The sequence below is a fragment of the Heterocephalus glaber genome, unplaced genomic scaffold (assembly GCF_053883595.1).
Source record: "Heterocephalus glaber isolate CG9 unplaced genomic scaffold, H.glaber_assembly_v1.0 deba00000901, whole genome shotgun sequence".
Taxonomy (NCBI): domain Eukaryota; kingdom Metazoa; phylum Chordata; class Mammalia; order Rodentia; family Bathyergidae; genus Heterocephalus; species Heterocephalus glaber.
Window position 1 is genome coordinate 2,402,052 of NW_028258171.1, and position 576,716 is coordinate 2,978,767.

The 576,716-nt window shown below is 36.6% G+C and overlaps 2 long non-coding RNA genes and 4 pseudogenes across 3 annotated transcripts; 3 read left to right on the forward strand and 3 right to left on the reverse strand.

Annotated features, from left to right (window-relative positions):
- Positions 1-30,871: 30,871 nt before the first annotated feature.
- On the forward strand, positions 30,872-376,503 carry LOC110345463 (uncharacterized). 2 transcript variants are annotated; one of them, XR_015450062.1, is made up of 9 exons: positions 30,872-31,284; positions 35,817-35,866; positions 91,732-91,837; positions 92,334-92,414; positions 168,658-168,843; positions 264,531-264,637; positions 289,039-299,279; positions 371,324-371,424; positions 372,982-376,503. It is a non-coding gene; the product is annotated as an uncharacterized LOC110345463 (long non-coding RNA). The 2 variants fall into 2 exon arrangements; XR_015450063.1 differs by lacking the exon at positions 35,817-35,866.
- Positions 76,091-77,668, reverse strand: LOC101722969 (thiamine transporter 2-like; annotated as a pseudogene).
- LOC147828808 (nucleophosmin pseudogene) lies at positions 269,877-270,766 on the reverse strand (annotated as a pseudogene).
- A 34,748-nt stretch (positions 376,504-411,251) lies between the features above and the next one.
- Positions 411,252-430,309, forward strand: LOC110345462 (uncharacterized). Its single transcript, XR_015450064.1, has 3 exons — positions 411,252-416,515; positions 420,727-420,865; positions 421,722-430,309. It is a non-coding gene; the product is annotated as an uncharacterized LOC110345462 (long non-coding RNA).
- Positions 430,310-439,016: 8,707 nt separating this feature from the next.
- Positions 439,017-440,133, forward strand: LOC101723318 (protein lin-28 homolog B pseudogene; annotated as a pseudogene).
- Positions 440,134-537,873: 97,740 nt separating this feature from the next.
- Positions 537,874-538,100, reverse strand: LOC147828809 (U2 spliceosomal RNA; annotated as a pseudogene).
- Between the last annotated feature and the right edge of the window lie 38,616 nt (positions 538,101-576,716).

Below are 576,716 nucleotides of genomic sequence, written 5' to 3' on the forward strand. Positions count from 1 at the left end.
CATATTTATTCAATTTCTATTTTGTGCCAGGCTTCTGTTCTGTGGTGAGAATACAGTGGGGAGTAAGATGCAGTCTTCCCATGAGATCACAGCTTAGTGAAGAAGTCAGGTATGAAAACACAATCACTATCCAAAAATGTGAGTGCTGAAGTCGGGACACTGCTAAGAACTGTAGAATCTTAGCTCTGGGACCAACCAATACCAGGCTGCTATTTTATTTGTGGATCAAGAGTCATCTTGAGTCTTCCCAGTGGAAGGTGAATACAAGTTTTCCAATTGTATGAGTGAAGGACATTATAAGGCAGCAAGTACAGAGGCCTAGTAGAAGGGACAGGAGTTGGTGTCTCAGGGATTTTGCTCAGATCTCTTTAATGACATCCATTATGGTTTATATCTAAAATGTCCCCCAAATTCTTATGAATGTGGAAGGTGATTTAATTATGCTCATCAGTGGATTGATCTGATGAAGCCATAGCTAAATGTGCTGTTAGTTAGGTGGGGCCTATTTGGAAGAGCTGGTTCACTGTGGGCGTGACCTGGAAGGAGAAATCTCCCTCCATGGCTCCTCTCTTGGCTTATTACTTCCTGGCTACCATGACACGAGCAGCTTTCCTCCTTCAAACCCTTCCACTGTGCCCTTCCTGCCAGCTGACTATGGACTGAATCTTTTAAATATCATAAGTCAAAATAAACCTCTTCTCTGGTGAGTTGTGGGTATCAAGTATTTTGTCCCAGCAATGAGAAAGTAACTAAGGCAGCACCCCACCAGGCACTAGAGGGTATCATGACAGTTCCTTCTCTATTCCTGCATCCAATTATGAGTTTAAATTCTTTTGACCCAAACGTTATGACATTGCTCTTGCCTATTCCGTTTAATTTTTCTGTGTTACCAGTATTTATTTCATCATCCCCTCAGAACCATTGCAGTGGTCTTCTAAATCATCTTGCTACCTTTAGTATCAACTATATTAGATTTATTCCCCATAGCACTGTCCAAGTGATCCTTCTATGGTCAAGTATGATTTCTTTGTGTTCAATGACCTTCATTGCTTTCCCACTGACAAGGGGATAAATCTAGACACTTACAGAAAGCTCCTATGGTCTGGCTCCTGTTTGATAAGTTTTTAATGTCTTATTTATATTTATCTTGAAAGCACACTTAAGGTTTCTGGGGCAGAGATGAGTTATTATTACTTATAGCAGTGATTGCACTGGTTTGTCATACCCAGTAACTTGTAGGAGATGCAATTGTTATGGATGGTGGGTCCCGTGGGAATTCTTTTCAGGTCTTTTCAAGGATTGGATAAGATCCACAGAAAAGGTAGCAGGAATGTACATTTACTGAAGGTTGAAAAAAGTACGCTCTGCAGAATGAAAGTAGACTAGTGAACAGACTCACAAAGGTGGAAAGGATAAGGGAAGAGGGTCTTTTGTATCTGGAATTCCTGGCATGGCTCCTCCCTCATGCAAATAAGGCAGCTAGTTGTCCTATTAAAAACTCCCTTGATTCGCTACCTGCTGCACAAGTGCAAGGACCCGAGTTCCGATCCCCGGTAACAAAAACAAAACAAAACAAAACAAAAACTCCCTTGGCCTGCTGCCAGATTTAAACTGTCCTAGTGAAAGACTTGTTTGACTTTATGCCAGCTGTAAACGAAGATTTGAAAACAGCACTTCTCTGATTGCTTTCATGTACAGTGCTCAGAAGTTCAGTGCAAAGTCATCCTAGATCCCCTGTTCTATGCATATGCCCTGGGTCTCCATGACTTTTCCAGATTCTGCCCAGTTGTTTGACCGGTTTTGTCTCAGCCCTAAATTCCTACCTCACAATGAGATCCAGATGTTACTGGGCATATTGATGGTGGGGGCAGAAGGGAGGGTGAAGGGGGTGTGAGAGTCTGTACTGCAGGAGAAGAACCCTGAGATTATGAATCTCAGAGATCATATAAGCTACATTCTGCCCTTTCACCTCTTGAGACAGGGAGGGACCACTTTACTGTCCATTTCCAAGGTTTAGGGTTTCATCTTTCTTTAACATATAAACACATAAGGATGAGTCTCTAAGTCTCTCTGGGCATCTCTGACTATTCACTCATCCTTTAACTTTTGATTTGTCTTTGACCCAAGTTCTATTTTTCTTTAGCCAGAAAATTAAAATATTTTCACTACAGTTTCACAATGCTTTTCTTTTCAAGCTTATTCCTATTGCTTCCCTGTTGAAACACTGCATGCTATCACTGCTAAAGTACTTGCAATTTTCTGTTTCAGAGAAGAAAAAATATCTTTTGCTTCTACTCATCTACAAAGGACAGATTAGCAAGAGAAAAACAAACAAAAGTGTATTCACATATATACCTCATCCATACATGGGAAATACTCAGGTAATTCTCCAAGCTGTGGCTTACAGTTCAGACTGAAATACCATCTTCAGCTGACAAGGGAGAAGGGTTGGGGAGGTCAGTTTTAGAGAGGTGACCAAGGAAAGCATAGTAAACAAAGATGAGTTGTGTGCCATGTTGTTTCTCCTTTGCAATGCCTGTTTGCCATCCCAGCCTCAACGCCAGCTGATTATGGACTGAAATCTCTATGAACTGTAAGCCAAATAAACTCCTTCCCCTTTAACTTTTGCCAGGTATTTTGTCTCAGCAATGAGAGAAAAGTAACTAACACAGAAATTTGGCACCAGAAAAGTAGGGTTGTTGCTGTGACATTACCTGGCCATGTGGCTCAAAAGCTTTGGAACTGGCTTGTGGGAAGGGAAAGAGTTAAGAAAGATTCAGAGATGTTGGCTACAAAAATAGAGCTGGAACACATTAGGCTGTTCTATATGGGAGATTCTGGTCAGAGCTCAGAAGGCCGGAAAGCTGGTAAAGACCAGGCTCAGGAAGTTTCTGCTAGGAAGATGGACTACCTTGGCTGTTGGACTCCATATGATGAGTATTATGGTTTGGCAGAAAGTTTGTCTGCATTTTGTTTGTGTCCAGAGACTTTGCCTGAGAATGAGATTAGGAATGGTGGACTAATTAATCTTGCAGAAGAGATTTCAAGGCAGTCTAATGTTGAGGCAGTGGCATGGCTGCTGTTGGGAGCTTTTAGCCAGATCTATGTGGAGAATCAAGAGCAAAGAGCCCAGCAGAATGTTTTAAAACATTTTGAGCTTGGCCAGAAAGGAAGCTCCAGTAAAGCTGTGGACTGCAAAGATAGAGCAGAGCAGATCTTGATTGCTGGGAAGGAACAGGAGAATAGAAAAGATGTACTGAGGGCATCACAAAAAGCAGCAGAACTCCACTCTTTGCAGCCTCCGAGCTATAAAGGTGAAAGATTTTGCTTTGAGAAGAAAATCCCAGAGAATCATGTTCCAGAATGGTGGGGGCCTAGGGAAGTTGTTCCAAAATGGCAGCTTGGGGAAGTTGTTCCTTGGGATTTGGTTCATAGGCATTGGACCCCTACAGTCTAGAGAGAAGGAAGCCTGGCTACAGCTACAGCTGGCAGCAGACCTTGGTGTCATCCATGTGGCACTGGTTTTTGATGCATGCAGAATGCAAGAGTTGTGGGGTCAAGAAGGCTTCCACCCAGATTTCAGAAAGAAGGCCTGGGAGGCCAGGCAGTGTGTGAAATTGAGTGTGAAGCCAAAAGTGCAGTGAAGACCCCAGAAGTTTGGAGATGCCAGGAGCGTGGATCGTCTGAGAAAAGCTGCAAGGAGGGAGCAGAGCCAGCCTAAGAGAGAAGCCATGGGAGCTACAATCCCTGAAAGTGCCATAAGAGCAGAGCCACTCAAACCTTTTGGAATTTACAACTTGCCACAGATTGCCTCTGTGGCAAGAAGTGGAACTATGGAATTAGATGTTTGGCCTGGTGGATTTTGGGCTTACTTTGGTCTCACTCCTTTGTATCCTACTGTTTGTACCTTTTGAAATGGTAATGCCTATCTCATGCCATTGAATGTTGGAAATGTTAAAAAAAACCCAAAAAACAAAAAACAAAGATGAGGTTTTGTTATACAGATTTATGATTTTCTCCACTGATAAGTGTTTTTGGTGATTTAGTCATCCTTCTCTTCCTGCCTTTACAAAAGAGGTTTCATTTATAGATGTAACTTTCACTTACAAAAGAGTAACTAACTTCTACTCTGTTTTCTGAGCTTCTCTTGTGTCTACTACTCATCAAAATAATCAGCTCAAAAATAGCCTTATTCCAAAGAAGCATATTTTGAAGTGGTACATTCAGTGTTCTGCACTAATACTACAGTATTTCAACTCCTTATGCATTTGTTTGTTTTGTTTCAATATTGGCTCATTAATTTTTTAGTTTGTTATTTTTATTGAGGAAAATTTACATACAGTGAAATTGATCTTAAGCTTACATTTGATAAGTTTTGGTAAATGTGTACATCTCTATAATATCTCCTAATAAAGCTTTAGGATATTTCTATTATACCAGAAAGTGCTCTCTTCTACTCAATTCCCCCTACTTCTCATAAAACTACTTACTATTCTGATTTCTATGAATATCAGTTTTTTTTCTTCATATAAGTGAATTCATACAATATACTCATGTCTGGCTACTTTAGCCAACATGTTTTTGAAATTCATATATGTTATTGACTGAATCAGGAGATTATTCTTCTTTATTGTGAAGTAGTTTGCATCATATGAATATTACTCAATATATTTGTCTTATTTTATGACACAAAGATTGGGCTGTTTCCAGTTTTTGTTTGTGAATAAAACAACCATAAACATTCTTGTGTAGTTTTTGTGGGCCTTTCTTTTCATTTCATTTAGGTAAGTACCTAGGGGTCGAACTGTTAAGCTGCAGATGGAGTGGATGCTTAATTATATATGAAAATGCCAGTTTTCCAAAGTGGTTGGGGGCTGGGGAATTAGCTCAGTGGTTCCGCCGCCTGCCTTGCAAGCTCAAGGACCATAGTTCGATCCCCAGTACCAAAAAAAAAAGAGTACAAGGAACCAAAGTGGTTGTACTGCATACTCCATGTTTTTTGCCTGATTCTTTTTGATTGGGGAACTTTCTCCATCTTTCAAGTCATAGATCAAGCTTTGAAGTCATGCTAAACCCTCATGAAGCTTCAGGAGAGTTGCTTATATCCCTTTGGGCCATTGCTTTGTCTCATTCATTCTTCTCCATTTCTGCCACTCCCTTTAGTCTGTGACGAGTAGGAATTGTTTCTTATCTACCTTTCACATTCAGAGTGTGATGCTACCACACTCTGTATGGGATGCTACCACCATTGTGTATTAGATGTTATGGCTTCATTCCCATAAATTGTACTGAGCAGTTACTGTGCCAGGAAGTGTGTGTGTGTGTGTGTGTGTGTGTGTGTGTGTGTGTGTATGTTGACAAGTTTATAAAAAAGAGAAGTTGTGACATCTAGATGCCAATTAAATTTTTCACTGATTAATGGATGACTCTGATTGATGAAAAATGATATCTTGGGGACCAGGAAATTATAGCTGCCAAAGTAGCTGTGTATTCTTTTTTGTTTATATAGTGAGAGGCCAAAGAAAGCTAACATGAAGTCACATAGGAATAAACTAAAACTAGTGTTGCCTCAACAAGGCAAGAAAAAATAAGAGGGATGTATATGGATTATTTAATACTTAAGGTTACAAAACATCATTATCCCTTAATTCAAATGTAAGAAGGGGCACAGGAAAGACAGGTATCTTATTACTACAATATTTCATTTCTTTGGACTTTTTTGGGGGGGGTTGTATAGTATTTTATCTTTAATTCATTAAAGGACCATGACTTTTCTGTTTCCTGTGGAGCTGACCTAACCATAGAGCTTCTACTGACTAGACAGTGGACATTGTGGGTTGTGGAACGAGATGAGAAACAACATCCAAATGATGTGTGCTGTGCTTCAGAAAGCAGAAAATTCATTTTTTCTTACCTCTCCATGTATACTTTTAAAAATAGTTTCCAGAATTAGAATACATTTTAATAGTTTGTTCAAAATCGATTAAGTTTCCTCCTTTCCTCTGTAATTCCCAGGTAGGAGAGAAGAGTTATTACTTAGTAATTAGTAAGATGATATTTAATGAGAAAGCAGATCTTAAAAGTGGATAGGCTTTAAAGATCTCAGCATGGAGAAGTTGAAATATTAAAGGCAACAGCTGTCTGTAAATGATTGCTCTTAGCTGAAATTTACATATTAAAGAACAAAAACCTTCTAAGATTTCTTCATTGTTAACAGTTTAATGGCTAAACTATAAGACAGTTCAACACTTTAGGTTAGTGACTTTCAAGTTTTATACTTCAGAAATGCACTAAAGGCAGATGAGTAAGCTTATGTGTCTCCAAAAACACCTTAGGAAAATGTTTATGCTGTGCCATTCTTAGCTAAAGTGCCAGTTTTTCTCAGAACATACAAGCACATCCTATTCTATGAATTTCACTGTCTCTAACAGAAGATGCTTAAAGCGCTCAAGAGCAGAGTGTATCTGAGGAATAGGAATTTTTTAATGAACTAGAGGAGAATCACAACTTGGCACCGAACTACAAATACAGTGTATGTGATGTGTATTTATTGAATGCTTGCAATGTTCAAAGTGCTGAAGAAGAAAAATTGAAAATATGTAACCAAGCTACTGGCTTTGAGGATTTTTAGATCTAGATTGTTCCTGGGAACAACTGAGTGGCACATTCACGTATTAACATAAATAAATGCAAATTTCAACAGAGCAGAGAGAGTCCAGAAATAACTTGAAAGAAATCTGTGTGAGTTTTATTATGAGCTTAACCTACTTTAAAAATGAAACCTGGTAAAAACTGAAAAGCTTTTCTAGCTCTCAGGATTTTATTTTAGGTCACTGTTAAGGTATGGATACATTTTTAATTAAAAAATAGCTTCATTTCTATTATACATATTTTAGAAAATAACTACATAAAAAGAGAAAGAATCCAAATCACTTAAAATTCAAACAACCAGGGGAAATCACTGTGCATTTTGTCCATTGTCTGTGTTAGTATATGGATGGGTTCATGTATAGATGTGTTCTCTAACATATACAATTTATTAATTTGGAAAATGGAGTAATGTCTTTTTGAAATATGCTTTTTAAAAAACATAGCAATACATAACAAACACATTACTATGTCACAGAATAAAATTCACATATATTTTCAAACTTAAAATATAACACTTATTTTGTGGTTATTCCATAGCATGTATAACTAGCTCATCATTGTATATTAGACTGTTTCCAGGGTGATGATGAATATTCTTGTATTTATGTTACACATGCAGGGCATACTCTATATACAAAAACTTCTTGGGACAAAAGATGTGCCCCTTAAGATTTTACATGTTTTATTAAAATATCCTATATAAAACTTATGCTGTTGATACCCCACTGCTTCCTTTTTCCCAATATAAAAGATTATCCACTTCTGTGAAACCTTGACAATATGAGGAATTGGCATTAAAAAGTATGGTGTGGTAGAAGAGTGTGGCAGAAAAAAAGCAGCTCATGGTATGGTGACCAGGAGGCAGAAAGAGAAAGGGAAGGGAGGAGCAGCAGAAGGAGATACATCCTTCCATACCACGCCCCCAGGGACCCACCTTCTCCAACCATGCCCCGCCTCTCAATATTACATTTAGCTATAAATTCATCAGGTGAACATCACATCCCCATGATCCAATCACCTTTCCCCTTTCTCCCCCCTACCCCTTTTATTTTGGGTACCTGGGATCGAACCCAGGACATTGCACTTGTGAGGCAGCCGGCACCACCACTGAGCTAAATCCCTGGCCCTCCAAACACCTTTCAAAAGCCCCACCTTGGAGTGCATGAGACTTTGGGAGGACATCTAGATATAAACTGTAACACTAAGTGAGGGTAAAATTCATATGGTGTAGTAATGAAAGATTCACAATAGTTCAAAGAGAGAAAATCTGTAGAATAACTAAATAATCACATACCACAAGCTAGTACAATACTGTAGAATTTAAGAAGGCAACCCAACAGTCAAAATATGCACCATATTAATGTTTTAAGAAACAGCTTAGTTTCAGTAAGGCAACATCTTGGATTATTAATATCAGTGGATTAATTTCATAGATTTTTTTGTGTTTTAATTGTTAATTTATTCTGGTTTTATAGTTTCCTGGACCCTACAAACAAAAAAATACAAGCCAAGTTTGATGTTAGTGTATATTTTAGTGACAATCTGAATGAAGATACTATTTCAACACAGAAGATATCTGAATATTGTGAAAAGTGTTTGTACATTGTCTTAGTTGGAAGACAAGAAATATATGTCAGATGTACTTTTATTTTCTAAAATAAAAGTTTTGTGATTTATATAAATTCACAAAAATATATATGTAAAATAATATCAAGTGAAAGAATAGACTACTAAATATGATTGAGACCTGTTTTTTGTCTGAGGGTATGCAGCAAAGTGTATCATTAATATAGAAAAATACTAACAAATCAGTAAGAAAAAATATAAATATCAAATAGGTGAAATTGATAGATAGTATATAAAATAGATATCCAAGAAGACAAATGTATAGGACTTAAAACATACATGTATAAAACTCATCTTCCTTACTAATCAAATAAATAAAAATTCAAACAACAATAGGACAATCCTTTTTCATTGCTCTATAAACATTTTTTAATTTTTTAAAACTCAATGGTGGGGCTTTTGAAAGGTGATTGGATCATGGAGCATTTGGGCAAAGGTGGGGGTTGATAACAGCAGTTGTTAATATTCTAAGTAGGAATGGAAGAATAGTCCATGTTTTTGAGTTAAGGAGAAAATTTTCAACAAATAATCATCTGTCATTAAGTCTATGGAACTGCGTTGGTATTGGGCACTGTGCTAAGGGGTTTTCTATCATGACAGCAACTAATTTAAAAGAATCCTATGAAACTGATAATTGCTTCATTTTAAAGATAAGGAAATTGAGGCACAGGGAGGTTGAGTGTCCTCGCTCCAGGTCACATGGTCCTTAGTCAAAACATGAGCCCAGTCTTCCTGACTGTAAAAGCTGTGCTTCTGTTACTACTCCAAACTGTCCAAGGAATGGACATTAGCCAGGATGGAATCTTTGGTACCCATCTGAAAATTTCATATTCCTTTTTAGACTAACCATTATAGAAATGAAATGGTTCATTCACTGATATTTTAAAATAAATATTTTGTAACTTGTATTTGAAAATAACAACTTGTTCTTTTGTATTTGGGAAAATACCCTGAACAAGTATGTTTACAAGAAGTTTGATATATAATATTGGATGGAATAAAATAAGTATTGGGGTAGTCAGTGGAGACAAGAACAAAGATTGTATATTTTGAAGATTGTATGCAACTTCAGTCTATTCAAAATTTCTGGGGAGGACCCTGCCCAGAGAGGAGCTGCATGGCACATGGGCTCCCACTGGAGGCCCGCCATTCCATTGGTGAGTGTGTGCAGATCCCAGGGACAAGCTGTATGGCCTGGACCAGAGCAGCTGTGGGCAGATCCCAGCTGGGGGGTCCCCCCCAATACCAGAGGCTGCAGCACACCCCAAAAGGCCAGGAGCCTGCCCAGAGAGGAACTACACAGGAACATGGGCTCCTGCCAGAGGCCCACCATTCCATCGGTGAGTGCATACAGATCCTGGGGAGCACCTGTGTGGCCCAGACTGGCACGGCTCCAGGAGTATCGCAGCCAGGGGTCTGCCTGGACCCCAGGGGCTTGGGCACACCCACCAAGCCAAAGGCCCACCCAGAAAGGAGCTGCATGGGCACATGGGCTTCAGCCAGAGGCTCACCATACCAACTTCCATTTCCAGGGACCCACCTGGAGAAGACCTGTACAGGCACACAAGCAATACCCAGAGGCTTGCCCCAATACCAATGATAAGTGCGAGGAGACCCTAGCCAAAGACTGTGCAGACAATAGAAACTGGGGTGTAGAGCCCCCAACCAAAGGCCCACCCAGACAATAGCTACATAGGGGTCCCAGCAAGAGGCACACCTAGATACCATCCCAAGTGTGCTCAGGCCCCAGCCAGAAGCCCACCCAGACAACAGGTCAGCTCAGGGATTTAGAAGGCCACCACCCTGAATACAGGAATTGGTGTACAAGTGAGCTGCAGGGTAAAGGCTGCTCAGTGGCTTGCTGAGAATTCAAGACCATTGGATGATCAAAAAGTCACCTCAACAAAAGCACAGCAGGCTGCATCTGGTGAAATGAAAAGACACGTAAATAAGTCCCCAAACCAGACTTCCAGATCACCTAAGGGAACCCCAAAGGGCAACGAGATGGAACACTCTGATACTCAACCACCTGGACTCCATGAACCGGCAATGAAAGGGGACCTGGAAAAAATGAAATCAGAAATGATTTCTCAGATAACAGCAGAGATTGTGCCCATAGTACAACACATGATTAATAAATCTAGAGCAGACACAGATAAAAAAATACAGGGGCTGAGGAATATGATGGAATCCCAACATAGGAAACAAATAGTGTCCATAAAACAGCTGCAAACAGATAACTGGGAGATTAAAAACTCCATTGAAAGTTTAAGCAGCAGAATGAGCCAGTGTAAGGACAGAATTTCAGAAATAGAAGATAAGATTGCAATTAGTGACCAGGAAAAGAAAAATATCTTTAAAATAGCAAAGGACCATGAAAAATCAATCCAGCAGCTGCTAGAAGATGCAAAGAAGAATAACAACAGAGTGATTGGAGTCACAGAAAAAACAGGAGAGTGTGCAGATGACATAAAAAAAACTGGTCACAGAAGTAATGGGCAAAAACTTCCCAAATAGAGGAAAAGAACTTGACATACAGATAAGTAATGAATATAGGACTCTAACTAGCCTGGATCAAAAAAATGTACACCTAGGCATATAATAGTTAAGACTCCAGAAACCCAACAGAGGAACAAAATTCTACAACCAGTTACAAAAAAGAAACAAATCACATACAAAGGAAAGCTTATCAGAATCACAGCAGACTTCTCAATGCAAACCCTCAAGGCAAGAAGAGCTTGGAGTGATGTATTTCAAGGCCTAAAGGAAAACAGCCTCCAACCCAGATTGATGTACCCTGCAAAACTATCTTTCAAAATTGATGGTGAAATAAGATACTTTCATGACAAAGAGCACCTTAGGAACTTCATGAATATCAAACCAGCACTCCAAAAAATTTTAGACAATACCCCAGGAAAAGACAACGAGGATCAAAACCCCAGGAAGCCCAGCAGAATGAATCCATGAGGCACGACAAGAAATTGAATGCAAAGAGGGAGAAGCCAACAAAAAGAAAAAGTCATGACAATGATAACTCAATACATATCAGTTATAACCATCAATGTTAATGGTCTCAATTTACCAATCAAAAGAAATAGACTGGCAGAATGAGTTAAGAAGCAAGATCCAACAATATGCTCCATACAAGAAACACACTTAATTCAAAAAGAAACTCATAGACTGAAAGTTAAAGGGTGGCCAACAATACTTCATGTGACATGAACTGGAAAAAAAGCAGGAGTAGATATCCTCTTGTCAGATCAAGTGGATTTCAAACCAACACTGATTAAGAGAGACAAAGAAGGACACTACATCCTTGTAAAGGGAACAATCCAAGAGGAAGATGATAATCATAAAGATATATGCACCAAATACTAGTGAACACAACTATATAAAACAAATACTAACAGACATGAAAAATCAAATAAGCACTAATACAATTGTAGTGGGGGACCTCAATACCCCACAGTCTCAGATAGATCAACTAGACAAAAAATAAGCAAAGAAACACTAGAATTCAATCAGACTCTTGTACAAATGAACTTAAGAGATGTTTCCAGAGTGTTGCACCCCACAAAATCAGAATACACATTCTTTTTAGCTGAACATAGGTCATTCTCCAAAATAGACCACATACTCACTCACAGAACATGTTTGTAAGTGCAAAGGAACTGAAGTTATCCATTTTATATTGGCAGACCACAGTGCAATGAAATTGGAGATTAATAGCAAAAGAAACCACAAGAATTCATAAACACATGGAAATTGAACAACACACTTCTCAATAACCAATGGGTCACAGAGGAAATTAAAGAAATCAGACAGTTCCTACAACTAAATGCCAATGCTAATGCAACATATCAGAATCTATGGGACATAATAAAAACAGTCTTATGAGCAAAATTCATAGCAGTGAATACTCACATTAGGAAAAGAGAGCAAGCTCAATTACACAACCTGATGCTAAACCTCAAGCTTCTAGAAAAAGAAGAGCAGGATGAACCTAAAGCCCATAGAAGGGAGGAAATGATAAAGATCAGAGAAGAAATCAATGCAATGGAGACTGAGAGAACAATACAAAAAAATCAATGAAGCCAAGAGTTGGTTCTTAGGAAGAATAAACAAAATTGGCAAACCCTTAGCCAACCTTATCAGAAAAAGGAAAGAAAAGGCCCAAATCCATGCAATTAGGAATGGAAAGGGTGAAATGACAACAGACCCAGCAGAAATCCAGAGGATCATCAATACCTACTTTGAAAACCGATATGCCAATAAGATGGAAAATACAGAAGAAATGGGTAGAGTCCTAGATACGTGTGGATTACCAAAGTTGAACGAAAATGACCTAAAAATTCTAAACAACCCAATATCAATCAATGATATTGAAAATGTAATTAAAAACTTACCAACTAAGAAAAGCCCAGGTCCTGAGGGCTTTGCTGCTGAATTCTACAAGACATTTACAGAGGAACTACTGCCACTCTTGTTTAAACTCTTCAATGAAACTGAAAGGGAAGCAATACTCCAGAATTCATTCCTGGAATCAAACATCACCTTGATTCCCAAAGCAGAGAAAGACCCGACCAAAAAAGAGAACTATAGGCCAATCTCAATAATGAACATAGATGCAAAAATCCTTCATAAGATACTGGCAAATAGAATGCAGAGGATCATCAAGATCACATACCCTGACCAAGTGAGATTCATTCCAGGGATACAGGGATGGTTCAACATATGCAAATCAATCAATGTAATACAGTATATCAATAGAGCCAAGGACAAAAACTATATGATCATCTCAATAGATGTAGAAAAAGTATTTGACAAAATCCAACACTCACTTATGGTAAAAACCCTACAAAAAATTGGAATAGACAATTTTTATCAGATTTTATCAATCTGATAAAAGCCATCTGTGAAATACCAACAGCCCATATCATACTAAAAGATCAAAAACTGAAATCTGTCACACTAAACTCAGGAACAAGACAAGGATGTCCACTATCACCACTCCTGTTCAATATAATTCTGGAAACATTAGCCACAGCAATTAGACAAGAGAAAGAAATAAAAGGAATAAAGATAGGAAATGAAGAAATCAAATTGTCATTATTTGCAGATGACATGATACTCTATATAGAAGACCCCAAGGACTCCACCAAAAGTCTTCTAGACTTAATAACCAAATTGAGTAAAGTAGTTGAATACAGGGTCAACATACAAAAATCAATAGCTTTTCGGTACACCAAAAACAGAGTCACTGAGAGAGTATGGGGCAATCAATTCCTTTCACAATAGCATCCAAAAAATGGAAATACCTAGGAATCAACCTAACAAAATAAATCAAAGACCTCTTCTCTGAAAACTATAGCACTCTGAAAAGAGAGATTGAAGAGAGTATCAGAAAATGGAAAGGCATCCCTTGCTCCTGGGTAGGAAGGATTAATATAGTGAAAATGGCCGTACTTCCAAAACTGCTATATAGATTCAATGGTATCCCAATTGAAATCCTAGCAGCATACTTCACAGACCTGGAGAAAACAATCCAAAAATTCATTTGGAGCCAAAAGAGACCTAGAATAGCAAAAACAATACTAGGCAAAACAGACAAGGTAGGGGTATCACAATCCCCAACTTGAAACTATATTACAAAGCTATTGTGATAAAACAGCATGGTACTGGCAAAGAAACAGACCTGAGGACCAGTGGAACAGATTAGAAGATGCAGAAACAACTCCAGACACACTCAGCCACCTCCTTTTTGACAATGGAGCCAAACACCCGCACTGGAGGAAAGATAGCCTCTTTAATAAAGGGTGCTGGAAATATTGGGTTTCAACTTGTCAAAGATTAAAACTAGACCTATATCTCTCACCATGCACTAAACTAAAATCAAAATGGATTAAAGATCTAAAAATTAAAATAGAAACACTGAACCAGGTGGAACAGACTTTAGGTAGAACTCTTGAAGACATTGTTGTAGGAAAATATCTTATAAACAAAACCTCAGTTGCCTGTGAATTAGCACAATCAATGAACAAGTGGGATCTCTTCTTTTAAAAAGCTTCTGAGGGCTGGGGATTTAGCTCAGTGGTTCTGTGGCCTGCCTCGCAAGCCCAAGGACCCGAGTTTGATCCCCGGTTCTGGAAAAAAAAAAAAATCTAGAAGTCTTTTTTGCCTAGCAAGCGCAAGGACCCAAGTTTGATCCCTGGTACCAAAAAAACAAAAAAACAAAAAAAACAAAAAAACCCCAAAAGCTTCTGGACAGCAAGGAAAATCACCAACAATGTGAAGAGACAACTCACAATGTGGGAAAAAATTTTTACCAGCTGTCCTTCAGATAAAGGTCTACTATCTAGAATCTACAAAAAGCTTAAAAAAATCAGACCTCCCAAATTTAAAAACCCAATCTAAAAATGGGCATCTGAAATGAACAGACATTTCTTAGACAAAGAAGTAGAAATGGCAAATAAACATATGAAAAAATGTTCAACATCACTGGTCATTTGAGAGATGCAAATGAAAACAATGTTGAGATTCCACCTCACCCCAGAAAGAATGGCTGCTATCTTAAAATCAACCAATAACAAATTCTAGAGGGGCTGTGGGGAAAGAGAAACCTTACTCCACTGATGGTGGGAGTGTAGACTGGTGCAACCACTGTGGAAATCAGTATGGAGATTCCTCAAAGAACTAGGACTGGAAGTCCCATTTGACCCCGCTATTCCAGTGCTGGGTACCTTCCCAAAAGAATTAAAAGAATCATAACACAGTGCTTATTGTCCACCTATGTTTATAGCGGCACAGTTTGTAATAACTAAAGCTTGGAAGCAGCCCAAGTGCCCATCAACTGGACACTGGATAAAGAAAATGTGTTTTTTTCCCCTAAAATAGAGTACTACTCAGCCATGAAAAAAGAGAAATTAGAGACATTTTTAGCTAAATGGATGCACATTGAGGCAATACTCTTAAGTCAAATAAATAGGACACTCGTGGAAATACCGAATAGTTTGTCTAGTGTGAAAAACTGGAAGTGTAAATCAGGACTAAAAGGTATAATAGATAATGTGAAATGGGAAGAAAAGTGGTAAAGGAGAAGTGGGAGGGGTAGGGGAAAGGAAAGAAGGGAATGGAATTAATATGAGAAAAAGAAGAAAATGGAAACAAAGTCTTTGTAGATAGGGAGGGGTGGAGGGGTTGAAGGGAGGGGAGGGTAAGGGGGAAAAATAAGAACCAAGAGAGATTATGTAAAGGTGCAAATTTCCAATGATGAATGTCATTATATTGTATACCTAAAATGTACCAATATAATTAATAAAAAAAATTCTGGGGCGATGTTTTGATATATATCATTATCTTTCATTTAGAAGTGATAACACCTGCTGTCTTTTTATTACATTTCTATTTCTACTTTACACGTTTGTGGTACATAATGATTACATTCCTTGTGGAGAGTTGGTACTTGCACAGAACACCTCTTAATTCTTGTTTTGTTTTGTTTTTTTGGTACTGGGGATCGAACTCGGGACCTTGCGCTTGCGAGACAGGCGCCGGAACCACTGAGCTAAATCCTAGGCCCTCCTCTTAATTCTTTTTTCAACCCCTCCGACTCCAGTCCTTTCTCCCTTCCTGCATCTCTTAGTCTCCTTGCCTTTTGCAAAAGGTCCATTTTCTTTTTACTGAGAAGCACTTATTTATAAAAACATTCATAAATTAAATTTTCAGGTCAATGACCAGGAAGTACTTTATAGCTTTTGTGGAATCAATCTATTCACAGTTACTCTTTTACTTAAATCAGTATTAAAACATTGGCTTTCATTCTTTTTCCTTATTAGCCAATAAAATTTTTGGTAAACTTCTTAAAAACTGCAATACTTGAAAAGGCTGGGGATTTCATAATATTTTTCAATCTTTTGTCTTAAATTAATTTCAGTCATGTTTGTTTACTGACAAAACTATTGAAGAAACTGACATCATATCAAATAGGTTTTTTTTTTGGCTTTGCATTATTATTTCGATTTGGAGTGGGTTGTAGAAGAGATCTGACAATGATAGGTTGGTACTGAGGCATACAAGAACCTCTTGGGTTTCTTTCCTGGAGATCTTTGGGGTGTTATTTGGCACGGGAAATTAACAGTGAACTGAATGCCAGTAAACACTTGTGCATACTTGCTTTCTTTGAAGCTATTTTAAAGAATGTGCTTGTTATTTACTTGACTTTTTGAAAATACAATTTATGGAATAGGGGAATTCTTGAGGGATGCTATACGAAGATATTCACTGATATTTTATGAAAGTTTCGGGCTTGATTCTATTTCTTCTTATGCTTAGAATTTAAAGTAATTTAAGAACTAAATAAAAGTCTCTACAGGGACCTTTCAGTCTGCTGGCTTACCAATAACATTTTGGAAAACCTTATTCTTGTTAAGCGCTGCACTTTCTCATAGCTGCTTTCTTTCTGTCTGACACTTTTTAAGTTACTGATCTGTACAACTGGAACAGAATGCGTCACTATGGCTCACTATTAATTGTCTTCCTTAGCACAGGCAAATAGTCTTTAAAACAATGCTTCAAAGAAAATTAACACAAAGAGCAGCCTTCTCAGTCATGCAGAGAAATGATTTTGAAGTGACATTAATTTTCATATAAAATTCTTTTTAAAATTAATTTTATTGGTACATTTTAGGTATACAATATAATGACATTCATCATTGGAAATTTGCACCTTTACATAGTCTCTCTTGGTTCTTATTTTTTCCCCATTCCCCTGCCCTCCCTTCAACCCCTCCTCCCCTCCCTATCTACAAAGACTTTGTCCCTATTTTTTCTTTTTCTCATATTAATTCCATTCCCTTCTTTCCTTTCCCCTACTCCTCCCACTTCCTTCCCCTTTGCCCCTTTTCTTCCTATTTCACATTACCTATTATACATTTTAGTCCTTATTTACACTTTCAGTTTCTCACACTAGAGAAACTATTCGGTATTTACACATGTGTGTCCTATTTATTTCACTTAAGGGTATCGCCTCAATATGCATCCATTTAGCTACAAATGTCTCTAATTTCTCATTTTTTATGGTTGAGTAGTACTCCATTTTATTAAAAAAACCACATTTTCTTTATCTAGTCACCAGTTAATGGGCAATTGGGTGAAGGTGGTGGTATCGTGGCCCAGAAGGTTCACCTCCTCTGGACTGGGAGCAGCTGTGCTCCTCTGCGCTGGGGGTGGCTCTGCTCCTTGGCCCTGGGGTTCAGTGTAAACTTGTTTTGGGAAACTGTAATAGTTCACTTCTTTTCCCCTTTTTGGAAAAAACACTTCCAATCTATAATTTTTGACATTCTTCAGACACCCTCATGCTTTTAGATTGTTCCATGTGAGTAAAAATAACTTGACATTTTAGAACCTTAAAGTATAATACTAATAGTTTTAAATAAAGCTCTTCCTTAAAGCCATGCTGAACATTTCTATTACCTTTATCATTAAATGCCTTGGAGAAGTCCCATAGAATAACTTTTCAAAGACACAAGTTCTCTAATCCATTTTAATCTATTGTACCTGTAATTCCATATTTAATTGCACTTTTAAATTCATTTCTAAGTTGTATTTAGAAGTCTTTTTCATGAGAGGCTGACTTGAGAGCTATCTCTCCTGGCTTTCAGACTTTGACCAAGAATAAATTTCCTTCACTGCCTGACTAAAATACATAAATAAATACACAAAAGTTTTAAAAATTCTTTTTCATTTGAGAAAAGTTTGTCATTTATAAGTTAGGTTTTTAAGAATAATTTTGAGTTGTTAGATTAAATGAACCACATAGATTATTGAGAGAATTTTTTCTGCATTATCTGACCTTTTTGGATGTAGGACTCCTAAAACTTAAAGCATCAAGAATATCTGACATTTCTTTAGGAAATTCTTATGACTTTCTTTTTCTAGAGCTTCTGTCAACATTCAAATGGATGTTATGCTCACTTACTTTCTCACTAGTAAATCTCGTTAATAGTTGATTTATCCTTATTATTGTTTGTTTGTTTGAGATAGGGTCTTACTGTGTATATCAGGTTGGCCTTGAACACACTATGTAGTCCAGGCTGGCCTTGAACTTGTGTGATCCTCCTGCCTCAGCCCCCCAACTGCTGGGACTGCAGGTATGCATCACCATGCCCAACCATTTATATTTTTAAAAATAATGAATAAAGAAGGATAAACTTGAATGCTCTGTACAAAAATGGGTGCACCTTGACATCATAATGTTAAGTGAAAAAAACCAGACACAGGAGGTTAACTATTTCATGATTTATCTTATATGCTGTTATGGTTTGTATAGATGTTCCCCCAAAACTTCTTGCAATTATAGGTGGGGCTTTGGAGAGGTGATTAGATTGTGGAGGTGTGGATGCTCAGTGGATTAGTCTATTCATGGGTTTATAGCTAAATGTGATTTGAGGAGGTGTAGCCTGGTTGGAGAAGGAGGGTCACTGGGGGTGTGGCCTGGAGGGGTATTACCACCCCTGCTTGATCACCCTTTCTGCTTCTTGCTGCCATGCCATGGACTATTTCTCCTCTGCAAGGCCCCTCTGCCATGCCACCTTGCCTTGGAGTCAGCCAACTATGGAGGGAAACCTCTACAAACTCTGAGCCCAAATAAACCTTTCTTTCTTACAGTTGTGAGTGTTGGGTATTGTGTCATGGCAAGGAGAAAGTGATGAAGACATATGAGAAACCCTAAATATAACTAAATTAAAGTGAAAAATAAAAGATAATAGGAAACAGAGGGATAGATCTTTTTCGAAAGGGAAGGGGAACAAGAGATGAAAGGAAGTTGGAGGGAGGGCAAGGCAAGGGGATAAAAAGAATTAAAATGTATCAACTTCCCATGATGAAAGTAATTATCATGTATTGCAAATAACTACTAATAAAAATAAAAAGTAAAAAAATTTTAAGTTTCATATGATTCTTTAGGGTATCTGTGTAGTTTTTCTGGTCCACATGGTATTCACGGGCTTGGTCAGGTGAGTTTGTATACTGGGCAGCTCATCTAGCCTTCAAGGCCCAAGGAGGCGTCTGTTGTGTCTGGGGTTTCAATGGTGACCATCAGTTGGAGTGACTTAGGCTTTTTCCATATGGCCTCTCCCTTCTGGTTGTGTTTTGGGCTAAACTGGTATGATGGCTCTTCTAGGGCATCGATCAAAGCAAGTTATTCAAACTGGTTTCTGAAAATGGGAGGACAGGTGAGGGGATCTAGAGATGCCCGATTTAAATTTGGTTTCAATATTATAAAAAAGGTTTTAAAATACTGTTGAGAAAACAACTGCTATAAAATATTTTACTGATGTTCCTGTTTTAGAATTTGAAGGACACAAAGTGAGCTGTTCCGAAACGGCTACTATTTCAGATTAGTTTTCTGTTTGATTTAGGATTGTCTTGATAATGTGCAACTGAAACAAAAGCACATTTTGTGCTGAGGTTGGTGTGGCTGTAATTGATGACTGTAACCGCCAATTGAGAGTTTTAGGAAATGTGGTATATATACACAATGGAGTGTGATTCAACCATAAAGAAGAACAAATTCATGTCATTTGCAGGAAAATAGATGGAACTGGAGATCATCATGTTAAACAAAATAAGCCAGACCCAGAAAGACAAGCATCACATGTTTTCTGTCACATGTGAAATATAGGAGAAAAAAGTGACATGAAAGTAGAAGTAGACTATCAGAGAAGAAGGGGGTCAGGGAAGGGGAGAAGAGGAGGGTACAGGAGTGTAACTGGAAGATTTGAACAAAGTATGTTATATACATGTATGAAAATGTCACAATAAAACATTATCCCATGTAATTACTATGTGTTAATAAAAAGTTTATTGCAAAAAATTTAAGAAAATGTCTTAGAGAGTCCATCTGAATAACTTTATTTCTATAAATGTGAATTAAGGTAAATTTATACAAATAAAATACTACTTTATATTTTAAAGTTGAGTAAAGAATTTTATTTGACAAATGGATTTCACTGCTAAAAAAAAAATGAAGTTTATTCCCTTAGGTTTTCCTGGTAGAGCATCAATTTTCTCCACTGGGCTTTGTACAGTGCTCATCAGACAGATAATTTTCCACTGAGGTGGCAAGCTAAGTGTTTGAGAGGAAGCTACTCTGCTGTTGACTGAAATATGATCAACATGTTCTATATACTAGGAGCATAGACAATGAAAATGTTGATCAGAGCCTAAATCACATTCAAAGTTTAGTTGTCGACCACCCAACTCTGCAAATATGGAGACATGGGAGTCAGGACAAAACTTTATTTAGACCAAATCTGTTTATCAACAGGGTCTTGACTGAAGGTTGTTTTGTGCCTTAAATATTGGAGAATACCATTGCTTGAATAAGTTTGAGAGCACAAATAGTAAAACACACATGTTTATCACTGCAAGACCTTAACATTGATCAATAGGTATCATTTTGGGAGGACAGTATCATATCTTGATGTTCATTCCTCTGGAGGTCTGTCCATGTGGACCAAGAGTTTTGCCAGTACCTGGTATTGTGTCCAAAATGCAGGGTATCAGGCATTGATCTGTACCTTTTGAATCTGAATGTGAATGTGTACTTTGCAAAGATCCTTGGATGATTCACAAGGAATTTAAATTTTGAGAACAATTGTATTAAATGTTACTAGCAAGGGAAACTCCAAGGCATTTTAATGAATTAAGTGTTTAGTAGAAATGTAAAAACTATTGCCCCTCTGGATGACCCAGCTCATGGTTTGGGCTTTATTAGAAATATTTAAGCATTTTCCTGTTAATATCTGCCTAATAGTCTGAGTTTGTAAAAACACCATTACCCCAAACAAATACTGTGTTACAGGAGAACACCTTCAGTTCTGTTTTCGTAGGTTGTCCCAAGTCTCAGTGCTTAAAATGTCACTAAACCTTGTTCTATTAATTTGTTTTTTCATTTTTATTTCTATTCTGCTTCATTTTAATTTGCTTTACTTTCAATTTTCCTTTCCTTCTTCAATTTTTATTTGGTATCCAGATGCTAATTTTCATAGTAGACTTTAGCAAGGCTTTGAAAGATCTAGCTCTATGTGTCTTGGATATTATATAGCTTTAAAAACATGTGGAAAATACTAAAAGCTTTGGCATTTATACTTTTGACAATATGCCAGATCTACTCCAAAAGTTTCATTCACTACAAGCCAAGGTGACAAAGTTAAAAAATGAATTCATTGAAGAAATTTATAACACACATATATATTTTATAAATTTAACTTTTCAAAATGATGTTTTGAAAGTCTCAGGATAGGGTGTATTTTGGTACCGGGGATCGAACTCAGGTCCTTGCTCTTTTGAGGCAGGCAGCGAGGATAGGTTCTTAAACTGCTTTTTTTTCTGGCTGATTTTGGTGGATGGCATTTCCAAAATCTTTGTTTTTCTACAGCCAGGAACACAATCTATTATAGAAACTGGCTATTGCAGATTTCTGAATTTCAACTGGGTTTACTGTACCTTGTTAGGAATTGTGTGCAATACTGGAACACCAGCAATAGACACGTCAGGCAATACAGTATTTGTGCCTGTTGGATTAACTATGATGGCACATCTTTTATGTTATTTAAATTCTCAGAATTTTGAATGACCAACCACTTGTATTGATACGGAAAAGTTTTAGATAACTTAATAGATTGAATATTAAAGTAGTTGTAGAAACAAAATAAGTAATGTGTTCTTTTAAGATTTGCTTTTCCCATAACTCCTTGTTTAAAGTGGCGATGATCTGACTCTAACAGGTAACTTCATTAACCTAACAAAGTTACCATGCCAGGGTGAATTTACAATATATATGGCCTATCTTGTGTCTGTGACTTGTAAATAGGAACTGGAATTGTATTTACACAACAAAGACCTCTAGGGATGAGACAATGGCTAAGAAGGATATAAAAAGGGAAACGCTGTACAAAGGGGGCCTGGATACTGACCAGACTGGTTTCTGGCGTCCTGCCCGCTCGCGAGAAGAAATTTTATTATTTTACCCGAATTCTGTGTCTCTGTGTATTTCTTTCCAAGATTTCCATAACAATATCTGACATTATTAAAACTGAAAGTTGGGCGAGGGATTTAGCTCAGTGGTTCTGGCCCCTGCCTCGCAAGCACAAGGTCCAGAGTGCAATCCCTGGTACCGAAAAAAAAAAAAATGCTATCTTGACCCAGAGTAAGGAGTTGAGGGCAGGGTTTGAGTCCAGGTTACCTGACTTCTACTTTAATACTTTCTCCACCACATAATTTTTCTTCCCGTCCTGTGGATTTTGCTTTTATCAGGATATCCATAATACTATGTTATCTTGTGTATAGAAGTCAATGCATACATTCAAAGAAATTGATCTTTTAATATAAACTGTATTTATGACCTGCATTAACTCTAACCAAGAAGAAAGCGTTACTAATTTTAAAATTTCTTCTCAACTCAATTATAATTTGCCCTTTAATTTAATAATTCTAGCATCCCCAAATAAAGCTGAAAGTATAACTCTTTACTTACAATTTTAAAAAATGGATTTCTACTTGAAGAATGAGGTAGTATTCATTTCAGATTTATTGCCATATTAAACAACAAGTTTCCTTCTAGTTACAGGGAAATTCAAGAAAATAGATAATAAATAATGGCTATTTGTAGGCTTTATTAATAAGTTATGTCAAACCATCTAATGCTTTTTCCTTAGAGTTATTATTCACCAACACTTTATGGATTTCTATTTTAATATTTCTTCTGAAGTTTAGAAAGATTCTTGTATTCAGGGAAATAGCCTTTTGTTTCCTTGTGAGTTTATTTTCAGGGTAAGCTCAGTTTAGGTACCATTTTCCTATTAAACTTAAACTTTTGAATTTTTATTTATCATAAAATAATTATGACTTAAAAATTTTCTCTTTGTTTTCTAGTATTTTCCATTTCTTTTCTTTTTATTGTAAATGATTATGTTCTGTTTGGTGTCTGGGTACTTGTTCATCAAAATTGATTTTTACCTCTTCGACTGATATTTGTATTATGTGTAGTTTAAGAAAATATATTGGCTATTTTCTAAGAGTTTAATACTATTTGCCTTCCCTTGAGATGTTCATTATCTTGTATAATTTTGATTCACTCTAAAATAACTGACATTCAAATAGGAAAGGAAGAAATAAAGTTGCTTCTGTTTGTTGGAGGCATAATCTTATGTATAGGAAACCCTAAAGATTCCATCAATATTGTCAGAACCAATAAACAGATTTGGTAAAGTTGCGGGACATAGATCAATATACAAAAATCAGTAGCATTTTAAAAAACTAACAACAAGCTATCTGAAAAAGTGAAAGAATTAATGAAAGAAGTTTAAGATATTGCAAATTAATGTAGAGATATCTCATGGTCATGGATTGGAGAATTAACACTAAAATGTCCATACACCAAAAGTGACCTATAGACTTGATGCAATCCTTATCAAAATTTCAATATTATTTTTTAAAGAAACAGAAAATGCAACCCTAAAATTTATATAGAGTCACAAAAGGCCTCAGGTTTCAAAGCAATCTTCCATCAGACTTCAAAATCTATTTCAGAGTTATAGGAATCAAAAGAGCATGGTTAATAGCATTAAAAATAGACTCATTGACCAATAGAGCTGAATAGAGAGCCCAGAAATAAAAGGTGCATTTATAGCCAATTGATTTTCAACAATGGTGACAAGAACATAATGGAGAAGTGACAATCTCTTCAAAAAGTGGTGTTGAAAAAATTGGATATCTCCATGCAAGAAAATGAAGTTGGAATCATACCATATAAAAAATCAACTAAAGGTGTACTAAAAACTTAAATGCAAATCCTGAAACTGTAAAAGTGCTAGAAGGAAATATAATAGAACAGGTCAACTGCATTGGTCTGGGCAAAGATTTCTTGGATATGACCCAAAAAGTGCAGCTAGCAAAAGCAAAGCCTCTGCACAGCCAGAAAACAAACAAACAAACAAACAAATTAGCTAACTCCTGGTAGGAAGAAGTATATCTATAAATAAGATAGTGTGCATACATCACAGGAGTGAAGGACTAATGGAAACAATCACTAAAATTTGAGTGCTCACTGTTTGAGACACAGTTGTAACTCTTAAAAGTAGATTTATAAATAAGAATAAGGTAATATACACAAGATGTGTTAAATGAAAAAGATTTCAAACCAATATGAAAATAAATTTGAGTCAGTGCATGCAAATATACATGTAATATTGTAAAGATGCAGATACTTACATTTCTATATAAACCTGTGAGTAGAGATATAAGTATTGACATATCTAAGTGGATCCAGTTGGGAAGGCTACACTCCAAAGTATTATTAGTAGTTAAGTCTAGGGATCAGATTAGGTAGAGATTTATTTCTTGTATTGTCATAAATCATGAGACTGTGGACAAATTTTGATTTTTTTATGTTTTTAAAATAAAAAGTTAAATAAAAATGTGTCCGTGATAGTGCAGGAATAGTATTGATTTGTTCTATTATAGTGCACACAACTTGATCTATGAATATCACTTTTGGCCAAGTGCTTGGGAAAAAAAGACTTTTGTTGGAATGATCAGAGAGTACTAGATGTTCCCCTAACAAAGGAGCACGAGTTCTATCAGTAATTAATAATGAAGAATATATATATATATATATATATATTTTTTTTTTTTGGTACTGGGGATCGAGCTTGAGTCCTTGTGCTTGCATGGCAGGCAGCAGAACCACTGAGCTAAATCCCCAGCCCATAATGAAGAATATATTTGAAAAAGAGATAATAATTATTCCCCTCATGATAAACAGCTACCAGGGAAAGTGAGATTTGCTAGTTATAGTTGGGCAGGTGATAAGTGGAGAAGTAAATTTTGAGAAAACAATATAGATGGGGTGATGGTTTAGATTATTGTGGTGTTACACAAGGACCTGAGTGCCCAGGGCCTGCAGCAAGGCAGGAGAAGCAAAGGTTTTTTTTATTACTCTTGAAAATTTATTCTTGGTTCTTCTCTTTTTTGCATTGCCATAAAAATAAAAATTCTATGTTGGTAATGACTGAGTTTTAAAAAAAATTTTATTGTTACATTTCAGATACATATATAATGAAAAATTAATCATAGGGGATTTGTACCTGTACATGATATATCTTGGTAAGCAATGACTGAGTTTGAGTGTTAGGTCTGATTTGGGGAGTGATTGTTATCAGTGGTTCCATTGCCCCTTGTCCAGGCTTGTTTAATATAGTCCAGCATCTCCTTACCAATTCCCTTCTCTCCCTTCTCCTTCAGTGCATAGAGAAGAGGGGATAGAATGTGCAGGACAGAGAAGGAATGGACCAAGACTATTCTAGTTTTGGATCACTCACTGCTAGAAAAGTCATCCCACAGAAAGGGTGGTTACCCTGGTCCCTGTATCTACTGCACCCCTCTTACTTTTACTGGGTCTCCCAGCATCTCTCCAGATTTCAGGTTGGCTGTTTGTCCCGTGCCTTATTCTGTCTTGTGTTGCTGTAGCAGAATGCAAGAGACTGGATAATTTACAAAGAAAGGAAACCTTTTTCTCACAGTTCTGGAGGCTGGAAGTCCAATGTCAAGGGGCTGGGATCTGGCAAGGGCAGTCTTGCTGCATCATTCCCTAGCAGAAGGTGAGAGGATGACAGAAGGCAAGGGAGATAAGCAGTGGATGGCTCCACATGTTTTTATAACACACTTTTGTGATAATGAACTCATTCCTATGGTCACCCTATTAATCCATTTATAAGGACAGAGCCCTTCTGACCTAATCACCTCCTAGATTTCTACCTCTTCACACTGTTGTAGTGCAGTCAACACTGTTGATTAACACTGTACTGGGATTACTTTTTCCAACATTTGAATTTTGGAGGACAGCTTTAAACCACAGTGTCCTGTGACTTTAGTTTTCTGAGAAGCTCATAAAAAGCCACCAATGTGCTATCTGTATAGTTTTTTTGTTGTTGCAAATATGACAGCTACCATTCTGAGCTGGAACCACCTGTAAGTGATATTATTGAAAGGAATCAAATTACTAAAGTGATTGAAATGAACTAAATGAAGAACAAGACTAAAGAAAATGACAGAAATGTAAAAGATACAAGTTTAGAAAGGATATGCTAGCAATATAATTAAAAAATAGTGTCAGTGGGCCAGGGATTTAGCTCAGTGGTGCTGCTCCCTGCCTCACAAGTGCAAGGTCCTGAGTTTGATCCCAGGTACAAAAAAAAAAATAGTGTTGGCAGAAAATCATATCCATTTTCCAAGAAGGATTTTTAATTACTTGTCAGTACTTATTGAACATTTACTAAGTGCAACATGTCTCATTAAGTGTACTGTCTACCTATTGAAATTGAATCTTTAGCAACCCTCTAAAGTTTTTTATTCCTATTTTGAGGAAACTGAGGCAGAGAGTTTCAGTGACTTGCCCAACATCATCCAACTAACAAATCCTAAAATTGAGGCTCCACTATAAGAAATTTGGTTTCAGCATCTGTCTACTTTATATAAATAAAATGAGGCTATCACTTTTTCAGATATTAAAAGGAATCCAGTTGAACAAAGAAAGAACATACTGTAAGAAATAGTTCAACAGCAGAAGATCCTATAATAGTATATGAAAGGAGAAGTATTCTGATACTGATGAAAAGAAGAAAAGAGAAGAAATACCTGTGAGGAGTTTAGAACACCCTGACCATCTGACCCAGGCAGACACTTTTAAGAGCTGCATGGAACTGCATTTAAGGTCAACAAGAATAAAGCTGTCCATCTTGTCTTACTTTTCTTGTAAGACTCCTTTTATTCATTGGCAACTCCAGTTCTTGAACTTTGAAAATTTCACTGATGCCATTTGAGCACTGAGAAAAGATACTTTTCATTTAAAATTATATCTTCCCACTGTTTGCAGATGTAATGTGCATTACACTGCTAAAGAATCATTCCCTTCGTCCGAAGAATAAGACAGCTTAAAATAACCTTGTTGTGATTAGAAAAGTCTTTCTATGAAGATATCTGAAAGAGAGGGCATGAGTTACACACTGCACGGGCATCTGCTTCACACCTAAGAAGTAAAGGTTTTCACCTGCAGTTTAGGGAAATAATTTCTTTTGTGTGGAAAGAAAGTGTAGACAAGAAAAACATTACATTAATGTGAGACTTATTGGAATGCATTTAAATATATCTGCTACTAACAAACTGGATAAGCCCTGTAGAGATAAAATGCGTGATATTTAGGGGATGAAGTTGATCATAGGTCCTCTCTCTTGACCTGTGAGTGGAGGTGGTATGGGGGAGGGAGGCTGAGGAGGGTGAGAGAACTGGTATTTTCACTAAAAGAGTTTTAAACCCAAAGCCTAAGAGAATATTCTACTTCTTGTCAATGCCACTTAGGCTTCATGCAGACATTGTGTGATTGTCAAGTGGTTATTTATGAGCCCCCTCTCCCCATGATGAATGTAGTCATTATGTGGTGTAAACATGTGCTAATAAAAAGAAAAATTAAATAATCCATCCAGTGAGGGTTGTTGTGTGTGTAAATCTTACTGTGAATCTGGGAATTCCAGGGAATCCAGTATATTTTGCAGCGCTATTCCTTATTTCAAAATTGAGGCTAGACTTAAAATAGTTAAATATATAGACAGTGACAAAGTAATATTTCCCTGAAGAGAACAACCCTCTCCCATCCAACCTGAAATAGATGGAGGCAGTGTTACGTATCTGAAACAAAATCAGAAACAAAATCAGAAACAATATCTGCCTCACTAACCTTTCTAGTAGCCATGCAGCCTGCATTTTTAGAAAGTGTGAATTGCAAAGTTTTGCCTTTGCAATATTTCTTATTGTGTGAGAGAAAGGGCTCCCCAGTGGCTCTGTCCTGGCAGTATGAGAATGGGGGGCCCTGATGTCACGATGGTAGGAGCGAAAGGTTACCCAGGGCCTTTCATTTCAACATTAAAACACTCTTGAGAAAGGACTCTGGCTCTCCACCTTTTAATATTGCTCAATCATTTCTTTTTACTTCTTGCTTCAATGAGCACAGCATGTGGTTTTCTAGGGAATCTATTAAAAAGAAAACCCTTCATTGTTCTGTGGATGAATTTCAGAGAAATCTACAGTCAACCCATGTTTCCCCATTCCTTCACAATTGCTCTCATTCTCTGCATCTTGGTGAGGGCATGCTGAAAAATTGGTTCCTAATTTATAATTTAACAAGTGACAGGATATTTCGACATTAGCAAATGAAGGGAAATGTTTTATATAACATCAGTGACTCAAAGCATGAGTGTGGCTTTCCATTTTGGCCAGTCATATTGAGTAGATGTCACAGTCAAATTGTAGGGCTGTTAAAAGCTAGGTGGATTTCATTGAAACTTTCTGGGTACATGAGATCATTGGGCGGCACCTCATAGTCAGACTGTGGTAGTTATGTGGTCTTGGTGTTATGAATGCCACCTCCCACTATTCTCTTTCTCCTCCTTCTTTTTCTTTGTTAAAAATTACATGAACTTTTTTGTTATTGTATTTACAATTTGAAATCTACTGTATATTCAACTTGGGTTTTAGCTTCTTGCTTCCCATTCTGAAGGATCACTCAGCACCTCACCAGTATCTCTGGTATGCATGGATGTGGATTGTCCCCCAGAGGGTCCTGTGTGGAAGGGTTGATTCCCAGTGGCAATGTTGGAAGATAGAGAGACCTTTCAAAGGTCGTGACTGGTAGGTGGTCCTTATGTCACTGGGGGTAGTGTCCTCAGCAGAGAGGAAGTTAGTTTTTTTGGGAAATGAGTTAGTTATAAGACCCTTAATCATTATAAGAGCAGAACGCTGTCCTTGAACATCTCCCTGCCTTCTTGTGATGTGATCTGTTTCTCCTACATGTGTCTCCACCACTGTGAAGCCACTAGTCATGAAGCCTTCACCAGAACTGAGCTGATGCTGGGGCCCTGAACTTCCAGAATTCTGAGTGAAACAAACTTGTTTTCTTTATAAACTTACTTAGCTTCAGGTATTTCATGATAGTAATGAAATATGGAGTAAGAGAATCTTCTAAACCATAGTGAGTAAAGAAAGGCAGGAAACTTGCCAGAGAAGATGCTAATGAGCCATAGAATGGTTCAGTCTAGGGGCTTTTTTCCTAAGGTGTAGTAGAGGCCACATTTCTGGTGACTGGGTTTGGATTGTTGGGGTTCTGTCTTGCACAGTTTGATTTAGGGGATAGGGCATCATTTTTTATCTGGATTAAAAAAATTCACACCAAATATACCATTTTAGAAATGCTTGAAAATAAGGTCATAGTATTCCAGATAATTCCCTAGATGAGAAACTTAAGATCCTGCGGACAATTTGTGCAAAAATATAAATGAGGAAAGTGGGTGACATTGAAACTAACATTGCTTTATAAACCACTATTTGAACATACAGTACAGAGACACAAATAAGGCCTGATGTGACTCATGTTTTTACTCATTTTGTTTTCTTGCAGTAAGAATGCTAACTGGTTAACAGAGCTCTCGCTCCTCTGGTTCTTGAGGAACCAACCTCCCAGCTGTAGGTCCCATTTTCAGCTAGGACAGATCTCATCTTATTTAACCAATCTTTCCTTAAGTGGCTGAGTTGAGGAAGTTATTGCTTTCTGTGATCTAAATTGCCTAACAGAAAGTCATTTTACCTAACTCCTAGGACTCCTGTGGGAAAATCCCAACTGGATACTGTGCTTGTGAACTAAATAAGGTACTGACTGGCCCCTCCTCACAAACAGCTAGTTTTAAAATCTTCATTCACATCACCCCAGTTAAATTTGAAAATTTTGTTTGTTATAACAAGAAAGGCAATTCAATTGTGCTATTTCTTTTCCTTTTTTTTTTCAGTTGTGCTGTTTCTAATGTAGACCTTAGAAAAGGTCTACCCTCAATTCCTGGATAGGACCAATGCTGGGAAATCTGATTGAATATGTTGCTGACAGTCTTAAAAAATATGTTGTAAAACATTATTTATTTACAAAGGTGTTCTAAACTCTATGGCATTTATCAGGTTTTTTTTTTTTTTTGTAAAAGCTAAAAACCCACAAATATTTTTCTTGTCAATCTTATCAAATGCTTAGGAGTTTTATACAATAATTATCTTTTTAGAGTTGATATTTCATCACATATTCAGCAAAATTAATTAATGGCTTCTAAAATTCAAGCATGGATAGTTGTCTAAGCAACCTGCAAAGGCTGTATGTTGCAAAGTTATTTAAGCACATAATGATTACACCTTTCACTTGTGTAGCACATTTTACAGGTAATTCACTATTAATAAGCATCTATTAAGGCAATTATAAGTACATTTTGCTTTTACAGTTATAAATAAGCCTTCTCATTTCCTACAACAGAGCTTATTATTATCCCCTTTGTGGAAGAGTAAATGGAGGCAAAGATTGAGCATTAATTATAGGTCTATTGTCTGTCTGAGCTGATAGTATACAGCGAAGGGATTAATACCTCTGAAGAGATTATAATTTTGATATGTGTGACTTATCTCTAATAATGCTCAATTCTTTACCATCTCAGCAAAATGAAATTATATTTGCAGTAAGAAAAAAACTCTCTAATGGTTTTAAAATGGCCAATCAATTCTCTGACACTTTCTTACTAAGAGATAGGATCTTTGTCCCATCTCCTGGAATCAGGGTTTAATGACAGTTTGACCAATAGAACACAGTGAAAGTCACACTATGTTGATCTCCAGCCCAGGGTATAAGAAGCTGGCAGCCTGAACTTCCTTTTTCTCAGGATCCTACTCTGGGAATCCAGCCACCAGGCCAGAGGCAGCCGAGCACTTCCTTCTACCTACACCTCAGATGCCGGCCAGCTGCCAGCCGTGAGTCAACCTGAACGTGGGTCCTCCAGCCCTCAGCTGAGCTGCCCTCTACAACACTGTGTGGGGCACAGATTAGCTGTCCCTGCTGACGGCTGCCTGCATCGCAGATCTGCGCGCAAAGTAATTGCAGTTCTTTTTAAGCTACTGAGTTTTGAAGTGATTTTATATACAACAGTAGATAACTGGATCATGATCCAAGGAAATGACGGTATTTTCAGTTTCCTTCTTTTTGGTGTAGTGGAAACCAGGTGCTACTCTACCACTCACCCCCAGTACTAGTGGGTTGCAATGAGCAAAGTGAAGCACCAGGTTTTTAAGGGAGGGTCTAAGCCTTTACTAGATACTGTTGATACTGTAGTTGTTCTAGAATGGTGGATCACAGTCGAATCAAATTCACCAGGAATCTGCTAAGTGCCAGGCGTAGTTGTAGCTCCGGTTGAGACAGCCTGGCCTTTTCTAGTTTTGCTTTCCTTATTAACTCACCATGTGGTCCTGACAGATCATTTCGTCCAAATGAATCTTGTTTTCTCATCTCTAAAGTAAGAGAGCTTGGGTAAGTGTTCTCTTGAGCCCTTTTAGCTCTAACAGTATTATTTATACTGTATATAATCTAAGTATGAAACTTCAGCCGCTCGATGTGACAGTTTAAAATCTTTATTGCTCCCCCTAGCGGACACTCACTTAATTGTCAGTGTTTTCCTTCTGTAGAGAGTATTTCCTTGGTAAGAAGAGTTGAGAATAAAATTCACTTGGCCTGAACCTTATGTTGATCTTTCTGTTCTCCAAATGACAACGGTGTAGCCTAATTTAGTTTTTCTTTTACTTGATCTCTACATATTTAGAAACTAAGGCTTAGAAGAGGCAGTTTATATAGCTTAAATGACATACCGTCAGCACTTAATTTTTGAATTTGTCACTTCCTTACAAAACTTTGTAAGATTAGCTTAGCATTAATGAGTAGGACATTCTTTCATTTGTATAAACTGTTGTGTACAAGCAATATTCTCTCATTTTGAACTTAAAATATTCATTTGTTCTCAAATTAAAATATGAATTAACCATGATGTTTAGTATAATTTATTAATGATTATCCTTGTTTTAGGTAAGCTAGATTTTAAGGTTCTTTTAAAAATACATATTTAATCTTTAACTGACACATAGTAATCATATTTATAGGTAACGTATTCCATTTCAATACCCGTCTACAGAGTGTAATGATCAGGTCAGGATAATTTTCATATCCATCACCTCAGACTTTTATCATATCTTTGTGTTGGGAGCACTCAAAATCCTTTCTACTGTTTTGAAATCTGCAATTAGTCATTGGCAACCATCGTCATCTTACTATGTCAGAACGTTAGGAGCTTTTCCTTCTATCCAGCTGCACTCATTTCTCACTACCCTCTCTTCGTCCTCCATTCCAGTTTTTCCCAGGCTGTAATGTAAATTTAAACACACACACACACACACACACACACACACACACACACACACACACAGAAACTAAAAGCTGAGCTGAGGAAGCTTTGTTGGGCAGGTGAAAATGGAGCCAATGTTATTTACTTCACAGAGTTGTTGGTAGAGGTAACACGTTCAGAGCCTACTACTTGGTACACCCTCATCCAGGCTTGTGTTGCTTCTTTTCCTTTTTTCTCCTTCTCCTCTTGAGAAATAACCCAGACTATTCATAGAAATGTAAAATTTTGATCATGGAATCACATAAGATACTTTCCTATTTCTGTAACAGTTTTTGTAGCCTTAAATCCTTTACAGTAAAAGGTTGTTGTTTAAGATATTATGCTTCTTTTACTTATCCATTTGATAAATATTGGCTGTCTGTTTTTTGGCTAAATTTGGCCTTATTGTGTTTAAATAAGGAATTATTCTTTCCAAGAATACAAGAACATATGAAATAGATAATTTGCTATAAGAAAAATTCCTGAAGAGATGAACTATGGCATAATATTTTATAAAATTCATGTCATGAATTTGCAATATTGTTTTACTGGACAACTTTTTATTAAGAATACTATTAAGAATATTTTGTTATTCCTTGTCTATTGCTGTTTTAAAAATTATCCCAAACCATAGTGCTTAAAAGTACATAGATATTTCCTATGGGCCAGAAATTTTGGAATGATTTAGTCAGCTGTTTCTCATGTGGGTCTCCCTTGAGACTGTAGGTAAGATTTGATGAGGGCTGCAGTTATCTGTCAGCTCCACTGAAGAATGGGAAGAAATGGGAGTTTTCAGCAGGGTGCACATCTGTGGTATATATGATGCCACACGTCCCTAAGTAAACCTGATGGATTCTCTGCCTCCCACTCCAAATTGCTGGTTCTCCACTGCTTCCTGCACCACTGAACAGCAGCACTACCCACCAGTTGCTTAGCTTGCAGGCTCTGTAGCTTTCCAGGCCTGTTTGAATCCAGCCTGTACAGTCACTAGCAAAGAGATCTTGGGAGCATTGTTTATCCTACCTGATCTCTAGGTTCCTGACTTTTCAAGCGGGAATTGTGGTGAGGATTAAATTGTAAAATTGAACGGCATCTGGTTTATGGCAGCTGTGGTGATTATTTTCCTCAGTAAAACTGTGCCCTCCATGTATGTCAACTCTTGTTCCTTATTTTGCTTCAGCAATGAGCTACACATATTCTATTTTCATGGCCAGTAATTCAGAAGACAGAATCTGGTACAGTGTAGAGCTTTCACCACAGGGCGGAACACTTGGCCAGTTTGGTCACATACTAAGACAGAGCTTACCATGTGAGGAAAGCTTCTGAGATTAACTTTACTCTCCTTCCTAAATTCACTTGAGACCTTCAGCTTAAATTAGGTAGTTTACTTATGACTAGGCTCTAAGTACAAGGTTTTATTATAAAACCCAAACATTCATTAACCATCTGTACTAAGTCCAGACACCTATATCTAGTATTTCTTTTTCATTGTGTACTCTTCAGAGTACCAGCTCCCAAAGATTTCTGTAAAAAACCCCCGATATAATGAGGATACTACATACTATCTCTTTTCTTGGAGACTTGCAATTGTGATGGACGGCTCAGGTTACTCAGTGGTGCTTAAGGAATCTGCCTAATGGTGTTTACTAAATGGTTCCAAACATATTTTACCAAAACATTTTTTCCCTTCTCATTAAAAAGTATTAAACTATCTCTCCATTTTGGAAACTATATTTTATGCTGATTTTTCACTTTCCTAATTTGCATAACCCAGTGGCTTTGTTTCTGGTGCCCTCAGCCCTGGTCAAGAGGCATTCATTTCTCCATCTGAGGTTTTTCTTAATTCTATCTGATTATCTTATTCCCATATGGTCTTACCTGTTCTTTCCTGTCACTACCCATTATGTCTTGTCTTTGCTTATGTCTCTTCTGGTCCCCAGGTTTATTGTTAACATTAAATTTTCTTTTCTGTAGTAATTCTCAAGTATCCTTTAATTTCTGGGTTATATTAATGTTTCTCAAACTCTCTTTATGGTTCCAGAAGAGAAGTCTATGAAAAAAATTAGAGGCTCTTAGCATTAAATTTAATTTTAGTTCATTTCCTAATCAGGTATGTTTGGACATTACCTTAGCTGAACATTTGAGCACCAGGGAGTTCATCACCTTGGACAGCCCTCTTCATTTTGGAGAGCTCCAAGTTTTAGGAAATTTTATTGAAGCTAGACATGCCTCACTGTCATTGGTGGACTTACATTCATCTTTCTACACAAGTTCTGGTCATGTCCTTCCAATATCTCCTCTTTTTCAGAGCATTGTCACTAAAATGGCATTGTTTCTTAACATTTACATATTCTAATATTGAATTCTATCTTCTAATATTCTATTTACACATTTTAAACTAAAATATACAATGAGAAGGCTCTCTTTTCAGTAATGAACTTTAGCAAAACTCACAACTTAAATTTCCCTTTGACCAAAATAGCATTAAGTTTGGTTTGGATATGTGGCCAACAAATAATTTAGTCTCCTTGCAAGACGGCAAGTTGAAAGGTTAGGAGGAAAAGTATCCAGAGATTAGATTAGAAAATGGAAATCAGCCTCTCATTACAACCCTAAAGAAAATTTTGAAGGGATGAAAGTTATTTTGATGCTAGGGACTTGCTTTTTTCTCATTGCAAGGATTACCTTCCTGTTTTTCCTCACTTTTTGTGCCCAAAATTTCTTGCTCTTTTGTGCAATTAGAATCCATGTTCAGGAAAAGATTTGGTTTCAATTACTTATAGCTTTGTTGAGGCTATAATGTACTATCATTCTCAAGTGTATGTGCTCTTTGAGCATTATCACTATGCATTAAAAGACATTGTTTTCTTCTACAGAAGGAATTTAAAGGTAAGAGAGATTTTGGAGGGTTGGGCAACAGATTTATGTTGGTTTGCCTAAAATATACAAGTATTTTGGCTGCTGGTTTTCTCGCATTTAAGTCTATGCTTGCAAATTCCCCTAAATATTCTGCTTTCCTAAATAAATTCTGGAATGCATTGTACTGAAGGATTATCCCATGCAGTGTTTCTCAAATTTTAAATCAGTGTGCTCCTGATATCAAAGCAGAGTGAATACATAAAGGCCTGGGATCTGAGTGTGTGGTTTTGAAGAACAAGGTTCAGTGTGCACCTGATTCTTTTCCTTCTCTTGTAGAGTAAAACTCAATTTAATCCAGAAGATCGATGAAAGTGGAAAATCACTGTGTAAGTTTTATCTACATGTGACAGTAATGTTGGCATAACACTAATCTAGAGAATAACTAACACTTTTTGATGATTGACACATAAATAAATGTATTCCAAACAGACTTTTTGAGGCACTATGTGTCCATCCCTTATTGTTTCAGGGTCATTTCGATACTGAGGCATTTTATAAATGATGTACAATATAGACTCTCACAGAGAAAGGGGCAGTAATTCTACATTTATCACTGAATTCAACCCAAGAGAATAGCCTTCTTAATTAGGCATTCTATGAATATACAACTTAATATTTCATTTTGATTTACAGTCAAGGATATGAACAAAGATGAATGTAATATAAACAAGTCACCTTCATGCAAATGGCAATTCTGGATGAAAGTAGAAATGGCTATTTCCTAATCATAGTTTCTTCATATTTTCCTGATAGTTTTCAGAGTTCTGACACAAGAATCTGGGGGATAAAATTAATATTGTGTGATAATGAATATATTCTTGGGGAGTGTAATTTCTCTTTCCAATTGTTTTTTTTTGAGATTTTTATAATTGTGACAACTGCAAAACTATCCCTAAATTTTTTTCAATCTACATTACCTATGCGGGTATGTTGGTATTATATAATTTTACTGCACCTATCTAAATTATGACAATTATTACTTTAAGACTTTAATTTTGTTAAAGTACATCTTAATATAATTGAGCCATTGCTTAGGATATAAGTATTTTTACTTTTTTTTTTGGTACCAGGGATCGAACTCAGGACCTTGTGCTTTCAAGGCAGGTGCTGGAACCAGTGAGCTAAATCCCTGGCCCCTACTTTTACTTTTTTAAGGTAATATTTACATATTGAGAGTCTACACTGGCTAGCACCCTGTACCTAAATTTAGAAATGGCTTAAGTGAAATAAACAAACAAAAAAGCAACTTAAAATCTTGGCAATTAAAATGTATGACTCAAGTGTCCAAAAGAAAATTATTTGTATTTTCAGACTAAAATCTGTTATCGTTTCCACTCTTTGTATGATGACAATGGCAAGCCAGCTACTTAATGAATCAGCAATTGATTGGCTAACACCTATAATCTGCAATTTTGAAAATCCAGGCTTGAAGACGAGTGTGTGTGTGTGTGTGTGTGTGTGTGTGTGTTAGAATCAACATTTAGAAAGCACTGATTATATTTGATTTTTTTTTTTGTGAGGTGGTGATTAGTTTATCATTCTAAGGATTGGCTTATTATTCTGGTGATGGGTTTGTGAATGGTTTAATCTAGTGATGTATCTTTTTTTTGATACCGGGGATTGAACTCGGGACCTTGCACTTGCGTAGCAGGCAGCAGAACCACTGAGATAACTCCCTGGCCCTCTAATGATGTATCTTGATATGTGGCATGTTCTTCCATATTGGCTTTGAGGCTTGGTCATATAGCTTGTTTTGATGATTGGAGTATGGGCAAAAATGAAAGTATGTGAATTGATATAGGAAGCAATGGAGAAACAGCAATTTACACTGTGCGCTGCTTCCTAGGATAGAAGTATGAAATAAAGAGAAACCTGTCTGAAAATCAGGAAATCGAGGTTCTAGTTTTAGATGTAGATGAATCACTGGCTGAGGCTTTTACCCTGGAAAAGTCATATCCATTGCATTTGAGGTTCTAATTCCCTTTCAGGGCTTCTGTGGTCTCTTATTAGTAGATTGTGCACACAAACAGACATTTACTGAGGATTACTCTGAGTAAGACTGTCCATAGTAAATATTAGCTATAGGGCTCTAATTTCTTTCAGAGGTAGTGCTATTACTTTCTAATATAATGGCACCGAAAAGGAAGCATTAACTCTTAATTCTCAGAAGATTTATATAATTTGTGAGTCATAGACAGTGAGTAATCAATCAGATGTTCAGAAACACTTAAAGAAGCCCTAGGGACAACATCAGCTTCTACTCTATTGTGGGAGTTAATGCTCTTCTCCCTTAGAACAAGCTGAGCAGTCAGAGCACTTATCTGGTAATTTAGGCAAAACTTGTGGGTTTTAAAAATATGCTTGAATTTCATGGATAATTACACCAACTCCCATTTCACTGGAGACTTGCAGAATAACTCTATAGTCACAGTTTAATTATGACTAACTTAAAGTTTTAGAAGAATGAAACCATCCATACAAATAAAGATATGGTAGAAATATGAAGTTGCTTTGGGTCGTGATTCACCTTTTCTATCTTCCCCATTCCACAAGCCATCACTTTTCTTTTATGAATCATCATACACTCACAGCAAGGAGAGTATTACAAAATCGCTAGTGCCATCAAACCTTGTTCTTGGTACCCTACAATCAAGCTGTTTTGTGGGCTTCTATTTCACTTATCATTTCCCACAAAGACCAGTAACTGGCTTTTTTCACATAATCTCTCTCTTCTACATAAGAATAGAAATACCTCTCTAGGTTATCAAGTAAATTTTAGTGCCTTAGAATTGCCTCTAAAACAATTTTCTTTGGCTTCCTTTAAGTGTTGATCGGTCAGAGCAGAAACATTTATATCTTAGGTGAAAACTTTAAAAAAAGTTTTTAAGGGCTGGGGATTTAGCTCAGTGGTTCCGCCACCTGCCTTGCAGCGCAAGGTCCCAAGTTCAATCCCCAGTACCAAAAAAAAAAAAAAAGTTTTTAATAGACAATACAAAATTGGTTTCTTAAGTACTAGCAAAAACGTTATCATAGAAAAGTTTCTAGAAAACATCGACCTGTGAAACAGATGCCTAAACATTGAATCTTTCTACTCATCAGCTGCCTCACTCAAAATTCTCTTTTCTTTCATTTTTGGTACTGGGGATCCAACTCAGGACCTTGTGCTTGTGAGGCAGGCGCAGTGCCCCTGAGCTAAGTCCCCGGCCCCAAAATTCTCTTTTCTTTCTCTTAGGTTTATGGTATGATGTCTCTAAGCATTTCATTTTATTTTGTGATTAGAGAAGCAGTAACACATTAAACTACCACAGTATCCCCTGGGAATTAGTTTAGGGAGTCTTTCAATCCTGTTGCTGTCACATTGAAGGAATTCCCATCCTGGAAACAAGGAAGAAAATATAGTGAGTGTTTTAAGAACATTATCACCTCTAAATTTCACTCTAATTTTAGATTCCAAGCCTTGAAGTGTGTAATTTCCCTATGTGTCCAGAGTGCCAGGATTGGCACTTCTGTGCTTGACTTCAGGGCTTGTGTTTATCTTTTCACACCATGCTTCTAGGAGGTGTTCTGAAGGAAAGCACAGTGTTTCTGGGGAAGCCCAGGATTGAGAGGGATTATCCAATGAGCTTCCTGAAGACTTGGAAAGTAGAGGTGGAGAACCAAGGGAAGGAGGAGAAGTGTGACTCGGAGGCTGGATGAGAAAGCCATGCGAGTTTTTTTCCTGCACCATAATTTTGCCTGCATAAAGTCTTAATGATAGAATATTTTTAATAGCAATTTAAGCTTCACAATATGTTTGTTCATATGGTAAGAGTTCTTGTTTATGATTTCATGGTTTGCTTTTCAGGGGATTGATATCTTGAGGTAATCTTTAACTTTCCACAGTTTCCCATTTGGTGTATCCTTTCTTTTTGCACTGACGATCTCCATTCTTAACGTCCAACAAAGTTGCATCTATGTGGGGAAAGCACTCTTGGTTTTGACCCCTGTCTTCCTTTCTACATGATATCTTCCTCAGACAAGTCTCTGAAGTCCTGGCCTTCCATTTCCTGACTTGCCATCAGAGCTTGCTAGTCAGGTGTGCCATTTCTTTAGGGTTGTGAAGATGCTCATACTAGTATTTTGCTTGTGTTAATGGTTAAGTGTCTGTGCCATGTGATAAGGTAGATGAATTTGGCCAGGGGCCTTCTAGGTCTTTATAGATTCTATGGAAATAACTTATGACCTACTGGAATCACAGCATTTTAAAGTTAGAAGCAAACTCAGAGGAGTTTCTGGTAAAATTTCAACATTTTTTTAAATGGGAAAAGGAAGCCAAGAGAAATTCCTGGAACTTAGTTCTTAAATGATACTTTCAAAGTAGTGAGAAGGCAATTATTGCTTCAAAAAAGAGGAAAAGGAGGTGTAGAAGGAAATTATCTGAATGAAACTCAAAAAGGATGAAAATCTCAATTGGAATTTGTTCTCTTTTACCTAAGATCAGAATCACTTCCTTCTGATTTTGAAGGAATGTTTGTAATGTCCACACTATTCTTTTAATGAAGGCAATTTTCAGTTGCATGCCTCCTTAATTTTATTTGGGAAACTTGTCTCTGTCTCTTTAAACCCTGCTAAATTAAAATTTCATGGATATCTGAACCCTTGAAGTAGCAGTGATTATGGTCAAGGGTAAGCAGAGTTAGGGAGAACTTGCTTTTGAGTTTTAGTTGCTTTTCTTGTTAGAAGTCACGTGTCTCTCTTTTGGCACTTTCCTGACAATAAGTGATTGAAAAGAAAATTAAGAACCCACCACTTTCAGTGTCAAGTTAGTCACTTTTGTAAATAAGAAAAGCTTTTCTACCAGAAGCTGAAAGGCCATATGGATTTTATAGTTTGCTTAAATAAACATGAACACTAAATACTGTAAACTAATCATTTCTAAATTAGTTGCAGTAATATAAAACACTAGTTATACAATTACTATTTTCTAGCACGATGAGATTAACTAAGCATTTTGTGTTTTTGCTTTTTCTATGTTGAGTATAAATCTTGAAATCTAAAGATCTTTGTGATCAATTCCTGACAGGTAAAGGAATTTGTGTGAGCACCGATATGATAGAATTTGGATTGGTCATTCACCATTTACCCTCAACAAAAGTACAGATTCTTGTTATTAATTTTTTGATTAATTTGAAAGTAAATTAGTGTGGTCAAATGATTTCAGTTGATTCACTTCTTTTATATTTCTAGTTTAGTTGCAAATTATATCTATCTTCACTTGCAATAGCATGAGATTTTATTTTTTGTCTTAATGTGACGTTCAAAACCTCCTTTTTTACAAATTCCAGACTAGATGTATGATTGTATTTCATGATGTATGATACAAAAGCTGTAGCTCTATCACATAAGTTTTTTATAATTGTGAACCTCAATGTTAAAAGTTCACTTTCATAATGTTTGTTTTTTTGTAAAATAAAAGTAGCTAATATGTAGTATTTATTCTTTGCCCAATATGGTGCCAAAAACTCTAAATACATTGTCTATTCATTTTTCACAAAAACCAACAAGGTGGATAAAACCTTCACACCCATTTTACAGGTAAGGCGGCAGGTTTTGGAGGGGTCAGGTAACTTGCCCGCAGTCCAGTCATCATGGAAGAGTTGAAACACAACCTGCATTTGCCTGACTTCAAAGTCTGTATCCTCATCCACTGTGTGGCTGAATGAGAAAAATGGCAAAGAAAAGAGCTGAGAAGCCAGGCACGGGAAGCCGTAGTAACATGTAATTCTCACTCTCATTGCCTGGGCTAGCTCAAAACTGGACCCCCTGCTCTGTTGCAGATATTATCTGGAGAGTGGACAGACTCATGGCTGGTTGGAAATAAAATGAAAGACTTTCCCTCATCACTGATATCCAATCATTGGAAAGTCTTGTTGAGTCTCTCTTCTCAACTTTTCTGAAATCCCCGACTTTCATCCTCACTCCCACTGACTTAGTTTAAAAGTCCCTTTTTAGATCTCATCTAGTATCTTCTTACCAGTCTCTGCCTGCCCACTCTTCTTATACATTCTGCAATATGTTTTCAGTATCTAGAGCTAAATTAGACACAGCTTGCCACTAAGGAGCCTACGGATTGTATGAGAAACAACATGTAAATAAGCAGTTACAAAACAATGGGTTGGTGCCCTATTCAGTTCTGTGGGAGGATAAGGGGGTCAGAATTTCAAGGGAGAGCCAAGAAGGCAAAGATGACATTTAATGGAAGGTGTATTTTCTAATACTGGGAATAAAAATAAAGCAATGTAAGTTGGTTATGGTGGTGCATGCCTGTAATCCCAGCACTCTGGGAGGCTGAGGCAGGAGGACTGCAAGTTCAAGCCCTGCCTGGGAAATTTAATGATTTAGCAGAACTCTGCCTAAAAATAAAATGTAAAGAAGGGCTGGGTATGTAACTCAGTGAGAAGGCCCTGGGTTTACTCCCCAATACTGCAAAAAACAACAAAAACCAAACCTAACAAAAAAATAACCTGGTGGCAATTTCACTGTTCCTGACAGTATTGAGCTAGTCCTTTTGTGCCAGGCAATGTTTTAAGTCTTTGATATATAGTATTTTATTTAATTCTTATAACCACATTCAGCAATAGGCACTATTATTATTCTCACCCAGATTTGGAGAGTTTGTTTCATCTGCCCCAGGCTACATAGCATAGTAAGAATGGAGTTAGGATTTTAATTAACAAAATCTGAATTCTATTTATTTATTCAGGGGGAACAAGGAGTTGAGTTTTATATGCATTGCATTTGAGAACTAGAGTTGTTCTAAAGACAGAAAGTATGTGGATCTCAAGTTTGGGAGAGGTAGAATTGGGAGTTGTTAGCCTGTTAGCTAAGAACATCCACAGAAATGCTGCCAGGAGAGTGAGAGTTAAAAAGAGGACGTCTAAGGAGAGAAACTCAGAGGCTCCCACCATTTTAGGGGAAAGTAGAGATAGAAGAGCAACTGAAAACAAGTGACTCTCAGAAAGGACCAAGATAAACACAGACTGCCTGTTTAGGCACACAGGAGTTAAAAGAGATTGCTGATTGTCCTGAAGTTCCTGTCTCATCACTTCTTTTGCCCTGAAACCTTGCCTCTCCAGTGAGGTCTATGTTATAGCCTCTAGCCTGCCACCTTTTGTGAGTTAGCTTCTGTCATTTCCTAGAGCAGTGGTCTGCAAACTTTTTCTGTAAAATGCCAGTGCTATGGTGTAAATATATCCTGGAAGTTCATTCGTTGGAAAATTAATTCTCAATACAAGATTGTTGGGAGGTGGGAGTCTAATGGGGGGTAACGAACTCCTGAAAGCTCAGCCCTCATGAATGGATGAATGTTGTTATCGCAGGAGTGGGTTAGTTATCTCAGGAGTTAGTCAGTATAAAATTAAGTTCAGCCTTTTTTGCTCTCTTGGTTTTTCTTTTCCACTGTCTGTCATGGAATGTCACAGGGCAAGGATCATCTGATGCCAGCACTATATTTTTGAACTTCCCACCCTTGACAATTACAAGCCAAGGAAGTTTCTGTTCATTGTAACTTATACAGTCTCAGGTATTCTGTTATAGCATCAGAAAACAAACTAAGAGCCATCTAATATATATTTTTAGCTTTGCAGATCATACAATTTCTCTTACAATGTTTCAGTTCTATTGTACTGTGAAGGCAGTCTTAGTGAACATAGTAACATGGGCAAAAATTTGTCTCAGTAAAATTTATTTTACAAAAACAAGTGATGGATTTGATTTGTCTCATGGGCTTTAATTGGTCCTTGACCTAGAATCGTACCTTTTTTTTTTGTCCTGAGCCTTTCTGCAATGCTCTTAATATTTTTCCTTTATTTCTCCTTTATTGTCCTCATTTTGTTTCATTCTCTGGTCCATTCTCTAGTAAAATTCTTTGGTCAAGGAAAATTTTTAATGATTATTTTAAAAGTACCTCTATAGGAAGACTAAAATGGAAGCTGGTGCTTAACTGAAAATACGTTGCTGTGAAATCCACAGTGTTTTGGTGATCTGATTCATTACTATTCTCCTTTCTTAACCACTTCCCACTTGAAAATATTCATAATAATTTGTTATAAAGTGAGCTCAATCTGTGTTTTAGACTGTGGTAGAATTGCAGTTAATAATATGATAAATTAAGTTTTAATAGTGAAGTAAGGAATGATTTTAATTCCTATATAGCAGAACTCTTTTGGTACATTTTGTTTCTTTGGGAGTTTGGTAATTTTGTGAAATATAGAAGGTTGCCTAGCATTTCTTAGATGGAATCCCCATGGAAGGACACACATAGTGGTTTCAAGATTACCTTGAGAATTGGGGAAATCCAGCTTACCGCTGAACATTTTAAATAGAAAATGAAAGCATCTATTGCATCTCAGTGAACTGAAGATTGGAAAGTAACTACTAAAACAGTTTGCTCCTTAGTAAGGTAAGACTTAGAAAATATTGGAAATCTGCTAAAGTATCATTTTCCTCCATAGTCTTTATCTTTAGGCTTCTTGCTATTGATCATGAAGTACATTCAAATCTTTTTAAAATTGAAAAATCCTTGTTTATATACATTGATCTTTACAGCAAGATCTGATAGAGTAAGCCTGACTTTCCAGTCTTCCCAGTCTTAATTGAGTTGTTTACACAGCATTTCAAATCTGCTATCAATTAAGCAGCCGTTCTGTGATGTGAGTCGAGTGGTGAAGTACAGTGATTTTTGTGTCAACTCCATTGTGATAACAAATCAATGTATGAACAGCACAGCCCAGAAAGCACTGAAATCCTTTTATTGCTTGACATTGCTGTCTGTGGGAACACACTGGCTGCTTGACCCCCCTGGAAGGCAGATCTGGCTGCCCAGCTGCGGGGAGCGGTTAGCAGACAGCCTGATGCTGCCCGCTCCTCTCGGGGTTGGCCTCAGCTGGGGTCCTCCGCTCACAACTGATGATTATAAGAGTTGAGGATAAAGACCAGGCCATTTTAGCCTGAAGATAGATATTTTGTTAGATGCTGCTTGCTTTAGAGCTCTTGCCAACTCTGTGGAGCCTGCATTGCAATTTAACCTCTCCTTCTGCCCAGTTTTGTCTCTGCTCCTTCCATCCACAGGCATTTATCCTCACAAACGTTCTGCATGCAAAACAACCTTTCATCATCTGTTTCCAGAGAACCCTGGGTTGCCATAGCTGGTATTGGTCAACACCCACCCCACTCTAACTTCCCCGAAAAAGAGAATTTTCGGAGCACGTATACTTTGCAGTGCTTGGCCGGTCATAGTAGTGATGGGTTGTCCCAAGTTATTCACACTCTCAGTGGGTCCTCCAAGAAGAATGGCTTGAGGAATAAAACAAGCATGGCTAATCTGGAAGCATTTGCTACTATGCAGATAGTAGAAACGGCTAGAAACTTGGAAGACTTGCTGTCTTTGCCAAACATATAAAACAGAAAAAGTTTATTTAGTCTTCTTGGAAGAAAAAAAATGGGAAATTTGTTTCTTCTATTTTTTTATGAGAGCCCATGTATACTCACCCTCTTTCTGATTTATCCACTTTGTCCTCTACAATCAGCCTCCCCATCGCCATGTCCTCAGGCCTGATTCCCAGACCTGCTGAGGCTTGTGTGGCTCAGGTGGAATAAGAAGTGTGGTGTGGAAAAGAGGGAAAAGGCAGTCCTGGACTAGGTGCCAGGACAGTTCACTCAGCACAGTCCCTGAGGAGGGGACAAATGGTCCTAATTACAGGGTGCCCAGAATTTGGATGCACGGGGTTCAGGCTGCACCTTATGTGTGTGTAGAAGGAAGCTGTCCTACTGAGTGAGAATCCTTACGTGTAAGAGACACACATTCTTTGTCCCTTCTAAGAGTTTAAGCTATTCCCTTGTTGGATTTTTCTTTTATATGCAGCTGAACCAAGTTCTGCCTTATACAAATGCTAACCCCTTTTGTCAGGAAAAATCATACTTGAGATAGGAGTTTAAAATGGATCTTCACTACCCATATTTATGAATATAATGTAGCTATTTCTAAATAACATCATTAAAGTCCACATTTCCCTTGTTACAGCAGTATCTAGGAAGGAGCTCAGGATCTTTCTGTTTAACCACTTAATTCTCAGTATTTCACGACATACACAAACATGCTTTTAACCGATATCCCTTTGACTGACAAGGACTAAACCCGTGACATTCAGAGTTGCTGTCAGGGATGTTCATCTTTATTCTCTAGTTTCGGGCTTTCTCATCAACTCTGACAGATTCTACCCAGTTGCATTTTAAAAGAAAATTCATCCTTCTTTTGCACATCTTGCAGAAAAAAATGACAGACTTATTCTTTGACTGAAGCATTTTTACTCAACAAGGGTGAGTGATTTGATCTCTAACCCATGGCATTTTTGTTCCGAGGACACCTCACAACCAAAATGAACACTGCAGCCAAACAAATAGAGATCAGAGCGGGGTATTGCTGGGATGAATGTTTGCATCTGGTTCTGATTACAATAAGCAATGTGGCCTGGCTGGGGAATGCTGTATTTTCACAATTGACAGACCAAGCAGCCTGCAGCAATCAGCAAAGGGCGGCTTATTTTGAGCAAAAACATCCATCAGACTGTGATGAGAAAAGCAGAGCTGCAATCAGTGGCAGATTTTTCTAAGAGCTGTTGATGAAAAATGGACTTTACATGTATCAAGTGGAGAAGGAGCTGCTGCTCAATTTTTAAAGCCTCATTTTCATGCATGGACAACAACATTAAAAACATTTTTTGAACATGAAAGAGAGTGATACAATAGTGCTTTCATGAGTAGAACTTTTCTGTCCTCATCATGAAATAGTACATCCCATCTGCAGCAGGGATCTGTTAAGTTTCAAAAAGGCAAGATATTGACCAATTTCAGAGAAATTTCTAACATTCACTTCAAATGTCTTATGCAGATGTATTATTTTCATTGGTATTTTGATGGAAGAATTCTATTGATGTAACGAATAGAATGGAGATTTTTGACACAATTTCCAGGCTTATCTTTTATATTGGCTCTATGCCATATGACTAGAAAGTGCTGACTCTACTTCTGTAAATCCTTCTACTTAGTGATGTATCATGAAAGCTCTGTAGGTTCAAAGTTTGTGATCTGAAGGGTAAGAAATGTTGTTTGAGTAGGACTCAGCGTTCTTCTTTTGAAAGCACATCCTGCTGTGATTATGAGATTTTTGGATTTGATATATGCTAGAATATTTGGAACCTCTGCCTAATTGGAAGAGAGAGGCTATAGATATGAAATGATCTCCACTTTTAAAGCACTAGATTTCTTTTTCCTTAAGGCCCACTGAATATGCACAGAGGCATTCAAACTGGGACTTGTTGAGCCTTATGTGTTGTTCTGCTGGGTTTTGTGTCCTTTCTTGCAAGGAGCTCTGGGAAGCAAGCAAGATAATATACTGGACTAAGTTTGTGGCATCTAAAGTTTCTACTGAAAAGTATGAGGGTTCTTTCCCCTCTCCCATTGGGTAGCTTTTGGACTAGGTCTTGGCTTTTATGTTTGATCAATTACTTCTATTTAAGTTCACAAGAATGGATTCTCTTTATGAGTTTGCTAAAAAGTAAAATAAGCAGTCTCTGCTCATCTCTTTAAAAAATGAAAAATTAATATGGTGACCTAAAAAGACACTAATTATAAAAAGAATAATATGCTTATCAAGCAAGATAAGGTCTCAGCTGCCTCAGGCATGATAGATGATCAGTTTCTTTCTGTCTTGTACAGTTATCGAGGAGCTAATATATGGACTCTGGAGCTCAGGCAAAAAGCTATGCAGAGGTTGCTCTTCTGAAGGTGAAGTTACTTTCTGGCTCTTGATAATACTCCCTGAGGTATTTTTTTATATCTTAAATATAATTAGTAAGATGCCATGCAAAATGCCTTTGGCTACTCACTCATTGGCTATGCAGGTATTTTATTCAACTGCTTTATTCCTTCAAAGGTAGCAACCCAGGAAGGAATGCTGTTATTAGTTAGTAGTTAAACTGTGAGCAGTTTCAGAAAAAATTCCAGAGGAAACCTGGGAATGGTTTTCATCCAAAGAGCAGGAGTATCTAGAAAAAATATGTAATCTGTAATGACTTATTTTTTTTGTATAGAATTAGTTCCCTAGCAACTTCTTAGGCTGACTACCAGCATAGTTGCCCTGGTTACTAAAACCACCTGGGTGGAGTAGGGACACCATAGACATGCTAACCTGAGCACTTAACGTGAGAAATGCCAGACTTTTACTGTGTGGATGGATGTTTGCGGTTAATCAGTTTCCTCTGTTTAAGTTCATGAGTGTAGCAAAATACATCTTGCCATAGGGAGAGAACAGCAAACTGATTATATTTTTTCCAGAGCTCATTGAGACTCTTTTTCTAGGGTTGAATGGCAAATTGGAGCATTTCCTATCAGCAATATCACCTTTCCTTTGGGGTGTTGTAACAAACCTGTAGGACTTATGATCTCTGGTATCTTCTTTCAGTTCTCTAGGTGGCATATTACATGACAGCATGAGAAAAATATGCCTACAATTCAAGTAAAAGAAATCCTAGAAGACTCACTACATAGCCCTTATCCTCTGATACATATTGAATGATAATGGCAGTGAAACCTCAAGCTGTTCATTTGGATAGGGCAGCCATTGTGTACTTGGAGATGACTATTCCTTTTAGCAAATCTCTTGTTATTTGCATTTATATGGCACCTTTCTCCTAAAGCTCTTAAAGCAATTTCAGCTTCACAGTACTTGTGTGAATTGGATAAGAAGAAACACACTTCATTTTGAGGTTGAGATAAAAGATATAAATTGTCAAAGAGTTTTCTCAATAGAATAGAGCGGAGTGGGGCCTGGGTGGTCAGTTTTCCTACAATGATTTCCTTGGAATCCTCAAAGGGATTATTTAAAAAGGGGTACCAAATTCATGTCCAGACACCATGGGGCAAGTGTGCATTGAAGGACTTCAAGGATGCTGTGAACTCCCTGAGAGAATGTACAAAATGTGGTCTTTCTGTACATTTTCTTGGGCTGAGGATTTGCTGTTTTTATTATATTATTGTAGTGTTTAAGGACCACTATCTGCGGCAGTGCTCCTCCAGTGCCAACCAAACCAAATTAAGTATGACCAAGTCAAATGAAGATGTTTGGCAAAAATTCTAGGCCATGCAATAAAAAATTCCAAGTTATTAAGTTTGGGGTGAGGCCTCAGGACCTGAATGTTGATTCCAAGTGATTCTGACTCTGGTTAATCAGGAGACATCCTTGAAGATCCGTCAGTTAGTCCCTTGAGGAGAGATTTCAGTAAAGAAGTAACCTACTGGAATCTTTCAGATTTGGGAAGAGAAGTTAACATGTGGGACCAGAGAGAGGGTGCAGGGACTGACGGCAAGGAATGTGAGACACTTTGTCATGGGTCTTGGAACTGGAATCATATTTCAAGAGATATTAGGCAATGAGTTTTTGAGAGTGAATGACTTGAAAAACAAAACACCTCATACAAGAATGATTTAAAAGGTACAGGGCAAAGCATTAGTGGGTACAATAAATACTATTTTTGGACTTGAAAAAATTTATTTCATATGGTCCTTATATCAGAAAAATATGAGCTGCTGGAAGGAAACAAATGCTCAGTCAAACTATTAAATATCAGGCAGCTGGAAATTGAAATCCTGTCATTAACTAGAACTTAAGAAATAACACAGATGAAAGGGAATACTCTCCTGTGTTCCTGGGAGAAATTAGTTGAACAATGTTCTGTTCTAAAGCAGCAAAGTATTTTGGAATTTTCTGTCTTTACAAGCTGTTGGGTGGATACCATAAGTAGAGGCATTTTATTCGGATGGAAGGCAATATTTCTGTTTCCCTTCTAAAGAGACATTGTGTTTGACAGAAGTTCTATGAGATCATTATTTATACATAGTTGTACCTGAACAGGGAGATGGTCCTGCTTCAGTATAAGCTTCAGGAATAAAATATATTCCTCCCTCCCCATCAGATCTTCATGATTTCCCTGAGAAACTATTCCTGTTGAGGTCTGACGAAGTCTTCTTGTTACTCTGTAATCATACATGTGCCAAATATACTCTGACGTGCCTGGCACCACACTTAAGGAAGATTGCTTCATGAACTTTTATTTAAAGTGGTAATAATGTTAGCGCTGTGCCTTCTTTACTTGCTGCTTTGTCATTTTGCTTGGTTGTAAGAATAAGATGCAGGTGGTGAGTCAATTGCTCCGAAACCTCAATCTGCAATCTGTAGAGCACTATATTCGTAAAGTACCCTTTGGGAAGTACAGAGTGTCTTTTTTGAAGAGATTCTTTTTAAATTTAACAGAGTGTTTTTCTGTAAATATATTGACACATACTTAGAGCACAGAATGCTAGAGCCTGGCAAGATCTTTTGAGAATCCATGTACATGGCTGATGAAATGCCCTGATTTGTATGGAAAAAAGCTTTTAGCAAATCGAATTGCATCAAAAGAGAACTGAGCTTTCTTTATAAGTATACTGAACCCTGATTTAAAGTTGTAGCAAATGATCCTGAAGAGACACTTTGAGGTAAGCAAAGAGAGATCTTGGCTGAATGGATCTTTATCCTTCTTGCTGGCCTGAGCCAGTGCAGTCTTCCTGTGACTCCCCTTGATTTAGTTCTTTTGTGATCCTGCTCCCTCGCTTCCCGTCTCTACCTGCTCCTGCCAATATCACATGAAGCCTTGGTCATTAGGAGTACTGAATGCCCAGCACCGTGCTCCTGGCACATATCAAGCTGAAGAGATACTTGTTGAATGACTTGATGAAGGTGTAGAAATCTCCAGTAGCTTTTCATCAGCCTTAGGGTAAAACATTGCAGTACTTACAATGACCTGCAAACCTGTGCTGGTCTGGTCCCTACCACCACTCTGACCTCATTTCTGAACATCCTTCCCTATAGTCACTCTTCCCAGCTTCACTGGCTCCTTGAAGTTCTTCAAATAAGCCAGGTGTGGCCCTACCTTGGTGTCCATGTACTCGCTGTTTGCTCTGCTTAGACTGCTCTTTCTTCAGTGTCCCCCTTTATGGCTTCTTTCTCAACCCCCTGAAGTCTTTTCAATGAAGTTGTCCTAATCATTCTTTGTTTCACATGCGTGTTTATTGTTGTTTGACAAACCATCCTGTAAAGGTCAGTGGTTTTAATAACGATGATTTGCTATTGATGACATTTTGCAGGTGGAGTGGGTGCTTTTTCTTCTCTTGAGGGTGGCTTGATGAACTGGGAGCTCTGCTGGTGCATTTTGGTCCACCCTGCCCCCCCCATTATTGAGGGCCTCTTGACATGGCTCTCTCCTCAGTGGAATTGCCAGGCCTTGTTTAAATCACTTAGGCTGGCTTCCAAGTGAGAGCACTCCAGGGAGACAGGCCCCAAGGTGATGGTCTTATCGAGAGCCTTTGCTGACATTGTCTTGCTGATGTTCCCTCAGTCAAAGCCAGTCACATGGCTGCCAAGGCTAGTGTCAATGTGGAAAGAGATTACACAAGTGTAGGAACACCTGGTTGTATGGTTAATTGGTGGCAGTCAACATAATACTCTACCCTAGTTTGCCCTCTCCTCCCAAGTGTTCAGTCCCTCCCACTGCAAAATACATTCACTACCCCATACCACGGCTCTCAAAGTGTCATCCTGTGAATTCCTACAACCTAGACATGAGGTCCAATTTCTCACCATTTAGATTAGGTGCAGGCATAGCTGAGGTCATTGGCTGCAGTTCCTCAAGTGCTGCTCTCTAGATGTGGCTCTTCAGGTTTAGGGACTTATGCTGGGGTCAGAAATATTATTCCTTGCCTCTTGACTACTGGTTTAGAAATGCAGCATATTCCTTTCCAGTGGCCAATAGGATTAATTCTGTTTACCTTAATTATCTCTCTCCTAATGAAATGGGGAGGAGTTTCTCACCATTTCTCTCATCATGCTATTGAATATTTTCTGCTTGCTCTATTCTCAGAAAATCTCATTATTATATGATAGTTCTCTATTTCTATAATTTCCAAAGTTCTCTCTACTCCACTGCAATGTTTCAGTATTTTCATAAACCCTCAAATTTGATGGTTTGAAGCAACAGTGGTTTACTATTTCTCATTATTTTTGGGTTTGCTGGTGTTTTTATTCAACAGGGATCTCTCATTTGCCCCTAGTGTGACCCTTGGCTCCCCTCCCTCTTGTCATCCTCTCCACCTTGGTCTCATGACCCAGGGCCTTTCCAAGTGTCACTCTCTAAAGGAAGTGTATCAGTCAGTGTTTACTAGGGAAACAGGTATAATACAAGATATACAAATACGTAAACATTTTCAGGTCATCTTTCAATGGCTGCCCACAGAGTCGAGTGTGGAAGAGTGCAAAAGGACAGACAGCTGCACACTGGAGACTGAAGGATTTAGTTGAAGGCCTGGAGCTCACTGCAGTGTACTGTTTGAGGCTATATTAGGAGGCTGATGGGTCTGGTCCGAAGGCTGAAAAGTCTGTGCCAGAAGCCAGGAGATGACATCCAAGGTAAAAGTGAAGACTGGAGCCCCTTCAAAGAAGACAGAAGCAGTGCTTCCTTCTTAATTTCCGTTTTATAGCATTCTGGCATTAATCCTCCCTAGGGTGGGTCTTCTACACCCAGAACTATGCTGAGCCAATTTATTGGGTGTAATTGACTCAAGTTGACACGATCAATCAACTATCACAGAAGAGTCTGGACTTAGAGCATGGGCATCTGGGTCCCTCAGATCTCTCAGGGGCCAGGCCTGGGGCTGCTGATTTCACCTACTCTAATTTGTCAGAATAAGTCAGAAGGCCAGCCTGGATTCCAGGTGAGAGAAAATAGACATTTCTTAATGAGAGGAGTAGGATAAAGGAAGAGGTAGAATATTAGTGGCCAACTTTAGGGACTCTTTCAATGCTATGACATCCTTCTTTCTTGTTTATTTTCTACCGTATTCTAAAAACTGTACTAGTGATGTCTCCTACACTGAACATACATTCTATAAAGCCAGGGACTTTGTCCATCTTACTCACTACTGTATATCTTACAGAGTGCTGCCAGATACATAACAGATGCTCATATATATTTTGAAAAAATGCTCTTCACACTAGCTTCTCAGTACATCCCCGGCCTCTCCATCTGGGCATTTATCACCTCCTGTTGCCCCCATGGTTGATTTGAATGGAGAATGTGAATATATTTATGTGTTTGGCTTTTGTCATGTTGGAGCTCACCTGCTGTTTGTATCTTTGGAAGTTAACTCTGGCATGGCTGGATTCCTTCCTTTCTCTGATTCTTTTAATACAGAATGGCAATGCAGAATTTGGCGACAACTAGGCAGGCTGGCACTAGGCCCACTTGACATGGGTGGCTTGGCTTATTCCTGCAGGTACACTACAAAGATGGATCTTCCCACAAAGTCAGCATATAGTATATTTTCTTGTCTGTGTTGGAGAAATACATGTACATCCAGACAGACACATATATATTTAAAATATAGAAAGGAAAATAAAGCTAAGAGTGGTGATGCACACCTGTAATCCCAGAACTCAGAAGGCTGAGGTAGGAGGGCTGCTGCGAGTTCAAGGGTAGACTGAATTACAGAGCGAGACCCTGTCTCAAGAAAAAAAAGAAAATAGGAAACAGAATATAAAAGACAAAACATATTAGAGTTAAGCTCATAATAAAGTATAGGAATATCCACACTCTGGGGTTCTGAATAACTCTAAGAGGAAGCAACCAGTAATACTTGTGGAATGAAAATGGTATTACATTTTATTTTCTTTTTCCTTTTTTTTTATTAATACATCTTCACAGTATGTAATGAATATATTCATTGTGGATAGTTGGTGCATGTGCATCTTAATTCTTTTTAGGTCTCCTTCCTCTCCTCTCTTCCCCCTCCATCTCTTGATATTACATTTTAAAAAGTATTTTTAGGTCATTAGAAAACTAATGGCTGATGTAAAACTATTTTATTGATCTGTGCTTTTTTTTTCCTTTACTGCATTCCAGTGTAATTCCTTTTTACTCCTTCTCTCTTTTCATGTCTTTTCTCCAAGTTACAAAAGTTCCTTATTGGAAATGCACATTTTCTTTTAGACTTCTAAGTCTCAGTTCTCCAGTGATACTTGAGTTGAGAGTATATAAATATTTTAATTCTGATTTTATTTGATCTAAAGCTTCTAGATAAAATCTTTGCAGGTGGGACTTGCTTGTTGCTTTTAAATGATGTTAGAGGCAGACTTACTGATATGACATGCTTATATCATAAAGCCAAAGTCCTAGAAAACACATATACAAAGCAAGCTTATCTATTTATCTATCTTAAAATAATCATATCTTATGCTATAAATTAAAGACATTGGGGTGATATATGAAAACCATATTAATGATGGTTTCATTTCATGTCCATAGCTTAAAATTACAAATGAATTCAGTGACTGCTCTGTGATTGGTTGTGTGGAATGAAAACATTATTTGCTTATATGTTTCTGTTTAAGCAAGTGAAATACCACAGTTGTGGAATAATTGCCGGAAGGATTTTCTGGGTGAACTTTAAATACAGAGGAAGAGGAAGGTAAAACATTTAAAAAGAAATATTTAAATAGCATATTCCAAGTACCTGCTGAGAAAGAAGTTGGAAGTGTTCTGAAACAGATCATGAAACCTTTATGAATTATTAAAAGCCAAACCATAATATTATCATTCCTGTCTGTTAAGTATAATAATGGTATAAACTGAGAGTGCCTATAAACTTTGGTAGGATGGTGGAGACAGAATACGATCATAAAGTTGATTGCTTTTCTGAAATAAAATTAGTGGATACAGGCAGTGCAGTAGATAATAGTTTTTTATCACAGTTTCTTTGAAATAAGTTCATATCTCTGCCAATGTATTTCTAGAAAGATAATTGAAAACCTTGCTCACAAGTTGAAGCAAGAGTACTCTCTAGCGTCCTTCGTCAGGGCAATTTCAGACAGTGCTCCCTCCTGTCCATGAAACCGATTTAAAGCACCCAAGCAAGAAACAGGAAGGTCAGATTTTTACTTTCCGTTCGACTTTCTTAAATTTTGGATGTTGAAAACTTACATCCCCAAAGGGGGGTTGATAAACATGGAAATTATAAGACAACGAAGACCTTCAATTTGCCTTCCCTGAAAGTGCAACTTTGTGTAGTTTTAAGACCCTTCCAGGTACAGAATGAGAGGACTTCCTGCCTCGCGTTTCAGTGGGACAAACAGCCTTGTGCTGCGGTGACTGTTTTGCTCTGACACGGCTCATGCTTGGCGACAAAATTCTGCCGGTGTTTGGAACTCGCTGTGCGCCCTCTTTGGGTATAGTTACAGTTTGAGTATTATAATGAAGAGTGGTCCTAGACTGAGGGAAATGAGGAGAAAAAGGAATATCGTTTTGGGAGTATACATTGTGAGAAAATGGTTTCAGCAGGCACAAAGAATTCTGAGAGAAAATGAAGTTTCCATGCAGTTATTTTTTTCTTTTCAGTATTGGGGATTGAACTCAGGGCCTTTAGATTTTTTTAAATTTCGAGAGTCTTATTAAGTCACTAAATTGCCTAGGATTGGCTCAATATATGATGCTCCTGCCTCAACCTCCCTCAGTGCTGGGATTATAGGTAGGCACCACAGTGACCAGCAACACAGTCCTTTGTTGATATCCAACTATAAATTTATATATAAAATGTATTTTTTGGTAGTGCTGGAATCAAATTCAGGGCCTTGCATATACATGGCAAATGCTCTACTACTGAGCTCCATCCCTGACCTTTTACCACACTTCTGAGGTGCTAAGAGACAGCTACACCACCTCCCCTCTAAAGAATCCTGCAAAATACCCAGAGACGGGTTGTACCATTTTCCAGAAAAAAACAGACTTCAGTGGGTTTTTTAGAAATAAAATTATTTGTTGGCAACACAGAACGAGGCTTTCTTTGTTCATCGTAGGGTCAATTCAGGTTTATCATGAAAATATTAATATAACATAAGATTTATTTTATTTTCTAATTATGAATAGTTTGAATTCTTTTCAGTAGCAATTTACAAAATCTAAAGAGTATTCATCTTTAAACCCTATATCTAGAGATAACAGCTGTTAAGAGTTTTGTTCACTTTCTTCCAATATTTTTGGATATTATATATATATGTGTATATATATATATATACACACACACACACAGATATATACTTCACATAGTTGTGATTACACTGTGCATATTTTTACATCTTGCATAGCTTTTATATACTCTATATTGATGTTTTGCATATTTATATACTTCCTTGTAAATACTAAGAAGGTTGACTGTTATTTCATCACTGGATTTTTTCAAAACAGCACTCTCTTATTACTGAATATTAAATTTTTATGAGTAATGTTATAACTTTTTGTGCATAAGTATATATGTGAATTTTATAATTTTCTTAGGTTTCATTTTTAGAAGTGGAAATACTGGTTGAAAAGAGTAATTATTTTCAGAGTTGTTTTTGATACGTTGTCAAATTGCTTTCTGTGAAGATTATACCCATGTATATGAACTAATACAATAAGATTCATTTCCTCACATTATTGCCAGTGATGATCACTAATACCTGAATGGTCTTATGTTTTGATTGGATTTTTTCTGTTTATCAGACACTCATGCTTGTCTCGTGGATGGTTTATTTCTGTTCCTTTTTTGGTAGATTAGATATACAGACTTTGATGTTTTTCATATCAGAGATATTAATTCTTAAAGATGAAATATTAGCTCATGTACTAAATTTGATTTTAGAGAACAACATGTACAAGTAAATGCATTTAGCTTTTCAGTCAGTTAAATAGCCCAGGTAACCTTTACCGTCTTTACAGATATTATGATGGCACAGTACAGGTCACAATGATCTTGCCTCTCTTCTTGCCCAAATCTTTTATAGCTCCTGGCACAAAGTAAAACCAAAGTTTTCCAAAGAATAAATGCCGCATGTATTTTCAACTTTTCTCTTAATTCACAATTTCCCTTTCTGTTAGTATCCTTCACCCCTACCTGAACTTCCCCCTTGGCCCTTAAACTAAAAACCCTTCCCATATTGGAAAGAATTTTTTCTGTTCTTCAGCTTGCTCCACACAGACTCTGTGGCCTGAGATCTACCCAGGCTTGCACATTGGTATTCCCTAAATATGCTTATGTTCCACCTCTTCCTCTATTACCTCATGACACCCAGTAAATCTATTAGAATATTCTGCATCGGCACAGCAATTGTGTTACCCAACAGTGGAGGACTGGTGACCGAAAAGCCTACTTGAACCCCTGGACCTTCCTGTTTTTATTTTCCCCACTCTGCTCCTCTTTTCTTCAACTCTCCTTATTCTATATGGATTCATTGGGTAGTAACGATTCTCATGCCTCCAGTTCTTCTTTCCCATTGTCGTCCTATTGATCAGATGAAAATCCTAATCCTGGACAAGTCCACTATCATCCTTACCCATGTACCAGGACAACTGATCACATCTGGGAAAATCTTAAAACTGGCTGGTGTATTATAGTCACTGCCTGAACCCCAGGCCCTCCCATTTTCCTACTTTCTGCAGTGATCATTTCTCAAGTTTCCCTGAAACTTTTCTCAAATTTCTCTACCCTACACTTCCCTACTTTTCCTTCAAAAAACCATGTTTTCTCTTTCTAGAGTGAATATAGAAGCCAGGGCAAGAATTACTTCAAATTCCCCTTGTCAAGTCTCAAACTGATCTTCATCTACCACTCCCACTCCTTCTCTTCTTTGCTCCTTTTGTAGTGGAAAAAATACCTCTTGCTGTATAAAGTGAGCCCTCCACCTGTGCTCTCTTAGTGCCTCCCGTTTGCAGAAGAACCTTGCCTTAGAGTAGTTCTCAAGCACAGAGGCCTTGCCTCTGCTCAAACCCAGATTGCTGGATCCACTCCTAGAGTTTTGGATTCAGTTGATCTGGGTGGGTCAGAGAGTTTGCCTGCCTGGCTGCCTCCCTCCCTCCCTCCCTCCTTTCCTTTCTGTCCTCCTCTCCCTCCTCCCCCTTTTCTCTCTCCCCGTCCTCCCCCTGCTTTTCTTTGTGGTACTGGGGATTGGAGCCAGAGCCTTACAATGTTATATAAATGCCTTACCACTGAGTTACACCCCTGGACATTTTATTCAAGGTCTTACTAAATTGCCCAGGCTGGGCTTGAACTTGTGATCTTCCTGCTCCAGCTTCCTGAACAACTGGGATGACAGAGAATTTGCACTTCTAACAAGTTCCCAGGTGATGTGGATGCTGATGCTGTGGGTTAAGTGACCATACTATGAGAGTCATTGCCGGTGTTATTCAGGGTTCTCCAGAGAAAGAGAACCAAGAGGGTGTGTGTGTGTGTGTGAACACATATATACGTTGGAGATTCATGATGAGGAAATGGCACATGAGATTATGGAGACTGCCCAGTCCCAGATCAGGAGGGTGAATAAGCAAGCTGGACCCCAGTGGGGCTGACAGTGTAATTTCAGGGCGAAGATTGACAGGCCTGAGATGTGGAAAGAGCCCTGTTTCAGTGGGAATCCCAAGGCCCAGTTCAAAGACAGTCAGGTAGCGAGAGTAATTCTCTTTTACTCAGGGGAGGGTCAGACCTTCCTCTGCCTGGATGAGCCTGCTCAGTAAAGGAAGGCAATCTGCTTTACCCAGATTAAATGTTAATTGCATCCAAAACACCTTCATGGAAACAGCCAGAATAATGTTGGATTAAACTTATGGGGCACCTGCAGTCCAGTCAAACTGACACAAGAGGATCAACTGTACTATGGTTCAGCTCTTTCTTTGTCCTCAACTGCCTATCATATCTTTCCATTCACTAAAAATGCCCCAGCTTTTCCACCTGTAGAAAATACGACCAACTAAACCCCAAATGCCTTACTTTAAACCCATATTATCTTGCAGCTATCATTATACATCTCTTCTCTTCATACCCCAAAGTCTTTTTTTTTTTTTTTTTTTTTTTTGGTACTGGGGATCGAACTTGGGACCTTGTGCTTGCAAGGCAGGCTGCAGCACCACTGAGCTAAATCCCCAGCCCCATACCCCAAATTCTTATTTTTTTTCCCATTAAGTTTATTGGTACATTTTAGATATAAAATACAGTTACATTCATCATTGGGATCTTGTACCATTCCATGAGTATCTTGGTTCTTATTTTATTCCCCTTCCCCTGCCCTCCCTTCAGCCCCTCCACCCTTCCCTATTTGCAAAGACTTTGTTTCCATTTTTTTCCTTTTCTCATATTTTTTCTCTTCCCTTCTTTCCTTTCCCTGATCCCTCCCACTTCCCCTGCTCCTTTAGACCTTTTCTTCCTATTACACAATATCAATTACACATTTTTTTACAATATCAAGATCTAGGAGATGTTACCATAGATTTTAGAGAATTTAAAAGGATATAGAAAGCATATTACAAAAATCTTTTTTGAAATAAATTTGAAAACTAAGAAGTACCTTGGAAGACAAATTAATGAAACTAACTCCGGAGGAAATATAAAATTTGAATAGTACCTATTAAAGGAAGTATATTCCTAGCTTGAAAAACTACCTATATAACAACAGCAGGCTCATATACATTTTAACTGATAAATTATATCAAACAATTAAAGCAGAAAAAAGAAGGAACACTTCTCCCCTCATTTTAGGAACTCAACATTGTGCTAATCCTAAAATTGGATAAAGACAATAGAAGATAAAGGTATGAAGATAGATAGAAATTTGTTTAACAAACAAACTCTTAGAAGTCAGATCTGGCAGGATGTAGAAAGTGGTTTTGTTATAGGGATGGCAGTGTTGGTTCAGCATTGGAAGATCCACCCCCAAAAGTCATCATTTTAACAGAGGAAAGGAAAAAGCCATATGATCCTGTCACTAATTGGAGAAAAAGTATTGGACTAAATTCTACAGCTGTTCATGGTAAAAGCTATCAGGAGACTAGAAGTAGAACAGAACCTTCTCAACAGATGAAAGACATGTACTCCATACTTCCAGCGAGAATGCCTTATATAAATGGAGAAGATACAATGCTTTCTCCCTAAGGTGGGGAACAAGGGCAGATATGCTTACTCTTTATCTGTCCATTAAACTTTGAAACCTAGGCTCCACCAAAATAGTCTGGCAATAAAATGACATAATTAGGATAGGATTGGCAAGATAGAAGCAAAATCTTTATATGTAGATGAAATGATCATCTACAGAGAAAATACTAAGAAATCTCTAGGAGGCCCTGAACTTGTATTTGAATTTAGCAGGATTAGAAAACACAAGGTATATATAAAAATTCAGGTCTGTGTATCCTTGCTATAAATGAAGAATTGGATATTGAAATTTAAAAGTTATGTAGGAGTACAAAGGACCTAGAAAAGTTTAAAAAAAACAACAGTGTTGGAAGATGTTTAGTACCTAATTTTAAGACTTCTTCCAAAGCTACAGTAATCAAGGCAGTGTTGGTGTAAAGAAAGACATAGATCATTTGAATAAAACAGAGAATCTAGAAATAGAACCACACATATATGGTCCACTGAGTTTTGAAAGATTATTTAACATTAACATTTTATAGAATATAAACTCAATTCAAGAGCTGAGGAAGAGATAGTGTTTTCAGCAAATGGTACTAGAACACCTGGTATCCGTATATAAAAAATTAACCTCAACTCTTTTTTTCCATACATGAAAATAACTTGAAGGGATCTATGAACCTAAATAAGAAAGCCTAAAAGTATAAAACTTTAAGAAGAAATTATAAGGGAAAATGTTCATGAATTTAGGGTAGGCAAGAATTTCCTAGGATACAAAAAACATGATGTATAAAAGAAAAAAATTGATAAATGAGATTCCATCAAAATTTAGAACTTTAAATGACATCATTAAAATGAAAAGTAGTCCTTAAACAGACCATATTTACAATGCATATAACCTATGACCAGTATATATAAAGAACTCTTACAGCTCATTAATAGACATCCCAATTAAAAAGTAGACATAACAAGATGATAAATAGCCAGCATGGCACAAGGAAAGGTGTGCAACTCTGGAATCAGAAAAATACTAATCAGTACAATAACAAGATTGAATTATACACTCATTAGGGAGATGAAGTTAAAAGTTTTAAAAGCCTTGTCATGACTTTTTCTTTTTGTTGGATTCTCCCTCTTTGGGTTTAATTTGTCACACCCAGTGGATTCATTCTGCTGGATTTCCTGGGCTTGTGATCCTCATTGTCTTTTCCTAGGGTATTGTCTAAAATTTTTTGGAGTGCTGGTTTGATATTCATGAAGTTCCTGAGGTGCTCTTTATCATGAAAATATCTTATTTCTCCATCAATTTTGAAAGATAGTTTTGCAGGGTACATCAATCTGAGTTGGAGGCTGTTTTCATTTAGGGCTTGAAATATATCACTCCAAGGTCTTCTTGCCTTGAGGGTTTGCATTGAGAAGTCTGCTGTGTTTCTGATGGGCTTTCCTTTGTATGTGATTTGTTTCTTTTCTCTCACTGCTTGTAGAATTTTGTTCTTCTGTTGGATTTCTGGAATCCTAACTATTATATGCCTATATGTAGATTTTTTTTCATCAAGGCTAGCTGGAGTCCTATATGCCTCACTTATCTGTATGTCAAGTTCTTTTCCCCTGCTTGGGAAGTTTTCTGCCATCACTTCTGTGAAGAGTTTTTTTTTTATGTCATCTGCACTCTCTCCTCTTTCTTCATTGACTGCAATCAGTCTTATGTTATTCTCCTTTGCATCATCTAGCAGCTGCTGGATTGATTTCTCGTGTTCCTTTATAATTTTAAAGCAATTTTTCTTTTCTTGGTCACTAAATGCAATCTTTTCTTCTATATCTGAAATTCTATCCTCACATTGGTTCATTCTGCTGTGGAGACTTCCAATAGAGTTTTTAATCTCCTGGAAATCTGTTTGCATCTGTTTTATGGATTCCATTTGTTTCCTATGTTGGGATTCCATCATGTTCCTCAGATCCTCAATTGTTTTTATCTGTGTCCTCTCTAGATTTATTATTCATATCTTGCACCATGAGCACAATCTTTGCTGTTATCTGAGTAATTATTTCTGATTTCATTTTTCCCAGATCCTCTTTTGTTGCTAGTTCAGAGAGTCCAGGTGGTTGAGTATCAGATTGTTCCATCTTGTTTCCCTTTGGGGTTGCTGTAGGTGATCCAGAAGTTTGTTTTTGAGGTTTGTTTATGTGTCTTCTCATTTCCACTGGGGGTGCTTCTTTCGCCCATGTGGCTCACCTTCTCTGCCCTAGGAGCTTGGGATGGTGGCGGGGGGAGCTTCCTTCTGGGTCCTGTGACCGGCTGAGCTTCTCTGCCCTAGGAGCATGGGATGACGGTGGGGGATCTTCCTTCTGGGTGCTGGGACCGGCTCACCTTCTCTGAGCCCATACCCCAAACTCTTAAAAGAGGTTATCTGTAGCTGTAATTTCCATATTTTTACCTCTGCTCATTGCTGAATTCACAATATACTTCAGTCTCTTGATCCCCAACTACTCCCAAAGTAGATTTAACAAATATTTATATTATTAATGTACTGGAAAAGGATCACCAAAATTTAGTCAATCTTGGATGACATTTTGCTTTGTTAATCAAATCCACTTTTCTGAAGCCACTCCCTTCCTTGGCTTTCAGTACAACCATCTGCTGATTTTCTTCCTTGTGCACCACTGTTTTGATCAGATCTTTCTCTACTTCATGGCTCTTAAGTTTCAGTGTTCTTTTGCCTTATCTCATAGGCTCTTAGATGTTCTTAAACTACACAGGATTTCAGGGAAGCTCATTTATTTTCACTACTCCAATAACCATTTAGATGCTGCTTTACCCTCAAGTGTATATGTTGCTTGAGCTTCACATATTCGAGTCTTTCTCCACATCTCCACTTGGATGCTTTTTGTCAGGAGCCTCAACAGCATCCTTATGACTGAACTCATTTTCCCCCATTTTCTCTCTTTTCCTATGGATTTCCCCCTATTGTACTCTTTTCCTGAGTCATCAAGAACATCCAGTTTCTCGAGTTAAAGTCTTGGGAGCTATCCATCACACTTTTCTTTCCTAACTTTCTATATCCAATCTAAAACAAAAATTTCATGCATGATAACTTTTAAATATCTTTCAAATACCTCCATTTCTCTTCATTGCCATGACTACTCTCCTGATTTAGACCATCATTATGTTTTTTACTGATTCAAAGCAATCATCTCTGAAAAATCACCTCTCTGCCTTAATTTCTTATGATTCTCCAGTTCATGTTGTCTCCAAGCCCCAGAATGGTTCTTTAGAAATCACATTGGATCATCTTCTTCTCATGATTGTAACTCCTCAGTGACTTACATTTGCCTTTAGGTTATTGCCACCAAACCTTAGGTAAATCTTAATGTAACCTTAAAACCTTTCAACATCTGCTTAGCACTGTGGTAGAGAAAGATGCTCTCGGTTTCACTTTGCTCTCTGTTCCATCAACATTAGGCTACATTCCTGTTCCAGTCCTCAAAACCACTTCTTTCGCCTCTGGGTCTCTGAGCATCCTGCTCTCTGCTGGAATGAGCTGTTTCTCTAGTTTCTGAATCCTTTGCTATTCTCTTTCCAGCCCCACCCATGTTATCATTAGGATTTGGGGTAGCTACTGTTTATGAAACTCACCAGATTAGGGTACACCATTTAGTCCTGACATTCCAACCAAGGGATTATTTGAGTTTTAAATAAATGAAAATAAAAACCACATGTAAAATATCCCTTGTGGTTCACATAAAATACCCACTAGATAGAAGCTATTATCTCCAACTCCTATGGATCACTTCTTTTGATGTCAATCTCTTCCACTAGTTTAGGAGTCCTTCAGTTGCTTTGATTCCTGTACTTGACCTCACACCATGACTTTAAATATGCTAATTATAATGTTGACTTTTTAATTAGAATAGTAATATAAAGAGATATTGCCAGTTTTGAAATGATCCTCAGAATTTTTTGGACTAAAAATTTCTTGTATATTATTGACTCAGATTTCTGAAATACATGGGAAATATATTCTCACTAAGGTCTTTTCTTGGCATTAAAATGATATATTTTTTTCAGCCAAAAAGCACATTGAAGAAGTTCAACATATTTACCACGTAAAAAGTAGTTTTGTTTCACATCACCTAAAATTAGGCAAATCATAGCTTTAAGGCAGAAGATGAAATTGTATGATATAAATAGTTACCATTTGAGATTTATAATATGTATGCATGAATCACTGTTAGGGACCTGCCTTATAAGAGAGACATATAAAGCATTACTGGTTTCATATGGATACAGGAAAGTCTTCAATAATAAAAATTATTACTGTTTAAATGCTCAGTTTTAGGTAAAAAGATGCAGAATGCTATTCATGTACTTGATTCAAATTCCGTATGTGCCTACACTGCATTCCCAGAATAAAAGAAACCTGGAGATTTTCTCTAGGCAGCAAGTTGAAAAGTAAAACCTAGTATTAGTGTATGTTATAGGACAAAAAAAATAGGTTGAATAAATTCATTTGTAAACAATTGGATTTTATTAACTGGATTGTACAGGTGGATGCAGGCATGGTGGATGGTCATGTAAGCATCTGTATAAGGTACCTATACCATCTAAAATCTTTCTTGGAAAGATGAACTTATGTCTCTGCTTGCAAAATTGTAAAAACAATGACTAAAACAATTAGGTAGAAACAACTCAAAGTGTAAGGGAGGAGAATCTCAAATTACAAGTCTGAAGCAATTATAGACCAGATCATGTGGACCTTCTATTGCCATGATAATTTGACTTGAATCTCTAGGCCACATTTTAATACTCACTCTTTGGATGAGTAAGGTGCACTCCAGTCTATGGGGACATGAAATCAGGCATACTTCTCTTCTTCTAATGAGCACCATGTTTTCCCAGTGTGTAAATTAAGCTCTTTTGGAATCCACTACCAGGCCACAAGAGTATCATTCAGTGCATCGAAGTAGTCATTTACTAAATGGGACCCTCATGGCCCAAAAGAGTTCATGTAGCTTCCCAGATGCCTACCTTAACCAGGCAATGGTTTATGATCTGGAGAACCTAATGAGTGTTCCACTATATCATTACATTTAAAAAGGAGACTCATATTTTCTCAAAAATTTTGGATGTGCTGTATACTTAAGCTCAGTCAGATTATTTTTAGCCTTCTTAGTTCCACCAGACTTTCCCTCTCTTATCACTTATATTTTGCTTCTATTGAGTGCCTAAGTAGCATTCCCCTCCCTCCAGTTAGTCTTTCTATTGGGTTTTAGTTACCATAATGGTTTTTCTAAGTGGGCTTCATTTGAAAGAATGATAGGAAAGGTGATAAACATTGAAAAGTTGGCCACTTGGCTGTATTCATTATTCTTTCAGTTCATTTGCAACAACAAATTTTCTCCTTGAAAATTAAAAATAATTTCATTTTTCACCATGGCTTTATTACAACATCAATAGTATAGTGTTTTCTGTATAAGTACACTGCTCTTGTTCAGCAATGACCATTTCAGAATTATTTTGAATTTTAAAAAAATTTGTAGTCTCTCTCCAAAAGTTCTAAAAGTACAACTAAGAAAATTAAATGTCAGATTTTATGAATAATTAGTTAATTGAAAAATATAGCATTAGGATATTTCTCATTGCTTCTGAGATTTTGCATTGGCTCTATTTTTAGTTGAGAGGACTTCGTTATTTCATATAGTAAATGTAGATGGCAGAGAGGCTGACATTTCTTTACAGTATTCTCTAGGTGGCAGCTTAGCTCTACCTTTAACACATCTCCCTTTTAGTATTTTTCTCACTGGCATTTCATTTAGAAACTGGTAACTGGTAGTGCACAACATGCAAAATAAATACAGCCAAACACGATCTGCCTGCCTTTATTTATGTCTCAACAAGGCTTTTCATGTCTCTTTGCCATGCTGCCAATTTTAATGGAGGGGTTTCCATATAACAGCACTCCAAAAAGTGCTCTTTTTCACCATTTTCCTCATAGGAAGATCAGTAACTCTCTCTCTTTGGATTAAGCTTCAGTTGTAAGGCATTGGCATTGTTTAGATTTTGTGCTTTTTCTGCATGTGTTGAGCTAGTTGTCTGGCCACCTAGTCATGTTTCAGATGTGTTTTCTTCCTTCCTTTTACATGAACAGCTGGGGCTGATGTCACAGTATCATCCTCACTCTATTCTGTGAAGCCCAAGTACCTTCCTGAGAGCTATGAAAATAGTAGCTTAACCGAAGAATAAGAAACTACACTATCTTTTACAGCAGAATATCAACTGGCAGTGATTGTGTCCCTCAGGGGATATTTGGCAGTCTGGAAAATTTTGGGGAGTTGACTGTACAATGCAGAAGACAGCCCCCCACAAGAACTTACCCAGTCAAAATGTTCATAGTGCTGAGGGTGAGAACCCTGTTGTGGAGGACAGTATCAAAATCAGTGCAAAGTTTTAATAACAATAAATTCATATAAGAGTAAGTTATTGGGCTGGGGATTTAGCTCAGTGGTTCCACTGCCTGCTTCCCAAGTACAAGGACCCGAATTCAATCCCCGGTACCAAAAAAAAAAAAAAAAGAGTAAATTATTAAAGGTCATAAACATTGTAAGTATCCTTTAGAAAAATATCCTGTAGAAAGAACTTGGTTTAGGTTAATTTGGTGACAAATTTCTCATGGAATGACTCTTTTTCTGTTGTTCCACCCATTTTTTTTCAAATAGCTGAAAAAGAAACTGTGCCCTTGGATTTTATTTTGTTAAAAGTATTGCTCAAATCTTATTTTGCATATCTAAAAACTCAGGAAATCTCTTTATGAAAAAAATGTTTACTGAGTATGTAGAGTTAGTCTGCACAGCTGTTGAGATCTATATGCAATTTTCTTTCCTTCCTATTTTGTAAGTCAATTTTATTAAAACAGGTTTGAGTTGTCTCAAGTTTATCAATCCAATTGACTTGGAATATATTAATTAAAATTATTGAAAATCAAGGTTTGAGTATATTGAACTTCCTGAAGAATTTAGTTTAAAAGAAGTGACTTAATTTATCATTGCCAAGAGGCTGTGAAACAATGACAGGCTTGTTTAGCATCCTGAAACTGTGCTAGAGATACAATTTATCATGTTATGCCTGAAGATCCATTGTGTGACATAATTAAAAATACACACCATGTATGGATTCATCAGGTATTCTGTCATCTAATAAGCTGAGATGGCGAGGTGTTTTGGCTACCTTATGCTTTCCTTAGATCAGTGATTTTTCAATTGACATCTTATTTTAAACTCCCATACAGAAAGTGGATGAAATTTGAGTTACTTTTGTCATAAGGAGGGAACTTGTATTACCTCTTGCAGTAGCCCCAGGGCACCAGTATAAGAGCTAGGCTTTCTATTGAAAATACGTTGGGCAGAGGAGGCTTCTGGGCCACCGTACCACCTCACCCAGTGCAGAGGAGGCTTCTGGGCCAGCACACCACTGCTCCCAGTGAAAAGGAGGCTTCCAGGCCACCGCAGCACCACTCCAGTGCAGAGGAGGCTTCTGGGCCAATGCAGCACTGCTCCCAGCACAAAGGAGGTGAGCTGTGAGGGCACCAGCAGCACACCACCCCTCACACCTCATACCCACCCTCATCGAAATGACAAGACAAGTGAACAAGTCTCAAAACTAGACTTCCAGGTCACCTACAGAAACCACAGAGGGAAAGGAGATGGAACACTCTGATACTCAAACACCTGGACCAACTGAACTGGTAACAAAAGGAGATCTGGAAACAATGAAATCAGAAATAATTTCTCAGATAACAGCAGAGATTGTGCTTGTAGTGCAAGACATGATTAATAAATCTAGAGAGGAGCTGAGGAACATGATGCAATCCAAACATGGGAAACAAATGGAATCCATAAAACAGATGCAAACAGATTTCCAGGAGATTAAAAACTCCACTGAACGTGTACACAGCAGAATGAGCCAATGTGAGGGCAGGATTTCAGATACAGAAGACAAGATTACAATTAGTGAACAGGAAAAGAAAAATTGCTTTAAAATGGTATGGGATCATGAGAAATCAATCCTGCAGCTGCTAGATGATGCAAAGAAGAATAACATAAGACTGATTGGCATCAAAGAAGAAACAGGAGAGAGTGCAGATGACATAAAAAAACTGTTCACAGAAGTGATGGCAGAAAACTTCCCAAGCAGGGTAAAAGAACTTGACATACAGATAAGTGAGGCATATAGGACTCCAACTAGCTGTGATTTAAAAACAACTAAACATAGGCATATAATTGTTAAGATTCCAGAAACTCAACAGAAGAACAAAGTTCTACAAGCAGTTAGAGAAGAGAAACAATTCACATACAAAGGAAAGCCCATCAGAATCACAGCAGACTTCTCAATTCAAACCCTCAAGGCAAGAAGAGGTTGGAGTGATGTATTCCAAGCCCTAAAGGAAAACAGCCTCCAACCCAGATTGATGTACCTTGCAAAACTATCTTTCAAAATTGATGGAGAATAAGATATTTTCATGACAAAGAGCACCTTAGGAACTTCATGAATACCAAACCAGAACTCCAAAAAATTTTAGAGAATATCCTAGGAAAAGACAACAAGGATCACAACCCCAGGAAACATAACAGAATGAATCCATTGGGCATGACAAGAAATTAAATGCAAAGGGTGAGAATCCAACAAAAAGAAAAAGTCATGACAATGATAAGTCAATATGTATCAGTTATAACCATCAACATTAATGGTCTCAATTCACCAATCAAAAGAAATAGACTGGCAGAATGGGTCAAGAAGCAAAGATCAACCAATATGGTGCATACAGGAAACACAATTGAAAAAGAAATTCATAGACTGAAAGTTAAAGGGTGGAAAACAATACTCCATGTGACAGGAACCTGAAAAAAAGCAGGAGTAGCTATCCTCTTTGCAGATCAAGTGGATTTCAAACCAACACTGATTAAGAGAGACAAAGAAGGACACTACATCCTTGTAAAGGGAAGAATCCAAGAGGAAGAGATGACAATCATAAATATCTATGCACCAAACACTAGTGTGCTTAACTATATAAAACAAATACTAGCGGACATGAAAAGTCATATATGCACTAATACAATTGTAGTGGGGGACCTCAACACCCCACTGTCACAAATAGATAGATCAACTAGACAAAAAAAAAGTAATGAAATACTAGAACTCAATTGAACTCTTGAACAAATGAACTTAACAGAAGTTTACAGAGTCTTCCACCCCACAAAATCAGAATATACATTCTTCTCAGCTGCACATGGGTCATTCTCCAAAATAGACCACTATAGTCACACATATGTTTAAGTAAGTGCAAAGTAGCATGTTTAAGTAACATGTTTAAGTAAGTGCAAAGGAATTGAAGTTATCCCTTGTATATTATCAGACCATAGTGTGATGAAATTGGGGATCCATAGCAAAAGAAACTCAAAACATTTCATAAACGCATGGAAACTGAACAACACACTTCTGAATAACTGGTGAGTCACAGAGGAAATTAAAGAAGAAATCAGACAGTTCCTTCAATTAAATGACAATGACAATACAACATATCGGAATCTATGGGACACAATGAAAGCAGTCTTACGAGGGAAATTCATAGCAGTAAATACTCATATTAGGAAAACAGAGCGAGCCCAATTAAACAACCTGATGCTGAACCTCAAGCTTCTAGAAAAAGAAGAGCAGGAGAACCCCAAAGCTCATACAAGGGAGGAAATTATAAAGATCAGAGCAGAAATCAATGCAATGGAGACTAAGAGATGATACACAAAATCAATGAAGCCAAGAGTTGGTTCTTCAAAAGAATCAACAAAATGGACAAACCCTTAGCCAACTTTATCAGAAAAAGGAAAGAAAAGGCCCAAATCCATGCAATTTGGAATGAAAAAGGTGAAATTACAATGGACCCAGTAGAAATCCAGAGGATTATCATTACCACTTTCAGAACCTATATGCCAATAAGACGGAAAACATAGAAGAAATGGACAGATTCCTAGATACATATGAATTACCACAGTTGAACGAAGAAGACCTAAAAATTCTAAACAACCCAATATCAATCGATGAAATTAAAAATGTAATTAAAAACTTACCAAGTAAGGAAAGCCCAGGTCCTGACGGCTTCACTGGTGAATTCTACAAGACATTTAGAGAGGAACTGCTGCTACTACTATTTAAAGTCTTCAATGAAATTGAAAGGGAAGCAATACTCCCAAATTCATTCCTGGAAGCAAGCATCACCTTGATCCCCAAAGCAGAGAAAGTCCCAACCAAAAAAGAGAACTATAGGCCAATCTCACTAATGAACACACATGCAAAAATCCTTAATAAGATACTAGCAAATAGAATGCAGAAGATCATCAAGAAGATCATACACCCTGACCAAGTGGGATTCATCCCAGGGATGCAGGAATAGTTCAACATAGGCAATTCAATCAATGTAATACACTATATCAAAGAGCCAAGGACAAAAACCATATGATCATCTCAATAGATGCAGAAACAGCATTTGACAAAATCCAACATGCATTTATGATAAAAACCCTACAAAAAATTGGAATAGACAATTGCTCCCTCAATTTGATAAAAGCCAACTGTGAAAAACCAACAGGCAATATCATACTAAATGGTGAAAAACTGAAATCCTTCACACTAAAATCAGGAACATGACAAGGATGTCCACTATCACCACTCCTGTTCAATATAGTTTTGGAAACATTAGCCACAGAAATTAGACAAGAGAAAGAAATAAAAGGAATAAAGATAGGTAATGAAGAAGTCAAATTGTCATTATTTGCAGATGACATGATACTCTATATAGAAGGCCCCAAGAACTCCACCAAAAGTTTTCTAGACTTAATAACCAAATTCAGTAGATTAGCTGGATACAAGATCAACACACAAAAATCAATAGCTTTCCTCTACACCAACAACAGATTCACTGAGAGAGGACTGGGGCAATCAATTTCTTTCACAATAGCATCCAAAAAACTGAAATCCCTAGGAATCAACCTAACAAAAGAAATCAGAGACCTCTTTTATGAAAACTATAGCACTCTGAAAAGAGAGATTGAAGAAAATGGAAAAACATCCCCTGCTCCTGAGTAGGAAGGATCAACATAGTGAAAGTGTTCATACTTCCAAAACTGCTTTATAGATTCAATGCAATCCCAATTGAAATCCTAGGAGCATACTTCTCAGACCATGAGAAAACAATCCAAAAATTCATTTGGAACAAGAAGAGACCCAGAATAGCAAAAGCAAATCTAGGCAACAGAGACATGGGAGGGGGTATCACAATCCCCAACTTGAAACTATACTACAAAGCTACTGTGAAAAAACAGCATGGTACTGGCAAAGAAACAGACCTGAGGACCAGTAGAACAGATTACAAGATGCAGAAACAACTTGAGACCCACTCAGCCACCTCATCTTCAACAAAGGAGAGAAACACCCTCACTGGAGGAAAGATAGCCTCTTTAATAAATGGTGCTGGAGAAATTGGGTTTCAACTTGCCAAAGATTAAAACTAGACCTATATCTGTCACCATGCACTAAACTACAATCAAAATGGATTAAGATCTAAATATTAAAACAGAAACACTAAACAAGCTGGAAGAGAGGTTAGGAAGAACTCTTGAAGACATTGATGTAGGAAAAGATTTGAAGAACAAAACGTCGGTTGCCCATGAACTAGCACAAACAATCAACAAGTGGAATCTCTTCTTACTAAAATGCTTCTGCACAGCAAGAGAAACCACCAACAGTGTGAAGAGACAACCCACAATGTGGGAAAAAATTTTCACCTGCTATTCCTCAGACAAAGGTCTACCATCTAGAATCTATAAAGAATTTGAAAAAAAATCAGACCTCCCAAATTTAAAGACCCAATCCAAAAATGGGCATCTGAAATGAACAGACACTTCTCAGACCAAGAAGTAGAAATGGCAAATAAACATATGAAAAAATGTTCAACATCACTCGTCATTTGAGAGATGCAAATGAAAACAATGCTAAGATTCCACCTCACTCCAGAAAGAATGGCTGCTATCATGAAATCAACCAATAACAAATGCTGGCGGGACTGTGGGGAAAGAGGAACCCTCCTCCACTGCTGGTTGGAGTGTAGACTGGTGCAACCACTGTGGAAATCAGTATGGAGATACCTTAAAGAACTAGGACTGGAAGTCCCATTTGACCCAGCTATTCCCCTGCTGGGTATCTTCCCCAAAGATTTAAAAGAATCATACCACAGTGATATGTGTGCACCCATGTTCATAGCAGCACAGTTTGTAATAGCTAAAACTTGGAAACAGCCCAGATGTCCATCAACTGGAAACTGGATAAAGAAAATGTGTTTTTTTTCTAAAATGGAGTACTACTCAGCAATAACAAATGAGAAATTAGAGACATTTATAGCTAAGTGGAGGCACATTGAGGCGATATTCTTAAGTGAAATAAGTAGGACACACATGTGTAAATACCAAATAGTTTCTCTAGTGTGAGAAACTGAAAGTGTAAATAAGGACTAAAAGGTATAATTGATAATGTGAAATGGAAGAAAAGGGTCAAAGGGGAAGGGGAAGTGGGAGGGGTAGGGGAAAGGAAAGAAAGGAATGAAATTAATGTGAGAAAATGGAAAAATGGAAACAAAGTCTTTATAAATAGGGAGGCATGGATGGCTTGAAAGGAGGGCAGGGTGAGGGGGAAAAATAAGAACCAAGAGAGATTATGGGAAATTTCCAATGATGAATGTCATTATATTGTATACCTAAAATGTACCAATAAAATAAAATTAAAAAAATAAGAAAATATATTGAAAATTGCTGGCCGAAGTGAGGGACACGTCAGGCTGTTTAGTCTCTGAATTTTAGTTCTTATGGCATCTATGTGTTCATCTGATGGGGAGAAAAGTTGAAACACTCTTTTTACCCTAAATCTTCTCTAACTACTTTCCCCTTTCTGTGCTCCTTTTCCTAGAAAAGTTCTCAACATGTTTCCATATATTTTGCTTCCATTGAATCTACTAAAATTACTGAATTTGCTTCTAGTTTTCCTATTCCATGGAATCTTTTTTAAGATTCCCAGCCATGATGCTGGTACTAAAACTGATTGTCACTTGACTCTTATGTTGCTGTATTTCTCAAAAATCATTGACCAAGCTGACCCTCCTTCCTTCTTGCAGGACTCTTTTCATTCTGCTGCTCCTCACTGGCTGATGCTTCTTCTCTCTCCCTGCATGAGTTGTTAGAGGTCTTGAGGACTTGAGCTTTCCTATCCTTCTCTCCAAGCTCAACCTTTAGATTGTCTTATTCATTGCCACAATGTTTTACACACCTAACACTGATAAGTACCATGCGTCTGGCCAGTCCTCTTCTCTGAGCCCAGACTTGCACCACATTCTCCTAGATGTCTGATCTTCTCACCTGGTCTCTCCCATCTCAGAAACAGCACTGCCATCTAGAGTGCCTGTGGAGAGAAACCCAGGAGACATTGTATACTCTTCACCTCCCCTGACTGTCCATGTTGGCTTTCAGAAACTTCTGTTGTACTTTCTACAGGCATATGCTTCCAATGTTTCCGTATATCCCAGTTTCTACTGTGGCCATGTTTAGCTATGTCTCCCTCATGTCTCACATCAACAGCCTCATGTTTTTTTTTTTTTTTTTTTCCTCCGTTTCTACTCTTGTCCCACCCTCATGCATTCTTTACAAGGCCCACCCCTGTCATTTCTAAATATCAAATCAATTCTGTACCTTTCCTGCTTAAATTCTTACATAGAGCACTATTGCATTTAGAATGAAATTGAAATTCCAAACCATGGTCTTAGACCCTGTCTGATTCTGTAGTTTCTGTTTCTGCTACTTTAACTTTTCTCTGATTAATGCTTTCTGGTACCGACCTGGGGGACCAAGTTTTGGAGGGGCCAAGTTTTTCATTTGCCTTTTATTTGCTACTCTTGAGTTCCTTTCCCTGGTTCTTTGCATTCCAAGTTCTTTTGTATTTTTCAGATCTTAGTCTAAAAATCATCATCCTACTGTGTAAGTTTTCACTATTTTAAATTTTGTTCATTTACTTATTTGTTCACTTTCTGATTCATTAGTATTTAAGCTTTGTGACAGGGAATTTGTCTCTCTCTCTTGCCTGGAAGCTAGTAGACATTAGCACACATTTGATGAATATACCAAAAATTATTAGTAGGGCATGGTGGTAATCTCAGTTCTCTGGGAGGCTAAGGCTGGAAGATAGTAAGTTAGAACCCAGTCTGGCCAACATGGTGAATTAATGAGACTCTGTCTCAATAAAAAATTTTAAAAGGGGCTTGAGATGTAGCTCGGTGCAAGGACCCAGGACTCAATGCCCAGTGCTGAAAAAAGTATACTAAGTATTTCAAAATTATTGTAGTAAATAATCAGCAGTTTACTAAGAGCGACAAGGATAATAGAAGGCATACAAATGCTGAGCTTATACTTCTTGGCTTTGTAGAGGAGGACATGACTGAGCAAGGGGATATGACAGTTGGTATAACTGTTATTTTAGGGGTTAATGTGGAAAATGGAAAATATGGGTTTAAGCACCTAGAAAACAGAATGAGAATATGGGAGGAAGCTGGAACAGGAGAACTGTAGCTGCTTGAGAGATGGGGAGCTCTGCCTCACTGAAGATGTTCAGCAGGACTCCGGAGAGCAACTTGTCAGGAACATGGCACTGGGATTTTCTGATTTACTTTGGCTCTCGGTTCAGAAACTTTTTTTGGTGGGGGTGGAGGTTGGTACTGGGAATTGAACTCAGAGGTGCTGCTCTACCACATCTGCAGCCCTTTATTTTGAGGCAGGATCTCACTGAGTTGCCCGGGGGGGGGACCTGAACTTGAAATCCTCTAGCCTCAGCCTCCCAAAGTAAGGGCCTTTCCGTTTTTTTTTTTTTTTTTTTTTTTGAGATGCAGGGATTTCATAATTACAAACTCATTCTTATCTGTATCTCCTAGTATTACTGTGGTTGTTACTGTGATTCTGTGAGTTGTTGTTAAGTCACATCTTAGTGAACATCCTCTTAAACACTGTCAGTAATAATGCAGAAACTAAAGAAGCAATTTTGGGAGGAAAAACAATGGTAAACAATAAAGAAGAACTGCGTAGAAAATATTTTGATAGCTCCATCTTTCAACACACTCACCCACACATATGTGTGTATGGGTGTATAACTAGATCAATGCATGCTTTAGGCATTACAGTAGTACTTCAGTTCACAAGCTTAATTCATTGTATGATTCTGGAAAAGATGGCCACATCGTGTTCTTTTGAGAAAGATGGCCATGATTATGTTTGTTACCCACTGCAGAGTTTGCAAACAAAACAAAATTTTGCAAACACTTCTGTTTGGCAACCAAACTGTTTGCAAATAAAAGCATTTTTTTTTCTTTTTAAAAAAATTTTTGATACATTTTATTTAGCACAATCTCTGTCATTTAAAAATTAAGTGTTGGGCTGAGAATGCAGCTCAGTGGTTGAGTGCTTGTCAACTGTGTGTGAGATTCTAGGCCTGATCCTCAGCACCAGAAGGAAAATTAGGATTTAGGGAACTAGGGGTGTAGTTCTGTGGTAGCATGCATGAGGCCTTGGGTTTAATCTCTAGCACCAAAAAAAAAAAAAGTAAAAAATAAATGAACAAAAATTAGGTGTTTAATTCCTCCAACTGTTCCCTCATTTATAAATACTGCTAGAAACCTCTGGGAATTTCTTGTAGTGTTCTACTTTAGACATCACACTGATAGAGCATTAACATACCTACCTGGTTAACAATGCCTCTTCTAGGTCATTATTATCTGTGACACATGGTAACGCTTGGCAGCTATTCCTGCGGTAGTTTCAACACCAAGCTCAGAAGAGCATGAAATGAAAAATAATCTTAAAAAGATAAAAATAGTGATAGTATCAAACCATAGCTGGTGAATAATGCAATGTTTACAAGGTTGAGAAAGAGCTCTTAAAAATGGGATCAAAGTTTGTGATTCTTTCAGAGAATTGTAAGTTAACACAGAAACATACTTGTAGGAGGGGAGGAAAAATGGCATAAATGTCCCTTGTGTTGCCTCCTTCAATCACAGAAGCATCTAGGCCAAACAGAGGGTCAGTCCAGTTAGGATTTCCATTCACTAGTGGGCAGCAGTCCATCAGCGTGGCTGGTGTTTTTTCCTGATTTGTTTTCGTGGCATTTGTACGTTCTTAGAAGTGATCAGAACTAGTTTTCTATGGGTGTGGGATCCCAATGTAGGTTCTTTAACTGTGATGGGCCCTGCCAACTGCATGCAATTCAGCTGGGCACATAGACATGTGGTCTAAAGCTGAGATCTGCTGTGCTTTTAGGAAGGTTCATTGGAATCCAGCTTGCAGAACATGTCAACGTATTTCAAAATCCTGCCATTTTAGTCTCTGATTTTGAAAACCACTGTGTTGATGTAATAAGGTTAGAGCTTCATTGATAGGATGGTATTAACTGGCTCCTCTGCATGTGACTTAGCTGGACTCTGCATTGTAAGGAGTCTCTGAACTTTCTTTTGGCATTTGAGCGAGTAGAGAATGTATATGCTTCTCATTAGGAAAATTCCAGCAAAGACAGCAAAATAACTCCTGTAAACTAAAACCTGAATGCTGATTGCCAAGTTGAGCCCTCTGGGATCTCCTACCATCACAGTCATGATGGTCTGAATCACCAAGACAATAAAAGTGTTTATTCCGAACACCAGGGCATAGCGTTCCACACTCAGATTCACTGCAATCTGAAATACTGCTTTGGTTATAAGAAGCATGTAGCTGGACCTGAATATCAGATAGTCAGCATAGCTCATCCAGATGCTGAGTGTGTAATGCATGAGAAACAGGGAGCCAGCACTGACGACAGAAAAGATCACCAGGGCCAGCTCTCCCAGAAGGTCCGGGTCAACTTTCACATGGCCCACTGCAAAGGCAGCTAGAGCCCCTCCAAATGTGATAGCTTCTACTGCCCCATTATAGATGGAAGAATCTTGGGATGGTGCCTTGTAATCCCATAGGATTTGAATATAATTCAAAACTTGATTAAAATCTGCCGTGGAGGGCCAGGGATTTAGCTCAGTGGTTTCGCTGCCTGCTGCTCAAGCGCAAGGACCTGAGTTCGATCCCTGGTACTCCCCCCCCCCCCAAAATAAACCTGCCATGGAAAAAGCCCACCACAGGGACCAGTAAAAAAGATGCTTTAAGGAGTAGCACTCCTTCATATCTTGGAACCTCTGCACAAAATTCTTCAAAATCACATTTTCAGTCTTCTGGCTGCCCAGCTTAGCTGGCTGCGTTCCAGATTACCGGAAATGCTGAAGATTTCTGCTGAACTATTTCGTGATTCTCTTGAGCCTCCCCAAGGGCAGCATCCATTCCTGCTGGCTTTGAAGGAACTTCTTTGCTGGGTTTTGCCTGGAAAAATATGCTCTTTTTAGGCACTGGTAGAAAAAGTGAGAAAAGGAAGGCCACAGAGAGGGATCAAGGACAGGACGTTGAGGTAAAAGTATGACAGGTTTGCCAGGGATACCAAGAGTTGGACCGGCACCGAGGCTGCAGTGTAGGCCACCAGCATGATGCTCCGACAGTAGCTGCTCACTCTGGTAGTGCTCAAGGCTGACCGCACTGTATATGTAGGCGTAGTAGGCCATCTTGGTGGCGGAGACCATCCTAAAGACGAACTCGACAGCCTGCATGGCTCTTACTCCTTGGCCAAACAAGAGCAGCAGCCAGGTCATGATGAAGCTAATGCCTTTTAGGATGATGACTGGCTTGTAGAGGATGTAGTCGTTGAAGACAAACATGGGGAGCAGCAGTGCCAGGTAGGAGTACGTCCACACCGGAAGGATCTCGTTTGTGATCTCTGTGCTGGTCAGGTTTTGACCTGGTCCAGATAAATATGGGATAAAGAATGGTTCTGATGGTCTCATCAGGGAGAAAAATCCAAATAAGCAGAGGATCACAGTGGGAAAAATCCAGGAATTGCTTGGTGAAGTTCTAAAACAATCCATAGCTTGGTGGGGTGGAATGTGTGTCTAGGAGACCCATGGCAGAGGGAGACCTCAGCCTGACTGCAGATGGAGAAGGTGAACCTTGAGGTCTTCCTCAGCTCTGTCTGGATCCTTAGTGGACGTGGCAGGACATAGCTGACCAAAGAGTACTTCCTGACTCAGCTGCAGCATGCACATGGACCCTGTAATCCTAGTGCTCAGGAGGCAAAGGCAGCCGGGATCCAGGTTCCTTTTTTTTTTTCAGTGCTGGGGATCGAACTCAGGACCTTGCTAGCTCTTGAGCTTGTGAGGCAGGCACCAGAACCACTGAGCTAAATCCCCAGCCCAAACAAAAGTGTTTGTGAACTGAGGTACTATTGTACTCTCCAAGCCTTTACACAAATGGAATTGATGGGAACACACTTTTATTTACTACATGACCTTAAAGTTACTTTCATCAATGGAGCTAGAATGGGAGGACAGTTTGCAAACAGTTTCCCATATTACATTTTGAACTTTTTGTTAAAACAGCACTGTAAACCTGTCAGCATACTAATTTAATATTTCCTCTGGAATTTACTCTTTATCATCAGATATCAGCTAATGCATTTGGAGTGAGAAATAAAGAAAAGTAATACTTAGAACTCTACAAACATTAATTGGCTGACTTTTTGAGACCATAAAATATCTTAGGCAAGGCCTTTTTATTAAGCATAGTAGTTAGAGGTTCAAAGTCCATATCCAACTGAGGAAAGTCATATTCCTAAAGATTGTTTTTATTTTCTTATCAACAATGACTCAGACTTTTACATTATATCATATGTGACTCTACGAAATATAAGAAAAACCTACATTTAATCATCTGGCATTAAAAAATTGTATAGTTTCTGAGAAAATATAGAATATGTAATGTCTTATCTTTTAAATAATGTAGAATTACATGCTAATCTAGATGTTACTTTATTTAATTTATTTTTTAAAATTTTTTCCCCATTAACTTTATTGGTACATTTTAGGTATAAAATACAGTTACATTCATCATTGGGATCTTGTACCATTTCATGAGTCTCTTGGTTCTTATTATTTTTCCCTTCCCTTGCCCTCCCTTCACCCACTCCACCCTTCCCTATTTGCAATGACCTTGTTTCTATTTTTTTCCTCTTCTCATATTTTTTCCTTTCCCTTTTTTCCCTTCCCCTACCCCTCCCAATTCCCCTGCTCTTTTAGACCTTTTCTTCCTGTTACACAATATCAGTTATACATTTTTTAAATTACAATATCAAGATCTAGGAGACATTACCACAGATTTTACAGAATTTAAAAGGTTATAGAAAGCATATTACAAAAATCTGTTTTGAAATAAATTGGACAACTTCTAAGAAGTACCTTGGAAGACAAATTAATGAAATTAACTCTGGAGGAAATATAAAATTTGAATAGCACCTATTAAAGAAAGTATATTCCTAGCTTGAAAACTTACCTATATGACAACAGCAGGCTCATATACATTTTAACTGATAAATTATAGCAAACATTTAAAGCAGAAAAAAGAAGGAACATTTCTCCCCTCATTTTAGGAACTCAACATTGTGCTAATCCTAAAACTGGATAAAGATAATAGAAGAAAAAAGTATGAACATAGATAGAAATTTGTTTAACAAAACAAACTATTGGAAGTCAGATCTGGCAGGATGTAGAAAGTGGTTTTGTTATAGGGATGGCAGTGTTGGTTCAGCATTGGAAGATCCACCCCCAAAAGTCATCATTTTAACAGAGGAAAGGAGAAAGCCATATGACCCTGTCACTAGTTGGAGAAAGAGTATTGGACTAAATTCTACAGCTGTTCATGGTAAAAGCTATCAGGAGACTAGAAGTAGAACAGAACTTTCTCAACAGATCAAAGACATGTACTCCATACTTCCAACAAAAACTCCTTCTATGAATGGAGATGATACAATGCTTTCTCCCTAAAGTGGGGAACAAGGGCATATATGTCTACTCTTCATCTGTCCATTAGACTTTGAAACATAGGTATAAACCAAAATAGTCTGACAATAAAATGACAAAACTAGGATCGGATTGGCACGGCAGAAGCAAAATCTTTATATGTAGATGAAATGATCATCCACAGAGAAAATACTAAGAAATCTCTAGGAGCCCCTAGAACTTGTACTTGAATTTAGCAGGATTAGAAAACACAAGGTATATATAAAAATTCAGATCTGTGTATATAGTTGTTATAAATGAAGAACTGGATGTTGAAATTTAAAAGTTATGTAGGAGTACCAAGGACCTAGAAAAGTAAAAAAAAAACAAAACAAAAAAACAGTGTTGGAAGACATTTAGTACCTAATTTTAAGACTTCTTCTAAAGCTACAGTAATCAAGGCAGTGTTGGTGTGAGGAAAGACATATAGATCATTGGAATAAAACAGAGAATCTAGAAATAGAACCACACATATATGGTCCACTGAGTTTTGAAAGATTATTTAACATTAGCATTATATAGAATATAAACTCGATTCAAGAGCCGAGGAAGAGAGAGTGTCTTCAGCAAACGCCACTAAAACACCTGGTATCCGTATATAAAAAATTAACCTCAACCCTTTTTTTCATACATGAAAATAACTTGAAGGGATCTATGAACCTAAATAAGAAATAAGAAATAAGAAAGCCTAAAAGTATAAAACTTTAAGAAGAAATTATAAGGAAAAATATTTATGAATTCAGGGTAGGCAAGAACTACCTAGGATACAAAAACCATGATGTATAAAAGAAAAAAAATTGATAAATGAGATTCCATCAAAATTTAGAACTTTAAATGACATCATTAAAATGAAAAGTAGTCCTTAAACAGACCATATTTACAATGCATATAACCTATGAGCAGAATTTATAAAGAATTCTTAGAGCTCGTTAATAGACAACCCAATTAAAAAGTAGACATAAGAAGATGATAAATAGCCAGTATAGCACAAGGAATGGTGTGCAATTCTAGAATCAGAAAAATACTAATCAGTACAATATCAAGATTGAATTATACACTCATTAGGGAGATGAAGTTAAAAGTTTTAAAAGCCTTGTCATGACTTTTTTTTTTTTTGTTGGATTCTCCCCCTTTGTGTTTAATTTGTCATGCCCAATGGATTCATTCTGCTGGGTTTCCTGGGGTTGTGATCCTCATTGTCTTTTCCTAGGGTATTGTCTAAAATCTTTTAGAGTGCCGGTTTGGTATTCATGAAGTTCCTGAGGTGCTTTTTATCATGAAAGCATCTTATTTCTCCATCAATTTTGAAAGATAGTTTTGCAGGGTACATCAATCTGAGTTGGAGGCTGTTTTCCTTTAGGCCTTGAAATACATCACTCCAAGATCTTCTTGCCTTGAGGGTTTGCATTGAGAAGTCTGCTGTGTTTCTGATGGGCTTTCCTTTGTATGTGATTTGTTTCTTTTCTCTGACTGCTTGTAGAATTTTGTTCTTCTGTTGGATTTCTGGAATCCTAACTATTATATGCATATGTGTAGTTTTTTTTCATCAAGGCTAGCTGGAGTCCTATATGCTTCCCTTATCTGTATGTCAAGTTCTTTTCCCCTCCTTGGGAAGTTTTCTGCCATCACTTCTGTGAAGAGTTTTTTTATGTCATCTGCATTCTCTCCTCTTTCTTCATTGACTCCAATCAGTCTTATGTTATTCTTCTTTGCATCATCTAGCAGCTGCTGGATTGATTTCTCGTGTTCCCTTACAATTTTAAAACAATTTTTCTTTTCCTCCTCACTAATTGCAATCTTATCTTCTATATGTGAAATTCTATCCACACATTGGTTCATTCTGCTGCACAGACTTTTGATGGAGTTTTTAATCTCTTGGAAATCTGTTTGTATCTGTTTTATGGATTCCATTTGTTTCCTATGTTGGGATTCCATCATGTTCCTCAGATCCTCTATTTTTTTAATCTGTGTCCTCTCTAAATTTATTAATCATTTCTTGCACCATGAGCAAAATCTCTGCTGTTATCTGAGTAATTATTTCTGATTTCATTTTTCCCAGATCCTCTTTTGTTGCCAGTTCAGAGAGTCCAGGTGTTTGAGTATCAGAGTGTTCCATCTTGTTTCCCTTTGGGGTTGCTGTAGGTGATATGGAAATTGTTTTTGAGGCTTGTTTATGTGTCTTCTCATTTCCATGGCAGGGGGTGCTTCTGGCACCCAGGCAGCTCATCTTCTCTGCCCTAGGAGCTTGGGATGGCAGCAGGGGAGCTTCCTTCCAGGTGCTGGGACCGGCTGAGCTTCACTGCCCTAGGAGCCTGGGATGGAGGCAGGGAGCTTCCTTCTGGGTGCTGGGACTGGCTGAGCTTCACTACCTAATCCAGATGTTATTGATTTGACTTGTCTGTACTTTCAATTTTACTTGGCTCTTTTTTGGATGCTGAGTATTATTATTTTTTTTTAACTTAATGACCTAGGCATTCTCTTTTTATTTTGCTTTCTTGTTTTCTTTTTGTTATCTGCTTCTAATTTTACTTCTTATATACTCTTTGCTTTACTAGTTGTCCAAGAGTAATGTATCACAAAACATTTGCTGAGGTGGGCCACGTGAAGCATATTGTTCCCTATCTCCCACTTTACTTCTTTACCCTGAAGAATTTTGCCTCAGTGGTGGTGTTAATCAGATTTCTGTTCCTATAACAAAGTACCTGATGCAATTACCTTATAAGAGAAAAGGTTTATTTTGGCTCAGGGTTCTACAGGTTTCAGTCCAAGATCAAGTGGCCCTTGGATAGAGCATGAGGCAGAGCAAACCACTCACTTCCTGAGCCAGGGAGCCCAGAACAGAGAATGTGCCAGGGTGCCACATCCCTTTTGTGAGTGTGCCCTTAGTCCCCAGGACCACTCACAGGTCCCACCTTCTGAGGGTCCTTTCACTGTCCAGTGGTACCACCCAGGGACCAAGTCTTTAACTTGAAGACTTTGGGGTGTTCTTTTCCAACTGTAGTGGTACTATAGTCTGTATTCCCTTTAATTGTGATTATTTCTTATTGCAGGTGGAAGTTCATTTGATGGCCAGGAATTTCTTTGCTTTTGTCATTTTCCCACCATTTCCTAAACTTCTTTGCTTTGTGCAGTGATGGTTTGAATTAATCCCTTATTGCTTCTTGGGAACACTTCTCATTCAAAGTTTCTGTGTAAATTTCTACATTCCATCTTTTCTATTGCTTCTGTAAAAAATTACTTTAAACTTAGTGCCAAAAACCTAAATTTATTATCTTATGCTTCTGGAGGTCAAGAGTCTGAGTGGGTCTCACTGAGCTAAAATCCAAGTGCTCTGAGGACTGTGTTCTTTTCTGGGGGCTCAAGAGAGAAGTAGTTTCCTTGCGCCTTTCCCAGCTTCTGTAGACCAGCTGTGTTCTTTGGCTTCTGTCCTCCATTCTTCCTCTTCAAAGTTAGTAGCTCTGGGCTGAAGATTTCTCATATCAAATTGCTCTAAATGGATCACTTGCTCTCTCGTGCACATTTAAAAAGTCTTCTTTCTCTTGGATGTTTGGAATCCCTCCTGTAACCAAGCCTCTCCCCTTTCAATGTTAGGGTTTTTCTCCTTCCTTGGATCACTCTTATGGTCCCTGCTTTCTTATCCACAGTCTCCACTACCTCTGAAAATTTATATAAAATATAACTCTACCTTTGCCTTTTGCATTTAGAGCATATTTAAAAGAATTAAATTGCTTTGAAGTCTAGATATCAGAAAAAAATAGATAAGGCTTACTGACTACTTCCCCCCTTTACTTAAATTATTTATTTTGAATCTGTTTCCTTTCTTTTTCCTTTTTATAATGTATAACTATTTTTATGCCATAAGAGACATAAAGAACAATGTATGAACTAGGACTGTAAGAAAACATTTTAGTTGCTAATGACTTCGTTTTTATTCACCACACAACTTTATATGATTTTTGTGATTTTCTATGACTTATACAAATGATTTAGACTTACTCCCTTCTCATTTAGTTTTGATATGAATTGATTTAGTTCTGCTAAAGTCTTTCTGTTTTAAAGTATATTTTTCTTTCCTCCCCATTCTGTTACATACAAACTAGACATTTACTACTTTTTTTTTATACTGGGGATCGAACTCAGGACCCTGTGCTTGCAAGACAGGCAGCAGAGCCAGTGAGCTAAATCCCCGGCCCTAGCAATATCTTTTTAAGAATGAAATTTTGGTCTGAAAACAGATGGGTGGTTTTCACTAATTAAAACTGTACTATTTCCAAAGTCTTGATCTAATTTTCATTATGTAAGGCATATCTATAAATGAAAAGCTTGTTACTTATATTCTTTTTTTTTGTATTAAATTCTTTTATTGGTACATTGTAGGTATACAACACAATTACATTTCTCATTGGGAACTTGTACATTTACATAATGCATCTTGGTTCTTACTTTTTCCCCATTCCTAGCCCTCCCTTCACCCCCTCCACACTTCCCTATTTACAAAGACTTTATTTCCATTTCTCATCATTTTTCCTTTCCCTTCTTTCCTTTCCCCTACCCCTCCCACTACCCCTACCCCTTTGGACCTTTTCTTCCTATTTTGCATTATCGATTATTCATTCTAATCATTGGTACATTTTAGGTATACAATATAATGACATTCATCATTGGAAATTTGCACCTTTACATAATCTCTCTTGGTTCTTATTTTTCACCTTTGCCCAGCCCTCCCTTCAACCCCTCCATTCCTCCCTATTTACAAAGATTTTGTTCCTATTTTTCCATTTTCTCATATTAATCCCATTCCCTTCTATCCTTTCCTCTAGCCCTCCCACTTCCTTCCCCTTTGCCCCTTTTCTTCCTATTTCACATTACCTATTATACATTTAGTCCTTACTTACACTTTCAGTTTCTCACGCCAGAGAAGCTATTTCATATTTATACACGTGTGTCCTATTTATTTCACTTAAGAGTATTGCCTCAATGTGCATCCACTTAGCTATAAATGTCTCTAATTTCTCATTTTTTTATGGCTGAGTAGTACTCCATTTTATAAATAAACCACATTTTCTTTATCCAGTCTCCAGTTGATGGGCATTTGGGCTGTTTCCAAGTTTTAGCTATTACAAACTGTGCTGCTATGAACATGGGTGCACATGTATCACTGTGGTATGATTCTTTTAATTCTTTGCAAAAGATCTCGAGCAACGGAATATTGGGGTCAAATGGGACTTCCAGTCCTAGTTCTTTGAGGTATCTCCATACTGATTTCCACAGTGGTTGCACCAGTCTACACTCCCACCAGCAGTGGAGCAGGGTTCCTCTTTCCCCATAGCCCCGCCAGCATTTGTTATTGGTTGATTTCATGATAGCAGCCATTCTTTCTGGAGTGAAGTGGAATCTCAGTGTTGTTTTCATTTGCATCTCTCGAATGACCAGTGATGTTGAACATTTTTTCATGTATTTATTTGTTATTTCTACTTCTTTATCTGAGAAATGTCTGTTCATTTCAGATGCCCATTTTTGGATTGGGTCTTTAAATTTGGGAGGTCTGATCTTTTTAAGTTCTTTACAGATTCGAGATAGTAGACCTTTGTCTGAGGAAGAGCAGGTGAAGATTTTTTCCCACATTGTGGATTGTCTCTTCACACTGCTGGTGGTTTCTCTTGCTGTGCAGAAGCCTTTTAATAAGAAGAGATTCCACTTATTGATTGTTTGTGCTAGTTCGCGGGCAACTGAGGTTTTGTTCATAAAATCTTTTCCTATACCGATGTCTTCAAGGGTTCTACCTAACCTCTGTTCCAACTGGTTCAGAGTTTCTATTTTAATATTTAGATCTTTAATCCATTTTGATTTTAGTTTAGTGGATGGTGAGAGATACAGGTCTAGTTTTAATCTTTGGCAAGTTGAAGCCCAATTTTTCCAGCACCATTGATTAAAGAGGCTATCTTTCCTCCAGTGAGGGTGTTTGGCTCCTTTATCGAAGATGAGATGTCTGAGTGTGTCTGGAGTTGTTTCTGCATCTTCTAATCTGTTCCATTAGTCCTCAGGTCTGTTTCTTTGCCAGTACCATGCTATTTTTATCACAGTAGGTTTGTAGTAGAGTTGCAGGTTGAGGATTGTGATACCCCCTGCCATGTCTCTGTTACGTAGAATTGCTTTTGCTATTCTAGGTCTCTTCTTGTTCCAAATGAATTTTTGGATTGTTTTCTCAAGGTCCATGAAGTATGCTGCTGGGATCTCAATTGGAATTGCATTGAATCTATATAGCAGTTTTGGAAGTATGGCCATTTTCACTATATTAATCCTTCCTACCCAGGAGCAGGGGATGTCTGTCCATTTTCTGATATCATCTTCAATCTCTCTTTTCAGAGTGCCATAGTTTTCAGAGAAGAGGTCTTTGATTTCTTTCATTAGGGTGATTCCTAGGTATTTCAGTTTTTTGGATGTTATTGTGAAAGGAATTATTTGCCCTATTTCTCTCTCAGTGAGTCTGCCATTTGTGTAGAGGAAAGCTATTGCTTTTTGTGTGTTGACTTTGTAACCAGCTACTTGACTGAATTTGGTTATTAAGTCTAGAAGATTTTGGTGGAGTTCGTGGGGTCTTCTATATGGAGTGTCATGTCATCTGCAAATAATGACAATTTGACTTCTTCATTTCCTATCTTTATTTCTTTTATTTCTTTCTCTTGTCTTATTGCCGTGGGCAATGTTTCCAGAATTATATTGAACAAGAGTGGTGATAGTGGACATCCTTGTCTTGTTCCTGATTTTAGTGTGAAGGGTTTCAGTTTTTGACCATTTAGTATGATATTGGCTGTTGGTTTTTCATAGATGGCTTCTATCAGTTTGAGGTAGAGACCATCTATTCCAATTTTTTGTAGGGTTTTTATCATAAATGCATGTTGGATTTTGTCAAATGCTTTTTCTGCGTCTATGGAGATAATCATATGGTTTTTGTCCTTGGCTCTATTGATATAGTGTATTACATTGATTGATTTTCTTATATTGAACCATCCCTGCATCCCTGGGATGAATGCCACTTGGTCAGGGTGTATGATCTTCTTGATGATCTTCTGCATTCTGTTTGCCAGTATCTTTTTAAGGATTTTTGCATGTGTGTTCATTAGTGAGATTGGCCTATAGTTCTCTTTTTCGTTGGGGTCTTTCTCTGCTTTGGGGGATCAAGGTGATGCTTGCTTCCAGGAATGAATTTGGGATTATTCCTTCTCTTTCAATTTCATTGAAGAGTTTAAACAGTAGTGGCAGCAGTTCCTCTCTAAATGTCTTGTAGAATTCAGCAGTGAAGCCATCAGGGCCCAGGCTTTTCTTAGTTGATAAGTTTTTAATTACATTTTTAATTTCATTGGTTGATATTGGGTTGTTCAGAATTTTTAGGTCTTCTTCGTTCAACTTTGGTAATTCATATGTATCTAGGAATCTGTCCCTTTCTTCTGTGTTGTCCTTCTTATTGGCATATAGGTTCTGGAAGTAGGTATTGATGATCCTCTGGATTTCTGCTGGGTCTGTTGTAATTTCACCCTTTTCATTCCAAATTGCATGAATTTGGGCCTTTTCTTTCCTTTTTCTGACAAGGTTGGCTAAGGGTTTGTCAATTTTGTTGATTCTTAGGAAGAACCAACTCTTGGCTTCATTGATTTTGTGTATCATCTCTTAGTCTCCATTGCATTGATTTCTCCTCTGATCTTTATAATTTCCTCCCTTGTATGAACTTTGGGGTTGTCCTACTCTTCTTTTTCTAGAAGCTTGAGGTTCAGCATCAGGTTGTTTAATTGGGCTTGTTCTGTTTTTCTAATATGCTTATTCACTGCTATGAATTTCCCTCTTAAGACTGCTTTCATTGTGTCCCATAGATTCCGATATGTTGCATTGTCATTGTCATTTAATTGAAGGAACTGTCTGATTTCTTCTTTAATTTTCTCTGTGACCCATCGGTTATTCAGAAGTGTGTTTTTCAATTTCCACCTGTTTATGAAATGTTTTGAGTTTCTTTTGCTATGGATCTCCAATTTCATTGCACTATGGTCTGGTAATATACAGGGGATAACTTCAATTCCTTTGCACTTACTTAAACATGTTCTATGTGTGAGTATGGGGTCTATTTTGGAGAATGACCCATGTGCAGCTGAGAAGAATGTGTATTCTGATTTTGTGAGGTGGAAGACTCTGTAAACTTCTGTTAAGTTCATTTGTTCAAGAGTTTGATTGAGTTCTAGTATTTCATTACTTATTTTTTGTCTAGTTGATCTATCTATTTGTGACAGTGGGGTGTTGAGGTTCCCCACTACAATTGTATTAGTGCATATATGATTTTTCAAGTCCGCTAGTATTTGTTTTATATAGTTAAGTGCACTAGTGTTTGGTGCATAGATATTTATGATTGTCATCTCTTCTTCTTGGATTGTTCCCTTTACAAGGATGTAGTGTCCTTCTTTGTCTCTCTTAATCAGCGTTGGTTTGAAATCTACTTGATCTGCAAAGAGGATAGCTACTCCTGCTTTTTTTTGGGTTCCTGTCGCATGCAGTATTGTTTTCTACCCTTTAACTTTCAGTCTATGAGTTTCCTTTTGAATTAAGTGTGTTTCTTGTATACAGCATATTGTTGGATTTTGCTTCTTGACCCATTCTGCCAGTCTGTTTCTTTTGATTTGTGAATTGAGACCATTAACATTGATGTTATAACTGAAATATATTGACTTGTCATTGCCATGACTTTTTCTTTTTGTTGGATTCTCCCCCTTTCCATTTAATTTCTTGTCATGCCAGATGGGTTCATTCTGCTTTGCTTCCTGGGGTTGTGATCCTCATGTTTGTTCCTAGGATATTGTGTAAAATTCTTTGGAGTGCTGGTTTGGTATTCATGAAGTTCCTAAGGTGCTCTTTGTCATGAAAGTATCTTATTTCTCCATCAATTTTGAAAGATAGTTTTGCAGGGCACATCAGTCTGGGTTGGAGGCTGTTTTCTTTTAGGGCTTGGAATATGTCACTTGAAGATCTTCTTGCCTTGATGATTTGTGTTGAGAAGTCTGCTGTGATTCTGATGGGCTTTCCTTTGTATGTGATTTGTTTCTTTTCTCTGACTGCTTGTAGAACTTTGTTCTTCTGTTGAGTTTCTGGAATCTTAACAATTATATGCCTATGTGTAGATTTTTTTTGATCAAGGCTATTTGGAGTCCTATATACCTCACTTATCTGTATGTCAAGCTCTTTTCCCCTGCTTGGGAAGTTTTCTGCCATTATTTCTGGGAAGAGATTTTTTATGTCATCTCCACTCTCTCCTGTTTCTTCATTGAGCCCAGTCAGTCTTATGTTATTCTTCTTTGCATCATCTAGCAGCTGCTGGATTGATTTCTCATGTTCCCTTAGAATTTTGAAGCAATTTTTCTTTTCCTGGTCACTAATTGCAATCTTCTCTTCTATACCTGAAATTCTGTCCTCACCTTGGCTCATTCTGCTGTGTAGACTTTCAATGGAGTTTTTCATGTCCTGGAAATCTATTTGCATCTGTTTTATGGATTCCATTTGTTTCCTATGTTGGGATTCCATCATATTCCCGAGCTCCTCTCTAGATTTATTAATCATGTCTTGCACTAGGGGCACAATTTCTCCTGTTATCTGAGAAATTATATCTGATTTTATTTTTCCCAGATCCCCTTTTGTTGCCATTTCAGTGGGTCCAGTGGTTGAATATCAGAGTGTTCCATCTCATTTCCCTTTGGGGTTGCTGTAGGTGATCTGGAAGTCTGGTTTTGAGACTTATTTATGTGTTTTCTCATTTCGACTGGGGGTGGGGCTGTTAGTGCCTGCATGGATTACCTCCTCTGATCTGGGAGAGGTGGGACAGGGGCCGGGAGCAGCAGTAGGGATGGTGACCCAAAAGCCCTTTCCTGTTGCCTGGGAGCAGTGGGAGGGATGGTGGCTGGGAAGCCCCTTCCTCTGGACCAGGAGCAGTGGGATGGAGGCTCAGAAGCCCCTACCTCTGGGCCGGGAGCGGTGGGAGGGATGGTGGCCTGGAAGCCCCTTCCTCTGTGCCAGGAGCAGTGGGACAGAAGGTGGCCCAAAAGCCCTTTCCTCTGGCTGGGAGCAGCAGGAGGAATGGTGACTGGGAAACCCCTTCCTCTGGACCAGGAGCCGTGGGACAGCAGCTCAGAAGCCCCTACCTCTGGACCGGGAGCAGCGGGACTCAGTACCATGGTCTGGTGTTCTGGTGTCCTCTGCGTCTTTGTAGTGTGGAATCAGGTGACTGCCTGTCTGTAGCGGGGTGATTCGGTGTCTTCCCTGCGACCTTATATTCTGTTATTAATGCTTACCTGATTTCTCTTGGATGTAAAGGAGCTACAGGGTCTAGACCTAATCATATTTATATTTTGATATTTGGAATGTTCTTTCTATGGTAAGAAGAAAAGTATATTATTGACTTTTCTGAAATAAATCTAGACCAAACCTATGTGGAATTTTGAGCCATGATCAGTAACAAGAATCTTGGGAATTTGAGGGAAGAAAGTAATTTTCTCATAATTTAAATTTGCTTTCTACTAGAGGAAAAACATTAATATATTTCTGAACTATTTCAATTCATTGAGCTCTGTCTGTTCAGGATAAAGAAATTCTTTCATGAAATCAGTGAAGCCAAGCAGAACACTACAGTTTATGAGTTTAGTACAAATTAAGTATTTCTCCATTATAAAGGACCTCTATCATTGAGAAATAGCTTTTCTGTTCACAGCAATGATAGAAAATGACATCCTGCCTTTCTTTCCTTTTGGTTATATGAATTCATTCCCTTTAAGATCTAGCATGTTAGCATTACCGACTCTTCAGATTGGCCTCTTGAATTAGGGTCAAATCAAGGAAATGGAATACATGCCTATGCACACTCTGAGAATAAATTGAGACAACTAGTCAGATCATTCCTTTATTCTCTCTATATATCACAGGCTTAGAGTTTTCCACAAATCAAATAGAAATATTTATGTTTTTCATGGATTTTTAACTTGTTTTGAGTTGATTTTATAAAACTATGGAAAAAATTGAAAATAATTTCACCCACATAACTTTTGAATCATAGTAATGTACATGGATCACTGTAAAGAAGGGAAAGAAAAGAAAGAGTTTGATGCAATGGATACCAGAGGGTTTGCCTAGAAATACCAAAAAGATACCATTAATTGGTAATTTGCAACTGGTTCATGTGTCAAACATCATAGAGTTGAGATTCTAGCCAGCATGTGAACAACAGAATCTCTATTTTTAGTTTTTGATGCTTTTATCACATGTGGATGAGAACTGGTAGGCTCAGACATGTATCGTGAAATAATGAGAGAAGTTTTTCCTTTCTGACTTTGTTAGAAAGCTGATCCTAAACTGCCTCAAGGTGTGGGTTGTGAATCCAAGTGTATCCACACCAAACTGTCTTTCATTTAGGTTTGTTTAATGAATCATCTTTCTAACTGGATCTGGGGGTATAGAAGTCCATGCTTCTGGCACAACTGAGAAGGAGAATAAAATCAAGAGTATGGAAGTTTAAGAAACATAATATTATTTTCAATTCGGGTTTCCTGTATACAAGGAAAAAGTACTATAGTGTTTACAAAATATTCCTGCTTGGATAAAAGCAGCTACTCCTAGGTGGTTAAAAATGCTGACATTTGGAAAATTGGAACTAGCTCAGCTTTTGTACAGGATTCATTGGACTTCATGGAAAAAATACAAGAAGGAAACTTCATGAGGAGAGAGTTAGGTGACCAGTGATTGTCAAATGAGTTAATAAAAGGATGGGAAATTTCAATTTCTTTTGATATCTTCAGATCTCAGGCAAGTTTTTTTCTGTATATATATGGAAGTAGGTTTTGATATCAGTTTTGGAGAGATTTGGTGTAGTCTTTTTTTTTTTTTTAACAAGCTTATGGGTTCTCTTTGGCCAAAAATTTTATGGAAACTTGGTGAGAACCTTGTATTTGGTTACTAAATAGGTTTATAACACATTCATAGAAGTAATGTGATTTGTTTTGGAGGCAAAGTTTTGGTGATTTCATGCGTTCATTCAGTAGATACATATTTCTTGGATATCTTCTCTGTTCCAGGCAGTGGCTAATACCCCAGGCATGGAGAACACAACAGTGAATATATTTACATGTCCCTCTGATGTCCGTGATGTAGACATGCAACCAGCTAAAAAATCAACGTACAGTAAGTGTTCTAATGGACTAAGAAGGATGTATCACAGAAGTATGTAAGATAAGAATCAAAGCCACATTTGGGAGGTTAGCAAAAACTTACATAGGAGATAACATTTCCACTGAAATCTTAATGTCTTAATGTTAAGTAGGAGGCAGCCAGAAGGCAGAGGCAGAGAGAGAGAACATTCCAGGCGGGGGAGCTTGGTGAGTCTTGGAACTGAAAGCACGTTGGACATAGAATAAAGTGTGGGGAGAGCTGAAGCTGACATGAGGGCAGGTAAAAAAGGGCTTTGAAAGCCATGCTAAGGAGTCTAGAATTTATTCTTAGTGTATATATTGCTTCTTGGCCTTTTGGTGAAGATCAAGTGTATTCTTAGTGTATAATTAGTATAGTAATTGAAAAAAATGAGCAATAAGGTACAGCATAATAAGAATCCATTGAAAACTTTTAAGAAATGGAGCTACATAATTAGACTTGTGATTTGGAACATTTTCCCTGGTTGCAGTATGAAAAACAGATGGAGACGACTCAAGACGAGACAAGCAGACTGTGGAGGCCTAGTGAGAGGCAACCACACCCTCAAGCAGTGAGTTGGCTGTGGAGGTTGGAGGATGTGGGTTGATTCAGGACACTGTTATGAGAACACATGTCTAGATTGTTGTTGTTAGGTGTAGAGAAAGTCATGAAAGACCAAGGAGTTCGAGGTGCCTCCCAGGTTTCTGCCTTAATGGGTTGGATAGTGCCATATCCTCAGGAAGAAGGACTAGGATAAGGTAGAAATACAAGTTAACTTTAGATATGTTAGGTTTTAGGTACCTGTGGGATAATTAAAAAAGCTGGCTAGGAGACAGTTAAATCTGTAAGACTCAAAGAACTAGGACTGGAAGTCCCATTTGACCCCACTATTCCACTGCTGGGGATCTTCCTAAAAGAATTAAAAGAATCATACCACAGTGATGTATGTGCACCCATGTTCATAGCAGCACAGTTTGTGACAGCTAAAACTTGGAAACAGCCCAAATGCCCATCAATTGGAGACTGGATAAAGAAAATGTGGTTTTTTAAATAAAATGGAGTACTACTCAGCCATAAAAAATAAGAAATTAGAGACATTTATAGCTAAGTGGAGGCACATTGAGGCAATACTCTTAAGTGAAATAAATAGGACAGATATGTATAAATATAGAATAGTTTCTCTGGTGTGAGAAACTGAAAGTGTAAATAAGGACTAAAATGTATAATAAGGTAATGTGAAATAGGAAGAAAAGGGGCAAAGGGGAAGGAAGTGGGAGGGCTAGGGGAAAGGATAGAAGGGAATGGGATTAATATGAGAAAATGGAAAAATAGGAACAAAATCTTTGTAAATAGGGAGGACTGGAGGGGTTGAAGGGAGGGCTGGGCAAAGGTGAAAAATAAGAACCAAGAGAGATTATGTAAAGGTGCAGATTTCCAATGATGAATGTCATTATATTGTATACCTAAAATGTACCAATGATTAGAATGAATAATTGATAATGCAAAATAGGAAGAAAAGGTCCAAAGGGGTAGGGATAGTGGGAGGGGCAGGGGAAAGGAAAGAAGGGAAAGGAAAACTGATGAGAAATGGAAAAAATGGAAATAAAGTCTTTGTAAATAGGGAAGGATGGAGGGCGTGAAGGGAGGGCTAGGAATGGGGAAAAAATAAGAACCAAGATGCATCATGTAAAGGTACAATTCCCAATAAGCAATGTAATTGTGAAAAAAAAAAAGACTGAAGCTGACAAAATGATCTGATGGAAGATACACACTTGAGAACCATAAGTGTATGGATGAAAATAGAATTTATGAAGGTTGATCCAAGTGCCCAGGGTGAACATATAGAATCTCATGACATGATCTTTAGAACCCTGTTTTTTTTTTTTTTTTTTTCACAGTGCTAGGAATAAAACCCAAGGCCTCACATATGCTAGGGCAAAGGCTCTACCATTGGGTTAAATCCACAGCCCTAGAGAGACAATGGTTTTTAACAAATGGACAGAAAAGGGTAATTGACCAGGGGAACAGGGGAGGATGATCAAGTAGGTAAGTGTATCAAGATAGTATGGATGTGATATATATGGTACCTTCAGACATAATAAGGTGCTTCTGGGAAATTGAAAAGTAAAGAATGTGTTACAAAAGGAGCCGAGGGAAGAAAGTGTTTTGAGAAATACTCAGCAGACGCCACACTACTGTGAGTAAAAGAAGGGACTTACAATAAGGTGGAGGTCAGTAACCGTGGAGAGAGCAGATTCTTTGGGGGTGGTCAGGGTGAAAACCACATTGGTAAAAATGAGGAGAAGGCAGAAGTATAAATGCCACTTTAGGAAAGTTGGGTATGAGGAGAGCAGAGCAATGGGGTGCTGCTAGTTAGACAGGAATCTACTAAAGTATACATGTGCTGTGGATGTGTCTCTTGTCTGTTATAATCGGTGAGATGGAAGTGTATTAAAATGTAGATGAGACTGAAGATGAAATAAGAGGAGCACAAGTAGGATAATGAAAAGGGAAAAGATCCCCGAGGATCAAAGGGGGATAGGGGCCCTAGAACAGCTCTGTTGCAGCAGGGCTAGGGCCAAATTTAGACAAGAAAAAGTAGCCTGGATGAAATCAGCGGTGGTGGTGGGGCAGTGGCAAGTATAGGTTTGAGAATCTTGAAAAATGTTTGAGATGGCAGCTATGGGAAACAGAAGAAAGCTACAAACAAACCACAGATGTATACCAGCACTGAGCACCCTGCTACAAGCTAAATCACATGATGATGTGATTTCTTTTCTCTCCGTCAGTGCTCACGACCTGAGCTTCATGGTGGGCATTTTTCAGCTGGGTCTGAGGACAAAGTAAATGGGACATTTATAAAGATGGACCAGGCACTTCTTCAATCTGTTTTGTGCTAATGCCCTCAAAAGAATTTTGAGAAACTATCATCCTCTCACACATTTTGAAGTTGAAATTAAAAGTTTAGAACACGTAAAGTAAAATAATTGCAGAGGATGAGTTTTATTGCATATTTTATGTAACCTACATAAATTAAATACATTTTTATCCAAATCCTGGAATGTAGATTGAGCTCATCCAATTTATAGATCATGCCCTTCAGATAATCAGGCCTCATTGTGAAACTAATCAGGCAAATCAGGGTTACTTTTTATTAGAAAAGGTATGATTTCATTTTGAAATTCATACACTCATGCACCTGCCTGATACCTTTTTACTAAGACATGTTATTTGATGGGAAGATGGATTGACTGTTAGGTAGGTACGGAGAGATGGGCAACACTAGACATGGATGGGCAGATAGAGCCTTGCCTTGAGTTTTCTCTTGGATGAAACAAGGCTCTCTTAAACATTTCTTTATGAAGATTTTTTTGCTTTCCTTTCAAGAAGGAAAGTGTTATTCTAATGGAAATTGAGACCTGGAATTTTTTTTTACGCATTTGAAAGGCTGTGTGTGTGCCCACACTTCAGTTTGAAGATCACCATACTACAGGTGCAAAGCTAGGTCAGCATAAAGAAAGAAGGTGAGAAGCAAGAGTGGGCAAGGACTTCAAGATCTACCTTCAATACCTACAGTGTTAATATCATATATTTAAGTAGTGTGTATACAGTTTTGGTTTGTTTTGACCTTCAGACTCTGTTTTATTATTTACTGAAAATGAAAGTTAGGGTACATTTGGGGTTGCCTGTCATATGGCACAGTGCAGAGAGTGAAATAAATGCATTTGGGTTTGAATCCTTGCTCGATTACTTATAGGTCACTATGGCCACAGGTAAATCAATGATCTTTTCTGTCCTTTTTTTTTTTTTGGTACTGGGGATCGAACTTGGGTCCTTGCACTTGTGAAGTAGGCGGCAGAACCACTGAGCTAAATCCCTGATGCTGTCCTCCTGTTTTCTTATCTGTAAAATAATAGCATCTGTAAGATGATGCAAGTTGTTGTAAGAGTTGGAGATAATGTGTTCTTTCATTCAACAAAGACTTATCAAATGCCTATATGCACCACAAACAATGCCTAGTACAGTACTTGCAACATAAGAATGACCAATCAGTTGTAAATAAAAGGAATATGTTCAGAAGTGGGACAAGTATTGCATTCTTCTGTGACACAGGACAGTAAAATTGGGTTGAAACAGAGAGATACTTATAAATGTTCAGCACTTATTTATCCTGAAGTTCAGAAGGCTCTTAGGCATAAGCTTTCTCCCCGCTTTTATCAAAATATGATTTTCAACAAGTTAAAAGTATGACTGTCATGCAAATATGAATGACTACTTGTCAAAGACTTTATCCAACTCATTATTTAATGATAGATCCAATATGAAGACAAAATTAGTTGTGAGAGAGCAGTTGAAGGACAAGGATATTAATATATGTTCCATGAGGAGAGATAATATTAGAATAAGATAGCTTGGTTGGATAGAACATTGGTGAGTGGCCCACAGAAAAGCAAAACAAGAGTCTTTAGGGTTATCTTTTTCTATTTGATGGAATTCAACAACTTAGCATATGATTTCACAATGTCTAGTCTCTCATCAAATAGGAAATAGAAAAGTCAAACCTAGGTAATTAGATAAATAGTACTTGAGTGGGCTTTGGAAATAATATGCTAGGAAGATACTGAAAGGGATTGTTGTATCTTTTTGCTCTTATTTTCAAGTTTTGGATATTTTTTAGATTTCTGGAATTACCCAGTTATCATACTGAATGTAGCAGGAATTAGTTTTTCATGGTTTTTAACAAAATATAATATTTTCTAAAATGTGTAGGTGTACACATGCATTACCATACTCTCAATTAACATTCTTAAAATTAGACAGCCATTGGGTAATGCCAATATTCTAAAAATAATATGTAGGTTAACAGAAACAAAGGGGCATTTTTGCTAAGTAAAAATCAGGAAAGGAAGTAAGGAGCTTATTGTGATTATTTTGAGGCAATCCCATTAATCTCAGAGACCACGTCCCTATAACTGATTATATGTATTATGAATTCTATAATGCATAAACATGGTATAATAGTAAATACACAAGTATCGTCAATTTTGTAAGATATTTGCTAAGAAATAGCCATGTTTATTATCTCAACAACCTTGTGGTTGGAGCAGACATATTATGCCTTTCATTTTAGGGATAAAAAATGTGAATTAGGAAGTGGTTCAGCAACAGGGCGAAGGCTGTAAATCAGTGTTGCTGTCATGACTCTAATCTATTGGACCCGACAGGCTGGAGATGGTTGTAAAAGCAGCTCCTGGTTTCCAGACGAGTTATGTTCCTAAGGATCATTTGTAGGTCAGTTGTTTTGAACCGGACACATTTTTTCCCCATAGAAATTGCCTAATGAATAAAGGTTATGTCTCCAGTTCAGCCTGCCAAAGCCTTTAACCCACAATGTATCCATACATTAGCAATGCAGGCTTGTTTCTATTGGAGAATCACTTTGGGCTATTGCACATATGGGACACATACTCCTGTGCCCCTACCCCTTCCACTTGGGCACCAGGGTTGAGCTGGAGACCATTTCCAGACTCACACAGTGGACTGAAGCTGTCCTGGTGGTTGAGGAGAGAGAGGCCAGGACCAGGGTAGCAGAAGCATGAAATGCAGAGTTGCTTGGGGGGAGGCTGGTACAAGGGTCTGCGGAACAGAGGCTGAAGCTCAGGGATGAGTGTGAGGAGGGGATGCCAGAGGACTGGATCTCAGCCTGTGTTGGATGTGGACGGTGGCAGAGAGTTTTGTAAAAGTGGCAAACCTTGGCAGTGGGAGGAGGGCCCTTGCCTCTTAGCTTGTGAAACAATGCACTAAGCACAACCCTCAGAAAAGGTTCTAGTGGCACAGGCAGGGAAAGGGGAGAGAAAGAACAAAGTTGACTTTTGCTTTCTCCCTCTTGAGTTCAGCTTATTCAATACACTGCTTGCATCTCTTTAAATCTTGTCATGAATTTTATACAATGTATTGTCACTGAAAAGGAACACGAGGTAATACTGAAAAGTACAAAGAAAAATATAAAAATCTCACAAATGCCTTCACCTACTGATGAGTATCATTACCTAAAAGGCTTCAATCAGAATTGGGCTCTAGAAAAGATTCCAGAAGCTTCTCGATAAAGGAGAGTGGAGTCCAAGCCTCACTGGTTAATCATTTCAATACTCTTTTCCTGTCATTTTCTCCGATTAGGTAATGTGACAGACTCTTTCTAGTCTTCATGTTTTAGGCAGTCAGCATACCGCATTATGTAGTTTTTCTCTTGGGCTTTGTTTTGTCACTTTCCTCTCAAATTGAATAAGTAAGAGGCATGGAGAAATGGAGGAAGCTTTAATATATAAAAGTCCAGACTACATGCCAAAAAACATTGAACTATGAATGGGGGATTATGCACATTTATCCATGTATTTGCCAATGCTAGGATTTGCTATTTTTTTCAGTGTTGGTGTCTGAGAAGGAGAAAATGCTACTTCTTGTTATTTCTATTGGAATTCCTTGTTTTTTTGTCCATGTGTGGGTAACAGGTGTAATAAGAGGTGAGATCTAAAGCTAGGACAAGGAGGTCGTTTGGGGTGTCCTCATAGCAGTGGATGTCCTGTGCACCAGTGGGGTTCACACACTCAACATCTTTACTGAAATTTACTTCATCTGTAAAAAGGAAATAATGAAAATATTTATTTCATTGGGCTCTTGAGAAGATGAGTTGAGCAATACCTGTGAATTCTTTAGCCCAGTGCCTAGAACAAGGTAAACTCTTAATAAATGTTAACCTACTAATATTTTTGTATGTAAAACAAGGGGGTGAAAAGGACCCTTCCTAAAGCCCCATTTCAGGGCCACAACTCCAGGTGTATGATACTGAAAATGTATAGCTGTCCTTATTTGATCCATAATCTAAAGAACCGAGGACACAGCTGGCTTAAAACAAGCAAAAATGAGCTGGATAATTGCTCTCAATTTAAGCAATATATGCAACAAAATGAATCAGGAGATTAATATAAATAACATAACCTGTGGCTCTTACATAGTGAAAGACACAATCAAGGTACTAGAATGCAGCTGACAACATTTTAGGCCACCTGTTTAGCTAAGCTTACACTTCTATTGAGGAAGATAGAAATATAGCTCAAAACCATGCAAGTAAATTCTATAGAACACGAAGAACAGCTATCAGCTGTCATTCATCTCACCCTCTACTGAAAATCAACAACTCTTATGTAGAAGCCAAATGTAAATATTTGAAAAAGTGGGATAAAGTAAGCTTATTAAGCAGAGTTAGAGTGGTTGACCTGTCAATATTTTGCTCTTCTGAGTCAAGATTGTTGTAAGCTCATCTCAGTTCATTCAAAAATGGAGCATATGGACAATTCAATGTGCCAGAGTTATTTGTTTGAGCCGAGGAGTGAAAAAATTGCCTGGTCTAAAAGGAACTATCTGAGACCGGGATTTAGCTCAGTTGCATCGTGCAGGCCTCACAAGAGCAAGGTCCTGAGTTCAATCCTGGTACAAAAACAAAAACCAAAACCAAAAAATAAAAGAAACTATCTGATATAAATTTGGAATTCCAGAATCCCCCAGTTTAAAGGAGCTTAGAGATCTAATCTTTTCTCTAATATTCTTGGTGATAATTTGGCCTCTGCTTCAGTGCTACAGAGTGGTAGATGTCACAGGTCTTCACTGAAACTGCTGACATAGCTCTCCTTCCAGACACATGGAGATATCCTATTCCCCATCTCCTTAAAATTACACTTGGCCATGGATGTGTCGGCCAATAAAATTGAAGTGGAAAGGATGTGAAACCCATCCAGGCAGAAGCATTTAAGAGTCTGTTTGAGTCAAGCTCTGTGTCCTTGCCACAATGGCCCCTGGAGACCTGTGTGGTACTGCAATGTCAGAAGATCATGGAGCCTCTATCATTCTGGATCTCTGGATGCAACTATGGGCATGATTTTGGTGGCCTGTATTAGACAGAGAGTGTAACTAAGAAGAAGTCTTGGTGTGATGAGCCATTGAGATTTGGGGCTTCTTCCTGGCTGTAGCACAAACCTGACCAACTTGGTCGATAATTTTGTAAAACTTTGTTTTTATGTAAACCCCTTTTATAGCTGGATGGAAACATTACTTTATTGTTGTGTCTCATATTGAGCTAAGATGTAACTCCATATAAAAGTAAAATTTAATCTTTTTAAGCCATCTGGAACAGAAGAGAATTGTCACGTTTGTTCTTCCACATGACAATCCTTCAAATGTCAAAACACAAATATTATGTTCCCCATAAGTCCTCTTTTTGTAAAGAAATTCTGTTTTTCTCTTGACACATGGTTTATTGAGTTTTCACCATCCTGATTATTCTTTGTATAACTTTTATTTTGTCATTGTCCCATTAAGATATAATATCTAGAACTGAATAAAATTCTTTAAAAAATTAGATACTGCACAAGAGTTCATTACTTGGCTTTTTTGAAATTTTTGATGGTAGATTGTAGAGATTTATTAGAGGTATGTTATTTTAGAATGTGTTTGGAGTTTGTGGAGCCTATTTTTTTCTTTTTGTTGCTGGGTAGGGTATTTGAACCTAGGACTTCATGCATGCTAAGCACGTGCTCTACTATGAGCTACACCCCCAGCTTCAGGGCTGATATGTTTGTCCGTGCCAGACCCCATTGAAAGATAACCTTAGAGAGCAGTGACGTCAGGAATGGAAGGTGGACCATATCTGAGGTCCAGCTCAGGGTGAATGAAAATTATTGGAGATCTTAATAGGAGAGGGATGAATATACAATTGTATTATAGAAAAATAATTCTGGAAAAATTAGAAAGAGTGATCACTATGTAGGAAGGGGTTGAAACTAAAAACAACACAATTTTTGATTGTTTATTAAGTGTGAGGTACTGAGCTACATGGTTGACCCATTGGTGAATAAAGTGAGTATCTGAAGACATGAGGGAGTAGATGGGTAGTAAATATGGTCAGTAAATATGATATAATGATCAAGTATTATACATCTGTATAAATAAGCAAAAAGGACATAGGATAGAGGCTGACATATGAGGACAGAATTTTTAGAGATTTGAGAATGAGCTGTTTCTAGTGATGAAAAAGTCAGTGACTATAAGAGAAAACTCATCTGAAAAGTTTAAAAACATTTCAAGTCCAGAAGTAGAGTTGCCTTGGGAACTATTCAACAAGAGCTTGGCTACACATTTTTTTTCCAACTTCTTTTGTTCCTTTTTCTTTTATATATTACCATTTTCTTTAGTCTTCATGGTAACAAGATAGCTATAAGCAATGAAGAAGAATCCATGTTTCCTAGTTCATATCCAGAGGGAGAAAATGTTCCCATTTCTTATAACCACTGAACAAAAATTCTGAGCATTGCTCTGATAGGATTATTCCAGAGTCAATCATTATGACCAGATGTGCACTAGTTCTGGGAGTAAAGCTAAAATCCACAGTAGATGCATTATACTGAAAAAAAAAATTGGGGGTATACTTAGCCAAGGCAGAGAGTGGCATGAATCCTACATAGGTATGTATTAGTTACTTTTCTGTCACTGGAACAAAATACCTGACATACACAACTTAAAGGGTAAAAGGTTTATTTTAGCTCACCGTTTTACAGGTTTCAGTTCATAGTAGAAGGGCATGATGGAGGACAGCTGCCCTCCTCATGGGAACCAAGAATTAGACAGGGAAAGAGCCAGAGAGGAAGGGATCAGGGACCAGGTATAGTCCTCATGGGTGTGCTCCCATGACCCACCAGGCACTCCCAGAAGCATGCTTTACTGGTTTTCTCGGTGTCTCTCAAGTCAATGATGTTGACAATCGTGATTGATGCTCACAAGGTAACTCATAATATTTACAATATCGTGTAAAATATGTAAGAAAAATGTCAGAAAGATTGTTCTAGATTCAGAGGTAGACATTTTTACAGGTGAATGGAGGTGGTAATGACTGGACTTTGGAGAATGAAAAAGATGCCAACATGAACTTCTCACCCTTATATGTATGAGGTTGGAGAGAAGAAGCCACCTTCCTATGAATAAGGAGTATAAGAGAAGTAGTTTAGGAGAGAGAACCCTTCTTAGCTGGTGGAAAAAAAGGTACAGTCAGGGACAGGGGTTTTAAGAGGCTTTGAGAGAAATGGCAACATAGAAGTGTTGTTGCCACTAATTCATATGCAATTTAAATGGAAGTTCTGGCTAAATTTTCAACGTTGCCACCTGCAGATGGAGGGTCCAGGTACTTGGGAAGACATTTGTATTTTGGAAGAAAGTAAGAAAATGTCAGAGTAGTTATGGGGCAGGGAGAAAATGGGAGGGAAGGCTCCTCTGTGAAATATTTTCTTGTTTTTCTTCAGTTGGATGCACATTTTCTATTACATAGGTAGTCATTTTCCAACTGATAAAAATTTTAGTTAAATGGTAACTAAAAGCAGGTGTGCATTATGATCATTTTGAAACCTATGCATAAAGAACCAGCTTCTGGGACTCCAGATTCCAACAAACAACCCTTTGTTAGCCTTCACAGCCATTTATTTATTCATCATTCGCACTTCTGCACTGGTTAGAGCTGATTTCTCCTTCAGAGGACACCCAGTATCAGCTGCCACTGGTCCCCTGGCCACAAGAACACCTGCTCTTGCTCACCATCATGTTGTGGTCCCCCCTCTCTCTTTCACTTCAGTCCAGAGGTGACAACAGGTTTGCACGTGGAAATCCACCTCCAGGGAGCTGGAAAGTTGCCTCCACTTAGCTCTTCTTGGTCAAGATCTCATTGAAGGTGCAAGTGGTTATTTCCTGTGTGCTCTCTCCTAGAAACTCCTCTGCTTTCCCATTAGCCCTTAAGATCCACTAGAGAGGCAGCGCTAAGCACTGGTTGGAAATGCTGGCCCTTCTTATTCTGCCTGTCTGCAAGTGCATCTTGCTCTCTGGCCCCAGCTCTCCCTGTTCTTCTCTGCACAGCAGAGTGGACACCTGTGTCTCTTTATGCTCTAAGCAATTTCTCTCTCACACTCTCATTCCTGTGTTAGGTAAACTCATTTATTTTAACCACTACATCTGAATATTTTATTCAATGACGTTTCACATTTCTGCCTCTAACCTCTTATATTATTTCTGGTTTTTCTTTTAGCATTTACCAGTTTCTGTCTTATGTGCTTGGTTGTATGTCTGTCCAGTCTATGTTCGTCACCTAACCCTTGTAATACAGTATCTGTCCTGTCTTCACAACATAGCCAATGTTTTACTTTTTATACTTGAGCACAAGGTTGTTTTCTCTGCCTTATCTTCTCTAAGGTACCATCATAGTGCCTTGGGAATAGTTTTCACTCAAATATTTGATAAAATAATTGTACTAGTGGACAGATAAATATATATGTAATTATATTAAGTCCATTAGAAGATGAAGATAACTTTTAAATGAAATATTATAACATTAGGGTTATTTTTCAATCCCAGGATTTCATCTCTTGTTACTAATAGGAACAAGGCAACATTTTATGCTTTGGCAGTGATTTCTAAAGCAAGGGAACAAATTTGTAGCATGCTACTAGCCATTTTTTTGCAGTCTGCTAAATATCAAGCATTAATTTATAAGCCTGGATGGTTTCTCATAATCCTTCTCAACTCTGTACTACTGACAGCAGCCAAAAGTGATTAGAACAGACACATAATATTGAGCATTTAAATCATTTGCTAACCAAATGAGAATACTGCAGAGAAGATATGAATCCTATGATTTAAAAAAACTCTATTCAAGTGGCAGAGTTCTTGCTGAAGGAATGAGTCTGCTGTGGTCTCTTGTGTTCATGAGCAAATAAACAGGAAAAGTAAGAGAATATTTTCCTTTTTAAATCATAAGTTGCTTGAATCCTAAAATATTATAAGTATCTTTTACTGTAAATATCCATGTAAGTAGTCCTTAACTGTAGCCATAAAATATACCTGGGTTTAGAGGAAATGCTATAATTCCTATAACTCATGAATAGTCCATAAAAGTTAGTTCTTTAGGTAAGGTGGTATCCTCAGTAGGTTCTTTGAAGAATATGATATAAACAACAGTGTTAAATGTTTTTACTATCTGATGTAATTGAAATCTTTACGCTTATTTTTAAAGATAGAGCTGCTAACATTCCTCCTGGCTATGAGATAATATTCCTAAATTTATATTTTATTATCCTTTATATTAAAAGAAAGGATAGTGGTACTATTAACACAATGACTGTTAATCTAATGGAACATTTTTTAGTTTTACAAGGCTATCTATGTAAACAGTCATTAATCTTTGGAATATTAAGATGAAAATCTTAGAAATATTCAGTTATTAAAATTTAAACATACCATAAAACTGAGATCTACTGGAAAAAACCCCTTAAAACAAAGTTTTGAAACATTTGTGATGTTAGTTATATGAAGAAATAAGAAGTTGGTTCAAATATTTTTGTATTTTTAGTTGCTTCTTCAAATTCTCATTGTTGACCTAAATTCAAACAGGTCTTAAAAATAATAAATCTCCTAAACTAGGGAAGTATTTCCAATGTAAAGAAAGAGAAATATTTTATTGGAGGAACATTTTCCCCTAACTATTAGCACTCCATAAATATAGTATTATCAAAGACATGGTTAAATTGGTCTATTTGAAGTTCAGACTCTTTAAAAGGCCTTTCCGAAGATTTCCTAAAAAATAATTTTAAGGTTAAGATAGTTGTAATAGATTTTTCCACTAGAGTAAATACAAAGAATGTGCCTAATATTAAAAGTTTAGGGAAATTTAATCCCAGGAATAGTGAAACATAAAATTGAAGGTATGAGAATAGGAACTGATTTATTAAAATGACCAAATCAATAAAGGTTAATGTCAAAGAACAAAACTACACATTCTGGTGAATTCCTATGATGAAACAGATTGATTTGGTGTTTCATTTCTCTATCATCTCATTTATTTTCAAGGTTTGAAATTAAACTGTGTACTTCAATTGATGAAAATTATATTAATTTTGTAAGATACGAAATTTTCAGCCTTTTAAATTTGAGTTTGAGAAAAAAATTCTGTGGTTTAAAAGTGAGGCTCTTTAGCCTTTTTAGCAATTTAGAATCCTGTTAACAGCTAAACAAAGTAAAAAAATTTTAAAGAAAATACACAGTTTGGTTTTTTTATTTCAAAATTTGTGCTGTGTGTGCTGGTTAATCTTAGCTGTCAACTTGACTGCATTAAGAGACTCCAGAAGTGTTTGGATCATGGGAGCAGTATACTCATTAGTGAATTAATCGTCTGATCATCAAAGTTCAAAGTGTTCAAAGAGCTGTGGCTCAGTTGGAGGAGGTGGGTCACTCGGCTATGCCTGTGGAGAGTGGATCTCCTGCTGGTGCTCTTCCCCTGCTCTCTGCTTCCTGGCCACCATGAAGTGAGCAGCTTTGCTCCACCATGCCCTTCTGCCATGATGTTCTGCCTCATCTCAGACCTGCAGTAATGGAACCCAGCTGACCATGGACTAAAACCTGTTCATGAGACAAATTTTTCCTTTTTTATCTTATGAGTGTCAAATACTTTTTCCCAGTAAGAAAGGTGACCAATACGCAATGCTCTTAGAAAAAAGGAAAAGCTATTGACATCTGTTCATCTAACAATTTACTTCCTAACATATTCTCAAATATTGTACAATATACATTAATATACCAACCTTTATGTCTTAGTTACTTCCTTATTGCTGGGACAAAGTACCTAATACCCACAAGTTACTGGAGAAAAGGTTTATTTTGGCTCACAGTTTGTAGAGGTTTTAGTCCTTAGTCAGCTGGCTCCAAGGCAGGGTGGCATGGCAGAAGGGCAGAACAGAGGAGAAACAGTTCATGGCAGGGCAGTCAGGAGGCAGTGAGCCTTCCTTCTTCTTTCCTTTTTTATTCCATCTGGGCTAGAGGCCTATTGGTTGGGGCCACTCACACCAGTGTAGGACTTCTGTTATTAGTAAATTTATTCAGCCACACCCATGCTAAACAAATCAGTAGACTAATACAGTGTCTCACACCCATAATCCAGTACATATTACAAACCCACGATCCAGTCACCTCCCAAAAGTCCCACCTATGAGTGCATGAGACATCTAAATTAAGCCATAATACCTTACGAGACGTATTTGTTGAAACAAGTTTGTTGTCATTTAGTTTAATACATGTTTCTGATACTTTGTTTTATATTATTAAATCTTCATGTCTTATTGCCCAAGGAAGAAAGTTCATGAGGAAAATTTTAAGTGATATTCAGAGAAAAACTCAACTGTCTGTGGGATGATTTTATATATATATATATATTTATTACAAAAGGAAACCAAAAATTATTCATGAGCTGTGAAAATTGAATATTACTATTGTATCCAGAATGATAGCTTCCTAAACTTGTCCATGCTTTAATTCTTAGAATCTGCTAATCAGATGACTTAAAATAGTGATTATCCTAGGTTATCCATGGGCCCAATGGGACTTTTAATGTAAAAAAAGGGAGAGGAGACATTGTCAGAATGAATGCAATGTGTGAAGGACTTAAATGGCTATTGCTACTTTGAAGATGGTATGGTGCCAGGAACCAAGAAATTCAAGTGGTTCCTAGAAATTGAAATAGACAGCAAAACACTTCTCTGCTTGAGCTTCCAGATAAAATGCAGCCCTGCAGACACCTTGATTTTAGACCAGTGAGACCTAGCTGAGATCTCACAGCTCTGAAACATCAAGATTTTAGATTTGCATTTCTTGGGATCACTAAGTTTGTAGTATTTGTTGTAACAATGATATGAAACTAACACGCAATTGTGGTAATAATTTTTTCTTTTTGAGACCCCTGCCTCTTGCTCTGTAGTTCAGGATGGCCTTCAACTCACTATGTAGTCCAGGCTGGCCTCTAATTCACCACAGTCTTCCTGCCTCAGCCTTTTGAGTGCTGGGATTACAGGTGTGCACCACTATACCTGGCTATAGTAATGACTTTTGTGAAGATTTTAGGATTGAAACTTTGAGACCAATTGAAGGAGCGGTAACTAGCTATAATAGTGGTCATAATCTAGTAGCTACATTGTCTACTCTGTTGGAGTTTGTAAATTTTATCTATGTGCAGGGTCTCATCTATCTTTTATGTAACTTGGCCAGTGGAAATGGCCATGTCAATACATACTTACAGCCAAGGAAACAGTTCTCAGAGAGCTAGTGTGGCACAGAACAATACAGAGTCCAAGGACCTATGTACCAGGACCTTGCACAGAGAGGCTAGTGAGATAGTCTTGCCAGGATTGTAAGAAGACTTACATCTCTAAGGGGCAGAGAAACAAGCTGCAATTACAAATTTTCCAAAGTAAATGCTCTAAGAAAGTATAAGTCAGAGGACTACAGTCAGGAGGAAATTTACCTAAGGTTTAGTCAAACTGAAGGGAATGGTAAGGCCAGTGTGGTTGCTTTGAAGAGCAGTTTAGTCATATATGGTAAGGTTAACAATACACACAATTTAGGACCCAGACATTCTACTTATAAGTATATATTGGAGTAAATTCTTGCATCCATGCACCAGGAGGTCTGTCACGATATTCACTGTTACAGCAAAAGGTTGTGGAAAAAACATTCATTAATAAGAGAATGAGAGAATACATTATAGAATATTAATGTAATAAAATACTACACTGAAATAAAAACTAAGTGAGCTAAAGCAGTGGACATCAACATGTATAATCCTCAACCCTAATATTGAAGGAAAATATAACTTCTAGAATGAAATATGTACAATATGCTTACATAAAGACGCTACATATTCATGAATAAAATTATGCACAGAGAAAATATGCACCTATTTGAAGATAGTAGTTAGCTTTAGTGTAGGAGGAAGAGAGAATGGGATTGAGGTGTGTTATGTAGAGAGCTTCAACACTTTTTATAACACATGAGCTGAAGCAATTATGGCCACTTTAAAAATTTTTTAATATGAAACATTTCAAAACTTCCATAATAGAAATGATCTAAGAAATGCTTCACTTGCTGAAGTTTAAACTTCTTGAAATTTAAATTGTAGCTCTGTAGGAAATACACAGTATTGTTTTTTTTTTTTTTGAATGCGTTTGGTATCCTAGGGCTACCTAGGATAGGTATTAGTTTCCCAGGGCTGCTGTGACAAATTATCACAAACTTGATGGTTTAAAACAACTTAGAACTATTTCCTCTCAGTTCTAGAGGCCAGAAGTCCAAAAGTATCACTAGGTTAAAAACAAGGTGTCAGTAGGACTTTTTTCCCTCTGAAGGACTTAGAGAAGAATCCATTCTTGTGGTGGCTGCCATTATTCCTTGGCTCATGGCCACATCCCTCTAGTCTAAATCTCTCTGCTCTGTCTTCACATTGTCCTCTCCTCTGTGTGTCTGTGTCAAATCGTTCTCTTTTACCTCTTCTAATGAAACTTGTGACTATATTTAAGGCCCATGCAGACAATCCAGGACAATCTATCCATCTAAAGAGCCATAATTAGTCACACATAGAAAGACTCTTTTTCCTAATAATGTAATACAGATTCCAGGGATTAGGACATGTTATATTGAAGACCATTATTTTGCCTATTATAAGGCTGCTTTGCAACTTGTTTTTGTTTGTTTTTTAACTCTACTGTGTATCTTAGAGTCCCCCATACCCTACATTGGTTATCATGGACCTTTAATGTTCAGTGCCATTTGTGAAGAGAATTTCTAGGGTGTGTATTTTGTATTTTATTTCTCAGTTCCTAAAACAATGAACAAGGTTTTAATTTTTCCACTACTATAGACATGTGGCAATGATTTGTAAAGAGACTAAGTGCTACACACTGTTCGATAACTTTTGTTATATCTCAAGTAGTGAGTGGTTTGGAGTGGTAGTCAAAGGGAGCTTAGTTTTATCTATATTGTTTGAATGTTGCTTAATAAAGAAATGCAATTATGTATTACTTGTTTACTTAAAATAAGAAATAATACAGTTATTAAATGTAGCTGTTTTGACACTTTTAATCATTTCAACTTTTAGTTTCAGTGTTTATGGCCTAGTTGTTAGTATGAACTAAAAGTTGAGTCATTTTCAATTTATTTGTTATTATTGCTTTTGTTGAAAGATGAAAGTCAACAAAAAAATAAAATATGAGAGACAGTAACAATACCTGTTTACTTAAATATCTGAAATTGTTTAAAAGAACACCTGGTCCCATTTCTGGCCAGGTGCTGCTTTCACTGACTTCTCTGAACTCCAGCTGTAACTCCAGAGTACTATGGATTTGCTGAGGTATTTTGATTTTGATGCTGCTGAACCTACTGTAATCTCCTAAATCCATCCATGGCAGTAACAAAATGTAAGGAATGCTCGATCGTCTGCTTTGAGAGGAATTAAATGAAGTACAAGCCCTTTATTGCTGAAAGTGTTTAATTCATAATTACAACCTTGTACTTTATGGTACTACCTACTTCCATCTATTTTTTGTCAAACTAGATTATAAATAGTCAAGTGCAAAAATCTAAGATGAAGTCATGTTTGTTGATTTAAACTAAATGTATGTTTTAAATGACTAAGTAAACAAATAGAGAAAATTAGCATGGAAGGCCCTTTAAGACATGAATACCATCTGAAGCTGTGTTTATACTAATTGTTCATTAACCAGATGAGAGCTTTTCTAGAAAGAAACTCTCATAACACAAATTATTTTTTTCCCAGCAATACTATTTGACAATAAGCAGGCATGACAAGTTTAGAACTTGAGAGCAGGCTTACAAGTAATTCATACAAATAAAGTGTGATCACATAAATACATTGCATTTTCCAGCCTAATGAATATGTTCACCCCTTCTGGGTAAATTGACTTCGTATCTCAAATCAGTACCAGAATTCATATCAGATGCCTGGAGTATACTCTTTGGGTCTATATAAGGAATATCTCCTGCTAAGTTGTAGTTGATTACATTTTAGCCTTTCAGTAATAAATCAAGGGAGTTGTCTTTCGGTGTGTGTGTGATCTCTAAGGCCTTTTCCCACATCTTAGTTGTATTTATATAAATTCCCATTAAGGATATAGTAGAATTAAATAATAAAGGAAGTATTGGAACATAATTGATAGGTAATAATTGATATTTTTAAAGTTGAATATTCCTTTTCCATTAAATGATTTGTGAATTGAATATAGCATAGATGAGTTCCAGAAACATAAGAAAGAAAACATTTTGGAAGAGATTGTGGTTTTATTTTCATTGTAACTCCTTAATCTAGACTTCCCACCAGAAGTGGAAATTTTTTTCTTTTGTCATCTGGACAAATGCACAAACTGGGGTTATTTTGATTTTGAGTTTATTTTTTTATATGGGATTATTTCTGACAACAAGATCAAGGATATGCCACCAAATCATTTTATTTCCTTCTTTTAAAGTGAGATGAAGTTTCAGTTCCTCAACAAGATTGAAATCATTTGTCCCACTGGTGAGAATTTGTTGAGCACTCATTTTTTTTCCCCCCGAGGAAAGAAAGGATTGGGTGACTGAGGAGAGGACAATATAGAAGGCAGTGTTCTGGCCCTACAGGATTTGTGGCCTAACTGTTGGGAAGAAATAGATGTCAATGGAGGAGAAGACTGGCTGTGGCCCATAGTCCCCAAGAGTCAGATGAGGGAGTTTGATGAAGCAAGAGCATCATTTTGCAATGTCATGTTTTAAGGTAAGTTGTTAAGAATGTGGAAAAGAACGAGATGACTCCTAGGAAACTATTTTAAAATTTTTACTTATTTAGTTTTATTGTTATGTGTTTGTAGTACATATGTTTAGATTCATCTTAGGGAGTAGGGACATATACTTAACATATCTTACTGCTTTTTATTCCCATTCCTTTCTCCTTCTGTCTCAGGACATGTAAATGGAAAGGGTCCCCTTTTCCTATTGTCTATCTTTTATTTTGTTTTATAAATGAATACTTTGGGTTTTTCATGTAAGAGAAATTATGTAATATTTCAGTGTGGATGTCTGATTTATTTCACTTAACATTATGGTCTCAAAGTGGAACCATTTTCCTACAAATGACTCAAATTTATCCATCTTCATGGCAGAGTAGTACTCCATTATGTACAAATACAGTACCACATTTTCTTTAGTTAATCATCTGTTAATGATATATAGGATGCTTTCAAGATTTAGTTATTATGAATTTGCTGCTATAAACATGGGTATGCATGTATCCCTGTAGTATGATGTCTTTAACTCTCTCAGGAAGATATCTAGAAGGAGAATAGTTGAGTTAAATGGAATTTCTAGTTTTAGTTTTCTGAGGAATCTCCATACTGATTTCCATAGTGATCATGGCAGTTTATATTCCCACCAATAATGGAGAAGGGTTCTCCTCCTGTCTCCCAGCCTTACCAGCATTAGTTGTTATTTGAATTTTTTGATGACATTCATTCTTTCTGGAGTAAGATGGAATCTGAATGTTTTGTTAATTTGCATTTCTCTGATGGCCAGAGATGTTGAGCATTTTTTCATGTATTTATTGCCTATCTGCTATTCTGAGAAGTATCTAGTTTAGTCTTCCTTTTTTGATTGGGTCTTTTATTCTGAATGCTCTGAATTTTTTTTTGAGTTCTTTGTAAATTCTAGATATTAGTCCTTTGTCTGAGGAGTAGCTAGCAAAATTTTTCCCTCATTCTCTAGGTTGTCCCTTCACTCTGCTGATTGTTTCCTTTACTGTACAAAAGATCTATAATTTTACATAATCCCATTTATTGATGCTTGGTGCTACTTCTTGTGTAATTGGGATTCTGTTTAGAAAGTTCTTTCTTGTGCTTATGTCTTCAAGAGTTTTATCTCTTTCCACCAAATTAAATGTTTCTGTTTTAATATCTATGTCTTTGATTCCTTTTGATTTTATGTTGGTGCCTGGTGATAAACATGAGTCTGCATTCAATCTGCTGCCTGTGTGTAGCCATTTTCCTCAGCGCCATTTGTTTAAGAGGCTGTCTTTCCTCCAGTGTATGTTTTTGGTTCCTTTGTCAAATATCAGATGACTTGATGTGCATGAGGTTTGTCTTCTGTTCCACTGATCTACGTCTGTGTGTGTGTGTGTGTGTGTGTGTGTGTGCGTGTGCTAGAACCATGCTATTTGAATTAGGAAACAATACTATTTACAATAGCATAAAGAAAAATTAAATACTTGGGAATTAACCTAACCAAGAAGTGAAAGACATCTATAACCAAAACTACAGTACTCTGAAAAAGGAAATCAAAGAGGATATCAGAAAATGAAAAGATATCCCCTGTTCCTGAATAGGCAGAACCAATATTGTCAAAATGGGCATACTACTGAAACTGTTATATAATTGAATGCAATTCCAATAAAAATACCAAGAGCATTCCTCACAGAACTAGGAGAAACTATCCTAAGATTTATATGGAACCAGAAGAATAACCCAGAATAGCAGAAGCAATGCTGGGCAACAAAACACGGCTGACGGATGACACCACAATTCCAGATTTCAAGTTATACTACAGAAGAAACTGTTGCTCAGCTGGTAGGGCTACATGGGAACTCATGAATTTAAGTCCTTGCTTGTATATTCCAAGGAATAACCAAAGGCTAGAAAAGCAAGAGTTAAGCAAGAGGCGCAAACCAGACCAGAAAAACTGTGATTGCTGATGCTAGGGGAATATCTGCCTCTCTTTAAACTGGATTTATGGTTTTATCCCATGGGTAAGTTGAAAAGGATTTCAATTTATATTTTCCCTTAGGGAATGAAGGATTTGTACAGATACTGATTATCACAGTATAAGGGAATTTTAACCCTCAACCCAAGCACATGCATTATATAACTAGTCTGGAAACTCTGGATTAGAAAATTTACTTTTTCTGAAAGCTGCTACCCTTAGGTGGAAATTTTTTTCTCAAAACTATATTAATTTAATTTAGTGTTTATTTTTCAGAGAGAACTAGAAAATATTTTAGTAACATAACTTGTTCAGTTCATGCTGTCTCTGGCCTCACTACTCACAGATAAGATTAGAAAGAATTCAAAATTGTCTGGGTCTATTCTCACCACTGTTACTTGGTAATTTAATTTGGGGCCTCCAGTTTTCTGAAAATTCTCTTCTGAATAGGATGACTATCATGGATAATGATAAGTATAGTCAAAGTTTATGCTTATTAAACTAGTGTCTTGTCTTATTTAGTATTTGCCTGCCTTTCTTATTTTTTTTTTCCAAAACAAAGTATTTTTAGGCCTTGATTAGAACAAGCCTGTGTTCTAATTTGGTAAGTACTCTCTTTGTACGTCCACTTTCTTCATTGGTCTTATCTAGTAATGTATGAGGCCCACATGCAATGAACAGAGCTCCCACAAATACATATTTACACCTGAAAACACAGCCAGTGGTAATCTTTTTTAAAACTCTTTCCAGACTCAGTGTAACCAACACTTCTCTTTCAAGGACAGCATACAGAGCTGAATGTGGACAGAAGTGGCTGTTTCTCCTTTGGGATGTTGGTAGGGAAGATATTTGATACTCCTGTCCACATTATATATCAGCAAGTTCCCCCTCTGTCCATATAATTGTTTTTTCTCTTTTCTTTCAAACAAGAAGACTCTAAAATTTATCCTACATAAACATAGAAGAAACTGAACAAACTAAACAAAAGCTCAAATTGTGTGCATAGCTTAATTCTGAAATTTTATAATTGAAGTTGTGTCAGTTTTTACTATGGGAAGAATATTTTGAGGGAGGTATCTTTTTTTTATAGTACAACATTTATTGGTACATTTTAGATATATAATGATAACACTCATCATAAGGATTTTGCACCTGTACATGGTATAGAGAGAGTTATCATTTTTAATTGGATAAATTTATATGCTTTATTAGAATGAGATAAAAGGGAGAAAAATTTATAATTTTACAGTACCCATAATTGGTGAAATGGCCATTAGAATCATGAATCAAGCAAAGTTTTCCTATAAAATATTTTTGAAGAAAGAGATTCTGGATGGAGGGAAAAAAACCAGTAGAAACAATTGGAGTGGAATATTTAAGTACTTAAATATAAACAAGATTAGAATTGAAAATACTCCTTACCTAGAGGGCATTCCCTTTCAGTTTTCTAGGTACCTTAGCATCTATCTAGAGAGAATGCTCTCAGTTAAAATATTGTTTACAGAAAAGTATATTTTGGATCTGTATAATCCCAAATTTACTAATAACTATTAATTGTAAGATGACTATTAATAATTTTATATAAGAAAAAAGAAGAGGATCATTTTGAAAATATATATTCTTTGACAAAAGCTACTGACATAGTATTAATTAAGAAGCTGACTAAAAGATTATGGATATATTCAAAGGATGAATGTTCTGCTCACATTGTTTTTAAATATTTAAATAATAAATATAAAGAAGCACTTTTTTTTGCTTTAATATACCTGGATAAATGTTATTTTTTTAAAGAAAAGGATTCCTTTTGTAAGTAGCTGTCTTATAAAACCATATATATATATCTTATGAAAACAGATTTATTAGCTAATAAACAAAAACAAAATGTATATAATTTTATGTGTTTATTTATTATAGTTCTGAGGATTAAATCTAGGATTTCACAATGAGCTATATATCCAAGCCTTTTAAATTTTCTTTTTTAAATTTTGAAACAAAGTCTTGTTAAGTTGCTAAGTTTTCCAGGCTGGGCTCAAACTCAAGATTCTCCTGCTTCAGCCTCCCACTGTGTGCCACTATGCTGGGTTAATTTCAGTTATTTTTAACAGTCCTTTGTACTCTCACTTGTGTCCCTATTGAGGTGATACATACCCTTCCTTCAAGTACATTTAGGAATTCCTTGGATATGTTTTATAAGTTCTGCTATAATTTGACACCCCCAGTTCCTTGCTAGAACATTTTCTGCCAGAGCCTGACACTGTTGGTTAATGAACACCTCTGCCAGGTACTACTACGGCTTGTAGAAACTGTGGTGTTGACTGAGTTTTATGGTCCTGTACTACAGACCAGGGTGTTGCTGGTGGTACAATGTTTTCCTATGCCTTGACCTAGCCAAAGAGGATCCCAGGCTGCCACGGTGGGGGTACCCAGCAGAACTTCCTGCTGGTATTAAGCTCTCTTCTAGTGTGGCTTTAAAAAAACCTGAAAAAATTCTATTAGTACACATTTACAGTACCTAATGATCTCATTCACCATCAGGAGTTAGTACATGCACAAAACATATCTTAATTCTTTTTATTTCCCTTTTCCCTCCCCTCCTACCTCCTCCTCCATCCGTTGGTCCCCTTCCCATTTCCAAAAGAATCTTAGTGTGTCTTAAAAGCAGCATGACTGTGCTTCTGTGATTTACGTGTTTTTGATGGACATCCTTTTAAAGTTTTTGCTTGATGGCTGCTGCTAGGATGTACTTAAGGTCTTTCCTGGGGACAGAGAGAACTATAGCGTACCCATTTTCTTCTGACATTGGGAGCCAGTCTTTTAATTAATTTCCTCCCAGAGATACTTTCCGTCCACTACAAGTTACTTGTTAGGCCCTTCTTATGATTTAGATCTAAAATGTCTCCCCAAAGTCTCAGGTGTCAGAGGAGGGGCTTTTGGAAGGTGATTGGATCACAGGGGTGCTGTACTCTCCAGTGAATGAATCCATTTATGATACATAGCTGAATATGCTGTTAGCAGGTGGGACCCGGCTGGAAGATGTTGGTCATAGTGGGCATGACCCAGAAGGTTGTATCCTGGTCTCTGGCTCTTCCCTTCTTTCTCTGCTTCCTGGATACCATCGTGCCTTTCCTCCACCATGCCAGTTCTGCCTGGGAACCAGCCAATCACAGGCTGAACCATGTGAAACTGTGAGTCAAAATACACATCTACTTTAGTTTGTGGGCATTGGCTATTTTGTCACAGTGACAGGAAAATGACCAATACAGCCATCCTCTCACTTATAAGACATTTGCAGATACATCTCAGACTGAGCAATAGTATAATTTGTTTCCCAGGGGACTTCTGAGGTCTCATTGAAAATGTGCTTCTTTCAAATCTTCTCTGCCAATTCAAATCTGAATTCCCACTCTGGGCACTACCTAGACTCAAATAGAAAGTTCCGTTCAACAAGTAACAAAATGTTCACAGCATCTCTTTATTTTGAGGGCATTTGTTAAATATCTATCAGGTATTTACAGTGGATCAAGGATAGTACTAGCTACAAAGATATCTAAGTTCTGATCTTCATCTTCAAGGAATTCATTCTATAGGTACTTATTCACTTGTAATTATAATATAATATAATAAAATTCTGTAATAACAGTATGTAAAGCACAGCAATAATGTAGTAGCAAATTGGAGGAGGAATATTTGTGGACACAGAGTCAGGGATATGAAAGAGTAAGCAGACTGAAGGTTCCCGGAGTGTAGAGGTTGCCTATGGTTGGAGGGTGGAGAGGAAGAGTTGAAGGCTGTGGTGTGGAATATAGACTAAAGAGCAGATAGAGGTTTTACTGTACTGTATTCCATGTTGAAGAGTTTAGAAAATCTGGAATCACTGGAAGATTTTAAGCATGGCAGAGACTTGGACTTATAAGTGAATTAGAGAGATGACTTTTGTTGGATAGTGCAGGTATGGATTAGATTGCACCTGTTACCCAGTAAAAGGAGACAGAAAGGTGCATGATTATGGGTCATTCTCAAAAATAGACCACATACTCACACATAGAACATGTTTAAGTAAGTGCAAAGGAATTGAAGTTATCCCCTCTATATTATCAGACCATAGTGCGATGAAATTGGAGATCCATAGCAAAAGAAACTCAAAACATTTCATAAACACGTGGAAATTGGACAACACACTTCTGAATAACCAATGGGTCACAGAGGAAATTAAAGAAGAAATCAGACAGTTCCTTCAATTAAATGACAATGACAAAACAACATATCGGAATCTATGGGACACAATGAAAGCAGTCTTACAAGGGAAATTCATAGCAGTGAATACGCATATTAGGAAAACAGAATGAGCCCAATTAAACAACCTGATACTGAACCTCAAGCTTCTAGAAAAAGAAGAGCAGGACAACCTCAAAGCTCATACAAGGGAGGAAATTATAAAGATCAGAGGAGAAATCAATTCAATGGAGACCAAGAGAATGATACAAAAAAATCAATGAAGCCAAGAGTTGGTTCTTCCTAAGAATCAACAAAATTGACAAACCTTTACCCAACCTTGTCAGAAAAAGGAAAGAAAAGGCCCAAATCCATGCAATTAGGAATGAAAAGGGTGAAATGACAACAGACCCAGCAGAAATCCAGAGGGTCATCAATACCTACTTCCAGAACCTATATGCCAATAAGATGGAAAACACAGAAGAAATGGACAGATTCCTAGATAAGTATGAATTACCAAAGTTGAATGAAGAAGACCTAAAAATTCTGAACAACCCAATATCAACCAATGACATTGAAAATATAATTAAAAACTTACCAAGTAAGAAAATCCCAGGCCCTGATGGCTTCACTGCTGAATTCTACAAGACATTTAGAGAGGAACTGCTGCCACTACTGTTTAAACTCTTCAGTGAAATTGACAGGGAAGCAATACTCCCAAATTCATTCCTGGAAGCAAGCATCACCTTGATCCCCAAAGCAGAGAAAGACCCAACCGAAAAAGAGAACTATAGGTCAATCTCACTAATGAACATAGATGCAAAAATCCTTAGTAAGATACTGGCAAACAGAATGCAGAAGATCATCAAGAAGATTATACACCCTGATCAAGTGGTATTCATCCCAGGGATGCAGGGATGGTTCAATATATGCAAATCAATCAATGTAATACATTGTATCAATAGAGCCAAGGACAAAAACCATATGATTATCTTCATAGACGCAGAAAAAGCATTTGACAAAATCCAACATGCATTTATGATAAAAACCCTACAAAAAATTGGAAAAGATTTTATGAACAAAACCTCAGTTGCCCATGAACTAGCACAATCAACAAGTGGGATCTCTTCTTATTAAAAGGCTTCTGCACAGCAAGAGAAACCACCAGCAGTGTGAAGAGACAACCCACAATGTGGGAAAAAATCTTCACCTGCTCTTCCTCAGACAAAGGTCTACTATCTCGAATCTATAAAGAACTTGAAAAGATCAGACCTCCCAAATTTAAAGACCCAATCCAAAAATGGGCATCTGAAATGAACAGACATTTCTCAGACAAAGAAGTAGAAATAGCAAATAAACACATGAAAAAATGTTCAACATCGCTCGTCATTTGAGAGATGCAAATGAAAACAATGCTGAGATTCTACTTCACTCCAGAAAGAATGGCTGCTATCATGAAATCAACCAATAACATATGCTGACAGGGCTGTGGGGAAAGAGGAACCCTGCTCCACTGCTGGTGGGAGTGTAGACTGGTGCAACCACTGTGGAAATCAGTATGGAGATACCTCAAAGAACTAGGACTGGAAGTCCCATTTGACCCTGCTATTCCCCTGCTGGGTATCTTCCCCAAAGAATTAAAAGAATCATACCACAGTGATATATGTGCACTCATGTTCATAGCAGCACAGTTTGTAATAGCTAAAACTTGGAAACAGTACAAATGCCCATCAACTGGAGACTGGATAAAGAAAATGTGTTTTTTAATAAAATGGAGTACTACTCAGCCTTAAAACATGAGAAATTAGAGACATTTATAGCTAAGTGGAGGCACATTGAGGCAATACTCTTAAGTGAGATAAATAGGACACACATGAATAAATACTGAATAGTTTCTCTAGTGTGAGAAACTGAAAGTGTAAATAAGGACTAAATGTATAATAGGTAATGTGAAATAGGAAGAAAAGGGGCAAAAGGGAAGGAAGTGGGAGGGCTAGGGGAAAGGATAGAAGGGAATAGGATTAATATGAGAAAATAGAAAAATAGGAACAAAATCTTTGTAAATAGGGAGGACTGGAGGGGTTGAAGGGAGGGCTGGGCAAGGGTGAAAAATAAGAACCAAGAGAGACTATGTAAAGGTGCAAATTTCCAATGATGAATGTCATTATATTGTATACCTAAAATGTACCAATTATTAGAATGAATAATCAAAAATGCAAAATAGGAAGAAAAGGTCCAAAAGGGTAGGGGTAGTGGGAGGGGCAGGGGAAAGGAAAGAAGGGAAAGGAAAACTGACAAGAAATGGAAACAATGGAAATAAAGTCTTTGTAAATAGGGAAGGGTGGAGGGTGTGAAGGGAGGGCTAGGAATGGGGAAAACATAAGAACCAAGATGCATTATGTAAAGGTACAATTCCCAATGAGAAACGTAATTGTGTTGTATACCTACAATGTACCAATAAAAGAATTTAATAAAGTGCAAAAAAGAAAAAAAAAAGAAAGGTGCATGAAGAGAGTATTGCAATTGTCCAGGCCAGAGGTGGTGGACAGTGCAATGCAAGGGGAGAGGATATTTTGGATTTATATGTTATTTAGCAGGCAGAATCAACATAAATCGGTGCCTTAATGGGATTTTGGGTGAAAGAGCAGCAGAAGTTGGAAGATGCCTGGATTTCTTATCTGAAAAACTCTATGATGACATATTTGAAATTACTTAGAACAGTGAATATAGGATAGAGACATTTTTACAGAGGAGCAATAATGAGTCACAATAATTTTAAAAGTGAGGAGATGCAAGGAAAGGAATTGAAAAAAGGGATTAGAAATCTAGAGAAGGAAACAGAAAAGACAGGCAAAAAATATATGGACAGAAACAAAGACAGAAAAAGAAAGAGAAAAATTCAGAGATGTAGAGTGAGATCTAAGATAATACTTGAGAGGCCTCCATTCTCAGTGTTTGGTAGTATGGGATCTGAACGTAAGTACAGACATTACTGCTTTTTTATTCATGATTACAAGTCATATAATGAGGTGGAGGAAAATGAAGAGCAGTATGGAAAGGGAGGGAGAGGACAGAGGCCTAGACTGGTTGCAGTACAACCTGCTTTTATCAAAAATCTCTTGCAAAGGAATTTGCATGTTTAAGGTTAGTAGTATTCCAGGGCCGGAGTTTTAGCTTAGTGGCACCCTGCCCACCTCAAAAGCTCAAGGTCTTGAGTTCAATCCCTCATACCAAGTAAGTAAGTAAGTAAATAATCTATAAAAACCAATTTAATGTTTGCGCTTGGTTCATATTCAACTAAGAGATTGGGAACTGAGGAGATAGAAAAGTGGGATAAAGAAAATAGCTGTGTTCTATTTTCATGGACTATACAGGCAAATATCCTGTAAAGGAATAAAGAATGCACAATCCTGCAACTGGAAAGAATTCACATAGATTAATTTTTAATGATTGCTTTCATAATTGTTCCCACACAAATATACTCAGACAGGCTTTCCTGACTGAGGATTCTTACATTCACAGAACTGCTTTGGTGGAATGGTTAGGATGATTTTGGAGTGAATATAACATAAACACACTAAGGAATATTTATAAAGAATTGAGTCTTATTTTGTTCAAGGAATATAATAAGCCTTGTCAGAACTATGAACCTTACAACACCCAGCATCTAAAAACTTTTAAGGAAAGGTAAAAATTCTTTGGATTTTCACCCCACAAGATCACCATGTATCAAAAGTCTTCTCTCTGAATTTTGCTTGTTTTTTTTTCCCCCATTAAGTTTATTGGTACATTTTAGGTATAAAATACAGTTATATTCATCATTGGGATCTTGTACCATTACATGAGTATCTTGGTTCTTATTTTTTTCCCTTCCCTTGCCCTCCCTTCACACCCTCCACCCTTCCCCATTTGCAAAGACCTTGTTTCTAATTTTTTTCCTCTTCTCATATTTTTTCCTTTCCCTTTTATCCCTTGCCCTACCCCTCCCAATTCCCCTGCTCTTTTAGACCTTTTCTTCCTGTTACACAATATCAGTTATACATTTTTTAAATTACAATATTAAGATCTAGGAGACATTACCACAGATTTTACAGAATTTAAAAGGATATAGAAAGCATATTTCAAAAATCTGTTTTGAAATAAATTTGACAACTTCTAAGAAGTACCTTGGAAGACAAATTAATGAAACTAACTCTGGAGGAAATATAAAATTTGAATAGCACCTATTAAAGAAAGTATATTCCTAGCTTGAAAACCTACCTATATGACAACAGCAGGCTCATAAACATTTTAACTGATAAATTATAGCAAACATTTAAAGCAGAAAAAAGAAGGAACACTTCTCCCCTCATTTTAGGAACTCAGCATTGTGCTAATCCTAAAACTGGATAAAAATAATAGAAGAAAAAAGTATGAACATAGATAGAAATTTGTTTAACAAAACAAACTATTGGAAGTCAGATCTGGCAGGATGTAGAAAGTGATTTCATTATAGGGATGGCAGTGTTGGTTCAGCATTGGAAGGAAGATCCACCCCCAAAAGTCATCATTTGAACAGAGGAAAGGAAAAAGCCATATGATCCTGTCACTAGTTGGAGAAAAAGTATTGGACTAAATTCTACAGCTGTTCATGGTAAAAGCTATCAGGAGACTAGAAGTAGAACAGAAACTTCTCAACAGATGAAAGACATGTACTCCATACTTCCAGCGAGAATGCCTTATATAAATGGAGAAGGTACAATGCTTTCTCCTTAAGGTGGGGAACAAGGGCAGATATGCTTACTCTTTATCTGTCCATTAAACTTTGAAACCTAGTCCCCACCAAAATAGTCTGGCAATAAAATGACACAACTAGGATAGGATTGGCATGGCAGAAGCAAAATCTTTATATGTAGATGAAATGATCATCTATAGAGAAAATACTAAGAAATCTCTAGGAACCCCTAGAACTTGTATTTGAATTTAGCAGGGTTAGAAAACACAAGGTATATATAAAAATTCAGGTCTGTGTATCCTTGCTATAAATGAAGAATTGGATATTGAAATTTAAAAGTTATGTAGGAGTACAAAGGACCTAGAAAACTTAAAAACAAAAACAAAGACAAAAACAGTGTTGGAAGACGTTTAGTACCTAATTTTAAGACTTCTTCTAAAACTATAATAATCGAGGCAGTGTTGGTGTAAGGAAGGACATGTAGATCATTGGAATAAAACAGAGAATCTAGAAATAGAACCACACATATATGGTCCACTGAGTTTTGAAAGATATTTAACATTAGCATTTTATAGAATATAAACTCAATTCAAGAGCCAAGGAAGAGACAGTGTTTTCAGCAAACGGCACTAGAACACCTGGTATCCGTATATAAAAAATTAACCTCAACCCTTTTTTTCCATACATGAAAATAACTTGAAGGGATCTATGAACCTAAATATGAAAGCGTAAAAGTATAAAACTTTAAAAAGAAATTATAAGGGAAAATATTTATGAATTCAGGGTAGGCAAGAACTACCTAGGATACAAAAAACATGATGTATAAAAGAAAAAAATTGATAAATAAAATTCCATCAATATTTAGAACTTTAAATAACATCATTGAAATGAAAAGTAGTCCTTAAACAGATCATATTTACAATACATATAACCTATGACCAATATACAGAAAGAACTCTTACAGCTCATTAATAGACATCCCAATTAAAATGTAGACATAAGAAGATGATAAATAGCCAGTATAGCACAAGGAATGGTGTGCAACTCTAGAATCAGAAAAATACTAATCAGTACAATAATAAGATTGAATTATACACTCCCTAGGGAGATGAAGTTAAAAGTTTTAAAAGCCTTGTCATGACTTTTTCTTTTTGTTGGATTCTCCCTCTTTGGGTTTAATTTGTCACACCCAATGGATTCATTCTGCTGGGTTTCCTGGGGTTGTGATCCTCATTGTCTTTCCCTAGGGTATTGTCTAAAATTTTTTGGAGTGCCAGTTTGGTATTCATGAAGTTCCTAAGGTGCTCTTAGTCATGAAAGTATTTTATTTCTCCATCAATTTTGAAAGATAGTTTTGTAGGGTACATCAATCTGGGTTGGAGGCTGTTTTCCTTTAGGGCTTGAAATACATCACTCCAAGGTCTTCTTGCCTTGAGGGTTTGCATTCAGAAGTCTGATGTGATTCTGATGGGCTTTCCTTTGTATGTGATTTGTTTCTTTTCTCTGAGTGCTTGTAGAATTTTGTTCTTCTGTTGGATTTCTGGAATCCTAACTACTATATGCCTATGTGTAGATTTTTTTTGATGAAGGCTAGCTGGAGTCCTATATGTCTCACTTATCTGTATGTCAAGTTCTTTTCCCCTCCTTGGGAAGTTTTCTGCCATCACTTCTGTGAAGAGTTTTTTTATGTCATCTGCATTCTCTACTCTTTCTTCATTGACTCCAATCCATCTTATGTTATTCTTCTTTGCATCATCTAGCAGCTGCTGGATTGATTTCTCATGTTCCCTTGCAATTTTAAAGCAATTTTTCTTTTCCTCCTCACTAATTGCAATCTTATCTTCTGTATGTGAAATTCTATCCTCACATTGGTTCATTCTGCTGCACAGACTTTTGATGGAGTTTTTAATCTCTTGGAAATCTGTTTGTATCTCTTTTATGGATTCCACTTGTTTCCTATGTTGGGATTCCATCATGTTCTTCAGATCCTCTATTTTTTTTATCTGTGTCCCCTCTAGATTTATTAATCATGTCTTTCACCATGAGCAAAATCTTTGCTGTTATCTGAGTAATTATTTCTGATTTCATTTTTCCCAGATCCTCTTTTGTTGCCAGTTCAGAGAGTCCAGGTGTTTGAGTATCAGATTGTTCCATCTCGTTTCCCTTTGGGTTTGCTGTAGGTGATCCAGAAGTCTGTTTTTGAGACTTGTTTCCATGTCTTCTCATTTCCACAGGAGGGGGTGCTTCTTGCTCCCACGTGGCTCATTGCCCTAGGAGCTTGGGATGGCATCGGGGGAGCTTCCTTCCGAATTCTGGGACCAGCTGAGCTTCTCTGCTCTAGGAGCCTGGGATGGCAGCAGGGAGCTTCCTTCCAGGTGCTGGGACCGGCTGAGCTTCTCTTCCCTAGGAGCCTGGGATGGAGGTGGGGAGCTTCCTTCCAGGTGCTGGGACTGGCTGAGCTTCTCTGCCCTAGGAGCCTGGGATGGAGGCGGGTAGCTGAATTTTGCTTGTTTAGGGCAGATATATTTTGAAATATGATTTATATTAAAATATTCAATCAACATCCAGTTGATTTTCAGTTCCTGAAAGTGCGGCTTCAAATTTGATCAATACAGAGTAGAGGATCAGTAATTAAACAGTAATGATTTTTTCAAGTGGAGATAGTTAATATTATTGTAAATTACTTTGCTGTGAGTAGGTTCAGGCGGTTAATGTTTTTGTAAATGATTTTTAGAACAAAGCTAAGCTTTCAATTACATTATTTTAGGCCTTAGTACATGGAATTTAAACAAAAGTATACAAAGTCATCATAACAAAGGTGTGTGACAACCTGAGAATGAGTTTACTAACTGCAGAGACAGCCTGTTCATATATGTAAGGCTCCTCTGAGTTTTTGCTCATTCACTTGCCAACTCAGGTGAGATGTTAGCAGAAAGCAAACAGTGGCATGGGGCAGCAGAACAAACACAGTCAGGAAATGAGCAAGCCTTCAACTAGACTAATCTTCAAAAAAGGCTGCAGTGATTCCTTTAACATCCCCATGGCAGACATGGGGATTAAAATTATGCTCCAACTCCATCAACATTGAAGCCCAGGGTTCATTTAGCCAGTATGTGCATTTTCCTTACTGTAAATATCAGGGAAATCGAATATTAGTGGCTCAGAAATTCTAGGGACTACATCTCAAGATGCAATCACCGGAAGGAAGGGGTTGCTGTCTTCATTTTGAAGCTATTATGAGATGTTGGTCTAAATTTTCTGTAAGTGAAATTATGTATATAGAGAGATTGTGGTGCTGTGAGGTAGGTTTTAATGGGATGATGATGATCAAATTGCTTTGGAGGAAAGATTGAATTAATCTGTTAGTTATGCACTGATCCATTAGGTCTCTGAACCAAAATTTAAGTGGGGGAAAATGGAAGCAGGTGTTATGCTGTTATGGTTTATAATGAGAATGTCTCTCAAAGGCCTCACAAACTCATAGGCATGGCTTTTGGAACTGGACTGGACCATGGGGACAGGGATCTGGCTGACTAGTTAGAAGGGAGAGTCTGGTCCAGTGGATCCCCTCCAGCTCCTCCCTTTTCTCTCTCTCTGCTTCCTCCATTATGCCACTTTGCCATAGCATTTATACCCTGGAGTCTGAGGACCATAGACTGTAACCGTGAGGCAATATAAACCTTTCCTCTTATAAGTTGTAAGTTTCAGATATTTTGTTCCAGCAATGAGAAAGTGATTAAGACAGCAGGTCTTAGCAATTCAGAATGACTAAATTCTATTGACCACAAAAAGTAATATGATTTAGAATGGGAAAATCAACCAGATTTATTCCAAAGTCCAAACAAGAATATCTCTAGTGATCTACAACATTTTTTTCAGTTGACATGGGACAGATGGGATACAATGGTGATAGTTTAGATAGTTTTGTGTGCAAGTGTTCAAGTTCAGACAGAACAGCATTTGGTAGGGCATTTATTACACACAATGAGTACCGAATGAACCAGTTGAAATTTGGTGTGAAATATGGAGAACTATGATATGCTTATTTACCACAAGCAGTTCTTTCTTTTGAATAGTGCTACAAAATCAATATGGAGCTTCAAATTTTACTTACTTTTTTTTTTTTTTTTGTACCGGGGATCGAACTCAGGTCCTTGTGCTTGCGTAGCAGGTGGCAAAACCACTGAGCTAAATCCCCGGCCCAATTTTACTTCCTTTTTAATGCATTAGTAATGCCTGAATACATCTAGAGGGTTTTATAGTAAATTCTAGGCATCAAATAATTTCATACATACTTAAATATGTTTCTTTAATACACGAGAGTTTTTGAAAAATCATAACCACCAGACAATTAGCATACCAAACACTTTTGACATTTATTCTTCTATATTAGTCTATGTTCTGTTGTTCCTCATTGTCTCAAAAATATCTTTTCATACTTTACTGAAATTGGGATCTTAACACCCATGCATTACATTTGTTTGCTATGTCTCCTGAGTTTCCTCTCTTCTAATTTTCTGTTTCATCTGTAATAGTTCCCTCCCTTTTCTTCCTTCCACTTATTTGCTGAATATATCAGGTCATTTATCTTTTAGAATTTTCCAATTTTGAATTTGGCTTATTGTTCCTCCTGATACAGTTTTACATAGTCCTGTCCCTATATTCTCTGGATTTTATGTAAGTGAAGTTATATACAGACTTCTGATTAAATTTGCTTCCTGTATTCCCTTTTAAAAGTAATACTTTGTGAACAATGCAAAAGGATGATCAAGATACACAGTCAATGCTTAAATTAAAATTTATTACAGTTAAAGACACACTGACATCAGTCCCCCTCAAAATACTCCCCCTTGCTTCAGACACAGTCATCCCATGTTCTTACCATTCTCCGAAGCAGTTCCGGAAGTCTTTTGTGTCTTCATGAGATGTGATGAATGAGTGCTATTGAACAGAAAAGCAGGCTCCTAAAAGCATTATGGTGTGTGCCCACTCACTAGATTTGGCCCCATGTGACTTCTGTCTTCCCCAAAATCAAAATGATCATGAATGGTAAATGTTTTGAACTGATGTAGGACACAGAGGAAGCCATAACAGTGCAACTAAAGACACTCATGAAAGAGTACTACTTCTAGACTTGCTTAAGAATGCAAGAATGATGAAATGAATGTGTTTGAAATAAGAAGGGGTATTTTTTTTGTGGGGGGGTTAATGGCAATGTGCCTTTTACTAGAACAAATTTATAAACTTAAACATTCCCTGTATTTTTCTATCATGCCTCATATACTTCTTATTGTACCACATGATGAGGCAGATAGATCTTGGCTCTTTAACGACAGTAAGTTTGCCAAGTAGGTTCAGGTGGTATTGGCTAAATCCCTGCATTGTAATTCCCTAAATGTTTTGTACCTATTGGGTTTATCAGCCATTGGTGATTATTTCTTAAGTCCATTATCACATTAAAGAGTTAATTAGAGCACTGCCATTTCTTTTGCAGTTATTAGTTGTGATTCTTCTGATTAATTTGCAGTATGATCCATGTGGGAAGACAGTAACACAGATACTTTTCATTTATTTATCAATTACCAACCTAAAGAGTTGATGTCCTCAAAACATTTAAAATGCCAAATGTTTTACTTTATTTTATATTTTATAGGTATTTATTTTGAACTAGTCATTGATTATATAGAAAAAATGTTATATAAACAAATGTTTGATTGCCTTAATCTATTGGAATAATTATGCCTTTTTAGCTGATCAAATAGTTCTATCTTTAGCCAATAGAAGCCACTTCAAGGTCCGGGGATTTAGCTCAGTAGTTTTGCCGCCTGCTGTGCAAGCGCAAGGACCTGAGTTCGATCCCCAGGACAAAAAAAAAAAAAAAGAAACCACTTCAAATTAGTACCTCTATTCTTTTTTTTTAATATTATTTTATTGGTACATTTAAGGCATACAATATAATGACATTCATCATTGGAAATTTGTACCTTTACATAATCTCCCATGGTTCTTATTTTTCCCCATTCCACCGCACCCCCTTCAACCTCTCCATCCCTCCCTATTTATAAAGACTTTGTTTCCATTTTTTCATTTTCTCATATTAATTCCATTCCCTTCTTTCCTTTCCCCTATCCCTCCCACTTCCTCTTCCCCTTCCCCTTTGCCTGTTTTCTTCCTATTTCACATTATCTATTATACCTTTTAGTCTTTATTTACACTTTCAGTTTCTCACACTAGAGAAACTATTTGGTATTTACACATGTGTGTCCCATTTATTTCACTTAAGAGTATTGTATCAATGTGCATCCATTTAGCAATAAATGTCTCTAATTTATCCTTTTTTATGGCTGAGTACTACTCCATTTTATAAAGAGAACACATTTTCTTTATCCAGTCTCCAGTTGATGGGCAATGGGGCTGTTTCCAAGTTTTAGCTATTACAATTGTGCTGCTATGAACATGGGTGCACATATATCATTGTGATATGATTCTTTTAATTCTTTGGGGAAAATACCCAGCAAAGGAATAGCTGGGTCAAATGGGACTTCCGTCCAGTCCTAGTTCTTTGAGGTATCTCCATACTGATTTCCACAGGGGTTACACCAGTCTACACTCCCACCAGCAGTGGAGCAGGGTTCCTCTTTCCCCACAGGCCCATCAGCATTTGTTATTGGTTGATTTTATGATAGCAGCCATTCTTTCTGGAGTGAGGTGGAATCTCAGCATTGGTTTCATTTGCATCTCTCGAATGACCAGTGATATTGAACATTTTTCATATGTTTATTTGCTATTTCTACTTCTTTGTATGAGAAATGTCTGTTCATTTCAGATGCCCATTTTTGGATTGGGTCTTTAAATTTGGGAGGTCTGATTTTTTAAAGTTCTTTATAGATTCCAAATTGTAGACCTTTGTCTGAGGAAAAGCAGGTGAAAATTTTTTCCCACATTGTGGGTTGTCTCTTCACACTGCTGGTGGTTTCTCTTGCTGTGAAGAAGCTTTTTAAGAAGAAGAGATCCCACTTTTGATTGTTTGTGCTAGTTCACAGGCAACTGAAGTTTTGTTCATAAAATCTTTTCCTACACCAAGGTATTGAAGAGTTCTACCTAACCTCTCTTCCAGCCGGTTTAGTGTTTCTATTTTAATATTTAGATCTTTAATCCATTTCGATTTTAGTTGAGTGCATGGTGAGAGAAATAGGTCTAGTTTTAATCTTTGGCAAGTTGAAGCCCAATTTTTCCAGCACCATTTATGAAAGAGGCTATCTTTCCTCCAGTGAGGGTATTAGGCTCCTTTGTCAAAGATGAGGTGGCTGAGTGTGTCTGGAGTTGTTTCTGCAACTTCTAATCTGTTTCACTGGTCCTCAGGTCTGTTTCTTTGCCAGTACCATGCTGTTTTTATCACAGTAGCTTTGTAGTATAGTTTCAAGTTGGGGGTTCTGATACCCCCCGCCATGTCTCTGTTGCCTAGAATTGCTTTTGCTATTCTGGGTCTCTTCTTGTTCCAAATGAATTTTTGGATTGTTTTCTCAAGATCCGTGAAGTATGCTGCTGGGATTTCAATTGGGATTTCATTGAATCTATATAGCAGTTTTGGAAGTATGGCCATTTTCACTATGCTGAATTCTTCCTAGCCAGGAGCAGAGGATATCCATTTTCTGATATCATCTTATATCCATTTATATCCATTTTCTGATATCATCTTCAATCTCTCTTTTCAGAGTGCTATAGTTTATAGAGAAGAGGTCTTTGATTTCTTTTGTTAGGTTGATCCCTAGGTATTTCAGGTTTTTTGGTGCTATTGTGAAAGGAATTGTTTGCCCTATTTCTGTCTCAGTGAGTCTATTGTTCATCTAGAAGAAAGCTTTTGATTTTTGTGTGTTGACCTTGTATCCATCTACTTTGCTGAATTTGGTTATTAAGTCTAGAAAACTTTTGGTGGAGTTCTTGGGGTCTTCTATATGTAGTATTGTGTCATTTGCAAATAATGACAATTTGACTTCTTCATTTCCTGTCTTTATTCCTTTTATTTCTTTCTCTTGTCTAATTGCCATGGTAATGGTTCCAAAACTATATTGAACAGGAGTGGTGATAGTGGACATCCTTGTCTTGTTCCTGATTTTAGTGTGAAGGATTTCAGTTTTTGACCATTTAGTATGATATTGCCTGCTGGTTTTTCATAGATGGCTTTTATCAGTTTGAGGTAGAGAGTGTCTATTCCAATTTTTTGTAGGGTTTTTTTTTTTTATCATAAATGTATGTTGGATTTTGTCAAATGCTGTTTCTGTATCTATTGAGATGATCATATGGTTTTTGTTATTGGTTCTATGGATATAGTGCATTACATTAATTGATTTGTGTATATTGAACCATCCCTGCATTCCTGGGATGAATCCCACTTGGTCAGGGTTTATGATCTTCTTGATGATCTTCTGTATTCTCTTTACCAGTGTCTTATTAAGGATTTTGCCTCTGTGTTCATTAGTGAGATTGACCTACAGTTCTCTTTTTCAGTGAGGTGTTTCTCTGGTTTGGGGATCAAAGTGATGCTTGCTTCCAGGGATGAATTCAGGAGTATTGCTTCTTTCATTGAAGAGTTTAAACAGTAGTGGCAGTAGTTCCTCTCTAAGTGTCTTGTAGAATTCAGCAGTGAAGCCCTCAGGACTTGGGCTTTTCTTAGTTGGTAAGTTTTTGGTTACATTTTAATTTCATTGGTTGATATTTGGTTGTTTAAAATTTTTAGGTCTTCTTCGTTCAACTTTGGTAATTCATATGTATCTAGGAATCTCTCCTTTTTTTCTGTGTTTTCCATCTTATTGGTGTATATGTTCTCAAAGCAGGTATTGGTGATCCTCTGGATTTCTGCTGGGTCTCTTGTAATTTCACCCTTTCATTCCTAATTGCATGGATTTGGGCCTTTTCTTTCCTTTTTCTGATAAGGTTGGCTAAGGATTTGTCAATTTTCTTTATTCTTTCGGAGATCCAACTCTTGGCTTCATTGATTTTTTTGTATCATTCTCTTAGTCTCCATTGCATTGATTTCTGCTCTGATCTTTATAATTTCCTCCCTTGTATGAGCTTTGGGTTTGTCCTGCTCTTCTTTTTCTAGAAGCTTGAGGTTCAGCATCAGGTTTTTTAATTGGGTTTGCTCTGTTTTCCTAATGTGAGTATTCGCTGCTATGAATTTCCCTTGTAAGACTGCTTTTGTTGTGTCCCATAGATTCTGATATGTTGTATTGTCATTGTCATTTACTTGTAGGAACTGACTGATTTCTTCTTTAATTTCCTCTGTGAGCCATTGGTTTTTCAGAAGTGTCTTGTTCAACTTCCATGTGTATATGAAATTTTTTGAGTTTCTTTTGCTATGGATTTCCAATTCTATCGCACTATGGTCTGAAAATATACAGAGTATAAAGTCAGTTCCTTTGCACTTACTTAAACATGTTCTATGAGCAAATATGCAGTCTATTTTGGAGAATGACCCATGTGCAACTGAAAAGAATATGTATTCTGATTTTCTGGAGTGGAACACTCTGGGAACATCTGTTAAGTTCATTTGTTCAAGAGTTCAATTTAGTTCTAGAATTTCATTACTTATTTTTGTCTAGTTGATCTATGTATTTGTGATAGTGGGGTATTGAAGTCCACCACTACTATTGTATTAGTGCATATATGACTTTTCATGTCTGTTAGTATTTGTTTTATATAGTTGGGTGCATAGCATTTGGTGCATATATATTTAAGATTGTCATCTCTTCCTATTGGATTATTCCCTTTAGAAGGATGCAGTGTCCTTCTTTGTTCTTTTTAATAAGTGTCAGTTTGAAATCCACTTGATCTGCAAAGAGCATGGCTAATCCTGCTTTTTTTTCAGGTTCCCATCACATGGGGTATTGTTTTCCACCCTTTAACTTTCAGTCTATGAATTTCCACCCTTTAACTTTCACTTTTTGAATTAAGTGTGTTTCTTGTATGCATCATATTGTTGAATCTTGCTTCTTGACCTTTTCTGCCAGTCTATTTCTTTTGACTGATGAATTGAGACCATGAACACTGATGGTTATAACTAATATGTATTGACTTCTCATTGTCATGACTTTTTCTTTTTGTTGGATTCTCACCCTTTGGATTTAATTTCTGGTCATGCCCGATGGACTCGTTCTGCTATGCTTCTTGGGGTTGTGATCCTGATTGTCTTTTCCTAGGATATTGTCTAAAATTTTTTGGAGTTCTGGTTTGGTATTCATGAAGTTCCTAAGGTGCTCTTAGTCATGAAAGTATTTTATTTCTCCATCAATTTTGAAAGATAGTTTTGCAGGGTACATCAATCTGGGTTGGAGGCTGTTTTCTTTTAGTGCTTGGAATATGTCACTCCAAGGTCTTCTTGCCTTGAGAGTTTGCATTGAGAAGTCTGCTGTGATTCTGATGGGCTTTCCTTTGTATGTGATTTGTTTCTTTCCTCTAACTGCTTGTAGAATTTTGTTCTTCTGTTGGGTTTCTGGAATCTTAACTATTATATGCCTAGGTGTCAATTTTTTTTTTTTTTATCAAGGTTAGTTGGAGTTCTATATGCCTCACTTATCTCTGTATCTCAAGTTCTTTCCCCCTATTTGGGAAGTTTTCTGCCATTACTTCTGTGAACAGTTTTTTTTTATGTCATCTGCACTCTCTCCTGTTTTTTTCTGTGCCTCCAATCAGTCTTAAGTTATTCTTCTTTGCATCGTCTAGCAGCTTCTGGATTGATTTCTCTTGTCCCTTTCAATTTTGAAGCAATTTTTCTTTTCCTGGTCACTAATTGCAATCTTGTCTTCTGTATCAGAAATTCTTTCCTCACATTGGATCATTCTGCTGTGTAGACTTTCAGTGGAGTTTTTGATCTCCTGGAAATCTGTTTGCATCTTTTTTGTGGGTTCCATTTGTTTCCCATGTTGGTATTCCATCATGTTCCTCAGCTCCTCTCTAGATTTATTAATCATATCTTGCATTATGGGCACAATTTCTGCTGTTATCTGAGAAATTATTTCTGATTTCATTTTTTCCAGCTCCTCTTTCATTGCCATTTCAGGGAGACCAGGTGTTTGAATATCAGAGTGTCCCATCTCATTTCCCTTTGGGGTTGCTGTAGGTGATCTGGAAGTCTGGTTTTGAGACTTGTTTATGTGTCTTCTCATTTTTGATGAGGAGGGGGTGGGGCAGGGTGTGTGTGTGCTTTTGGCGCCTGTGTGTCTCATCTCCTGTGCACTGGGAGTGGTGGTATGGTGGCCCAGAAGCCCCTTCCTCTGCACTGAGATGGTGGAATGGTAGCCCGGAAGCCCCTTCCTCTGTGCTGGGAGTGGTAGTACCAGTACCTCTATTCTTTTAACATAACTCAAGTAGTTTTTCCTAGTCTCATTACTTTTAGGCACAAACAAGATGTTATAAGCTTATTTGTGCATTTATTCATTTAGATCTGAAATCAGCTATTACTTCAAATTCTCTGATTTCTTTAAATGAATGCTGGCATTTGGAGTATCTAATACAAACCACAGGGGGTCCCATCACCATTGCATTGTTTTTGCTTTCAGGCCTTCTTAGTGGGCACAGGTATGACATAGACATATTTTGTAAAGAGAAAAACAACTTCTGATTTTATCTAATATTTTGGATTCTAATTAGTTTAATTTTTTAGTCTCCATTTTAATATACTTATTGCAACTTTGACTATCAGCACCTGTATGGGTGCTGGTGTCTATTGATTATCTTTTTTCATGTAACTTGTATTGTTTGTGGATCTCTATGTGCTGAATAATTTGGGTCATACCTTAAACATTTTGAATATTATGAGACTGTGGAGAGTGTGTCTTCTCTGAATTCTATGGGGGAATGTTTATTTATATTTTTAAGCAGGCAACAGACTTGTAGGTGTAAATTAGACTTGGTTCAGAGTATAAATTTCAAATCTGACTTTCATGGGCTATAATTCCAATGCCATTGTGGTTTTAGAGCCTTTTAGTGCTCTTTGGATCTGTCTGGGGCATGTGACATTGAGTGGTTGGTCTGTAATTGGCACATTGTACAAATGTTAGTTCAGTTCCCATCGTTTTTAGTATGCTAATTAGGAGTAGAGCCAGGCCTGTGTAGCTTGATTCATAAAAATAATGTAGCAATTAGTCATAAAAATAATTTTATGAGTTTATTTTAGAGCTCATTTTCTTGAAGTCTATACTTTCTTCCTCTGATGCTTTTTGGTTTTTTGGACTCCCTTTTCTGTCCTTTAAGTAGAAACTAGGGTCCTGCAAGTCACCCTGCTTGGTTGTACTGAGACTCACATTTCTGATATACTCTGCCCCCTATCTCAAGCAGAGGGGAGGCACACAGAGAAAAGCAGTAGCCTGGCCTGGCCCTTTGAGAGCTGAAGCTCTGCCTAAAATGAAGGAGAAGTCTCTGACAGCTGTGGCTCTTCTGATCTCTGTAGGTGCTTCTGACTCTCCACAGTGGTTGGAGAAATCAAGGGAAGAACCCAGGGATTTCTGCATTCCCTTTGTGCATCAGCAGGAACTGCTTCTCATCCTCAAGCCAGAGAGAGTGGGCTTCACTTTCTGTCTACATTCTGGAGTTCTCTTCCAGGTTTCTGGCTGTGGTGGCCTCAAGTCAGGGGCTGCTGCAGGGAAAGGTGGTAAATGCACCTTCAGTTCTGTGGAAGTTTGGATTCTGGTAACATTTGGTGTCAATTATCTAACAGAGTCTTCAAATGGGTGCTCATTCACCCTGTCATCATTTTATAGTTATATTCAGCAGAAGAAAAAGGTTGATGCATATATATATATATAATTTTTTTCAGAAAACCTAGCATACTTTATTATTTTTTGCCTTTTATTAGTATATGTTTGCAGTACATAATGACTGTATTTGCTGTAGGGGATTGGCACAGGTACATAATACATTTCAATTTCCTTCTTTTTTCCCCTCTTCCTTCACTCCTCTTTTTTTTCCAGCATCAGATTCATTTATTTATTTTATAAGACCTTATAAAGTCAATTATCATATATATATAGATTGAAAACCAGACCAATAGGCCAAAGAATATATAAAACTTATTAGACAATTAAACTAAGTTGAGGTACACTTTAAGATACATTTTCTGCACTGTATTACAATACTTTTCCCCCCTCTTTTTGCTATTAGAATTGCTTTTGTTATTCTAGATCTCTTCTGGTTCCAAATGAATTTTTGGGTTGTTTTCTCTAGTTCTGTGAAGTATGGTGTTGGAGTTTCAATTGGGATAGCAGTGAATCTTTATAGCAGTTTAGGAAGTGTGACCATTTTCACTATATTGGTTCTTCCTACCCAGGAGCAAGGGATGTCGTTCCATTTTCTGGTATCCTCTTCGATCTCTTTTTTCAGAGTGCTGTAGTTTTCAGAATAGAGGTCTTTGATTTCTTTTGTTAGATTGATTCCTAGGTATTTCATTTTTTGGGATGCTATTGTGAAAGAAGTTATTTCTCCAGTTCCCCTTTCAGTGAGTCTGCTATTCATGTACAGGAAAGCTATTGATTTTTTGTGTTGACCTTGTATCCAGCTACTCTACTGAATTTGGTTATTAAGTCTAGGAGATTTTTGATGGAATTCTTGGAGTCTTCAATATAGAGTATCATGTTGTCTGCAAATAGTGACATTTTAAATTCTTCATTTCCTATCTTAATTCCTTTTATTTCTTTCTCTTGTCTAATTGCTGTGGCTAATATTTCCAGAACTATATTGAACAGGAGTGGTGATAGTGGACATCCTTTTCTTGTTCCTGATTTTAGCGTGAAGGATTTCAGGTTTTGACTATTTGGTATGATGTTGTCTTTTGGTTTCTTTTAGTTTTTTGAGGAAACTCTGTGCTGATTTCCATAGTGGCTGTATCAGTTTACAGTGCCACCAAAAATGGAGAAGGGTTTCCTTCTCTCCACAGCCTTACCAGCATTTGTTATTGGTTGATTTCTTGATGGTAGCCATTCTCTCTAGAGTGAAATGGACTCTCAATGTTGTTTTAATTTGCATTTCTTGAATGACCAGTGATGTTGAACATTTTTTTCATGCATTTATGGGCGATTTGTCTTTCTTCATCTGAGAAGTGTCTATTCATTTCAGATGCCCATTTTTTAATTGAGTCTTTAAATTGGGGGGGGGTGGTTCTAACTTTTTTGAGTTCTTCATATATTCTGAATATTAATCCTTTGTTTGAGGAGTAGCTGGAAAAAATTGTTTTCCCAGTCTGTAGGCTGTCTTTTCACTCTCTTAGTGGTTTCCTTTGCTGTGCAGAAGCTTTTTAATTTGATGAAATCCCCCTTGTTGGCTTTTGGTATTATTTCTTGTGCAACTGAGGTTTTGTTCAGAAAGTTTTTGCCTACACCTGTGTCTTCAAGAGTGTATATATTTTATTGCAATTAAGAAGTGAATTTTTTTTCCAGTACTGAGTATTGAACCAACAACCTTCACATTGAACTATAACCCCAGACCTTTTAAATTAAATTAAATTAAACTTAAAATTTGAGGCAAGATCTTGCTAGGTTGCTAAGTTGTCTAGGCTGGACTTAAATTTGTGATCCTCCTGTCTCAGCCTCCCAGAATGTTACAGGCACCATCATACTTGGCTCTTTTTAAAATTAAATTACATTTTGTATTTATGTGAAACATTATGTTGTTTCAATGTAAAAACACTTAGAGAAATCAGGCTTCTACCCTTCTTTACTCATTTCTCCAAGAGTAACCATATTTATAAAGTTTTTAGATTAGCCTTTCATTTTTAATATTTAAAAGAAAGCATTAATATTTGTATTCTGCTGTCCCATTTGCCATTCTTAGTGCAAAGTAGGGTACTGTGTGCTCTTTTGTATCTTGCTTTTTCCCTCTTAATTATATATTCTGGGAATCATTTCATGGCAGTATATAATGAATTTCCTTAATCCTTTTGAAAACTGCCTATTGTTCCATTGTATGCATTTACCAAGGCTTTTAACTGGTCTCTTATCAGTAAAGGTATGCATTATTTCTGGGATTTGACTGTTGCTAAACTATATATATGTGTGTGTGTTTATATATATTTAAACCAAATATGTTTTATATGTTTATTTATGTTTAAATATATACTTAAACCAAATATGTTTAAATATATATGTTTATATATATTTAAATATATATATATTTAAACTAAACTTTCTTATTCATTTATTTGTGAAAATGGAATATAGCAAGAAGCCTTCATAGTTGTTTTTATAATCAACATAATTTTAGCTTCCAGGTGTACTATATAGCCAATTTCATAGGTCTCTTAGTCATAATTCTTAGTTTTGTTATAAATTCAATAAGGCTACGATATCTAAATGCTGACATTGACTCATATAGACACTGTTTTTAATGATGGACCACTCTATCATCATAATTTGAAAATAGCTTGTATTCCTTAAGCATATGAACACTAACTGTATCCATTCTTGGAACTCCTTGCATCTTTGATAATGGAAGTAGAATTTCAAAGTTGAGAGCCCTGTAGGAAGCCAGGTGGGTAGCTACTATTGTGTGAGGTTTTCTAACTCACCTCAAGTGAAGGAATAACTGGAGACCCATAAAGGTCAGGACACCCATATGATCAGGTGGCTACAACTTGCTTTGCAAGAATACATTTGATCCTCTGATTCTGAAGGAAGGAAGAAGCATCAACAATCTGTAAGATCTGGGAGCAGAAGGGAAGGTTTGAAAGATGACATTACATTTTGCCCCCTGCATTCCAAATAGTTATCTGTCTTCCTTTAAGCACCTGGATGTTGAAAGCTTAATGTAATTGACCTCATGCAGCTTGTGAAGAAAATTAGAAACCTTGTCTCATGTTGAGAACTGTTTTTATCACCAACCTGGACTTAGCCTGGGGATCAGCTCCTAACCCTAACCCTAACCCTAACCCTAAGGCCGCGAGTTGTGCAGAACATGCCAAATCAGCCCGTGCCCCGGCAACAATCCACTGGACCGCCCCCCCCCCGTCCTCTGTACAGCCACCTGGATCCACATGACAAAGACGCAGAGGACACCAGACCACCAGACCACACGGTACTGAGTCCCGCTGCTCCCAGTCCAGAGGGCAGAGAAGCTCAGCCAGTCCCAGAACACAGAAGGAAGGTCCCTGCCTCCATCCCAGGCTCCTAGGGCAGAGAAGGTGAGCCAGTCCCAGCACCGGGAAGGAAGCTCCCTAGGGAAGGTGAGCCACGTGGGCGGCAGAAGCAACCCCCCCTCCCCATGGAAATGAGAAAACACATAAGCAAGCCTCAAAAACAGAGTTCCAGATCACCTACAGCAACCCCAAAGGGAAACGAGATGGAACAATCTGATACTCAACCACCTGGACTCTCTGAACTGGCAACAAAAAAGGATCTGGGAAAAATGAAATCAGAAATAATTACTCAGATAACAGCAGAGATTTTCCTCATGGTGCAAGACATGATTAATAAATCTAGAGAGGACACAGATTAAAAAAATAGAGGATCTGAGGAACATGATGGAATCCCAACATAGGAAACAAATGGAATCCATAAAACAGAAACAAACAGATTTCCAGAAGATTAAAAACTCCATCAAAAGTCTGTGCAGCAGAATGCACCAATGTGAGGATAGAATTTCACATACAGAAGATAAGATTGTAATTAGTGAGGAGGAAAAGAAAAATTGCTTTAAAATTGTAAAGGAACACAAGAAATCAATCCAGCAGCTGCTAGATGATGCAAAGAAGAATAACATAAGACTGATTGGAGTCAATGAAGAAACAGGAGAGTGTGCAGATGACATAAAAAATCTGTTCACAGAAGGATGGCAGAAAACTTCCCAAGGAGGGGAAAAGAATTTGACATACAAATAAGTGAGGCATGTAGCACTCCAAATAGCCTTGATCAAAAAAAATCTACACATAGGCATATAATAGTTAGGATTCCAGAAATCCAACAAAAGAATAAAATTCTACAAGCAGTGAGAGAAAAGAAACAAATCACGTACAAAGGAAACTCAATCAGAATCACAACAGACTTCTCATTGCAAACCCTCAAGGCAAGAAGACCTTGAAGTGATGTATTTCAAGCCCTAAATGAAAACAGCCTCAAACCCAGATTGATGTACCCTGCAAAACTATCTTTCAAAATTGATGGAGAAATAAGATACTTTCATGATAAAGAGCACCTCAGGAACTTTATGAATATCAAACTGGCACTCCAAAAAATTTTAGACAATACCCTAGGAAAAGACAATGAGGATCACAACCCCAGGAAACCCAGCAGAATGAATCCATTGGGTGTGGCAAATTAAATGCAAAGGGGAGAATCCAACAAAAAGAAAAAGTCATGACAAGGCTTTTAAAACTTTTAACTTCATCTCCCTAATGAGTGTATAATTCAATCTTATTATTGTACTGATTAGTATTTTTCTGATTCTAGAGTTGCACACCTTTCCTTGTGCTATACTGACTCTTTATCATCTTCTTATGTCTACTTTTTAATTGGGTTGTCTATTAATGAGCTCTAAGAATTCTTTATATATTCTGGTCATAGGTTATATGCACTGTAAATATGGTCTGTTTAAGGACTACTTTTCATTTTAATGATGTCATTTAAAGTTCTAAATTTTGATGGAATCTCATTTATCAATTTTTTTTCTTTTATGCGTCATATTGTTTGTATCCTAGGTAGTTCTTGCCTACCGTGAATTCATAAATATTTTCCCTTATAATTTCTTCTTAAAGTTTTATATTTTAGGCTTTCTTATTTAGGTTCATAGATCCCTTCAAGTTATTTTCATGTATGGAAAAACAGGGTTGAGGTTAATTTTTTATATATGGATGCCAGGTGTTTTAGTGCTGTTTGCTGAAAACACTATCTCTTCTTCGGCTCTTGAATTGAGTTTATATTCTATAAAATACTAATGTTAAATAGCTTTCAAAACTCAGTGGACCATATATGTGTGGTTCCATTTCTAGATTCTCTGTTTTATTCAAATGATCTATATGTCTTTCCTTACACCATCACTGCCTTGATTACTGCAGCTTTAGAAGAAGTCTTAAAATTAGGTAATAAACGTCTTCCAACATTGTATTTTTAAAAACTTTTCTAGATCCTTTGTACTCCTACATGACTTTTAAATTTCAATATCCAATTCTTCATTTATAGCAAGGATACACAGACCTGAATTTTTATATACACCTTGTGTTTTCTAACCCTGCTAAATTCAAGTACACGTTCTAGCGGCTCCTAGAGATTTCTCAGTATTTTCTCTGTAGATGATCATTACATCTACATATAAAGATTTTGCTTCTGCCATGCCAATCCTATCCTAGTTGTGTCATTTTATTGCCAGACTTATTTTGGTGGGGACTAGGTTTCAAAGTTTAATGGACAGATAAAGAGTAAGCATATCTGCCCTTGTTCCCTACCTTAAGGAGAAAGCATTGTATCTTCTCCATTTATATAAGGCATTCTCGCTGGAAGTATGGAGTACATGTCTTTCATCTGTTGAGAAGTTTCTGTTCTACTTCTAGTCTCCTGATAGCTTTTACCATGAACAGCTGTAGAATTTAGTCCAATACTTTTTCTCCAACTAGTGACAGGATCATATGGCTTTTTCCTTTCCTCTGTTCAAATGATGACTTTTGGGGGTGGATCTTCCTTCCAATGCTGAACCAACACTGCCATCCCTATAATGAAATCACTTTCTACATCCTGCCAGATCTGACTTCCAATAGTTTGTTTTGTTAAACAAATTTCTATCTATGTTCATACTTTTTTCTTCTATTATTTTTATCCAGTTTTAGGATTAGCACAATGCTGAGTTCCTAAAATGAGGGGAGAAGTGTTCCTTCTTTTTTCTGCTTTAATTGTTTGCTATAATTTATCAGTTAAAATGTTTATGAGCCTGCTGTTGTCATATAGGTAGGTTTTCAAGCTAGGAATATACTTTCTTTAATAGGTGCTATTCAAATTTTATATTTCCTCCAGAGTTAGTTTCATTAATTTGTCTTCCAAGGTACTTCTTAGAAGTTGTCAAATTTATTTCAAAACAGATTTTTGAAATATGCTTTCTATATCCTTTTAAATTCTGTAAAATCTGTGGTAATGTCTCCTAGATCTTAATATTGTAATTTAAAAAACATATAACTGATATTGTGTAACAGGAAGGAAAGCTCTAAAAGAGCAGGGGAATTGGGAGGGGTAGGGCAAGGGATAAAAGGGAAAGGAAAAAATATGAGAAGAAGAAAAAGAAATGGAAATAAGTTCTTTGCAAATAGGGTTGGATGGAGGGGGTGAAGGGAGGGCAGAGGAAGGGGAAAAAAATAATAACTAAGACACTCATGTACTAGTACAAGATCCCAATGATGAATATAACTGTATTGTATACTGAAAATGTACCAATAAACTTAATGGGGGGGAAAAATATTTCATAGGATTTTGGGCAGAAAAACAATTCGATTAATGGAATAGACTGGAGAGTCCATAACAGACCATTGTAGAACTCATGATAAACGTGGTGCTGCAGCACAGTGAATAAGGTATCCTGTTTCCAAAAACAAGTACTGGATCAAGTAGATAGCCATAGGCGGAAAAATGATCCTTATCTCATGTATAAGTAGGAAAGATAAAAGATAAAACAATATGGCTTTTAGAAGAAAATATAGGAGGGCCAGGAATTTAGCTCAATGGCACCATGCTGGCCTTGCAAACACAAGGTCCTGAGTTCAGTCTCTGGTACCAAAAAAAGAGAAAATATAGGAAAGTATTTTTGTGACATGAAAGACTGGTATGACGTGGAGTATAAAATTTTCTTAATAGGACACACATAAAGGGCAAAGAATGGTAAATTGGCCCACATGTGAATTAAGAACCATTAAGAGAATTAGGAGGCAAGCTATAGATTGGAATAAGATATTTGCATGATATAATAAATATAAAGACTTTTTATAAAGATCCATAAAACTGCTACAAATCAGTATGAAATAGTAGACAATCTAATGAAAAAATGGACAAAAGATTTGAACAGTTGTGTCAGGGGAGGGTACACACACAGCCAAGAGAGACTCCTGCTGTTGTAAATGAAGAACATAGAGCAATGGCAATGCCCACCTACTGGTGTGCGGGGGGGACCACCTGGTGTAACCACCTGGAAAGGCTAGCTGTTAGTAATGACTAACGATAAACATGTGCTTGTCCTGTGACCTGGCCTAAGTCACAGAACTGTTAGATTGCATACTCAACAACAATGCACATGTATGTTTACCAAAAGACATGTGCTAGAATGTTCACATGACATTATTAATAAGAACCCTAGACTGGAAATAACCCAGATGTTTATCAAAAGTAGAGTGCATAAACAAAAGTGAGGTAAATTCACGGAAAGGAATATCATGAGACAGTGAACAAACTACAACTCTATGCAAAAACATGAATGAATCTCACCAACATAATTCTAAGCTATAACACCCAAACACAAAGAGTATACATGCTCTGTGACTCTACTTACATAAAGTTCATAAACAGGCAACATTATAGTGTTAGGTAACAGGACAGCAGTTACTCTGGAAGGGACTCACAGGAGTGAGTGCTGATAATTTTTGTTTCCTGATCTGGATGTTAGTTTCATTTTGAGAGAAGTTATTTGTGCATTTTCCTGTACAGTCTATATACTAAAATAAAAAATCCTAAAAAGGGCAGAAATAGCAAATAAACAAAAATTTTTATTTAATGAAAGATACTTAGACCTAGATTTCCAAGGAATATGCTTTGGGAAATGCTGACATATACATATCTCATTATTTATGCATTAAAATAGTTCAGCACTGAATGGGAAATTATGAAGGAAGATTTAATGGACATTTGAAAGCAATGAAAGAAACAGATGCATTTTCATTATACTAAAGCTAGATCAAACAGATTTCTCTTTTCAGTTTGGAGGAACAAAAACTACAAACTTTCAGTAACTTCATTAGAAATGTATAAAAAGCTTCCTTCCGCAAACAGCAATTTGGTGGATTTAATCATGGTGATTAAATCACGTTTTTGATACTTCAGGTTTCCATTTATCATCAAAATTTAACAGTTAATTTGCTCTCAGACAAGTTGATAATGTATTTTCCTCGTTCCCAGTTCTTTAATATGTTTTACCCTTTGAGAGACATTTTTAAAACATAGAGAGCATGTGCCTGGATTTCCGTGTAGATGCTTTTTTCTTACACTAATTAAATAATTAAATCACTTGTTGCAGAATGTGGAAATGCCAGATGTCCGGTTTCTCTGTTTCCACAGACTTCTAACTCTGACAGCCAGCAATTACTCTGAGCATTTGACATTCAGAAATTGAAGAGAATAAGTCAGGACTGTAGTGAGGTGGTTTGCAGTTTAAGTAGCTGTGAGTTACAAAACGGGAAGGGCTGTGTCCAGTAGTAATTGCTCTTAGCTGCTCTCTGTATTCCTCTTAAGACTTTTTGTTTTTCAAGAGCATATAAAAACTACGTTGGTTGCTTTTGTCCCAACTTCTTTTGTACTAATTTCTCTGGAAAATAACAGGAGTCTGAAAATATGACTACTTGAAAATTATGTATTTATAATATACTCAATGAGATCATTTAAATTATTACCTTAAATGCACGTTTTCTAAGAGAATGAGAACCTTTTAGTATGACAATGAATTTTTTGTGACTAAAATTAAACACCCTTGCTCAAATTGTTTTTCATGTAGCCAACTACACTTTGAAAATTCTTTTCACATAAAAATATAATGTTTAGAATAAATCCTCTTCAGGAAATCCTCAGGCTTAGAAAACAAGGACTGTTTAGACTATTCATTTTAGCAATGCAATCACAAATCTTATGTTAGCTAGGGGTTTTAATTTTCTCTTCAGTAGAAATATTTGCCTTATATTTTGAAGAACATATATGCTTGGCTTCTTTATTTGAATTTTTCCTTCTTACCTGCTGTGGAAAATGCAAATGGTGCCAATTAAATCACCAAAGGGAAGAGAAGAAAGGAGGGACAGTAGCAGTGACAGCAGCAAGGGATTAGGCATGATTTGGGAATTTAATAATTCAGATCTAAATGACCAAACCACAAGTTAAATGTCATCTAGGGTCCTCTGTGGGAGATTACACTTTTGTTGTTGTACTGAAATTATAAGGTAGTAAATATTAAAGACAAGGGAGCTCCCATCCTTTGCCCTGGACATCCTGAGCCAGCAGCAAGTGACTGATGATGTGAGTCTGAGCCTGTGATCCAACGTCTTTGCGGAGTCTACATGAAAATGATTGTGACGTGATGAACAAGTGTAGCTATGGGCCAGTGCCATCAGGATGCTTCACAGTGGCACCCTTGGGCTGGGATCACAATGTGCAATGGAGGGGAGCCATCTAGGGCCTCTGGGATTGAGGCTGCTTGGACCTCACTGGTGAGGATTCCTGTCAGTCCCTTAGTGCATTTAGAACTTGATATCACAACCCTATTGGGTACAGTCAGTTATGTTCATGTCTTTGTAGCTTAAAGTCATTGATGTATGAATGTACATTGCTTTTAGAGATCATGTTCAGTTGTTTGCAAGCAACCATATCTATAATTTTCTTTTTTGAAATTTTTATTTTATTTTTCCTTAAATTCTTTTATTGGTACATTTTAGGTATACAATATGTCTACATTTATCATTGGGTGCTTGTACCTGTACATGATGTATCTTGGTTCTTATTTTTTTCCCCATTACCTGTGTGCCCTTCACCCCCTCCACCTTTCCTATTTACATAGACTTTGTTTGCATTTTTTTCCTTTTCTCATAATTTTTCCTTTCCCTTCTTTCCTTTCCCCTTCCCCTCCCACTACCCCTACCCCTTTGGTCCTTTTCTTTCTATGTCAAATTATCAATTAATCTTTTTAATCATTTTAATCCTTATTTATACTTTCAGTTTCTCACACTAGAGAAACTATTTGGTATTTACACACGTGTGTCCTATTTATTTCACTTAAGAATATGGCCTCAATATGCATCCATTTAGCTATAAATGTCTCTAGTTGCTCATTCTTTATGGCTGAGTAGTACTCCATTTTATAAAAAAACTACAACTTCTTTATCCAGTTTCCAGTTGATGGGCACTTGGGCTGTTTCCAAGCTTTAGCTATTACGAACTGTGCCACTATAGACATGGGTGCACATATGTCACTGTGGTATGATTCTTTTAATTCTTTTGGGAAGATACCCAGCAGGGGAATAGCTGGGTCAAATGGGACCTCTAGCCCTAGTTCTTTGAGGTATCTCCATACTGATTTCCACAGTGCACCAGTCTGAACTACCCCCAACAATGGAGAAGGGTTCCTTTCTCCCCACATCCCTGCCAGCATTTGATATTGGTTGATTTCATGATAGCAGCCATTCTTACTGGGGTGAGGTGGAATCTCAGTGTTGTTTTCATCTGCATCTCTTGAATTACCAGTGATGTTGAACATTTTTTCATATGTTTATTTGCTGCTTCTACTTCTTTGTCTGAGAAATGCCTGATCATTTCAGATGCCCATTTTTGAATTGGGTCTTTGAATTTGGGGGGCCTGATTTTTTTCAGTTCTTTATATATTCTAGATAGTAGTCCTTTGTCTGAGGTACAGCTGCTAAAAATTTTTTCCCACATTACAGGTTGTCTCTTAGCTCTGTTGGTGGTTTCTCTTGCAGTGCAGAAGCTTTTTAATAAGATGGGATCCCAGTTGTTGATTCTTTGTGCTAGTTCTCATGCTACTGAGGTTTTGTTCATAAAGTATTTTCCTATGCCAATGTCTTCAAGAGTTCTACCTAACTTATCTTCCAGTAAGTTCATTGTTTCTGTCTTAATATTTAGATCTTTAATCCACTTTGATCTTAGTTTACTGTATGGTGATACGTATGGGTCTAGTTTTAATCTGTGTCAGGTTGAAATCCAAACAGAGAGAACTCAAATAAATAACCTAATGCAGAACCTGAAGCTCCTAGAAAAAGAAGAGCATAACAAACCCAAAACTTGTACAAGACAGGAAATTATAAAGATCAGAGCCGAACTCAATGCAACGGAGACTTAGAGAATGATACAAAAAATTAATGAATCAAAGAGTTGGTTTTTTGAAAGAATAAATGAAATTGATAAATCTTTAGTCAACCTTATCAAAAAAGGAAAGAAAAGGCTCAAATCCATGCAATTAAGAATGAAAAAGGTGAAGTCACAACAGACCCAGAAGAAATCCAGAGGATCATCAATACTTACTTCAAGACCCTGTACTCTAATAAAATGAAAAACACAGAAGAAATGGACAGATTCCTAGATACATATGAATTGCCAAAGTTAAATAAAGAAGATATAGAAATTCTAAACACCCCAATTATAATTAATGAAATTGAAAATGTAATAAAAAATTTACCAATAAAGAAAAGCCCAGGTCCGATGGCTTCACTGCTGAATTCTATAAGACATTTAAAGAAGAGCTATTGCCATTACTCTTTAAACTCATCAAGGAAATTGAAAGGGAAGCAAGGCTTCCAAATTCATTCCTGGAAGCATTACCTTTATTCCTTAACCAGGGAAAGATCCAACCCAAAAAGAGAATTATAAGCCAATCTCCCCAATGAACACAGATGCAAAAATCCTCAACAAGATACTGGCAAACAGAATACAGAGGGTCATCAAGAAGATCATACACCCTGACCAAGTCAGATTTATCCCAGGGATGCAAAGATGTTTCAACATTCATAAATCAATAAATGTAATACACTATATTAACAGTCAAGGACAAAAACGATATGATCATCTCAATAGATACAGAAAATGCATTTGACAAAATCCAACACCCATTCATGATAAAAACCCTACAGAAAATTGGAATAGAAGGTCTTTATCTCAACCCGATTAAGGCTATCTATGAAAAACCAACAGCCAACATCATACTAAATGGTCAAAAACTGAAAACTTTCACACTAAAATCAGGAACAAGACAAGGATGCCCACTATCACCATTCCTGTTCAATATAGTTCTGGAAACATTAGCCACATCAGTTAGAAAAGAGAAAGAAATAAAAGGAATAAAGATAGGAAAGGAAGAAGATAAACTGTCATTTTCGTGCTGATGATATGATACTTTACATACAAGACCCACAAAACTTGGCCAAAAGACTTCTAGACTTAATTGACAGATTCAGTAGAGTAGCTGGATATAAGGTCAACAGTCAAAAACAATAGCCTTCTTATACACAAATAACAGACTCACTGAGAGAGAAATTAGGGAAACAATTCCTTTTACAATAGCATCCAAAGAAATGAAATATCTAGGAATCAACCTAACAAAGGAAGCAAAAGGCCTCTACACTGAAAATTCCAGCACCCTGAAAAAGGAGATTGAGGAGGATATAAGAAAATGGAAAGACATCCCTTGTTCCTGGGTAGGAAGAACCAATGTAGTGAAAATGGCCATACTTCAAAACTACTATATAGATTTAATGCAATGCCGATTGAAATTCCAACAATATACTTCACAGAGCTAGAGAAAACAATCCAAAAATTCATTTGAAACCAGAAGAGACCTAGAATAGCAAAAGCAATTCTAGGCAACAGAGACATGGCTGGGGGTATTACAATCCCCAACTTGAAACTATACTACAAAGCTACTGAGATAAAAACAGCATGGTACTGACAAAGAAACAGACCCAAGGATCAGTGGAATAGATTAGAAGATGCAGAAACATATCTGTAATTTTCATAAAATCTATCAGTCAAGGGACCCTGTATGTATTACTGTTTTTTAAATGAAGGATTCAAGTAGATTTTTTGGAGTATTTTAATCAAAATTGTCGTGAATAAAATAAGGAAATCAGGTAAGTGACTTTTCTTTAAAAATCTTCCTGATGGGAATTTCTTTTTCTATCTGAATGTTTGTCACATCATTCTAGTCTTTGGTAATCTCAAAAATACAGTTTCAAGACACTGAGTCAGTGTGAATAAACTTTTGTGTAAATTTTTTATGATTAAAAAAATAAATATCTTACAAGTTTTCACGTTGCAAAACTTTTTTTTATTATTATTTGTTTTATATTACACACTAATAATCTGTCAGCCTATTATATAATATTAACTGGCTCATTCTCAACAAATTTCATTGATAGGTATTAATGATGTTACAACCAGCACTGTCTATAGTAGAATTAGCCTTTTGAGGTGCAGAGATTTTTATATTATGTTCAAAATGTCTGAGCTACCCATTAAACTCTTTACACAAAGCGAATGATTGTGAGAACTATAGAGGCTGTTTACAGACTCAAAGCCATAACTGTTAAATTAATTGTTGTTAAATTGCCTGCAGTTAATGGAAATATGGTGAAATGTGGCTGATTCCAGTGAGGAATATATTTTTGGATAACAAGAGTAAGCATAGACATTGTGAAACAATGATATGGTGGACCAATTACCTTTTACTTCTCTGAAGTGTCATTGAATTTAGTTAACACCTTAAAAAGACCTTCCTTTAAAGATGTAAATGATTAAGCCTCAGCCTTATTTGGCACTTTTGAATCCTAGAAATTTTGAATCAGTTCTGATTCATGAAATTTTACCATGCTGATTTTTTTTTTAGCATTTTGAGATGTCATTTGATTTGTAGTCTTAAATTTAGATTGGAATCTAACTTTCCCATTTTCTTTACCTTACTCAGCAAAATGATTTTGCCTTTGATTTATGTAACAATAATGAATGGAATCAAGTATAATAATTAAAAATATTCCTTATTTATTCTTCAGATAAGAGAAGGAAAAAATGGAAACAAAGTCTTTGTAAATAGGGAAGAGTGGAGGAGTTGGAGGAAGGGCAGGGGATTGGGGAAAAAAGTAAGAACCAAGATATATTGTGTAAAGATACAAATTGCCAATGATGAATGTCACCATATTGTATACCTAAAATGTACCAATAAACTTAATGAATAAAAAAAATGTTTTTTTTTCAGGATGCCAAAAGTTAAGGAAACAGCTTACCCTTCTTTTAAACAGATTATAGAAAATGCAGTCCTGTTCAGTACGAAATGGAGTGAACAACTTCAGTTCCACGTTTTAAGATAGAGGATACAGAGTGCCCAGTGTACATTCAGCAAATTACAAAATAGCTGGGAAATGGGGAGATGGAGGGTTACAGTGGGCAGTCTTTCAAATAGAGACATTAGAATGTCCATTACTGTTCTAATGGGCTATGGGTGGTGGTGGCGGCGGTATCCAAGGCAGTGACTATCCAACCCTAGTGAGAGGGAAGACTGTCCTTCATCACTGATGTATGACAGAAACTAGAATCACTGTTATTGTTGTGGAGACACTCTGAGTTCTGTGTCGTATGCTGGGGATGCACTTAGTAAGGAAGAGCCCATTCAAGCAGAAAAAGGACAACTGCGAAGATTGGGAACCTGTAAACAGCCTTTCCCATAATGTTTGGAAACACCTTGAGTCTTGGGAGGAAGGACAGATACATTTTGTGGTGATAAATAAATGGTGCACAGGTTGAAGTGGGGAAATCTTGAGCAGCTGAGCTTTAGAAATCTGGTGGATCATGAGGCCATTGTCATCCGAGATATGTATGCATTAGTAATCAGAGTCCTACTGCCAAGTTTGGGTAATGCACTCAAGCCTGCAGAGTAGAACCTATAGATGGTAGATATCACAGGGCTAAGAACCCGGAACCTCCCAGCAAAGGTTATACTTGGCCCTGATCAAGTCAGCCCATTCTCCAGTCACATACTATTAGGCAGTGTAAAAATGGGTAGAGCCTCCAGGACCCACTGTTTCAGATTTGGTAGAAGAGAAATCAGAACAGTTCTTACACAAACAATGCCAGAGCAAACACATGGTTTGGACAGAGCTTTCTACTTTGAACACAGTCAAAATAAAACAAAACAAACATAAAAGAGAATTGAAACTATGGTGAACAGTCCAAAGCAAACATACAAAACCTATGCATACATACCAAGGAGAAAAGAGAGAAAGAACTTCATACACCAAGCACAGTCTAAAAGAAAACAGTCTCTGAATGCATATTCCTTTTAATATGCTCTGTAGAGAAGCTTACTAAAACAAGGATTTATTAAAACTAGGGCTCAAAAATTAGATAATTAAAGAGCAGAATGGGATGGAAAGGAATGGATGAAATAAGAGAAACAGTTGAGAACCAAAATAATACCATTACAGGTCTAAGGAATGACTAGGATAACTTACAGGCAGCAAGCAATAGAAGAACTTAAAATTTAAACTTAAGAAATGGAGTAAAAGTTTAAGATAATTGTAATGAATACAGAAAAAGACAACTAAAAGAAAAAGACTAACAAGGATTTTTCAAGGAAGAGTTTCTATTTTTTATTTTATGTTTTTCCTTTATAAAAAGAGGCCAATTTTACAGTCACATAATTATTTATATTTGTTTTTGCAAGCCTTGAACAAAATGGAAAAGATGAAGAAGACATAGCCCTTTGCCAAAGGACTCATAACTGACAATGGCTTCCAGAAATGTCTTTTTCAATACAGTGATGAAATTGTTTTATAAATCTCTCTAGTTTTATAAGGGAAAATAATAATTCCTATATTACTGCAGCCTGAAAAAAATTGTCATCTCCCTAAAATTTTGGCTAACAGTGTGTAATAGGATGATGAATAAGACTTATTTTGGAATTTTGCTAAAATTTTAAAACAGAAAATTGAGAATGTCCGTATTCTACAGAGAGCTATTAGTTTGTCTTGTGAATTTTCCCTTTGTGTCTATTTGTATGGTAACACAGGCCAAAAATTTTTAAGAGCAAAAAATTAAAATAAATTAAATTAAAAGAGTGTGCTGAATTGGTCCTGCTTCTCCAACTATAACCCCTTGCAAATATAAACAAGTTAGGGGATGCAAGGATATTCATTATGATTTTGAGTTCTTATCCTAGAAGGAGTGCTGTGATTGTCCCCTCCTCATACTTAGGTGCTCACAAACCAAGAAAAATGGGGTTCAAGAGAATACCTCATAGCATTTGGGAGGTTGAATCAACCTGAAGAGGTTGATTTGGTACCTAAGCCTGGACTATTTTCCCCCTGAAGCCTTGGTGATCTGCTCCATGATTAAGTTGGGAGGCCAACTGAGAGCAGCTGTAAGGCAGAGGGAATAGCAAGTGAGGGGCCAGCACATATGTTATTTAGGGAACCAAGGAGTGGAACGTGACACTGGGCTAGCAATGCAAGGAAGCCAGGAACTTGCTCATAGGGGATGGCATTGGAGGCAAGCCCTGGGCCAGAGCAGGTGTTCTAGATGAGAAGGCTCTCTTGGGAAACCCAGTGGAACTACCTGTGCTTTCCTTTGGAAAAGGAGCCTTTCAGTGCTCACTGGACAGAGAATGTTGTTGGCTAAGGGGTGGCTACAAGGGCAGAAGTAGGTTCACAGTGTTTTTGACACTTTGCTCTAAACCCTACCTCCTGCTTCAGGAAAGGAAAAGCTAGAACTGGAAAAAGAAGGCAGAAGGAGAAACACTAGGAGCCCTAGTCAGGAGAGGAGGGTGTTTATTGGATATGGAATTGAAGTTTTAGTTGTGGGCAGGATTGGAAACTTTAATAGCTCAGAATGTCCAAAAATCATTATAGACTCTGGCTCAGATATTTCTAAAGAAGAGAAAAATATAGGATAGATGATAGAAAACAGAGATAGAGATTATGGAGATGGGAAGGGGATCTGGAGCTGTGGGAGAGAGGAGGGAAGGGAGGAGAAGAGGAAATAAAAGGGATCAAGATGTGATATCTATATGTACCTATTCCCTCCAAGGAAGTATTTATTATGTATCACAAACATATATGAATAAAAACACTGAAAAAAAAAGAAGAGGGAAAGAAAGATTTAAAATAGTCATTACTGAAGACAATAAAACTTTCTCATGTTGGTATTCCACTGAATTCAGATTGATCAATTAATCTGCCCACAGATTAATCGGCCAAATATAGTGCTATCGGCATTGTATATGCAGTTAACTTTATTTATCCTTGGGAATGATTGACACATTTATGGTTAGAAACCATATGAGTTTTTTTAATAGTCTAAATTGAGTTAAACCTGAGGACACAGATGCTTGACTACATAATACTTATTACACAGGAAGCTTTTAACTACTTCTTTAATACTGATGACCATCTTTGAAATGAGGTCTATAAAGTCTACTCACAACACTCTTAGAATTATCACATTTCCCAATGTTTCTAAACCAAATTAATTCAGATGTCAAGCCCCCATTTTTCAAGGATGTAAGAAAGTAAATATCTCTCATGTTTCACAACTTTGATCCCCATCCTAGAATTTCTAAAAATCTTTCATGGTGCAGCACATTTTAGAGAAACTTCTAAGTTTTTGTCCATACAGGTCACCTTTGATATATTAAAGGTCTGAAACTCAGTGTCCTTCGAAAAAAATGGTGGTTATGCTTCTGCAGTGACAGGATCTGCAGAGTCAGAGAGCGACCCAGCATCTGCTGTAAAATCAAAACAGATGCTTGTGAAAAAAATTAAGGTCTGAAATCTACATTTCTCCAAGAATACCATGGCCTTTTTGAGTAGTAGAGTAGAAAATGATAATTTCAAAGATGATACAATGCAAAACTTATTTTTGATTTTTTAAATGCTATAATCAGTGTCTATGTGGCTGCTGAGATACATGGAAACACATTTTTCTTAAGGTACAAATAAATTTGATATTTTACTTTTGTACTCTGTTGTTAAAGACACTTTTCGCCTTTTAGTTGTTTCAGGAGCCTTTGAAACATTGTTAGATAATGACATAAATCACAAATCAAGGGTTAGTGTGAAAATGACAATAAAATTATATATGTATCTAAATTCTTTAGCAGTGACCTACTAAGCCTTTTAAAAAGATGAATTGAAAGCATTACTATAAATTTCAATTTGTACAAAAAACTCTCAGCGACTCTGAACATTTTTGTGAATTTTAGATATAATGTGCAGGTTGCTATAGGTAAACTAATGCTGACATGGGACACACTGTGTCATTGCTCTCCTTGGAATTCTGCTTTGCAGCAGAGTTGGGGAGAACCATAAAAAGTATTTGTGTGTGTGTGTGTGTGTGTGTGTATGTGTGTGTGTGTTTGAAGCAAGAAAAAGCTGCTAAAAATGTTTCTGTAATATTTTCTTTGAGATACCAGGGATGTGTGCACACAGAGAAGACAGTGAGAAGGTGGTCATCTGCAAGCCAAGGAGAGGGCCTGCAGGAGAAACCAGACTTTTAGCACCTTACTCTTGGACTTCTAGCCTCAGTTGCTTGAGCCAGAAAAAAATTTTTTGCAGCAGGGTAGGGCCTGTGAGGCATTGCTGGCCTGGTGATTCCTTGTTTCATTTTCATATTTCAGCTCTGCCGGTAGAAATGGAGAGCAGGCCCCACCCCTGCAGTCTCTTCCTCTACTCCTGGAAGGTGTCTTTCCATATCCTCCCCGTGCTGTCTTCTAAAGGGAACTTCTTTCCTGTTCTAGTAAAAATGATGTCAAAACTGTTAGTATTTCTCATAAATTCACCATGTTACACCAGCATTTCTTCTGGAATCCTTCACAGATCTAAGAATAGAGAAAACAAAGTGGAAGAAAAAGGATGACAATGGAAGTGTGAGGAAAAAGAAACAGAAAAAAGATGGATCATGCAAACCCAGAAAAACACGGGTGATGGAGTGACATTAGAAGTTGCTTTTGATTTCTCTTGGAGGAACTGGCATTTCTGGGCCACACTGCTCTGTGGTTTTCTGGTTTCCATAATTGAATAGATGTAATTAAATGGGTATATGAATGGCATTACTTATGATTATATAACAGTCTAAGCAGCTCACTGTTGTGTGAAAGTGAATGAGCCCTACATTTTACTAAGCTGTGAGCCTGCTTTGGCAGCTGTTGCACTGTGATAAATGATTGGAGAATTAATTAATTGAAGAGGTTATTATACTATTAAAGTGTATTTCCACCAAGTAGCAATAAAGAGAATTCATTGTTAGCCAATGAGTGTTCATCATTCATTAATGTGAACTTTTTTCTTCTAGTATTATACATATTGTTGGAACACATCTCTTTTAGACTGCACTTTAAAGATTTATTTATGGGACAAGGCACCAACTTTATCTTCCCATAAAGGACTGTACTTTTATGAAAGGGTCAACATCTCCCCATTTTGAGGCTGCTTCCTTTTGCTCTCATATTATTACATTTTACCCCAGTAAACTATAAACTGATTCAGTCACAGCTAGCTTGCACCTACAAATTCATGACTGTTAACCTTCATATATGTTGGAATAATTCTTTCTAAAAAATTCTGAAATCAATTTCTACTGATGAGAAAGGTTTTTCTTCATTAGCTTTTTTTTTTTGAGAAGTATTCCTATTAAATACTATTCCATCAAGGATTTTCTCTTTCTTTTCTTTTTTGGTGGTGCTAGGGATTGAACTCAAGGCCTTAACACTGAGCCACATCCCCAACCTTTTAAAATTTTTTATTTTGAGACAGGTTCTTCAAAGTTGGCAAGTTGGCCAGGCTAGGCTTGAACTTGTGATCTTCCTGCCTCAGCTTCCCAGAGTTCTGGGATGACAGGAGTGTGCCACCATCAAGTATGTTTTAAACAGTCACATGAGAGCCAGAGCCCAGCCATTCCATTGGTAAGTGCATACAGATCCTGGGGAGCAGCTGTGAAGCCCAGACTGGTGTGGCTGCAGGTGAATCTCAGCCAGGGCTCCAACCCAACCCCAGAGGCTCCTGCACACCCATTCAAGCCAAAGTCCTACCCAGAAAAGAGCTCCACATGCCCACAAGCTTCATCCAGAGGCCCACCATACCATTGGCCACAGCCAAAGACCCACCTGGAAAAGAGCTACACAGGCAAACAAGCAATACCCAGAAGGTCCCCTGATACCATTGATAACTGTGCGGAAACCCTAGCCAAAGCCTGTGTAGACAACAGGAACTGGGGTGCACTGCTCCTAGCCAAAGGCCCTCCCAGACAACAGTTACATAGGGGCCCCAGTGAGAGGCATGCCTAGATACCATCCCAAGTGTGCACAGGCCGCAGCCAGAAGCCTGCCCAGACAACTGGTCAGGTCAGGGATCCAGAAGGCCAACACTCTGAACTCAGGAATTGGAGTACTGGTGAGCAACAGATTAAAGGCTGCTTGGTGGCTTGCTTGAATTCTCAAATTCAAGACCATTAAGTGAGCAAAAAGTCACCTCAACAAAGACACAGCAGGCTGCATCTGTTGAAATGAGAAGACACGTAAATAAATCTCAAAACCAGACTTCTATATCACCTAAAGCAATGCCAAAGGGCAACAAGATGGAACAATCTGATACTCAACCACCTGGACTCCCTGAACTGGCAATGAAAGTGGACCTGGGAAAAATGAAATCAGAAATAATTTCTCAGATAAGAGCAGAGATTGTGCCCATAGGACAAGACATGATTAATAAAACGAGAGAGGACACAGATAAAAAAATAGGAGCTGAGGAACATGATGGAATCCCAACACAGGAAACAAATGGAACCCATAAAACAGATACAAACAGATTTCCAAGAGATGAAAAACTCCACTGAAAATTTATGCAACAGAATGAGCCAATGCAAGGATAGAATTTCAGATATAGAAGATAGGATTGTAATTAATGACCAGGAAAGAAAAATTTCTTAAAAATAGTAAGGGACCACAAGAAATTGATCCAGCAGCTGGTAGACTATGCAAAGAAGCATAACATCAGAGTGATTGGAGTGAAGGAAGAAACAGGAGAAAGTGCAGATGACATTAAAAAAAACTGTTTACAGAAGTAATGGCAGAAAATTTCCCAAATAGGGGAAAAAAACTTGACCAACAGATAAGTGAGGCATATAGGACTCCAACTATCCTTGATAAAAAAAATGTACACATAGGCATATAATAGTTAAGATTCCAGAAACCCAACAGAAGAACAAAATTCTACAAGCAGTTAGAGAAAAGAAGCAAATCTCATACAAAGGAAAGCCCATCAGAATCACAGCAGACTTCTCAATGCAAGCCCTCAAGACAAAAAGACCTTGGAATGATGTTTTCAAGCCCTAAAGGAAAACAATCTCCAACCCAGATTGATGTACCCTGCAAAACTATCTTTCAAAATTGATGGAGAAATAAGATACTTTCATGACAAAGAGCACCTTAGGAACTTCATGAATACCAAACCAGCACCCCAAAATTTAAGACAATATCCTAGGAAAAGACAATGAGGATCAACATCCTAGGAAGCCCAGCAGAATTAATCCATTGAGCATGACAAGAAATTAAACGCAAAGGGGGAGAATCCAACAAAAAGTCATGACAGTAAGTCACTACGTATCAGTTATAACCATCAATGTTAATGGTCTGAATTCACCAATCAAAAGAAATAGACTGGCAGAATGGGTCAAGAAGCAAAATCCAACGGTATGCTGGATACAAGAAACACTTAATTCAAAAAGAAACTCATACATTGAAAGTTAAAGGGTGGAAAACAATACTCCATGTGACAGGAACCTGAAAAAAAGCAGGAGTAGCCATACTCTTTGCAAATCAAGTGGGTTTCAAACCAACACTGATTAAGAGAGACAAAGAAGGACACTACATCCTTATAAGGGAACAATCCAAGAAGAAGAGATGATAATCATTAATATATATGCCCAAACACTAGTGCACCCAACCATATAAAACCAATACTAATGGACATGAAAAATCATATAAGTGCTAATACAATAGTAGTGGGGGACCTCAATACCCCACTGTCACAAATAGATAGATCAACTAGACAAAAAATAAGTAAAGAAATACTAGAACTCAATAAAACTCTTGCACAAATGAACTTAATAGATGTTTCCAGAGTGTTCCACCCTACAAAATCAGAATATACATTCTTTTCAGCTGCACGTGGGTTGTTCTCCAAAATAGACCACATACTCGCTCATAGAACATGTTTAAGTAAGTACAAAGGAACTGAAACTATCCCCTGTATATTATTGTAGTGTGATGAAATTGGAGATCAATAGTAAAAATAAACCGCAAGAATTTCATTAACACATGGAAGTTGAACAGCACACTTCTGAATAACCAATGGGTCACAGAGCAAACTAAAGAAGAAATCAGACAGTTCCTACAACTAAATGACAATGCCAGTACAACATATTGGAATCTATGGGACACAATGAAAGCAGTCCTGCAAGGGAAATTCATAACAGTGAATACTCACATTAGGAAAACAGAGCAAGGTGAATTACACAACCTGATGCTGAACCTCAAGCTTCCAGAAAAAGAAGAGCAGGACAAACCCAAAGCTCATACAAAGGAGGAAATTATAAAGATCAGGGCAGAAATCAATGCAATGGAGACTAAGAGAACAATACAAAAAAAAAATCAATGAGCCAAGAGTTGATTCTTTGAAAGAATAAACAAAATTGACAAACCCTTAGCCAACCTCATCAAAAAAAAGGGATGAGAAAACCCAAATCTATGCAATTAGGAAGGAAAAGGGTGAAATTACAAGGGACTCAGCAGAAATACAGAGGATCATCAATATCTACTTTGAGAACCTATACACCAATAAGATCAAAAATATGGAAGAAATGGACAGATTCCTAGATTTGTATGAATTACCAAAGTTGAACAAAGATGACCTAAAAATTCTAAATGACCCAATATCAATCAATGAGATTGAAAATGTAATTTAAAAACCTACCAACTAAGAAAAGCACGGTCCTGATGGCTTCACTGGTGAATTCTACAAGACATTTAGAGAGGAACTACTGCCACTATTGTTTAAACTCTCCAGTGAAATTGAAAGGGAAGTAATACTCCCAAATTCATTCCTGGAAGCAAGCATCACCTTGATCCCAAAACCAGAGAAAGACCCAACCAAAAAAGAGAACTATAGGCCAATTTCATTAATGAACATAGATGCAAAAATCCTTAATAAGATACTGGCAAATAGGATACAGAAGATCGTCAAGAAGATCATATACCCTGATCAAGTGGGATTCATCCCAGGGATGCAGGGATGGTTCAATATAAGAAAATCAATCAATGTAATACACTATATCAATAGAGCCAAGGACAAAAGCCATATGATCATCTCAATAGATGCAGAAAAAGCATTTGACAACATCCAACATGCATTCATGATAAAGACCCTACAAAAAATTGGAATAGACAGTCTCTACCTCAATCTGATAAAAGCCATCTGTGAAATACCAACAGCCAATATCATACTAAATGGTCAAAAACTGAAATCCTTCACACTAAAATCAGGAACAAGACAAGGATGTCCACTATCACCACTCTTGTTCATTATAGTTCTGGAAACATTAGCCATGGCAATTAGACAAGAGAAAGAAATAAAAGGAATAAAGATAGGTAATGAAGAAGTCAAATTGTCATTATTTGCAGATGACATGATACTCTATATAGAACACCCCAAGAACTCCACCAAAAGTCTTCTAGACTTAATAACCAAATTCAGTCAAGTAGCTGGATACAAGGTCAACACACAAAAATCAATAGCTTTCCTCTACATGAACAACAGACTCACTGAGAGAGGAATGGGGCAATCAATTTCTTTCACAATAGCATCCCAAAAATTGAAATATCTAGGAATCAATCTAACAAAAGAAACCAAAGTTTTTCTCTGAAAACTATAGCACTGTGAAAAGAGAGATTGAAGAGGATATCAGAAAATGGAAAGACATCCCCTGCTCCTGGGTAGGAAGAATCAACATAGTGAAAATGGCCATACTTTCAAAACTGCTATATAGACTCAATGGAATCCCAATTGAAATCCCAGCAGCATACTTCACGGACCTTGAGAAAACAATCCAAAAATTCATTTGGAGCCAGAAGAGACCTAGAACAGCAAAAGCAATACTAGGCAAAAAGACAAGGTAGGGGGTATCACGACCCCCAACTTGAAACTATACTACAAAGCTACTGTGATAAAAACAGCATGGTACTGGCAAAGAAATAGACCTGAGGACCAGTGGAACAGATTAGAAGATGCAGAAACAACTCCAGACACCCTCAGCCACTTCATGTTTGACAAAGGAGCCAAACACCCCCACTGGAGGAAAGATAGCCTCTTTAATAAATGGTGCTGGAAAAATTGGGCTTCAACTTGACAAATATTAAAACTAGACCTATATCTCTCACCATGCACTAAACTAAAATAAAAATGGATTAAAGATCTAAATATTGAAACAGAAATGCTGAACTTGCTGGAACAGAGGCTAGGTAGAACTGTTGAAGACATTGGTGTAGAAAAAGATTTTATGAACAAAACTGCAGTTGCCTGTGAACTAGCACAAACAATCAACAAGTGGGATCTCTTCTTACTAAAAAGCTTCTGCACAGCAGAAGATGAGCCAGGTAAAACCTAGGGTTTTCCCATCATCCACTAGGAATGAATGCATCCATATTTAGTATCCTGTGGGGCTGGTGGTTTCCTTTGTCAGTAGAGGCTGTCCCTGAGTCCTACTTTCCAGGTGGGTGAAGGCACAGCTTGCTTTTCTCAGGGAATTGCAATGAAAGTCTGGCTGCCCTATAAGAAGAGTGAGGGTAGTGGGGTAGAGTCTTTCCACTGGAAGGAGAAGGCATGAAACATGTATTGCAGAAAACCTTGGTCTGTATTTGCTTCTCTGTAGGCTATTGGCAAGATGGGTGCCCGGGGTTTCCTTTTTTCTGACCATTTTCTCACAAGTTTCCCCAGTAGTCCAGTGTGGTGCTGTAGAATCCACAGATCTACCTGTGCGATGATGGAGCACTCACTGATTCTTGAGAACTGTGACATGAGGTCCTTCTTCACACTTCTGGATTCTTGCAGGAATCATTTCTCCTAAACATCAAGTCCTTACATCAAGTCATGCTGGTCCTATTGTCTGTCCACCTGGGTTCTGAGGACAGCCAGGCATTGTTTGAAGACTGACATTATGTTTTTGTTCTGCAGGGCCCAGTGCCCTTGGCATTACTAGAAACAGACCTTTTGGGTAAAATTAATTAATAAAAATGTAAAGATTAATGTTGGAGGTCAAGGGGATCACAATAACATATGTACATTTGCACTTAAAAGGGACTTCCTATTATGTTGGAATAGGGGAAGAAATGACATTCTCTAAGATATGTTAAGTGGTTAGAACATCTAGTGACACATGCATAGTTTTTGTGCATAGCTTATGAGATGGAAAGTTAATGGTCTACTACAGGATCACCACTTAGTTACAATGTGGCCTCTAAAAACCAATGGTAAAATAACTGTGATTCCCCACGAAAGACATTTGAAATTTTTTTCTCCTTCCCTTTATATTCTGAACCAGAAGAATCAGTGACCTAAGTAAATACTTTGCTTTGTAGACTGAAACTTTGCTGTGGTAGTTTCTAGGGTTGGATTTAGAGGGTAGGAAGTTTTCAGGCCTACTTCACCCTCACATGCAGCTATATCTTTCAATTTAAACTTTATTAGTGACAAAGATGATATTTGGGACTCCTATGTGCCTCATATGTGTGTTTTGTTTTTCACTTGATTCATAGCTCAGGAAAGTGATGGCATGGATGAGGCCAACATCTCCAGCATCTTCTCTGGAGGGAGCTGTTGGAATCTTTAAACATTACACATAGTGCTGCTCTAATGCACAGTTGCTCTTTCCAGTGATTGTTGGATGTGTTCTTGGTTAAAAGATGGTGCTTCAGGGTTGGAGAAATCTTTAAAATTCCAAATGCTTGAAACTGGGCATTTGGATCTGGAAACTTCAAGATGGTACTTCACTGAGAAACCTTCCTTCCAGGCCCCAAAACAATTTAATAGATCTTCTTTTCTAATGCAGATGCTTTTCTCAGCCCCATCCTCACTGTAGCAAGGCCATCGAGCTAGAAATAGATTGATATAGTCTGTGAAGTATAGTCATAGGTATTTCATGGTCAATTAGCTTAACTTTCTCCTGGCTGTCGAGGAATGCTTAAATGGCTTCAGAGGTCTCTATGGCGATATAGCATATAGTAATCAAGCATGATAATTCTAGCATTTAGAAGTCTAAGTCAAGATTCTGTGGCTCTATAAACATAATATGAATAAATTTATTGAAATTATTGAGTTGATTTGTTGGCCCTACAGTTCAGGTAGAAGAATCTTTATAGTTCCCTGAACAATAAAGTGAATTCGGGTTAAGTTGATAATGTTGAAAATAGCTGCTTAGAGTTAAATCCCTTATGAGGCTAAGTCTATAGTAGTCTGGATATGGCTTCTTTGTGCACTGTTACGCCTCTGTGGATGTATTTGATGATTATGCTGTGAATTTTAGGAAATGTACTTTGCTGATGGATATAGACAGCATAAATAAGAACACCTCTTTTTTAAAAATTAGAGCAGAAGTATACAGCTTGTAAACTGAAGCTTAAGTGAATCAAACTATTTCTTTGGTGGCCGGGAGTTGTCACTGAGTTCATTCATTGTAATGGTTTATAGGTGAAAGTAAAATCTTTTTATGACAAACTGATGGTTTTCCTTGTAGGTGAATTTGTTATTATATTTGACTATACTGCTAGAAATGATATTGCCTGTCCAAAGGAAATGTGGATGGATTAAATTTGTCCAGGTTCTCTGTAGAGGATTAACAAATGTGAGAATGTGATATGAGAACAGTAAATGGAAAGAATGACTCCCCCTTTCTCTCCCCCTCTCTCTGACTGCCATTTCAGTGCCAGAGGAATTCAATTCTAAGCTTTGAGACCTCTCAAATACTATTTGTGCTTTCTTCTATTTTACTTTCATTCTTTTTTCTCGGATACTCTCATTTTCTTTTCTTTCTATTTTAAATGATTTTTATCTGTAGCTCTGTTGTGACACATTATATTTTTCAAGACTGTGACTTCTTGAAAGGAGAAATGACAGTGTAATTACATGTCCTTTGAGCAATATCTGCAGAGCATAGTGCCCAATAAGTATTTATTAACTAAATAAATGAGATATTAGTATACACAGTATACTAATACACAGTAATTTTGTTATGTGGAAACTTCTTGGTAATGTATTATCTGCCTTTTTATTTTATTACAGAAGACTACTTTGTGTATATTTTAAAGCAGAACAACTTTATCCTGATTTCCTTTCTCTTCAACAGAATAGGTTTAATTTCAAAGTATGCTTCTTTGCAAAGTTCTGGTGCCGATTCATTGCTTTTCATTATTGCACTGACATCTAACTATGCATGGTCCATTGCCCAAGCTGTCATCACTAATGAAGAAATACTTATGAACAGTGGGATGGGCCAAGTGCTCCCTCTTATCTACTAACTGACCAAAAGTGACTACTGCTTCCTGAGTGTTTACCGGCACTAGTTTTCTTTTATTGCCTGACTTGGGTATAATATGAATATACCTATGTATTTATATCCTCTGAAGGTTCTAGATAAGTGTCTTCTATATAGAAAACATGTCTTAGAAATGACTCAGCCTAATATTTATTGGAAGAATTCAGGTCTCTTTGTTGAACAAGTGAGTGAAACAAGTATAGGATTTGTTACACACAAACGAATGTAGTTTGATTCCTGAGAACTGTAGAATTCCCAGCAACATGTGACAAGGATGCAACAGACATACAAACTGAGCCTGGGCACATTTGCAGCCTGAAGAGGTCAAACCCACATGCAGTGCACCCCCTGCCACTGGGAAGCATCCTGTAGGAGTTGGTCCATGCAAATTCTGACTTCTAGAATTCCTTTTCCATAACTTTGGAAATGAGAAGTCCCAATGACATGAAAATAGTTAAAGAATGTGCTTATCTTTGGAGTTAAGAATAAGCTAATTTTCCAAGGCTTCTCATATGCTTAATTCTCAGAAGTGATTGTCTCTTGTGCTTTGCTTCTTTTTTGGTCTCCTGATACAGACATCCAGGAGAAATAAATCCTAGTTTGGGGAAAGTTGTAGGAAATTCAGATGTAGGAAGAAGCATTTTGACATTTTAGTATCTCCCCTTATTAGTAAACTGACATTTTAGTGCATAAATAAAGCTGAAGTTTCCAGGTATCTGATTTTTTAACTAAAAATACTGTTTTTGAGCTTTCTGTCAAGAAAACATGTTGAGAAAATGTCAGATGCACAAATGTCTAGTATTTTCCCAATAAGAATGCTTTCTTATTATCATGTTGTGCTATAACCTTCATGTATTTCTGCTCATCCCCAACATATGAAAAATATGCCACAAAGAAGCTACCGTGGGAATAAGAGCTTTTGAGTCTTAAGAGTTCTCTCTGGAACAAGGCATACCACGCAGGCAAGTCATGCAGAAATGTTGAGTGGTTTCCTTTTATTTATGAACAATTTGGGCATTGCTGTTTTTTGCCTAGGGAATATATTTCTGCTATATCAAAATGATCTTGTAGGTAAGGGATACTTGGAAACTTTATCAAAAAGGCATGACCACTTAAATCAATAATTAAAGAAATTAAGTTAGCACTAAAATTCCTTAGAGATAAAAATGTATGACAAATTTTTCAGCATAAAATTTACATTCTCTTTGTTGAAAGGCTGTTTTCCAGTAAATGTAGTCAATAAATTTATCTCTGAAGGCACAAATGTGTACACAAGAACCCTCAAACATCTGGTGAAGTAGTTTCCTTGACAAAAGCCAAAATATAGTGCTTTTGAGGTTGGTAAACCATGAGAAACTTCTTTTTCAGATGGAATTAAAATGTTTTTGTTGTTACAGCAGAAAAATGACATTCAAATTTTGTTGACTAGTCAATTTCTCTTAAAGAAAAACATTGCAAGTTTGCTTAGAACTCATTAATATAATTTGCTCATGGGACAGTGTAACTTCAAGCAGTTCTTCTGGTTTCAAATGCAAGTGGCAGAGTATGGCAGGTTAATCTCAGTACATAGATAGGATGAGCTTTAATAGGTCATCTTCTACTTGGTAACAGATTTAACTGTTGGTACACTTTGTCGGAATAAGCCAGGTAATAAATATTCTAGATTTTATGGGCCATGCATTTTGATATTTCTGATTATTTATAAATTGACCTTTTGGTTAATAAATAAACCCAAATTGAATCTGTTTTCATAGTGATATGACTATGTCATTGTAGTGTGAGAGAAGCTTGGATAATGTGAATGAGTATGGTTGTATCCTAGTGAAACTTTATTGATGGCTACTAAAATTGGAATTTTACATAATTTCTATGTATCATAAAATATATTCTTCTTTTGATTTTTTAAACATTAAAAACATAAAAAGAATCTTTTGCTCATACACTTTAGAAAAATAAAGTGCATGTTGGTTTGGGCTAAGACACAATTTATTACCTGTCCTGTCCATGAACTATCATTGGTGATTGAAGAGTTTTAATCAGGAAGAAACATGATTTTATTTGAAATCAAGAAACGTCCCTTCTATGTGGCATTTCCTAAATCATGCTCCAGAGAACCATACTCAAAATTGCTCTGGGCAAAAAGTTCCATGAACAAATACTGTTAGGAAATATTTTATGTTCCTCTTAGAGAATCACAAAGCACTTTTGTGTATTAAAGGTTCTGAGAAGGGCTGCAGAGAATAACTATGTAACATTTTGTTGTTTTAAGTTAATATTCACTATATTTACTTATATAAACTTTTGTGGAACGTGACTTAGGAAATACTGCTTTGCTGGCAGTTATAATAAATAAGAAAGTGAGGTAAAGATCAATTAAATAGAAATTCACTACCATGTTAATAAAAAACATTGAGGGAACAAACAACATAGTCATGGTGGAATGTAGGTACTTAATTGTCAAGGAAACACAGTTCATAGAGGAGAGGATGGGGTGATTTTAATTTTTTGTTAAAATGAACAAATTTTAAATACAGAAAAAACAAATACATATATGCTTCTCAGATGTAGTATATGAGAAGGCTACATTTTAGAAAATGAAAAGTAAAATGAAGAGTAAATAGATGTTTGGCTATTTGAAATAGGAAGTTCAAAGATCACATCTTATAGCTACCAAGACCAGTGGGGTAGAACCTCAAGCAAACTAACAATCAAGCTATTATTTCAACATGCAAAAAAAAAAAATACTATGAGAGATGATTAAAAGAAAGCCAATGGACTTACTAAGGCTATGCCACTTAGGGTTCTTCATTTCCAGTAACATATTGACTGAATAACTTAAAGCTGAAACGAAACATATTAGAGTTCACAGAGCCACTAGGGCAGTCATGAGCCTGGCCCAGAAACAAGCAGCCACTGTAGGCTCCAGCAGGCACACCCTGAGTTATCTTGTGACACTTACAGTCCTGTTACAGCTACAGCTCCTGGGACCTAGCTTTGTTTCCTCTGGATTTCTGGATGGGCCCCTTTTCTGACAGCCTCTCACTATTGCCGGTTCCTCAGTGACTGCTTTTTAACTGTGTTGTCCTGTGTTTTAACATTCCTCCCTCAAGATTCAAAGACTTGGAGAGGCATCTCCAGCATCTGATTGGCTGAGCCGCTTCCATGTCTGTGTCCTGGATCTCAGGGATAGAGCAAGGGAAAATACTATCTTTCTCATAAACTTCCAAGGTAGGAGGTAAAATGATCCCACCATTATATAACCAACTGAGAATTCTTCACAAATAGGAAAGAAGGTTTTGTTACCTTTCCCCAAATGATAAATATCCACCCCCAAAATGAAGGAGAATTATCTGAGCAATGTATATGAAATCTGAAGTAATATCTTTATTATTGAATGGTCTAAATTTATTATTGGATTGCAGCATTTATTTAGAAAATAAACAAGCTAACATAAAACATTAAACATCCAGTGTGAATGTGATTTGGTAAATGGGAACCTTTGAGATGCAGTAGAATTAGGACAGTTTAGTTCTATTGAATAGAGATCAGGGATGGTCCCAAATCCAAGAATTAGAATAATGATTATCTATAATCTTAATGAGAATTTCAACAATTTTTTTGGAAAGAATCTAAGAGCTAAGATATAAGTAAGTGCCACTTATTTTTCTATACATCAGAAAATCTAATGATACACAAAAAACATTCTAATGTTCCGGGAATTAAGGTACTTTGGCAAAATATTGATGTTCATTGAGATACTTTGCAATCATTTATGTGCCTTTTTCTTTTGGTCCAGATTCTATATAAGAATAAACTGTTGAAAGACTTTCCACTCACTTCCCTGGAAACTTTAAGTTAATGTTTTATTGTTTTTTTAATCTGGAAATTGGAATTTAAATATAAACTATCAAAATTATTACCTTGAGACCATAATGTTAAGTGAAATAAATCACACACACAGCCTTAAGTATTGCATGGTTTCTCTTATATGACAGACCCAAATTATAAATAAATTAAAAAACAAAATAAAAAGTAGATAATAGGAAAGAGTGAGACAGACCTTTTGCAAATGAGAAGGGGACCAAAAGAAAGGAGATGAGGGAAGAGGACATGAGAAGAATTGGGGTGATATGCGTTAGGTACATGTACCAACTCCCCACAATTAATCATTATGTACTGCGAATAGGTACTAATAAAACAAAATTAAAACAATTATTAACACGAAGGAATGAGAGAGAAACTGTTGTATGCAATGGAGCGCTCTTCCCTGGAGACTTATTTCAAGATGTAGTAAGTGTAAAAATTCAAAATTTTGCAATTTTATTTTTCCCCTTGAATGGCAACAACCATCTGTTAGTTTCTGTTTGTTTCAAAACAAAGTTACAGAAAGGGAGTCAACTGATACTTTATAATGGAGAAAAAACCAAGATTGCTTCAGAGAAGAGGTACACGGACACACTCATGTCTTTTGGCCCACTTGTTCAACAGAACAAGTTAGAAATATGTGAAGCAGCTAATCTAGCATCTGTAGCATTTAGTTGCACTTCAGTACAGAACCATTACCCTGGCGCATCAAACTTCTGGTGAACATGCACATCTGTTCCCCGCCTCATCTCTAATGCACAACTCATTTAATACCTAGAAACTCTATGGAACAGGAGATATAAGTAATTTTTACGAGGGTACATTGGATATGGCTAAGTTACTTTTAGGATCTGTTACAACCAAATGCGCGGTTGACTCTTTAACTCATCTACTGAGATATTCGCTATAGCACTGAAAAAAGCACACAAGTTTGCTAAAAGTTCTGGGGATTTTATGGCATCTTATAACAAATGAGCTAAAGAAAAATCACAGAAGTTTTTGAAAAATGTATTCTCATTAAGACATCTTACTTTAGCTACACAGATGATAAATTGATAATAGTTTTAGAAATCATAATACATATTTCTAGGGTAAATTTTTAAATGACAGAAAAACATTTATTAAGCACCCAGTATTTATAGGGTATGCTTCTGGGTATAGATAGATCAGTATGAATTAGAAGAGATAGACCTTGTTTTCAAAAATGTTTTAATTGAGATAGGGTGCTCATAAGATAAGCAATCCAGTGTTACCTCCAGGCTGGGGAATGTAAACAAGGAATGGCTGCTTCTCTCCCTCACTCTGACCACCTTCTTCTTCCTTCTCACCTCTTGACCTCCTTGTCTTGTTGTTACTGGGCTCTGGCCTGATGCCTCTTGACCCATCTCTTGGTTACTGAACCATTCTATTCTTTCAAAGTTCTCGCTTTCCCCCAACCCTGCTTCCCTTTGCCATTGCTGTTTCCTAAGCTTTAGAAAAGCAAGCAGGAAATAATAAACAGGAGAGACAGAAGATCTGGAATTTTGCAAAATCTTTACAAATTTTATTATAAAAGAGTAACCAGAACTCTTATTGAGTGTCTGCTTTGTTTTATTTCTGAGTAGAGTGAAGGAACTAGATAATTCTCACTTCCTTTCTCCTAATTTACATCATGTACCATTCAGGATTTGTGAAGGAGAGAAAAGACTTCCTTTGACTATAGAACTTCTGTGGATTGTTGGGTATCTTAGCCCTTAAGGGATGGTCTTCCTTTCTGAAGACTGTGTGACTTCTCTCCCCATCCTTCTTAGAGATTGGCAATTTTGAGAATTTCCCCACAGAACCTCCTTGCCACAGCATATTACCAGAGTACAGTCGTTTTGTCTTATTCAACAGACTTGGCTCAAAGTAGCTTATTTGCTCTGAAAAATCACCTCTGCCTTTAAAGGGTAGAATTTCGTTACAAAAATACAAATTAAAAATTGAACCCAGTTTTGGGAGAGCAGATGCCCTGGAAAGAATGCAGCCCTGTCATCTGAGCAGTGGGAAGGAGGGCACCTCTGCAGCACACCTTCCATGCATTGTCCAGCCTAGAAGTGACTCTTAAAGTGACAGGGCCTGGAATGTTCTTCTGTAAAGGTGACAACTATATAAATTACAATGAACTCTGTTTTTCTATTCATTTATTACTTTATTACATAAAAGGAGTGAAGACATTTTAAAAACTACATTTAGCTCTTATGCCGAGTGGTCTAACATGTGAATAGATAAACTAGCCTATACTGGGTGTGTGTGTGGGGGGGGTAACTCAGAGAGATGGGCAGATGTTTGTCTGGATGGATGATAACCCTCCGGCTGCGCACACACACAGACTCTTATGTTTTGCTCCGAGGCAACTGATGTACTCAATGGCAGTTAATTCTTCCTAGAGCAACATGAAAAAGTCAGTTTTGAAGCAATAATTTCAAATTTAGTGCAGTGTTAGTTCATTTCAATTTATCTGTTCCAACTTGAAAAAATTTGAAGAGTTTGACTTTGGTTATTATATAATTTTTCGGAATGAATCCCTTAACAAACATATAAATAAAATAACTGGTCTATTCTGTCATGTAAATCATACAATTATCATTGTTATTTTGTGGCACTGAAGTAGAAATCAGGTTACTTATATTAAGACCTATATTTTATCCCTAACTATCCTATAAATTGGGCCACCCTCATATATTTTTGAAATGAGATATAATATGAATAACTAATTAATATAATTTTTTCTGTTTGCCTAGGGGGTTGATTTGTTCCTTTTGAAACTGAGTTTTATCATTTACAAGGAGGAACATTGTTGTAAGGATGCAATGAGGGGTTGGGGATTTAGCTCAGTGGTACTTTGCCTGCCTCTTAAGTGCAAGGTCCTGAGTTCTATCCCCAGTACCAGAAAAAAAGAAAAAGAAAAGAAAAGAAGAAGAAAAAAAGAATGTAATGAGGTAACTGTAACATACAAACTGTGGGGTATTGTGGTAATCATATTTTTGTTTTTGTTGGCTCTTTTCCAGGAAAACACCTTGAGATGGAGATTTACATGCAGAGTTTAGAGTGGAATGCTCTAAACAGGTCTTGTAAGATAACGAAGAGACCAGGATTGAACAGAGGAGGAAACTGATCAGTGAAGCAGTTTCAACAAAGACTCCAGCCAATCACAGGGGACACTCAATGGCACCATAGAGCTGTCTTGAAATGAGGTAGGAGTCAGACCTTTGTGCCCCTGAACCAGCTGGTCTTTAGATGTGGGCTGCCTTTGAGGGGATGGGGCAGTGTTACATGAGGCACTTTCTAAGAGTAGATAAAAAGTCCTAGAGGAAGGCTCAGCTGCAAACCCTCAAATATTGTCAGTAAATATTGTCAGAAAAATGAATGGCTCAGTTCTGGAGGGAGACTCTTGACGGTGTACCATTCCATCCAACACAGTGCATTGCTCAAATCCATTTGAACTGTATAGGTTAATTTCATCTGAGAACTGCTCCTCCAGAATTCTAGTTGTTCTCTTTTACTATGAAAATTTACAAAAGGAAATTTAGGGGGATGTATTAAAGTCCTTGTGTTAGCTGGTTTTAGGACTAGCATCCTCTCCTAAATCACACTTTTCTATTATTCATTCTAGATTCTTTATAGTTTCAGCTAACACCTCTATTGATTTTTGTATGGAGTAACCCAGATTATCCTTAGGGGTGTTTTTCTCAGTGTGTGGCTACTTTACTTTCCCATTTCATCCAAGTTGGGCAAAGGAGTACTAACAGGCCTCCCAGTAGATTATCTGTATGCCCAATCTATTCTTCCTGGCCTCTGTTTTGTAAGTTCAGCCTTGATAATCATAGTAAATTACCATTGCTAGGGTGGTGACTCCTTTCCTTGCCTATTGGTACCAAAATGGTACAAGAAACTCCAAATGACTAGGCAACAGGCATGCCTTAAAATTGCATGGAACTCTTCCTGTGTCTCCTGGTGGATGCAAAATTATAGATCTATAGGAGCTAATGTTGCAGGCATATGAAGCACAATTCTTTCAAACAATCCCTGTGAATGCTGGCAAGTGGGGACACTTCTGCTTCTCTACTATATTCTGAGCTATGTATTCCAAGAGTTGGGGATGAGGTAAGGCGCCATAATGGTCACTGACATATTGTGTGTTTTGTATGGCAAATAATACAGTCTGTCTTACGGGATATCATCTTCAAGTTAGTATCAAAGATATTCCTAAAAATGTTGTTAAGTTCTATTTTTTAGCCAGCAGTTTTTGTGTTGCACAATATATGATGGGGCCAGTGGATCTCTTGACCATATGCCTACTCCCCCCTCCCCACCATGAAGTCTTTCTCCCCGATCTGAGGTGGTTTTGTGGTATCCTGTGCCAGTGGACAGGATAGACACTTGTCAGGCTAGTGGTGATGTCTAAGGCCCTATAGGCAGGAAAGATAAAGACTGACTTGGTGTATGAGTTAGTTGCATTCAAGTTAAATTGTTGCACAATCAGATATAATGTTTGCCCATCAGATGGTTTCTTGGTCTACTCAAAGTATGGTGTCATACTGGGGACTCAGAAATGGTGTCTGATCTGTATATGTTGGACAATGACGGGCAACTAGATCAGTCCTGATGAGTGGAAGTACATGCTGTTGGATTAATATGTGGTCTCTGTTGCTGTAGACTCTTCATGACCCTGTTGTACCTGTGCTGCATGCTAATGAAAGATATGACCACTGGCAGCTGGCTGCTTCATTTTATCTATTTGACAATTTAGTGCCATTTTTTGTGGTTTGTAGTCACTGTTACATGTTAATGTGTGATACAAATATCTTCACTCTTCACACCACTTTCATATGTCTTTATTTTTCTGTTTCTATTACCCAATTTCTAGGCTTCCATCTACTAGCCAAGCCATTTGACAGTGTTATGAGATTCTCTATATTCTGATCCAAGGCAACTTCTTCCACACAAAGTAAACATATGCACTGCTTATTGCTTTGTACATCTCTGCTATCTTCTAGAATTACATCTGAGTTGGAGTTGTTTTGCAGCAGCAGTCTATATTTAGCCTGAACCTTACAGTTGAGCCAATCCATTCACGAGGCAGTGTCTGCCTTTTTTTCCCATTAAGTTTATTGGTACATTTTAGATATAAAATACAGTTATATTCCTCGTTGGGATCTTGTACCTTTACATGGTGTATCTTAGTTCTTATTTTTTCCCCATTTCCCTGTCCCCCCTTCACCTCTCCACCCTTCCCTATTTACAGAGACTTTGTTTCCATTTTTCCCTTTTCTCATATTTTTTCTTTTCCCTTCTTTCCTTTCCCCTACCCACGGAAGTCCTGAGCAGCGCACAGGCCAGCCAGTGGCCCCACCCCTGAAGTGTCTGGCTTTTACTTTGTACATGGCTTTTTAAGAAGACCTCTGTCATAGGTGGCCACAATGGCAGAGGACATGGGGGTCTAGATGTCTGTATGTGCCCTTCCTTGTACCCTTTATACCATATTATTCCATTATAACATGGCTTATTGCTGGGGCTGTCTAGCCTGATGAGTGGTTGGCACAACCTAGCTCACGATGGGTGGTTCTGGCTATGTGATCATTTAACACCCTGTGGTCAGATACTTTATTCTTACAAAGGCATGGTCTAAGTCCAAAACATCCGAGGTCTATGATGTGATTATCCTATTGACCCTTGCCGTAAACTTTACGGATATTTTTTCCTATGACTGGTATCCCCAAGAAAATGGGTTTACCAGGTGTTATTGCATAAGCAACAGAACACGTCTAAGTCTGTACTTGATGCAGAACCTAGTGAAGCCTGCCAGGCACAAGATAGAGAAATGTGTCTTTTGCTTTGGAGAGAATGTTCTAATGTGACTCAACTACAGAATCCCAAAACTTTCACGAATGTGCTAGTTTCCTGAAACTTCATAGGTTTTATAAATACTTTTGTCTTACCAAGGCTTTTGATATACTCACTACTTTTGTTCACCAAGTTCAAAGACATGATGTTGTTAACTAGTGGACCAATTTGATTTACGGGGAATCTTCACACGATCCACGTCCTTCCACACAGTGTTATGATAGACGAAAGGCAGAATCAAATAGACTTGAGGCAAAACCTTAAGTGTATACAACTTTTTATTCCAACTGATCCTCCTCTTTGATAGAGATCAGTGGCTGCTTATCATGGCCATACTGATCTGCTCTAGCAAATAGCATCTGGCACAACAGATATCACCAAGGCTGATAATTGGCTGAGGTTTTAGTAGTCTAATATCATCCTCCAGGACCTGTTTTTTCTGCCAGACTGGTAAATTAAATAGAGATATAATACAGAGATATAATAGAATATAATACAGATATAGTTCACCTTCCTCTCCTTTATACTTTTAAGGATAGCACTACTCTTTGGCATTTCCTTTGGAATGCAGTACTATTTTTGTCTTACTATCTTGGCCAGTCACTGTTTTCCACTATGATGGATCTTAATCTACAGGTCACTATAGGTATTCTCTCAACTACCCAGGAACAGGTGTATTCATTGTGATTATGACTGTGAGGGACTGGAAAATGGCATTGGGTGGGCCTGTGGATCCAATGGAACCACTTTAAACCAGACCTGGGTCAGTATGCCATAGCTCCTCCTAAGCACCTGCTACTTATCAAGCCCTGTTAACTTGGGATCAGTTGTCTTCCTCACTGCTCTCAAGGAGCCCAGATCTGTCATAGTATTGCTGAGCAGTGGCTCTGACCTACAGAGAATGGAGGTCCTCAGTAACACTGATGCCTCCTCACCAGCATATTCTTGATTGGCTTGGTGAGTGGAGTGTCTTAAAGTTATCTTGCAGGAATATAATCAGCTAGTGAATTTTTTGAAATTCTGAATATATTCACACTGGCCTGTCCACTTTGAGCCTTTATACAGTGTCTTACCTTGGTTATGAATCACCCTCAGCCTATTCTTTCCTCTACCATCACAGCTCTAGGGGTTCTAAATCACATAGCATGGATGGTGACTGTACTCTCCTTTCCAGTACGATACTGGCATAGTGAGAGCACCATCAACTGGGGTCTGTGTCAGGATATTAAATTTTGTATCATGGGAGAGTGCTCTGTGACTGAGATCCTATATACAATTTTATGTTCTGTTCTGTTCCCCTCAATATAGCATCTTAAATATCCATCCCCAGATAAATATTTAGGTCTCCCACTGCTGCATTTTGACTAGATTCTGCAAATTCATCATGTCATCTCTTTTCTTCTTTAGCAGGCCCATTTCGCATAGGCTGCTATATTACCCTCAGGCAAGAGGAAGCATTAGCCTATAATAGGAAGAGTGGGATAGTTTTGCAAGTTCATTGGTTTCAGAGAATCTGGGTTTTAAAATAGCTATCATCAAGAAATCAAATAATAACAAATGTTGGCGAAGCTGCAGGGAAAAAGGAGCCCTTCTACATTGTTGGTGGGAATATAAACTACTACAACCACTATGGAAATTAGAAATGAGATTCCTCAAAAAAACCAAACCCGGAAATTCCATTTGACCTAGCTATACCCCTTCTTGATACCTTGCTGAAAGAATTAAAGTCATCATATTACAGTGATGCAGGATACTTATGTTTATAGCAGCATGATTCATAATAGTTAAATCTTGGAAGTGGCCTATATATCCATCAACAGATGAATGGATAAAGAAAATGTGGTGTTGTTACACAATAGAGTACTACTCCATAAATAAGGATAAACTTGAGTCATTTGTAGGAAAATGGATGCACCTTGAGACCATAACGTAAGTGAGATAAATCACACAAGTTTAAATAGCCCATGGTTTCTCCTATATGAAAAACCCAAAATATAAACAAAGAGCAAAATAAAGAACAGATAATAAGAAGTAGGGAGATAGATCTTTCAGATATGGGAAGGGGATTAAAGATGAAGGGAAAAAGGGTGAGGTGAAGGGATTGAAAAAAATAATTAAGAGGTGTTATGACCTTGTACCAACTCCCCATAAGGAATGTAATCATTATGTATTGGAATCATGTACTAATAATAGAATAAAAACTGAAAAGAAAAGATTTTGAGCTCTTTGGTCCTGATGTCCTAATGTCCTGATCTCAAGTATCAGACTTCTGTTCTCCCAAAGGGAGCCAGGATTTTGGCATAGCAGACTTGCTGACCCTGAGATTTGAATCTTTTCTATTCCTGGCCTGGCCCTCAGCCTATTCTGTTTTCTGGCTGCAGCATAGACAACTGTATATAAAACGCTGCCAAAGAGGCTCTCTGAATTTCATATTTTTCCCTAAATTGGTGATAAATTATCTTCAGCCTTTGTCTTTCCTTAGCGTATCAACAGCAATAGCAGGAGGCATCAGATACCATTAACTATAATATTATTTCTCTTCAAATTTCTGAAATTCACAACACAGTTACTGGCAGCACCTCCTCTTCTACTAGTGTCCCACAGCAGTTGATATTTGTGAAAGTTTTAACAGTTTCACCATCCTAGCATGCCATGTGCTATCCACGTTCCACCTACTACCAGACATGGAGCCTCATGGCCAGCTTGCTGGTGGGTGATTCAGATTTGAAATCCTAATTTTAGAGTCTGCTTCCTTGGATCATTAGAGGCACCACCTATTTTTGGTCAGGTTTCCCAGGAAACAAAGTCTGAAAAGGAGATATGTGTGTGTAGGAACTTTTCTGCCGAATGTTCTCCCCATAATACCCATGAGAGAATTAGGCGTAGGCAGAAGTTGTACTGAGAACTCTGGATGGTCCCTCAGAGATGGCCCACATTCAGGCAAGGAGGTGAGGCCCCTGGATCCTTGTTATTCAGATATTATTGCTAGTTTGTGTCAGGGAGGAAGCATGACCATGGGCAGGAAAGCATCTTTTGAGTGAGGCTACCTACTCAGCTGCAAGTTGTGCATAGGCAACAAATGACTCTCACTCACAGCAGTTGGGAAATAAATGCCTTGGTTATAAAGGGAGCCCACTATAGCATTTGGTTCATCTTTCAAAATGAAGAGGGCAACACCACTATTAAATTAATTTTTCTTATAAGTAAAATGTAATAATGGTACATCCCAAACATAGAGAATAGGAAATTTGAGGAATTTAGCACAAGATGAGAGCATGTAATAAAATAAATTCTTAATCTTGTCTTGCTTCTCAGAAACCTAATTAAATCCTAACTTCATTGTTCTGTGTATAATTTAAGCCAGAAAATGCAGTAATTTTAGGTAATTAAGGGAAAATTATTTAAAAAATGTTACCATTGACCTGCAAGTTTACCTGTCCACCATGTCAGATAGCACCAGTTAAAACGAGTTTAAACCAAATGACCTCATTGTGGAACATGGTTTGTAAAATGTTTTCAGAAAGGCTAGATGAAGAAAAAGTCACTTCAATAGTCTAAGGGGTTGCAAAGATTACTCACTGAGATAGAAATCAAAGTAACTCATGCTTCTTAGGGTGTGTAAAAAGTGGGCAGAATATTTGATGAGGTGATATTTGATTTCTAAAAGAGCGAAGAAACTTTTTGATTATTACAGACATTGTTTAGCAGTAAATGGAATGTTTTCTGGGGGAAACACTTTTATTTTGTTCCCATCAGTTTTGAGTGCCTAGCATTTCCTCAAACTAGGATGAGTCTTCCAAATATTCCTGTTTGTCAATCTTTTGCTGCCACTAAGAAAGGATTATTGGTTATCTCTGCTCTGGGATTTCTTTCTTTCTTTCTTTTTTTTTGGTACCAGGGATTGAACTCAGGACCTTGAGCTCTTGAGGCAGGTTCTGGAACCACTGAGCTAAATCCCCGGCTGGGATTTCTAATATTAGTGTCTCCACTGATGGAGTTCAGTGACAAAGTAATGTGAACAGAAGATAGCCTCATGGAAACAACGTGCTAGTATTAGCTTGAAAAGGGATTCTATTCCACATACTTGGAAGTGTTTTGCTTCTGACAGCATACCAAATATGACTCTGGTCATATTGCTATTTTTTTGTCCCTTTTGAACCAACTTCTGTTGACCTATTCACTCAGCAAATATTGAAATATTTACCACTGGAGATGTGCCTCAGATAAAGACTTGTTTTTTAAAAAATATTCCCATCTGACCTAAAATGAACAAAATTTGAAAATCTTGGCACCAATGCTTCCATTTTATAACTTTAGATGTGCCTGTATTCCTCCAAAATTTCCAATATTCACTCAGGGAGCAAACTTTTGAGTCTTTCCCACTCTAATTTGATGTTTCTTTGGTGAGGAATCTGACAGTTTTCACATAGCTCTTGTTTAATACTGACAGTGTGCTTTTAATTATTGGAGAAGCCACAGGCAATGAAATGTAATTATAATGAAATGAATTACAGGCCCTTAGACCATCTCACCTTTTGCCTCCCGGTGAAGATTGTATAGTCTTGGCATCAAAGCAGCTGATGCTTGTGTCTAATCTCCCTATTTGGTTGAGGCGAGGAGAAAATCTGACTGAGAAATTACCTGTTGTGCTATCACAAGATGAATCTTTGAGACTGACATTCAGTATAGGAGATGTGGTGTGAACTGTTATCCTGCTTACTTCAAGGTATAGCTACCTGCAGAGAAAAAGCTGTCTGCCTGGCTTTTAAAGAAGTAAAGTCTTTTTTTAAAAAGAAAGTTTAGGAAGAAAGATATAAATGCTTATATTGTTGTACATAGTTTCCAGTAAATCTCTTAGCCCAGCCAACAGTCTGAAAATCAACACGTGAATTGATTTAATGATAATTATTTTGGATTGATATCAATGATAATTATGTTATAGCAGCCAAATATTTAAGGGTACAATCCTACTGAATAGCTCATTTAGACATAGATGAGAGCATAAGGACTAATATTTTTAAATTTCCTTCTGTAGAGAACATTTGCTTATTGTGAATGAGAAGGTTCTGGAAATCATTCATCTTCTTACCTTCTTTAGGCAGTTCTCATTTGGCAGGATTTGGTGAGTGGAATTAAGTAGATACCGAAGCTAATTAACTCTCAAGTTACTTAATAGGCCAACTCATTCCCTTCCTGATTATTCTATAGTCACTAATCCATTCTTGAGGAATTAAATTTCATTATTGCATATTTTCTGAGAAAGTGTTTAAAAGATCTTGACTTTACAAAGGCATTAAATTGTTCACAGACTCATTGCACTTGTTATGTTTTAGTACTTTAGTTGCTTGCCTTGGGACACATTTACTTGTAAATTTATAATGTATTGATAGCAAGGTCAAAAGCTTTGGTTCAGAGATTCCAGGGACGTAGGTTATGTTATTTAATAGAGCTTTTAAATTGATGAGATGACAAGTTACACTCATTGCATAAGGAAGGTAGACAAAATACAGTATGGGCCACCTTCATTTGTGGAACATGTCCTAATACCCCAGTGAATGCCTGAAACTACAGGTATAACAAACCCCATACACTTTATGTTTTTCCACGTTCATACATACATACATACATACTTATGATAATGCTTAATTCATAAATTAGGCATGATGCTTTCTGGTACAACATCTTGCCATTGGAATGTGTTTTCTGTTCATGTCTTCTACCTACAAATTTAATGGCAAAAGAAGCATAAGTTTCTTTTTTGATCTTCACAATCATGGATAAAAGATTTATTCTTACCACGGAGCTTACTAACATCAACATACAATCTTTTTTAATTAGGTAGAAACCTCTCACCTCTTCACTTAAAAGAAATACTTTATGGCTTCTTTGGCCATGTGAATTGTCAGCATCTCTACTCTTGTGCTTTGGGGCCATTATTAGATAAAATGAAGGTTACTAGGACCCAAGCCGGTTACAGTGATGATGATGACAGTTACAGTTCATCTGATAACCAAGAGGGCTACTAAGAGACTAAAGTATGATAAGCGCACCAGGTGTGATCAAATGATATAGTTACTGATTTAATTGAAACAAAGTTGTTGCAGTAGAAGACATTTGCCATTAATGCCCCTCAAAATACATTTATCCCATTGTTCTTGCCACTTTCGGAAACAGTTTTGGAAGTCTTCTTCTGTGAGTATCTTTAACTAAACACTCGTGTGGCTAACTTGATGTCCTAAATTGCCCTCAGAATGTTTATCTTTTATGGTTATTTTGGCATTAGAAAGTTGCATAGCAGAGAGGTCTAAGAAATGCACTTTGTTGAATCCAGATCTAGTAAATAAGGTGGATGAGGACACATTATAATGTTTTTATTTGACAGAAATAATTGCCATAAACATTTGATTAATGAGGAATGATCAAACAATGTGGCAAAGTTTGTTATAAAATTATTTCAGTAAAAATCACATTACCATTAATCCCCCTCAAAATACTCAATATACTGTGTCATATACTGTAGGAAGCTTTAAAAAATTTTAAATATTTTTCCCCATTAACTTTATTGGTACATTTTAGGTATACAGTACAGTTACATTCATCATTGGGATCTTGTACCTTTACATAATCTATCTTGGTTCTTATTTTTTCCCCATTCCCCTGCCCTCCCTTCACCCCCTCTACCCTTCCCTATTTACAAAGACTTTATTTCCATTTTTTTCCTTTTCTTATATTTTTTTCTTTTCCCTTCTTTTCTTTCCCCGACCCTTCCCACTTCCCCTACTCCTTTAGACCTTTTCTTTCTATTTCACAATATCAATTATACATTTTGATCCTTATTTATACTTTTAGTTTTTCACAGCAGAGAAACTATTCAGTATTTACACATGTGTGTTCTATTTATTTTACTTAAGAGTATGACCTTAATGTGCATCCACTTAGCTATAAATGTCTCTAGTTTCTCGTTCTTATGGCTGAGTAGTACTCCATTTTATTAAAAAAAAAAACTTCTTTATCCAGTCTCCAGTTGATGGACAATTAGGCTGTTTCCAAGTTTTAGCTATTACAAACTGTGCTGCTATAAACATGGGTGCACATATATCACTGTAGTATGAGTCTTTTAATTCTTTTGGGAAGATACCCAGCAGAGGGATAGCTGGGTCAAATGGGACTTCCAATCCTAGTTGTTTGAGGTATCTCCATATTGATTTCCACAGTGGTTGCACCAGTCTGCACTCCTGCCAACAATGGAGAAGGGTTCCTTTCTCCCCACAACCCCGCCAGCATTTGTTATTGGTTGATTTCTTGATAGCAGCCATTCTTCCTGGGGTGAGGTGGAATCTCAGCATTGTTTTCATCTGTATCTCTTGAATGACCAGTAATGTTGAACATTTTTTCATATGTCTATTTGCTGCTTCTACTTCTTTGTCTGAGAAATGTCTATTCATTTCAGATGCCCATTTTTGAATTGGGTCTTTGAATTTGGGGGGGTCTGATTTTTTTCAGTTCTTTATATATTCTAGATGGTAGACCTTTGTCTGAGGAACAATTGGTAAAAATTTTTTCCCCACATTGTAGGTTGTCTCTTAGCTCTGTTGGTGGTTTCTCTTGCAGTACATCTTTTTAATGAGATCCCATTTGTTGATTCTTTGTGCTAGTTCCCATGCAACTGAGGATTTGTTCATAAAGTTAAAAATTTTAATTATTCACTTTATGTTTCCTTTACCACTTTTCTACAAAATGGAACCATACCCTAGATAAAGGGACAATTGACAACCCAGGAAGGACTGGATAGCATGAGCTTTCATCATGCTACTCAGAACACTCACCCCTGCCAGTGCAAATAAACCTGTGGGAATTCAGGATGATCCTGGAACAGTGTGCTACAGGACCATGGTAAGGTTTTGGGGTCTCAGAGGAAAACCTATCTCATTAGGATGGAAGAGGAGACTGATCACCTCCTGGAGTTTACTGAGTAATCTGACATAGATTGAGTCAGAGAAACCCTACAACCTCAAGCGGAATGTGGGAGTGGCTTGCAGTGAGAATGGCTCACAAGAGGTGTACTGAATAATTGAAACTCAGACAAGGTTGGCTGACACCTACACCCAGGTTGAAAAAAACTGGAATGGGGAAGTGCATGTGTCCATGTGGATAAATGAAGTGAAGAAAAACAGGGGAAGTGCCAGAGAGTACCAGAGGGTAAACAAGAGGAATCAAATTACAAATTTTAGCTAATTGATAAATGTAATCTTGGCTTCCAATTTAAATTGATGTTTTGGTTTAACTGGTGTGCTTTAAAGCATTTCTTGTGCATTGCAAATTCTTGAATTGTAATTACAGGATTAACTACTCTTTTCTCTGCTCTCCTTGATAAGAACACTGATTCAAGGTTACTTGGAGGTACATTGGCAGCCAGCCAAACTTAAAGTGTAACAATCTGAGAACAAAAAAAAAAGAGGGAGAGAGAGAAAAGAAAAGAAAACAGGACACTTTAAAATCCAAAGAACTGCTGCCAAGTTTGTTATAGAAGCTTTATAGTAAGTGAGATGGAGAAAAAATATGAAAAGGCTATGAGATATACTTTTGATATGGGAGGATTTTGTATGATAAAAGTTTTGTCTTGCTAGAAAGATAAAAAGAGGGATAATGACAAAATGGGAAAGCTCACATATATCAAGGGAAAGTTTGTGGAAGTAGTTTATCAAAAGAAATATGTGTGGTTGCTTGTTAGTTTGGTGGAACTCAGTTTCTGAAGTGAAAGTGCTTGAAAGAGTGATTTGTATTTCAATACAGTAGATATGGGAGGACAAGGCTTGAAAAACCAAACCATTAGAATGTATGTTAAAGAAACTTTAAAAGAGGCTATACAGGGTACTATGGAGTAAAGTTTACCCTCCAGAGGTTGAAAACTCTTTGTGAAAAAGATTGGCCCTCTTTTGATGTAGGGTGGTTGGCCAAGGGGACAACTGACAGGGGGACAATTGGGCATGTACATAGAGTGATAACTGAGGATGGAGAATGGCCAGAGCACCCAGATCAGTTTCCCTGCATCAAGTGATGGTTAAATATAGTCCCGGCATGGCCCATCGGGTTACAGCCCTACCTGGAGACATATTGTAAAATGTTTCTAGCCTGAGCCATGCCTCAGACAAAAGGAAAAGAGGAATCAGCCTTACTGGGAAGCTCAGCAACAAAAGAAAGACAGCAAAAGGGGCAAGAGAAACAGGTTTTGCAAGAGCTGCCAAATGAGTCAGAGACTGCAGGAGACCAGCTTGAAACTGTGCTGGGGAGGCTATAAAATATTATTGAATTGGCTTATGAATTAGCTATTAATTAAATTGTGTCTGTCCTAGGCCTACATGACTTGCAAATGAGCCTTTGGCTGGCCTACAGAAACAGAACTCCTGATGCCAGTGGTCACAATTGAGATCTCAGTGGTCAGTGATATTGTGGCACCTCTGATAGCAACATGACACTGCAGCTGGAGACTTTTTGACTCTTTGCAGCCATTTTCCTCAAACAAATGTTAGCTATAAAAACTCAGGTTACTCATTAATAATGACCTGTCTTTCACACGAACACATTGTTCCTCCCTTTTACATACCTGGCTTGCATCAGTGCCTTACCCTCTACTGTTCCCTGCATTTGCCTTTATACTCTGTGCAGTGTTGTGTGATCAATAAATACTGGCAAGTCTGGAGCCTTGTGATTTTAGCTTTGCAGAGCTCTGATGGTCCCAGACCCCTGTTTATACAAACCTTTATCTTGTATTATTCTTTATTTTTCACTACACCCTCAGTCAGGGGATCACACAGCCCCCAATAAGTGATCCTTTCCCCTTATGCTCCAATTTACCCTGCTTTGCCATGGTCAGCCACAGGGAAGAAAGATCAAATTACAGTGAGCCCCAAACACAGCCCAAGGAGGAAGGACCAGAGTTGATGTCCCAGGAGGAAAGTGAGGGAGGTCCCCAAAAATCAAATGAGCTGCCTCCAATTGGGCTGAGCAAGGGCTTTGCAGATGCCCCTCTGAGAAACTGGGGGACCCATTTATTATGGTAATGAAAGGCCAAATCTGAAGGGGACAATGGAGCTTTGTCTACCAGCCTTTCTCAACTACTGATCTCCTTAACTGGAAGCACTGTACTCCCTCCTATACAGAAAATCCCCATGGCCTTATAGATTTGATACAATTCGTTTTCCAGATTCATAATTCAACCTGGCCAGATTGCATCAGCTTCCCCCAACACTATTTAACACTCAAGAGTGGCAGAGAGTGACCCACGTAGCCCTCTGCTTATTGGAAAACAATACTCCATCAGGTATGATAAATGTTCAGATGTATGCTCAGGGTCAGTTCCTGGAGGAAGTCCCCAATTGGGACCTAAACAATGAAGCTCAGCTACAGTGCTTGCTGAGGTACCAAGAGTCCCTCTTACAGGACCTAAGGGAAGGTGGAAGGAAAACAATAAATGTGGAAAAGATTTCAGAAATATTATAGGAAATTGATGAAAGTCCTTGCCAGTTCTATGAGAGGCTTTGTGAGGCATTCTGGCTCTACAAACCATTCAATACTGAGGCCACAGAAAACCATTGTATGGTAAATTCTGCTTTTGTGGGACAGGCCCAAGAAGACATCAGGCACACATTGCAGAAGTTAGAGAGTTTTGGCAGTACAAATACAATCCAACTTTTAGAGGTGGCCACCAAAGTGTACATTAAACATGACTTGGAAGCAAAGCAGGAGGCAGACCAGAGGCTCAAAAAGAAAACAGATCTGTTAGCAGCAGTGCTCATGGGAAAAAAGGCAGAGATCATTGAGGGGCAGAGGTGTGGATGTAGGCAAAATAAGAGCCAAACTTAGTTGAGATCTGCTAGTTGACCAAAGGTAGATTGAGATTAATATATGTGATATAAAAAATATGGGCACTGGAAAAATGAATGCCCAGAAAATGATTACAGAAATGATGAAAATTCCAGAACTAGGAGGCCACTTGCAAAAGACTATTGCTCCTGGGAACTGGATGCTGGCCTCATTGAACTTGCAGGAACTGAAGGTTATGAGGACTAGGCAAGACTGGGCTTCCTCTCCATAGGCCCCTGGGAGCCCATGGTCACAATGAAAGTAGGGGGCCAATTAATGGACCTTCTGGTAGATAGTGGAGCTGAACACTTGGTAGTGACACAGCCCATTGGGCCATTATCCAAAAATCATGTGATTATTGTTGGAGTTGCTGGGGTCCCAGAAAAGAGGCCATTTTTCCGGTCTAAGAGGTGTGTCATAGGGGGAAAAGAGGTCCAACATGAGTTCCTGTATCTTCCAAACTGCCCAGTTCCCTGCTGGGAAGAGATTTACTCCATAAGTTAGAGGCCCAAATTGCCTTTGAGACACAGCAAAAGAAGACTATGTTTGACTCACCCAGAGTCCATAGTATTGACCCTTACCATCCCATAGGCTAAGGAATGGAGAATGCATTTAGATAAACCACCTTAACTGGGTGCAAATTAACTATATGGGCTGGCACATAAGATTCCTGGGGTATGGGTTGAAGATAATCCATTTGGGCTGGCTGTAAATCAAACACTAGTGATTGTGAAACTAAAACCAGGAACAATTCAGGTCCAAGCCCACCAATATCCTCTCCCCTGGGAAGCCATACAAGACATTCAAAGACATTTAAAGTGGCTCTTAGAACATGAAATCTTTTTGTGTGTGCTACTGGGGATTGAACTCAGGACCTTGTGCTTGCCAGGCAGGTACGGTGCCACTGAGCTACATCTCTGACCTAGAACATGAAATCTTGACTCATTGTCAGTCATCTATCAGGGAAGTAAACACCTCCTTCATTTACTTTGGAGGTCTGGAATATAAGGTATCCAAGAAAAAGGCACAAATTTTCCAAAAAGAGATCAAATATCTAGGCTTCATAGCGGCTCAGGGGGAGCACCAACCAGTAAAAGCAGGCTGTCTTTGCCCTCTCAACCCCAACCACCTGGTGCCAAAGAAGAGTTTCTGAGGACAACAGGATTCTGCCATATCTGGATCCCAAATTTATCACTTATGGCTAAGTCCCTATATGAACCCACAAAGGAAGGGGGAGGAGCCCCCCCTCGGGAAAGCTGACCAGGAGAAAACATATAAACAAATCAAAGAAGACTTGACTCAGGTTCCAGCCTTAGGATTGCCAGATATAACCAAGCCTTTCTTCCTATATGTCCATAAATGAAAGGGAATATCCATAGGAGTCTTAACCCAGGTCATAGGATCCTGGCATCGTCTGGTGCCATACTTGTCAAAACAGACTCTGTGGCCCTGGGATGGTCTCTATGCTTCAGGGAACTTGGTGCCACTGCCCTGCTGTTTCAGAAAACTGACAAGCTGAACTTGGAACAACAACTGACTGTTCAAGTATCACACTCAGTTATAACTTTAATGGACCAGAGAGGGCAACATTGGTCATCAAATCTGAGAATGATTTGGTATCAAGGGCTCCTATGTAAAAATCCCTGCATAACCCTAGAGACAGTGAACACTCTTAATCCAGCTATCTTGCTCCCAGTTGAACCAGAAGCCCCCTTTCATGATTGTGTAAAAACTGTAGACAAAGTATTCTTGTGGGAGATTTCACAGATTACCCCCTTGGAGAGCCAGATATGGAATATTTAACAGTAGTAGTTTTGTGCTGGAAGGAATCCAATGAGTGGAATATGCAGTGATGACATTGGACTCTGTGGTAGAGACCCACCCTCTGCCTCCTGGAACCTCAGACTAGAAGGCAGAGCTAGCAGTCTTGACAAGGGCTCTTTTGCTAGCAAAGGGCAAGAAATCTAACATCTATGCTGATTCCAAATATGCCTTTGGAACATTGCATGTACATGAAGCTGTGTATAGGGGAAAGGGGCTGGAGGAAATAAAATACAAAGAAAGTGGCTGTTATGCACTGCAGGGGGCACCAGAGGACTGGAACATGGGAAACCAGAGGAAACCAAAGGGCAGACAGGGAAGCAAAATGGGCTGCTATGATGGACCCACAACCTGAAAGAGGGGCCCTAGCCATGCCCCTCATCCCAGAGCCTCCTCCCCTGAGGATCCCAAATTACTCTTCAAATGAAAAAGCCTTGTTTTCTCAAGAATCTGGTAATTATACCATTGGAGGATGGTAGAAATTCTCTGATGGGAGACTGGCCATCCCTGTGGGCCCCCAGGTTTGTAAAACAAGTCCATCAAGAGTCTCACATGGGAAAAACATCACTAAAGATGTTGCTAGGCTTCATTTCTATGTGCTGTGGCTCAGTGCCATCACCTGAGCTATATGTGACCAATTCTTAACCTGTGCTCAAAACAACCCAAGACAAGGGCCCACTTGGCCCCTGAATATTCAAGAAATGGGCACTACCTCTTGTGAAAACTTGGTTGTTGGCTTCACTGAACTGCCTTGGGAAAGAAGCTATCAAGATATGTTTGTGCTAGTCTGCATCTTCTCAGGATGGGTTGAGGATTTCCCCACCCACACAGAAAAGGCACAGGAGGTGACCAAGGTAGTGTTAGGAGACATCATCCCAAGATTTGGATTGCCTTTGACCTTGGGGTCAGACAATGGACTGGCATTTGTAGCCGAGATAGTCCAGGGACTCATGCAGATATTAAAAATAAAATGGAAATTACACACAGCCTACTGGCCACAGAGTTCAGGAAAAGCAGAGTGCATGAATTAGATACTCAAACCATTGTTGAAAAAATATTGCCAAGAAACCCACTTGAGAAGGGATCAAGTCCTGCCCATGGTCCTCCTCTGAATCAGGGGCAAAAAAACTGAGTATTCCCCACATGAGATCTTGTTTGGCCAGCCACCCCTAATCATAAACCAAATTAAGGATAATCTTTATAAACTGGAGAAATTGATCCTAAAAATAAATAAAAACATATGAAAGCTTTAAAAATAGCCATAGAAGACATTCATGGTTAGATACAAAACATTCCCATAAGCCTTAAAGACCCAATACACCCCTTCAAGCCCAGGGACTTTAGGTTAAAAAAACCCAACATAACAACACAGGGCCCATATGGGATATGCCTCATACTGTAATCTTGTCCACCATCACTGCTGTTAAAATTGCAGGAACTGTGCCTTGGATCCATCCTAGTTGGCTAAAGCCGATGGCCCCAAACAAGCAGACCAGCCAGCAGAATCCAGACCACCCAAACCAGCTGATCCTGCAACAAGATCAGGCTGTCACCAGAAATGGCAGCCCTGCTCTAGTCACCCCAGAAGCTGACTAGTCTACATGTGGCTGAAGCCTGAGGAACAGACATCTCTGATCTGGTCACTCTGGAAGCTGACCAGTCCATGCACAGCTGAAGCTTGAGGATAAAAATAAACTCACAATGACAACATAAGTCTCTTATCATCTTTGTTATAATTCTCCTTTGCCTCCTACCTACTTGTCAGAAACATTTAGTTGGCCATAGAAACTCTGACAGACAGGCACATCACCACCGGACTAATGGCTCTAACCAAGTACCAGCCTCTGCTCAGTAGGGAGCCACCCCTTTATGACAAGGAAATGATAATGATGATGCTGTCTATTAAAATTTGTTATAGAAAGCATCAAAAGGGGGAATGAAACAAGACTTAAAGAAAATGTTTTTCCTAGCCTTGGGCAGTTTCCTCCTCCTTGAATTAACGCCCTTCCCCAGCAGCTGTCATCTTGTACAGATAAAATTGAAAACTATGACCTGTAAACAAAGTTTATGACACTCTATTCTCATAAGATTCACAAGGCTCTGCTTCCTTTTAAGGCTAAGTTATTAATTGCTTTAATTCCTTTGTTTCACTTCTGTTACCTTGCCGATCCCCCATTTTCTCACTATTAGAAAGATCACCCCCCACCCCCTGAACAAATGTATAAAACTGGAGCATTTCCTTTGTTCTGGTTGAACCTTTGGATACAAGTCCCATGAGTCGGTGTTTACCTAAAATAAAATCCTCCTGTTTCCAGTGGTCTCTCCAGTCTCTTAAATCCCACAACATTATATCTAGATTACAGGGTGGCTCTTAGCTTTCTTTTAATTGTGGCTCAGTACTGTCATTTTAGGAATTGTAAAAACAAATATACTGCTGGTTTAGGAAAGCCCTCCCCTTCAATACTTTTGACCTTTGGTGACAGATGAAATTATCTTTCTGCTCCCTCACAATCCTCTATGTTGTCTTTCTTGTTTTCTTTTTGATAAAAGTTCTTTCTGATATCCTTCCAGACAGTCCTTTTCCAAAATGGACTGACAGAAAGGACATCAAAGAGCTGCACTTTTAGAGTGTTGTCTTCAAGTTAGAGAAGCAGCCATGCTGGAGACTGACCCTGACCTTCATTGTGACTATTTGTGGGACCCCAGTGGACTTAGCTGCTTTTGAGGAAAAAAATTCCCTTGGGCAGCACCAAGGGAGAAAATCTTGGAGGAATTTATGTAGGCATCTATATCTGTTATGAATCTAGGATCTTTAAAAATTTAAGTAAAACAGACTCTTTAGAATTACATTTTTAGGGACATCAAAGACAGCATATCTTCCAGTTATTGAAATAGCCCATATGAATTTGTCTATCATCTTTCAATCTTGCATACTGATTTCTTTTCTCTCACATTTGCTAGGTATATAGATAATGTTTTCCCTTCAAAATGCAGTACATTAAAAATGAAAATAATTACTATGACAAAGCTCTTCTTCTGTTTCAGTAGGATTATAAGGTTTCCATCTCCATGGTTTCTATTTCAATTTATCTTTTGAAATCAAATTAACTCTTTTTCTTTCTTTGAAATACCGGGCTCCATTTGTGGTAATAGTTTCTGACACTTCTAGGCTTTTACCAAAACCTCTCAGTGAAAATGTGTTAGATGATTTTTTTGTTCCTCATATTGTTATTTAAAAATGGAAAACAGAGATTTCTTTTTCTTTCTATATTGAAGTCTAACAGAGCACTGGCATTTTCTAGTAATGAGAATACAGTATCCTGCATATCAATTTAATTAAGTTTATGAGATCTAAGTCTAAATATGTTTTTGGTTTTGCTGCAAAAGAAAAAAAATTCAATTATTTCTATGATTAAACTGAAAACTTAAAATAAATATTTAAATGTAAATGATCATAACTACAAGCTTTTTTGTACATTCATAGGATTAGAAAATGCTTTTTCTTTAACATAACATATTTATAGAGATTTCCTTTATTTATGAAAACACTGATATATATATCTAGTTAATCTTCTGAATGAATTATATGGATATATACATACATATATACATATACATATGCACTTATGTGTGTATACTTTTAGATGATTTTAAAGTGCATTCTTATGCACTTACATGTTATTTTCATGATAGCTAACTATTTAATTGAAGAAAGAAAAATTGTGGGTAGATTATGTAAAAATTGATATTAGCCAGGTTTGGTGGTGTTCACCTGTATTCCCAGCACTTAGAAGGCTGAGGCAGGAGAATCACCACAAGTTTGAGGCCAGCTTGGGGTACATAGTAAGTGTAAGGCCAGCCTGAACTGCCTAGTGAGACTCTGTCTCAAAAAAAAAATCAAAAAACTAAAAATTGACTTTGTAATTTATAGGTTATTATGTTCTTATCTAATCATAATTTAGAGATCACAAACATTTTGAAGCATGGAGACTTTACCGTAATTAAAGTGACCAAAATATTTTACTAGGTTTTCTTTTTCTTTTTTCTCTGGCCTATACTTCTCTTCTGACAATGCCAAATTGGTGCAAGAGAAATGACTGATAGTTATGACATAGCTAACCAGTCTGTTAGTAAAGGAAGCTGAAGTCTTCATAAATATAGAACTTCAGTCATTAAGCCTGTCATATTCAGAGTCCTCTTTGGGTCCCAATGTCTTTGAATTTAGGAAAGTAGGACAACTAATGATCATTTCTTCAGTTACTTCTGAAAACATTTTAGATTCTATAATGAATGCTAGGGCTGGCGATCCGTGGTCTTTGGTGGTTGCAAAGGGCTGGTGGCATTTGGGAGGCCTCCCATGCACTGTGCCTCTAGGCCATAGCTCCCAGTGCAGAGGAGCCTTCTGCGTCAATGTGCCACAGCTCCCAGTGCAGATAGGAGGCTTCCAGGCCAACCTACCACTGCTCTCAGCACAGAGGAGCTGTGCCGCCCAGACGCCAGACGCCAGCAGCACACCCCCCCCCCCCGTTGAAATGAGAAGACACGTAAACAAGCCTCAGAACCAGACTTCCAGATCACCTACAGCAACCCCAAAGGGAAACGAGAGGGAATACTCTGATACTCAACCACCTGGACTCCCTGAACTAGCAATAAAAGAGGATCTGGAAAAAATGAAATCAGAAATTTCTCAGATAACAGCAGAGATTGTGCCCATAGTGCAAGACATGATTAATAAATTTAGAGAGGACACAGATAAAAAATAGAGGAGCTGAGGAACATGATGGAATCCCAACATAGGAAACAAATGGAATCCATAAAACAGATGCAAGAGATTTCCAGGAGATTAAAAACTCCATTGAAAGTCTATGCAGCAGAATGAGCCAATGTGAGGACAGAATTTCAGATATAGAAGGTAAGATTGCAATTAGTGAGGAGGAAAAGAAAACTTGCTTTAAAATTGCAAGGGAACATGAGAAATCAATCCAGCAGCTGCTAGATGATGCAAAGAAAAATAACATAAAACTGACTGGAGTCAACGAAAAAACAGGAGAGAGTGCAGGTGACATAAAAAAACTGTTCACAGAAGTGATGGCAGAAAACTTCCCAAGCAGGGGAAAAGAACTTGACATACAGATAAGTGAGGCATATAGGACTCCAACTAGCCTCGATCAAAAAAAATCTACACATAGACATATAATTGTTAAGATTCCAGAAACCCAACAGAAGAACAAAGTTCTACAAGCAGTTAGAGAAAAGAAACAACCCACATACAAAGGAAAGCCCATCAGAATCACAGCAGACTTCTCAATGCAAACCTTCAAGGCAAAAAGAGGTTCGAGTGATGTATTTCAAGCTCTAACGGAAAACAACCTCCAACCCAGATTGATGTACCCTGCAAAACTATCTTTCAAAATTGATGGTGAAATAATATACTTTCATGACAAAAAGCACCTTAGGAACTTCATGAATGCCAAACCAGAACTCCAACATATTTTAGACAAAATTCTAGAAAAAGACAATGATGAATGCTAAATATATTTACTGAAAAAATGTTCTTTTTAATCAATGGCTAAGTGTTGTCATGTCTAAGGTTTGCGCTGACATTTGGAGACAGAAACACAGAAGGGAGATATTCTTTAACCTACCAGAAAAATTGCAAATAAAAATCCAAAAAAGCTAAATTTGAAGAAGCCAAAATAGCAAGGCAAATTTTCTTGTCCATGTGAGTTAAAATTCTAAAGAAATTGTAGCTTCAGGCTCTCCAGCTTCTTAGTCAAGGCATGCATCTTAGCAGAGGGATTATGATGATCAGGAGGACTTACACTTCTTTTAGCAGCTGGAGCCCAGACTACCTTCTACTTTGGCTGTAGCTTTTCAGAACCTCAGAAGAGGAATCATTCTGTCTCTTACTTTTTAAAACATCACAGATTCAATGAAGCTATGAGTTTATCATATAATGGATGCAGGCAAATGAACAGAGTTTCTTGAGTCATGGGTTAGCTGGGGCTGGCCCTCTGCTCTCTGTGTGGGCAACTTAGCTTCCCATTGCCCAAATTGTTTCTTTATTTACTGCCCAGAATGCTGCAGGGCCTGAGGCCTCTACCTGCTGGTGTTAGGTATTCTCAGTGAATTCCTACAAGGGCCACCAGTCCTGACTGCTTGATGTTAGGCAGCTTCTGTTTCCCCTCACTGAGAGATAAGGGGGAAGTCTCATGGGTGCTGGGGAAGGGAGGGTAGCCCCTAACTGGAACTCAGAGTTATACCGTGGGCCCAGATTCTAGCATGCCTCTTTTTGATGATGGCTGAGGGCCCAAGCCTTCTATTTTCCTGTTGATTCTTGGCCTATGTTACATTCTCCTTTATCCATTATGCATTCCATTCCTTAAATTGTGTGAAGGAAAATCTATCTAGAACCCTAATTCATAATAGTTAGACAGCCAGAACCACCTTCTTTATATGACAGTGCCTCTCTCCTCCCACAAAATTTCGAAAATAAAATAGCCAGTCTTAGAAATACTCAGCTTCTAATGCAGTTTAAACCCATTTTATTATTGAAATTTATTTTTACATAAGAGACAGTGAGCAGACAGAGGGAAATTTGGCTTTACATATATCAGGTGCCAGTCAGTTTATGTCAGCTTTTAAGACTTTGTGATTATGAATTTAAACTTAACTGGAATAAGGTGGCTCATTTAGGGCAGTGGTAGTGAACCTATGGCATGTGTGTTATTTGTTTTTTCTTTTAGGATGAAAGACGTTAATGTATGAGTTGTTTGTTTCTAAACTAAAACCTCAGTATTCTGGCTTAATTATAGTGTTGGTATGTTGCAATAAATCAGTGGATTTTGGATTGCAATTTGGGCAATTGTCTCTCATTGTTCGCTATCACTGATTTAGGGAATTAACTGTAGTACTGTTTCATGTTTGTCAATTGAAGCAGGTTTGGAAAGGAAGAAATCTATTTTTGGATATTTTTACCTCTCTTATTAGGGAACTTACTGCTAAATTTAGAAATGTAGAATGGTCATAGAGAGACCTTGCCAGCAAACTTCAAACTTCTTAAATTTTATTTTGCTGATTATCATGGAACTTTGGTGTCTCAGTTCTACACTGAATATAGTGATACCACTTTCACATTCTCTTGTGGTCCTGAGCCACTTGCCTGAGTCTACTGCTTCTTGTAGAATTACTTTGGGGTGGAGACTTGCTTTATAGGACCTGTTTTCTCCATGTGCCTGCACTGGTTCAGCTGGAGAATCAGCCTCAGCTCATTCCTCTGATTCCTGAAGCTCAGGTGATGTTTCTACAGCCTATGCCTGGGGCACCCTGTTGAGGACCTTGACCTGTGTCATGCTCTCCTAGAAGCACTGGCTTTCCCCAGCCTTTGAAAGTCCAGGCTGAGTAACATTTCTTTCTTCTGCATCTTTTTCTCAAGTAGTGGGTTGTGACTTCCTATTTTGTTTTCCCCAATTCCTCCCATATTCCTCCCTTCCATTCTCAGTATATCATCACATTTTCTTTTGCTTCCTGGCCTAGGTGTTTGTTTTTCTTAATTGTTTTAAATTTTTAGTTTCTGGGGTCTCCCATAGCAAGAGAAATAAAACTGAGGGTTCTATGTCTGCTAAATGCATCTAGGATTCAAGTAAACTTGTCCACCCTCACCATCCTGAGTTGAATAAATTCACCTGAAAGTTACAGAGGCAGATCAAAACACATGGTGTGTATTTAAGTTTAAAAAATTTATTATAGTAAAAACACACTGCCATTAATACCCCTTAAAACATTGCTCCTTGCTTCAAATGTATTTACCCCATCATTCTTGCTACTTTCTTGAAGTAGTTCTGGAAGTCATCTTTTGTGAATGTCTTTATGAGTTATGATAAAAAATTTGGTGACTGGTGCTGCTGATTGCCATGCTATTTGTGTCCTCATCCGTCTTATTCACTGGGTGTGGAAACTCCTGGCTCTTACCCAAAGTAACATGAGCGTGAAAGGTAAATGTTTTGAATTGATTTAGGGAATCAAGGCAGCCACACAGTGCAACCATAGACACTCACAAAGGAGGACTTACGGTACTTTTCCAGAAAGTGGCAAAAATGATGGGATTTGTTTGCAAAGGGGGAGAATTTTGAGGAGGGTATGACAATTTGTGTTTTACTATAATTTTTTTAAAATTTAAACATTCACTATATCGTTTGATCACACATCATAGTCTCCCACCAGACCAGGCTTGGGCACAATCCCTTGTCATTCCACCTTGTTTTCCTTGTCTTCTCTTTGTGATGGTTTTATTAAACTTCCAAGTCCTGAGTTCTTTTGTTCATGTTCTCAAAGACCAAGTCTCATCTGAAGCATATCCAATAAATGTAAATCTTTGAAAAATTTACACATATCTTTCCAGTGTTTTTCCAAATGTATTTCTATTTTCTGTAACTTATTTTTTAATGTCTTACCAACTTGGAGGAATGGCTTACCAATCACTACTTTGCTCATCCTACTGTTTGTTCCTTGACATATGTCTTGTGGCCCTTTGCCACTGTTTCTCATCTGAAACAAGGAAAGCATCTTCCCTTCTTCTGAGAGCTTCACTCCCTAAAGAGTTAGGGCTGGTGCATCTTGTTTGCTTTTTATGCCTTCCTGGTCTTGGCTTCAGCATCTCACTTTTTCATTAGCATCTATCTAGACTCTCCTTTTTCCTAAAGAATATTTTCCCCTTTAAGTTTAACCAACCAATAAACCAACCAACCAATCTCCCTTCCTGCCTTCCTCCTTTTTTTCATTCTGCCACTGCTCTTGTTATGATAGTGTTATAGACAGCTAAGTTAGGTAGAAATACTATAGGCAGTCAGACAGGGCTAGGTCCGAGAGAGAGAGAGAGAGAGAGAGAGAGAGAGAGAGAGAGAGAGAGAGAGAGAGAGAGAGAATACAAAAGATGAAAACACATTGCAACTGTGGCTAGAGATGCATCTGTTGGATGCCAGGCCTCAAGATAAAGATGAAATGACCAGGCCTACATACTTCCCCAAGGATGAGATAGGTTGTAACACCTGGCCCAATAAAGTCTAGATAGACATCAGTCACCCTGGTAGGTGACCAAGACCTCTGAATCCATCCTTTCCTAAAAAGTTCTTTGTTCTTTCCATGTACACTTGCTATGTGACTTGCTTCCTCATTGGATCAATATTACCTAAGTGGCTATACTTGTAAAATCTTATTGGTTGATCATATTTTTGTCCCACATTGCACCCACCTCATGATTTTGTACCCAACTCATAATTTTGCTCTGTAAAACTTTCCTTGTGAAGTAGGGTCTGCAGCAACCCACTCAGGCCCTCTTCTGTCTTTCAGGAGATAAAATCTGTCCCTCTCAATAAATATTTCCTACTCTTAACCGCTGCTGTTCCTTAGAAGTCATTTTTTGATTTTTGGGAACACAAACTCAGTGTATCTGACGTCTAGCAGGTTGGGAGTTATATTTTTTCCCCCTATATCAATAGTAGGACGAAAGCTCTTTTCAGTATCACTGTAATTCCCCCTATATTTCTTAGCTGCTATGGCTGTAAAGAGACAGAGCTGTTGAAGTCAAGGTATTGTTGTTTTTAATCACAGTTCTAGGGCTTTGGATTTACAGAAAATTAGTCTTCACCTCTTAAGGTGATATATTGTTTTAAACACTCTCATTTTTTATTATTTATCAACATAATCTACCCAGGATACAGTGAGGGATTAGATCTCTGACACATAAAACCAGAGAAAAATTTATGCAGTTAACAAATTCACAGCAAATATGAGACTAAAAACTGTCATTAACCCTTAAAAACCTATTGTATGAGTAAAGGAGAGTAGCATATCTCAGCCCTCTCTGTTGGTCCTGGGCAAAGATTAAAACACAATACTTGGAAATATAACATGGCCTACTAAGATATAATACCAGTAAGTTGTTTCCATTGTAGTAAAACAGATAAAACATGATTTATCATTTAACCATTTTTAATTGCACAGTTCAATGACATTAAAGTATATTCACATTGCTGTGCATCCATCAGAACAATACTTCTCTTGAATATTTTCATTATACCTAACCAAACTCTGTCTCCATTAATTGGTAACTCTGCATTCTCCTCTTCCACACTCTTGGTACTAATTTTTGTCTTCTGTCTCTATGAAATTTGACTATTCTCAGTACCTCATATAAATAGGACTATCTAATATTTGTCTTTTAGTATCCAGCTTGTTTCACATATTTTTAAGGTTCATCCATATTGTAGCATGTATCAGGATTTCTTTTCAGAGGCTGAAAGATAATCCATTATAGGTATATCATTTCTTTTTGTTTGTGCAGTCTTCCATTCATGAATATTTGGCTTATTTTACCTTTTGGCTATTCTGAATAATGCTTCAATGAATATCGGTGTACAAATATCTGTTTGAGCCCTTGCTTTCCATTCTTTGGATTATATAACCAGAAAGTGAGTTGCTAGGTCATATGGCAGTTCTGTATTGATTTATACCCTTGAGAAAGCCCCTCCCTTCATAGTGTTTTCCATAGTGGCTGCACTATTTGACATCCTTACCAGCCACACATGAGGGTTCCAGTTTCCCCACATTCTTTTTTTTTGTTTGTTTTTTGTTTTAAAAAGTTTTTATTTTATTTTTTTATTTATATATTAATTGGTACATTTTAGGTATACAATACATTCACATTTATCATTGGGTGCTTGTACCTGTACATGATGTATCTTAGTTCTTATTTTTTTCCCCATTACCTATGCGCCCTTCACCCCCTCCACCCTTCCCTATTTACATAGACTTTGTTTCCATTTTTTTTTTTCTTTCTCATAATTTTTCCTTTCTCTTCTTCTGTTTCTCCTTCCCTTCCCACCACTCCTACACCTTTGGACCTTTTCCTATTTCAAATTATCAATTATTTGTTTTAATCATTTTCATCCTTATGTACACTTTCAGTTTCTCACACTAGAGAAACTATTCAGTATTTACACGTGTGTCCTATTTATTTCACTTAAGAGTATCGCCTCAATGTGCATCTATTTAGCTATAAATGTCTCTAGTTTCTCATTCTTTATGGCTGAGTAGTACTCCATTTTATAAAAAAACCCCACATCTTCTTTATCCAGTTTCCAGTTAATGGGCACTTGGGCTGTTTCCAAACTTTAGCTATTACAAACTGTGCCGCTATAAACATGAGTGCACATATATCACTGTGATATGATTCTTTTAATTCTTTGGGGAAGATACCCAGCAGGGGAATAGCTGGGTCAAATGGGACCTCGAGCCTTAGTTCTTTGAGGTATCTCCACACTGATTTCCACAGTGCACTCCCACCAACAATGGAGAAGGGTTCCTTTCTCTCCACACCCCAGCCAGCATTTGTTATTGGTTTTCCCCACATTCTTACCAACACTTTTGATGTGTGAAGTGGTAGCTCATTGTAGTTTGAATTTGAATTGCCCTAATTATTAGTGATGTTGAGCAAACTTGTGTATTTTCTTTGGAGATCTGTTGACTTAACTCCTTTGCCTATTTTTTGAAACTGGGTTGCTTTTTGTTGTTGTTGAATTGTAGGATTTTGATAATATAGTCTGGATGTTAATTCCTTATCAGGTATTTGACTTTCAAATATTTTCTGCAAATATTCTATGTGTTGCCTTCCCACTGTGAATAGTGTCCTCTGCAAAAAAATTTAATTTTGATGATCCAATATATCTATTTTTTTCTCTTGTGCTTTTAGTGTCATACCCAAGAAATTGCTATCAAATCCAAGTTAGGAAGTTTTCCTCCTATGTTTCCTTAGCACTAACAATTTTAAGAACAGAGACCTCATAAGTGCTCTGTGCTGTGTACCACTCAAAAGAGATTTAAGGTTGAGTCTAGAGCAGTGACAAGAATACATTTCAGTATGCAGGAGGGGTAATCAAGGAGGAATAGGTAGAATCTCTGTCAGAAAAGCAAGAACTTCCCAGAAATTTCCAGCAGGGTCTGCTTCAGCTTATTGACTGGAATGGTTAGTATTATAAGAGAAAGTGGCTGGGAAACATATAAGGGTTTTGTGGTTTGTTTTTAAGCCAGGCACATCACCATGTAGGGTCTATAGGTGAGGATGAGGAAAACAGTTATTAATAGGCAACATAGTGTCTGCAACAAGTTTCAATTTTTAGTAGACACATCTAAAACTTCTTTAGCAGTACTGGTTAAAACTGTGACATATAAACAGCATTTTTCTCCAGAATCCAGTGTTGACATACGCATTTCTCTAGTTTTAAATTTAAGTCTCTTCTGGGGATGGGAAATGGGGAGTGGTGGGGGAGGGCAGAGGCCTCTGCAGAGGCAGAGACTTTTGGGAGTCTCCGAAATGTCCTTTTGGCCTATGTCTCTGAGTGATGAATTCGTGTTCTTTTTCTCAGAAGGATGTAAATTTTCCATTACGTTACATTTTATATATTTGGCTGAGCTACTGCGGTAACTATGGGAGCTCTGTGAAGCACTAAGCAGTTTCCCTCTGTAGTACCCAAAACGTAGACACTCTTCCTGGATGTTAGAGTTTCTGTCAGTGGCCTCCCACGCTATACAGGGCACCGCAGTCAGGCTGTGTGTAGGAGTCCTCTTTCCTACAGTAAAACCGCAGATCTTGCTCCTAGCTTGCTTCTGTAGGAACTCCATTCTCTTCCCTCTTGGTCTGCTCTGGATGTATTGGCACCAAATAGAGCTGCTCATTTGGACAGTGTTATTGTCTGGTCCTACTTTCCCCTACAGAGCCTCTAAATTTGAATTTCCTTTCTGAATTATAGAGCTTACATATTATCTTCCTTAAGATTATAGCTTTTTGATAATATTTTGCAGGAGTTGTGCTTTTTATGTATTATCTTTGTATATTAAGTTATAAAAAAGGAAAGTTTAGTAGAAAAATTCTATTCAAAAAATAAACAACGAATGGAGAAAAATAACAAATGTTTCTCAATGTTTTCAGGAAATTCATTAGTTGAAAAGCCTTAAAAGTAATTTATTATATTGGTTTTTGGATTGTCCTAATAGTGGGTCTTAAATAAAATATTACCTCTGTGTATAAGGAAGTCTCATATATTTACAGTGAACCATTTTATAGCCTCCAATTTTGTTCCATTTGATTTTCCCTTAATGATCCATTCGCCCTTTTTTGGCTATTTTATATTACCCTGAAGTTGCAGAACTCATAATGTGTTGTATGGCTTCCTGGACTGCCAGGGCCCTCCCAGCTGTGACCATTTACCTTTAAATGGAAATTTCAATCTCTCATCCCCCAGGCCTGGAACAATAGAGCCCTTAATAAAGAGAAATGCAAGAAATTCTAGTGTAGTTCAGCATTTTTATCCTTTTGGCTTATTTTACTCTGATTTTGTACCTTAATCTTAAAACCTGGAAGTTGGATGTTTTTTCTTAATGCACAGTGCCCCATTTAAAACTCTATTTCAAGAAAATGAGTCTGCTTTTCTCATTTCTCTTTCCACTGCACTGATTTCTCTGGGATTAACTTCCTGCGCTTAATTTCTGGGGCTCAACAGCTGATTTCCTATATTGGGGCAGGCTTTATTTCTGTTAAGTATTATGCAAAATGGAGTCAGCTTGAATGTTAACCCCTTGCTGATTTAAACCTTGAATTAGATACTCCTTGAGAAACTGTAATTGGGGAGGGGGACTCTTAATTTCATGTCCCACATTCTGCAGTCCTGTGACCTGGGAATCTATGGAGTGAGCAGTTGGCCCAGAGAGTGTGGCAGCTACATATGTGGATCTCCCGAACCAGGGATATCCACTGTTTGCTTTATGTTACTTTTCTTGTAGTCCAATAACAATGGACAGCTATTCCTTTCATACAATACAATGAAAAGTTAACGTTGCAATAATGTTTTGTTTTGAGATTTAGTATGATCAAATCTTCCTTATAAAATTATAAATTTTACAGTACACTAATTCAATATATGCTTACAACTACTATGAATATTTTGCTGTGGGACTTTCACATCAAGTTGTTTTTCTTTGTAACTTTTAATTAGGACTGGCAAAAATATACTTTCTCTTTTGTGTTGGTGTAGAGTCATATCTTTCTCTGTCAATATAATTATTCAAAGTTTCAGGTCTAAGCCTTTATTTATTTATGTAATATTACATTTCCTTCAGTACTCTCTACAACATGCCGACTTCTTTCTTCCCTCCCTCCCTCCCGCCTTCTCCTTCTCATCTTCCTTCCCCCTTCCCCCACTCTTTTTCTTGAGACGGGGTCTTGCTATGTAGGTCAGAGTGGCCTAGGACTCACTGTGACCCTCCTGCCTCAGCTTTCTGAGTGCTGGGATTATAGGCATGTACCACCATACCTGGCATTATTTTTTGCTATGTTTAATGGCCATATTTAGTTTTGGTTTTATGACCTTTTCTGTTTTTAACCTGTAAGCTTTGAGTTTGTTCTTTCTGGTTCCAAAATGTTGCTGTAATGATGAGGAGTATTTCAGATACGTGTGGTGGAAAGTTTCATATCTATATTGTATTCTGAGTTGAAAACAGATTTTCCATTGGGAGAAAGATGATAAATACCATATATCCTCTGTAATATCATCAAGCACACTGCTTTTAGAGTAACTCGGGGGTGTATTTTTCAACTTACCCTTTTACTTATTTATTCATTCAGTAAATATTTATAGGACGTCAACTAGTCCCAGGCATTTTTCTAGGCACTTGGAATTCAGCAATGATCACACAAATCCCTACTTATGTGGGGCTTACATTCTAGGTCAGTGGTTCTCAAACTTTAGTAAATATTAGAATCACCTGAGCAGATTTAAAAATGTCTGATGTCTAGGTCTTGCTGAATGAAATTTAAATCAGATTCTCTGGGGGTGGACACATGTATTAGTACTTTTATGTCTTGGAAATGTTCTAGATAATTCCAGTGTCCATATAAATCTGAAGATCATTAATCTAAAGCAGGGGTTATCTCATTTTTACATGTCAGAATGACTAGGAAGGGTTGTTAAAACTCAGAATTGTTTCTGAGTCCAGAGCTCAGCCTGGGAATTTGCATTTTTAGCAAGTTCATTGGTATTTTGCTATACATTAATTCAATATATGAATTGAGATTAAGTGTTAAGGAGACTTGACACTCAGCTTCTCGTTGTGTCACCATACAGGATTCCAGGAGGTCCTCCTAAAAGTGAAGATGGGGATCTCTGCTTGGTCTTGGGAAGTTCTTGGCATTTCATCACCGAAAAGCACTTTGGGACTTGTTAGTGAGAGGCATAGGCAGATTTACTAGGCAGGATTATAAAGTAAGAGAAAACAGGGAGGGACTTCAGCCCAAGAAGCTGAGGGGGCACGGCTCTGATGGAGAAGACCAGACAGGCCTGTTTTCAAGGGAATGAGGCCAGCTTTTATGGAGTAGTTGAGGTGGGTTAGAGTCTAGTTGATCATGGTCTCAGGTTTGATTTCGTCAACTGAGGGGCCAAACCTGTCTCCATGAGATGATTGTTTCTGTTTGTCTCAGTTTTTCACAGGCTCTGTTGGACCACAGGTTCTAATGTGACCATAGGTTGAGGGCAATGAATGGAGATTTCTAAGCACCCACAGTTGAATGTCCCTGGTCTCTTATTTTGTTGTCCTTGGGCTTGAAGCGGAATGAGACAGGTTATGAAAATTTAGAGCTAGTCAACCTTGTATTGTCATTTTTCAGACACACTCTAAATGATTAACATGCTATATGCAGAGCTGAGCAGGGTCTGGCTAAAAGAAACATACAAAATGAAGATCAAGCTCTGTTCTGCTTGCCGTAACTCACTGGACATCTGTAGGCCCAAGTGAAGAGTAACATTTTTTTAAGCAAAAGTAACTTTTAAGTCCCTGACTGCCTCAGAAGAAAACACAAGTCATGCTTTTAAAGAGTAATAGGTTAAGGGCCCAGGAGTGCACCTGCTCTTTTTCCCCCAGGTGGTCTTTTTCTCAGTGGTAGATTATCAGCATGGGCGTTGCCTAGAAGCTTATTAGAAATGGAGAATGCCAGGCCCTCCTAGACCCACTGCATCAGAATCTGCATTTAGCAAGATCTCCAGGTGATTCAAGTGCACCTGAAAGTTTACAGAGGTCTGCTAAGCAGACCATTTCCATATCATGCAAAATACAGTTTTATTTTTGACTGTTGCGTATATTCACTTTCGGTAAACTGCTATCACCATATTTTGGAAATAAAACATTCTGCTAGCGATTTATAGTGAGATAATCTGTTCTGAACAAAGTGCTTTTTGTCAGAAAGAGGGTTAATTCTCTCTGCTGAAAATAAGGGAAGAAACCCCTGTCCCCTTTTTTCACTTCAGAAAATTTGTATTTTTTCTCCCTTTGAAATGTATGTAAAATTTTTAAAAGCAAAACAAGCCTCTAGCCAGTTATTAACAAAGACTAAAGCTCAAGAACTGTCTCTTTGAAATGTGAGCTAGTGCGTCTGATTCCATTTCATTGGAAAAGGGAAGCAGGGGCCTAATTTCAATATATCCATCTCTCTAAGCTTCAGAACGACCTGCCTCTTGTCAGGAAGATATGGAAAGTTTATTTTTCTTTTGGTAAAGGGCAATTAGCTAACATGGGTGTCCCCCCCAACTACCTAGAGAATTTAGGATGAATGGTGTGTGATGAATGTGCTGTAAAATCCTCTTTCTTGAGGATTAATGTTTATCTTGAGAATGTGTGTGTAATAGGTTGGATCTGCTTGACTCTATAAAAGGGTGAAATTTCTTTGTTTTTTGCAACCTCTTAAATTGCCTGTGATGTGACTTGTCATTTCTAGTATAATGATTATTCAATAATGAAATTGTCTTTTTTCTATTCTGCCTTTGTGATGTTTTCTAGGTGGGGAATAAATTTTATTTTTAATTATTATTCCTCATCAGGATGTAGAGGACTTTCCAGATTACTCTTCTGTCCCTAATAAGCCATGGCCCACAGTCTGCATAGGTGACATTTTTGAGAGAGATGGTGATCAAAGAGAATACATAGAATATATTATATGAGTGGGAACATTGTTGGTCTTATAAAAACAGAACAGTATAAATCAGATCTTCTGTTTCTCAAGCCTTTTTTAAAATTAAAAAACTCCTTGATTGTGAAATTTTCCAGTCATATATAATAGTAGAAAAATGTATTAAATCCCTCACATTCAACTTCGATCTTGAACAATTATCAAGATTTTTTCCAATCTTATTTCATTTACATCCATTTTGTTGCTCTTTGGTTGAGGTACTTTAAAGCAAATTCTAAGTATCATGTTTAACTTGGCAATACTTAAATGTGTGTCTCTAGCATATTGAAAAAATAACTGCAACTATTGCAAATAGCCAAATATCTATCCATGGGTGCCTGGACATACAAACTGTGGTAAATTATTCAATGGAATATTGTTTGGCCAGGACATTAGCAAGTAAAGAGATGAATGTCAGAAGCAATTACAAATTGTCAAAGTTATAATGAGAACAAAATTGTGCTGAGAGAGAAAATAATTGGGAAACTCTTCAGATGGCAAGATGTCATGGTTTGGATTTGGAATGTCACCTAATGGCCTATGTATTATTCCCCAGCATGGCACCATGCAAGGTGGTGGGAAATTTGGGGGGTGGCTTCTGCTGGAAGGTCTTCAGGTTGGGGGTTTATCCTTGAAAGGTGATTGGGGGACCTCACACTCTTCCTCTTGCTCTCTTTCTTGCCTCCTGGCTGTGAAATGAGTGGTTTTGTTCCTCCACATGCTTCAACATGCTGTGCTGACTCATTACAGGGCCAAGTGATCATAAACCAAAAGCCCCCAAATTGTGAGCAAAAATAACCCTTTTCTCTTTATAATTTCATCTAAGTATTTGTTATAGTGATGGAAAGTTGACTAACATACAAGATTAGTGAAGATTTTTGAGGCTGTAATATTTAAACTAAGCCCTAGAAGTTGAAAAAAGGAGCTCCTAACAGAGGCTAGAAGGGTCCAAAGAAAGAAGAAGTTGGTTGGTTGTGAAACTAAATACAGACACAGGTAATTGGTGTGTTTGTGCAGACTATCCCTATGATTGGAGTGGGCTTGTACTCAGCCTTCAATGTCCTGGAATAAATGGACCTTAACTATTCATTTCCTAAATGAATGATGAGCCTTCATGTATGCTTCCCTCAAATCACAATGTTATGAGGACATTTAGGTAGACTGGAGTAAGGATAAGTGCATTTTTATTGTATTGTATTTTTCTGCTTATCCTTAATTGGATGAGACTAAGAGATTTGAAAAAAAAAGTTCGTAATACTGGGCTAGAATGCAGTAATAAAACAATTTCTGAACAGAAAGGTAAGATGAAATTACAAAGCAAAATATTTTAGATCTTAGAGTTGGAGAAAGAAATACAGGATTGGATAAAAAGGGTTGGGGACAGCATGGGGCAGGAGAGAGCTAAGCAAAGGGAAGGAAGCCCTCTTCTGTACTGTATTGTGGATGGAAGTGGGTTGGGTACCTCTCTATCTGTGTGCCCATCAACAAATCATTTTCTATCTGAGAGCTTCAGCTGTAGAATGGGTATCATAATGGTAAGAGTAATACCTATCCTACAGGGATAAGTGAGGCTTAAATCAGATCCTGATTGAAACCAGCTTGGCAAGGTGCCTGGTACAAAATAAATTCTTAAATGTTTATTTCCACTATGAATATTGCAATTTTTTGTTGTTTTTCCTTAGCTTTCTAGACCCTCTCAAATTCATGCTTTAGTCCCATGTTTTTATATCTTGCATTCATATTTTGGTATTTTCCTTTCTGGGATTTTTAAAAAAGCTCCTGCAGAGAAAATTGTTAATGCTTTTGAATGGGCCAGGTTTTCTCTTCAGCCTCTTAAGTACATTTTAAATAAATGAGAAGCTTCTTTGTTACCAGAACTTATGTTGTTGGCTGTAGTTGGTACATTTGTACATTCAAACAGCAAAATGGTAATTGAAGTCAACCATTATTCAAAATATCCATTTGTTTGAATTGAATTGCTTATGCGCATTTGTGTGTGGAAACTGCTTACTTTGAAGTTTGAGCACCCATTGTAAACAATTTGTTGAGTACCAATTATAAATAAAGCCATAGCAATTTTATGAGTTTATTTCATCTTATGGATTTTTCTTATATATGCAGAAACAGTCATTTGTTAAGGCAAACTAAGTTGCCCACAAATAGTAAATTGTAGTAATAGAATCTGCATTTGTGTGTTCACTCCAAACCTTAGTGTTCCTTTTATTCCCTAAAAATTCAGGGAAATAATGTATACTCATTTAGTAACTGAGACTCAAGTAAGCAAAACTCAAGTGAAAAAGCTAAAAGCTCTAAACAATAGCAGATACTGATTATATGCAAGGACTCTCGAGACTTCAAAACAGATAAAATGCTCAAGTCTCAGCTCTGCCATTTACTCTCTGTGGAGCCTTGGGTGGACTTTGGTGAGCTTTTATTTCATCATCCTATTGTTGTGAAGAGAAAAGTTATATGATATAATAAAACCACTGATAAAACTAAAATGCTCGGCAAATATAACAATATTTCACTAAGTGCACGATGTTCATTTGATATTTAAAACATGACATTTTAACTTTTAACAATTTTCATGACTTTGATTATATCACAATTAAACTATTTAAGGAATGCGCCATACAACTGATCTTGATAGATTAAATACTTTCATATATAGGTGGTTTGTGATGAAACAGTTTTACAGTATGCAGTTGACTTATTTTAAAAATGTTATTTATTCTAATATATTTCTGAATCCAAGTAATCAAAAAGCGTACTATTTATGTCATAACCCCATGTCTTCTTTAAAACATCTTTAGAGAGTAACTCTTCCTTTCTTCTCCTCTGCATGCTAGAAGTTGATAGTTAAGTTCTTCAATATGCTAAGGACTTAAAGAATCCTTCTTGTTGAGTCCCTACCATTTGCATGCTTTTAGTTTCCAGAAACAGTACTATACTTTCAAAAGTGCTGATTAGGAAATATCTTAATAATTGCTATTGATTTACCTGAAAGAGTGCAATTGGCAACAACTCAAAATTTATCTCTGGGATATGAACATTCTCGTAACTAAATTTGAGTTTGGGGTCCTAGAAGTTTACCACATTGAAAATAGTGCTTCTAATTTGAACATAGCTGAAGATTCAGGTTGACACATTTTTTTCACATCTTTTTTCACTGAGGAACTCAGAATAGCTTTACTTCTTGAGGGGTTAGGTTTTACATGTACCTAAATATTTAGTACCTGTGGGAGTTTGAACTGAGATTTATAGTTAAGCATCATTTATAAAAATGTATGGCTGAAGGCAGAAAATAAAGGGCTGATTGGTTCATTAAGCAATTCAATCCCAAACCATAAGAAGTTTAAGTTTAATCCTGCCTGAAGCCTGACTGATCCTGTCATAAACACTTTTCATAAACCTTCCATTTAAACCTGGTCTTGCGTTTTTTTAATCTAACAATAATTCAAAATGATACCCCATGTAGCAATATAAATCTACAAGATGGATACCATAAAACTTAAACCATTTCAAAACCATGGGTGACGATGTAAAAATGCACATTTTCTGTGAGGTATGTTTCTGAATTGCTTCTGCTGCCTTGGTTAGCAGATGTGTTGGCCGAGCACTCTCTTTCGGTGTGTAGATATGCCTGAAGGGAGAGAGAGCAACTCTGACAGCCAGACAAGTAGTTCTGGAGTTGGGAGAACCTTATTTATTAGACTTGGATCAATTTAATGACCTACATTTGTGGATCTTATAGTTGCTGGGAGGATTCTTTTGCTGTGTTGCTTTGTGGAATTTTGAGCTTTTGGATTCAATGGCTCTATTGATATTCTATAGATGTACTTAGGGGCTGTAGGCAATAGGCATACTTTCAGAAACTCAAATGAAGTCTCAGCTGTCAGATTGTCTTCTTTTTTTTTCCCCTTAGTTCTCTGTCTAGAGGGGTTAGATGAACTCCCAGACTAGATCATAGAAGACTTAACCTTAGAAATGTCATATAACTCCAATCCTGTTATTTGGAAGAGAAGACCACATTTCTATTTTGTATGGGGCAGAGGACATTTCCAGGAATAAGGTTAGAAGAGGGAATGCCTAAGAGCTAGAGGATTTGTTCTCATCTGCCTGCATAGTCACTTAATATCAGCAGTCTTCTCTCAAATAAAAGTGAGCCTTGAGGGAATGTTCAGATACCTGTTATTGAGCCCGTGGGACATTTATGCTTTTATAAGACAGGTGTTAGGGAATTTTCTGAAGCCATGAGATTTTTTTCCTTCCTTCATGTGCTTTATGGTTCTACATTGACTCTACATGAGAAAAAAGACCACTTTGATGTGATAGGGGATGAAAAGCAAGGTTGAATTATTATACATTGTGCTTTAGTGCAGTCACAAGTGTAACTTAGTAAGGGGTGTGTGTGTGTGTGTGTGTGTGTGTGTGTGTGTATGAGTATTATTTGCCTGGATATTTGCCCCTGCGAGAATTTGAAAATCTTTCTTGTGGTTAGTATGGTACCTGACACATGGCAGGAGCTTACTTAGCATTTGTTGAATGATTTCAGTAACTATACAATGGAGAGAGAAATACAGTATTTTGAGTGTTAGTTATTTTAGAGACCTACTATTGGCATTCAAACTTTATCCTTCAACAGTTACTTTTTAAGGAGTATGTGATTTGGGGATGTGTGTTTGTGTTTGGGGACACTTGTGTAGTGCTTTAGAGGAAGACAATAGGTAATCACTATATCTTTTATTTAATAGTGAATGTAAATATAATTTAGTATTGTTACATGGATATTTAAGACATCTACATTAGCTCCTATGCTTTATCTAGTCATCATTAGATTTGTCATTCTCAAAAAACATTCTTTCAGTATTCTAAATATGGGAAAACACAATAATAATGCTAATTTGAATATCACACACAGTTGGCAATTGTCTCCCATCTTCTGCCTTGCTACTGATCTCAAACAAATCAGGAAGTAGGAGTGTGTGGTAGACTGAAACTACTTTTTGGTTTTTTTGGTAACAGTAGAAATGGTGGAGGTGAGCATGAGGAAACATGAACAGAAGGTCAAGACTGTGAGGAAATGTCAAAATTAGGTAACTGAGCCGTGTTTGGTGGTGCATGCCTGTAATCCCAGCACTCTGGGAGATGGAAGCAGGAGAATGACAATTTTGAGCCCAACCTGGGCAATTTAATTATTTAGCAAGACCCTGTCTCACAATAAAAATTAAAAGGGTCTGGAAATGTAGCTCAGTGTGAAGGCCTTGAGCTATTAAAAATAAATCAGGGAATCCATTTCCTCAAAAACAAGTAGTGAGATAGAAATTAGGAATCTTTGTTCCCAGTATTGTCCCAGTAGTTTCCTGATCCATTCCTCTCTAATCAGGCTGATGAAATCAGCCAAAAAAACCCCTATCACAGTCCTGGAATTCTTGCTTCTTTGAAATTGCCTTGATATTTAAGCTTCAACAGAAAACTGTCACCAGGGGTCCCAAACTGTAGTCAGATCAAATGGATTTGGGTTCATCTCTTTCACTATCTTTGCAATGTTGGACACCTGCATTTTACCTGAGTGTTTTTTTCCTCCTTTGACTCCACTCACAACAAAGGTTTTACTGGAGTACAGTACAAATGGCTTTATTTGTGTACCAACCACAATGATTCTGTCTAAATAGGCGGTTAAATTGCAATAAGTATTGACCACACAGCTTATTTTCTGTTGAAATATGTGGTCAGTTGCCATCAAGGAGTAATTTTATAGTAAGGCAAAACAAAGTACAGTATTCCTATTGCTATGTGATCAGATACTAAAACAAATGTGTAATTGCTATCTTCCTTCCTCTGTTTTCATGGAATAGAATGATCTTTTTTTCATGTTAACTTCCACACTGTACAAACAGTGCTCTTATTTACGTTCATTCATCCCATTTAATGCTGAGCTACTATTGCACTACCAGATCTCAGAGTCAAGACTGCATTTATTATCCTCTTTAATTCTGCTGTCCCAATAGATATTCTTTTAAATTATTTTGCTCAATTGAAAAGATAATTATAATTCACAGTAGTAAACACTCAAGTTGTAGGGAACATATGACTCAAACTACTTATAAAATTCATTCAATTGAATGCAAATGGCTGAATGTATTGAAAATACCTGATTAACAATAGACTATATTTCTTTAACCTTTAAAATCATGCTGTTTGTGGAGTTTTTACTTGTACATGGGGCCTGCAAATCTAGGACTATCCTTTTGTACTTTCCATGGGAAAGGGTTAGGAAAAAGATAACATGGACTGAGTCACCCTAAAGGTAAGCAGAAGTCACCATTTCTCTTTTTAGTGTTTTTGTTAATTAGGAGGAAGGAGAAAGTTAACAGTTGAGCAATTTAGAGTTTTTGAATGAATCAGGAGAAGCAGAAAGAATTTTCATTGAAAATCAGAGAACTTTAATTGTTCTTTTTTTACCAATTGCCTTTGGATAAGAACGCAAGAGCTTTGCAATTCTAGATTTGCCAGCTGCCCTTCCAAATGGTGTTAGGGTAGAAAAGGATAATATTTTGCAGCAAAAAATAGACTTGGCTTGTTGTCAAAATTTAATACAGACAAATCTATTTAAATTATTAGGGAAAATATCCAAGAATCTTATTATATTTTTCTTCTTCATAGGTCATAAATAATTGTAAAGATTACTCACTGTTGATATCCTAGTAGTTACATCTGTCAACCATCTTCTGAGAGCAATAGGACACTCTGAAAATTTAACTTTAAAAATTCATATTTACTCCTTAATTCACACACACAACTTCACTCTATTTGGTGTATAATTCTTGGAATTTTAACAAATCTATTGTTCTTCTATCATCATGATACAGAAAAAGCCATTACCCCGAATTATTTTTTCATGCTGTTCTTATTAGTCCTTCCCCAACTTTTACCAATAGTTTTGTGAGTCTGGCTTTGTTTACAGAATATATTTCAGACTCATCTGTGTTGTTGTGTGCATCAATTTGTTCCTTTTTATTAATATCTTATCAGTTTGGCTTCCCATTTACAAGTTGAAATACATTAGTCTTCCAGTTTTGACCGAGTATGAATAAAATCGCTATAAATATTTGCATACAAGTTTGGTGTGGGTATAGTTTTTATTTTTCTTGGGAAGATACTTTGAAGTGTTATATGGTTAAAATTTATTATTTAAATTTTTTTTTAAATGACAAAAGTGGATATACCATTTTTCATTCCCACTAGTAATGTGTGAATACTCTAGTTGATTTGCATTCTCACCAACATTTTGTGTTGCTGATCAGGATTTCAAAACTTTTACCTTTCTGGTGGATGAGTAGCTGTATCTCTTTGTTGTTTAAATTTTCATTTCTCTAATGAGTAATAGGATTGAGCTTCTTTCCATGTGCTTATTTGCCATTTGTATATCTTCTTTGATGGACGTATGTGCTCAAATATTTTGCTGTTATTTTTTGTTTGTTTTCTTATTATTGAGTTTGGAGGTTCTTATACTCTGGATAAATCATTTGTTGATATGTAATTTGCAAGTATTTTCTCCCAGTTCCTTTGTTAACTTTTAATAGTGTCTTTCACAAAGGAAATTCTGATTTGGGGGAACTTCAACTTGACCTTTTTTTTCTCCCATGGATCATGATTTCAGTGTTATATTGAATAATATTTCATTTAATTCAAGGTCACAAATTTTTTTTTTCTGTTTTCTTCTGGAAGTCTCATTGTCTTAGGAATTAAATTCAGGTCTTTGATACATTTTGTGAGTTTGTATATGAACTGAATTTCTCTGTGGCACATAGAGGTTCAGTTGTTCTGGGACCATTTTTAAAAAGGCAGTTTATTTTCCATTGAATTGGCTCTGCTTTCATTAAAATTCAATTGTCTGTATTTGTGTGGATGATCTAGTATCTGTCATGATTAGAATCATACCTACTTTGTGTGATTGTAATTTTTACAATTTAAAATTTATTTTATGGCTTAGAATATGGCCAATTTTGGTGAATGTTTCACATACTCTTGAAAAAAACTGTTCATCTGAATGTTATTTGGTGAAACATTCTAAAAATGTCTGGTTAATAGTGCTACTAAGGTGTCCCGTATCTTTATTGTTTTTCTGATTTAGCCCTTATTTTATTTTGATCAAATAAGGATAATTGGCATTTCCATTTTCTCATCATTTCTTTGTGTTTAGAGTCTTTAAGTAACTTTCTTCTAATTTTTCAAAAAATATGCAATGGATTATTATGGATTATAGTCACCCTACAGTGCTGTGAAATGCTAGAACTTATTCCCTCTGTCTAATTGTGTTTTGGTATCCATTATCCAATTTCCTTCTATTCCACCCTCCCCCTTTTTCAATTTGTAGAAATTACTATTCTACATTTAGATCAATTTTTTTGTGTCCATATTTAAGAGAAAACATGGAGTATTTATTTTTCTGGGTTGTGCTTATTTTGCTTAATTAATTTATTTTTATTTTTAAAATTTTTTTCTCCATTAACTTTATTGGTACATTTTAGGTACACAATACAGTTACATTCATCATTGGGATCTTGTACCATTACATGAGTCTCTTGGTTCTTATTTTTTTCCCCCTTCCCTTGCCCTCCCTTCACTATTTGCAAAGACCTTGTTTCCATTTTTTCCCTCTTCTCATATTTTTTCCTTTCCCTTTTTCCCCTTCCCCTACCCCTCCCAATTCCCCTGATCTTTTAAACCTTTTCTTCCTGTTACACAATATTAGTTATACAATTTTTTAAAATTACAATATCAAGATCTAGGAGACATTACCACAGATTTTACAGAATTTAAAAGGATATAGAAAACATATTACAAAAATCTGTTTTGAAATAAATTTGACAACTTCTAAGAAGTACCTTGGAAGACAAATTAATGAAACTAACTCTGGAGGAAATATAAAATTTGAAGAGCATCTATTAAAGAAAGTATATTCCTAGCTTGAAAACCTACCTATATGACAACAGCAGGCTCATAAACATTTTAACTGATAAATTATATCAAACAATTAAAGCAGAAAAAAGATGGAACACTTCTCCCCTCATTTTAGGAACTCAACATTGTGCTAATCCTAAAACTGGATAAAGATAATAGAAGACAAAAGTATGAACATAGATAGAAATTTGTTTAACAACACAAACTATTAGAAGTCAGATCTGGCAGGATGTAGAAAGTGGTTTTATTATAGGGATGGCAGTGTTGGTTCAGCATTGGAAGATTCACCCCCAAAGGTCATCATTTTAACAGAGGAAAGGAGAAAGCCATGTGATCCTGTCACTAGTTGGAGAAAGAGTATTGGACTAAATTCTACAGCTGTTCATGGTAAAAGCTATCAGGAGACTAGAAGTAGAACAGAACCTTCTCAACAGATGAAAGACATGTACTCCATACTTCCAGCAAGAATGCCTTATATAAATGGAGAAGATACAATGCTTTCTCCTTAAGGTGGGGAACAAGGGCAGATATGCTTACTCTTTATCTGTCCATTAAACTTTGAAACCTAGGCCCCACCAAAATAGTCTGGCAATAAAATGATACAACTAGGATAAGATTGACACGGCAGAAGCAAAATCTTTATATGTAGATGAAATGATCATCTACAGAGAAAATACTAAGAAATCTCTAGGAACCCCTAGAACTTGTACTTGAATTTAGCAGGATTAGAAAACACAAGGTATATATAAAAATTCAGGCCTGTGTATACTTGCTATAAATGAAGAAGTGAATATTGAAATTTAAAAGTCATGTAGGAGTACAAAGGACCTAGAAAAGTTTTTAAAAAAACAATGTTGGAAGATGTTTATTACCCAATTTTAAGACTTCTTCTAAAGCGCAGTAATCAAGGCAGTGTTGGTGTAAGGAAAGACATATAGATCATTTGAATAAAACAGAGAATCTAGAAATAGAACCACACATATATGGTCCACTGAGTTTTGAAAGATTATTTAATATTAGTATTTTATACAATATAAACTCAATTCAAGAGCCGAAGAAGAAATAGTGTTTTCAGCAAACAGCACTAGAACACCTGGTATCCATATATAAAAAATTAACCTCAACCCTTTTTTTCCATACATGAAAATAACTTGAAGGGATCTATGAACCTAAATAAGAAAGCCTAAAAGTGTAAAACTTTAAGAAGAAATTATAAGGGAAAATATTTATGAATTCAGGGTAGGCAAGAACTACCTAGGATACAAAAACTACGATGTATAAAAGAAAAAAAAATTGCTGAGATTCCATCAAAATTTAGAACTTTAAATGACATCATTGAAATGAAAAGTAGTCCTTAAACAGACCATATTTACAATGAATATAACCTATGACCAGAATATATAAAGAATTCTTAGAGGTCATTAATAGACAACCCAATTAAAATGTAGACATAAGAAGATGATAAATAGCCAGTATAGCACAAGGAATGGTGTACAACTCTAGAATCAGAAAAATACTAATCAGTACAATAATAAGATTGAATTATACACTCATTAGGGAGATGAAGTCAAAAGTTTTAAAAGCCTTGTCATGACTTTTTCTTTTTGTTGGATTCTCCCCCTTTGTGTTTAATTTGTCATGCCCAATGGATTCATTCTGCTGGGTTTCCTGGGGTTGTGATCCTCATTGTCTTTTCCTAGGGTATTGTCTAAAATTTTTTGGAGAGCTGGTTTGGTATTCATGAAGTTCCTGAGGTGCTCTTTATCATGGAAGCATCTTATTCCTCCATCAATTTTGAAAGATAGTTTTGCAGGGTACATCAATCTGGGTTGGAGGCTGTCTTCCTTTAGGGCTTGAAATACTTCACTCCAAGATCTTCTTGCCTTGAGGGTTTGCATTGGGAAGTCTGCTGTGATTCTGATAGGCTTTCCTTTGTATGCGATTTATTTCTTTTCTCCCACTGCTTGTAGAATTTTATTCTTCTGTTTGATTTCTGGAATCCTAACTATTATATGCATATGTGTAGATTTTTTTTGATTAAGGTTAGCTGGAGTCCTATATGTCTCACTTATCTGTATGTCAAGTTCTTTTCCCCTCCTTGGGAAGTTTTCTGCCATCACTTCTGTGAAGAGTTTTTTTATGTCATCTGCACTCTCTCCTGTTTCTTCATTGACTCCAATCAGTCTTACGTTATTCTTCTTTGCATCGTCTAGCAGCTACTGGATTGATTTCTCATGTTCCCTTATAATTTTAAAGCAATTTTTCTTTTCCTCCTCACTAATTGCAATCTTATCTTCTATACATGAAATTGTATCCTCACATTGGTTCATTCTGCTGCACAGACTTTTGATGGAGTTTTTAATCTCTTGGAAATCTGTTTGTATCTGTTTCATGGGTTCCATTTGTTTCCTATGTTGGGATTCCATCATGTTACTCAGGTCCTCTATTTTTTATCTGTGTCCTCTCTAGATCTATTAATCATGTCTTGTACCATGAGAAAAATCTTTGCTGTTATCTGAGTAATTATTTCTGATTTCATTTTTCCCAGATCCTCTTTTTGTTGCCAGTTAAGAGAATCCAAGTGGTTGAGTATCAAGAGTGTTCCATCTCGTTTCCCTTTGGGGTTGTTGTAGGTGATCTGGAAGTCTGTTTTTGAGGCTTGTTTATGTGTCTTCTCATTTCCACGGGGGGCGGGGGGGGTGGTGCTTCTGGCGCCCACGCTGCTCAACTTCTGTGCACTAGGACCTTGGGATGGCAGCAGGGGAGCTTCCTTCTGGGTGCTGGGACCGGCCTATTTTGCTTAATTTAATGTTCCTTAGTTCCACGTATTTGCTTCAAATAACAGAATTTCTTTTTTTTAAATTGCTGAATAATATTCTGGTAAGTATATGTACCATATGTTTTTCACTCATTCATGTGTTGATGAACACCTACATTGATTCCTATCTCAACTACTAAGAGTTTTTAAAAATTCATTATCAGGAGAGAATTTTTTTTTATTTTTATATATTTTTTTGTATTGGGGATCGATCTCGGGACCTTGTGCTTGCAAGGCAGGCGGCAGAACTACTGAGAGGAGAGAATTGTTGATGGCTCCAAGTGTATCTGTGAGCTTATTTCTTTTGTCAGTTCAACCCATTTTTCTTTATGTATTTTAGAGCTCATTTTTTAGATAATATACATTTAAGATTATGTCTCCTTTGTGAATTGGCTTTTTAAAAAAAATGAATAAGGCTTTATTTTTATAACATATTTTATTCTGAAGTCTATTTTCATATTAATTAACCAATCCAGCTTCTTTTATTTAGTGTTTTAATTTCTTTCCTTCTACTTTCAACTTATTTATGCCATTGTCTTTGAAGTGGGCTTCTTTTAGAATGGATATAATTAGTCTTGGTTTTTTTCTTTTTTTAAAAAAAAATCCAGTCTAACACTCTCTGTCTTTAGTTAGCATATTCAGACCATTTCCATTCAACTAAATTATTGGCATAGTTGCATTTAGGTGTATTATTTCAATATATGCTTTCCTGCCTCTGATTTTCTTGTTTCTCTTTCCTGCTGTATCTGGATTATTTTAATAATTTTATTATACAATTTTAACTTATACATTTGCTAGTTGACTGTATTTCCTCACAGTTTTAGTAGATTGTGCTACAGAATAAAATATATATAATTAATCTTTCATCATTTACATAAAACTAATATTTTATCACTTAAATAAAACTTTGCAATCATGTACCAGTCACTTTACCTCATCCCATGCATTAGAGTTGTCATATATCCAGACACCTTATGAGCTCTACCAAAAAATGTTATATTTTTTGTATCACCAATAATACATAATTTGAAGAAATTAAGAGGACAAAATGTCATTTTATATGGATGTTTTCCATTTCTGTTGTTCATTCATTTTCCAAAGTTCTGAGTTTCCCTCTGATGATAGTGCACAAACACAGACGTGGTAGCTGCTTTAAAGTGCTGGGCTGACAGGGACAGCATCCTGGTCAGCTTGGGCTATCATTAGTTAATTATCTTTTCACTCACAATTGATCACAATTATACAGTTATTTGTATGTTGAGTAATTTTTAAATTGTAATCCTCTTTGGATAGTTACACTGTGGAATTCATAGTTCTGTAGATAATGCTGGCTCCCTGTCCCCCTTTTTACATTTTTGTAGGCAGTCATCCCATAAGCAGTTTAGGGTTAGACCACCAGTTTTATCTTTCTGTGGGTGGGACTTCCAGCATCAGTCATTTTCCAGAGGCTTCCCCCTGCCACTATGACTAAGTTCTGTGCATGTATTAGGGCTTGTTTAAGGCAAATGGGTCCCGTGTTGTGGCATAGTACAGTTTTCTTAACCTTTGCCACATTAATTTGAGTTTGTGCTGTGCATACAAAGGGTTAAGCCTAGATCTTGGGCTAAATCACCGAATCGGTGAATTTCTCTGTCTTGTTTCTTCACAGGAATCCCCCGTTGCTCCTGGCCTTCCCTTGTCCTCATTCTGTCCAGAAATACAGGATTTTGAAATTTTTGTCACCCATGCACATTACATTATTCCATAACTGGGGCTGTTCTCAGGACCTGGCTGGGAGAGAAAAAAAGGATGTGTTAGTTTGCTAGGGCTGTCATAGCCAAGGACAAAACGTGAGTGGCTTAAGCCATAGAAATCTACTGTCTCAATCCTGGAAGATAGAAATCCATGATCAATGTATTGGCAGGGCCATATTCCTTCTGATGGTGCTGGGGAGGACCTGTTCCATCCCCCTGTCCTAGCTCCTTAATGGTGGCAGTGTAACTCCAGTCTTGACATAGCATTCATTATTCTTGTGTGTGTGTCTCTGTTCAGATTTTCCCCTTTTAAAAAAATACCAGTCATCTTGGGTTAGGGTCCACCCTAAGCACCTTAGTATAATTTGATTACTTTTGTAAAGATCCTACTTCAAATTAAGGTCATATTCTGAGTGGTGTTGGGGGAATAGAACCTGATCATATCTTTTAGCATGGACACAATTCAGCCCATACGTGTAGAAGCCCAGGATTCTCACCACGGGACTGGCCACTCTTCAAGCTTTGACTCCTCTTTTCACTATGCCTGCTATTACTTTTTTTAAAATTAACTTTATTGACACATTTTAGGTATAAAATACAGTTATATTCATCATTGGGATCTTGTACCATTACATGAGTCTCTTGGTTCTTTTTTTTCTCCCTTTCCCTTGCCCTCCCTTCACCCCCTCCACCCTTCCCTATTTGCAAAGACCTTGTTTCCATTTTTTCCCTCTTCTCATATTTTTTCCTTTCCCTTTTTTCCCTTCCCCTACCCCTCCCAATTCCCCTGGTCTTTTAGACCTTTTCTTCCTGTTACACAATGTCAGTTATACATTTTTTAAATTACAATATCAAGATCTAGGAGACATTACCACAGATTTTACAGAATTTAAAAGGATATAGAAAGCATATTACAAAAATCTGTTTTGAAATAAATTTGACAACTTCTAAGAAGTACCTTGGAAGACAAATTAATGAAACCAATTCTGGAGAAAATATAAAATTTGAATAGCACCTATTAAAGAAAGTATATTCCTAGCTTGAAAACCTACCTATATGACAACAGCAGGCTCATATACATTTTAACTGATAAATTATATCAAACAGTTAAAGCAGAAAAAAGATGGAACACTTCTCCCCTCATTTTAGGAACTCAACATTGTGCTAATCCTAAAACTGGATAAAGATAATAGAAGAAAAAAGTATGAACATAGATAGAAATTTGTTTAACAACACAAACTATTAGAAGTCAGATCTGGCAGGATGTAGAAAGTGGTTTTGTTATAGGGATGGCAGTGTTGGTTCAGCATTGGAAGATCCACCCCCAAAAGTCATCATTTTAACAGAGGAAAGGAAAAAGCCATATGATCCTGTCACTAGTTGGAGAAAGAGTACTGGACTAAATTCTACAGCTGTTCATGGTAAAAGCTATCAGGAGACTAGAAGTAGAACAGAAACTTCTCAACAGATTAAAGACAGTACTCCATACTTCCAACGAGAATGCCTTATACGAATGGAGAAGCTACAATGCTTTCTCCTTAAGGTGGGGAACAAGGGCAGATATGCTTACTCTTTATCTGTCCATTAAACTTTGAAACCTAGGCCCCACCAAAATAGTCTGGCAATAAAATGACACAACTAGGATAGGATTGGCAATGTAGAAGCAAAATCTTTATATGTAGATGAAATGATCATCTACAGAGAAAATACTAAGAAATCTCTAGGAGCCCCTAGAACTTGTACTTGAATTTAGCAGAATTAGGAAACACGAGGTATATATAAAAATTCAGGTCTGTATTGCCTGCTATTACTTACTTTTCAGAATTTCAAGATAGTTGGCTCATATATTTTGAGTATTTTTATTTATTTTTAAATTTTTTAGTATATAATGATTGCATTCATTGTGGTGAGTTGGTACATGACATATCTTAAATCTTTTTACTTCTCCTTCTCCTCCCTTCCCATCTACCACTGTCCAACTGCCCTTCCCATTTGCAAAAGATCTGTTTCCTGTTAACTATTTTGAATTTTGCTCTTTAAATTATTTATACTTTGGGTTTCTCATATAAAAGTAATCATGTGATATTTAAACTTGTTTGTATGATTTATTTCACTTAGCATTATGATCTCCAGGTGCATACATTTTCCTGCAAACAACTCAAGTTTATCCTTTGGAATAGTACTCCATTATGTATAAATACTACATTCTCCTTATCCTTTCATCTGTTGATGGACATATAGGCTGCTTCCAAGATTTAGCAATTATGAGTCATGCTGCTATAAACAAGAGTATGCATGAATCATTGTGGTATGATGTCTTTAACTCTTCTGGGAAGATACTGAGAAGGTGAATAGCTGTGTTGAATAGCATTTCTACTTTTAGTCTTTTGAGAATTCTCTACACTGATTTCCATAGTGGCTGTACTAATTTACACTCCCACCAACAATGAGGAAGTATTCTCCCTGCCCTGCCTCACCAGCATTTGTTGTTATTTGATTTTTCTTTTCTTTCCTTTCTTCTTTTCTTTTCCCATATTGTCTTGTCTTGTCCCATCCTGTCCTCTCTGCTCTTCTCCTCTCTTCTCCCTTCTACTCCTTCTCTCCTCCTTCTTCCTCTTCCTCTTCTTCTCCCTCCCTCACATTTCTTTTTTTTTGAGACAGGATCTTGCTGCATAATGGGGGCTGGCCTTGAACTCAGTGTGGTGATCCTCCTGCCTCAGCCTCCAGAGTCCTGGGATTATAGGCATGTGCCACCACACTCAGTTTATTATTTGATTTCTTGATGATAGCCACTCTTTCTGGAGTAAGATGGAATATAAGAATGTGAGTGTTGTTTTAATTTGCATTTTTCTAATGACCAGAGATATTGAGCATTTTTTCATGTATTTTTTGGTCATTTGTACTCCTTCTGAGAATTTATTTATTTCAGCTATCCATTTTTTGATTGGGTCTTTTCTTTTGGGGGAATCTAAGTTGTTTAGTTCTTCATATATTACATATTATATTAATCCTCGGTCTGAGGAGTAGCTGGCAAAAACTTCTTTCCATTCTGTAGGTTGGCTACTTTAGCCTGCCCTACAGGAATTACTTTCAGTGTAAAACTCTACACTAATTTTGTAGTTTGGAATGATCATGAGCTTTTCTTGGGTGTAGGGCTGCCAGCCCACTCTGTTGTTTTTTCCCGGGGTTGCCGACCCTCTCTGGACTTACTTTGTGTTAGCAAACAGGTCTCCCTCCCTGGGAGCCAAGATTAGGGTCTCAAATTGCTTGGTTCTTTTCTCTGCATTGTGTTCAGTTTCTCCAGTTTCTCTGCAGCTTCTAGTTTTCCTATCAGCTCTTTCTGAAGATCTGCTTCTTTTTTTTCTCCTCATTAAGTTGTTGTTTTCTAGGCATATTGACTTCAGAAAGGCTATATTTTGCTGGCCATCTTTGCTTTGTTATTCTGTAGTTTGTTGCCTCATATTTTGATGAGAAATTTTGTTTGTAATCAGTAGGAGAGATAGGCTGTAATGGGCTTACTAAGTATTATCGAGCAATAGAAGTTGTACCTTTTAAAAATAAATAAGATTCTTTAGTTTATGGTTGTTCTAGTACTCTAAAATTTAAGTAGGTATCATGGTCAGAATGAGGATCAGAATTAAAATGGACACATGGCTACAAGCCTATTTGAAGGAGCATTTTGAGTTTAGTATTTAGGACACCAGCCTGGAATGGAGGTGAAATTTTTCCCAATCTCTGCAGCATTCATAATTTAGAACAAGTCACGTTCACAATCCAGTTCTTTTTCAGGGATGCTGCTGTTTGATTTATTGGGGGTAAGAATTTGGGATTTGGATTAGGACTAGAAAAAGAGGTTGCACATTACTTTAAATGGTTGCCATTTATGATAAATGCTGCTTTCATTTACTGTATATTCTTTTACTACTTCCTGGGACTACAGAATGTATTGGAAATGGTTTCTGAGATTCAGGAGTCACAGTATACTAAGAGAGTCTTAAATGTGGATCAAAATTTTACTCTTGAGATGCTTAGTGCTGTAATGGTGGCAAATGCAAAGGCACACAGGATGGAAGGAGGCAGTAGGAGAGGAAATAATACGTACACCAAGAATCGAAGAGCTAATTGAAGAGAAAGATCCCACCTTGTGGAAAAAGTGGGACATCCAGTAGGGCTGTGTAGACAAAAGCAGCCTCTGTGTGAAGCTGCAGTGAGAATAGCTTTGAGTCTGAAGGGTGCTCTGATGCACATTTCTTTAAAATATTGTTAACTAAAAAGCATCAGTGCATTAAAAGCATCGGTGCATTAAGTCTTTGTGCTGTTTGTGACCAAGTGAGAGATGAACAGTATCCTAAAAAAATCTGTTCATTGGAGGAAATGTATTTGAGGCAAAGCACTTGCTACTATTTTTGAAATTTTCTTTTAAGAATTGTTCTGAGAAAGATCACCCAGGATGAAATGTAGAAAGACCTCAGGAGAATGAACTTTTATCCCCACAGGTGTATTTTTATTTCTTTGGTTCATTACATTCAATAACCCAAAATGGTTTCTTCGCAGTTTGATCTTACCATAATCAGGTAGAGAAGGGGATGTAATTTATAAATGCCACCCAAAGTTAGGTTGTGCCCTGAAGTCTTTTATTGGAAATCTTGTTTTGAAGTTAATTGGAGAAAAGTGTTGGACAAGACAGTGGAGAAAGAATTAAGTTTCTATGAAAATTGGCACTTAAGACTTATGTGAAATATAGGGCAAAAATCCATATTAGTTTGCTTCTGCCTGTTATCATCTGGCACAGTCACAATGATATCTCTTTATTATATAGTAGGCCTGCCAGCAGAATGTTTAGGCCATCCTGTGGGCTCCTTTCTAGCAGGCTCTTTTATAGTGCCTGAATAGTCAAAATTTCAGACAGCACATAATAAAAATTATACTGATCATGTCACACTCATCTTAGTCAAAAAACAAAAAAGCTTGTTCTCAGTAGCATCAGAAAAAATCCATAGCTATCAAATAGTAAAAGAGAAGTAAAATGGAGTTGGGATGCAGACCCACTCTAATCATTAGTCATCTGTATAGCTACTAATTTTTGACTTAAAGTAACATAATTTTAAAAATTTCTTAGGTATAGAACAGACTTCAGAGTTGTGGAGGCATAAGTCTTTAATCATCTCTTCCATTATCTACCAGAGCTTTCCGATATGCTTTACATAATCAGCAGTTCAGCTTCTTTCCAATTGCTGCACTAACACCTGCCTTATGTTTCACATGTTCTCGCCTTTGGATACACTGCTCCCTCAGCTAGTAGTGTACATCCTGACTTTACCAGCCACATTGCCTGAAAAACCTATCATTCTTCATGACTCAGTTCAAGCATAATTTCCTCTGTAATGATATTTTGGCTTTCCTAGGCAGAGTTAGTTACCTTTTCCTACTGTAAATTCATATCTATTTGGTTATACATCCTTTGTGCCTAGCCTTAATTAAGCTGCACTCAGTTTACATCTTTATCTTTCTCTCCTGCATTCTTGGCCGCAAAGCCTTTGAGGATCTCATGGCTTTGATTATCTATGGTATGGTGAAGGTATAGCAAATACCATGTTTGGAATAGCCTTTGTTGCATAAAATAATATATACTACATCTAGGATTTAAAAAAATTTCTGTTGAAGACATCAGGCATGTAGATAGAATCAATATGCAATTTGCTCTCTGGCCTCTTGGGTTTGTTACAGCTTTCTTTTTGCTGTATCTTCTTGGATAGCTTAGCTCTCCCCATAACAGACCACAGCTGTATGTAACAGCCACCCTCTCTGAATTTAGTCTCTTTTCCTTCCCTTTGTTGTTTCAGGCCTAGGATTGGGTGGTAATGGTTCCCTGATGTTGCTAGACCATGGTAACTGCATCACCTCTTACCCCTTTATCCTTAACCCACCTTTGTGATGCTTCCTGTATCAAACTCTCCTGTGTTATCCAATTTGAATATGCTAGCTAGCATAGCTGCTAGTCTAGATTTTTGGAAATGAATGTTTTGTTAAATATTTTTCCTCAGACTATTATTAAGTAAAAGGGGTAATCAAAACATATGGTGAATGTTTATATTAAGCATTTATTACAGTAAAAGACATTGTCACTATTCTCCCTCAAAATTCTCCCTCCTCACTCGTAATTTTCACAACATTGTCAAGCAGTTCTGGAAGTTTTCCTTCATGTATTTACAATGTATAATCGAAAACTATGGTGACTGCTGCTGCTGAGTGCCATCCAAAGGAAAGGCAGGCTTGTAAAATCATTATGGGTTATTACCAGATCCATCTTATTCACTGAATCTGGCACCGGATGACTTTTGGTTCTTCCCAAAGTCAAAAAGACCATGAAAAGTAAACATTTTGAATCTGTTCAGAACTTTGAGGCAGCCATGACAGCACAACTAGATACTCACAAAAGAAAACATAACTGCTTCAGAAAGTGGCAAGGATGATGGAGTAAGTGTATTCAAAGCACCGGGGAGTATTTTGCCAGAGATCAATGGCAATGTGTCTTTTACTATAATAAATTGAAACAAAAAATTCAATTAGTCACCATATTTTTCCATCATATCTTGTATGTAACAAAACAAAAGTGTTCTATACTTTCATGTCTAGGAAACATTGAGTTCAAGTTTTTTTTTTTTGTTTGATATGGCAGTGCATTTTAACCCCTTAATAATTTAGTATTTCTGAACATGAAATATAGCTTATAGGGTTTCTTTAATTTTTTACCATCTTAAAGTTTTATTTGCTCATTTCATTTTATAGTATATTTGTTAGTATATATCAAAGCCAAATCTTTGTATTTTTTGTAATATGTAGTCCCAGAAATGCCGGCTTAACTAAGAATAGGACATTGTAAAATGTCAACTCCTTATTACCATTGGTTTTTCTGTTTGTGGTGAAGAATACTTATTTTATTGTAGCCCAAATCTAGAACTTTACTTTACCATATAGATATAAATTAATTATCTGCTTTTGTCTTTAGCTCTAAAGACTATCATCTTGAGCTTCTTCTTACTGTATAACTCGGGGGGCCAGAGAAGTGATCACAACCGAGAGTTACAGGGTTGTAAATATAGTCCCTCATATGTTATTCCTTTTATGAAAGCAAAATAAATTGAGAACTATAAACTCCTTGTTAGCAGATGTGAACTGAGAGACTCTGCTAATTTGTTTTACTGCCAAACTCATCACTGTATATATCAAAAAGGACAATATTTGCAAGGACATTTATTACATAGATTTTCTCAGTAGGAATTAAAAATTCACCTATGTAACAAATTGCTCCCTGTTTGACTGGTAAAATAATTTATTCTATAATAAGAGATATTTATCAAACCTAGCTAGCTCATAAATTACAGATTTTGATCAAGATGTCAAATTGGTCTGTGTTGATAACTTAAGTGGTCATTAATAGTGTCAGTGATATTAAGCCATTTAATACAGAAACTGTAGGATACTCTGAAATAAATCTCATATTTATCAATATTACTTAAAAAAATTCTTTTAGTAACTTTGATAACTCGAGGTGGTTATGCTTGGGTCACAATATTTCTTAATTTTAAACACTGATACTATAAAAGATAAACTGGTTCTGAAAGTTCATCAGCTAAATAGAGCTAAAAGATTATATGTATATATAACAATGTGATATATTCTCTCTGTATATCCAGGCACACAAGAGCACAGAAAGCAAATTACCTAGGTAATTTTCTGAGAAATCTTTCTTGAATAAGTTTTTCTGCCAAGTGAGAAATAATTCAAAATGAAGAATTGCAATGGGACAAGTGTAAATGGAAGTACTATGTCTCACTGACCACATTCAGCAATAGATTTGGGTCTCAGTTGCTTGGTCAGAAGCTTAGGAGGGTGCAGGTACCATGGAATTTGATGAGTGACTCTATTTCCTTTGGAATAATTCTCAGTATTGATACGGGGTCACAGGGACTTAGATTTTGCCATCAGGAATTACATGCTCAATCTTATAGAAAGCAATAAAACAAAAAGTCATAAACCAAACCAGAAACAGTATCCAAATTGAGCTGTGATTAGTATTGTTTTATTGAATTTATTAAATATTTACTGTTAACTGTATTTATTAGAAATGCTAACTTAGTATAGATACAATGTTCGAACACTTTCTTCTTCAATAGTGTATTATAAAATAGAATCAGTTTCAGAGCTTTCCATACAGACTCTCTCTATAATATAAGGACAATGTAGCAAATATTAGGCTATGAGATATAAGCACCAAAGAACAATGAGTACCAAGCAAATTGTTTCAGTTGAAAAGGGTAGCAAATTACTCTTAATTTTACACTCACCAGTTCTAGTTTGTGTATTGAATACCAAACAAACTATACTTAATGGGACAAAATTTTCATCTCAGTATATCTCAAGAACCAAATTTAATGTTCGCATTTCATGTTTCAAAGCAGTCAAATACTAAAGTATGATTCTGTGTGTGTGTGTGTGTGTGTGTGTGTGTGTGTGTGTATTTAATCCCAGAAGTAACATGTTTGGGCAAAACACTAACCACTAAATCTAGCAGGAAACAAAGCCATTGCTTGGCATTTGAGGGAGATTGATTCTGGGACCCTCATGGATACCAAAATCCATGGTCTTTCAAGTGTTTTATGGAAAGTGGCATAGTGCATATATGTGCATAAAACCTGTGCACATATTCACGTACACTTCCATTGCCTCTAGATTACTTGCAATATCTAATACAATGTAAATGCTATATGGTTGACATACCATATTACTTAGGGTATAATGACAAGAAAAACGTACATGTCCAGACCACTTGTAATATTTTCCCCGAATGCCTTTAATCTGCACTTAGTGGAATCTGTGGATGCAGAGCTCTCAGATATGGAAGGTCATGTACAAAAACTTCTCTTCTGAGAAAGGTAGACATGGTTGAAAAGGCTGATGAGGAAAACCTCTATGGTCACTATTTGGTTGTAAACCACTTGTAAGTTCAAGAAAATAATAAATTTGTCAACCACAGATGAAACTAAAGAAGTTAAGCATAAGAAAATTGATCTTGAAATTGTTTTGGTAGTGGAAATAAAAGACCTTATAATGGAAACTATATTAAAAGGATTGCAATAGAGTTTCACCATTGTACAAGTATTTCAGACAGAAACAGTAAAGCTGTTCATTTTTCCCCTTGGAAAACTTTATTTTAGATTTTCCTAACTTAGTATATATAAGACTTACCTTAATGCTCCATACATGGTTCAAAGTAAATTGCTGAGAAAATGATGACACAGATACACTATTGGTTATAGCTTGATAGCTATAGATGAGATAATCTAGTTGTCAGTATAAAAAGGTAATAGTTCTCACATTTCACTAGAGCAAAAGATATCATTTAGGGTGTTGGTTAAATTTATAGTATTTCTTCAAAGATTTTGATTCAGAAGATTTAGAATGGAAGGACATGATTTGCACTTTAATAAGCACCCCAGTTAATTCCTCTGTGGAACATATTTTGAAGAACACTAATAGATGGTAATAACTCCAAGTTGTAGTCTCTATTTGTGAAATTAGGATGGCAATTACCTTAAATTTTGTAAGATTAGAATGATAAGATAATTACTTTAAAAGGTAATTATAATGAATCAGCACAGAACCTGGCACACTGTAAGTATGCAGTATATGTTATTTTAGTAAAATTATACTTAAAATGGGACAATACTTAAGATGTAATTTTAAATAAAAATTATGAGATTGGATATATAGTACAATCATATAAATGTATTTATTGAAAATGAGAAGAAAATAATTAGTAACATGTCAGTAGTTATCATTAGCCTTTTAGATCTTTTCTGCCTGATATTTTCTCTGTATTGTCAATATATAACTTCAGCATATACTTACTTTCATAATAAAAATAAGCTTTAAAAAGTAAAAGCAGGTAATAACTGCATTATATTCTACATTCTTTACAACATAGATCTCTGCCTCTCTATGTCATTTTGATGATCTCAAGTATTACAATCAGGCAAAGAACATTTCCAAATCTTGAGAACACTGAACATTTTATTGTCTAATGTAAGAAGAGCAAAGATTTAGAGTAGAGAACACATTGCAAACAAGACTGTAAATTCTCAAATTTTACTTTTATGTCTTATGGAAATGAAACAAAACCTCATCCTTTAGAAGAGATTAATTCCTAAGAAACTTTTACACTAAGGGAACCCATCCCCCATGAGATGGGTTCGTGCTGCTCTGTCTGCATGGCTCCTATTACTCGTGACCGACCCTGAGGGGAGAGAGCAGGGATTTGAAAAGCAGATGAACAGTGAATTATCCAGGACTTTGAAGGTAATAAAAGAAAGCACAGTCTGAAAAAAGTGATGTTCTAGACATGATTCACAGATTTATTGTAATCGTTTTGGATGCACCGAAACAAACCAAATGTGTGCAGAAATTATTTCTGATCGCATACTGAAATTTTAAAGGTACTCAGATGGCTGAGGTTTGTGTGGCATGCAGAAACTCACTTTGAATGCTAGGTTTGGGAATTGGATACGAAAAGGAGAAGACTCAGGTTTCGAACGAGTTTGAGAGGCACAAAGGCAGGAGAAACTTATAAAGAAGATGAAAATCTGAGAGATTAAAGTGGAAAAATTGGCCTGGGTAGCATGACAAAGTAGAGATGGAATGAAAGAGATCACCTGAAAACTCCAAAAAACACTGTAGTATAGATAAAATCTAAGTGATTATTTTTTAAAACTAAGAGAATATCGTGCCTTAGTGTATAGTAGTGAGACAGGAAGCAGGCATAGATATTTACTGGAAAAAAAAATCATACTGAAGACCAAACCTCTGTTTCCTACTCTGTTGTGTTCACCAGGAACCTTGGGAGCCATGTATTCTTTGACTTTTTAGTAAAATGTGGAAATTGCACCTTACCTAGATATCATACAAAATTGTTCTGTGTGCGTTCATGTGAGTAAGGGTTTATGTGATTGTTTTCCACATAACTCATTTCTTGCTTGTTTCAGAGAATGAAAGTAGTCTTCTAAGTTTGATGAGAGCAGTGATGTTAGGCTATTATAAACAAATGAGCACACTGTGGATCGCAGTGCTCTAGCCTCTTCCCAATAGAACCATAGAAAAGAAGCTGAGGTGGAATTTAGCAGTTGTCATCCCATTCACTGAAATGTCATCAGATCTTGTCCAAGGGATGGCCATCTGGCCTCAGTTGTACACTGTGTTGGCGTCATCAACCGTTATTTTACAATTTTATAAATCTTGTTAAAAAAGGAATGAAACATTGAGTATGAAATGTATTTTAAAGAATTTAAAAGTCTTCTAGAATTTTGGGAGGAAGATCCCAATCTCACTCTTCTAGGTTCTAATGGGTAAAAACCTATTTTCTCCCATTTAAAGTTGGGAATCCTTTTATAGCTCCTAATGCTCCATTATTTAGCAAATAGCCAATGGCAAATCTAACAAATCACTTGTCTTCTGTTGCAACTCAGGGCTGGTCCCTCTTTAATCCTTCTGTCACATTGCCACTAGAATCAATTTCTTTAAAACTTCATAAATGTCTTCTGCTTAGTCATTTAATGACTTCTCGCTAGCTTTGATATTAAACTTTTAACACCATGGCACAACATATATTACGTCCTGTAATCTGAATATTTCTGTATCAGTTATCTATTGCTGTAAGAATAATACATAACAACCCCCAAACTCAGTGACCAAAACAAAAATTTTTAGAACAAGTGTACAGGGCAAGTGGAGAGTTTTGCTGATCTCTCTGTGGCTTGGCTGACCTCATCAAGGCCTGCAGTACATCTGCGCTTAGCTAGCAGGTTAAGAAGACTTATGGCCTCATTGTATCACCTGGGTACTGTGCTGAAGATGATACTTGAAGGCAGTTGTCAAATTTTTCTGCCCCTCAGATGGACCCAGGGCTGGGAGTCTGTGCCCAGGCTGTTTTTATATTTTTCTGTGTTCAGGCATACTTTCAGCCTTTTGCACTTTGCTAAAATCCTTCTATTTTCAAGCAGTATTCCAAATGTGTACGTTGTTAACTTTATTGTTTTTACGATCTGAATAACTACATCCTTAGAATACTCAATTCTTTATATTGATTAGCCCCAAATTGTAAAACAATGTCCAAGTAAACCACAGTATATAAGGAATACAGTTCCTGGAGGAAACTTATGATCATTTGATTTTATTATATGACTCAATGATTGCCATTCTTTAAAGAAGCATAAAATAAGTAAAGTGTAATAAATTGAAATCACTCTTTTATTGAGTACAAAGAAAGCAGTACAGTTGAAAATTTTGGCCATCCATAATATTATATAAAGGCAACAAAGTAAAAAAAGAAAAGCATCTATTGGAATATGTGCATTATCTCAGTCTCAAATCCTGTATTATGTTCAGTTTAATTAAAGACCTTGACGATTTGATAAAATCTCATCTTAAAAGAATTAAAATATGTTGTTGCCTACACATAATAAAACTAAGGTTTTATATTGATAAGTATATCTCAAAATAGAGGGTTTGTTAGGGCATGGCATTCTATCTTGCTTATCTCACTACATGTTGGACTTTCCCACCTTGATAAATTGTTTCTAACTTTACTTGACTCAATGATAAGAAGACTCTCGCTATATGTTCTGTAGCTGGGGTACTATAGCAGAGTAGTGCAGACTAGGTGGCTTATAAACAACAGACATTTATATTTTGTGATTCCAGGGGCTGGAAATTCAAGATCAAGGTGTTCATAAGTTTGGTTTCTGGCAAAGGATCATTCCTCTTAGCTGGTTGTTTCTAATTGTATCTTCCTGTCATGGAAGGGGCACGGTAGCTCTGGGGAGAGGGGTGTCTTAGCTACTTTTCTCATTGTTGAGACCAAATACCCAACATCCAAAGTTAAAAGAGGAAAGGTTTATTTGGCTTACACTATGTAGAGGTTTCAGTCCATAGTCAGCTGGCTTCAAGGCAGGGTGGCATAGCAAAGGGGCATCACAGTGGGGAAACAGTCCATGGCAAAACAGCATGCAACAAGACAGAAAACAACTGACAAATGACAAGTAGAGATTCTCTTTCTTTCTCCTAATCACTTAAATCCTTAATCCAGGCATCACATTATTGATCCCAGCATCACACACCCTAGATCCAGCCACCTCCAGAAAGCCCCACCTATGATTGCATGAGGTTTTGTGGGGGACATCTAGATAAAAGCCATAACAAGAGGTTTCTTTTGTAAAGTTATTAATCTCAATGTCAGTAAGATTACTGTCCCAAGGCCCCATTTTTTTTAATGCCATCATTTTGGGGGTTAATACTATGGTAACTGTATAAATTTAAAATGTATGTTTTCAGCAGGAAGATGTGCCTGCAGTCATGGTGATAGCAGTTACCAGTGAGCCTTCTTTTATTGTTGTAAATGAACTATCAATTAAGTTACAGAAATGTAGAATTCTAGTTAATGGTCACTGTTCTATGTTCCTACTTTATGTTTGATAATTCTACTGCCTTGCAATTTTATTAGAAAAACATACTACTTGATGGCTGCAGTTTTAATTGAAATTTATAATATGAAAATTATTTATCTTAAAAATGCCACCCCATTTTTTTCTTAAATTCTTTTATTGGTACATTTTAGGTATACAATACGTTTACATTTATCATTGGGTGCTTGTACCTGTACATGATGTATCTTAGTTCTTATTTTTTCCCCATTACCTGTGCACCCTTCACCCCTCCACCCTTCCCTATTTACATAGACTTTGTTTCCATTTTTTTTCTTTTCTTATAATTTTTCCTCTCCATTCTTTCCTTTCCCCATCTCCTCCCACCACCCCTACCCCTTTGGACCTTTCCCTATTTCAGAGTATCAATTATTAGTTATTAAACCTTTTAATCCTTATTTACACTCTCAGTTTCTCACACTAGAGAAACTCTTCAGTATTTACACGTGTCCTATTTATTTCACTTAAGAGTATGGCCTCAATATGCATCCATTTAGCTATAAATGACTCTAGTTTCTTGTTCTTTATGGCTGAGTAGTACTCCATTTTATAAAAGAAACACATCTTCTTTATCCAGTTTCCAGTTGTTGGACACTTGGGCTGTTTCCAAGCTTTAGCTATTACAAACTGTGCCACTATAAATGTGGATGCACATATATCACTGTGGTATGATTCTCTTAATTCTTTTGGGAAAATACCCAGCAGGGGAATAGCTGGGTCAAATGGGACCTCCAGTTCTAGTTCTTTGAGGTATCTCCACATTGATTTCCATAGTGGTTGTACCAGTCTGCACTCCTGCCAACCATGGAGAAGGGGTCCTTTCTCTCCACACCCCACCAGCATTTGTTATTGGTTGATTTCTTGATAGCAGCCATTCTTTGTGGGGTGAGGTGGAATCTCAGTGTTGTTTTCATCTGCATCTCTCGAATGACTAGTGATGTTGAACATTTTTTCATATGTTTCTTTGCTGCTTTTACTTCTTTGTCTGAGTAATGTCTGTTCATTTCAGATGCCCATTTTTGAATTGGGTCTTTGAAATTGGCCACCCCATTTTTTTATTAATCAAAGTAGATATAGGCCAGCAAATCAGATTTTATTTTGTCATGATAGTGTGACATTTAGAGTCAGTGTGGCTTCTCAGCCTGAGGAAGGCCATTTTTAATCTGAAGCTAATGAGGCGAATGAATGATCACAGCATTATTATCTCAGGAGGCAGTTAGAAAATAGTCATCTGGTTGCTACAGCTCTGGAGATCATGAGAAATTGGCTGGTGTGTACAATGCAACCTATGGCACAAAGATGACTTACTCAATGGATAAAAGGCTGGTTCTCAAGTTTGAGCTGTCCTCTGAGTAGCCGGGTTTGGAATTCTTTTCACCCTAAGTTAAAAATATCTATCAAGTAAAAAAGAAAAGCTTGCCTTATATGTGGACAAAATGTTCTCCTACATCAGAAATAGAATGTAATACTTGCTCAATTGCAAAGTGGCTGGTCAAGCACTAAAACAATTATTATGCACCAAAATATATAAATAGAACTGCCCAAGTATCAGAGGCTTAGCAACACTTGTGCTGTTTTGAGTCTTCTACACCAAGGACAGGCTCTGTGTGAACACAAACTGGGCCGGAATGAGTAATAGGGAACAGGCCATCATTATAGGCCAAGCACTTTAGCACAAATGTAAAACTTTTTTATGTGAAATTAATTATTTGCATGCGCAATAATATTTTTTTAATAAACAAGTGGAAACTTTTTAGAGGAATTTTGTTTTCTAGTACTTGCAATAAATTTCAAGATAATCTTATAAATAGAAAAATCTTGGTAGATGAAATGTCTCCAAAGTTATTACCCATAATCTTTCTTTTTAAACTTTAAGATGGACACAAAGAATTTACTTTAACTTTTATTAAAAAAAAGGACAGAAACAGTTAAATAGAAATGCTCATAGAAAGATCCAGATCCTCACTTTATTTCTGCTACAGAGCATTGCAGATACTCCTCCACTTGCTCAGATCGCCTGCATCCTCAGCTGGCCTTTCCATTGTTGAACAGTCACAGAATAAACTGGACAGGTTCAGATTTGTTTTTTTCAGTGTAGATTTGCCCTCAAATTGATTTAAAATTGCTCTGAAAGATCTGGTAAAATTTTGAAGGTGTTAAGATTTGGATTAAAACGAGGTATAAGTTAGCTTCACATTCTTTGTCTAATAAAACCAATGAATAGAGTAATAAGTAACCAAATAAAGTGCAGCAAGAATTCTGAGTTCATCAGCTGCCTTGATGAATAGCTAAAAGACTATGCAATTTCACAGTGCAAATTGATCACTGTAAAAAGTAAGAGTGCACCCAAAACATGGCAGTTTCCAAGCTTTATAATTTCAGGAAAATGGAGATAACCTGGTTGAAATGATGTTTAGTTCATGATATAAATTAAAAGTGCTCAGTAGAATTCTTTCATGCTATAGTATTGATATAGGGGAAATATAACTCCCACCCTGCTAAATATCAGATGTGCCGAGTGAGTTCATGTCTCTCGAAAGTGAAGAATGAATTCTAAGGAACAATGGAGGTTAAAAGTAGGAAAGATTTATTGAGATATCACTCTTAAGAGACAGGAGGGTCCCAAAAGTGGGTTGGCACTGAGGCCTTTTGTCAGGGGTAATTTATACAGCAAAGTCACAATGTGGGTACAACTGGGTCAAACTATAATCAACCTATAGGAATATAAGTACAGCTGCTTAGCTAAAACTAATCAACAGGGTAGCAGATCCCATAGCAAGGGTACACGGAGAGAACAAAGGCATTTTGGAAAAGGAATGGACCCGGATGCTCTGGTCACCCACCTCGGCAACTGATGCATATATAGACTTCCTGGACCAAGTGGTGCTAATGGCAGTATAATCCCAAGTTACTGCTTATCTCTTAGGGAGACATGAAGGCCTGGCCATTGCATCTTTCTCTTGAGACCTAGCCTTCTTCACATGTGCCTCCAGCCACAATTCTGATCTTTATTTTTTTTCTGCTGACTTCCTTGAGAGCCCACGCCCTCTCTGATTGTATATTGATTTCTATCTAACTTATCTGCCTATAATAGTGTTAAGGATCAAATAGTGTCAAAGGCAACCATTTATTCTCCCTATGGGAGAGTTACAGGGAAGGAAATGAAAGGGTTTGCAATGGTTGGAGTTGTATAGTATACTGTTGAACTACAGAAGAATATATTTTTCTTCAGATAATTCTTTTAACTAAATTTTATTTACCAATTATCCAAGGTTTAATTATCCTATGCTGGTGACTAAATTACATCCTCCCAAAATTTGTATGTTGGAGCCCAATGTGACTGTATTTGGAGGTGGGACTTTTATGAGGTAATTAAGATTAAATGAATAAGCATGAGAACTCAATCTGATAGATCAGGGACTTTAGGAGAAGGAGGAGAAGTAGTAGTAGTAGTAATAGTATGTAGCATTTATGAGTGATCCAGGAAGAGGTGGAGATAATACTGGAGAGGAAGCAGGTGTCACATGCTGTGGTGGCCTCATTATCTTGATAAGAGTGTAAATACTTTGGTTGGGGAGGCTCAGCAGACTTAGACTGTAAGCACATAGGTCTCTCTGGCAGACGTGTGTGTAGAACAGACCTGAGAAGATCCAGACAAGTCAGGGAATTAGAAGTTTGCTGCAGTAGTGTCCATGGAGAGAGTGGGGCTTGAGTAAAGACAGTGGGTGTGGGAGCTGGAGAAAAGAAGATAGTTAATTTAATGGATTTAGAGGAAAGGGTAGAACAGAGATAAGCATGAATGCTTAGTTCTCAATTTAGGAAAACTGGAAAGATGGCAGAAAAGTCCGTAAGAGGGATCTCAGAAAGACCTGTGGCCCTTCTGTCATGTGAGAGAAGTCTGCATGTTGGGAAAGAGCTCTCATCAGAACCTGACCATGCTGGCATCCTGATCTTAGATTGCTACAACTGTGATAAATAAACTTTCATTGCTTACGAGCCACCCAATATATGGTAAATTGTTATAATTGCCCAAATGGACTAAGACACATGCAAAATTAAGTGCATTCCAGCACATACACACATTAGACCTGCGACCCTCACCTCATGCTTGCTCTTGCCATCCTGTCTGTGTTCCCTCTCTTCTTGCTGGTTATGCTGCCTGTGTCTATCAGCCCCTATGAACATTTAGCACATTTAAAGCACTTGGCCACCGGGATTCACACTCATCTTGTGTTGGTTGTGCTTTATACCTCAATTGATTTTTTCTAGAAAAGTGGCAGTTCTTAGTTGTTCTCTGGAGGTCACTGCTCTAGGGTTCTATGTACAGGCAATTTATAAAGGTCTGATGTCCTTCGCTCTCAGACATTTGAAAGCCCAATTCACTGCCCTAGAGCAACAGGTTCTGATTTCATTCCTCACTTCTTGATTTGATTTTGTAGATTATTTTAGAATTTCTAATGTTGTTTTCACTGATGTGGTAAGAATTTCCATTTATTCACTTCTAGTGATTATCCTAGCTTTATAATCAGTCCCATTTTCTAGTGTGGCCAGATCTATCTTCAGAGTTCTGTCTCTAATCTGAAGTTTCTGATAGCTCATTTGTCACCTCACTGTTTGACATCCTTAGTAGTTTTCTAGGAAGTAGTCACAGCTTCTAGTCTTACAAGGTGTCTTCTAGTCTTACTAGCCTTTTATAGTTCTTTCAGCCTTTGTGGCTCCTCCTATGTTCCTACTACTTGCCAGTCCAAAAGTTCTTGTCTTGTCCAAGCATAGGAAATATGAAGAGAATCCTGTAGTCTTATTTGTGGAAGAATCATAGGCATCCAGAAAGACATATGTCTGAATACCCCTGCCTTCTGGTCTGGCCTTATGTTCTTATATTTTCCAGCATAATTAAAGTATGGCTAAAGATGTCCCAGTAATGGGTCGGGGGTTAGAAACATACAGTGTCATTCTTTATAAACTTGGGCAACTCACTTTTAAAACTTCACTGTGAACAAAGTAGATTCTTGTCCAGGTTAAAGCAAAAGTAAAATAAAGTAAAAGTAAAATAAGGAGGGGGTTCTGAGGTTGTCTTCAGCTTTGAGCTTCTGTGTGATAAACCACAACCTAATATCATACCATGGTCAAATAAGGTTGGAGACTAGCTATAGCCAGTCAAGTGATTTCTCTACTTCCATGTTCAGCTTATGAAAGCTTACTCATATTGCTAGGTGGGGCTTTCTCAATATGTGGTTCTGAGTGCTACCAGATTCATGAGTCATTCTTTGCCCAAATAAGCTATTACATTTAGTTTGTCCAACTCAGGGAATAAATAAACTAGAGATAATATTCTCACAATATTATTTTCATGGTGGCTGCCTTCTAAGGCTTGGGATAGAAGAATAATTACTTAGTCCCCAATAAGATATTATGTATTTTTGATGCCCAGGGATAAAATAAATACGCATACCAATTCTAGAGATTTATCTCTTGCTACTTTCTTTGAGTGAGGTGATTTAATTGGCAACACATTCAGTTGTACACCTCTGACACCAATTTCAGTTTTGTTTACATTTATCTAGTTTCATTTTAGGGCTAGGAGGGTTGATTCTGCACAAGCATTATGTCAGCATCACACCATACACAATCTATTCAAAAGTAGTCCATCCAAACTTGCAAAATTGTATAAACTCTCTCATGTAATTAATTTTGTGGAACACTGATTGGTTCTTTTATTTCTCAGCATAAGGACTTCTGACAATATTTGAAATAGAAAGTAAGTGCTCATATTAGAATATTATATTGAGAGGACTAATTAATATGGAAAATCATGTTACATTTATGAGAAATATTAACTTTGGAGTAGAAAGCCAGTGAAGGATTTGAGCACTAGGTGACCAGATTAGAGTGAGTAGGATGAATTGCAGGAAGTACAAGACACGAATTATTTTGAATGAAAAATCAGGTGAAATAGTTTCAAGAGATTGAAGCTTAAACAGTGTGATATTAAGGCAGTTTGGAAACAAGTTACAGGCAAACAACTGACATTCAGCAATCAGGAGTGGTATGAGAGAGGTGGCCTCAGGCACAATACAGTTTCACAATGAGGTATTTCGGTGAAAATATAGACCTCTAACTTTTAAATATATCTATGTACATAAGTAATGGTTGTAATAAATATTGTTATTTCTGAAACTAATAAATAATTCTAAACTTCTCTAGGCTAAAATATACTAGGATCATGATTTAGAGATTTTTTTAACCTGTGCTGATAGTTACATTTTAATCATAATTATTTATTTATTTAACTGATGGCTATAGCTCTTAGGTCTCTGTTAGTAAATTAGAATAGTCTGTCAGCATGAGAAATTGCTCTTGTATTTACTTTTCATTTGACTGCTTCCTTCCCCTTTCTTGCTACCTCTGAAGATAACTGCTAGGTTTTTAAATACCTCACTGATGGACCAATATTAATCAATGAAAATAGTTAAACAGAACTTCAAGTTAAGAAAAGAAATGCTAGCATATGCATAGTCTAATAATTTGCTCACTATTGATGGTCATTAGTTAGATAATCAACTTTATATTCTATACACTCAGAATAGAATTGTTTTAATGTTATCTTAATACTCACCCATTTTCAGATTGATTTTTTTCTTTGTGAGAATGAGGCTTTATGACTCATAATTAGATCACCCTCTTTCAACCTGGATTAGTTTACTCATCTCGTTGTCCCAAATCACTTTATGGTAAATTAAACTAATGGAAAATAACTAGAGAATTGGAATGAATGTGAATTTAAGCATGAGAGGTAAAAGGATTAAACACATACTCCCCCCCCCCCCCCCCCCCCGGACCGAGGATCAAACTCGGGACCTTATGCCTGCAAGGCAAAACACACACTTTTTTCTGTTGGTCTTTTTGAACATTTTAACAGTAGCATTTGAACAATGTAACAGTAATATTGACATAAACAATCCTGGGAGCTTTCTGAAACCCAGAGACAGTATGGGAAGTGGAATAAGAGGAGTTGTTGAAATGTAGCTGTGATCTGAGATTTAAACTTCTGGGTATCGAGGTGTTTTCTCATGAACAAAATGAGTATCAGTTTAGTAACTCAAGTGTCTCCCCTGCAGCTGTGAGGATCTGTGGTATTAGGAATGAGTCTTTTGCAGATTTGTGGATTTATTCATTTCAAATTATGAGCACAGAAGAATCTTTTCTACTTCAGCCTCATGTATTTCCCCAGGGAAAATAAAAGCCTCTCTGTCTAAAATTAATGCAATTTTTAAAATTCTGGAAATTCTTAGGTCAAGGACAACTCCTTTGGATACAGGTAATGGAGATGTGGCTTCTTAGACATAACATCATGATTTGGCTGATTGAACACTTACTTTGTTGAATCAGTCTTGCTAATGAATGAGGGTTTATTCTTGTACTTTATACCTGCAAGTTGAGTATTTTTCTCTTAATGAACAACATATCTTTTTAAGTTCTGTAGCCAATTGTCGACTGCATGAACAATTGGTATACAGAATAAATCTAGATACTTCTACTTCCTATCTATACAGACTCACTGAATGATCTAAAAAAAGGGACTATTATCAACTCTGAATAAAATTATATAAATATAATATGAAAGATGATATCTTTTCAGATACAGAACGTATTTGTTCAAATATGGAGTGGTCCCTGTTAAATGTTTCTGTCTTTAAAGAGAGGGCTTACAGTCTTCCTCTGATAAATAAATGACATTGTGACCACCCCAGGTGTTTAGAATCACTGTTGTAGAATATAAGAAATAGTAAGAGAATTTCCAAAATGTATAATGGAATTTGGTTCTTTATTAAGTATTATTATTAATAAACTTCAATGTTTAACCTGAGTTTTTACTTTGAATTCCTATTACCATTCATATCTATAACATTTAATGGCATGTTGTAAATAATTGCATAAAGTTCTAAAATAATGGTGTTCAAAGGTTGCTGTATATAGGATATCAATTTTATACATCCAAATTGAACAAATAGGATTATTTTGTTGACATTCTCTGGGGAAAATTCAACAGGAGAAAAATCTCTGAATTGGATTTCACCTTCCTTCTACAAATAAGAAACACATAATTTTATCAGAATGAACCTAAGGGGGAGGGGAAAGAACCTTATATGTGAAGTTTTGTATGTGATTAAAATATTGACTCAGTTTTTAATTATTCAAAACTAGACAAACTTTTTCAACCCCCTTTTTTGAATATTGTCTTAATGGTGTTTAAAACTTGGTGTTTGAAATAATTTACTGTGTTTTCAAATCTCATGTGCAGTACTTACTGTCAGTATAACCTTTAGCCAAATGAGGTAAATTCTGTTTCCACCATAAATGAGGCAGTGCACACAAAACCTCTGCCCGGTGCCTGCAATAGTAATAGAGGTAGTATTCCTCCTTAGAGAGAGAACAGAGGAGTTTCACATGTATGAGAGATTAGTTGCTGGAGGTTATAAAGGAGTCCTGGGGAGGCTGAGTGCCTATGAATATAATTGAGGCTTCAGTAGAGCAGGCTGACAGACACGCCTCCGAGAATCATTTTCTGTTTAGAGATGATTATATCAAAATAGGTTTCTTTATTTGGTATCTGCATATGTCTGAATGAAGAAGGTAGGATGAACTACTGAAATGACAAATTGAGACTATATATGAATTTAGATTAATGACAGGTCATTAGTTAACAGTCATGAGATCTCAAATATGGTAGAGTAGCTTCTACTGATGACTGTGAAACATGGCTAATGTACAAAACTGTTGATAATGCAATTCATAATCCACAGAGGCACATATTTTGTGAGACAGTGAAAAGTTGTCAGTACTGTGTAACTATGGTTATATTGTGTTTAAAATTGTTTTCCACATTATTTTATAGGTGAGAAAATTCCCACTTTAAGATATTTATGCAAATACACCAGGGGGTACTTGTTATAGTTACATACTCTATTATTTATGTGTTTGGGTGTTCACTGAAAACAATAGCCTTACGTAAAATATATGTTAGCAATACCTCAAAAGTTGGTATCTTTTCCCCATCTCTATATGTCTGAGTATATTTAAGTTCTTATTAAATATTTTGGGCCCCTCTAGTTTCCCTCTTGGGGTTAGTATTGATTAGTGCTGTTTATTTAGTGCTTTTCATGTGTAGGCGCTGAGTTATGCCAGTATTATTTTGCTTAATCTTCTCGATAATCTTGCAAGATAGAAAGTCCCATTATTTCTTTATCATAAAAGAGGAAACTAGATTTTAAGAAGGATAATTATTTTGCTTAAATTCACATAGTAAATGGGAAAGCCAGAATTCAAACTCCTGAATGATCCTGAGCCTCTATGCTACACACAGTGTTAACCTTGGGAATGAAGGCAACATTCCCTGAACGGATTCATTGGCTGCAGAACCTCAAATTCTGTCAAAAGTTAACAAGAATACTCTTTGATCTCCAAGTTCATTATTTGCCATGTGCTTTCTCTGACAACTCTCGAATATTTGTAAATCACAACACCCTCACCCCCTCAAAAATAGAGTTCATTTATTTACATCACCTCTGTTGAATGTAGAGCCAAATAGTGTTCTTCCCAGTTGGGGTTCATTTATCCCTGAAGAAAACACACAAAACAAAGAAACAAATGAAAATATAAAAAATAAAACTTTACCTTCTTGAAATAGTAATTTGTGGGATTCAATGTAAGGAAATTGCACCTAGGAAAAAAAGAACTTTTAGGAAACAAGCAAAAACTGAATAATCTCAAATGTCAGAGTCTCTGAATTTAAATACACCTAGATAAGAATTTCTTCCTTTTTGTTTTCACAGATTAGATGATCATCACTTTTTCTCAGGTTTCATTTCTCCACCTATTAAATAGGTTCACTAAGAGAAATCGTATTTTTTTTCTTAGCATATTTAGTCTTTATCTTTTCCACATTCTGACACATCATCTTAGTTTTTGGGTGGAAATGGGAGCAATCAATAATCAACACTGCTAGTTTGAAGATGTCAAGTAAATCTTCAGCCCTGTAGACACGGCTCTTTTGCTCATGCATGAATGCTAGATGCCACAAGATGCTGCATATGTGTGAAAAGGCAGCCCGGAGGTCTTTTCAAACCCAAATGGCAAAGGTCTTTTACAAATCTGTCAATGATTATCCCTGCTCTTTGTCATAGTATGTGTTACGATGTGATTGGAGGACTAAAACATGAAAAGGATCAAGAAACTTTGTAATAGAAGAACTTCTTCCTGCAATATAATGTAGTCAAAATGTTATACATGGTTAGAGTCTCCCATAACTTTGTATAGGAATGTACAAATGGATGCTAATACATTTTCTTAAATTCACATTGATCAAGTATGGTTCTGTTTTTTCTAGAACTTTCACAGTTTTCTGCCTAAAATGAAAATCTTGGCTACAATAACTTATTGAAGGGTAATAATCTCTCTTTTTTGTGTGTGTGCTTTTTTTTGAAGGGTAATAATTTTTTTTGCTCAGGACCTTGTGCTTGCCAGGCAGGTACGGTGCCACTGAGCTAAATGACCAGCCCTGAAGGGTAATAAATATTAGTTTTTGCAAAGATAGTATCACATATTTTTAAAATTAATTTTATTGGTATATTTTAGGTATACAATATGACATTCATCATTGGAAATTTGTACCTTTACATAATCTCTTTTCTTATTTTTCCCCCTTTCCCTTGCCCTCCCTTATAACCCCTCAACCCCTCACTATTTACAAAGACTTTGTTTCCATTTTTTTCATTTTCTCATATTAACTCCTTTATGAGCACTTGGAGGAGAAAATGAGTAATCAAGCTATAGTAACTTGATATTTCTTTCTCTGAGTTCCATTTTGGTGAGGATTTATACACCTGAACCTTTGAAGAATTTCCTATGCATTTATGAAATGACTCACTCTACTTTATTGAACCCTTAAAAGCTTGTGTAGAAAACACAGTGAAAGCCCATGATTTTATTCAGTATTATTAGGTACGTGGAATAGTGAGTCATTTCTCTACTTCCTGGTTAGTGAAACTTCTTTGTTCCAACAAGACTGTGTGAACTATGGTTTGAAATTCAAATCATTTTAATTGGAAAACATAGAAGCTAAGGGAAAATATAGGGAAATGAGCACCTGAGGCCCTGGAGAAAGGTGAGTCCTAAGGTCCAAAAAAGTGTTTTGTGATGAATAATATAGATAATATAAATGTTTAGGCTGATGATTTTTTGAGAACTTTACTAAATACATGCTATTTTTTAAAATGCCAGTTTAAATAAATGAATATTACTGCTTAATAATTCAAACATTTGGCACTTACTATTTATCAGGTAAAGACTGTGCATCTAATATATATTAATTGATTAATGAATTTAACTCTTTCAGCACACTAAGGGTTAGGTTCTATTACTTTCCACAGTATACTGATGAGGAAGTATCATCATGAGGAAGGGGCATAGAGAAATGCAGTACCTCGGTCAATGTTATATATATGATGAGTAGTGTGGTCAGGATTTGAAGGCAGGTAGCCTTACTCCAGAGTGTATACTCTTGACCAGTAGATGTACTATCTCTTAGCTGGTTATTTTGTTCGTAGATTAGATTGTTCAATAATAACCTGCAACAATATCTGTCCTAGTGTATTGTGTAGTTATGTTGAAAACAGCTGGTTTCTATTTTTGATGATGTAGTTCAAGAAAAAGCTGATGTGTTAATTGCTTGTTTATATTCAGGTTTATAATAGTAGGTAAGGGGGTTGGAAAATAGCAACTAAAACCAAAACCCCAGTTTTGTTACTTTAAGAGACTTGGCTACTTTTTGTGACATCAGTTATTTTGGAAAATAGTTTAAATTATTATTAGCATATTATAGATTATTATTTTGGAAAATAGTTTACTTTAGTAGGAAGTATATAGTGGTTAAACTTAGAAACTTTGGGGCATATTTTTAATGAGATAAAGGAGAAGGGAAATTTTGAGTAGTTTTGATCCCATTTAGAAAGGATATACAAGGACAGTGGAAAGATTGGTATATTGAGCTATACACTGAAAGCTGGTTAGCTAGAAATAGAAACTCTGAAATCAAGTCTTATCACTTGCAAGACACTTGGTAGTACACAAAGGCGAGAGTGGAGAACTTACCTCATTGAGCCTATTCCTCCAAGTGTGGTTTAGCTAGTGCTGGCATCACCTTTAGAAACACAGAATCTCATTCTCCATCTAGACCTGCTGTGTAAATCAGCTTTCTGTTACTGTAACAAAATACCTGAGATAATCAACTTTAAAGGAGGAAAGGTTTATTTTGGCTCTTGATTTCAGAGGTTTCAGTCCATTGTTACTTGGCTTCTGCTTTGGTGCTGTGGCATTTCAATGTATCATGGCAGAAATTGGGTATGTATGGCAGTATGTATTTCCTGAGGGGGACAGGGATGTACTACGCCAGAGGAGCAGACAGGGCTGCAGAGAGAAAGCAATGGAGACAGGTCTAATATCCCTTTGAAAGATATGTCCCCAGTGTCCTAACTTCCTTCTCCTAAGTCCCCCCACCTAAAGCTTTTACAATTCTCAGTACTTGGTGTCACTGGCTGCAGACCCAACTTTCAATATACGAGCCTTCGTGGAACATCCAAGATCTGAACTATAGCACCTACTACATTAGAGCCTGCATTCTAACAAGACATCCACATGATTCTTTTGCATATTAAAATTTGATAAACATTGTAATATAAGGGAAAATATCATTTTTAGGTTTCTGTTCTGTCTTGGAAGACAAAATATGACCTTAAGAACATTTCACCATAAATCTCACATGGCTTGAAGAATTTTCTCTCTAGCTGGTTGATTTAATTTGGACTCAAAATTTCTCCCCTTTGGTTCCCTAAACAATAATAATGATACTAATGATGATGACACTAATAATAGCTAAGGTTTATTGAGTGTACACTGTGTGCCACCCACTGTTCTGCTTTATGGTTATGTTTTAATCTTTGCAGTGAACTAGAGAATTTGATATTTTTACCTATTGCATTTCATACATGAAGAATCAGGGCATAAAAAGTTAAGTAACTTGAAAAAGGCCAGAAAGCCAGCAGAATCTAAACCCAAATCTGAATCTTGGCTAAATGGTGTCTTCTGTAGCTCAAACTGGCTTTCATGAATGAGATCTCTACTTTTCCTGCAGGAATTTAATTTCTTATCTGATCCTAAAAGGAAAACTATAGAAATGCTATATGGATACTTCTTGCTAATAAACTGGGGGCAGCAGTTAGAGTTCTCCAAAGCTTTGAGCACTATAAGAATGTTTACAAACAGACTCTTCAGAAAATATCTTATTGGTATGCACCTGGCATATTTGCTTAGCAGAGATGCATACATTTGCATTACAGATCATGCTTTAGAAAAAAGGTAGAATTTTACACTTAACGTTAGACATTAAGACAAAATTTTAAGCATTGGTACATATGTTTTATTTCTTTGGTATGATTTGGGTCTTCTAAAGAGAGGCAGCACTGTCCTGATGCTCTGAGGGGAGTGTGCTAAAATCTCAGTAGGTAACAGAAGAATCATTTCTGAATGAAATACGTACTCTCTCCTGCTAGGAGAATTCACCTGCTAACTTCAGAGTATGATTCCATTCAAGTTTTGATGAGTTTTTCAAACTATTGGTTAAGCTTGGTGAAAGACATTTCTAATGTTCTTCAAATAATAGGATTTTTTTCTTAAAAGATAAGGCAACAACCACAATTCTTAATAGCTACAATTCTTTCCCTATTTTATTGCAGTTTCCCTCTATATGTTCAGTGTTTTATATGTTTTTTTGCTCGTAAAGTCTTAACTCAAAGCATTCAAACACTTAGCCTTGCACATTAAATACTACCATCAATAAATTCAAATGAGGTTAACCTTGGAGTGACATCTTCATTTCTATTGTAATAGAAAGTCTGTGAATTATTTCATATCATTGGCCAAGGCCTTATCATGCTCTCATATGTAAAGACCTTGGAACAATAAATAAGTTCCTTCTTCATCATCAGCCAGTTGAATTCATTTATTTATAAATGGTTGCTTCAAGCTCTTTCAGTTGGATGAAACTGTTGATTGATGCTTTATGTGGCCATTTTCCTCTTTGGAAAGGTATGATGATAGTTGGGACATAACTTCTCAATAGCCCTTTAATATGAAAGCCTATTTTGTGTATGGGTTTTTCTGTAATCACTTGTGCATGACTGAACTTAAATGGTTTGTAGACCTTGTTGACAGATTACAGAGCAACCACTAACTGGCAGTTGTTTCTTAAGGGATTAGATGTCTTTGCACTATGGCAAACTGTGCATTTTGTCCCTCATTTCATCCTTGCTTAGGTGATGTTTGGTGATTAATTTTATGGGATGTAATGTGAAATCTCCTAGATGAGCATAAGGCAGATGGTGCCTTCTGGTAGAAGTGGCATTATTGTCCAGTAGTGATGGGGATGGGTTAGATGGGGACTGTTTGTAGGAAGGATGAACAACTCAGTTAAGGAAGGTGTAGGTTTAAGTCCTTTCAGCCTTTAACAGGTCCTGGCATAACATGGGGACTCCAGCCCGACACTGTGTCCACAAGCCAAGCCATGGTGAGCCCTCAGCAACAAGAACATTTGTTTAACTGACATGCCCTGTTAACAGTAATTTTTGCTTTATGTTGTCTGGCTGATTTATTGGCACAAAAGTACTGTTAGAGGTTTGTGTAGCATAAGAATTGATCATAATCTGAGTTAGTTATCTCAAAACTACATGTGATTGATTGCAGGGGGTTCAAACTTTTATCATGTTGCAGGAAAGAAAAGATTTTTAGTCAGGAGGAAAGGATATATACCTCACCCCCACAAAAAAACCAGGTAATCTTTGAATTCAGTTCTATTTTAGCTTTTTAAAATATATTAAGAAAGAAGGGGTAATAAAGGCAGACAGACTAATGCTATAATAAACAGTAAGCAAAGTTATCTCTTTTACTTTTTGTGGAGAAAGTGTATTCAGAATCTTGGTACTTACTGTTAAAGCTGAGGCAAGTTAGAAGATCTCTTAAAATTCTTGAAAAATGGAAATAATAACATACCTACTTCATGAACTTGTGGAGAAGTATGAATGAAATGCAAATTGCTAAATATAGTACATAGTAAGTTTTTAAAGACATGTTTGTTACTATTTCAAGTGCCTGGTGCCATGTCAAGAAACTCTATTTGAGTTTATATTTCTCATTGTATAAGTGAAAAACACAGATATTTTGAACAGTCAAGTAAAAATTTACAAGATCATGGCAAATGAGCTTAGGCTACCTCATACCAAAGTAAAATATTTTAACTTTATTTAAGTTTTTACATAATGTTTAAGTTTTACACAATTTTAAGTGCCTTTTTTGCTCATAATTTTATCAGAAAGCTGAGAATCACAGGGTGTGTGCACTAAAAGAAAGATCAGGGTTATTAAGTTGCAGAGTTGGGATCTGAATGTTTCTTTGCCCAGACTCCAGGTGTTCTGGGTTCATCACACTGCTGCTCCAAGTACCACACGGGATCATGCTACTTGAGAAAGGGCTTATGCGTGTAAGTGGTACTTTTCCATTGGTTTTCTGTTCTTCTCTTATTATGAATCTGTATTCAGTAACTCTTCTAGTGATGGTTGAAAAAACACACTTTAAAATACATAGCCAAAAATAATAATGAAATGCTACCATATTACCAGAACAGCCAGGAATAACACAGATAACAGGAAATGCTGGCAAGGAAGTGAGTAATCAGAACTTTCAGGCTTTGCTGTTTGAAGTAGAAATGGTATAATTTTGTTGGAGACAGATCTGACAATTTCTTTTAAATGTACATCTCCCCTACAACTTGGTAATTCAGCTTGTGGGGCATTTACCCAAGAGAAATGAAAACTTCTCTTCACAAAAAGACATGAAAGACATTATAAAATGTTCTTGGATACTCCATTTCTAATGCCAAAAAAGTAGAAAAAATATAAAAAATGTTCAATAAAAATAAATTGAGGCATAGGCACATGGTGGAATACTACTTAACAATAAAATGAAATAATCTACTGGTATATGTGGCTACACGAATGAGTCTCAAAAACATGGTGAGTGAAAGAGACCTTACACAGAAGAGTACCTCTGTTTGATTGCATTATATAATTTTCTAGAACAGTCAAAATTAATCTATGGTACTGCTTCCCTCCTCAAATACAGTAATCTGATTCATATAGGTAGTACTGCAACTGTTTAAGGAAATACCTGGGCTTATTTAACACTAAGACAACCATGGGGCTTCTCTTCAGTGAAATTACCTTTGGTTACTCTAGGACACTTGGAGGAATAGCAGAATTATTTATGTCCACACTATGGGCAGTTTTCTCTGTAACTTGTGTTAACTAATTAGATAGAAAGAAATTTGTTTCTGATATTTGCTAAAATGACCAGTGACATCACGTTGGCCATGAAGGCATCTAGACCAGCTTGAATTCACTAGCTTGGCTATTTATTTATTTACTGCAGTACTGAAGATTGAACCTGGGGCTTTTGCACTGAACTATGTTCCCATCTTTGTTAAAAAAAAATTATTTTGAGAGAGCATCTCACTAAGTTGCCCAGACAGGGCTCAAACTTGCAATCCCCCTGCCTCAGCCTCCCAGAGTGCTGGAATTATATTTGTGTCTTACTACATCTTCTGTTGGTTTGAATGATAGAATTAATCTTTGATTTCTTTCTTATGGGCCAACACAGTTTGTGCAATCACTAATCCATCCTTCTATACATGGATTAATGCCTTGGACAAACAGAAAGGTCAATATAGAGAGTTAAAAAGAAAGGATTCTAAGGGAGACTGTGGTAGTTCATTAGCTTTGTTTAGCTGACTGGATCTGGGACCCTTACTGAGGCATGGTTGAGTTTAATACTTCTTGAAGTTCTGTTGATAGGAGCTTTAGGTAAATGCTATCTCAGACATTCTGACAGAATTTAGTTCCAGGCATGAATTAGTGACTGACAGAATGGTATACTCATAGGATAATTCATCAGAAGCCAATAGAAATGAGGAGTTGTGTGACAATTCTCCATGTGTCTTGCTTTTCTGCATGTCTTAAGAGTGACACAATAAGTTCCTTTGTTCCAGCTTACGTTTCCCAGGATGTAAATGAGCATTTTTATTGCTTCTTATAAAAGATTCAGGTTTCAAAAGGAACCAGGATGAATCTTGATACTACTTGTTACAATGGGGGCAGAATTAGGGTTGGTTGTCAGGAAGTCCTTTCACCTAGAAGAGAGTCAGGAACAACCAGGGCACTATTCAGGCAGTTTAAACCTCTTCTTGATAGTCGCACACTTCAACCCATTTCATCTCCCTTTACAAAACAATGCATAGAACGCTGTTTGATATGCAGATTATAACATTAAAACACTAGATGTTTACTACAAATTTGCATAGTCTTGCCTCATATTTTGCTAAATATCTGCATCATTCTTCTTCCAGAAACCTGTTTTTTAGCACTCCATTCTCATTGCCCAAACTGACAAAAACATAAAGATTCTGGGCCTATTTGCAAGTTAATAAGTTAACTTGGTACAGTTTCATGACTGCTGATAGAAGATTTGAAACTCCCATGTCTTGGAATAAAATACTTTTTATTATAGTAATAGCACTAACCAAAGGATTACCATTTTTCCCAATTTTCATAATGAAGAAGGCCAGATGATACCTGAAAATGAAATACATTGGACATTAGAAGGGAAACCCTGAGGTTAAGTCCCTGCATCTTTTTTAATGGGGAGTTAACATGCTTGCCCTTTGCTCCAGAGGGAGATGCTATGTATGTCTTTAAAGGCTGTTTCTGCTATAAACATCCTCAGAAAGATAGTACAGAATAAAGAGCAGTTGGTGCATAGCTCACTGCATATCCAAGAATGCGAGTCACCCAGAAACTATTTCCAACAGAAGCCATCTAGCATAAGTTTTTATGGTTCCATGACCTGTTCACAGCAAGAACTTCAACTCCATTTGGCTTCAGCTCTCCCTTCTTAGGGCTCTGCTCTTGATCTTGCCCTCATCTGGAAGTGCTCTTTCCAGAAGATCTTAAAAGTATGAAATGTCAAACTCACTCAAATGTCCCACTTCTCTCTCTCTCTCTCAGCCTCACATTTTCTGAAATTGTATTAGGTTTCCCTCCCACAAAGTCTGAACCCCTTATTTTTTTGTGATCTACCTTTCCTTCATTCCCTTCCCTTATCAGGCTAAGCTCCAACTATTCTCTCTCACTGCATCTTCAATGGTTTTGTCCTACTTCTTATGGTACCCTTGTCTGATTCTTTAAAGGGTTCCAGTTATCTGCTACTTACTTTCTCTTTTCTTGATGCTGGACTTTAAAACTTGGCAAACATAGAATGACCTTACTGATGAAAGCATTAAAAGCAATGATTTTTAAATTTAGCAGCTTCAGTCTGTCTCCCTAGTTCACACTGCTTACTTGCAAAACATTTTGGAGTGATGGAGTGGTAAGCACCATAGCAGTGAAAACTTGAATTGGCCTCAGATAATGGTCACAGTAAAATGTTTATTATAACGCTAGTAATAAATACGAGGCACATTTCTGTCTCATATACACCAGGATAATGGAGCTCAAGTATTTTAAATTTACCAAAATGAAAACAATTAATCTTTTCTTGAAGGCAGATTAAAATGTACCATATTCGATAGATCCATATTGCAGTTATCTTTACTGAATTTCAGTCCAAGTTCACAGAAGTAGCTTTACAAGGTGACTTCAGATTTTCCTGTTTTTCATTTAGCTGCAGACAGCTAAATTCTTCACTATGTGTCAAAAGCTTTTGCCATTAAGGGGATGAAACAAATATGACAGTGAATACTCTGTTGATGGTTTTAGTTTATGATGCATTTCAAGCTGTGCCCCTCCCACTGTTAACCCTACAGCAATTTTAGTGGGATAAACCATTATATACTTTAAAAATTTAAGCACTTTTGTTTCAAAGAGAAAAAAAGAGTAAAGCCTAATGTCAATTGGTGAAAGAATAATAGTGTATACTGAGTTTCAGGAAGAAGACCTGAATTTGAACGCAATGTAAATGTATTTTGACATTCTTTCTTATGATGTTTTCTCCCTCTGGACAGTTTTTGTTCAAAATTGAATTTGCGCTGACACTATTATGCTTCCAATATTTACATTCAGGATAATAACTGAAAGAAAAAAAAATCAAAGGTAATAGACACTCTTCTACAGGAGGGTGAAGATGAGAGAAAACCCCAGGTCAGAATGAAGATAAGAAAATCTGTATCATTAACACACAAGAATGAAACTAAAAACAGGTTTTCTGTGCTAGCATGTTTTCTTAAATTTTAGAAACTATTTTTTCTGCAAAAGCAATGTGAAAAATGGTAGATCTCAGTCTCAGATAAGCCTACCTAACTTGCCATGGATATAGGAACCGCAACACCACTAATATAATGATAAACCTTAGAATAATGGAGCTGCCCCAACCCTGGCAGGGCGAGTTTTAGATTGGATTGCTGTTCTTGCCTCCACCATTAATTTAGATGAGCTGGTTAATCTCCTTAAACTTCTTGAAATAAAGAGAGTGGATTAAATAATCTTTAAATTCACTTCCACTTCTAAAATTCTTTTGTATTACTATCCCTATTAACTGTTTTCTTCCCTTTTTAAAAACAGGAAGACCTTACAGAATTCTTTGAAAGCAGTTCTCTGTGTGTGTGTGTGTGTGTATGTGTGTGTCTCTCAAGATTGGCATTAGGAAAAAATAGCACCTCAGTCTCTCTTTCTCTTTCTTCTCTCTTATCTGAAGGAGTATAGTTCTCATTTTATGTGCTGTTATGCATTTGGATGGTATTCACTTCCTTCGTGCTTTTGAAATAATGGCAATGCCATATTTGTGCTCAAACACTTTCTTTTGATAAAGATAAAAGCATATTACAGGATGCAGTGATTATCTCAGTGACAGTCACTGGGATTTTTTTTTAAAACAGTAATTTATTTTAAAAAAACCTCTCGATTTAATGTACGTTAACTCACTGCTGCTCACATGGGTCTGCCTGAGGAGAGGGAAAGGGTAGTATTTTATCATTACGCGTTCTTACAGATAGGCCCAGAGGAGCTACTGAGGTGAAATGGAGTGAACATAATCTGACTAAAAGGCACCCTGGGGTGTTAACCCTCTCCTCTGCAGAGCTTCTTAGAACACCCAGGGCCGGCCGGCCTCCACAGAGCACTTAGCACATTGCCTTGCATTTATTTATTTATGGCCCTTTCTCATCCACTGGGCTGTGAGCTCTTCAAGGACACTGCCTAACACACAATGAGCCCTGCTATGTCATTTCCTGAAATGATGTGGAACTACCACCAATGTAACGCAGGTTCATTATTGTTCCTGGGTGTTATTTGCAGAAGCAGTTTTGCTGTATCTCTGGTATTTACCAGGAGTAGATCCTTAAGACCCTCTAAACCCACACATTTCAGAGAATAGGAATAGTTGTACAAGAAATCACATTTCTGTAAATCTTGGGTTGTGCTAATCACATTTTCAAATTTGATTAAATAAAGCTTTCTCTCTTACTTGATGTCTGCTTTCCCCAGTCACAAAATTTCATCACATTATGAAAGTGCCTACAAGTAGGCAAAAACAACTTAGGTTGACATGCAGATTGTATACATCAAACTTTAAAATTCCTGTGATGATACTGATGATGTTAGATAATACTTGCTGCTTATTTTGTTGCGGGCTTCATTGTGCTTTACATGCATTTTTACTCATTTACTTCTCAAAATAACCCAATGAGGTATGTAATGTCTTTATTCTTTATCGGAAAATTAGAAATAGAAATTTAACACAATTTTGAACAAAATCAACAGCTAGTGAGAAGTAATAGGCTTCAAACTGGAATATTCTTAATTTAGAGTGTCATCAACTGCTTCTTGGATGGAAATGAATTTCAATATTTTTTACTTTAACCAATTTGATGGAAGGAAAGTAATCAAAATTTTAACAAAGGCATCAGAGGATTTTGATTATTGCTGAATCCTTTGATAGGACCTCTAATAAGGAAGACAAAGTTTAATTGGATGTTATCATTTCACCATGAATGACTTATTGTAGATTTTTGTATTTGAAATTTTAATATGTGCATTGTCGGTCATTTGTATGTACACTCATAGATCATTGGTATGTAATTTTTGTGATGTTTGAGCCTTCTCTGCCTTGATGTAGTATGTGGAAAGAAATCAGTTGCTGAGGAAACATTTGGGCTTCAAGGGAGCTACACCTACCCTACTTTTAATCCCTGTAGTTTTAGTGAAGCAGTTAAACATTCACCTGTTGGAGGGCTGAAACATGTAACCTAAACTCATTCCAATCAGTCATCTCTTCTGTTACAATTAGTGGTTAAAGAGGGGCACTGCAACCCCTACCATGGCCTGCACAGTTCAAGCAGACATTTATGCTATGTTTCATATTTCTCTCTTGATACTAGTATACTTGGAAGGTTATAGGAGAAGAAACACTTGCTAGTAGAGTGGCATTATACATCCTTTCTCTACAAGAGTCCTACATAGCAAGAGAATAGCAATAGAACTGAGGCACAAAGAGAAAATGTAAAAATATCACATATATGAAAGTTAAAACAGTTGACCTCAAGGAAGAAAAAAGTAGAATTGGAATTATGAGGGGCTAAGGGTGGAAGGAACTGGAAGGAAGCTGGATAATAAGTACCAAAATACATTTAGGGGAATAAATTTTAGTGTTCCTTAGCATGGTAGGGTGATGAGTTTATAATAACCTATAGTACATTTTATGAGGAACTAGAAGAGAGCTTGAAGACTTGAAACATGGAAATAAAGAGATGTAAATACTAATTATCCTGATTTGATCATTACACATTATACACAGGTATTTCATTAATACAATGTACCCTATAAATACTGTATATAAAGTTGTTACATCAATTAAAAAGGAAAAATATAATAGAAAACAAGATTTATATTGCACAGACAAGGAAATCATTCCCCATGATAACTCCAATCTTTTTTTTTAAATCTATAGGCTTATTTTCAAGGGTTTTGGAAAGAAATATCAGAAGAATAACTGTACTCAGGGAAGCCCAAAGCATGGTAGCCCTACTAGGTAGTCAGCTTGAGTTCATAGCTCTTCCAAGCCCACGTGCAGTTTAATAATTTGAGGTCATTTTTATTGTAAGCAATGCTGTCTAGCAGTATAGTTGGCATTCAGAAAATTAAAATTATCAGGTTGAATTTATGCAACAGGACATTTATTTAAGAAGTAGAAGACCCAGTGTTACAGGGGCTGGAGTGGGGATCCAGGGGTTTGAATGTGGGCCCTGACTGGATTTGTTATCTGCGCAGCAAAAGAGTCTGAGAAAAGCTCATAAAAATGGAAAAAAATCAGTTTATTCATAATTTGGCCAAATTGAAAGGGCTTCTTTCTATGGTCTTTCCTCCTTCCTCAGTGCATAGCAGCAAAACAGTGCATAGCAACAAAACTCCAGTTTATAGCAGGGGTAGAACAAAAGCCAGATAATATGCATATGCTATTTTCAGGAGGCCTTGACCCACCAGAAAGCCCAGGAAATGTGGAAAGTCTGGTTCTGTTAAAACCTCATTGGTGCCCGGGCTGGGGGTGGCAGTGTGCCCTCACAGGATGAGGAAGCTGGAAAAATACCTTAACTTTAATTTTTTTTTCTAATTTTTGAAGCTCCATTTTAACCTCTTGGACTTAGTTGAGACTTTGTGATACAAAGTTAATACAGGCATAGCTGTGGGCTCTTTTTTAACCCTTTACAGGTTGTGGAGAGATTATTAGGGTTCTTCAGAAAAGCAGAACCAATAGGGAATATAAATATGGTGGCCGAAGAGTCTGATAAATCGCTGTCCACAAGCTGAAAACTGGAAGAGCAGGCGGACTAATTCATTCTGAGTCTTAAGGTCTGAGAATCATGAGTGATGGTGTATATCCTTCTTAGAGAAAAGGAGAAGATGAAATGAGATGTCCTAAAGTGGTATATTGTATAGAACAAATGTTAGACCAGTGATAGCAGAACTTTAAGAGACCATGTGCCCAAACTGCAACCTAAAACACACTTATTTATTGCAAAGTGTCAACACTGCAATTAAACCTGAACACTGAGGAGTTTTAGTTTAGAAAAAAGTAACTCATACATTAACATCTCTTGTCTTAAAAGAAAAGCACAATAACAGAACTTTCAATGGTACAACTTTTTATTAAAAGATAAAAGTTTGCATTTGGTGTGCTTTTGCACAGTTAATGGGATCTTCGCTGTTGTACCCATGCTGATAATTTGTCAAACCTTGACCAGGGTGACTTGGCTTGCCCTTTGCGGCATGTGTATCATAGGTTTAGTGCCACTGTGTTAGATTTTCTCTTGTTCATTGCAGTGGTTGCCCTATTCTCTAAGCTTGAGAGTGTTCTTTGATCCTACTTGGGTCACTAGAGCCATTATGCGTCAGAAAAGTTCTAGCTATACAGCTGAGTCTGCATGGCTGCATAGGCCTGAAAAATCAACCTGTGTATGTTGAAGTAGCCAGGCATAGATTCATTCTCATTGAAAGCTACTCTTTGGTTTTGTATACATAATTGTAAATTGACACTTCTTAGTTATTTTTTAAGAGGCTGTATCAAAGACTCTAAAAGGCTAAGTTGGAACATTGTTAGGAAACACGTACTATATGCCTGGGCAGCTCTGTGATTTGCAAACTTATGTCTTACCTTCAATAAATGCTATGGCTTTTACAAGTAAAAAAAAAGAAAGAAAGAAAGAAATGAGATGTCCTGGCTCAATCTGAGAGAGAAGATAAAGAAGAGTGACTTCCTCCTTACTCAAACTTTGGTTCTATTTAAGCTCTTGAAGGATTGGGTGATGGCCACTCACATGGAGGAGAGCAGTCTACTGAGTTCACAGACTTAGGCAGAAATACTGTTGAGTGTGGGCACCCCACAGCACATGAGGGTGACAAAAAAGATTGGTCCCCACGGAGGTCATGTGTGTGAAGCTCCTGGCTTTGGTGTCTCAGTGCATGGCCCTGTTGTGTGGTGGCTCTGCCTGGGCCAGCTACTTTTCATCCATGCTGTCTACTAATTAGTGCTAAAATTATTCTTTTGATGGGATAGAACTAGAAGGCAATCTTATTTTAGTCTTCTTTACTCCTTTCAAATTCGTTCAGTGAGAGTAATTCCCTGCACCTTGCAGAAAGTGTGAGAGATACTGAATTCTTTAAGTGAAGGCTTCTTTTCCTGAGCTCAAGCTTTCTGTGAGGTGCATGTGTGGAGTTAGAAAGGGGTCTATTGACTGCTGCCTCTCCCTTTCCATAGTTGTGTGTTTTCTGAGTCCCCGGGGTCTGGGATTTGGTGGAAGATGGGGTGAAGATCTAAGGGAGGGCAGGACACATTTTTCTTCACTAGTGCTTCAAAAACTGCCCTCATCTTCCCTGAATTTGGTTAATGTTTAAATGTGATTCTCTCTGCTGTGGGACTCATTTGTGTGGATTTTAGAGATCATTTAGCCTCTGGAGAGCTCTTGTTTCGAGCTTCCTTGACAAGGGAAGTTGCTCCTCTGTTGCACCTTGCCGTATATAGCTGCTGCTTCATCCCCTGAGAATTGCACCATTCATTTCTAGCAACTTTCTGCTGGAACTCTTCATATTTCCAGCCTACTTTCTTGGACAAGACCTAAAATGACTCCACTCTAGTGTTCACAGAAAACCCTCTATGATCATTTCTTTTGGTGCATCTAGGAGGCCAAGATAAACACCCAAATTGCCACCCCACCTCTGCTCAGCCTCAGTGCTGGCTAGTTTGTGAGCTTGGATATCTCAAGTATGAATTAGGCAATTCAGTGTCTTTCTCACTCTGAAATAGCAGCTATGAGGTTTTCTAAGTAGTCCTGTTGAGGCTTTTTCACGGAGGCAATGAAAACACTTTTTGGGAAACTTGGGATCCACAGCATCCCAAAAGCTCTATCAAAAAAGTTGAGAAAAAATCCATCTCTTGACCTTTTATGTCCTGAATGTACTGTAAGGCACTAAGTGGTTTTCTGATATCTCTCTTTTTTTTTTTAAACTTACTTCATTGAGATTTCCTAATACATTTTTAAAAAACAACTTGTGATAAAATGGACCATTTTAAATGCACAGTTCAATGAATGATGAAAACTGGCTACACTCATGTAACCCCCATCATAATCCATGGAACACTTTGAACACCTCCAAATAGTTCCTTGTACCCCTGTGTAGTTTGTTCACCTTCCCATCCTGCTAAACAACTTCCCATTTATTTCTCCCAATATAATATAAATCAATATAAATCAGACTTTTCTGGCATTTCACTTATCTGTAATCATACAGTATACAATCATGTATGTCTGACATCTTTTGCTGACCATGACATTTTTGATACTTAACCATGTTCTTTGGCCTTCAAGAGCTCATTGCTCTTTTTTTTGGCAGAAGAGTATTTTATTGTATGATTATACAATAAAGTGAATTTGTATAATCATATATCGTTATGGTTATGTGGGTTGTTTCTAGTTTTAAGCTATTACAAATTCAGTTGCTATGGCATAGTCTGGTGATACAGAGATGGTTATCATTATAGGATACTTCGTGCTTATCTTTGCTCTAAGGTTTTATTTTTGTTTAAACTTGTGTACTTTTTATATTACCAAAGAAAAACTGTACTTAAGATTTATCATTTAATTATCTTGTTTTGCTTACTCTTCTACTATCATGTTTCATAGCCCCTTGTAGGCCATACGATTATATATTCGTCACCTTTGGGATATTGGACCATTCATAGTGAAGGGGGTCTTGGATTTTGTTGGAGGCTCCTCCAGGCTGCGTACCTCTCTCTCTTTATGAGGAGCTTTTGAATTAGCCCTTCTCATGCCCACACAACAACTAGTTGATAAAGGCAAACCACCAATACTCTCATACATTTCAGGATACCCTCCTGAGTCTCATCAGTCTGCATCTGTGTCTGCCTGGCTGTGGATCTAGGCTCTGATTCTTAATCCTGCTCCTGCGATCCTAGAGTTGTTACGGTGTTAGTTGTCATGAATTTAGTTCTCCTTGGATTTAGCTTGCACACAGCCACCTCAGGGAGGTGATGGCCTCTTGGCTCCCTCTAGAGTCTAACTTCCACTTAGTTCCTAAAGAGATGGGTGTTTAGATGTAGGCACTTAAAATCATATCCTATAAAAACTTGGAAGAAACTGTATTTTACATAATGCAAAAGAGACTAAATATAAATAAAATTGCTGTTTTCAAATATTTGAAGGCCTGATGAAAAATTTAAAAATCACTTATTTTTCTTGGAAACTGGGGTAGACTCCAAGATGTATGAGGATTGTTGAGCTGAAGATTTGGGAATTGCATTTTGTCTCAGTAGTCAGACACATCTAAAAGTTGAAAGAAAGTGAACTAATGTCACTGGAGGTATTTTAAGATTAGTTATTTGGGTAAAGTGGTTGGATTAAAAATTCTTTAAAGTTCTTTCTGTTTCAGAGTTTATGAATCTATGAAACATATATGCCCATTAATATAATCTCTTAACTCCCAAAATTGAGTGGTAGAACACTAGCAGAATTTGTTCAGAGAACAAAAGAGGTTAAGAGTTAGAGTATAATGTAGCAAGGTTAAAAACAAGCAAATAAACAATCCTTAGAATCCAAAGTGGCTATGAGTAGATGATTTCTTACCTTAAAATGATGAGGTAGATAGCCCAAAATATAACCAACTGAGTAAACAAATGTTAGTATAAAAATAAACAGGTTTCTCACTATAGATTTATGCTATCTCTTCTAATATTTTTTTATTTTGTTAAATGAAGATCACCCTTTTTATTAAAATTGAGGGTGGCTTCTATTATTAGATGACCCATAAAATTTTTATAGCAACAATGAAAAGAAATTTTATCTTTTTACTAAATGAGCCCCAGGGTAATCAGATTCTACGGAAATGCTATAATAACCATCAAGATTCAGTGACTGAATAAAGTAGATGAAAAATAGTTTGTTTTCTTTGCTTCCCTATACTGTTGGGTCAATTTTTTTGAAGCTTCATTAACCGATTTTACACTGCTAGTCACCTGACACAGAGTTAGTATACAAATGCTTTAACAGCACAATGCAGTTTAGCAATATGCTCTTAAAATTGCTTCCCAAGATAATTGTTGCACTTTATTAATTTTAGAAAATCAATAGCAATAATATATTTTTGTGATTACCAGTTACATTTATTTTCTAGTTAAGCAAATTGTGCTTTCTGTTCTAAATGCTGCTTTGTGGGTATTTTTTCCTCTTCTTTTTTTCTAGGATAATTTCTTCCCAATCAGCCGAGTTGAGAATTTCATAGTTTGTATGTACCTCAGCACAATTTTGTAGGCATGGCTAATTAATAAAATTAGCAGTTGGGCTTCATAATTCTGATATTCTACAAGAGGGGGCATTTTGTTAGCAGAATATCTGCAAGCATGATACATAAAGAATCCTGCCAAATGATGCATTAGAGTCAATTAACAGTCAGAAGTTCAGCCTTTGGACCTGAGCATCATGTTGATCAAAGGTGGAGAGACTCACTGGGAAAGGAAATTGGGATAGTGGGGTTTACTGTTGGCAGGGAAAGGTAGCCACTCACCCTGTGCGCTGGGGATAGGCCTGAAGGGAGTTTGCAGGCTGTTCCTGGACTTTACCCACTTGGTTAAAGAGTAGCAGGAGTGAGAGTATGTGTTCATGATAAACCATATACAACAAGTATTAATGTCGGATGATCATGATGAGAATATGATTAGATCTATATCATCAGTTTAAAACTATATTAAAGAATAACATGTAGTCATAAGTGGTGATACAAGCTTCTACATCAGATTTGTTTTTGGTGCCAGCTTTAATCACTTTTCCCATAAGCCCCACAGTAAATAAATAATAAATTCCCCAAAGCAGGTAGAGGTCTCTTCCATGGCATAGAAATTCATCCGGACACAGTTATGTCTTGTGTCTTTTCAGTTCCTGGAGGGAAAGAGAAAGGAAAGAGAGAAGGAGGCAGAAGGAAAGAAAAGGAGAGTGACTGGAGGAAGACTGCTATGGTAAATCTAGGCAGGAATACAGGAGAAAGCCCAAATTCTTAGCAAAAGTAGAGATCAGATTTATGTGTGCCTGAAAGTGGTCTAAATAGAGATGGCTATGGGTTAGATGAACTCATCCAGCAAAAATAAAAGTTAGGGACCTGACTTGGGCTATTATATCTTCATCCATCATCATTTTAGTTACCATTAAATTTTACTAGGAGAATAATTGTGTATTATATGTTATTTAATGCCTAGCACATGTGTTGTGAATAGAACTGAATATAGCCAAGTGTCTCTTGTATTCTTAGGTGATTTTTCCATTTGGTAGAAAAATATTTTGATGACTCTTTGTTTTAATGATAGAGTTAGGTTTGGCTAGTACAGTGCTTATTGCCGTGTGTGTATGTAAGGGGTCATTGTTATAGTTGTAGCAAAAGCACATGAAATATAATGAAAAAGGAAGGAAAAAGAAAGCATTTTTGTGCTTTACAAAAGCATTTGCTCTTCATTTGGAGATTAATAAATGTATTCTAGTTCAAAAGCTGGAATCGTGTTTTGTTCATTGTTTAGTTCAAAAGTCCATATTTTAAAGAGAATTAATCTTCCGTTTTTTCATTCTCTAATACCTGTAAAGCACTTAATCTTTGATGAACAGAATGCCTTTTGATTTTTTTCACTGAATTTTAATCCTTCTTAAAATTACAATTGACTTTTTATTAAGAGTCATCTAACTGGAATCCCTAGCAAGTCATAACTTTGATGGGCTTTAAATATAACAAAAATATTTTTCTGAGAAGCATATTACATTTCATACGATGAGATATTATTTCAGAAATAACTTCATGAACCTTAAGTTAGATATTTTTAATTATCCTCTATGTGGAACAGGATTTGTGTCTAATATATCTGAGAGTGTCTACAGAATCATTGGAGATAAAAGCTTTTCTCACTTTGACAGGTTGTTTAGTAATTCTGTCAATGCAAAGAATGCTAATATCAAGAAAATTTCCCCAGAAATCCTTCATGTACAAAAGACTGATTTAGTTCCAAAAAGTCATAAAAAGAAACTGAAATGCACAATAGCTTTATCTAGTCCAACAGTAGAACTTATATAAAAGGTATTTGGTATAAGAAAGGCATGTTCTTTAGTAAACATTTCCAACAATAAGAGGCTAGTTGGAGAATACATTATCTAATATAATATCAAAACATTATGATCTTATTAGTTGTTAGAGATGCAATGTGCTTCAAAGTGACTATATTAGTAAGCTTTTATTGCTGTGACCAAAATATCTGGCATACACAATTTAAAGTTATTTTGGCTCATGTTTTCAGACATTTTGGTCCATGGTCTTCTGAGTCCAAGGCAGAAACAGCATGGTGGAAGGCCAGGACAGAGTTGCTCACTTCATGGCATCCCAGAAGCAGAGAGAATAAGAAGAGCCAAAGAGAGAGGTAGGGTCTTGGGACAGGATATATCCTTCAAAGACACACCCCAGGGGTCTACTTCCTCCAACTTGCCCCCACCTCCTAATAAACCTGTTCAGCTATTGACTATTCAATGGATTAACCCATTGTTGAGGTCAACACCCTCATGATCCAATTACCTCTTTAGGCCTGATCTCCAAACATTGCTGCCTTGCGGATCAAGGGTTCCATACGTGAGTCTTTGGACACACTTCATGTTTAAATCAGGACAGTGGCTCACTTGGCTATATACTAAAAGTACATTCATGTCTATGGTTGAAGTGGCATGTGACTAGTGTCATTATCAGCTGAGAGGCAATTCTTACCTCTTTTATGTTTTCCTCTCTTCAACTTTCTACCAAATTTAGAACTAATTCTGCATTATGTTGGATGAAAAAATATAAAACCATTTGGCTCAGAGAATTCTACCAGAAACCATGAGATCTTTTGACCTCTTTTCCTCTAGCAGCAAAAAGTCTATATATAGTGCTTAAAGATATTTGGTTTGAAATAATCCTAACTTCTTGGTTTTAGGTGAGAATCCCTGAGTATTTTAGCAGATTTGGCTTGGGGAAGGGAAAGAAGAATTGTTCCCAAAAGCTGATTTGCAGGGAACACTAGAATGAATGCCTTTGGCTCTTACAGCTAATGGATCTCAAGGGAGAAGATAAACAGTGTTTTTAGGAGAGGCGGCAGTTTTTGTTATTTAGTGCTGATGGAGCATGGGAAAGTTCTAATTTACATATTGAATACCAAAGACTGAAGGAGAGAAGAGATGCAGTCCAGCACAGCCAGAAGAAATTTATGAGGTTCTTGGTTTGATCTTTTAACTAACTTTATAACCATGAAAGAGTACCAGCTCCAACTTCATTTTCTATTAAGTAAAGGCTGGTCTATATCAGTGGTTTGAATGTCCTGTGGGCATTTTGAAAATCTGTGGAGATGTTTTTAATTGTAGAGATTGCCGGAGAAGCTCTGATCATATTTGTAAGGTGGAAATCAGAAGTGCCTGATGTCTTGAAATGGGTAAAGAGTTTTACATCACAAAAAATTATCCTCCACCTAGCATGTCTTTTGAATGTCCCAGTGAACATTCATCGAAGCAGACAAACCCTGTTTATAATTTTCTAAGCCTAGTACCTAACTCCTTTTACATACAGAGCAGTGTGTTTTCTGTATCATTTTATGAAATCCAGGTAAGAAATTTAACAGATCTTATATTTAATACGAATCAGTTATGTGTACTTGAGGAGAAAATTTCACTTTGTTTTCTTTGTGACTTTGAAAGAGTTGTTCAACATCCAGGAAATGATGTTCCAATAGCGTTCTCCTTATGGAATTTGTGTTGCTAATAGTCTTGTGTCAGTTCACATTTGTAGCAGTGGCAGTTTTGGTAATTTATGCAGAGTTTAAGTGTCAGACTACTTTGTTGTGTTTGTGTGTGTGTGTGGTACTGGGGACTGAAGCTACCTTAGCCCTTTAAAATGAGCCCTTTAATTTATTTTTTATTTTGTATTTTTTTTTTGTATATCCTTTTAGTGGTACATTTTAGGTGTACAATATAATGACATTCATCATTGGAGATATGCACCTTTACATACTCTCTTGGTTCTTATTTTTTCCCCATTCCCCTGCCTTGCTTTCAACCCCTCCATCCCTCCCTATTTACAAAGACTTTGTTTCCTTTTTTTCATTTTCTCATATTAATTCCATTCCCTTCTTTCCTTTCCCCTACCCCTCCCACTTCCCCTTCCCCTTTGACGCTTTTCTTCCTATTTCACATTATCTATTATACCTTTTAGTCCTTATTTACACTTTCAGTTTCTCACACTAGAGAAACTATTTGGTATTTACACATGTGTGTCCTATTTATTTCACTTAAGAGTATCACCTCAATGTGCATCCATTTAGCTATAAATGTCTCTAATTTCTCATTTTTTATGGCTGAGTACTACCCCATTTTAGAAAAAAACCCGCATTTTCTTGATCCAGTCTCCAGTTGATGGGCAATTGGGGTGTTTCCAAGCTTTAGCTATTGCAAACTGTGCTGCTATGAACATGGGTGCACATATATCACTGTGGTATGATTCTTTTAATTCTTTGGGGAAGATACCCAGCAGGGGTATAGCTGGGTGAAATGGGACTTCCATTCCTAGTCCTTTGAGGTATCTCCATACTGATTTCCACAGTGGTTGCACCAGTCTACACTCCCACCAGCAGTGGAGCAGGGTTCCTCTTTCCCCACAGCCTGGCCAGCATTTGAAGACATTATTAAGAGTTATATTCAGATCTTTAATCCATTTTAATTTTAGTTTAGTGCATGGTGAGAGATGTAGGTCTAGTTTTAGTCTTTGGCAAGTTGAAGCCCAATTTCTCCAGCACCATTTATGAAAGAGGCTATCTTTCCTCCAGTGAGGGTGTTTGGCTCTTTTGTCAAATATGAGGTGGCTGAGTGTGTCTGGAGTTGTTTCTGCATCTTCTAATCTGTTCCACTGGTCCTCAGGTCTGTTTCTTTGCCAGTACCATGCTGTTTTTATCACAGTAGGTTTGTAGTAGAGTTTCAAGTTGGGAGTTGTAATACCCCCTGCCATGTCTCTGTTACCTAGAATTGCTTTTGCTATTCTGGGTCTCTTCTTGTTCCAAATGAATTTTTGGATTGTTTTCTTAAGGTCCATGAAGTATGCTGCTGGGATTTCAATTGGGATTGCATTGAATCTATATATCAATTTTGGAAGTATGGCCACTTTCACTATGTTGATCCTTCCTACCCAGGAGCAGGAGATGTCTTTCCATTTTCTGATATCCCCTTCTCTCTTTTTTCAAAGTGCTATAGTTTTCAGAGAAGAGGTCTTTGATTTATTTTGACGGGTTGATTCCTAGATATTTCAGTTTTTTGGATGCTATTGTGAAAGGAATTGTTTGCCCGGTTTCTCTCAGTGAGTCTGTTGTTCGTGTAGAGGAAAGCTATTGATTTTTGTGTGTTGATCTTGTATCCAGCTACTTTACTGAAGTTGGTTATTAAGTCTAGAAGACTTTTGGTGGAGTTCTTGGGGTCTTCTATATAGAGTATCGTGCCATCTGCAAATAATGACAATTTCACTTCTTCATTTCCTATCTTTATTCCTTTTATTTCTTTCTCTTTTCTAATTGCTGTGGCTAATGTTTCCAAAACTATATTGAACAGGAGTGGTGATAGTGGACATCCTTGTCTTGTTCCTGATTTGAGTGTGAAGGATTTCAGTTTTTGACCATTTAGTATGATATTGGCTGTTGGTTTTTCATAGATGGCTTTTAGCAGATTGAGGTAGAGACCATCTATTCCGATTTTTTGTAGGGTTTTTATCATAAATGTATGTTGGATTTTGTCAAATCCTTTTTCTGCATCTATTGAGATGATCATATGGTTTTTGTCCCTGGTTTTATTTTTTATTTTAAGACTAGGTCTCACTAGCCACTAAATTGCCTAGGCTGGGCTTGAGCTGGTGATCTTCCTGCCTCAGCCTCTGAGAGCTGGGATTACAGCCATGTATCATGCCCAGGCTGTTTTTTTTCTTAATATAGTTGTATTCAACTATTTTTACTTTAGAATGCATGTTATTTTATTTGAAATTAATTTATTAGCCATTCTTTTTATTACAGCATATAATTATACATACATACTTGAAATTGTATGCCAGTTGGTTATATTAGCTTTGAATTTCAATTGCAAGATAGTAAGGATGTTACTAAATGTTCATCATAAAAAGAAGCATTAGGTCTGATGAGTTTGGGAACCACTGGAGTAGATGATTTTCAAAATTGTTTCTATTGTCATCAATCTGTGTCCCTAAATAATCTGACTCTACTACTCTCAAATCAAGAGGTGTCTCAATTTACTGGTCCTATTCCAATGAGAAGAGATAACTTCATGGAAAAGACAAAGAGAATGTTGAGCAATTGACCTGGAAAAGGGGATGGGTAGAAGGCACTAGAGGCGAGTTTAAGATCTCCTTTTATTACTTTTCAAGCATTTTAAAAATCCCTGTGGTGAGCCTGCTACTTGTTATTAACTAGAGTTTAAGAGAAACTAACATAGGCTTATTGAATATATACTTAAGGAAACAAATAGTCATTCCTATAAGGTTTCACAGTTTTTGGGCATTTATTGTCTTATCACATACATATTTATACCAAGCCCACAACCCTCTAGATGTATTACTTTTTTTTTATTGTGTTAAAATCATGATTGGTGATACTGCACAACTTCTCATGTGCTTATGGGCCATTTGTATTAGATATACTATTCCTAACCTGGTAAACTATTGCTATAAGTCTTAATACAATTATTGGAATGATTCTCTGAAATTTGAAATTTAATATAAAATATTTTATTATAAATTATTATTTGAATTATAAAACATTTCACATTATAGATAGTCTGGATTAGACAAGGTAGCACCATCTCATGTTTTGTGTCTCCATTTAGATACCATTTCTGGGAGAGGCCTCCCCTTCCCTCACTGTCTTACCTAAATTAGGTCTTTTATGAAACAATTTTTAAAAACTTTTTATTTTGAGCTAATTCTCGACTGACATGTATTTTGGCCAGTATTCACTTATTTTGGACTTGATCATTTTATTTTCTGCAGTGAGGAAATTGTTAATTTATTCTTACATAAAAGTTCTAGATTGCTAAATGACTGCCTGACTAAACTTATAGTAGCTCATACTTATCTACTGCTTTTCCATCTTTTTGAAATTATTTTCTGTAATTATTTTTGTACTTATTTCCTTCCTTTTGGATTATTTTTTGGAATGTTATTCACTCATTCAATGAGCTACAATGTTCTAGGCGGTGAAAATGACAGAAGCACATGATAAAGAAAAGCTTCTGCTCCCGTAGAATTTCCATTAAAGCAATCAGCTTTCTTTAAAACCAAAACCTAAACCCCTTTTCTGTAAAGAGCATATGTAAGTATAATATATACTTGTCTTGAAAGGATCAGAAGTGTTCCTGAAATAGACTATTGAAAAGAATCTGCCTGTTAACAACTTCAAGACAGAGAACAAATAGGAAATGCTATGAAGCATAAAACTGAATGTAAATATCAACTATTTTTAATTAAGACTTCCTGATCAGCTCCCAGTGTTGCTCTGGATGATGGCACTGAGGGCTGTGTTCCCCAGATGTGACTGTAAGATGGCCCCGTGAGGGTTATGGGGTTCATAAATTTTGCCTAGAGCCCTGGAGATGCTTCTTATTAGTTGTGTGATGTCAGGTCATTTATTGCCTTTGGTCCCTGTCTTTTTACTTTCAAATATAGGCTTACCTCACATACTATTTATAAGGATTCATGGAACAAAAATTCATAAAGGTGGCCATAGAGGAATAAAAATGATTAACATTATCAAAAAACTTAATTGATGATATGTAAGTCTCCAAGGAAGTAGATCCAATTAAAAAGTCAGGTATAATGCTTTGCTTGACTTTTGTGGAAGTAGGTAGGATCTTTTGAAATTATTCATCATGGCACGGAGTTGAGTCTATGCCATTCTATACTCGAAGCTGATGCTGAGTACCTTCAGAACTCATTTTCTTCAGCAGATATTTGAATGAGGCCTTTGTAATTATAAAGAGAATTCATGTACTATTTCTTTTGAAAAAAACTTAAGTACAGTTAATTTCTAGCTAATGATATTTTACTAAGTAAACATCTGTCGAATGATAGCTTTTCCTTATTTGAAAAACACTCTTTTTTGATATCTCCTTAACCCTATAGTGTATGTAGGGACATGTGTATATGTATGGGAAGAGGAAGGGAAAAAGGATGGCCCATGTCCCCTTCAAAATCCCAAAGGCGGATAAAGGAACACTGTTCAGATTTGATAGTTCTGTCATAAATACAAGAGGTCAACAAGTAAATCACAAAACCATTTTAGTTGTGTTATGCTTATGTCTCCTTATTTTATGTAATTGTGATGTTTTATGCTAGTTTTATGGTTTGAGAGAAAGCATTTTCTGTGTTTATTAAACATATTTGTATTCCACGACGCTTGTATTCCAATTGTTTGGTTGTTTAGAAGAATATATTGATATATGTGTTATGAGCAAATTGATGTCCATTTCCACATTTTGTAATTATCTATGTTTTTTTATAACCAATTTCTTAAGCATTCTTTCATTACTGTGAGCAATCAAATTATAGACTACATAGAAAAAACAAGTAATCATCAGCTTTTATTATACCACAGAGTAGTTTGTTTTTTCTTTAGTAAAAAAAGTCCATCCATTGCTAGTTCATATTGATTCAATAAAGCAATTAGAAAGGCAGTAATAAGCAAGTAGCAAAATAGTCAAGTCAATGCCAGGTGATTATAATTTGGTTTTTAAATTCTAAGGAATTAATGGCTCACAGTGTGGGGAGAGTTTCTGGAAAGCAAACTAGATTTGTGCTGTTTGAAAGTCTAAGTCTATAAATTAGTGTTCAGAGAATGCCATGGGCTGGAGAAAGGCAGTATTTAGATGAAGCTGTTACTTCCATCTACAGCTCTTGCCCTCGAATTGCTTAATATCTCATTTAAACAAAACTTTCTGCATGGAAAGGGGTTTAAAATCACTTCTCTCTATGTGCTTGCATCTTATCAACAGGGCTTCTGAATAGAAGCTGCATAGGAACCACAGACTAGAACTGAAACTACACCCTGCATGTCACTTGAGCAGAGCCCTGTGAGATGGAAATGATGTTAAAATAGCAGGTAAGGAATTCAGTGATAAGCATGAAAGTTTAAGCTTCTCTTTGTGTAGTGGTCATGAATATTTCTGCGAGTAAAACGCGTCCTGCTAGGTATCTGTTGGTCTCAGGAAGTGTGGCTTTTTTGGTGACTGTTCTCGTGGCATGTCAGTCTTCAGTGCAGCCTAGTGACAAAATGCAGCGAGCTCAGAGAGGCGAGGTAGGGCTGGCTTTTTGTTGCTAGCAGGGACAGCACGGTGCTTATTGTGAAGGGTGGAGTTAGGAAGCACGGGCTGTGTGACAGATGACCCAGCACTCTTGGCTTGTGGTTATCTAGGTCTATGGTAACACATGGAATTGGGTGTGTTAATTTACCTTTCTTCTGGCTCTACAGTTCTTTGGCTTCTGCTGCTTGCCAGCACTCTGTTGATTTTCTTCCTTTCTTTCTTTTTTGTCTTTCTCTTTTCTTTCTTTCTTTCTTTCTTTCATTTTATCTTTCTTCCTTTCCTAGTATATATTTAAAATATAACATAATTATATTCATTTTGGGAAATTGCCACATGTTACTAGCGATGGTTTTGAATAATATTATGCAATATGTGTTCATCACATTCAAACTGCTAAACCTAATATTTACCTACCTTCTAAGGATTTCACTAATTTCATTTTTCTGTAAGTGGTAAATTGATATGTTTGGAGTTTTTTTGTGTGTGTGTCTTTTGCTATAATTTTTTTTTCATTAAGTTCATTGGTACATTTTAGGTATAAAATACAGTTACATTCACCATTGGAATCATGGACCTTTACATGATGTATCTTGGTTCTTATTTTTTTCCCCTTCCCCTGCTCTCGCTTCACCCCCTCCACCCATGCAAAGTCATTTGCAAAGACTTTGTTTCCATTTTTTTCCTTTGCCCGTATTTTATCTTTTCCCTTCTTTCTTTTCCCCTACCCCTCCCACTTCCCCTACTCCTTTAGATATTTTCTTCCTATTACACAATATCAACTATACATTTCTAATTACAATATCAAACTTTAGAGGACATTACCACAGATTTTACAGAATTTAAAAGGATATAGAAAGCATATTACAAAAATCTTTTTTGAAAAAAATTGGACAACTTCTAAGAAGTACCTTGGAAGACAAATTAATGAAACTGACCCTGGAGAAAATATAAAATTTGAATAGCACCTATTAAAGAAAGTATATTCCTAGCTTGAAAACTTACCTATATGACAACAGCAGGCTCATATACATTTTAACTGATAAATTATATCAAACATTTAAAGCAGAAAAAAGAAGGAACACTTCTCCCCTCATTTTAGGAACTCAACATTGTGCTAATACTAAAACAGGATAAAGATAATAGAAAAAAATTATGAACATGGATAAAAATTTGTTTAACAAAACAAACTATTAGAAGTCAGATCTGGCAGTATGTAGAAAGTGGTTTTATTACAGGGATGGCAGTGTTGGTTCAGCATTGGAAGATCCACCCCCCCATAAGTCATCATTTTAACAGAGGAAAGTAAAAAGCCATATGATCCTGTCCGTAGTTGCAGAAAAAGTATTGGACTAAATTCTAAAGATGTTCATGGTAAAAGCTATCAGGAGACTAGAAGTAGAACAGAACCTTCTCAACAGATAAGACATGTACTCCATACTTCCAGCAAAAACACCTTATATGAATGGAGAAGATACAATGCTTTCTCCCTAAGGAGGGGAACAAGGGCACATATGCCTACTCTTCACCTGTCCATTAAACTTTGAAACATAAGCCCAAGCCAAAATAATATGGCAATAAAAAGAAACAATTAGCATAGGATTGGCAAGGTAGAAGTAAAATCTTTATATGTAGATGAAATGATCATCTACAGAGAAAACACTAAGAAATCTCTAGGAGCCCCTAGAACTTGTATTTGAATTTAGCAGGATTAGAAAACACAAGGTATATATAAAAATTCAGGTCTATGTATACTTGCTATAAATGAAGAATTGGATATTGAAATTTAAAAGTTATGTAGGAGTACAAAGGACCCAGAAAAGTAAAAAGAAAAAAAAAACAATGTTGGAAGACATTTATTACCTAATTTGAAGACTTCCCTTAAAGCTACAGTAATCAAGGCAGTGTTAGTGTAAGGAAAGACATATAGATCAATGGAATAAAACAGAATCTAGCAATAGAATCACACATATATGGTCCAATATGTTTGGGTTTTGAGGAGGACTTTGAAAAGACTGTTTTGGGAGTCTGCTGATGTCTGGATTCTCTTCAGGACACCTAACTTAGAGGAAAGTCCAAGAACCAGTACTCAGTCAGCAACGGAAAAAGAGAACTTACAAGAGATGACATTTCCCAGTTCCATCTCTGTGGCACTATACTTTTTTCTTGACCATTTAGGTCAAAACCACTAGCTGTATCACTCAACTTCAGGATCCCTCTTGTCCATAGCTCTCCCTCTTGGTTTACCTTTGCTTTAGCTCTGACTACAGACCACCTTCAGGCTCAGGGATTCAACAGCTACCCACTCTACTAATTCTCAGGCATTGTATTCTCTCTTGTAGTTCCCTATCCCTTGCCCATACATCCATAAATAGTCCATTGACTAATCTGTCCTCAAATTGATCTATTTGATTGTGTCATCTGTCCTGCTGATACTGTTATGGGACAAAGTGAGATTGAAAAAGGATTACTGTCAGAGTCACTTTCCATTCACTGGTATACAATACCCAACCCTGGAAACTTAAAGGAGAAGAGGATTCATTTTGGCTAACAGTTTCAGTACATGCTCAATTGGCTCCAAGGCAGAAATAAGATGGGAGAAGGGTACAGAGGAGAAAAAGGTGCCAAACCCTTGGCAACTGGAAGCAGAGGGAGAGAAGGCAGGAGCTAGGGACAAGCTTATGGCCTCCTAGGTCACATCCACAGTTATTCACTTCCAACTGGGCCTCACCTTCTGAGTGAGCTGTGAACTTACCCATGGACAAATCCCCTGAGGGGTGTAGCACTCCCATGGTCCAGTCACCTTCCAAAAGCCCCCTCTTAATGCACAAGATTGCAAGGATGTTTTAGATCACTGTCATAACAATGACTGTCACTCAGAGAGTCCAGATCCTCAAATGGGACATTGATTTTGATAAGACTCGCTCCATCAGAAAGAGTTAGTGGTATTACATGATGAGGTATTGTAGACTAAATAATGAACACCATGAATTCATGTTTTATGCTAGTAAGTTTGTAGTACTTTGTTATATTAGCAATTGGAAACCAGTAAACCAGGGAATAGGATCACTAATGAGTTTCCATAGATGTATTAATTTATATTTTAAAAAACCCTTTGATGTCATAAAAATAGAATAGTATAACATTATCTCAGTCATGATTTTTTAAAAAATCTCAGACTCAGCTTCTTTTTACCTGTAGTGTGTATTCACATTTGTTTTTCTAAATTCTTTTATTGTACATTTTAGGTATACAACGCATTTACATTTCTCACTGGGAACTTGTTCCTTTACATGATGCATCTTGGTTCTTATTTTTTCCCCATTCCTAGCCCTCCCTTCACCCCTCCACCTTTCCCTATTTACAAAGACTTTGTTTCCATTTTTTCCATTTCTCATCATTTTTCCTTTCCCTTCTTTTCTTTCCCCTGCCCCTCCCACTACTCCTACCCCTTTGGACCCTTTTTTCCTATTTTGCATTATCGATTATTCATTCTAATCACTGGTACATTTTAGGTATACAATATAATGACATTCATCATTGGAAATTTGCACCTTTACATAATCTCTCTTGGTTCTTATTTTTTACCCTTCCCCTGCCCTCCCTTCAACCCCTCCATCCCTCTCTATTTACAAAGACTTTGTTTCCATTTTTTCATTTTCTCATATTAATTCCATTCCCTTCTCCCCCCCCCCCCCTTTTTTTTTTTGGTACTGGGGATCGAACTTGGAACCTTACGCTTGTGAGGCAGGCAGCGGCACCACTGAGCTAAATCCCTGGCCCTTTATTTACATTTTTAAAATGTTTGGGGTTCTTAATATTTAAACTTCCTATGTTTTGAGGAATTTAGCATCATATGAGTTTGTTTGGGGCAAGGGTTACAAAGTCTAAGTCCCAGTATCAAAGTCCCAATATCAAAGCTGAAAATTTCTTAACCTCAAAACGTTCCTTGTCTCTGGGCTACAGACCTCAGACCTGAACTCAGGTAAGCAGATGCACTGTGTTATTCTTTAGCATCATGTGTAGAAACAGAGCGGTTGCACATGGAGTTCCCAGCCCAGAAGGGTGGTGGAGGCAATCAGGAAGACTGTTTCTTTTCTTTTTTTTTTTTTTCTTAAATTCTTTTATTGGTACATTTTAGGTATACAACACATTTACCTTTCTCTTTGGGAACTTGTACCTTTACATGATGCATCTTGGTTCTTTTATTTTTCCCCCATTCCTAGCCCTCCCTTCACCCCCTCCACCCTTCCCTATATACACAGACTTTATTTCCATTTTTTTTCCATTTCTCATCATTTTTCCTTTCCCTTCTTTCCTTTCCCCTGCCCCTCACACTACCACTACCCTTTGGACCTTTTCTTCTTATTTTGTATTTTCAATTATTCATTCTAATCATTGATACAGTTTTGGGTGTCATATGAGGTTTGATTGATGGCTGTATAGCTTTCAGCCTAATTTTCCAGGTTCAGGATAATTTCAACACATCATCTTTGGCCTTAAGTTAGCCAGAGTTCTTTTATGTTGCTTAAAACTAAGAATCACGATGAAACACACTTTCCAGTCTATCATTCTTACTGTGTTGGTTTAGACCTCAGGCAAGTTTTCCCCTTGACCTCATGATAATGTACTTGTTACAGGAACTACAAGTAGACATAACACCCAGAGGGACACACACACACACACCTCTTTTAAGAATGAATGTCCTTTTGCCTCAAGCCTTCTGGCAGATTTTCTTTTTTTTTTTAACTTTATTAAAATACTGAGTTTATTTCACATGTATATTTTTGTCTCCCCACCATCTCCATCTCTGACCACCACTACTACTATGTCCTATCATAACATTCCATACATACTTAAAACCAAGCAAAGGGTGGAGTTCCATCTTTAAAAACTAAACAGGTATTTTGGATAACACATTCTTGGCAATGGAACCTGGACAACATTTATCAAACATGGTAGGGAAAATTCTCACTTTGCATTATAAAAAGGATAGCCAGATATCAACTGTTACAGAAATGAAATAAGATGGAAAAAATATTAACAAACTGTTTAAATTGTTTTCTTAAAGAGATTTCCTCCACTGCCAGAGATCTTGAATAGCTTCCTGGTCAGTCATCCGGAAACAATTCTTCACATAATTAATGAACTTGGCTTCCACTTTGGGAAGAGAACCACTCTTTTCTATACTTGTTTGCATTTTTGCTTTAATATCTTCTACAGAACTAGGTCCTTTGGGTGTTTTAGGAGTCTGTTCTTGTTTTTTGAAGGATGCTTGACCTTTTGATCTTGGTGTTGATGGTGTTGTCTTTTCCATTCTGGTTTGATTTTTGTGCATTTTTGGCTGGAGTATCTTGTATCGATTTTTTCACTGGTGGTTTCTCTTCAGCTTCCTCATCATCAAAATCATCGTCATCATCATCATCTTCATCAGCTGCTAGTTTTACTTTTCTCTGTGAAACCTTTCTACCACTTCCAGGGGCAGATCGCTTTCCAGATATACTTAAGTGTTTTACGTCCTCTTCCTCCTCCTCATCTGATTCTGCATCTTCCTCCACAGCCACTAAGTGCTGTCCACTAATACACACAGGCCCTGAACCACACTTCAACCTTAAGACCACGGGTGGTGTAATTTCAAAGCCCCTAAGGGAAACCGTTGGCTGTACAGAGATTTTCAGAGTTGCTAGTGTTACTTGAATTGGACTGCCTTCGTAATTCATTGCCTCTGCTTCCACAATGTGCAATTCATCCTTTGCATCAGCCCCTAAACTGACCGTTCTTAATGACAACAGGTGGTCATTTTCATCATTATCCACCTTAAAGTGATAATATTTGTTAGCCTTTAGTTCATAACTGAAAAGATAATTCTGGGGCCTCAAGGGGCTCATGTCCATATCCATCGAATCTTCCATGGAGTGGTGGCACGCACTTAGGTGGGAGAGAATGCGGATGGAAATAAACAGCTACTGCCCCAGAGAACAGACATACAGGACAGAATCACGCCAGGGCTTGGTAGATTTTCTATTAACCCTATTAACCCTCATTGGCTTCAAGACGTAGCATCTTGAAGTAATGCATAACACCAGTCACTAGACAGGGGATAGAGGCCAGCACAATTGTTAGATTAGTAAGGGCCCAATTAAGGGACTTCATGAAGGTGGGTGAATACCTGCATAAAGTGAGAGCTCTGCTTCAAAAGAAGGGTGTGGTTGTATGATATGTATTAACACTGTTGATCACAAATGCACTTTCTGGAAAAAAGAAATCAAATGATAGGCGTAAGGTTTTTCATACTGCACCTAGCTTATTTGCAAACACTCAGAAAACTTGCTATACTTAAAAAATAAATCCCATGGGAGATTCTGCAGAATACAAATAACTCAGACATCCTCTGGACCTACTGAAATAAAACATTTAGATGCAGGACCAAGGCAACAATATTTTTAAAACTTCCACAGGAGATTCTCAATATGGCATTGGTTAAGAATCACCAAAGAGGGATGGATGATTGTAGCATTTTAAATGAGACAGAATAGCTTTCCCAGTGGGGTAGTTTCTTAGAGCAGAATGAATGAAAGACCTATTTATTAAATATGCCATTATATCATACAGGGTTGGTGACAAAGAAAAAAAATGTGACTCTATTATACTTCATTTTAGGGATGGGAGTTTCAGAGCTATTTGACCTGACTTGTTTTATCAAGGGAACTTTCTATCCAGGTGAAATTTCCTACTGTTTCTTTCTCTTAGGTCAGGACTTAATGTTAAATGGTTGACAAAGACTAAATAGTAAAAGATATCTGTCTCATAAAGAGCTATTGAAACTACAGAAAATAAAAGCTTGGAATGCCCTAAGGCTAGGCTGTTTTCCCTGACTCTGTGAAAGCTGGATTGGTTCTCCTGGCTCTTCTGAGTTACTCAGCCCAGTGGTTTTTAATTTAACTGCCATCTTTTTTTTTTGTACTGGGGATCGAACTTGTGTCCTTGCGCTTGCTAGGCAGGCAGCGGAACCACTGAGCTAAATCCCCGGCCCTAACTGCTATCTTTTTAAATGGCTGACATTATCGTTCAGGGTTTCACCTGGAGGTCTAGTGCAGGAAACTGGTAGGAACTCTATCAGCAGCAACAAGAAGGAAAACATTTAACCTTTTTTACTTTGGATGTAGATAAACCTGTGTTTCTTGCTGGTCAGGAATAAAAACTAAAAGTCATGATAAAAGTAGATGCACATTTGATGAAAAATATAGTAGAAGAAAATGGATACAGTGAAGAAATAGTGAGATGTTCATGTGAGGGGCAATCATTGTTCACACACGGTTTTGAGCATGCAGGCAATGAGCCAGGTTGCAGGCTATTGATACTGAGTTAAGAGTTAGCAGGAAATGAGGAAATGGATACAGCAGCCCCAAACCCTTCTAAGAAGTTTGGCTAAGGAAAACAACAAAGAAGCATCAGGTGATTCTTAGGGAAGAGGAAGAAGTTTTGTTTTGAAGATGACAAGTTTTGAGGACAACGGGTTTCTTGGTATGCTTATGGGTGAGCTGCCACTAAAGATGAAGTATTTAAGAAACCAAGTAGTCATAGAGTTGTGCCTTAAATTCTCCCAGGATATTATAAGAGCTGGGATGGAGGTGAGGACTATGGCACAAGACCTGACTCTTTAAGAAACTTTTGTTCAAAGGCTCCCAACTGGGGCTTAGTAGAGGGTATAGATGGCAGATACAGGATATTAAAAGAATTATTACAGTAAAAGTTCATGCTGTGGTGCAAATATTTATGTGTCCTGAAAAATCAGAGGTTGAAATCTTAACTCCCAAAGGTAAAGATATTAGGAAGTGGTACATTTGGGAGTGATTAGGTCATGAGGTGGTCCTTCACAGATGGGATTTGTGTTCTTATTAAAGAGATCCCAGAGAGAGCGCCTCTCCCTGCCACTGTGTGAAGACCCAGCTGGATATCATTATGAGCTAGAAAGTGGGCTCTCACCAGACATTGAATGTGGTAGAGTCTTGATCTCCAGAACTGTCAGAAATAAATTTATAGTGGACCCTCAAGTTACAACTGGCCTGACACAGGAACAACTTGGGTTAATTAGGTCAATGGAATACTCATCTGCCTCTTGTTATCTATAGCATGTATCCATGTAAACATCCAGATCTCAGCTGTATTGGCTTACAACCAACTTGAGTTATAACCATCCCTCAGGAACTGATTGAGTTCATAAGTAAGTCAAGGGTTCAAGTATATATATACTTCATATATATATATATATATATATATATATATATGTAACACAGCTTATGATATTTTGTTATAGGAACCTGTCTTAGTCACTTTCCCATTGCTGGGACAAAATATCTGATAACTGCAGCTTGAAGGAGGAAAGGTTTATTTTGGTTCACAGTTCAGTCCATGGCTGGCTGGCTTCAAGGCAGAGACCACATGGTGGAAGGGAGCAGCAGAAGGCAGCTGCTCACCCCATGGCAGCCAGGAAGGAAAGAATGAAGGGAGGAGCCAGGGAGGGAGATATAGTCTTCAGGCCATGCCCTCAATGACCTGACCCACAATTTCTGAGCAGACCTTGTAAGACCGAGGGCCTTACCAAATACTCCGAGTAGCTGACTATAGTGAAGCACACACAGGAATCCCAGCGGTGCCTTCAGAATGTAAGACCAAGAGCCTTACCAAATGCTCCAAGGAGCTGACTACAGCAAAGACCAACCGGGAAGGAACACACTGGCCAAGTTGGGAAACAGACCTTTATTAGTCTGGCCAGACGGCACTCCCGAAGCAAAATAGCTTAGAGAGGCAACTGGCTCAGAATCCGAGGCTGTTTTTACAGGGGGTTGAGGGGGAAGTTAACATATCAAAGAAAAGGGGACAAAGGTTAGTGGTCGACTGTCACATATTGATGGTTAGCAGACATCTGCAGCTTGTTCTAACAATTGTGGTGCCTGGAATATCAGTTCCCGGATAAACAAAGAGTTGAGTAGTTTACTCTGGGACCCTAGGTCGGTTACAGATCCCTATCTAGCATCTCTAGACTAACAAGCATCTCCATCTATTAACTCACATTTTAATCACAATGGGGCTGGAGAAAAAGGGGCAAAGGTTATGCAGTCCCACAACCTCACTTCGTAACAGCACATTCAGCTATGAATTCCACTGATGAGTATCGCACCCCCCTGATCTGATCACCTTCCAAGAGCCCTACCTCTCAACATTCTAATTAGGAACCATAACATGGCCCAAATACCAAATCAGTTCTAGAAAATGTTAGAGTAGCAAGGATATAGAATATATTTGTAGGAATGTGTCTTAGCTAGGAGGATCAGAACGTTTTTCTTTTCTAGGTGATTGCGTCAATTTTCTGTCTTTTAATGTGAAATCAAAGAAATGTTTAGTTATTTATTTAAAATACTTTTTTTGTGGCACTGGGGATTAAATCCAGGGATTTACACTAAGCTACATCCCTAACCCTTTTTCAAAATTTTGAGACAGTGTCTTGCTAAGTTACTAAATTGCCCAGGCTTGTCTGTAACTTGTGATCCTCCTGCCTCAGCCTCCAAGGGTGCTGCGGTTATAGGAATGTGTCACCATGCCCGGTGAGGGAATGTTTATATGACAGTGTGTGTTTTCTCTGTGAGGCAGAGTGAAAGATCATTCAGAGAGACTAAAAGGAGTGGTAGAGAAATTTGAGAATTAAAGACACCAAAGAGAGTTTGGAATACTTTTAGGATGACGGGAAAAATGCTACCCAAGAAGGAAGTCAAAATGAAAGAAAGCTCAGGAAAGTTGGTGACCACAAATTTATAGTGAGGTCACTCTGTCTCATCATGTTCTGTGTTTCTTCCAGTAGTACTCGGGTCTTTGGAGGCAGGAAAGTAAGAGATGCATGTTTAGGGTCACACAGATACAGGTTTTAACTTGGTAGGTTTGAGAAAGGAGTGAAAGGTCAAAAAAGTTTAGGAAATTGAAATAATGGGATTTCAGGAGAAAAAGTGAAGTAGGTAGGAAGAAAGAGGAAGTGCTAATATGATTCACGGGCAGATGTAGCTGGGAAAAGAGAGAAAACTAGAAAACTATGGATGGAGAGTAAAATGCTTGAAGCCGTGGCTTCGCAGGTGGTAACCAGATTTGGGGTCTGCTCATGGTGGCTGTCACTGAGGAAGAGGTGCTCAAGGAACCAAGTAGTCACTGTGTTGTGCCTTACAGCCTCCCAGGATAATACAAGGATTGGGATGGAAGTGAGGATTTTCAGACAAGGCTTGACTCAAACTTTTCAGTAAGTGAGGGAGGTAGGTAAAGGCAGCAATAAAACAGGTTGGAAGATGTTATAAATGAAAACTGTGAGCCTTAAAGGAGCAGGAGTTTTAATAAAAGGCTGGGAATAGTTATAGCCTGGAAGTGATAAGGAGGAACACAGGTGATTCTGAGTTATTGGTGGACCCAAGCTACCAGAAGCTGTGGGATATACAGGCTCCCCATGACAGTGCTGTAGGGGGAATACTGCCTTCCCAGAGAACCAGGTTTTAGTTCAGATGAGGAGGTGGAATATCCTCTTTCTGCCCCCTGGATGTTATCTCTGGGCTTTCATATTCTTCCCTCCATGGATTCGATTGTAATGTAAATGATGACTCCCAGTACCAAATCCTAGCTCAGGACTGTCTAAACTGTTGCCATGTTTTTGAAGCCAAACTCGTCAGGGTGTTTCCTTTTCACACACCTGCATATGTCTATGGAAGTAATACTGCCCACCCAATTGTCCGCAGCAAAACCTTGGCATCTCTTTTATCCCTGTGCCCAGTCTTTAGCACACCTTGCCAATTTTATTTCTTGAATGTTTAATTGCGTTCATGCAGCTTCCAATCAGAATAAAATTTCATTTGTTTTGGATTACTTTAGCAGCCTTCTCACTGCTGACTGCATTTAGATTGTTGTCAAATCTATTCTCTGCACTACAGCCGGAGTGACATTCCATAGAGACAAATCTGATCATATTACTCCCATGCTTAACACTATCTGTGGCTTTCCATCATCTTTTAAAATAAAGTCTAAACTGCCATTACCCAACAGAAATATAATGAGAGCCACACATGCAATTTAAGATTTTCTAAGAGTCATATTAAAAAGTAAAAAAAAACAGGTAAAATTAATTTAACAATATATTTTATTTAACCTGGTCTATTGTTATGGCTTATGTCTAGACGTACCCCCAAAGCCTCATGTGGTCATAGGTGGGGGACATGGCTAGATCTAGAGTGTGTGATGCTGGGATTGATTCATAGTGCAGTGCTGTGCCTGAGAGCACTAGGATTAAGGGTGTGAGTGGTGCCCACCCTAAGTAGTCTGAATAAGATAAAAGGGGCAGAAAGATGCTGGTAAGTTCTCTTGTTGCTTTTGCTGTTTTCTGGCCGCCATGAACTGTTTCTCCTCTGGAAGGCCTGTCTGCCACGCCACCATGACTTGGAGCCAGCTGATTAGGGACTGAAATATTTACAAACTGTGAGCCAAATAAACCTTTCCCCTTCTAACTTTGGGTGTTGGGTATTTTGTCTCAGCAACAAGAGAAAAGTAACTAACACATATATCAAAATATTATTATCTTGTTATGTAATCAATACTGAAAATTGAGATATTTCATTACATTTTGTTCTAAGGCTTTGAAATCCAGTGTGTGTTTTATACTTACATCTCACATCAGTTTCGACTGGTTGCATTTCAAGTGCTCAATAGGTAGAACTGGTTAAAGGCTACCACATTGAACCATGTGTATCTAACTCTTTAAACTGACATACCAACTCTTTCTTATCTGGCTCCTCACAAGTAAGATTACTTGCTTATTGGTTTTATTTTCTTACCCTTTGTCAGATTATCTTATATTACAGGTTTTCAGAACTCTGGATTTTGAATTTATATTTCTTTCTATCTGGAATACGGTTTCTTGACTTTACTAGAGTATACTTGCTTCAGTTTCCTAGAAAGTGAACTGGAGTCAAAGGCTAATAGGCTTCTCTTTTAATAGAGAACTTAGCTCTAGGGGACAGGAATGAAGGACAAGGAGAACATAGCAGTGATGGAGGAAGAGGCAAACAGGTGTCATGGAGTCTCTGTTCTGGGAGACAGATTGCTTGGTTTTGCTGCAGAATCTGCAGTTGTCTGAGAATCTGAGAAGTGAACTTCTCTCAGGATAGTTTTGGAGTGGAGAGGAGGAAGGCTTTCTCCATAACCTCTCCTATTGTGCTGAGTGAAGGCTCAGTCCATGTGGTCTTCAACCTGTCCACTTCAAGATGCACATATGTGGTCACCAAGTAAAAGAAGGCAGAGAAGCCCCAGTGTGGGTGTGAGAGAGATTGAGACCAAGAGAAGGCAGTTTGAGGTTGAGATGACTTGAAGGTGTCTGAGTTTGTAAAAGCTCCTTGTCTTTGAGGCAGCTGAGAAGTGATGGGTGAGGTTGCAAACATCTGAAATGGTGAATAGAGGGTCTGACATGTTGAGTAACTTCTGTTTATCCCCCAGGGATCAGCTCATACGTGGCTTTCTCCAGGAAGTCATCACTGATCCTAAAATAAATGAGACCTTCTAGCATATTCTCTTGGTCCTCTGCACTTTCATATAATAAGCCTATCCTATCTTGTTGTAATTTGTAATGATGATTTGTCTTCCCATAAAACTGTGAGTCCTATGGGGGCAGGTTCTAGACTGTTCTTTGCTAGGATGTTCCCCTTTCTCATGCCCTGAACTGCCTCCCAGAGCTTGGCTGGGCTCAGTGTAGATGTTCAATAAATGCTTGTAGCATGAATGGAGGAAAGTTTCAGTTAGTAAAACACAACTTTTTTTTTTTTTTTTTCAGAGCAGACCTCTTTAGCAGAGGTACTTTCAGAATACAAACTGATTACTAAGGTTAGTTTGCCTTGTTAAGCCTTTCATAGGCTGTCAGGCTGTAACCTGGAATAATAACACAAGGTGGAATATGCGTTCTGACCAATGGGGGCCTGTGTTCCCTTAGGTTCACTTGTTTTGCAAATTAGATTTGTCAGGTTAGAAGTTCAAATGAGAGCTCTATTTCACCACAGCTCTTTGGCACATTCTAATGAGAGCCATAGCTCCTGAGTTGTTGCTTCAGCATTCACATCTAATATGAAAGAAATTGAAAGCTAAAAGGAAACCTTGGGTCTCCAGAACAGCAGGTCTGTCAGGCAGCTTGCTCAGCCCTGTTCTTAGGCTGTGTGTTCAATGAGAGAAAATGTTCTGACTCCTGCGTTGTGCCCTTTTGAGGAAAGCTGGGGAAAGGAGATGTCACAAAAGGAAGCGTTGTCAACTTTCATTCTGAGCTCTTTCTGTGCCATCTTCACTCAACCTGTGTCATAGGGAAGTGATGCTGCCTGCTAATGATATTCCCACCTGGGGAACTTGTTGTTGAGTGGCATCCTTGATGCCAACTCACACATTCAGCTAATTCCAACTCTATTAAATATTCAGTATCTTTTTTTGGAACGAATTAAACTAATGGGAGAAACAAAATATAACTCCCTTTACCAAGGAGTCATTCCACCAAAATTTTTATGACAAAGAAAGGACTGGAAGCTAGGTATAATATCAAGAGACTTAAAATGGATATAGAAATGATTCAAATCTTAAACTGCATGAAGTGACTCACTTTATCCTGGGGAGGTCTGATGTATGACTGTTTGGATTAGTGACTTTCATTTGCTCAGCAAGAGTATTGAATTTTCTCATTCTTGTATTTTGAACCTTAGATCAAACATTGAAAACAATTTTATAAAACTTGATCAAAGTAATTATAATAAAGACAAGTTTACCATATTACTCCATTTTGTGTTGTAGTAGCAAAATATCTGAGGATGGGTTTTTTTTTTTTTTTTTTAAATAGGAAAAGCCTATTTGGCTCATGATTCTGGTGGCTGAAAAGTCCAAACAGCATAGCGCTGGTGTCCTGGTGAGATTTCCCCATCTGTGTCATAACATGGCTAAGAAAAGGAAGGAGGGCTTGCCCTGCACAGAAGGGACAGGACTTGTGGGATGGCTTCACTTCCTAGGAAACAACTCACTGACTTATGAAAACTAACATGCACCTGTGAAGCTCAGTCCCTCTAGGCCACCAGCACAAATCCATTCATGAGGGTGGTGGTCCATCCCCATGACCCCATCACTGTCCAGTAGGCCCCACTTCCTGAAGTTTCTACCACCTCAGCACCACCACACTTGGGACGGAGCTTCCAGTACCTGAACCTCTGAGGGACAGACCACATCAAAGCCACAGCAATCATTCTAACACTAATCTTCTAACACTATCAGAAACCGGAATTGTGAAGGAGGAGTCATGTGCTACTTTATGGATGAGAAGAGACAAAAAACAACAGTAATCATAAAAAGAAAATGTAGAATACTGGACTTGACACAATGACATTTTTATAACAGATAAACAGATGCTGATTTACTAAGTGGGAACATCTTTTTACTGTACAGTCTAACCACAGAGCACTGAACAGATATGCCCTCCTGATACACTGAGTTAACAGATGCTCAATAAATATTATTGACTTACTGGCCTGAAGATCTTGTTTGTGAAAAAAAAAGCATGGAAAGTCCCCGATAATAAGTCTCAGTTGCTAATAAGTTGTTTTTCTGGAATAGTCTTTAGGAGACCTTAATCAAGACAGCATTGACAATAATCTTCCTATTCGAGAAGTTCTTATGGACTATAAATAAGAACATATAAAGTTAAGTCTACAATATCAGTTGTTATGCTCAAAGATCTTGCCCTTGTGAATCTTAGGGAAAAAATTCTTCACAAGAATAGTGTATTTTATTTATTTATTTTATTCTTTTACTGGTGCATTTTAGGTATACAATACATTTACATTTATCATTGGGTGCTTGCACCTGTACATGATGTATCTTAGTTCTTATTTTTTCTCCATTACCTGTATGCCCTTCACCCCCTCCACCATTCCCTATTTACATAGACTTTGTTTCCATTTTTCTTCTTTCTCATAATTTTTCCTTTCCCTTCTTTCCTTTCCCCTTCCCTTCCCACCACCCCTACACCTTTGGACCTTTTCCTATTTCAAATTATCAATTATTCATTGTAATCATTTTAATCCTTATTTACACTTTCAGTTTCTCACACTAGAGAAACTATTCGGTATTTACACATGTGTGTCCTATTTATTTCACTTATGAGTATGGCCTCAATATGCATCCATTTAGCTATAAATGTCTCTAGTTTCTCGTTCTTTATGGCTGAGTAGTACTCCATTTTATTAAAAAAAACCCACATCTTCTTTATCCAGTAAGAATAGTGCATTTTATTTTTAAAACACAGGGTATTTATTGTGTAGCAAAGTGTTGGTACATAATCACATTTTTGGGTTTCAGAGGCAGTTAATTAGCCTAGAGCTTTGTATCTAGGTGTACAACTTTGTCATTCTTTGCATATGAATTTAGCTTGGGAGTTTAAAACACTGGGCTACAGTTTTCTTCACTGTGCAGTAGATATAATGCTGAGTTTGTTGTAAATATGTTATGGTATATAAAGAATCTACTTTTGACTTTGTTTAGCATGATTGGCCTTTAATAAAATAAAAAGGTTTTTAACTATTAATGATTGTGATTGGCAATTATTATTCCTTGGTGGGGAAAGAGTACCAAATATTCTATCCTCTCTCTTGAGGTCTATGTGACAATTTGTTAATTATAATACTCCCATTTCCTTTGCATAAGCACATGCCAGCCATGGTGACGTGTGTGTAGAATACATGACCTTGTGCATCCCCACAACACCCTTCCTAGGGTACCGTATCCACTGCTCTGTGGATTAGAGCTGAGGGAAAGAGAAGTCATGAGACTTGCCCAAGGCCGCAGGGCACATAAATAGCACAACCCAATTTGACTTTAGATAATTATCTGTGTATTGTATATTTCCTTTTTTTTCAGGTTTGCAAATTTAAATATGTGCAAGAATTACCTAGGAAACTTGTTTCAAGCATCAGTTAGGAATCTACTCCTGGAAAGTCTTTTGATAGGTGTAGATCTGGAATCCAGTGCGTTTTTAGTAAGTTCCTTTGCACGTTTTTGAGATGATCTGGTAAAGCCGAGTTAGGGTATAAAACCACTTGTGTCACGGCCTACCAAGGTCGTGAGTCACTTGGAACACCCCGAATCAGCCCACTGCAGGCAGGCAGCCACCTGGTTCCACACTACAAAGATGCAGAGGACACTGGACCTTCAGACCATGGCACTAAGTCCCGCCACTCCTGGACCAGAGGTAGGGGCTTCTGAGCTGATGTCCCACTGCTCCTGGTCCAGAGGAAGGGACTTCCTGGCCACCATCCCTCCCACTCCTCCCAGCCCAGAGGAAAGAGCTTTTGGGCCACCATCCCTACCGCTGCTCCTGGCCCCTGTCCCACCTCTCCCAGCTCAGAGGAGGTAATCCGTTCAGGCGCCAACAGCCGCCCCCCCCCCCCAGTCAAAATGAGAAAACATGTAAATAAGTCTCAAAACCAGACTTCCAGATCACCTGCATCAACCCCAAAGGGAAATGAGATGGAACACTCTGATACTCAACCACCTGGACCCACTGAACTGGCAACAAAAGGGGATCTGGGAAAAATGAAATCAGAAATAATTTCTCAGATAACAGGGGAAATTGTGCTCCTAGTGCAAGACATGATTAATAAATCTAGAGAGGAGCTGAGGAACCAGTTGGAATCCCAACATAGGAAACAAATGGAATCCATAAAACAGATGGAAATAGATTTCCGGGACATGAAAAACTCCACTGAAAAAGCCTACACAGCAGAATGAGCCAATGTGAGGACAGAATTTCAGGTATAGAAGATAAGATTGCAATTAATGACCAGGAAAAGAAAAATTGCTTCAAAATTGTAAGGGAACATGAGAAATCAATCCAGCAGCTGCTAGATGATGCAAAGAAGAATAACATAAGACTGATTGGACTCAATAAAGAAATAGGAGAGAGTGGAGATGACATAAAAAATCTCTTCACAGAAATAATGGCAGAAAACTTCCCAAGCAGGGGAAAAGAGCTTGACATACAGATAAGTGAGGCATATAGGACTCCAAATAGCCTTGATCAAAGAAAATCTACACATAGGCATATAATTGTTAAGATTCCAGAAACTCAACAGAAGAACAAAGTTCTACAAGCAGTTAGAGAAAAGGAACAAATCATATGCAAAGGAAAGCCCATAAGAATCACAGCAGACTTCTGAACACAAACCATCAAGGCAAGAAGAGCTTGGAGTGACATATTCCAAGCCCTAAAAGAAAACAGCCTCCAACCCAGATTGATGTACCCTGCAAAAGTATCTTTCAAAATTGATGGAGAAATAAGGTACTTTCATGACAAAGAGCACCTTAGGAACTTCATGAATACTAAACTAGCACTCCAAAGAATTTTACACAATATCCTAGGAACAGACATTGAGGATCACAACCCCAGGAAGCAAAGCAGAATGAACCCATCTGGCATGACAAGAAATTAAATGTAAAGGGGAAGAACCCAACAAAAAGAAAAAGTCATGGCAATGACTACTCAATACGTTTCAGTTATAACCATCAACGTTAATGATCTCAATTCACCAAGCAAAAGAAATAGACTGGCAGAATGGGTCAAGAAGCAAAATCCAACAATATGCTGCATACAAGAAACACACTTCATTCAAAAGGAAACTCATAGACTGAAAGTTAAAGGGTGGAAAACAGTACTCCATGTGATGGGAACCCCCCAAAAAAGCAGGAGTAGCTATCCTCTTTGCAAATCAAGTAGATTTCAAACCAACGCAGATTAAGAGAGATGAAGAAGGTCACTACATTCTTGTAAAGGGAATAATTCAAGAAAAAGAGATGACATTCATAAATATCTATGCACCAAACACTAGTGCACCCAACTAAATAAAGCAAATACTAACGGATATGAAAAGTCATTTATGCACTAATACAATTGTAGTGGGGGACCTCAACACCCCACTATCACAAATAGATAGATCAACTAAACAAAAATTAAGTAATGAAATACTAGAACTCAATCAAACTCTTGAACAAATGAACTTAACAGATGTTTACAGACATTTCCACCCCACAAAATCAGAATACACATTCTTCTCAGCTGCACATGAGTCATTCTCCAAAATAGACCACATACTCACATATAGAACAGGTTTAAGTAAGTGCAAAGGAATTGAAGTTATCCCCTGTATATTATCAGACCATAGTGCAATGAAATTGGAGATCCATGGCAAGAGAAACTCAAAAAATTTCATAAACAGGTGGAAATTGAACAACACACTTCTGAATAACCAATGTATCACAGAGGAAATTAAAGAAGAAATCAGACAGTTCCTTCAATTAAATGACAATGACAATACAACATATTGGAATCTATGGGACACAATGAAAGCAGTCTTACAAAGGAAATTCATAGCAGTGAATATGCATATTAGGAAAACAGAGCAAGCCCAATTAAACAACCTGATGCTGAACCTCAAGCTTCTAGAAAAAGAAGAGCAGGACAACCCCAGAGCTCATACAGGGGAGGAAATTGTAAAGATCAGAGGAGAAATCAATGCAATGGAGACTAAGAATGATACAAAAAAATCAATGAAGCCAAGAGTTGGTTCTTTGAAAGAATCAACAAAATTGACAAACCCTTAGCCAACCTTATCAGAAAAAGGAAAGAAAATGTCCAAATCCGTGCAGTTAGGAATGAAAAGGGTGAAATGACAACAGACCCAGCAGAAATCCAGAGGATCATCAATACCTACTTCCAGAACCTATACGCCAGTAAGATGGAAAACACAGAAGAAACGGACAGATTTCTAGATACATATGAATTAACAAAGTTGAACGAAGAAGACCTAAAAATTCTAAACAACCCAATATCAACCAATGATATTGAAAATGTAATTAAAACCTTTTCAACTAAGAAAAGCCTGGGCCCTGATGGCTTCACTGCTGAATTCTACAAGACATTTAGAGAGGAACTGCTGCCACTACTGTTTAAACTCTTCAGTGAAATTGAAAGGGAAGCAATACTCTCAAATTCATTCCTTGAAGCAAGCATCACCTTGATCCCCAAAGCAAAAAAAGACCCAACTGAAAAGGAGAACTATAGGCCAATCTCACTAATGAACATAGATGCAGAAATCCTTAATAAGATACTGGCAAACAGAATGCAGAAGATCATCAAGAAGACGATACACCCTGATCAAGTGGGATTCACCCCAGGGATGCAGGGATGGTTCAATATAAGAAAATCAATCAATGTAATACACTATATCAATAGAGCCAAGGACAAAAACCATATGATTATCTCCATAGACGCAGAAAAAGCATTTGACAAAATCCAACATGCATTTATGATAAAAACCCTACAAAAAATTGGAATAGATGGTCTCTACCTCAAACTGATAGAAGCCATCTATGAAAAACCAACAGCCAATATCATACTAAATGGTCAAAAACTGAAATCCTTCACACTAAAATCAGGAACAAGACAAGGATGTCCACTACCACCACTCTTGTTCCATATAGTTCTGGAAACATTAGCCACAGCAATTAGACAAGAGAAAGAAATAAAAGGAATAAAGATAGGTAATGAAGAAGTCAAATTGTCATTATTTGCAGATGACATGATACTCTATATACAAGACCCCAAGAACTCCACCAAAAGTCTTCTAGACTTAATAACCAAATTCAGTCAAGTAGCTGGTTACAAGGTCAACACACAAAGATCAATAGCTTTCCTCTACACAAATGGCAGACTCACTGAGAGAGAAATAGGGCAAATAATTCTTTTCACAATAGCATTCAAAAAACTGAAATACCTAGGACTCAACCTAATGAAAGAAATCAAAGACTTCTTCTCTGAAAACTATGGCACCCTGAAAAGAGAGATTGAAGATGACATCAGCAAATGGACAGACATCCCCTGCTCCTGGGTAGGAAGGAATAATATAGTGAAAATGGCCATACTTCCAAAACTGCTATATAGATTTAATGCAATTCCAATTGAAATCCCAGCAGCATACTCCATAGACCTTGAGAAAACAATCCAAAAATTCATTTGGAACAAGAAGAGACCCAGAATAGCAAAAGCAATTCCAGGTAACAGAAACATGGCAAGGGGTATCACAATCCCCAACCTGCAACTCTATTACAAAGCTACTGTGATAAAAACAGCATGGTACTGGCAAAGAAACAGACCTGAGGACCAGTGGAACAGATTAGAAGATGCAGAAACAACTCCAGACACACTCAGCCACCTCATATTTGGCAAAAGAGCCAAACACCCTCACTGGAGGAAAGATAGCCTCTTTAATAAAAGGTGCTGGAAAAATTGGGTTTCAACTTGCCAAAGATTAAAACTAGACCTATATCTGTCACCATTCACTAAACTAAAATCAAAATGGATGAAAGATCTAAATATTAAAATAGAAACTCTGAACCCATTGGAACAGAGGTTAGGAAGAACTTTTGAAGACATTGGGGTGGAAAGAGACTTAATGAACAAAACCTCAGTTGCCCATGAACTAGCACAAACAATCAACAAGTGGGATCTCTTCTTATTAAAAGGCTTCTGCACAGCAAGAGAAACCACCAGCAGTGTGAAGAGACAACCCACAATGTGGGAAAAAATCTTCACCTGCTCTTCCTCAGACAAAGGTCTACTATCTCCAATCTATAAAGAACTTAAAAAGATCAGACCTCCCAAATTTAAAGACCCAATCTGAAAATGGGCATCTGAAATGAACAGACATTTCTCAGACAAGGAAGGAGTAATAGCAAATAAATACATGAAAAAATGTTCAACATCACTGGTCATTCGAGAGATGCAAATGCAAACAATGCTGAGGTTCCACCTCACTCCAGAAAGATTGGCTGCTCTCATGAAATCAACCAATTACAAATGGTGATGGGGCTGTGGGGAAAGAGGAACCCTGCTCCACTGCTGGTGGGAGTGTAGACTGGTGCAAGCACTGTGGAAATCAGTGTGGAGATACCTCAAAGAACTAGGACTGGAAGTCCCATTTGACCCCATTATTCCACTGCTGGGGATCTTCCCCAAAGAATTAAAAGAATCATACCACAGTGATATATGTGCACCCATGTTCATAGCAGCACAGTTTCCAATAGCTAAAACTTGGAAACAGCCCAAATGCCCATCAACTGGAGACTGGATAAAGAAAACGTGGTTTTTTAGTAAAATGGAGTAGTTGTCAGCCATAAAAAATGAGAAATTAGAGACATAGCTAAGTGGATGCACATTGAGGCGATACTCTTAAGTCAAATAAATAGGACACACATGTATAAATGTGGAATAGTTTCTCTGGTGTGAGAAACTGAAAGTGTAAGTAAGGACTAAAATGTATAATAGGAAATGTGAAATAATAAGAAAAGGGGCAAAGGGGAAGGAAGTGGGAGGGCTAGGGGAAAGGATAGAAGGGTATGGAATTAATATGAGAAAATGGAAAAATAGGAACAAAATCTTTGTAAATAGGGAGAAATGGAGGAGTTGAAGGGAGGGCTGGGCAAGGGTGAAAAATAAGAACCAAGAGAGATTATGTAAAGGTGCAAATTTTCAATGATGAGTGTCATTATATTGTATACCTAAAATGTACCAATGATTAGAATGAATAATCGATAATGCAAAATAGGAAGAAAAGGTCCAAAAGGGTAGGGGTAGTGGGAGGGGCAGGGGAAAGGAAAGAAGGGAAAGGAAAAATGATGAGAAATGGAAAAAATGGAAATAAAGTCTTTGTAAATAGGGAAGTGTGGAGGGGGTGAAGGGAGGGTAGGAATGGGGGAAAAATAAGAACCAAGATGCATTATGTAAAGGTACAATTCCCAATGAGATATGTAATTGTGTTGTATACCTAAGATGTAACAATAAAGGAATTTAACAACAACAACAACAAATTTTAAAAAATTAAAAAAACCACTTGTGTCTAATTATTTCCTGATTTAACTATGGTTCACTTGATATTGTGAAAGGTCTACTAAGTGGGAAGCATGTGGGGTGCAAAAATTAGAATACCTTGGGCAACCCCCTTTCTGGTCCCCCTTCTGTCTCTGTTAGGCAGAAGGTTTCTTTCTCCCAATAAATTTTTTCCTACTCTTAACCTCCATTGTTCCTAGAATTCATTCTTCGATTTTAGGGAACATGAAGTTGTGTTTCAGATAACTAGTAGGTTTGGGACTTACATTTCTTCCCCTATATCATTTTGGAGGTCTTCCACCGAGATTACTGGTCCGAGGTAAGAGTTTTCTTTCATAGGTTCTAACTTTGGTCATTTTGCTTCATAGATTGTTACTTTTCATTTCATAGGCTCTGGCTATTTGTTTCATAGATTCTGGTTTTTGTTTCATAAATTCTGGCTTTTGTTTTAGCTTTTGTTTCGAAAGTGTCTTGATTTTAAGTTGTGTGTTTTAAATGTTTGCAAATTTCTTGGTTTTTTATGCATTATCTTTTGTTAAAATTATGTTTTATTCTTGTTTTTTATGTGTTGCATTTGGACTTAGTTGCTTAAAAATGTTGCAAAATGGGTCTCTGATGAAATAGTCTCAGATAAAGACAATTCAGGCTTTTATCTGTCCCTTATAGAACACCAAATGGTGGTTACTCTGCCAGCTAGTAATTAATTGCCATCTGGGAAGCTGCCACTCTCAAAGCAGAAAATATCTTTCTCCAGTTGCTCTCTGGTGAATCCCCACTGCCATTGACACCAATGGCAGGTGGAACGTTGACCAGATAGGCAATTGTGTTTCTTTCACAGATAGATCTCTGATTGCATGGAACTAGTAGAAACTGAGGTGACAAATGAGGGGTCATGGCCAGGGCTACCCTCTGGCGGACACCCAAAGGTCCCTCAGAAGAAACTAGCTCCAGACAGCCCATCTGAGTAATCAGCAGAAAATCTCCACATCTTGTCCTTACCTGAACTCCTCAGGAAGGTGAAAGGGGAAATCTGTCAGTGATCATCAGATATGCTGTCTCTTAGAGAGATCTGAAGTGATGCCATCGGAGCCCTTTCTTAAGCCTCCATTAAGAGTTGAGCTACAGGTTTGGACTGCTTTCTCTACTACTAGTAAGACTTCTAGACAAATGTGCAAGACAAACCTTTGATAGAGTAAAAATACCTGAACCTTTTCTCCCACCTAGGCATGGTCTTCATCATTTATGTGTGTAGGGGAGAAAAATGCCTTTTCTGATAGGTTATGGACTTTGGAATGCTGACTGTGGACTTATAAAATGCTGTATGGTGATTTTTTGGAGTGTTTAACCAGCTTAAGATTTATATGGGGTTTTCCCTCTCTGCTAGTGAGTTAAAAACTCCCCTTAAACTTTTCTCCAACCTGTTGGGAGTTCATCTGAAAATCCTTTGTAGTCAGACTGCTCCTCCTTCCAGAAAGTCAGACTAAGGCAATCACTACAACTGTTTTGTCTTATACTAGGGAAAATAGTAATCAGTAACTTGCATTTGTGTTTTTACATGCCAAATAGAATATGGGACTATTTTAGCCAGCCTTTTCTCTTCATTCTTGGGTGTGAAAGAAGTTGATAAAGGTGCCTTTACTGTGTAGATTGTGGATGCTCTGAGGACCTATGAGTTTCAAGTGCTTAGTGAATTTAGAATGGACCTTAAAGGAATAGCCTTGTTTTGCTAGTAAAAGTTGCCTAAATGACTGGATAGACAACAGAAACTTCTCAGAGCTTTCTCTGCCCTAGGGCCCAGGGAAGAATCTCAGATTTACCATCTCTGGAGGTGACCTCTTTTGCAGAAAAAGTGCCCTAATTTAACTGTTAACCTATTTTCCTCTCTTTCAAGGAACTAAAAAGCAGTGGTTTAAATCTCTTGGTTTGCTAGCAATACTTTTTTCTCTAAACATGATTGTTATGGCTGAACTCAATTGTAACTTGTGCTTTGAGAGTACCTACTGGAGTAAGGATATGAGTTACCTGGGGAAGATAAGATCCCGTGCTGGTAAAGGGTAGATAGTCCAGTCTGGTTTTATTTTCTGGGTCTCTCTCCAGATGGTAGCTACCTACCCTGGGGGTGGAATAAACCTTGGGGGGGGGTCACACTGGGGAGACCCTAGGGGGCACAGGAATCAACTAGAGACTTATGGGATACCATATTTATTTCTCTTATTTCAGATTGGGACCCAATATCTGAACCTCATACTCCTTTGGAATGTATTAAGGAGCAATTTAGTATTTCTCCACATCTTTGCATGGCGTGCCTACCTCCTAAAGGCAAGTACATGGAGGAAAGTACTGTGATACTATCTCACAATTAAAATTATATTGTAAAAGAAAAAATGGTCAAAATCATCTTATGTTGAGATTTTCTTTACATTAAGAAATAATTCTTGCTTGTGTTTAAATGTAAATGTGGGCCTTAGAAAAATGGGAGACCCCTGACCCTTAAGACATTCAGTACCTCTAAGCCTGAGCCTACTCCTCGCCCTTTAGAACCCGAGTACAAAGTTTCCAAGACAACTTTATGCCTTGATCACTAGGTGCTGAGGGTGAACTTTCTAGGCCAGCCATAATTAAAACCCCCATGAGGCTATAACCATCCTTAGCTAAGTTGTTCAGATCCCTCAAAGACAACATCCTTTCCAGGCAGTAAATGGCAAATATGGGACTACCTGTGTTCGTGTGTCTTTTTCTCTCAGTAATCTTAGACAAATCAAATAAGACTTAAAAGTTTTTAGATGACCCTGATATGTACATTGAGGTCTTCAGAGGACTTACTCAGACCAATGGACTAGATTAGAAAGATGTAATGTTGCTCTTAAATCAAACATTGATTTCTGATGAGAGATAAGTAGTATTACAAGCTGCTACCACATAAAGAGACAAATATTATCTTAATTTTAGAAGCTCAAAAGACGGGCAGACAGGGAAACAACTGGTTCTACCTGGAATACAAGCAGTTCCTATACAAGACCCCTACTGGCCTGTCAATCAGGTAGGAGATTAAAATAGAAGACATTTTCTTTTTTTGTTTGTTTTTTCCTTCCAGTACCAGGAATCAAACTCAGGACCTTGCACTTGTGAGGCAGGCACGGTGCCACTGAGCTAAGTCCCTGGCCCTATAAAATAGAAGACATTTTCAGGCAAGTATTCTTGAAGATCTAAGAAACATGAGAACTAAGCCCTTCAGTTATTTTAAATTGTCAACTATTTACCAGGAAAAAGATGAAGACATTCCTAGATCCTGATTTGATGAAAAGAAATCCTATAGTTTTTCTCAAGTCACAGTCTTACAATATGTAGCTGGTATAATGTTATGTGTCCCCTCAGAAGGGCTTTCTATCCAAGACATCTGCTCTGCTGAATTTTCTAAGAGACAGGGGTTATAATGTTTCTAGATCTAAGGCACAACTTTGCAGCCTTGAGGTAAAATATTTAGGCCTTATTATATCTAAGGGAACCCAAAGACTGGGGGAAAAAGAATTAAACCAATTCTTTCCTTTCCATAGCCCAAGACTCTAAAACAGCTAAGGAGATTCCTAGAAATTATAGGCTTTTGTGGCCTTCAGATAGCAGGATATAGTGAGATTTTGTGACCTCTCTATTAGCTTATAGAAAAACCCAAGAGACAGACACCTGGGAACCTTATTCCCAGACCACATTCCAGAAGCTTAAACAAGCACTTCTAAGTGCCTGCCACAGGACACCATTTCAGTTTGTATGTTAATAAAAGGTGAGACATGGCTTTGGGTTTATAAACAGGTTGTCTTATGTGTGTGTATCTGTCTGTTCAATTTGTTACAACATGTACACTGTTTTGTTTGTGCTTTTTTCTTTTGGCATTTTGGATTTTTTAAAGATATTATATTTTGGGAATCCTTCATTGGTCAAAAACAATGTGTTAATTATTATGATCTGGCTCTCATAGGTCATCTAAAATTTTGTTAAGATAATTAGACTCTTGGGCTTAGGAAACCTACTGGACAGGACTCCTCTTGGTAAATAAAGGAGTGGCTGCCTGGAAAAATTTATTCCAGCCTTTGTTCACAAAGGGGACCCCAATAATTTCCATAGCCTTGTGGGAAATACATTGCTAAACTTATTATTGCGATATGTATACATTGGTCATGGTCTAAGTTTTCTGTGGGAAAACAAGGTTTTATTTTAAATGTTCTTGGTACAAAAAAAAAAATCCAGGGACAAAGGGTTTCATGTAGCTGATACTCATTGTTATTTCATGGTGTATATATTCATGTCTTCTGCATGTCCAAGTCTTCTAGGACATTGTTTATGGTAATGATTTTTGACTCAGGTATCTGCCTTTCTCTTGCACTCCAGCTACTTGTGAATGTACTGAATGTACTTGGGGGCCTTTGTCTTTGCTGCCATCAGCAGGACCCAAGACTCAGTTTCTCCACTCTAAGTCTTGTTTCTGTCTGTTCTTGAATTTGCCTTGTGCTGTGGTGGCTCACAGGCCAGGACCTATGGCAAAGATCCTGATAATGTCCCCTTCTCCATTCCCTACATGTTTCCACATCAGAAAAATACCTGTTACCTGGCAAGTCAGGACCTTAAACCACAGAGCTGGAAGTGATCCATGGTCATGGTATTGAGGGATAGCAAGTAGCTTTCAACTTGGGCACCAACTTTATTGGAAGGGCCTACCTTTATTAAAAATCTATATGGTTCTGTGGTTGAACCACAACCTCTACATGAAGTGTATATGGTACATATTTGCCAGCCCTGGCCTAATATAAGCCCTACTTTTTGAAGGACTTGCTCATGGTCCCCTGCTAGTTGTGCAACTGAGACTGGGACCTAGGACTCCTTAGTCTTTCTGCTGAGAGTTTAATTCAGGAAGTAATTCCCCAGTCTCCTTTCTTCCCTAAATGCTGTGGAGAGTTGCCTCTCTCTTGTTGTCAAGATTGCCTATAGATTTCCAGTGCAGTTGGGCTGTGAATCAACCCTCACAGTTCTTGGCTTCTCTTCATGGGGGCTAGTGAAAGGACTACATTAGGCTTCCCTCATTTCTTAATCATTACACTTAATCCTGTACTGGTAGTTGTGTCTGTCTTTAGCCTACAGGCTCAAAGAACTAGGGAAAGGCTCTACTTCCAACAAGTATGACCAGCTCTGTTGTTGTCTTTGTGCATTTATAGACTTGGGAGTAACTTTGAGGTGGGTATTATGTAATTGTAGCTCATATAGACTAAGATGGCAGGTGAACACCTCTCAGTGAGTCAGCCCCTCCTTACTCCTAACAGCTGTTAGTGTACTGACAAAACAATCATCTTCTGCCTCTTTTGCCTGCTGGTCTTCCATCCTCTCCTCCTTCTCTGTGTGGTAAATTCTCCCTTTAGTTCTATCAGCCAGTATCAGCTCAATACTAACCCACACCAAAACAGAGCAGTCATCAACACCTGAAGTGAGTCCTTCAAATAAGAGTAAATAGCTGAGTGTCGTGGTGATATAGGACCTCCCAATGATATAAGGGAAATAACATAACTCGCAACCTGTGAGATTTCAGTTATGCTGAGTTTGTATTCCCCAGAATCAAAGAATGAATTCTAAGGAACAACTGAGGTTAAGAGTAGGAAATATGGGGCAATCCACTTTCCCGTCCCCCTTCTGTCTCTCTTAGGCAGAAGCTTTCTTTCGGCCAATAAATTTTTCCTACTCTTAACCTCTGTGGTTCCTAGTGAGAGACCTTAAGTTAGCTTAAGAGACTCCATTTTGTCTGAACTGCCCCAGTCCTGATGGGAAACTGTCCTCTGTGTGGACTCTGAAAGGGGGGGGGCAGATCTTATCTCATGTTTGAACTCCTGTGTGTTGTCTCAACACACCAGTTGTTCTTATCTCATGCCTATACTCCTGCTTTTGATTGATGTTTAAGGGTTTAGACAAACAACCACAAGAATGCATATGGAACCCACTCATCATAAATAACAGGATGTGTGTTTACATTTTATAAGGGCTGGTTTTACAATATGTATCTGGTAACCCAGAGGTGCTAACCACACATTCTTTCTCCCTTCTGTAGATAATGCTTACTACAGAGCTAGGGAGGGGGGAAGAGGAAAGGGTTTTCTTTATAAAAACCGACCAAAAGTTCAGTCTGAGGCCAGTCTCCTTGCAGGGGATTTGGTCCCGGCCGGAAATAAAGTTCTCTGTGGACTTTACATCATGTTGTGACTTGGGTGATTATTGCTGTCAGGGATTTAGCCCCAACACCTAGAATTCATTCTTCAATATTTTTTTGGATATCTAGCAGGTTTGGGAGTTACATTTTTTCCCCCATATCATTTTGGAGGTCTTCCACCAAGATTACTGGTCAGAGGTAAGAGTTTGCTTTTATTCCATAGGTTCTAACTTTGGTCTTTTTGCTTCATAGATTGTTACTTTTCATTTCATAGGCTCTGGACATTTGTTTCATAGATCCTGATTTTTGTTTCATAAATTCTGGTCTTTGTTTCAACTTTTTGTCTCAAAAGTGTCTTAATTTTTAGTTGTATGATTTAAATGTTTGCAAACTTCTTGTTTTTCTTATTCATTGTCCTTTGTTAAAATTATGTTTTATTTTTGTTTTGTACATGTTGCATTTGGACTTAGTTGCTTAAAAATGTTGTGAAATGTGTCCCTTATAAAATCATCTCAGATAAAGACAGTTTAGGCTTTTATCTGTTTCTTATAGAATGCCAAACAGTGGTTACTCTGCCAGCTAGTAATTGCCTTTAGGGCAGTTGCCACTATCAAAGCAGAGGACAGGTTTCTCCAGTCACCCTCTGGTGAATCTCCACTCCCATTGACACCAGTGGTGGGTGGAACATTGACCCGATAGGCAATTGAGTTCCTTTTGGAGACAAATCTCTGATTTTGTGGAACTAGCAGAAACTCAGGTGACAACTGAGGGGTCATGGCCAGGGCTACTCTCTGGCTGATACCCAAAGGTCCCTCAGAAGAAATTAGCTCACAGCAGCCCATCTGAGTAATCAGCAGAAAATCTCCACATCTTGTCCCTATCTGACAACACAGTGAGGTGAAAGGGAAACTGTCAGTGATCATCAGATATCCTCTGTCTCAGAGTGATCTGAAACAATCCTGTTAGAGCCCTTTCTTAAGCCTCTGTTAAGAGTTGAGCTACAGGTTTGAACTGCTTTCTCTACTACTAGTAAGACAGACCTCTAAATAAATGAAAAAGTAAATAAATCTTTGATAGATTAAAAGCTACCTCCCCCCCCCCACATGGTCTTCATCATTTATGTGGATAGGGGTAAAAATGTCTTTGCTGATAAGTTACGGACTTTGGAACTTTGACCATGAACTTATAGAGTTCCATATGGTGACTTTTTTTGGATGTTTAACCACTTTTAGCTTTATTTGGGGTTTTTCTCTCTCCTAGTTGAGTTAAAAACTCCCCTTGAACTTTTCTCCAAATTGTTGGGAGTTCATTTGAGAATCCTTTGTAGTCAGACCACTCCTCCTTCCAGGATGTCAGATGAAGGCAACTCACAACAACTGTTTTGTCTTACACTAGGGAAAATAACAATCAGTAACTTGCATTTATGTTTTTACATGCTAAATAGAATATTGCACTATTTTGGTCGGCCTTTCTCTTCATTCATGCATGCTTGTAGGAAGTTGATAAAGGTGCCTTTACCATGTAGATTGTGGCCCCTAGGAGGACTTATGAATTTCAAATACTTAGTGAATTTAAAATAGGCTTTAAAGGAGTAGCCTTATATTGCTGCTAAAAAAAGTTGCCTAAATGACTGGATAAATAACAGAAATTTCTCAGAACTTTATCTGCCCTAGGGCCCAGGGAAGAATCTCTGAACAATATCTGGAGGTGATCTCTCTTGCAGGAAAAGTGCCATAATTTGACTGCTGACCTATTTTCCTCTCTCTCTTTCAAGGAACTAAAAAGCAGTGGTTTAAACCTCTTGGTTTGCTAGCAATACTTTCTTCTCTAAACATGATTGTTATGGCTGAAGTCAATTGTAACTTGCACTTTAAGAGTACCTACTGGAGCAAGGATATGAGTTACCTGAGGAAGATAAGATCACACTGGTAAAGGGCAGATAGTCCAGTCCAGTTTTATTTTCTGGGTCTCTCACCAGATGGTAGCTACCTACCCTGTTGTGGAATAAACCTTGGGGGATGCCCTAGGGGACACAGGAATCAAGCAGACTTATGGAGTGCCATATTTGTTTCTCTTGTTTCAGATTAGGAACTCCATATCTGAACCTCTTACTCCTTTGGAATGTATTAAGGAGCAGTTCAGTATTTCTCTGCACCTGTGAGTGATGTGTCTACCTCCTAAAGCCAAGTACACAGAGGAAAAATACAGGATGCTGTCTCACAATTAGAATTACACTGTAAAAGACAGAAAATGGTCAAAGTCCTCTTATGTTGAGATTTTCTTTACATTAGGAAGTAATTCTTGCTTGTGTTCAAATGTAAATGTGGGCCATAGAAAAATGAGAGACACCTCACCTTTAAGGCATTCAGTACCTCTAAGCCTGAGGCTACTCTTCGCCCTAACCACCAGGTGCTGATGGCCAGCCATAATTAATCTTTATGAAGCTACCTCCATCCATAGCTAAGTTGTTCAGGTCCCTCAAAGACAATATCTCTTGCAGGAAGTAAATGACAAATAGGGGACTACCTGTGTTCATGTGTCTTTTTCTTTCAGTGATCTAAGACAAATCAAATGAGACCTAAAAAAGTTTTCAGATGATCCTGATGTGAACATTGAGGTCTTTGGAGAACTTACTCAGACCTATGGTCTAGATTAGAAAGATGTAATGTTGTTCTTAAATCAAATATTGATTTCTAATGAGAGACGAGTAGTATTACAAGCTGCTACTGCAAATAGAGACAAACATTATCTTAATTTTGGAAGCTCAAAAAACAGGCAACAAGGGGAATAACTGGTTCCTACTGGAACATAAGCAGTTTCTATACAAGACCCCTACTGGCCTGCCAATCAGATAAGAGATTAAATAGAAGACATTTTCAGGCATGTATTCTTGAACATCTAAGAAAGATGAGAACTAAGCCCTTCAGTTAAATTGTCAACTATTTATCAGGAAAAAGATGAGGACATCCCTGGATCCTGATTTGATAGAAGGAAATACTATAGTTTTTTCCAAGTCAGTCTTGCAATATGTAGATGGTATGCTGTTATGTGCCCTCTCAGAAGAGCTTTCTAGCCAGGACACCTGTGCTCTGCTGAATTTTCTAACAGATAGGGGTTATAATGTTTCTAGATCTAAGGCACAACTTTTCAGCCTTGAGGTAAAATATTTAGACCTTATTATATCTAAGAGAACCCAAAGACTGGGGGAAAAAAGAATTAAACTAGTTCTTTCCTTTCCACAGCCCAAGGGTCTAAAACAGCTAAGGACATTCCTAAAATTACAGGCTTTTGTGGCCTTCATATAGCAGGAGATAGTGAGGTTGTGTGACCCCTCTATTAGCTTATAGAAAAACCCAAGAGACAGACACCTGGGAACCTATTCCAAGACCACATTCCAGAAGCTCAAACAAGCACTTCTAAGTGCCTGCCACAGGACACCATTTCAGTTTGTATGTTAATAAAAGGTGAGACATGGCTTTGGGAGTGTTTCTACAAGATCAGGGACCTGCTCAACTGCCTGGAGGGTATTAAAATCATAAATTAGATATTATAGGGGCTGGGGATTTAGCTCAGTGGTTCTAAAGCTTGCTTCACAAGCACAAGGTCCCGAGTTTGATCCCCGGTACCAATAAATAAATAAATAAATAAATAAGATATTATAGATTCAGAGTAGTTCATTAAAAGGGTAAGCCCTAAACTATATAGTTAGAACACTTTCATTCTCTTTCAAGAGGCAAAAACCAGCCATTTGGGTTCTTTGATTATTGGTTTGATTTTCTGCTTGGCAATTCAGTTGGAGTCAATCATACCTTTTGTCCCTGGAGATATATTTTGCTAAGGATTATAGATCCACTCTGAAAAAGCTCCTGATCTTAATTGTCCTTCTACACATGAGATGGTTAATATTTAGCTCTTGTGCCATACTTAAAGATACTCTTCTGTCCCTTCTGCACTGTTCTGCCCCTGAGAAATAACACAGTTTGATTCAAGGCACTTCCCTTTTCTGTGGCTGCTGGATTTCAAGACAAAGCTTCCAGAATGGTGACTTTCCCCTCCCTGAAATCCTTCCAGAGTAAAGCTGACCTTCACTTATCTCTGGACCACATAGAAAACTGGTCTAGGTTTAATCCTGAAACTCTCAAAAAATAAATGTGAAAGTTTTTGTCCAAATTTATCTGTGTTTCAGATCTCAGGAAAAATTAGAGAATGATAGCAGCTAACCTGGCTCTAGCCACTTCCATGTACCTTTAGCCTGCTGTCACTGGACAAGATAAAGTCCAAGGGACACCTTAGATTGAGCACAGTACAGAAAGGATAGATAGGGATGCCTTCTTTTCCTTTGTTTTGTTTTTTTTTCAAAATGGGAAAAACTGTCATAGGTAGACATCTGCAGCACAGCAGGTTGGTGCCTTGGCAGGCCTTCTTCCCTCACTGTTTGAAATTCATACTTAGCTCCAAAGAGTGTCACCTAGTCTCTTCTACACACAAACCTAGCCTGAGTGGACCCCCATTGGAGATAGTTAAAAACCTTTAATGGTCTGTCACTTTAGAGAAAACAATTATATGTAGCTATCAAACAACTATGGTTATCAAAGCAACAGTGAGAAGCCTTATAGCTGGGTATTCCAGTCAGATAAACTGTCAGCTTAGGGCTGATCTTAAAACTGTTTTTGCTTTCACAGGTGTAGAAGATTTTTATTCCTTTTGATTCTTATTACAAGAGATCTCTGTTAATCTCCAAAGTTCTGACTAGTCTTATTTATAGTTATAAACCTAAAAATTTTGAAAATTATTATAATTCAACTTGGCCAAATACATCTGTGTGCACTTTAGTTTATAAACAATTTGTCTTATGTGTGTGTCTGTCTGTTCAATTTGTTAAAATGCATAGAGCTGTTTTGTTTGAGGTTTTTTTCTTTTGGCATTTTGGATTTTTTAAGATGTTTGTCTGTAACTCAAGTTGGCTTATAGATAAATGTAATTAAAGACATGCTTCCCTCAGGTTGCCAGATTATCCAAATAATGTCAACTGGTTTTACAAATATATTGTTGTCTATATATAATATCTTGGGAATCTTTCATTGGTCAAAAATTGTTAATTGCTATGATCTGGCTTTCATAGGTCATCTAAAAATTTGTTAAGATAATTAAATACAGACTCCTGGGCTTAGGAAAACTACTGGACAGGACTCCTCTTCGTAAATAAAGGAGTGGCTGCCTGGAAAAATTTATTCTAGCCTTTGTTCACAAAGGGGACCCCAATAATTTCTATAGCCTTGTGGGAAGTACATTGCTAAACGTATTATTGTGATATGTATACATTGGTCATGGTCAAATGGCTAAGTTTTCTGTGGAAAAACAATAAGGTTTTATTTAAAATGCTCTTGGTACAAAACAAAATTAAAGGACAAAGGGTTTCATGTAACTGATACTCATTGTTATTTCATGGTGTACTGAATATCATTCATGCCTTGCAGGTGTACAGGTCTTCTAGAATATTGTTTATGGTAATGATCTTTTTAAACTCAGGTATCTGCCTTTCTCTTGCATTCCAGCTACTTGTGGTAAGAGGTACATGTCAAGCCAGCATGAGAAAACCAGTCAAATAGTAGTTTTCTTAAAAACTCATGTGATGTATGTTATATGTGTCACCACACTTAGCTATGTTCAGTTGCCAAACAGTTGAAACAATGTCACACTAAAATTAGAGGCTAGACATTATGTACTCCTAAGGTACATCTATAGGCCAATAGGTATGTTCTCTTTAGATGGCATCCTACTAAAGGATAATAAATAAGTTTTTTTTAATGTCATTTAATGTCTTGTGATCAGATAGAGGTGTTTGACTGAAAGACTATTCTGTACTAAGATGGACATATAAATGTTACAAAGAAAATGTCATCATGATTGTCATGCTAAAATACTATGCATAGCTCTTGATCTTAAGTTTCTCTATAATATATAACTGTTTGTTAACATTCTGCAGGAATACAACTACTAAAACAACCATGGTTGGTAAGAAAAAACAGCCCTCTAACTGATTTATACTTTAAAAGTGCTTGATGTCTTAACTATTTTAATAGTTAAACTCACTGCTCCTACTGAAATACTTATGTCACTGATCTTCTCTTCTGGGTGTTCAACAACTGAAGTTTGGAGACTAAAACTAGAAAGGTAACAGGGCTATGAAGACAGCCAATATCTTGGCCCTGGCTCCTCAAGGTCAACAAAGATCCATGACACAAAGGAACCTTTCTTACAGGATCCTACATCTTTGGTAAGTCATTCAACCTCCTGAGCAGGGAGATTGCTGGGCACCAGAGGACAAATGTACTGTGTGCCAAAGGAGGGTCACAAAGAGGGAAAAATCTCAGTATGGTCAAGGAAGGCTGTGACCCATCCTGACAGCTGACACTGACAGAGGAGCTGAGAGGCTTTATGCATGGTTCCAAAGTAATGCCTGAGGAGACTTAAGTGACCTTGTTAGATAGCAAGAAGTTCATACTGATTAACACAGGTCTCACTTTAACTTGGTCTTAAAAACCTGGCAGAAAAGAATAACCAAATGAGGTATAAAATAATGCCATAGTAATAAAGGTAGATATAAAAAGGGGCTCCTATAGTTGTTGACCCATTCTGGCAGTTTCTAGCTACATTAGTAGCTGACCACAGTTATGGATCATTAGGAAAAAACTAGGGTAAAATCTATAAGAGCTCAGCTAGAGTTTTAAATTTCTTAAGCGAGGTTCATTCTTCAAATTGTCTCTTCTTACAGCTAAAACTAAAGAGATTTATAACAAAGTATCAGACTTATACATAACCTTTATCAATGAAAGAATCTAAGAGTCAGCATGTTATAATCACTATTTCAATTTCTAAGTATGACTTTCTCCCCAACCTGCCCTTCCATTCTAGTGTGCTCATGCTTAGATTATACATGCTCTAATTTCTTAAAAGTTTTGTTTATTCTTGCCTAGAGGCTGCCAAACTCTAAGCAGTCATACAAATGGAACCAATGACAAACATGCTAGACTTCTTCTACTGGGATCCACCAGATTGACTTTGTAAACAGGTCCTAACTGCTAAACTATACAATGCCACTTCTATGTTGGATTCTTAAGTCCCCTGGACCTTCTTCTTATCCTCTGTGGGAGGCTGTTACTAGTTCCTTCAAGTGGAAACCCTTGTTGGCTATACTCATAGCAGTCCTACTGACCTTAGTATTTGGTCCATGTATTCTTAACTGTTTCTTTGGTTTTGTCCCCTCCAGACTTAAAGTATAAGGCTACCCAAGATGACAATGCCTGGTGCCTATCAAAGGCCTTTAGATAGACCCTCTGTAGAGTAACTCTGATTGGTGATCACAACTGTGACCCTCTTCAGCTGGAAGTAGCCGGAGCAGTCTTTGCCCTTTGCCCCCTCACAGCAGTTAGGGGTACTTCTTCAGAGGGGTGGATATTGCAGATAGGTAAGTTAATTAGATATCTTGTAGGCAGTTAGACAGGGCCATCCCACAAGGAGACAACATTGAGGACAGTGAAGACACATTCAGTGAAGGCTGGCATTATAAAAGGAGAGAAGGCCTGGGGATTTAGCTCAGTGGTTCCCGTGACTGCCTCACTAGCGCAAGGTACTGAGTTTGATCCCCCGACCCCCCCCCCCTGCCCAAAAGGAGAGAAACTACCACACCCATGTAGGATGAATAGCAGTGATTGATATTCTAAACAGGTATCAATCACCTTGATGGGGGCCTAAGGTCTTCACCCAGCCTCTCCAGGAAATATCCCTGACCCACCCTTACTGAAAATCCATGCATGCTTGCTACATGACTTGCTCCCCCATTAGACCCCCAATCAATATTACCTGGGTGACTGTACTTGTAATCTCATTGGTTGGTCATGGTTTTGTCCCACCTCATGCCCACCTTGTAAATTTCCATTGGGTCTTATAGTTTTGTCCCACTTTGTACCTGCCTCACCACGTGGCTTTGCTGTATAAAACATCTTTGAAAAGTGGGGTGGGTGGGCAACCCACTTTCTGGTCCCCCTTCTGTCTCTCTTAGGCAGAAACTTTCTTTCTCTCAATAAAGTTTTCCTACTCTTAAAAAAAATTAGAATACCTTGGGCTGCTAAGTGATCCTCTCTTGGTATATTTTAGGCCCATAATCTCCAAATAAGAGAAAAAAAATGACCTTAAACCAGTTACATTTTGTTAGAACTCAAAGTATTAATAGTAATATCAGGTGTAGAGACCTAATTTTTATGTCTTTTTATGCTATATCTGGAAGATTTTTTAAAAATAAAGATTATGTATAACCATGATGAGAATCACTTTAAGAATAGGCATTTATGAGTCAATTATGAATTGGACATGACTCATGTCCAACTTTTACTTTTCAAGTGTCTTTTCAGGATAATCTGTTGTATTTATAGTAATATGAATCAGATAAGTAACCCAGGTCTGGTCAGGAGAATGGTCTGTGTACAGATGTGGGCCTCTATCCCTGTGTTGTCCAAATGCTCCTAATTTCACATTTCTTATTTACACCTGCCTGCACAGGGACATATCATTCTGGAGTTAATAAATCCATCTTTTTTGTTTTTGTTTCTGTGTTTCCAGAGACCTTTTGTTAAGGACAATGATCATGATATCTTGTGTTGTCAACATTATGGCACCAAATGTTAACGTCAGAGTGTACCCGTTTCTCTTTCTACTTTTGAGACAAGTGCTGGATGCATCCTACTGGTTATAACTCTTGTACTCTTCTGAGGTGACAGGAAGGATCAGCTCTACTCCACTCCAAGGGTTCATGAACACCTTGCTCCTTCCTGGGCTATCTAGTAAATATGGTCCTATTTGAAGGAAAAGCGTAGAGCCCAGTGAGGGTGGGATGTATCGCTGCAGTAAAATCTAATATTTTAAAAAAATGTTTTTCCAATAGTAAGAAAAATACAAATGCAGGTATATTGATGGAAGCTAACTTGTTATTTGAGGAAAACTTTATGTCTGTTCCAAGGAGGACACTGAATTGCCCTAAATTTTACTTTCTATTTTATTTTTATCCAGAGAGCTGTCATTGAGATTCACTGGTCACTGAATCAGTGTATACATTTATTCACTTTACACTTCCCCACTGCATTTTCTAGAATGGTCTGCACACCAAAGATGCTCACAAATTTTATTGACCTACTGACTGACATTTTAGAATGTCACACAGCCTGACAGACATTTTACCAGCCATTGAGGGATTGCATGCTACTGGTAGAAATTATTAACTTGCAGAAATCATTACTGGGCTATGCCATGAACACTACTTTCAGGTACAGTTTTTATAGAAAGGAATGTCATGAATTTATCTCAGATTCAGGAACAATTTGTTTTTTTTTACTTTATTTTATAAACATGAACTGTATACTTTTTACCACTGTCTTTTTATTACTCCAAAACACAATTTATGTACTGCTAACAGAAAATTAGCTACATACTCAATCACCTAGTGCTTTAAAGTAAAACAAAATTGAGATGGCTGATGAGGTCTTCTAATCTCTTCTTCAAACTCTTCTATGTAAAAAACAAAAGTAGTATTAAAAGAATGAAGATAGAGAAATGCTCTTCAATTTTCCTGAAGAGATAAGATTTCTATATATCACTGTATAGCCTGTGAGAATAAATTATTCCAGAGAAGATTTTTGAATTAATGAGTAAAGAAATGGTTTGTGTGCAAAGTGGGCATAAACTCCCAGAAATAGATGTAAAATCTAAGAAGGACCAAAATCACAAAAATGAGAGGAAGAGAAAGTTTTGATGAAAGTAGAAGACATGTACATTTTGGGCTAAGTGTTATTCTAATTTTAGATAAGCATTGGTTGTGGAAATCTGTAACTCTCATTTTACTTATTTTTTGAAGTATGTAGACATTCATTCATAACTTAAAGACTGACATTATTTCTTGTTAAACATAACCAAACTTTCAAATTCTCAGAGCAGATTTGGCAAATTTTTCACAAATTTCCTGACCAAGAAATTTAATAGTAACTTGCTGATGGTATAATACTTTGCATTTATTTGACACATTAACTATTATATGTATATTTTACATGTGTTACCTTATTTAAAAATTCTCCCATGTGAACATTTGGGCAGATAATGAAAGTGAAGTTAAATGACTACCTGAAGTTTCATTGCTAGTAAAGGGCAGAGTAAGGACCAAAAGGCTCACTCTTCTCATCCTGTCTTCAATTCTCTTTCTTTCATTACAATAATGGTTTCCGATGTCAGCAATTTTATCAGTGAGAAACTACTTTTCTCTCTGGTTGGAGAAAATTGCCTTTGCCTTTTGCAGTGTCTTTTAGCCTTATTGTGAAGTGTATTTGTAGAACAATGCCAGCTTTGAAATGCCATGTACTTCACGTTCAGGAATTTCGCCCAACTTGAAGTGATGGAGTGATGTCGGCCTGAGGCAGGGAATGTCGCTGCTTGCTTCTGTGAGTTGGGCTGGACCGGGTATGCTCCTCAGAGCCTGGACAGATGGATGAGGGATGCCAGGCTCTCTGGGGATGAGGTACAAATGGTCTGTATTGCAAAATCTTTTCAGAAAGCTCCAACATGAGTGGGTTCAGAAGGGTCATCAATGGGCATGAGGAGTGTGCATTGTACCTGGGACATCTGGCAGCAGCTATAAAATCTAATCACAGGGACTATAATTCAGAGGCATATTCTGGTCTATCCTCAGGCACATCACCAGTGGGTCTCAGACAATGCAGATGGGACAGGAATCTATAAATTCAGTGAATACTCACTTTTCAAGGTCAGTGAATTTGCTAAGCTCCTAAGGTTCCTACCATCTGTGAGACTGGGACTCTCTAAGCCAGATACTGGTTCAATTTTCTTGGGACAGCTTTGTTGATACTGACTTTGCGTATAAGATCAACTCTTATTTCTTAATAATGGACATGTTACACATAATTAAGAGTTCTAAATATGACACTTCAGGAATGGTTTTGAAGCACAGTTTATTTTTCAAGGTTGTCCTTCTAAAGAGGAAGACAAATTATAAAACCCATGCAAATAATTATTAATGACAATTCAAGGAGAATCAGTAAAAGTATTTCTAAATTCTCAGAGATCAGTGACAATCAGATACTACTGAAATGGTTTCACTTCAGGTTAAAATAATGTAACTGATGATTATAAATTGATTGAAGAGAAAAAGAAAGGTCATGTGTCTAAACATTTGGAGTGTTAACAATACCAATAATATCTTAAACTAATAATCATGATTAAATTCTCCTCATCAGTTTATTTGGTCCTATTTAATTAGTTTTTTATTTAGGTCAGTACTGTTTTCAGGAAGTCAGCTCCTTCTAGATTGAAAAATATCCTGGAAATCCTGACTGTCCACTGGTGTGAACTGAGGTTGTTCAAGTGAATCAGCCTGAAGCTGGCAGTCAAGTCTGTTCTTTATATTACCAATAATTAGACCACAAGGAGAGTATTTGCCATGACATTACAAGAATACCTTCTTTATTGAAGGCACAAATTCTAGCTTGTAGAAGAATCTTCCAGCAAGCATAAGAGAAAATAGAAATAACCTTTGGATGATAAAGGCTGAAGACTGGTTAATCTTATTACAATAACTAATAAAGACAGAATGGAGGGCAGTAAAAGTCTTTTAGGGTACAGTGAATAATGAAGTCATGAGGGTTTTGTCAGTGTTTCCCCAAGTGCAAGAATGTATTATGGATAGTGAGGACATTAATAAATTTCATTAATACATTTCAGTGGTCTTCCCATAAAATATCTACTTTCTGAAATATTTGTTTTAATAACATTTGCCTATATGTGAAAGATGATCAAAACTGAATGTTTATATTAAAGCAATTATTATAGTAAAGAACACTGTACCATTAATCCTTCCCCTCACTTTGGACACACCCATAGTTGCCGGCAATTTCTGGAGCAATTCTGGAAGTCCTCTTTTAAGAGTATCTTTACAGATATGATAAAAATTTGATGAATGCTGCTACATGCCATCCATAGAAAAAGAAAGATCATAAGAAAGATTACAGAGTGTCCTCATCAACTTTATTGACCATATCTGCCATTGTGCTACTTCTGGCACTTTTCCCAAAGTCAAAATGACCACGAAAGATAAATGTTTTCAATCAACTCAGGACATCCAGGCAGCCGCAATAGAATGACTAAAGGCCCTCAGGAAAGAGGAGTTCCAGAACTGCTTCAGAAAGTGTAAAGAAGGATGAGAGGTGTGTTTGAAGAAGGGGATTAATGACAATTTGTCTTTTACTGTAATATACTGTGTTTTAAAAATTTAAACATTCACTGCGTATTTTTATCACATCTCATACACTTAGCCCAGGGGAAGTTGAGTTGGTCTTCTGATTTGATAATGTTGCCATGGTAACTCTTACAATTAGTTGAGGTACTTAAGATATACTGTATGGAAGAGATCAGTATTTTTAGCATTTCTCTTTTTTATAAGATAAAAGGTCAAATAGTTGTGCTTTTCCAAGGGCCCTCTGGGAAATTTCTAAGATTACTTTAGGTGTAAAGGACATCCAGGAATTTTTTTATGGTATTTGTTTATTCTAAATTTTTGATTTTGTCTTTGGAAGGCAAAAGAGCTATTAAGAAATACTTAGTTATTTGATTAAAATGCAGTCATGGAGACCTGAGAAATACTCAGTTACTAAGTAGTCACAATGGTTGTAAAGTATTTTAAAATAAGTCGGAAGAATATAGCAGAATTGTAATGAAACAAATCATTCACAAATAAAGAACTTGTTTTTTTGAGTTTTTAAGACAATGACAAGTTTATTATAAAGTCAACAAAAAGCACGTAAGGTTTTTCTGGTAAAATACAGCATGTGTGCTAGTGAGCCAGATTGGGGGCAAAAAAATACAACCCTTTACTAGCCTTTCTTAGGGACTCTAACACCAATTTATCATTTTAACAGAGAGAAAATCAAATTTTTTCTCTGCTTTGATATAATACTTGGCAATGAATTTTTAGGAGTCAGTCCTATCATTAGTTATTATCTTCTCATCAAAACTATGTGGGCTCATCAAAACCTTACATTTCAAGGTTTCTTTTCACATTAGGTATGATAAACCAAGGTAAGTAAAGTTCACTTGCTTTAAAATTCTTTATAACTGTCTATTCTCTCTCAAGTTTCTTTCATTACAGTTCTTCATTTTCTGGAACCAAATGAGACTCTGGTCTCTTTGAAAAGCAATAGCACATACACAGGTACATTTCTATGTCACTTTTTACCCCTGTTGTCATCTCAGCATCCTATATTGGTGATAACTTTTTCCCAAATGTAACTAAATTTGATTTCCAAGAAAAAGCTTGTGTGGATTAGAGGTGGTAGTTGGTTGAAATGATTATATCCAAAAATTTTAACAACCAGCAAAACTCATGAATATGCATAATACAATTTTCTTTCTTTCTTTCTTTTTTTTTTTTTGATACCGGAGATCGAACTCTGGTCCTTGCACTTGCGCAGCAGGCGGTGAAACCACTGAGCTAAATCCCTGGCCCCATAATACAATTTTCTATGGCTACACTCATGCCTATATAAGTTAAACTGGTAAAAAAAGAGCAATTATTTAATAAGATTCAAAGATACATTCATTCTATAGGATATAAAGATGAATAAAAATTATAAACAAATTAGTAATAAATTTTTTACTATTTTATATAGGAATTATTGTACATAGCCAAGAATTACTTACTAACTGAATATAATATTAGCCATTTTTAGCTATGTATGGATCATGGAAATTATATTTTAACTTGTCATGCTATAATATATGATTGTTATTGATAAAAAGTCTATCAGTATGACTTAATTTGTTAAACAAAAAATTATATTTTTGTTAAACATTTCTAGGAGTAATGGTAGCTTATTTAATTAGTAAACCAGAATAAGAAGTTAGTATAAACATTATGGAAACAAAATATAGCTTTTATTTTACCATATACAATCATAATTCAGAGAAAAGTCTTGTTTTTGTTTTCCTCAAAAGATTTATAAACTGACTTATAAATGGACTTTGACATAGAAAAACTCAGTTGGAAGATCTTTAAAAATTTTTAAGAACAAGAGACCTTATAATTTATTAATGAGAGGTCAAAGCTAATCTTCTTTGTGAACATGTAGACAGAGGCCTCTAGCTTCTGATCTACAGTGTCGACTATAGATGCCAAGTTCATCTGTTGTATTTCAGAGCTGTTCTCTTTACCAGTGGGCACTAAATTTCTTCTGAATGGGTCGGAGCTCACAACTGTAATACAGTCAGATCCCCAATCAGTGCAGTCACCAACACAGACTATTATCATCCAAGCCAGAAGTGCATAACAATGCAAAACCCACAAAAACACAGAGTAAAAAAAGCTAGAGTCAGCACATTTAGGGTTCTGTTCGTTCCTGGGATTTATTCTTGGAGGCAGGAAAAGTCGTGCTGGCTTAGTTTTAGAGGTGCATTTGACAGTGCAGTTTAAGATGAGATTAGGCATCTTGAATATTTCAGTGGATCCTTAAAAACACTGGTCAAGAATAGTTGTCAAGAAAATAGTGACCCTCATATAATTATAAAATGAACACAAGCAAATATCCAGCCCTATCCTTGATTTTTTTCATTCACTTATTTTTTCTTTCTGTTTTTTAAAAAATTTATTCATTTAGTCATTTGTTTTAAGTTGTGTTTATAAGGTATACTGCATGTAATCATCATTGAAAATCACAATCAATTTTTCCAGTATATGCCTAGAAAAATGACACTTTCCCAAACTTTTTTTGAGAAATGGACAATTTTCTGTTTACTTCTTGGAGATGAGGTATTAAAGCTCTCTACCTTTCAAGTATTATGGATACAGCACACACCTACAAGCCATTAGCTGTTGGTTGTGTGTTGGCCATTATCTAGTTAGTGACTATTAAAAATTATTTAACATCTAGAATACATTTTAATTTTATTATTTTAATTCCCTTTTGATAAGTTATTCTGTATGTCCTCAAGGACAGCAGAAAGATTTAATAAAGTATAAAATACTTTGATTTTTTTAATGTAAAATTTTAAATAAATATATAAGCAATATAAAAATCAACAAAATCATTTTCTTTGGCGGCTTTGGTCTTCAAAGGGAGCATTTGAAGTTCCGTTAGATGTATGGTTCTTCTTCTGTACTCCAAGGGCCACTGACCCCAGGAATCTGTGTGTGTACCTGAGTGTGTGAGTGTGTGTGTGTGTTTGGAATAATAATGCTGGAAATATTTTAATACTTCAAGAAATGGGCCTCTACTTCAAATGATTTATTTGAAATGAAAGAGAAAGCTGGATGATTTATTAAAATACTTTTTTAAAAGAAGGCAAAATGTATAAAAACAGTTTAATTAGAAAATATTATTAAAAGTTATTTTTAAGGGTTAAAAGTTTTAAAAACATAAATTAGTTTCAAGACTCTTTAGAGGCAACCAGGACAAAACCCGTTTTCTCTGTATTATGAAGTCAATATAGGACAGTTTCCATGCAGTATAAAGGAAGCTGTGAAATGACCCTTAGTTTAAAGATTGAAAATATACAGAGCTATATGAAATGAGTTGTGGATTGATGATAGAATCGTATGCTTCATCCCTGGGAAAGCTAACATTTGCACTGTTCCCACACCAAAAGGTCCCCAGAAGCTGTCAGTCAATCGTTGAGTCCCTACACTTCCTGGGCCCCTCACCTGATAACGAAATCTGACTGTGTCAGGCATGCCCAGGGCTCCTTTACCTAGCTTATCCTGTGCTCTCTTTTTTTTTGACAGCTCCAGAATGGAGTTTATTTCCTGCATTTAATGGATTTGTCATAAACCTTAATTGAATCTTCCAGATAAAAGAAATTTAGGACAACTTCAATAGTCTGGCTTGTAGAGTCCTGCTAGACTCCTCAAGACCTGAATATCAATCCAGGTACTCAGAGGATGGACTTGGATAATTGCAAATCATCCTTATCAGGCCCAAAGTATAAATCCTGTTTTGGTTTTTCTAAAGGTTCAGGCTTATGACTTTAGGAAGGAGAAAATATTTCAGGAAAATATATTTGTACCTGGTGGTTCAAATTCTCCTACTATTTTATTCTCTGAAAGAGTATCAGATAACATTTAATAATCACATTTACTAATAGGACATGTACTCCTTAGACAAAATGTGTTTTGGTAGTACAACATAAATACATTTTGAAGTGGCAACAAATCAATTTAAATTTATTTATATTTTAAGGGTAGGTAAAATAAACACATGCATACTCAGTATGCTATGTTCCTAATAATATAAAAAATTGGGCAGGATATTTAAAATTAACTGCTATTAAAACACACATGTACCATTTTATTGCTCAGAATCAAGCATCTGATGAAATATCTTTATGAACAGACTGAAGATTTATGTTTCATATGGAAGATACAGAAATGCATTTCAAAGAATAGCTGCATGTTAAAACCAATTACAGCCTATCACTTCTTTCCCATGGTCAATATTTTTCCTATTGCATAAGAAGACAAGTAGAAGAAAACCAGAGTTTATAAAATGAACTATTTCTATAAAGTGCTTGGTTTAGTCCCTCTTAGAAATGTTGGGTATAATCAAATCAGTTGTCTTTTTGACAGTTGTTTCTGAGGTCATATTATGTAAAACCAAAATTTCTGAGGAATAGGAAAAGCATTACAAAGCAGTGCTATTTTTTTGTGTGTGTGCAAAACAGAGGTGATTGATGTGGAAAATTGATACCTAAGGATATAGGGATATTTTGCTCTTATTTATGACTTCTTGAATAGGCAATTTCTTTAGTGCCCCTTTGCTTCAAATAAAACAGTGATATAAAACATTCAGTTTTGAGGTCTTCCCTTGATGTTTAAAACAATCCATATATCAAAGTTTCAATGCTTTTATATATGCTTTGAAATTAGATTTCTAACTCTACAATTGAGGTATTTCATTCCACCCTTTATTCATTTTGGAGACTTAGCTTCCATTTTATTTTATTTTTCTATTTCCCTACTAGCTATTGATTTTTTTTAATAAATGAGATATTTGAAGATTTAAGAAAAGAATAAATGAATAAGACTTATTTCTCTGCTTGCAAAATTGCCTTGACTTTTGCAAAAATCAGCTTAGTCATATCTGTGATAAATTAATGACGTGCTATTGCAATTATCTGTTGGTATAACGGTTTCTCTTTCTAGACTGTGACCTTCTCAAGAATAGGTAGCCTGTTTTAAAACCTTTATATTCTAGCAAGAGTATGGTATCTGGTCCATAGAAAATGCTTAGGGTTTATTGATCAACTTACTGAACAAATCCAAGGATGATAAGGAAGGAAGTTTACTTATCCTTAGGACAACATACCTGCTAGAGTTCCATGTGCCAGTTTTAGATGTGATAATATCCAAAAAATCAGGAACTGCATCTTTCCTTAATTGCTCCAAAAATACTTTGTCATGTTTCATTGGCTATCACACCTGTTCTTTAAGCAGTAATTGGCAATTGCAATGGCCATATCTTGATGGGCTTCCTGCAGTGATTCTCAACCCTGGATGTAATTTAGCACCATGGGGATATTTTAAAAGTAATAGCACTTGGGCCACACTAGAAATTACTCTAGAATCTCTGAATGTGTCTGAAATATGCATATTTTATTAAAATCCTGAAGGTTTTCATAATATATAGTGAAGTTGAGATCTAGCGACTATGATAGCCACAGTTACCTCTGTACACAGAAAGGCTTTCACCTCAGCTGTGAACTCAGATGAGGACATTGGTCATTAGTATTCACTCTTGCCAGGCTTCCCGTATGAATATGAGTATATGTTCATGACAGCTGACCAGAGTTAAAATCTGTGAACTGTGAAGATGATTGGGGTGAGGAAGAATTAAATCTAGGTCTTTGCTCACCTTAGCAAAAAATGCTATATTGAACCAATCAGTCAAGGATATCCCCAACAGATTTCCTAAAAATTTGTGCTCTCTTCTTTATTTGGTGTGTTTTGAGTCCTTAGGCCAAATCTTCAGATAATCTCCTTAGTCCCTCTTATCAGGCCTGCTCTTTCAAGGGGGGACGAGTGCCTTGCATGGACTTAGGTATCAGAAACACTTGGCCACCTGGGGCTACTTTTATACATTTTCTAAGCCTCATTTTTACTTATATGTAAAACTGGCATAGTAATTCCTCCATCAGACATTTATTTCAAAAATTAAATTAGTTTATGGAGGAAATACACTTAGGCACAGTAGGAGCTCAGAAAATCAGCTGTTGGTAATTATCTGACCTGCATTCTACAGGTGATGACTCACCCATTACCAGTACTAACCCTAAGAACATATTTATGCCTTCTTTTTGGCTCTGGCTCCTTTCTTGTCAGGATCCTCCCAACATCCTATTAGGTATGGCTCTCCATTCTTTTTCCTTTTCCTATGGCAACTTAATGGATCCATGTGATTTCTTTTTATATCCACGGTAAATTCAAATCCCACTTAAACTATGAAATTCTCTCCTAATTTAGTTTTACTTATAAAATATAAATTTAATATACAGACTTGATTTGTAGACTTCTCTTTCCTTATTCGTTGATCCCCCAATGAGACTTTATTGGTGTTTTTTTCCCCTTTGGCTTCTCTGTTAATTGTGCTTACAATCAGCATATCCATTTTTCTCATTTTTTTTCTATTTTGTTTAATGATTTAATACCTTTTGCTCAGATGAAGTATTTTCAGGTTAATATTACTGTTTTCATGTTATATTCCAGGTAGTTCAAAAGCAAAAGCAAAATACGACTGACTTTTTAAAATTGATATAAAAATGACAGGGCCGGGATTTAGCTCAGTGGTTCTGCTGCCTGCCTTGCAAGAGCAAGGTCCCAAGTTCAATCCCAGATACCAAAAAAAAAAAAAAAAAAAAAAAAAGACACAGGTGACAGTTTGAAAAACCTGTAAAAACACAAGAATCCCATTTTCCAGAGGGCTTTTCTTGCCTCTTCCCAACAACATGTGTTCCCTGGAAATGCTGAACTCAATTTATTCCACTGAGCCTCTGCTTTCCCCTTTCTCCCCTTGCTGCCTGCTGACTGTTTTCCCCTTGGCTTCTGCTTCCCAGTCTGAATGCCCAACCAGACCTTGCACATCTGGATGTGGCATCTACACTACATGCTTAGAAAGTTGCGCCTAGCACATGACATTATGCAGAGGCAAACCCACAGCAAATGAAAACTCCGTTTCCTCTCAAAGGCCTGTAGAGTTAAGAGTAGATGATCACACATCTTTAGCATATTATGTTGCTTATAGATTTCTTTTCCAAAGACCTTTACAACAGCAAATATCCAACTAATTTTATTTAAGAAACTTTTTTCCTGTCAGTGCCATAAAAATTATACTTTTGTTTTTAGTACAACTGATAGGTTTTCTCTCATTTCAGGAGGCATCTGTCTTCCACCCATGGTAGGTGGAATTGTATGTCTTTCTTTTTCAGCACCTTTATTTTAACCCCAGGCTACCTTTGGGGAGATTTATCTTGTGTTTCCCCGCTGAATGATGTTTTTTGAGCCTGTTGTTATGAGGTACAGTAACTTTGTTTTGAGATTTCAAATACAGAGTTTCAATCCTATGCAAAGGGCTTAGCAGTACAACCCTAGAATACTTTCGCCAGTCTTTAATGCCTGTCTTTTCTCTGTTCTTTTTTTGCTGAAGGCATGTGGATTTTACAAACATATTGAGTCTTTGAACACAATCATCCCAGCAAGAATTCTCTGGGATGAATTTGAGATGTAATCATTTTGGATTAATACAATAGGATCTTCTTTGCTCTTGACTTAAAAATATTTCTATCACAACTATACTTTTCTTTAAAGTGAACTGCTAACCTATTTTCTAAATTTTTTCTCAATGCATATTCTATCTTTAAAGATTATTATGAGTTTTCAAAATAGGATATCATCATATTCAAAATAATCTTGTGATTCCTACCTATAACAATTTAAGAAAAATTGGCAAAAGGAAGCTAGAAAGAGTAAATGATTATTTAAATTACATTCTTGGGGGATTACAATAGCAAAAGTAGTGAATGAAAAAGTGAATTTGGGAGTATGGATTTTTAAGAAAGTACTTAGTGTACAGAAAGTCTCTTGACATTTTGTTTACTAAATTAATTAAATTGAATTGGTCAGAAATATTACCAGTTAGATTGAAAATTGGCCCAGTTACCACAAACTAGATAAAGTTATGGTGTATTACATGTTGAAGTAGGTAGCTTAGATTGGAGTTAGTAGAAAAATCAGCTTTGTATTTTTCATAGCCTTTTAATGAATGTCACGGACCAAAAATATCAATAAAAATTTCATGTTCTATGTAACAGAATAACAGAAATGATCACTAAAATCCTGAAATCTCATGAAGTTGTAGACAGTTACAAACACAGTCACAGAACAACAGAGCAAGTAAATTTGAAGAAATTTGAGTTAAAATGGAAAGACAAAAAATTCAGTAATGGCCACAAAGGATAATTTAATGGAAAGTGAAACCAATACTTTAATGTAGCAGGTTTCTTCTTTCATGCTTCATCTTCCTTGTGATCTCAATGAATAGCTTGTGTCTTGGTCCTGTCCCCACCCCCTGCCCAGAGAGAAACCATCTACTCTGGAGCTTTCAGAGAACGCATCTTGGTAGATGACTTCCTCTTAAGTTCAGCAATACTCGAACAAAGGTTTGGTCTTATGTCTCCATCTACCAACATTGCATTTTCTGTTTTAGCATTCTGTCTTTATACCAAATACAGCAGTTAAAAAGTACTTAAAAATTGTCTTATATTTCACACCTAACATCTTCCTTTCCCCACAAACTTGCTTGTTTTTGTAGTGTTTTAGAGGACTGAAGTCTTAAGCTTATTTTCACCTTCTTTCTTCATTATTCCCTATGTCTAATTCATTTTATCTAATTCTTCCATAGCGTGTTATTTGCATCAGAGGTATTCTCAGTTTAATACTTAAACTAAGATCTCTTCATGTATAAATCTCTGTAAATACTTTTCTAAAAATTTCCCTTCCCCAAATTGTCATCAGCCCCTTTAATCTCTCTTAACCTTTTGTGTTATATTATTCTTGTCCTCCAGAATATGAGGTGCAAGCATTTGTTTCAATCTAGTTATTTGGAGCAATTTATTGTTCTTCTAATCCTCTTGAAATGACCAAAAATCATGTGTGTGTGTGTGTGTGTGTGTGTGTGTTAAAATTGCTTAGTGCTGTAACAGAAGAGATTTTAGCAGTTTGTAGAAAGTGTAATAAAACTCAAAGGAATTTGTAAAAAATGTGGTGGAGATAGACTTGGAACAAAGGAAGTGCCATTGAGCCCATAATTCATCTGAGATAAAGGCCTAGGGAAAGTATCTGGTTTCCCAAAGGGAACGCAGTGAAGCCCATAAACCAGAAAGGCAAAGACTGGGAGAAAGCAGACAGCACATTGGGGTCAACAGGAGCTGCTCACTCTGACACTTTGTTTGGTAGGAATAAGGATGAATGGGGTGCTTAGTGAGAGGAGCCTCTCTCAGCTGCCTTCAAGCCACCATCACAAACTCTGCACTTTCCTGTCATTGTATCAGGTGTAACTGGTACAACATGGCCCCACAGATCTGCAAGAGAGGACAGAAGACAATTGTGCCACCTGCTCAGCCTCCGCAGTGGCAATGAGAAAGGGAATATGAGTTAAACACCCAACAATGCCTGTCCTTACAGACTAATGCAATAGTAGTGACGGACATTGAAGGTTGTCTCCAAGAACCATCCTTCTGAGATACAACTTAAAGAAATAACATAACTTCAGACGTATCAAAGTCTTCTAAAATATATAGGAAAAATGGAGAATTTCTGATTTATTTTATAAAACCTAATGGAGAGCAGAAAATAGAAAACTGCATATCGATATAATTTATTAAGAGCCAAAAAGTTAAAAATAAAATATTGACAAATGGAGTTTAACTGTATGTTAAAGAAATACTATAATAAGGTCAAATTCAGTGTTGTGTGATCTAGTTCAATATTTCTGCAGAAATTTTCTAAGGACTTCTAGGTAGACTTGAACGAATGTGAGCATCACATAAAATGCCTAAAATAAATCTAACCTTTTTCTGACATGGTTTTTAATATTTCCTATGTGGCAATATTTAAAGAAAAGCAAGTATTTGCTGAGTATTTGTACTAGAGGCTTCACAAATACACTGTCAGTGTTCTTTAAAATTCTCAAGATGGTCATTATCCTCTCTCTTTTTTTAAAGATGAGGAAAGTAAAGCTCGGAAAGGTTAACCTTGCATTTGATGTTTTCATTGTTGGAAATTACATTGTTAATGTTTCACGGTCAGTGCAAAAGGTATGAAACTTTGAGATCAGAGACCAAGAACTTGTTACTTGTGGCACAAGAGGATCTGCCTTTACACTGATTTTGTTCTTTGTTGTGGTTTCATGAAGGGAGGGTAGTGGGTCCAGATGAACTGAAAAAAGTAATTTTGAAAATGAGGAATAGTGAGGGTTGGAATCCACACCTTAAATCAAGAGTAAGCAAAGCTATTCTTTATTAGAGTTGTGGAGAAGAAGATGTTACTTCAGCTCTCAAAGTTGACCAGCTGTATAATAACCCTGAGTAATGAATTGGGTCAAAAAGCAGTAAGGGCATTACTTGGCATTACATAATATCCAAAAAGCAAAAGTTTAAAAAAACACTATCTCTTCCAAAAACCTTCACCTCTAACTTCACTTACCTCAAGTTTTAACATTCTTAGTTTTTTGACCAACATTTCATGCTTGTAATTAAAATGCTTAATACATTGATTTCCTTAAAATAAAAAACACAGAAAGTCTTCCTTTTCCATGAATTTACATTGCCTACATTGATTTGTAAAGATATTCTAAATATTTAGAAAATAAAATTTGAAGTTTCTAAAATATCAGTCTAAATGAGACATCTAGATTTTAATAATTATTACTCATTTTAAAGAAAAAAAAATTCTGAAGAAAAGTGCAACAATGTGCAAACTTCAAATCAATGATTATTATCAGTGTTTAAGAATAAGTGGGCATTGAGTAGGGCTTGGTGGTGCACACCTATAATCCCAGCCCTCAAGAGGTTGAGGCAGGACAATCATCATTTTGAGGCCAGTCTGGGCTACATAGAGAGTTTAAGTCCAGTCTGAACTATATAGTGAGACCCTGTCTCAATACCCTCCCCCTCAAAAAAAGAATAAGTGGGCACTGACATTGACATTGTATATATTTAGCATATTCAGGCAGGGAATATGTCTATTTCTGTAAGAAATACATTCTTGACACCTTTCTTAATTTCATGTCCAACAAGCTTTTCAGACACAAAGGCCTTCCATGGTGTCAAAATTAATTTCTACACCTTTTAAAATTTATCTTATTAAAAAAACTAGGGTGAAGGGAGTGCTGGGAGAGTAATAGAGAGCATGAGAGATGAGAGAGTTTGATGAAGTTACAGTTAGATATGGTTAGATGGGGGAAGAAGTACTGGTGTGCTGTTGTACAGTAGGGTGACATAGATAATAACGTACTGTGTACTTCAAAAATTTGGAAGAAAGAATTTTGAATATTTTTACTATCAAGAAATGATAAGCAGCCAGGAATTTAGCTCAGTGGTTCTGGCACCTGCTGTGCAAGCACATGGTCCCGAGTTCGATCCCTGGTAAAAAAAAAAAAAAAGGAAATGATAAGCAAGAAGATCTATCTATTCATCTCCTGATTTAAATATGATATTATGTATACATGTATCAGAATATCACATAGTATTCCATAAATGTATACAATTTTTATGTATCAGTTAAAAATTTTAAATTAAAAAACCCTTTCCTTTCCTTTTGAAAGAGTCAAATTAGCAATGCAGAGAACTCATATTGCCAAGGAATAAAATGTAGTTTTTCAAAACTATACAAAATAAGACTTTGAGGTAAGATTTTCTCACTGGGGGCCGGGGATTTAGCTCAGTGGTTTCGCCACCTGCTACACAAGCTCAAAGACCTGAGTTCGATCCCTGGTACCAAAAAAAAAAAAAGATTTTTCTCATTGAAAGCGTTCTTGGAAAGAAGAATTTTAGAATGATGCTTTTCTCAGCGTTGGGCCCAGAGGCTGTCATAGGACTCACTTTGTTCAGTGAGCTCCTATTCTGAGGCACAAGTTTGCTTATCATGTCTCTTCTGTTACAAACGTTAGTCCTTTACCTAATCTTTTCTTTCTAGTTGCTGGCTCTTGATGGTTTGGGTAACAACTCTAATGTAATTTCTGACTTGCTGTTTGCATTTAATAGGTATTAAATTAAATGTGCAATTGGTCGACTGGAGATAAAAGTATCATAGAGCTTTTGGCAAAAAAGCTGAAACATATATTACATTCCAATAGGGAAACCATTAGCTTTAATAATTGAATATGAACTGTTGGCATTTATTATTCTTGTCAGTATGCTAATGCTCATTAGATTTTTAATGAGAGGATGGCAATAAAAACATAGCATAGAGTTAAAAATGGATATTAATTAGGGTATTTAAATGTCCTTATTTATGTAGTTGTGAAGAGGAAAGCTGATAATTGAAGAAACAGTGGTAATAGAAACATTTTCTCACTTCATTCCTTTCCCCTTCTAACCCTATTATTAAAATAATATAAAAATAGAGAAAAAGAACAGAAGTTAAAAATACAGTCCTGTAAAGGCAAATCTTTTAGATAATTTCCTTGTGATAGGTACATTTATGATGTCACACAAATATAAATTTTTTGCTATGAATAGATAGAACTATCATATGCACTATCTAATTTTGTACATGAGAAAACATAACAGATTATTAGTGCTTTTTAAGAGGTGGCATAGTGTAGGGTTAGGGTAGTTAAATAATACAGTTACTGATCTTTAAATACTTCCTCTTTCATTATTCACTCTCCATGTTACATAAACTTTCTGAATTTCAACTTCCTTATCAGTAAAACAAGAATTAAATTTTAGTGCAATTTTCCTTGTAAAGCAGTTGGTATACTCCCTAGCACACAGTTGGAAGGCATAATGTTATGTTATTGTTTCTAATCAAGTAAACTAAGGAAGAAAACATGTTTAAAAACATAGCTTGAATTTAGATCTTCTCACTGCTTTTGGCAAATGTGTTCATTGTGGCATATTTTTCTAAAGTCTCTGGAGCCTGGAACCCACATTTCATGTGTATCTCTGCAGTGTTCTTTTAAATAAATTAAACTCCATAACCTTCAACAAGTGCCATACCTGAGGGCTTATGATAGGTGTATGGGATAAACAGATAAATGAGAGCCTCTGCCTTCAAAAAGACAATGAGAACAAATATAGGAAATTTAGTAATTTGCATTTTGTTCAGTTTTTACTGATTACTAGGATATATTTGTTTAAATGAGAATTGTCTTTAATTTATCAGAGTCACTATTGCCTAGTTATAAAATGAATATGTAAATGTATGTAAAGTATATATGCTTACATTTCCTAGAAATGACCCAGTGTTTACTTCTTTTTGAATTAATGCACATTTCAGGAGGCAAATGTATAAATATAAATACAATGAAAATGTTCTTATTCATGACAATAGAATAATCAATGAGGAACTTTTGAATGCTTATATAGCTATACATTGGTTAACAACTTTAGCTTAAGCAAAATTTTAGCTGTAGTATAAATCCAGGTTTTCATTTTATTGGGACTTTGGACAAATTGCCTAACTTGGGGTAGTCCTTGGTTTCTGCATCTATAAAATGGAGATAGTGATACCTCATAAAGTGTGTGTTAGAATTTGATAAGATTATGTATAAAGTTCTTTGCATAGTTTCTGGCACATGGTAAGTGCTGTGAAAATTCATTTAAAAATAAAATTATTTCCTTCTTATTTTTTTAAAAAGCAAAGTTTCCATGTTTGAAGGGTCATTCTAGGAAATATGTCTTTAATTTCCTATCATTTTAAGACCAATTTAGAGGACATCAAAGTAGATAGCATGTTAATATGAGACGCAGAAATATTTATTGAAAATGTATGATTGAGTGATTCTTTTTCATCCAGCCCATGGTTTGTACTGGATGATTTTTAAATTGTATAGGAATACTAACAAATCGTGAATGTGTTCCATCAACACTGTTGACCACTTTAAGACCCGAAATGACACTTTCATCTGCAAATATTCTTTGTATATTCTAGCTGTACTGGCTACTTGCCATAATTCTCCTCTACTGATACTTACCTACTTCTCTATGAAAACTGTCAGCCTTTTGAGATACTTCTTGGCAGCTGTAGCTAACATATTCCTCTCATCATTGCTGGCAGAATTTTATATAAGTTGCCACCGAACACCTTGCATATAATCCAGTTTGGGGAATAATAATATTAGTAATAAGTAGTAGGGCATCACAGGCTTACTTTGTGCTGGGCGTTGCATTCAGGAAGTTATATGTATTTTCTTATTTAATCTCTGCAAGAACCCTTTAGCAGCATCTTGAATCAAGGCTAGAGTGATTTACGCTGGGTAGCTATAATCTTGCAAAGGGTTCTGGATGATGTAAAAAGAGTGCTTGAGCCAAACACAAACAGTTCTTCAGGTACAGGGAGACTTGGATAAGAACCCAGCTTATCCAAATAGAAATCAGGTACAGTCCCTGTCCATGATAAACTCAAACTCTAGAAAGAGAACTAGACAAATAACTGATAGTTAAGATGTTATCATTTCCATTTTTATAGTTAAAAAATGGTCAAATATAAATAATTTCATTTTCTTGCTTTCATATTATATGATGTAATAATTTATAGTGCAAAAACATCTGAATGTTTAAGGATTTAAAATGAAAGAAAAATGCTTCTATAGTTTATAATAGAATTGTCTACTTTACAAGTGTATGAATTTAGGCCCAGTAAAGATTTATTCAGTGTTATGAGAAACATAACTTAGAGGGGTCAACAGGACCTTGAAGAGTCTTGGTAGAGACAAAGGAGGCGAGGTAGAGCCCAGCCATTTCTCTTTCCATGGAGATTGGGGACACTTTAGGAAAGTTCAGGTGCATGGCTTTTGGATTGTTCCACCTCATTGCCCCCTGGATTTGCCTTTGTTGAGCTGAAAGTATTCACAGCACAGAGGAGGCTTCTGGGTCAATATGCCACAGCTCCCAGTTCAGAAGAGGCTTCTGGGTCAATGTGCCACAGCTTCCAGTGCAGAGGAGACTTCTGGGTCTGTGTGGTACAGCTCTCAGTGGAGAGGAGGTGAGCCACGTGGGAGCAAGCAGAAGACCCCCCCTGCCCCCGTCGAAATGAGAAGACACATAAACAAGCCTCAGAAACAAACTTGCAGATCACCTACAACAACCCCAAAGGGAAACAAGATGGAACATGATGATGCTGAACCACCTGGACTCCTTGAACTAGCAATGAAAGAGGATCTGGAAAAAATGAAATCAGAAATAATTTCTCAGATAACAGCAGAGATTGTGCCCATAGTGCAAGACATGATTAATAAATCTAGAGAGGATACAGATAAAAACAATAGAGGAGTTTAGGAACATAATGGAATCCCAATATAGGAAACAAATGGAATGCATGAAACAGAAGCAAACAGATTTCCAGGAGATCAAATACTCCATTGAAAGTCTATGCAGCAGAATGAGCCAATGTGAGGACAGAATTTCAGATATAGAAGATAAGATTGCAATTAGTGACCAGGAAAAGAAAATTGCTTTAAAATTGTAAGGGACCATGAGAAATCAAACCAGCAGCTGCTAGATGATGCAAAGAAGACTAACATAAGACTGATTGGAGTCAGTGAAGAAACAGGAGAGAGTGCAGATGATATAAAAAAAACTGTTGACAGAAGTGATGGCAGAAAACTTCCCAAGCAGGGAAAAGAACTTGACATAAAGATAAGTGAGGCATATAGGACTCCAAATAGCCTTGATCAAAAACCATCTATACATAGGGATATAATTGCTAAGATTCCAGAAACCCAACAGAAGAACAAAATTCTAAAAGCAGTGGAGAAAAGAAACAAATCACATACAAAGGAAAGCCCATCAGAATCACAGCAGACTTCTTAGTGCAAACCCTCAAGGCAAGAAGAGCTTGGAATGATGTATTTCAAGCCCTAAAGGAAAACAACCTCCAACCCAGATTGATGTACCCTGCAAAACTATCTTTCAAAATTGAGGGTGAAATAAGATACTTTCATGACAAAGAGCACCTTAGGGACTTCATGAACACCAAACCAGCATACCAAAAATTTTTAGACAAAATCCTAGGAAAAGACAATGAGGATCACAACCCCAGGAAGCAAAGCAGAATGAATCCACCGGGTACGACAAGAAATTAAAAGCAAAGGGAGAGACTCCAACAAAAAGAAAAAGTCATGACAATGATAACTCAGTATGCATCAGTTACAACTATCAATGTTAATGGTCTCAACTCACCAATCAAAAGAAATAGACTGGCAGAATGTGTCAAGAAGCAAGGTCCAACAATATGCTGCATACAAGAAACACACTTTATTCAAAAAGAAATTCATAGATTGGAAGTTAAAGGGTGGAAAACAATACTCCATGTGACAGGAACCCCCAAAAAAGCAGGAGTACCTATCCTCTTTGCAGACCAAGTGGATTTCAAACCCACACTGATTAAGCGAGACAAAGAAGGACACTACATCCTTGTAAAGGGAACAATCCAAGAAGAAGAGATGACAATCATAAATGTGTATGCACCAAACACTAGTGCACCCAACTATATAAAACAAATACTAACAGACATGAAAAACCAGATAAGCACTAATACAATAGTAGTGGGGGACCTCAATACCCCATTGTCACAAAGGGATAGGGCAACTAGACAAAAAACAAGCAATGAAATACTAGAACTCAATCAAACTCTTGAACAAATGAACTTAGGAAATGTTTACAGACTGTTTCACCCCACAAAATCAGAATACACATTCTTTTCAGCTGCACACAGGTTGTTCTCCAAAATAGACCACATACTTACTCGTAGAACATATTTAGTTAAGTGCAAAGGAATTGAAGTTATCCCCTGTGTATTATCAGACCATAGTGCGATGAAATTGGAGATCAATAGCAAAAGAAACTGCAAAAATTTCATAATCACATGGAAATTGAACAACCCACTTCTGAATAACCAATTGGTCACAGAGGAAATTAAAGAAGAAATCAGACAGTTCCTACAATTAAATGAAAATGACAATACAACATATCAGAATCTATGGGACACAATGAAAGCAGGCTTAAGAGGGAAATTCATAACAGTGAATACTCATATTAGGAAAACAGAGTGAGCCCAATTAACCTGATACTGAACCTCAAGCTTCTAGAAAAAGAAGAGCAGGACAAACCCAAAGCCCATGAAAATGAGGAAATTATAAAGATCAGGGCAAAAATCAATGCAATGGAGACTAACAGAACTATACAAAAAAATCAATGAAGCCAAGAGTTGGTTCTTTGAAAGAATAAACAAAATTGACAAACCCTTAGGCCACCTCATCAGAAAAAGGAAAGAAAAGGCCCAAATCCATGCAATTAGGAATGAAAAGGGTGAAATTACAACAGACCTAGTAGAAATTCCAGCAGTTCATCAGTACCTGCTTTGGGAACCCATATGCCAATAAGATGGAAAATACAGAAGAAATGGACAGATTCCTAGACATGTATGAATTTAAAAAGTTGAATTAAGAAGCCATAAAAATTCTAAACAACCCAATATCAATCAATGAAATTGAAAATGTAATTAAAAACTTACCAACTAAGAAAAGCCCAGGTCCTAAGGGCTTCACTCCTGAATTCTACAAGACATTTAGAGAGGAGCTACTGCCACTACTGTTTAAACTCTTCAGTGAAATTGAAAGGGAAACAATACTCCGAAATTCATTCCTGGAAGCAAGCATCACTTTGATCCCCAAAGCAAAGAAACACCCAACCGGAAAAGAGAACTGTAGGCCACTCTCACTAATAAACATAGATGCAAAAATCCTTCCTAAGATACTGGCAAATAGAATGCAGAAGATTATCAAGAGATCATACACCCTGACCAAGTGGGATTCATCCCAGGGATGCAAGGATGGTTCAACATATGCAAATCAATCAATGTAATACACTATATCAACAGAGCCAAGGACAAAAGCCATATGATCATCTCAATAGATGCAAAAAAAGCATTTGACAAAATCCAACTCACATTTATGAGAAAAACTCTACAAAAAATTGAAATAGACTGTCTCTACCTCAATCTGATAAAAACTCTCTATGAAAAACCAACAGCCAATATCATACTAAATGGTTGAAAACAAATCCTTCACACTAAAATCAGGAACAAGAGAAGGATGTCCACTATCACCACTCCTGTCCAATATAGTTTTGGAAACATTAGCCAAAGCAATTAGACAACAGAAAGAAACAAAAGGAATAAAGATAGGAAATGAAGAATTCAAATTGTCATTATTTGCAGATGACATGACACTGTATATAGAAGACCCCAAGAACTCCACCAAAAGACTTCTAGACTTAATAAGTACATTCAGTAAAGTAGCTGGATACACGGTCAACACAAAAAAATCAATAGCTTTCCTGTACATGAACAACAGACTCACTGAGAGAGAAATAGGGCAAAGAATTCCTTCCACAGTAGCATCCAAACTGAAGTACCTAGGTATCAAGCTAACAAAAGAAATCAAAGACCTCTTCTCTGAAAACTATAGCACTCTGAAAAGAGAGATTGAAGATGATACCAGAAAATGGAAAGATGTTCCTTGTTCCTGGGTAGGAAGGATCAACATAGTGAAAATGGCCATACTTCCAAAACTGCTGTATAGATTCTATGCAATCCCAATTCAAATCCCAGCAGCATATTTCATGGATCTTGAGAAAACAATCCAAAAATTCATTTGGAACAAGAAGACAGCCAGGATAGCAAAAGCAATTCTAGGCAACAGAGATATGGCTGGGGGTATTACAACCCCCAACTTGAACCTATACTACAAAGCTACTGTGATAAAAACAGCATGGTACTGGCAAAGAAACAGACTTGAGGACCAGTGGAACAGATTAGAAGATGCAGAAACAACTCCAGAGACACTCAGTCATCTTACCTTTGACAAAGGAGCCAAACACCCTCACTGGAGGAAAGATAGCCTCTTTAGTAAATGGTGCTGGAAAAATTGGTTTTCAACTTGCCAAAGACTAAAACTTGAACTATATCTGTCACCATGCACTCAACTAGAATCAAAATGGATTAAAGATCTAAATATTAAAACAGAAATGCTGAACAGGCTGGAACAGAGGTTAGGTAGAACTCTTGATGACATTGGTGTAGGAAAAGATTTTATGAACAAAACCTCAGTTGTCCATGAAGTAGCACAAACAATCAACAAATGGAATCTCTTCTTACTAAAAAGCTTATGAACTACAAGAGAAATCACCAGCAGTGTGACGAAACAACCCACGATGTGGGAAAAAATTTTCACCAACAGTCCCTCAGACAAAGGTCTACTATCTTGAATCTATAAAGTACTTAAAGAAATCAGACACCCCAAATTTAAAGGCTCAGTCCAAAAATGGGAATCTGAAATGAACAGACATTTCTCAGACAAAGAAGAAGAAATGGCAAAGAAACACATGAGAAAATGCTCAACATCACTGGTCATTCAAGACATGCAAATGAAAATAATGCTGAGATTTCACCTCACCCCAGAAAAAATGGCTGCTACTATGAAATCAACCAATAACAAATGCTGGCAGGGCTGTAGGGAAAGAGGAACCATGCTCCACTGCTGGTTGGAGTGTAGACTGGTGCAACCACTGTGGAAATCAGTATGGAGATACCTCAAAGAACTAGGACTGGAAGTCCCATTTGACCCAGCTATTCCCCTGGTGAGTATCTTCCCGAATGAATTAAAAGAATCATACCACAGTGATATATGTGCACCCATGTTCATAGCAGCACAGTTTGTAAAAGCTAAAATTTGGAAACAGCCCAAATGCCCATCAACTGGAGACTGGATAAAGAAAATGTGTTTTTTAATGAAATGGAGTACTACTCAGCCATAAAAAATGAGAAATTAGAGACATTTATAGCTAAATGGAAGCATATTGAGGTGGTACTCTTAAGTGAAATAAATAGGACACACATGTGTAAATACTGAACAGTTTCTCTCATGTGAGAAATTGAAAGTGTAAATAATAAAAGGTATAATAGATAATGTGAAATAGGAAGAAAAGGGGCAAAGGGGAAGGGGAAGTGGGAGGGGTAGGGGAAAAGAAAAAAGGGAATGGAATTAATATGAGAAAATGAAAAAAAGAATACAAAGTCTTTGTTAATACGGAAAGGTGGAAGGGATGAAGGGAGGGTAGGGGAAGTGGAAAAAGATGAGAACCGAGAGAGTATGTAAAGGTGCAGATTTCCAATGATGAATGTCATTATATTGTATACCTAAAATGTACCAATAAAAGGATATACAGAAAAAAAAGAAATATAGCTTATTTCAAAGCAAGAGTGTGAAGCCGTACAACTACAGTATTTACATTATGTAACATAGAAAATAAAATGAAGAAAATATTGATCTAAATCCAATGTTTGTGCTATAGAAATATGTAGGTTCAAATTGTAACCTCTTTTTCACATTTGTTCCCAATAGATTATGTATCAAAATACTGAATTTTATTGAATTCCATGAAAAAAATATATATGTAGTTTAATTTGGATAATACTTCTTTTTTTAAATTTGTTAAATTCTTTTATTGGTACATTGTAGGTATACAACACAATTACATTTCTCATTGGGAATTGTACCTTTACATAATGCATCTTGGTTCTTATTTTTTCCCCATTCCTAGCCCTCCCTTCACCCCTTCCACCCTGCCCTATTTACAAAGACTTTATTTCCATTTTTTCCATTTCTCATCATTTTTCCTTTCCCTTCTTTCCTTTCCCCTGCCCCTCTCACTACCCCTACCCCTTTGGACCTTTTCTTCCTATTTTTCACTATCAATTATTCATTCTAAACATTGATACATTTTAGGTATACAATATAATAACATTCATCATTAGAAAATTGCACCTTTACATAATCTCTCTTGGTTCTTATTTTTCACCCTTGCCCAGCCCTCCCTTCAACCCCTCCATTCCTCCCTATTTACAAAGATTTTGTTCCTATTTTTCCATTTTCTCATATTAATTCCATACCCTTCTTTCCTTTCCCCTATCCCTCCTACTTCCTTCCCCTTTGCCCCTTTTCTTTCTATTTGACATTACCTATTATACATTTTAGTCCTTATTTACACTTTCAGTTTCTCACACCAGAGAAACTATTTGGAATTTAGACATGTATGTCCTATTTATTTCACTTAAGAGTATTGCCTCAATGTGCATCCACTTAGCTACAAATGTCTCTAATTTCTCATTTTTTATGGCTGAGTAGTACTCCATTTTGGATAATACTTCTATGGGTGATTAGTTGTTGAAATAATGTGTTATGACTAAGGTATTTATCAGGATACTTTTCATATAGCATTTTTTATCTTTATAAAAGTATTTCAGATAGGAATCATAGTTTAATAAGAAGACAGTAGTAAGTAAAAAGAATTGTTCTTTCTGACATATTTAAAACCATACTTGCCTTGGGAAACAGTGGTATATCTATGGGAAATACTGTATGTCAACAAAATTATAGGAGTCAAATAGGATGCCCAGAAATTGAACTTTTACAAAAGTAGAATATTCCAAACTTTCCAAATTGAGTCAGTAGTGAGAATATCTTATAAAATAGATTACTGGGGTGAAACCCAGTATCTTTGTGTTTGATGCTGGTTCCCCTTTGCCTACCACAGACTTATTCACAATGAATACTCAGCCGGTAGTTGCTGTATGACTAAATTAGCAAAATTAACAGATACATATCAGTTTGGACTTTTGAGACTAGTGATTGATTATGTTAAAAATTAGAAAATCTGACATTGGCATAGGAAAAGACTTCATGAACAAAACCTCAGCAGCACGGGAACTAGCAGAAAGAATCAACAACTGGGATCTCATCTTATTAAAAACCTTCCGCACTGCAAAAGAAACCATCAACAGAGCCAACAGACAACCTACAATATGGGAAAAAATTTTTAGCAGCTGCATCTCAGACAAAGGATTACTATCTAGAATATATAAAGAATTGAAAAAAATAAGACCCCCCCCAATTCAAAGACCCAATTCAAAAATGGGCATCTGGAATGAACAGACATTTCTCAGACAAGGAAGTAAAAACAGCAAACAAATATATGAAAAAATGTTCAACATCACAGTCATTCGAGAGATGCAGATGAAAACAACACTGAGATTCCACCTCACCCCAGAAAGAATGGCTGCTATCAAGTAATCAACAAATAACAAATTCTGGCAGGGTTGTGGGGAGAAAGGAACCCTTCTTCATTGCTGGTGGGAGTGCAGACTGGTGCAACCACTGTGAAAGTCAGTATGAAGATACCTCAAAGAACTAGGACTAGAGGTCCCATTTGACCCAGCTATTCCCCTGCTGGGTATCTTCCCAAAAGAATTAAAAGAATCATACCACAGTGATATATTTGCACCCGTGTTCATAGTGGCACAGTTTGTAATAGCTAAAGCTTGGAAGCAGCCCAAGTGCCCATCAACTGGAAACTGGATAAAAAAAAGGTGGTTGGTTTTTATAAAATGTAGTACTACTCAGCCATAAAGAATGAAAAACTAGAGTCATTTATAGCTAAATGGATGCATATCGAGGCCATACTTTTTTTTTCTCCAGTAAGTTTATTGGTACATTTTCGGTATAAAATACAGTTACATTCATCATTGGGATCTTGTACCTTTACATGAGTATCTTCGTTCTTTTTTTCCCCCCCTTCCCTTGCCTCCCTTCACTCCCTCCACCCTTCCCTATTTGCAAAGACTTTGTTTCCATTTTTTTCCTTTTCTCATATTTTTTCTTTTCCCTTTTTTCCTTTGCCCTACTCCTCCCACTTCCCCTGTATCTTTAGACCTTTTCTTCCTGTTACACAATATCAGTTATACATTTTTTAAATTACAATATCAAGATCTAGGAGACATTACCACAGATTTTACAGAATTTAAAAGGATATAGAAAGCATATTTCAAAAATCTGTTTTGAAATAAATTTGACAACTTCTAAGGAGTACCTTGGAAGACAAATTAATGAAGCTAACTCTGGAGGAAATATAAAATTTGAATAGCACCTATTAAAGAAAGTATATTCCTAGCTTGAAAACCTACCTATATGACAACAGCAGGCTCATAAACATTTTAACTGATAAATTATATCAAACAATTAAAGCAGAAAAAAGAAGGAACACTTCTCCCCTCATTTTAGGAACTCAACATTGTGCTAATCCTAAAACTGGATAAAGATAATAGAAGAAAAAAGTATGAACATAGATAGAAATTTGTTTAACAAAACAAACTATTAGAAGTCAGATTTGGCAGGATGTAGAAAGTGGTTTTGTTATAGGGATGGCAGTATTGGTTCAGCATTGGAAGGAAGATCCACCCCCATAAGTCATCATTTTAACAGAGGAAAGGAAAAAGCCATATGATCCTGTCACTAGTTGGAGAAAAAGTATTGGACTAAATTCTACAGCTGTTCATGGTAAAAGCTATCAGGAGCCTAGAAGTAGAACAGAACCTTCTCAACAGATGAAAGACATGTACTCCATACTTCCAGAGAGAATGCCTTATGTGAATGGAGAAGAAACAATGCTTTCTCCTTAAGGTGGGGAACAAGGGCAGATATGCTTACTCTTTATCTGTCCATTAAACTTTGAAACCTAGGCCCCACCAATATAGCCTGGCAATAAAATGACACAATTAGGATAGAATTGGCAATGTAGAAGCAAAATCTTTATATGTAGATGAAATGATCATCTACAGAGAAAATACTGAGAAATCTCTAGGAGCCCCTAGAACTTGTATTTGAATTTAGCAGGATTAGAAAACACAAGGTATATATAAAAATTCAGGCCTGTGTATACTTGCTATAAATGAAGAACTGAATATTGAAATTTAAAAGTTATGTAGGAGTACAAAGGACCTAGAAAATTTAAAAAGAATACAGTGTTGCAAGACGTTTAGTACCTAATTTTAAGACTTCTAAAGCTACAGTAATCAAGGCAGTGTTGGTGTGAGGAAAGACATATAGACCATTTGAATAAAACAGAGAATCTAGAAATAGAACCACACATATATGATCCACTGAGTTTTGAAAGATTATTGAACATTAGCATTTTATAGAATATAAACTCAATTCAAGAGCCGAGGAAGACATGGTGTTTTCAGCAAATGGCACTAGAGCACCTGGTATTCGTATATAAAAAATTAACCTCAACCCTTTATTCCCATACATGAAAATGACTTGAAGGGATCTATGAACCCAAATAAGAAATAAGAAATAAGAAAGCCTAAAAGCATAAACTTTAAGAAGAAATTATAAGGAAAAATGTTTATGAGTTCAGGGTAGGCAAGAACTACCTAGGATACAAAAGACATGATGTATAAAAGAAAAAAATTGATAAATGAGATTCCATCAAAATTTAGAACTTTAAATGACATCATTAAAATGAAAAGTAGTCCTTAAACAGACCATATTTACAATGAATATAACCTATGACCAGAATATATAAAGAATTCTTAGAGTTTATTAATAGACAACCCAATTAAAAAGTAGACATAAGAAGATGATAAATAGCCAGTATAGCACAAGGAAAGATGTGCAACTCTAGAATCAGAAAAATACTAATCAGTACAATAACAAGATTGAATTATACACTCATTAGGGAGATGAAGTTAAAAGTTTTAAAAGCCTTGTCATGACTTTTTCTTTTTTGTTGGATTCTCCCCTTTGCATTTAATTTGTCACACCCAATGGATTCCTTCTGCTCGGTTTCCTGGGGTTGTGATCCTCATTGTCTTTTCCTAGGGTATTGTCTAAAATTTTTTGGAGTGCTGGTTTGATATTCATGAAGTTCCTGAGGTGCTCTTTATCATGAAAGCATCTTATTTCTCCATCAATTTTGAAAGATAGTTTTGCAGGGTACATCAATCTGGGTTGGAGGCTGTTTTCCTTTAGGGCTTGAAATACTTCACTCCAAGATCTTCTTGCCTTGAGGGTTTGCATTGAGAAGTCTGCTGTGATTCTGATGGGCTTTTCTTTGTATGTGATTTGTTTCTTTTCTCTGACTGCTTGTAGAATTTTGTTCTTCTGTTGGATTTCTGGAATCCTAACTATTATATGCCTATGTGTAGATTTTTTTTGATCAAGACTAGCTGGAGTCCTATATGTCTCACTTATCTGTACATCAAGTTCTTTTCCCCTCCTTGGGAAGTTTTCTGCCATCACTTCTGTGAAGAGTTTTTTTATGTCATCTACACTCTCTCCTCTTTCTTCATCGACTCCAATCAGTCTTGTGTTATTCTTCTTTGCATCATCTAGCAGCTGCTGGATTGATTTCTCGTGTTCCTTTACAATTTTAAAGTAATTTTTATTTTCCTGGTCACTAATTGCAATCTTTTCTTCTATATCTGAAATTCTATCCTCACATTGGTTCATTCTGCTGTGCAGACTCTCGATGGAGTTTTTAATCTCCTGGAAATCTGTTTGCATCTGTTTTATGGATTCCATTTGTTTCCTATATTGGGATTCCATCATGTTCCTCAGATCCTCTATTTTTTTATCTGTGTCCTCTCTAGATCTATTAATCATGTCTTGTACCATGAGCACAATCTTTGCTGTTATCTGAGTAATTATTTCTGATTTCATTTTTCCCAGATCCTCTTTTGCTGCCAGTTCAGAGAGTCCAGGTGGTTGAGTATCAAATTGTTCCATCTTGTTTCCCTTTGAGGTTGCTGTAGGTGATCCAGAAGTCTGTTTCTGAGGCTTGTTTCCATGTCTTCTCATTTCCACGGGGGGGGGTTGCTTCTGCCACCCGCGTGGCTCACCTTCTCTGCCCTAGGAGCTTGGGATGGCAGCAGGGGAGCTTCCTTCCGGGTGCTGGGACTGGCTCAGCTTCTCTGCCCTAGCAGCTTGGGATGGCAGTGAGGGAGCTTCCTTCCCGGTGGTGGGACTGGCTCTGAGGCCATACTCTTAAGTGAAATAAATAGGACACACATGTGTAAATACCAAATAGTTTCAGTAGTGTGAAAAACTGATAGTGTAAACAAGGGTTAAAATGATTAAAATGAATAATTGATAATTTGAAATAGAAAAAAAGGTCCAAAGATGAAGGAGTGAAGGGAGGGGAAGGGGAAAGGAAAAGGAAAAGAGGGAAAGGAAAAGCTATGAGAAAAGAAAAAAAAAATGGAAATGAAATCTATGTAAATAGAGAAGGGCGGAGGAGGTGAAGGGTGCACAGGTAATGAGAGAAAAAAAAAGAACCAAGATATATCTTGTACAGGTACAAACACCCAATGATAAATACAAACGAACTGTATACCTAAAATGTACCAATAAAAGAACTAAAAAAAAAAAATTAGAAAATCTTTGTGGAATGATGGCATTTCTTATATTTGTGGAAGCCAAGTCACTGAACATGAAAATTCATGTTTCAAAGAGAAAAGAACAGGAGACTAAGATTAAATGCTTAATTTTATTCATTCAAACATACACAAATGAATATCACAAGATTCATGTTTAGGCTTGTACATTTTATTAGATGATGATAAGTGAGTCTTAATCTCATAAATTTCATTGAATATATTAAGGAAATAATAGCTGAAGGGAAAACAGACAACTTTTCAGATTTTAGCTATAGCAAAACTTATACCAAAGTAGCATGAACTGGTGCCTCATACACAACATATATTTATTTCTTACTGTTCTGGAGGCTGAGGAATAGATCATGATGCCAGGATGGTCAAATTCTGGTGAGGACCCCTTTCCAGGTTGCAGATAGCTAACTTTTTGTTGTTACCTCCTTTGAAGAAAAGACAATGAGACAAAATTCTATCCCATCTCCATTTATAAGGGCAATAATTCCATTTATAAAGACTCCATGTGCCTAACCTCATTACCTCCCAAAGTCATCTAATACTGTCACACTGAGGGCTAGGATTTTTAATTTATGAGTTTTGGGAACACATAACCATTCAATCCACAACACAAACTAAACAGATTTGTGGGGGGTGTCTTAGTAACCTTCTTGTCGCTGGGACAAAATACCCAACATCTACAATATAAAAGAGGAGGGGGTTATTTTGGCTCACAGTTTCAGAGGGTTAGTTCCATGGTCAGGATGTCCCAAAGCAAAATCAATATGGTGGAAGGTCCTGGTAGAGAAATCGCTCATTTTATTGCAGTCAGGAAGCAGAGAGTAAAGGTATGAGCTGGGAAGAGAGATATACTCTTCCAAATGACACCTCCAGTGACCTGTCTCTTCAGACCAGGCCCACCTCCAGCAGCATATTCAGCTACTATACTTATCAATGGATGTATACAGTGCCAGTCAGCCTCCAAACACATGAGAATTTTGATGGCATTGTTGATGTAAACCATAACATGGGGAGAGATAAAAGTGAAAGCTCATCGAAATGAAAATGGAAAAATCTTAGTTTTACTTCATTTTCTTTGACTGACTTATGATCTTGGGCCAATAACTAACAAACTAGTTATCTTGACTGCCTTAGTCTAAACATTGTAAAAACAAACATAACATTTAATTTCATACACTATTTACCATAAGAATAACTATTAAATTAGATGTATGAAAAAGAAGTTGATTAAAATGTGCCTAAGAAGATAATAAATTCTCAGGTGTATATTTTAGCAAATACATAGTCTTCTAGCCTACAAGTAAGGCTTCAGCCATAATATACTTTGGTGAATAAGCAGCAGAGTACTTGAGAGAAAATAATAAACAAGGAAGGGAAAAAGTGTGTTCTAACCCAGCCATCAGTTGGATTGCAGAAATTTCCATCCAGTTGTGAAAGATATATGAAAATCATGGTCCAGGCCTAGAGTATGGAGGAGCAGACAAGGTATAGAGGTCAGGGACCTATGTGAGTTGAAGATATCTACTGATCCACTAATGTTGGGCTTGGTCATATGATTTACTTTGGCCAATGAAATATCAGCAGATGTGACCCAAGCAGAGGCTTTTAAAAGTTCTTGACCTGTTGTGCTCTATGGATCCCTCATAAAATCCCCAGGTGAAAGCTACATGCATGTAGGTCAAGACTAATAACTCACAGCCTTAAGCGGATCTGCCAGTCAGATGAGCTGAACCACAGTTGCTTCAGGCCTGCAGACATAGGAATTATTACTGTGACTGGAAATCAGTGAGTTGTGGAGGGTCCTTTTTGTAGCATACGTCACAACAGGTGACTAATACAATTATCAAAGTGTGTGTGGAGGAGGTAGGTAATGTCAAAACTTTAACATTATCTCTGAGTATTAATAGTAATAGGAATTTTTTGGTAATAAATTGTAATCATCTGCTCAGCCTTTGACTTTATTCGTAAGGATTCTCAGTCTTATTTTACTTGGCAGAATGATTAGAGGAAAAGGTAGTTACCATGTAGTTAAATCCTCCTAGTATTTCTAAAATATTTCATCAAAACATAAATGCACTTAACTTGCCCAGTGAATCCCAAATGTGATAAGTTTATGTATTTTTTAGGTAGGACTAATCTGTTCACATGTTTTAGTGTAAGCACTGATAAATTTATTGTTTTCTTCAGGAACATCTGCTAAACAATCTTTCTGCCAAATGATTTATACACAGAAGATATTTTCAGTATTTATATCATTATAAGAAGCAATTATATACCATGAAAAAAGAGCGATAATGAACATTATTCAGCATGATCTAAAAGGTCTATCCAATCTATGGACCTCTGGTGCATTTGTGAAGTTAAAAATGCTGTTTTATATGCAGGCATATTTTTGTTTGGTTATTATAGCAGCACTTATTCTGAACTGGAAAATTTTGTAAAGTATGAATAATTTCTCTATGAAGGTGAGGGAAAGGTGAATTTAAATCTACTTGAAAATTGTTGCTGTAAATGAAATATCTACCTAAAGTAGAATTTAAAAATCTCTTAACAATAAGGTAGTTAACTGTAGCACCTTTTTAATATTAATACGATAAACGTTTTTGATTCCCAGTGTATATATCATGATGAAGGTACGTTACCATGTATATATCTAACCCTAAATTAAACTATATATGCTTTATTTTTCCAGTCAAAAATTTCATTTTAACTAATCTTGTAATTAAACTTATTCCTTTTCATTAAGAAAATATAATGTAATTATTAGAGCAGAACATTAAGGATTCCATAGAAATAATACTGATTTGACAATAAAACACTGAGAATCTACCATATATTACACATTTTTCTAAGAGTTTTACATGAATTAATTCATCTCTCACAGTACCCTTTGATATGGGTACTATTGTTATCCCTGACTTACAGATGAGAAAAATAGGAGTTTAACTTTCCAATATCACACAGAGAATAAGGGATAAAAGCAAGATTTCATCCCAGGCAATCATGATTCAGAGCCTGGATTCTTAACCATTTATATTGCTCAATTACTAATGTTATAACTCTAATGATTAAGCTAGTTAGAATGCTGGAACTACCAAAATTCTTCTTCAGTAATTGACAAAGGTCATCTTATTGCATAGTAAGAGGTCATGATATCAGCAGGTAAAACAACTCTATACTCAGAGGCTGTGAATTTAAATCTTAAGATGTCTAACTTTGAACCTACTTATTTTCTTCAGAACCCTTTGGGTAAGAATACTCAGAAATATGAAAAATATTTCACTTGAGTATTTTGGATAAAATGTCTTAAAATTGAGTCCTTTCCTATATTTTAATATCATTTTTTTTACTAAGCTACCAAACTTTAAATTTGATTAATGGAAATTGAAGGAACTGGATGATCAATTCACAAAAGCAAAATTAGAAATAAAAGTTTTCTATGCAGTGATGGTAAATTCCAGAAAATTTTGTAACAATATTGAAATAAATATTGTTTACATACTTGGGTGATAAAAAGTTTGTTCTGCAAAGAACATTAGAACTTTTCTAAGTTCCTGGCTTCATGGTATCAGATACTGAACAGTACTATGGTGGCTATTCAACATAAATCTCTCCATCTGTATGAATGGCTGGAAAGGCAGCTGTGGAACAAGATCCAGTTATCAGTCATGGTTGTTAATGAATATTTTAGAATCAGTACTGTTTTGAGTCCTTTCTTGGAAAGATAGATCTTGTCACCCTTTTTGAAGCACATACTGTGCTATATAGAAACCTAAATTCAGCCTGAAATAATGATGGAACTTATTAGTTTCCTCTTCAGAGCTTTAAAATTCTGCAGCACAAAATAATGAAATCAGAGAAGTGTATTTATGATCAGAGATTGATTTGAAATAAAATAGGACACTTTGAACAAGACAGGACTCCACCAGAGGTTAAACACAAGTATATTTATCTTTCCTCTGTATTAGATACCCTTAATCAATATATAGGAAAGAAAATCATGAAATTAGCTGCTTAAGGATAATTAAGAGCCTAATTAAAGGAGATAGATCTACAAGTTAATAGAATGGTAAATAATAATGCATGTACCATTGTCTCACTGGATGATCAACCATCACAGTTTGTTTAGTTAGAAGTGAGAGATTTCTGGGATGTGAAAGTTTTCACTATATGTTACTATATGCATAATGTCCATGAAAATATCAAAAAGTCATGTGTCATATTTTCTCTTTCTGTTGATTGTATGAAATAAAGGGAGAATGTACTTTTATTAATGTGCCTGTGTGTGTTTGTATATAGGACCTACTATTTTATAATAAAGATAACTAAGTTCTTTATAAGATGCTTATAATGTAGATTAGTTGAAAAATTTAAGAATAATTCTGAAATAAACTATTTGAAGACATGAAAATGTACTTAGTTAACCCCAAATATAAAATTGTACAATACTGGCTACTGAAATTTTTTTTTTAAATCACTCTTGGCTTTTTTCTATTGACTATTATAGAATAAATAGCCTCATAGGTTTTAACCACTTTGTCTTTATACTTAGTTACCTTATACTCTTAGTCAATTCATTTCACTGACTTAGAGTCTTCCGGATCCTGTTTCAAGTCAATGATTCTCTAGCTGTTTTTTTTGTTTTTAATGGAGTCTTATCCTGCAAAAGAATCGCTGGCAGCTTTTTGCTAACTCATTTGAGTTTTATCTGCCTGAACATGGTAAATACTGTTATGATTAAGGAAATAGTTGTAGGTAAGTAAGGTTACTTATAAAATGTTGTGTTTAAAGGAAAAAATAAAAAAGCATCAGCGAACGCACTAGCAGCTGCATAGCCTTCAGGATGCACGGTGGGAAAGGCTTCCAGCTGGATCTGACGGTTCAGATGACGATGGAGACTGAAGCAAAACCCACTCCACTGAGGCTGTTGTTTTGTTTGCTTGCTTGCTCTCCAACTGCCTACTGTTCTCTGAGTGCTGCTATTATTGCTCCACAGTTTATTTTTCATGTAGAGATTGTATCATAGAACATAAAAATCAAAGTTCAGGGTGTACTTGTCATCAGTTCACTAATATACTTGTCTTTTGGTTTTATAAGGTGAAGGTAAATTTAATTGTATTTGTGACCTTTGGGAAGAGAGTTATACATTTTCTTATACCACATTTTTTCTCTAGTGATAAACATTTTTAACTCAACTGGAGCATGTTATTTTCCTCTTCTCATGAATAAAGTTTACAATATTTTCAGAAAACACTGTAGAACTTTCTACAGGTTTCTGTAGCCTTCAGAAGTGTGGTATAGTAACAAGTGTTTGGTCTTTGCTTCCCAACACAGATCTGAAACCTTCTTTAGTGACAAGCATGATAGGAATATCTTTTGTTCTAAGTGCAGAGGTATCTCGGTTCATGAACTCTGTTCTTTCCACGATTCTGGTAGCAAGCTGAGTTGGACAAAAACCAAATCCAACTCAATGTTGACCTTATGGGGAAATTTGATTTGTTTCTCACCCAGTTCAGTTTGAGATTAGAATCATGTAGAGAGTTGAGTTTGTGAACCGAGCTACCACTGTGTTTGTCACCAGTTCTTAACTAAGAGATCCTAAATCCTGAGGAAGTTTCTTTGTTCTAATAAGGTAGCCGTTAGTGGGCGCCTCAATAGCTTCAGGATGGGGGCTGGTCAGCCGGAAGTCCAAGCCTTGATTAGAAGCCTAGACCTTGCAGCTACCTCCCCCAACCTCTGAAAGGAGAGGCTGGAAGTTGAATTAGAAGTCTCCATAGAAACCCCTCCATGAGCACTCTGCTTCTGCTTTTGTGAATTCACCCATGTGCTGGAAGGGGGTTCATCATCCTAAATTCCTAAACATGCTTGGAGGATGATACCCCCTACCTCCATAGGACAGAAGCTACATTCTTGGACACCTTTTCATCTGGCTATTCATTTGTATCCTTTGTAATAACTCAGTAACCTTAGGTAAAGTGACGTTCTGAGTTCTATGAGGCATACTAACAAATTATTGGACATGAGGAGGAGGTTTGGGAATTCCAGATTGATAGCTACAATTTAGAAGTATTGAATTAGCCTGGGACTTGCAGTTGGCATCTGAAATAGGGAACAATCTTAAGGCCAAGCCCTTAAACTGAAGGGGCTGGGTTAACTCCAGGTAGCTAGTGTCAGAACTGAATTGAATTATTGAACACCCATTTGGTGTTCAGAGAATCAGATAATTGGTTGTTGGTACTGGGAAATAACCTTAGAATAAGGAAATTTGAGTAGATTCTTTCATACTCTGTGTTGATAATTCTCCCCAGGGGAATTCAGAGATATGCAAATGTATTACAGCTGTGCTAAAAACTGCATTTTAAAAGCAGCTAAGAATTAGATGGTAATTATGATAACAAAGATGACATGGACAATGAGAATAATAGCCATAATTTATCAAATATTTACTTAATGTCATTTGTTGACCAAAGTGTTTCACATACATTACTGCATTTAATTGTAAGCCCAATGTAAGAGATAGCTATCATTATCTTTTCTACTCTGCAAATGACAAACTTAGTTTTGCCAATATTAAATAATTCTCAGAGGGCCACACTTCTAGTGTAGACTTGCTTAGGAGTCCAAGTAGAAATAAGGAGCCTCAGCAACCGAATCCCAAGTAGACATGGAAAGGGGAGGAGCAGTTTCCAGTTGGGAAGGGTGCTGAGAAGCAGTGTCCTCAGCTTGCTTGCCCAGCCCAGAAGGCGAAAGCCACATTCACTAAAGCGTCAACATTGACCATGAAGTCCTTCGTGTGTACAAAGGAATAATTTGGGAGGACAGTGATCAACAAGAGGTAGAGTCAAGGGGTTGGGCTTGGAATGCAGAGAACTTTGTGGACATGAATATTTGGGAGTCTGGTGTGAAGAGTAAGTGGATCTGGAGTCAGAGCAGGAGATATTTTGTTGTCTAGTGGAAATGAAAGGGAAAACTTCAAACTTTTCCAACATTAGCATCTGCCTGATGTGTACTTCTGGGCCTTAAGTTCTAAAATACTGGACAGAGGCCTGATTTTTAGTGCTGTTGCTGGCTGAAGGAGGCCCCAGGGGCCAGAATTTGGATTTCTGGAAGCAAAATACGGTGATGTGGGTTTTGAAAATCATTGCTGCAGGTGTGTGTGGGCAATGGTACCCAGAAGGCATGGTCTTTGTTGTGTGCTGGAGGTTGTACATTTAGGGATGATGAATTAGCTTGTATATCAGTTAAAGCAGAAGCAAGGTTAGTTTCTCACTCCTGCAAGAGAATAGGGATTGGAGAACGGAATGGTTTATCTTAGTCTTGCAACATTGTGCTTGTCTGATATTTTATAGCTAAGAATAAAACTTGGGGCTTGGATAGAGTTTTAAAAATTAGCCCAAATTTACATAAGTGGTGGGTAGATCTCAGATTAAAACCCAGCTCAACGGAATCCAGGTACTTTTTTACATTAATTGCTTTTTTACATTAATAGCATATGACAAGTCATGTTTTTAGAATGTGGAAGTCTCTTGCCTAGTCTGCTGCTATGGTCTATAAACATATTCATATCAGAATCTTGGCCTTTTGTCAAGACATAGTCCCCTATATGACCTATGAAGTTTCTCTGAATATTTTAGGAAATTGAGGATTGTGCATTTATCGTAGCTTTCATTCAGGATTTTCCATTATCATTACAAATAATTCTGACAGATGATGGGGGGGTGATCTTGAAATGAAAGCTCTGCAACTCTAAGGCAGTGGTGGTGAACCTATGGTGTGTGTTATTGGGTTTTTCTTTTAAGACAAAAGATATGAATGTATGAGTTGTTTCTAAACTAAAACCTCAATATTCAGGTTTAATTGTGGTATTGGCTGTTCATGAGAAATAAGTGGGTTTTAGATTGTAGTTGGGCACTCCGTCTCTAAAAGGCTAGCCATCATCTCTAAGGGAAGATGACTTAGGAGGCATCCTTAGTCCTGTCCCCATCACCAACACAGCCTCATTAAAGCCCTTTAAAGTTGAATCAGTCAGCAAGGAGAAAGATTTCAGTCTCCTGTATTATCCCAGGGCCTGAGAGGACTCTGTCTCTCATAACTGCTGCCCTGCATTTATAAGTTCCACATGGACTTAGCATAGAACTTACATACCATGTTATGTCTGTTTTAGCTCCAGGAAAAAACAGAAGCCCAAAGCAGGAGTGGTGTTTCATCCCTAGGCATTCCTGTTAATTCTGGGGTTCTATTAATACATGTTTATAGTACATAATGATTACATTCTCTTGGGGAGTTGGTACATGTACATAACACATCTTAATTCTTTTTCATGCCCCTCTTCTTCTCTCCTTTTCTTGGTCCCTTTCTCTTTTGTAAAGGTTCTATTTATAAGTACTAATTCATCTTTGTTGCAGTGAACAGTCAGAGCTTAAAAGGTGAGTAATTTTCAGGAAGGCCAACTCGAGGGCTCTTTTCACTAGGCAGGCGTTTCACTCTAATGAGAGCAATGAGTTCCTAACTAGAGACTTAAAGCATGGGGAGGAAAAGCACATGCTCAGAATGTTGTAGATAACATTTGAAGGTTCCTTTCTCAAACAGGGTGCTGATTCCAGGGTCTAGGTACTTGTTCTGCCTCTGTCACTCTCTATGAATTTGCACAAATTCCCAGACTCAATTGCTTAGTCTATTGTTTATTAAATAACCAGGCAACATTTGCTAATTTATGGCATTATTTACATCTTAAAAATTCTTTGACTTTTATGAATTACCACATGAATAATGGGTATATTTCTTGGAATAAGAGCAATCTTTCCTAGAAAGGAGTTTATCTTACAAACCCAAACCTAAATAACTTAAATTATAATAAGCAAATAAAATCAATTAGAATATTGGAAATCCATTTACTTAAAAAGTAATGTAAATTAAAAAAATAATATCAATGGTATAGCCTTGCTTTAAAATATTGTTAAAATCTTCACACCGTATAATTATGATGAATACTCACATGCCTTCTAATGAAATAAACAGTGATGTTTCTTTTGAGACACTTGTCCCTAAAAAAATGTTCTTTGAAATAAATTATTCAGATGCATAATAAGGTGACTGTTTTTCTGTATCTAGAAAGAGGACTAGAGGAGAATACAGGGAGGGGAAATAAGAATTGAACAAGATATTCAGGAGGATCTGTCCAAAAGTATTCCTTTCACTTGGTCCTCAGCTGAGTTATAGCCGGACTTTAGATTTGGATCACCTGGCTTTGAATCCTGGCTTTGCCACTCATTAGTTGAGTAATCTTGCAAGTTTTTTACTTCTGAAAGTGTCAATTCTTTTGAACATGCTAAAGATAAAAAGGAAATGTTTAAAAATCTTTTGGTTATTTTGATATTAGAAAAGAAATGCCATAACTAAAGCAAGAGATATTTTCAAATTTTAGGTTTATCATTATTTAAATATGATGTGAAACATTACTTGAGAAAAGTGAAACAAAGTAAATAATAGATATATTGTGGCAAATAGTAGCTTCTGTTACTATGGGTTGTGAATTTTCTCATTATCTGTATGTGACTATCTTACTATTCCAACTAAATATTTTAGAAATGATTTAGACTTCTGGAATGATGTGACCCCTTTCTAATGATTTCTTCTTTAACTAAATCTTTTATGATATACTATGGGAGAGAACCACCTTAAGTTTATTTCATAGTGACTAATTTTATAGCAAGTTCTCATAATAATGGTTTTTCAATTTTTATTTTTGAATTGCTTCTGTGAAACTCAAACTCCTGCCTTATTTATATCTGTAGCTACTCATACAGTTCCCTTGACATGCAAACTTCTTATTGTATAACAAAAGATTTTTGCAGTATGGCTCAGTCTGGGATGACAGTAATTCCTCCAGAGGGGCTCAGGTCACAACTGAGTCACATCATGAGGAGAAGGACCTCACAGAGTTGCTGCTCACTTAGGAGACAGGCTTGTCCCTCAGATCAGGAACTAGAGAAGAGTGGGAGGGCAGTGGTTGGGAGTTAGATTTTGAATCTTCTGGGACCATGGAGTCATCAAATGATTCAGAGGCCGCTGGGCTCTAAAGCACCCTGCACATGAGGCTGCCTGGGATCAGCGAGGACAGGAATGTGGTAGGGAGCTTGCAGCTCTGAATCAGACCTTATTACTAAGATCTGGATGTTGTCTTTTTTCTGGGGTAGAAGTAAGGATGGACTGGGCTGAATTTTAAGAGCGACCCAGTTAAAACAATTCAACAACAACAATTCACTTTTTTTTTTTTAACTGAGCTGTTTTATATCTTTGACTTACTTTTGCTTTCTTTTTACTTTAACATTTGTGATTGGATTATCACTAACATCCCTCCAGTCTCTGGGTTGAAATCCTCACCTCAAAGTGTGGTATATTTGGCGATGGGCCCTTTAAGGGGATGGTTAAATCAAGATGAGACCATTGAGGTGGAACCTAATCTAATTAAGCAGGTACCCTTATAAGAAGAAGAAATTTGGACCTAAAAAGGGACTCCAGGGACATGTGTATGTGCTGACAGAAGAGACCATGTGAAGCCATAGCGAGTGGGCAGCCATTTGCCAGCTGAGGAGAAAGGCTGAGGGAGAGACCAGACCTGCCTACATCGTGGGGTTGGACTTCTAATTTCCAGAACTGAAAGAAATAGGTATCTGTTGTTGTTGCAACCTGGCCCGTCATACTTTGTTACAACCATCCAAATGGACTAATCTAGGATCTTAATAAAATATATCTTGTAAGCATCAACTGGGTTCCTCAGAACTGTGGAAAAGCCATGGGAGGGATTTTCCTCAGAACCTAGGAAGTGCTTCGGTGTGGAAATGCAACAACCAGGGCACAGAAGGGAAGGATAATGAGGGGTGGGCAGAGTTCCTGACCCAGAGTACTGTTGCTTTCGCTCATGAGGCATGGGGATTCTATTTTTTTTTTTTTTTTGGTACCGGGGATTGAACTCGGGTCCTTGCGCTTGCAAGGCAGGCGGTGGAACCGCTGAGCTAAATCCCTGGCCCCCTCTACTTTATTTTTTTAGAAAGAAGATTATTTCTCTCTAATTGCCAATTATAAAGTGAGCCATGAAGAGAGGTTGGAGGGTTAAAGTGAATTGTATGTATCAAATCAGTCTCCTTTTGTGTAGTTTTAAATAGAGTGGTTTAAAATATACATATGATTTTTTTTTAAAACCTACTTTTGAATCCTGGGAAGTGTTTCTTATAAAATATCATAGTTCTGAGAGATTTCCTTTTCTTTTAGCAAATACTTGTGGAAACTAGCAGAAGCTGAAACAAAGCAATGGTTCAGGCAACCGTGGAGACACACATAGATCATGTAAATTGGATACTCATTTCCTGTGGCTAAAATGACAAATCATACTATTTAAGTGTTAATATTATCAGAATTTAAGAATAATTTAAAACAAAAGGACCTGTGTTCTTATTTTGTATTCAGAAAAGTATCACAAGATATTTCTGCACTTCTAGTAGTTATTAGAAGATAGTTTGTGTCTCTTAATATACTTTTATCATATACTTATCAATGGCTGTTCTGTATTCAGATATAATTCTTCTTGATATTCTGAATTATTAAATCACCCAAATTATTATAATAAACTGAATTGTTAAATAATAAAGAAGTTGAAATCATCTTCTATTCCATATACTCCTTGATTTTCAAATTTTCCAATTAAAGAAAAGAAAAAAATGAAGAAAAATTATACTTTCTTTGTGATATTTTTTCTCCCTTCAAATCAGGAGGAAGGCCTACAAATTCTGAGGGAAATAATTTTTTTATACCTTAAGAAAAATGTCTGCTCCGGCTTAGGCTAGCTAAACACTGGGATTAACATTGGCATTTCCATCCTGTCTTCCATACCATATCAATTTCCTTTTGCTGATGTAACAAATAACCATAAATTTAATGGCTTAAAGCAACATACTATTGTCTTACAGTTCTGGATGGAATGAAGGTGTTGTCTGGCCTATGTTCCTTCTAGAATATATTTTCTATCCTTTCTCAGGTTCTAGATGCTGCCTGTGTCTCTTGGCTTCCGGATCCTTTCTCCATGTTTAAGGCCAGCAGGGCTGTTGCTCTGCTAATTGAATGCTTTCCCTTAGAACGGATTCCTGTCACTTCTGCTCTCACTCCTTGGCTGAAAAGCAATCCAAACCACAAAAAGGCTGGGAAATGCACCCTGTCATGTTTTCAGAAGGCAGCAGAATCAGGAACATTTGATAAATGACATCAATGATGATAACTTTCTTCTTAGAAAATCTGACGTGTCTCAAAGTGTTCTCTGAATGAGGAATAATAGAAAACTTGGGGGTCAACCTCTGTTTCCCAGAAATTTCAGTTAGTTTTATCAAGAGTTATGCTATGTCTCTGCAGCCCCTGTTCCTCTGATCAACTCCGGCTACCCTTTGCTGCCCTTCATCTCAGAATGGTTCAGCCCTGTGGTAGTGGCAGTCAAGAAACAGAAACTCATTCTGATCCCTGTCCGTGATACTTGCACATAGGATGAAAAGAGCCCCCAAATCAAAAAGAGTTTTTACCCCAAGAGTCAAAGTTTTGAAGGAGAGATTTAGCCACCGACAAGGAATGTGGAACTGGATCACCCTCACTACTGAAGTAGAGAGCTTGGTTGAACAATCCTTTTTCAGCCATAAGGCCCTCTGCACCTTCCACTTGACAGCCATTCCTCTCCAATGCACCAATGCATCGGACTGCCACACACACTTGCATAGTACACAGCAATCTCTAGATATATAGACTTCGGGCTCATAGGTACATGGGTGCCTGGGCTTTGCAGTGGGGATATAAATGAAGCTCCTTTGTTACAGCTCAAGCTATAAAATTGCACAGTTCAGGGAAACTTCTCTTCACTTTTATGAATAAACATTAACATTCACTGTGTTGAGAGAGGTTGGATTTGCCTATATTTTGTTCTTCCTTTTGATTGCTGAATATGGATGCTATGCAATTGGCTTGTAACAAGCAATAGAAAATGTAAAGGATTGTTTCTTGCAAATGTATTAACTTTAAACAGTCCACTTCACCTGCAAGGAAATATATTTATGAGCTTTGCAGTGTTCTAAGTTTATTTAACGGTAAGAATCTATGTAGTTGGATTCAAATGTTAAGTGGTGAGGTAAAGTATGCATTATTTGCTCACCATATCCGAGTGGTATTGATTAATGTACTGCTACTGAAAATTTTTCTCCTATAGATGTTCACAAGATATCTCCTTTCCTGTTATCACTATTCCTATGTTATCACCTATAGGCGAGAAATTCTTCTCTTCCTACATTGAGATTGTGTAATTCTGGTAAGACAAATGATGACTTTTTAGAGATGAATGCTGAAAATGCCACATTACACTGTTTGCTATTTCCCATGATTTTGGAATTACGTAGTATGAAGAACTAATTTATTATTTTAGTCAATCATTCCTCTTGAAACTAGTCATCTGGTATGCCATATTTTCAACTAACCTGTTTTATTGTACAAATACATTTGTGTTTCAATAATTATTTATATCAGAGCAAGAATATTAATGGTCAGGTGGTGAGAAGACTTTGAGTTGAGTTCCAGTTTTTTTACTAAGTATTTGAAGTCTTTGGTCTTGGTAAACTTTCATGAACCCATTTTCATCTATAAAATCAATATCTGAAATAATTCCAAGATTCTTTTTAGTTTGAAAATGATCTGATTTGATACATTCATCACTAGTTAATGATAGTAGGGTGTTTGATATTACTGTAATTATTGGAATCTAACTTTTAATCATCCAAAATTTCTATTTTCTGTTTAAATAATTTAGATTAATATTCTACTTATATAATTTTCTATACATTTATATATAATTGTATACATTAATCATAAGTTCTATACATTATATATTCAGATGTATGACAGTCTTATATATAATAATACATAATAGATTTATATTTATATAATTATATTTGGCTTCTATTTTCATATATAAGGGTATACTTTTCCCCCTTATATATTAATATATAAAACATGCATTAATAATTTATATTAATAAGTAGGATAAATTGAAGATAACTGTAACACTTTACTGTAGAATTTTTGATCCAGGTACTCCCTTTCTTGGTATCTTCCTGAAAGAATTAAAAGCATCCTACCCCAGTGATATAGGCACACCCATGTTTATAGCAACACAATTTATAATAGCTAAATCTTGGAAACAGCCCAAATACCCATCAATGGATGGATGGAGAAAGAATATGTGGGTTTTTAAAAAATACAATGGAGTACTATTCTGCCATAAAGAAGGACAGACTTGGAACATTTTAAGGTAAATGGATCCACCTTGACACCATACTATTAAGCAAAATAACTTGGATACACATGTTTAAATATCACATTGTTTCTCTGGTGAGAAACCAAAAGTGTAAATAAGAACCAAAATGTATAACGGATATTGGGAAATAGGAAGAAAACGTTCAAATGGGAAAGGAAGCAAGGGGGAAAGGAAGGAAGGGAAAGGAAAAGAAAGAATAGAAGGGAAAAATGGAAACAAAGTTTGTGTAAATAAGGGGAAAGGGGTTAAAGGCAGGGGAGAGGATTGGGGAAAAATAAGAATCAAGATATATTATGTACAGGGACAAATTCCTTATGATGAATATAATATGATCCTTATGTATATCTAAATGTACCAATAAAATTAATTTTCAAAATTTTACACACATTTCTTTACTGAATTGTTTGCCCACAGTTCATTGGCTGGACTCTTTAACACAGAAGCTGGGAGGGAGGAGGAATACACAAGAAAATTTAAGTGCTGGGATTCAGTTCATTCCTTACTGAGGGCTGAGGAGATTTGAAGGAGAGGGTGAACATCTATGACTTTGTCTTGTATCACTTAAAGGACTGCTATATAGAAGAACAAGATTATTCTGCATGGCTCTGGAGGTCAAAGCCAATCCTGTTTACTTGTTCTTTTATATTTTTCTTTAAATTCTTTTATTGGTACATTTTAGGTATACAATATGTTTAAATTTATCATTGGGTGCTTGTACCTGTACATGATGTATCTTGGTTCTTATTTTTTCACCATTACCTGTGCGCCCTTCACCCCCTTCACCCTCCTCTAATTATATAGACCTCATTTCCATTGTTTTTCTTTTCTCATAATTTTTCCTTTCCCTTCTTTCTTTTCCCCTTCCCCTCCCACCACCCCTACACCTTTGGACTTTTTCTTCCTTTTTAAAATTATCAATTATTTCTTTTAATCATTTTAATCCTTATTTACACTTTCAGCTTCTCACACTAGAGAAACTATCCAGTATTTACACATGTGTGTCCTATTTATTTCACTTAAGAGTATGGCCTCAATGTGCATCCATTTAGCTACAAATGTCTCTAGTTTCTCATTTTTTATGGCTGAGTAGTACTCCATTTTATTAAAAAACCACAACTTCTTTATCCAGTTTCCAGTTGATGGGCACTTGGGCTGTTTCCAAGCTTTAGCTATTACAAACTGTGCTGCTATAAACATGGGTGCACATATATTGCTGTGGTATGATTCTTTTAATTCTTTGGGGAAGATACCCAGCAGGGGAATAGCGGGGTCAAATGCGACCTCTAGCCCTAGTTCTTTGAGGCATCTCCAAACTGATTTCCACAGTGGTTGTAACAGTCTGCACTCCTGCCAACAATGGAGAAGGGTTCCTTTCTCCCTACACCCCTGCCAGCATTTGTTATTGGTTGATTTCTTGATAGCAGCCATTCTTTCTGGGGTGAGGTGGAATCTCAGTATTGTTTTCATCTGCATCTCTCGAATGACGAGTGATGTTGAACATTTTTTCATATATTTATTTGCTATTTCTACTTCTTTGTCTGAGAAATGCCTGATCATTTCAGATGCCCATTTTTGAACTGGGTCTTTGAATTTGGGGTGTCTGATTTTTTTCAGTTCTTTATATATTCTAATAGTAATCCGTTGTCTAAGGAACAGCTGCTAAAATTTTTTTCCCATACTGTAGGTTATCTCTTAGCCCTGTTGGTGGTTTCTCTTGCAGTGCAGAAGCTTTTTAATAAGATGAGATACCAGTTGTTGATTCTTTGTGCTAGTTCCTGTGCTACTGAGGTTTTGTTCATAAATCTTTTCCTATACCAATGTCTTCAAGAGTTCTATCTAACTTATCTTCAAGCAAGTTTAGTGTTTCTGTCTTAATATTTAGATCTTTAATCCACTTCGATCTTAGTTTAGTGCATGGTGATAGGTATGGGTCTAGTTTTAATCTTTGGTGGGTTGAAATACAATTTTTCCAACACCATTTATTAAATAAGCTATCTTTCCTCCAATGAGTGTAGTTGGCTCCTTTGTCAAAGATGAGGTGGCTGAGTATGTCTGGAGTTGTTTCTGCATCTTCTAATCTATTCCACTGATCCTTGGTTCTGTTTCTTTGCCAGTACCATACTGTTTTTATCACAGTAGCTTTGTAGTATAGTTTCAAGTTGGGGCTTGTGATACCCACAGCCATATCTCTGTTGCCCAGAATTGCTTTTGCTATTCTGGGTCTCTTCTTCTTCCAAGTGAATTTTTTGGATTGTTTTCTCAAGGTCCATGAAGTATGCTGCTGGGATCTCAATTGGAATTGCATTAAATCTATATAGTAGTTTTGGAAGTATGGCCATTTTCACTGTACTAGCTCTTCCTACCCAGGAACAAGGGATGTCTTTCCATTTTCTTATATCCTCCTCAATCTCCTTTTTTCAGAGGGCTGTAGTTTTCAGTGTAGAGGTCTTTTGCTTCCTTTGTTAGATTGATTCCTGGATATTTTATTTCTTTGGATGCTATTGTAAAAGGAATTGTTTACCTAATTTCTCTCTCAGTGAGTCTGTTATTTGTGTATAAGAAGGCTTTTGTTTTTTGAGTGTTGACCTTATATCCAGCTACTCTACTGAATCTGCCAATTAAATCTAGAAGTCTTTTGGCCAAGTTTTTTGAGTCTTCTATGTAAAGTATCATATCATCAGCAAATTACTTGTTCTTTCATTCAGTAAACACTTGTTGAATGCCTTCTCTGGGATCTGCTGTGGATGCAGGACAGCACCCTGGTTTCTACAGTGCATGCTGGACTCAGAAGTGACAGGCAGGGGAGGTTTTATAGCACAAGGAAGGACAATGACTTTTGTAGTTGCATGGGTCATGGCTCTGCATCACTGATACTGTTTAGGGAGAGAATGGATGAAAACTTGTTGAGGATGCTCTAGGAGATGATTCTTGTCTCATAAAGGAGGAATGAGTCATTGATCTGCTTCTGTGAAGCTGCCTGGAGGGTAGAGGTGTTTTGATTTGACTGATATAAAATTCAATTCAAAGAATGTCTTCCCAGTGAATTCTACAGGTAGGCATTGGATAGGATGTGAAATATATTATCATACTTCATTTTACTGTGAACTGATTCCAAAACTCCCTTTGTGACTGGCCAGTGAAAAAACGTGAAAGAACTCTCATTTGTTGAAATGACACTCTTTGGCCTGTTTGGCCTATGGTGAGAGGTTCTATGGTTACTGTGTCATTTAAGAATATGAAAATAATGAGGCAAACAAGAAAACAAAACTCAGTAGCTCAGGTTTTAGACACTTTTTAAGATTTAAAAAATTCCCAAGTGCCCTGTGTTTGTTTTACATTATGCTTTTGAAATGTTGGCTCAAAAACATGCTTTTTATACTTTTGAATACATGAATACATGCTTTATATGCTTTTCTATTAATAACAATAAAGTATTTATTATTTAGATGGTTTTACTTATATTAATTATAGCTATTTTTTAAAAATCTGCTCAAAAATAGCACGAGAATAAGGACTTCTGCCATCCTTCTGATTTTTGTACTATCCCAGATATCTGTGCAAACCGTGGATAATAATATTCACTCCATACCATTTTTTGTAAGGAATAAATCATATGATGGTGTATTAGTGTACACTTCTAGACAAAAGTGATTTTCCATTTTAAAGAATGACCTTAGAATTTTTTGTAAACATCATTTTAATATTATATCAATTTGAGGGGTCACTTTAAACCAACTATTTATAATACACTGGAACATTTATATAGATATTTAGGGTTTAATTATACCTGTTTGTAGCTTCTCATTAGAATATCTTCCAGCCACAAAGCCATCAAATAACATTCATGAACTTCTGTAAAAGGAAGATATTGAATACAGGTGAGTGACTAATGTGTGTTCTGGTGAACAGTGGAGAAATCTTTCATTTTTGTTGATAACTTATCGTGGCATCTGAGGTGGGAAGGGGTAGTGGTGAAGAGCTTAGGCTGTGGGGTAAAGAAATATAGATTTGATTCCAAGCTCTGCCATTTGTAAATAACAATGCCTATGTCAATTTCTTGAGTCTGTTTCCTCATTTTTAAAATGACAAAATACAATTTCTTCCTAGTCTTCCATGGGAATCAAGTGAGATAATGCTTGTAGCCTGCTTAACAGTCATACAATGCCAGTACAAGTGACAGCGGTAGAACATGCTGTGCAGACACAGCTGTAAATCTTACAGAGTGGGATGAGTTTAAGAAATTACCTTTTTCTAAAAATCAATGAAATTTATTTATAGCTTCCTTTCTGATCTCCTACCTGGGCTTTTCACTCCTTCCTCATTGACTGTGACAATGTCCTAAGGGGAGTTAGCAGTGCTCCGCTGTGGGAGGACAGTTTTTGATCATGGAAACCCCTCTCTACCCATGTGCCATTACTCTGTTTACTCCATCCTTGGGGTCCAGTCACTCTCTCCACAACTTCTGTGTGGTTACTGGGACACAGGACACTGAACGTGTCCATGCTTCCATCTCTCAGTCTGGAATCTCTCAGTCACTCCTTTTCTTGGGTCTGACCTCGAAGCCCACTTGGCTTCAAGCAAGAAGCTCCTTTTGTGGACCACTCATCCCCTATCCTGTGTTCTCTCCTCCTCCTTTCTCTCAAGAACATTAGGGATGTTTCTTCTTCAGGCCACGTAAGGCTGAGGAATGTCTCTTATATTTTCTGTGTACAAAATAGGTTTCTACATTCCACACTTATCTATATTACAAATCCTTGCAACATGTATAGATTTAAGGTTTTAAGAAAAGTTCTAAAAAAGTTTCTAAGCAGATTTTCAATTCTCCATACTTCTGATGTCAAGAGTGAGGGAGCAGGAGAAGAAATATACTGGAAAATTAGTGTTAATATATTATCAAAAATTTGAATCTTATGGTTGTCTCTTGATATTTTTTAACGTTAGTATGGACCTCACTCAGAATCCCATTCTGCTATATCTTCAGCACATTCTAAGTCTTTTACATGAGATTCACCTAATTGTTATGTATGGGATGAGTTACAAAAGACAGATGCTTTAGGTACTGAAGAATTTAGACTTTGAGAGGAGATAAGACACACACATAGGGAAAAATTTGACATGAACAAATATGAACTAAAATTTGTAAATTGAATCCCTGTCCCAGGGATTTCCTAATAGGAGGAGGAAATGGTGGCTTATATACTTTGACAAGCTTTCTGAAGATTCTATTTGATAACTTCTACTTTTTTCTTCATTTTAGAATTACTGTATGAAAGGCTAAATTAGATTTCCACAGTACTAGTAAGATGATGGTTTCTTAATAAGGACTATCTGGGGATATCATTGTGAGATTCAAACAAAGCGACAGAATGTGGTAATTTAGTTAGAACTACCTGGCACTAATGGGCCACACTGGATGTAATGGAAGGGGAAGACATAGGACTTTGGGTGGAGCAGATGCAGGCAATTACAGGTATCAGGTGATGAAGGAAGGACTTGGTAGTGGTAGAGTGATTGAGATTAAGGGATTGGGCTGGGGGTGTGGCTCAGTGGCACCACACCTGCCTTGCAAGTGCAAGGTCCTAAATTCAATCCCTGGTACTGGAAAAAAAATAGACCAAGGGATAGTTATTAGAGCCACTGGTTTTACAGATTTTATTATGTGGTAGATAGTATTCTGACTATTTCTCTCACATTCATCACAACTCTGCAAGGTGAATACTCTTGTCCTTATTTTATAGATAAGGAAACACAGTTACATGGTTAGTTACCCAAGTAACAGCCAAAGCAGGAGAGGTAGGATTTGAACCTAAGTAATGCAGCTTCATAGTTCATACTCTTGTCGAATAATTTTCAAGTAATTTCAGAGTAAAGAAAAAGAATCCAGAACAGATTAGATCTTGGGAAAGAAACAGAAGTCAGAGCTGGCTCCCTGAGATGAATCCTGGATAGCTGTAAGATCTATTGCAATACTAACACATAGAAGTGAGACTGTTTCATCGTTAAGTATATATATATATCTATATATATCTATATATATATACACATATATATATCAATATATATATCATATTACATAAGATGGTATGTATTTTAGTTATTTTGTGTGATTTAATTTTCACATGGATTTGTGAAAGCTCTTGTTGCTTAGGGATTTCTTCTTCTCTTAACATACATTCTCAACCTTGTGAAGTATATAGTCCTTAATGTCTTCATGAGAAAGTAAAGTTTTTCTACAAACCATGAAGTATATTTAAGAAAATGAAGCTTACGTTCCTTGTTCTAGTGTCTTTGTGTTTATGAATAACTTTTACTTTTGCGGGGCTCGCCAATAATTTTTGACTTCTCTTCTAAACATTTTGTTTATGGGTAGTTAATTCAAAGATGAATAATCTTTAACAACACTTGCAAGAAATAGTTGGCAGAAGTGTTCTATCCATGAGCCTTAAGATTGTGAAATTTAAGGTAAAAATATTTGGCTGTGTTCTTTGATGCTATTTTCTTTCTACCATTTTGCTGAACTTCAGATGATTGACGGCAGCATTTGGAGTTTCCTATAATGGTTTTCTAATAATAGCAGAGTTTTAAATTACTTCAATGAAAAAGATTTATTGAGTGCTTGAAATTGGTTATTTGGATATGCAGGATAATAGGTACATATTCAGTGAGATCCACTTGTAGCAGAATTTCCTTTGCTAAAATGACCCATTTTGGCTATTCTCCTGAAATCAATACCACTTTGAAATGTCATTTAGGTGGGCACAAGCCATTTGAGAAAGTGCATTATTCAGTGAGTCTTTAATTGCTTAATAGTTATACAAAAGTACACAGTGTCTCATTAGCATCGACAAATGTATTGGTATGCAATTGTCTAGGAGGATGAAGATCACAATTAGAAGTGCTTTAATACATATGAGTGTTTGAAAAAAGTGCAAAGATACTTTTTGATACCTTACTCTTTTTCAGGACTGGGTTTCATAGCTTTAAAATGAAATTGCTTTTTTATCATTATAATTTAATTAAAGCTATAAATCAACAAGTTTAGTGTAAAGGTTTTGATACCCTAAGCACAATGAAGACAGAGACAATTTGTCTTGTGTTTCTTGAGCCAGGCCACTATGACTGGCAGAATCGGAAATTCAATAAATATTGAATGAGCTACATTGGAAATAAATCTGGAGAAGACTTGTGAATTAAAGAGGGAGTCATAAATGAGCTAAAGGCAGACAACAGCCTCTTATAAATAATAGAATCTCGCTCATTAAATCTAGCCTTTAAATTGTGAATTTTTGTAATGTAACCTTTAGGTTATAACTATGCAGAAAGTAGGGTTTTAAGAAATCATACTTTTTGCCACATGGTGGCATCCTTGTAGTTATGATGGTGTTTTAAACCCCAATCTAAGGAATAAATTTTTTGACAGATTCCATTAAATGCTCCTTTTTGGATAAAGTGCACATGAGGCATTATGCAAGTGGCCTATAAAGATATGAAAAAATGTTAACGATGCATTTTCCTGTGAAAATCCAAGAATACTCCTAAATTTAAAAATAACTCGACCATTCATGATTAGTCCTTTCTCTGTACCACAGAGCTTCTCCAGTCAAGTGAAAACAATTGCTTAAAAATAAATCTGATTTATTAGCAATGATTCAAGTAAAATGGAAAAGAGAAGTTGATGTTATATTATTACATTTTGAGAAATGTTATTTCTCATAACCATTAGAGATTTGTGGTCATAAGCTGCTTTCTCTGAGATTCTCAATAATTGAGATGAAAATAGGTAGTTTCTATTTGGAATGGGATTTTCTTCATGCATCCTTCATATTCGCGTTTGTCCATAGTTTTTGTTGGGTTTAGAGTGAGTCTTGTCACTGATAGACCTAGCCTTATCCTAAAAGAGGCTGGATATTCAAGCTTCGGCTGAGGCTCAGGTGTTTTAACACTGCATGGCACAGGAGTGCGCTCCCAGCAGGCCATAATGGGGTGGAGAGATTGACCTGGCCACCACTGGATTGATTGGTCAGCTGTTTCCTAACCCTTCCCCACAGTGTTTCATGACAAACAATGAGACAGCCTCTTATGTTGGGCCCTTGCTTGAACTTGGAAGACAAGGAGCTAATTATTTTCATCAAATTCCTCTCCTCCTCTATTTTTCTAGTTTGAGCTCAGAGTTATTTAAAATATTATCTTCCTATTTAATAAAGTAAAAAATTATTTTCAATGATAGATAGTCTCCTCTAAGGAAAGCATAAAAATGTCTTCTTTAAAAGATGTGGGATTTTTTGGCAAAGAGATTGTATATTCTAACTCCTCCCTTGGTCGATATAGTATCATATTTAAAAATCTCTCTGTAAAGAAGTGTGGAATTTAAAAGAGAAGTTCTATTGATATTAAGTCACAGATGGTGGACTGCTAGTCATATTATCTGGGTCAAAATATATCTGTTTTCAGTATAACTTCAGTATGTGTCTTGCTTGTAATATGTATTATTGTAACGCTTCTCTATCTTATAGTTATTTACTTAGCCTTGAATTTTGTTTTAAGTGTTGAATATTCTTCTAGAGACTCTTGTATAATTCAAATGTAATTAAATTAATCTTCCATTTTCCTCTTACATACATTAATTATGTATTAGAAGACATTTGTTAAATACTTAGGATCCAATCACTCTTGAGGCTATATATTGCAGATTCACAGTTCAATTTTTTTATAAAGTATTTGTATTTTATCCAGAAAGCAGTAAAAGAGGAAAACATTAATTAAGAAGGCATGTGGATTTTTAGACCAGTGGCCTTGAGGGAATTAAATGGATTATGGTGCCATTGCTTTTCCTGGGGTAGCTCTGAAAAATCTATTAGCCTTTTACAAGCAGTTTGTTACTTTGGCCATAGTAGATACTTTGTTGAGAGGACACAGAAGAAAGTTGGAAATAGACTATGAATTCTACTATAAGGGAAAAATAAAAGCCTTACCTGTTTGCCTCACCAATTTTCCAGAGGCCAAATATATTAGATATTATCTTTAGCCCCACAAAGTTTACCAAGGTGAGTTGCTCAGACTTTGTAATTACTGTCAGTTGATTTTTAAAGCACAAATGTGTCTTCTGGAGGCCAGAGATCCAACTTTTTTATTGTTCACAAGTGAAATAAATATATAGTCAGTCCCATGCTTAAATATGAGTTAGAAGTGTATGTTCTTCTGAGCCATTGAAATCTAACTTAGAGTTGGAGTCATATTGTATTTAGTATAAGATTGTATTGGAAAGAAGAATTAATTATCACTTTAAAGTCTCATTGTCAAGAAGAATTCAAAATTAGAAATACATGGCCATGTTCCCTGGGTAGGTCAGATAAAGTAGTTATGGGGTTTATAATAATTAACCTCATACAGTTGGAAAGAACATGTTTTGTGACTTCTGCCCATATGCCAGTGCTAACCCAATGTTTATTATAGGAAAGAAGTATAGTAGGGAGTAAATTTAAGCATTATGGCATCGTTCTTCATGTTTATTCTGTCATCAAGAAACGATTCTACCTGTTTTTTCAACTCTCTTCATTTCAAAATTCTCCTAGATTTTAACTAGAAGCAACGCTAGGCTTCACATTAACCCAACAAAATTATCAAAATATATTAGAGAAGTTAAAAGGAATCATTAGATAATAGTGAGTAGGTGTTTTGTTTTGGGATAAAACAAAATACCTAATTTAATTGTGCTCATGGTTGTTCAACTCTGTCAATGTGGTAAAATCTACTGAATCTTATACTTTAAGTTTGTAGATTGTGTGGTATGTAAATTTTAGTTCAATAAAACTATTATTTAAAAACAATTTTTAAAAGACACTCTAATTTCTCTTAAATTCTATCCTTCACTTTCAGTATCTATTCCTGAAATGAAGCAGTTTTGTTTTGGAAGCCGATAGTCAGTGCATTGATTTAACATGTTCACCATGGAGCTGTAATTCACATGTCTGGCTGGCTGGTGGCGCTGAACCACCAGTGGTACATGCACGACTGTCCCATTGGGCAGAAAGGGACAGTCCCATTGGCTAGTACAAGTTGTCTGATAGGACAGTCATGCATATACCACTGGTAGTCCAAGCCAGTGGGAATGTGTTAATGAACATTCTGCTAATAAGTACATCTGGAGAAACTGATTGGTTTATTATAATTTTTATTCTGTATTAAAGGAACACTCTTTGAAAACAACTAATCTGTAGTTTGGGATTTCTGGGGTGGAGTTCAGAGGAGGCATCTCTGGGAAGGATGGGCTGACATGAGAAGATGGGCTGACAATGAAAATCCACTCTGCTACAGATGGGAGGAAATGTGGCAAAGATAACTAAGCTACTAAAGAAGAAGAATTTCAAATGGATGTCTAAGTGTCATTAATGCCTTGCCATCAATTATATCTTTATCATTAGTCTTCCATTGGTGACTCCTCTGTGCTGTCAGTTTTTCTTGAGTGGTCTTAAGAACCAACAGTGAAAGGAATTAATGTAAATGATTGGGAGAGATCTACTGTATTCCAGGGCTAGTGCTATGGGACAATAGATGAAAATAAGGGAGAAGGGTTTGAAATAGTACCAGGTCAAGAATAGGCAAAGAATGCTGGCAGATATTTGAAATAATTCAACAGATTCAAAGTAATAGTGAGTGTTTATTTATTGGTCCAGGGATTTTTGTTTTCTAGTACAAGGTCTTTGATAGAGGCTTTGATTCTGTACTCAAATGCCTTTTCAAATCTGACTCTAATTCTGTAATAACATCTACCTTCATCTCCCACATGTGATCCTTGAAAATTTTCAGCTGATAAGACTCACCAGGACACCTAAGTGCTTGCCTCAGGCTCTGAGGGACTGGCTGTATGTGAAGAAGTACCCCAGAAACATAAAAAAACAGTTAGCCAAGGTCACTTAATGTGAGCAGGGTAATTCAGCTGGACCAGAAGCCTTGACTCTTTTTACCTTTTTTTCCACATGTGATGCAAAAAGTATGTAGATGATAAAAAGCAGCATGTTAAGGAAAATACTACTCTTTGTTCAGTTTAATCAAGGACAGTCCTAAAACAGAGCTAAAATAAAAGAGGTGCCTCTATCTTCTAGCCACTGTACCCTGGACAGCTGTTTGCAGTTAGCTTATGCAACTTTGGCACTATGCTGTGCTCAAAATTGAAGTTCATCTTTATGAGATTTCAGCAGAGCATGGTCAAAGAGGTTGGTCATTAAAGACAAGAAGTACAGAGACTGTAGTAAATATAGTAGAAAGAAATGCAATTTTCTTCAGCAAGGTGTTAAGAAGAGAGCTTTTGAAATTTATCTTAATTTAGCCTTCAGAAGATGTGACTTTTCTGTAAAGTTGCCTTTTGATGTTCCTACTTTACATACTAAGAGAGATGACTGTGCTATCTTAATTGAGTTTGTGTTCTTTTGCTTTCTTGGTAAATTCTATTTTAGTACCTTTATAACTTGACCATAAAACTCACCCTAGACTGAAATTCCAGTGACCTAAAAGAAAACTATTTCCTTCATTTAAAAAGACATTTATGAGAGTCAAAGTCATTTAAGCATTAATTTTTCTTATTAATTCTTGGAGTTTATTTTTTCTCCTCAGATTGTGATATGCTCCAATTTTCAATAAAAAAGCAGATCATTAGTTAGATGAATATGGAATGTAGTGTAGCAACCACAACATCTGATTTTAGAGACCCTGGGAGCAGAGTAGTAGAGCCCAGAGCAGTCTGTCAGCAGGCGGGCACTTGCATGGGCAGGTAGCATATGGTGGGCACAGTTCTATTACAGAAACCTTTTACAAGAGGATTTGTACAAAGAAGTAAGATGTGTTATGTGCCTGTACCAATTCCCGCGATAAATGTAATCATCATGTACTGCAGATGTGTACTAATAAAAAAATACATACACACACAGAGGGGATTCTGAAGTTGCTCATTTAGGAACTGGAGATGGTTATGATGAAAAGAGGAAAGCCTGTCAACCTCATCCCAGGGTAGTTCACTATGGTTTTTAAAAAAAATCTCCTGTAACTTTTTTTCTTGTAATTTGGTGACTGTCCTAGGGCACGCGATTGGGAGGGACCTTGCCTCATTACACACATCTCCCTCAAGTCTCAGGACTTTCCTCAGGTTAGTATCACTCCTTTGTAGTCCTCTTGCTCTAGTTCTTAGCTTATATGTTTATTGGCTGTGCACAGCTGAATGTTGCTCTAGTCTTTGGGACCAGTGGTGACCAAATAAAGATGAAAGAATGAAGAGATAGAGTGAAGGTTCTTTCCTGATGCTCAGGTATCTAAGCAGCTGCTCCCTGGGCAGTTTCAAATGAATGCTTGCTATTCTTATTTCCTTTTTATTTGCAAGTACTGCCCCCCCACCACACACATACACTATTTTTTCTCTAGAATTTGGATTGTACAGTTATGCTCTATTAGCATGCTTATAAGTGTGTAAATATAAACACACTGATAGCAAACATACAGGGGAAGCTTTGAGAGAAGGGAAACAGAGGCAATGTGAAGACAGATGCTCTGACCACAACTCAAGGAAGCCAAAGACTGAGGACAGCCACCACAAACTGGGAGAGGCAAGAAAAGACTCCCTTGGACTTTCCATGAAGAGTGTGCTTTTGCCTATACTTTGACTTTAGACTTTTGGCCTCCAGAAGTGTAAGAGAATAAAATTCTATGCTTTAGAAGTCTACTTTGTGATCATTTGTTGTGGCAACTACAGGAAATTACTACAGACTTTGTTATAGGGATGTGGCTTGCTGCTGTAACAAATATATAAAAATGTGGAAGGAGTTTTACAGTTAGATGATGGGTAGAGGTCTGGAGGGCTTTGAGGCCTGTAGTAGAAAAGCCCCGAATCTGGTGAGTGCTCAGAAGGAAGTGGAGAACACGTCTGTCATTTCAGAAAATATACATAATGCCATGCATGGAATTGTTTCTGATAAGGGCACAGAGGGAAACAGGGAACATGTGATTGTAAACTGGAAAATAGATAATCCCAGCTGTGTATGTGGAAGAAATTGTGGTTAGATTGTGTTCTGCAGTTGTACAGAAAATAGAACCCATAAATGACAGATTTGGATATTTAGATATTTAATACCTTCAAGGAAAATATTAAAGGTTTGGCTGTGTGTCTTCTTTTTGACTATAGTAAATAAAAGAGGAAAGAGGCAAATTGAAGGAGGAACTTTTTTTTTTTGGTACCGGGGATCAAACTTGGTACCTTGCACTTGCGAGGCAGGCGATGGAACCACTGACCTAAAGAGCTAAATCCTCGGCCCTAAGGAGGAACTATTAAGGCAAAAGAAAAAAAACACTTGAAAATTTGAGACCCTTGCATCCTATCCAAATTATAAAATATATTCCTATCAGGAGATTCACTAGTAGGAAAGCATGCCTTAAAACTAATGGAATGTCCTGATGCTCTTCAAACCTTCTTGGGATGTATGAACCCTTTATTTCTTTTAATATCTACTATGTCTTTGCTACCATTATGTCTAGAGAGAGGTACCTTATTCTTTAGTTTCACAGATCCATAGATGGAGTGAAATTTTGCTCCAGGAGAAATCATACCTAAAGTTTCAGCCATACTTATTTAGATGATGAGATTTATGATTTTTTCCATCAACAAAATTTGATGGGATTTTGTGTTTACAGTTGATAGTATAATAGGCTGACATTTGGGGGGATCTTGGGATGGGGCAATGTGTTTTGTAGACAAGACAGAAGTGAATCTTTGGACTGCAGTAGTTTAAATCCTCTCACCCCCAGTCACCCAGAAAGGATACATCCACACATAAATACTTAGTGTCTGTGAGAATTACTGTATTTGGAAAAAGAGTCTTTGAAGACATAATCATAGTAATCAAGTAAAAGATCTTGAGATTTTATCCTGGATTAGCCAGGTGGATCCTGAAAGGTCGCTGAAGAGGGGGACACACACGGACGTTCAAGCAAGCTTTATTGGGGCGGCAGTCTGCAGCCTGCCGGGCTGACTCGCAGAATGGAGACCAGCAACTGTATGGGCTGAGCTGGAGGCTTATATAGGGATCTTGCAGGAGGGAGAGCACTAGGCCACTGGTGGGGGTGGGTGATTGGGGCTGGGGTGTGTAGCAACAGGTTTCGGTCGGGGGATGGAGTCACCGCTTTCGGGAAGCCCCTGTCTCACTGGAATATCTGACTAAGAAACCAGTGGGGCAGAAAGACCTTAACTAGGCAGAAAGTCACTAACAAAGGGGGGTCATGCCTTAGCTATGCGGAAGTTCCCTGTTCCTTGTGGCCGGAGTGGGGTAAAGGGAAAGGAGAGGAGGGGGCTTGCTCTGTGGGGCTCTGAAATACCTAACAGATCCTAAATCCAATAACAAGGGTCTTTATAGGAGATGGAAAAGAAGGCATTATGAGGACAACAGATTGTCAACATCTACCAGCAGCTGGAAGAGGCAAGGCAGGGTTTCCCCCTACAGCCTACAGAGCTGGTGTGGTCCTGATGATATAAGAGAAATAAAACTCCCAACCTGACAGATGTCAGATGTGTTGTGTTCATGTGGCCTGAAATTGAAGAATGAATTCCAAAGGACAGTGGAGGTTAAGAGCAGGGAAGGTTTATTGAGACATGGCTCCTGAGAGACAGGAGGGGTCCTAAGTGGGTTGCCACTGAGGCCCTTTGTCAGGGGTAATTTATGCAGCAAAGGCACAATGTGAGTATGTACAACATGGGTCAAATATAATCAGCCTATAGGATTACAAGTACAGCTGCTTAGCTAATACTGATCCAATAGGGAAACAAGTCATGTAGCAGGGATACATGGAAAGAACCAAGGCATTTTGGGGAAGGGATGTATCTGATGCTCTGGCCACCCACCTGGGTGATTGATGCCTAGCAGGACTTCCTGGACCAGGTGGTGCTAATTGAAGTATAATCCCAAATTACTGCTTATCCCTTAGGGAGGCATGTAGGTCTCGTTATTGCATCTTTATTGTGAGGCCTGGCCTTCAACAGATGCACCTCCAGCAACAGTTTTGTTGTGCTCTGGTCTTTTGCACTGACTAATTGGAGGCCCCATCCCTGTCTGACTGCCTGTTAATTTGTATCTAACTTAGCTGCATATAGTAGTGCTAATACCTTAATTTTGAATCTTAGTTTCCAGAACTGTGAGAAAATAAATGTTTTTTAAGCCTCCACATTGTGGTATTACTACAGCAGTCCTAAGAAATGCATATGGAATATTGCCTACAAGCTGCTTTCTTTCTTAGAGGAACCAAGACTTTTTTTGGTCATGGTTCCAGCTTGCCTTTTAGATTATAGCAGCAGGAGACTGACATTTTAGCAATCTCTTCATGTCAGCCAACACCTCCTGGCATTTCTAGAGGAGCTAATTCCCTTGTAGAAGGACTAGCCCTTTTCTGCCTATCAAGCCCCTGTCAAATTAGTTCTTTTCTTTCCAGGAAGGTAGGGGATATCCTTGGTAGTTTCCACTTTTTAAACTTTTTCTTCCTCTCCAAAGCACCAACCAAGTACAGCACTCACCACTATTCTTTATTCTCATTCCCATCGTCTAGCCACAAACACCCCGCTGTTCCTCTCCCTGCACTTTGCAGCCTATTACTCTTAGTAATGCACCTCTGCAGGAGCACAAATGCATATTTGCATTTTAATGGAAGAATAATTGACTTTCACTGAACATTTGAATAATTAAGACTTTACATTTACATTTTAATCCAGATACTTTATAGCTCCATTCCCCCTAATTTTTGGGGAAAGATCTCTTGTAAGCATTGGCATTGTCATGAATATCTACTCTGTGTCAAGCACCATGTTCCTCAATTTGTAGGGCTCACAGCATTTAATCTTATAACACTATTTTATCCTTCTTATATAGACTAGGAATAGAGACAGTAGTGAACCACAAACTTACATGACTCATAGGATGAGTGCAGATGGAGGGATCTGTGATTTTTGCCCTAATATTTTAGATTTTGTCATATAGAGATTTTTAATTAATTAATTATTTTTTTATGAGGCAAGATCTCACTATGTAGTTCAGGGTGGCCTTGAAATACCATGCCCAAGATACAGTACATACAGATATTTTTAAAAAACTGTTTTCTCCTGATTTGGATCACTACTGTTATCAGTGACAGAAATAACAGTAATTCACACTTGGTTTTATTTGTTTTTACTACTTTCCAGAGTGCTAGATTTCTCATGTTCATTATTATGTAAGATATTTACAATAGCCTGATTAACTAAGTGTCCATCAGCTTTCAGGGTACAGATGAAGAACTGAGATTGGGTAAACATCTTGCCCAAATCACACAGCTTGTTTGATGTAGGACCTATCTGAATATAGATGTGCCTAATTTAGGAACAGAAGTTTTAACTGCTTAAGACTGTAACTCAAGAACTTCAAAGATAAGTACCTTGTTTCATTATGTGTAGGATTCCAAGTTATGACCCAGTAACATATCTTTGTAGTAAACTGTTATGTTCAGTAGATGTTTTCTGATCGCATGTCAGATTAGTCACTACTGATCAAAATAGATGTCAAAATGTTATTTATATATCAGGGTCTGAGAGTCATTTGAAGTAACTTTCAAATAAAAAATCAAAAAGAATTCCTAAGACATGAATAATAAGTAAAGAATCAAAATATTTCAAACCATTAATAAAAAAGAAGAATGTCATATATGGAGATGTTTGGTTGGATAGTCACTACTTAAATATATACAAATGTGAGTACCCTTATTTGAAATTTTCGATGAGCTGTTCTTGGCATGGGATCATCTAATCTTCCTTAAGAAGACAGTTTATGTTTTGCTCCATTTGAGTTTAAATGTAAGCCTAATCCTATGACTTTTTTCTCTGTAGCCAAGACTCAGCCATTTCCAGTTTGTAAGATCAGTCTCAATACAGTCTGGATGGACATCAGGAGGAGTTGCTTTGACATATGAAGATCCAGGCTTCTTCTTGGCCTGGAGGATACTTTCTCAGAACAGCCCTAGAATGATGATGTGAACTGGTGTGTGCTTGTGTGTGTGTGTGTGTATTTGTGTGATGGAGTCTGAGGTCAGGTATATTTACATATATGTGGTCACAAATCAGGGGGTTGGTGAGTTTGCTATTTTCTCCCTGTTGGGCACTGACACACTGGATGTAAAACTGGCCAATTGTTCTCCAAGTGACCACAGTCTGTGTTCTGATTTTTAGCTACAGTGTAGTTACTGACCCTTGGGGTGGGTTGCAGTGTGATCTGTTCAGCTTTGTTGTACACAGTTCCATAGTAAGTTAATCTGCTCTCAAAGATGAGACCTCTTGCTTCTAGAAACCTCTCTAACTATTAGGCACATACACAACTTCCCTTTAAGTAAAGAGATGCTCACAAAGCTTAGCCACACCTGCTCTCACCTTTGCTTGCTTTGCCTGTGTGCTGTTCTCCTGGTAGATCTAGTGACTTTAGCAAATCATGACAAAGCCCATCTCTTGCTACCCAGTTGTCGAAAACTATTTGAATTCCTGTCCTCTGCACTTTGCTGAATACTCTTTCTTCTCCATGTTGGCTGAGGAGCAGTGGCTGTTGATGCACTACATTTTGTTCCACCAGGGGAGTTTCTCTCAGGCTCTCTAGGTTCATTATATAGAAGGATAGTCATGTGTAGATTGATATTTAGAATTTGTTGGAATACTTTGTTTTAGGGATCTCTGAGATAAGACTGTGAGCAACAGTGGTTTTGTCTTCAGTGGAAACTATTCTTTTATCTCTTATAGGATATTCTATTGAACTCTTGATATGAGAGGGCTGTATTAATAGTTTTAGGCCGTAGCTGAACATTTGCACTCATTCGGAAGCTTTTGATGCTATCACTCTTGGAATCCACCCCAAACCAATATACCAGTATTTGTGGGACTATACTTCTAGCAGCAGTATTTCTTAATCAGTGGGTTAAAAAAGAAAGCCTTGAGAAGATGAGGTTGCCCATCAGTTTATGGCAACCTCCTAATCTATAGGAAGACAGTTGAAACATGAAAGCCCTAAACTGTAGAAGCTGCACTAGTGGAGGAAAGAACTGTCATTCTTAGCTTCTAGGCAGCCAAGATGGAGAAACAAACAGTTTATGCAGCATAGTCCAATTAAAGAATGTGTTAATAATTGTTTAGCCTTAAAGCTCTCTCCCTACATAGATGGAAATGACTGTATAAAATTTTAAGTGAAATTCAAAGACATAATGGCTCATGTCTTAGATAAAAATTTTCTGTGTATAAAAATGTTTCCATATGCTGCTATTCTTTTTGTTTATTTTCAGTAAAAGCTGAGAACTATATCATGGTGAAAGAGCTGGTAGTGTTGTGATGCTCTTCTTAGCCTTTTTTTTTTTTTTTTTGGTACCAGGAATTGAACTTGGGACCTTGCGCTTGTGAGGCAGGCACCAGAACCACTGAGCTAAAACCCCAGCCCCTATTCTTATTTTCTTGTAAACCTTTATTTTAAATAAGTGGTAGCCAACCATGTAAATGTCCATGTCGGGGAATGCAGCACATAACCCACATTGGCTTGAACAATCCTGAGATCTGCATTTTTTTCCTTTGGAAATCAGCATATTAGTTGATGAGTTTTGGAACTAGAAAGATTAATTCAGTATCTGTTCCGTAATTTACTAGTTTGCTATTTTAGAAAAGTTTGATTTCAAGAAATTATTGTGAGGATCATCTGAGAGGTATATACATGTAGAGATCTTGAGATTATGCTCAATACAAAGTAGGTGCTCTATAAATGTTGGGGGGGGATTATTGATATTTAAGGTGAGCCCTTGTAAAGTTTCTTTGGGAAGTTGATTGTGTACGTGGTGTTGGATATTATGTTATAGATTCTTAAACCATTACTTTCCAATAAAAGAAATATCAGAGTATAGGATAATGAGTTTAAAACTTAAATGCTTTGTACTCTTCTGTTTGCTTTGAGGTTGGTTTTCTTTTTCTTGGGTACGTAGGAGCTTCACTTGTAATAAGAGTGAGTCGAGTATTTTCCCCACCTAATCACATGAAGTAAAGGAAAGGCAAGATAAAATATGTCAAAGATACTTGCTAAATTTACATAAGGGTAGTCATTGGAGTATTAAGATTTTGATGTATTATACCAGTCTCTTGCATTATAGGGACTTCTTTGTATAAAAGAAACATTACTATCTGTTCATGGGCTTTTGCTATCTTTTCGATTCACCAGCCTTGCCACAAACATCTCAACATTGTAACTTCAAAAATATTACTCCCTTGGAGCACAATTCATGCTTCTGTGGATTTCCCAGACTGTGTCTTTTATAGATTGTACTGCTGAGAGAGCACATATGTGGTTAAATTCTTCACAGCTCTGCAGTACTAATACTGATTCTGCTCATGCTTTGACTGGGGTTTGTCTTCAAGGGACTTGGAAGTATTGTTGGTTTTTTCCCTCATTTAAAAAAAAATAATAGAAATAAGCACAGAAATTGTATAAAAATATCTGTATAAGCCTTGTTCAGCCAGACCCATAGCAGTTAATCAGCAGCGCCAGAATCTGTCTTCCATTCTCCCCAAGCCTCGGTCCCTTTACAAGCAGATTCTTCTCTGTATAAATTTCTATTGGTAAAAATAGAAAAATCCATCCTACTCCTCATTCTTCTCTAGTACCGATAACAAATTTAGACGAAGGAGTTACATGCCTGGTGAATCGTGATATTAAACATGAAAATATTATTAAGAAATGTGAAGATGAAAAGCATTTTAAAATCTGCACATTGCAATAGCATCTTGTTATAGCTTACAACCCAATACCCATATTATTATACCATTTATATTGTGTATTCCCCACCAACATACAGTAACTGACTATGGGTATAAATCTGATTTTCTAGGAAAAACCTGAACTCCAAAGGAAGCATTAATTTCATGTCTTCCTTTCCAAAGCTGCAGTGTACATTAAGTCATTTATAATTGTCACTTGCAGACTCACCATAATTTGTTCTCTTGGTGCCTGTGAGCTGGCTTAACCCCTTTTGCTTTTGGATTTTATAGTCACCTTTTCTTATTTCTTCTGGAGAGTGAGCAAAAGGAACTTATGAAAGACATAATGTGAGTCATCTTTCAACAAAAGATTTCTCCTGAGATGGTACTTCTGAGTGTAAATTGCCTTTTTTCCCTTCCGCTCAAAATAAGGAGTACAGGTTGTTTATTCTGTCTATGGCTTTGGCTATTGTGCCTGTAATCTCTCTCTCTTTCTGTTAGTTTCATGAATGGCAATTATGTATTGTTTCTCTAGGTGCCAATTGTAACTGCCATCTTGCTATCACAGCCGTGGGAGGCAATTGTGTATCCTCTTTCTGTTGAGAAGGGTATATATAATCAGTAATTCTATTACAATGGCAAGAGGGTGGTGTCTAGAATAGACTTTCATTTTTCGAAATAAAGTGATATATGTGTTAGATGTCCAGCTGCTAAGTGAACTAGAAACTTAAAAAACAACAACAAAAATGTCAGAAAAATCAAATGATATACAGTGTTACTTATTTTAAAAATTTCTGTCATTGACTATATATGGAATTTATAGTGAAGTATGGTGGAAAATATTGCAAAGATATTTCTCTAGATAAACAAATTTGGAATATATTTATTTTAAAAGGATATTTAAAATAGGGGATTGACCTTGAAGATTTTACTTATAGCATGACAAACATGATTTAATGGTCTTTGTTTTAAAGAAGATGTATAGAGTTTGTTCAAGTAAGAACAAAGTACCACGCTGTAGTGGATCTGTATCATGACATGCTTCAAACTTGTCCTGTACTTAGCCTTGTTTGTTGACTAGAAGTAAGCAATTTGGAATAGGAAATTATTAGAATTTTTGTTGGTGTGCTGGGAAAATCATTTACACTCTCTGAGTCTGATTTTTCAAGTTTTTCAAATTGGGAAAAGAATATCTGTCCCATATGGCTATTAGTATGATTAAATTGGACCTAGACTATACAGTACATAGCCTGGTTCTTAGGATGCAATCAACAGACGCTATCTACCCCATTTCTGTGGTGGTGATAATGGTGATGAAATGTGGGAGTTAAAAAGAACTGCAAAGATCATCTGTCTTAGTTCCTTTATTTTACAGGAAGATCAGAGAGGTAAGAAGAGTAGAGAAAAACAAATGTTAGTATTGCTGACTCTCACTTAGATCGCCACTTATGGTGCTTTGCTATCTTGTAGGAATTTCTGCACAAGACTTCCACATTTTGTCATCATAGCACTGATTTTCCTGACTACATTATAAATAGCAATAGCCATGGTTACAACATTTCAGTTTATAAGCAGTAAGGATAACAAGTGAGAATTTCAAAGGGCAGTGGTCACTGCTGCACTTCTTCCAGTGAATCTCTGGAAATTTATCCTGTGTTGTGCTCAAAAGCCTGGACTAACTGAAGCAACTTTAGGGGATGGAAAACATGCTTATTATCACTGACATGGGGAGCCTCTCTTTAAGCAATTATAATTTAATACTAATTCAAAGTACAATAATAACAGCTTATGATACTGTGTTAGCTTTCTCTTGCTGTGACAGAATATCTAAGAAAAACAATCTAAAGGAGGAAAAGTTTATTTTGGCTCACAGTGTTAGAGATTTTAGCCCACGATCAACTGGCTTCTTTGTTTTCAGGCCTGTGGTGAGGCAGAAACATGGCTGAAGGGTGTGGTGGGGGAAAGCTGCTTACCTCATGGCATCCAGGAAGCAGAGAGGAAATGTCAGAGGAAGGGACTAGAGAAAAATACGGTCCTCAACAGCACATCCTCAAGGGCTACTGCTTTGAACTAGGACCTGCCTCTTAATAGATCATTCAGTTATAAACTCATTAGTGGATTAATCCATTGATGAGATTAATGCCCTCTTTTTCCACTTTCCAAAGCCCATCAGCTAGACTTTGAGGGAGATTTAGATCCAAACCATAACAGATACAGAGCACTTCCTGTGTGCCTGGACATTTCATGCATTATTGCAGCTTACTCATATATGTGTCCTACAGGAAAATTAGTATAATAATGCTGATGTTATAGATTAAGAAATGTAGACATAGAAAGGCTAAATAATTTTCAAGTTTAATCCAGGACTATCCAATTCTTCAGCCTAAAATACACTGTCTCTAATGCGAGGCTAGTGAAACACACTTTACTCTTATATAACCTATACTTTTTTTTTTTTTTGGTACTGGGATGGAACTCGGGAGCTTGTGTTTTCGAGGGTGGCAGCAGGACCACTGAGCGAAATCTCCGGCCCTAACTTACACATTTTTAATGTAGGTTATCTGTAGAGAATTTTTTTTTCCATTTAAGAAGAAATCATTTAGTTGATTCATTTTAAAAAATAAATTTCAATTAGTGTACTTGAGGTTTATAGCATGCTATAGAATACATATCGATAGTAAAAAGGTTACTACAGTGAAGCAGATTAATTTGTCATCTTATATATTTACCTTTTTGTGACAAGAGCACCTAAAATTGACTTAACTAACACTTCTTATACAGTATAATTTTATTAATGATGGTACCCATGTTGTACATTAGATCTTGAGACTTATTCATCCTACATATCTATCACATTTTATTTTTTGGTCTACACTTCCCTATTTCCTTCCTACTCCAGTTCCTGACAGTCAGTTTTATTCTCTATCTTTGTATATTTGACCCTTTTCTTATTATTTTTTCTTTCATTTTTTAAGATTCCACATATAATTGAGGTCATGCAAGATTTTTCTATGTCTGGCTTATTCTACTTGGCATAATGTCCTCAGGTCCATCCATGTTGTGGTGACATCTCCTTTTTTAAGGTCCAGTAATGTTCCATTTTGTACATGGTGTCATAAAAATATAGTCAATGTTTAAACTGAAAAACTTTATTACAGCAAAAGACATATTTCCACTAATCCCCTTCAAAACACTTCCCCTCACTTCAAACACACTTATTTCATCATTCTTGCCACTTTCTGAAGCCTTTCTGGAATTCCTCTATCATGAGTGTCTTGATTGGTATGGTTGTGACTGATTCAATGTCCTGAATCATTTCAAGATATTTACATTTCATGGTCATTTTGACCTTGAGGAAGAGCCAGAGGTGCCAGATGGGTTGAATAGGGTGGATGAGGAAACACTGTAATGTTTTCATGAGCCTTCCTTTCCCCTGGTTGTCACTTAGCAGCAGCATTCACTGAATTTTTAATCCCACCTTGTAAAGACACTCAGAAAGAAGACCTCCAGAACTGTGTCCTAAAGTGGCAAGAACGACGGGATAAGTGTGTTTGAAGTAAGGATGAGTGTTTTGAAGGGGATTAATGGTAATGTCTCTTGCTGTAATTACATTTTTAAAATTTAAACTTTCACTATATGTTTTAATCACACCATATATATATTTATATATATTTATATATTACAGTTTCTTTATCAGTTCATCTGCTTTTTTTATATCTTAGCTGTTGTGAATAATGCTACAGTGAACATGGGAGTTCAGATACTTTTCAGTGCTGATTTAATCTTTATTCTTTGAGTATATACCCAGAAGGATTATTGCTTCAATTAACTCTTGAAGTCATTATTTACTACAACCTTGCATCATTATTTTTTCTCTGCAGTCAATAAAATAGAAATATTGCAGTAGAGTAAATAGTACTTTAAGACAAATTCACATTTCTGTTTAATGGATTTGATTTCTCTGGATCATCTTGTAACAGCTAATTTGATTAGGGTCTCGTATCCATAGACTTTCCAGTTGCTGGGACAAAATACCTGACCCCCTCCAATTTAAAGGAGGTAAAGCTTATTTTACCTTAGTTTCAGAGGTTGCAATGCATGGCCAACTGGCTGTAAGGCAGAAACATAACAGAAGGGGGTGGCAGAGCTTGGCTGCTCAACTCATGGAGGCTGGGAAGCAGAATAGGTTAGAAAGAGCCATCAAGGAAGGGACCAGGAACCAGATATAGTCCCCAAGGTTATGTCCGCATTGATGAAGGTGGTGCCCTCACAACCCAGTCATCTCTCCAGGAGTCTTTAAATCAAGTCAAACTGACAATCAAGATTAGCTAGCATGATAATCCTTGTGGTTCCATTCTGGTGAGTTACCTCTGTTAAATCTGGAGCAGTTTGATGTGTAACTGGATTTATCCCAATTGTGTCCTACAAGAGTTCACAGTGAAAGAATATCTAGGTAGAGGGTATTATTTGCTTTCATGCTTTCTGCTATCTGTACCAGTAAAGCCCCAACTCCAAAAATCTTTAAACATTAGAAATTTATTTTGTCATGTAGTGTAGGGATAGTCCAAACTTAATCAATTAGAGGATACAATAAACTCATTAAGGATCTAGTTTCTTTCTACATTGTCTCTGCTATTTTCATGATGGTGGCCTCTTTTCCTTAGAGTCCCAAGACAGTTTTCATAGTCACAGATGCCCTATGGAGACACAGTGAGATCCTGAAGTGTGTGATTGTTTTTCCTTACCCTCTACTTATGATCATAATAAACTCCCAGAAGTCTCTGGATGCCTAACTCTTCTGTCCCATTAGAAAAAGTCCCATCGCATGTTTATGCCAAGGGGGAATGAAACTACTGCGAGTGGCACATGAATCAGGCTTCACTTGTGGAGCTAGGGTGAGATCAATCTTCTTGAGGAAGGAGGCAGGGACACTGGTCTTTGGATGGGTAACTAAGAGTGTCTGATACATGGAAGGGACTTGACAACAAGTGATGGTAAAACTATGCAAGAAGAGAAATTAAGGGAAAACTCTGAAAACCATAAATAACCTTAATGCTAATCTTTTTAATTTATCTGGAAGAAAAAGAGAAGAAATATAACTTATTTGTGCCATCTAAATGGTTTCTTGTTCTGGTAAATTGTCCTCCTGCTGTTGATGAAGACAATTATTCCCTTTATATATTAGAGTCCTGCTAGTTTAATAGACCCCTAATGAAATTAGCAGAGAGTTTTTGTTTCATTATACAACTTTTGTAGCTAAAAAGTGCTCATTACGTACACCTACAAGTATTTTCATGCCATGTGCTTACATATTTTTTATATTATTATTATTATTAAAGACAACCTGGCTATAGAACTTTATAAGATCTTTTCCATTAACAAATCAAAAAAAAAGTTGTAGCCCATAGACATTTTCGAGCATTAATTTGGCATTATTTTCTGGAATTTGATATTAGTTCCTGGAAATTCTTTTTCATTCTTTTTGTTGGAGTCATCACAATAGAAACTTAAACTCAGATTACTTTCAAAACACAGTAATTTGGAGTGTCACTTAATTTTATGAACAATAAAACACACAATTTTGTTTTTTTCCTGAAGCTTAAGACTTGGAAGAGAAGCCCAAGCCCAGGAGAGTGCGATGCAAACATTCTGCTAAATCCTGTATGCAGAAGAATGAAGAGAGACAAGGTGGTTAGAAGGTAAACCAGTGAAAGTTTACCACTTAGAGGGTAAATCAGTGAAAGTTACAGAGAACATGGTAGATGTGGTGGTGACTGGGATACGAGGAAAACAGGTTGGAGCAGTAAGAAACAGATGAAAACAGTTAATACCATAAAGAGTGGCTCCACAGAGATGTATCATTAGGATAGAAAAAAAGCAAAAGTTTCCAGATACTTCTTTTTTGGTACATGTTCAACTTTTCCTTTCCAGACCTTCTCCTTCCTGTCTATTCATGCCACAAGGTTTGCCTTAGATGATTGAAAGATTTCTTGAAAGATTTCTCTGATCCTAATATGCCCTGTGCTGTACTGCTTTGTAAATTACTGCTGGGTTCTATGTGTTCCCTAGTTGGTGGGTAGGGGTGCCGCCTCCCTGTTCAGCCTCCAGCCTCCAGTACAGTGCCATGCCAGTAGTCTGCACTCAAAAATGATTGAATTTCTAAGCCTCTACACACAGGTTCTAATTTGAAGCAAATAAAACCCAAATACAGTATTTCCTCAGTTATTTCTTGTAAAAGGACACCTGTCCTAGAATGCACTTCTCACTTGTTGGGGTCAATTGGTAGCACTAATGGCCTCAATCAATGGAAAAAATCTGGTCTTATCCTCTGCAATATGACACTGACAACTCCTTCCATCAAGAGGTGGAATCTATTTCCATTCTAGTATTTAGTTGCCTTAGCAACTTTCCTTGGCTAATAGAATAAGGAAGAGAGGTGTTAAGTCAGTTTGGAGCTTAAATTTTTAAACACATTGGTACTCTTCAGTTCTTTCCTGGAATCTTGCACCTACTTGTGAATAAGCCTAGGCTAGGATAAACTACCCCACGATAACCCAGCTGTGTCATTTGAGGCCATTCTGGACTAACCATAATTGTCCAAATCCAAAATAGAGCACATTTATAATGCTTGATAAATGTTATATGTTTTTATTCTGTCTGTGTTGATCTTTACATCTGGAATTTTTCTTATTTGACAAAATGCATTTTGTTTGATTATTTTTGTTATCTTTTCTTTTCTCTGTCTCTTCTATGTGAATATTTACAGAATTTGGTTGCCAGCCATTTAACTCAGCTCATACACACATTTTGCCTCATAAATACTTCTAGTATATGATTTTAATCAAGTAAATTAAGTGCAATGTGCAGATAACTCATTATCTATCTATCTATCTATCTATCTATCTATCTATCTATCTATCTATCTATCTTTCCATTCTCTCTTTGTTTACATATACGAGATGTAATGTCTACTCAACAGATTACAATCTTGGATATTGTTTTTTTTGTGTGTGTCTGGTACTAGGAATTGAACCCAGGGGCTTTGCACTGAGTTATATCCCTAGCCATTTAAAAAAAAAAATTGAAACAAAGTCTCACTGAGTCATTAAGTTGCTTGGTCTTCAACTTGTGATCTTCTTGGCTCAGACTCTGAGAGTGGTGGAATTACAAGGGTATGGCACCATGTTCAACTTAAATATCCCTTTAATAGGTCAAATTCAATGTGAGCAATAATTCCTATTCTTTTTGTTTTTTAGGTAATCTTGCTCCTAAAGTTAATCATCTACAGTTATTTTCAGTTCTTTTCGCCCTTTCCATTGAGAACCAAGGAAAAACTTCAATATAAAGCTTTTTATATTTGCATTGCCATCCTTCTATTTGAGATCAGTTTTTAATCTTCATGTCCTTGTTTTCATTTCTTGTACCTGTAATGTATTTTATGTAATTTAATAAGTTTGAGGCAGAGGAGAGGAAAAATGATGGGATTAATAAGCTTTGAAATTCATAGTCCACAAGAGACACTGGGTTATAGGTTTCATTCACTCATTCATTCAGAAATACTTATAATAACTATCAGAGGCAAGTCATTACTCTAAGTACTGATACTATAAATATGTGTTGTGTGAAATATACACAGACTGTGCCTTTCAAGAGCTAATAATTTAGGAGACAGAGAGACAGTGTACACATAAACATGTAAACAGAAAAGGTCCACTATAAGATATAAGTACATATTCAAAACTCTTTTCACACCAAAAGAAATGAAACTAATAATATTCTTAGAAAGTTAAGTAATACACAGCTACTCTCCACATTAATAAAGTGAGTCTTCCTTGAGCTAAAGACTGTGAAGCAGCCCAGGTTGAGTAAAGCGGCAGAAACTTTAAGAGTGAAGATGACGCTCAGAGACAGCTATGTGGGGAACCAAGGCAGCCCAGCCATGTGATGAGATAGCAAAGCTTAGTACATGCTAAGGAAGAGTCTGTTCTTGAAAATAACTTCACAACTACAAATCTCCAGACATAATGAATATCAATGACAAAATAGGGCTTAAGATGAGCTTAAGAAAAATATATGAAAATATTAAAATTTAAAAATATTTCTAAGTAGTCTTATTTTGTGAAATGATTGCTATCATGATTTTAAAATCACATAGAAAAATACGAGAAAGAAAAATATAAGCCTATTTTGTAGGTATAATAATAGTAAATTCCTAAATAATTACAAATGATGTACCAAGAGCAAGTAACAGCTATTCCAAGGATGAGAAGAATAAGTATATCAAGATACTTTGTCACTTAATGGGAAAAAGGTAAAAAATATCAGTGTCTCAGTAGGTCCAGGTAAAAAGTTTGATAATGTTCAGCACCTATTTATGTAATACATAGAAAAATGGACATGGATTAGGAATAGAAATAAAATTTCACAGAGCTAGCTAACAAATGTAGGAAAAGATGCTCAAATTTATGGAATTGGAAAAAAAAGTTTAGAAAAGGCTATTACTTCATGGTGATCAAATCAACAGTAATCACAAAACAGGATAAACTCAAATGTCAGTTGAAGCATCGGATGCTATGACAACCTTCATCAGAAGACAGAGTGGAGCAGCCATTCTGGAGGGCAATTTCGAAACCTTTCATCAGTCAAGTACCGACATTTCCTACAATCCATGGACTCCTGGACTTTTTTCTCCCAGACAAACATTTCCATAAAGAATATGGGCCAAGATATTTGTTATACCATTTGTTAGTCTTCATGGAAGTTTGAGGCAGTCATGGATTGAGTAAATGAAGTAGCATGTTGGCTTTAGAAACAATGGCTAGATGGACATAGAAGAGTATAGACTAAAAACATGGCACTCACTGCATGAAAAAAGCAATAAAAAGAATGAGATCTACAAGCCAATAATATTTTTATGAATTATACTCATATATACAGGGAATCACAATACATATTTAAAAGAATATACAAATAAAGGTTAATAAAGCAATAGAATGGCTGTGTAAGGGTGAGTTGGAGAATGAAGATGGACTAGATAAAGAGAAGAAATGAAAAAATAAAAGAAAGTGTCATGTAAACCAAAGAATAAAATATAATATACATGGTGAGGATCCTTTCAGAGACAGAAGGAAATAATTACTTCCAAAAAATAATGAGATCAGAAAAATGAACCAATGAGAACTTTTTAATGTGAACATGCCATATGAGATTACAAAGGATGATGAGGGAAACAAGTCATGTGTGGTCACAGAAAGTAGCAGTGGCAACATGGAGAAAGAGCTCTCCTCAGATAGAGCAGTCAGAAATGGCTCTCTGGTGATCATTAAGCCAAGACCTGCAGGAAGAGAAGCAGCCAGTGTGTGAATATGCTTGAGAAAAGCCTTCCAGTCATGGTGCTTTGCCTGTTCTAAGACTCAAAAGGAGGCCAGTACAGCGGGAGTGTGGTGAATGAGCAGGAGAGAGGTCCAAGAGGAGATGTAATCAGAGGCCAAGGCATAGGGAGCCTCTGGAGTTCATCCCAATTATAATGGGAAACCCTGCAGGATATTAAGTAGATGTTAACGAGATTGGGTTTACATTTTCATTTTTTGAAAATTTACTCTGCTGCTCTGAGTAATAGAATAGAATAACAGAAGAAGCAGGAAACTGACCTGGAGGCGCTCTGAGACAGGGGATACTGCCTGGGACACAATGGTGGGTGTGGAGGTGGAGAGAATAGAGGCAGGATGGCATATGAAGGTAGAATGGACAGGAATTACAGGTGGACTGCGTTGGAAGTAAGTGGGTGGGAAGGAAGAATAAAGACTTTCTCTCAGACAGGCTTAATTTGGCTCTTTGTGAGACATCCAAGTAAATATATCAAATAAGATATTAGGTGAAAGAGTAAAACTCAAAGGATAAGTCGAAGCTAGAGCTGCAAGTTGGGAGGTATCTTTCCAGGAGCCATACTTAAGCCACGGGAAAGATGAGGTCAGACAGACAGTGTGTGTGGAAGGGGAAAAGATGGACATACGTGTGGGATCTCAGGAACTCTGTGGGGTAGGTGTCTGGAAAGCATAGCAGATATGATAAGAAAGACTGAACAAGAATGGCCAGGGTGGCAGGAGGAAAACCAGTGTGGTTTTTCCCGCAGCAGAAGATGCAAGCAGTGATTACAAAGCCTCTCAGGGCAGGTTGATAATGAGCATCCCATAAAACCAATATTGTAGAAGTATTGATTCAACAATATTATTAGTGGTGGAGTCTTAAACAAAGAATTTTGCTAGTTTATATTAGTTGCAACTCCAGCTATTTTCTTCTTCAGTAAGTATAGAGCAAATAGCAAGTTGAGAATGGAGATGTAAATTCTCCATATCATATTTATGATTTAGTCTGTTGGAAATTTAGTGATTTTTGTGGATCGGCACAATGACAGTTTCCTAGCTGGCTTACCACTAGAAAACAGCTCTCCAATCCTAGTTCTTTCGTTCATATTAATAGTATTCTCATATGTGAATTCTCTCCTTCCCAATTGTCCCACACCTTTTCCACTTATGTAATTTCTTATAGGTCTAACTTTTCTCCTTTGATCGAGGCTATGTTAATGTCTCTTTCCTTTGAATTTCTCACCAACTTGGTCTTGACATCTATTTAGCAATTAATTATGTTTCATGTTTACTGGCAGTTACATTTTTAATGTTTTTATATATCTAAATGAATATATGCTTATTTGTGAATATAATAATATATAATAAATACACAATATACTTGTACTTTCCTTTTGTTCCTATTTTATATTAAAAGATTCAAAATCAATTTATCTATTTTTCTGTGATATCCAAAATATGCTCCAATGGACGTTTAGTAAAAACAAGTTTAATATATTTTCAAAGCTCTAGGCTCATGCAGGCCTCTATAGACAGACAACAGTGCAGACAGCAGAACTAGACTTCTGTCCTTTACAAGTTACGTAATTGAGGTCATGTTATTCAGTCTCTCTGATTCCTGTTTCCTTCTGTCAAGTAGAAGCAAAAACCATTTCTTTGTGACATTTTAATGGATAATTGTGCAAAGCACCTAAATAGGGGTGATCAACATGAATTGTTAATTATCTGAAAACTAGCAATAAAACTAAAAAAAAAAATTTTGGTTGTCCACATTGATATGAGGCCCTGTCTCTCCAGCAATGGCTTTATGACTTTGATATAATCAGGGTGATTTATATCAAAGGAATTTTTGACTTGTTTTTTGACTTGGTTGGGAATTTGCTCTCTTCAGCAAACAGTGCTTTTCACCACTTGAAAAAGTTCAGTGTGTTTCTGTGGACCTGAATTTCAAGTGACCAGTTAGCCTCCAGATGCATATGTGTAACCCTGACTTCACCATTCCTCCCCCTGCTCTAGCCCCTTCAGAGATGACTTCTAACTATGATCGGGCAAATAGTTATTCGTACCATGCCCAATACTAAGTCAGTTCTGTGATAGAATTGCATTTCCATGCTGTACTTTGATCCGGCCTTGGCTTAAAAAATGGATTCATGCTGGAACTTTCTCAAAATTTTTCTAGCATCAGTTTTACTCTGAAGATACTGTTAATACATTTGAATCTTAATGAAATGAATTTGGGAAAGCTCTCTTTAATTATCTCTCCTAATTGCAATTTACCATTTACCAAATCTATATGGCTATTACAGGTTTTGCTGGGGAGTTAATGTACCTAATAAGTATTACTATGTAAGGGACACAAAAATAAATACGTAGTCAGATCTTGAAATGTCGCTGTACTCATAAGCAAGAGAACAAACAAGTTAAATTTACTTTAGATCTCAGGCGCCCCACAGGTCTTGTCACTCTCAGAATCGTCTCCTTTGCTTTGTTCTTCAAAACCATTTCATGTAAGTTTTTATTCCCCTTTAGGTTATCTCTTCCCTCTCATGTGGCTTTGTCTTAACATACGATATATTTCTTCCATTATGAGATTGAAATTTTCCAACAGGACGCAAGACTAGGTTTTAGCTCTTTGAGTCCAGTTCCTTTGGATGAATTCTTCCAGCCAGCTGCATCTATCCCTATCCATTATTTTTTGGTGTCCACTGGGTTATTCACATATGTGCAAATGCAAACGATGAAGCCAAAATGCATGATACAAAGATATATTTTTGTTCCCAAGGTTGTAATCCTGTAGAAAATCCTGTAATCCTGGGGAAAATGCCTCTGTCCTTATGTTGAGCAGTATTGGAATTTCTTTGTTTTCCTTACTGTGTTTAGATTGTGCCTGTTTTTCCAACACATAAACAGTAAGGGTCATTAGAGCATTGTACATTGTGCACTTCTCCACGAATGAACCCTCTTAACTACATAAAAATCCACAGTAACTGAGCACTAGGGATTTTTTTCTTTACTTTTATGTCAGGTCAAATCTTGGGTCATTGTACATGAAAGAAGCCTGCATGAAGAATCATCGTTTTTCCTCTGAGCAGCCTGCAGGAAACGTGAAAGATGTTTTAAAGGGAAATAATCAACTTAAAATATTTACCAACTATGAACAGTAAAAGTATTAAGGAAAAGGATCAGGATTCATATGAATGTATTCTTATAGGCAATAAAAATGCCATTCCTTGTAAAAAATTCAAGAGTTCTGTTTCTAGTCACAGGAAAAAGAAAATAAGATCAATCTCACATTTAAGATATGAAAACCCCTGTCAACCTTTTGGTGACCACTTAGGTCTAACAAGCTATCCATAAAGTTTTTGTTTACTTTTTTGAATGAAATGTTATCAAGTTGTTTTATAATTATTTAAGTATATAGATTTTATACTTTATATATATTATTTTATATTTATTTAATCTATATATACTTTATATATTGGTTTATAATTATTTAATCTATGTATACAACAAATCATGATCAATATATTAAACATTTTTTGAGCACATAACCTCTAGTGACTATATTGTATTATGTAATAAGTATATATTATTACTGAATTCATTTAATCATCTATTATTACATATTTAGAAAATTTTCAAAGACTTTTACTTTATAAAAGTTCACCTATTCTACTTTAACAATAGTCAACCTGTTATCATGTGGCCACTTCTAGTGGTATTGAAAATTAAGATTTAAACGTTTATTTCTTTTATTAGGAAATAAACCTCTAAATGATTTAAAAATCTAGGCTTATAGAAAAATCTGCAGAGCTGTAACAAACATTTGATAGGAAATACAGTAGATTCTTAGGAAAATTTATTAAAAGAATGTTCACATGATAGTTTTTTCTACTACTAATTTACCTATTCAAGATAAGGACTGAAAAGCACCTACTAATAAACATAAACCTCCTTAAGAGTATTGAGTTGTGTGTGTGATTTATGGGGCATCTTTATATAGAAATATTCCAAAGAAAATGTTCAGTGCTTTGATTTCAAGGGCAGTAGAACATCAAATTTAGTATTCCCTTGTTAATGTGATGTTGTCCCTGTTGGGGACCATGCTGGCCTTTCCAGTAGATGGCATTATTATACCAAGGAATCTAGCACCATAGTACAAGCATCCCGTCAATACGTGCACATTGAAAGGAAGGGATGAGGAAAAGAGAACTTTATTTATTGAAGTCTATTAGGTGCTAATTCTTTTATATGTGTGACACCTCATGCTCTTAAGGACCCAATAACTAGACGTTTTAAGAATTAATAAACTAAGGCTGAAGGAGCTGAAGAAACTCAGTGTTCATAAAATAAGTGACAACCAAGATTACAGCTAGATCTAGTTGACTCAAAGAGCCTGTGCGGTTGCTGTGTTGAAAATCTATGATGTTACAGTAGAAATATTTGTTTATAAAAAATATTAAATGAGTGAATTTGATACCTTCAAGTATTTTTAACAAGGGAATAAAGGAAAGTTAGAGTGTCTTTATTAATGAAAAATTCTCAAATTAAAAAATAATAAAGAGAAGGATTCCTGGAATGGTGGAGGAAAAATCTTTAAAAAACTCCTCTATGAAAGTAATAAGAACATTGACAAGAATATAAAAATCAACTTTTTCAGAACACTGGGAACTAATCAAAGGTTGTAACAACCTGGAGAGTGTTTATAGAAGAAAAATGACTCAGTGCTGATACGATCAGCAAGATGTAGCATTTTAGCTTATCCTACTCCTGTAGCCCTCTCCCTGGCACCATGGTAACTCTAAAAATCAGCATTTCCTTAGCCAGAGAAGCTGTGAAAAAAAGTAGTTTAGAGAGCATTAGACCCCGGAAGAACGGGTTTGAATTTCTACAAAAAGCCCCAACCCAAGCAAATGGTTGAATTTGGCTAGGAGATCTTTAGGCTAGGAATTGGCTTCTGTTTAACATGACTTTGAGCTCAATGAGAAAGCCCTTTTTCCTGAGATTTGTCAAAGACTGTCAGCATTAATTGCTTAGCATTATAGCTGCCTGAAGAAATGATGCTTGTTAAGGGAAATAGAGACTCACCAAAGAACTTAATGGGAAAAATAGGGCTACAGTGTATTCTTGGTGGCGGGGGTGGGGGGTGGGGGGGTGGTTCTTTGAGAAGCTCACTGGGAGGGAGTCTTAAAGGTCATGTACATGTGCAGGGCCATGAATATGCCCAGGAGAGACCTAAGAAAGCCCTGATCTCTGCATAAACTGGAGACAACTCCCATAGACCTGAAAGTTTTGCCCAAATACATATAGAAAGACCCTAGCAAAGAGTGGATATTTATTGGCGCAAGGCATTTAAAAACATCTCTATACAATTAGTCTACCAGTACGCTAACCAAACATAGGTTACTGGTTGCATGCACAAAAATAAGGACTATAAGATATTAATTCATGGCAGTCACTTGCAAACAGCAAAGACTAGAGTGGCAGAACTACAATAAAAAATAATAAAACAAACCCCAGGGAAGGGAGAATCTATTTTGAATTGTTATATTAAAATATTACAATGCCATTCTTTTGCAAAAGCATTATAATTTATAAAAAAGAGAAATAGGAAAGTATGGACCTTACAAAAGGGGAAAAATCAATTAATAAGAATTATTTCTAAAGAAGTCTAGCATTGAATTTACTAGATGAAGACGTTAGGCACATACTAGATAACCAATGGATGAAAGAAAAAAAATCCCAAGAGATATTAGAAAATAATTTGAGATGAATGAAAATGAAAACTCACAGACTGAAATACATGGGATAAGTAGATTTATAATAATAAATTCTTGTATTAGAAGAAAGTTATAGTTATGAACCTAACTTTCCACCTTAAAAAAATTAGAAAAAGAAGAATAAACTAAGTTCAACAAGCAGAAGAATATGATACAGATTACAAATAAATAAAATTGAAAAAACAAAAGAGAGAATCCAGAAAATCAATATGTAATTCTGGAAAATATCAGCAAGATTGATAAATAATTAGCTAAAATAATCGAGAAAAATAAAAAAAGGAGCTAGATTCATTACTCTAGAAAGGAAAGAGCATTATTATTGACCTCCCAAATATAGAAAGATTTCTAAGGAAATACTGTGAATAACAATTTGCTGACAAAGTTCATAGATGACATGATCAAATTCTTAGAGAGACCCAAGTATTCAAACCGCCTCAAGAAGAAAGAGAAAATGTAGAGACTTATATGGAGGAAAAGATTGTAAATATATATTCCATATTTTAAAATTGTACATCTCCTCAAAGATGTCCATTTTTTTTTGTATTAAATTCTTTTACTGGTACATTGTAGGTATACAACACAATTACATTTCTCACTGGGAATTGTACCTTTACATAACGCATCTTGGTTCTTATTTTTTCCCCATTCCTAGCCCTCCCTTCACGCCCTCCACCCTTCCCTATTTACAAAGACTTTATTTCCATTTATTCCATTTCTCAGCATTTCTCCTTTCCCTTCTTTCCTTTCCCCTGCCCCTCCCACTACCCCTACCACTTTAGACGTTTTTTTCCTATTTTACATTATTGCTTATTCATTCTAATAATTGGTACATTTTAGGTATACAATATAATGACATTCATCATTGGAAATTTGCACCTTTACATAGTCTCTCTTGGTTCTTATTTTTCACCCTTGCCCAGCCCTCCCTTCAACCCCTCCATTCCTCCCTGTTTACAAAGATTTTGTTCCTATTTTTCCATTTTCTCATGTTAATCCCATTCCTTTCTATCCTTTCCCCTAGCCCTCCTACTTCCTTCCCCTTTGCCCCTTTTCTTCCTATTTCACATTACCTATTATACATTTAGTCCTTATTAACACTTTCAGTTTCTCACACCAGAGAAACTATTCGGTATTTACATATGTGTCCTATATATTTCACTTAAGAGTATTGCCTCAATGTGCATCCACTTAGCTAGAAATGTCTCTAATTTCTCATTTTTGATGGCTGAGTAATACTCCATTTTATAAAAAAAACACATTTTCTTTATCCAGTCTCCAGTTGATGGGAATTTGGGCTGTTTCCAAGTTTTAGCTATTGGAAACTGTGCTGCTATGAACATGAGGGCACATATATCACTGTGGTATGATTCTTTTAATTCTTTGGGGAACATCCCCAGCAGTGGAATAGCGGGGTCAAATGGGACTTCCAGTCCTAGTTCTTTGAGGGATCTCCATATTGATTTCCACAGTGCTTGCACCAGTCTACACTCCCACCAGCAGTGGAGCAGGGTTCCTCTTTCTCCACAGCCCTGCCAGCATTTGTTATTGGTTGATTTCATGATAGCAGCCATTCTTTCTGGAGTGAACTGGAATCTCAGCATTGTTTTCATTTGCATCTCTCCAATGACCCATGATGGTGAACATTTTTTCATGTATTTATTTGCTATTTCTACTTCTTTGTGTGAGAAATGTCTGTTCATTTCAGATGCCCATTTTTGGTTGAGTCTTTAAATTTGGGAGATCTGATCTTTTTAAGTTCTTTATAGATTTGAGATAGTAGACCTTTGTCTGAGGAAGAGCAGGTGAAGATTTTTTCCCATATTGTGGGTTCTCACTTCACACTGCTGGTGGTTTCTCTTGCTGTGCAGAAGCCTTTTAGTAAGAAGAGATCCCACTTGTTGAGTGTTTGTGCTAGTTCCCGGGCAACTGAGGTTTTGTTCATAAAATCTTTTCCTACACCAATGTCTTCAAGGGTTCTACCTAACCTCTGTTCCAACTGGTTCAGAGTTTCTATTTTAATATTTAGATCTTTCATACATTTTGATTTTAGTTTAGTGCATGGTGAGAGATATAGGTCTAGTTTTAATCTTCAGCAAGTTGAAGCTCAATTTTTCCAGCACCATTGATTAAAGAGGCTCTCTTTCCTCCAGTGAGGGTGTTTAGCTCCTTTATCAAAGATGAGATATCTGAGTGTGTCTGGCGTTGTTTCTGCATCTTCTAATCTGTTCCACTGGTCCTCAGGTCTGTTTCTTTGCCAGCACCATGCTGTTTTTATCACAGTAGCTTTGTAGTATAGTTGCAGGTTGGGGATTGTGATACCCCCAGCCATGTCTCCGTTACCTAGTATTGCTTTTGCTATTCTGGGTCTCTTCTTGTTCCAAATGAATTTTTGGATTGTTTTCTCGAGGTCTATGAAGTATGCTGGTGGGATCTCAATTGGAATTGCATTGAATCTATATAGCAGTTTTGGAAGTATGGCCATTTTCACTATATTAATCCTTCCTACCCAGGAGCAGGGGATGTCTGTCCATTTTGTGATGTCATCTTCAATCTCTCTTTTCAGAGTGCCATAGTTTTCAGAGAAGTGGTCTTTGATTTCTTTCGTTAGGATGATTCCTAGGTATTTCAGTTATTTGGATGCTATTGTGAAAGGAATTATTTGCCCTATTTCTCTCTCAGTGAGTCTGTCATTGGTGTAGAGGAAAGCTATTGATTTTTGTGTGTTGACCTTGTAACCAGCTACTTGACTGAATTTGGTTATTAAGTCTAGAAGACTTTTGGTGGAGTTCTTGGGGTCTTCTATATAGAGTATCATGTCATCTGCAAATAATGACAATTTGACTTCTTCATTACCTATCTTTATTCCTTTTATTTCTTTCTCTTGTCTAATTGCCATGGCTAATGTTTCCAGAACTATATTGAACAAGAGTGGTGGTAGTGGACATACTTGTCTTGTTCCTGATTTGAGTGTGAAGGATTTCAGTTTTTGATCATTTAGTATGATATTGGCTGTTAGTTTTTCATAGATGGCTTCTATCAGTTTGAGGTAGAGACCATCTATTCCAATTTTTTGGAGGGTTTTTATCATAAATGCATGTTGGATTTTGTCAAATGCTTTTTCTGCATCTATGGAGATAATCATATGGTTTTTGTCCTTGTCTCTATTGATATAGTGTATTACATTGATTGATTTGTGTATATTGAACCATCCCTGCATCCCTGGGATGAATCCCACTTGATCAGAGTGTATGATCTTCTTGATGATCTTCTGCATTCTGTTTGCTATTATCTTATTAAGGATTTTTGCATGTATGTTCATTAGTGAGATTGGCCTATAGTTCTCTTTTTCAGTTGGGTCTTTCTCTGCATTGGGGATCAAGGTAATGCTTGCTTCTTGGAATGAATTTGGGAGTATTGCTTCCCTTTCAATTTCATTGAAGAGTTTAAACAGTAGTGGCAGCAGTTCCTCTCTAAGTGTCTTGTAGAATTCAGCAGTGAAGTCATCATGGCCCGGGCTTTTCTTTGTTGATAAGTTTTTAATTACATTTTCAATTTCATTGGTTGATATTGGGTTGTTTAGAATTTTTAGGTCTTCTTCGTTCAACTTTGGTAATTCATATGTATCTAGGAATCTGTCCATTTCTTCTGTGTTGTCCATCTTATTGGCATATAGGTTCTAGAAGTAGGTATTGATGATCCTCTGGATTTCTGCTGGGTCTGTTGTCATTTCACCCTTTTCATTCCTAATTGCATGGATTTGGGCCTTTTCTTTCCTTTTTCTGACAAGGTTGACTAAAGGTTTGTCAATTTTGTTGATTTTTTCTAAGAACCAACTCTTGGCTTCATTGATTTTTTGTATTGTTCTCTTAGTCTCCTTTGCGTTGATTTCTCCTCTGATCTTTATAATTTCCTCCCTTGTTTGAGCTTTGGGGTTGTCCTGCTCTTCTTTTTCTAGAAGCTTGAGGTTCAGCATCAGGTTGTTTAATTGGGCTCATTCTGTTTTCTTAATATGTGTATTCACTGCTATGAATTTCCGTCATAAGACTGCTTTCATTGTTTCCCATAGATTCTGATATGTTGTATTGTCATTGTCGTTTAATTGAAGGAACTGTCTGATTTCTTCTTTAATTTCCTCTGTGACCCATTGGTTACCCAGAAGTGTGTTGTTCAATTTCCAAGTGTTTATGAAATTTTTTGAGTTTCTTTTGCTATGGATCTCCAATTTCATCACACTATGGTCTGATAATATACAGGGGATAACTTCAATTCCTTTGCACTTACTTAAACATGTTCTATGTGTGAATATGTGGTCTATTTTGGAGAATGATCCATGTGCAGCTGAGAAGAATGTGTATTCTGATTTTGTGGGGTGGAAGACTCTGTAAACATCTGTTAAGTTCATTTGTTCAAGAGTTCGATTGAGTTCTAGTATTTCATTACTTATTTTTAGTCTAGTTGATCTATCTATTTGTGACAGTGGGCTGTTGAGGTCCCCCACTACAATTGTATTAGTGCATATATGACTTTTCATGTCCGTTAGTATTTGTTTTATATAGTTGGGTGCACTAGTGTTTGGTGCACAGATATTTATGATTGTCATTTCTTCCTCTTGGATTCTTCCCTTTACAAGGATGTAGTGTCCTTCTTCGTCTCTCTTCATCAGTGTTGGTTTGAAATCTACTAGATCTGCCAAGAGGATAGCTACTCCTGCTTTTTTTCGGGTTCCTGTCACACGGAGTATTGTTTTACACCCTTTAACTTTCAGTCTATGAGTTTCCTTTTGAATTAAGTATGTTTCTTGCATGCAGCATATTGTTGGATTTTGCTCCTTGACCCATTCTGCCAGTCTATTTCTTTTGATTGGTGAATTGACACCATTAACGTTGATGATTATAAGTGAAACGTATTGACTTGTCATTGCCATGACTTTTTCTTTTTGTTGGATTCTCCCCCTTTCCATTTAATTTCTTGTCATGCCAGATGGGTTCATTCTGCTTTGCTTCCTGGGGTTGTGATCCTCAATGTCTGTTCCTAGGATATTGTGTAAAATTCTTTGGAGTGCTGGTTTTTTATTCACGAAGTTCCTAAGGTGCTCTTTGTCATGAAAGTATCTTATTTCTCCATCAATTTTGAAAGACAGTTTTGCAGGGTACATCAATCTGGGTTGGAGGCTGTTTTCTTTTAGGGCTTGGAATATGTCACTCCAAGTTCTTCTTGCCTTGATGGTTTGTGTTGAGAAGTGTGCTGTGATTCTGATGGCCTTTCCTTTGTATATGATTTGTTTCTTTTCTCTCACTGCTTGTAGAACTTTGTTCTTCTGTTGTGTTTCTGGAATCTTAACAATTATATGCCTATGTGTAGATTTTTTTTTATCAAGGGTATTTGGGGTCCTATATGCCTCACTTACCTGTATGTCAAGCTCTTTTCCCCTGCTTGGGAAGTTTTCTGCCATTATTTCTGTGAAGAGATTTTTTATGTCATCTCCACTCTCTCCTATTTCTTCATTGAGCCCAGTCAGTCTTATGTTATTCTTCTTTGCATCATCTAGCAGCTGCTGGATTGATTTCTCATGTTCCCTTATAATTTTGAAGTAATTTTTCTTTTCCTGGTCACTAATTGCAATCTTATCTTCTATATCTGAAATTCTGTCTTCACATTGGCTCATTCTGCTTTGCAGACTCTCCTGGAAATCTATTTGCATCTGTTTTATGGATTCCATTTGTTTCTTATGTTAGGATTCCATCATGTTCCTGAGCTCCTCTCTAGATTTATTAATCATGTCTTGCACTAGGGACACAATTTCTCCTGTTATCTGAGAAATTATTTCTGATTTTATTTTTCCCAGATCCCCTTTTGTTACCAGTTCAGTGGTTCTAGGTGGTTGAGTATCAGAGTGTTCCATCTCATTTCCCTTTGGGGTTGCTGTAGGTGATCTGGAAGTCTGGTTTTGAGACTTCTTTATGTGTTTTCTCATTTCACCTGGGGCGGGGGGCTGTTAGCACCTGCACGGATTACCTCCTCTGAGCTGGGTGAGGTGGGACAGGGGCCAGGAGCAGCGGTAGGGATGGTGACCCAAAAGCCCTTTCCTCTGGGCTGGGAGCAGTGGGAGGGATGGTGGCCCAGAAGCCCCTTCCTCTGGACCAGGAGCAGTGGGATGGTGGCTCAGAAGCCCCTCCCTCTGGGCCGGGAGTGGTGGGAGGGTTGGTGGCTGGAAGCCCCTTCCTCTGAGCCAGGAGCAGCGGGACAGAAGGTGGCCCAAAAGCCCTTTCTTCTGGGCTGGGAGCAGTGGGAGGGATGGTGACTGGGAAGCCCCTTCCTCTGGACCAGGAGCAGTGGGACGATGGCTCAGAAGCCCCTACTCTGGGCCGGGAACAGGGGGACTCAGTACCTTGGTCTGGTGGTATGGTGCCCTCTGCATCTTTGTAGTTTGGAACCAGGTGGCTGCTTGTCTGCAGTGGGGTGATTCAGTGTCTTCCGTGACTCAGGACCTCGGTAGGGTGTGCACAGACCTTCCTGTGTGCAGTGGGCTGATTTGGCGTGTTCTGTGGGACTCAGCACCTCGCTAGGGCATGGGGAGACCTGCCTGTCTGCAGTGGGGTGATTTGGCATCTTCTGCGAGACTCAGGACCTTGGTAGGGCATCAAGATGTCCATGTTTTAATACCTAGAACCTATGAATGTATTACTTCACATAATAAAATCTTTCAGGAATATTTATACTAAAGACATTCATGTAGGGAAATTATTCTTAGTTATTGTTGGGTTTTATATAGTCACATGGGACCTGAGAAGAGGAGAAACTTTCCTGGAATTAGAATGAGACATGATCACACACAGAGGCTGGGCTTGAAGATGGAAGAAGAAGGTTCTGAGGCAAGGGATATGGGAAGTCTCAAGAAAATGGAAAAGGCAAGGAAGTGGATTCCCTAGCAGAGCCTCCTGAAATGACTGCAGAACTACCAGACCCTTGATTTTCCTGTGAGTGAGCCCTGTGCTGGACTTCTATCTATAGACTTATAAAATAGTATCTGTGATGGAAATCTCCAAATTTCTTATTGTAATGTTAAGAAATGAATAAAATGTATTCTTACTATGAGAATCCCTAAGCTAAATGACTTCACTGGTAAATCCTACCAAACACATAAAGAAGAGTTAGCACATATTCAACACTGAGCTTTCAAATGAGAGAATAGGAGGGAAAATTTCCTAATTAATTCTATGAAGACAGTGCTACCTTCATACCCAAATCAGACAAATATATCACAATAAAACTATAAACCATATCACTTCTAAATATGAGCATAAAAATGCTCCACAAAATAAAGCAAATTAGATCTGGCAACATTTGAAAAGTGTCAGACACCATGACCTAGTGGAATTTACATCAGCAAGAATACAAGATTGGTTTGATATTTGCGAATCACTCAGTGTAATTCATCATATTCATAGAATATGAGGCAAAAGCCATGTGTTTGTCACAATACAACAGAAGAATTATTGGATAAATGCAATTCTTTTGCTTTTAGCGAAAACACTAAAAAATGTAAAAACAGGGGGGAACATGGTGGTTCTGATAATTGGCAACAATGAAAAATTTTTAATGGTGAAGTGCTGAAAGCTTTCCCCTAAAATCAAGCAACAAGTGAGGATGTCTCTTCTCCATAGTCTAGTCAACATTTTATAGGGGGTTTTAGTGAGATCAATTAAAAAAAAAAACAGGGATTGAGATTGCTAAGGAAGAAGTAACACAATCTTTATTCACAGAGGACATAACTTTGTATTTAGAAAAGTATTAAGTAGTAAAACAAAAATATTAGAACTAATAAATAAATTTATCAAGGATGCAGGGCAAAAGATCCATATAGAAAAATAGAATTGTCTTTCTATGCATTAGAAATGAAGAAATAAAAAAATCCAATTACATTTATAATAGTATTAAAATCCTGCAAATACTAAAAGGGAAAAGCAACACAGATTACAACAAAATATTTGAAAACAAATTAAAGAAAGACTTAAATACATGGAAAACATCCCATGTTCTTAGACCAGAAAAAAGAATATTTATAAGACAGCACTACTCTTAAACTAATTTACATATTTAATATAATTCATATCAACATTTTTTTGAAAATAGGTTCCAAAATTCATATGGAAATGAAAGGAACTAAAAATCACCAAAACAATCTTGAAAAAGAAGAATAAAGTTTGAGAATTCCCTATTCTGCTTTCAAAATTTTCTGTAAAATTACAATACTCATAACTGTGTCTTATTGTCATAAGGATAGATAAATGAAATAGACTATAGATTCCAGAAGTAAACTCTTATCTTTATCAATTGATTTATGATATGAGTGCTAAGACAATTCAACATGGAAATGACAGTCTTTTAAATGAATAAGCCAGCTGCATAAAACATAAAAAAATAAATGGAAGTCATAATTTTTTTAAATTTAAATTTTATTTTATTGGTACATTTTAGATATGCCATATAGTGACATTCATCATTGGAAATTTGCACCTTTACATAATCTCTCTTGGTTCTTATTTTTCCCCCTTCCCCTGCCCTCCCATCAACACCTCCATCCCTCCCTATTTACAAAGAGTTTGTTTCCATTTTTTCATCTTCTCATATTAATTCCATTCCCTTCTTTAATTTCACCCACACCTCCTACTTCCCCTTCCCTTTTGCCCCTTTTCTACTTATTTCACATTATCTATTATACCTTTTAGTCCTTATTTGCACTTTCAGTTTCTCACACTAGAGAAACTATTCAGTATTTATACATGTGTGTCCTATTTATTTCACTTAAGAGTATCACCACAATGTGTATCCATTTAGCAATAAATGTCTCTAATTTCTCTCTTTTATGGCTGAGTAGTACTCCATTTTATAAAAAAACACATTTTCTTTATCCAGTCTCCAGTTGATGGGCATTTGGGCTGTTTCCAAATTTTAGCTATTGCAAACTGTGCTACTATGAACATGAGTGCACATATATCACTGTGGTATGATTCTTTTAATTCTTTGGGGAAGATACCCAGCAGTGGAATAACGAGGTCAGATGGGACTTCCAGTCCTAGTTCTTTGAGGGATCTCCAAACTGATTTCCACAGTGCTTGCACCAGTCTACACTCCCACCAGCAGTGGAGCAGTGTTCCTCTTTTCCCATAGCCCCACCAGCATTTGTTATGGGTTGATTTCATGATAGCAGCCATTCTTCCTGGAGTGAGATGGAATCTCAGCGTTGTTTTCATTTATATCTCTCGAATGACCAGTGATGTTGAACATCTTTTCATGTGTTTATTTGCTATTTCTACTTCTTTGTCTGAGAAATGTCTGTTCATTTCAGATGCCCATTTTTGGATTGGATCTTTAAATTTGGGAGGTCTGATCTTCTTAAGTTCTTTATACATTCTAGATAGTAGACCTTTGTCTGAAGGACAGCTGATGAAAATTTATTCCCACATTGTGGGTTGTCTCTTCACACTGCTGGTGGTTTCTCTTGCTGTGCAGAAGCTTTTTAATAAGAAGAGATCCCACTTGTTGATTGTTTTTGCTACTTCACGGGTATCTGAGGTTTTGTTCATAAAATCTTTACCTGTACCAATGTCTTCAAGAGTTCTACCTAACCTCTGTTCCACCTGGTTCAGCGTTTCTGTTTTAATTTTTAGATCTTTAATCCATTTTGATTTTAGTTTAGTGCATGGTGAGAGATATAGGTTTAGTTTTAGTCTTTGGTCAGTTGAAACCCAATTTTTCCAGCACCATTTATGAAAGAGGCTATCTTTCCTCCAGTGAGGGTATTTGGCTCCATTGTCAAAGAAGAGGTGGCTGAGTGTGTCTGGAGTTGTTTCTGCGTCTTCTAATCTGTTCCACTGGTCCTCAGGTCTGTTTCTTTGCCAGTACTTTGCTCTTTTTTATCATAGTAGCTTTGTAGTATAGTTTCAAGTTGGGGGTTGTGATAACCCCTGCCATGTCTCTGTTACCTAGAATTGCTTTTGCTATTCTGGGTCTCTTCTTGTTCCAAATGAAGTTTTGGATGGTTTTCTCCAGGTCTGTGAAGTATGGAGCTGGGATTTTAATTGGGATTGCATTGAATGTATATAGCAGTTTTGGAAGTATGGCCATTTTCACTATGTTGATCCTTCCTACCCAGGAGCAGGGGATGTCTTTCCATTTTCTGATATCCACTCAATCTCTCTTTTTAGAGTGCTATAGTTTTCAGAGAAGTGATCTTTGATTTCTTTTGTTAGGTTGATTCCTAGGTATTTCAGTTTTTTGGATGCTATTGTGAAAGGAATTGTTTGCCCTATTTCTGTCTCAGTGAGTCTGTTGTTCGTGTAGAGGAAAGCTATTGATTTTTGTGTGTTGACTTTGTATCCAGCTACTCTACTGAATTTAACTTTTAAGTCTAGAAGACTTTTGGGGGCATTCTTGGGGTCTTCTATATAGAGTATCATGTTGTCTGCAAATAGTGACAATTTAAATTCATTTCCTATCTTAATTCCTTTTATTTCTTTCTCTTGTTTATTGCTGTGGCTAATGTTACCAGAAGTATATTAAACAGGAATGGTGACAGTGGACATCCTTGTCTTGTTTCTGATTTTTGTGTGAAGGATTTCAGTTTTTGATCATTTAGTATGATATTGGCTGTTGGTTTTTCAAAGATGGCTTTTATCAGATTGAGGTAGAGACTGTCTATTCTAATTTTTTGGAGGGTTTTTATCATAAATGCATGTTGGATTTTGTCAAATGCTTTTTCTGCATCTATTGAGATGATCATATGGTTTTTGTCCTTGGCTCTATTGATATATATTACATTGATTGATTCACGTATGTTAAACCATCTCTGTATCCCTGGGATGAATCCCACTTGGTCAGGGTGTATGATCTTCTTGATGATCTTTTTCATTCTACTTTCCAGTATCCTATTAAGAAATTTTGCATCTATGTTCATTAGTAAGATTGGCCTATAGTTCTCTTTTTCAGTTGGATCTTTCTCTACTTTGGGAATCAAGGTGATGCTTGCTTCCAGGAATGAATTCAGGAGTATTGCTTCCCTTTCAATTTCATTGAAGAGCTTGAACAGTAGTGGCAACAGTTCCTCTCTAAATGTCTTCAAGAATTCAGCAGTGAATCTATCAGGTTCTGGGCTTTTCTTAGTTGGTAAGTTTTTAAGTACATTTTCAATTTCATTGATTGATATTGGGTTGTTTAGAATTTTTAGGTTTTCTTCGTTCAACTTTGGTAATTCATATGTATCTAGGAATCTGTCCATTTCTTCTGTGTTGTCCATCTTATTGGCATATAGGTTCTTGCAGTAGGTATTGATGATCCTCTGGATTTCTGATGGGTCTGTTGTAATTTCACCCTTTTCATTCCTAATTGCATAGAATTGGGGCTTTTCTTTCCTTTTTCTTTTTTTTTGATAACGTTGGTTAAGAGTTTGTCAATTTTGTTTATTCTTTTGAAGAACCAACTCTTGGCTTCATTGATTTTTTTGTATCATTCTCTTAGTCTCCATTGCATTGATTTCTCCTCTGATCTTTATAATTTCCTCCCTTGTATGAGCTCTGGGGTTGTCCTGCTCTTCTTTTTCTAGGAGCTTGAGGTTCAGCATCAGGTTGTTTAATTGGGTTTACTCTGTTTTCCTAATATGAGTATTCAGTCCTATGAATTTTCCTCATAAGACTGCTTTCATTGTGTCCCATAGATTCCGATATATTGTATTGTCATTGTCATTTAATTGAAGGAACTGTCTGATTTCTTCTTTAATTTCCTCTGTGACCCATTGGTTATTCAGAAGTGTGTTGTTCAATTTCCATGTGTTTATGAAATTTTTGCAATTTCTTTTGCTATGGATCTCCAATTTCATCGCACTATGGTCTCATAATATACAGGGGATAACTTCAATTCCTTTGCCCTTACTTGAACATGTTCTATGAGTGAGTATGTGGTCTATTTTGGAGAACAAACCATGTTCAGCTGAAAAGAATATGTATTCTGATTTTGTGGGGTGTAGCAGTCTGTAAACATCTCCTAATTTCATTTGTTCAAGAGTTTGATTGAGTTCTAGTATTTCATTACTTATTTTTTTGTCTAGTTGATCTACCTATTTGTAACAGTGTGGTATTGAGGTCCCCCACTATTATTGTATAAGTGCATATATGGCTTTTCATGCCCATTGATATTTCTTTTATATAGTTGGGCACACTAGTGTTTGGTGCATAGATATTTATGATTGTCATCTCTTCCTCTTGGATTGTTCCCTTTACAAGGATGTAGTGTCCTTCTTTGTCTCTCTTAATCAGTGTTGGTTTTTATCCACTTGGTCTGCAAAGAGGATAGCTACTCCTGCTTTTTTTCGGGTTCCTGTCACATGGAGCATTGTTCTCCCCCCTTTAACTTTCAGTCTATGAGTTTCCTTTTGAATAAAGTGTGTTTCTTATATGCAGCATATTGTTGGATCTTCCTTCTTGACCCATTCTGCCAGTCTATTTCTTTTGATTGGTGAATTGAGAACATTAACATTGATGGTTATAACTGATACATATTGACTTATTATTATTATGACGTTTTCTTTTTGTTGGATTCTCCCCCTTTACATTTAATTTCTTGTCATGCCCAATGGATTCATTCTGCTGTGCTTGCTGGGGTTGTGATCCTCACTGTCTGTTCCTAGGATATTATCTAAAATTTTTTGGAGTGCTGGTTTGGTATTCATGAAGTTCCTAAGGTGCTCTTTGTCATGAAAGTATCTTATTTCTCCATCAATTTTGAAAGATAGTTTTGCAGGGTAGAGCAATCTGAATTGGAGATTGTTTTCCTTTAGGGCTTGGAATATATCACTCCAAGCTTTTCTTGCCTTGAGGGTTTGCATTGAGAAGTCTGCTGTGATTCTGATGGGCTTTCCTTTGTATGTGATTTGTTTCTTTTCTCTAGCTGCTTGTAGAATTTTGTTCTTCTGTTTGGTTTCTGGAATCTTAACTATTATATGCCTATGTGTAGATTATTTTTTTGATCAAGGCTAGTTGGAGTCCATATGCCTCACTTATCTGTACGTCAAGTTCTTTTCCCCTGCTTGGGAAGTTTTCTGCCATCACTTCTGTGAACAGTTTTTTTTATGTCATATGCACTCTCTCCTCTTTCTTCACTGACTCAGTCATTGATCAGTCTTATGTTATTCTTCTTTGCATCTTCTAGCAGCTGCTGGGTTGATTTCTCATTGTTCCTTACAATTTTAAAGTAATTTTTCTTTTCCTGTTCACTATTTGCAATCTTATCTTCTATATCTGAAATTTTGTCCTCACATTGGCTCATTCTGCTGTGTAGACTTACAAATGAGTTTTTAATCTCCTGGAAATCTCTTTGCATCTGTTTTATAGATTCCGTTTGTTTCCTATGTTGGGATTCCATCATGTTCCTGAGCTCCTCTCTGGATTTATTAATTATGTCTTGCACTATGGGCACAATCTCTGCTGTTATCTGAGAAATTATTTCTAATTTCATTTTTTCCAGATCTTCTTTTGTTGCCAGTGAGGGAGTCCACATGGTTGATCTTCAGATTGTTCCATCTCATTTACCTTTGGTGTTGCTGTGGTGATTTGCAAGTCTGGTTTTGAGACTTGTTTATGTATCTTCTCATTTTAACGGTGGGGGGGGTGCTTGCTGCTGGCATCTGCAAGGTTCACCTCCTGTGCACTGGGAGTGGTGGTAAGGCAGCCTGGAAGCCTCTTACTCTGCACTGGGAGCCTGGAAGTCATAAATTTGACAGCTAAAATTATAAACTTCTTCATGACTTAGATTAACCAACAGTTCCCTGAATATAACATCAAAAGCACAATAAACAAAAGAAAGAAATAAATTGTATTCTATGAAAATTCAGAAAAACTTTTGTACTTCAGAGGACAGCATAAAGAAAGCTAAAAGACAATGTATAAAATGGTAGGAAATACTGGAAATAATATATCTGATTTCAAAAAAGCTTGTGCCCAGAATATATAAAGAACTGTTACAACTGAAAAATGAAAAGACAGCCCAATTAAAAATAGCCAAATGATATGAATAGAAGTTTCTCCAAAGAATATTTAAAAATGATCTACATGCACATGAAAAAATAGCCAACCTCATTAGTTATTAGAAAAACACAAATCAGAATCATACCATCAAACACAAATCAGATAAATACCATTTAACATCTTCTGATAGCTAAAATTAAACAAAGAACAGATAATAAGTGTTGGTGAAGGTTGTTAGGAGATTTTCATCTTCTTCCATTGCTGTTGGAATAGTTAATGGGGTAATCACTTTGGCAAACAGTTTGATAATTCTTCCAAATGTTAAAAAGAGTTACTGTGATTGGATGTAGCAGTTTCTGTCATCCAAATGCTTTTTTTTTTTTGGTACCAGGGATCGAACTCAGGACCTTGCGCTTGTGAGGCAGGTGCCAGAACCACTGAGCTAAATCCCTGGCCTCATCATCCAAATGTTAATCACTGAGTTACCATGAAGTGGACCCTGCAGTTCCACTGTTGGATACAAACCCAAGAAGAATGAAAGCATGTATCAACCTAAAGCCCTGCATGTTGATGTTTATAGAGGCATTATTCATAATATCTCAAAGTGTAAACAACTCAAATATCTATTAACTGATGAAAATGGTGTATTAATATAGTGGAGTATTACTCCATAATAGATGTTTGAAGTACTGGTATATGCTAGAGCACAATTGAACTTTGAAAGCATTATGCTGGGTAAAAGAAACTAGTAGCAAAAGACTACTATCTATCTATCTATCAATTGATCTATCGATCTATCTATCTATTGATATATCTATCACTGTTGTCATCGATATATAATACCCAGAAAGGGCAAATCTACAGATCTAGAAGGAAGATTAGTGAATTAGTCTGGGAAAGAGAAAAGGAGTGGCTATTAGTAGATACAGATTTTTTTACAGTGTGATGAAAACATTTTACAATGATAGACTGATGATTCAAAATTCTGTGAATATACTCAAACCCACTGAAGTATATACTTTAAAAGGGGTAAAGTTATGGTAATGAACTATAACTCAAAATTGTTTCAAATTGAGATAAAGCCAACCTGACCTTTTGAAGCACATTTGAAGAATATCTACCATAAATTGTCTTCTTCAGGCTAAGAACTTTATAAACATTATTTATCTCATTTAAGATAACCACCATCATAGTTAGGCATTATTTTTGTCATTGTACAGACAAGGGGTTGTGATTTAGAAGTCGGCTATTTTGCATGACCTCACATCTAGCAAGTACTAGAGCCCAGGTCTTTTTGAAAAGCCTTTCTACTTCTCATTCTCCATTTTGACATTCAGTGAAAAGATGCTGCATTAAGCCAACTTCTACTCAGTTTGCTGCATTCCTGTTTTTGCTCTAGAAAAAGTGCTATGGAGATACTGACTGCTCTCATTCTACCTTTGATTATTGGGAAACCCAGTTTGAGAAAAGTGTCTATTTTCTCTTTCAATAACACATTGTTACTTGCTAATTTAGAATCTGATTAATCTGTGACATTCTTTTTATATAAATGGATTTGAGTACTGTTTATACAGGTTTTTATCTGTCTATACATAAAAACTTGAATCTGGAGTAAGAAAGATGGTTCTTTTGAGGAGGAGGATTTTCTTTGGTATAAAAATAAACCATTTTTTTTTCTCAAATTTGAGTGAGTTATATGTCTTTACCTGAAAACAGTTTGTAAAAGCAGCAAATATTCTTAGTTTTCAAATATCAGCATTAATTTTAGAGTTGGAGTTATACTGGAGCAGAGTTGGCTTTGAGAAAATTATACGTGTACCTGAGAAAATTAGATGTGCATCTGGGTGGGGTTTATTACTATTTTTCAAGTATAAAAGAACTGCAGATGGAATTCTTTGAAGAGGCAAACTATCTTAATACATTAATAATGATTCTTTATCCAGAACACTTCAGGAACAGGTACTTATCCTCTCTGGTCTCATTTTCCTAAAAGAAGCATAGTTTCAGTGAGTCCCGAAGATCCTTTACAGCTCTTTGATTATATGACTCTGACTGGTACACAGAGACACGCTTGCAATCCAATCATAGAAAGAGTTCTGCGGGATCATTAATGATTATTCATGGCTAGGGAAGCTGAGGTAACCTTGACTCTGAAAGCTGATCTTTCTCAGTGCAGAAGTGCACTCTCGTGTTGCAGTGTTTCTGTGCATGAGAAATGCCACCTGCCAGTCCTTGAAGGTCTCTGAGCACAAGAATCTGCTAGTGCCCTTCAGGTTGAAAAAATCCCCTGCAAGCGCAGCACAGTGTGCCTCTGGTGAGGGAAATCATATGGACGCCCAGGTTGATGTCTTTTAGAGCTTGCTGTATACATACCCTGCCTTTGCTTTGTATTTTTCATGAGATTCATGACAAATCCAGGATGCTTTACATTTTTTTTTAACTTTTTCAGTTTATGGGTTCTTTTTACTTTTAAAGATAATTCTTTTGAAGTTCATGAGTAGTTATAAATGAACATTTTTGCAGGGCCTTCTGATATCTCTAGTGGGATTCTGTAGCAAAAGTAGAGTAGATTATTTGAAAGGGGGAAAATGTGTGCCAGTACTAGTTCAATTAGAAAGATGTATAATGTTTCACAAGGTCACAGGCAGCTTTCATTCTTGTTTGATTCTTTTTGCCACTCTAGACACATTTACTTTTAGCAATCTAAATACAAATTATTCACGAGGTCTCTACTAGCATAATAGTTAGCAGTCTAAATTTGGGCCAATATTTCTTTAAAAATAGGTGCAATACTTTATACTTAAGTAATGAGATGAGATTAAAGATTATTAAAAATTACTTTAAAATTTTGTTGCTCACAATAACCAACATATGAAACTATCAAAATATGTACCAGTCAAAAAATGGATAAAGCAAATGTGCTTTATACTTATAGCATTCTCCCTGGGTCTCAGTTTTTTGGTTTGTTTTTTGGTTTTCTTTTTTGGTACCAGGGATTGAACTCAGGACCTTGTGCCTGGGAGGCAGTGGCAGAACCACTGAGCTAAATCCCCAGCCTTGGGTCTCATTTTTAAAAGGAAGTTCTGTATTGTACATCCAGTGTGATATATGTACAGTATTGGTCAGCATTAAAAAAGGAAATAAATTTTGTAATATCTAATAACATGGATTAACCTGGTGGATATCGTGTTATGTGAAATAAACCAGTCATAGGAAGACAAGTACTACCCAATTCCACATACTTGAAGCATCTAAAATAATGAAACTCGTTGAAGCAGCTCGTAGAATGGGGGTTGTAAGGACCTGAGTGGGGGTGGAGAATGGAGAGTTATTCAGTGGTATGAAGTTTCAGTTAAGCAAGATAAATGATTCTGGAGATCTGGTGTAGAACATAGAGCCTGTAGTTAACAGTACTATATTGTGAACTTTAAAATTAAGAGGGTAAAGCTCATTTAAGCATTATTACTACAAAAAACAAGGGAAAATAAGACAAAACCCAAACAAACTTCAAAGGGACACAGGGAAACTTTTAGAAGTGATGGGTATATTTGTCACCTTGATTTTGGTGTTAGTTTCACCTGTGTATGCACGAGTCTCCAAACATATCAAATTGTGGTTCAGTTGTACATTTTATAGGTATATGCATATGTTCAAACTCATCAAATCACAGTTTTTTGTATATTAACTATTCTTCACTGAAACTGATGATAAAAAACAAATTGTCTTGAAATCCTGATTTGTAATGATTATTTTGGTAGAGAACTGGAAGGAGTCAAGGGTGCTTAGTGAGCAACCATCTAATGGAAAACATTGAACAGGTTTCTAGAAGCTAAGCATTTTTGTTGCTAGAAGTTCTCTGGACAATTATATTCTAAATTATTGCTGCTTATAACTTGAGGAGTTTCCAAAAGAACTACAAACCAATAGCAATAACCCAAAGAACACCAGTTTGGACCATGCAATCTCTTAGAAGACACAAAAACTTTCCGTACCTCTAATCATATATTACAGTTTTTACTAACACCTTTTAGGAATAAGAGTAATATAAACTCAATGTGAGCGGGCAGGGATTTAGCTCAGTGGTTCCACTGCCTGCCTCACAAGTGCAAGGTTCCAAGTTCAATCCCCGGTACCGAAAAAAAAAAAAGAACAATCTCAATGTAAAAATTTTTTGAAAATACAAAATATGCAGAGTAGAAGATTAAGAAATAATTTTTGCTATACTTGATATTTTCCATTCGAAATGTGATAGTCTTCTTTCTTTCTTTTCAATTAAAGAACAAGAATAGGAAAAATTTGTTTCTCAAGATTTATTTTCTCCTTTTCTTTAATGAAAAATTGATACAGTGAGATCATTTTAAACTATTAACAAGCAAATAGTTATATAAAACTTATATTAATGCTATGGGCAAAACAATAAAAGCTTTTAAGTTGTTGAACTTTCTGAGTTTGGAGTCTTTATAGGCTAAATTTTAGTCTTCTATAAGTAAAAAACTAAAGCCTGTGTGATTTTAATAATAATACAGTATGCTTCTAGCCAAATGTGAATCAGAACATACATGTGTACCAAGAATGTAAATAGTTCTGCTAGGCTCCCTAGCGTAGTAACAAAATATTTTCCTATCTCAGATTCTGGCTTCACTCATTGAGCACTACAGTGAAAATGGCAAGTGTCTGAGAGTGATGGCATGTACTGTTGGGTAGAAGGGGGAGAATAGACTTTGATTCACAAAAAAGCCTTTAAAAATAAGATGAAGATTTTATCAGACAAATGTATTATGTGACCTTGTCCATAGGCAGAAAGAGTGCAAATAATCTTTCAATCAACCTTTGTCCTATGTGAATCTAGCTGATTATTTGTGACAAATTTTAGCTGAAAAGTTATGGGAGATGATTCTGAGGGAGTTGCAGCAACATGATTCTGTAATTCCAAGAGAAACATGTTCACACATGAGGAAATGCTCGATATTGCCTGGCTCATCTGTATTCTGGGCCTTTTATAGTTCAGATTTCTGGGTTGCTTACTTGTGAAACTTAAAAGTTATGCCTTGGAAAGTAGGAAAACACCATGGCTGTTAGATATGAGAAACAGACAATGTATTTTTGTAAAACTGAGAAAGAATAAATATAGGTAAGGAAGTCTCAAAGGAACAAAGTTTTAGCCAAATCTTGAGCTGTTGTCTCAGTAGCAACTTAGCAAGATCTTTTTGTTGACTGAACTGAATATTAGCTGTGTCTTTTGCACATTCTCACATTTTTGTGGCCTCACATATGCATCACTCTTGGCCTACACACATCAGGTAGGTCGAATGATTCCACTACTGGTATCCACAGCCAGCATTCACTGATGTTCCCAAAGCACTAAATATGCAATTGGATGCTTCTCACTTGGATCATAAAAGAACACTAAAGGAGGCAAGGAAAGCTTTACTGAAACTTGAAAGCTTAATGGATTTTGTGAGATAAATACATTGGAGATAAGGGATTTTTATGGAGAGGAGAACAGATGCTAACATCCAATAGGAAGTTGCTGCAGTAATCCTGGTTAAAAAACAATGAAATAGAAACACTAAGGCTATTGCCTGGGAAATAGAATAAGAGAATGGTTTGATATATAATTTTGTGGTAGAATCGAGACTATTTAAGTATTGAAAAGATGTTAACAGGAGATGAAAGTAGGTGAGAAAAGGAACAGCTAAGAGAAATCACAGCTTCCTAGTATAGACAGGTTGATGGTACAGCTTTCGTTCATAGTGCTGATGAGTTTGTGTGCTCTGTATGTGAAATCTTGCATTCAGCACGCTTATAAACACACTGAAGTGGAACTATATAATGAACAGTTAGGCTACAGATAGGGAAATTAGAAGAAAGTGAAGATAGAGGTTTTTATTTAGTCGGTAAGTGACTATAAGTATACAAGAGATTGCCAAGAATTACTATAAAATTATAAAGAAGTAGGACAATGAGTGAAAACTTAGGGTAATATTGATATTTAAGGTGTAGGGAAAGTAGAAGAACATGGAAAAGAAACCGAAAAGAGATAAAATAGTATCAGAAGTGTAGTTGGGGAAGGTTTTGGAGATGGAGAGGTCAATGTATCAAATAATATGGGGGTCTCACTGAGAAAGTAAGTGGATTAAATAAGTATATTTTAGTAAGTAAGTATATTTTAGAGAGGAAAGGGAATTAGCCAACTGGATCCCAGGGAGAGAGCATTCTAAGCAGAGAAAAATGTACATTACAGCAAATGCTCAAGGTGGAGTATGTGCCCCAGGTGTCAGGATTTGAAAGAAGGCTATTAAGTATGCAGCCAGAGTCATCAAGGAAAAACAAAGTCAGACCAAGGTCAGTTGGGTTTTGTGGGGTCTTGTCTGCCTCTTATTAGTAGAGAGAAGGAGTCATTCACAGGTTTTGATCAAAGGAGTCAGTCTCACTTGCATTTGACAGTGTGATTCTGCTGCTGGATTAAGAATGGATACTGTGGAATCCAGGAGAGTAGAAGGAGACCCAGAAAAAGGCTATCTAAAGATGTAAAAGATATTGGTTGGTTAGCTCAGATGACAATTAGCCCATCAGTGAAGTGGAAAGGAATGGATAAATTCCGGCTGTATCACAAATATAGAGTCCACACTACAGTATTTCCATTATGACAGTATAATCTTGTACGGTAGTCAGCTGTACTACACATTTGGCAAAGGACCTTATAAAAATATTTTTAAAATATTTCAATTGACTAATAGATTGTCTTAGACTGACCTTCTCTCTAAAGTTTCTGACAATTGGTATTGCAATGATGGCTTTTTAAATCACTGGACCCTGAAAATATAATACATCTGATAGGTTATGTACCTAAGAAAGATAACTTGTGATGTAAGAGAGCTGTATTTTTCCCACTGATTTTGAAGGTAGTCTCTCATACAGACTCAGAAATTCCACAAATAACCAAATACAAATACTACATTGATATCAATCCTATGGATTATGCTAGCCTGTATGGTATACTTTGTCAGCCTCCTTGTTATAAATTACAGTCACATTTTAATGCTTTAAATCCTGAGACATGTAGTATTGTCATCATTGTCCAAGGCCTTTGGTAGGAGGCTGTTATGAATCCAAAATTTAGTTCATAAAAGAGGCACATTTGGAGGGCTTTATAATATTGATTGAAATACACACTGTCCAAGAAAATTACAATTTTCATGGCTTGATCATATAATACAGTTCTGCAACAATGTTGATTCTGTTCATCAAATTTAAGTTCTAAACAGATAGCTCTAGAATGCTTTTCTGATTAGGTTAGATAAGTATGCCATATTTAATCACCCAATTATATTTAAATGGGATTACTGTTACTGGAGTATGTTGTGTTGGGTAAAGACAAGTAGATGTGATAAGCAAATATTTAATGCAAAAATTTAATTTATTTTACTAATATAACAAAACTGTGAGAATCTTACTTTTGGTTGACATTCTAAATTATGATATACAGCTAAACACACACACGCAAACACATGTGTACCCTAAGCTCACGTAATTTTATAATTAGTCATTTGATCAGTTGGTAGAATTAAGGACAATATAACTAATGCTTTTGTAGCTATTGTAGAATATGATTTATTGAAGTATTGGTAATTTAATAATGACATAAATTGGTTTTCTATAGTTCACCTCCGGTTTACAATTTACATGAATATTATGAAATCTGTGTTTGATTAAGGGTCTGACCAATGCCTTTTTATTAAGGCTAAACAGAAGGAATCTAAAGATGGTAATTGTAGTTTATAATTAACTTATAAGTAATTGTAGTTTATAACATAATTATAAGTGAACAGATTACCTTAGTAGTTTGTGAGCTAACTTTGTGTTAACACATGCATTTGATAACACATGCATTTGATAGTTGACAAAACTATTTCAGAATACAGTGAAAAATTGAGCTGTTTAGAAAACACAGCTAAAGTTTGCTGCTGTGCCCCAAAGGGACTAGTATGATTTCTCTGCTAAGTAGATGAACATTTTTTTAAAACAAAACACCTTGTGAGACCTCTTTATGTTGGAAAACAAGAGCCCTTCTGGGTATGGTTTTGAAGGAGACTGATGACTAGGATGCTCAGTATCAGAAATAAATGGTTATTTGAAGGTGAAAGTGAGAGAGGAGAGAAAAAAAGAGGGTCAGAAACAATAGCAAGTGGGGACAGTAGAGAAATATCAAGAGTGAGAAATTCCCTGGAGAGAGATGATTAAAGAATTGTCCATACTTAGTTTTTCATTATTTCTTATCAGGAGCTATAATCATTGGCATCTTGCTTGATCACAAAAATCTTTAGTAGTATATGCTCTATACATAAATTTCTTGACTGATGTTTTGATAAATCAAAAAGCTATGTGTTTGAGGCTGTGCTGAGTGAAGGCAAGAGAATAAATATGTTGGGTCAGACACAATCAAACAACAGTGAGACAAAGAAAATCAGAATTAGATATGACAAAATGCAAGCCTGCAGGTTCTAGCAAAATTTTGCTTTAGGGGATTTGCTTTGCCTTAATAGGAGATAAGGGTGAGAGAAGCTCATAAAGCAGACTGAGGCCTCAGCTGACATGTGGATGGGACTTGCCTTTGACTCGCCACACAAAAGTCATTTCTTTTATATTCAGAAATCTTAAACCACAATTTTAGATGGAGAAGGCCTTGTTTTAAGTCGGTTAGTGGAGGCAGTTAGGCATTCCTAGGCTCCTTAGAGTTTTGTCTCTGAGATATTTCAAACATTTTCAAAGTCTAACCAAATTTGAATAGCTTCTTGTGATAAGGTGACATGAGCTAAGTAATCTGTCAAATATCTGCTCTGTAATGGAATTATATCCACCCAGTGGGTAATTCGGTAATGGTATCTTATGCTGATCTGAAGCTCTGATTAGCAGTTAGATGTCTTTGATGGAAAGAGAGGGAGAAAACAATTATTAAACATTTTAATATCCATTTCTGCTCCTTTCTCTGGGGCTGAGGTGAACTCTCTTTTCAAAGCCATCTGTGTTCCCAGAGCAGGGCCTGAAACTTCAGAATGGCAGTAAATCCTGCTGGTTCTCAAAGCCAAGTTGCTCGCAGATGTCTGCTTCACTATCAAATTAATAGTCATGGCTCAGCTGTCTTGTAACCACAGCCAGTGACAAAGGCACCTACAGAGCGGTGGCCACAGACAGAGTGTCCTTAGAGAGCTCTCATATCCCTTGGTGTGCTTTGAAAGGGAGAGAGTGTCTCCTACAGTAGGACCTGGAGGAGCTTGAAGGGTCTCCAGGTCTGTCAGGTCTGTCCAGTCCCTAGCAAATGAGCTTGCAGCTACAACCCTTGATGGAGTTTAGCCTGTAAATAGTATCTTGGAGGAATCTTAGTCCAAACCACAGGTCTCAGCCGAATCTCCTGCAGAGTTCACTCCTAGGAGGATTATGCATTGTGTGTTGTCTTTCTGTCAGTCTGTGCTTATTTTCACTTAATTTTCACCATGAAAAGTAAAGTCCAGAATCTTATTTCATGTGTTTTAAAATTCATTAAATTTATTGGTACATACAATATGATGACATTCATCATTGGCAGTTTGTACCTTCACATGATGTACCTTGGTTCTTATTTCTTTTCCCCCATTCCCCTGCCCTCCCTTCAATCCCTCCACCCCTCCCTATTTACAAAGACTCTTTCTGTTTTTTCCTTTTCTCATATTTATTCCTTTCCCTTTTTTCCTTTCCCCTACCTCTTCCACTCCCTCTTCCCCTTTGGACCTTTTCTTCCTATTTCACATTATCTATTATTCAGCTACTTTCAATAGCAAGAAGAAGAGTCTTTGGCCTAGGAAACATATTTGGTCCTGATTTTCAGCAACTAACTCTTCTTTGAAATTTATATTAAATTTATTTTTAAATGATACACAAAAACAAAATTATGCATATTAATGGGTAGCAAGGGTAACTTTTTGTTCCTATCTGTCACTTAGCATATGTTTGCCAACTCTATCTGTTCTTCCCTCCCCTCTACTCTTTCCATTCTCTGGCAGTCTTACTGAACACTTATCATAGGCACAAATGCAAGAAGTTGCAGGGTGATAGTACTTGAACAGTCTTTCTCTCAAAAATGTCTAAAATGACCCCCTTGAGAATAAAAATCAAAGTTTTTATCCTCTTGCCCAACATAAAGAAAGTGTTCCTTACATTCAAATGATTTCCTCTTGTCTGTATGGATCTACAGAACTAAATCTTGAAGGAGGAGAAAGAGAAGCCAGTGTTGGAGTGGAAGATCTGAAGAAAGACATGGCCCCTGGTTAGGGCCAACAACAGAGGTTTTAAATCTTAGCAATGATCCCTGTCAAAATATATATATACTCTACCCAATCAGAAGTTCATTGCTAAAAGAATTTTTGTGTGAGCACCATAATAGAATTATATTTTAGTTTATTTTGCCCAATTTTCATGATGATTTCTTTAAAAATATGTTCATGGAATTCAAGGAGTCTATGACAATTAAGGTGGAAAGTCAAAATGATTAGCTTGGGAGCCATCTGGGGATTATGAAGCACATTTCTGGGTGTATCTGGGTGGGTCCTAGAGGCGTGACCTGGGCATCTATATCTGGTCCCCAGCCCTTCCCTGAGGGGTGCAGTTCCTTTGTTTTGTATCCTGGCAGCCAAGAGCTAGGCATCTTTGCTTTACCCCACCTTTCCTCCTTAATGTTCCTGCCTTGAAGCCAACTAATCATAGACTGAATCCTTTGAAACCATGAGCTTAACTCCTTTTAAGTTATGGGTGTTAGGTATTTGGTCCCAGCAATGGGAAAACTCACTAATACAAGTCCATGGGGGAAATTTCATTTAAAAATGTCTATGAAATCATCAAATCTGACTTCATCACTAATTAATTAGTTATGTCTGCTCTGACATCCCACTGGTGTTTTGAGGATCATAACATTTTAATGTTTTCCTTTTCAGTATAAAATCCTATACAAATTCAGATCTTGTATGTTATAAAGTGGTAGTTAAGATTCTGGTCTTTAAAGTCAGATCCTGGATTTGATTCTTTTTTCTGTCATATTAATTGTAGTTTGGGACATGCCGCTTAATATTTCTGAAGCCCAGTTATTTCATTACCTAGCACCTATTAAGAACAAAGCATATACCTACTATTCATAATTAGAATATTATTTTTATTATATTGTGGCTGATTGTAGGACAAACCTGGTCCATAAAATAATAAAAATGACCTTGTCTTGTCAACCTTGAGTTTTTTGGCAATACTTTAGGTAGATTATCTTCAGAATGTATTTTCAAGTGATAAATGGCATGATTTATTTATAAGAATGGGGAGTATTCTTTCTATATTAGAAAGAAAATTACATTCAATTTTTCCAAGACAGAAGTAAAACAAAATTCCATTGTGATCCATAAACTATTAAACAAAAAACCCAAACTACATGAATTAACATCTTTTTGGTACTTAGTGACCTTCAGGAAGAGTCAATTTAATGTGGCAGCCACATTACTGGTTCCTGCACAAATAGAATATTGAAACAAGCCAATGGGAATAAGCAAGGTGAATGTGACAGGTGCCGAGTATGGTACACAGAGCAAGTGCGATTTTGTGTACTGGCACTTGTGGCAAATAATGGCTCTAGCAAAGATGGTGGTCTGTGTGTAGAAGAACGTTTCAGCTCCCAGTCTCTTGAAACTACTAAAGACCAAGAAAGGAGCTGTGTTTGGACAAAGGTCTTGAATTTGAAGAAGGATAGAGTTAGGAGTATCTTACTTGACTCCTAGATATATTGTTTAAAACAATTACCTGGGTTGCTGTGAGAATCTATCTAAATGGAGACTAAGGAATAAGGTGAGTCAAACTGAGGATTCTCTGAGAGTTACAAGAAATAATGATGGTCTTAAATAACATGGCTCTTTAGTATGGGAAGCATTAAGGAAAGAGCAGCATGTATTTCAGGGGAGGGTGCCAATTCATGTAGATTTGATGAAATTCTCTGATGTTTATCCCCCAAAATGTTCCAAATGTCACAAAAGATTAATTTTATTGTATTTATACCAATTAAAGTGAGAGACGTTTAGCCACTGTGAAGCTGGTAACTAAAGGGATTCTTTATTCAATAGTAGAAGGCATCACCCTTGTCAAGCGGTCTTGACTTGCTGTAACCCAGGGAATACTTTTTCTATTTTATTCTGGTACAAAAATGATGCATGTTTGGTAGAAACTATCCTTCAGGGTTTGAACTTGGATCTTTCCGTAGGCTACTGATACACTTTTGGTGTGATACTCTCTTGCAGTGCAGAGTGGGGAGCTGCAGCTCGAAGTCAGCCATGCGATCTCAGGGAAAAAAAGCTCATGCTCTACTGAGTGCTACTTGGTGCCAAGAGAGCATGTTTGACAGGTGTATCCAGTACATTTTTTATTTAGGATAGTTTCAATTTATGTCAGTATATAAAGATAGAATCCCATCATAACCGGAGGAGCAGCTCTATAAGTAGCCGTTTTGATTTCGTGCTCTCATTTTCTCTTTGGTTTGCCTCTTAATGTAGGATGATTTCAAACTTTTTCTTACTCTCTCCATCTCCTCTTTTTCTCTACTTTCCCCCTAGTAATCACTTTGACTCTAAGCTTTGTTTTTATGCTACAGGTATTTGACCCACCACTGGCTGTACAAAAATAGTACATATAGATCCCTGCCCTAATTTTGCTGTTAGGATAGAAAGGTAAGGCAGCTCGCAGTGTAATAAAGGCTTCACAGTGCCTAGTGTGATGTCTTATAGTTGCAAAAAGAGGCAACATTTGAGGTTCCATGCAGGCTAAGTGAGTGTATGAGGGAGCATTTCAGAAATGGGAACTGCGAGGGCTCAGGCATGGTGTGCAAAAGTGGGGTATTCTGGGAGACCTGTTGGTCATTTTGTGTGAAATATAGAGTGTATGTTGGCACGTGCAGCAGCTGAGGTTGGATAAGTGGGTTTTTAATGATTTTATGTTTTCTCCTGCTGGTAATGGACAGCAATAAGAGATTTTTAAACACTCAGCGGTTTATCTTATTTCTTTTCATGGCTTTTGCCATCATCCCTAAGTCAATTGTTCCCAAATCCTTACCTGCGGTTCTGACTTTGTTCCTCTGCATCATAATTGTATTTGAAAGTGCTGACTTACTAGTGCAAATATTACCTTGCTGTTGTAAGTCCAGTTTAAACAAAGTTACTCTGTTTTTTGGAGTTGTTTCTCCACTTGTGCTTCCCTCCTTGTTCCGTCATGTTGCTATTTTTCCAAGTAAATGAGCCTACATCTTAGGGTCACCTTCCCTTTTTATGTCAGTTTCCAGTCATCTTGTGTTCAGCAATCCTATAAACTTTGTTCCCAGAACTTCACTCCCATTTCCCTGTTTCTGTTCCTACTGTCACTGCCACATGGCTCAGACTGCCATTCTTTCTCATCTGGACTTTTGCAATAGCCTTTTAATAACTGATTGTCTTCTTTTTCATTTCTAACCTAGTGCCTGTAAAAGCACCAGAATTTTCTTCCTGAAGATAATCTTATCACATAATGCTACTTTCAAAAGCTTTTAAAGTGAGAGATGTTCTCACCTCTTACAAGATACAGTATGGATTCATTGGTACCACATTTAAGGTGCATGTTCATCATCTGTATTATTTACTTCTAGAAGAAAATTTTCTTTGCTTTTCCTTACAATCATTTTTAATAAATAATCCTTGTCAGAAATCATCATTCCCAGTGCCACCATAATGCTTTAAAAAAAACCTTATTGATACATCACATCTTGCCTTACATTAAAATTAACTTTGTTCTTTTAATAGATTATAAATTTTGGGGAAGATGGAGTTTATTAGTTACTTGTTGCTGTGTAATAATTTACCCTGACATCCAGCAATGTAAGACAATGCCCATTTATTATCTCACAGTGTCACTGGGTCAGGAATCCAAACTCAGCTTAGCTGAATCCTCTGGCTTAAGAGTCTCTCATGTGGATGCAATCGAAGTGCCAGAAGCTTTGGTCATCTTAAGGTTCATTTGAGGCAGAACTTGCTTCTGAGCTCACTCAGTGTTTACTGCAGTATTCAATGCCTCCCAGATTTTAGGGCTGGGAGTCTCCATTTCTCACCGGTTTGGGCAAAGGTCTTCCTCAGTTACTGCATCTGAGTGTCTTCATAAGGCGGCTTGCAACATGGGAGCTGGCTTCAAAGAGAGCCTGCCAGAGAGGGAAGAATAAGCCAATCTTTTAAAACCTAATCCTGTAAATGATACCCCATCACCAGTGCCGTATTATGTTTGTTACAAGCATGTCATTGTTTCTCTTATATGAGAAGCCCAACACATAAATAAAGAGTAAAATAAAAGATCGATAATAGGAAAAAGAGAGATAGATCTTTTGCAAAAGGAAAGGGGACACAGAGATAGGGAGAGGGAGAGGGAGAGGAGAGAAAGGAAAGGGGATGAGAAAAGGAATTAAGATGTGCTATGTACCTGTACCAAGTTCCTACAAAAGATGTAATCATGTACTGCAAACATGTACCAATAAAAATCAAAATTAAAAAAAGAAGCGTGTCACTAGGCCTAGTCCACCTTCCAGGAGAGTGGATTATGTAAGGGCATGGACACAAGCACACCTGGTGTCATGCAGAATCCTGGATGAAGATAATGACAACATGCCAGAGAGGGAGGGAATGAGGATAAAGAGACGGAAATTACCCATAGTGCCACCCTCCGAATTTCACTTGAAGTCAACAACAAAAATATGTATAGGACAACGGCTCCAGGTAACCTCCAATTTTGTCAATATTTTAAATTTTAAAATTTTATAAAATTAGATATTTCTTTAAACATTTCAAAATTAAGGTCAAGTTTGAAATGGATTTCTCTGTAGAGATGTATAAATCTGAAATTTATTTCTGTTCATAAACTTAAAAAGTTAAGAAAATATATTTTTCTTATATTAGCTTAAAATAATTAACTTTTCCTATCTTTATGAACAAATGAATATTTTGATAGGTATTATAGACCCAACTTTCAGGGGCTTATTATTGTATTCTAGCTGTTATTTTTTTTATTTCAGAAATTTTATATTTGACTCCAGTGAATTATTTTATGTCTTCTCAAAGTTATAAACAAATTAAGAGTATAATATAAAAAGAGAATAAATAAATTCTGTTAGAATTAGTCCTGGTGATTTCATTCGCTACTTAGGTCAAAATAACCTCAATTTCATCTTTTTTGTGAGTGTATTATCTATTTTTGAGATGATGATTGAGAAAGAAAGAATAAAGCTTAAGCTCCTAGAGGAGCCAAATAATTGGACTTTGAATTTATAAAATTCTTTCCTTTTAAGCTGACAATAGCGATAAAAATTTGCATTTGGGCCTGGAAAACATGTAAATTTGCTAAATGAAGAAAATTGTGAATTAAATTAAGAAAAGTTTTACTCTATTTTTATACTATTGAAACTATTTAACCTGGATTATACAATTTTTTTTCAGGCAATTTATTGCTGAATCAACTTTTTCAGATTCTTATAAATTTCTCTAGATCTTTTCTTTCCTGAGCTCTTCTCATCTTCTGGTATGATTTTAAAAGGATAGTTTCAGTTCTGCTTAGGAATATATTATCAAGCCCTATCACCAGTCTCAATTGTATACTTACATTTTCTCAACTTAGCTTCTTGATCAGACAAACTCATTTGGATTAGGATTTTCAGGTAGTATGAGAATAACTTTTAAATTGGTTTTAAGTAATGCCAATTTTACCACATTTCCAAATATGCTGAGTCTCCATAATGAGAGATGAAGTACAGTGTCAAAAATAAACTATATTTGCTGTTTCTTTTAGGAAAATGAAATGTTTCCTAAATATTAATACCTACATAGTTACTAAATTTCTTAGTACTGGCTTTGCAGATATACTTTGTTATAGATTACTGTTTTTAATCAGAAAAGGCTTAATTATGAAAAAATGTGATATAAAAATACCAAGAATGTGCAGTTATAGCAAAATACTAAAAAATGTCCATATACCTATCCTGTATAGGGGTATAGTAATTACTACCTACAGAAGCACTGAACCATGAGTGCATCTTTAAATTATTTTACATAGGAAATTTGATTGTTTACAGTTCACATTCAATTTTTCTCAGGTAGTAGCCTGATGCTTACAAAAGTAACCTGATGCTTACAAAGCATCAACTTTGTAAGTTAGTTCCAACTATTTCTTCATAAAAATTAGAAAATAAAAATTTTTGTACAAAATTACAATTGTTAATTTTATAAAAATTAAAATTGAAAAATGTAATATATAAAAAATTTGTTTTCAGTTTTTCTAACTACTCAAATAGCTCAATTCAAATTTTCATGTTGACCAAATTAACCAAAAATATAGATGTTTCAAAAATGAATTTATTTTAAATTCATTTTAAAATTTCATTCAACCAGTTACATTCATTTCAAAGTTAGGGCAGCCTAAATATTAAAGCAGGATAAAACTCGACGAAATATTTCTTCCATTCCCATATTTTAAATACAGTACCATAATTATTTTCATAATCAATGAGTTTTGGAAAAAATAACTGTAAACTGAAGAGCCATTAGTGGAATATAAGAACAAAAAGAAATACCATAGTATTACTGTAAAAGTTTTTACTGTGCTTCAATAAATTTCCCTAAGGAAGTTATATTATTTGGAATGTTGCAAATATGACTATAATCTTTAATTTTCCATGATAATTTTGTTATAGCAAGTTGTATATGTAGTTGAATATGTATACATATAATGTTTAACATTGTTCGTAAAAGTACAATTGACATTCCCACATTTTATAGACATGAAGCCTCATTCTTAGAGAGCTCTCTCTAGTCGTAATTTAATCCTACAAAATATGTATCAAAAGAATGTGTTAATTCAGTATCAATTACTAGTGTGATTTTGGACACATTACTTAGAACCTCTCTAACCTCTAAACTTGGTTACATCTGTTACATAACAATAGTTTATCTCTTTTAGAGTAGTTGTACAGAGTTAATGTAAATCTCTGCATTATGACTAATATAATGTTTGACAAAAGTAGATCTTAACAAAATGTTGGTTATTATGAATTCTTCTTTCTTTTCATCTTTCTACAATTTTATTTATGCCTTGTATATGCCATAGAGTGTTCTAGAGGCCAAGATTAAAGCAGTGGACAAAATTAAAAAATGAAGGTAAGATGAAAAAGACAATAACGTTAAAAAGAGGTCAATGGTGGATTAGATAGTGATAAGTATAAGGAGAAAAGTAGGGCACAGGAGGAGACTGGAAAGTATGTTTAGGTAGGAGTCGTAATTTTAAGTAGTTTTGTCATGGAAGGACTTGCTGAAATGCTGTAACAGTAAAGACTTGAAGGCAGTGAGGAAATAAATCATGGGCTGTCTGGGAAACGAGCATGCCAGGGTGAGAGACTGAGAAAGTAGAAAGGTCCTGAGGCCGGAAGGAGGGGACTATGTGTGGACTACATAGAAAGTATGGGATGAGATGAGACTGATAGAATAATGCAGACCAGCTGGCGTGGGCCTAGAAGGAGACTTCCTGGATTCAACTTTTGACCGGGGAGACTTGAAAGCACCCGAGGGTTTTGAGGAAAAGTGTGATATAATCTGATCCACAACTGCAGAGAGTCACTCTGGCAGCTCCCTGAGGCCACTCTGGAGAGAGACGGGTTGTCGGCTCCTCTAGGTGAAAGATGATGTGGGAGGTGGTGGCAGCAATGGACGTTGTGAGGTGTGCTCGAGCAGTTGATATGTTTTAAACAAGACAACAGGCTTTATTAGTGAAACACGACTAGTGAGAAAGGAGCCAAAGATGACTGACTCCAAGGCTTTGGAACCGAGCACCTGAAAAATGTCATCATGGAAAACAGAAGTTTGAAAGAAGTAAGCAGAGAAAAATCAGCAGTTTAATTCAGAATTAATACTAGAATTTCAAGTTAAAATATAGAAGTGTTTTTTGGATTAATTATATTGGGGTTTGAGGAGAAAGGTCTAGGCTGGTATAAAAATCTTAGTAGTCTCAGAAATGCACATTAAAGTCATGCAACTGTGATGCCAAGAGGCATGGGGATAGGGATTAGTGATCGATGATTAGTGTTTTTGAATCTGAGAGGTGAGGAAGAACCAGCAAAGAAACCTGAGGGTGAACATAGTGAGGAAGAGAAAAACCCCAAGATCGGATGATGTCCTGGAAGTTAAGGAGAGCGTGAAATGCTAACAGCATAAATTGAGGACCAAGAATTAACTGTTATACTGTATGACATGGAATCTCTGACGACCTTTCCATTAGCCAAATACTAAAGTGACCTGGTTGAACACACTTTCATAAGAAACTCACTGTCTTTCTCTGGGTTCTGTCCTGCATGACTTTTAAAAACACGTGCACATCTCATTACTTTATAAATACATCTTTTCTTGAGAGCAGCTGTACAGACACTGAATACAAGTTATGCTGGAAAAGAAGATTCAGTTTAAGTATGTAAAAATATACTACCAGAGGTATCCAAAGGTGCCTTAGCTTAAACCAGGCAATAGCTGAAGAGATGAGTGGGCAAGCTTGCTGCCTTCAGAGGGAATGTGGGGGTGTGTGTGGGCTACTAGTACTGTAATGGGCAAGAGGCAAACATATCACCCAAATCTTAAGCCATGGGTGCTCAGGTGAGCCCAAGACACTAAAAGACTGAAGTTTGATTGTACTTTAGTTTTGGCTGATCTTAATCAGCTAAGTCCACACTGGCAGCTCAGCTGGCTGCCTTTAAATCCTGCTCCACCTGTTCCTTTTTACCCCATGGCTTGAAACCACTTTCAGGTGGTTGTGGGGAATCTCACTGTGAGGAGAGCCCCAAACAAAAGGCTCTTGCAGTTATATGGATTCAAGACTGGGAGAAGGAGAGAAGAAAGGCTAGGAGTGGAAAAATACTGACTACTGAAGCATAGTGAGGGGATAATGTCTTCAATTTTCTCCACCATAAAGAGTTTGTGTACTATAAAGAGAGGTGCCTGGGAAGGTTTCAGTTGAAGGCCCCGGATAAAGAGGCTTCTAAATGGAACCGTCAGGGGTAGGAACACAGTTATATGTTAGAACATGGCTGATAGAGGAGGCCTGAGTCCTTCACTGTAAGTCCCTTCAGAGACTGCAACACACTGGCTGCGCATCCGGCCTGGTATGGAGAGAACAGCTTCCTCAGGAGGTTTGCCAGGTATGTAATATCTTTGAAACTATCTGTTGTTGGGCGTGAAATATTACACACAGGCTCTTGGCCAGGAGCTGGAATCTTCAAGTGTCTTAACAGAAATAAGCATAGAATGTTATGGGAACATAGATAAGGAGAGATTTATTGAGCCTGGGGTGATTAAGGAGAAGGGAAGCTTTCTGGGAGGCTGTAATGCTTGGATTGATCTAAATGACAAATAGATGTTAGGCCAGTCTCTTAGGGAGTGATATTCCCTGCTGAGATGGGGCTGAGAGCCGAAGTAAGGAGGTAGATATCAGATGTACTCCAAATGACAAGAGTGCTGGTCTTCTATTGCTGCTGTAACAAATTAATACAAGCTGACAGCTTAAAATAGCACACATTTATTCTCAAACAGTTCTGAGGCTCAGGAGTTTGAAATCAAGATAGCAGCAGAGCTTTGTTCCTTCTGGAGACTCCCAGGGAAACTGTGTTTCCTTCCTCTTTCCAGGCTTCAAGGTCACCTATTCCTTGGCCTGTGGCCCCTTTCTTTCTCTTCAGAGCCAGAGACAGCATCATTTTTCCTCTCTGTTCCAATCCTTAGATCCCTTTCTGACTCTGATCTTCTGCATTCCTCTTAAAAACTCACTTTTGTTTTTGTTTTTGTTTTTTTCGTACCAGGGATCGAACTCAGGTCCTTGTGCTTGCGAGGCAGGTGGCAGAACCACTGAGCTAAATCCCCGGCCCCTAAAAACTCACTTTTGATCACATTAGGCCCACATGGATAATCTGGAATGATTTGTCCATTTCAAGTTCCTTAACATTTGCAGTGTCCTTTTACCGTGTGATGTTTTGATTGACTCCCGTTCTCCTGGCTGTTGAGGGGGGCTCCCTGGCCAAACACATGACACTAATGCTGGAGAGAAGAGATAGACAGCTCTTTTATCTTGTATATGCTCACATCCTGTTGAGAAAGACCACAAGTCATACAAGGGCACCTGAGGTTTGAACTCATAGACAGAGTGAACAGCATAGCAGAGGGGGGCAGACTTTAGAGGTGGTGACTTCTGGTTCCCCCAAGAGGCTATGATTGCTTTGTTTGAATAATTCTGTCACTGGCAGGTAACTGATACCTATTCTCAGGGTTAAGAAGGTACCAGGCCTGGTGCCTGCGTGATAACCAGTACCCTTTGGCTAGAGGACTGTGTCCGTAGAGCACAGTGGGCAGGAGACTTGTGGTGAAGCCATCTGAAGTCTGCCTGATTTTATCTCATCACAAGGCAGCACTAATACTGAAGCTTCACCTCAGAATGCACGTGTTATGTAATATTTTGGGTTCTTAGGATTTAGCTATGGGCATCCTTGGGAATTATCATTCAGCCTACTGTAACAAGTAATTAAGGTTTACTGAATAATAAATTTATAACTTTGAGATGATGGAGAAATGGGAAGAATTGAGTTTAGGATAGTAGGTGGAGCTCAGGCTTTGTCTATGAAAGGTACAAGGCTGAAGTCCTTGTAATTCTGTTCATAGTGGTGAAGATAATAGCATATCGACTAAAATATTAGCTTGCACTTGCACTTAGAGGACCCAGACACACTGCTCACTGTGCTGAAGGCCCCACACACATTTTCTAGTTGTTATCAGAACACTCTGAGATACAAAGTGTAATATCCTCTTTTAATGGGGGTATAGGGAGATTATGGAACTTATTCAAGGTCAGACAGTCCAAAAACTAGAAGCCAGAACTCTGACTCAGTCAACAGTGTCTCACTGTGGAGTCCGTTCTTTATTATGAGAGTAACGGGGAGAGCATGCCTAGTGGAGTGTGCTGGAGCAGGAAGTGACATGAAAGGAAGTGGGGCGTCTGTAAGCATGACAGATGTCACCCACTTCTGGAGGAGAGGACGGTGCGCTAGGGGGCAGCTGGTGTAAGATCCTGTGCTGTTGAGGCTAGTCCTTCCTTGTTGTTACTCTTCTCAGTGGTCTGGTACCACACTCTCCCCTCAAATGATTTGGTGTAAATCTGGATCATTCACTGGGCAGTTTTTGTTGCTTCCTTGGTGAATGATGTGACTTTTAATTAATGGTCAGTTCCTAAGCATGATGATTTCTCTTGTGCTATGTCCCAGTGAATTAAGCACATAAACAGTGGCAGTTTTTTTGTGGAGCGCTGATTGGTGCTATTTTCATGGCCTATATGTGAAATATAGATTCGAGATGAAATGTGGAAAACTCTCATCTCTGTAGCCGATACCACACTGGAAACACTGTTATGCTTATTCGGATGTTACTGATGTTGCTCTCTAGTCCAGTATTATTCTCTGTGTCCACAGCTTTAAGATTGGATCTCTTGTAAAGTGTGTTGAGTGGCAAGACTCATGCTCCTCACCTCTGCCCTACTCAGGTAAGCTTTAAAGGCTCAATTTCTTTTGTATGAGGATTGGAGGATAACAGTTTGGAAATGGTGTAGTGTGGAAACAGAGAATGTTTGACCCATTTCTTTTCTATTACTATGGTATTTTGGGTGCTGGAATTGGATAGTCAATAACTATGAGAGCTGGAAGAGAAACTGCAAATTTGAGAACTGTTTGCAACTGAAATGGCAAGGATAGTTGGTTTACCTCAAAATCCTGAATTCACCTATCCCCCTTTGTTATCTTTATTAAAAATTTGTTATAATCAGAGTCCAAGATATAACTTCTAATTGTCAACATACCTCCTATGGCATTACAGGTGAGTATACTTTATCTGAAATGCTTGGGACCAGAAATGTTTTAGATATCACATCTTTTCATATTGTGGAATATTCACATGTATATAATGATGTATCTTGGAAATGATAACCAAGTCTAAACATAAAATTCCCTTAAATTTCATATACACATTCTGTACATAATCTGAAAGCAATTGTATACAACATGTTTAGTGCATCTGAAATTTGACTGTGACCCATCAGGTGAGACCAGAAGTGGGACTTTCTACCTGTTTGGATCACATCAGTGTACAACCTGATCTAGATTTCGAAGCATTTCAGATTTTTGGATTAGGGATGCCCAACCTAATAATAGCATTATTGTCAGAGCCATGGTTAAATCACATTAATTTAAATGTACTTTAACAGACAGTACTCTGGAAAAGTAAGATGTTTCTCTAATGAGTATAACATAATATATACAATATTTCTAATATTAAAGGTATGTATTTTTATAGTACTGCAGGTTGAACCCATGTACTAGGCAAACTCTCTACTATTAACTTATAGCCCCACTACTTTATTTAAAAAAATTAGAAAATTGAGATAGGGTCTCTCTAAGTTGCTCAAGGTGTCCTCAGACTTGTGATCCTCTGGACTCTGCCTCCCCAGTAGCTGGAATTATAGGTGCACACCACTCCTGGCTTGAATATGCATTGTTTTTAGCATAAATTATGTTTACAATTATAATCAGGAAATAATTTGACTTTTTAAATTGAATTATTATTGTAAAATCTCTTAAAAGCTATATGTAGTTCAACATTTAAGAAACACTGAAAAGTTAGAATAAAAACAAAATGAACAACAGTCTTTTATTTAGGTCAGGGAGACAATTCAGTAGAATTCAAATTATTACAATGGTATATATTGCCCTTTGTTTTATGAAAGGTATATATTTCTCAGAAATGTCATTTACAGTGTTAAAATTTTACAGACATTGTTCACGGAAATAAAATCAAACTAACAACATTTTTATACTTGATTTGAAATGTAAGGAATTTGGAAAGGAAGGGATTTATGACCTTGTGTGAAAGTATATGTGTTAGAAATATCTTGATATATGAGCATATATTTATACATCAAAGGCATTTGGATTTTTAGGTTCAGGTAATATATACAAGTATGTATATATAACATATGTGTGTATATACCTTGAAAAACTTATTTTAAGGAATTGAGGGATATAATTGTCGAGGGTTAGCAAATCCAAAATCTGAATGATTAAATTGATAAGAAGAGACTATAGGCTGGTAGTAGGATTCCTTTATCCTCAGAGGAGCTCAGTCTTAGTTCTAGTAAGGCCTTTGACTAATTAGATAAAGTGTGCCCACTTCAAGAAGGGCCACGTAGTTTATTCAAAGTCCACAGTCTTAAATGATAATCGTATGTCTAAGCCCTCACAGAAACATCCAGAATAATGTTTGATCAAATATCTCACACGGTTTCCTAGTCAAGTTGACACAGACAAGCATCACAATATGAAAGGTGTAATCTCCTGGAAAGGATGTGATCTTATACCTTTCTGCATATTATGCTGTGTAGATAATGGCAGCCAAATGAGAAAAATCACTCCCTGCACATTAAAATAATTTCCAAGAGTGTATGCATTTCATAGGAATGAAATTTGTATTACTATAAAACAAAAGTAGAAATAAATGTTTCCCTACACATGGTAGTTGTAGATAAATTGAAGTATGTAAGAAAGCTATTGAAGCACCATTTTGGAAAACAACAGTGCCAATTAAAAAGAAACATTTTAAGATGACAGAAATCTCCTAAGGTGGTAAAAAAAGGAGTAGCAAAAGTCCTAACTGTGATCAACTATAAAATTAAGTTGATTACAGAATAAGCCAAAGGATGGTAAAAGTAAAACCAAGGTTGTATTTCATCAACTCTTGGACTCAAATTCCTATTACTACTGCCAATCAGGCTGAGAATTCTGCCCTGTTTGGCTGCCTTGCTTTTAAAGGAAATACTTTAATTCAGTGTAGTATGTGGTATGTGGATCTTGAGGGGGGGCATTGGAAATTGGAATTTGAAAATGACCTTGTGCGTTTTCACATCCATTGTCTAAAACTTCTGGAATTGTGTTGCTCCCTGTAAGATCCTGTGGAGGTCAGTTTATTTGATCTTAAGGCTGGCTGTGTGAAGTAACCAAGACTTCCCAGGTCCCTTTTTTCTTCTGTGCTCTCTAGCATTGGCTTTTGAATTTGAATTACTTTTACTTACTTTTCTTCACTAGTTCCAACCCTTGCTTAGGGTTCTATTGATCCTGTCATCCTGATTGATGCCTTCCTGTAATTGGATTAACTTTTTAATGCCTGTTTAGAATTGGTTTCCAATTTTGCAGCTCCTCCCCTCAGTCCTTCCTCTACTTTATAGTAGCTTGTCTACATGGGTCTGCCTTGTCCTTCAGACCATTCCCCGTTTATTCCCACATGCCTTGTGGCTGTTGCTGTGTGATGACCCATTCTCAATCACATCCTTTAAGCCAGTATCAGAGACATTTCTTTTGGATCATCATAGTGCAAAGAAAGACTTACAACAAATGTTTCATTTTGTGAAATGTTTGTTCTTAGCCTCTTGGGTTCTGAATCCATTGGTTGGGATTTGAAAAATCAATGACCCTTGGACTTAAGATAAATATACTTTAATAAATTTCCCCAATATCAAAATTTAATAGGGTCCTTCTGAAAGAATTCTTGATCTGTAATATTTTCCTCTTAAACTCTTTAATAATTACCTATTGCTTACTGCTGAGATGTGGTGTGATTTGTATCTCATACCTTGATCCTGTTATTTTCTGAAATATTCTTTCTTCATTCTTTATCCCCGACCCCCCCCCCCCCCACCACACCACATACGTACACGCACACATTTACTTCCTGGCTTCTGTTTCATAAGGTGATACTCTTCATTAAGGCCTATTTCACTTTCCAATTTCTTCATGAAGTGTTGCCCGACATTCACAGTCTGTTTTTCTTTTTACCTTCAGAACTTGATTTATTCCTTTTAGGGTCCTTTTAAAATACTTTCTTTATATCTGTCAATGTTATTCTTCTTTTTTAGATCATAGGCTATTTGAAGGCAGGAACTGAGGAGTTACTATGCTTATATTACTTAGGATTTGGGTAGTCAATAGACATATTCTGAAGAATTATTTTCTTTGAGCCACGATTGAGACCCTGTCAACAATGAGTTCATGCTACTGAATTTCCTTCACACTTGGCCATGAAGAAGAGGTTTTTCTTATGTGTGGTAAAATAAGAAAGTAAAGATAAGATAGTGAATTTTCCATGAAGTTAAATTTATTCAACTTAAAGGAAAACCTGTTATGTGTTACTGCCCTTCCTGCTTGAAAATTAAAATTGCTCCCTTATTTCATGGTAATGGGTGGTGCTTGCTAAAAAAATAAGTTGTCTACATTTTCTTTCATTTCTTTTTAAATTTTTTTTACTGGTCAATGAAATTTTTAGAGCTTCTGATATAGTGGGGCAGGCATATATCTGGTCCACAAGATGGTAAACTATTAACATTATTATGTGATTTTTTGCAATCATTTTCATGACTTGATTGTAGAGGGTACATACAGTCCAGAGTGAACTTCATCTTCTGCCCCCTACCCTGAGTCAGTGATTCAAAACCCATGCTTTTCAGACATTATATACTTGGCCACTTGGTGAGTAAAACACAGTGATTATTGATATTCAGATTCAACCTACTGCATGTGTTCCTAGGAAGGCAGGTCTTTATCAAGCAAACGTGTAAATTTTGTTACTTCATTTTAATGTTCTTTTAAAAATATAAAAAATGAAGTTTTGTTTCTTATGTGCTTCATTTTATATATTTTATATGCAACCCAGGACAATTCCCTTTTACTCAGAGCTCAGAAACGCCAATGGACACCACCTGTGAAGTAGGATGTTTGCACATTCTAAAATCAACTACTTGAGTAACAGTGGTCTCAGCTGTGTGTAGTTCAAATGACCACACCTGCCTCAGGTACTGTTTTAGTCTCTTTTCTTGTTGCTGAGACAAAATATCTGATACTCAAAGTTAAAGGAGGAAAAGCTTATTTCAGTTTACAGCTTGTAGGGGTTTCAATCCTTAGTTGGTTGGCTTCAAGGCAACTAAGGCATGGCAGAGAGGCACTGAAGAGGAGAAACAGTCCATGGCATGGCAGAACAGGCAGAAGGCAGCAAAGCAGCAATCAGTGAGTAGCAGCAGCAGCATCTTGCCTCTCCTTTTTATCCCTTCGAGGCTACCCACCTTTTGGGTGGTACCACCCACTCCCAGGGTGGGCCTTCCCATTATCCACACCCAGGAGTGTGCCAAACTAATTAGTGGACTAATTTACTAGTCACACACTCTTAAACCCAGCAATACACAATTTAAACACACCCTGGAACCAGCTGCCTCTGAAAAGCCCCATCCCTGAGTCATGAGGTTTTGGGGGGACATCTCCATACACACCATAGCAGGTAACTTTCCAGGTAATTGTGAGAGCCAAGTAAGTAACCAAGTTGTCAAGTGTTTTTGTTTTAGTGTAGTCTAAAAGTAAGGTATTATATTATTTACTGGTAGTGATTCTTTTATTTTTAGCATCTATGGTATTTCCTTTGGAGCTCTCTATTTGTAATCCAGAAATAAGTCCATGTCTTTTTTAGGATCTGAATTACAAATTGTTCCTCATCCTTCTAGTGACATTGATTTGATTACATATCGTAAACTGTCTACCAGGATTTTTATTGTTAGTTTAAAATGAAATAAGAGTTTAAGCATCAGAATGCCAGTGGTAGATATTTGCATAAGTGATTCCATTTGGAATGATATACTGATACTGTTTATTTTTTGGCAGGAGGCTCTCAACACACAAGAGGTGAACTTTAAGTCCGAAGCATATTTAATGCAGATTTTCCATAGGAAGGATCATTTGCATTATGTGAAATTGTCTTTCACTTTACTTGAACCAAACCAAGACAAATGTAAGTGACTGCATTAATTCCCTAAGTGATTGCCTATCTACTTTGTGAAGACATGTTGCCAAAATATTGCATTGCTGGAATAATTATAAAATCTGAGAGTAGAGTAGGGATAGAGCTGGAAGGGTAAAACTGGGGCTGGAAGGAGCCACTTATTCCTATCTTCTCCATCAGTGTTATTAAAAAAACAAAGATTGCACAGGCTGCCTAAGATTTTAAAGTTGAAGAAATCTGTCTTTGCCCCCTATGTCTTTCCTTAATGCCTTAATGTAATTTCCTGTAAGAAATAGTTTTTTTCATTTTATTTTACCTGTCTGCCTTGATAGCCTCTGTTACTCTCTGGCTTTGTACAGGCTGCTAATGAGGTACAGTACCACCCTGGTCTTCCCTCCCCAGAAGCAAGTGCTACAGGCTACTGATTGAACCTTTTATCCTTTACCTTTGTTGTAATAAAACCTTACTCTTTAGGGCTATTGATCTCTGCTAGATGTTGGGAAAAGAGCAGTAAAATAAATTCACACTAAAGCATTATTCCTAATAACTGACAGTGGTTAAATATCCAAGTTTTGTTTTGAAACACACAAACATGCAAATAAACAAAAAGGACTAGCATGTTGGGTTCACAAGAAAAGAATTTGAATAAGGATCTTCCGCAGTCTTACTGAAGTTATCCAATGGAGATGAACTTATTTTCACATCTACTGGGGCTTCCCTTCCTGAATTAAATTGTGAATGGATCACTACATTGTCAAAAGCTGAGAGATTGTGAATCAAACTGGAATATTGTATATAAAGGCCCTTAAACTAGAAGATGAATGAAAAGCCAATATGAAAAAGCCAAATTATAATCCTAATTGGGATTAAAGTGGGAGTTTGAAGTGAGCTTCTGGTCCACACTCATGTGGAAATAAATAATAGAAGAGCAATGGCTCAGCAGTGGAATAAAGGAAAGGGAAATTTATTGTTTCAAACATATAAAGTTCTTAGTTATTTACCAAACATATATTAAACACAGGAAAAGACATAAGGATTTTAAAAATGAAAGACATATTCTCTGAACTAAGGAAGCTTATTCTGTAGGGAATAAATCAGAAACTAGAGAATTATGTTATCCATACATGATAAATCCTGTGGGAGAGGTAAACATCAGGTATTTGGAGACCTCACAGTACCACATCATGTAAAACTAGGTATGGAAGACAGGAATATATTCAGGAAAGTTTTAATTAGGTGAATTAACATTTACTGAATTTTGGAGAATGAATAAAGATTAACTAGAGGAATAAAAAAAGACCTCTCCTACAGTCTCACTCTCTATCTTAATTAGAAAGTCATTAACTTGGAATTAGTCCATTTATTTGGTTTTTGTGAAGTATTTCCTAAGCTCACATGCATATTAGAGCAAAAATTAAAGATTAAAAAAGCCACCACAGTAACTATAGAAAGCTTTTAGATTTCTTTTGAATGCATAACTGCATGTGCATTTTGGTAATTATGGGATCAATTATTAATATGTACATTTCATCAGTTCTACGAATGACGGTTAAAAGAGAAAAGCATAGTAAGCTCAGCTAGAGACCGCTTAAAGTGGCTCAGCACTCATTAACTACAAAACTAAATTAAAACAACAAGCAATTTATGAACAGGTAAATACAAGACACAGGGATGGATGTACAATTTAGTAGCTATTTGAGGTTATATTATTTGGGGTCCATAGAATTATAGAAACCCCAAGATGAAATTTATTTATCTATCTAGAGAATAAATGTTCCTGAAAGATATAGGAATATAGCTAATGGTAAAACACATATGGATAGAAAGCAGTTTGTGGTGGGTTGATCTACATATTTCACACACACACACACACACACACACACACACACAAACGTACTTTACTTCTTTGGTTAATTTAGATAGAAAATATCTAAAGCTAAGACTATATGGTGTAGAAGGAAACAGCAAAGCTACTAGGTATTTTATAGTTTTTGTTGAATCTCTTTTTTACACTGTTTATAAATATGTGCAAATTGCTACTAGATTCAGAGCACAAATTCCGACCCATAACTCATCACTTTCCTTGCAGTTACTACAGTTTAAAGGTCCTTTTGGAAATGAACATTTAACTTACTCCAGTCAATGTTTCTGGTTGACATTTGCTTTCACTGCCTGTTATTTTCAGCCATCACTAAAGCTTGTGGAAAAGGAATGAAAAAAAAAAAGGAAGACTGTTTAGCTGATGCTCTTCTAGGTCTAACTCTTTGAGTAAAGTTTTCATTTTTGAGTGGATTACAGCATGCAAAACTTTGATATGACTCAATTTATCTGGGCAATTTTAGAGAGCAAAATGAAAGTGGGGAGAACCAATGTATGATCCCTGACTTGAGATGCTATATGTTTTTAAACAGAGCGATAGATTTTTGCAGGCATGGGACTGAAAGTGCAGAATATCATCATGTGTCTTGTTGCTCTCCATATTTCTGTTTCTGAGTCTCTCTCATTTGAATCCCATAACTAATGTGAAATGCCTATCCTAAAATGTAGGTGAATTCAAAATGCCAGAATTGAGAAACTCTTCTTGGTTAGCACCACTTTCTGCTGCTATCAGTCCCTTCCCACCTTGTTCTCCAATTAAAAAAATTAAAGAGCAGAGTATATAAATATCTGCTTAATTGCTGAGAGAAGAAATCTTTCCCTTTTGATCTTCGTCTCCCTCACAACAAATATGGATATTTGTAAGTTGAGTATACAAGGATAAGCAGAATTGCAATTCTCCAACAGCAGTACCCTCATAATAGTTATTTAAAATTGTACTAGCAGTGAATATTGCAAAAATGAAATTAAATTATATGAAGAAAATAATTCTTTTCAGTATGTCATTGTGACACGTAAGCTGTATTGTCCACTTTTTGGTTTAGGAACCTCTGGGTATGGGTGAGTGGGTCATAAAGGCATGACTTTGTGTACAATATCTGGTCACTGGTTCCGTCCTCTCTGAGGCTCTCCTTCTGCTCACCCTTCTACCATGCTATTTCTCCCTTGGAGCCTTGACCATGGACTGATCCTCCAGAAACCATGAACCAAATTAAACCTCTCCTCCTCTAAATTGCAGGTGTCAGGTATTTTGTGCCAGCAGTAAGAAATCTGACTAATACAACTATTATATATTGTGAAATAGAATGGAAACTTAGTTCTCACAGTTCTGGAGGCTGGGATGTTCAAGGTCAGTGACACTGTTTGATTTCTGTTAAAGGCCTTCTTGGCATGACTTCATATGGCAGAAGGGATGTGTCTTAGTTACTTTCTCATTGCTGGGACAAAATACCAGATACTTACAAGTTAAAGAGGGAAAGGTTTATTTTAGTTCACAGTTTGTAGAGGTTTCAGTCCATAGTTGGCTAAGTCCAAGGCAGGGCAGCATGGCAGAGGAGAAACAGTTCATGGCATGGTAGGCAGGAGACAGCAAGACTTTATTTTTTATTCCCTTTGTATTCTCTCCAGGCTAAAAGCCTATTGGTTAGTGCCATCCACACCCAAAATGAGTTTTCTATCTCCAGTAAATCCATTACCCATACCTATAACTATGCTAAACCAATCAGTGGACTAACCTAGTATCATATACCTGTGATGCAGTACCACACACTCATGACCCAGGAACTCCCAAAAGCTTCACCTGTGAGAGCATGAGGCTTTGAGGGAGCATCTAGATATAAATAATAACAGAATGAATGCTGTGTCCTCACATAGCAGAAGGTGGAAGGGTAAAAAGGGCCCAATGGTCCCCAAGGCTTCTTTTATAAGGGAATTAATCCTATTCACAAAGAAGGATCCATAATGACCTATTAATCTCCTAAGGGCTCTACTTGTTCATACTTCTACATTGGAGGTTAAATTTCAGCATGAATTTTAGAGGAACATATTAAAAACTATAGCATTCCCTGTCTTAGTCACTTTCCTGCCACTGAGACAAAGTACCTGACACCCACAACTTAAAGGAGGAGAGGGTGTGTTTTGGATCATGGTTTCAGTCCATGGCCAGCTGGTTCCAAGGCAGAAATAACAGGGTGATAGGGAGTAGGAGAATAAAGCTGCTCACCTCGTGGCATTCAGGATGCAGAGCGAGAAGAAAGAGCCAGAGACAAGGATGATAACTTTTCCAGGCCACACCCACAGTGAACCACCTTCTACCAGCCCCACCTCTTAACAATACATTGAGCTTCTGAACTCATGAATGAATCCGTCCACTGTTGAGAATAGCACCCCTGTAATCCAGGCATTCTTCAAACACATGAAACTTTTGAGGGAGATTTTCGAGCTAAATTATAACACTCCCTAAATTCATCTATAGATTCAACACAATCCTTGCTAAAATGTTGGGTGTTTTTGCAGAAATTAACAAACTGACTTTTGTGGTTTGTATCTAGATGTCCCCCCAAAGCCTCAGGCATTCACAGGTGGGGCTTTTTGGAGCTGGCTGGATCTAGGGAGTGTGGTACTGGGATCAAGGGTGTGTGGATAATGGGAAGGCCCACTCTGGGTGTGAGAGGTACCACCCAAAAGGCTTTACCCTGGATAGGATAAAAGGGAAAGGGAGGCTTGCTTTACTGCTGCTGCTGCTGGTGCTGCTGTTGGTGCTTGCTACCTTCTGCCTGATCTGCCATGCCATGAGCTTTCTCGTCTGTGATGCCTCCCTGCCATGCCATCCTACCTTGGAGCTAGCTCACTGAGGATTAAAACCTCTACAAAATGCGAACTGAAAAAAACCATTCCTCCTTTAACTATGGTGTTGGGTATTTTGTCTCAGCAGTGAGAAAATTAACTAAGACATTGACCTTAAAATTCATACAGAAATGCAAAAAAATTAGAATAGCCAAATACTGAAAAAGAGCATAGTCGGAGGAATCAATCTTCCCAATTTCAAAACTTACTACAAAGCTACAGTGATCAAAGAAATTTGGTACCAGTACAAGGAAAAACATATTAGATCAATGGAATAGAACTAGAAGCTCTGAAATAAACTCTTATATTTATAACCCATTGACTTTTTTTTTTTTTTTGGTACCGAGGATCGAACTTGGGACCTTGCATTTGTGAAGCAGGCAGCGGAACCACTGAGCTAAATCCCTGACCCTCCATTGACCTTTTACAAGGGTGTCAAGCCCATGCAATGGAAAAAGTCTCATCAATAAACTGTGCTAGAACAACTGGCTATCACTTGAAAAATTATAAATGCAGACCCCTACATCACTCTATGTATAAAATTTGACTCAAAAAAGAAAATGTGAGTAAATCTTATATTTTTGAGGAAGGATATGGCTTTTTAGATATAATACCAAAAGCATAGTGAAAAAGAAAATAAATATTATTAAAATTAAATACTTTTTGCTTAAATTTTTGTCATTAACACAATGAAAATACAAAGCATAGAATAGAAAAAATATTTAAGAATCATATATGTTAATATTTAATATTCAGAATATAAAAAGAACATTTGCAATTCAATTGCCAGAGGACTTTTATCCAAGAAAGATATATAAATAGCCACAAATATATGAAAGGATACTCCACAACGTGATTCATTAGGGAAAAGCAAATAAAAATCAGAATAAAATATCATTTCACATGCACTAAGATTGTGAAGATAGAAAAGACGTTGACAAGGATGTAGAGAAATTAGAGCCCTCATACATTGCTGCAGGACTGGAAAATGGCTGCTGCAACTTGGCAAGTTCTTAACAATATTAAATCTAGACTCATCAGGTAATCTAATGGTTCCCCTTCTAAGTATGTACCTGAAAGAAAAATATATGTCTATTCAAAAGCTTGAACAAGAAGGATCATAGCAGCCTCCTTCATATTAACAAAAAAGTGAAAACTAAATATACACAAACTGAGCAGGTTACATTTGCTCTATCTGTGCAATAGAATATTATTTAATAACCAAAAGGAACCGTGTACTGTGTGCCTCAACATGGGTGAAACTTGAAAGCATTAAAAGAAGATATTCTCAAAAGGCTACATATTGTTTGATTCTATTGATATGAAATTCTTAGACATAAAAAGTAGGTTGGTGGTTGCTAGGGACCAGGTAGGTGGGAATATAGAGTAATAGCTAATGTAGAAAAAGGTTATCTTGAGGATAATGAAAATATTTTAAAATTAGAAAATTTTAATGGTTATGAAACTGCAAATCTATTAAAAACCACTGAAATTTACACATTAAAGTGAATTTTTTAGAATGTGAACTATATCTCAATACATCTGTTATAATACTGGTTATATTATTTTAAAAAACCCCAAAATGTAAAACAGAACAAATTACATGTTGCTCTATCTTGTAAGAATTTATCAAATGTGTTTGTATTCCTTTTTTTCTCTTTCATATTGCTCCTCAATGGGCCTTGGATGTGAGCTTGGATAGCAGATGCTATGGCTAAAGAAATGCGCACATTAACATAAACTGTGAAATTACTTAGTTCTATAGACAAATATATGTTTTGCAAATCACTAGGCTCCATTTAAAAAACAATTTCATATTTCATCACGACTTCTATTGTAATTCTGTCTAATCATGGCTGAAAATATTAAAAGATCATATGTGGGGCTTGGAGGTCACATAAGTAAATTATTTTATTTTACAAATAATGACACAGAAATCCAGGGAGGTTAGATTCTAACATTTAAGCATATTATCAGTGGTTTTTGGTCTATGTACTGTGAGTGGCCTCAAGTCCAACGAGTGGAGCACTACGCTGGTGGGAAAAGATCTAAATTGAAATCTCAGAACTGTCACTTGTTAACTGCTCCATTTGTACATGGAGCTAAACACTCATGCAGGTGTTTTCTTTTTTTGTTTGTTAAAATAAAGGAAACTACACATATTAGTTGTCATTTCTGTTAAGAAGAGAAATTCAAAATCCATGGGGGAAATATGACATTACATTGACAAATGTATACATTTTTTCACCATATTACTTTAAGAAAGATATCAATTTCCCTTGATTTGTTTGAATTCCAGTACTATAACTTCTTAGCTGAATGTTACCTATTTTAGGGAATGAAGATATGTCATTTTCAAACCTTAGTACTCTGGCTATTCATTTTAAAGTTGTGTATGTATTCTCAGATGTTCAGTGAAGTCTGTGTGAATGTATGCATATGTATTTTATTGAATATTAAACACATTTAAGCATTAAAATGCTAGTGTTAGACATGAACACTAAACAAATAAAAGCGCAATAAATGTAATGAACTTATCATAATTAGAAATATTTTCATATCAATGTATATCTTAGTATTTCAAGCACATTCAAAATTTTCATAAGTGAATGATAGTAATGAGAGATTACTAAGTACACCCAAGAAACTAGAGATCAAATCCTTTTAATGTAGATTTTGCACTCAGTTGTTTGACCAATTTAAAAGTTTCATAGCTGCTTGAGTTATTGGCTTTTGAAATTGACTATATCGGGCAATTTTCTTTATAAAATGTTGCTATAAATAAATATTGATAAATTCATATATGTAGATTGGCTGTTTTTAATAACTCATTGCCTCTATTTTTCTTTCCTGTCAGTTCTTTGCTAGTGATACTTTGTCATCTTGTCTCACTTCTCTTTGTAGTGATGTTCTGACAGTGTTTATGGTGGCATCCCCATCTTGAAATATTTCACTAACCAGGCTCTTTAGGGCACAATTATTTCTTCCAGTTTTCTCTTTGTTTAAACATCATCTTGCTTGTGTTCAATCAAATCCATATGGTTAACTGATTCTCTCAATACTTTTTATTGACATAGACCTAATGTCTCATTCCAGAGTTTTAAACTTACACCTCTATTTTATTTTCCTTTCACATGCACACAGAGAAAATACAATTTCTTCAAAGCTCGAATGTTGAATGAGTTTATACTGAGAGAAGGGTTCCCTTGGAAACACTAAATAAGGAAAGCTTTTATATCTGCCTGCTCATCAACTAATAGATTGACAGCTATTTCTCTGTAAAAAAAATAGTGTATTTCAGAACACTATGTGCATTGTTAATAGCACAATGTACAAAAGTCAGAGTTGCTCCACTGGATACAGTAAGGAGGAAGAGAACACTTAATGTGCTTCATAGAGTAAAGCAATTGTTTGAAAGTCTTAAGAATTTTACATTGGAGTATGAGCTTTTTTGTGTGTGGGTTATTTCATAAGAGATTTGTATTCATTTAGATGGGTTTGATGGTGTAAAATAAAATTATACCCCATTTTTCTTCATCATTATTAAATATAAAATGTGGGTTTTATTGATGGTTTTTAAAAATTGTGGTCTTATTAGATCCTAGTAAAGTCATAATTCATGCTTATAGAAAGCTAGATTAAGCTTCTTGATTACTTAAAAATTTGTGGACAGGTTAAAAATCAGTGTGAAATTATCCTTTTTTACTCACTTCATAAAGAATAAACATAGCATTAGAAAACTAGGTAAATTTCTTCCTGTTTGTAATAATGTCTCCATAGAACCTGTTAATTTCTTACATTTATTAAATAATAGTTCTTCCTTTTCCACTTTTATTATAAACTATTACCTAGATTCTATTTTTTGACTAAAATGAAAAAAGAAAGAGGATATCTATGCCATATAAGAAATGCGTAGTTTAAAATACACTTAAAATGTCAAACAAGTGTGATACTGTGTACAATATAAATTAGTCAATAAAAATATAATGCTTGAGAAATGGTGGCAACAACACATAGGACTTGGTTTGTGTTATTGTTAAGTTGGTTTGCACTTGTACTTGCAAACAGGCCAAGAAGGAAACATTTGTAAATTATTCCTCGAGAATACAAGGTCTCACCATCTTCCTTTGCTCTTTTGGAAGTATGCACACTCAGAGTTTAGTGGTCTCTGAAGCTTGTACAGATACCTGCCAAGCCTCTTGAATTTGCTACTTTTTATACTGTCTTTATTCATGAATAGAGTATGTACCATTCATTTCCATCTACTACCACCCAAGGCCATCTTCTATACTCTTCCACGACACATTTCTTACTATGCTTATCTGCCCACACATAGCTGACCTGCCTGATGATGGCTTACCACATACAACCATTCTAGACTTGTCTCTGCCAAGTGAGTTAAGTGGACATGCTTTTCAAGAAGGTTTGGATACCTCTTGAACTAGGGTATTATTCAGATTTTCTTGAAACACTATATATGGGCATTGGTGGAGATGGATTGATTGTTGGTAAAGCGAGGAAGGGGAAAATGTTGGCTCCCAGAATTATTAGGATCATAGAGAAGGGAAGGATCTTTTCAAATTTTTAAAACACATTTTTTTTCAAGTTGGGCCAGTAGTCTCTGAGTTTTGTCACTTTATTTGTAATTTGCATTAGTAATTTCACAGTAATTATATTTGCCGCATTGAATGTGCATATTCATTATGCATCATTATTTAAGCCATATGTAATAGCTGTTTTCTTGTAATATAGTTTTCAATTATTATACATAAATTTATGCTCCAAAGAATAAAAGTATGATGCAGTTATATGTATGTGTACATGTAACTACATATGCACATAGAGCCTACCAGGATTTAAGTTATGGAGGAGGACAGAGGAACAGCAATCTTAAAGGCATTTAATACAACTTGAAGTTTAATATGTTCATTTTTGCATGATGTAGAATGAATAGAACTCTGGTTATGGGAAAACTTTATGTGTGCTATTTAAATGTAATTTTATTCTCTCAACAAATGAAATAGTGGCCACGGGGAGGTTGGAATGACTAGAAGGAAATGAACAGAGGTCTAAAAAGGAACAGAAAAGGCAGGCTTTCTTCTGGGTAAAATAACAATAGATAGAGGTGAGAAGTATTTGCAGAGCTTTTGCCCTTTTTATTACTTGCCATTCGCCTCCTCAGTTATATTTGTTTTTGAAGTTTTTATACTATTTTTTTCTGGCTGAAAATTTTGATTGCTGGGGTGAAAAGATTCCTATTTTAGTAGTGTAGCATTAAAATGAATTATTGTAATCCTTTCCTTTATTATATGTATGTATGTGGAAGAAAATGGATATAAATGGATTTGCCATTTGTAGAAACCAAATACCTAAAATGACTAACAAGTTCTACTGCTTGCAAACTTGAACTACAGCTGAAACCACCCTCCTTTTTTGGATCAACAATTTCCTCTTTGTACTTAAAAATATTTTGCATTTGTTTTTATCAACTAGATTATTTTATAGAAATTCTTCAATTCTGAATTGGTATCCTTTCTGTGGCTCATAATGAAATGATATTTTTCTCTAAACTGCTGTCCTGCATATCTTGTGAGCCAATTTGCAGAACAGACACTGATGCCACAAGGACTGAACACACAGGCAGGATGGACCTATTGTTTTAACGGGCTAAAACTCACTTAGCTTTCCTGACATGTAGCAAGATAGAATGCTTTCCCACAAAGTAATTAGATATAAATAGTATGTGCTTTAAGACTATGACATGATTAGCATTACTGTAAAACAATTTAATCAATTTAGAATTAAACTATTTTCTTTTATCTAGGTCACTTATATCTGGAAATAACATTAAAAATTTTACCTGATTATTGTGCTGCTAATCACCATCCTACTTCTATCTATTTCTACTTCTCTGCCTTTCTGATCTCCTGGTTTTCTAGTCTTGTATCCTTCTGTTTTTTTCTTTCGTTTGAGACTGTGATCTCCCCCTTATTTGTATTCTCTAGCCTCTTCTCTCCTGTGAATATTGGTTTAGCTGCTCTCAGCTCTATACTCAATGTATCAAGTAGGCATGAAGTGTGTACTGCAAGTGGGCTTTGAACAGTAGAAAAACCAGCATTGGAGTCAATTGGCTGAGTAGAGCCAGCCCAAAGGCACCAGCATAATTGGTACAATTTGTGGTGAAAGCTGAAAATACTCAACAGGGTGCTAAAACCTGAGCTAGATTCAAGGGTAGAACAGCCAAACAGTAATTATTCAGGACACCATCTTCATGCAAGAAGCTAAAATATCACTGAAATGAAACAGAGTCGTTTAAGCCAAGTTTCCACACATAACTTCTTACATAACTAGAAAAATGTAAATTGCCACCTCTTGCCAAAGTAGACAGCTCTCTTAAATGAAAAGGAAAAGAAAGAATAAAACAAAGCCTACACACAGTGCTGATATATAGGCTACAGTTGAAAAAAATAAGCTTAGTTTGGTGAGAACATCAACATGAGATTCTTTCAGCATATTTTATGTATACAATGCAGTATTAACTATAGATAACATATTCCACAGCAGACTTCTAGAATTTACTCATCTTGTATAACAAATACACCCATTAATGAGCAACTTCTTATTTTCCCCTCTCAACAGTCCCTGGAAACTTGGATTCTACTCTGCTTTTGTGAGTTTGATTATTTCAGATACTTCATGTAAGTGGAATCATGAGGTATTTGTCTGTGACTGGATTACTTCATTTATACCCTCAAGGTTCATCCTTGTCACATTGCAGAATTTCCTTCTTTTTATAAGGCCAAATATCATTCCACTGTATAAACATTTTCTTTGTTCATTCATCAAGAGATAGACATTTAAGCTGTTTCTATATCTTGGCTATTGTAAATACTGCTGCAGTGAACACAAGGGTGCTAAGGTCTTTTCAAAATCTGGATTTCACACTTTTTGCAAAGCATTTGCAATTGCAGTCCACCAAAGTCAGAAGCCATAGTGTGTTTGAACACTGACCTTAAGTGATTTCTAATCCACTGTAGTTTACTTGGAAGGAGAAGTTTTCATAAATGTAATCTAAATTTGATTACATTAGTATGTCTCATAGGAAACTGTCTCATTCATGCATTTTGAAAAAGAAAGCTGCCAAGAGAATGCAAATGAAAGAAAAGTAGAAAAAGTTGTATGCAAATCTTTTCATAACACAGTCTATGTGACCAGTGGACAAGATTTAAGAAGCGAATTTGTTTTTATATACTATTTTTGTGAATGGAAAAGTCAGTCTTCTTCCACTCCCTAAAAGTTTGAAATAGACCTTTAAGGAATATAATTTTAAAATGGTAATATGGTATTAGCTTTCCAAGGCACGTGCATCTATCTGTGGAGCTTGAGTGAAAATAATGTGGTTGGTAAGAGCTGAGGAGAGAGTGCACCATTGGCATCATCTCTGGCATCCGTGTGTTCACAGCCACAGGCTCAGAGTGGGCACTTGCCAGTGCACAATAAGAATAGAATTGTTTTCTCTTTTTCCTGTTTTCTATAACTTCCAGGTGTTAGAAGTTTTGAGCATTATGGAGGTCAGGGGGAAGCTGTGGTGATGTTTGACATAACACAATGAAACTTTATTTATTGAAGATTCATAAGAACCATATCTATGTTCAATTGGTAAAGCAAATAAAGGAAGAAAAAAGGACCAAAGTTTGCAAAAACATTTAAGTATGACAATAAATATAGAATACTCATACTATAAGTTTGCTAACTTATAGACATCATTAGTCTATCCTGGTAGCTATTTCGGGACTGTTGAACTAAAGTATATTTGTCTTGTGGAAGGTGATGAAACATGAACTGGGGAATGAACAAAAAGTTCAGAATTGAAATTGGTTGTGAAAATAAAAATTTGGCACACAGTTTTGAAATGTGGGTGGTGTTTCAATGAATTTTAGTTAACACTTTTCGGAATGACAGATTCTCCAGATCTGTCAGTCCAGAAATATTTAATGAGTTCTTACTAGATGCCAGGTACTGATTGATTTAAACAGTGAATAATTTAGAGTTCTCGCATCCAGAAGGCTACACTGGATTGGCATATATATGTGTGTGTGTGTGTGTGTGTGTGTGTGTGTGTGTAAAATAGGATGAACAGTGGGAAGAGAGCCCTTAGGCATATGCCCAGTGAAGAAAGGTACCTCCAAGGAGGCTGAGTTGGAACTTGTGTCACCTGTAGTCAGTTGTGCAAAAATCCTAACAGAAGTCACAGCAAAATCACAGAACCCAGAAATGGAAACCACTTTTACTTGTTGAAGGGACAGAAATAAGGACAGTGTGGGTTGAATGTAGTAAATGTAGAAGTAGATTAGGTCAGAGGGATAGGCAAGTGCCAGGATTATACAGGGTCTTAGACGCCGTGATACAGTTCTTTTCCAATTGCAATGAGACAGCAATGGTGAGTTTTAAAAAGAAAATAGTCCTATAAGTTTGGAAAAACACTGTAGAGGGAGGATAATTGGGATTAATAAAGAGAAACAGTGAAGTCTGTTAGAAAGTTAATTCAGTATTCTGGGTGAGCGATAAGGATGGCTGAGAAAAGTGATAGAAATAAAAGGTGAGAAATGACCCACAGGTGATGTTTTTGTCATAGAGACACAAAAAATTACTGATAGATTGGTTACTGAGTCAGTCTTGCATACTGAGAATATGCAAGGTTCAGTCCAAATTTTTAGATTTGAGATGGTACACATTTGAGTGGTGTGCCATTCACGGAGATAGGAAACCTCTGTGGGTAAGCGTATTTCCGAGGGTGGAAGTTATGTTGTACTTGGGCTTTATTAGGGTTCAGTGGTGATGACAGGTAGTTAATGAATCTGTAGCAAGGGAAAATTAAACTGTAGATATAACTGCAGAATCATCAGTATAAATATTATTTCTCATTTAATGAGAAAAAGGTCACATAAGCAGAGATGGGACTGAGAAAAGTGCTAAGGAGGGTCCTGTAAAACAATCCAACATTTGAAGTCTGACAGAGTGGAGAGACGCCAACAGTCAGCTGAGGAGATGTGAGCAGTGAAGTAGCAGGGAAATCTAAGGGCCATTATGCAGTGGTATGTGAAGATTTTCAACAAAGAAAACAATCCAATGTGTCAAAAATTTTTAGAAGTAGAAGTTAAATGTGGAGAATTAACCATTTGTGAGCCCTTTGTCTTCTAAAGTGATGCTTTTCCTCCTTGGACCACTTAGCCTCCCCACTGTTGGTGGAGTCTTGGCTCATGGGCAGGGAAACAATCCCAGCTCCTGGTTAGTGCATATCCTCAAGAGCTCCTTTAACCTTAGCCTTCCCTCTCAGAGACTAGTGTGACTCTATGTCCCGGTTTTCTCGGAGGAATCTCAGATAATATTTTCCAGTTTGTGACCCAAAGTGTTTGATAAATTATATTGTCATTCTTTCAATCCTATGAGTCTGAAGCAGCAGGGGCAAGGACTCAGTTACAGAGAGTTATATTCGTTTATGTAAAATGCGGGGCAGGTATTTGCTGCTTTTAACTTGCAAAGCAACTGAGTCCTGTGAGGGCTACAGAGTTTTGGTGAAGTTCTAGATGTAAAGTAATAGTGACAGGCTTGGTCAAATGCAGTGAGACCAACTGTTCTCAACTGCATTCTGCTTGTATAGTATTGAGGGTTAAGAAAGGTGTTAATTTTGTATTCACACAGCTTGTTCACAGGCTCAAGAGATACCTCATTTGGTATTATCCGCTTGGCCCTGCATTGGTTGTTTCAGTGTTTCCCATCATTTTTCATGTCAACTCACATACTGAACATGATAATGTATCGTGCTGCTCACTGGAGTAAATGTGCCAGAGTATGGCTTACTTGGAGACATGAGTACTTGGTACTTGAGTAACTCACACAGAGCACATGTTACAGCTGAATGAAGACCTGCTCCTTAGGAGGCAAGTCAGACAGCCCTGGGGAATTTTGCACGAAGAGGCAGAGGAAATAGCCACTGTGATACAAGACTGAAAACGCTTGCTCACCAAAGTGGTCACATTTCCAGATGTTGTCCCTGTTTAATTCAGTACTGGGATTGGGGGTGTGCATGGATATGTTGGTTGAAAAAGAAAGGCAGTTTGAGTTACAATTAGTGACAGTGTGGGTATACACTGAAAATACAGTAGTGTTTTTCACTGCAACTTGGTTAAGAGAATAAATGGTTTGTATTGGTGAATGTCCACTCCTTCTAAGATTGAGTAACAGATGAAGCATAATCAGAATATGAGCTGGGTCCTTCATTTGAGTTTATATTCATAGCTCTTGATTTAAAAAAAAAAGACCTGAACTGACTACATTCTTACCTGCTTGTAATAATGAATGTATAGACTGCAATTGGCTTATTTTCTAAATTTGGAGGATAAGGGGAGAGAGTTGCCAAAATTCTTGTGTATAGTACACTACACTTTGAATTCCTAAAAGTAAGGCTCAAGAGAAACTTATTAATGAAAAATTTGACAACTTAATCCCTAAAACACTACACTGATTCCAGTAGAAAATCAGGGCTTCAGATGGCAAAATATAATGCAGTAAATTATTTGAAATATAATATCTGAAACTGGACAGAATTAGAAGGCTAGGAGTGGGGCAAAATTATTACATGTTAATTCACCAAGCTATTTTGAGATGATCCTCGGGGACTTTAAGTCTGAGATTTAATTTGCAAAAAATTTTCATTTTTAAATTCAGTTTTTCAGAAAATTTTACAGTGGTAGGGATTTTATATTCAAACTTGGTACATCTTTAGAAAAGTGATGTTTTATTGCATAAATCTCTTGATATTGTCATTCTGCCTCACTGCAGAACTCCTAGCAGGCCCTATTGGACACACAGTTGGATGTAATTCAGCACAAGAAGTACCATAGGCAGTGAGATTTTAAGCCTTGAGCGTAGAGCGGGTGTGTTACAGAGGATTTCTGATTAACCTCTGCTCTAACATAATTCCTTCAGTGAAATGGCAGTCATCTTCTGCAATACCCGCTCTGTCTGAATCTTCATACCTTGCCTGTACTTGGATCCCTGCCAGCTGACTGCTCTGACGTCACTTGGTGAGACATTAGACTTAACTTAATATGGTCATCCCAAAGTACTTAGTCCAGTGTTAACTTACGGATTTAACTATATAATGTAGTTTTTTGCTCTACTCACACCATGAGCTAAACTTTCCCTTCTCTTCCTTGATGTGACCCCTCACCATCCAAGGCCTGGTCCTGATGTTGGTCACACAGTCTTTCTATATGAGCCTCTTAATGCCTCAGTCCATAGTTCAATATTGTGTGTTTATACCTGAACTGGACTTCTTGAAGAAAATATTTTGACCTGAATTATAAAAACAATATTGGTTATAGAAGGCCATGGATTGGAAAATTGGAAATAAAAAGTATATGTAGTATATCAGCAAAGTAATGTTTTATCTCACATGCAGTAATAGTGAGAAAAATTTAAAAAATCTGTGGAATTTCAGATTTTGGTGGTCAATTCCTTTAATCATTTTGCATATGTGGAACGCAGAACTGTCAGAGATGTCTTCTCTCCCATTTCTTCTCTCTTTCTCTAGAGCTGTGATGCAGACTTAAATCCATCGGAATCCAGAGCTTGAGGCTCAAACTGCTGTGATTGCTACTTCTCATTACTTTGTGCTTTGCTGTTCATGTTTTTCATGACCTGCCTTCTCTTTCCCTCTTTAGTGAATCTATTCCCAAGGGTGGGAGGCTGGCTCTTTGGAACCAAATGACAATAGTAAATACTGCCCAGAAGGGAAATACTAGGTGTCAAAAACCCCAACTCTTTACTTATGTATTATTATTATTGTTTTTAGCAATATATGTACTGTATTTGTTTTGGATTCCATGCTAGTTAGATACAAACTTCAGATTCAGCAAAATCTAAGATTTCCTCCCAGATCCACTACTCACTGTATGACCTGTAGAAAGCTATTTGAACTGTTAGAGCACCAGTCTCCACATATCCAATGAGGAACTACATCAGCTTCCCACTGGATTTTTGTGAACATTAAATGATTCTTAGCATAGTGTCCGGCACTAGTAAGGACTCAATAAATGAAAAGAAGGGTGATGCTATTCTGTGTCACTAGAGAACTTCTTGGCATAAAATCTATTGCTGAAAAGTTTTCCTTCTTTTCTTCTTTGGGGGTAGGAAAAAACTCAGGTGGAGAATTTGTCTCCTTAAGTAAAGCAATATGCAACGGGGGTGGGGTGGGGTGGGGGTGGGGCGGCAGTGCTGCAGTCCAGCCGCCCGGTGCCCCCAGCCCAGTCCCCTGCTCCCCGTGGCCGCCCTCCACGCGGGCCCCCAGCGCGCGGATCACCGCTCTCCCTCAGGAAGTGACAGCCCCTAGGCCCCTCGCGCCGCTCGGTCCTCACACTGGCTCCTGCTCCGCTCAGGTGAGGAGACCTTGAGGCCCCGAAGTTCTTCAGAAGACCGTGAGGTCCTTCAACCAGGTGTCATCAGCCCCAGGCGGGGCAAGCAGAGGCGGTGGAGAAGAGCCCGGGAAGCTGCCAGAGCAGGCAGAGGAGGAATCCCAGGACTTGCACGGAACTGGCCTCTGTAAGTGGTTCAACGTGCGTATGGGGTTTAGATTCATCTCCATGAAAAACCGAGAGGGGAGCCCCTTGGATATTCCCGTGGATGTATTTATACACCAAAGCAAACTATTCATGGAAGGATTTAGAAGCCTGAAAGGAGAACCAGAGGAATTTACATTTAAAATATCTTCCAAAGGCCTTGAGTCAATACGGGTAACAGGATCTGGTGGGAGCCCGTTTAGGAAGTGAAAGAAGACCCAAAGGGAAGACGCTGCAAAAAAGAAAACCAGAGGGAGATAGGTGCAGACGGCAGGATTTACTGGTGGAGCAGAAGTGGACTGTGAGAGGAGCAGAGTCCAGGATGACTCCAAGATGCGACAACTGAGGTGGCCTTGATCGTCACGCAAAGGAGTGTAGTCTACCTCCTCAGCCAAAAAGGTGCCCTTACTGTTACAGCGTCACGCACATGGTGGCAAACTGCCCGCATAAAACTATCACGCTGCTGCCTGCCAGTTCTCAGGGATGACAGGAAGCAGAATCCCAGCCATGTACATCAGCCTCCCCTGAGAAGGTGGGGGACCGCACGGCTGCCCAACACCTGCTTCCTCGAGAGGCTAGGTCAGAGGTCTTAGAGCGGCCAGGCAGGTCACCTCCAGAAGTTCCCTCCTTGACAGCATCTGCAGCTCCAGAAGAGCAAAACAGAAAGGGGCCTTCTGTTCAAAAGAGAAAAAAGACATAGTCCTTCTCAATGTATTGTTTTCCCTACCTGGTTGGGAAGTCTACCTCATGAAAGTACAGGGAAACAGTATTTCACAGATAGCAGCTGACCTGGGATTTTAACTAACGTTGAGGAACTGTGGATTTTTTTTAACAGACAAATCACTGTAAGCAAATTACATTTGAGCAGGTTGTCGTCATATTTGAGAGGAGAGAGCCTGGGTCTATGTGTATGTATGAGGGTTTTACATAGGAATGTCGACATATATATAAAGACGGTTAGTCTTTATATGTGTGTATATATGGATAAGCACACATCCTTCCTCACATAATTGGATGTCTCCAAGAAATTGAAAATCCATGTGAAGTATTTAAAATGGTTTAGAAAATAATCCCTTGAATTTTTCTTAAAATATCACCTTTTTATATTACATAAAAATGAAAACATGACTGTTAGCTTTTGTGTGAACCAAAGGACACTTCAAATCTCAGAGCTGCCAGTCATATGGTACTAAAGGTTTTTTAAGATACCCAGTTTCTCCCAAGTTTGGGATTGCCTCTTTTTCTTGCTATCTATGGAGTGGTTTTTTTTTTTCCTCCTGTTTGAAGGTAGTACCTTAACTCCATATGCTTCTGACTGCCATAGCTTTTTTGATTCTGGGATACATAACTCCAGAAAAGACAATGAATATGTAATTTCTGTGCCGATATTTCAATGTTTTTAATTCTATGTTTTGATTGTAAGTTACATGCTTAATAAGAAGAATGAAGGGGAGGGTAATGCATAAATGTAGTAAGTTGATTATTTTCAGTGGTATTTTGATACCAGCTCATTATAATCTTTTACATAGCTTGTGACAACAGCAGCTTCCCTTAACTAAGGCAATCTTTTTTTTTTTGGTACCAGGGATCAAACTCGAACCTTGCGCTTTCCAGGCAGGTGGCGCAACCACTGAGCTAAATCCCCGGCCCTTAAGTCAATCTTGTAAGCATCACTTAGTGCAGGGAGCCCTCCTTATTTACTACTGAAGACCTTAGAGAAGAATTCCAATCATATGGTCTGTATTTTTCAGTGGCTATTTTTATTCCCCCTGGAGAGTTCTCTAACTTGTTTCTAAAACAAAAGCAGCATGGAAATGAATAAAATATTGGGGTTGAGAATAAAAATTAAGTAGATGCTTACAGTTTCCAGTAGGTTTGACCTGTGAATGATACTAAAATGTAGTGTTTGGTGGCAGGCAACTAGAGTGAAAAGCCTGGGCAGAGGTACTAAAACTTCTCCTACCATATAACTAGAAGCATCTTGTACAATAACATTGATCTGATGAACATTACCTTTAGCACTTAGGCTGAAGTAACCCATGTGGTGGATCCAAGATGAACATCAGATGCTAGGGATAGAGAATCTTCTCAGGTTGATTTTCAGTTATAGTAACAAACTGGCTAGGAACCAGTCATAGTATTGGTCTCTTTAGGTTTCAGTCATGAGAAAAAATGAATTTGGTGTCATCCTGTTTTTATAAATCATAGGTAAATTTCTGAAACATCTCCAAAAAGGTACCAATTAATTAGAATGCTTACTATTGGCAATAAATATAGTTTTGTATGGGCCTGTTAATGTAAGCTCAGATAATGAGAGAGAGAGAGAGAGAGAGAGAGAGAGAGAGAGAGAGAGAGAGAGAGAGAGAGAACAAACACAAATGAACAGCTTGACTCAAGTAAGACATACTCCACTGAACAGTTCCTACTCCCTTTTCTGTTGTCCTGTAGCAGATGCTGGGACAGTTGCTATGGTTTCAGCAAGCTACCTGAAGAACCACATGCCTCAGGCTGGCCTGCCAGTCCTTTATAACTCAGCCTGGATTTCACAGCACTGTTTATGAGAATCTCCATGGTTATATTGAAATATCAATGTGCTATGATGCCTACCTTTGATGATATTGAATGTGATATAGCTGTAGAGAAGTATTTCCTTGCCTTATGTGAGGATTTCAAGCTTATTTGAATTATGTAGACAAATCAAAGTGGCATTGCTTAATTTTTAGCAGGTATAATAAGCAGATTAACAGTAAAAATGCAAAATATGACAAGTCACTTTGAAAATTCAAACCAAAGTTCCTTGACTTTTTAGAAATAGGAAATTATGGACTTGAAAATTGGGCATTCCCTGTTTACATGTAAAATGTTCAGAGCTGAGATCATGATAGAAAATGAAAATAGAAAACATAGAAACACTTGAGAACTGCTGACCTCATGGGTGCAATTTTAAAAATGTTTCTACATCTGACTAGACTGAACTATGAAGAGCACATACCAAACCTATCTTATGGTTAAAAGTTGGGGTTTATTTTTTATATGAGAATATTGTCACTATTACATAACATACTCAGGACAAATAACTTTGCTCAGGAAACATTCTGTATAATTGTTGTTATTTCTTTACAGACTAGTCTACAGTCCTGCTTACTCAAAACAAACCAAATAACTTAGACCTTTATGTCAGTACATGTGCTTGATGTTAGTAACTACCTCTGAGTTTGACATAGATCAAAATTCTGAATACCAGATATCAATTCTATTTTCATTTCATATGAAAAGTCCCCTAAAGCAGAATTCCTCAACTTCTTGCAGATGTGAATATCACTGATATTGTTCATTTACCTTGGTGAAATATTATTCTGTTTATAGCAAAGGGCTACTACATTGTTGATACATAGCACACCTTTATGCTGCTCTAGCCTTACAGATGACTGAGAATTCTCTGGTACAGAATTTTCTAATCCGTATTATAGATAGTAATTCATAACTGCATGTTTCTGATAAACATGTTTGAATAATGAAGAATCTCATTTTAATTAGCAAAGTCTCCAAGCATTTCCTTAAAGTTAATCATGTATTGAGTTTGAAGAATTATGGGCACTCTTCAGCTTAAGCAAACCAGAACACAAGCAATCTTGGAAATAGTTGCTTTGCCCAGAGCTGGGCGGGGGGGGGGGGGGGCTTCAGGAAAGGGTAGCAGGAGGAGTGATTGGTGTATGAGTGTACAATATTCATCCTGGGCAAGTGGTATAAAATATGCCACATTCCTTCATTTACATGTCTCTGCTACCCTGAAGCCAAAATATATTGGATTATTATAGTCCCAGGCAGGTAGCTAGCACTGGCATACCAAGGAGTGAACTTAAAGTGTAATGCCATTCCTAGCTACTGAGGGGAAAGGGTCTATGGGAAGCAGCGGTTTGCAAGAGTTACTAATGATGGGGCAGTAGGTCTGTGAAGCAAGCTGTCTCTTGAACTCAGCCTCCTGTTAACACAAATGTAATTCCTAAGAAAGGTGGACTGCCAATCTCTTAGCCCTGTGAGCTATTCATTTGCCTCAAGGCAGATTATAGTGAAAACATTTTTATAGTTACATTTCTAGTCTTTGGATGTATTTTTACAGTTGAAAGAGTTAGAATGGTTTTTACGTGCTTACAGCTTGGAAATTTAGCATGCAATGTAAAGAAAAAGATCAAGAAACATCATGTTATTAGCATCAGTCCACTTCCAAATATAAGGTATTTTGATTGCCAGTATTTTTTTGTATTCTGGCTCAGTTTTATTTTGCACCAGTGCAGCCCCAAGTTACTGCTGGTTGTATTTGGTTTGTGAATAGAAGCCCATAAGTGTTAGTAAACTTTGTAACATTCACCTTAAGATGAATTATATAGAACATGGGAAATCTCATTAAGGCTTAAAGTTAATTTAAATTAATTTGTCTGTTTTCCTTAAGAAATGTTTATCAGAAAATATATATGCACATTTCCCCTTTGGTTATAAAATTTGGGAAAATATGCAGCCACACTGACTTTAATTTTCTAGATATCTTAATGAGATTTATTTGTTTTAGAAAAGAGCAATTACTGAAAGATCAAATTTTGTCTGACATAATTGTCAACAGCCTCTTTAAAATGTGGTTGTGTGATCTGTGTCTTAGTTATTCTGTTAGAGTGAGAGCTTGACCTGTGATTCATTGTTAAATTTCATGTTTGGAATGAAGCTGCAAAGTTATGGTAAAGTACTGTACTATGAGAAAGTATTATGATATTTAGTACATCTGTGGTTTAACACTTGTAAAAGTTCCCAGCTTGATAATGATGGTGTTGACTACCTCTTTAATCTCATATATCAATCACTGACACCTACCACCAAGCTGGCTTTAATAGTATGTGTTGCTTCTTTTGGTATTAACACCTCTACCCCTACTAGAGACCAAAGTGAACCCTGGTTTCTGTGTCTTAATACAGTGTTTTAAAATTATACTGTGTAGTATTTAGATTTAATCTCATTGTCCATTTTGATTCATGTTATTTATAAGTGAAAATTTTTAAAAAACTAGTTGAACTGTTTGTAAAGAACAAAAAGGAGTTGATGTTTAGAATGGGACTTCACTCACATTCAGTCACCTCGATGGACTAAGGTACTGTTTGTCTTTCTGCAGATGTGGATTTTATATTCTCATTTCATGCCTACTGTCTTATTCTGTTAATTATGGATATTTTGAGGCTTAAAAAGTACTTGATTAAAAAATAAACATATAACATTAACATTTAAAAAAAATATGGAACTGGGGCCAATGTCTACTATTATTTGCCCACCAAGGCTTTCTCCAGGGATTAACATCATTGTAATAAAAAAGCGAAGTCTTCCCTTGAGATGAGACACAAACTAAAGGTTTGTGGCTTACTTGGGGCCACTGGTCTTTATTCATGTACTGAAATGAATTTCTCACTTTCTCTATGTCTCTCTGTGTGTCTGTCTTTCCCCTTCTTTCTTCCCTCTCTCTGTTTTTCTCTTTCTTGTAATGTATGCTCTACTTACAGAATATACCACAGTTTAATTCTCCATTTTCAATTTTATTGACTGTGTTTATGACAGTTCCTTTAGAGAAGCAGGCCACTGTGAGTTTTATGAAAATGAAGCATTTATTGTAACAACTGAGCCTTTCATGAATGTGGGAACATCTGGGAAAGTGAAGTTCTGGGTGACACTACCACATTACAGAAATAACAGTGGCACCATAACTTGTGATTTTGAGTGGTTGCATGATTTATAGATCAATCTCTAGTGATTTGCAGTTGTTATATTAATGTATTCTAATTCATTCACATAATCTCTCTTTCTCTACTTATTCAGGTCTCTAATAGTTTTTAATAAAATATTGAAATGTTATAACTTTCCCTACAGAGGTCATACATGTTTTTTATTTTGGCATCTTATATTTATGATCTTTTCAATGATTTTTTATTATAGCATATTTGCTGTTTGCTGCTGGCATATAAATAGTATTGATTGTTTTATATTGATTTAGAATTCATCAACCTTGCAAAACTCATATTTATTCAAATAGTTTGTTTTTAAAAGTTTCTTCACATACAATCATATCATCTGTGAATAATGATTTATTTTCCCTATCTTGTTCCAACCTGGATAATTTTTACTTCTTTTTCTTTCTTTACTAGGAATACTTGTACAATGCTTATTGGAAGTAATAAAACAACATTGTTGGGCATGATCTCAAAAGAAATAGCTCAGTATTTTACATTAAGTATGAAGTTTCTTGTAGACTTGTCCGTATTTAGAGATATCCTTTAACAGGTAAAGAAAGTTCTCTTCTCTTTTTGTTTGTTAAAAGGCTCTTTTTAGGGAACAGTTTCAGGAAAATTGAGTGCAAATTACAGAGTTCTCACACGTTGCCCCCTCCCCCACGCACAACCTCCTTGTCTTACTCATATCTGGCAGCCATGACAAAATGTCATAACTGAGTGCTTTCAACAAGAGACATTTATTCCTCACAGTTCTAAAGGCTGAGAAGCCCAAGATTAAAGTGGGGCAGATTTGGTTACTGTTGAAGGCACTCTTCCTGGCTTGCAGATGGGCACCTTCTCACTGCATTCTCACATAGCTGCTTGAGGAGGAGGAAAAGGGAATGAGGGAGGGATCTGGCCTCTTCTATAAAGACACTAATTGCATCTTGAGGACCCCACCCTCATTCCCTCATCTAAACTGAATCACCTCCCAAAGGGCCCATCTCCAACTACCAGCACCCTGGGTGGTAAGGCTTCAATATATGATTTGGGTTGGAGACACAGTGCCGTTCATGGTCCCTTACTCTCAGTGTCCTGAAACAGTGGCACATTTATTATCAAGGCATTTACACATCATTATCAACGAAGCTTTTGTAATTAATGTAATTAATAAAAGTTGAAAATGAACATTGGAATTTCATCTACCACTTTTGTCCTACATCTGTTAACATGATGGCATAACATTCTTCAAATTTTCAAATCAAGGAAGGCCTCAGTTAACTTTGCTGGGGCAGCCAGGAGGTGAACAAGGACAGTGAGCTGATGTGACAAATGAGAGGAGTCTTTTCTCTACTGTGAAATCAATGTTGCATTTCTGTGATAAATCAAATTAGTTCAGCTAAATTCTTGTTTATTATTTTGTTATTTATTTGGACAAGATTTTGCTGAGGAATTTTGTGTGTGTATTTTCATGGTCAGAAGGAACTGAAAATTTTTTGTGTTTTATAGATTTGTAACAAAGAGTATGCCAGTGTCACCCAGTGACAAGAGCAATGTTCCATCATATATTAGTCTCTGGGGAGCTTTTGTACCCAAATGTTTGATACAGCAAGGTTTAGAAGAGGTTGCCTATGAAGTAACAGAAATACTCTGGTTTTTCTTTATCCTTTAAGCAGTTTTGTGACATTCATTGTTTTAAAAATGCCCATTTTATCTAAAATTTATTTATTTATTTATTTATTTATTTATTTTCTTTTATATGTGACTTTTTTTTAAATTAAATACTTTTGTTGGTACATTGCAGGTATACAACACAATTACATTTCTCATTGGGAATTGTACCTTTACATAATGCATCTTGGTTCTTATTTTTTCCCCATTCCTAGCCCTCCCTTCATGCCCTCCACCCTTCCCTATTTACAAAGACTTTATTTCCATATTTTCCATTTCTCATCATTTTTCCTTTCCCTTCTTTCCTTTCCGCTGCCCTTCCCAATAACCCAACCCCTTTGGACCTTTTCTTCCTATTTTACATTATCGATTATTTGTTCTAATCATTGGTACATTTTAGGTATACAATATAATGACATTCATCATTGGAAATTTGCACCTTTACATAGTCTCTCTTGGTTCTTCTTTTTCACCCTTGCCCAGCCCTCCCTTCAACCCCTCCAGTCCTCCCGATTTAAAAAGATTTTGTTCCTATTTTTCCATTTTCTCATATTAATCCCATTCCCTTCTATCCTTTCCCCTAGCCCTCCCACTTCCTTCCCCTTTGCCCCTTTTCTTCCTATTTCACATTACCTATTATACATTTAGTCCTTATTTACACTTTCAGTTTCTCACACCAGAGAAACTATTCGGTATTTATTCATGGGTGTCCTATTTATTTCACTAAAGAGTATTGCCTCAATGTGCATCCACTTAGCTATAAATGTCTGTAATTTCTCAATTTTTATGGCTGAGTAGTACTCCATTTTATAAAAAAACCCCACATTTTCTTTATCCAGTCTCCAGTTGATAGGCATTTGGGCTGTTTCCAAGTTTTAGCTATTACAAACTGTGCTGCTATGAACATGGGTGCACATATATCATTGTGGTATGATTCTTTTAATTCTTTGGGGAAGATATCCAGCAGTGGAATAGCGGGGTCAAATGGGACTTCCAGTCCTAGTTCTTTGAGGTATATCCATACTGATTTCCACAGTGCTTGCACCAGTCTACACTCCCACCAGCAGTGGAGCAGGGTTCCTCTTTCCCCACAGCCCTGCCAGCATTTGTTATGGCTTGATTTCATGAGAGCAGACATTCTTTCTGGAGTGAAGTGGAATCTCAGTGTTTGTTTTCATTTGCATCTCTCGAATGACCAGTGATGTTGAACATTTTTTCATGTATTTATTTGCTATTTCTACTTCTTTGTCTGAGAAATGTCTGTTCATTTCAGATGCCCATTTTTGGATTGGGTCTTTAAATTTGGGAGGTCTGATCTTTTTTAAGTTCTTTATAGATTCAAGATAGTAGACCTTTGTCTGAGGAAGAGCAGGTGAAGATTTTTTCCCACATTGTGGGTTGTCTCTTCACACTGCTGGTGGTTTCTCTTGCTGTGCAGAAGCCTTTTAATAAGAAGAGATCCCACTTGTTGAGTGTTTGTGCTAGTTCCCGGGCAACTGAGGTTTTGTTCATACAATCTTTTCCTACATCGATGTCTTCAAGGGTTCTACCTAACCTCTCTTCCAACTGGTTCAGAGTTTCTATTTTAATATTTAGATCTTTAATCCATTTTGATTTTAGTTTAGTGCATAGTGAGAGATATAGGTCTAGTTTTAATCTCTGGCAAGTTGAAGCCCAATTTTTCCAGCACCATTGATTAAAGAGGCTATCTTTCCTCCAGTGAGGGTGTTTGGCTTCTTTATTGAAGATGAGATGGCTGAGTGTGTCTGGTGTTGTTTCTGCATCTTCTAATCTGTTCCACTGGTCCTCAGGTCTGTTTCTTTGCCAGTACCATGCTGTTTTTATCACAGTAGCTTTGTAGTAGAGTTGCAGGTTGGGGTGTGTGATACCCCCAGCCATGTCTCTGTTACCTAGAATTGCTTTTGCTATTCTGGGTCTCTTCTTGTTCCAAATGAATTTTTGGATTGTTTTCTCAAGGTCTATGAAGTATGCTGCTGGGATCTCAATTGGAATTGCATTAAATCTATATAGCAGTTTTGGAAGTATGGCCATTTTCACTATATTAATCCTTCTTACCCAGGAGCAGGGGATGTCTGTCCATTTTCTGATATCATCTTCAATCTCTCTTTTCAGAGTGCCATAGTTTTCAGAGAAGAGGTCTTTGATTTCTTTCGTTAGGTTGATCCCTAGGTATTTCAGTTATTTGGATGCTATTGTGAAAGGAATTATTTGCCCTATTTCTCTCTCAGTGAGTCTGTCATTGGTGTAGAGGAAAGCTATTGATTTTTGTGTGTTGACCTTGTAACCAGCTACTTGACTGAATTTGGCTATTAAGTGTAGAAGACTTTTGATGGATTTCTTGGGGTCTTCTATATAGAGTATCATGTCATCTGCAAATAATGACAATTTGACTTCTTCATTTCCTGTCTTTATTCCTTTTATTTCTTTCTCTTGTCTAACTGCTGTGGCTAATGTTTCCAGAACTATATTGAACAAGGGTGGTGATAGTGGACATCCTTGTCTTGTTCCTGATTTGAGTGTGAAGGATTTCAGATTTTGACCATTTAGTATGATAGTGGCTGTTGGTTTTTCATAGATGGCTTCTATCAGTTTGAGGTAGAGACCATCTATTCCAATTTTTTGTAGGGTTTTTATCATAAATGCATGTTGGATTTTGTCAAATGCTTTTTCTGCGTCTATGGAGATAATCATATGGTTTTTGTCCTTGACTCTATTGATATAGTGTATTACATGGATTGATTTGCATATATTGAACCATCCCTGCATCCCTGGGATGAATCCCACTTGATCAGGGTGTATGGTCTTCTTGATGGTCTTCTGCATTCTGTTTGCCATTATCTTATTAAGGATTTTTGCATCTATGTTCATTAGTGAGATTGGCCTATAGTTCTCTTTTTCAGTTGGGTCTTTCTCTGCTTTGAGGATCAAGGTGATGCTTGCTTCCAGGAATGAATTTGGGAGTATTGCTTCCCTTTCAATTTCACTGAAGAGTTTAAACAGTAGTGGCAGCAGTTCCTCTCTAAATGTCTTGTAGAATTCAGCAGTGAAACCATCAGGGCCCAGGCTTTTCTTAGGTGATAAGTTTTTAATTACATTTTCAATGTCATTGGTTGATATTGGGTTGTTCAGAATTTTTAGGTCTTCTTCGTTCAACTTTGGTAATTCATATGTATCTAGGAATCTGTCCATTTCTTCTGTGTTGTCCATCTTATTGGCGTATAGGTTCTGGAAGTAGGTATTGATGATCCTCTGGATTTCTGCTGGGTCTGTTGTAATTTCACCCTTTTCATTCCTATTTGCATGGATTTGGGCCTTTTCTTTCCTTTTTCTGACAAGGTTGGCTAAAGGTTTGTCAATTTTGTTGATTTTTTCTAAGAACCAACTCTTGGCTTCATTGATTTTTTTGTGCCATTCTCTTAGTCTCCATTGCATTGATTTCTCCTCTGATCTTTATAATTTCCTCCCTTGTAAGAGCTTTGGGGTTGTCCTGCTCTTCTTTTTCTAGAAGCTTGAGGTTCAGCATCTGGTTGTTTAATTGGGTTCATTTTGTTTTCCTAATATGCATATTCACTGCTGTGGATTGCCCCTGAAAGACTACTTTCATTGTGTCCCATAGATTCCAATATGTTGTATTGTCATTGTCATTTAATTGAAGGAACTGTCTGATTTCTTCTTTAATTTCCTCTGTGACCCATTGGTTATTCAGAAGTGTGTTGTTCAATTTCCAAGTGTTTATGAAATTCTTGGAGTTTCTTTTGCTCTGGATCTCCAATTTCATCACACTATGGTGTGATAATATACAGGGGATAACTTCAATTCCTTTGCACTTACTTAAACATGATCTATGTGTGAGTATGTGGTCTATTTTGGAGAATGATCCATGTGCAGCTGAGAAGAATGTGTATTCTGATTTTGTGGGGTGGAAGACTCTGTAAACATCTGTTAAGTTCATTTGTTCAAGAGTTCGATTGAGTTCTAGTATTTCATTACTTACTTTTAGTCTAGTTGATGTATCTATTTGTGACAGTGGGGTGTTGAGGTCCCCTACTACAATTGTATTAGTGCATATATGACTTTTCATGTCTGTTAGTATTGGTTTTATATAGTTGGGTGCACTAGTGTTTGGTGCATAGATATTTATGATTGTCATCTCTTCCTCTTGGATTGTTCCCTTTATAAGGATGTAGTGTCCTTCTTTGTCTCTTTTAATCAGTGTTGGTTTGAAATCTACTTGATCTGCAAAGAGGATAGCTACCTCTGCTTTTTGTTGTGTTCCTGTCACATGGAGTGTTGTTTTCCACCCATTATCTTTCAGTCTATGGGTTTCCTTTTGAATGAAGTGTGTTTCTTGTATGCAGCATATTGTTGGATTTTGCTTCTTGATCCATTCTGCCAGTCTGTTTCTTTTGATTGTTGAATTAAGACTATTAACATTGATGGTTATAACTGAAACATATTGACTTGTCATTTCCATGACTTTTTCTTTTTGTTGGATTCTCCCCCTTTCCATTTAATTTCTTGTCATGCCAAATGGGTTCATTCTGCTTTGCTTCCTGTGGTTGTGATCCTCATGTCTGTTCCTAGGATAGTGTATAAAATTCTTTGGAGTGCTGGTTTGGTATTCACGAAGTTCCTAAGGTGCTCTTTGTCATGAAAATATCTTATTTCTCCATCAATTTTGAAAGATAGTTTTGCAGGGTACATCGATCTGGGTTGGAGGCTGTTTTCTTTTAGGGCTTGGAATATGTCACTCCAAGCTCTTCTTGCCTTGATGGTTTGTGTTGAGAAGTCTGCTGTGATTCTGATGGGCTTTCCTTTGTATGTGATTTGTTTCTTTTCTCTGACTGCTTGGAGAACTTTGTTCTTCTGTTGTGTTCCTGGAATCTTAACAATTATATGCCTATGTGTAGATTTTTTTTGATCAAGGCTATCTGGAGTCCTATATGCCTCACTTATCTGTATGTCAAGCTCTTTTCCCCTGCTTGGGAAGTTTTCTGCCATTATTTCTGTGAAGAGATTTTTTATGTCATCACCGCTCTTTCCTGTTTCTTCATTGAGCCCAATCAGTCTTATGTTATTCTTTTTTGCATCATCTAGCAGCTGCTGGATTGATTTCTCATGTTCCCTTATAATTTTGAAGCAATTCTTTTTTTCCTGGTCACTAATTGCAATCTTATCTTCTATATCTGAAATTCTGTCCTCACATTGGCTCCTTCTGCTGTGTAGACTTTCAGTGGAGTTTTTCATGTCCTGGAAATCTATTTGCATCTGTTTTATGGATTCCATTTGTTTCTTACGTGGGGATTCCATCATGTTCCTGAGCTCCTCTCTAGATTTATTAATCATGTCTTGCACTAGGGGCACAATTCCTCCTGTTATCTGAGGAATTATTTCTGATTTCCTTTTTTCCAGATCCCCTTTTGTTGCCAGTTCAGTGGGTCCAGGTGGTTGAGTATCAGAGTGTTCCATCTCATTTCCCTTTGGGGTTGATGTAGGTGATCTGGAAGTCTGGTTTTGAGACTTATTTACATGTTTTCTCATTTCGACTGGGTTGGGGGGACTGTTAGCACCTTCACAGATTACCTCCTCTGAGCTTGGGGAGGTGGGACAGGGGCTGGGAGCAGCGGTAGGGATGGTGACCCAAAAGCCCTTTCCTGTGGGCTGGCAGCAGCAGGAGGGATAGTGGCCGGGAAGCCCCTTCCTCTGGTCCAGGAGCAATGGGATGGCATCTCAGAAGCCCCTACCTCTGGACCGGGAGCAGCGGGACTCAGCACCTTGGTCTGGTGGTCTGGTGGTCTGGTGTCCTCTGCGTCTTTGTAGTGTGGAACCAGGTGTCTGCCTGTCTGCAGCGGGGTGATTCCGCGTCTTCTGCGTGACTCGGGACCTCGGTAGGGCGTGTACAGACCTGCCTGTCTGCAGTGGTCTGATTCGGAGTGTTCCGCAGGACCGGGGACCTTGGTAGGGCGTGAGCAGACCTGCCTGTCTGCAGCGCGGTGATTCAGCATCTTCCGCGAGACTGGGACCTCGGTAGGGCGTGCATGGACCTGCCTGTCTGCAGCAGGCTGATTTGGCGTGTTCCGTGCGACTCAGGACCTTCTTTTATCTAAAATTTAAAAGTTATTGCCTAATTGTTTTTCTGTGTAATTACAGTTTTAGCCTTACCTCAAAAGTTTTGGTATTGTTTAAAATGTTTTATTTGATCTATGAGTTATTTAATGATTTTTCAATGGTATAAATATGCAAGTTTTCTAGTTATCTGCTATTGAGTTTAGTTTCATCGAAGATCGAGAACACACTGTGTTTGATTTCAGTTCTTTGAAATTTCTTAAGATTTGTTTTGCGGCTTAATTTATGAAGTTTTTATGTATACAAAGATATATATTTCTTTTTCTAACAGTTAAATATGAATGCAAGGGTTGACTGGAGTTTTACTGCAGTGTTTGGTATTAATACTCCCTGGTATTCTCACCACCAGCAAACCTTAAAAGCAGTCTCACAGTGGTGTCAGTTCTAAGACACCAGGTTTCTAGGCTTTGGGTTATTCATGGGTTCCGGTGGCTTATATTTTTGAAAAGTCACTTGGATTTATTGGTGGTCATCTTGAGTCTACACATTAATCTTTTATGGTAAGAAACGATTTTATCTGTAAAAGGGCAGAGTAAAAAAAGGGATGAGATCCACATATACATGGCAGCTACCTCACCATAGACAAATTTCCTAAGACTTGTAGGCAATTTCTTTAGAAGAAATAAGGCATCTAAAAAGGGTTTTACGTGATTGTCATGTTTCCTTGGAGTACTATGTGCATTTAAGATTCTACCTTGGTTACAAAACATACAAAAATTATGAGCCACCCTAAAAGTCTGTCTGCTGCCTGGTGTTTGTAAGCACATTGCACTCTCGCTCTCTCTCTTTCTCTCTCTCTCTCTCTCCTTCCCCTTCCTCCTTCCTTCCCTCCCTCTCTGTCTGCTGCTGGTTGGAAAGCTGAAGTAAAGACTACATTTTCAGCAACTTGTGCAGATTTAATTGCTGGTGGAGGTTTCGAATTCAGCATGACTGAATAGATCATAGATCTGATGTAATGTTTTCCTTCTATAGTCCCTAAATAGAGATTCAACATAGGGTATTTTCAGTAAAGAATAGCCTGAAAAATAATGAGATAAAACAAGGATTTCAAAACCAAATCAAGGGAGGCCTCAGTTAACTTTTCCAGGAGATGAACAAGGAAAGCCAGCTTCTGCTCTGGGATCAGTGAAAGGCTATAATAAATGCCTTAAACTTGACCTAATCTTTCAGGTAAAAATGGAAATAAATGCTTACTGTAATTGGGGAGCCATGAAGCCGGGGGGGGGGAGAATTCTTTAAGTTATCAAGACAATCTTGTGTCTACATAAGAAAAAGGCTTAGGAATCCAATATCTATAGTATCCTACGAGACCAAGAAATCCTTTTAGTAATTAGCCAGGTAAAGTCATAAATAGCCCCCAGTCTTTGAGGAGAAAGAGATTTTCCATTTTGTCTGATGTTATACCCTAGATAATGCACTTAAGTCTGGTAAAGTTGGAGTTTATACTTAGCTACTCTTTTATGGTAATGCTACTCCTAAGGGAAGGGAATTACTTCTGTAAGACTGTCTGGGAGAGTATAATAGAAGCTCATCACCATGTTGTATAAGAGCAGATTCCTGGAAACTGAATGTCTTAAATATTTGCAAGGGGTAAGAGGGGATTTCTGTAAATCTGGGCGTACAACTATTCAACTCCACTGTTGATTTTCCCAAGTGAAGACAAACATAAACTACAGGTCTTGGTTTAAATGTATGCTAGAGTGTGGATCATAAATCTAACACCATAAATAGCCATATCAGTGATCAAAGATAAGATGATACTGAGGTTAGGGGACAGAGAAAGCAGAGAAGACTAATCTTAATGGCCTTAAAACTTGTACAGAATGATAGCTGCATCTGTCTTTTCGATGAGCAGAACAGAGCTGATAGAAGGGCTACTTCAGGGACTAATGAGATGTTTCAGGAGGTACACAGATAGAATGGGCCACATTTCTCTTTTTAGTGAGCATTGGGATCATTTTGCTAAAGGCTCAGTCAGGTCAACTGAAGCCATTGTAGGTTTGGCTCCACATTTGAATTGTTTTCAGTTTTCAGCCCAGAAGTTCTTGGGGACAGACTCAAACTTGAGGTATCAATAGATTGGGTACCAGATAGGGAAATCTATGATGTCTTTAGACTGAATATATTATCTAGAAAGTGACTGTCTGATCCAAATTTAATAAGAGCACCTCATTTTAAAAACAGGTTTTGTGCCAGCAGGTGTGTTAGAGTGAAATCTCTAAGCAGAAAAGCATACTGACTAGTTCAGTGTCCCAGAGAGATGGGAAGCAGGTGAGATGAAAAAAGAGTTTGAGGGGTATTTGAGTTCTACCCCTGGAATCCTTTTATTACTCCAAGAAATGAATAATAAAAAGGCCATAGAGTTAAGTAGAAATGGAATATAGCATTTTTGGCATTTGCATGAAAATTCTTTTTTGTGATAAAAGCAATTTTGGAGAGAATGGAGATATTACATCCTTGAAAAATATTCTTCTGTTACACAAGGTTGTCCAATGGACTTTTAGATTGTATCATTTGAGTTAAGGAAAGGCTGATGTTCTTTCAGTGTCCCTTTTTCTAACAAGGTAAAGTGATGTTTTTGACTACAGTAGGCATGAAGCTGGCTTGTTGTTTACCTTAAAAATGTATTAATTTGGCCTTTAAATTTTCCATTTTTGAAGTTAAAGTATCTTAACTTCTCTCTTTTTTTCTCGACCAATTCTTCTAATTCAGATAGGAGGCTATCTTTTTTTCCCCCTTAGGTTGCTATCTTATCCTCTATTTCCCACTAAATCTGCCACCTCAGTTTTAAGAAATCAATGTAGAAGATTCAGAGAGTAGACTAATGTTTGTTCTGATTGAGATTGGTATAAATGCATCTATATCTGAGATGCATTTGATTTTTTTTTTTTGTTTCTACAACTGAGATTTTGAATTAGTTTTGGTAGAAAAGACATCAGGGTAGCTGCTAAGAAATCTTATACTATTCTATACTTTTTGTTATCTATTTGTGTTCAAATTTTGATCAATATGTTTGATTTAATTTTATAATCTATTTTGCTTTGTTTTCAATCATATTTTTTGCATAAAGTGGTCTCAAAAGGAGATATTCCAATTGTTAAAGGGCAATTTGAGACAGCATAGAAATGTTACATTTTTGGAGGAAGTAATTCTGTTAAACAAATTTGTTTTAGACCATATGACCCAAGGACAATTCTCAGTTCTTTAATGAATTTTTGTTTTTCAGTGAGAAGCAAGTAGATTGTGTAGATCTGACCTTGACTAATGTTTAGAGCCACAGTCTCAGCAGAGTTGGGGCAATATTCTACAATTATACTGGAAGACATTTGAAGAGCTTTTGTCAGTGAGAGTTCCAGTGATGGGAAGAGGAAGTGGAAGAGGGAGAAAAAGATACAATGAATGTACAAGAAGGGAACAGGGTAAACTGGAGGAGGTAATTAATGCACAAGTGGGCCAGAAGGGAAGGAAGACGTCCCTGGGTCGGGTGAGGAGGAGATGAGAGGTTAGTTGGATTTTAGATCCTCTGTTTTTATATTATCCTGTTCTTACAGTTCCTTAAAGGAAGAAATTTAGAGTTTTAAAAAAATCTTTTAAAAGCATCTCAAACCTACTAAAATTTTTTTTGATAATTTAATACTTGAAGTTTTTGAGCTCTTCGATTTTAAGGCACCATACAGGGGATTATCATATTAGTTTCTCAAATTCCCTAGAATGACCTCTGAAGTTCTAATTCAAAATGTTGCCTGAGCTTCATATATTTGGTGCCATTGGGCTCCACAACATTTATACATGTAGGAAATTGGGCAGTGACCCAAAAGTTCACTGGATGGCTGGAAATTGGTTATTTCAAATGATAAGAACTAAGCACATATTGAGGCCCTGAGGATCTCAGCACTACTTTCCCTCCTCATTCATGAGAACTCTGAGTAGCAAAATCGAAATCAAATAAAGGTTGTCATCAAGGATAGTTAAGTTGAAGGAGAAAAGCTGAGGAAATGTGCATGCAAAGGAAAGAGGCCTTGTCAGGAACAGGTTGACTGATGACATGTCTGGGCCTCAGTAGAGCAGAGAACTGAAGGCATCCATGTGTATGTTCAGCATTCCAGGTGGAACTGGGGGCTCATTTCTTTATTCTGTTCTCAAAACTTTTCAAACATGGCTTCCCATTAGAATAACCAGAAGAACTTTAAAAATATCAATGCCGATTGCCAGGATTTAGCTCAGTGGTTCAGCCACCTGCTTTGCAAGCACAAGGTCCCGAGTTCGATCCCTGCTAAAAAAAAAAAAAGAAAGAAAGAAAAATCAGTGCCAAGCACAACCCCAAAACTATGGTGATCAATTTAGAATCAATACTTAGAAAACCTTCCTGAGTGATGGTGATATCGAAGTTGCTGGATGATTGAAAACAAACTTTTCTCTAAATCAAGAAAACCTACTTTGGGTTTATATTTTTTTTAAAAAAACTTTTTTTAGTTCTTTCCATCCTGTTCCATTTTAATGTCAGTTCTTTGACAACTGAATGGTCTTTGTGACATTCATTTAAGGAGTAGATGAAACACCAGGAAGGATTCCAGCTAAAGAGAAACTAAGAACAAGTATTTGGTGGTAACTTCTCTAGAGTAACATATCAAGATTATAGATGCACAGTTTCTATTATTTTATACTTCTACCTATCTTATAAGCATATATTCAGGATCAGAATAATTTAACCTGTTCAAATATTTGATTTTCAATTACTGTAACAGAATGTCTGTAGATACTTATGTTAGATGCTGATTTGAACTGCACCTTAATAGTGTTATTAGTTGTGTTTTAATGTGCTATTCTGATAAGTGAATTATTTTTTAAGATTTTTGTTTCTTGAGAAACATTTTCAAATGTTGACTGAAACTGATTCTCATTATAGCTATAGATGCAAGAATACAAAATAATGCAAAGAAATATAAAAGAGATCTTGCTCTGATTATCCCTTCCTAGGGATCAGGAGATATGCTTTCTGCCTTAGACACCCTTACTAAAGTTAGGTGTGGAATATCCCCATGGACAAGGCATGTCATAACATGTAGGATCACTGCCCTCCAAGCCCTGAGGTAGATGTTATGTAAACCATGGTATTTATGCTCTAATATGAACACAGAATTTTTCATTGTTTGTGTCGGGCTTAAAATGAAGTACTCCATAGTACAGTTACTCCAAAAGGTACTAGTATTCAAGGACCACCAATCCTTGATTTCTATAGATACTGTGTGTTATTCAGCAAAAATTGAATAATACTGTTACGTGAATGTTGATTGTTGATGATTATAATAGTGAATTGTATTAATGATTATATGAGCAAATGATAATGATTATTTTAAGTAAGTTTACTAATTTCTATGAAAAGTTTAGTAGATATCATGATAAAAATGTGATTTCATTGATCACCACTATTCTTAAAATTAAAAAAAACTGAGAGCTGGGGATGTAGCTCAGTGATAGAGTCATGTACAAATCATGGGTTAGGTCCCAAGCACCACACACACACACACACACACACACAAACGATATTACAAGTGTAAAGCTTGTTTAGATTGGCTTCCCTCCCTCCCACCTTTCCTTGTCTCCCCCTCCTTCCCTACTCCTCTCTCTTCCTTCCTTCCTTTTTTCCTTTATTTCTTTCAGCTTATGATTGAATTCTAGCTAATAGAATGTAGACAGAGTTATGTGCTCTGCTTTGATGGTTAGTTTTATGTGTCAATTTAGGTAGGCTATACTACCCAATGATTTGATCAAGCACTAATCTAGATGTTGCTGTGAACTTATTTTGAAGAAATGATTAAAACATCTATAATCAGTTGACTTTAAGTAGAGGAGATTACCCTCAATAATGTGGGGAGACCTAATTCAATCAGTTGAAGGTCTTAAGAGCAAAAATTCAATTTTCTAGAAGAAATTTGGCTTACTACTTGAGTGTTAACTCTTGCCTGAGTCCTCCCCTATGGATTTTGACTTGTCAACTCCTAAAACAGCATGAGCCAAATTTCTTCATAAGTCTCTTTATTTTATTTCACAAAAGTTATTTCCTTTATTTTATTTATATCACTGATTTATATAGAAAAATTAGCATTTCATCGTAGGTATTTGCATGAATTTTCAATGCCACAATATGGAATTGCTTTGTACAGAGAACCATATACATTTTTAAAGAATGAAGAAAATATTTTGAGATTTTTTTTGGATAGCACAAATGTTATCTACTTATTAGGCATGTTTTCCAAAGAAATCACATGGAAAGATTAAACCCATTTTTACTTTTCAGAGCAATTTAAAGATGATATTCACATCTACACATGTCATATATCTACATATATCACATATCACACCGAGTTACCCAAAGTCCTAATTAAAGCATAAATAATATGCAAAAGACTTAAAAATCAAAGACCTTAAACAAACCCTAAATTCATATTTTATGGAGTGTTCTCAAACTATGTATTTTTTCAAGGAATAGGGTACCATTTTTATTGTTTTTCATACAAAAATAGTAGAATATCAAACTATATTTGTAGAATGAGGAGAGACTTTGCTGAGCTAATTTTTAGTAGTTGAGATTGAACCCAGACCCTTTGCATTGACCAATAACACCCACTCCTTTTAAATTTTGAGAGAGTATTTCTAAGTCACTCATTTGCCTAACCTGGCCTCAAACTAGTGATCTTCCTGCCTTAGCCTCCCACAGTGTCTGGATTACAGACATTCACCACCATGCCCAGTACAATGTGGTATGCATTTATTCGCTCTTCATCTGGTTCTTAAATTTTATTAAATATGATCAAGTATAAGTGATTTTTGTTTCCCATTTATCTACTACATATGTATATATTTTTATACAGTATATTATTTAGCTTATTTTGATATCTATAAAATAGAATAATGTTGGGTGTTTTTTCCTGTGGCTCAGTTATTCACTAGCATTATTTTTTCACTCATCTTTGTGTTTATATAGTTGGATCTTATTAATTTTTGTGGTTTTTAGATTATGTGAATATGCTATAATTTAAATAAGCATTCTTTTTATGATTATTTGAGTTATATCTATGTTTTGTTATTATGAGCAAACTTCTATAAAAATTCTTCAGTCTCTCTAGTTCTTTAGTAAAGATATTTTATAATGTATATACCAAAGGGAGGGTGTTGCTGGGTTATAGAATATATGCATATTCATATAGTATATAAATATTTCTGTTGATTTTAATCTTTACCAACACTTGGATTTGTCACATGTTTTAGTTTTTGCCAATTTGCTGGTGTAAAATGGGATCTTAATTTATTATAATTTACATTTCTTGATTACAAAATATGTTTAATGACTTTTAATACACTTATCCATTATTTATGATCTAGTCCCATGAGCTATCCATTCATGTCTTCTGCTCATTTTTATATTTAGCTGTTTACTTTTTTCTTATTGACTTTTAGCAATTTTTATAGCTCCTACTGAGTTTTACAGTTATTATTTTACCTACCTTGTCTTTTAATGAGCATTACCTCTTAGCTTAGATATGGTAAAGCTTAAAGAGTTTTCACTTATTGAATTTTCATAGTTCGTATCTCATTTAAGATGTGCTTTCCTCTCCTGAGGTCATAGAAAACCTCATATTTTCATATTTTCTTGTGAAAATTGTAACATTTGTCTTACATATTTAAATATTCAATTCACTTAGATTGATTTTACTTTATGGTATAAAAATCCCCTTCATCACTCTTTTCCATTGATCTACGTTAGAAATTGAATGTGTCCACACTCACCCCTCCAGATTCATATGTTAAGAGACTTATTACCTTGGAATGTGGCTTTTTATGAAATAGGATCATTGCAAATGTAATTGATTAACATAAAACCATACTGGCCTATTAAAGGACCCTAGTGGAATAAGGCCGTACCCTTATACAAAAGGAAAATTTGGTTATAGACACACATACTGGGAAACACTAAGAAAAGAAGAAGGCAATGATCTGAATGATGATTCCATAGGCCGAGGAGGAACAACAAAAATTGACAGAATGGTACCAGAAGCTAGAGGAGAGGATAGAATAGATTCTGTCTCACAGCTTTCAGAAGGAACCAGCCTTGTTGGTGGACTTCTAACCTCCAGATATGTGAGACAATAAATATTTATTTATTTATTTACTTTTAGTCACCCAGTTGACAGTACTTTGTTAGCATAACCTCAACACACTAATAGAATCTGCAGTGCCACTTCTATTAGAACAACGAGGTTCTATATTTGTGAAAGCGTTTTTTCCTTCCCTCTACATATGCTTATATCCTAAAAGTCAAAGCAACTCTTCTGATTAATTGTGACTTTGGAGGAATAGTAAAGTACTTTCTGCCCATGGAGGAAGAGTGTAATAAGTAAATATTTACCAGTCAGAACCAGCAACTATCACAGAGGTCTTCCTCATTCCTTTTATAGGTGATTCTGTTTAGGATGTACCTTAATTTGTGGGCATATTGATTGCTTACTTTCTTGTATTACTATAATCAGAAGGTAATGAATAATGCACTTATCATTTGTCACATGTGAAGACATATCTGTGGGGAAGTTCTTGGGCTGGGTGATTGGTGAGGAGCTGTATGCCTTTGTCATTTTGATGTACATTACCAAATCATCTTCCACTGAAGTGCTAGCAATTATAGTCCAATAAGTAATTTTCCCATAGCTTCCCCCAAAAGCTATATTATAAAACTAAATTTTTGTAAATCACCTAATTGAATAATAAAATCTCAGAGCAATTTTTTTTCTATGGACCAGAATTCTGGGTTGATTTCTGGCTTCTGTGCCCCACCCCCTCAACTTTTTAGATATTTTCGTTAATTTAATAAAGCTTATATAAGGTTTATTTCCATTACACGACCACATATGGAATCTCAGTTTTGTAAAAAAGCCAAACATGAATAATGTGTATAGTTTAGTTAAAAGCAATAACCTATGCTGAAGTTGATTCTTTAGTCATGACAAATATACTATAGTAGCCTAAGAGTTTAACGCTAGGGGAAACTGGATGAGGAATATATCAGCGCTCTGTACTATCTTGGCAACTTTTCTGATAATTTAAAACTATTCTAAAATGAAAAGTTTCTTTAAAATTCTGAAGTTGAAGCACAGTTGGCTTTAAAAAAGAATATCATTTAAATAAATTTCAAGAGTGTATCTGATTATCAAGCAGAGTGTAATTCTTGGGAGAGTGCATGATATAATCTCTTTTCCATTAAAAATGAAACTATATTAATTAGAAATTTTTGCAGTGAACATGTAATCCAAACAAAGAATGTAAAATGGTATTAAAAAGTGTCGCTGACCTAAGTTTTCCTGAGCCTATCTTTCCTTAAGAGATATTTTAGACATAACCATAATGTTCAACTTTGACTCCTTTAGCTAAGGCCCTTAGATAAGAGATCTCTTTTCTCTGTTTCCATAGCAGACCATCTGCCTCCTGTTCACAAAGTCTCTTTCCAAACAGAGTAGTTAAAATAAATTGAGCTTCCTGTTACAACATTATAGTTCTCCCAGTTAGACTTTCTTGAGATTATTCCGAAACCATCATTTTCAAATTTGGATTGCTTCCATTTCTCTTCCTTTCTTCGAGACTTTGAAAAGTTTCCTTGTATATATAACTTTATGTATATTGCAACCAATTTTAACAAGAAATTTCCTAGATGTGGCCAGAAAATACTCATGTCAGGATTTTGAAGCGTTTTGCTAAATTGCCCTATGTAATATTTGACTCAATTTATGTTCCCAAAAGGAGTTGATGGGAAAGCTCATTTCCTGACATATTTGACAATAATTTGTTTTTACTTTTAATTGTATTTTCAGAAATGTAGAAAACAGTAAAATCATCTCTTTGTTTTAATATTAACTTGATGACTTGTGAAATGGAATGTATTTTCAAACGCTTGTCATTTTTACTTTGGCCTTTTAAATAGTCTATTTTTGTTCTTTGTCTACATGTTTTGATATTCTGGACTGAATCTCTGTAAACTTTATTAATTTGTGGACAAAGTCTTCTCTTAGTGCTGAGAAAATCTGTTTTCTGAGGCCTAGGCAGTGATGAGCTCACCCAGGAGCCATCTTAAACCCCTGATAAACCCAGCCAACACATTTCGTCCCTATACCACGGCCCTTGATGTTTGAAATTTGCGCCTTTACATCTGGGACTTTTCCAAACCTTGCTCCCCTCTTCTTTTTTTCTTTCCACCAATTGCAGAAATTTCTTCTCACAATCAGCTACCCGCTAATCCCCCACACACCCTTCCCATGTCAATGCCTATCACCAGCTAGAATTATGGCTATTTCATCTTAAACTTCAGCCTACCTGAGGCAATGCCTCCTTTTTCCTCCAAACCTCTTTTAAAAAATAGTATCATTTGCTTTTCACTCTAAAATGTTTCTTTCAAAAGTTTCTGAGAGAATATGTAATGTTAATTCAAGCTGTTTCTTAAAAGCATATGTGCTACACTAAAATTTAGTTTTGGTTCTTTAGCAGAAAGACTGAGCTACAGTGCTGGATAGTGCTGGTTTTTCTTTTACTCTCAGTAAAAATAAAATTTGTGCTCAAGTAGCTTTCTTCAAAGCCTTTTTTAAAGGTCTTTCATGTTACATATATTTACTTGCTTCTCTTACTCCTTTCCCATATGGATTTTGAAGTCTTATGAAATTCCCCTTGATATTTATTTTCAACTTCTCTCACAACCCGATATGCTTGACTACTGAGGAATAATTCATAGGATCTCAAAAGTTCCTCAGTCACTGTCTTGAAGCAGAATGCGATTTAAATGCATTTTAGAAGAGCTATTTGTAAAATGAAAATGAATGTCACACTATGCTTCATGGGTGTTCTGCAGAGTGTACATTTAGCCTTAGAAACTGTAGTGTTATCATATGCAGATATTGAGTGAACTGTGGCATTCTTCTCCACAGCAAAAGATCATGTAAATATAAAACAGCAGGTTACAATTTCTGATAAAAGACTGAGTTTGGACTGGACCCAACCTGAGTTCCAAGATAAAGCAAGACTTAGGTACCATTCTTTTCTTATGTGTGTCTCTCCTTTTACTGTAGAGCTTTGATCAATATCTTCCTGTCATTTCAACCCTAAGGATCTTTCAAGAGAATATGCTTAGTCTAATATGGTAGACAAGTTTCATGCAATTTTTACTTATCTCCGGTTTCTTCTCCTGATGCAGTTTGTCCATACTTCAACTTAATACATGATTGCTTCCTTAGTTATGTGTGATTTGCAATTTTATTGGCTTAAGGATAGTAAGCACTTCAATTAAGTGCACTAAAGGGGTCGGACTTCTTAGGGCCTTTGGAATTGAGGAGTCTGTGACTTCATAGTTTACTCCTGTACTTAAAATAATTTTTTTCTTAGGCCTTTACTTCAGATCTTTCCCTTGTCTTTCAGATATTTTTTTGCCGTACAATAGAATTTTCATGTCTTTTCTGAAGGGATTTTTCCTTTTAACTTTTTATTAGAATGTTACATTAGACCATTTTTAGAGAATCCTATATCTTTCTATGTTTAGCTCTTGAAAGCCTAGGAAGCCATCAATAAGACTTCTGGAAGGGACGATCAAAGGGGGGTGCAAGCCATTACCCATGACTAATTTTCCATTTTCTTCCTTTGTACCTCTGCTCTGTACATTCTACCCTGTTAGGTACTGCAAATACAAACGAGGAAAAGATTAGATGACAGGAAAGAGGTTAGAAAAAGGGACAAAGTCGTCCAGGAGCAATAAAGCATCTAATTAAATAAAAATCATTTTTAACTTTTCAGAATTTATTTGTGCTTAAAAATATGCCAAGATGGTATCTTCTGGAGTCTTTTTCTTACATCTCCTTATGTGAAGGGCCTTTATAAATCTCTGTACATACATTTTTACCACGAACACTCATTTATAATTATTTGTTTCTGTTCCCGATTGGGCTGTCTTTATCAACTGTAAGTCTGTATCACACATTATTGTAACTCAGTGCTCCAGTAGAGGACTTTGATGTAATAAGTACAAAGCAAGGGTTATGTAATTAAAAGTAAAAATTCTTGAGGACTTTTCTCTCTTCATGTCCTAAGTGAGTGCTACTCAAACAGCATTCTTATTTAACCTTCTTATGAAACTTAGAGGGGTTCTATTATTGCTCCCATTTTTGTGATGATAACCTGAAGTATTGTGAGGAAAGCTTAGCATCTCACCTAAGATTGTGTACTATAAAAGTGGTAGCGCTAAAATTGGAAAAAATGGGTGCTCTCACCCCCTAACAACTGTTCTCCACTGGTGGTACAGACCAAGTTAGTGGAAAAATGAGTGATGCTTTCTTGATTTATGAATCCATGGATGCCTCTAAAATTTTCACTATTAGCTTTAAAGTATGGAGCTATAATCAAATCAGATTCATGAGGCCCTAGCAATATTGAGATGTCTCTCCTTTTACTTTTTTTGGTGAACATGCTAATGTGGTTAAATATCTCAGTCAGGCAATGAGGGAACCTGAGGGAAGAGAAATATAAAAAGAAACATACTTATTTAATAAACCTAATACTTAGACTTAAATATTTGAACTTTTCTGGCCATCTAAGTAGTCCTATATTCTTTTATCATTTATAAATAGTTTATACGCTTACAACCTGTGCATCTAGGGCCTTGATTATTCTGTGTGATAGTGTAATGATAATCATGCTCATTTTCACTTTTACTTAAGCTTTTCATTTAAGGGCATACTGTATTTTATGAGAGCTTTAAGTGTACATCATTTAGAATTATTGTACTTGCAAAGGCTCTGAAATACACTAAAAAGAACAATGGCTCTGATAAAGTATTCATAGTTCCAAAAAATGTATTCATTTATGACTGCTGAGCATTGCTGAACACTGGGTTTATTTAAAGTTAAATTACCTTTATATTTCCTTGCTTCTGCTCATTTCAAAGCAGCAGGATCCTGTAGCCAGACTTCCCTTGAGCAACCAAAAAAATAATGAGAAACCCATAGAAAATTCAGATATTTCACTGATTACTTCAAACAATTGCTTTGAAAATGCAATAGCATTTTGATGAGACACCAACAAATAAAATTTTCTGTCAAGTCCATTCTTAGAGGAATAACTTTTTCAATTGTTCATCTAATTGAAGGATATGAATATATTCAGAAAATCCTCCAATGAATTCATTATGCAGCCTGAAAGCATAAACAGCATATTATAAAAATGATATCAAATAGGGTTAAAAAGGAAATAGCTCCACAATGGCCCAGGAGTTTAGCCTAGTTTTCTAATTAACTCTTTCGCTGTACAGTGTCCTTTGTGACTGCTCATAAGGTGGCAGCAGACTTCAGGACATGCAGCATGGAGAAGGAGATAACCAGGAAGCTCATTTGTACACTTTGCTATACTGCTGCTTCCTTTATTGGGCTGCCAGCTGGCATCACAGAACTCAGCTCTGTAATATTTTAAGACTGACAGACTGGAGAAAGCAGTGATTAGAGCTTAGCATTTAAGGTACTTCAGATGTAGAGACATTTTTGGAGTTTTCTTTTTTTTTAAATAGCAAATATAAAGAAAGTCACTCTATTATTTGAAAAAATAACCAAATTATCTGTTATTTATTTGCTATAATTTTAATTGAAAATATTCTACTAAAATGTGTTTTAATGCAATTTTGGTGTGGAGAGCAGAAAAAAAATCCAGTTCAAAAACCAGAAGAACTCTTAAAAATTGACATGTAAATGTAAATAGTTTATTAAAAGATATAATTCTTTTGGAAATCTGTTCTATACCAAGGCATTTTTTTTAAAAAGTGTACTTTGGGGCCAGGGATTTAGCTCAGTGGTTTCACTGCCTGCTGTGCAAGCGCAAGGACCCAAGTTCGATCCCCAGTACCAAAAAAAAAAGTGTCCTGTGATATGTCTAGAAAATCGCTGAAACTTGCTTGAAATAATGAAGTTGTATCACTAATATAAATAGCTACACTGAGTATTTTTTATTTTGTTTTGTATCCTGTACTTGAGAAAGGTCAATATCCAGGTGAAGATATTTTATGGCTTTGAAAATAATGTTTCTATCCAAAAATAAAATGATGATTTTTTTAGATCATCAGCAAAGCCAATTGAATATATATATGTCCATAAGAACTCTACATTTATGATGAAATTTGAAGAAGATTATTGAAAACTGTCAAATACGAATCTTTAATCAGGGAGAAAAAGATAATGTATAAAAAGTGACTCATGTAAACATTCAATGCCCATATAATTGTTAAAGAATAGAATAATTTCTTTTTGTCTGCCTCCAAAGATTGTTCTAAATAGTAAATACCTCTAAATAGTAAATACTTCATATTAAACCAGATACGAACACAATTTATGACACAAAAATGGCTAATAAATCTTTGAACATCTGTCTTGACTGCATGAGAATGTTTTAATACTAGTTTTAAAAACATTGAAAATGAATAATATGATATTTAATATTATATTCAATATATTTAAAATATATTTAATATGAATTATATTAAATTTAATATTGTAATTATATTTATGTGTCATAAAAATAAAAAACAAATTTATTTTATATTTTAAGTTCATGGTTTGGATTATTTAACTTGATTTAATTGATTGACTGCCACTTAAGCCAGTATTTACAAGTATTATGAATTTTCCCTTTATCTATTCTACTGTAGGTAAAGAGTAACTAATCACAAGGATTTTGGATGGCACGGAATCATGTATAGACAAGAAGTGACCCAGGAGAGGAGATATTGGTGGACTCTATTGGCCAGTTAGTTGAAGGACATGGCCTCACAGTGGATCCCTCATGTGTGCCCTTCTTTTCTCATTCCTGGCCCCTGTGGCTATGCAGACCTGAATGCAGAGTTGACACTGTGGATTCTTAGACAAAGGAATGCCTGGGATACTTTTACCTGATCTTTTGTTCATGGAGCAGGTGTAAATTAAGTCCTGTGATTCTATTTTCTAACTAAATAAAGCAAATGTGATAAATCACTGTGACTCACTTCTGCTGAATAGTCATCAGTGGTAAGAACAGGGTAGGTAGTGATTCTGGTCATCTCTCGTGCATGTTAAATCTTGGTGGTGTGAAAATTTGCCCACTTCTTAAGACAAATATTTCAGAAAATTGAAAAATATGAAGAAGATATATAGTTATTTTTATAGCATGGGATTAGGCATTAATAAAGTGTAGAAAAACTTGGCTTTGGGCTAGTTATGCAATTTTTTTCTTAGATGACTTCACCATCTAACAAGTATGGATAATTATAGCACTTGACAGGATTGTTTTGAGAAGTAAAATAATACAAATTTTTATGCTTGGCATTATAAATGCCCAATAAACTGTTATCTTAAAATTGGTACCATAGTGTAATTAAGAGCAATCAAACTGTATAGAAGTAGAATATCAGACCTCGTAGACAAAATGCAATTTCTTAAGCTATTGTCATATGGTCTATGAAAATCTCATAAAGTGAAATAATGTAAATAGTTTTAAATATTTAAATCTGTTCTACATCAAAAAATGGGTAGTTAAAATGTCTAGATTTTGCTAGGGCCCCAAATAATCCTTTAACCATATTTTCCCTAAGATATACGATTTCAGAATATTGGAGAAAATATTCCTTATTTTACCATGGTTTTTCCCAATATGTGGTCTATTACCTCTGAGAAGTTTGAGCTTTAACAAGGAAGCATATTTGTTATTTACCAATGACCATATACATAGATATATTTTGTGTGTACATGTGTGTGTGTATATGTGTGTGAACGCTAAGGTTCCTATAAAGTCCTGAGGTAAGAAAAATTTCAAAACTGATTGTAAAATTCAATTGGTTTCCTGAAATAACATATACAGTAGTTAAAGCATTTTCTTCCTTGTGACTAGTCAGCAATATATGATTTAATTTCTAATTTCATATCTTTGCAGTTTTAGGCAAAGCATTTTTTATTTAAATCAAATAAGCATTTTTTAATGTACCAGGATTTTACTTAATTGACTGGGCATATGGTGGCTTAATTCACCTATCTATCTCCTGTCCTGTTTTGGGGCATATCCCATTAGCGAGCATTGTTTTCCCCATCTTGTGAACTGTGTAGTCTGAGTCTGTATCTTTTTTTTTTTAAACTCTGATCTCTGATACAATATCCAAGACTGCTACTGAAAAGGAAGAAAATGCTGTAAACAGAGCAAAGGCGTGCCTTAAATATATTTGAAATTTAAAAAGTTATTTCCAGTGAAAAGGATAAAGTCTTTTTGCTTGCCTCAACATCTAGTACTGTAATTCAAATGATAAAAGGGAAAGATTCTTACCTTGCCATTTTTGATTAGCAAAAGCAAATCATAGGCAGATAAATGATCAGAAAAACCTCTGCAAATATTCTTTCTTCAGAGGTAATGGTATTTTGGGTCTTTGAACCAATTCAAGATGTTTTCCACTGCAAGTCCCTATTTTGGGGGCATTGAATATTAGTTCAAACTTTGATTGAAATTCAGAGATGTGCACAAATCTCATACTGGCTCAAGCAGGTCCAAAATATTTCCAGCAACTCATTTAGGCACAGAGAGCCATGTTTTCATCTTCGCCTGAATTCTTAAGCTGCCAAGAAACTAGAGGGGAGATTTTATCCTGAGATGTCATTCATAACACAGATGCCAGAGTTAGCTACCGACATCCCTGGCCAGCTCTGTGAACTCCAATCAACAGCTGGCTGCTTGGGCTGCCAAAACAATCCATGATATTTTGAGCTCCTGCCTTCCTTCTCCTTTCCAGGCTTCACAGAGGAATGGAAAATAAATAGTCATTTTATTTCCACTCTTTTAAAGAAAACCAGAAATGGCCAGTTTTGGATGTAATATAATCATAGACACCATTACCCTGGGGGTCATCTTTGATTGAGTAAGTGAGAAGTCCCCTTTCTGGAAGACACAGGATATTAAAAGTGCTGAACCATCAGATATCGTGTGTGTGTGTGTGTGTGTGTGTGTGTGTGTGTGTGAGAGAGAGAGAGAGAGAGACAGAGAGTGTGAAAATGGAAGTAGAGAGAATAGTTTTGTATACCATACTTACCTTGTGGCCAGTGTATGTGGTGAACTTGAACCTCATAGACTTAGAACACAGTTCAGTTGCTTTCACAGGAATGACAGAAGAACATTTGTTGTTCTATAGTCCCCCTTATCTATCATGTCACTATCTGTGGTTTCAGTTTCTTGTGATCAACCACAGTCTGAACATTTTAGGTGGAAAATTCTAGAAAGAATTCATAAATTTTATATTGTGCACTGTTCTAACTGTTATGGTAAAATATCATGCCATCCTGCTCCATCCCACCTAGAATATGTGGCATCTCTTTGTCCATCATATCCACAGTGTATATGCTACCTTCCCACTAGTTACTGGACTGTATCAGTTATCAAACTGACTGCAATGGTATCACAGAGCTTGTGTTTAAATAAGCCTTATATAAGAGTCTAACCCCATATCACACTAATTTCATTTCATGTCACCACATAGATATTGTATTATCTCATCATCCCAATGAGACTGGCTAATAGAGTACAATGAGATATTTTGAGTGAGAGAGAAAGTCACACAATTGTTTTCACGGTATATATTGTCACAGATGTTCTATTTTATTTTTAGTTACTGTTGTTCATCTGATACAGTGCCCAAATTATACATTAAATTTGATTGTAAAGGTACAAATCTCCAATGATGAATGTCATTATATTGTATACCTAAAATGTACCAATAAAATAAAAAAAATTGATTATAGGTTTGCATACCTAGACAAAACACAGTATACATAGAGTTTGATATTATTGTATTTGAGGTTTCAGGGATCCACTGGAGTCTATGAACATGTCCCTTTCAGATGGGGGGGATATTGTACTAGATCTTCTTAATTTAGAAGATGCGATTGAAAAAAATTTTAAATTACAGTAAAGGACACATTGCTATTAATCTCCCTAAAAATATTCCTCCACTTCTAACACAGTTATCTCATCATTTTTTCTACTTTCTGAAGCAGTTCTTTCATGAGTATCTTTAGTAGCACTATTGGAGTTGGCTCAATGATCTAAATTGATTCAAAACACTTACCTTTCATGATCATTTTGACTTTGGGGGAAAGCCTGAACTCACACAGTAGCAGATTTGGTCATTAAGGTACAGGAGGACACATAGTGATGTTTTTATAAGTCTGTCTTTCCATTAGATGGCACTCGGTTGTAGCATTCACTGTATTTTTTTTATCACACCTGTCAAAGACACTATTATTGAAATGTTTTTTAAAATTTAAACACTCATCATATATTTTTATCACATCTTGTATTCATCTAGGTCTGTTCTGATCACAATGGCAAAAATATCTACCTGTAAACATCAGAAGAAAACCTCCATTAAAGTACATGGTTTTCCCCAACATGATGTACATCTAAAACATTAAGTGTATACTAGAAGTAGGATTCTAACCTCTGTATATTAATAACTTAAACATTCCAAAATTAGACGCCAATACTTACAAAAATGTCAACATACAATAGTTGACAAGGGCAATAAAGGCAGTTTTCTTTGTTTCTGCTGTATCCCCAACATCTATTTTGTCACTGCTATAAAATAAATATGCAATTAATATTTATTGGTAGAAAGAAGGAAAGAAGGGAGGGGATGGAGAAAGGATAGAAGAAAAAGAGAAAAGGTGAAAGACTTACAAAACTGTTAAAAATGTGGTAACATTTAGAAACTAAACCAAGCAGATTTTTTATATTTGAAAGATAACTTTTAATTGCAGAAGATTTAAACACAATTTTAGTACAAAAGGTAAAGATCACATTGTTGATACACCTGTTCCTGTTAAAATACTTATTTTCCTGAGAGAAAAACAAATATACTAAAAACAAAGTAAAATGTCATCTGGGCATATTGAGTGAGGCTCATAGTATGTGATGACAACTAAAAATTCAAAGGCCAGATGGTTTATAACAAGAAGATAAAAGAGTTATTATCAGGGATTAGATGAAAATCAACACAGTGTCATAGCCCAAAGCCACAGAATTGATAGCAGCAATACATATAAAGGAGGAATAAAATATTTTAAAATGTTTGCAAGTTTAAGATTTGAAGTCAATCTATAATTCACTTAGTTTTCAAATAATATATTTCATTCAAATTTTTACTTTAAGTAAGTCATGCTTATTGTTTATCATTTCAATAACTCTCTCTTAAAAATGTGATTGTAACTACAAGACAAAAGCAAGGGCATTGATGAGGCGCTGAGTGAGCTAAAAGAGAAATCTTCCTATGACCAGAGTGGCCTTTGGAAACCAAACCTGAGCAAAAACCACAGCATAAAGGACACTGTAAACTTAATAGTGGTTATTAATGATGCAGTTCTGAGTGTTGAGCACATTCAGAATATGATAATTAAACGAATAATGTGAGATGCTATGAGCTATGCTGTGATCTATGCTACGATGATAGAGATTATTACAGTTGTATTTGAATTAGAGAATTGCTTCATATTGGTAAGCTGTGCAGATAAAAGGGGTTAATGATGAGAGCAGGAAAGAAAAAAATTATGAAAAATATATTGTTTAGTAAGGCTATCTGGTGACAATTTTTAACTGAAATCTATAAACACAATCAAGACTTCTTTTCCACAGGGATAGGTTTTTAAGCCAGACCTTTGAGAACAAAATTCCTGACTGTTAAGATGCTTGGTTCACTTAAATTTTCCCATATAATATAATACTTGCTACTATTTGTGGCTGAGATTCTAGTACATTAGTTTGTTGAGTAGCTATTCAAGAACATTGTCAAAATGAAGTATAACACAGAGTTCTTATAGAAAAGGTGAAGTCATAGAGATACCTAGCTCTTATTAAAAAATAACTTTTAAAGTAGAAATTGCCAGGAGTGGGGTCAGTGGGAGCTGAATTGTTTTCCTTCCTATGAAACCTGTTCCCATAGGTGCCTTTTGAGGCTATGTCATTCAGGTATTTGTGTACTTATGTGAGAAGGATGAAACATTTTCATTCGTGTATTAAAAATTATGAATCTATTTAAGATTTCTTCCACATTTTTTTGTCAGAAATGCACATTTGAAATATAAATAATTATTTAATTTTCCACTGTTTTTTTTCCCTTATAGCAGAGACGGTTTCTGGTCACCACTACCCAGGAGTACCAGAGACCACAGCGAGAGTGAAATATCAATTTCCCACATTTATACCACTGAATATTTTGCATGCCATTTGTAGCTTTTGATTGGACACTGCACTCTGACACTGTTAGATTCTGTGAGGATACCAAAGAAACATATCATCCTTGCTCCCAAGGCATGAACAAATTTACAGTATTTCTCTCAAATGAAAATATGATACAAACCCTGAATTGGTTAACTTTCAGGGGAGAGTAGAATTTTTTTCCTAGAAGAGAGCTTATAAAAGGTTCCAGACAGCCTTACTAGATGGAAAGATTCAGTGGATGTTCACATGGAATGGGGAGGGATTGCACTTTGAGAAACAGGAGTGGTAGAAACACCAAAATCCCAGTATTTCATGGAGAGGCATAAAGTGATGTGAGATAATATGATGAAAGCCTATAAAACTGGCTTATAATCAGGTCAAGAGCCCATTATTTGTGATTTCTATTCATTAGTTTGCTAACACAAATTCCTGAAACAATTTGTCAGATTTTTGTCCCTACAAATTTACTGACTTCCTTTGAGAATTCATAGTTCACCTTTTCATTTTTATTTATTTTTTTACCATTTTCTTAAATCTGTCTAAAACAGAAGGACAGGTTGAATAGGGGACTGACATTTCTTTTATACTCTGAGAGGCAACTTAAATGGAGATTTTCTTTTTTTCAGAGTAGCCACTGACACATGTCAAGATAATGATTCTGTGTTCACCATAATGGAAAGAATAGATAAGTTGCTTACATATCAGCACAGAATGGAGTATAAAATTCATTCCTAGATAGGTATTTTACAAAAACCTTGTGGATATGTATATTAACAGGATGTTGTGAATGCATTCAAACTTTGTCATAGTTTGAAGTGGGGGTGTGTAATTGGCCTTTATTCCTTAAAAGTGTCCCCAGTGTTCAAGAGGGAGAGCAGAGGAGGAATGTGAAAGTATGAATGGAAAAAATAAGGGGAATTAACTAAATTTCGTTAAGATTATTGTTATTACTGAAAAGGGGGCAGAAGCAAGGAACAGAGTCAGTAATCAAATAGTTACCGACTCTTCAGGGAGGAAAATTTGTAGTAAATGTGAAGGGGTGTAAATATAGAGTGGATATAAAGTAGGTACATTTTCTGATTTTCAAAATTCAGCTATGGCAGTTGAATGTAACCTGGGAATTTATTTCTACTTTTTTATTATTTACATTTTGATTTTTAAAAACTATAATGATTGAAGCATAGCTCAATAAAGTATTTGTTCCAGGGTTGCACAAACAGAAGTAGACGCCTCAAACTTCTGTATCTCCAACAGTTTTATTCTACATACTAAGGAACATGAACTCTTCATTTGGATTAAAGAGGGAGATGTTTCTGGAAATAAAGAGCTGCCGGAATCACTTCTTGGCCTTTTGGCTAAGATCAAATGAAGAGCTGCCTGTTATGGGTCTCTTGGACAAAGGGAGACCAAGTGAACTGTGAAGTGATTGTGTCCATAAAAAGGCACGTAAAAAGGCCAGCATGAATGTAGTAGGAAACATTCACTCTAACCTCTAAAATCAGGTTGTTGTTATGTTGGTGAATCTGGTGTACTAGACTGTTTTAACTCAGTATGTGCCTCAAAAGACTCTGTTACTGAAGCTTCAGAGTTGATATTATAGGTTAATTGTGCAATAATATTTTATACCTGGAAATAAAATGAAACCCGTGCCTCTTTTGCTACAGAAATGCTTTCAGCTCTTACTCATTAATCTGATTCTATAATATTTTATTGTTTCTTGCCCATGGATTTGATTCAGTAGAATGTTATATCCTAAACTGAAGATATTATTGAGTGGTTCAGTTGGGGACAATTTACAGCATTTTATTTGTGGTTTTTTTTGGTTGTTGTTTTGTTTTGTTTTTTCTTTTTGGTACTGGGGATTGAACACAAGACCTTGTGCTTGCGATGCAGGCACGATGCCACTGAGCTAAATCCCCGGACCATAATCATAACATTTTAAGTAGAAATATATTCCTGGCCTCCTTGCTTACTTCATTAGACTGGTGGAAAGAGAACTGTAAATTATTCAGATTGCACATACTTTAAACAATTTTATACCACAGATTCTTTGTAGAGTTAGAAAACATGTTCCAAGAAAGGGCAGTGGGAATGAGTTTTTAAAAATCTTACAGTCTAGAAAACACACTTAACACCATCACAATTTATACTGGAGGGAACTGATAAATGCTTTGACAATCATTAGTATACATAAATGTGGAGAATGTTACCTCTTCTCAATTTTATAGTGTGAGTAGGTAAAAGGGCTTTTTTGGTTAACTTAGAACAAATGATTAGGTCTAAATAGTTGATAACTTTTTTGGTTATTCAGATCACCAAGTTATCTTCTCTACTAGCTGCACTTATTTTTATCAGTACCACCTCTTTGCCCACCGAATGACTTGATACAAATTCCTCATTCTGCATCACACTGATGCCTTTTATTGCATAATGTTCACTTATCTTCTGGAGAATTTTCATGAGAATAGACAATGAATAGAACTAAAACTTCTGATTCTTGTTTGTAAAACCATATGGTCTATTCACAGGTGAATTTACTATGAAGTTTCAAAAGCTTAAGGTTTAGATTCCTTTGTTCTCCCAGGGAAAAATCCTAGCTACATATTCACATGGCTGGATGTTTTTATGACTTTCAAAAGACAAACTCTTTTCCTTGTGAATACTTGAGACCAATCATCTTTTATCAAATTGGCTGCCCTTTCATTATACTTTTCTTTCTCTCAGGTAGTGTTGGAATGGCATTGTTGGGTTGCATTTAAAGGAAAAGTGGGTTTAGTGGGATTATATTTATATTTTATAGTCATTTTGTTTATATTTTTCCTTAGTTACTTTTCTTATTGTTGGGACTAAATACTAGACACCTGCAATTTAAAGGAGGAGAAGTTTATTTTGGCTCATAGTTTATAGAGGTTTCAGTCCATAGTTGACTTGTTCTAAGGCAGGGTGGCATGGAAAAGCAGAAACAGCTGGTGGCATGGCAGTAAGGAGCAGAGAGATTAAGAGAAGGAGATAGACTTTTCCAGCCCATGCCCCCCGTGACCCAACTCCTCTGACTAGGCTTCACCTCCTAACATCACATTTAGCTATACACTCATCAGTGGACTAATCCACTAGTGAATATCATGATTCCATGATCCAAGCAGTTCCCAAAAGCCATACTTATGAGTGCATGAGGCTTTGGGGTTACATCTAGTTACAAATCATAGCATAATTACATCCTGATTCAGAATTATTCCCACATCCACTGTACTGACCCACCTGACTTTGTAAGCCTGAAGGGCAGGGCCAGACATTTCTTTTGCAATGTGTCTGTCCTTCAGCCCTGGGTAGTAGAAGCATATGGGTTGGAGAAGTGAAACCATGTTTGAGCCATACAAAGGCAGAACTAATTTATGAATTTATTGGCACATTTGTTAATGGTTATGAACAATTGAAAGAGTATTACAGATTAGTCATCGTACAAGAAAACGTGAGAGATTTTGAAATCTTACAGCTTATTTATGAAAGAAACTAAAGAGAGGGTTTTCTAAATTTAGTAACAAACATTTACATACTACCACTAACAAACTTTGCAACTGAAATATTTCTAAATTATCAATATTAAAAATAAAAATTAAATTTGAAAATAAAAATTGATAAAATAAATTTTGACTCAAACATGATAGAGAAAAGAGTTTGGAGATCAAAGGCAAAATTTGTCTTTGTTTCTATATCATATAAAAATGAAAGTTAGCGATAGTAATTAAATGTCTTGAAGAGTGGAAAAAATGATTGAAAGTTGATGAGAAATACTTCCTAATAGAAAAGTGTCTTCATCTGATTGGGTTGCCATAACAGTATACTGTTCCATAGCCTTTTTATAGTTACATGGTTATTTAAGATTTAATATCTGATTAATTTAAAATTTATCCTTGAATATGATATGACATATGCATCCATTTTCCCATAATTATTTCCAAATCACTTACTTTAAAAATCTATCTTTTCATTAATAATTGAAGAGACCAATATGTTAAACCCATGTATGGGACTCAGTCTATTTCTGAGATTTTCTATCCTGTTCTATGATTTCTCTCTACTTATAGTCCAATATCACACTATTTTAATTATAGAGACTTTGTAGTATATTTAATGTTTGTTAAGGCTGGTCTGTTACCAAATCTTTTTTTTTTCAAAGGTTTTCAGATCTTCTAGTTTGTTTGCTCTTCCAAATGAATTGGGAATAATGTTAAATTTATAAAGCAACTTAGGAAACATTGGTATCTTTATTATTTTCCTAAGGTTTCCATAGCAAACTACTTTTAGTTAGGTGCCTTTGAGTAACAAGAATTAATCATAGTCTGGGATTTAGTTCAGTGGCACCGCTCCTGCCTTGGAAGTGCAAGGGTCTGCGTTTGATCCTTGGTACCAAAAAAAAAAAAATTCATTATATTATAGTCCTTGAGACCAAAAACCAAAATCAAGTTGTAGATAGGTCCATGTTCCTTTAGAAGCCTCTAGGGCAATAATAGCAAAACTTTTAGAGATCAAGTGCCTAAGCTGCAACCCAAAACCCACTTATTTATTGCAGAGTGCCAGCACTGTATTAAACTTGAATACTGAGGTTTCAGTGTATTAAAAAAATAACTGTTATTCAATGCTCAGCTTCTGGGGTGACTTGAATTGCATGTGCACAGAGAGGGCTCTGTGTGCCCACTGCAGCACCTATGCCACAGTTTTACCACCTTTCTGTTTCCTCTTTGTTTCTGGTGTTTACCAGCAGTCCTTAGTGATCTTTGGCTTATAGATTCATCAATCTAATTTCTGATTCCATTGTCACATGTTAACTTCTCCCTGTGTATCACTTGTTTCTTTCTCCTCTAAGAGGACACTGGTCATATTTGACTAAGATGCAGCCAAAGGCCTCTGTTTGACTTGATTACATCTGCAAAGATCTTGTTTCTAAGGAAGGCCACAGGTATAAGATCTTAGGACTCCAATATGTCTTTTTCAGGAGACATACTTCAGCCAATAGCTTTATGATGCTTTATTCCTATGTTAGAAAATGGAAGAACTAATTTATTCATTTCATTTTTTAAAATTTAATTAATTTTATTGGTACATTTTAGGTATACAATATAATGATATTCCTCATTGGAAATTTGCACCTTTACATAATCTGTCTTGGTTCTTAATTTTTCCCCATTCCCCTGCCCTCCAACCACTCCATCCCTTCCTATTTACAAACACTCTGTTTGCATTCTTTCATTTTCTCAATTCCATTCCCTTCATTTCTTTTCCCCTACTCTTCCCACTTTCCCTTCCCCTTTGCCCCATTTCTTCCTATTTCACATTGTCTATAATATCTTTCAGTCCTTATTTACACTTTTAGTTTCTCACACTAGAGAAACTATTTGGTATTTACATGTTTGTCCTATTTATTTCACTTAAGAGTATCACCTCAATGTACATCCATTTCATAAATAAAGCATATTTTCTTTTTCCAGTCTCCAATTGATGGGCATTTGGGCTGCTTCCAAGCTTTAGCTATTATAAATTATGCTGCTATGAACATGGATGGACATATATCACTGTAGTATGATACTTTTAATTCTTTGGGGAAGATCCGCAGCAGTGGAATAGCTAGGTCAAATGGGATTTCCAGTTCTAGTTCTTTGAGATATATCCATATTGATTTCCACAGTGGTTGCACCAGTCTACACTTCCACCAGCAGTGGAGCAGGGTTCCTCTGTCCCCACAGCCCTGCCAACATTTGTTATTGGTTGATTTTATGATAGTAGGCATTCTTTCTGGGGGTGAGGTGGAATCTCAGTGTTGTTTTCATTTACATCTCTTGAATGACCAGTGATATTGAACCTTTTTTCATATGCTATTTTTACTTCTTTCTCTGAGAAATGTCTGTTCATTTCAGATGCTCATTTTTGGATTGGGTCTTTAAATTTGGGAAGTCTGATTTTTTAAAGTTCTTTATAGAGTCTAGATAGTAGGGCTTTATCTGAGGAAGAGCAGGTGAAAAATTTTTCCCCCATTGTGGGTTGTCTCTTCACACTGCTGGTGGTTTCTCTTGCTGTGCAGAAGCTATTTAGTAAGAAGAGATCCCACTTGCTGATTGTGCTAGTTTATGGGCAACTGAGGTTTTGTTCATAAAATCTTTTCCTACACCAATGTCTTCAAGAGTTCTTCCTAACCTCTCTTCCAGCTGGTTTAGTGTTTCTATTTTAATATTTAGATCTTTAATCCATTTTTATTTTAGTTTAGTGCATGGTGAGAGATACAGGTCTACTTTGAATCTTTGGCAAGTTGAAACCCAATTATTCCAGCACCATTTATGAAAGAGGCTATCTTTCCTCCAGTGAGGGTGTTTGGCTCCTTTGTCAAAGATGAAGTGCCTGAGTGTCTTTGGAGTTGTTTCTGCATCTTCTAATCTGTTCCACTGGTCCTCAGGTCTGTTTCTTTGCCAGTACCAAGCTGTTTTTATCACAGTAGCTTTGTAGTATAGTTTCAAGTTGGGGGTTGTAATACCCCCTGCCATGTCTCTGTTACCTAGAATTGCTTTTGCTGTTCTAGGTCTCTTCTTATTCAAAATGAATTTTTGGATTGCTTTTTTTTTTCTTTTCCTTTTTTTTTTGGTACTGGGGATCGAACTCCAGTCATTGCACTTGTGCAGCAGGTGGCAAAACCACTGAGCTAAATCCCCGGCCCCTTGGATTGTTTTCTTAAGGTCCATGAAGTTTGTTGCTGCAATTTCAATTGGGATTGCATTGAATCTATACAGCAACCTTGGAATTATGGCCATTTTCACTATGTTGATTCTTCCTACCCAGGAGCAAAAGATGTCTTTCCACTTTTTGATATCATCTTCAATCGCTCTTTTCAGATTGTTATAGTTTTCAGAGAAGAGGTCTTTGATTTCTTTCATTAGGTTGGTTCTTAGGTATTTCAGTTTCTTGGGTGCTATTGTGAAAGGAATTATTTGCCCTATTTCTTTCTCCGTGAGTCTATTGTTTGTGTACAGGAAAGCTATTGATTTTTGTGTGTTGACCTTGCATTCAGCTACTTTAGTGAATTTGGTTATTAAGTCTAGAAGACTTTTGGTGGAGTTCTTAGGGTCTTATATATAGAGTTTAATGTCATCTGCAAATAACGGCAACTTGACTTCTTCATTTCCTATCTTTATTCCTTTTATTTCTTTCTTTTGTCTGATTGCGTGGCTAATGTTTTTAAGACTATATTGAACAGGAATGGTGATAGTGGACATCCTTGTCTTGTTCCTGATTATAATGTGTAGGATTTCAGTTTTTGATCATTTAGTTTGATACTGGCTTTTTGGTTTTCATAGATGGCTTTTATTGGATTGAGGTAGATACTGTCTATTCCAATTTTTTGTATGATTTTTATCATAAATGCATGTGGGGATTTATTGAATGCTTTTTCTGCATCTATTGAGATGATCATACGACTTTTGTCTTTGGCTCTATTAATATAGTGTATTAGATTTATTGATTTGTGTATGTTGAACCATCCATGCATCCCTGGGATGAATCCCTCTTGGTCAGGGTGTACGATCTTCTTGATGATCTTCTGCATTCTATTTGCCAGTATCTTTTTAAGGATTTTTGCATCTATGTTCATTAGTGACATTGGCCTATAGTTCTCTTTTTTGGTTGGGTCTTTCTCTGCTTTGGGAATCAAGGTGATGTTTGGTTCCAGGAATGAATTCGGGAGAATTGCTTCCTTTTCAATTTCATTCAAGAGTATAAACAGTAGTGGTGGTAGTTCCTCTCTAAATGTCTTCAAGAATTCAGTAGTGAAGCCATCAGGGCCTGGGCTTTTCTCAGTTGGTAAGTTTTAAATTATGTTTTCAATTTCATTGATTGATATTGGGTCCTTTAGAATTTTTAGGTCTTCTTTATTCAGCTTTGGTAATTCATATGTATCTAGGAATCTTTCCATTTCTTCTGTATTTTTCATCTTATTGTCATATAGGTTCTCAAAGTAGGTATTGATTATCCACTGGATTTTTGTTGAGTCTGTTGTACTTTCACACTTTTCATTGCTAATTGCATGGATTTGGCCCTTTTCTTTCCTGTTTTTGATAAGGTTGGCTAAGCATTTGTCAATTTTGTTAATTCTTTCAAAGAACCATCTCTTGGGTTCATTGATTTTTTTTTTTTTGTATCATTCTCTTAGTCTCCACTGCATTGATTTCTGCTCTAATCTTTATAATTTCCTCCCTTGTATGAGCTTTGTGGTTGTCCTGCTCTTCTTTTTCTAGAAGCTTGAGGTTCAGCATCAGGTTGTTTAATTGAGCTCGCTCTGTTTTCCTAATATGAGTATTCACTGTTATGAATTTCCCCTGTAAGACTGCTTTCATTAATTCCCATAGATTCTGACATGTTGTATTGTCATTGTCATTTAATTGTAGAAACTGTCTCATTTCTTCTTTAATTTCCTCTGCGACCCATTGATAATTCAGAAATGTGTTGTTCAATTTCCATGTGTTTATGAAATTTTTGTGGTTTCTTGTGCTATTGATTTCCAATTTCATCACAGTATGGTCTGACAATATACAGGGGATAACTTTGATTCCTTTGCACTTACTTAAATATGTACTATGAGCGAGTATGTGGTCTGTTTTGGAGAATGACCTGTGTCCATCTGAAAAGAATATGTATTCTGATTTTGTGGGGTGGGACACTCTGTAAACATCTGTTAAGTTCCTTTGTTCAAGCTTGATTGATTTCTAGTATTTCGTTGCTTATTTTTTGTCTAGTTGATCATCTGTCTATGACAGTGAGGTATTGAGGTCCCCTGCTTCTATTGTATTAGTGCTTATTTGATTTTAAATAGTATTTCTTTTAAATAGTTGGGCGCACTAGTGTTTGGTGCATATTTATTTATGATTGTCATCTCTTCCTCTTGGATTGTTCCCTTTACAAGGATGTAGTGTCATTATTTGTCTCTCTTAATCAGTGTTGGTTTGAAATCCACTTGATCTGCACAGAGGATAGCTACTCCTGCTTTTTTTCGTGTTCCTGTCACATGGAGTATTGTTCTCTTCCCTTTAACTTTCAGTCTATGAGTTTCTTTTTGAATTAAGTGTGTTTCTTGTATGCAGCATATTGTTGGATTTTGCTTCTCGACCCATTCTGCCAGTCTCTTTCTTTTGATTGTTGAATTGAGACCAATAACATTGATAGTTATAACTGATACATGTTAACTTATTGTTGTCATGACTTTTTCTTTTTGTTGGATTCTCCCCCTTTGTATTTAATTTCTTGTCATGCCCACCAGATTCATTCTGCTGGGCTTCTTGGGGTTGTGATCCTCATTGTCTTTTCCTAGGATATTGTCTGAAATTTTTTGCAGTGCTGTTTTGGTATTCATAAAGTTCCTTGGGTACTCTTTTTCATGAAAATATCTTATTTCTCCATCAATTTTGAAAGATAGTTTTGCAAGGTACATCAATCTGGGTTGGAGGCTCTTTTGTTTTAGGGCTTGAAATATATCACTCCAAGATCTTCTTACCTTGAGGGTTATGTTGAGAAATCTGCTATGATTCTGATGGGCTTTCCTTTGTATGTGAGTTGTTTCTTTTCTCTAACTGCTTGTAGAATTTTGTTCTTCTGTTGGGTTTCTGGAATCTTAACTATTATATGCCTATGTGTTGATTTTTTTGATCAAGGCCAGTTGGAGTCCTATATGCCTCACTTATCTGTATGTCAAGCTCTTTTCCCCTGCTTGGGAAGTTTTCTGTCATTACCTCTGTTAACAGTTTTTTTTTTTAATGTCATCTATATTCTCTCCTGTTTCTTCATTGACTCCAATCAGTCTTATGTTATTTTTCTTTGCATCATCTAGCAGCTGCTGGACTTATTTCTTGTGGTCCCTTACTATTTTAAAGAAATTTTTCTTTTCCTGGTCACTAATTGCAATCTTATTTGAAATTCTTCCTCACATTGGTTCATTCTGTTGTGTAAACTTTCAGTGGAATTTTTAATGTCCTGGAAATCTGTTTGCATCTGTTTTATGGATTCCATTTGTTTCCAATGTTGAGATTCCATCATGTTCCTCAGGTCCTGTATTTTTTTAATCTGTGTCCTCTCTAGATTTATTAATCATGCCTTGCACTTTGGGCACAGTCTCTACTGTTGTGTGAGAAATTATTTCTGATTTCATTTTTTCCTGATTCTCTTTTGTTGCCAGTTCAGGGAGTCCAGGTGTTTGAGTATCATATTGTTCCATCTCATTTTCCTTTGGGGTTGCCTTAAGTGATCTGGAAGTCTGGTTTTGTGACTTGTTTATGTGACTTCTTATTTCAACATATGCAGCCTGGTGTGCCTTTGTTGAGGCAACTTTTGCTCAGTGGTCTTCAGTTCTCAGCAAGCCACTGAGCAGCCTTTTCTCTGTTGCTTACCAGTACACTAATTTCTGGGTTCAGTTTGGTAGCCTTCTTGATACCTGAGCTGACTTGTTGTCTGGGCAGGCTTCTGGGTGGGGCCTGTGCACACTTGGCATGGTATCTAGGTGTGCCTCTGGCTAGGGCCCCTATGTAGCTATTGTCTGGGAGGGGCTTTGGCTGGGAGCTGTGTACCCCAGTTCCTATTGTGTAAGCAAGCTTCTGGCTAGGTTGTTGCACACTTAACGATGGTATTGGGGCAAGCCTCTGGCTGTTGCTTGTATGCCTGTGCAGCTCTTTTTCAGATGGGCCCTTGGCTTGTGCCAGGGTGCCCAAGCCTCTGGGGTCTGGGCAGAACTCTGGCTTGGATCTGCTCGCAACCATGCTGCTTTGGTTCACACCACTGCTCCCGAGGTGGTCTGGTGTGCCTTTATGGCAGAGATTTTCTTCACTTTTTCAGTGGGCTTCAGTTTTCATCAAGGAGCTGCAGAGAGGCCCTCTTTCTGTTGTTCAGCTCTGCTCTATCTTCTGGAGCTCAGAACAATGTCCTTTATGATCCCTCCATCCCTGTGGTGTGTATCCAGGTAATGCCTCTGCACAGCCATGGTGGGGGGCTGTATTCTGCTGGCACCTGCATGGCTCACCTCCTCAGTGCTGCTGGGGGGGGGCTCTGCTCCTCGGCACTTAGGAGTGGTGGTACAGCAGCCTGAGAGGCTCACATGAGGGCCCTGTGTTTTAATAGCTGGAGAAGTTCTCTAGAGCCATAAACAGAGAACACTTAAATGATAAATGTGCTGAATCACTTGAGACTGAATTTGGACTAGCATGAGGGTAAAGGGCCTCCACACAGGGCTTTATGTTTAAGAAGATGTTCCTTTGTCTAGGCAGTGCAAGGTCACACTCTACATATGGAGGTCAGAGGCAGTTGTCTCATTTCATTTTATAAGTGGAGTCTCCTATTATATGTTCTATTTTTTTCTTATTATATGTTCTAACATTTTTACATGTATGAAATTTTTTGAGTCTTGCATGTTCATTTTAAACTTTGCCATTTATCAAGTTCTCTATTTGTGTAGTAAATTATAACATTGAATGTTTTTGATTTTTTCTTTTGTTTGATTGCACTTGTAAATACATTCCATTTCTTTGTCCATCCCAGCCATTAGAAGAACAATCCTCAACCATTTTGACACCAGAGAACAGTTTTATGGAAGGCAGTTTTTCCACAAATCAGGGGGAAAGTAGGGGTGGTTTCAGGACCATTCAAGGACATTACATTTATTGTGCACTTTATATTTCTGTTATTACATTGAAGTAATTACACAACTCATCATAATACAGAATCAGTTAATGTCCTGCATTTGTTTCCTGCAACTAGATGGCCTCAGCTGGGGGTCATGGAAGACAGTGACTCCAAAAGTGTGTTGATTATTTTCAGTCCACTCCATAGTCTTGTTTTGTTTACTGTTACTACAGACAACCCTGCTTCACAAAGACAGGATGTTGGAAATGGAAACAGATATTTAGTGCTTTTGTGGAAATCTCAAGATGTTCTGCCTTGACTTTAATGCATAACTTATAAAGACTTGAAGTTGTCCCAAACATACTTTTAAGGATACTGTCACTAGTTATCTCAAGTAGTTGATCCTCTTCTAGTGAGTTCAAAGTTGATTCACCTGACTTATTCACAAATGGGTAGCTGATCCATTTCTTCCCAGTTTGGGAATCTTTGTAGCTGAGAAGTCATACTCAAACTCTTTAGAAAGGTGAGATGGGTGATAATGCACCCCTGGAGAAAGAAAGCCCTGGCTCAGTCTCTTTCACAATCTCTGCTAATGTTCAAAACATGTCAACAATCCCAATGTTCACCCAATGCCCCATAATTCCAATTGGATTTGAATGCATCCACTTTATCTGCTGACTTGAACAGAGTTGTCATTTTCTCTACAGTGATAAATTAAATGTATTCAATGGTTTGAATGTCTTATACAAATAAGCAAGTTTTGTGACCCATTCTGTGTCACAGAAATGTACTGCCAGTGGTGAATGTTTGTATAAAAGAAATCTCTGGAGCAACTCTCACAACTCAAAAACTCTTTCCAGCAATCTACCTTCAGAAAGCCAACCCACTTGTGTGTATGAGAGAAGTTGTGTGTACTTTGCATCCATCTCATCACAGAGCTGTGAGAATACACATGAGTGTAGGACATGAATTTAATGTTGCTGATAATTTTAAGAACATCTAGAAAAACATTATTGAGTTCAGGTGGCATTTTTTGTCAAGGACAGAATTTCTCCATGGATGACACAGTGCTTTAACTCTTATTTAGAAGCAACTTCTTTGACCTGAGTAGTGAAACCAGGAGCCATCCAATCATGGAAACTGCTCTATCCGTGCATATACTGACACAAAATGACTAATTCAGTTTTCCTAATATATAGTCATCCAAAGACTTGAATATGTATGCAGCTGTGGTGTTGGTTGGCAACATAAGTGCACATAATTTCCTTATGCACATCCTCCTGAAAAATATATTGCACAAAAACAAGCATTTCCTTGTTGTCAGTAGTGGTGGACTAATCAACCTGGAATTCATACCATGCTGACTCATTAATTCTCTCTAACAATTGTGCCTCAAATATCCTCTGCAATTTTGTCAATTCATCTAATTATGGTGCTAACCAAAAGAGGAACACATGGCATCTTTTAAACTGCAGCTTCTCCTAAAATTTTATGATAAATATCCTTTGCAGCAATCAGGATTAACTCTTCACAAATAGTAAAGGTCTTCTTAGCTTTAGCAATGCGGTTAGCCACTAAGAATGATGCTCTCAGTGCAGACACATTTGAGGAAGTGGTAGCTTTCAAAAATGGCTTCTGTTCTTCATGTTCATGTTTTCTCTTTTGAAAAAATCCAAAGGCTGGTCCATTAATGCAGTGTGTTTGGTCTCCATGTGGCAAAGCAGTTTTGAAGACTTCATGCCTTCAATGGATAGACATTTGCCACATGTTAACAAAACAGGTTTGGAAAATGTGAATCATCTGTTCTGATGAACCCATAATGTAAGTGGAATTCTTGGTTCTTTCTTTTAAATGCAGCTTTATTTTTGTTGGCAGTCTCAATGTCTTATGCTCTTTCATCATTGTATCTTTCTCTTCTCTCAAGAAGCTCTCTAGTGATGTTTGTTTTTACTCATTTTCTCTAGGGGTAGCTTGTGGTCTTATCAAAATTTTGACTGAGACAAGTGCATAGTGTAGGAAAGAGACATGAATTAAAGTGGCAAACAAAATAATGAGCAGCCACGTATGGAGTGAAATAAATATGAGATTCTGACTTAAAGCCTATCATCAGATGTAGCTGTACAATTGAAGTACTCACTTGCCACTGTAAAGCCTGCCATCAGATGCAGCTTAATTGTCACTTGCCCCTCACTGGGATGGTTTTGATATGAGTCTGAAAGCAATTATTTTATTACAATCTCTCTGCAGTCAAACCTCTCTGCTAATGCTAATCTGTTTTTGCAGTCACTCCCCAGTGGTAGCATCACCACCTCAGCTCCATCTCAGACCATCCTGCATTAGATCCCCACCTTAGGAAGTGTTCAATTTTCATTTCCCTGTACAATGTGTCATAATGCTAGATGATTTATCACAGAAATAATATGAGTATAAACCATGAGCACTATAAATTAGTCCTAACCAGAGTGACAATCAAAAACTGAACTACACACAGAAGTGATAAATATATCTCATTAAACCTAGCTTAATTATGTCCTTAATTTAATTATCTTAAGTGTGATCTCAAAAGGAGCCACAGCCATTCTAGCATTACCAAAAAAGAAGAGAATTATGATGAAGAGGAGACAAAGTAAAGAGAAATAGTTTTAGAAAATTTTAATTGAAATATCTTATTTTGGAAAATTTTACAGAAAGATATGAACATGTGAACATATTTCGAGGAGCTCTTTTATGTCTCGTAAGGTGCTTATACAAATAAGGGAATTTAAAGCTTCATGGAAAATTCCTTCTTTCAAGAAACTCAATCCATCCTTATTCTTCTACAATTCAGTTGGTGGCAATTCCATTCATCAGGTAATTTATTCCAAAAAACTGGGATAATTTTAACTTATTTCTTTCATTCAGAATCCATATACATTAGGATATCCTTCAAAATAGACTCCACATACTTCTTCCCACTCCATCAGTGTGATCAGAGCTGCCATCAACTCTCAATTGTATTATTTTAAGAATCTCCAAATTTATTTCTCTTATTATAGTACAGATCTTTTGAAATCTATCCCCAAGGTGGCATCTATTATATTCCATTGTATCTAAATCAGATCCTGGTGCTTTCCGGCTCTCTGCCTTCCTATGTAGCCTTACTTCAACTGAAAGCAAAGTCACTGCTGTGATGGGTAAGGCCTTACTTGTTCTGACCCTTTTACTGCTTGGCCTCCTCTCCTTTGTCTTTGCTGCTGTAGCCACATAGGCCACCTCCCTTGCTCCCGTGTGCCAGGCATGTGTTCCTTATAGTCCATGACCTCACAGTTCCCCCTGCCTGAGTGGTCTCATCCAGTTGTTCACAGGGCATGTTCCTTAAGCCCTGCAGGTCTTTACTTAGAACACCTTGATGAGGCTTTTCCTGGTTATTTGTCATTGCACTCTTATCTGTTATCAATGATTATTCAGATTACTTTTTCTTATTTTAGGTTTTAGTAATTATTTTCTAAACTAGTATTTGCTTTGCTTATTTTTTTAATTAACTGAGTGTGCATTTTCTTATTTATTATAAATCTTTACACTGAAAAATAAACTCATGAGGCAGGTATGCTTACTTTGTTCAATTGTGTCCCCTTAGTTCCTAGGAGGCCTGGAAGGGTGCCTCATAAAAGATGATTTCTAAATAAGTATTTATTACCAAGCAATCATTAAAAATGAGTGGACTATTGACTGGGGGAATATATAATTTTCTTTCATTCATCAGGGACTGGTGAACAAGTCCCTCAAAGCAGAACTGCTTTGTATCAATGTGCTACCATGATATTTTATAATAACCCACTGAATACCATAATTTTGATAATATATATATTTCAGCTTTCTTCTTTACAAAATTCTCTTTGTCAGGGTTCATGTGATGATCATCTGTGTGTTCTGAGTGTTTGACTTATTAACTGGGAGACTGTAGGCATTAGAATAATATTATAATCCTAAAACTAAGTGAATATGTTGGCTAAATACCAATAATAAATTTTATTCTGAAATGTAGAAATGAAAGTTGTTCCCTTCTCTAGGGAGTACTTCCAGTAACTTAGAAAATTGATAGGGCAAAATCTTTTATTGGAAATCCCAATCAGGGAAATTTGAGAGTTCCATTTTCAGCAAGAAAGTAACATTTAAATAGCTAGAGAGATTAGAATCAGAGAAAAGTCCATAATGAATTATTCAAGTAAGGCAGTTGCTTGCAAATTTGGGAACATGTAATAAAGATATTTGTGAGCCCCAGAGGCCCCTTAGTATTTTTCATGTCAACAAAAAGGAGAACAGCTTGAAATGTCCAGGATATCCTCTTCATTTGTGGATTACATTCTGGAGCAGTAGCTCCCAAACTATAGAGAGAATTATAGTTCATGAGATATTAATAAGGTTAAATGAAAATAAACACAAAGACACTACTAGGTGAATTAAATTTAGAATGACTTCTTTACTGCAGGATTTCTCATAGCATGTAATATATATCGTGGTTCACCAAGAAGTCAATAGAGAAATCCTTACAGTTTTGTTTATGGAATGCTTTAATCTTATTCCTTTGGCACATTTGCTTTTAGACACTTTTTAAAGGGATACCTACAAACAGAAAATCCCACCATTACATGGCTTTGGAGAAAAGGTATCAATGATAGAAACCCTGGCTCTCGGTACTGTTCTTCATGGCTTGATGCCAGGTGCAGTGTGAATGTAGAAGCAAGAACCATCTTCATATTACACAATGTTTTATCCATGACTAATGTTGAGATTTGAATTCATTAGCATGTTCCTATTTTCCTCCACTTAAGAAGATATGTCAGCTAATAGTTCACAAGATCTCCAAGTGCTGCCTTAAAGTGTGTTATTCAGAGAAACTGCCTTGTTTATAGTAGAGTAGTACCCCTGTGAATTCTAGTGTTCTGAAACTACTGTAATAATTTTGCCTACAAATGTAGTTATTTCCAGGCACTGTGGTTAGATCAAAATACTTTGCAAATGTGAAGCATTTTTCTCCTAACCCTGTTTGGGAGCTGTCTGCATTTTCAATATGTCATTTGGCAGAGGTTGCTTTTTTTTCCAACTGAAGAGTCCCCATCTCTGAAATATTTCACAAGACAGTATAGCAGCTGTGTGAAAAGCTGGTTGATTTCAAAGTGATCTCCAGCCCTGTGATTGTCCAGGCTCCAATATAGAACTGAGGGTGGTTACAGCCTACATAAAAGGTTATGGGATACAGAAGGACTGGCTCCAAATCAAATGCTAAATAATGCTGTGTGACTTGTCTGAAGCTGAAAATTTAGAAAACACTTGATTGAACTGCACAAATATTTGTTGAGTATCCATTATATGAAAAATAATTGGTTTCATGCTAATACCTAGAGCAAAATAGGTTTCAAAGTGGAGTCATCAAAGCATCTATTGAACATGCAGGAAGAAGGTATTGTTCAATAATGTAATTCTGTGCAGCACTCATCCAAGCCATATGATTGAGTGGAGATAATTAAATGAGTATATTTGGGGGACGATCAGTAGTCCAGGCACTGGAGCTACCCTAATACCACATCAATTCCCCTTTTGATGAATCCCCATGAGGCAAGTCAGACATGTGATTTTGAAAGTTGGGTCCTCACAGAGGAATCTGCTAATATTTCCACCAACTATAGATTAATTTCCATGAATTGGAAACAGAGTGGTTAAAATGAAGCAGAAAAGGAAGACTTTTTATAGACCAAGGTTACCATTCCCAAGAGCAAAGAGAGACCATAAAAGCCATTCCCAAGAGCAAAGAGAGACCACAAAAGCCAGTAGTGGTGTGTGCTCATATAAGTTGAGATGAGGAGGCATTGAGTCAGATCATACTTAACATTTAATAAATACCAGTAAGTACGTAGAAATAAACCCAAGTTAGGACTGGAAGCCAAATCAGAGTACAAGAATAAATAAATAAAAAGTAAATAAATAAATAACAGGCAAGAGCAATGTGGGTAAAAATTAATATGAAGTAATTATAGGAGGAGACACGAGGTCTAGAGAGAGAAAGCATTAGATTTTTTTTTCATTCAGAAATCAATGCAGAGAAATGTCAGGGCTCAAGGAAATCATCAGGAAGCTTGAAGAATAATGCATTATTCAAGACCTATACATATGATTTTTTCTCCTTAAAATGGGCCACAGAGAAAAGGAATTTATGGTTGTTCTCATCCATCGGCTATGCAGGAAAAGCTGGTGGGGTAAAGAACTTGGGTAGGAAGTGCTTGTCCCATTTGGTCCAGTATATCTGAAAGTGTGGGACAAACAATTCAGGAGGATTGAAAGTAGAAATTGCTCCTAATCATCCTCTCTAGCCACCAGTATTCTGCTGCTTGTCCTAATTTGGGCTCCTGATCACATCCATTTTGCACATTATTTACCATGATGGAAGGGTCAGAGCTCTAAAATGAGGTAGACAGACACTTGTAGCAGAATTATAGGGATCATCTGAACTTTAATTTCAGCTATGTGCTCTAGAGATAAAACATAAATTGCACCTAGTTATATTTTTGCTGTGGAAAAGGCCATTCTTAAAGTTTAAGGATTGTGCTGTCTACATGCATATTATTGTAAATGTTCTAAGTAGCCAAGGTTTCACATGATGTCTGGTTTCAGATAAACCTGAGTGGTAAAAATTTTATTGAATTTCCTTAGCATTTGATTAACATATATTGCTGCCAATCCAGAAATATTCATTGAGAACCCTAGAAAGCAAGATAGACATTACTTAGTCATAAACTTATATTTGTAATAAAAACTTTTAGTGTTCCAACAAAGGGATTATGAGTGATTTGATAGTCTCTCCCAATGTTCTTCCTCTAGTCTAGGGAGTTCAGGAAATCTTTACTGAGTAACTGATAGTTGCAGTGAAATTTTAAAAGCCTGATAGTTTGGTAAGAAGTAAGTCGTGGTGGGGTGCATTCTCTGAGGCAGAGTTGCACTAACCTGCTTCTACACACATAAAATGAGACAGTTGTGCAAAACAAACTCTCTAGCTGTAGAAGACTTCCATAATAAAATCAGTGAATAAAAATCATACCAAATGAGTGTGATGTTAATCACTGTAGGAGGGACAAGGGTAGCCCTAACCACTGCGAATGGACAATTACAATGTTTCTGGCTCTTCTCATACTTTAACTTGCCGAATTTCAACCATAACCTGAAAAGATAGATCCTGTTGGTCCCTAGAAAGACTGGTGGATTTTTCTAATGCTGAAAACTAACTCAGAGGTAGATACTGGTTTCAAACACAGGTTGGATTTCTAAACTCATAATGCTCTTTATCCAGAATTTGTTTGCTGGTGTCTTACACCTGCTTAAACACACATACAAAAGGAGGTGAGGAGTCCATGGGTTGTAGCAGATGCCTATTCGAGCACAGCCTCACATTCCTTGGCTCCATTTCGCCTCAGCTCCTGGGTGTCCAGGCCTGGTGCCCATCAACCATGCATTTCAAGTACTCAGGCCTCCACTGCATAGGGTGTTTTCCTGTTTTTCTGTCTTGAGGTATTCCTTGAAGCCATGAGAATTGACTCAGTTTGGGTGAATTTGCAGGAATTGTAACACAGTCTGAAATTAACTCTTACCCAGTAGAGGAGGAAAGTCTTGGAGCAAAGGTCTGTCTTCTCTCATTTGTGGGATAGTACCAAGGCACTTTCTGCCTTCTTCCTAGGAGGCCCCTAGGGGATTGAGACCCAGCTGCTGATGAGGTAACCAATTCAAAAGGTAAGCTTCCTTTGTCTTCCTTCTCTGGCTCCCTCTCCCCATTCTCCTACTTGTGCTTTCTGAGGCCACTTTGAAAATAAGCTGCATTCTGTGGATTGTCTCAGGTTTTGTTCTCAAGGAAATTCAAACTAAGACAATGATCTTAAACATCGAATTTTTTAGTAATCATTTATACTACGTTGCACTTAGGAGGCTACTAGATTACTAGCAAAATGTAGTATGTTATGATATTCCACTTGTATATGACTACCGTATGGGAGTCTTCAGAAACTTCAATAAAAAAAAAACAGTAAGAGCAAAACATGCATAAAACATAACCTAAAACCGGAAGGAAATTCAACTACTGAGAAAAGCACTATTGGAAACATATTTTTCAGAGTCTAAACTACAGAGATAAAAATATTGGAGGACAAATTCTAATAGTACTAATTATTTTAATGAAGGCACTATTATATCTAGAAAATGTATTTGTGCCAATTCCATTTAGTTTGTATTCTTGTATTGGTATTTATTTGATACTCTCTCTGGTATTATAAGAAATAGTGATTAACTTCCTATAGCCATTTTAGCTGATGTCTCTTGTAAAAGATCTTTAAGGCATAATTTTGTGTTACTCAATTAGTGTGTTGTATAAAAGGCACCAGAGATTTAGAATTTATCTGAGGTAAGTGAGATACCTCATGATCTAGTTTCCTTATAAAATGTCACAGTTTTCAGAGTCTTCCAAGCTTTCTCTCTGTCACTCACATATATTTCAGAAGCAGTCACTGTAGTGAAAGGTTAATCTCTGAAGGGTTCCTATGTTTTTCTGTCTCCTTTAAGTGCCAAATATGGGAACATAGAAAAAGCAAACACCATGTATTGAACGCTCTATCATTCATTGGAAGGTGATGAATAGGGTCAGACTCATTCAGGCAGTAAATTCACATCCATTTTATCAGAAAGCTTTTTGACATAGTTTTTGAAGTCCTATCTTGATGTAAAATATTATCTCCTTCTCCCCTTTGCTCCTTTCTCTGTATTTCTTCTTCCCAGTTCTAAAAGACAGGGAGATTTCAAGTACGTTGAAGACCTTTCGAAAAAATCAAATACATTTGAAATATTCAATGAAAGTCACTGCCTTTATAATCTAGAACTTTCCAAAGAAAATAAATTACTTTATGAGTCTTCTTTTAAATTGAAACGAGCTGGAAGCAAAGGTAATTATTTGTCTCACACACTGAGAAACAGGTGTAGATGCTATTTGGAGATCCAAATGAACATGCCAATTAGTGCATTAGGTGTATGTGCAAATGTAGTCTCACTTAATTGCAATACATAAGGAAATTTGACTTTTTTATATATAAAATAAGTTTTAGAAAATAGCACTGCTAATCATCCAGGAGCTAATCAATGTAACAATGATACACTGTTAATAGATGAGTAGAGATTATCAACACATTACATCTGCATTTGGATCTTTGGAGACATCAAATTTAAATGTCCTGGGTTCTGTCTCCTACAGTAAGGCTCAGCATTATTGCCTATGCCAATGGAGTCATGATACTGCCTGGAGTAGAGAACAACAGAAAGTCTGCTCTTATTGAACATGTATGGAAAATAGAGCAAAAAATATAATGTATTCTGGTGGAATTTAATAAGGCAGAAAAGGGCAGGAAAGCAATGCCTCTGAGATCTAATGTCATGATTTCCTAAGCAAAAGTATAAGTTGAGGAAGGATTAACATTGAGACAATTTTTTTCTTTTTGTTGTTTCTGATAATTTTCATCTAGTGGAATTTGTGAACAGTGTCAAGCCTGACATTCAGATTGTGATTTTTTTGATCAAAGCATATATAATTGTTTCCTTGGCATGGTAGTACATCCTGAGAATCCCAGCACTCTGGGAGTCTGAGGTGGGAGGATCACAAGATCAAATCCAGCCTCGGCAATTTAGTGACTAGTGAGACTCTGTGTCATAAAGGACTGGGGATGTAGCTCAGTGTAAAGGCTCTGGATTCATTCCCCAGTAACACACACACACACACACACACACACACACACACACACACACACACGTATATAATTATCCAACAAAATGAATTTCCATAAGGCAAATGTTACATAAAGTTATTTATCACTGATTATTTAGAAACATGATTTATGTCACACAAGCTGCTGTTTGTGGTAATAGGATGGCGATTTGGAAATAGCACCTTATAAAAAATGCTGGTGGATTCAAAACCCAGGCACTTGTTTGAGTATCTGTGTGGTGTGTTTGAAATAAGAGTTGATTACAGTTATTCCAAAGCTGTCCTGGAAATGATAGAAAAGACATGATTTTCTTTCCTGAACAAATTATATCAGGTATAAATACTGAACTAGGTTTACATGGGGCTATTTTGCATTCGCAGCAAATAATTTGAAATAATGTTCTTTAAAGTGTGATTTTTGACAATCCAGGCATTTTGAGGAGTGCAGTTATGAAAGTATAGAACAAAATGTACTTGAAGAAGTTAATATAATCTACTCCTGCTCAGGGAGTTTTAGAAGCTGTCACACCTGCAAATTGTTACTTGGCCTACACAGTCAATTGGCATTTTAGACAAACTCACCACTTAATATGCAGGATATTTTTTTCACTTCAAAATTTGATGCAAACATTTCTTTTACTACATTTTGGGGACAATGGGATTAAGTTCAAGGTATAGTTGACTCTAAAATTAGTTTATATGCAGTGTTCTTTTCTGGGCAGTTTTTCTCTTCTCATAACTCATAAGTTGTTGATTTGGAATAATGATGACCCCCAAGCCAGTGTTTTAATACTTTTAATAATTATTAACACAAGAAAAGAGAGCCTTTGTTTGATCAGTGTGTGTGGTTTGACTGCCTTACTTCTTTGGTCTAATTCATTTCACACAGAATGAGAAGAACTTAGAGTGATGTTACTATAAACCTGATATAAACCTCCTCTGTCTAACATCTCTAATGAGTGTGTCTCTGTTCCTCCCCTCCAATACTGTTCCTTAATCCTCTTCCTTTTATGGGTATCCACTTGCTTATTGCTTCTCTTAGCTTAGAGATAAGACCATGCTTCATGGAAAAGAGATATTTATTGAGAAGCTAAAACAACACTGAGCAATATGCCAGGGGTTTTCAGTTTGATATTATAGGTACACTTCATTAAAGACATCACCACATTTAAATAGCTGTACAATCTAAGTTAAAACCCTATACAAAGTCTGAGTGTGTGTTGTAATCATTTGCCATATTCTACAGATGAAAAAATAAGCATTTTGGAGACATAACTTTCATAACTTTGTTCTGCTTGTATGATAGTGTATTTTGTTAAACCCAGGCTTCCAGCTGATTGTTAATGAGATACAAACATAAATTCAGAGAAAAATAGACTAAAAATCTGAGACTATTAGTAGCAAACAATGTAATAAAAGTTACAAGGAAAAGAAAATGAATTACGAGAGGATTTTTACCAGGCTACCCTGTGGTAGGCTCTGCCTGTGGACAGACACAACTGAGAGTCAACGCTGCCTTCAAAAGTTACCAGCTATTTATTTGCCAACCTTATGTTCAAAAGAGGAGAGAAGTAAAACTGTGTGCAGTGCTCCATAAAAGTCATTCTTTAAAATGTTTGTAGCATTTAACTGTTTCCAGACAATTGAAAAGATTTTTGGTGCAAATAGTTGAGTGGCGACTTGTGAGACTGACATAACTGGAAGTAGTATAATGTTTTAAAAATTTAAAAAAATTTTTTCTGATGCTTTCTGAATTTTTAGTCTTGAAATTCTCCCAAGAGAGAGGTAGCTCTTAGCCAATGATGTGTATATGAATTGCCAAACGGACAAACAAACAGAATTCTAATATTTGGGTAGAAGAGTTTTAATTGCCTAAGCCTTAATCACCTGAAGTATCTAATACTATGAATGTCAGAACTTTGGTGGACCTCATAAGCATCAACATTCTCTACTCAATTAGTAGGTTATCCCTGAACAGGCTGTGAGATATTACAGATTGCAGTTCCCAGAGAAATTTCTGCCTTCCAAGTTGTGTTGTTGCTAAGTGAAATTATGAGAAGAAGCAATGTCAGACAAAATGAAACACTAAATATTCAAAGGACTAAAACCACAAAATCCATTTTTAATGGTAAGATATTTTCCAAATGTAAAACAATCATCTTCTAGATACTGAATAGTTTTCTCAAGCTAAAAAATATTATCTGTCAAAAATATAAGTGAGTGATGAATTGGAGTTAATATTGAATTTGGAAAAATTTAGTTATACATTCAATAAGGAATGTATATAAGTGAAAAGCATTTTCATTTTGTCCACGATACATTTTCTTCTACTTGATAATATCAAAATAATTGAAATAAAAGTGTTCTGTTTCTCAGGCCATTCTCATATATGTGCACATGTTAATTAGCATTTATAAGCAATATTTGTAAGCTTTGGTGGGTAATTTCAATCTTCAGAACCTTATTTGTTTGGGGCAGCAGAGATATTGCTGTGACTCATGAAATCTCATCTAGTTCGCCCTTATACTGCCAAGAAATGTTACCTTCTGATTCCAAAACAGTTGATTACTTTTCCTTCAAGGTCTTTAGGATGGAAGGTGTGTGATTTTTCTCAGTAGTAATCTCATTATATAATCACTCTTACAAAAGTACATATTTTTCATCTCTCCACCTAACATAAAAATCTGTATTGGTGCCCAAACTGTTGTTTTCCTTCCATTCAAGCCGTGTGGATCTAGGACACAACAGCAGAGGCCCCTCGAAATCATTCCTGCCCTTGAAGACAGTTTTGCTTCCTCTGAGGTGAAGTGCTTCTGCTGCATTGGCCATTTCTTTCTTTTTTTCATGGTACCGGGGATTGAACTCAGGACCTTGTGCTTGAGAGGCAGGCAGTGGAACCACTGAGCTAAATCACGGGCTCTGCATTGGCCATTTCTTAGGAAGCAGCTCTATGTTGTTTCGGTGTACATTGAATAATTTATTCAAGTGGTGTCTTTGCTTCTGAAAAATTTCTGTAGTACAACTACTTTTCCTTAAGAATGTTACCCTATTTAAAATAAGCCAAGAAAAGATTTTTTTTTAAAGGAAAGGTTTATTTTTTATTAATTAAATTTATTTGTACAATTTAGACATAATGATCACACTGATTATAGGGAATTTGTACGTGTACATGAAATATCTTGATTCTTATTTCTAATTTACCTCCCCTCCCTTCAATCTCTCTTTCTCTCCTTATTTACAAAAGCTTTGTTTCCATTTTATACTTCTTTTCTCATTTTTTCTTTTTCCTTCCTTCCTTTCCTCATCCCCCTTCCCTAATTCCCCTTCACATGCGAACATTTTCTTCCTATTTCACAATATGTATTATACATTTTGGGGTTCTTTTACACTTTCAGTTTCTCACACCAGAGAGACAACATAATATTTACACACGTATGTCTGAGTTATTTCACTTAAGAGTATGGTCACAAGGTGCATCCATTTAACTAGAAATGTTGCTAGTTTATCCATCTTTATGGATAAGTAGTACATCATTGATTTAAAAAACCACATTTTCTTCATCCATTTATTGGTTGATAGGCATTTGGGCTGTTTCTGAGCCAGTTGTTTCTCAGACAAAGGACTAATATCTGGAATATATAAAGAAGTGAAAAAAGTCAGACCCTCCCCAAATTTAAAGGCTGAATCCAAATGTGGGCATCTGAAATGCATAGACATTTCTCACATGAAGAACTACAAATGGAAGTCTACAGTCAGACCACCCTGAAATCTCATCCAGTCTCGCAAGCTAAGCAGAGTCGGGCCTACTTAGTATTTGGATGGGAGAAACACAAATGGCATATAAATACATGAAAAAATGTCTAATGTCTCTATCATTCGAGAGATGCAAATGAAAATAATGCTGAGATTCCACTTCACTCCAGAAGGAATGGCTGCTATCAAGAAATCAACCAATAACAAATGCTGGTGAGGCTGTGGGGAAAAAGGAACCCTTCTCCACTGTTGGTGGGGATGCAGACTGGTATAGCCACTGTTGCTCCAATCAGTATGGCGATATCTCAAAAACCTAGGATTAGAGGTCCCATTTGACTCAGCTATTCCCCTGCTGGGTATGTTCCCCAAAGAATCATACCACAGTGATATATGCACACCCATGTTTATAGCAGCACAGTCTGTAATAGCTAAAGCTTGGAAACAGCCCAAATGCCCATCAACTGGTGACTGGATATAGAAGATGTGGCTTTTTTTTTTTTTTTAATAAAATGGAGTACTACTCAGCCATAAAGAATGAGAAACTAGAGACATTTATAGCTAAATGGATGCACACTGAGGCCATACTCTTAAGTGAAATAAATAAGATGCACATGTGTAAATACCAAATAGTTTCTCTGTTATAAGAAAATGAAAGTGTAAATAAGGATCAAAATGTATAATGGGAAGATAAGGCCCAAAGATGAAGGGTAAGTGGGAAGGGTTGGGGAAAGGAAAGGAATATATATGAGAAAAGGAAAAAACAGAAATAAAGTCTTTGTCAATAGGGAGGGGTGGAGGGGTGGAGGGGTGGAGGGGTGGAAGGGAGGGCAAGAAAATGGGCAAAAAATAAAAACCAAGATATATCATGTAAAGCTACAAATTCACAATGATGAATGTCATATTGTATACTTAAAATGTACCAATAAACTTAATGAATTAAAAAAATACTTCAAGAAACATGAGAAGAGGCAGAGAGGTTCACCCATGTTTATAGCAGCACAGTTTGTAATAGCTAAGAAAAGTTTTAATGTGTGGAATTTGAGGAGGTATTTTCAGTTAGTTTCATAAAACCTGATATAATTATAAATTGTTGTGCTGCAACTTCATTTAGAGACATTATTCTAATTAGTGAGGTTACTCATTAAAATTGAAATATGTATTATAGACCTTTGTGAAATTAGTTCACCATAGCACTAACAAAATGCCTGTCTAAATTTTACTTATGAGTGACACTAAATATGCAATCTTTATTAAAGTTTTTCTTTATTAGTGGATTGTGTTTACATATCTTAATATTGCATGTGTGTATGTGTATATGTGTGTGTGCATGTCTTTGAGAGTAGTTTTGTATGTAAATTATTTATAACTTATACTTTCCTGTTTCTTTTTCTTTATTTTTACTAATACTTGTTTCCAGTATATAATGTTTACATTCATTGTGTGCAGTTGGTACATTTACATAGTACATGTTAATTTTCTTTCTTTCTTTTTTTTTTTTTTGCTTATTACTATTCAGTTTTTGAAGTTCTAAATGAAAAGTATTTAAGCTTTATTTTTGGAATTTTTTTTTTTACTTTGCTTTGAAAATGAAATATGTTCTGATAATCACTGCCAAAGGTGCTTGAGTAATGTTTGATCTCATTCTGAAATTTAAGGTCAATTCTTTAAAGCTTTATATAACTTAAATATCATATATAAATATAATGTATTTACTTTCTGCTTTATGTATTTCAATATTCTCATTGAAACACTCATGTGCTAAACTGTTTTTATAAAGCTAATATATATGGGTCAGCATGCCACAGTGCAGAGGAGGTGAGCCGAGCGGGCTCCAGCAGCACCCCCCCATCAAAATGAGAAGACATGTAACAAGCCTCAAAAACAAACTTCCAGATCACCTTCAGCAACCCCAAAGGGAAAAGAGATGGAACACTCTGATACTAAACCACCTAGACTCCCTGAACTAGCAATGAAAGAGGATCTGGAAAAAAGGAAATCAGAAATAATTTCTCACATAACAGCAGAGATTGTGGCCATGGTCCAAGACATGATTAATAAATCTAGAGAGGACACAGATAAAAAAATAGAGCAGCTGAGGAACGTGATGGAATCCCAACGTAGGAAATAAATGGAATCCATAAAACAGATGCAAACAGATTTCCAGGAGATTAAAAACTTCATTGTAAGTCTATGCAGCAGAATGGGCCAATGTGAGGACAGAATTTCAGATATAGAAGATAAGACTGCAATTAGTGACCAGGAAAAGAAAAATTTCTTTAAAACTGTAAGGGACCATGAGAAATCAATCTAGCAGCTGTTAGACGATGCAAAGAAGAATAACATAAGACTGACTGGAGTCAATGAAGAAACAGGAGAGACTGCAGGTGACATGAAAAAGCTGTTCACAGAAGTAATGGCAGAAAACTTCCCAAGCAGGGGAAAAGAACTTGACATACAGATAAGTGAGGCATATAGGACTCCAACTAGCCTTCATCAAAAAAATCCACACATAGGAATATAATTGTTAAGATTCCAGAAATGCAACAGAAGAACAAAGTTCTACAAGCAGTTAGAGAAAAGAAACAACTCACATACAAAGGAAAGCCCATCAGAATCACAGCCGACTTTTCAGTGCAAACCCTCAAGGCAAGAAGAGGTTGGAGTGATGTATTTCAAGCCCTAAAGGAAAACAGCCTCCAACTCAGATTGATGTACCTTGTAAAGCTATCTTTCAAAATTGATGGAGAAATAAGATACTTTCATGACAAAGAGCACCTTAGGAAATTCATGAATACCAAACCAGCACTCCAAAAAATTTTAGAAAAAATCCTAGGAAAAGACAATGAGGATCACAACCCAATGAAGCCCAGTAGAATGAATCCACTGGGCAAGACAAGAAATTAAAAGCAAAGGGGGGGAATCCAACTAAAAGAAAAAGTCATGACAATGATGACTCAATACGTATCAGCTATAACCATCAATGTTAATGGTTTGAACTAGCCAATCAAAAGAAATAGACTGGCAGAATGGGTCAGGAAGCAAGATCCAACAATATGCTGAATACAAGAAACATAATTCAAAAAGAAACTCATAGACTGAAAGTTAAAGGGTGGAAAACAATATTCCATATGACAGGAACCCCCCAAAAAAGCAGAAGTAGCTATCCTCTTTGCAGACCAAGTGGATTTCACACCCCCACTGATTAAGAGAGAAAAGAAGGACACTACATCCTTGTAAAAGGAACACTCCAAGAGAAAGAGATGAAAATCATAAGCCTATATGCACCAAACACTAGTGCACCCAAGTATATAAAACGAATACTAACGGATATGAAAAATCATATAAACACTAACACAATAGTAGTGGGGGACCTCAATATCCCATTGTCACAAATAGATAGATCAACTAGACAAAAAATGAGCAACGAAATACTAGAACTCAAACTCTTGAACAAATGAACTTAGGAAATGTTTACAGAGCGTTTCACACCACAAATTCAGAATACACATTTTTTTCAGCTACATACAGGTCATTCTACAAAATAGACCACATACTCTCTCATAGAACATATTTAGGTAAGTGCAAAGGAATTGAAATTATCCTCTGTATATTATTAGACCATAGTGCGATGAAGTTGGAGATCAATAGCAAAAGAAACCGCAAAAATTTCATAAACACGAAATTGAACAACACACTTCTGAATAACCAATGGGACACAGAGGAAATTAAAAGAGAAATCAGACAGTTCCTACAACTAAATTACAATGTCAGTACAACATATCAGAATTGATGGGACACAATGAAAGCAGTCTTATGAGGGAAATTCATAACAGTGAATACTCACATTAGGAAAACAGAGCAAGCTCAATTACACAACCTGATGCTGAACTTCAAGTTTCTAGAAGAAGAAGAACAGGGCAAACCTAAAGCTCATAGAAGGGAGGAAATTATAAAGATCAGGGTAGAAATCAGTGCAATGGAGACTGAGAGAACAATAAAAAAAATCAATGAAGGCAATAGTTGGTTCTTCGAAGGAATCAACAAAATTGACAAACCCTTAGCCAACCTTATCAGAAAAAGGAAAGAAAAAGGCCAAATCCATGCACTTGGAAATGAAAAGAGTAAAATTACTACAGACCCAGCAGAAATCCAGAGGATCATCAATACCTACATGGAGAATCTATGCACCAATGAGATGGAAAACACAGAAGAAATGGACAGAATCCTAGAAATGTATGAACTACCAAAGTTGAAGGAAGAAGACTAAAAATTCTAAACAACCAATATCAATCAATGAAATTGAAAAGGTAATTAAAAACTTACCAACTAAGTAAAGGCCAGGTCCTGATGGCTTCACTGCTGAATTCTACAAGACATTCAGAGAGGAACTACTGCCACTACTGTTTAAATTCTTCAATGAAATTGAAAGGGAAGCAATACTCCCAAATTCATTCCTGGAAGCAAGCATCACCTTGATCGCCAAAGCAGAGAAACACCCAACCGAAAAAAAGAACTATGGGCCAATCTCACTAAGGAACATAGGTCCAAAAATCCTTCATAAGATACTGGTAAATAGAATGCTGAAGATCATCAAGAAGATCATACATCCTGACCAAGAGGGATTCATCCCGGGGATGCAGGGATGGTTAAATATATGCAAATCAATCAATGTAATACATTATATCAATAGAGCCAAGGACAAAAACCATATGATCATCTCAGTAGATGCAGAAAAAGCATTTGACAAAATACAACATGCATTTATGATTAAAAAACCCTACAAAATATTGGAATCGGCAGTCTCTACCTCAATCTGATAAAAGCCATTTATGAAAACCAACAGCCAGTATCATACTAAATGTTCACAAGCTGAAATCCTTCACACTAAAATCAGGAAAAGGACAAGGATGTCCACTATCACCACTCCTGTTCAATATAGTTTTGCAAACATTAACTACAGCAATTAGGCAAGAGAAAGAAATAAAAGGAATAAAGATAGGAAATGAAGAAGTCAAATTATCCTTATTTTCAGATGACATGATACTCTACATAGAAGACCCCAAGAACTCCACCAAAAGTCTTCTAGACTTAATAACCAAATTCAGTCAAGTAGCTGGATACAAGGTCAACATACAAAAATCAATAGCTTTCCTCTATATGAACAACAGACTCACTGAGAGAGAAATAGGGCAAACAATTCCTTTCACAATAGCATCCAAAAAACTGAAATACCTAGGAATCAACCTAACAAATGAAAGACCTCTTCTCTGAAAACTATAGTACTTTGAAAAGAGATTGAAGATGATATCAGAAAATGGAAAGACATCCCTTGCTCCTGGGTAGGAAGGATCAACATAGTGAAAATGGCCATACTTCCAAAACTGCTATATACATTCATTGCTATCCCAATTGAAATCCCAGTAGCATACTTCATGGACTTCAGAAAACAGTCCAAAAAATCATTTGGAACAAGAAGAGACCCTGAATAGCAAAAGCAATTCTAGGTAACACAGACATAGCAGGCGGTATCACAACCCACAACTTGAAACTATACTACAAAGCTACTGTGATAAAAACAGCTTGGTACTGGCAAAGAAACAGAACTGAGGACCAGTGGAACAGATTAGAAGATGCAGAAACAATGTCAGACACACTCAGCCACCTCATCTTTGACAAAAGAGCCAAACACCCTCACTGGAGGAAAGATAGCCTCTTTCATAAATGGTGCTGGAAAAATTGGGTTTCAACTTGCCAAAGATTAAAACTAGACCTATATCTCTCACCATGTACTAAACTAAAATCAAAATGGATTAAAGATCTAAATATTAAAATAGAAACTCTGAACCAGCTGGAACAGAGGTTAGGTAGAACTCTTGAAGACATTGGTGTAGGAAAAGATTTTATGAACAAAACCTCAGATACTTGTGAACTAGCACAATCAACAAGTAGGATCTGTTCTTATTAAAAAATTTCTGCACAGCAAGAGAAACCAACAGCAGTGTGAAGAGACAACCCACAATATGGGAAAAATTTTTCACCAGTGGTACCTCAGACAAAGTTCTACAATGTTGAATCTATAAAGAGCTTAAAAAGATCAGACCTCCCAAATTTAAAGACCCAATCCAAAAATGAGCATCTGAAATGAACAGACATTTCTCACACAATGAAGTAGACATGACAAATAAACATATGAAAAAATGTTCAACATCACTGGTCATTTGAGAGATGCAAATGAAAACAATGCTGATTCTACCTCACCTTAGAAAGAATGGCTGCTATCAAGAAATCAAGGAATAACAAATGCTGGCCAGGCTGTGGGAAAAGAGGAACCCTCCTCCACTGCTGGTGGGAGTGTAAACTGGTGCAACCACTGTGGAAATCAGTATGGAGATACCTCAAAGAACTAGGACTGGAAGTCCCATTTGACCCTGCTATTCCACTGCTGGGTATCTTTCCCAAAAGAATTAAAAGAATCATGCCACAGTGATATATGTGCACCCATGTTCATAGCAGCACAGTATATAATAGCTAAAATTTGGAATCTGCCCAAATGCCCATCAACTGGAGACTGGATAAAGGAAATGTATTTTTTTAAAAAATAAAATGGAGTACTACTCAGCCATAAAAAATGAGAAATTAGAGACATTTATTGCTAAATGGATGCACATTGAGGTGATACTCTCAAGTGAAATAAATAGGACACGCATGTGTAAATACCGAATATTTTCTGTAGTGTGAGAAACTGAAAGTGTAAATAAGGACTAAAATGTATAATAGATAATGTGAAATCGGAAGAAAAGGGGCAAAGGGGAAGGGGAAGTGGGATGGATAGGGAAAAGGAAGAAAGGGAAGGGAATTAATATGAGAAAATGGAAAAATGGAAACAAAGTCTTTTTAGAAAGGGAGGAATGGAGGGGTTGAAGGGAGGGCAGGGGAATGGGGGAAAATTCAGAACCAAGAGAGTATGTAAAGGTGCATATCTCCAGTGATGAATGACATTATATTATATACCTAAAATATACCAATAAAAGCATATACAGTTAAAAAATATATAAATCTAATATATAAAACTTATAAATATGGTGAAACTTAATTTCACCAATAATCTACTAGTTAAAATGAGTTCAACTTACTCTTGCAATTTAAAACAATAATTGATGTATACATTTAAAATTAGTTATTAAAATTTACTGTCACCTTTTATATTGTTATTGGAAATTAACAAATGATAATATGAATATATCTCTTAAAATATTATTGTTTTGATTTGTAAGTATGTTTATGTTAATAATAAACCTTTTCTGAATTGAAAGATGCTTGGCTGCTATAGAAATGTTTACATTATTTCAATTGGTTTTGGAGGTACCTCTGTACATCATTAAAGGTAGTATAAAATTCTCTGAAAAAAACCTGCTAAAGTTTAAAGTACCAAAATTATATTCATATTAAAGTTTGTAAGTTTCACATGTTGGTGGTCACATACTTGTATTTGTGTTATAGGTTATGTAATTCTTTTATGTACTCATAGATCTTAATTTTCTCACAAATCTTCATTTCTTTGATTCTTTTTTTAAATTAAATTCTTTTATTTGTACATTGTAGGTATACAACACAATCACATTTCTCATTGGGAAATGTACCTTTACATAATGCATCTTGGTTCTTATTTTTTCCCCATTCCTAGCCCTCCCTTCACCCCCTCCACCCTTCTCTGTTTACAAAGACTTTATTTCCATTTTTTCCATTTCTCATCATTTTTCCTTTCCCTTCTTTCCTTTCCCCTGCCCCTCCCACTACCCCTACCCCTTTAGACCTTTTCTTCCTATTTTACATTATTAATTATTCATTCTAATCATTGGTACATTTTAGGTATACAATACAATGACATTCATCATTGGAAATTTGCACCTTTACATAGTCTCTCTTGGTTCTTATTTTTCACCCTTGCCCAGCCCTCCCTTTAACCCCTCCATTCCTCCCTATTTACAAAGATTTTGTTCCTATTTTTCCATTTTCTCATATTAATCCCATTCCCTTCTATCCTTTCCCCTAGCCCTCCCACTTCCTTCTCCTTTGCCCCTTTTCTTCCTATTTCACATGACCTATTATACATTTAGTCCTTATATATACTTTGAGTTTCTCACACCAGAGAAACTATTCGGTATTTATTCATGTGTGTCCTATTTATTTCACTAAAGAGTATTGCCTCAATGTGCATCCACTTAGCTATAAATGTCTGTAATTTCTCATTTTTTATGGCTGAGTAGTACTCCATTTTAGTAAAAAAACTACTTTTTCTTTATCCAGTCTCCAGTTGATGGGCATTTTGGCTGTTTCCAAGTTTTAGCTATTAAAAACTGCACTGCTATGAACATGGGTGCACATATATCACTGTGGTATGATTCTTTTAATTCTTTGGGGAACATCCCCAGCAGGGGAATAGCAGTGTCAAATGGGACTTCCAGTACTAGTTCTTTGAAGTATCTCCATACTGATTTCCACAGTGCTTGCACCAGTCTACACTCCCACAAGCAGTGGAGCAGTGTTCCTCTTTCCCCACAGCCCCGCCAGCATTTGTTATTGGTTGCTTTCATGATAGCAGCCATTCTTTCTGGAGTGAAGTGGAATCTCAGCGTTGTTTTCATTTGCATCTCTCCAGTGACCAGTGATGTTGAAAATTTTTTCATGTATTTATTTGCTATTTCTACTTCTTTGTCTGAGAAATGTCTGTTCATTTCAGATGGCCATTTTTGGATTGGGTCTTTAAATTTGGGAGGTCTGATCTTTTTAAGTTCTTTATAGATTCAAGATAGTAGACCTTTGTCTGAGGAAGAGCAGGTGAAGATTTTTTCCCACATTGTGGGTTGTCTCTTCACACTGCTGGTGGTTTCTCTTGCTGTGCAGAAGCCTTTTAATAAGAAGAGATCCCACTTGTTGAGTGTTTGTGCTAGTTCCCGGGCAACTGAGGTTTTGTTCATACAATCTTTTCCTACACTGATGTCTTCAAGGGTTGTACCTAACCTCTGTTCCAACTGGTTCAGAGTTTCTATTTTAATATTTCGATCTTGCATCCATTTTGATTTTAGTTTAGTGCATGGTGAAAGATATAGGTCTAGTTTTAATCTTTGGCAAGTTGAAGCCCAATTTTTCCAGCACCATTGATTAAAGAGGCTATCTTTCCTCCAGTGAGGGTGTTTGGCTCCTTTGTCGAAGATGAGATATCTGAGCGTGTCTGGCATTGTTTCTACATCTTCTAATCTGTTCCACTGGCCCTCAGGTCTGTTTCTTTGCCAGTACCATGCTGTTTTTATCACAGTAGTTTTGTAGTAGAGTTGCAGGTTGGGGATTGTGATACCCCCTGTCATGCCTCTGTTACCTAAAATTGCTTTTTCTTTTCTGGGTCTCTTCTTTCTCCAAATGAATTTTTGAATTGTTTTCTCAAGGTCTATGAAATATGCTGCTGGGATCTCAATTGGAATTGCATTAAATCTATATAGCAGTTTTGGAAGTATGGCCATTTTCACTATATTAATCCTTTTTACCCAGGAGCAGGGGATGTCTGTTCATTTTCTGATATCATCTTCAATCTCTCTTTTCAGAGTGCCATAGTTTTCAGAGAAGAGGTCTTTGATTTCTTTCGTTAGGTTGATCCCTAGGTATTTCAGTTATTTGGATGCTATTGTGAAAGGAATTATTTGCCCTATTTCTCTCTCAGTGAGTCTGTCATTGGTGTAGAGGAAAGCTATTGATTTTTGTGTGTTGACCTTGTAACCAGCTACTTGACTGAATTTGGTTATTAAGTCTTGAAGACTTTTGGTGGAGTTTTTGGAGTCTTCTATATAGAGTATCATGTCATCTGCAAACAATGATAATTTGACTTCTTCATTACCTATCTTTTTTCCTTTTATTTCTTTCTCTTGTCTAATTGCTGTGGCTAATGTTTCCAGAACTATATTGAACAAGAGTGGTGATAGTGGACATCCTTGTCTTGTTCCTGATTTGAGTGTGAAGGGTTTCAGTTTTTGACCATTTAGTATGATATTGGCTGTTGGTTTTTCATAGATGGCTTCTATCAATTTGAGGTAAAGTCCATCTATTCCAATTTTTTGTAGGTTTTTTTTTATCATAAATGCATGTTGGATTTTGTCAAATGCTTTTTCTGCATCTATGGAGATAATCGTGTGGTTTTTGTCCTTGGCTCTATTGATATAGTGTATTACATGGATTGATTTGCATGTATTGAACCATCCCTGCATCCCTGGGATGAATCCTACTTGATCAGGGTGTATGGTCTTCTTGATGGTCTTCTGCATTCTGTTTGCCATTATCTTATTAAGGATTTTTGCATCTATGTTCATTGGTGAGATTGGCCTATAGTTCTCTTTTTCAGTTGGTCTTTCTCTGCTTTGGGAATCAAGGTGATGCTTGCTTCCAGGAATGAATTTGGGAGTATTGCTTCCCTTTCAATTTCATTGAAGAGTTTAAACAGTAGTGGCAGCAGTTCCTCTCTAAATGTCTTGTAGAATTCAGTAGTGAAGCCATCAGGGCCAGAGCTTTTCTTAGTTGATAAATTTTTTATTAAATTTTCAATTTCATTGATTGATATTGGGTTGTTTAGAATTTTTAGGTCTTCTTCGTTCAACTTTGGTAATTCATATGTATCTAGGACTCTGTCCATTTCTTCTGTGTTGTCCATCTTATTGGCATATAGGTTCTTGCAGTAGGTATTGATGATCCTCTGGATTTCTGCTGGGTCTGTTGTAATTTCACCCTTTTCATTCCTAATTGCATGGATTTGGGCCTTTCCTTTCCTTTTTCTGACAAGGTTGGCTAAAGGTTTGTCAATTTTGTTGATTCTTTCAAAGAACCAACTCTTGGCTTCACTGAAGTTTTGTATTGTTCCCTTAGTCTCCATTGCATTGATTTCTGCTCTGATCTTTATAATTTCCTCTCTTGTATGAGCTTTGGGGTTGTCCTGCTCTTTTTTTTCTAGAAACTTGAGGTTCAGCATCGGGTTTTTTAATTGGGCTTATTCTGTTTTCCTAATATGTGTATTCACTGCTATGAATTTCCCTCGTAAGAATGCTTTCATTGTGTCCCATAGATTCTGATATGTTGTATTGTCATTTTCATTTAATTGAAGGAACTGTCTGATTTCTTCTTTAATTTCCTCTGTGACCCATTGGTTATTCAGAAGTGCGTCATTCAATTTCTACATGTTTATGAAATTCTTTGAGTTTCTTTTGCTATGGATCTCCAATTTCATTGCACTATGATCTGATAATATACAGGGGATAACTTCAATTCCTTTGCACTTACTTAAACATGTTCTATGTGTGAATATGTTGTCTGTTTTTGAGAATGACCCATGTGCAGCTGAGAAGAATGTGTATTCTAATTTTTTGGGGTGGAAGACTCTCTAAACATGTTAAGTTCATTTGTTCAAGAGCTCGATTGAATTCTAGTATTTCATTACTTATTTTTAGTTTAGTTGATCTATATATTTGTGACAGTGGGGTGTTGAGTTCCCCCACTACAATTGTATTAGTGCATATATGACTTTTCATGTCCATTAGTATTTGTTTTATATAGTTGGGCCCACTAGTGTTTGGTGCATAGATATTTATGATTGTCATCTCTTCCTCTTGGATTCTTCCCTTTACAAGGATGTAGTGTCCTTCTTCATCTCTCTTAATCAATGTTGGTTTGAAATCTACTTGATCTCCAAAGAGGATAGCTACTCCTGCTTTTTTTTTTTTGGCTTCCTGTCACATGGAGTATTTTTCCACCCTTTAACTTTCAGTCTATGAGTTTCCTTTTGAATTAGGTGTTTCTTGTATGCAACATATTGTTGGATTTTGCTTCTTGACCCATTCTGGCAGTCTATTTCTTTTGATTGTTGAATTGAGACCATTAACATTGATGGTTATAACTGAAACGTGTTGACTTGTCATTGCCATGACTTTTTCTTTTTGTTGGATTCTCCCCCTTTCCATTTAATTTCTTGTCATGCCAGATGGGTTCATTCTGCTTTGCTTCCTGGGGTTGTGATCCTCAATGTCGGTTCCTAGGACATTGTGTAAAATTCTTTAGAGTGCTGGTTTGGTATTCACTATTTGATTCTTAAAATATATGAACTCTATATGTATTTGTTGAAAGCTTTCATATTTTAATAATTATACCAATTTTTAAGTAATAAATGAATTTTGTTTGTTATTTTGTATTGTCCAGATGATAAGTTATAGCTTTTGACGTTATCGTAAAAGCAACAATTTCAGCATTAATATATAACTCACTTAAAAACTGATCACACTTTTACTATCCATAAGAATATTTCCAAGCCCTTGGAGAAATTAATTATTTATCATGATCTGGCCTTTCAAAGAACAACAAATTGAAAAAGAAAAAGCAAACCATTAAAGCAGAACATCTAGAGAAGGAAGTGTGTACATGTGTAAATCTATGGCAGAGTTTTGAATAACAGACACATATAAGAATAGTGGGGATACACACACATAATTTACCAGAAAATCCACTAACATAAAAAACTTGACCAAGACCCAAATGTTAGATCACTAGGTCTGTTCTAGACAAGGCAGTGTAGAACAAGAAATGAAAGTGATGTAAAAGTGATGTAAAAGTTGAACATGTAGATACTTCTACTGTAAATAATTTTGAATATTAAAAGATCTGTACTCTATTAAATATGAATGAGAAATGTAGCTTTTACATAATGTACTGAATAAATTAAAGAATGGTTTGCAACTACAGAAAAGAGAGCAGAATAAATGTAAAGTGAGAGAAATAATAATATGAGGATAACATCCAAGACAGTAGGACCTGGTGAAATTGCAAGGAATTAAAAGATGATAGAGAACAGACATTTGATTGTTAAAATTCAGAAAAGGAGTGACAGAGCAGGAGGAACCAAGATAAAGACATGTGAAAAGGAACTAGACTTGGAAGACAGCTGAGTTTCAGAGGAACCTGGAGAAAAAGAAAATATGAAGGGTGATAGGTGAAAGAATTGTATACAGTAGATATGAGAAACTCCTTAGAACCATAAGATCAGAACTTAAGTTGATCGCTGGAAGAGACAAGAGATAGCAAAAAACATAAACACAGTGTTCCTTTTCAGTAAGTTTGTGTTAAGAAAAATAAAAGAGATTGAAAAGGAATTTAAGAGAGTTCAGTACTTTGGGAATCATGGAGGAATGTGAGAATATTTGGAAGTATGATCTATGGGTCCACTAAAGGAGTGACTGAATACCACTGTGAAAATGAGTATGTGCAAGTCCTGGAGAAGAAAAGGGGGAGTGAAAGTCTAGATAGAGCATGTGTATTGTGGAGACGGAGTGTGGCATGATCTGGGACTGAAGGAAAAGAATGAGTGGGACATCCGGAGTTCACAGTAAAGTGAAGTAATATCATTGGGGGATTCATTAAGTCTACTCAGGTCTATGAATGATTATAGGCGTAGGTGGGGCTACTTTTCCTTTTTGTGCCTATAGGGTTTGGTTTCAATGTATTTGAGAGGTGGAAGGAAATAAATTTTTTTTTGAATTTCCACTATTACTGTAACTATTAAAAAAATGGTTTGAAATCTACTTTGTCTGCAAATAAGATTGTTACCCCTGCTTTTTTCTGGGTTCCTGTCATGTGGAGAACTGTTTTCCATCCTTTTACTTTGAGTCTATGAATTTCTTTGTGAGTTAAGTGTGTTTCTTGTATACAGCATATAGCTGGATTTTGTTTCTTAATCCATTCTGTCAACAACTGGGATCTCATCTTATTAAAAAGCTTCTGCACTGCAAGAGAAACCACCAAAAGAGCTAGGAGACAACCTACAATGTGGGAATAAATTTTTAGCAGCTGTACCTTAGACAAAGGACTATTATCTAGAATATATAAAGAAGTGAAAAAAATCAGACCCCCCAACTTCAAAGACCCAATTCAAAAATGGGCATCTGAAATGAGCAGACATTTCTCAAAGAAGTAAAAACAGCAAATAAATATAAGAAAAAATGTTCAACATCACTGGTCATTCGAGAGATGTAGATGAAAACAACACTGAGATTCCACCTCACCCCAGAAAGAATGGCTGCTATCAAGAAATCAACCAATAACAAATGCCGGCCGGGCTGTGGGGAGAAAGCAACACTTTTCCATTGTTGGTGGGATTGCAGACTGGTGCAACCACTGTGGAAATCAGTATGGAGATACCTCAAAGAATTAGGACTAGAGGTCCCATTTGACCCAGCTATTCCCCTGCTGGATATCTTCCCCAAAGAATTAAAAGAATCGTACCACAGTGATATATGTGCACCCATGTTTATAATAGCATAGTTTGTAATAGCTAAAGCTTGGAAACAGCCCAAGTGCCCATCAACTGGTGACTGGATAAAGAAGATGTATTTTTTTAAAATATAAAATGGAGTACTATTCAGCCATAAAGAATGAGAAACTAGAGCCATTTACAGCTAAATGGATGCATATTGAGGCCATACTCCTAAGTGAAATAAATAGGACACACTTGTAAATACTGAATAGTTTCTCTAGTGTGAGAAACTGAAAGTGTAAATAAGGATTAAAATGATTAAAAGGAATAATTGATAGTTTTAAATAGGAAAAGGTCCAAAGGGGTAGGGGTGGGAGGGAGGGGAAGAGGAAAGGGAAGAAAGGAAAGGAAAATTTATGAGAAAAGAAAAAAATGGAAACAAAATCTATGTAAATAGGGAAGGGTAGAGGTGGTGAAGGGTGCACAGGTAATGGGGAAAAAATAAGAACTAAGATACATCATGTACAGGTACAAGCACCTAATGATAAATGTAAATGTATTGTATACCTAAAATGTACCAATAAAAGAATTTAAGGAAAAATTATATGCCACAATTTAAACAGCTTGATTCCAGACTTCACCAACACTTTGAAGTTTTGTATCGTTAATAACCAAAATTTTGAAAAACTCAAATCAAGACACTTATATCAAGTTATTATTGGAGACTCTTACAAGTCCTGACACAATAATTCCATGTAAATGGTCACTCAGGGAAAGTACCTTAAATAAGTCAGATCCTATTTTTCCTATTGGTGTCCAAAGGAAAAGCAGTCTGCTCTCAGCATTCATTTTCCTGCCTAGTGCTCCTGCCTGTCCTGACGTACAAGACAGACCTCTTTAAAATAATCAAGAATCAGTTCACATTATATCAGTGGTTCTTATTCTGGACAGAGCTGGTAGATACATTTTGAAGTCTACTTGAAACCTTGCAAATTAATAGAACATTTACATTGGATATGTAATTGGTGCTATATTTTCTGGAGTATAATGTCCAATGATACCAAAAAAATCTAAGAACCACAAGAGATTACAACATTTTTCTTCTTATGTATATATTTCTGATCTGAAGAAATCAGTGATAAATTCTATGCAATTGTTTTTATTTTTTCTTTTCCTTTTTGTTTATTCACTGCTTGAATTTTTTGTATTTTCTGTAGCTGTTTTTGTTGGACCTGTGAGCTAAGAATGATCATTTTATTTTTTAAAAAGAGTGTTTTACTTTTTAAAAAGCAAAGAAGAATATGTGACAGAGATGATATATGGCTTCCACAGACTAAAATATTTATTTTATAGCCCTGTGAGGAAAGAAAATTGTGATGTCTCTTGGCTTAAAATAACAATTGACTATTCAGATTCTGTGGGCTGACGCTGCTCAGATGTGGTTCTTGCTTGGGGTCTTTCGTTTGGTGCCAGTCAGCCCTTACTGGAGTTGCAACCATTTATCCATATGGCTGGCCAATGATGCTGTCTTCTGCCTGGGGACTTGGCTAAGACTGTTTACCAGAGCTCCTGCTCTTCGCCTTTCTATATCACCTGTACTTTCTATTTTCACAGCATGGGATCTGTATTTTTAAATGAAGCATCTCAGTGGTAAGCATTCTGAGAGATCTATGGAGAAACTGCAAGGTTTTCTTTTTTTAATCTAACCTTGGAAATCATGTAGTTTAGTTTCTGCTGCACTCTATTGAATATACATCAGCCAAGATTCAATGAGGACATTGTGCATCACACTGGAGTAAAGCTGTAGGTGTGGTGTATTGTTGGTGGTCATCTTTAAAGAGTAACTTCCACAGCGCTACTTCTGGATCCCAGCAATTATCTTCCTTCCCAAATAGAAAATGTACCCATACCTGCCCCAAGTATTCATCTCATTATGTTATAAGGATCTGACTCGAAGTACAGAATTTCATTATCTAAGCCAGGTCCAAGTATGAATGAGATTCTTCAAATAAGATTCTTCTCCATTTGAAGAGCTATCAATTGAAAAGACAATTTACCTGCCTCCCACACACTCAGTATTGGATGATGGAACATGATTAATGTCATAGACAAGTCCATCCAAAATGGTGCAATGGAAAAGTGTACAGGCATTCTTGTATAGCGATTCTGAAATCCAACTGGGCTAAGCTCATGATTCTCCTTGCTCTGGCCACAGGAAGTGTGCTATGCTGAGAGCCCAGTTCTGCCTCTTGGATTTGTTTTATTTCAGATTTTCCTCTGGGCTCTTAAATCCAAATTGAGTCCTTTTTACTTTTCCGGATGATATATCCCGTGTTTACACTGAGTAGATTTCATACCCTGCTGCCTATCATAGAAATTTGAAGGACTTGAAATATCTTTTCATTTTAACACTCCCACCCTCTCAGCAAAAGTTGATACAATTTTTTTTCAAAAAATTTGCTCACACATATCAAATTATGAGTCTTCTCCATTAGCCTAGGTCCATACTCACATTTCTTTCTGAGATAGTCTGTTATCAACCTGCTTCACTTGTGTTTGTTGTGGTGTAACTTCTTCACAATTTTAAAGAGTCGTTGTCTTATAAAGAGGCAAATCCCTCTAAAAAGTAAATCCCCCAGATTCACAGCAGATTTATTTTGCTAGGCCAGAGAATCCAAGAAGCATATCCTTAAGACCTTTCGAATACATTTATCTAGTTGAGAAGGTCTAGGAGGCATACTTTTGTTATTCTTAGAATTCAATTTTTTTTGTTGGGGGGGTCTACAAGGAACTGGTTTAAATCTTTCTGAAGTTTTAACAAAGGTCTTACTGATGCACTCTCAATCTGAAATGTACCCGGAGGCTACATTTCACCAAAAGAGCTCTGAATTCGATTAGTTTACCAGGTGTTATTTCTTAGTTGGAGAACCTTCTGGTGTCTGGAAAAACTCAGTGTGAGAAAGTGTCTATATTTTAAGCAAGCAAGCCCTTATTTCTTCTGAATTTTGTTAAATATTTTAGCAGTACTTTCTGTAGTTTATCTTTTTGTTTTTATTTTTTATATGCAGACTAAAATAAATCAGCTGCCATTTTTTATATTCTTTCAGAAAAAAAAATCCTAAGCTGTGTCAATGTTCTCAGGTAAAATGTTTGATACCACAGGCCACTGTATACCAAACAAGGTAAATGGCCAGAGCAGTCTGCCTGGAGTGGAGGCACGAAGGTGATGTGTTGGTCATAAAGAATCTCAGAGTAAAAGGGAAACTATCATGATCCTTTATATCATCACCATAAGGTAGCAATTCTAAATAATATAACAAAGAATGCTGGTCTTTATGGGGGCAAATCACTCTTATTCTCCTCTGTGGATATTAGCACAGCACTCCCCAGATTTATGTTATTTTTCATGGCAAAAGGGATTTTGCAGATATAATTAAGGTCTCATCAGTTAAGTAGAAGGCAAGCTAGCTTGGGACTTGGAATAATCAATAATTTCCTAAAAGGGGATCTACAGGCTAGAGCCAGAATTTAGGGAGATAACAATGCTGATGGCCTTGAAGAAAGATTTGTCCACCTGTGAGCTGACTATAAAAGTTGTGATTTCAGCTTGGGGAGATTCTGAATAGATGGGTCAGCTGTAGAGGACCTGAACTTCTAACCTATCCATATCGTGAAATAATAAGTTAATATTTTTAAGCTACCAAAGAGTGGTAATTTGTTACAGAAATAGAAAACTAATGCATTGGGTTAATATTTTGTTGCGTTATGGTTTCCTATGGTATCGTAATTAGGAAATGTAGAATGGTAGTAAATTATAAAATCCAGTGCACTATTACATTAATAGTTACTATATTAAGTGCCAAGTGTTTTTCAAGTAGAAAAAAAGTACTCTTGAAGATAAATATAATGTTCTTTAAAAATACAGATGAAGAAGCAATTATTTATCCTGAAGGTTGTGAGGCAAGCTGCATGCTGACATTGGAGCCAGTCCTTGAAGGATGAGTGACAGCTAGCTGTCCAAGCTGGAAAGGAGGAAAGGACATTCTGGCTGGCTTGCTTCTCTAAGTCAAAGCTAGAGTGCTGAGGTTATGAAAAAGAAACTGAGCATTAGGGGATATCAACATGTAGTTAACTTCACTATCAAGAGTCTAAACTAATTTTAGAGATTATATATTTTTTTTGATTTACTGGATAAAAATCATTTCTTTCCAAAAATATAGGTACCAGTCTCTTGTGTTTCTGAACTTTCTAATTTGTGAATATCATGTAAACTATGAAGTTGAGACAGCTTACAGAATTTGGAATTAGAAGAAACATTCAATTAGCCATAACAACATTACTGGTACAAATAATATTTATATACAACTTTAAAGAGTTGTATACTTTGTTTTATAGTTAATGAAATATATTTTTTACAATTAAAATGGTTGTGAATGTCAAACTATAAGTTATTTATTCAAAAATTATAACCCACAATAAAATGATTTTTATGGCAGTTATAAGGGGGTATGTTTGTTTAATCATAATGCATATGAAAGTCATTGCAGATTAGAAATGGAAATACTTGTATTAATTTTTTCATTGTGGAAAATTTTCATGTGAAATCAGTTTAAAAAAAACAACAAAGAGAATTTCAATCATAAAAAATGTAACAAATTTTAGACATATTAATCCAAAAGTAATAATTATTTTGCTCCCCCCCCCATATTTAGGTTGCTTAAATAATTCCAGGTAGTTGTACAACCAGAGGTAAAGTTAAAAAAAGAAAAATGGGTGAGTCACCAGTAGTTAATACTGCATAGAATTTAAGGTTAAGTTTCTATAGTGGAGGTAATTGGGAGGGTGTAGAGAGAGAGGCTCAAATTTAAAAAAAACTTCTTTATCCCCTATTTCCATTTCAATTTTGAGTGTTATACTCCTTAAATATTATGCCTAATTCTTCCTCAGTTGAGGAAACAGAGGCTCAGAGGACCTTGCAGAATCACACAATCTGGTGTTAGGAATGGAATGCATAGTCATTTAGACACCTCCTCTCCTATTTTGTGTCTCCAAGTCCCAAGCAAGAACCCTGGTGTGACATCTTGAGAATGCTGCAAATACCATTGCCACTTAGAGGCACACTTTTTCAGTTTGTTATCTGGCGAACTTTCTCCTCCTAAATAAAAAGACCACTGCAGGCATCCAGATTGTGAATTTTTTCTTTTGCACAAGACAACTTACCAAATACTTAGATGTAGCTTTCATCATTGAAGTCAGCTACCATCAGGCAAATTCTCTGAGTAGATTAATGATGGAGTAAGGGTGAGAGTCTTACTTCTTATCATTCTTCTAATGTGTTTTTCACCTCTCTGTGATGTGTAAGGCCCAATCCAGGATGCATGAAAAGCAAGCCATCATTGCTTTACTAGAACTAACTCTCCTCACAAATTTTTGCTACTATTTTTATACAGTTGAATTTTCAAAACTGCTATACAAATATTTGTATCTTGAAACTACAATGGAAATTATATACAATGTTATCTTATTTTATATGACTTTTTAAAAGTTTGGAATGATGGTACAACTTATGGGGAGTATCAAAACTAGCTGAGACAATTTCTGGAATAATTACGCATACTACTAGAGGAGAATTAAGGACTATATTGCATTTGAACCTGCTTCCTATTGGGCCACCTGTAACAGTCATGCAGCATGGAGACTGATTCATATCATATTACCTTCTCTAGTGGTCATTTATGAAACAACTCAAAGCTACTAACTAGCATGGCTATGCTTTTCTGAACTGTTCAGGGAATATACTAACACTTGCAAAGGTATTTTCAGCAAGAATGTTAATGATAGTCTTAACAGTTGACATATGTGGTTTGTTCCTGTCTTGTCATGGTTACTATGAAGGGAGAAAGATGTACCATTAGAGGTGGAAGGCCTGCTAGTTAATTAGCACCTTAGATGCTCCGTCAGCCTTTCTTACTTCCTGAAAATTATACAGTTAAGTTTTCTCAAGTTCATCTGGCATAAAGAAAAACTTTTTTACATTTGAACTGATATAAGTAAAACATACATTACAGTGCAAAAAAGTGAAGGTAGGCTTACATTTCTTTACCTTTATTTTATTACTTCTTGTACAATGAAAATATCACTAGGTATGCAGAATCTATCAAAAAAGACCAGTTTAAATTCAGAGGATAAATATTCACATTAGTTATCTCTCATCTTACCTATTTTCAATAAAGAAAAGGAAACTTTAGGAGATAAATGCATCCTATCTGTGATATAATGATGAACAAAACATTTTAGATTTACAGTTTCTAAAACTTTATATATGAAATACTTGACATAATTCAATAGATAGTAAATGAACATTTCAGTTATTAGAAGTATATAATTTTGCTATTTTCTTGTCAGAAAAGAAATTCTAAGGGATTCTGAGACAATTCAAAGTTCATTTTAACCTGTAAAGCTTTCCATGATTTTACTGTAAACTCAAAAATAAAGCCTGAAGTAGGATTGTTAATTGAATATTCATAATACTGTTAAATGTACAAGATTTGTGAACATCGGGCTTCTATAATTATTTAAAAACATAAACTTGATAAATGTACACAAGGGGATTGGTAGATTAAATATGCAAAACCCAAAAATAACAGAAAATCTTGGGGTTATGCAGCTAATGAGCAGGCCTTTTCCCTTTCTCTCTTTTTTATTGTTTTCTCTTATTCCACAGAGTAGCCATTACAGACATTGTATAGCTCCTCCATCTCTTTGCTCCAGTTGACTCATGCCCCTGGTTATAATTATCCAGAAGCCTCCTTTGTCTTCAGCTAGGAAACCTCTACCTGATCTTACCTATCACAACCTCCAGACTGAATGAGATTTTTTCTGGCACATGCCACACCCCCACAGGTCCATAAATGTCTCAGCTTCCCAGGTCATTTGCATTTCATTCTCCATTTCCACTTTCAAGAATTGTCATTATCCTTTTTCTATCTTACATACTCAGTCTTTGTAAGTAGAACCTTTTCCTCATGAATTACAAAACATTTTGTCTTTGTTGCCATTTAGAATTAAACAACAAATAAATGAAATTCCTTCAGCTTCTACTTGGCCCCGATCATTACCATCCTACTTCCTTTAAGAATCACATTTATTCTATCATTTCCCTTCTTTCCTTTCCCCTACCCCTCCCACTTCCCCTACCCCTTTAGACCTTTTCTTCCTATTTCATATTATCAATCATACATTTTGATCCTTATTTATACTTTTAGTTTCTCACATCAGAGAAACAATTTGGCATTTACACATGTGTGTCCTATTTATTTCACTTAACAGTGTGGTAATTATCATCATTTTCATTTTCTCAGAACTCTATCTCAGTAAATTTTACTTCCTCCTTAAGCCATTATAATTTGCTCTGGGACAAAACCTCAATAAGGCCACTAGGGACCTCTGGGTTCCTTGCTTCTTATCCTGGTGGCTATTTATAGTAACATCTTACTCAGTGTTTGGGAAACTTTTAAAACTGATGAGTATACTCTCTTTACTGAAACCCCTTTCTTGGGGTTCCATATTAAAATTTCTGACTCCCTTCCTTTTTATTTCTTCAATTTTCTTGATTTATCACTTTTTTTTCTCAAGTTTCAGTTAACCATTGCCTTCTCAATGTTGTCTTTTTAGCCTTATGATAAAATCAAACATCATATGACAGGCTTTCTAGATCTTGGTTATATTTTTTAGCACTGTATCTTTTCTAGTCAACTAGAAGTTTCATCAGGAAAGTAACTGAGGCCTTTGTTCTTCATCATTGCATTGTTCATGCTCAAATTTTATATAACTTAATGAATGCTTCCTTGTATTAATTTCCAACTGATTCCTGGAGAAGTCATGTCTTGAATTTGTTCCACTTTTATGATGCTGTTTTATAGATCCTTTGTTCGTGATATTTGCTTCTGTTCATTGAGGTGCCTGACTCTGAGCACTCTTCAAATAACTAGTCTTGGATATGCCTTTGACACTCTTGGCCTATTCTTAGAACTTGTAGACTAGTAGTTCACCCAATCTACTGAAATTTGAGGATTTGGACAGAACCTGGTGCAATTTACAGCTGCCATTCTGGTTTTTCCTTAGAAAAATCTTGAGTACGTACCTTTCACTCAGTTTATATATTTCTCAATTTTTTATTCATGACCTATCTGTCCCAAATTTTTAGGTTTGATATAAATTTTTTTTAATGTACTATCAAATATTTTAATTTTGTTTGAGTTTTCAAGTCCAGAATATTTTCTTGATGAGATTTTTGTATTGGTTGTCTCTTTACTGTCTTCCTCCTGGCTTTAATTATAAATATTCCTTGAGGGTCAGTTTCTTTGATCCTTTATTTGTTATTTCTCTGATAGCTCATCTGTAATCATAGCATTTTTAGTGGCTTTAAGACATAATTCATATGCCATCCAGTTCATTCACTTAAAGCATATAGTTTAGTGGGTTTTACTATATGCACAGTTGTGTATCCATTAATTATTCTTAGAAATTTTTTGTTACTAAAAGGAGAAATTTTCCACCCCTTAACTCTCACTCTGAAATCATCTACTACCTTTTTCAAACTCTTGGGGTCACTGATTTTCCTGTTTCTAGAGATTGTCCTAGTCCACGTATTTCTTCTAGTTGGGATAACACAATATGCAGTTCTTTGTGACTGGCTTTATAATCGGGACTAAACTACCATCACCATGCAGATTTCTTAATAATTAATTTGTAGACATAATTATTCTTCTGCACTCTAGTACTGAACAGACAAATATGTATCCTACCTAAATCCATACCTCAAGTTAACATAACTAGAGTTGTTGACTTTCATTTTTCAGTTAGCTTTCTTGCTTTTATTCCTTATTATTTTCAAAACACAAGACATCATAGACCCCATTATTCTCTCCCAAATCTTGAATTTATTGTAACTGTGTATTCAGTACCTAGCATTGGTAGTTGCTACATGCATTTTGAATGCATTTTCAATTACTACATATACCAGTTTATCTTCTCTCTGTTGTCACAACAATTAACAAAACCTTTAAATTACTCAAATCCATTTGTAAATATATTTCCACTCCAAATCTATGAAACCTTCAATTTATTATTAAAACACTACTGTCCTATTAAACTTTGCCAGGGGAACAGAATCATAAAATTTAAAGTATTCAAGATTTAGTGTCCTAGGGTCTGTGTCCAAGTCCTAATTCTATTTCTTTTCTATTGTGTGACTATGGATAGATTATTTGTTTTTTGTACTCCAGTTCCTCATGTGTAAACTGTAGAAGATTATGGCAGTAATGCTTTTCTACAAGTATTGAAATGTTTTCTCTACCTAATATAGTACCTTGCATATTGCAAGTACTCAGAAGTATTGATGAAAAGATATTTAAATGCTGTAAATTTTAAACACTAATTATAAAAGCTTAACTTATTAAGTTAATTAATTCTGTTTCCAGTAGTAACACAAATGGATAAAGATCTAAGCCGTTTTCTAGAAACAAGAAAATTTGTAGCCTGTAGGCTTAATATAAAACTGGATAGTATAATTATAATGTAGCCATTTAATTGAGGAATTGATTCCCTGTTTCAAATGTTACAGGCTGTTTTTAAGTGTTTGAAAACATTGATTCATGGCTTCCTTTTGTGCAGCCTTGTCCCAGAAACAAGCCTACTCTTAATAGCAGTGTTCTCATGAATTGAGGGGTTTATGACCTTCTTTCAGGGCCATCAAGTCAGAGATCTGTCTGGTCTTTGATGGTGCTGTGCCACCTGCTGAGATCTTCTAGTGAATGGGTGGCTTCTGCTCTGCCAGTGTGAGCCTGAATCCTGGGGGATTTGCAGACACTAGGGGGTTCCCCTCCCTCCAGGCTTCCTTACTAGCAGCAGAAACTGTACTCCAGAGGGAAGAGTGAGCCACACTAGCTGTCCTGGGCTAAGTACCTCTTTCTTTCCTTTGAAGGGCATGGGAGTGGGTTATGGATCTCTGCTACCTGTGCAAAGAATTGGTTAATTTGAGGAATTGCTGTGAAAGTAAGAATGTAGTTTTAATTGGACTAACAGACTATTGTTTGCATATCTTATTGAATTATTCTTCTGGCTCCTTTTAATAGGGCTCTATAAGCTGGCCTTTATGTCCTTTTTTATATTCTATTTTCTGCCTTATCTTGATGCTAATCATTTTATGTAGTGACAGCATCATTATCTCATATGTAATTTTTCTTTCTTGCTTTTTTTTTTGATCTAATAGTGTGTGCTGGAAATGGTTTCCTTGGTGTAACAAGGCCTTCCTTGAGCATAGAGATCCATAGCCATTCCTTCTTGTCTGAATCTCTGTAGAGTGTCTAAACATATATTATTTCTCAATGAAATTATCCCAATACTTTTTATATCTGTTTGTCTCCCACAGTGCCCAGCATGTTACTTTTCACATAGAATGCAGTCAATACACATATCTAAGTGGATAAAGAGAACCTTGCTGTAAGCTAATAAAACAGATAGTATTAATAAAAAACCTATTTTAGAAGGTTAATTTTAGCAATTTCAGTAAAGATTGTAAAACAAGAACTCAATTTAAAAACCAGAGAGAGAAAAACACATAAAAGAAGAATGAAACAGTTTATCACTTAATTAAATTCTAAAATTAATCATTTTTGTACGCATGTGATGTTCCTATTCTAAGTTCAAGTAGGAATGCCAACGCTAGATTTGAATAGTCCTTCTGAATGAATAAGTAGCTTGAAGTCAGCAGCAGACTCAGCATGCTGCTTGTCTGTATCCCAGTTAATATCCTGAAAGTTGTGGGTGTAACTAAAGTTCGTTGCCACACCCTGGAATTTGCATTATTAGGGCTTCAAAGAACATGATCCTACATGATGAAACTGCTTTTGTAACTGCTTAAGTTTTTAAACTAATGAGTTCTTGTGACCTTTGGAAATGACATCCTGTCTCATAACTCCCTCCAGAAGCATAGGTGAATGACTTAATAATGGCAAAGACAGTGAGTGTCTGTGTACCACTGTGAACAGGTTGAAAACTATATTTAGGTGACAGGAACCTATGCGCAGATGTATGTGTAATCATACTTTCACTAGGCATTCCCATTCAAATTCAAACCAATTAATATTGATTAACTGATTTTGCATACAATTACATGGTGTCCCACCAGGTCATATCATTGAACTTGTGTGTTTGTGTGTGAGTGTGTATACTATGCTTTCTAATTCCTACCTGCTCAACTTGTGGGTATTTTAAGAAAAATAGAAAGCATGGTTTCTCCACTCTGGGAATATGTGATTTTTGTAAACCTTCTTAGGTGATTGACTCCAAAATTCCTTTTATAAAGCAAAATGTTCTAAAATCCTGAATTTTACACTGAATACACAAATAGGCATTGCGAATCAGAGACATTATTATCACTTACAAGCAGCTGCATGTTCTGGGCTCATATCTTTTGAAATGTAAACATCTAGGGAGATAGTTCTCCTGTCCTCCTGGCTTGACCTGGAGACTTAGTCCAGGTTATTTGGTACTGTGAGACCAAAGTGACTCCATTTTGCTTATGTGAAACCAGAATGACTCCACTTTTGCCCAAAATGGAGTAGTCTCCTTTGTCCTCTCACATTAATGATTAAAATGTGCTTGATCTAGGACAAAAGATACAATCTGTAACAAACCAAATTCCCTAAGTTAATTACTCAGCCCTCTGTTTACCCAGGAAATGAACATCCTGGGCCCACTATCTGTAGGAACAGTCTGTTAATGTGCTGACTGTCAATGCTGGGTGGTCCTGACCATTAGTCACCGTGTCTGCTGACCATCAATACGTGACAGTTGCCCACTAACCTTTGTCCTTCTTTTCTTTTGTAAAACCTATACGTAATCACCCCTTACCCCTGATGAGTTCACCCAATCAGAAATGTACACTTCATGCATGTTAAGCGCTGACGAATCATTGTAACTGCTAAGTAGAGAATCTCCAAACCTTGCTGTAACCTCTATAAAAACCCCGCTAATTTGGAACTCGGGGCTCTCAATCTCGATCCGCTGTGTCAGTGACAATTGAGAGTCCCTGCTTAAGCTTGAATAAACCACCCTCGTGCGCTTATATCAGAAACGGCCTCCTGGTGGTCTTTGGGACCTCACAATCTGGGCACAACAGTACCATTGGGTCACAGCAATTAACTACACAGGCAGCTACAGTCTTACTTTCATGGCATTTGAAGAGTAAAATGCTTCTAATAGAAGTGAAAGCATGGATCCTCTCCCTTATATCTTACACATTTTCAAGACTCAGTAGGTAAGGGCTTTTTATTAGATATACTGAGAAACCCAGAGGTATTTATCATCTGAGTTTCCTACAAGCTAGATTCAGAGACAGAAACTTTCCAGTGTATTCCTCGATTGTCCAAAGAAGTCTGCGTGGTAGCTCTCACTATGCTAGTTTTTGAAGTTGAGGAAAATAAGACCCAGCAAGTGTGAATATTTGGTTCAAGATTGTACAGCTAAAGTGGTTATTGTTTTAATAAAAAGAAAATTCTACCTGGCTGCAATCCTATTCACTTTCCGCTATTTCAAACTGAAGTGAAGAATAATTTCCAGGCATCTCTTGTCCTAAGATGTCTTCAACAAATCAAACTGGAAATTTCATTTTTAAAGAATCATTTTTTACCTTATAGAAAGTTAAAAACCCAATAGAAAGCACATTCATATTGGTCTGGGGTCTGGCTCAAACCCGGAAAAAGAAAAAAGATGAAGCTTTTCTTGTAATTTTCAAAGGAAAACTTCATAACCTTCTCATAGCAGGAAAGGAACATTTCTGAAAAGCAAAAATATTTCAAAATGTGTTATTTTATGGGATTTCTTACTTTCTCAGATGGACACATGTTGCCTATCTTCTCGGTGATTTTACTCTTCCAAGTTAACCTTTGGAAACTCTTTCTGAGAACCAAGATCAACACTGGTAAGAAATCATACAATAAAATATCATAGATCTGAGGTATTGTCACACATCTGGAGCCTAAGGATAGAATTTAAATAAAAATAAACAAGCTAAAACTGGAGAGTCAAGTGTTATTATTATTCTAATGGGAATTTTTCAGCTGGAAGTCAAATGCAAAGTGAAAACAGTATATTTTCTTTCTTAAAGAATTCTTATGTCCTGAGCAGGTTAAACCAGGAAGCAAATTCCTCCTTTCCATAGGGCACGTCCCTCCCTCATTCCACAACAGAACAAAGAAAATCAATCAAATCAAGACATAATGAAAGGGTGGTTTTGTAAGACATGATCAAAATTTCCTTTGCCTTTTTTTACAATGATTTTTTTTTTTTTTTGGTGCCAGAGATCAAACTCGGGCGCAGTGAAACCACTGAGCCAAATCCCCGGTCCCCTTTGCCTTTTTTTGAGAAGTGAAAAATGAAAATAAATTAAACATTTATAAACTACTAGCCTTTCTGATTTAGGGTCCTAGAAATACTTTAGATAGCAAATGACATATTTCATAATATGTCTTCAAAATTTAGTTTTATAATTGTGAATAGTATTGAAACAGTTGTGGACGATCAAATGGATACCAAATGATTCAAAGATTCATTCTAAGAAGAAAGGAAAGAATATTGTGAAGGATCATTCAAATAGGAGTTGAGATCTTATCATTTTTCATTTGATTTTACATGATTTGAGGAGCTTACAAGAGGTAAGAATATATGACCCTATTCATTTTCTTGGTATCTACCCAATGAATTACACCTGGTAGGAAAAAACCTATAAATCTGAGATTCTAAAAATATATATTTGTAAAGTACTCACCAAATTATTTTTTTGTAGAGGAAATTTAAACAGGGGCTGGGAGAATCATTTGAAAGGGATCATGAAATAATGTATAGTTCTCCTTTAGTTACATTGCATCACTTTCTAAATCCACTATATTATAAATTTCTACTGTTGAATGCTTTTCAGGTTGGTTTTTATGCCTCAGAAATCTGCCTGACTTTTACTCTCAGCTTTCTCAGATCCTTTGTATGCATATATTTGCCTTTATCAAAGAGTATATTTAGTTGATTTATAAGTTTTGTATTTGTTCTTTTGAGGTTGAGGGTCCCTTGACATCATATGTTTTCACATATATTCTGTGCAGCTCTATACAAACCTAGCCTGGAACTGAGATGTTGTTTGCAGAAAGAAATATTATAAGAGCTTTTTGGAACTATGAGCTATCAGTCATCAGCTCTGAATTAAACATGTTCAAGCAAATTCACCTAAGTAATGATGGTTCCCTTGGAGAAACTGTAAAGGATTGGACCCTAAATGAATGGTGGATTTCATTAACTACTAAATATAAAATGCCCATTTGTCCTTGACTTGGAAAATCAATACCTTATATTGACAGGTTATCATTGGACTAGCTAAGCATAACATTAAGAAACTTAAAAAATAATGTTCACATGCATCGATGTACATCGGTAGTGTCACTTAAAACAACATATGTTATAGAGATCAGTTAAAGTAGAAAATACAAAAGCTTAAAGGCCTATAGTAATAGAACCTTCTCCAAATGATTTATTCACTAACTCTACAAAATAATGAAGTTGAAACTGGATTGTACTATTCCCAAATGAACAATATCACTATTGGGCACTAAATTACCCCAATTATAACTTGCTTAATTTGACAATTGAGAAACAAATGGAATGGAGGAGAATGAGGCAGGAGCAGTCCCCCAAAGTGTGAGTGAAACAGACACAGCAAATGCTATGGGACCCCACTTAGATGCTTTTACAGTACTTTTAAGTTGCTTCACTTATATATCACACAATTTAATTCCTTTTTTACATGGAGATAAAAACACTCCATTTCCTGCTTTGAAATGTATAATAAAGCATCATATATATGAAGCATCTTAAAAACCCAATAAGATTAAAAATAGATCAGGATTAAATAGGACATCAAGAATTCTACTACCAATGTAAAGTATTGTACTAAAAGTACAATAGTAAAAGTGATGTAGTAAAAAGTGATGGGAGAGAGATTTTAATAGATTTTTCTTTCTTTATCTGCAGAGGTCTCATTGGACTTAGTGAAATGTTCATACTCCATGTAAAACAACTGAACTGACCTCTTCACATTCTAATGCTGTCTTCATTCTGAGTGTTCTTTACCTTTTAATGTTATGTAAAACCACTCCACTTAAGAAACTAGTCTTACGAATTCCAAAATCTTTAAGCAAGTGGTCTTCCTAACATACTCATTCTCTGCTGGGTCATGGCCTGTGCTTCATCCTTATTTTTTCTTGCTTTCTAAAGCTAAGTCTCTGAAGCTTGCTTCAGTCACTTTTAACTTCCTAGATTTTGTCATAAATTTATTCTAGTGCTTCTCATGCTATCCGGTAGCAAAAAAATTTCCTTTGAGAGGTAGATGAGTAGAGCAGCAAGAAAGTCACCTGATGGACAATCTCTATTTTACTGGTATTGAAAATCACTCTGTAATTCAGTCATGACTTCACTTTCTCCAAGTTTCTGTTCATGAATGAGTAGGATGTACAGCTGAGCTAGGGCAGACCACCCAGGGCTGGTCTGACTTGGAAGCTTTGTAAGAAAGACAACGCATCTCTCTTTAAAATTGCTTTCCTTTTGGATTTCTGTGGGAAACTATCAGAATAAAAGATATGTACTAGATTAGAATATAAATGAAAAGACACAGAGTGAGTGAGTGGCCATCCCTCCACTCCTGGCTCTTTATGTTCCCTAGATTTTCATAGATGTGACACCTGTTTCCAATCAGAAAACTCCTGCAGCTTGTTTCTAATATGAGAGGGAAGAAGGTACTGTATTTTGAAAAAAAGGAAAGAAACAGAGGCTCCCTGCCCTTCAAACCTCCAATAAGGCCTCATGCCAGTTACTCCAACATCTATTCATTACCAAAGGAGTTAGTTGCTGAGCTGGGTAGGTAACTTTGGCAATTCTGATATTTCAGAGAACGTCAGGATCCTAAAGCAGGTTTGTCTGTGGCCTATCAGCACAATTTTTGCAATATTGGTGCTTTGGCTCCACTAGAGCAGATTCTTGGCAGGAATATATCAGAATGATGATACCTCATCTATCCCGAGAGGAGCAACAGACACCAAGGCCCAGAGAAACAAACATGTTTGTGCTTCATGAATTAAAAGAGAGATTACAATTTGCCTAATTGTTAAATACTTGTTCTGTCCTCCATTGTCTTGCCTCATGATGTGGATTAGTTTTTTTTTTAATTTACCAAATTCTGTGTTTCAAAATTTGGTTTTTCTTTCTTTTTTTTTTTTCTTCAGTTCTTAAGAACTGGTTGACAACTATTTGCATTTTTTATTTTTTACAGGTGTGTTTCTTTTTTTAAATAAATTGTATTTTATTTTTATCCTATTCTCCCCCTCAAGCTCCCTCCTCTTCCTATGTACAAAAGGTTTGTTTCCATTTTTTCTTTCTATTTTCACTTTTTTTCTTTTTTTTAAAATTACATTCTTTTATTGGTACATTGTAGGTATACAACACAATTACATTTCTCATTGGGAATTGTACCTTTACATAATGCATCTTGGTTCTTATTTTTTCCCCATTCCTAGCCCTCCCTTCACCCCCTCCACCCTTCCCTATTTACAAAGACTTTATTTCCATTTCTCATCATTTTTCCTTTCCCTGCTTTCCTTTCCCCTGCCCCTCCCACTAACCCTACCCCTTTGGACCTTTTCTTCCTATTTTACATTATCGATTATTCATTCTAATCATTGGTACATTTTAGGTATACAATATAATGACATTCCTCATTGCAAATTTACACCTTTACATAGTCTCTCTTGGTTCTTATTTTTCACCCTTGCCCAGCCCTCCCTTCAACCCCTCCAGTCCTCCCGATTTAAAAAGATTTTGTTCCTATTTTTCCATTTTCTCATATTAATCCCATTCCCTTCTATCCTTTCCCCTAGCCCTCCCACTTCCTTCCCCTTTGCCTCTTTTCTTCCTATTTCACATTACCTATTATACATTTAGTCCTTATTTACACTTTCAGTTTCTCACACCAGAGAAACTATTTGGTATTTATTCATGTGTATCCTATTTATTTCACTAAAGAGTATCGCCTCAATGTGCATCCACTGAGCTATAAATGTCTGTAATTTCTCATTTTTTATGGCTGAGTAGTACTCCATTTTATTAAAAAACCCCACATTTTCTTTATCCAGTCTCCAGTTGATGGGCATTTGAGCTGTTTCCAAGTTTTAGCTATTATAAACTGTGCTGCTATGAACATGGGGGCACATATATCACTGTGGTATGATTCTTTTAATTCTTTGGGGAACATCCCCAGCAGTGGAATAGTGGGGTCAAATGGGACTTCCAGTCCTAGTTTTTTGAGGTATCTCCATACTGATTTCCACAGTGCCTGCACCAGTCTACACTCCCACCAGCAGTGGAGCAGGGTTCCTCTTTCCCCATAGCCCCGCCAGCATTTGTTATTGGTTGATTTCATGATAGCAGCCATTCTTTCTGGAGTGAGATGGAATCTCAGCATTGTTTTCATTTGCATCTCTCGAATGACCAGTGATGTTGAACATTTTCTCATGTATTTATTTGCTATTTCTACTTCTTTGTCTGAGAAATGTCTGTTCATTTCAGATGCCAATTTTCAGATTGGGTCTTTAAATTTGGGAGGTCTAATCTTTTTAAGTTCTTTATAGATTCGAGATAGTAGACCTATGTCTGAGGAAGAGCAGGTGAAGATTTTTTCCCAGATTGTGGTTTATCTCTTCACACTGCTGGTGGTTTCTCTTGCTGTGCAGAAGCCTTTTAATAAGAAGAGATCCCACTTGTTGAGTGTTTCGGCTAGTTCACAGACAACTGAGGTTTTGTTCATAAAATCTTTTCCTACACCAATGTCTTCAAGGGTTCTGCCTAACCTCTGTTCCAACTGGTTCAGAGTTTCTATTTTAATATTTAGATCTTTAATCCATTTTGATTTTAGTTTAGTGCATAGTGAGAGATATAGGTCTAGTTTTAATCTCTGGCAAGTTGAAGCCTAATTTTTCCAGCACCATTTATTAAAGAGGTTGTCTTTCCTCCAGTGAGGGTGTTTGGCTCCTTTATCAAAGATGAGATGGCTGAGTGTGTCTGGCATTGTTTCTGCATCTTTTAATCTGTTCCACTGGTCCTCAGGTCTGTTTCTTTGCCAGTACCATGCTGTTTTTATCACAGTAGCTTTGTAGTAGAGTTGCAGGTTGGGGATTGTGATACCCCCTGCCATGTCTCTGTAACCTGGAATTGCTTTTGCTATTCTGGGTCTCTTCTTGTTCCAAATGAATTTTTGGATTGTTTTCTCAAGGTCCATGAAGCATGCTGCTGGGATCTCAATTGGAATTGCATTAAATCTATATAGCAGTTTTGGAAGTATGGCCATTTTCACTATATTAATCCTTCCTACCCAGGAGCAGGGGATGTCTGTCCATTTTCTGATATCATCTTCAATCTTTCTTTTCAGAGTGCCATAGTTTTCAGAGAAGAAGTCTTTGATTTCTTTCCTTAGGTTGATTCCTAGGTATTTCAGTGTTTTGGATGCTAATGTGAAAGGAATTATTTGCTCTTTTTCTCTCTCAGTGAGTCTGTCATTTGTGTAGAGGAAAGCTATTGATTTTTGTGTGTTGACCTTGTAACCAGCTACTTGACTGAATTTGGTTATTAAGTCTTGAAGACTTTTGGTGGAGTTTTTGGAGTCTTCTATATAGAGTATCATGTCATCTGCAAATAATGATAATTTGACTTCTTCATTACCTATCTTTATTCCTTTTATTTCTTTCACTTGTCTAATTGCTGTGGCTAATGTTTCCAGAACTATATTGAACAAGGGTGGTTATAGTGGACATCCTTGTCTTGTTCCTGATTTGAGTGTGAAGGATTTCAGTTTTTGACCATTTAGTATGATATTGGCTGTTGGTTTTTCATAGATGGCTTCTATCAGTTTGAGGTAGAGACCATCTATTCCAATTTTTTGTAGGTTTTTTAAATCATAAATGTATGTTGGATTTTGTCAAATGCTTTTTCTGCACCTATGGATATAATCGTGTGGTTTTTGTCCTTGGCTCTATTGATATAATGTATTACATTGATTGATTTGCATATATTGAACCATCCCTGCATCTGGGGGATGAATACCACTTGATCAGGGTATATGATCTTCTTGATGGTCTTCTGCATTCCGTTTGCCATTATCTTATTAAGGATTTCTGCATCTATGTTCATTAGTGAGATTGGCCTATAGTTCTCTTTTTTAGTTGGGTCTTTCTCTGCTTTGGGGATCAAGGTGATGCTTGCTTCCAGGAATGAATTTGGGAGTATTGCTTCCCTTTCAATTTCATTGAAGAGTTTAAACAGTAGTGGCAGCAGTTCCTCTCTAAATGTCTTGTAGAATTCAGCAGTGAAGCCATCAGGGCCCGGGCTTTTCTTAGTTGATAAGTTTTTTTTTTTTTTTTTGCAAAATCATTAGAAAATTTATTGATGTTTCAGGCAAAAGTAAATACAATTTCTTTTTACTTGCAATGTTCAGTAAAGCAGTTTATGTAATTTGCTGTACAACTTAGAAAAAAACCTTAAAATAACTTAAAATAGAACTGGGATTATATTTTGCTTTGTTTTGTGTACTGTTGCATAACTGATTATCTGCTTGTGGAATTTCTCAAAAGATGACTCTCATGTGTTCTTAAAAACCATCACAGATACATGAAAATTCTCATGCTCAGAGATTTTCCAGGGAAATAAATGAATCATTATTTTCCCTGGACAATAAGATAGAGTCATTTTAAGTAAAGCATTCAACAAAGGATTTTAATTTTTAGTTGCTCAAAGTATTACTAATGTATTTTATATTTTAATCATCTTTTTGCAAAAATCAATGAAATTACCTAACTTATCAAAATCATTTTCAAAGAAATGAATTGTAACTATAGATAGCAATGACTTGAGAAAATTTATTGTTTTTCACTTTGAATATTCTAATTAGTTTCTAAATAAAAACTAGTAACATGGGTTAATGTGATTATATAAATGGGCTTTTGACCATGAAGAACTGGTCATGTCCAGTAACTAAGGTTTTTGCACTTGAAGATCGTTAATATTTAACTGGACAAAATGACAGTCAGTTGTTTGTTCTCAAAGTGCAGCTAAATGTACCCTAGTGTGATTTATTTGGATAGAATTCAAATACAATACTCAGATTTGGAGGCTGCAAAGAGACAGATTTAATAAGCCACTGCTAACAGTTGTGGGAGAAGCCCACTTTATAATGTTGGTTTATGGCGCCTAATTCCATAATTCTTATTTTGTCTCCAAATTCAGACACAGCTGCTTTCTGTTTCAGGACAGTCAGTCACATATTAATTCAACAATTATTTATTGCACAATCACAAAGTGACCCAGTAGGAAATAAAGTCAGCAAACTTTCCACTCTTGGAGAGCTTCTTCACAGTGGAGAAGGACAGAAAGCAATACAAATAAGGAATTAGAATTACAAATAAGAAGGGTTTAATGCTTTGGGAAGCAAAACAAATTAGGGTGGGAGTTGGTTACAGCTCTAAATACAGAGGCAGAAAGAACATGAGAAGCTGACCCTTAAAAGCAAAGATTTACAGGAGATAAAAAACCACCATGCATTTTTATCTCTGTCTCTCCAATCCTTTTTTTTGGATCTCTCCTCTTGTCCTTCTTTCTCTTAAGTAGAAAATTCATGTGATGAAATGCAGTAATTCACTAATGCTTCTGTTCGCCAACAATTCTGTTCACAAACGGAAGTATTGAGCAAAATTTTGCTTCTGCTTGTGAACTCCACATTGGGTGATGAACACGATTATGGTCATCTTCCCTGGAATTGTGGAATGAATTAAGTTCATGAATGGAGGCACCACTGTTAGTATTCCAAAGCTGTCTAGTCTTTGCCAAAGTTATATAATTCTCCTGTTTACAAAGGTAATCTAATTAACATTTTCTGCAGTTGTGCTGGTACCAATAGCACACTTATAACTATTTCCTTATTAGCCTTTGAGAATGGTAGTAACTATTATAGGATTCTAATAATAATATTGTTATGAGGGGGAGGAGAAAGGGAGGGACACTAACACTGCTAACTAACCCTCATATATAAGATGGCCCTGCTTTGTTATCACCATTTGTGACATTGAGATAAGTTTTTAATTACATTTTCAATTTCATTGGTTGATATTGGGTTGTTCAGAATTTTTAGGTCTTCTTCGTTCAACTTTGGTAATTCATATGTATCTAGGAATCTGTCCATTTCTTCTGTTCGTCCATCTTATTGGCGTATAGGTTCTGGAAGTAGGTATTGATGATCCTCTGGATTTCTTCTGGGTCTGTTGTAATTTCACCCTTTTCATTCCTAATTGCATGGATTTGGGCCTTTTCTTTCCTTTTTCTGACAAGGTTGGCTAAAGGTTTGTCAATTTTGTTGATTCTTTCGAAGAACCAACTCTTGGCTTCATTGATGTTTTGTATCGTTCTCTTAGTCTCCATTACATTTATTTCTCCTCTGATCTTTATAATTTCCTCCCTTGTATGAGCTTTGGGGTTGTCCTGCTCTTCTTTTACTAGAAACTTGAGGTTCAGCATTGGGTTGTTTAATTGGGCTTATTCTGTTTTCCTAATATGTGTATTCACTGCTATGAATTTCCCTCGTAAGAATGCTTTCATTGTGTCCCATAGATTCCAATATGTTGTATTGTCATTGTCATTTAATTGAAGGTACTGTCTGATTTCTTCTTTAATTTCCTCTGTGACCCATTGGTTATTCAGAAGTGTGTTGTTCAATTTCCAAGTGTTTATGAAATTTTTTGAGTTTCTTTTGCTATGGATCTCCAATTTCATCACACTATGATCTGATAATATACAGGGGATAACTTCAATTCCTTTGCACTTACTTAAACATGTTCTATGTGTGAGTATGTGGTCTATTTTTGAGAATGACCCATGTGCAGCTGAGAAGAATGTGTATTCTGATTTTGTGGGGTGGAAGACTCTGTAAACATCTGTTAAGTTCATTTGTTCAAGAGTTCGATTGAGTTCTAGTATTTCATTACTTATTTTTAGTCTAGTTGATCTATCTATTTGTGACAGTGGGGTGTTGAGGTTCCCCACTACAATTGTATTAGTGCATATATGACTTTTCATGTCTGTTAGTATTTGTTTTATATAGTTGGGTGCACTAGTGTTTGGTGCATACATGTTTATGATTGTCATCTCTTTCTCTTGGATTCTTCCCTTTGCAAGGATGTAGTGTCCTTCTTCATCTCTCTTAATCAGTGTTGGTTTGAAATCCACTTGATCTGCCAAGAGGATAGCTACTCCTGCTTTTTTTCGGGTTCCTGTTGCATGGACTATTGTTTTCCACCCTTTAACTTTCAGTCTATGAGTTTCCTTTTGTATTAAGTGTGTTTCTTGAATGCAGCATATTGTTGGATTTTGCTTCTTGACCCATTCTGCCAGTCTATTTCTTTTGATTGTTGAATTGAGACCATTAACATTGATGGTTATAACTGAAACATATTGCCTTGTCATTGCCATGACTTTTTCTTTTTGTTGGGTTCTCCCCCTTTCCATTTAATTTCTTATCATGCCAGATGGGTTCATTCTGCTTTGCTTCCTGGGGTTGTGATCCTCAATGTGTGTTCCTAGGATATTGTGTAAAATTCTTTGGAGTGCTGGTTTGGTATTCACGAAGTTCCTAAGGTGCTCTTTGTCAGGAAAGTATCTTATTTCTCCATCCATTTTGAAAGATAGTTTTGCAGGGTACATCAATCTGGGTTGGAGTCTGTTTTCTTTTAGTGCTTGGAATATGTCACTCCATGCTTTTCTTGCCTTGATGGTTTGTGTTGAGAAGTCTGCTGTGATTCTGATGGCCTTTCCTTTGTATGTGATTTGTTTCTTCTCTCTGGCTGCTTGTAGAACTTTGTTCTTCTGTTGTGTTTCTGGAATCTTAACAATTATATGCCTATGTGTAGGTTTTTTTTGATCAAGGCTATTTGGAGTCCTGTATGCCTCAATTATCTGTATGTCAAGCTCTTTTCCCCTGCTTGGGATGTTTTCTGCCATTATTTCTGTGAAGAGATTTTTTTATGTCATCTCCACTCTCTCCTGTTTCTTCATTGAGCCCAATCAGTCTTATGTTATTCTGCCTTGCATCATCTAGCATCTGCTGGATTGATTTCTCATGTTCCCTTATAATTTTGAAGCAATTCTCCTTTTCCTGGTCACTAATTGCAAACTTATCTTCTATATCTGAAATTCTGTCCTCACATTGGCTCATTCTACTGTGTAGACTTTCAGTGGAGTTTTTCATGTCCTGGAAATCTATTTGCATCTGTTTTATGGATTCCATTTGTTTCTTATGTTGGGATTCCATCATGTTCCTCAGCTCCTCTCTAGATTTATTAATCATGCCTTGCACTAGGGGCACAATTTCTCCTGTTATCTGAGAAATTATTTCTGATTTCATTTTTTCCAGATCCCCTTTTGTTGCCATTTCAGTGGGTCCAGGTGGTTGAGTATCAAATTGTTCCATCTCATTTCCCTTTGGGGTTGCTGTAGGTGATCTGGAAGTCTGGTTTTGAGACTTATTTACATGTTTTCTCATTTCAACTGGGGCAGGGGGCTGTTGGCACCTGCATGGATTACCTCCTCTGAGCTTGGTGAGGTGGGACAGGGGCCGGGAGCAGTGGTAGGGATGGTGACCCAAAAGCCCTTTCCTGTGGGCTGGGAGCAGCAGGAGGGATGGTGGCCAGGAAGCCCCTTCCTCTGGTCCAGGAGCAGTGGGATGGCAGCTCAGAAGCCCCTACCTCTGGGCTGGGAGTGGTGGGAGGGATGGTGGCTCAGAAGCCCCTTCCTCTGGGCCAGGAGCAGCGGGACAGAAAGTGGCCCAAAAGCCCTTTCCTTTGGGCTGGGAACAGCGGGAGGGATGGTGACTGGGAAGCCCCTTCCTCTGGACCAGGAGCGGTGGGACAGTGGCTCAGAAGCCTCTACCTCTGGGCTGGGAGCAGTGGGATTCAGTACTGTGGTCTGGTGGTTTGGTGTCCTGTGCGTCTTTGTAGTGTGGAACCAGGTGGCTGCCTGTCTGCAGTGGGGTGATTCGGCATCTTCCACATGACTCGGGACCTCGGTAGGGCGTGGGCAGACCTGCCTGTCTGCAGCAGGGTGATTCAGCATCTTCCATGGGACTTGGGACCTTGGTAGGGCATGGGCAGACCTGCCTGTCTGCAGTGGATTCAATTTGTTTTTTATTTCTTCTTCTGTTACTTCATTGGGATGCCCCTAATTTATTTATTTATTTTCTTTCTTTCTTTCTTTCTTTCTTTCTTTCTTTCTTTCTTTCTTTCTTTCTTTCTTTCTTTCCTTCCTTCCTTCCTTCCTTCCTTCTTTCCTTCCTTCCTTCTTTCCTTCTTTCCTTCATTTCTTCTTTTCTTCTTTCCTTTTTTCTTTCCTTCCTTTCTTCTAGGGATTGAACCCGGGGCCTTGCATATACTAGCCAAAAGCTTTATCACTGAGCTACATTTTCAGTCCAGGGCATTCTTACTTTTAGATTAAGTTAAAGAAGTGGGCTAATAAACTGAATTACTTGCACTGATATTTTTATTGGTAAGTTGAACATAAATCACTGCCCTCGGTTGTTGCTAATGCTTTGCCATCTGGAGATTCTTGTTCTCTTGTAAGGTAATAGACTAAAGTATAAAGATAGGGATCATAATCCCTCTTTATAAGACTTTTAAACCTTTCCTAAAATTATATTTTAAAAACTCCTATTCTAACACAATTTTTCTGATCAGAAACTTTGGGTAATTTTTTTTTTATTGTGTAGTAGATGTGGTTGAAACTTCTTTATGTTCATTTAAGATCCTTCAATCCTTGTTCTAATTGAAAATTTCAGTCTGACAAACTGTCTTTTCTTTGAGCAATTAATCCTATAAACCTGTTGTCCATGACTTGATTTATACTCTATTCCTTATTTGGAAAATTATTCCTTTTCCCCTTTATCCTATACAAATCATAATCATTCTATGAGCCCAACTAAAATTTCACCACTGATAACCATTTGACTTTATTTTCTCTTTATTATGAATTTATAGTTTACTATCTCTAATATTCATTTAATGCTTTTCATAAAGTATTACTTTTCAAATATCTCCATACATCTACTAGATTAAAAGTATAATTTTCTTTGTTTTTATTATTACTGTGGCATGGTTTTTCTGGTAGTAATGGCTTAGGAAATATTTATCATTGTTAGACTAATAAGAGAATTTTATACATTATCATTTATAATCTAATGTAAAAGTTTCCTAGTGGTCCCCTATCAAATAGTACCTCAGGTAAGTAGGTTATGGTGATTCCTATTAAGATACAAAACATAAGACATATGTGCATGTAAGCAGATGCTTTAAACTTTGTATTTTTATGTCCAACATAATACTCATTTCTCTTTGTTTATTGAGTGGATGCATTGAGGGGTGTTATGTAGTAACTTTTTAAACTGATAAGAACAGATACTACACTTGATCTTAGCCAAAAGGCCGAGAAGCAATTGTAGTAACTTTTTAAAAGGCAAAGATAAATTTAGCAGACAGTTATTGTGAGTTTTCATGAATCTTATTAGTAATTATCTGAATCCTAAGACTTTATGAAACACCTATATTTTTGGCCAGGATCTATAAAGCTCTGGATAACTCTGCCTTTTGTACTTGGATTTTGCTAGCATTTCCTTTGTGTAGGTTATCTTATGACCCTCAACAGCCATAACTCAGTTCTACAATGTGAAAGAATGCCAGTTATACTAGATATTCTGGTATTAGGATCTTCTTTTTACTACATCCAACAATAATAGATCAGCTGGCAATGTGACATCTTTAGAGAGATGGCAGTCATTCAAAGACATTAAACCTGTTGGACAATATAACTGTCGTTAACTGGGCCAGATTGACAGAGGATGGAAAACTAGAAAACTGAGAAACTATAACACTGTTCATTTCTATCATAGGTACAAGTTCAGAACACTGAGGTCACTGAAAGCCCAGGGTTCAGCCCAATTCTGACCAACGACTTCCGAACATGAAAAATTTGAGATAAGTTATCCATGGCACATCTAGGTAAGGATGATAGTTAGGTAACTGAATGTGTGTTTTGGACTTTGGATTAGGATAAATACAGTAGTTAAGATGTATTAGATGCTTATTATTGGCTTGGTAGAACTCTTAGTACTTTACTAATATAAACCCTTTGAATCTAGTTTAGGTAGGTGCTATTACTTTCTTTGTTTCAAATCTGAAGAAACTGAGATGCTAAAAATTAAATTACTTGCCCCAAATCAAATCTCTACAAAGCACTGGAGATTAATTTTTAGCTCAGGTACTCTAGTGCTAAGCTGTGTTCTTAACCATCACACCTCCTTTCTGTTAGTATTTAGGAGATGGTTCAAATGGTGGTTTTGAAAGAAAATTTTCAAAGTCAAATTAATAAGTTGACAGTAATAAATGCTATGCAAATGGACATTATATTACTTAGGGCTATGCAAATGGACATTGTATTACTTAGGACTATGTTAATGACAAAACACCCAAAATATACATGATGGCTGGCATTTATGTTGGGAGAAAGCACTGAATATTTATTTCTCACTCATGAAAAGTCCAAATAGTGATCCAGTGATCCGGACTCCTTCCAGCTTGAGGCTCTGTCCACTTCAAAGTGTAGCATTTGCACACTCTGGTTGCCTTCATCAAGCCCACCAGAAGATTAATTTCATGAAGCACAAATAGGAGGTTTTTATGGCACACTTCATGTAGAAGTATACATTTTTTGTTATTGCGTTTTACTGCCTAATGCTGTGTCATAGGGTCACTGTGTACTCAGTTAATTAAAAGGAATTCTGGCAGGTACAGGCCCAGAAATAAGATGGAGAGGTGGGAGGAACAGTTTTCATGTGTTTGCTACATCTAGTGATGCAAACTTTTATTGTATGGGCTTTAAAGCTACCTAAGTGTTGTATGCTAGGAGTCAAATACTATAAGCAGAAATCCTATGATTTTGAACAGAAATTTAAAATAGTTTTATGATGGATTCATCATTTACCTTTGTAAAATGAATGATTTTATGCCTTCATTAGAATAAAATTAAGAACTATTCTGGCTTTTAAAATTGCATATGAACATTATTATTTCTCTAAGGGTATGGTAAAATAACACATTTGGAAGCAACTTAATTTTATTTTTTAATTTCATTTGCTAATGAAGGGCTGAGAGATTAGCATTTATAAAATGTTGAGGCATTATAAATGATGAAACATAGTAGACATAAAGCATACTGCTCTAGTTTTATAAATATATTATAATAATTATTAAAAGAAATTCTCTAACTTATCCATAACATAATTGAGAAAAAAAGTTATGCTGATGCTTTCCATAAAGACAAATATGAATAACACATTTATATTAATATTTTATATTGCAGTAGAGAAAGAATTTTAATAGTTACCTGTTTCCAAAAATCCATATATGCTAATTATCAAATAAAGAGATGGGGGTATAAGCATTCAACAGCTTGCATTTTCTTTATTAAAATAGGAAAACAGAAAAATCAAAACATTTTTCCAGTTTTACCTCTAACTTTTTACCTTGTTCTCCACTCTCCAGCATTTCCTGCACACACTGAAGGCAAATGTCACTGAGTAGAAGAGAATCACACACATATACAATAGCGTTATTTTCACTTACACAGAAATAAACAAACTTTGAACTTTAAATAAAACAGCAAGAGAACAGTAAATGCCCCCTCATTCTGTGACATTACTCTGTAATTATTTTCCTTGAAAATATATGAACATTTTTCCAGTGACATATTTTCCAGTGATACAAAATCACTAGCCATTATAGTTGTGATTTACTCTGAACTCTTAAAATTTTATAAAATAAGATGTAGTCTTTATTCCTTCTAATAGGTTGATATCTAAAAATAGTGCCATTGGGGCTGGGTATTTAGCTCAGTGGTTTCGTCGCCTGCTGCGCAAGCGCAAGGACCCGAGTTCGATCCCCAGTACCAAATAAATAAATAAATAAATAAATAAATAGTGCCAACTGCAGCATCATACTTGAACTTTGAATATTCAAATTTGATATCCTAATTATACAGATTATGCAAAAGAAAACCTATAGGGACTAGATAGCTGTGGGAGTGCAGTGGGGGAAGAGAAGTAGCTGAAAGATCCAGACTTGTATCAGTATGAGGATTGTAGCCTTAATAACTTTATATATTAAAGAACAGAAAGACCAGGTGTGGTGGCACATGCCTGTAATCCCAGCACTTGGGAGGCTGACACAGGAGTATTGCCACGAGTTCAAGGCCAGCCTGGGCTGCATAATAAGTTCAAGGTCAGCCTGAACTACATAGCGAGACCCTGTCTCACAAAACAAATAAATAGAATAGAAGGCATAAATTCTGTATAGGGATTTTAATAATATTTAATTAAATTTATTTTAATATTTAATTAAATTAATTAATTTTAATTTTAATAATATTTAATAACATTTCTAAGGACTATAAACAGAATACCTAACAAGTTCTAATAATTGAACAGTGGCTTACATCTCTATCATTTCTGTAGTTTTCATTCCAAAATTGGTCATGAAAACTTGTGCTCTGTATGCCTCGCTCTAAGTGTACTCTACAATGTACTGTGAATTTAAATCACGCACGTTTTTACACTCTTTGAATTTTATAACAAAAATGTATTCTTGAAGAGAAAAAAGAAGAAATGAGGGGAATCACTAAATAACTCAGGAAACCCTGCCTGCTGTTTTACTTTAGTCACTTCTCACCCAAGGTGAGTTTAAGAAGCAAAGTAGGCTTTGAGTTGCTGGGTGCCAGTTTCAGAGGGCCTCTCATAGTGTTAGCATCTTGTAGCCTGAGAGTAATTTTAGTGTTTGAGATTCATAATTGAGATACTAATGGGTCTAAGTGCAAGTCAAAACTTCCATCTGTTACCAGCTGACAAAACATCTGTCTGAACCATTGCTAGAGGAAAGCTAACTTTGGTAACATTTCTGAGAGACAATTATTTCTATTTTCCAGAATTGTTAGGGGGTGGTCAAAGGGATTACCCCTGGCAATTTGATGACATACAACATAGAAATTAGGACTGATGTTTGAACACTACACACTATAAGATGGGGTTTCCTGGGATGGAATATTTATAGTGTTACAATATTTTCCCTGCCCTATTTGTGGGTTTACATAGTTCTCCATACTGTGTGGATTTATTTGTGTTTTTCTTTTTGTCTTTGCACAGAAAATTCATAATCATTCTTTCAGCATAATTTACATGTCTTGTTCCTTTTATGTTCCCTTGGCTGACTTACAGGCTTCAGAAATCAACTTTTCATAGTGTCCCAAGTCAATGAGATGGAAAGGTTAAAACCTAAAATGTGTTTTCTTAAATTAGGAAAGTAAAAAGGAATAGTCATCCCCAAATATTGCTGGTGAAAGGTCAATAGACTACATGAAACTTTATGTAATATTTTATATTTCCAAAGATGTAGAGAACAATATCATGAACCATTCAGCAAGGAAAAATGTTAAAACAGTGGAATACTTTATAAAATTTTGAGCTTCAAAAGTTATTTCTTATAATCCTAAAAAGAACAAGAAAAATAAACCTACAAAGCTCAATGGGAGGCTTTATAATAAGAATAGTGGGACCCAAGGTAGCTCTGTGGCTTTTGCTTGGGCTCACACATATCGGAATGGAGGGATTTTAGAACTTCTCATAATTTGGATATATCATTAAAATATCTTTGAATCTTTTAAAAAAGATTAATATGCTGATGTAATTTTCTGTAAATTTTTGAACTTGATAGACATATTGTGGGGTTTTCTTATAATATGTTTACTCATGGTCGTGTATGTTCATTTTGGAGATTGTCAAGCCAAATAGCAAAACTCTGAATAAACACTAGTGTCTAAAAAAGACTTTATGGAGATTTATGATAATAAAACTACTATTTTCTAGTAAACATTTCTTACTGCTTTAAAGATGACTTGAGCTTTTTGCTGTAGACTGAAGCCATAGTAAAATGTTGGAATTGATTTTGGAGTAACTTGATGTTATATTAGAAGCTTGACATGGAGTGGGTTGCAGAGCATAATCCTCACAGAAGTTCAGAGGCAGAAATAGTGCTATATGTTTCGCTAAAGTTGCAGCCCATTTGTAGAGGTTATGGACTATCATCATAACTGCACTACCAGCTTGAAGTTTGGATTCCTGCAGTCTTGTCAACATCTTCTGATCAGCCATAATAGCTCTGGAAGATACCTATACCTAAATGGAAAGAAAGAGCCAACAGATTCAGAATGTGGGAAGAAGGTTTAATGCTCTTAAATTTCTAAGCTATTTAATAAGGAATTTAATAAGTGATTGGCCATTCAGAGTATTTGGAATAATTTATGTGGCTCAAGAAAATGACTGTCAAATATGGGAGATCAAATTGAAAAAGTAGCCAAATACAAATGTTTGCTTGAATATTATGAAAAATTCAGTTTTTGATTATATAAGACTGAGGCAAACCTCCCAACTTTCCAGTGAAACAGATTTGTGTTTTTACTTTTTAACAATAACCTCATACAGTACAAGTAAGGAGACTTCTAGTAGTTACAGAAAAAGCTAATGAAGAACTAGGAAGAAAAGTCATCATTTATGTCATTTACATGTCCCCTTAGCCAAAGCTAACCGAACTCAAATTTAAAGCTTGGACTGCTCCATTTATAACCTTGTTTTATTAAAAATTTTACTATTGAATGAATCTTCACTTTCTTGTAAGATATATTTTGACTTGCATATGTTGGTTTGAATCTGTTATGGATATGGAATTATGAAAAAAATTAATTTGGTTTCATAGACTGAGAATCTAGTCACTGAATAGAGCATCCATTTTCAAGATATTGCTGTAATTCTTAGTGCTAATGAGAATTCAAGCTTTCTTCTTGTTTTCAGGATGATACTTTAAAGGGAATATTTTCAGAATACAAGCTGAATCTCTAAAGCAGTGTCTCTAAATATGGCTCATGACATTAGCTGTTTATTAAAAGGCAGGTTTCTAGGAAAGGTTACTGATTAACTGAATAAGAATTCCTGCACATGAGGCAAAAAATGTGTTCCAATAAGTACTATCAAATAATTTGTATATCTGTTAAAGTTGAAAAGCCACTCTTTGAAATGTAGAGTATTCTGGAAATGTGATATTAAAACATATTATTTTGATGAATATTTAGATTTGGAAAACAAACAAGTATCTATATATTATTTTCCTAAATATTTTAAAATTGGGATTTTATTATGTCAGAATTTTAAAGATATTAGTATTTTCTTTTAATATTCTTTATTGTAGTAGAGACATTTATTGATTGTCGTTAATTATTAAATTAAATAGTAACATGTAAAAGTCTTGATGAAAAATATTTTTAGGTGTAGAGCATGGATATAAATGTGGTAAATTAGTGAGACAATGTAACTAATATGTATTATAGCTTATGGGCATTAAGTCCATCATTATAAAATGTTTTCAACTGTAGCATAATCTACACAATATTGTGGTACAACTTATAGTGTTGTAACAGCATTTCATTATACCACTAAGCCATATTATTGTGGAATCAAGTTTTCTGTACAAGTGAAAGACTGGTAATGAAAAGCAATCAAACTAGGCATGCAGAACATAGATATTTTCTCTTATCAGATAAATGGGTGTCTAAAATATAGAATAGAATAATTATTAACATTTTGTGAATTTCATTTTTGACATTTTAATAATCTTCCATGTGGAAAAATACTTTCTTCTTTATTTGTATGTCTGTAAATCCAATTATTTGACACTTATCTCAAAACATCATTGCTCTGGTTTAAAAATTTGGGGTTTTTTAGATGTTTAAAGAACACATTTAAAAAAGTATTCTTCTGGTAACCATTGTTGGCCTTTAATATTAGGATTAGACTTGACAAAATCTTCCTTGTTATTTAGTAAATAATGCAGTTTTCCCAGAAGAGAAGGAAATACATAAACATACATTTTGAAAAGATAAACACATTTTGAATTTTAAGTATTCTAAGTGATCTGGATGAAGACTTCCACAAGTTCTTTGTCTTTTAAGACATTTTCTTTCTTAGTAACTTTTATTGTAGAATAACATAGAGTTAGAAAATTATTTACAATTCCATAAATTACTACTACATTAACATGCTTTTAATCTCTATTCAGTGGAAAAAGTAGAACATTACCACCCAGAATCCTCCCATGTCTCCCTTCTCAATTATAAATTCTGATCTTATTTTCAGAAGAAGCTTCTCTTCGTTTCTAAAACCACAGTTCAATTTTTCCTTTTTGTATAAGTAGAATCATATAATATCAGTTATTTTTGTGTGACTTCTTTTGCTCAACATTGCTCTATAAATTAATTAATTTTTTTCTTGTAGTTTCTTTTAATTCTACTCATACAAATTCACAAATATGTTGTGTGGAATGTAGTATAATTTATCCATTCTGCTTTTGATAGCCATATGGATTATTTCCAGACTGGGCTACTGCAAAATGCTACTATGAATATTCATGCATACCTGTTGGTTTATTCAGCAAATACCTCAAGCACATATGATTGCTTATTTACATGCTACTTATTTGTTCACAACAAAGTGAAAGACTGATTTCCTCTAACAAATGCACAAAAATAATGTATATACAAGAAAATGGGAAAATGCAGAAGGACCAACTACAATTAAAATAGCCCAATTTATTTCCTTTCCCCAAGTAAAATGATGATTACCTGGCAGTGAGCAAAGCAATCAGTCAGAGTTTTCTGTCTGTGGTCACTGGAGAAATTATTAAAGAAAACTACTTTCATTGTTTAACAATTATCCATACTATCTTAAAATTTTAACCATGGATGTGTAAGTATATAAATAAGATATCTGATAGTATCTTATCACTTTTTATAATAAAACATTCAAAATCCTTTCTTCTATGTCTTTGAGATATACAGTAGACAATTACTATCTATAGTCATCCTCATGTGAAACCCCACACTAGAATTTCCTTTTGCTATCTAGCTGCAACCCATCAATCCAATTGCAACCAATTGAGCAATTTTTCCAGTCTCTCCTCTCTCCCTATGTGCCCCAGACTTTGGTAACTACTATTTTTTTTGTCAACTTCTGTGACATCAAATTTTTCAGGATTTCACATGAATGGAATCATGCAGTACCTACCTTTTTGTGCCTGGTTTATTTTACTTAGTATAATAATTTCTAGTTTCTTCCCTGTTGTCACAAATGACAGGATTTCATTCCTTTTTATTGCTGAATAGTATTTTATTCCATAGATGTAGCATGTTTTCTCTACTTATCAGTTGATGGAATCTTAGGTTGTTTCTTGGCTATTGTGAATAGTGCTATAAGAAATATGGGAGTCAGATGTCTCTTTAGCATAATGATTTCATTTGTTTTGAATATATACTTAGGAGTGGGATTTCTAGATAATATGATAACTGTAGTTTTTGAGAAACCTGTATGCTGTTTTCTATAATGGTTGTGCTAATTTACATTTTCAATTGTGTTCAAGGGTTTCCTTTTTTCTACATCTTCATGGTCTCTCACCAGTTATAAAAACCAAGTCAAAAGCAACTGAAGTCTTAAATATGACTGAAAGGAGTAAAACTATTAGAAGAAAACACAGTAAAAATGCTTTAGAATATTGTAATGGGCAAAGATTTTTTTGGACAAGACCTCTAAAATACAGGGAACAGAAGGAAAAATGAACAAATAAGAGTATATCAAAGTAAAAAGTTTCTTCCCAGCAAAGGAAACAATTACCTGCATGAAACAGATTGGGGCTGCATCCTAGTGGTTCCTAAATCAGGATTTCTTTCTTCCCTAGAAGATGCTGAGAGCAGTGGGCCTCAAAGGAAAGGCAGAGCATCAAGCCAAAGAGCACTTTTTCTGACTCTTAACATATCAGGGAGCTTACTTAGGACCTGCTCCCTTCTTTCTTTCTTACTCCCCCACTTTTGGAATGCAAATGTTTATCTTCTACCTATCCCATCATTGTAGATTGGAAGGTCATGATATATTTGATTACATAAGTTCACAACTGGAAGGGAATTTACCCTAGGAAGAATCACACTTTGAATCTCTGCCCTTCTTCTCTAGATGATATATAGATGAGATGCTGGAGTTTAAATTTTGTGCTAAAACAAGTCTTTGAGGACTGTTGGGATGGAATTAATGTATTTTGCATGTGAGAAGGACATGCAGTTTTGGGGACCAGGGATAGGATGCTATAAACTGAATGTCTCTTCCTAACATTAATATGTTGAGAATCTAAACTCCAATGTAATGAAATTTGAGGTGGGATCTGGATGAATTAATTAGGTCATTGAGGGTAGACCCCCTTGCGATAGGATTAATGTCTTTGTGAAAGAGACTTCCAGACATAGGTGCCTGTACACTCCTGCAATCCCAGTTATTTGGGAGGCTGAGACATAAGAATTGTTAGTTCAAGGTCAACTTGGGCAACATAATGAGAAACTCTCTCAAAAGTAAATAAAATAATAATATGAAATATAAAATAAACTTCCTCAGGTCCCCCTGCCATGTGAGGACATGTTGAGAAGACAGAACCAGGAAGTGGATGCTCACCAGACACCATATCTGCTAGTGCCCTGATCTTAGGTTTCCTATTCTCCAAAGTTATGAGAAATAAGTATCTGTAATGTATAAATCCCCCAAGTGTATGATATTTTGTTATAAAGCAGTCTAAATGGTCTAAGAAATGATGGGTGAGTCCTTAGATCCTGTCTTCATCTCCTTCATCTATCTTCCTACCTAGTTCTTTCACATTTTCTGATCTCTTCCTCCAAAGGTTCTCTCCTTCTCTTCTTCCATTGCTCACTTTACTCCAGCCCCATAAATGATCTCCTTGCCACTTCTTGAACAGTATAGAAAAGCTTCCACTCCATGGTGTTTGTCATACAAGACATGTCTTCCTGCAATGCAAGTGATTGCTCAGATTTCACCTCCACAATAATGGCCCTTTCCCTAGTATATTGAATCCTGCAACAGTGCTTTTTGTACAAATGCATCTTTTTTCTCTTTACTTTGCTATTCTTTGTCGCATGATTTTCCCATAGCCTCTAAACCATGTTAACATGCCACAGAGTTTTCTTATTTATTGACTTTAGTTTTATTTTCTGTTTCTCTGATAGAATATGTTTTACAATGGTAGGAGTATCTATGTCTTTTTCTCTGATATATACTACAATGCAATTACACTTGGGTGATAAACATTTGCTAAATCAATGTGTGAAAAGATCACGTGAGGCCCATCACATGCTGCAAATTTTAGGAAGTCTCTTGGGCTTATCGGTCTCGCTTTTGTTTTCTTCCTCTTGATATACCACATCCCTCACCTTTACTAAAGCCTCAATGTGTAGATGTGCACAATTTATGGAGTGTTGTGTTTTTTCAATTTTTAAAATATTTTTTTCTCCAGGGAATGAATTGTGATATTTTTCAGTTCTAATTAACAATTATCTCTTACTGTCACTTTTCATCATATTTAATTAGAGATGGTAGGTAATTTTATAGAATATCTGATATAATAAATTTCCAACTTCTCATAAATTGTTATATTTTCTTCACTCTTTTAAAATAATAATAGTTCAAAGACTCAGAAGGATAGGCTACAAATCAGATTTTTCATTATTATGAGATGTTTTGACAATAGTTTTGTACTTCCTTCTATGTGATACTATCTTTCAATGCCATGTTGTATTATTTTTTGAATATATATTTTTTAATAATGACACAAAACTATATTTTACTCTCACTTCTACAACTTTAATAATTGCTTCTTTTAAATGTTTGAAGTTAATTACTTTTTCCACTTCTTCCACCATGTCTAGAAGGTATACTTCCCAGAAATTTACTTTGTGCAGCAATTTTTTCTATGATTTTCTCATGGCCAGAGAATTTATACGATGAACTTTAAGGCAAAGTCATGTCATCATTGATCTTCTGCTCGACAATCCATGAAGGACTAATAACTCAAAATGGTTATAATATTTCATTACCATGGAAATTGCAAGTGATGACTGGGACCTTGATATATGAGTTGGTGACCCAAAACATGTAATGGATTTGGAGTCTCTAGGTGCCTGACAATTATATTTGAGTAACCTTTTGAGATCAAAGTATTTTGATCCTAAAATGAATTCACTTAAATTTGTTGATAAATCACACATTTCAAAATAATATTGTTACTCTCCTAAGCTTTCTTCTATTTGAACACAGCTGTAAAATTTCTGATAGGAGCCTTATTGAATCAAACGCTATAAAAATATCTTGAAATTGTCTTATTCTTTGGAGGGGACCCAAGTTAATTTTCCTAAATAGGAGCATAAGGTGGGTGTACAACACCCACATTTAGTTTTTAGGAGTATTTCTATTAGTGAATTATTTATTTTAATTTTATGTTTATTATATTATATAATGTATACTTAACAACAAAATAAAATCTCAATAAAAAGTTTTACATTTTTAATATGGATTGAATATTTATAATAAATGTTTTCAATATCAACTGTTTGCAAAATCTAAAAAATAACAGAAACAAATTCTTATATGAACTATGAACTTCAATGAAAATACAAATAAAACTCTACAACAAAAATAATCTTTACTTCAATTATGACACCTTAGGCAATCTTCACACTTGAAAATATTATGCTCCATCTATGAGTATTGCTGAAAGAGATAGCACATATGTTTTGTTTTCCTGTCTTTTTTATAGGACATACTTGACATCTCCCTGGTCTTGCTTTTTTGGTAGGAGTTTCTGGTGTTGTTTCACTTGTCTTTTTACCAGTCTCTCCAGAATTCTTTTGCAGAGTTCTTTGGGCAGATAACATATTGTTCTTCCTCTGTTGTAATTCATCTTTTATCAAGTCCAGTCCCAATTCTCTAAGAAAAATCTCTCTGTAATATTTTGTACTTATTATTTTCTTTGTGAAATATGATACTGTTTATGCCTGACAAGTTTAGGACTGAGTAAAACACAACCATTGGCTAATGATTTGTGACATGATAGTTGCTGCATCAACAACATCTACTCTGCCTTTTATTTTGTTGTAAAATGTGACCGTTTCTGGCTTCCTCCATGTTGAGATTCATGATCATTTGTTTGTTTGTTTGTTTGTTTTGTTTTGAGATAAGATTTCACTCTGTAGTCCAGGCTATCCTTGAACTCACTATGTAGCCCAGGGCTGACCTTGAACTCACAGGATCTTCATACCTGAGCCTCCCATGTTCTGGGACTACAGGGATGCACCACCATGCCTGGCTTCACTATCAATTTATCATCATGGTGTAATGTTGACAGTATTAATTCTACTTTATTTTTTTTCACTATAGTGGAGGCCAATGTTATGTCTTTCTGAAATCCAAAGATTGTACAATACATTTCTCTATTGTGAACTTACAACATTTTTTCAGGAATCTCCACTTTGATCTTGTGAATAGTTCCTGTGCTGGTCAACTGATGTTCTTTTAGAAAATGTAACATCAATGAGTAACTAGTGAACCAATTGTTGAATGTGACATTTTGGTTACTTTTGAAATAGGTGCAACAAGTCTGTTCACAACATCATATAGTTTATGTGCTGGGTTTTTTTTTTTTTGGAACCGGGGATCGAACTCGAGTCCTTGCACTTGCACAGCAGGCAGTGAAACCACTGAGCCAAATCCTCGGCACAACATCATATAGTTTATTACTGCCTAAATAAACACCTGGTAGCTGAGTTCCAGGATAACTTTCTAAATTCAGGGTGTAAAATGACTTCACATCTACCAGGGCATATATTTTTATACCACATTTGGAAAGTTTATTTGGAATATATTGCCAAAAGCTACAATGACCACAAAATGATGTAAGTTATTCATTGATTGTCATGTATTTTGACAGTGTATTCAAAGTGTATTCATGTATTGCTTGACAGTTAGAAACAAAACTTTCCAAAAAAATGAATGAATAGCAGCCAAATTGTCAGACTTTTTTTCTTTCTTGGAGGGTCTTTTTTGTTGTCAAAATGTAGGAAATTTTGAAGAGAATCAAATCTCTTGAGTGTCGTTCTGAAAATCTCAACACCACATCTGTCACTTCTCCATAAATCCTTTAGATTGTGATTAGAATGATAAAGTCCTGCTATATATAACAGACCGGTGAAGACTTTTAGTTTAGATAGTGAGATGTCATGATAAATATATTTTTAGTAGTACTACTGGTGTATATGAAGCATTTTACTTGTATTTTATTATCAGTGTATTTCACAACATTTGGTAAAATGTCATCTGTTATAAACAATTTCTAATACTGAATCCAATTGTTGGCATTCCATCCAGTAGGATTCATGCTTGGCAAGAACCTACCTTTTTCCAACCTAGTTCTAACCTCTTTTGGGTACACATGACCACTTTGTAGCATTTTGACTATTCAAATATTTATTTACATTACTGTTTTCTTCCTCATCTGAATCAAGGTCTTCATTTTGTAGTGCTCTGTCATTTCTTGCTCAGTCTCACTGTCACAACTTCTTTGGCTTATATGATCCAAGTCGTCATCAGTAGCCGAATCACCTGATGACTCACTTTCAACCTCCTCCAAAAGCTGTGAAAGCAGATTTTCATGTGATATTGTACTGAATTGGGCTAATTCTGTAAGAAAAATCAAAATAAAACATTTAATAAAACAAATTATAAATGCACAAAAATATAACATGGAGCATAAAGTGGGTTAAACCTCACCCGTTGTTACTTTGACTCTCTATCTATCTATCTATCTATCTATCTATCTATCTATCTATCTATCTGTCTGTCTTGCCTTTCATCTACCAGTGCAGCTACTAAGGCACACAGCTGGCTGTCATTAAAGTATTTTTGTTATAAAAGTATGGTATGGGTATTTGTCACCCAACATGATGCACCTTAAAGGAATGATCAGAGAAAAAATTTTAGAATAGAAATAGTAATATGCTGACAGCCATGCCTACTGGCTCATCTGTTTGTGATGCTTATTTTTCAAACTATGTAATTTCTCTTTACCATAAGATTTTATTTAACTTTTACTTTGAAACAGGTCTTTACCCTTTCTGTTTCTCACACCAGAGAAACAATACAATGAATTTTGCAAATCTTTTTGTGACAGATGCTAGTCATATGATCATCATACCCATTTTCTATTCCTAGTCTTTCTTGAAGTTGTGGGGGAAAAAGGTTGATTATGGCAGGTGAAACACTGGCAGAAGTGATGCGTGTCTCTTCTAATCCTGCATCCATCTAGTGACTGTCAATGTTCTTTCTGTTCTCTTGGCCTCCCAAGTGGATGCAAAAGATTCAGCACAGGATGTTACAAGCCAGAGGCTGTTTACAGGCTGAAAAGACAAAAGACTCTTGGCTCCTGAATTACTCCAGGAGAAAGAGCCAGCCAACCAGCAATATCCATACTGTCATTTGCATGAGGGAGAATATATATTTTGTTATCCTAATCCATTGATATATTAGTTTATAGAAAGGATTAGCATATCCTGATAAATACATCTTCCTACTTTATATTTTTGTACCATCCATAAATTATAATATTAGGGATAAGACTTTTGCTGTGTTATCACATTGTTGGTTAGTTTTTTAAATTTCCCTGGCAGCAGATGTAGAAAAGTAAGGCTTACTCTGCATGGTGTGGTGGTGCACACCTGTAATCCCAGCCGACTTCTCCTTTACCTTGGGGCCTTATCTTCCTATTACACATTATCTATTGTAGATTTTGATCCTCATTTACACTTTCAGTTTCTTACACCAGAGAAACTATTTGGTATTTACACATGTGTGTCCTATTTATTTCACTTAAGAGTATGTCCTCAATTTGCATCCATTTAGCTATAAATGTCTCTAGTTTTTCATTCTTTATGGCTGAGTAGTACTACATTTTATAAAAAAACCCCACATCTTCTTTATCCAGTTTCCAGTTGATGGGCATTTGGGCTGTTTCTAAACTTTAGCTATTACAAACTTTTTTGCTATAAATATGGGTGCACATATATCGCTGTGGTATGATTTTTTAAATTCTTTTGGGAAAATACCCAGCAGAGGGATAGCTTTGTCATCTGGGACCTCTAGCCCTAGTTCTCTGAGGTAGCTCCATACTGATTTCCACAGTGGTTGCACCAGTCTCTATTCCCACCTACAATGGAGAAGGGTTCCTTTCTCCCCACACCCCCACCAGCATTTGTTATTAGTTGATTTCTTGATAGCAGCCACTCTTTCTGGGGTGAGGTGGAATCTCAGTGTTGTTTTCATCTGCATCTCTCAAATGACCAGTGATGTTGAACATTTTTTCATATGTTTATTTGCTGCTTTTATTTCTTTGTCTGAGAAATGTCTATTCATTTCAGATGCCCATTTTTGAATTGGGTCTTTGAATTTGGGGGGGTCTTATTTTTTCAATTCTTTATATATTCCAGATAGTAGTCCTTTGTCTGAGGTCCATCTACTAAAATTTTTTTCCCACATTGTAGGTTGTCTCTTAGCTCTGTTGGTGGTTTCCCTTACAGTGTAGAAGCTTTTTAATAAGATGAGATCCCAGTTGTTGATTCTTTGTGCTAGTTCCCATGCTACTGAGGTTTTATTCATAAAGTCTTATCCTATGCCAATGTCTTAAAGAGTTCTACCTAACTTATCTTCCAGCAAGTGTATTGTTTCCGTCTTAATATTTAGACCTTTAATCTGCTTAGATCTTAATTTAGTGCATGGTGATAGATATGGATTTAGTTTTAATGTTTGTCAGGTTGAAATCCAGTTTTCCCAACACCATTAATTAAAGAGGTTATCTTTCCTCCAGTGAGGGTGTTTGGCTCCTTTGTCAAAGATGAGGTAGTTGAGTATGTCTGGAGTTGTTTCTGTATCTTCTAGTCTGTTCCACTGATCCTCCGTTCTGTTTCTTTGCCAGTACCATGCTGTTTTTATCACAGTAGCTTTGTAGTATAGTTTCAAGTTGGGGATTGTGATACCCCCAGCTATGTCTCTGTTGCCTAGAATTGCTTTTGCTATTCTAGATCTCTTCTTGTTCCAAATGAATTTTTGGATTGTTTTCTCCAGCTTTGTGAAACATACTGTTGGGATTTCAATTGGGATTGCATTGAATCTTTATAGCAGTTTTGGAAGTATGGACATTTTCACTATATTGTTTCTTCCTACCCAGGAACAAGGGATGTCTTTCCATTTTCTTATATCCTCTTTGATGTCTTTTTCCAGAGTCTTGTAGTTCTCAATGTAGAGATCTTTTGCTTCCTTTGGTAGATTGGTTCCTAGATATTTCATCTTTTTGGTTCCTATTGTGAAAGGAATTTTTCCCTAATTTCTCTCTCAGTGTATGTTATTTGTGTACAAAAAGGCTATTGATTCTTGCATCCAGCTACTCTACTGTATCTGTCAATTAAGTCTAGTAGTCTTTTGGTGCAGTTATTGTTCTCTTTTTTTAAAGTGCTGAAGTTTTCATCATAAAGGTCTTTTATTTCTTTTGTTACATTGATTCCTAGGTATCTCATTTTTGGGATGCTATTATGAGAGGAGTTATTTGCCCATTTCTCTCTAGTGAGTCTGTTGTTCATGTACAGGAAGGCTATTGATTTTTGTGTGTTGATCTTGTATCCAGCTACTCTAATGAATTTAGTTATTAAGCCTAGAAGACTTTTGGTAGTATTCTCGGGGTCTTCTATGTAGAGTGTCATGTCTTCTGAAAATAATAATTTAACATCTTCATTTCCTATCACTTTTATCTCTTTCTCTTATCTAATTGCTGTGGCTAATGTTTCCAGAACAGGAGTGGTCATAGTGGACATCCTTCTCTTGTTCCTGATTTTTGCCTGAAGAATTTCACTTCTTGACCATTCAGTATGAGGTTGGCTGTTGGTTTTTCATAGATGGTTTTTATCAGGTTGAGATAAAGATCATCTATTCCAATTTTCTGTAGGATTTTTATCATGAATGGCTGTTGGATTTTTTCAAATGCTTTTTCTGTGTCTATTGAGATGATCATTTTTTTTTGCCCTTGGCTCTGTTAATATAGTGTATTACATTGATTGATTTGCATATGTTGAATCATCCCTGCATACATTGGATGAATCCCACTTGGTCAGGGTGTAAGATCTTCTTCATGATCTTCTGCATTTTGTTTGCCAGTATGTTATCGAGGATTTTTGTGTCTATATTCATTAGTGAAATTTACCTATAGTTCTCTTTTTCAGTTGGGTCTTTCTCTGCTTTTGGGGTCAAGCTGAGGCTTGATTCCAAGAATGAATTTGGGAGTATTACTTCCCTTTCAATTTCGTTGAAGAGTTTAAACAGTAGTGGCAATAGTTCTTTTCTAAATGTCTTGTACAATGCAGGAGTGAAGCCATCAGGACCTGGGCTTTTCTTCATTGGTAAGTTTTTAATTACATTTTCAATGTCATTGATTGATATTGGATTGTTTAGAATTTTTAGGTCTTCTTTGTTCAACTTGGTAATTCATATGTATTTAGATATCTGTCCATTTCTTCTTTAGTTTTCCATCTTATTGGCATATAGGTTCTCAATTGATCTTAGCCAAAATGCCGAGAAGCGATGGCATATAGGTTCTCAAAGTAGGCATTTATGATCCTCTGGATTTCTGCGGGGTCTGTTGTAATTTCACCCTTTTCATTCCTAATTGCATGGATTTTGGCCTTTTCTTTCCCTTTTTTGGGGATAAGTTTGGCTAAGGATTTGTCAATTTTGTTTATTTTTTCAAAGAACCAACTCTTTGCTTCATTAATGTTTTGTATTGTTCTCTTAGTCTCCATTGCATTCATTTCTGCTCTGATCTTTATAATTTCCTTCCTTGTATGAGCTTTGGGTTTGTCCTGCTCTTCTTTTTCTAGAAGTTTGAGGTTCAGCATCAGGTTGGTTATTTGAGCTTACTCTATTTTCCTAATATGAGTATTCACTGCTATGAATTTCCTTCGTAAGACTGCTTTCATTGTGTCCCATAAATTCTGATATGTTCTATTGGCATTGCCATTTAATAATAAAAACTGTCTAATTTCTTCTTTAATTTCCTCTGTGACCCATTGGTTGTTCAGGAGTGTGTTGTTCAATCTCCGTATGTTTATGAAGTTCTTGAGGTTTCTTTTGCTATTGATCTCCAATTTCATTGCAGTATGATCTGATAATATACTGGGAATAACTTCAATTCCCTTGTATTTACTTAAACATGTTCTTTGAGCAATCATATGGTCTACTTTGGAGAATGACCCATGTGAAACTGAAAAGAATGTGTGTTCTGATTTTTGGGGATAGAACGCTGTAAACATCTGTTAAGTTCATTTTTTCAGGAGTTTGGTTGAGTTCTAGTATTTTGTTATTTATTTTTTGTCTAGTTGATCTATCTATTTGTGACAGTGGGATATTGGGGTTCCCCACTACTATTGTATTAGAGCTTATTTGATTTTTCATGTCCATTAATATTTATTTTATATAGTTGGGTGCACTTGTATTTGGTGCATATATATTTCTGATTGTCATCTCTTCCTCTTGGACTATTCCCTTTACAAGGATGTAGTGGCCTTCTTTGTCTCTCTTAATTAATGTTAGTTTGAAATCCATTTTATCTGCAAAGAGGATAGCTACTCCTGTTTTTTTCAGGGAGTTTTGTTGCACTGAGTATTGTTTTCCCTCCTTTAACTTTTGGTCTATGAGTTTCTTTTTGAATTAAGTATTTTTCTTATATTTAGCATATTGTTCGATCTTGCTTCTTGACCCATTCTGCTAGTCTATTTCTTTTGATTGGTGAATCGAAACCATTAACACTGATGATTATAACTGATATTTATTGACTTATCCTTGTCATGACTTTTTCTTTTTGTTGGATTCTCCCCCTTTGCATTTAATTTCTTGTCTTGCCTGATGGATTCATTCTGTTGGGCTTTGTGGGGTTGTGACACTCATTGTCTTTTCCTAGGGTATTGTTTAAAATTTTTTGGAGTGCTAGTTTGGCATTCATGAAGTTCCTCAGGTGTTCTTTGTCATGAAAGTATCTTATTTCTCTGATTTGGGAAGATAGTTTTACAGGGAACATCAATCTTGGTTGGAGGTTATTTTCTCTTAGGGCTTGAAATACTTCACTTCAGGCTCTTGGCTTGAGAATTTTTGTTGAGAAGTCTGTTGTGATTCTGATGGGCTTTCCTTTGTATGTGATTTGTTTCTTTTCTCTAATTGCTTGTAGTATTTTGTTCTTCTGTTGAGTTTCTGAATCTTGACTACTAAATGCCTAGGTGTAGATTTTATTTTTATCATGGCTAGTTGGAGAGCTATATGCCTCACTTATGTGTATGTCAAATTCTTTTCCTCTGCTTGGGAAGTTTTCTGCCATTATTTTTGTGAACAGTTTTTTAAATGTCGTTTGCACTCTCTCCTGTTTCTTTATTGACTTTGATCAGTCTTATGTTATTCTTCTTTGCATCATCTAGCAGTTTCTGGACTGATTTTTCTTGGACCCTTGCTATTTTAAAGAAATCTGTCTTTTCCTGGTAACTGATTGCAATCCTGTTATCTATATCTGATATTCTGTCCTCACATTGGCTCATTCTGCTGTGTAAGCTTTCAATGGAGTTTTTAATGTCCTGGATATCTGTTTGCATCCATTTTATGGATTCCATTTGTTTCCTATGCTAGAATTCCATCATGTTCCTCAGCTCCTCTGTTTGTTTCATCTGTGTCTGTTCTAGAGTTATTAATCATGTCTTTCACTATGGACACAATCTCTGTTGTTATCTGAGAAGTAATTTCTGATTTTATTTTTTCCTTATGCTCTTTCATTGCCAGTTCAGGGAGTCCAGGTGGTTGAGTTCAGATTTTTTCATCTCATTACCCCTTAGAGTTGCCTGTGGTGATCTTGAAGTCTAGTTTTGAGTCTTGTTTAGGTGTCTTCTCATTTCAACCCATGTAGTCTCCTTTGCCTTTATTGAGGTGACTGTTTGTTCTCCCAGTAGGCTTCAGTTCTCAACAAGTCTCAGAGAGGCCTTCTTTCTACTGCTTACCACTAGGCCAGTTCCTGGGCTCAGAATGATAGCCTCCTGGTTCCCCACACTATGCTGTTTTCTGAGCAGGCTTCTGGCTGCAGCCTGTGCATACTTAGCCGTGGTATCTGCATGGGCCTCTGTCTGGGTCCTGCATGCCTATGAAGCTGTTTTTCAGGTAGGCCTTTGGCTGGGGTCTGTGCACCCAAGCTGCTGGTGTCCTGGCAGCCATTTGGCTGGGGCCTTTGTGCCCTTGTAGCTGTTGTTTCTGTGGCCTTCTGGCTGGATTTTGCACACACTTTTAATTTTATCTTTTTAAAGACAGGAAGGCAAATAGAGGCTAAGATATGTAATTTTTTTATATGTATGAGTGTAATCTTAATGCAAAATATTATCTAATTATCAAAGCAAATAAACCTCATTAAAATGACTACCGTAAGATTTTATTTCGTCTCCAATTTAGAAACCCAACCCCAAATTCATGATTTTGTTATATTGTTCTAGACCATTTTTTGGCATCATATATAATTCAAAGTACATATTTGTTAAAGAATTTGTTGAAGACATAATATGTGCCAGACATGTTTAGTTTTAAGTTATATGAACCATACCTGAATTCTACCCTAATAAACTTGGGGTCTAATAGGAAATCATATTCTCAATAATTAATTATACATATCACTCACTGATTACAATTATGATAAGCTAATAGATAGGAGAATGAATTAGAAGGTATATAATCTAATATGGAGAATTGAAGAATATTTGGTAAGAAAGGGACATTTATATTGATATTACAAAAATGAGAGAGAGAAAGAAAGGGGATTTCAAACTGGTTAATTTTGCTAGATGTTCCAGTCAATTAAATGAGTTTAGGCCTCCATGACCTGATTATAGAGTATATACCTGTATTATCAAGAGGGATATTTAAGGGCCAGAAATTTACCTCAGTGCAAGTGCATGGTCCTGAGTTTGATCCCTGGTGCTGAAAAGAAAAAGAGGGAGATTTTAATCAAAATGTTTTACCATGAAGATATTTCTTTTAAGAACTATGTCTACTTTGTTTACTTAAGGCATTACAATTTCTAAGATTGTTACAATGGATTCTTCTAATTTCACAGCCCAAGACAACAGGTAATAGCAATTGAAATCACTTTAAGTAATGGAGAATTGGGAAACTTTTTCTTATTAGATAGTGAATTGAAATTATTTACATTGTAATTTCAAGTTTGCGATTCAGAGACAAGAACGATTTTTTCCACATGCAATTGGACTTCCACTCAAACTGATAATAAAATCTGTCCATTTAATGACCTTAGCAAGGTCATTTTATATTGAAAGACACAAGCATTCTCATTGGGGGTGTTCAAGACAATACTGGATAGCTCATTTGTACCTCCTCACATTCTCTTGGCTTATCTTTAACCTCAATCATTGCTAAGGCAACATGATTTGCATTGGTTTCAACCCACTCCACTTTCTACTGCTGTGGGTTCCTCCAAAGTCACTGTAGGAGATGCCTAAAAGAATTCACTCAACTTTCTTATGTAAATGGCAAGTGTATGCCTTATGGGGTAGCACTCCACTAATGGGAGATGAGAAATGTGAGAAAGATCTCCCGATTCTATTCCTTATGAGGAGAATACTAAATCATCATTAGAAGATCCTGACCATATCAAGTGATAGTTTTCACTTTAGTGACTAAATTGACATTGCATCCTAGATTTGGGCTTTCTTTCTGTCTGGATTCAGAATGACATGGCTGTAGTCATTCTGAGTTGTAACTGACAGGAAAGAGATATTTTTGTCTCTGCTGTCCACCACTGTGTGGGCATCCAAAAATGAGGAAGAATATCTTTATCAAGAATCTGACCACATGGGAACCTTACAGATTTCCAGCCTCCAGAACTATAAGAACTAAATGTTTATTGCTTAAGTCACCTGGGTCATGATATTTTTGTTATTGCCGCACTGAACTGGCAGGTAGTTTTAATGAGATACATACATGTTCATGGACTAATACTACTCCATTTTGTGCAAATACCCCAATAAGAGAGTGGCTGAAGGAGGCTGACTTGACATCAACAGGATACCTTGTATTGCCCATCTCAAGGTTAGCTGTATTACGACCACAAATATAACTAATCCTAAAACACAATTATAAAAGGAAATTCCCTCTGTAGGAAGAATTATAATATAGTCATTTATTTTTATAGGAGAAATGGCAGTGAGTGTACATAGATTACTAGGCAGAGATGAATAGCTTAGCTTATTGATGAAGAGCCTGAAAAGAGAAAAACTCTAAGATTGCAAGAGGCATTTTAACAGAATAACAAGAACATCTCTCAATAATGCTTACCTAGAGAACACTCAATAGAGAAAGAATCAATGAACACTTACGTGACTTATTCTATACATGTCACCATTCCTTGAAGAAATATGTGCATTGGTCCTTTTTTTCCATCACTGAGAAAAAGTACCTAACACCCACAACTTAAAGGAGGACAGGTTTATTTGGTCATGGTTTCACAGGATTTAGTCCATGGTCAACTGGCTCACTCCAAAGCAGAAACATCATAGAAGAAGGTTTGACAGAGTAATGCTGCTCACCCTATCATGGCCAGAAGCAGAGTGCAGGGTAAGAGTGCCATCAAGAGATACACTTACTCTCCTAAGGCCTATCCCCACTGACCTACCTCCAACTGGCACTACCCACTACCAGCACATTTGGCTACGTACATCAATTAATCTACTGAAGTGAATAGCACCCCCTTTATTCAATTACCCTTGCAGGAGTCTCTTAATGCAGCCAAATTGAAAATTGAGCTTAACCAGTGCCTTTCACTCCCTGTCAGCTTGAAATCCAAACATATCTTCTCAAACTATACTTCATTTCCAAATTCAGACAATAGCAGAATTATAATTCTGCCTAACATTATGTAATTATTGTCCCAAAGTCTCACCAATTCCAACAGTTCTCAAATGCCTAAGTCTTTTCTGAGATTCAAAGCAAATTAGCTATGAACTTCTGTAAAATTTAAAAAATAAGTTATTTTATCCCAAAATAAAATGGCACAGGGCAAGCATTCCCATTTTAAAAGAGAATAAAGGGGATGGTGAACAGGACCAAAGCAAGACTAAAATTCAACAGGGCACATATTAAGTTCTGTAGCTCCATGTCCAATATCAGGAACACATGGTGATAAGAAGTGAGTACTAGAGGGCTTGGGGATCCCCACCCTTGTACCTTGTCATTTGCAGCAAATATAGCATCTCTGTTGCCCTGGATCCACACTGTCTTCGGCTTTTCTTATCAGACATTTCACATTCCTGACATCTCTGACATCACAGAGTTCCACTACACTGTTTCCTTCATTTCCACAGCTTTACATAATGCCCTCTCAGAGTCACATTGCCTGGCCTCCTACTTCTTCCTTTAAAATCTATGTGGAAGCCTCCATGACTCCACAACTCTTGCATTCTGCATGCTGCTAAAACTAGCATTACACAGAAGACACCAAGATCTGCTGCCAGCTCAAGCAGTAGTCAAGCCCCCTTGGATCACTTCTGCAGTGGTCTCTGATTGCTTGGATAGCTGAGGATGGTGATATAAAACCCAAGGAAACAATCCCTAGGCAACCTTTCTGGGGCAGGGTGTCTGGGGCTCTCAGGGAAAGGTTCACATGTCTGACCTAACCCCGGAAAAACTGGTTGCTTAAGGAGTAAAGTACTTTTGGAGAAATAGGGTGGGAAGAAGTGTAATTTTCACTGTATAATTTTATTTTCACTATATCACTGTATTTAATATATTAATATAAAACATTGCAAGACCCGTACAGCAAAAGTTTTATTTTAGGGGAAAAGGATATTCTTGGTGACTTTTCTTTTTAATGTTTATATTTCTTTGGAGGAATCCAATTATTTCATGTAGGGAACAGAGGAAGGGGACATTACCAGAACCTCTGCAGTGAGTCCTGGTCTCCTGCGAGCCACGGCAGCACACAGCAAATTACAGGAAAGGTAGAAAAATGAGACTGAGAAGAAGCTGAGCTTTGGGTCTGGTCAGTGCTGCTCTGGGCAGCAAAGACAAAAGCCCCCAGCTTACTGCACCTTTTATTCAGTACATCGGGAGAAACAAAGGTAACAAATGGCTTGCAGAGAGTTCAGTACATGCGCATAAACAAGATGGTAAAGGTCCAAGAACAATGAGGAACTGAGTGGATGTTTTGTTCCTCCTCCCAGGATGTTTTCAGCTCCCAGGATGTTTCTTGTCCTGGAGAATCCCAGCATCACCGGATCATTGAGGTCTCAGTTGGGACCGGAGGCCAAAATGCAATTAAGTCTCAGAATTCCATAGCTGGGCTGTTGGCAGGAGAACTAGGCTAATCAAATGATTTTTCCCTAAAATTATGTAGCATTGCTCCCGACAATTTCTTATGCCACAAAAATCTTGTGAAGATACAGCAGAGTATAAGATTGTGAATTTAGAGATATAATAATGTTAGATAGAGCTAGGACCATATGAGAATGTCAGGAGTAGCAGAGAGAGAAAATTTAGGCCTCAGAAGTGAAATAGGGAATTAATAAGAGCAGAAAAACTGCAGGAAAAAGTGAGTTTGTAAAGGTTGAAAGCCTTGATGTTATGCTTTTGTGGTGTTACTTTTATGAACCTGAACTCTTCAGTGAAACTGAGAAAATGAGTCTATGGCAAACACATACCTGTGACAGCATCAGTGAGAGTCCTGGGAAACTTCAGCAAAGGAGGGTGAGTCAGAAAAAGGAAGGTTATAGAAATGAATTGAATCATGGACATGATCATTTTTGGATTTTCTAATAACTATAAACTGAATATGTGCTTGTGATAGAAAATGCAAATCCTCCAGGAGGTAGATACCATTATTGTATAGAGATAATGTTAGTTATCTGTATAAGCTTTAATTTGACTTTTGGTAAATGTGATTGAATTTATTTTATTTAATGGAATATATAAAATTTTATGATATTCATTTTTAGGTTAAAATTGAACTTGGTTGTAATTGAAAGAGAAATGTAATAATACAAATTGACTTCCTAATTTCTTCAATAACTTCATACAAAAATAGTTGGCTGAATGGCCCTAGTTGTACAGACATAAGGACTGGGGAAAAGCAATTGCAAAGTAGAGCTTTATTTTATGTTGAAACAGTAAATCAATTCAATTCAATATCAATGTATTGATCCACTACCATGTGGCTAACACTGAGTTGAATCCTGTAGAAAAAGCAAGGTGCTCTGTTCCTTTAGTCTGTCTTCAATTAGTTCTGTCTGTCTCCCCAGGGAGGTCCCATTACTGATTATGTCACAATTAGATTGGACATTCAGAGTACCAGGGAAAAAGAAGAGAAATTTCATAAAGATTTTTCCTTCTATCAAATAAAATGGTAAGCAAGATTTCAAAGATTCTATTATTTTTAACAATCCATTATGCCCACCGAGGACGAGGTTCTTCCATGGTGGTTTAACCAGAACCTACAGTGCATGGATTATCGGCCTTAAGGAGAACAAGGAGAGGTTGCCCACATCCCAAAGGTAGATAACGGAAAAACAAGAAAATATTTTTTTCATTATTGATCCTGTGACAAAAACATGGAAACTCTTCCAACACAAAATCACAATTCTATTTCATTATTTGAGAAGTGCTGAATGCTGAGATTTAATTCTACATCTTTTTCTCCCCAATTAGTGTTTCTTTATTTTGTAAGGCAACAAGAGAAAGCAAAGATATAGCATCTCAAAAACATTTAAGCAAAAAATTTGGCAAATATTATTCCCTCTCCATTTTGGGGAGGTGAGGTAGGACTTGTATAGTTTATTTTCCAAAAAAATGTGACTAGAATTGTTGGTGTATTTGAAGAAAATTTTCAATAATCACTATAAATAGAATTAGTATGTCAGATGTGTTGATTGCCCAGTTGACATACATTTTCTCCTCCCTTTTGGCTAATAAAACATTGTATTTTCAAGTACTTACCATCATGGAAAGTTTAACTTAGGGATAAATGGTAATTATTGGTCTGAGGTGCAGCTTATTATACTTTGTCTTCTCAGTTTTTTTTGGTTCCGGGAATCAAACTCAGGACCTTGCGCTTGCGAGGCAGGCTCAGTGTCACTGAGCTAAATTCTGGTCCTGTTTTCTGTATTCTTTCCTCTTCTCAGTTTTTTCTATGTGGGTTAAATATTTCAACACTTATCATATTGTAAATTAGAACTTGCAATTTTTTTTTTCAAAAATGTACAGTTGGAAACCGGAGGTTTTTTAGTAAGCTCTGCAGATTGTGGCAAATCTTCAGTGATATTACACTAACACTAAACAAATGGTTTTTTAGAGATTAGTTGCAGTGTAAAATCTGAATTGTCAGTGAACTTCATACTCTATTTTAGTGAAATCTATTGTTTTTTGCACTTTGAGAAATAATGTAACACACATGTTTTTCATTGGGAAAATATTGATGAATTGAGTTATGAAGATCTAGAATAATAACATACTTTATTATACATTTAAAATATCATATTTATTAATGTAATTTATAAATATTATACCAATCTAATGAAAAATTTTAATCTAATGAAAAGCTATTAAATTCAAGTAAATATGAGTTTTCCAAAATTCTAGTTTTCTCTTGAGAGCTCAAATTTTATAATTATCAACAAATATTGTCAGTTGCTTTTCTTAAAGTAACAGACTCACTTTACTTTTGGTAATATTTGCCAAATATCTAAGGCTGAATTCCTGTGGTTTTTCAATCAGTCATTCTTTCAACAAAAATGGAATTCCATGGAAAATTGACAAGTATGGTTTGTAATCAACAAGTGTTTTTGTTTGAGACAAGCATTGTGCTTAATTATGTAGCTGTGAAAATACAAAGTCATTTAGCTGGGCAATTTAGAGACATAGGCCCTGTCTCAAAATAAACTATATAAAAGTATTCGGGATGTAGCTTTGTGAGCAGGCTTGGGTTAAATCTCTACTACTGTGCTGAAAAGAAGAATAAAGAATGAACGAAAGAAAGAAAGTAGATTGTTGACAATGTGGTGGAGCTACTTTTGAATTAACCATAAAGCCTGCCACCCACCACTAGTGTAATATGAGATGATAAGTAGCCTTATCATGTAAGGCTGACATGAGAGTTAGGATATGTTACTTTAAGTAAAAAACCATCCTGAGGGATAAATTTCATCTTTCTTCTACCCAAGAAATAAAACAAACAATCAATACACAGTCATGAGAAGAATTCTTCCTCAGTCATCCTTTATATAATGAGTAAACTTATGTCCACAGGAAAACTCCTATTATTAAAAGTGGGATATTATGTCACATTGCTACTGAAGCAAGGTATATGTAATTCTGGGAGACTTATCAGAATTCTTAAATTTCCTATGAACAGAATTAAAGTTATTTTCAGGTTATGGATGGAATTGAATGTTTATGAATAAACTAAGAGGTTTCAATTTGCAAAATTATTAGATAAAAAGGTAGAAAAATAAGAGATTTCCACAGTTGTTAGGCCAACTAATGTAATCCACTTAATTTAGGCACATGGAGTACTGTATTTATTTACCTCTTTGCCTGCGTCACAAGAGAATAAGATTATCCTAGATTATGCATGTTATGAAAAAGATATGTTTAGTAAACAAATTAGACAACATCTGTTAGACAGTTTCTCTGTGGGAAAGCATTGATTTTAATTTGAGTAATACTCATGACACTCACTTGTGCCTGGAGGTAAAGTACCTTAATGAAATTTGTCAAGTGAATTGATGACCAAAATAAGACAAAGAAAAATACCTACACTGTGATAATCCTTTGGTCTGCACAAGGAAAAGGTACCCAAATATCACCATTTCTGTAAACATTGAAATTGTTTTAAACAAGCACATGAAGCACCACTTAAAATGGTAAAATATGTGATTTTTCTTCCTTCAGTGATGTTTTAACTATAAAAATAACATACATGTGATAAAAAATTGAAAAGTAAAAGAAAGATGAATGTGGTGGATTAATTAATGGCCAACTTGGAACGCCCAGCTGAACTGAATCAGCGTGGTTGGGCATGGAAGACCTACCTGAGGATTGTTGCCAATGGCATAAAAGGAAAAATGGAGGGGAAGATTGTGGGCTGTTGATTTTCTCAGAGAAGCTTGCTGTGGTTGGTTTTCCTGAGGCAAACTTGGCTGTTCTTACCGTCATCATTGTTGGAGCACCAGTCCTTGCTGTCCCTGGGAATGGCTGCTGTTCCCGTCAGGGGAGCTCTGATCTTCACCATGAGCGTAATTTCCTGGCTCCCGGATAGATCCCTCAGTCTGGTGGCACAAATCCTTCAAATCCTTCACCTGACTGGTACAGGTTTTCTGGCTTCCACCATTAGCCTTTGGGCCTTCTGGGTATAGCTCCTTGATCCAGACAAGCATGAGACATGGCCGTGGGCTCTGGGCCACTGGCTGGACTAACGGAGAACATTGTCTTGGACACCTGTTATATATCTCTTATATTGTGAAGAGCTTGGAAATTTGATGAAGAGTAATAAATAATTCTCAGCAAGTTTTTAACAGATGTTTTATGGCTTCTGAGCATGTTATGAATAATTGCCATTTTTTGTAACTTACAAATATATTTGCGTCATGGGATTCTTCTTAGAAGTGACAAAAAATAACTTTATGTATGTAAAGCAAAAATCCTGAAATTTAGGCTAGCCATAAGCAACAACAGCAACAAAAATTAAAACCACCCCCAATGCAGCAGTGTATAATTTGGAAGAAGCAAACAGATCCCAGGAAGCCTGGCTTTGATAGTCTGCTGGAGAATTTTTTATTAATAGCACAGCATACATGCGATGAGCACCCGAGCTCTGTGTGGTGACAGAGCTAAAACTCCTGTGACCACACTCAATACTTTGTTAGTTTCTGCCTCAGGATACAAGAAAAGAGCCCACAGGTTCAAAAAAGGAAGGATAATTCTTAAGGGAAATATGGTACTTCTCTTGGCAGGCATGTAATTGTATTTAACAGTGCTAATTAATGATGTCAGATACTGACAGTTAATTATCTGAAGTGATTTTAAATAGTTTGCATTGGGTAATTAATTTCTACAAATGATAAAAAAACAACATGCAAACCAACTTCTAAATGTGATTCAGAAAGTTTTAACAGCCTAAAAATATTGCATTTTACTTTTAAGAATTCTTTTATTTAAATTGCGGTTCTATTTTTCTATCTGGATTGAAGGTTACGTGGTAACAAACATGACACATACTAGCCCCAACCTATTATCATTTTCACAAAATCTGCCAACATTTCTCTGAATTTTAAAATCATGTATTTTCATTCCATGTAGTGGTGAACCTCACAAATCATGAATAGGCAGCAATGTTTCCTCACCTTCCTCCTGCAAACCAAAATTCACATTCATAAAACTTGACATGGATAATCTAACACGTCAGTGAGAAGTATAAATGTATCAGTCAGCTTTCCCGTTGCTAGACACAATACCTGATATAACAATTTAAAGGAGGAAAGGTGTAATTTCCGTCAGTTTCAGTGGGCATAAACAGCATGGTACAACATCAAGGTAGAGGAAATCTGTTCACTGAATGACAGAAGCAGAGAAAGAGTGGGGGTGAATGAGACAAAAATGGGTAGGGGGCAGTGATAGGGAGAGAAAGAGAGAGAGGAGCCTGGGACAAAAATACAACCTTCCAGATCAGCCACCAGTAAGCCGTGAGCCGAGAGCCTCCTTTGACCAAGCCCCACCTACCAGAGGTACATTCAGACACAAATTCATCATTGGATTAATCCAATGATGAGTATAGTGTCCCCACAATTGCCTTCCAAACACACGAGACTTTGGGATACATTCCAGATATAAACCATAACAGTAAGGATGAAAGAAGACGGATTTTGTATTCTCTGAATAGTGTATTTGTACAGTTTGTGGAGTAAGAAGGTAATAATAAGTGAACATCATGTACAGCTCTTGGTATAACACTATATATAATTTGGTAGCAAGAATATTTTAGAAAATGTGAACACAGTACGTTTCATGGAGTCCACTTATAAATAATAGGCATTTATGAATTGCTCAATCTTTTAAATGTTTTATTTCAGGCAAAAGCAATGATTCTAGCTAGTTTAAGCAAAATTTGATTTATTAGGTGATATAAATAGCCCACAGTTTTTCTGAGGGCTAAAGAATGTAGAATAAACTTCTAAAAACAACCTTTATCCCACCATAGAACTGGAGTGTTTCCACTGCATTTAGATAACTGAATCAAACAGCTATCCAAGGGCTGGGGATTTAACTCAGTGGCCCTGCACCTGCCTAGCAAGTGCAAGGTCTTGAGTTTGATCCCCAGTACTGGAAAAATAAATATATAAATAAAATAAATAGCTATCCAGTGTTGCAGGCTTCAGTAACATCTACTTCTGATTCAATCCAGAATCTACTATAATAGGAGTTACTATTGCAATGATAAGCTTAGGACTGCATTATCTTTGCCATGATTCATACAGGCAAGTGGATATCCTATATTCTGACTTCTTCCTCATGTATCTAAGATGAGAATCCTTGTTCATGGGAATGCATCTAATTAGTGGAAGCAAAATTATTAGTTTCTATGTTAAGAGTCAGAGTATATAGGTAGCATGATTACATAGGTTCTATGATATCCTAGGTTCTTCACCAAAGTTATAGGTTGTTGATTTTGAGCAATGTGAGTTATCCAAATGTGTTGTGTTTAGCACTATGGCTGTCCAAATCTCTTATCCTTCCATACAAGATGGAGATTCAGCATGCAGAATATACAAAGTTAACTCACTGGGATTTCGATAGGGATTGTTCTGATTCTATAGAACAAGTTGTAAAGAATCGATTTTTATTTTTTATTTTATTTTATTTTATTTTTTTGTATTAAATTCTTTTATTGGTACATTGTAGGTATACAACACAATTACATTTCTCATTGGGAATTCTACCTTTACATAATGCATCTTGGTTCTTATTTTTTCCCCATTCCTAGCCCTCCCTTCACACCCTCCATCCTTCCCTATTTACAAAGACTTTATTTCCATTTTTTCCATTTCTCATCATTTTTCCTTTCCCTTCTTTCCTTTCCCCTGCCCCTCCCACTACCCCTCCCCCTTTGGAACTTTTCTTCCTATTTTACATTATCGATTATTCATTCTAATCATTGGTACATTTTAGGTATACAATATAATGACATTCATCATTGGAAACTGGCACCTTTACATATTCTCTCTTGGTTCTTATTTTTCACCCTTGCCCAGCCCTCCCTTCAACCCCTCCAGTCCTCCCTATTTACAGAGATTTTGTTCCTATTTTTCCATTTTCTCATATTAATCCCGTTCCCTTCTGTCCTTTCCCCTAGCCCTCCCTCTTCTTTCCCCTTTGCCCCCTTTCTTCCTATTTCACATTACCTATTATACATTTAGTCCTTATTTACACTTTCAGTTTCTCACACCAGAGAAATGATTTGGTATTTACACGTGTGTCCTATGTATTTCACTTAAGAGTATCGCCTCAATGTGCATCCACTTTGCTATAAATGTCTCTAATTTCTCATTTTTTGTGGCTGAGTAGTACTCCATTTTATAAAAAAACCCACATTTTCTTTATCCAGTCTCCAGTTGATGGGCATTTGGGCTGTTTCCAAGTTTTAGCTATAAAAAACTGCACTGCTATGAACATGGGTGCACATATATCACTGTGGTATGATTCTTTTAATTCTTTGGGGAAGATCCCCAGCAGTGGAATAGCGGGGTCAAATGGGACTTCCAGTCCTAGTTCTTTGAGGTATCTCCATACTGATTTCCACAATGGTTGCACCAGTCTACACTCCCACCAGCAGTGGAGCAGGGTTCCTCTTTCCTCATAGCCCTGCCAGCATTTGTTATTGTTTGATTTCATGATAGCAGCCATTCTTTCTGGAGTGAAGTGGAATCTCAGCATTGTTTTCGTTTGCATCTCTCCAATGACCCGTGATAGTGAACATTTTTTCATGTATTTATTTGTTATTTCTACTTCTTTATCTGAGAAATGTCTGTTCATTTCAGATGCCCATTTTTGGATTGGGTCTTTAAATTTGGGAGGTCTGATATTTTTAAGTTCTTTATAGATTTGAGATAGTAGACCTTTGTCTGAGGAAGAGCAGGTGAAGATTTTTTCCCAGATTGTGGATTGTCTCTTCACACTGCTGGTGGTTTCTCTTGCTGTGCAGAAGCCTTTTAATAAGAAGAGATCCTACTTGTTGATGGTGCTAGTTCCCGGGCAACTGAGGTTTTGTTCATACAATCTTTTCCTAAACCGATGTCTTCAAGGGTTCTACCTAACCTCTGTTCCAACTGGTTTAGAGTTTCTATTTTAATATTTAGATCTTTCATCCATTTTGATTTTAGTTTAGTGCATGGTGAGAGATACAGGTCTAGTTTTAATCTTTGGCAAGTTGATGCCCAATTTTTCCAGCACCATTGATTAAAGAGGCCATCTTTCCTCCAGTGAGGGTGTTTGGCTCCTTTACCGAAGATGAGATGGCTGAGTGTGTCTGGCATTGTTTCTGCATCTTCTAATCTGTTCCACTGGTCCTCAGGTCTGTTTCTTTGCCAGTACCATGCTGTTTTTATCACAGTAGGTTTGTAGTATAATTTCAAGTTGGGGGTTGTAATACCTCCTGCCATGTCTCTGTTACCTAGAATTGCTTTTGCTATTCTGGGTCTCTTCTTCTTCAAAATGAATTTTTGGATTGTTTTCTCAAGGTCTATGAAGTATGCTGGTGTGATCTCAATTGGAATTGCATTAAATCTATATAGCAGTTTTGGAAGTATGGCCATTTTCACTATATTAATCCTTTCTACCCAGGAGCAGGGGATGTCTGTTCATTTTCTGATATCGTCTTCAATCTCTCTTTTCAGAGTGCCATAGTTTTCAGAGAAGAGGTCTTTGATTTCTTTCATTAGGATGATTCCTAGGTATTTCGGTTTTTTGGATGCTATTGTGAAAGGAATTATTTGCCCTATTTCTCTCTCAGTGAGTCTGTCATTAGTGTAGAGGAAAGCTATTGATTTTTGTGTGTTGACCTTGTAACCAACTACTTGACTGAATTTGGTTATTAAGTCTCGAAGACTTTTGGTGGAGTTCTTGGGGTCTTCTATATAGAGTATCATGTCATCTGCAAATAATGACAATTTGACTTCTTCATTACCTATCTTTATTCCTTTTATTTCTTTTTCTTGTCTAATTGCCGTGGCTAATGTTTCCAGAACTATATTGAACAAGGGTGGTGAGAGTGGAGATCCTTGTCCTCTTCCTGATTTTAGTGTGAAGGGTTTCAGGTTTTGACCATTTAATATGATATTGGCTATTGGTTTTTCATAGATGGCTTCTATCAGTTTGAGGTAGAGACCATCTATTCCAATTTTTTGTAGGGTTTTTATCATAAATGCATGTTGGATTTTGTCAAATGCTTTTTCTGCATCTATGGAGATAATCATATGTTTTTTGTCCTTGGCTCTATTGATACAGTGTATTACATTGATTGATTTTCATATATTGAACCATCCCTGCATCCCTGGGATGAATCCCACTTGATCAGGGTGTATGGTCTTCTTGATGATCTTCCGCATTCTGTTTGCCAGTATCTTATTAAGGATTTCTGCATCTATGTTTATTAGTGAGATTGGCCTATAGTTCTCCTTTTCGGTTGGGTCTTTCTTTGCTTTGGGGATCAAGGTGATGCTTGCTTCCAGGAATGAATTTGGGAGTATTGCTTCCCTTTCAATTTCATCGAAGAGTTTAAACAGTAGTGGCAGCAGTTCCTCTCCAAATGTCTTGTAGAATTTAGCAGTGAAGCCATCAGGGCACAGGCTTTTCTTAGTTGATAAGTTTTTAATTACATTTTCAATTTCATTGGTTGATATTGGGTTGTTCAGAATTTTTAGGTCTTCTTCGTTCAACTTTGGTAATTCATATGTATCTAGGAATCTGTCCATTTCTTCTGTTCGTCCATCTTATTGGCGTATAGGTTCTGGAAGTAGGTATTGATGATCCTCTGGATTTCTTCTGGGTCTGTTGTCATTTCACCCTTTTCATTCCTAATTGCATGGATTTGGGCCTTTTCTTTCCCTTTTCTGACAAGGTTGGCCAAAGGTTTGTCAATTTTGTTGATTCTTTTGAAGAACCATCTTTTGGCTTCATTGATTTTTTGTATTGTTCTCTTAGTCTCCATTGTATTGATTTGTCCTCTGATCTTTATAATTTCCTCCCTTGTATGAGCTTTGGGGTTGTCCTTCTCTTCTTTTTCTAGAAGCTTGAGGTTCAGCATCAGGTTGTTTAATTGGTCTCATTCTGTTTTCCTAATATGCGTATTCACTGCTATGAATTTCCCTCATAAGACAGCTTTCATTGTGTCCCATAGATTCTGATATGTTGTATTGTCATTGTCATTTAATTGAAGGAACTGTCTGATTTCTTCTTTAATTTCCTCTGTGACCCATTGGTTATTCAGAAGTGTGTTGTTCAATTTCCACGTGTTTATGAAATTTTTTGTTTCTTTTGTTATGGATCTCCAATTTCATCGCACTATGATCTGATAATATACAGGGGATAACTTCAATTCTTTTGCACTTACTTAAACATGTTCTATGTGTGAGTATGTGGTCTATTTTTGAGAATGACCCATGTGCAGCTGAGAAGAATGTGTATTCTGATTTTGTGGGGTGGAAGACTCTGTAAACATCTGTTAAGTTCATTTGTTCAAGAGTTCGATTGAGTTCTAGTATTTCATTACTTATTTTTAGTCTAGTTGATCTATCTATTTGTGACAGTGGGGTGTTGAGGTTACCCACTACAATTGTATTAGTGCATATATGACTTTTCATGTCCTTTAGTATTTGTTTTATACAGTTGGGTGCACTAGTGTTTGGTGCATAGATATTTATGATTGTCATCTCTTTCTCTTGGATTCTTCCCTTTACAAGAATGTAGTGTCCTTCTTCATCTCTCTTCATCAGTGTTGGTTTGAAATCCACTTGATCTGCCAAGAGGATAGCTACTCCTGCTTTTTTTCTGGTTCCTGTTGCATGGAGTATTGTTTTCCACCCTTTAACTTTCAGTCTATGCATTTCCTTTTGAATGAAGTGTGTTTCTTGTATGTAGCATATTGTTGGATTTTGCTTCTTGACCCATTCTGCCAGTCTATTTCTTTTGATTGTTGAATTGAGACCATTAACATTGATGGTTATAGCTGAAACGTATTGATTTGTCATTGCCATTACTTTTTCTTTTTGTTTGGTTCTCCCCCTTTCCATTTAATATCTTGTCATGCCAGATGGGTTCATTCTGCTTTGCTTCCTGGGGTTGTGATCCTCAATGTGTGTTCCTAGGATATTGTGTAAAATTCTTTGGAGTGCTGGTTTGGTATTCATGATGTTCCTAAGGTGCTCTTTGTCATGAAAGTATCTTATTTCTCCATCCATTTTGAAAGATAGTTTTGCAGGGCACATCAATCTGGGTTGCAGGCTGTTTTCTTTTAGGGCTTGGAATATGTCACTCCAAGCTCTTCTTGCCTTGATGGTTTGTGTTGAGAAGTGTGCTGTGATTCTGATGGGCTTTCCTTTGTATATGATTTGTTTCTTTTCTCTCACTGCTTGTAGAACTTTGTTCTTCTGTTGTGTTTCTGGAATCTTAACAATTATATGCCTATGTGTAGATTTTTTTTGATCAAGGGTATTTGGGGTCCTATATGCCTCACTTACCTGTATGTCAAGCTCATTTCCCCTGCTTGGGAAGTTTTCTGCCATTATTTCTGTGAAGAGATTTTTTTATGTCATCTCCACTGTCTCCTATTTCTTCATTGAGCCCAGTCAGTCTTATGTTATTCTTCTTTGCATCATCTAGCAGCTGCTGGATTGATTTCTCATGTTCCCTTATAATTTTGAAGCAATTTTTCTTTTCCTGTTCACTAATTGCAATCTTATTTTCTCTGTCTGAAATTCTGTCTTCACATTGGCTCATTCTGCTGTGCAGACTTTCAGTGGAGTTTTTTATGTCCTGGAAATCTATTTGCATCTGTTTTATGGATTCCATTTGTTTCTTATGTTGGGATTCCATCTTGTGCCTCAGCTCCTCTCTAGATTTATTAATCATGTCTTGCTCTAGGGGCACAATTCCTCCTGTTATCTGAGAAATTATTTCTGATTTCATTTTTCCCAGATCCCCTTTTGTTGCCAGTTCAGTGGGTCCAGGTGGTTGAGTATCAGAGTGTTCCATCTCATTTCCCTTTGGGTTTGCTGTAGGTGATCTGGAAGTCTGGTTTTGAGACTTATTTACATGTTTTCTCATTTTGACTGGGCCAGGGTTCTGTTAGCGCCTTCACGGATTACCTCCTCTGAGCTGGGTGAGGCGGGCCAGGGGCCAGGAGCAGTGGTAGGGATGGTGACCCAAAAGCCCTTTCCTGTGGGGTGGGAGCAGCGTGAGGGATGGTGGCCTGAAAACCCCTTCCTCTGGACCAGAAGCAGTGGGATGGCAGCTCAGAAGCCCCACCCTTTGGGCCGGGAGTGGTGGTAGGGATTGTGGCCTGGAAGCCCCTTCCTCTAGGCCAGGAACAGCAGGACAGAAAGTGGCCCAAAAGCCCTTTCCTCTGTGCTGGGAGCAGCAGGAGTGATGCTGACCGGGAAGCCCCATTCTCTGGACCAGGAGCAGTGGTAGGACGGCTCAGAAGCCCCTACCTCTGGGTGGCAACAGTGGTACTCAGTACCTTGGTCTGGTGGTCTGGTGTCCTGTGTGTCTTTGTAGTGTGGAACCAGGTGGCTGCCTATCTGCAGCGGAGTGATTTGGTGTCTTCGGCATGACTCAGGACCTCGGTAGGGCATGCACAGACCTTCCTGTGTGCAGCGGGCTGATTCAGTGTGTTCTGTGCATCTCAGGACCTTGGTAGGGCATGGGCAGACCTGCTTGTCTGCAGCGGGGTGATTTGGCTTCTTTTGTGTGACTCAGGACCTCGGTAGGGCATGCACAGGCCTGCCTGTCTGCAGGGGCCTGATTCGGCATGTTCTGTGCGACTCAGGACCTCCGTAGGGCATGAGAGTTGATTTTTCGCAATATTGAATCTTCTGATTTTATTTAAAAAATTGAATTTAATATCCACAAATAGAGTATGAAACATGATGCTATGAGACATATATAGATGGTGAAAAGGTTGCCGTATTGAAGCAAATCAACATATCCATCATCTAACTTTGTCCATTTTGCTTCTGTAGTGATGGCAGCTAAATTCTCAGCATGAATACCATGTAAAGTACAATCTTGTTACCTATAGTCTTCATGTTGTACCTTAGATCTTTAGCCTTGTTTATCCTTTACATTGCTACTTTGTACTATCTGCCCTACATCTCCCTATTTCCATCTCCCCTTTTAATGGCTGTTATTTTCCTGCCAGTCTATCCAAGTCTTCCAAAAAATAGAGGGAATGCTTTCAAACATCTAAGAGTAGAATGAGCAATTGTGTCTTGACCGTCTATCCTTGATATACATCATGGGTGTCCAGCCCTTTGACTTGCCTCAGTTACACTGAGTGGAGAAGAATTGCTTGGGCAGCATATAAAATGTATAATGTAGTTAATGTACACAAGTAAAATTTTTCTTTATTTTTAGTATTTTATTGCTACACTAAAAATAATACAAGTCAAATTTTAATAATTAAATAGGAGAACAATGACTGTTTAATAAAACAAATGCCTGTCTCTATAGGTGCACATGTGTAGTTAGTTTGGGATACTATTATCAGTGGTAGCTGCTGTGCTTTACTGGCCAAATTGCACAAGAGGATGTAATTTATGGGTTTTGATTCCGCAGACTATGAGGTGGGTGCAGGAGGAAGAGGTAACACTGCACTGCACCCTCCTCTACACAGAGTTTAGTTGATACCTGCTCAGTTGATGCTCAAGTATAGTGCACTCTAGTCATGAAAAATAGCACTACAAATCATAGTATAATGTTAGAATTATATGATCTTATGAGGCTACATTACTAGCTGTCCAGGGCTGCATGTGGCTCATAGGTTGTGGTTGGACATGCCTTTTATACTCACTTATTATTCCCAAAAGTTTTGCTATTTATTCTTTGGGATTTCCTACATAGACAGGCCTGCCATCTGTAAATAAAGACATTGTGTTTCATTCAAACCTGTACTGTTTACTTGTATTATTGTATTAGTTACTATTTTCAATAGAAATGGTGAGAAGGGGGGCATCTTTGCTTTTTTTTTTTAACTTTGAACTTAGGGTAGACGGATCCAATCTCTCACATTAAGTATGACGCTACACTATAGTGTTTATAGATGTTCTTTATAAGGTGAGGGGCTTTTTGTCTTGAACAGGTATTAGATGTTTTCAAATGATTTTTCTGTTTCAACTGATATGATCATTTCTATTTACCCTGTTGATGTGGTGGAATATACAGAGTATTTTTAAGTGCTGATCCAGCTCTGCATAGCTGGAATAAATCTCAGTTGGTTATTATGCACAGTTTTATATATTGCTGTATTTTACTTGCTTATATTGTGTTGAGGGTTTTTGTGCTTGTTTACTGAGAGATATTGATCTCTACTTTCCCTTTTCTGGTAATGTCTTTATGCTGTTGTTCAAGGTAATATTAGCTTCATGGAATGAATTATAAAGTATTCCCTCAGCTTATGATGGTAAAGAACTAGTAAAGTATAAAATTTGGGCAGAATTCACCAATGAATCACTGGAGCCTGGTACTTCTGGTACTTTCTTTTCTGGGAGGTTATCAATACTTTTCTTCCTCCTGCCTTCCTTTTCCTTTCCTTTTTGTGGTACTGGGGACTGAACTCAGGGCCTTTGCATAGAATTTTATCAATAACAAATATTTTTAAAAAGCCAATTGTGATTTTGTTGATTTTCTGTTATTTTCTGGTTTTCAATTTGCTTGATTTCTGCTTTAATTTTCACTGTTT